The sequence below is a fragment of the Thalassophryne amazonica genome, chromosome 4, assembly GCF_902500255.1.
Source record: "Thalassophryne amazonica chromosome 4, fThaAma1.1, whole genome shotgun sequence".
Taxonomy (NCBI): Eukaryota; Metazoa; Chordata; class Actinopteri; order Batrachoidiformes; family Batrachoididae; genus Thalassophryne; species Thalassophryne amazonica.
This window is the reverse complement of record NC_047106.1, coordinates 37,932,434-38,472,990: the sequence shown is the minus strand read 5'-3', so window position 1 is coordinate 38,472,990 and position 540,557 is coordinate 37,932,434. Positions and strand designations below refer to the sequence as shown.

Here is a 540,557-nt window from a genome sequence, read left to right as displayed (position 1 = left end):
GACTTTAGTTTTGTGTCATGTCTGTGATCTGCTTTTTTTCTACAAAATTAAACAACTGAATGAACATCCTCTGAGGCCGGTGATTCCATAATTTTTGCCAGGGGTTGTAGAAGGGGAGCTCACACAACAAAAAAAATTACAAAATGTGAGACAAATAACACAGAACAACGTGAGAGACAGACAAAATACAATACAGGATGATATATGTATAGTAAGACAGGACAGACAAGACAAGACTGACAGGACAGGAATGTAGTATAAAGTCACATGTAAGAACACATCCAATAAACACACACTGATTTTTTTTCTTTTTTTTTTTACACACAGATTGTTTAACACATTTGTGGATCTGGTTACACACGCAGATCAAAATACACATTTGCAAATACTTTTGCAACAATAATGGCCTCATAACTACTTTTTGATTATTTTCTATTATTGTCCCCCTCCCTAAGAAGACCCAGATCACTGGTCTGAATGACAATCACCCGGTGGCACTAACTTCCATCACTGTGAAACCTCCCCCCCCCCGGGTTCAACCCTCACCATTTTGTTTATCGTGCCAGCAGGTCCAAAGAGAACGCCATCATTACAGCTCTACATGTGGCTCTGTCCCACCTGGAGAAGCAGTGGAGCTACATTAGGCTGCTCTCCATGGACATTAACTCAGCATTTAATACCATCCTTCCAAGCAGACTGGTGACTACGTTGTTGGACATGGGAGTGTCCCACTCCATCTGCCTGTGGATCCTGGACTTCCTCATGGTCCGCTTTCAGAGGGTGAGAGTCGGCCCTCACATCTCCTCGGCCATTAGCCTCAGCACTGGCTGTCCTCAGGGCTGTGTGCTGAGCCCATTGCTCATGCTCTATGCCTACGACTGCACCTACTCTCACTCCAGCAACAATATCATCAAGTTTGCTGATGATACCACCGTGGTGGGACTAGACATGAGCCGATAATCGGTTTCATGGTATATTGCTGTATGAAAAAGCTACTGTATCAAAACCACTACAATTTTCTGTTATACCGTCCCTATGGTATGAGCGGGTAATGAGAATTCTTGAGGCAGCTGCTGTCGATCTTCGCCCTGGCACGCACCTCTGTCTCTGTTTACAAACAGGCAGCTAACATTAGCTAGCTCTGCATCATGACTGAAGGAGGTGAAGCCTGCACTGAACTTTTCCCTCCGTCTAAAAGGACCAAGTCGGCTTTTTCACTTTATTTTCCGTGGAATAGCCCTTCAAACAAAAAAGGTGGCAACAAAGCACCGTAGCTATGGCCTGTGTCGGACGCGGAGCAATTCAAGATACCCGCAAAGGATTACATGGAAGGAGTAAAGTTAATCCCATCTTTGAAACCACTGACAAGTACAAGCGGTGGACTCGAGTCGTGCTTGCGGTCGACCAAATTTCTCCCACAAACATATCAAGAAGGACAAATACATCTATTCCAAGCACTGTGTTGCTGAAGCTGGGCCAAGTATTGAACATCTGGAGTTCCGGACCTTATTCCAGCCACGTGTCTCCTGAAGCAAGTAAGTCATGTTTCCCACGGGGCATATGCTACATGTCTAAAAGAGAGATGATTATTTTGGTATTTTCTCTAAAGTTATCATTGGTATAGTGCTCGTAGCGGTAGACATTGTGTCAGTTAGTGCGCCTGAATCACGCGCGCTTCATGTGCAAAAAGCCATAATGTTGTTAAAGCAGATTTTAATGCTATACATAATACCATGAAACCGCTGTATTTTTGCCCACGCTTAGGTGGGACTCATTTCTGGTGAGGATGAGACCGCCTATAGAGACAAGGTGCAGCAGCTGTCTGTATGGTGGAAGGAAAACAACCTGATCCTGAACACCTCAAAAACAAAGGCAATGGTTGTGGACTATAGGAGGAGGAATTGGAGGGGACTGTGTGGAAAGGGTCTCTGACTTCCTGTTTTTGAGCATGACCTGACTTGAAGCACCAACACCATGGCTACCACCAAGAAGGCACGGCAGAGACTGTACGAGGTCTGTCCAAAAAGTAAAGGACCTTTATATTTTTTTCAAAAACTATATGGATTTGAATCATGTGCGCTTGCATCAGCCAAGGTTGAACCTTTGTGCGCATGCGTGAGTTTTTTCACACCTGTCGGTTGTGTCATTCACCTGTGGGCAGGCTTTGAGTGAGCACTGGTCCAGCCCCCTGGTCGGATTTTCATTGTCAGGGAAATGGCTGCGCGACTGCCACTTTGCTCCATGAAAATTTTTTCAGAAACTGTGTGAGACAGCCAGGTGGAAACCATTCAGAAAATTCAGATGGCTTTCGGTGAAGATTCTGTCGGCGTCACACAGATTAAGAACCATTACAACCGGATTAAAGACGGCCCACACCGGCAGAGAGCGTGCCGCGCTCCGAGCGGCCATCGACAGGCTGAAATGACCAGTTAATTTCCAAAGTGAAGGCTGTGTTGAGCCGGCAGACCTCGTATTTCCTGAGGGTTCTCAGGAACAACCACCTTCCACAGAGACTGCTGTTGGCCATCACTGCTCCGTAAAGAGCATTTTGACCTACTGTCTGCATGTTCGGTTTTCCAGCTGCACAGTCGCAGACAGGAAAGCTCTCCAGAGGGTTGTCACCACAGCCCAGAAGATCACTGGCTGTTTACCTTCACTAGAGAAATTGTATACTTGACGCTGCCTCAGGAAGGCAAAAAACATAGTCAGAGACCCCTCCCACCCTGGACATCATCTGTTTGAACTGCTGCTATCAGGCACATGGTACAGGACATTGAAAACAAAAACAGACTGAAAAATAGCTTTGTTGCAAGAGCCATTTGTGCACTAAATACCACTGGACAATAATCTTTTTATGCAATTTCCGTACTGTGTAAGAATGAATTTGTGAGTGTTTTTAGTATTAGTATTATTTTAGTATCATTTTAGTGTTGATTTATTATATGAAAATTCAGTAAGGTATATCTTATATGTTATATTCCAATTCTAAGGTGGAACTATGCCAGTATACAAAGGTATATCTAAATATCTAAAAAGGAAGAGTAAAATAGGAGAGTAGAAAAGAGTAGAGTAGAGCCACTTAGGTGCCTGGTCTTGAGAACCAGGGATGGTAGGTTAAAAAGCTTTTTTTATCCCATGGGAACTCTCCCTACCCCCCATGCATATGTACATACATCTTGAGGTGAGATTGCACTTTTAATTTCGTTGTGCTTGCATGCACAATGACAAATAGACATTCTATTCTATTCTATTTTAGCAACAGTTAGAGAGATGAGCAATGGATTTTTGAATTTGGATGGGATGTGAACTTTGTAGATATCGCCAAGGAGATGGAGTGGTGATGTTGGGACTCTGCAGCTCAGGATGGTAGAGAGTGTATAGTGACCAAAACCCATAGCGACTGAACAGGTAGACAAAGAGTGCACTGTGAACAGATATGTGTTGGTCAGTCCCATTTTAAACATTCTGCTTTGAGTGATATGGGCTCTGTATATAAATTTATATTGTATAAGCTTCAGGTTGGTGTAAGTGGTCATGGAGAAGGTGTTTTTACAAATTTGTTCCCAGAGGGCAGTGTTGGGGGAATGGGCCAGTTCATTTTCCCATGCACTTGGTTGTTGGGAGTGTTATTGTTCTATTTAAGTTGGAGATACGTGTAAATAGTTTAGAGATTACTTTTTTGAGTTATTGATTTTCATAAGTTCTTTAATTAGCTGAGACTGTTGCAATGTGTTGTTGGTTACCTATTTTTTTCTTTGATTCTTGAGTTCAGTTGTTGATAGTCTCTCCCAACCCCATATTTCTGTAGAAGTTTGTTAAATGGCATGAATAAATTTGTGACATCAACCTACCAACAAGTGATGACATTAAGTGAAGCCCATAAATTAGCTGGTGGTGGCGAGGTACTGGTATCCTCTGGATACCTTCTTTTTTAGAGGACACAGGATTTCTTAATAGGTACAAATGTTGTACATTTTTAAGACCCCAGCTGACCCACATTAGCTGGTTGAAATGTGTAATATGTTCCCTTTAAGTAATGGAACTTGAACTCAGCCACATTGGGTGTGCAGCCAGTGCATTCTGAGTGCCGGTCCCAAGCCCGGATAAATGAGGAAGGTTGCGTCAGGAAGGGCATCCGGCGAAGGGCATCCGGCGAAGGGCATCCGGCGTAAAACAAGCCAACCAAACTAACTGAACTATGCAGACTCAGAATCGAATTCCCATACCGGATCGGTCGCGGCCCGGGTTAACAACATCTGCCACCGGTGCTATTGCCCAACAGGGTGCCGGTGGAAATTGGGCTACTGCTGGGCGAAGACGACGAAGAAGAGGAGGAAAACGTTGCCACGAACAGCGGAAGAAGAAGAAAACTAGAAGGGTGGAAATGAGAGTGGGGACTTTGAATGTTGGTAGTATGACTGGTAAAGGGAGAGAGCTGGCTGATATGATGGAGAGGAGAAAGGTAGACATATTGTGTGTGCAAGAGACCAAGTGGAAGGGAAGTAAGAGCAGGAGCATCAGCGGTGGGTACAAGTTGTTGTACCATGGTGAGGACAGGAAGAGAAATGGTGTTGGGGTCATTTTAAAGGAAGAGTATGTTAAAAGTGTGTTGGAGGTTAAGCGAGTGTCTGAGGGGTGATGATGAATATCATCAGTGCATATGCCCCACAGATAGGTTGTGAGATGAAGGAGAAAGAAGATTTCTGGAGTGTGTTAGATGAGGTGGTGGAGAGTGTGCCCAAGCATGAAAGAGTGGTGATAGGAGCAGACTTCAATGGGCATGTTGGTGAAGGGAACAGAGGTGATGAGGAAGTAATAGGTAGATATGGTATCAAGGATAAGAATGGGGAAGGACAGATGGTAGTTGATTTTGCAAAAGCAAAGGAAAAGGCATATTGTGAGCTGTACAAGAAGTTGAATAGTAAGGAAGGAGAAAAGGACTTGTACCGATTGGCCAGACAAAGGGACAGAGCTGGAAAGGATGTGCAGCAGGTTAGGGTGGTAAAAGATGCACATGGTAATGTGCTGACAAGTGAGGAGGGTGTGCTGAGAAGGTGGAGGGAATATTTTGCAGAGTTGATGAATAAAGAAAATGAGCGAGAGAAAAGGCTGGATGATGTGGTGAGAGTAAATCAGGAAGTACAAGAGATTAGCAAGGAAGAAGTGAGGGCTGCTATGAAGAGGATGAAGAGTGGAAAGGCAGTCGGTCCAGATGACATTCCAGTGGAGGCATGGAAATGTCTAGGAGAGATGGCAGTAGAGTTTCTAACCAGATTGTTTAATAAAATCGTGGAAAGTGAGAGCATGCCTGAGGAGTGGAGACGAAGTGTGCTGGTTGCTATTTTCAAGAACAAGGGTGATGTGCAGAGCTGCAGTAACTACAGAGGCATAAAGCTGATCAGCCACAGCATGAAGTTATGGGAAAGAGTAGTAGAAGCTAGGCTTAGAAAACAGTTGAAGATCTGTGAGCAGCAATATGGTTTCATGCCAAGAAAGAGCACTACAGATGCAATGTTTGCTCTGAGAATACTGTTGGAAAAGTACAGAGAAGGACAGAAAGAGTTACATTGTGTGTTTGTGGACTTAGAAAAAGCTTATGATAGGGTGCCAAGAGAAGAGTTGTGGTATTGTATGAGGAAGTCTGGAGTGGCAGAGAAGTATGTTAGTTGGAGGTGGGATTACACCAAGGATCAGCTCTGTGTCCTTTCTTGTTTGCAGTGGTGATGGACAGGTTGACGGATGAGCTCAGACAGGAGTCCCCATGGACTATGATGTTTGCAGATGACATTGTGATCTGTAGTGAGAGTAGAGAGCAAGTTGAGTCTAGTCTGGAGAAGTGGAGATATGCTTTGGAGAGAAGGGGAATGAAAGTCAGTAGAAGCAAGACTGAGTACATGTGTGTGAATGGGAGGGAGCCCAGTGGAATAGTGCAGTTACAAGGAGTAGAAGTGGTGAAAGTAGATGAGTTTAAATATTTGGGGTCAACTGTTCAAAGTAATGGAGAGTGTGGTAGAGAGGTGAAGAAGAGAGTGCAGGCAGGGTGGAGTGGGTGGAGAAAGGTGGCAGGAGTGATTTGTGACCGAAGAATATCAGCAAGGGTGAAGGGGAAAGTTTACAGTGAGACCAGCTATGTTGTATGGTTTAGAGACGGTGGCACTAACAAAAAGACAGGAGGCGGAGCTAGAGGTGGCAGAGCTGAAGATGAGATTCTCTTTGGGAGTGACAAGAATGGACAAGATTAGGAATGAACATATCAGAGGGACAGCTCAGGTGGGACGGTTTGGAGACAGAGTCAGAGAGGCAAGATTGAGATGGTTTGGACATGTGCAGAGGAGGGACCCAGGGTATATAGGGAGAAGGATGCTGAGGATGGAGCCACCAGGCAGGAGGAGAAGAGGGAGACCAAAGAGGAGGTTCATGGATGTGCTGAGAGAGGACATGCAGGTGGTTGGTGTGACAGAGGAAGATACAGAGAACAGGGTGAGATGGAAACGATTGATCTGCTGTGGCGACCCCTAACGGGAACAGCCGAAAGACAAAGAAAAAGAAGAAGAAGTAATGGAACTTGAAGCACAGACTGCTGCATATCGAATTGTAACTAATGAGAAAACTATAAATAAACCTACATGATACATAGTCATATAATTATTTCAGGGTTTCAAGTGGATGAGATGATTGACAAACTGAAATATTGCAAGAGGGTTTGTCAAAAAAAAATTATAATTCACATTCCCTGCATTGCTCTGACATTTTCCTTGGCTTGACCTAGTGGAAAAGAAATGGCAGAGCCTGGGATTAATCCTTATCTAAGTAAATTGGAAGTGTCAATCTGATGCGGATAGCCCATATTTGACTCTATGTGTATGATTGTGATTATTATCCTTGTGGCAAAGTGGAAAGAGGCTTTAATAATGGCCATGACTATTTGTCTATTTTTCTGTGTGTGGCAATATCTCCATAATGGAAAGACCAGTTTCATTGAAACTTGGTGGGTAAACTCGGTGGACCATCCTCTCACAGCACATCATGTCAAGATCATAGGTCTAAGGTCAAGGTCATATCAGAGGTCATTGTCTTAAAATACAATTATGACCATACTTTAGTAACTATGAGATACAGAAAGGGGGTTTTCTATGAAGATTTCTGCATGGCTGGGGCGAACAAATACTCGTATATCAGGCCTCTGGCTGCACTGTGGTCCTCTGCATACCTTGTTTGTTTTTTTTTAGATGTCTCTGTGTGGTAGTCCATGTTTCTAGCTCATTCTCATTCATTAATGAATATCTTTGAGATGTTACTGTTACCTGAAGGATTAGTTGTTTCTTGCAGTATTTTAGCACCACTAGTGTCAAAAGCAACATAATGTCCCGGAAAGCAAATATTGCTTCCATACTCTAGCTAAGATCAGATATGATTTGTCTGAGGGTTTGGGTTTTTTATCTGAGCAGTTATTCTTGAAGTGGAGTAAATCAGCACATTTATGGAATTTCATGATTTGTTATGAGTCCCTGCACTAAAAATAATCATGGCCTGAGGATGTCTGCACAGGGACTGAATGAAATCATAAAAAATGTGTTTTTCAAAAGTAGCTCCTCTTTTAACATCCCTGTCTCACACCAAGCACTTGTATTTTAGCAATGTCACTCACTGGTTTGTATGTCATGATGATACTGTAGTCTTTCAGCTGCCTGCCCCCATTTGTTTGGGGTTAGCACAGTAGATCCAGGATAGACCTGCATTTGGTACAAGTTTTATGCCACATTCCCTTCCTAATGGAAGTCCAGTGTTGCACAGTTACTGGTCTTCCTAAGAAGTCTCGCATCCAGGTACTGATCAGGAGCTACTTTGCTTAGCTTCTGAAATGTGACAGGATCAGGTTTACACAAAACAAAGTATCTAAAGATGATACCCATCATCTGGCCTCTTTGTAAAGCTTGTATTTGGTGTTGTGCTGAAGTGCCACGTTGAACTGTAAGCTTGATTGTGATTCTTTAATTGGAAGGTGCTTTGGATGAAAGCATTAGCTAAAAGACTTGAATTTAATGCTATCATCAGGCAGCAGACAGTGATTGTGACACAGACCAAGAAAGATCTGATCTAAAGCCGAGTGCAGAGTTTAATTTACTTGTAGTGTGTCCTGTGCAAATGTATTATCAAGAAATGTCTGTGTGTGAGTATGTGGCTCACATATCTCTCTGATTGTTTGTCAGAGGAACCTCAGCTTTCAGATATGGCTTGTGCATGACACAATGATGTTCATCCTTTATTATGAAAATTTCTGGGATTAATTTTCAAAATCTTTATTTTGATTAACATTGTAGCATTTGTACTTCCAAGATAGCGTGGCTCGCTGATGTTACTGGTAGCAAATCATTCATTCATCTCCACCTGAAAGATCCTAACCACACATTTGAGGACATGGAAATTAAAATCTTAGCCAGAGAAAAGAAATGGTTTGAGAGAGGAGTGAAGGAAGCTTTGTATGTGAAACAGCTGAAACCCAGCCTTATCCGGGGAGAGGGTCTGAGACACGCTTTGTCCCCTGTTTACAATGGGGTACTCATGTCAAAGCAGTTTCACTCTTTTGTTCATGGTAATGAGTCATTCACGTCGTCAAGAGAGGCATCAGGGGAGGCGTCAGTCCCATCGTTAGGAGGGACAGCCGCCCTGTCATTAGGAGGATGCTAACTAGAGTACAATAGGTGGTAATTAGAGCAATTGTTAGTCACTAGCCAAAAGCAGTCTGCCTCTCATTAGGAGTGGTCTTGTTAGGTTTAAAACTCCAGCTTTTGCTGGCTTCTATTTGTTCTTCTCTACAAGAGTCAAGACAGAAGTCAGATTACCAGAGCAAGAAATTTAGCTGAGGAAGCTTCTGCGATTAGAAGCGAAATGTCCTCACGTCAAGCAACCCAGTCCAGTCGAAGATTCAAGCTTCTCTACTACTGGTAGCAAAGTTAAACAACATCAGATAGTCCATGTTGCTCACACCATTTCACAATAAAATGCTTTATTCCAGCATCCCAACAAATACTATAACTGTGAAGGCATGCTGTCAGTGTTGCTTACAACTGAATTTAACTTGACAACACTAAGGAGATGTTAGCTAAAATCTGTTTTCCCACAAATTTCCCACTACTTGTGCAACATTTCAGTAAGTTCAGAAGCTGAACAAAATATTATATTTTCCCAGTTTGTACAATGTTTCATTAAGTACATAAGCTGAATAATATATTATCTATAGTTGTTTCAAATATTATAAATGTTCTGTTTAATTTTGTCTGACTCTCTTCCATAAACCTGTTTAATAGGGGACAGCAGTCTCGCTTGAACCTTGTGTGATATCGTCGGATTTGACTACTTATGGGGACCTCTGATCCATTGCACAATAATACACAGTATACGTTCACACAGAAAAATGGTGTACTGTTTTGTTTCTGGCTGCAATCACCGAAGCAGTTGCAAAAAGGGTTTTTTTTTCAGCTCCCAGTGGAGAAAAAAAGACGAGGCGAGTGGGAGACGTCATGTCAGTAAGTGCAACCAGAGTAGTTCTGTTCTTTTGCCTGCAAAACCGCCTCGACACGTTTGTGCTCCGGGTCATAAACCAACCACAACACATGTCCACTTTCCCACCACATTGTCACTTTTTCTTTGCATTTTCACTTTGTTTGCATCTAATTTGCCCAAAAACACATTGAAAATGCCATGGTTTGTATGCCAAAAGTAGAGAAATAGTCTCATATTTTACCCCTTTAGCACCCACCCTCAAACAAGACGACAGTGCCCAATAGGAATACTTTTATTTTTATATAATTGATAATAAATAGATTTTTAAAAACAATATAAAATACTATATTCACATAATAATAAATATAACATAAGTGCACCACCTTCTACATCCCACTTTCAAACACAGCCTCATACTACTTAAGCTCCCAATTTCCTATAGGAATACAAACTTCCTACGGGCACTGTCTAGGAAAATACAAATATTGGATCTGGACTCAGTATCGGGATCAAGGGCAAAACACTTAATTGCAGCATCCCTAACAACAGCATGTTTGATAGTTCAAGCTTGTTCCTGGAGGTATAGTCTATGTCATAGGTAGTCAAAACTTAAATTCACAGATATTTTGGTGCTTGATCTCACAATTAAGTACATATGAAAAATAAAAACTTTTTGTTTTTGATGGTGTCTGATCCACACGAGTGGAGGTTTTCCAAAAAATGTTGACGAACAGCACAGAAGAGAAAGATGAAGAAGAGAGAGCAAGATCCTGACCGGCAGAAGCTTCCTGCAGCAACCATGTGCAGTGTCTGTCAGAAACAGAAACAGTCAAGACTGGACCTGTTCAGTCGTCTTCACGCCCACCATTCCCCCTCCAGGAATCGATCAAGAGGCAATGTTCCTCATCACCACGAGATTGCTATAAGTACAGCTAAATTATATTTTCCAAAGGTTGTAGCAACAGTGTTCAAATATTATAGAGATGATAAAAAAGGTACAGTGGATATCAAGCTCACTTCCACAATATTTTTGTCTGCCATCTTGTGTGAGCAATTACCTTTATGTTTTTTGGTGAAAATTTATTCTTTGAAATGGAATCCAGTAACCTTTCTTTCAATAACAAAGGCATTTGATAACTCTGTTCATGTTCATTAAAATGGTCAACTGAACCGTTTTGCAGAGCATATTGAAATCTACTACATTCCACTGAAAAATGTGAGGATATTAAAGCATAAATGGAACAGTTATTGGTTTGATAGCTTCAAACCATCATAGCTGTTGTGTATTCAGTTTCTGAGCGATCCCAATATATGCAGCCAGTAACCACACAGGATGTAAAAGGAAAACAAAGGTGATTTATTTACCAGTGTAGAAGTCCAGTCCAACAAACAGAAGGAGTCTGATATGGAGGAGTTTTTTTTTTTTTTTTTCTTCACACACACACATACACATCCATACTTGTGCACATATAAACCTTACATTGCGCAATTTATCACAATCCACTCAAATATCACTATTCAGCAGTAACAAAAAGGAAAATGCATAATAATAATAATGTAGAGATGACTTCTGTATTTCCTATTTCATAGATATAATATTCAAATATGGTTCCCACAATTTAACAAAATCTTTTCGTTTACCCTTGACTATATATGTCAGTCTTTCAAGACCTATACATTCTGAAAGTTCCTTAATCCACTGTCTTGGGGAAGGGGCTTCAATATTCTTCCAATTCAGAGCAATAACTCTTCTAGCTTGTAAAAGTCCAAAATCCAATAGTTTCACTTGTTTTTTTTTCAATAGGCCATCAGGATATATTCCCAATATACATAATTTTGCACAAAGTGGAATGTTTATATTAAATATTTCCATTAAGCATTGAATTACATTTTTCCAAAAAAGTTGAATTGTCGCGCATTCCCAAAGACAGTGTACAAGAGTTCCTTTAAAGTTACCACATTTATTACAAGTGTCGGGAATATTATTAGAGATATGGTGAAGTATTTCAGGAGTTATATATGTCCTTGTTAGCCATTTGTATTGAAGTAGTTTAAGTCTTGTATTTATTGTTTGTTTCTGTGCTCTTAAACATGCTTCGTTCCATTCAGTTTCACTTATATTTTCATGCAAGTCATTCCTCCAAGCATTCAATTTATCTAGTGTTGAATCTTTAGAATGGACCATGAGCAGGTTGTAAAATTTTGATAATAGACCTTTCCCTTTCTGGTGTTTTATAGTAATTTCTTCAATTGTTGATAGACAGGGGATATTCGTACTTTCTCTATATTTTGATGATATAAAATTTCTTATTTGTAAATATTTAAAAAAGTGCTTTTTGGGGATTTGAAATTTTTCACACAATTCATTGAATGTAAGCAGTTTTCCATCTACATATAGGTCCTTGATTGTCTGAATGCCTTTGTCTTTCCATAATTTGAATCCTCCATCCATCCCACCTGGTATGAACTGGTTATTGTTCCATATAGGTGAGAAACGAGATATTGTTATAGGGTTTTTGACAAGTTTATGGGCATTGTACCATACAGTTATTGTGTTTTTTAGAAATGGATTTTTTGTTTGTTTTTTAAGTAGTTTTATATCAGATGAATATAGATAGTTGTTTATTGGTAAATTTGGGATTGATTGTTGCTCGATGGATACCCAAGCTGGAGGAGTGCCTGTACTGAAATAGTGCAATGCTGATGTTAATTGTGCTGCCATATAATACCACTGAAGGTTTGGAAATTGAAGGCCCCCTCTTTCATAAGGTAAATAAAGTAGCTTGAACCGAAGTCTTGCTTTCCTCTTGTTCCATATGAATTCACTGAATATTTTGTTCAATTTATCAAAAAATGATCGAGGTAGTGGCAAAGGAAGTGTTTGAAAATAATATAAAAATTTTGGTAAAATTGACATCTTTATTATATTAATGCGTCCTATCATAGAAATAGGTAAACTTGACCAGCGACCAAGTGTTTCTGTGACCTCATCTACCAAGGGATCGTAATTTATAGTGACAATTTTATCTATATCTGGGGTGATTTGGACTCCCAGATACTTGAACCCATCTGTAGTGATAGTGAATTTGGTTTTTATTGGAGGGGATTTCCTGTCCTCATCATTAAGAAACAGTAGTACTGATTTACTATTATTGATTTTATATCCGGAAAATTCGCCAAATTTCTCAAGCAGGTTCATCAGGTTAGGAATAGTGTTCTTTAAGTCTGTTAAAAAGAATATTATGTCATCCGCAAATAAGGATATCAAATGATTTCTACCACCAATGTTGACTCCCGAGAGTCCTACCTGGGCTCTCACCGCTATAGCCAGGGGTTCCATAGCTAGTATGAAAAGAATTGGTGACAGGGGGCACCCTTGTCTAGTGGAACGTTGTAAATGAAATGGTCTGGAAAGGTTATTGTTAGTTAAAACTTGGGCAGTGGGGTTTGTATATAACAATTTAATCCATTTGATGAAGTTTTCCCCCATTCCATATCTTGGGAGTAGTTTCAACAGATAGTGCCATTCTATCCTATCAAACGCTTGACGTGCATCTACTGACAATATTGCTGTATCACGAGCATTATGTTTCTCATATAATACATTTAACACACGTCTGATATTATGATAGCCTTGTCTCTGTTGAACGAATCCTTGTTGATCATCCAATATCAATTTGGGTACACACCTTTCTAGTCTTTTGGAGAGCACTTTGCACAATATTTTCAAATCGCATCCCATGAGACTTATTCCCCTATATGATGCACAATCTGTTTGTGGTTTGTTAGGTTTTAAAATGAGGATGATAGTTGCTAATCTTAGGGTGTCTGGGAGGGTCCCAATTTTGTATGATTCTTTAAACATGTCTAAGAGTGGCTGGGCTACTTTATCTTTGAACATCTTATAGAATTCTTCCGGTAGTCCATCTGGCCCCGGTGCTCTGCCGCTGTTCAAACTTCCTATTGCTTCTTTTATATCAGTAATTGTCAATGTCCTGTCCAATATTTCATTATCTTCCTCTGACAGTTTTGGAAATTGTAATTTATCCAGGAAGTTGTTTTGGATTTCTTCGTTCACGTTACATTCTGATTTATACAAATGTTCATAAAATGTCCTAAAGCTATCGTTTATTTCTAGAGGGTCATAAGTTAGATCATCCAAGTTTGTTTTTATACTAAGAATTGCTCTGTCTGATTGCATTTTTTTTTATCCTCCAGGCTAACAGTTTACTTGCTTTTTCTCCCTGGAGGAGTTAGTGTAGCACTCAAACAAACAACCAGGATCAGACAAAAAGGCAATCAATATGAAGACGTCACAAATAGCAAATAACCGGGAGGTGTCAAAGAATAATCTGGCAAAGCAATAGGGAACACTGTGGGGCTAAAATAGCTATGCAAACAAACAGACAAGTAGCAGGTGCTGTGGCTGGGAATGTAAAGCAGTTGTAGGGGAGACTGAGTGACAAAGACATGCCTACAGACACAGAAAATGACAAAGTGTCACAAACCCTAATGAACTCTGGGGGTAAGTAGAAAACAAACACCAAAATTAAATACCGAACTAAAAGGGGAACCACAGGGTAAAAAAAAAACACAAACCAAAGAACAAATGGCTAACAACTAATGAACTAAAAAAAAAAGGCTAAGGTGTGCAAACACAGAAAAACAACATGGCTAACAGATACAACACAGACAGGAGACAGACCACCATGACAACTAATGCAAGGGCAAAAGACACAGACAGGGGACAGATCATAACACATAGCACCCAGTCAGTGGCTGTTATATTGTGATTCTGAAGCATTCAGTATTTAAGTCACTCAACTGGATGACCGGCTGTCACCCTCCCCCCACAACCTTTTGTTTACATTGTGTAATTTCATTCAAATCCTTGAACAAGATGGCCCCCGAGGTACACCTTACTTGCTTTTCAAGCATTGACAATGCCCACTCTACATTTCTTTGTTTGTTTTTTATCTCTGTGGCTCTAACATTTCTTGTCAGTATGCGATGATGTTTTCAATAGATTATGCACATGAGACATTTGTTTATCCCCAAAGCTCCACCATCCTGGAACAGTGTACACACAGCTGCTTTAACTGACCCTTTTTTTCCCTCCACAATCCTTCAAACTGCCTGGCATTGTGGTGACTACTTTGAATAAACATTTTTTCAATAGAAACACTTAAACACTTCACACAAATAAAAGAACAAGGACACAGCAGGTGTGTCCTGGTTCTAATTAACTGGATGTTTGCAGTAAAAATGGATTTTGCCCATAATTCATGTGGAATAATTTGATTACACAATAATCCGATTGGTCCAAATGAGTAAATAACGAGCGTATGGCAATGCAGTTAGAGTGTATTCCAGGAAGTAGGAGGGTAGTATCCCGAGCGCATCACGTGCACACACAAAGCTTGTTATATCAGCTGTGTGTTGCTGCTGGCTTCTTTGAACAGGAATAAATAGACTTCAAAGCCTCAAACAAACACACACTTTGCAATTCAGCTACAAAGTGTTAAATGAAGACATCACATTTATTTTTAGTTTCAGCTATTGTATGTTTGTCTAAATGTTACACATCTCTGATTAACAGAAATTTACATTTTAAACTTGACATTCATATTCAGGGTAGTTTATACGTCAGTGTGCTGCTCCAGGAAACACTGTCATTAATTAACATTTAATAAACTTTTTCTTGGATTGGGTTTCAAGATCTTCACAGTTTACCTAAAAAGCTTTCATTGAAGGCTTTTCTTTGTTTTCTCTAAGGTTATGTTTCATCTGCAACATGACAGGGGTGGGGGAGGGCACTTCATACCCCAGTGATATTTTAAGGCACATAAAACATTTTACAAGTGACATTATAGCAATTATTTAACCACACAACTGGCAGCAACGGGCATTGTTCTGAATCATCTCCAGATCTTTTCATATGCTGAATTTGCCACAAAATGATGATGGAATAGGCCACACCCACCCCTGACAGTGCTTGTCTGTCAATTGTCTAATTACTTTTGGCCACTGGAATTAGTGGGTATTTTAAAAAATACAGTAATTCCTTAGTATTCTGAATATTTGTAGGGGTTTATCTGCCTGCCAAACCCCTTCCGGTTATATTTAGGGCAGTCACAATTATTACAATATTCGCCAATCACGATTATTTTTCATATTCGCGATTACCTTGAATTATTTATTTTATCCACAAAGCATAAAATGACATCATTGTGCTGCAGCCTCACTCACTCTGTTTTGCTCTTGTCTTAAGGCGGGACAATAACATGGAGGCTGAGGAGCGATCCGTCCTGCCGTTTGGATAAGATGGCCGATTAAAATAGTGGCTGTCTTCTTCAAAGCCGTCTAAAATGCGGAGTTTACCGAAGGAGCTGTCAGTGTGTGTGTGTGCGCGCGTGGAGTCAACAGGCTGCAGACTGCGAGGGAGGGGGTGGGGGAGGGAGATTCCTGAATGGAGGCACGACATGTTACAGTCTGAGAACCATCAGTGCACGCAGCGAGCGCGGAGCAGAGAGAGGATTTTAACCCGAGTGAACATGTTAAAAAACAAAACTAAAATGTGGAGCTGCCTTTACTTCTCTCTGAACTTTCTCTCCCGGTGTGATTCTGCCGTTACTAACCTGTTCACACCATGTGTGCATCGTATACTGAATTTATGAGATCATGAGATGAAATAAACGGTCAGATATCTTTAAAAACATATTTAAAAAATGAGAATATATAAATGAACTGAGCAAAAATTACGCATACATGAGTTAAAAAAAAAACCCTGACATGGAGAAGCTGTGGTAATGTTCAGACGCACAGATCACAAAAATCAGGTGAGAACTCTGAACTTTACCACTGTTATTTTCCAAAGGTATTTATTTGTTCTATCTTGAGCTTAATGTAGTGTTTAAGCACAAAACGTGACTGATGAGGAGAAACAATTTCAGAAATGCAACAGAAACAACCACAAATCAGAAAAAGTTGGGACTGTATGTAAAATGAAGATAAAAATAAAAACGTTGCACTGTTCCCAGTTTAGATGAAAATTCTGTCCTGTACGACCTTATTTAGGTGTGTACATTTAATCCAATGGTGGATTTTCTACAGATTAAAATGAAATACAGAATTTCTACAGGTTAAGATGAAATAAAATTTACCTTAACTGACGCTGTAGGATTCTGGGCATGTTCACGCATGTGTTACTGTTCCAATGTAAGCCACAAGAGAGCCGCCTTGTGATTGGTTTATCTTTCGGAGGAGCGTTGTGTGATTGGCTGGCCATGGCTTACATTGGGCTTACTCTGACTCACATAGTGAGCTGCAGCAGAGGCAGCACATGGTGCACATCCATTTGGGGCAAGTCTGGGGGGACATTACTCTCACTGGGGGGAAGCATACTCTTGAGTGCAAATCTGAGCATTTACCAGATTAAGCCTCCACATTATAGAAGGGCATGTTGTGGGAGTTTTGGAACCATTCCTTACTAGCACCCAAACAGAGTATTCACAAGGACCGCCCAAGGTACACTGCACTGTTCAGGTATCTATTTGCTCTTGACTGGCTAAGCATACCCGAATGAGCAGGGAGATACAAATATGATATGATACAATACATTTTATTGTCCAGAAGGGCAAATTTGTCTTGGACATCAAGTGCTCTGCAAACATTTCTGTCTCAAAAAAAAAAAAAAAAATCAATAAATACAACCACAAGCACTGCTTGCATGCCTATGGAAAATTCACCAGCACATTGCACGTTACCCATAATCTAATATACTTTAAAACAGGATAATAAACCACGCTCAAAAAAAGAGTCATTGGATGAGCTATGTGCAGGATTTCCATCTAATAAATATACAAGGTATGTTAGAAAAGTATCGGACCTTTTTATTTTTTTCAAAAACCTGATGGATTTGAATCACGTGTGCTTGCATGAGCCAACCTTGAACCTTCGTGCACATGCGTGAATTTTTTCACGCCTGTCGATTGCGTCATTTGCTTGTAAGCAACCTTTGTGTGAGGATGGGTGGAGTCTCTCATCATTTTTTCTTTGCAAGGAAATGGCGGAATGAATCAAATTTTGCCAGAAACTGGGCGACAGCCAGGTGGAAACCATTCGGATTATTCAGACGGCTTTCGGTGATGATCCTATGGGCATCACACAGATTAAGGAGCCATACAACCGGTTTAAAGACGTCCGCACAACGGTAGAGAGCGCGCCGCGCTCCGGTCGGCCATCAACATGCTGAAATGACCAGATCACTCCAAAGTGAACACTGTGGTGATGCAGGACCGTTGTGTGACTATCTGAGAAATTGCAGAAGAGGTGGACATCAGCACTTTGCCGGCACATTCCACTGTGACAGAAGATTTGGCCATGAAAAGAGTTGCAACGAAATTCATGCCGATGGCTTTGGCACGAAGCTGATGGCGCAGCCAAAGTGCCTTCGTGTTGAAGCCTCACAGGACATGTTGTGACATGCTCACCTCGTCCACAATTTCTCGGATAGTCACACGACTGAAAAGCCACCGAAAGCCGTCTGAATCTTCCGAATGGTGGAAGAGCAGCTCGCTCTCCATCGTTGTGCGGACGTCTTTAAACCAGTTGTACCACTCCTTAATCTGTGTGATACCCAGAGGATCATCAGCGAAAGCCGTCTGAATAATCCGAATGGTTTCCACCTGGCTGTCGCCCAGTTTCTGGCAAAATTTGATGCAGTCGCGCTGCTCCAGTCATTCTGCCATTTTCCTTGCAAAGAAAATCCGGCGAGAGACTCCACCCATCCTCACACAAAGGCTGCTTACCAGCAAATGACGCAATCGACAGGCATGAAAAAATTCACGCATGCGCACGAAGGTTCAAGGTTGGCTCATGCAAGCACACGTGATTCAAATCCATCAGGTTTTTGCAAAAAATAAAAAGGTCGGATACTTTTCTAACAGACCTCGTATGTAGCCCCGACTCAAAAAAAGCACCTGAATGCACACACACACACACACACACACACACTCATCTTCAACCGCTTAGTCCAATTAACTCATTGAGTGCCAGCCATTTTCAAAGTTCAGAACATCCCAGTGCCAGGATTTCTTCAGCATTTGAGTGTTTTTTCAAGACCCATAGAAAATTGAGTTCTATGTCCATGTCAACAACAAACATACCACAAGAAAAGAAAAAGAAGAAAAGAAATTGGCTCGATGACGCGTCTTTGGCGCGGGGCGTTACTATCAGACAAGAGGCGTTTTAGAGTCAATGGCATCGAGTGAGTTAAGGGTTGCGGGGGGCTGGAGCACCTGGAGGAAACCCACGCAAACATGGAGAAACATGCAAACTCCATGCTAACTGACTGTCTTCACGCTCTGTGATTGCCCAGTCACACACAGTGCCAGCCCCCCCCCTACACAGACACGTCTCTGCAGCTTATCTCACACACACACAGACAGGGTCACTCTCTGTGCATTCTACCTAAGTTTTCTTCAGCTCACCTCTTTTTCAGTTTGTATGATATTTAAAGTTACTTGGTGGACTTGTTTTGTACTGGCTCCACTCCGGTCAGGGTTTTTTTTTTAACAATGTGTTTGCTCTTCATTTTGTTGGTGATATGAAGTCAGTTGTAAAACTTTGCTCCAACTGAACGCAGTGCTTTTTAGAAGAATACAGTGAACAAGGCTGACATATTATTTCCCTGTTGCCATCACTGGATATTTGCATGAATCACCAAGTTCACACAGATCATTAAAAAATAAACAGTCTTACAGACCACTTACACACATACACACATATAGCTGAACACACAAAGTAAACTATATTAATATTTTTATTGAACTGCAGTTCATAAAAATAAATTGGTCAGTTGAACAACCTCTCGGTCTCCCTCTCACACAGTCACTCAGTCACACACACAGACACACATGCGCACACAGACAGTCTTGCGCACACATAGACATGCACACACAGACACAGGCACACCTTAATCAATATTGTTTAACTTTCTGTGGGAAAAAATGCCAAGAAGTTGGGTAATAAAAATAAATAAATAATTGAAAAAAAATCACACTTTGATCATAAAATTTAAAAAAAGGAAGTTGTGTTGAGTATGACAACTCTTGTTCATGCATACTTAGTAGTTCATACAGTAATTTCCTACGACATTGAATGTCAATTCTGGAGCTATTCTGTTATTCATTCATACACTTAAGAATATTCATGTTCTGAGTTTATTTAAAAAAAAAACTTGTTCTGTAAAATCATTCCTTTACTATTGTGTTCAAAAACATATTCATGTTCTGATTTTATTTAAAAAAAAAAACTTGTTCTGTAAAATCGTTCCTTTACTATTGTGTTCAAAAACATATTCATGTTCTGATTTTATTTAAAAAAAAAACTTGTTCTGTAAAATCATTTCTTTACTATTGTGTTCAAAAACATATTCATGTTCTGAGTTTATAAAAAACTTGTTCTGTAAATAGTTCCTTTACTATTGCGATCACAAACATTGACTCTCAAGTCTAAGGCTGTTCTGTAAATATTCATTCATAGACTTAAGAATATTCATGTTCTGAGTTCAGAAAAATTTGTTCTGTCAATATTTGTCTTACTTTTGTGATCAAAAACATTGATTTGAATCTCAATTTTGAGGATGTTCTGTAAATAATTTTCAAATAAACAATAAATGTCACAACTTCTGATCAATCCATATCAATTTCAGACTTAAAATAATGTACTGATTTAAGCCCCAGCCATTTCAGGTTAAACCATGCCCACATACGGTTTAGGCCACGCCCACTACGAGCACCGGTATGGATACAGGTAATTTTAATGGTTGAACAGATACAGATAGTGGTGTACTCGCTCATCCCTATTTCACTGCACAGGTGCCTCATTGCTGATGACATCAGCAAATAGAAAAGACGGCAGTCACTTCACATAGATGGCTACTTTCAAGAGGTCGAGCTGGATCAGTTGTGTACCTGGGTGGTTGCCTCCCAGGACTCAGGGCGGTTCTGTAGTGCAGTGGATGCAGTGATAAGGGCGACACCATTACCTACTACCACCCCTGACCTGGTGAAAAAGGCCAGGATGCCCATGTACTCTTGCCACCTCTTCAAAAAACAAACAAAAAAACCTTGTAATTGCACTGTAATTAGACTATTCAGTTTCTGACGAAGTAAATCAAGCTCGTCCGTGCTTGTAGCCACCAAATTATAATTATATATGGTTCAAGGCTTCTAGAAGGACCTGCTAGTGGTGACTGACGTCTTTAAGAAGGTGACAGAAAGCATGCACAGGGAGGCGGTGATGAGCCAGAATCTGCATCTGAAGTAACAGTATGATGGTGATGATCAGTGTCAAAAACCAGAAGGTCTACATACACCAACCACTGCGTGAACGTCAAATGCAAGACCTTCTTCCATATCGATGGGGAGTTCAGAGTCTTGTACTGTTGCCACAGCAACAGAGGTGTGCTAAAGCTTGATGGCCACACCCTCTGGCCAGCATTGGTAACTGTGGCCCCCTTGAGCAGTGTTTTCCAATCACCTTCCACCACAAACACCTGCACATTTTCTTTGTCAACCTGCTAGCTCCTGATTGGATGAGCACACTTGAATGAGCTAATTAGCTTTTAACAGAGGAGGGAGAGATGAAAAATGTCCAGGTCAGCAATCGCTGGTAACTGGAATTGAGAATCACTGCCTTGGAGATATCACAGTGTGTCAATGTGGGACGTGTGTTGTCGCTGGGTGACGGATGACCTCAGGTACAGCAGACTAGTTAATGCTGTCACCAAATCAGTGGTTCCTAAGAAACAGAAAACAAACTGAGGTTTTCACACTGTTATACACAGAAGTCAGGAACTGGACACAGTTAATCATCAGTGCTATTTCACCACAATCGTGGTCGTTTGTGTTATTGTTCAAGATACCAGCAATTAAATGTTTTGAAGAAATTAAAGACAAATTTGTTCCTATCATAATTTTTATTCTAGTTTTGTTGTTTGTTTGTTTGTTTGTTTGTTTGTTTTTTGGGGGGGGCATGAAAATGGATAAATGTAGTTGTTAAATTTTAGTTTGTTTCTAAGTCAAACTGAATTCAAATCAAATGTGATGTTGCTTCCTGACCTGATCTGCGCTTTCTTCTTCAGGAGCCCAGACAAGTGCAATGAAAAACACATTTTCATTGTTTCATTCAGTCCCTGTGCAGAAATCCTCAGGCTCTTGTGGAGTTGAGCATTATTGTCAGTGCAGGGACTCAAAACAAATTATGAAATTCCACAAAGGCAGTCGGCTGGAATGTGTTGATGTACTCCACTTAAAAAAAAATTGCTCGGACCAAAAGAAAAGAACTCAGACAAATCATATCTGATGTTTGCCAGAGTATGGCAGCAACCTTGGCTTTCTAGGACATGTTTCTTTCAAAACTAGTGCTAAAATGCTGGAGTAAACAAGTAATCCTCCAGGTAACAGTAACATCTCAAAGATATTATTCAGTGATGAATGAGAATGAGCAGGAAACATGGACTGCCACACAGAGACACATCTAAAAAAAACAAGGCATCCAGATGACTGTGATGCAGTTAGAGGTGTGATATATTTGTTCACCCCAGCAGTGCAGAAATCTATGTTTTTAAAAAACCAAAACCTTTTCGTACCTGGTATTTCCTGACATATGGTCATTATTCTATTTTAAAACATTGACCTCTGATTTGACCTTGACCTTATACTTATGACCTTGACATGGCCTGTGTTGTGAGAAGATGGTCCACTGAGCTTACCCACCAAGTTTGATTGAAACTGCTCTTTCCAGTTTGGAGATACAGCCACATACAGACAAATAAACAGAAAGTCATGGCCATTATAAAAACCTCTTTCCACTTTGCAGCAAGGATAATAATCACAATCATACACGTTGTTGTTGGTGTGTGTGTGTGTGTGTGTGTGTGTGTGTGTGTGTGTGTGTGTGTGTGTGTGTGTGTGTGTGTGTGAGCCGTCCTGGTCCTGTGTTCATGTCTGTGTCTGTGGTCAGTATCCTGTCCCATGTCAATGTCTGTCTTCCAGGTGTGTCCTCATTGTGGTTCATCCTCTGTCTTTGTCTCGGGTTTGTCTCTCCACTGTCTGTGCTTTGTCTCCCTTGTTCTGAGTTCTCTGTGTCATGTTTCCCCTGTGGCCTCCTGGTTTGCATTCTGTTCTCTGTTGAGTTCCACAATGATTTTGTGTTTGTGTTTCTTGATTTAGTTTTTGGTTAGTGTTCAGTTCATTTTGTAGTTCAGTTATTGATTGTCCCCTTTTATGTGTTCATCTTCATGTTTCCACTGTATCGCTTTACTCTATGCTTTCTGTTTGAGTTCTTGACTTAATTTTTTATTATGTTTTTGTACTTTGTTTGATTCCCTCTTTTCATGTGTTCATTCTTCTTGTGAGTTTTTCCTTATGTTACACTTTTTACACCTTTGAGTTCCATAGTTGTTTTTACTTTTGTGTACTTGGATTTCTACTTTGGTTTTGTCACCTCCTCTGTTCTGGCCACCTTTTTGTTGCCAGTTGATCTTTGACCTTGTCACACAGTTGTCATTCATTTGCTCATCAGTTGGTTTTGCTTTAATGTCACACCTCTGTCCCTGATTCTTCGCCAGTTGTCTCATGTTGTTTCCTGTGAGTATTCAGAGATTGTCTGTGCTGCTGTGTTATTCCAAGTGTTTTTTGATTTGTTTCCTTGTGACTCAGTTTGGACCAATGCCAATAGAGTATTGGTTGTTTTTTGAACAATAAATCACCTGGATTTTGCACTTACCACCTGCCTCTTGCTGCCCGCATTTTGGGTTTCCATCTGACATTATATAAATGTAACACACATACGTCAAACATGGACTATCCCAGACTAATCCCAGTCTCTGCCATCTCCTTTCCACTAGGTATGTCAGAGAAATGCAGGGAATGTGAATTTATTTATTTATTTATTTTTGACAAACCCTTTTGCAATATTTCAGTTTGTCATTCATCCCGTTCATTTAAATCCCTGAAATAACAATTATATGACTGTGTATCATATAGGTTTATTTATAGTTTCTTCATTGATTACAATTCGACATGCAGTGATCTTTGCTTCCTCTTCCATTACTTAAAGGGGACATATTACACCAGGGGTCACCAACCGTGTTCCTGGAGAGCACCTGCCCTGCATGTTTTCCATGTCTACCTACTCAAGTCAAACCTGATTTTTTTTAAAAGTGGTGTTTTCCAGCTCTTGATTGGCTGACCACACCTGATAGATATAATTGGAGAGTTAGAAAACATGCAGGGCAGGGGCCCTCCAGGCACAGGGTTGGTGACCCCTGTATTACACGTTTCAACCAGCTAATGTCAGCAGGGGTCTTATAAATGGACAACATTTGTACCCACCAAGAAATGCTGTCTCCCACTTTTAAAAAGTATCCAGATGATAACATTGCCTTGTCGCCATTATTTCTGTCGCTGATCTGATACATTTGTTGCTCCAGGAGAGCAGGATTCTCTGCAGAAAATCACATTTCAGCATCTATTCTACATCCTGAGATATAGTTAATGTATTTTCAATGATCACCTGGGGCAGTGTGGTGGCCAGAGCTGACATTTCCGGGTTCAAAACCACCCCAACCTATTCTCCATGTAATGTGGAGTTATCAGGAAGGGCATCTGGGGTAAAACGTGCTAAATCAAAATGCAGGTCCATATTATAGCTTGTTAAATTGCAATATATTTTCAAGTTAGATTTGTGTCACTTAACAATGGTAAATTTGACCTCCCACATATGGTAATATTTATGTGATGGGTGATCGGCTGCTCATTGGTTCAGGGACTACAATGCCAGCAAATTCTGACCGGACCACTGGCAGAATCCTTGTTCCACCCAAACTACAAGATATTTTATGATCCAAATATGCACGATCTTTCAGAATGTATTTCATGTAATGTTTTCAAATGAAATAAGATAAGATAAAATTAAGACTTTATTGATCTCACAGTGGAGAAATTCACGTTACGTCAGCTCTTAAAAAAACACACAAGATGGGTGCGAGTAGAGGAAAATGTGCATCAAACAGCGTGTGCAAGGATAAGCAATAATAATACTTGTAGCAATACAATAAAATAAGAAAATGAGGTAGAAATAGAATATGTATCTATATATATACACAAGTTGGGACAAGCCCAGCTCTCCACAATTTCTCTTATACTCACTCGACTGGTAAGCACTTAAAGCCGAGATAGGCATGTCCCAACTTTTCCTCTGGCACTCCGAAATGGAGGTGTTCCTTTGTCTTGCTTCATCAGCGAATCGGTTGTGACGCGCGAAGCCTCCGCGCGGCTTTCCATGACAAAATCTCTTGTTAAAAGTGAAATCTGTCGGAAAATGGCTGATGTCCAGCTCTTGTGATAACCAGAGAAATTGCACACGGCGGTCCCGGCTCCACACAGCCATCCGTTTAGAAATGATGTGGTGGTTTCTGCCTCTCGATGGCGGCTCGGAGCGCGGCGCACCGTGCGCCATTGTGGGTCGTCCTTAAAGCTGTAGTAACACTCCTTATTCTCTGTGAAGCCCGTAAAAGTTTCACCGAAAGCCAGATAAATTTTTCGAATGGTTTCCAGCTGCCTGTCTCTAACAGTTTCTGAAAAAATTCTGATGGAAAAAAAGCCCAAATCATTCCGCCATTTCCTCGCAATGAAACAACAACGAGAGGGGTGGAGCAGTGCTCACTCAAAGCCTGCCCACAGGCGAATGACGCAACTGACAGGCGTGGAAAAACTCACGCATGTGCACGAAGGTTCAAGCTTGGCTGACGTAAAAACATATGAATGAAATCCATATAGTTTTTGAAAAAAATAAAAAGGTATGATACTTTTCTAACAGACCTCGTATATATATATATACGAGGGCTGTCCATAAAGTATAGGTCCTTTTTTTTTCAAAAACTATATGGATTTCATTCATATGTTTTTACGTCAGACATGCTTGAACCCTCGTGCGCATGCGTGAGTTTTTCCACGCCTGTCGGTGACGTCATTCACCTGTGAGCACTCCTTGTGGGAGGAGTCGTCCAGCCCCTCGTCGGAATTCCTTTGTCTGAGAAGTTGCTGAGAGACTGGCGCTTTGTTTGATCTAAATTTTTTCTAAACCTGTGAGACACATCGAAGTGGACACGGTTCGAAAAATTAAGCTGCTTTTTGGTGAAAATTTTAACGGCTGATGAGAGATTTTGAGGTGATACTGTCGCTTTAAGGACTTCCCACGGAGCGAGACGTCGTGCAGCACTCCCAGGCGGCACAGGAAAAACACCTCCGTGTTGATAACCATTTGTAAAATCCAGGCGGCTTTTGATGGCTTTCAGTGGAGTGAGTATATGAGAAATTGTTTAACAGTTGGACATGTTCCAACTTGTCCTTAAGGCTTCCAACGGAGGTGTTTTTCCTGTGGCAGAGCGTTGCGGCGGCTGTGAGCCGACGCCGCAATCTGCCCGCACGTCTTTCATTAAAAAAAATCTCCTTTAACAGTGGAATATCCGGATAAAATGCTGAAACCGACTTCTTCTGAAACTTCTCTGTTCTCTCACGACGTCCTGGATCAATAGAGCCTGAAGTGTGGAGGTTTTCAGCTTGAAACAGGCTGACGACGGCGCCTGGGAGTGCTGCACGACGTCTCACTCCGTGGGAAGTCCTTAAAGCGACAGTATCACCTCAAAATCTCTCATCAGCCGTTAAAATTTTCATCGAAAACCAGCTTAATTTTTCGAACCGTGTCCACTTCGATGTGTCTCACAGGTTTAGAAAAAATTTTGATCAAACAAAGCGCCAGTCTCTCAGCAAGTTCTCAGACAAAGGAATTCCGACGAGGGCTGGACGACTCCTCCCACAAGGAGTGCTCACAGGTGAATGACGTCACCGACAGGCGTGGAAAAACTCACACATGCGCACGAGGGTTCAAGCATGTCTGACGTAAAAACATATGAATGAAATCCATATAGTTTTTGAAAAAAATAAAAAGGACCTATACTTTATGGACAGCCCTCGTATATATATATATATATATATATATATATATAGATAGATAGATAGATAGATAGATAGATAGATAGATAGATAGATAGATAGATAGATAGATAGATAGATAGATAGATAGATAGATAGATAGATAGATAGATAGATAGATAGATAGATAGATAGATAGATAGATAGATAGATAGATAGATATAGATATATATATATAAACATAATTGGAATTGAAAAAAAATAGGAGCATCTCATTTACAATATGTGAAGTGGAATTTAGATGTGATAAGGTGACATTAGTGCTGGGATTTGTAAAATTTGTAAAAAGAGTTGTTATTGTACATGATTTGTGGACATATTAATATTGCACGTGATTTGTGGACATATTATTGCATGTGGTTATTTCACAGTGTTATTGTACAGCCTGACAGCAGCAGGGAGGAACGACCTGCGGTATCATTCCTTCTTGCACTGAGGGTGCCTCAGTCTGTTACTGAAGGAGCTGCTCAGCCCCACTACAGTCCGGTGCAGAGGGTGAGAGGAGTTGTCCATGATGGATTTGAACTTGATTAACACCCTCCTCTCAGCCACCTCCTCCAGATAGTCCAGAGGACAGCCCAGGACAGAGCTGGACTTCCTGACCAGCTTATTCAGTCTCTTTCTCTCCCACTCTGTGCTGCCTGGGGCCCAACAGACGACAGCATAGAGGAGAGCTGAGGCTACAACAGAGGCATGTCAGTCCAGGATGGAATGAGCTGTGATGGCCAGTTATGCTTACGCACATACCAGATGCATCCATGGATCTGTGTTTATTCTGATGTAGCCTGACCTGTTACTTACATAAACAACATGACACCCCATAATTCAGCTCTGCCTCGTTTAGCTAATCAGAGTCATTATGTGTAAATGACAAGACCTTTCATCCCTCGTTCATACTGTCAGTACTTGTGTTATTTCTGTGAACACATCTGCTTATGAGATGTTGTACACAGGCTCCTGCACACAGCCAATTATTGTCACCGGGGCATATTTAGCATATACAAAGGTTATGAGAGGGTCAAGGAGAGAAGGTGGAGGGGTGAGAGGGATGCCTGATGAAGGATGAGATCCTTCTCTGGCTCATAAACAGCTGATCATGGCACATGCAACAACTGACACACTAACAGTGAACAAGGTCACTTGGCTGCATCATCAACATGTGACACAACAGAAACAGGGTAGAGTGAGAAAATGAGTGCTGTTGGTTCAGAAATTGATTTTAAAAAGACATGAATAAAGAACAGCTCACTATATTGGCCTCTGGCTCCTAGGCTTCTGTCAAGGCTTTTGACTCTTGCTTGGGTCAGTGCATGCATGGACTTGATGCTGGGTTGTAGCATCCAGTAGCTTAGGTATCATTGATGGTGAGGAACGATTTACTGACCTTGGATTTGGAGATGACACTGTGATCTTTGTGGAATCAATGGATGCCCTGATTGCAGCAGTTGAAAGGCGAAGTGTGCAGGTTTGCAGTGGACCTGAATTCATTCATGCATCACTGAAATTGAATTTAAAATTCAATTTCTCACTGCTGTTGAAACAACCATGTGCACGGAAAGGCTTCATTTAAGAAAAAAACTACATCTAGGTTACAATCATGACATTGCTTCAAAAGCATGTTATTCTACACATTTCATTCAAGATTTTGCAAATAAATAAATATCATTTGCAAGATATGGTTTCTGTTAAAATCCCCCCCAAACTTTTTGTCTGTTGCACTACCAGTCGCAGCTTCATGGAAGAGTACACCAGAGAAGGATTTGAATACAAAAAATCAATCAAATCCACACCCAAATCCCCCATGTGCCTTCTAGCAAACTGTGGCTGGAATTTAACATCTTAAGAACATCACTGTCCAAATTATGTACCCATAATACTGTACCTAACTATGCTGAGACATACAGGATGTCCTAAAAAAAAGTGCCACAAAAATAAAGCCTTAGAAAAGCTATTCATGTTTGTATACTGGTATCTGTAATATGTCATCTTTAAGCATATTCTCAGGGAATTTTATCTATGATGTTCATTTCAAATTTCTCCCTAGTTTGTAAGAGTTTTGGCGTACTCAATATGTGCATCGCTCCTCTGGTTCGGCCAGATCTCCCTTTGTTAATAACATTGTGAACAGTTCTATCAGTTTGAAATTTCTTTACAATTCTCCATATTGTCTTTCTGTCTCAAGCTTTTCTAACTGCAAAATGACTTCGATATTGTTGTTGGGTTTGCTCAATTGATTTGATCTCAAAGTCGAATTCCACCGGTTTTCCTTTTTGCTCGATTGTAAGCGGCGTCCTCACTGGATCAGTCTCAAACCACATCAGAAGAAATTCCTCACATATATCTTGATGTCTGAAAAAGAAAACAGAATTCAGATTAGCTCTTGCAGAATTAGAGTCAAATAATTTTGTGGCACTTTTTTGGTACACCCTGTATCATAGAACAGAAAAAGAAACATATGTATGACATGTAATGATCCTCAGTACCACTAGAGTGCCTTGATTAGAGACAGTGGCGACATGACAAATTTAAAAAAATCGGTGACGTGACTCATGGTGCCATCTTGGGTTCAAAATAGCGTTCACTGTTAATGTGTCTGCATGTAATAAATCCAGCTATTTTATTTAATTATTCACTGAAAATGCTGGTTGTTATTGCATTTGGAGGCACAAATAGACACAACAAGGGCTTCAAGATGTACAGATTTCCTTCAGATCCGAACAGAATAAAAATTTGGGAAAATAAAGTCAGCCGTGTGGGATGGAAGCCGATATCATCGTCAAAGCTTTGAGAGGTAAATTTATGTACAGTAAAACTCATTTAAACCGTCATTGTATAAACCAGATATTCGCAGTCACTGGACAAAAAAAGTCCCAAAGTTATTATATTGTTTTCCATGTAATAAACATCGAATATAACTGATTTTGTGCAGTGGATTTTTCGCGCACATCCAATAAAATGTCTTGTCCGATCGGAATGTATTTCCATTAAAAACCCTGAGCAGTCTGGACGTGCAGAGGTACAAATTTAAGTTCAGCGCTCTGACACTCACCGATTTGTGGAAAGTGGGACCGGAGTCATTTCTGTGATTAAAAGTCCGACCGTTTAGTTTTTCCAAACCGTGTTCAGAGTGGGACCTGAAGCCTGACATGCACCTGTTAAATCAGACACAAAAGGCTGTGATTTGACACTTTTCTGCTTTTAATCCTTCGTCTCCCATCATATTATAATAGTTTTTATAGCGCCCACACTGATAAATGGAACAGAAAGGTCAGCACATTTACAGCACGAAGTCAGTAAAAGAGGAAAATGTACAGCTTACCTTTGATTTAGAGGTGATGATTGTAGAAAGAAAATCTTGTTGAGGGTCAAATTAGTCCAGAATAAAGCATAATAATTTAAACTGTCATGCATGTCATTGCATGACATGAAGTTAAACAGCAGCAGCTGCATAAATCAGGCTTTAAATTAATTAAATAAATCATCATAAATTGTAAATTTATGTAAATTTGATAGCTTAACTGTTTTTATATTTATTTTTGATAGCAACTGTACCTGTGTTGCTGTATGTGGTTAAATGATTTTAAAAAAATGTTGAAAACATTAAAAGGTCCACTCAGTACTTCAGCGCAGTTGAACCCAAAATGCCGCCATGTTCTGAGTTGATGCCACTCTCCAATCAAGGCACTCTAAATACAGCTATACTTGTGGCACTTGGGAAAATATTTTATGAATGGATCCCATCTTTTTTCAGTTTTAGTAAAACTAAAATTAAACTTCAGTTTTGCATCTTTTGTGATTTATGGCTTTCTAACTGTTTTACTGTTTAAAACTGATTTTTGAGTTTTCTGTATTTCTGGCCAAGATTGTGCTGTTTCCACACAGGTGTGCGAGTTGCAGGTGTAGTGCAGCAGATAAGTGAAACAATCATGAAAATGGTGATTAAAAAGGCATAAAAGTTGGCAGAAATACTCCTTAGACACTCCTCTTTTGAAAAAACTGATTGACCACTTGACTTTTCAATCAGTGGTCAGGTAGGGGTCAATTGAAGAATTACACAGAGGTCAAAATTAAAAGATGCTCCAATCATATTGAAAAATATTCCACATTATTTCCCTGATCATAAAGATTCCAAAAAGGTATAGTTTGAACTATCTGTGATTGAATTCTATGGAGTTACAGGATAAAAACAGCAAGAATGGTGACAAAGGTCAGTGTCATTTTGTACAGGGGTCAAACGTTAAAGTTGCTCCAATTCTGGTAAAAAGTGATGCAAATTATTGGTTGAGCTAATAGGATTAATAAATGGAATAGTGTTGACAGTGTTGAATGCTTGGTCTCCAAAGTAAAGGTCAAATAAGGTCTACGTCTATTGGATTCTATGACATGTGACATATGTTACTCCGTAATGCAATAAGTAAGGATGATACATGGTCCAAACTATTCCTTCGGCCTCAGGGTGTATGGTTTTCTTCAGGGTGTATAAAGCCATATTCATTGGTGAACAACTTGATAACTGATAATATTTTGTTTTAATCTTTACGAAAAGAGATCTGTTGGATCACAAATATGCAGATAAAACAGCATGCACAGAATAACAACCACAGTCTTTAGTTTTTATTAAAGTTAGTTGATGTGTTTTATTTACATTATATAAGACAGAGTTGCCTTAAACATCAGCTGGAAAGGAACAATTCTTTTGGATACACATCTGATTCCAAAATGTGGGCCAAACATTTTTTAATGTTCAGGGAAGTCTGCACATTTAAAACATGATGTCAAAGCACAAAATGAAGTTACACCACAGATCTGCAGACAAACATGTGGTTTTGGCAACCTTTGAGGTCTGACAGCCTCCTGAGAAGTTTGCAGTGACACGAATAAATTGTAAAATGACAAAATTCATTTATTACTTTGAAACTGAGCTGCTGTACACAGATGACACAGAGGATTGTATTCTGTTCAAATGTCAATAGAAAGCTGCTATTGCTATCGCTGAAAAGTGCAGCCAGCGATGGAAATATCAGAGAGGATGTCAAAACATTAGATCAGGACAGAGAAGCTTCTGGAGGTTAATGTTTTTGAGAAAATCCTGCAAAACCAGTGGTGGGCAAAGCTAACCTAAACATTCGCTTCAATAACTCTGCTAACTGAAAAGTTAGCTGTGATCACACCAAACCAATAAACCACTGAAACAATTAGCTGAAGCTACTGCTAACCACTAACTTTCATTTTGTGAATTTAGTTTTGGCTTTTCTTTCTTTCTTTTTTTTTTCTTTCTTTTTTTTTTTTTTTTTTTTTGCTGTAAAACCTTGAAAAAGAGACAGTGCCAAACATCTTTGTCATGCCAAATAATATAAAGAGGTTAGGATAAGTGGACCCTAGGACCAGTGGACCATCCCCAAGTTAGCTAATCCGGGTGAGCAGTGGTAATGTTTTTAAAGACAGACGTAAAAACTTGAGTTATTTTTGGCTCAGTGATCACCTCCACCCAACCCGAATTAAAGGAGGAGAAGCAAAGCCTTTAAGAAAGGAGATCTTGAAATGATGACTATTTTGGACTACTTTAAGAAACCTTTTAGTTGTTCCACCATGAACGTTCTGAAGTCTGTTTGCCCCCCTTGCCTTCCCAGAATGCATCACACACAAAGATGGCAGCATCTGCGACTGAATCTGTGATGAATGTTGTCATCATGCAATGTGTCATTTTTGCTTATTTGATTAGTGTATAAGCTACAACAGGAACAAACATGTATAATTTTAGGATTTACAAAGGTTTTTGACCGCTAAACCTCATTCAGTAAAAACTGTGTTAGCTGACTTCAAGTTAGCAAAGTTAAATTTAGTGATAATCCACAAATGGTTCTCAAAGGTATCTGAGTATCTAAGTGGCAAAGAAAAAGGTTCGCTTTGCTAATAAGCTGTTAGCTGTTTAGCTGAACTGTGCCCACCACTGTGCACAACCCACATGTTAACCATAGTTATGATTCATTATACATAAATACTGTCACTGTCTTTCACTTGAAGAAAACGTTCATATATCAATCACTGATGAAAGCTATTAAAAATGCAGTATGTAAAAAAAACTAAATATGAAAAAGTATCAGCACAACATCAATTTTTTTCTTCTATCTACCAGAAAACATGTGAGCAGAAAGATTTCATTGCCTTTAAAGATGATATATACAGTATACGGACACACAAAAGGGTCATTGGGAATGACCCAAAAGGAAAAAAAAGCATATAAGAAAAATTAAATGTTCGAATTATACAAAAAATATATCATATATCATTACAATTCCTTTTTTCCCCCTGCGTGAATATGAACTGATGTAAATCGTACAGTGGGATTTTATTAAGTTATTTTGTTTGTACATTGGCAAATAATTCAACAGGTCATTATACAGTTTGACACACAGACTCATAAACGTGAGCACACGGGCTGCTGGGAGTTTTTCTGGCTTCATCGTCTGACTCTGCAGCGCCCACAGGACGCTCAGTGTCAAATCACTGGGTTTTTCTACCAGACAGACAAACGAATCAGGAGCCGAGCTTCTCACCGCATGGCGTTTGTTCATTCTGACACGACTTATACGGTACAGTTCAACACGCCTGTATGTGAGCAATTGACCTAAGCACTAAAAATAAAAATAAAAACTCATACGACTGACAGGAACACTGCGGAGAAGCAGCACCTCCACCACCTCCGTATCACAACAGCAAGACTGACCAAATGTCTAATATTGTGCCAGGAATTCACAGACTTGGAGACACAAGCGCTGGATGTAGGTTGTGTGGGCAGACCGTTGGTGTAATGTTCTTTATTTAGCCAAGATGTGGAATTCAGGCACTGCTGCATTTGAGTGTAAATAACACCGGTACTACATTTATGCTACAGTCGATTTATTAAGTGCACATTAATGCATTTATATGTTTAGAGAATTATCCTCACAATGGCAGGTTGGCTGTGTTCACATTACAGGCTAAAGTCACCTGAATCTGACTACTTTTTGTTTTGTTTTTAACTATATCAGCTTCCCTCCATGTCCCATCTCCAAAATTCAGATGCACATCAGATCTAGGATCATGTACACAAGTGGTCTAAATCAGGTACATAAAGATCAGATCAGACCGTCAACTACGAATGTGAATGTTACAGAGCAAGCGCTCATGTGTGGGCTTTGGAAAAAGCAAAGCCCATGCTCTGTGAAATAACTCTCAGTAAAAAATAAATAATTCACCATCTCATAAATACTTCACCTCACTTGCTATGACCCTGAGGAAATTTTCTTTTTTAAAACTGCTGAACAAGTGTATATTTGCCACAACAGCAGAGTTAATACTGTTTGCGGCTTTATACTGAATGCACACTGTTGTTGGACCACAATTTGTACTAATCAAGTAACAGAGTCCTGTATAATATGATTTTCAGTCGCTTTGCAGCAGGGTTGGGGTTAGGTGTTTGTTTCACAGGTTGCTATATGCTAATTAAAAAAGAAATCTTAATAAACTATTACTTATTCAAAATCTGTAAAAGATGGAAACAATGAGCCCCATTTTGAAAGTAGTAAAGAAACTGCTTCATTGTCCTGATACCTAAATGAAATTGCAGTCACCATTACTCCAATTAAAATCTTTTATTTACCATATTTTCCTGAGTGTAAGTCATGTTTTGTTTTTGTTTTTGTTGTTTCCTTGTTTTTTAACTACTTTGGGAGGCACTGGGACTTGTACTCAGGTGTGACTTATATACCAAAAAATCATGCGTGTGTTATTCACAATTATAGTAACTATTTATATAGGACCTTCACAGGAATCAAAGCAATAAACACAATAATAATAAAAGAACAAATGCCATTAATAAGAAGTATACCACAACAATGCACAAAAATCCCAAATTAATGAGCTGATAATACAGAAAAAAGGTGCAACTTATTCTTATAACTTATTTTTAACAATGTGACTTATATGTGGGTTTTTCCTCTACAGGAGATGTTTTTAACAGGTGGAACTTATACTGCAGAAAATATGGTACATGGTGGCCATAAATATTGTTTACTGAATGCATTTCATAATATATCAGCTTGTTTTCTTTGATTTTGTGCACATCTTTATTTGCCATGTTCTACATTCTTATGCATAATGATGTTTTCATGCATGTCTCTGGGCCATTAAAAAATTTGTGAAAAGGACATTTTATTTATTTATTTTTCTAAGTTATTTTTGTTAACCCTTTCAGCACCTTCTGCACCAGGAGCTACATGTGGGTAGTTCAAGTACTTCCCTGAAAATCCAGTAAATGGCCTTACTGGTCTCTCAGTACTTTGGTATCGGCATTAAATTAAATCCTTTCCAGTCCTTTGAGATGTGAGCTTTCTGTGAACTTTTATCAAGTGTGGTGAACCATCCTCACAGTTTCCAGTTTGTTAACAGACCACAGATTACTCTTCCAAAGCAGGATTACCAATGTTGCTTCAAAAAGGATGATTAAAGGGAAAATTCTCACGAGTAACATTTTATCCACAGCAATGTTGAAGTGTTTCGCACATGTCTTAGTTCAGTGCCACACATTTAAAACTGGAGAATATTGAATGTTTACTATTTTGGCATGCACAGATTTTCCATTGCTTATCTGGCTAGGCTCAGATCTGTACCAGTCGGATCCTGCTGGAACACCACTACATGCAGGAGTCCAAGAGGTATCCTAATAAACTGGCCAAACCACCTTAACTGATGCCTTTCAATTCAGTTCAACAATTCAATTTATTTATACAGTGCCAAATGACAACATAAGCCATTCCAAGGTGCTTCACAACAGTAAAGTCTAACCTTCCCCATTCCCTGAGTGAGCAACAGTATGAAGGTGTTTTTTGATTACAGGAATAAACCTCAAGCAGGCTGGACACACTGGGGTGACCATCTGCTTTGGCCATACTAACAGTAACACAGTAAAATAAATAAACCAATGCGCAAAAAACAGTTGTCACATGCAAAAACAGAAATGTTGCAGCTAAGTAATCGCAGACATATAGAGGCCAGTGGTCGCAATCATCTGTGGCTCAAAAACACCCAAAAGATGAACAACAGTGTCTCAGAAAAGAGAAAAGAGAATCATTGCTCAAAGCCATTTCGGTCACAGTTGAAACATTCTCCAGAATTCAACATTTGATGCTTCTGGAAGTCCTTTGCAAGCTCCCAATTTCCCCATAGATCTTAATGCCCCAGTTCTGGAGGGATCTTGAAGAATCAGACAGATGGCTGATGGATGGACAGAAGGATCTATGAAGGTCCCATCACTGTTGGCAGTGCCCCAGTCCTGGTCACCGGTAATCTGCCTCTTTATCAGCAACTTAACGTCGGACCGAGAACAAAGCAGAAATCAACAAGGATATCCAGTTTTTCACTAACACCAGGCAATCCTCTAAAATCCAAGAATGAGAGAAATTAGCTGGATTAATAGGCATGTAAAGCTGTCATCAGTGTGACAGTGAAAAGTAATTTCATGGTATCACAGTATCTGTAAAGAGAGAATAGCAATACAGAGCCTAATACAGATCTGTGCGGTACCCCATATGTTACTGGAGTGAATTTTGAAATAATGTTGTTATGCATGACATTGAGATCAATTAGATACTTGTAAATATGATGTCAACCATGAGAGAACCTAACCGGTACTACCATAATTGTATTCCAACACTATATGATGATCAGCCATATCAAACACTGCAGTGAGATCCATCCAGCACATGTAGCACTGTTTTGGCATCAGAGTCCAATACCAGGAGAAGATCATTCACCACTTTTAATAAGTGCTGAATAATCATAGGTCCTTAAACATTTTAGTAGGCAATGCCTAAAAGAGACAAATTGTATTTTTAGCATCATCTACAATTCACAACAGCATACCAAGCAAGGTATTGTCAAAATCAGTAAATGCTGGGTTTCTATTAGAGTTAATGCCAACTTCAGTTATAGAATTACTCAGTGTGAATAAGGTTTGCTGAGGTATTTCTGAGCCTAATATCCTGTAATTGCTTTTCAAAGAAGTCCAAGAAATTTTGGGCTGTAAATGGTGAACATCTTGCAGATGGATGCAAATGAGTAAGTTTGGCCACAGTGTAAAAGTATATACAAATTTTTTTTAAGAATAATAAGCCTTCTTTAGTGCCAGTAACACTTGTTTGTACCGCAGTATGAGCCATACCAGGCAAGATGAAACCTTAGAGCTGCATAGGTGTTCATTAAACCAAGGCCTTTGCAACTTAGGGCTATGATTTTACAATAAGTGGAATCCAGTAGATTAGTGAGTGCTAATTCAGGCTGTCTTTGAGTCTGTCCACTAAATGACAGTGTTCAGAAACAATCTCCAGAATCTCAGATAATCTAACAGGAAATACAGGTACCTTAGATGAACTAATGTGGCATTGAACCTCATTTGGCATGATGTTGATTCATCAAACTCAATGAACGAATGATCCGAAACTGCAGAGGTAAGAGAGGCTATTTCAGTATCTGAAATAACAATACCACAAGCCAGGACTAAATCCAAAGTATTACCACTGCAGTGAGTTGAACTGATGAAATCTGAATATTTCCAAAACATCCAAAAAAGCTTTGCTGAGGGGCTCCGAAAGCTTATTAACATGGATATCAAAGTCGTGGACAATTAAGATTGTATCAGCATGAGTCACCAAAGCAGAAATGAAATGATGAAATTCATCTAATAATTTGAAATAAGGGCCAGGAAGCTATGTACAATGACAAAATAGCACAACTGAAACCCGTCAGTCTGATCATAACTGGTCTGAGCAGAGTAAGAAAGCAGAGAATCAGACATTCAGATGAGATAAATGTAGCACCCAAACCCCTCCCATGTGCCAAAAACAGATTTATAGATTAAAGTATCAGCTCTGTCTTGCTTATTATCACATACAACATAAATGTATGCGCAGATGTACAGTACAAGCTTCATTTAAAGGCAGGTGTATATTTGGCTTCAGTCACGTTTCACAGGTTGGTAAGGTTAGACATTACTCGTGCGCCTTGAGGCAGTGTTGCTGTGATATGGCACTATGTAAATAAAATGAATAAATTCAATTGAACTGGATTCACAGGGAGGATATCAGTGCTCCTCAGTAATTCAAAGGGACACTGAGAGCTTGTTGCATGTTGTGAGCCATAAAATGTGGTAAACAACATTACTACTTTCTATCTAACAGGTATATCAAACATCAGGGAAAAAAACAGATTTGCATCACCGTAATTATTTTGGACTCTGTCTTCAACCTGGCACAAAGGAGCACACATTTTAATGCAAGTGTAATTTGTCACTTCCATCTGACACAGTCGGGTTTTCCCATTGATCAATCACTTCCTTTAAATCGCAAGTAGAATTGTACATTCTATAAAGTCTATATCCACTGTCAGACCCACTGGTGCCAATGGTTATCCCCAGACTACATAACACAAAGGGGATAAGAGTCTACACCTCCACAGAATGAGACACTGGTCCGACGCAGGTTACTTCCCCAGTCAAGACCAGTACCCATTTACAGCCGGATATGTTGGCCTCAAAATGAGGTGTGGTCAGGCAAAAGGCTGGTGCACTGATTTCATGTGAAAGTTGAAAGTGACTTGACAAAGACCACAATAGACCTGGTCGAAGGTTGAGTGCTGTGGGGTCTAAAGATGGAATACTCAGATGCACCTTACATAAGAGGATAAATGGTGTACATTGATCCATGTCTCTCCACTGCCCTCTACTGGTGGTTGGCTCTCACTGCGGTATTGTATCACTTCCTGTTCCGGAGCACAGCGGTGTTTTGCTGTATCTGTTAGCTGTTTAATCTGCATAGTTAGATTGATCTGATAACTAGATAACGATTTGTTTCACAGTGTAATCTTCACGTGCCTTAACTAAAGCACTCCCTCTGCTGAATTCACCTCTAAATTATTTACACATTATTCACTTTGTGTGTTTTTAGGAATGCGCTAGCTTAGCGCAGCTACTAGCTCTTAGCCGGTTTAGCATGGCGGCTTCTCCTGTCTCTCCCGCACTTCTCTGCTCTGGGTGTGAAATGTTTAGTTATTCCTCGGCCTCCTTTAGCAGTAATGGTACTTGTAATAAGTGTAGCTTATTCGTAGCTTTGGAGGCCAAGCTGGGCGAATTGGAGACTCGGCTCCGCATCTTGGAAAATCCTACAGCTAGCCAGACCCCTGTATTCGGTGCGGACCAAGGTAGCTTAGCCGCCGTTAACTGCCCCCCAGCGGATCCCGAGCAGCCGGGAAAGCAGGCCGACTGGGTGACTGTGAGGAGGAAGCGTAGCCCTAAACACAAGCCCCCTGTACACCACCAACCCGTTCACATCTCTAACCGTTTTTCCCCACTCGGCGACACACCCGCCAATGAACAAACTCTGGTTATTGGCGACTCTGTTTTGAGAAATGTGAAGTTAGCGACACAAGCAACCATAGTCAATTGTCTTCCAGGGCCAGAGCAGGCGACACTGAAGGAAATTTGAAACTGCTGGCTAAGGCTAAGCGTAAATTCGGTAAGATTGTAATTCATGTCGGCAGTAATGACACCCGGTTACGCCAATCAGAGGTCACTAAAATTAACATTGAATCGGTGTGTAACTTTGCAAAAACAATGTCGGACTCTGTAGTTTTCTCTGGGCCCCTCCCCAATCAGACCGGGAGTGACATGTTTAGCCGCATGTTCTCCTTGAATTGCTGGCTGTCTGAGTGGTGTCCAAAAAATGAGGTGGGCTTCATAGATAATTGGCAATGCTTCTGGGGAAAACCTGGTCTTGTTAGGAGACACGGCATCCATCCCACTTTGGATGGAGCAGCTCTCATTTCTAGAAATCTGCCCAATTTTATTAAACCCTCCAAACCGTGACTATCCAGGGTTGGGACCAGGAAGCAGAGTTGTAGTCTTACACACCTCTCTGCAGCTTCTCTCCCCCTGCCATCCCCCCAATACCCCATCCCCGTAGAGACGGTGCCTGCTCCCAGACCACCAACAACCAGTAAAAATCTATTTAAGCATAAAAATTCAAAAAGAAAAAATAATATAGCACCTTCAACTGCACCACAGACTAAAACAGTTAAATGTGGTCTATTAAACATTAGGTCTCTCTCCTCTAAGTCCCTGTTAGTAAATGATATAATAATTGATCAACATATTGATTTATTCTGCCTTACAGAAACCTGGTTACAGTAGGATGAATATGTTAGTTTAAATGAGTCAACACGCCCGAGTCACACTAACTGTCAGAATGCTCGTAGCACGGGCCGAGGGGAAGGATTAGCAGCAATCTTCCACTCCAGCTTATTAATTAATCAAAAACCCAGACAGAGCTTTAATTCATTTGAAAGGTTGACTCTTAGTCTTGTCCATCCAAATTGGAAGTCCGAAAAACCAGTTTTATTTGTTGTTATCTATCATCCACCTGGTCGTTACTGTGAGTTTCTCTGTGAATTTTCAGACCTTTTGTCTGACTTAGCGCTTAGCTCAGATAAGATAATTATAGTGGGCGATTTTAACATCCACATAGATGCTGAGAATGACAGCCTCAGCACTGCATTTAATCTATTATTAGACTCAATTGGCTTTGCTCAAAATGTAAATGAGTCCACCCACCACTTTAATCATACTTTAGATCTTGTTTTGACTTATGGTATGGAAATTGAAGACTTAACAGTATTCCCTGAAAACCCCCTTCTGTCTGATCATTTCTTAATAACATTTACATTTACTTTAATGGACTACCCAACAGTGAGGAATAAGTTTCATTAGAGTAGAAGTCTTTCGGAAAGTGCTGTAACTAGGTTTAAGGATATGATTCCTTCTTTGTTATGTTCTCCAATGCCATATACCAACACAGTGCAGAGTAGCTACCTAAACTCTGTGAGTGAGATAGATTATCTCGTCAATAGTTTTACATCCTCACTGAGCACAACCTTGGATGCTGTAGCTCCTCTGAAAAAGAGAGCCTTAAATCAGAAGTGCCTGACTCCGTGGTATAACTCACAAACTCGCAGGTTAAAGCAGATAACCCGTACGTTGGAGAGGAAATGGCGTCTCACTAATTTAGAAGATCTTCACTTAGCCTGGAAAAAGCGTCTGTTGCTCTATAAAAAAAAGCCCTCCGTAAAGCTAGGACATCTTACTACTCATCACTAATTGAAGAAAATAAGAACAACCCCAGGTTTCTTTTCAGCACTGTAGCCATGCTGACAAAGAGTCAGAGCTCTACTGAGCCAAGTATTCCTTTAACTTTAACTAGTAATGACTTCATGACTTTCTTTGTTAATAAAATTTTAACTATTAGAGAAAAAATTACTCATAACCATCCCAAAGACATATCGTTATCTTTGGCTGCTTTCAGTAATGCTGGTATTTGGTTAGACTCTTTCTCTCTGATTGTTCTGAGTTATTTTCATCAGTCACTTCCTCCAAACCATCAACATGTCTATTAGACCCCATTCCTACCAGGCTGCTCAAGGAAGCCCTACCATTAGTTAATGCTTTGATCTTAAATATGATCAGTCTATCTTTATTAGTTGGCTTTGTACCACAGGCTTTTAAGGTGGCAGTAATTAAACCATTACTTAAAAAGCCATCACTTGACCCAGCTATCTTAGCTAATTATAAGCCAATCTCCAACCTTCCTTTTCTCTCAAAAATTCTTGAAAGGGTAGTTGTAAAACAGCTAACTGATCATCTGCAGAGGAATGGTCTATTTGAAGAGTTTCAGTCAGGTATCAGAATTCATCATAATACAGAAACAGCATTAGTGAAGGTTACAAATGATCTTCTTATGGCCTTCTTATGGACTCATCTCTGTGCTTGTCCTGTTAGACCTCAGTGCTGGTTTTGATACTGTTGACCATAAAATTTTATTACAGAGATTAGAGCATGCCATAGGTATTAAAGGCACTGCGCTGCGGTGGTTTGAATCATATTTATCTAATAGATTACAATTTGTTCATGTAAATGGGGAGTCTTCTTCACAGACTAAGGTTAATTATGGAGTTCCACAAGGTTCTGTGCTAGGACCAATTTTATTCACTTTATACATGCTTCCCTTAGGCGGTATTATTAGAAAGCATTGCTTAAATTTTCATTGTTACGCAGATGATACCCAGCTTTATCTATCCATGAAGCCAGAGGACACACACCAATTAGTTAAACTGCAGGAATGTCTTATAGACATAAAGACATGGATGACCTCTAATTTCCTGCTTTTAAATTCAGATAAAACTGAAGTTATTGTACTTGGCCCCACAAATCTTAGAAACATGGTGTCTAACCAGATCCTTACTCTGGATGGCATTACCCTGACCTCTAGTAATACTATGAGAAATCTTGGAGTCATTTTTGATCAGGATATATCCTTCAATGCGCATATTAAGCAAATATGTAGGACTGCTTTTTTACATTTGCGCAGTATCTCTAAAATTAGAAAGGTCTTGTCTCAGAGTGATGCTGAAAAACTAATTCATGCATTTATTTCCTCTAGGCTGGACTATTGTAATTCATTATTATCAGGTTGTCCTAAAAGTTCCCTGAAAAGCCTTCAGTTAATTCAAAATGCTGCAGCTAGAGTACTGACAGGGACTAGAAGGAGAGAGCATATCTCACCCATATTGGCCTCTCTTCATTGGCTTCCTGTTAATTCTAGAATAGAATTTAAAATTCTTCTTCTTACTTATAAGGTTTTGAATAATCAGGTCCCATCTTATCTTAGGGACCTCTTAGTACCATATCACCCCAATAGAGCACTTCGCTCTCAGACTGCAGGCTTACTTGTAGTTCCTAGGGTTTTTAAGAGTAGAATGGGAGGCAGAGCCTTCAGCTTTCAGGCTCCTCTCCTGTGGAACCAGCTCCCAATTCAGATCAGGGAGACAGACACCCTCTCTACTTTTAAGATTAGGCTTAAAACTTTCCTTTTTGTTAAAGCTTATAGTTAGGGCTGGATCAGTTGACCCTGAACCATCCCTTAGTTATGCTGCTATAGACTTAGACTGCTGGGGGGTTCCCATGATGCACTGAGTGTTTCTTTCTCTTTTTGCTCTGTATGCACCACTCTGCATTTAATCATTAGTGATTGATCTCTGCTCTCTTCCACAGCATGTCTTTTTCCTGATTCTCTCCCCTCAGCCCCAACCAGTCCCAGCAAGACTGCCCTTCCCTGAGCCTGGTTCTGCTGGAGGTTTCTTCCTGTTAAAAGGGAGTTTTTCCTTCCCACTGTCGCCAAGTGCTTGCTCATAGGGGGTCGTTTTGACCGTTGGGGTTTTTCTGTGATTATTGTATGGCTTTTGCCTTGCAATGTTTAAGCGCCTTGGGGCAACTGTTGTTGTGATTTGGCGCTATATCAATAAAATTGATTTGATTTGATTGTATACACAATAAAACTAAAATGAAAACATAAATAAATGTTCATGAAATAAATACAAATGGACTGCATTTATATAGCGCTTTTCCATCTGCATGATACGCTCAAAGCACTTAACAAATAATGCCTCACATTCACCCCGATGTGAGGGTGCTGCCATACAAGGTACTCACTACACACTGGGAGCAACTAGCGGATTAAGGACCTTGCCAAAGTGATTTTCCGGTCAGGCTGGGATTTGAATGGAGGATCCTCTGGTCTCCACTCAACCACTCAACCACAATCCTCTTAACCACTGGACCATCACTTCGCCCCAAATATAAAACTTCACCTGACGTCTTCACCTCAGGGAGCTTTGGTGGGCACTTTCTTAACCTGAAAGAAAGCATCTCACTTCAGGCTTCTTTCTCAAGAGCAGATCCTCACACATCTAATCCTCTCTGACTCTCAAAGGAAAGACTCATGACACTGACAAATTTATTTCATGTTGTGTGGAAATCATACACATAGCTCTTCTGCTCAGTGTTAAGACTAATCCTGTCAGATTTCAGAAGCTAAGCAGTGGGGGGCCTGATTAATACTTGGATGGGAGACCTCTTCAGAACACCAGAGGGTGTGTGTGTGTGTGTGTGTGTGTGTGTGTGTGTGTGTGTGTGTGTGTGTGTGTGTGTGTGTGTGTGTGTGTGTGTGTGTGTGTGTGTGTGTGTGTGTGTGTGTGTGTGTGTGTGTTTCTGCAGGTAAAACTGGTGTTGTGTCAGGAATGACATCTGGTGTAAAGCTTGTGTCAAATGCAGATCTGGCTGTATCTGTTATGGCAACCCAGAACAAAATGGGAGCAGTTGAAAGGATGACAACAACAAAGAGAACACACTTATGACTAATTTAGAGGATAAATCAAACCTCCTTACTGTATTTTGCATTCAGATTATGCACCCTCTAAATACCAAAGTGGAATTGGGCATGACCCAAATCCACTTTATGGGCCTGTCACACCTTCACAATTTAACCAGCCTACGCCGACTTGTGAAAAACTTGGCAAATATGCTGGCTATGTCGACTAAGTTATGCAATTTTCACACCATGATGATTTAGCCAGCATATGGCAACAGCTCTGTTCCCACCAAGCAGTCCAGGTCAGTCTGGTCCAGGTTGAAACAGTTAAGGCTGGCTTGGCTTGCATTTCCCCTAACAGCAGAACCCTTTTTTCTGGTAGGCGGAGCATGTAGATGTTGACATGCACGTCATCGAGCATGCGTATACTGTCACATGGCCTCACCCCTCCATATGGAGGCCAAACAGAGTAATTTAACATTTATTAAATTTTACTTCATTTTATTTTTGTCTTGGTTGATTATGGGATTTCACATACAGACTGCTGAAGAGTCAACTGATGTCTGTGATAAATGCTGACGTGATTGAATGAAGACTTCTAAAATAAGTTAATTTTCTTGTGGCAGAAAGCGCTGGCGTTCTCTGGTTCAGGCTGAGAAATGCACCCGGAGCAGAAAAACCACAGAAGGACTTATTTAAAAACACTACTTTTCTTCACGACAAGGAACTAAAGTATTTTCAGACATCATTTTCCAAAATCAGGACAATTTAAGTTTTCATCAGGCTGTGATGATGAATCCAGCTGAAATGAACAGGTAAGATAAAGAATTTATATTTACTCAGTGTGTGAATGGTTTTAATATTTGTAACTTACACAAATGTGTGTCAACCATCACATAACTTACCTACAACCTGAGCCATATGCTGGCATGCATCGAAAATACCGAGGCACACCCAAAAATTTTTGACAAACTCGCCATACCACGCCAAATACCAGCGTGCTTCAACATGCTCGTAATATATACAAAACTTACCCATAACGTATTAGACATACGTCAGCATATTTGGCATAATTTTATATGTCGGCATACACTGGTGCTAAATCGTCAAGGTGTGGCAGGCCCATTAGATTGAAAAAATAAAGGCCTTTATGTTTTGGCACTTTCCCTTAAGTCAGTTTCTGTTGATGCTTATGAGACCTGAGATGATTTTGGAGTAGTGTATACATATATTGTGTGTGTATATTTTGTAAGCTCTATACTGCATAGAACGGCTGATAAAGAGGAGCACTGTAAAATATAGTTTGGATACAAAAATTGCAGTAGAATATGGGCATGTATATATGGAACTAAATTATTTTCAAAAATAAATTTAGGCTACAATAATTTTTCCTGTGTATTTGCACGCTTTATCCCAATCTTTGACAAAACGTAACCATGCTTCAAGCTCTTGCATGCTGCTGCTGTTAAAGACAATAATAAATCTGACTGCATGTGCTGGAATCATTAACGGCAATAATGAACTATGCTGAAAGGTTGTGCATCCTCTGTAATTCAAAAACTGGCAGCTTCAGACAGAATTTGGGATGACTTCATCTTTATATTTTCCCCTCTTTTGCTCTATGGAACTTTATTATTGTTTAACAAGCTGGTATAAGTTTTCGTCAGAGGACAGTAAGACATTTAATGGTTATTTTTGTGTCAAAATGTTCTCATCCCACCCATTTCATATCTGTGCACAATTTTAAAAAGGAGACTGATAGTTTCATTTATTTTGAATCTTAAAAGTGGAGAAACATGCATTGTGACTTTTCAGACATAATTTAGTTTTGTTAGTTTAGTTTTACTATAAGGTTAAATGCATATATGTATTATTACAGCTTAATGTTTCTAAGAACCTTCGTTGCAACACATATGAACAAACTGTACATCCAATAACACACAAGAAAAATTTGTAGCATTATAACAGCACTGTCAAACCATAGACTGCTAGAAGTTCTGCAGTGTGAAGACATTCTGATGCCGCACATTCAACTTACTGTGTGCTCATGTTTATGACTTAAACTATTGTTACAATCTGTTTTGTTTTTTACCATCTTTTAAACACATTAATAATAAAAAATATTTTGTTAGTAATCTAATCCACATGGTGATCATGATTATTATTTTTCTGAGGTGGCCGTGAGTGGCCACATCATTTCAGAATTAAGATGACCCTTGCAAATACAGAAAACACTGACAAAAAAACCCCTGCATCCATTCAAGAAACAGCTGAACCAAAAGGCGAGACGCTCAGATTTAGCAGTGGATTTGCACTCCTATCCTCAATTATGATTATGGGCTTTAGGTAATGACTGACGGAACAAAGTTGTGGATACAAGCAGTGGATATGAGATTCCTCTGTCGGGTATCTGGGCTTATACTCAGAGACAGGGTAAGGAGCTTGAATGCCTGGGAGGGATTCAGAAGAGAGCCACCAGCTGAGGTGGTTCGGGCATCTGGACATGCCTCCTGTTCATCTCTCTGGGGAGGTCCAACTGGGAGGAGACCCTGATGAAGACCTGAGACATGCTGGAGGAATTATATTAACCCATATGGCTTGGGAATGCCTCTGGATCCCGCATGAGGAGTTAGAGGACTTGGCTGAGGTCAGGGAAGGATGGGTTGAGCTGCTTGCTCTACTGCCACTCCAACCCAGACCCGGATAAGCAGCAAAAAATTAATCAATGAATGAATCTCATTTGTGATGGTCAAAGAATAATGGAGAATTACTGAGGTTTGACTTCCAATTGGTAAGTTCCACATGTTGCAAAAGTCTGTCAGATACTCGAAGGCTAGCCAGCAAAACAAAACTTTCACTTCCGACTTTACATGGATACTCTGGAAAGACAAAAAATGTCTATAGTCATGTAAATAAATAAGTACAAAACTGTTCCATGCCTGTTACTGAGAGCGACATCATAATGTTTGAATTCAGCAACATGTGTTCAGTGTTCCAGTAAAGACATAGACTGTAATTCAGATAGAAACATAGAGGCAGCTAGAAACCATCACGTCATCGTGTGTCACCGAGGAGGCGGTGCTGCCGTCACCACAGTGGGTCAAACAGTGAGTCAGCATATCTGACTCAGCTGGTTTGTATATTTGTTACTCTGGACATTCTGCTTGGTCAGTGCTGCTTCACATCATTTAGCAACTTTTCTATGATAAGACACAGAAGTATCATCATCAGGGAACATTCATCTGTGGTTACAGTCATGCTTAAGGTCAAGGTTTGCATTTCCCTGCGTGCCGCTAATTGACATGAAGGAGCTACACTTCTTGTCACATATTGACATTATGTCAAAAACATGGTTTTGCATAAAAATGTGACAAGTTTGGAGTGAGAATGTCGTACCATTGTACTAATTTATTTGTATTTATCTGACTCTATGGTGTCTGCCTTGGAAATGAGTTATACTGTACCTGGGCCTGTTATGGCTGGTTTAACCCTCTGGGGCCGACGCCGTTGTATATGACAGCTAAGACCAAGCTTTACTAAATTATAAATAACTTTTTAATGATATGAGATAGAAACTTACTTTTTTTGCGGAAAGGTTAACTCCGCGGACTTTTGAGCCAGCCATCGGCCATCTTTGTACTCCTCATAGATGCTGTGTGATGACGTGCACAATGTGAGTGTCCAATCGGAATTGGTTCACCGTCACATGGTTTTCCAAAATCCAATCGTAGGGCAGATTTACCTCACGTGAAAAGCCAAAGATCATTTTCAGGAGTGATATGTTACGAGTTGGCCCGTTTGAATAGCCCCCTGGGTGCTCCAATGAGTACACACTATTAGTACATACTCAGTGCGCCCTGCACCATTACGCACAGCGATCAGTGAAAGCAGATGGAGCAGATGGCGAGCCTCTGATGACAATCTCACGTGCTCAAACAAAGAGTGTGTAACTATCAGGATTGCTCCACTAGTTTGCATGTGAATGTTACTGGATAACTCTGTTGCTTTCTCTGTGTAAAGCACTGTTTACCATATCAAAATAACAAAACGCATAGACCATTTTGTATATATTGTTCAAAATGTGCATTTGTGTTTATTGTTTGAACCTTTTTGTTTTACGGTCTTTCACACAAGACCTCAAATTATGCTTATAAAGTGTCAAAACAGTTGCTTATTATAGTTTGCTGTGTATTTTGAATAAATGTGTGTGGAAAAATTATTTTTCGCTTTATTTTTTTCCTTGCCTATTTTTGATTGTAAACCTTTATTACACTTAAAAAACACAACAAAAACATATATATTCTGAAAGCACAGGTTGTCCTGAAAAAAAGAGACATAAAACTTGATTGTGGGATGCAGGGAGAGCTGTTAACAGCAATAATAAAACATTTATGCCAGGCGAGTGAACTGTCCAAAAAATGCCCTCGGACCCCAGAGAGTTAAACAATGGAAAACTAGTGGAAAAAAGAAACATCCTTCCACAATATTTGAAGTATGAGTATTTGAAATTTTGATGGGGTTTTTTGTTGTTTGTTTTTTAAGAAAGACAAACTGCACCAACATGACAAAAAGCACTGCTAATTATAAGGTTAGATTGTAATGCAAAAATGTGACACATGCACTCTGCAAAGCTACAAAAATGATGGCTGTCTAATTTTGGAATCTTTTATATTTTTCCGGGTTCAATTACCACCTCTTTGTTTATTTCTGAAGACGATGTATGCAAGACTGATGGACAGATTACCAAAGTTTTGCATGCACAGATGTACCGGTACTTTTTCAAAATTTTTAATTAAAGTATACTTTACTGATGAGTGATTGGTTTTCACTGGTTTATGTTGTTTGTGAGCACTTGTAGTCCCACTCAGGGATGGTGGACGGCTCAACTTGGTGGCAAACATGCAAAACACAGTCCTCCCGCTCTTCTATCTGTCTTTATGGTGTTATTTTATCCCGCCTTGGGGCGACTGTTTGTTGTGATTTGGCGCTATATAAATAAAATTGATTTGATTTGATTTGATCTGATTTTCAATTTGCAAGATATTTTTTTGATCAGAAATGATTGGTTATAACAGCATGGGTCTTACAAACCAATCTCATTTGGAAAAAATGTACTTAAATGAGATTATGTGAATCATGATTATTGTGCATGTCAACATAGTGCAAGCGTTATTAGTTGATCTAAACAAAAATAGATGAGTCAAATGTTTGAACTACTGTATATAAAACTGTGCTTGATTTATCTTGGATTTTATGACAGCCTCTAAATCTCATCAGAACCCCTGGTGGCTTGGTGGGATGAGGGGCCTGTCATGATGAGTAAGAAAATAAATGGAGCTCATGAACTCTGCCACAGGATTTCTATTTTGAATCACTGGTGCCTGTCTTCATGTGGAATCCTTGAACACAAAAATATCTTGAAACGAGTCGACACAATGGGCCTCATCCATGAAATGTACAGATGTGATCTGACCTTCTAGGATAAAAATGAGATTCTTTGTGGGATCTTATTTACTAAATGATTGCAAAGTCAAATTTACTGAAGAACCAGTGAGTTTACTAAGTAACTACAAACAGCAGATTCTGACCATGATCTGTCACACATTCTGAGATGTAAAAACTGTCCACCCCTCACCCCCTACCCTCCAAAAATAGTATCAGACAAGAATGGGCACTCAGAGAGCACAAGATACATGCCTTACGTGTTTGACACTGAGTTATGTAAATTCATTTGTTGTGATTCTGTGATACCATAACACATAGTTCTGTGTGGCCTTGACATTTGATCAATTTCATCCAAAACTGAACCCCTTTATGATTGAGGAGTACTGGACCCTGCTGCCGTGTTTCTGACTGAAATCAGAGCTTTTGGAAGGTGCGGGTTCGAATCCCGTGGGTGACATGTATTTTGTGTGATGTGTAACCACATCGCGCAGCAGCTGGGGAAAAGCTGCTGTGTTTCCGCATGCACTGATCCGTCGCAGCATGTATTTTTTGTTTGTTTTTTTTTTTTTCTTCACACCAGCTGCACGATGTGTAACCACATCATGGTTACACATCGTGCAGCTGGTGGCACTGTGTTCCCGTGTGCACGAACCATCACACCAGCATCATGCACGCCTGCCCGTCTGTGCGATGTTTCGTGGTGCGCACATACCAGCTGCTCTGACGGGTGTCGCCCCGGAGTTGTACATATTCGCACTATGTGTGAAGGGACCTTAATATTCTACTTCTGAACTCAGAGAAGACTTATGATTGTTAATGTTCATTTTAGATTGTCGGTGACTGTGTGTGATTGATCATAATGAAATGGGTAAAAATCTTGGTGTGATAATTGATTCATATATTATATGGATCAACTATCACTAATAATAATAATAAGAAGAATACTTATGTACATATACACACGCATACTACTTTCTGGCCACTTGTGAAAGCATACAAGATGCCTTCAGATGATTTAAAATATGGCTGCAAGAGCAGGCTTTGACATAAAACAGTTTTATTTATTTAGAGACAAGAGAAACAATATATATATTTTTTGTCCAACAGCGAAAAGGGCTTGACATACTGGTGGGTAAAACTACGAAGCTACAGAGTTAAATATGTGCCAATGTCATGGCATCCATGATTATTATTATTATTAGATGGCAGAAATTAGATTCCTCTATCAGAATCCTGGACAGGGTGAGAAGCTCGACTATCCGGGAGGTACTCAGAGTAGAGCCGCTGCTATTTTGCATCGAAAGAAGCCGGTTGATGTGGTTCGGGCATCTGGTGAGGATGTTCCCTGGTTGTCTCCCTCGGGAGGTCTTCCAGGCATGTTCAACCAGGAGGAGGCCCCGGGGAAGATCCAGGACACATTGGAGAGATTCTATTTCCCAGCTGGCTTGGGAACGCCTTGGGATCCCCCGTGAAGAGTTGCAGGACTTGGCCAAGGATAGGGAAGCGTGGGATTAGCTGCTTGCTCTGCTGCTACCGCGACCCAGACCTAAATAAGTGACTGAAAATGAACGAATGAGTTATTATTACTAAAATATATTCAATTAATGTGAGTTAAAATGATCAAATTCTCAGTTAATATGAAAACCTGGTGGTGTATTTGTCTATCCATATACCCATCCATCGATCATCTATTGTGCTCTCTGTCAGCAAAGACTATAATGTTGTTTGCTGTTGCGCATTCACGGAAATTCTACCATGTGGCTTTGAGCTTGTAATAATATAGTAAGCATGCTATACACTATTTGACCAGTAGAGGTCAGTTATTTTAATGAGCTGTTAAATGAGTCTAATGAGTCTTCAAACAGTGAAGCTTTTGGTAAAGCTGGGGGGGGGGGGTTGAAGTGTCGAAGACTGTGACTCATTGCATAATGTTTGTTAATATGAATTATTTCCATCAAATTCTGTCTTCTGACAGATGTAATAAGTGCACACTCCATCAGTATCAATTCAGTTCCATTTTCCAAATATGTGCCACTGCACCTAGCTAAGTGTATGCTTGTAGTGAACCCATTTAATATGTGCCAGAGTACTGCATTCTTAAAATGTCACAAAGTCAATGTGTTAAACGTTAGACCTGCTTTTAGGTGGTTCAAAATGCAACCACTTTCTTCTGACTGTAAGAAATCACCAACTTCTGCTTTTGACCGCACCTCATTTTGTCCATGTGTATAATTGGAATCACAGGAAAATGAGCACTGGTAGTGAAAATGACAACTGCATTGGGTGGAAACTAGCAATGACGCTTGCTTTGCACATGGTGGAAGACAGAGACCAAAAGTGTCTTATCCAAGGATACACACACACACACAGGTAGCCTGAAGCACACACACCTGGATTCAAACCCAAGTCTATATATTGATAGACCAACACCTTTACCACAGAGCCAACCTGCTCTGGACTAGTTTTGTAGTTCTATAATCATGCTGATGTTAAATTGTTGATGGTTAAATTTCTATTTATGTTGAAACGTGCATAATTGTTTGCTTTAATTCCTGTGTTTATTCAATGCTTTTGCCGTTTCACTCCGAAAGTATATTGAAATAATTTTCTTGAAAGATATATATATATATATATATATATATATATATATATATATATTATTGCTCTGTATCTAAATTATTATTTTGGTGCATCCTTATGATAATGAAAAGTTGTCAAGCATGTAACGAACAATTCTGAATAATAGAGATTTGCAAACAGGTAAGAAAAAGAAAATCAGTGATCCGTATCATAACATTTTATATATAGCAACTGTTATGTTTTTACAATTAAATTTAAAAGCAAGTCTATGAATGAGGCCCATTGTTTGTGTAATAAGATATATAAAGCACTCTTTTTGTTAACGTACTGAGCAAAACTAAAAAAGAAAAAGTACAAATATGCCAGTATAGTACAGTGATTCCTTCATTATGCTGTGAGGGCTCTTGAGAAATTTTGTTTTGGTGTTATGAAAGTACTATTTCTGACAGATTAGGCAATGTGTACAGTTTACTCTTTTACTTGTGTCAGTCAGTGTTCTCAAAATTCAATGAGTAAAAAAGCAGGATAGGGTCAAAGGTACATATCAGTTTGACCCAAAGTCAAGCAATGGTATAGTTCGGTCCAAATAGAAGAGAATGGCCAAGTGTCTTGCTTGATGATGGAAAATCACAGCAACAGGTTGCACAAACACTACATTTCAATATGTTCCCTATTTTGAGTTTGCAAAGTCAATACGGTGACAAAGGCTACCAACCTGTCTTAAAACCATCATATCCACCACCAGCTATGTCATCACATCTCTCCTGGTACTGAGAGCGCCTCACTAACCAGAGGACGTTGCAATGACAAAATCAGTTTGCGGCAAGCTAATTTGTGAGACAATAATGCGTCTTTTCTGACCATTTGGATTTGTGAAATATGTAGACAAATCATGCACATAACGATCACATCAGCGTTGTATTGGAAGTTTTACTCAGTATATTTCTTTTCTTCAGATATTCAATATGAAAATATTTTGTCTTGATTTACACAGTAAAAAGGCACTGATCTCCTAAACATATTGCCTGAAGTGATTGTTGTTGCCATCCATGGTTACAGTTTGCTGTGGTTTAGAAGCATGAAACTGCTCTAAGATTAGTTTAGTACTTGAGTATTTTCGGCAACTGTCCTTTGATGACCTTATTTGTTAAACCTATCTTCAATAGTTATGCCTCTCATCTGTTTCTCCCCAGCTCCCACCCACTGATCAAAAGTTGACGTAATGAGCAGCAGATGTTAAGAGGATGTTTAGTCAAGCATGACATGATTTAGGGACAGCTGAAGGGAGGACGGGGAGTCGTAATGTTCTTCAGTACCTGTACCAGAGGCCATTGATGCACAGCAATCATTTTCAAAAACTCCAGCCAAAAGTCATTTCAAATTTCTTTAGCACAGTAACGTTTTTTTTTTGTTGTTTTTTTGTTTTTTATGATAGATTTGTTTGTTCTGCACAATTGCTCATGAGTGCAAAATTGTCCATGTATGGATGTCTTGTTGAAGTGCTGTTCCCTCTCTACAAGAGTTAGGGTACCAGTCTGGAAGGGAGGCATCTTAGAGAGAAAACCCATGACTGCTGAGGAACACAGCTGGGTTTTAAGGTTTCATAGTCAGGTTTGTCCATCTCCCATGTTTTTTCTTTGTTTTTTTAGGTTACATTTTCGAGATTCTTCCATATAAGACTCTGCAGCATAGTTTTCATGTCCCACGTGACATTATCTTCCACTGCTCAAATGGCATCTTGTCCTTTTTCACTTTTTGATAAGAAAGCATTTTTGATGTTTCCAACGCACAGGTTTATATCCAAGCTTCCACATGCATGTGCATATCTATTGATCTGTGTGTAGGTTTCCTGCATATTCCACAGGTTCCAATCCAGCCTTAAGGAATAGCCACATGTCCTGTCCTTTCTACGTGACTTACAAACTTGTCTCTCTTAGAAACATGGTCCCAATGCTGTATGAGACTTTTCTCATAGAAGCTGGGGGCACAGAGCGGGAGCTGGTTAAAGAGGCGTGACTGTGAGAGGTTCCCGCCTCTAGGAAGTAACATGTTCCGGGAATCTCTTTGGGAAAATTCTCTGGGAGGTCCAGGCGAGAACGTGGGAAGAATGAAAACGTACAATCGTCTTTTAGCAACCTGGTAAGAACAGAAAAAGGACAAATACGTGAGAAAACACAAAAGTTAAAGTATGTGGCTGAGTATAAAGAAGCAGTGGTGGTTTTGGAAATAAAAGAAACTGACAAACAAGCTCATCTCAAGAAGAGGTGCCCAAGTTCTTTCCTTTGAGGATCCACTAATTAATTGAGATGGAGGACGATGGACCAAAAGTAAATGTTAAGGCCCCATCACACAGCACAAATGAGCACAAATTAAGCCAAATCAGGACCGAATGGGTAAAAAAGCCAAACTTCGAGGCGCAGCTGTGTATGAATGCCATTCAAATGCCCAAAATGTGTGCCGAAGCTGCCTCGAATGATTCGGCCACATTCGCAGGGTTCTCAGGATTTTTTCTCAGCGTAACGGGATGGAAAACTCACTTTAAGAAGCCGGGGGTTCAGGGACTGCTTAAGCTTCGACCCCACTGAAGGTTTTGCTTTATGGGCTTATAAAGGCCCTTTTTTTTTTTTTGGTGTTTTTTTTTTAAACTTCAAAATGTAGAGTAATTAATCTTGAAGTTAAAAAAACTTGTAAGGATTTTCTATAGTAAACTGCTGTGTATAAATTAGCTCCTGTGCAGTGACACACATTTCTACACTCTTCCATGTTTTGGTGTGATGCTTTGTTTCTTTTGTCTTTAAAGTAAAGGTGCACTGACATGAGCATGCCTGAGACTCACGCAATAGCACGAACTGTGTCGTGATGATCCCACCTGCTGTGTTCACAGCTGGCCGCCTTTCTTTGTTCTGCCGGATGCCACATGCTCTGTGCTGGATGCTGCGTATATAAAATAATTATTTTGTGGCGGATTAATCTTTTTTTTTTTTTTTTTTGCAAATTGGCCATTGAAAAAGGCTCTAATCCCTTCCTGAATCACAGAGGAGGTTGCAGTCAGAGCTGTTTGTGTGCACACGCGGGTGTAACAAGCTGCAGAAAGCATTTTGAGCCATCTAAAAAGGTCATTATTTGTCTTGTTTACATTGTCATGGCTTGATAAAACAGTTGCGTGTTCTTTCCTTCTTGTCTGCAGCTGTTAAAGTATGTTTATAACAGATTTAACTTCTTGTTATAATACTTCAGATGAGCTGCACTCTGATGCAATCCGCTGATGTCACCACTCACTCTGTTCACTTCACTTGACGAGCTGCACGTAGCGTTGGAGATTAGATCGCACCACATAGCACGACATTTGTGCATGAAAGATTTTTTGAACATTTCAAAATTCTCTGTGCGCAATAGCACGCACCGGTGCCCCTCTGGCATCCTGTCTGCACCAGTTAAAGACGAGTTTACTCTCCAGCACAACACAGGTCAAGATGTGTCGTGAAGCAAAGGCATGCTCGTGTCAGTCCACTTTTAGGCTGTAACAAAGATAAAAAAAACTATGGCTTTACTTAAAATTTTCCCTCAAAATGCAGGCAACAGTGTTTCAGAGAGATATAAACTGTTGCTTTGGCCCCGGTCTCCCCTACAATACTTGTGCCTGGAGCGCTGCTGCACGGCTGTGCTCAGACTGGAGCGCTGAGACTATGACATCGGGATAAGTTCTCCCCAACGGAACGGAGGCTGTCTCATTTTGGGGGAAACAGTTTTGGTTGGCTGTAGTTTGTCTGTTTTACAATGTTTGGAAAGAGGTGTCATTTGATTTAAAATGCAGATTCATTTTGAAGTTACTGATTGCAGAATGATCTGTCTTTCCATCTTTACTTGGCAGAGAGCTGCAGCAAATCCCACAACACACACAGACACATGAAGCGGAGAATATTATCATTATTATTATTTTCATGAGGGACACTAACTTTAGTTTAGGAACCGCAGAAGCGGGAGATATTAAGGTTCCAGTCCACAGCAGAGAGCCGTGTTGCTGGCTGCCCCACAAAAAAAGGCACATTAATAATGAACGAATAAAAACTGTCCGTGTAAAGTGGTGGATGATTCTCACAGAAAAAGTGTCCCATTTAGAGACTTTAATCAGCAGAAAAGACAGAAATGGCTTTGATACAGGTTGATGAATAAATTGTGGATGCGCTACCTCTACATCAGAACCAGGGGCTCCACAATCAACTTAGAGAAATGATTATTTTCCCATTTCACACCCTCAAAAACAATATAACGACCCAACTGCAGTGTAATTTTTTATTATAACAGCATAACAGACCGTTACGCTGTTATAATGCTGGTGAGAACCCTGATTTGGCATGCACCAGCTCCCAAAACCAGGTTGAATGCAGCCGGAACACAGTACGAATATCCAGAGTGCAGGTCAAATGCGGCCAGAACACAGCACGAATCCCCACAATGCTGGCAGAATGCAGCAGGAATATGCAGAATGCACCTCGAATGCCGTACGTGTGTGGTCTGATCTCCACTCAAAGTTTGTGTGGAAGGCAAGCAAGGGGGAGGGGCATGGCAGAGCGAGCGCTGTGGTCCACTATCTTTTGATGACCTGCCATGTCTCACTGCTGGATTTAGAATGACAGACAACCTATGAACCGATTACATGTAAACTAGGGTCCCCTGAGTATCCCATTAGTGTAGTGCATGTGATGGCATGTGATCAGATTATTATGGTCATGATCTCACAGACATGCACACCCACAGCTGTTATTACCGGTAATAGACACCAGTCCATGGTGCATCGCAGTAAATCCATGATCAGGGGATCCTGGCTAACATACATCAATCCATATATTGGATAAAATATAAAATCCAGAGGAGAGGTAACACAGGTTCTGACATTAAAGCATTACACAGTGGCCACATGCCCCCCCCCCCCCCCCCCCCCCCATTGTACGTGCACCTCTCTCTCTCTCTCTTACTCTCCAGGAAATCAATCCATGTGCAGCAAAGTGATCAGATGATACTGCCTCACACACAAGCAATAAAACAATCAGATGATTCTGTCTCACACACAAGCAGCAAAGTGATCAGGTGATGCTACCTCACACATGAGCAGCAAAGCAGTCAGATGATACTGTGTCACACATGAGCAGCAATGATACTGCCTCACGCACGAGCAGCAAACGGAGCAGATGATTCTGCCTCACACACGAGCATAAAAGCAATCAGATGATACTGCCTCACGCACGAGCAGCAAAGTGATCACGATACTGCCTCACGCACGAGCAGCAAAGTGATCATGATACTGCCTCACGCACGAGCTGTGTGTCCCGCTGTCCAGCTGGATGGCACACGTTGTGTCACTGGGCTATGCATTTGGAGTCATATCAAAGGTAATTATTTATATTTGTTATATTGTAATGGCTTGTTAAAACAGCTGCATTTCCATTCCATCTTATGTGTTAATTAATGTATCTGCAGTATCATGAGTATTATAGATGTAACACCTTGTTCAGAGTCGCTGCGCTGCAGTGCACAGCGCCACTGAGATGCATTGACTCGCAGTGACACACGGTGTTTTCTGTTTGATTGCGCAATGTACATGTCTAGTTCACAAGATGACTGTGTGCCAGAGACTTTCCATACACAATATTTCCTGGTGGTGCTGTCCAGGACATGCAGGCAGGATTTGACATGCTTGAACATAGTGAATGTCTCTGGAGCACGATCAGGCTATTCTAAATGTTGTTTTGATGCATGAATATTTAGAACGCAGTCAGAATGCAGTTTGATGCCACCTCGACTGCCGTTCAAAATTTTTCCACCTTGAATGCACCCCGAGCTGGCTGCACGACTGTGCCCAAATGTTTTTAGTGCACTCAGAATGCTGTTGGAGGTTTTCAGGCCCTGATCCAGACCGGTTTAGACTGATGCAGTTGCATCAGTCAGATTTTTGTTGTGCATTGTTCGTCATCGGTAAAAAATAAAATCTCGAATAATCCCAAATAGTGCTGAACGTGTCCCCGTGGTGAACACAGCTTTTGATTTGATCCCACAATGCACCGCACAGGTGGATCAAAACAAACATAGCGTCAGTCCAGTCGAGTCGATGATCATGGCATCCAGGAAAAAAGTTGTGCAAGGAAAATTGGGCGCTTATTTCAGCAAGAAACGGTGAGTGGTTTATAAATAGTTTTCAGACAATAGTGTGGTTTGAAAGGCATTCCATGATGACTGAAATTACATTTTTGGTGGTTTTCTGACTAAAATCGTTGGTCGATCGATGGCCAAAACTTGGAAAAAAAACCCACTCGTTCAGTCGTTGTCGATTGTTGATGCCAATGATATCAGACATGCCACATGTATTGATTGTAAAAGTATTTAATTTATCCATAAATCATCATGGAAATATGCCTGGTTTAAGTGTATTTATGCCACACACACTTTCAGATCGTAAAACATTTTATTTATTTACTAAATACATGTATCTGAACGAAGGCACCCATTCGGTCACGTGGCATATGACACTTTACGATAATCAAAGAAATTAAATCATTGTTGACACACAGAACTTTCTTCATATTTTAAATACACTGTAAATTGGTAGTTATATTTTTCTTCTGGAGCGAATAAATACTATTAGAAATTAATTCTATAAAATTCCAAAAACTACACTGTAAATTTGTAGATCTATTTGTTTTTTCCCCTTCTGGAGCGAATAAATATTAAAAATAAATTCTATAAAATTCTAAAAACTACACTGTAAATCTGCATATCTGCTTTTCTTCTGGAGCAAATAAATCAATTCTGCAAAATTCTAAAACCTTGATTATTTTTAAATTAAGGGACATTCCACAGCCATGTGATACATGAATAAAATAAAATACGAATAAAAGAATGAAGATTATTGAATAACAAGACGTGTATGATTTTTGTTTTATCATTGGGCAAAAATGCATCTGTCAGATTTTCACTCTGGATTCAGCCCTGGTTTTCAATTGTGCGTCAACTTTGCCAGAATGAAGGTTGAATTTTCAGTTAGATGGCATTCAGGCCTATTCGCCCTCTAGTATGACCAGGGTGTTACTGTTGTATCGATTAAGAATAAGGAATTCTATTTTCTATATGTATGAGGGGTGATTGAGAAGTTTTGAGCCTGACCAAGAAAAAGTAGGGTGTAATTCTCCATCTTTTGCAGTCTGAGAAACCAACATTTCTCGATAATGTGTGAAGTTTTGACTCACTGGGTGCAATGTGCAAGTGCTAAATTCACATGATTTCTATTATTTGAATGTTTTTCTACTATGTACAAGTGCTAAATGCAGAGGTTTTTTTTTTGTTTTGTAACATGCATTTAGCCTACAGTGAACAATAGACATTTATTTCTACAGCTTCATGTCCTGAACACTGTATTTTCTATTTTTCTACATAATTTTTAGAGCCTGCTCAGTAGGGTTTTTAATTTTGATTGGCTCGGGGCACGATATGACAACATAGTTCAATTTTGAGCACAGATTGAACAGTTTTGAGGTGAATGTTTGGTTTTGCAAAAGAGTCTGGGGTTTTTGTGAATGTAGCTTGAAAATTGGGTTTTGTGTTCAAAGTTTAGAGAAAAGGAGAGAAACTTTGGAGAAATGTGTCTTAGCAATTGAGAAAAACTGGAAATGACACCACTCACTGATTTGGAGTTATGGTGTTTACAAACAGAGATGGACTGACTCATTCATTCATTCATTTAACAAATCACTCGCTACATTTTAGAAGGTTAATTTGGAAACATCCCTGTGCAAGAACAGCTTAATCTTTGTTGTAACATTGTTGTTTAATTTGAGATGAGATAAATTACCCATCACAGCGAACATAATTAGTCATTAGACGTTGAGACGAACACTGGGTGTGAGATGAACACGGGCAACAGATGACATGCTTTATGTGAAGTCAAGGACACATATTTATAGAGAGGATGTGCAAATTGATGTGTAATTACTCACAGGTACGTTGTGGGGCTGACGTTGATACACCTTGGTTTGCTCCCAGATTCAAACTTGCTGGCCAGCGTCACATTGTTCCCAAACAGGCAGTAACGTGGCATTTTAACCCCGACCACGCCTGCCAGCACAGAGCCAGTGTGGATACCTATTCTTAGCTACAGGAAGAAGAGAGGAATGAGGTGGTGGGAGGAGAATGAAGAGAAAGGAGAGAAAGTAATGAGCACATTTCAGCTTCCCCAGTATGATGGCTTGCTGTTTTCCTCTGTTGTATCATTAAGGAAAAGTCACAGTTTGGTGTGTGTGTGTGTGTGTGTGTGTGTGTGTGTGTGTGTGTGTGTGTGTGTGTGTGTGTGTGTGTGTGTGTGTGTGTGTGTGTGTGTGTGTGTGTGTGTGTGTGTGTGTGTGTGTGTGTGGTTATGATGGGATGAAAGTACCATTGATCAAACTGTGTCTTACTGTATTAATGCTTGATTTAACTGAACTTAGAGACATATGTAACACTTTAAATCAGCTTGAGACTTTATATTTGCTTGGCAATCAGAAAACAGCTCAACAGTTCTTTCATCACGATTATATTAGTGATGATTAGATTATATTAGTCTCAGAGTGATGCTGAAAAACTAATTCATGCATTTATTTCCTCTAGGCTGGACTATTGTAATTCATTATTATCAGGTTGTCCTAAAAGTTCCCTGAAAAGCCTTCAGTTAATTCAAAATGCTGCAGCTAGAGTACTGACAGGGACTAGAAGGAGAGAGCATATCTCACCCATATTGGCCTCTCTTCATTGGCTTCCTGTTAATTTTAGAATAGAATTTAAAATTCTTCTTCTTACTTATAAGGTTTTGAATAATCAGGTCCCATCATATCTTAGGGACCTCATAGTACCATATCACCCCAATAGAGCGCTTCACTCTCAGACTGCAGGCTTACTTGTAGTTCCTAGGGTTTGTAAGAGTAGAATGGGAGGCAGAGCCTTCAGCTTTCAGGCTCCTCTCCTGTGGAACCAGCTCCCAATTCAGATCAGGGAGACAGGCACCCTCTCTACTTTTAAGATTAGGCTTAAAACTTTCCTTTTTGCTAAAGCTTATAGTTAGGGCTGGATCAGGTGACCCTGAACCATCCCTTAGTTATGCTGCTATAGACTTAGACTGCTGGGGGGTTCCCATGATGCACTGAGTGTTTCTTTCTCTTTTTGCTCTGTATGCACCACTCTGCATTTAATCATTAGTGATTGATCTCTGCTCCCCTCCATAGCATGTCTTTTTCCTGGTTCTCTCCCTCAGCCCCAACCAACAGCAGAAGACTGCCCCTCCCTGAGCTTGGTTCTGCTGGAGGTTTCTTCCTGTTAAAAGGGAGTTTTTCCTTCCCACTGTCGCCAAGTGCTTGCTCACAGGGGGTCGTTTCGACCGTTGGGGTTTTTCCGTAATTATTGTATGGCCTTGCCTTACAATATAAAGTGCCTTGGGGCAACTGTTTGTTGTGATTTGGCGCTATATAAATAAAATTGATTTGATTTGATTTGATATTAATTTGCTTAAAAATAGTCACATGCACAAAAAAGTGCTAAAATTCCACCATTTGGATGCAATTACTCTCAGGATATAATCTACACAATGAGTGTGCGCTCATGATTAGATTTCAACTACAATATGCACTGATACAAAATTTAAAATATACATGTGTCCAAATATACAGCACATCCATCCAAGTATTCACAGTACTGCACTTTGTTCACATTTTTTTATGTTACGGCCTTATTCTAAAGTGGATGAAATTCATTTTTTTTCTTCAAACGTCTACACACAATTCCTCATAATGACAATGTGAAAAAGTTTTTTTTTTTTTGAAAATGTATGAAAAATAAAAAAATAAAAACCCTAAGAAATCACCCTAAGTATTCACAGCCTTTGCCATGAAGTTCAATATTGAGCTCAGGTGCATCCTGTTTCCACTGATCATCCTTGAGATGTTTCTACAGCTTAATTGGAGTCCACTTGGGTAAATTCAGTTGATTGGACATGATTTGGAAAGACACACACCTGTCTACATATAAAGTCCCACAGTTGACAGTGCATATCAGAGCACAAACCAAGCATGAAGTCAAAGGAATTGTCTGTAGACATCTGAGACAGGATTGTCTCAAGGCACAAATCTGGGGAAAAGAACAGAAACATTTCTGCTGCTTTGAGGGTCCTAATCAGCAGAGTGGTCTCCATCATCCATAAATGGAAGGAGTTCAGATCCACCAGCACTCTTCCTAGAGCTGGTCGCCCGTCTAAACTGAGTGATTGGGGGAGAAGGGCCTTAGTCAGGGAGGTGACCAAGAACCCAATGGTCACTCTGTCAGAGCTCCAGGATTCCTCTGTGGAGAGAGGAGAACCTTCCAAAAGGACAGCCACCTCTGCAGCAATCCAACAATGCACCAATCAGGCCTGTATGGTAGAGTGGCCAGATGGAAGCTACTCCTTAGTAAAAGGCACATGACAGCCCGCCTGGAGTTTTAAAAAGGCACCTGAATTATTCTCAGACTATAAGAAACACAATTCTCTGGTCTTATGAGACAAAGATGGAACTGTTTGTCATGAATGCCAGGCGTCATGTTTGGAGGAAACCAGGCACCATCCCTACAGTGAAGCATGGTGGTGGCAGCATCATGCTGTGGGAATGTTTTTCAGTGGCAGGAACTGGGAGACTAGTCAGGATGGAGGCAAAGATGAATGTAGCAATGTACAGAGACATCCTGGATGAAAACCTGCTCCAGAGTGCTCTTGACCTCAGACTAGGCAAAACTGCCCAAAGACAGGTGCTTGTGGCATCATATTCAAGAAGACTTGAGGCTGCCAAAGTTGCATCGACAAAGTATTGAGCAAAGGGTGTGAATACTTATATGTGTGTGGATATTTATGTGAAATGGATTGCATTTATATATGATAAAATGATGAGAGTGTGTAAATATGACCACATCACCCCCATCCTTCGCACTCTGCACTGGCTCCCCATTCACCTCAGTATCGAATTCAAAATCCTACTTCACACCCATCACTGTCTGTATGGTGTAGCCCCCATCTACCTTACCAGACTCTTCAACCTACATATATCAGCTAAAACCTGGTCAGGCCAAATGCACCGCCTGCACCCACCCAGGACTCCGCTCAAGACCATGGGCGACAGGGCCTTCGAGGCTGCTGCTCCCCGTCTGTGGAATGCCCTCCCTGACATCTCTGTGTCTTTTGACTCATTCTGTCACTAGACCAGTGGTGGGCAACTTGTTCCAGAAAGGGCCAAGAGGGTGCAGGTTTTCGTTGCAGACACCGACTCCACCAGGTGATTTCACTGATTAATATCACTTTGAGCAGATGGAATCAGTTAATCAGTTCAAAGCTAAAATACACAAAATGAATAATTAAAGCAAACTTAACATATCATCCATTCAACTATTGTAAAAAGTGAATTTCAAATGAATAAGCAATGTGTACACATACATAATGCATAATAAATTAAATATTGACTTGAAGTGATTAACATTAATTGGTAAATTGTACATAGTTTGTATCAATGATAATCATATTATACTATAAACAATTATACTAACAATTAATTATACTAACAAATTATACTAATAGTCCCTGTATAGGTATTTGTAAATAGAAAGAACCAGGTTCAGCTCCACCACCGTGACCCAGAGCCGGATAAGTGGCAGAAAATGAATAAATGAATATTACTTGCTTGTGTTTTTTTATTTTGTTACACCAAGAAATTTCACTTCAGTTAACAAATACAGTAGTTTAAATCCTAGACTTAGATCCTCCATATAGTACATTTCTTTTTCCAAATAAAGAAAAGGTTCAGTTCTATTTATTTCATTTATATAGCGCCAAATCACAACAAATTTGCCTCAAGGCGCTTCACACAAGAAAGGTCTACCCTTATCAACCATCCTCCCCTATATAGTAAACTAATATACATATTCGATGTATCCATAAACAGTGGCTTACTACTTAATACTTCAAGGCATGGTTGGAGCCTGTTGTTAAATGAATAAACAGTTCTTTGATTGTAAAATAGTCTTATTTAAAGAATAGGTTAGAAATGGTTGGTATGGTAACCAGAGAAAGGACAACAGCCAAAAAATAATGCAGAGAAACTAATATTTAGGTGGTTGCCAAGGTAACCAAGGGACAGTGATGCCGGTAACACGTTACTTAGTAACGCGTTACTCTAATCTGACCACTTTTTTTAGTAACGAGTAATGTAACGCGTTAAGCTTTCAAAAACAGTAATCAGATTAAAGTTACTTCTCCAAGTCACTGTACGTTACTATTATTTTTGCATTGTGGGTTGATAGCAGCATTAAACTTGGTCCGTGGGCAGGAGGTCAGGGCTCGACTGTACTGCCCACTTTAAGCGAGCTGTGAGCTTTTCATCCATGGTTTTTTGCAGCAGGTACAACTTGTCCTCACCTTAAAGGCAACAACAGCACACCTGCACTGAGCTTTACAAAGACATTTTTATGCTTTTTTTCTCCTTTATTTAGAATTCTGAGCTGAGCCGCTCAGTATCTGCTGCTAAAAACAGCTGATCCTCCGTGATGCGTCAACAATTAACACTATTTTCCACTCAAATGCACCTAAACTCTCTTTCTGAGGAGCACATGATGTGAAAACGCAATAAAACTTTCTTACCTGTAAATCTGGTCATGTTTTCTGCATAAATAAATGTTATCCATTCTTTGTGCTCAAATGCCAAAGCAGGGGCGAATCCAGATGGAATGGGGGCGTGGGGCAGGGATGTGCTCCCACCCCCACAACACCCCTAGATGAAGCCTTTTTTTACTACAACTACTAATACTACTTATAATAATAATAATTTCAACAAGTAAAATGTTTAGAGAGAATTTAAATGTTAGAAAGAATTTAATAGTTACATTTATAAACAATGTAGGTTAGAAATTGCAAGTTTTACTGTTACAGTGATGTCAACAGTTAAATATAAGGTCAAGAAAGAGGTCTTTATTTTACTTTTTATAAAACAAGTATTTATTTTCATTGAAGTCAAGAAAGGGTGAGTATAAAGTGAGTTTTGGCAAAACAAGTATCATTGTCATGTTGAGGTGGCAGAGGGTTGTTGTGGGCAGCTGGGGAAAGTAACTAACAAGTAACTAGTAATCTAACTTAGTTACTTTTACAATTGAGTAATCAGTAAAGTAACTAAGTTACTTTTTCAAGGAGTAATCAGTAATCAGTAATTGGATTACTTTTTCAAAGTAACTGTGGCAACACTGCCAAGGGACACATTTCTAAAAATAATGCATAGAAATACCCTGCTTCCAAATACTCAGTATGTACTAACCTGTATGTAGGAAACTACTTCCCACCCATTGCTGTAGTATGTACTAGAACAAAGTGAGCGAGTAATAGGACTACAATTCAGATCCACTACACTACCACCATTCTACCTGTCCTTTGACCCGGATGTTTACAGATGATGCATGTGTTCATACCCACGTACACCGCAAAAAATGCCTACTTTGCAATAACAGACTTTTTGTAATTGATTCCTGGACTTCATTGATGTGTATTTATACAATACCACAGCCCCTTGGACATCAGTACTGTTTTCATGTACAATATGTCTGCTAGCTTCTTTGAATTTTCCAGGAATGTTGTTCTTTTTTAGGTTACCTGGCTCCGTCTGACTCACGGGACAGTGTAGTGTAGTCTGTTTGTACACTACACCCAACAGATTGTGACATACTGCTTTTTACCTCCTATATAGTAAACTAATATACATATTCAGCTGTATCCTGACCTGTAGGTGGTTACCAAGGCAACCAAAAGCCATTCCTAAGAAATACTGCAGAAAAATTAGCTTTTAGGTGATTGCCAAGTGCCTTTTGTTACTGCTCAGTAAAAACCCCAACAGATCAGGATAAATGATGGCTCATTTACAAGCTTTTGAGGAGAATACATAATCAAAAGATAGTATTAATTATTGTCACTGACCTTCTGGTTGGGGCTAATTGTCTGAGTTATTATACATGCAACATTACCAGTATCAGTACCACCATGCTAAGGAGGAGTTCTCTGCACAGTGCACAGTCCCGACCAATAGGACATTTAAAATATGATTTTATATATATGTATTTTCCCCCATAAACTGCGATCTTCATTAATGACGAAAATCATTTATCTGTGGTTTTGGCAAACAGAGTGCTGTCCTACGACATGCTGACTTTATTTGTCCACTCTTATTGAGACCAGTATCAAGTTGCACGGGCTTGTTCCCCCTGGTGGGAAGATCCACCATTCTTCATTAAATAATTAGCCTTATACTCGGTACTGAAACCACCTGACAGGTGCAATGGGACTGTAATTTTTCCCGGCTCTTTATGTACTTTACTGCCCCTTACAAAGAACCACATCGATACATTCCTCATTTTGAATTTATTGAAGGTCACGCTGAAAACCAGGCCTGGGTCCTCACAGGTGGCGGCCATTTTGTGAAGGACCCAGAGGATGCCTCGCACAGCACTTTTATACAATGTGGGTGTTACAGTGGGTGTGGTTTAGTCTCACACTTCTAATGTTACTGGCTCTCACCAACAGGGGGAGCTCTCCCTGTATCTGAAACTTGCACATGCCTGATAGAAGTGAAACGTAACTCAGATCTCAGACTTCCAATCAAATAACAAAGGCAAATACTTGATCACTAACATAAAATAAGGAATTAGCACAGATATTATCTAACAGCACTACCTGATCTGAGGGTCTGTGTCAACAGCAACAACAGAGGTTGAATTCATACAGAAACACTGCCAACATATTCAGGGCAGCAACACATTGCATAATCAAACGTAAATCTATAAATGGCTCAAGGGTGAGTGAAATCTATCCAGCTGTCAGACAATCACACTTCAGCTCGGACACCTATTGATTTCCTTTACTTGGAGACAAGCGGTTTTACACAAGCACGAAAGCCGGCAAAGCCCAGAATATTTCTAATGATCTTCCTGAGCATCTCATCACCTTGGTAACCAGCACCACTGTGTGCATGCCGGCACACTGCAAGGTAGCCATGGCAACAACAGGCGATGGGGGTAGTTAGGTATAGAGAGTGGAGACAGACAGAAAGACAATAGAGAGTGAGATAAAAATAGGCGGTTAATTAGGTGGAGGAGCTCAACGGCGCAGGAGGAGGATTAAAGAATGAGAGAAACGGCGGCGCTACAGGTGGATGAGCGTGACCTGGTTTTGGACTAAACTTTCACGTATCTACAGAATCACTGACATTCAAACACTAAAATGTGTCTCGCTTTCTGAACAATGATATGCTCTCCACATATGAGTCAGCGTCCACGACACAAACTGTAGTCCTCAATGGAACCTATCAGTTAGTGGTTCAGCATCACAGATGACCAATCATATTCCATCCTGCAGCCAAAGCTGACAGAAGGACACAGAGACAGTAACAGGGGAGGCTGTTACAGAGACACTCTTCTGTATTCTGTTTTAGAAGTAAGCTGCTAAGTGTTACTGGCAGTCAATAAACTAAGCAACTGACAGATGCATTATCACCTGCTTAGCTGAGGTTTAATTACTCTGAAGTAATTCATGATGATGTGGTTACTAATCAGTTACCTGTTGCGCCGTGGAGCATGCCTTCAATGCTACATGTGCTAAAAGTCCAAATATTGCTTCAGCAGTGCAGCAAAATTTGATTAATCAACATCCTTGATCACTTCCGAATCCAACGTTGTCAAATGCTGCTGTTGTAATTAGTGGTCTACATGTTTTGTTTTGTTTTTCTATCAGTACAAAAATGAATATTATTTCAGTTGGACACACATATTTATCCATTTAGTTTTTATTAAAGCTACACTGTGTAGAATTTAGTGGTGTTTATTAGCAAAAATGGAATATAGCATTAAGAACCATGTGTTCATTAGTGCATAATTACAATGTGTTTCCATCAGTTTAGAATGAGCCCCTCATTTCAACATGGACGTGGGCCCCCTCACGGAAATCACCATGCTGCACTGCCATGTTGGTACAGTAACATAATTACTCCATGTTTTGCATTTTACAATGTAGCAGGAAAAGTGAAGAAAGAAGAAAGAAATTACTGGTTGCTCCCCCATACTTCTGGTTGCTAGTACAGCCCGACCAATATATCAATTGGCCGATGATATTGGACATCATTTTTATATATACGAGGGCTGTCAATAAAGTAACGGTCCTTTTTATTTTTTTCAAAAACTATATGGATTTCATTCATATGTTTTTACGTCAGACATGCTTGAACCCTCGTGCGCATGCGTGAGTTTTTCCACGCCTGTCGGTGACGTCATTCGCCTGTGAGCACTCCTTGTGGGAGGAGTCGTCCAGCCCCTCGTCGGAATTCCTTTGTCTGAGAAGTTGCTGAGAGACTGGCGCGTTGTTTGATCAAAATTTTTCTAAACCTGTGAGACACATCGAAGTGGACACGGTTCGAAAAATTAAGCTGGTTTTCAGTGAAAATTTTAACGGCTGATGAGAGATTTTGAGGTGATTCTGTCGCTTTAAGGACTTCCCACGGAGCGAGACGTCGCTCAGCGCTCTCAGCCGCCGTCATCAGCCTGTTCAAGCTGAAAACCTCCACATTTCAGGCTCTATTGATCCAGGACGTCGTGAGAGAACAGAGAAGTTTCAGAAGAAGTCGGTTTCAGCATTTTATCCAGATATTCCACTGTTAAAGGAGATTTTTTTAATGAAAGACGTGCGGACGGGTCCGCGCGTCGGGACGCAGCCGCCGCGACGCTTTGCCACAGGAAAAACACCTCTGTTGAAAGCCTTAAGGACAAGTTGGAACATGTCCTGCCTGTTAAACAATTTCTCATATACTCACTCCACTGAAAGCCATCAAAAGCCGCCTGGATTTTACAAATGGTTATCAACACGGAGGTGTTTTTCCTGTGCCGCCGCACCGCGTCGGCTGCGTCCCGACGCGCGGATCCGTCCGCACGTCTTTCATTAAAAAAATCTCCTTTAACAGTGGAATATCCGGATAAAATGCTGAAACCGACTTCTTCTGAAACTTCTCTGTTCTCTCACGACGTCCTGGATCAATAGAGCCTGAAATGTGGAGGTTTTCAGCTTGAACAGGCTGACGACGGCGGCTGAGAGCGCTGCGTGACGTCTCGCACCGTGGGAAGTCCTTAAAGCGACAGTATCACCTCAAAATCTCTCATCAGCCGTTAAAATTTTCACTGAAAACCATCTTAATTTTTCGAACCATGTCCACTTCGATGTGTCTCACAGGTTTAGAAAAAATTTTGATCAAACAACGCGCCAGTCTCTCAGCAACTTCTCAGACAAAGGAATTCCGACGAGGGGCTGGACGACTCCTCCCACAAGGAGTGCTCACAGGTGAATGACGTCACCGACAGGCGTGGAAAAACTCACGCATGTGCACGAGGGTTCAAGCATGTCTGACGTAAAAACATATGAATGAAATCCATATAGTTTTTGAAAAAAATAAAAAGGACCCTTACTTTATTGACAGCCCTCGTATATTTTTAATTTAACCTTTATCTAACCAGGTTAGTCTCATTGAGCTCGAGATCTCTTTTACAAGGGATACCTGGCCAAGAGAGCAGCAGCATGGTTACATTAAAAATAATAAAAAGCAGAATAAAATTAACAACATTAAAACTTGGTCAATAAAACACTTGCACAAAGATGAGGCAGACTGCAATGATTTCACCAGAGCTTTAAACTCATTCAATGTAACCAGGGCTTGAAGTCGAAGCTCAGATTGTAATACTTCCAAGCATTAGGTGCTGAAAACCTAAAGGGGTTTTTGCCAGTTCAGTTCTTACTTTGGGGACAACAAAGTGTAAAGAATCCATACACCAGAGATTGTGACATCCATGTCTCCTTGTGAAAAGAGAAGACAAATTCAAAGGAGGCACTGGGCACATAAAGAAGTCTATTTACCTTTAGAATAAAGTGGAGAGTAAAAGAACCACAGATACTAATAAATCTCAGTGCCCCATGATAAACACTATCCAGCATAGAAAGACAATGTGCAGAAGCAGTTATGTATAACACATTGCAATAGTCAGTAACCGGTTATGAGCCTTTCATGCATATCTGTATTGGGGTTATTTTTGCCCATATGAAAACCTTGTTTTACTGCATAAACAATAAACTTTGGTTGTTCGAAAAGGTGTCATTAAAGGCACACGTGCATGTTTGCATGTATATATGTATGTATGTGCATGGATATGTGCATGGATATATATACACACGCACGTGTATGTGTGTATATATGTATGCCTGTGTGTGCATATGTAGATATGTACAAGTAAGATGTGTATTTTAATTTTATTATCTTATTTCTGTATGCTGTTTTATTTGTATATTAGATTATGCATAACATGCAATACCTGGCTGAATTTTCCATAGGCATGCAAGCATTGTACCGTTTGTTGTATTATTTATTGATTTCTTGAAACAGAAATGTCTGCAGAGCATTTGAAGTCCAAGACAAATTGCCTCTTGGGGACAATAAAGTGTGTCGTATTGTATCATTACATAGTTTGTCCAGAAGACAGTGATCTGACAGCATTATGTGAAATACTGTCAAGCATGGCTGGAACCCCATCACCCCTTGGTCACATTAGCTACAGGACCTAATGACTAAATAAGCCAGGTTAAAAAGAGTGTGTTGTATGTTTAGGTGTTCATTATGACAGTAGGTTTCCAAACACGTTACAGCACAAGTATATGTTTTAATTTATTATTTCTTAGTATTATCATTTACTATTCAGATGTGTGCAACAATCAGTCAATACGTTTACCAACATATTTACAATGCAAAAAAAGATGTGTTTCTGTTTCACTGCATTTTGTATGAAAAACATGTTTATTTTCTTAATTCATTTTATGATTCTATATATTTTGTTGTATTTGCATTTTGTTCCTATTTATAGTTCCTTATAATAAAGTTCATGTTTACATTTCTTTGTCATAAGGGTTTGATTACTTCCCAATATCAATATCGTATCACACCACCCAAAATCCATTTGGGTTGGGCTCTAGTTGTTAGTGTAGGCTAACTAGTTTGAGAAGCCTTATTTTTGTGAAATGGAGACTCATACACATTGCTAATTACATGAGAAGGCAAGAGAGCATGAATCTCTGTTGCCAAAGAAGCAAAGACATGAAGGGAAACAAAGTCATAACCAGTGATGCCGGTAACACATTACTTAGTAATGTGTTACTCTAATCAAACCACTTTTTTTTGTAACAAGTAATCTAACGCGTTAATCTTTCCAAATCAGTAATCAGATTAAAGTTACTTCTCCAAGTTACTGTGCGTTACTATTATTTTTGCATCGCGGGTCAATAGCAGCATTAAACGTGGTCCGTGGGCAGGAGGTCGGGGTTCGACTGAACTGCTCGCTTTTCATCCGCGGTTTTCTGCAGCAGCTACGACTTGTCCTCACCTCTTAAAGCACGGTGACAACAGCATACCTGCACTGAGCTTTACAAAGACATTTTTATGCTTTTTTTCTCCTTTATTAAGAATTCTGAGCTGAGCCACTCCGTATCTGCTCGTTAAAATCAGCTGATCCTCTGTAACGCGTCAACAACTAACACTATTTTCCACTCAAATACACCTAAACTCTCTTTCTGAGGACCACATGATGTGAAAATGCAATAAAAATTTCTTACCTGTAAATTTGGTCATGTTTTCTGCATAAATAAATGTTATCCATTCTTTGTGCTCAAACACCAAAGCAGGTGCGAATCCAGATGGAATGGGGACGTGGGGCAAGGATGTGCCCCCCCCCCCCCACAACACCGCTAGATTAAAGGTCCAGTTTTGAAGCCTTTTTTTACTACAACTACTAATACTACCTATAATAATAATAATTCTGACAAGTAAAATGTTTAGAGAGCATTTAAATGTTAGAAAAATGTTAGAAAGAATTTAATAGTTACATTTATAAACAATGTAGGTTAGAAGTTTTACTGTTACAGTGCTGTCAACAGTTAAATATGAGGTCAAGAAAGAGGTCTTTATTTTACTTTTTATAAAACAAGTATTTATTTTCATTGAAGTCAAGAAAGGGTGACTATAAAGTGAGTTTTGGCAAAACAGGTATCATTGTCATGTTGAGGTGGCAGAGGGTTGTTGTCGACAGCTGGGGAAAGTAACTAAAAAAGTAACTATTAATCTAACTTAGTTACTTTTACAATTGAGTAATCAGTAATCAGTAATTGGATTACTTTTTCAAAGTAACTGTGGCAACACTGGTCATAACAGCGTACAGTCTGCAGCCTCACCACTTGATCACACTGAATCATATGCACTGGAGCTTTTTTTTTTTAATTATTGATTTCTTCCAGGGGGGAAAAGAAAGGAGACAACTCAGACAGTACAGCATTGGGTTTTCCATCCATCCATTTTCTGAGCCCACTTATCCCAGTTAAGGGTCTGCATGGACTTTAAAACAATCAAATTCACTGACAAAATATCTTGACACAGTTTCATAAAATTAGACATTTTCTTATGTTAGCATTGCGCAAGAAATCTGATCTTGACCTCCGACACTGATCATTATATATATATATATAATTTTTTTTTTATTTAATTTTATTATTTTTACGTTATTTTCGCATATACGCACACGTAGTTCGGCGGGTTAAGTCACTGTTATAGTCACTCCGCTCTGGTCGTCACCACAGCAACGTGCAAATCAGTTGGCGCAGATCAGCTGTGTTTTGACAGGTGAATGACAGAAACGTGATAAAACATGGATTTCCAAGTGAATTTTAATATTTTTGACCAAAATAAAACGTTTGAGGAATGGAAAGAGGAGGAGAGCAGACGAGAAGAACAGCAAAAGCAACAGCGTAAAGATTTAACATCGGATGAACTGGACAAGATTAAAGATGGGAAAGAAGAAGAGAACGGTTCTATCCTTGCGGGCTCCGCATCAAAACAGCGAGCGTAGTTTCTGGACCTGTTGGCCGCAGCTCGACACAGCAGAGAGTGGGGCGGAGTGAGTGGCCCGCTGCGGCGTGAGCCATAGACTTGGTAAGTGCATCGGAGACAAAATATCTTGAGACTGGTATAAAATAGTCCCAAATATTCACACATTTTTATTAACTTCTGTTAACTTAAATAAATATTTGTGTGTTAGCTCACTGTGTGGGACCATGGTATAAGCAGATTAAACAACTCGAAGCCATGCATTATACGGTTTGAATGCACTTCGCTGAGTGTTTTAGACTCCGCGTCGTGCATTCAAACCGTACAACGCACGGCTTCTCGTTGTTTAATCTTTACATTTATGTACCGTATTTTCCGCACAATAAGGCGCAGCTAAAAGCCTTACGTTTTCACAAAAATCGGCCGTGCGCCCTATAATCCGGTGCGCCTTATGTGCGCACTGAATTCCAAAATCTGTAAAAACGACCGACGTTGTCTTTGACCGTCGGAATATCAGACCATTTCCCGCTGACACAGGGACGTAATACATAAAGTACGTATGCTGGCAGCGTAGAGTACGTACCCTGGCAGCGATAAACCAATTGGAGAACATTAAGTAATACGTAAAGTACGTACGCTGGTAGCGTAGAGTACGTACGCTGCCAGCGATAAACCAATCAGGGAAGAGTCCGTGAGTCCATGGTACGTACACTTACCTCCGCCACTCCTCCGGTAGTTACCGTATACTACAGGTATCCTGCAAAACAACATTTGTGTGTCTAAGGACCCCCGAAAATGGAGCCAGTGAAGAGACATGCTTACGAGGCACAATTCAAACTGCAGGCTATCAGTTACGCGGTTGTTCATGGGAATAGAGCAGCTGCGAGAGGAAACAAGAAAATGAACTGCGCCAAGTTAAAAAGACCAAATGGAGTTTCTGCGGAAACAAAGCGAGATGGCCACAGCTAGAAGACCAACTCGAGCAATGGGTCATTGAACAAAGAACAGCCGGGAGAAGTGTCACTACAGTCACCATTCAGCTGAAGGCAAAAACGACAGTGATGATGAGAGGGAAGATGAGTGGTAACCTGGCGTGTTTGATGGCGAAATTGCCCAGCTGTTCAATTCAGACACAGAAGATGAGGACTTGGATGGATTTGTGACAGAACCATAATAAAAAATAATGTGAGTACCATATTGTTGAATACCGGTAGTTCAAAGTTGTTAAAAAGTTCAAATAAACTCACCGTTTTGTTTCCGTGACCCTTTTTTTTTTGTAGACTATATGTTTTAGCGTGCGCCTTTTGTCAGGGTTAAGTACCCGCTAATTGATGCCGTGCCTTATAATCCGGTGCGCCTTTTGTAAGGGTTGAGTACCCGCCAATTGAGGGCGCGCCTTATAATCCAGTGCGCCTTATGGTGCAGAAAATACAGTATATACGAGGTCTGTCAATAAAGTATAGGTCCTTTTTATTTTTTTCAAAAACTATATGGATTTCATTCATATGTTTTTACGTCAGACATGCTTGAACCCTCGTGCGCATGCGTGAGTTTTTCCACGCCTGTCGGTGACGTCATTCGCCTGTGAGCACTCCTTGTGGGAGTAGTCATCCAGCCCCTCGTCGGAATTCCTTTGTCTGAGAAGTTGCTGAGACTGGCACTTTGTTTGATCAAAATTTTTTCTAAACCTGTGAGACACATCGAAGTGGACACGGTTCGAAAAATTAAGCTGGTTTTCAGTGAAAATTTTAACGGCTGATGAGAGATTTTGAGGTGACACTGTCGCTTTAAGGACTTCCCACGGTGCGAGACGTCATGCAGCGCTCCCAGGCGCCATCGTCAGCCTGTTTCAAGCTGAAAACCTCCACATTTCAGCCTCTATTGATCCAGGACATCGTGAGAGAACAGAGAAGTTTCAGAAGAAGTCGGTTTCAGCATTTTATTCGGATATTCCACTGTTAAAGGAGATTTTTTTTAATGAAAGACGTGCGGACGGATTGCAGCATCGGCTCGCAGCCGCCGCGACGCTCTGCCACAGGAAAAACACCTCTGTTGGAAGCCTTAAGGACAAGTTGGAACATGTCCAGCTGTTAAACAATTTCTCATATACTCACTCCACTGAAAGCCATCAAAAGCCACCTGGATTTTACAAATGGTTATCAACAAGGAGGTGTTTTTCCTGTGCCGCCACACTGCGTCGGCTGCGTCCCGATGCGCGGACCCGTCCGCACGTCTTTCATTAAAAAAATCTCCTTTTACAGTGGAATATCCGGATAAAATGCTGAAACCGACTTCTTCTGAAACTTCTCTGTTCTCTCACGACGTCCTGGATCAATAAAGCCTGAAATGTGGAGGTTTTAAGCTTGAAACAGGCTGATGACACCGCCTGAGAGCGCTGCGCGACGTCTCGCACCATGAAAAGTCCTTAAAGCGACAGAATCACCTCAAAATCTCTCATCAGCTGTTAAAATTTTCACTGAAGACCAGCTTAATTTTTCGAACCATGTCCACTTCGATGTGTCTCACAGGTTTAGAAAAAATTTTGATCAAACAAAGCGCCAGTCTCTCAGCAACTTCTCAGACAAAGGAATTCCGACGAGGGGCTGGACGACTCCTCCCACAAGGAGTGCTCACAGGCGAATGACGTCACCGACAGGCGTGGAAAAACTCACGCATGCGCACGAGGGTTCAAGCATGTCTGACGTAAAAACATATGAATGAAATCCATATAGTTTTAGAAAAAAATAAAAAGGACCTATACTTTACGGACAGCCCTCGTATATATATATATATATATATATATATATATATATATATATATATATATGTGAATTTAAGTTCTGGGACATGCAATATAGACTTGCTATTTGGGTGCAGTTAAATATGTATTTTGTTGTACCTGGGAGGAGTTGCAGTGCCAGTTGTATACATCTGCAGCTAGAGTTTAGGTTTAGTGGGTTCCGTTACCCAGCAGCCTCCTAAGTAGGAAGTGGGGTGTGCAGCATGTTCAGACGCTGCACTTTGGGGTGTGTTCTGGGGTATTGTTTGTTTCTGTTTAATGTCACACTACCAGTTTTATTGTTTGCTATGTCAGCCACGACTCTATGTTTTCTTTATGCTTTAAATGCAGAATGATTCTGCATCCAGGTCAGGTGTAAGTCCTATTGTTGTATGGCTGGGGGGCCTGGCTGCCTTTTTGTTTCTGTCTTTTGTTTTTCCTTCCAGGTGGCTTGCATTTGGGACTGAGTGGCTGTGTAGCTGAGTTTATCAGGACCTCACCCTGATCACCTGCGGCTCGTCAGGACTCACAGCTGTGGTGCATCTACATGGATTGGAACATGGTGGCATTTAAGACTGGAGTACACAGTGTGTATTTGCCAGAGACTCGACCTTGTGACCAGACGGGTGAGATCGTCGTCTCGAGAGCCATCTCATCATCAGTGGATGCAGAGAACGTCCAGGTTTGATGCATGGTCTGTGAAAGAGGAGGGGGTGAGGTCTCACGCTCGTCAGCACACTTCCTGAGGTACGTTAGATTTTGTGACTAACATTTATACAGTCAGTAAATGTGGTGTCCCTCACACCTTATTATATTGAGCTGTATGTTGGTCGTGTAATCAGCTTCCACTGCTGTGGAGTTTTGTGAACTGGATGTTCCATGCCTGCAGGGTGGGAAGCTGATTAGTAATTAAGCCAGGAAGTGTTTGCTGTTTGTGCACCTTTGAGCGTTCTCTCTGTGTGTTGAGTGTGGACTCACATAATGATTCCTTCTTTCACAGACTCGGTTTGTCGCGGCCACCTGGGGGGTGTCGGCGGGGTCCTTGGGTCCGAACCAGTTCTGGCAAACGCTGGTCGGTTCTCCGGGCTGCGTCCGACACATAACACCTATCACACTAACCTCTTGGAACTGTAGAGGCCTTGGAAGTGCCTTTAAGAGAGCTAAGGTATTCACTCATTTAAAGTCACTGTCATCAGACATAATCTTCTTACAGGAAACCCATATTAGACCGACAGAACAGCGGAAGTTGAAATATATCTGGGTTTCACAGGTTTACCAATCTACATTTTGCTCTAAGGCAAGAGGGGTTGCTATACTTATCTGTAAAACCATCCCATTTTTATTCAAATCCATGACCTGCGATCCAGGTGGGAGGTATCTGCTTGTCACTGATACAATAAATTCTCTCCCATTAGCCCTGTTAAAAATTTATGCTCCCAACTTTGATTGCCCAGACTTTTATTGCAGAGTCTTTAATCTGGTATCAGAGTACAATAACTGCAATTTTATTATTGGTGGTGATTTGAATTGCTACCTAGATCCCGAACTTCATAGGTCAAAACTGCCACCCCCCTAAAATCTGTTTCAACTCTGATTAATCTTATGGAAACACTTGACCTGGTTGATGTTTGGAGGCACTAGTACACCTAAGAAAAACAGTATTCCTCCTTCTCTGCTGTTCATTGTAGTTTCTCCAGATTAGATTATTTCCTAGTTAATTCTAACTTAATTTCAAACGTTATTAGTTCAGCCTATCACAGCATTTTAGTTTCGGATCATGCTCCACTCACTGTTAAGATTTATTTAGGTCAGCCTATGCAGATAAGATCTATGCAGATATGCTGGAGGTTTCTTCCTGTTAAAAGGGAGTTTTTCCTTCCCACTGTAGCCAAGTGCTTGCTCACAGGGGGTCGTTTTGACCGTTGGGGTTTTACATAATTATTGTATGGCCTTGCCTTACAATATAAAGCGCCTTGGGGCAACTGTTTGTTGTGATTTGGCGCTATATAAAAAATTGATTGATTGAAAGATAAGTCTTTCTGTGAATATATGAATGCAAAGATTTCCGATTTTTTACTTACCAGTGATAATAACACAGTTTCAGACTCAGTACTGTGGGAAACGTTTAAAGCTGTAATGAGGGGTAATGTAATTTCTTTTCAATCTTCAAGAAAGAGAGCAAGGTTAATGCATTTGTTTGCCATTGAGTCAGAGCTATCCACATTAGAAGACACATACCAGCAATCTAAATTGCCAGAAACCCTTGATTCAATTTTAAAAATAAAAATGGAATACAATAAAATACTCTGAGACCAGGTTATTAACCACATTCAGAAACTTAAACAGGGGCACTTTGAGTTAGGTGATAAGGCTGACAAGCTACTTTCAAGACAACTAAAAGGTGCACAGGCTGAAAGAGCTATCCATAAGATATCTTCTCCCACTGGAGAACTAATAACCAACCCAAAGCAAATTAATGAAAGATTTGCCAATCACTTTATCCAACTGTACGCCTCAGTATCCAATTCAACTGAGAGTGATATTGCAGGTTTCTTTAATACATTACAAATTCCTACTCTTGATGAGGCTGCCTGACTAGAAATGGATGCAGACTTTACTTTAGAAGAAATTAAGGCAGCTATTCGTTCGTTCCCTAGTGGTAAGGCGTGTGGTCCAGATGGCTTCGAAATCGAGTTCTATAAGGCCAATATAGAGATAGTTGCACCGCTTTTACTAAGGATGGTCAAGTGCTCTTTAGATAATGGTATTTTTCCCAAAACCATTTATGATGCACACATTTGTCTACTCTTAAAAAAGATAAGGACAGCTGTGTGGAGAAAAGATTATGTTGTTTTGCCCCTGTCTTAAAGTAACCCTAATGATGTACTTGTTATTATTACACTGATTGCACAACTTTGTTTTTGTAGCCACTAACGACTGGGAGTGAAGCATGCTGGGGTCATTCTGAACTGGGAGTGAAGAGCTGGGGTTATTATGTTTTTGCAAGAGGAAATACCTTTTTGATGCCTGTTGATTAAAGGAATTATGTGCGCCAGAGAGTTTGAGATGGCCACTCACCCTCCCTTCGCGCACACACTAGAAAAGAGGGGGCAGAGCCATGCTCCGATAGAGTCTGCTGCGGGGTCGTACGAACGCCCAGCCGGTTGACAAGCGCACTCTACCGAAAGGTGTTGGCTCTCCACCTTAAAGGCGTCACGGTAAGAGAGAAAGAGATATTTTATGCGCTGCAACCACTTGTGTTTGATGTAACTGCTTTTGTGGGGAATAAATATACGCCTGTTTGTTCTAGCAAAATGCAGTCTGTGTGATCATTTCTGTGTGCCGATCTGACCGAACCTTGTTTCAAAACAACAGCACTAATGTGACTTCATATCGTCCTCTGAGTTTGTTAAATAGTGATCAAAAGATTATTGCTAAAGTCTTGACTAATCGATTAAATAAACATTTAAACAAACGTATTCACCACACAGGTTCCCCTTCTCTAATACGTGATGTCTGCTAAATATTATGTATTCAACCAATCTACCAAACTCTGCCATCATTTCTCTAGATGCACAACAAGCTTTTGACCAAATAGAATGGAGGTATATGTTTGCAGCTCTAAAAGAATTTGGTTTCGGTGAAAAATTCATATATATTTTAAAAATGCTCTATGCCTGTCCTAAATGCTCTGTTCTTACTAACCATGAGCAGTCTCCTCCATTTTTGTTACATCGTGGTACCAGACAGGGATGCAGCCTTTCTCCTATGCTTTTTGCCTTAGCGCTTGAGCCTCTCGCTATCTCCGTGAGAATGAACCCTCAAATTACAGGACTACGGTGTGGTTCCTCTGACTCTGTCATAAGTTTGTACGCAGATGATGTCATCTTAACTCTGTCTGATGCTACAGCATCTGTCCTCCCCCTCATTAATCTAATCAAGAACTTTGGCCAGCTCTCCGGGTTTACAATCAATTGGGGTAAAAATTTACTCATGCCCCTCTTTGATGGTCTTGACTCAAGCTTCCTCCACAGTTTCCCCTCCAAAATCTCCAAAGAAAATTTAGTCTATCTAGGAATTAATATACCCAGAAATCCTAAATGTCTTTTTAGGCTTAACTACCTACATCAGATTGATAAACTAAAAACCAGGATAGAGAAATGGAAACTCCTCCCTCTTTCCCTTATAGGGCGAATCAACATAATTAAGATGGTTGTGCTTCCCAAATTCATCTACATTTTTCAAAATGTCCCAATCTTCCTTAGGTCTTCCTTTTTCAAAACAATTGCCTCGGTTATAATACCTTTTTACTAAACCACCTCGTATCTCCATATCACATTTACAAAAGCCCGCAGGTGAGGGTGGACTGGGCCTGCCTATTTTTTGTCATTATTACTGGGCATGTAATGTTAGGGCATGGATTTTTTGGAGTCATGTTCCAGCCAGAGCAAACCAGGTCACCTCTTCTTCTCCTATCTGGCCAACATTTGAATCTGATAACGCTTTATCTCTCACAGAAGCGTCACTGTCTGCTGTCTTGTTTTCTAACTTAAATATACCTCCAAAAAAGTTAAAGAGTGATTTCGCTCTCCGCAACTCTCTCAAGATCCTTAAACGAATCGGGGTGTGCTGGGCCTCGGGACATCAATCTACAGTAGTGTTCAGAATAATAGTAGTGCTATGTGACTAAAAAGATTAATCCAGGTTTTGAGTATATTTCTTATTGTTACATGGGAAACAAGGTACCAGTAGATTCAGTAGATTCTCACAAATCCAACAAGACCAAGCATTCATGATATGCACACTCTTAAGGCTATGAAATTGGGCTATTAGTAAAAAAAAAAGTAGAAAAGGGGGTGTTCACAGTAATAGTAGTGTGGCATTCAGTCAGTGAGTTCATCAATTTTGTGGAACAAACAGGTGTGAATCAGGTGTCCCCTATTTAAGGATGAAGCCAGCACCTGTTGAACATGCTTTTCTCTTTGAAAGCCTGAGGAAAATGGGACATTCAAGACATTGTTCAGAAGAACAGCGTAGTTTGATTAAAAAGTTGATTGGAGAGGGGGAAACTTATACGCAGGTGCAAAAACGTATAGGCTGTTCATCTACAATGATCTCCAATACTTTAAAATGGACAAAAAAAACCAGAGACGCATGGAAGAAAACGGATAACAACCATCAAAATGGAGAGAAGAAAAACAAGAATGGCAAAGGCTCACCCACTGATCAGCTCCAGGATGATCAAAGACAGTCTGGAGTTACCTGTAAGTGCTGTGACAGTTAGAAGATGCCTGTGTGAAGCTAATTTATTTGCAAGAATCCCCCGCAAAGTCCCTCTGTTAAATAAAAGACATGTGCAGAAGAGGTTACAATTTGCCAAAGAACACATCAACTGGCCTAAAGAGAAATGGAGGAAAAGTTTGTGGACTGATGAGAGTAAAACTGTTCTTTTTGGGTCCAAGGGCCGCAGACAGTTTGTGAGACGACCTCCAAACTCTGAATTCAAGCCACAGTTCACAGTGAAGACAATGAAGCATGGTGGTGCAAGCATCATGATATGGGCATGTTTCTCCTACTATGGTGTTGGGCCTATATATCGCATACCAGGTATCATGGATCAGTTTGGATATGTCAAAATACTTGAAGAGGTCATGTTGCCTTATGCTGAAGAGGACATGCCCTTGAAATGGGTGTTTCAACAAAACAATGACCCCAAGCACACTAGTAAACGAGCAAAATCTTGGTTCCAAACCAACAAAATTAATGCCTCGCAGATGTGAAGAAATCATGAAAAACTGTGGTTATACAACTAAATACTAGTTTAGTGATTCACAGAATTGCAAAAAAAGTAGTTTGAACATAACAGTTTTGAGTTTGTAGCATCAACAGCAGATGCTACTATTATTGTGAACACCCCCTTTTCTACTTTTTTTTTTACTAATAGCCCAACTTCATAGCCTTAAGAGTGTTCATATCATGAATGCTTGGTCTTGTTGGATTTGTGAGAATCTACTGAATCTACTGGTACCTTGTTTCCCATGTAACAATAAGGAATATACTCAAAACCTGGACTAATCTTTTTAGTCACATAGCACTACTATTATTCTGAACACTACTGTATAAAAAAAGAAAAAGTACAATCAGTTAACTAAATATCTGTACATAACTTATGTTGTATTGTGCAATGCCAAATATTATTTAAATTGGTGTTAGTCATATATATCCTTACTCCTTGTTCTGAAACAAGTCAATAATTTATGGACTTTACACTTGGACGTTCAATTTCATCTTGGACTTAATTCCTGTACTGTCATCCTTTTAAATATTTTGTAATGGAATGGCATGGACTCTGATTTTACTTCCCTGTTCTCGGTATGGTAGTGTGTACATTTGTTTGTTGGTTGTTTTTTGTTTTTTTTTTCTGTTTGTCTTTTGTTCTATTTGTACTTTAAAACAGTTATAAATAATAATAAAAAATAATAATAATAATAAAAAAATCAATTCTTCCCATGTACAGGCCAAATGTACCTGCCCTGTTCTTCAGTTGTTCAGGTTTCTCGCTAACATAGACACCAAGGCATTCACAAGAACTTTTAATTAAGTTGCGATTTAAAAATTTAAGCCCATGTATTCTGATCCAGACTTTGGTGCTATGATAATTGCAGTACCCACAAATGACGATTGTAGCTTGAAGGAAGAGGAGTGATGGCGGCACATAAATTTGTCTGTCACGTGGTAGATGTGGGATTTTCACTTTGGTCAAACGTGTCTTGTGAGTCAAATCTGCAGCAGTCTGTCAGTATTAGTTCATTTTTCTGTGACTAAAACATGTACCTGCTGCTAAGAATAAACATTTGACAATGAGGTCTAGAGCGCGTTTTTGTTTGAGAGTACACAGGCCATGCCGTGTACGGTTTAGTCTGCACTCTTGTTAAGAATGTTTGACGGATGTGCACCTTCATAAACAAATAGGAAGCATTTAATTGAGTTTTGTCAGACAGCCTAACAGTCTGACAAGAACACGAGCTGACCTTCAGAGAGAGCACGTGGCGACACCCCGCAGCCCGCCGACAAGACGCCGTGAAGCATAACTCATATTAGCAGTAATAAGATAAGCACCGCAATCGTGATGTCAACACACACTCATCTACTCGTACACCGACTTATACACTCACACAAGCCCACAGACACACACACACACACACATGGATGATGCTGCAAACATTAAACCCAAGCAGGAATATAATCGTATACAAAAAACATTTATTTGGTACACTGTAAAAAAGGGGTGAGTAAAAACAAGATAAAACCCTAAATCTGAGGGGAAAGGTAAGTGAAATTATCTGTCCGCACAGCAAGATAATTTCACTTGACAAGCTTCTTGAATTAAGAATGTTAAATCTAGAAATAACAACAACAGACTGGCGTCCTGTCCAGGGTGTACCCCACCTCACGCTCTATGACTGCTGGGATAGGCTCCAGCCCCCCACGACCCTTAATTGGAGTAAGCGGTTGAAGATGAGTGAGTGCAATCTAGAAATAAGTATGTTGTGAACACTTAAAATAAGAAATTAACTCTTAAAACAAGATAAATTATCAAACACTTCTAAATCGAAGGGGTTTTTTTTCTTGGTAAGAACCAAATAATTTGCAGTGTATCTCTGTAAATCTGTCCAGATAAGCCTCTGGATTCTCCCCTTTTCTGTCTCATTACCCATTTTTTTTTTTCTCTGCCCTGTTTCACAGCTCTTTCACAGCTTTTCATTCACCAAAAAAATCAAATCTAGGCTTGCATCTCAGATGTACCTCCTGGCAAATTGTAGCTGAACTTTCAGGTCTTCTTTTTAAGAAAATCCTCTTTTATATAACAGCTGAGTGGATACTTGTCATTTGATTGGTGCTTTGTATGTCACATGACATGGATTAATTCATCCCATTTGTGTTGCATTGCATTCAGAGTGCAGCTTGGTTCCATTTAGAGTGCAAATTTGGTTCCATACGTTTGGTACCATTGCACTCTCACGTGCATGCGCAGATGCACGGCCTCGTGCACACACGCGCATGTGATCACGCACACATAAGTGCACACGAGTATGCGTGCACGCGCACACATGCACATGCACGTATACTCGCGCACACTTGGACGCATACTCGTGCACGCGCGCGTCGCAAAAACACACGTGCTCACACACAAGTACATGCGTGCCCATGCATGCTCGTGCACGTATACTCACACGTGCGTGCACAAGTATGTGCGCGCCCACACATGCTCGTGCACGCGCACACACAAAACCAATCCACTGTGCTGCCTGGAGGTTGTTAGCAGGAAGAGAGAACAAAAGCTGGACTCATTTTTTACATGATTTTTTTATTTATTTGCTGCACTGAGGATGTATACAGTCTTATTTTTGTTGTTCACGCACACACAAGCACCGAACAGATTGCGTGTGTGTGCGCGCACGCGCGGGGGACATGACGCTCCTGAGACATAATTTGAGCTAACTGACACTGCTAATTCTTGTAAGATACAGACACACACACACACACACACAAAACAAATCCACTGTGCTGCCTGTTAGCAGGAAGAGAAAGAAAACCTGGACTCATTTCTGACGTGACTTTTTTTTGCTGCACTGAAGAGGTACAGCTGGACCGAGCCGGTTGCATGGGCGCGTGCACGCAAGGGACAGCGACATGATGATTTGATTGAATTAACTGACGCTGCTACACACACACACACACACACACACACACACACACACACACAAAATCCACTCCCCTGTAAGCCTCTGGATGCATGAAGAGCTGGTAACATGAAACGCTGATGTGATTTTTGGCTGAACTGAGGAACTACACAAAGTCTTTTTTTTTTTTTTTTTATGGAAGTCCGAAGTCAGTGCACAGCATCACTGGACTACACGTCACAGTGGAACACCAAACTGTAAGTCCCTTTTCTGTTGTTTATAAATTAATAAAATATCAAATGACAATGATCTATTTTAGCCGTTATATAAAACAAATAATGAATGTTTTTACATTCTTTCAATGGTACGAATATTTAATTCGGTGAAAGCTGGAACATACCATTCAATGAGGCAAAGCTGAGTTGAATGGTATGTTCCAGCTTTCACTTTTTCATGAAATATTCGTACCATTGAACTCATAAACATTCATTATTTATATACTATACCACTTCATCATGAAGCTGTATGACTGGAAATACAAAATGCAAAACATGTACTATGTTGTGTGTTGGGGGGGTTTGGCTGGACAAGGTTGGGTTGTTTTGTGTTTATTTTCCTTCCCAGGTGATTTGGGGCTGTTCTCTGAGGAAAATGTGCTGCGGAAGAGTCTCTCTCCTCTGTTACGATGATTGGCTGCACCTGTTGCATTCTCGTGCGGCTCTCTATCAGGACAATCCACGACACCTGTGATGTTCACGTGCAGATCTGAGGACTTCCAGCTGGTACCAATGTAGTGATGAAGAACTACATTTAAACCAGCAGTGAGTTGGATAAGATTGCCAGAGAATACGACCTTGTGACGACCATGTGGGGATGCTGAGGGCCGTTTCAGAGTCTGACATCGCGCCTGTGAAGGAGGACGAGGGTGAGAGGCAAACGTTGTCAGCACACGACAGAGGTGAATATTCTGAAAAGTTTATCCGTGAATGTAAATTGGCGTTTATACGCAGCTATAAGTAATTATTGGTGGAAATTGTTTGGCGTGCTCCTCACGGCAGTGGTGTGCGGATTAATGATCCTCCACTAGCTGTGAGCAGCAGCCTCTTTGAACTAAGTTTTGAAACCAGACCTAAATGTGTAGCTGATAAGTTTGCCTCTAAACAATATTTCGTAGTAATAAGTGTTGAATAATCTCATCTCTGTTCCTCCTTCGCAGAGTACAGTCTGGGAAAGTCACCTGGGGGGGGTGTTGGCAGAACTCCTGAGTCCTGAACGTTCAGACTCCAACTGTTGAGACACTGAGAGAGCGCGCCGCCTTTTCACCTCACCAGAACTATAATTATTTAGTATTTCATGTATAGCACAAAGGGAGAAAAATAAATGTGTTTTCTTTTTGGAACTGCTTCTGATTATTTCATGCTGCGTTCAGTCAGATACTGGACCGCTCCTCAATCCGCGTCTAATCCATAACATACTATGCACAATTTCTCCAATCACAGCCACAGAAGCCTATAACTTCTTCTGGGTTATCTGGGTGTCTTTAAAATCAGAATCAGAATGAAATTTATTGTCAGGTACACTGCAAATATGGATATCTAAGAAAGCAACAACAACACAAAAAGCTTGTTTAAAAGAAAATTTGACTTAATTTTTGTCTAAACCGAAAAATAATCTTGTCAAGCATTTTTTTTTTTTTTTTTACATAAGAACAAATATCTTAGTTTTGGAAAATGTATCTCACGTTTTCTAGCTAATATCAAGCTGTATTTAACCAGTAACAAGGAAAGGCAATGGATTTCAAATCATCCAATCCATCCTGTTGGGAACTATCACCATGCTCATTGCTTCCACTCGGGGTCCTATCTGACTTTGTGTCCTGAAACCCTAAGACAAAAATGAAAATCTTTTAGTTCTGTTTCTGGTCTGATTCTGTGCATGTAGTCTTTTTAGTCACATAGCACTACTATTATTCTGAACACTACTGTATGTGAAATTTTAATGTAATGTTAATAACTAGAGAGGATGTGACAGAGTGAAAATCATTTTTCTATTTTGTATTTGTTGCTGTTTCTTTCCACCAGTGCTGTACATGGTGTTGATGCAAGCTGACTGCTGTTGGCTCAGTGCATGATGACTGTAAATGAATGTTTAAATAGGGTATTTTCTGTGTTAAAGAAAATTGCAGAGTGAAAACAAAGAAGTGCATACCCCAAAAAGCTCACCAGGAATGTCGCTGAGTCACATTTTATGTATTTGTAGATTTATGTTAAATTAGCAGAGTTTTCAAACATGCAAAATTACAGATATCAGCCCTCAAATTGCTTTTCACCTTGATAAACTGGGTTCAAAACTTACCAATTTGTATATTCCAACATCCACAACTTTGCGCACTATGGTGGACACACACTGAACTGCATATTCATGAAGGCAACCATGTTATTTGGAGAAAATGCGCTATTTGGCTGTTAGTAAATCAGCATCCACATTTTTTGGCGAGAGCTACGGTATTTGCTCACATTTTCACTCATGTAAACCTTGAGTAATCAGGCACCAAATCTACTCCTGCAGTTTTGTTTGCTATTTCTAAAGATAAAGCATCATATAAAGGCTAAGGTGAAAATCACTGTAGAAGAAGCAGATATGGAGTCACTTTCATGCCAAAAAGAGAAATCAACCTTTACTCCATAGATGTTTCCCACGTTAAGGAGGCAGGGAATGGGGAGGCATGGTAATTCATTATGAGATGAGAACACGGTATGATTTATTTATGTCTGTCTTCAGTAACGTCTCTGTCAAGGTGACCTTAAGGCGGCTGGCCAGCTTGCTTCTGTCTTGAGGTGGGTGCTTATGTGCACCATCATCAGACAACACTTAATATTGTTGGCTTTTATTCTTGTGCTTTTTTGTAGTTTGTGAGAGAATAATATCTGAAAGAGAAACAAATCTGGGAGGACCTTTTGAGCATTAATGTGAATTTGTTTATCATAGATCTTGCTTTCCTCTTGTGTCTGTCGCTGCTCTGTGTTTCATGATACCAACTTAATGCAATTTCTGTCATTCTTGGACCGATAGCTGCTAAATAAGAAATGGGATGCTGTTCACTTTACTGCTGTGCACCTAACATTGTCCATTTGTCTGAAAACTGAAAGGACTCACTAAGCATTTTTGCTCTACTCTCTCACTTTGCTTCCTAACCGTCTCTCTGCTCTGCATCGTTCCCTGTTGTCTCTTTTTGTTGTTTCCCCTCTGTCTAGTGTCTAAATTGTCCTTTACATTTTCTAATCCAATTTCTTTCTTCTTCAAGCTTTTATTGTTGTTCCCTCTTTTTTGTTTTCTTTCGGCATATGCTCTTTTCTTTCTAGGGTGTGTACGAACATTTGAAAAGTAATGCCATGAGTTAAAAAAAGGTGAAACAAGCACTTTTCAAATTTATATTTCTACTTTTACATAAGTAATTGTTGATCCAGTTATTTACTGAAGTACATTTTCCATATTGTGCTGCCTTGTGCCTGCAACTCCACAACAGCTCCTCCCAATGAACTCAAATTGTATTTAAAAGGGAAATACATGTGTACACGCTTAGAGCAGGCATTGTCTCTGATGTTTTCTGCGGTTTTAAGACTCTCAGCACATCGGCAATGCAACACAGTGTGGCCATTATCACAAAAATCCCCGTCACAGTGGAAAATCACTTAGGGATGAAAGATTTGTGCTTGCACTGTGCGCACTGAGGACACAAACTCACAATCTCCGGTATTGGAGGCAGACGCTCTGACCAGTCAGACAAAACTCGAGATCCGGCCTGAGTGGCCAGAGTACCCTTTGGCTGTAGGGGGAGTGAGGCCTATTGATTGCCACATGCACAGCGACTCCTGCTGGCCTCCGTCACATATGCATAGCATCTAGTAGCAGAACAGTACAAGTAGAACTCATCACTGCTGTCAAGAACATGCAACCTAATCCACATACATCTTTTGTTTCCTTGAATTAATAAGTAGAAAATTATTAACAACAGCAATAAGAGAATTCTGACGTCTGCTAATCTGGATCATCACCAAAAGTGAAACTTGATCCAGAATCCGAATCCAGATCACCTCCAAAATTTAAAAGAGTCTTCCATGCCGTAACATCTATCTGTGGCGCAAATTGTGTGAGAATCCGTGACGTAGTTTTGACGTAATCCTTCAAAGCCTATATAAAGTGAAACTTGATCCAGAATCCGGATCCGGATCCAGATCACCTCCAAAATTTAATGGGGTATTCATGGCCTAATATGTATCTGTGGTGAAATTTTCGTGAAAATCTGTGCAGTAGTTGTGACATAATCCTGCGAACAGTAATCCTTCAAAGCCTATATACAGTGAAACTTGATCCAGAATCTGGATCTTGATCCGGATCACCTCCAAAATTGAATGGGTTCTTCCATGACATAATATGCATCTGTGGTGAAAATTTCATCAAAATCCGTGCAGTAGTTTTGACATAATCCTGCTAAAAAACAGACAGACAAATAAATAAATAAATGCCGATGATTTTATTACATCCTTCACGGACGTAATTATGTCAAGTTCGAAACAGAAGTGGAGCCTCATATATATATTACATATTTTTGAAGTTTCGATACTTTTATGTGGAAGATCCAACATAAACTAAAAAAAAATATTTCAACTGAAAAACAACCTTCCTACAACAGTGTCAATCACAGAAGCCTTTCGGGGGGTTGAGTGTGGGGAATACACTGTCAAAACTCATGTACACAACACGGTGAACATTCTCCTCACAGCTTGTGTTTATACAACATCAGATGTAAGATAGAGAGGACAACAAAGGACAAAGAGAGAGACGAGGGAAAATAGGACAAAATTTGTAAAATAAGAGGCTGGGGGGGGGGGGGGGGGGGAGTAGGCAAAGAGACGGAGGCAGACTGAGGTAAGACAAGATAAAGCAAAAGTTGTCGGAAAGCATAAACTGGGCCACATAACCATCTCATATATTTAAGGCATATATCGGGTGTCCCAAAAAAAATATGCATCATTTTATCAGCAAAGAAAATGGTCAAATCATATGTCTAGGAAATAAATTTATGGCTGGATGGAAAGCTGAAAGGTTGAAGTTTTTCATACCAATGTCAATATTGGCCCTGCATTTTGTTAGTCTAGCATAAAGTCGCTGCACCTGTTTGACACTCTTGGTCTGGTGCTAAACTCAATAATTTTTCTTCGCTGTAGTATGGTTAATCTTGGCATTTTCCTGAGTCTTGCTTGGCATCAACATAAACTTCAGGGTCTTTGCAAGTAAAAAAGAAACATAAGTGATTAAGTTTGTAGCATTTAAGGGTCAAACCGAGTGTTTTAAATGTTGTATATTTTTTTGGGACACCCTATATACTAGGTGATTACTCGCCCCGGGGTGGGTTTGATTCAGAGACTATGAATGAAAGCTTCATCTTCAACAACACAGCTATCACCTCCCACCTATCCCGGATTCCAGACAACTATTAGGGCCTGACTAAAGCTGCCTCAAGAAGTGACAGTTGCTATAACTACTACTACTACTACTACTACTACTACTATGCTACTATTACTTACAAAAATGAAGAGGTAAAAAGTTCAAAGGAAGAGAAAACGAAAATATGACACCGACCTTTTAGCACACTTGCTGATGATGATGATGAACAGCCTTTGTCACTTCCCATATGTCAAAGGATATGTGTACCATATTTGGCTCAATTCTGCAGCACAAGTGTCTCTCCCCTTAACTACTACTACTAGCACTACTACTAAAGTGCTCAATAGCCAGTGTCACTCCCTATATGTCAATGTATAAGTGTGCCAAGTTTGGCTCAATTCCGAGTTGCCATTTGGACACATACACACCCACACATGTACAGATGTCTGTTAGTATACTGATACAGTTGTCCTACTGTAGAGTTCCTGATTTACACATGCAGGTAGTTTAAAGAGATGTCTTTCCGATCTATGCTACATTTGGGTATGTCCAACTCCATAGCATTAATTACATGATACAAAATCTGAGCACAACCTTTGGGCTGGATTTAGTCAGCCATAAGCACAGTTCCCTGATGTTTGCTTCAATAACCGCTAATCCTCTCACTAAAACGTTAATTATGATGACGCGAAACATTTTTTTTTTTTTCTTTTTAAAGTTCAAGCTACTGATAATGGCGAATTAAGTTTAGCGATGAAGAGGTGTAAATCCATACTTAAATACATTCAGATATGAGGACGATGTGAGCAAGTGGCATTCCGTATAGATCCGTTAGCATAACACTCAGCCAGCATTCACTATTAAACATTAGTTTAATAGTTTGTGTTTAACAATGAGAAAATTGGCTACAGTATTCTGTCAGGTGACCTGGGTCTTCAGAGATTGCTGTCAGGTGTGAAAGCCATTTCAAAGGCACAGAAAGGAAGCAAAGCCGAGGCAGCAAATGCTAACGCTAATGAATGCAACACTTAGACCCACACAAAATTTCACTAGACGTCTTTACATCAACAGTGCAAGATCACTGGCCAACAAAAAGGAACAGCTGGAACTCAGCATACCTATGCAGAAAAAACATACAGGACTTCCGGGTTATGATTATTAAACACAGCTCAACCTAACGATGCTGGGAGAGGCTAACAGGCTAGCAATGCAGGACAGGCAGGTGCAATGCAGGACCTTCTGGGTAGCTCACTAATGTTGTATGCTAGCAATCACTAGCAAGCAAACTTTTTATGGCGTCTTTAACCTAAGTTTGCTTATAAGCTATCACCAGCATTAGTTGCTTGCTGAACTGCAAGCCCGGTGTGTCTTCACCACAATGGAGATACAACAGCTGAGAAGGCCAGTTGCCAAGTCTTCCCTGTACATGCTCATGAAATCTGAGGGGTAGGTAAAGTTCCTGCGGTGGCAACAAGCCTCAAGAGAGTCCAGACCTAGACGTGTGACTTGCACCGCTTTTAAAGGTAAGATAAAAACTGTGCACACTCACAAAGAGTGAGGGAGTTCTTTTTTCTGTTAAGGTTGCAGTGTGTGATTAAAACATTAGTTGTTATGCATCTTAATGATGTATAATCAGAGTATATGTTTTTGTTTCAAGCCCTCTGAAAACTGACAAACATTTTTTTGTATTTGTGTGCTACAAAATATGTAATGTTAGTGTGCAGTACTGCCAACAATGCAAAGACTGGAACATGTTTCTTTGTGTATTCTGAAGAAATATTTGTTAAATACAGTTTATTAGTGCTATTCATCACAGATTAAAAATACCAAGCAGTTGTACAGAAATAAAAATATTAATTTGCATCAGTGACACACCAAAAATTTTTTGAAGATGCAAGCGAACTGAATACAATTTAGCCATCAATTATTATTTATAATGATGAAGTTTAAAAAGTGATTTATGAGAGTAATGCAGGAGGAGGGCGGTGAGCCTTTGTGGAAATTACAAAGAACTGAAAAACAAATCAAGACAGGAAAAAAAAGGAATTCAAAATAAACATGGTACGGCACAATCCCATTACCATCATGCAGCAGCACCCCAGTGCACATCAGCTGCTGCCTGTGAGCTGCCGCAGAAATTAACCGTCAAAATTCTTATTTCAGTGTTTAGGAAATAAATAAAACATGTGGGAGTGAAAAACACACAGTTTTGCAGACAGTGCACGCAACATGCACAAATCAGGCAAACAACCTGGGTCATTCAAGTGTAGTCACACAGAGAGGCAGACAAAAAAAAATACAGGACAATGAGCGACAAACAGAACACAATGTATCCACCCATCTTCCACAACATATAGCCAAAGTCATAAGTTTACATACACCTTGGGTAAAATCGTTCACACGCAATTCAATTACTTGAAAAAGCTTCTGAATGATCATTCAGGATAATTAAGATGATAATTGGCAGAGCCCCTGGCTGTATTTAAAACTCCAACCTGAAGTGCCTTGCTCCATTTAAGGACAGGGTGAAAATGCAAGTTCGTTTGCTACCATCTCATTCCAGAGGTACAGAGGGATCCTCCTAGTACCAAACACATCTAGTAGACTCCTAGGTAGGTCTACATAGTTGCCTACCTCCAAGATTCGTAGACAAGAGGGCATATCAAACAAGCACAGGAGTTTGCCACTGTGATTATATCAACCATCCAACAATGTTCTTAGTTGAAGTCAGCAGTTCTACATGCTTGCAAGAGCTCAGTCCTGCCTATACAGGATGTGCAAACAATGACACAACAACAACAAAAAATTGAAAATGGGGAAATAAAATAAGCCTCCCCACTAGGACACATAAATGGAGATAAGATTAGGTCTTGCTTGTACTGGGGCTGTGCTTTACCACATCTATCATCTCATGGAAATGCCTTGGGGACTAAAGCCTGGTTGACATGGTAGGGTTTGAAAATTATTTGTAGGTTTCCAAAACCTGAGAGATCACACACGTGGAGATAAAAAAAAAAAATCATAGATCTCTACAGGTTCAGTACATCGTACAGTGTGTGGTGTGCAGCCACATGGTAAGGACAACACCACCACATACGAACAGATTTCACACACGAACATTCCCAGGTCAGACAGAAAATCTCACAAAATCTCTCGAGATTAAATGTGACTTCAGAGTAAACAGACGGCGATAGTTTGTGGACTGTTTAAAACAGAGGGAAAAAATGACACAAAAAGAAAAAGAAAAGGTGTTCTTTAAAGGAGTGGAGACAGCGCAACCAGCGGACTTTCTGGTAAGTCAGAACAGCTGTTTTGATTTTATTTTCCGCTCCGTGCGTTCATCACCTCGCTTTCTGATTGGCTACACATCACATTCAGTAGGCTGCATGCTCGTTTGTGGTCGGAGGACACAACACACACTGCGATATCGGGCCAAGACAATCCAACATGTTGAATATCCCTGATTTGCGATCGGTGCGCTCCCGACGTCCCTCCGAGCAGATCAGAGCGCTCTTAACACACCACACACGGCAGGAATATCTGATAAGATTATCTTTAGTTTCATCACAATTGTCGGGGCATCCTTAAGATTGTCGGAAGGGGAAGATTGGGTCTGATATGGGCCTAATTATCTTGCAGTGTGAACCAGGCTTAACTGGAGATCCTGCAAGCAGATCTCCTTGTGATCCTTATTTCTTATCTCTCTCCTGCAACCAGGTATAAGCGTATCTTAAGCACTGTTTTTAGGACTGTTTTTGATCATCCTTAACCCCTTAACGCCCGAATTTATATAGCTGTATATAAAAAAATGTTTTGTGTGTGTTTTTGCCTTTAAGTAGATGGTAAATGATGTTGAGATTATTAATTTCACTTCTGCACAAAAACTAGATAGTAATATTGGGTATTCTGGTAATGACTTTATGTTATAATGTTCTAATAATAATGATGGTATGTTGCAAATTTGCAACAACAGGCATACAGGTCAATTTGGTAAGTTGCATATTTGAGTCAGAGATTGTAGCATATATGCGACGATGGGCGTTAAGGGGTTAATTGAAGGTCATTAGAGTCAAGCAATCAAAGCAGATTGCTTGCTGTTGAAGGGCATTTTTCCTATTAAGCTTCATCAAAAATGATCATGTGTAGGGTGCTTGAAAGTTGTTTTTTGAGTCTGACATCTTGCTAAACCACTAATTCTATGGAGGGTCACCTATAGCTGAGCAATCAGGACTAAAGCATAGGGCATAAAGTTTAAGGCCCCGTTTCAACATACATGATTTCTGACCAAGACACCACTATGATGACCAGTTCTTTGTGGGTGCTGGGGATAGTTCTGGTGGTGTCTTGGTGAGTCTTGAGCAATCTTGGCAATCCATGATGGTCAAAGTTGCCACAATAGTTTTAAACAGTTAAAAGTGCCATGAACTGTTGTGGACTTTTAAAAATCCTCTTGATGTCATCCTGGAGTCTTGCTTTGTCTTGTTGCCATCTTGAAGGCAATCCTGGGCATTCTTGGATACTTGTGTCAAGGTGGGTTTGCATTTTAATGACAACTGTAGCAAGACTATGTAGAAATGCACCAGAACAGAGTCTTAGGAGAGTCTTGATGGTGTTACTAAATCATGGTAGTCCTTGGTTCAGTCATGACGAATCATCTTCTAACGTTCTAATGAGGTCATTATCATTGTCGTCTTGTGAGCCGACAGGATGTTGTCATGATTTACCACAACACCTTTGAAGGCGTCTATTCCTGAACAATCATGGTCAATCATGTATGTGAGAACATGACTTAAACCAGCAAAACATGAGATGACACTCTACAACACTTTGCCACCACACTGTCAATACTCCACAACACCAGAGTCATCTGTGTCTGCAGGTCTGCTTAGGCCACAAGCAGGCGTGACTGCAGAGAAAGCAACAATGTTTAATACTACAACTACAACAAAATCACATTAGCTGTTAACACCAATAAAAACTCACCTTGATAGGTTTTCCATCTGGTGTCAGCACCTCCTCAGAAAGTTCCATCATCTTCAGAGCCATGTGTGCAATTGGTTTGGCATGACTGTCAACTTTCTTGTGAAGTCCCCCAGCCACACAGTAGGCATCACCTATTGTCTCAATCTGTGCAAGAATTACAAAAGAAGGGAGAAAAATCTATACGAGGTCTGTCAATGAAGTAACGGTCCTTTTTATTTTTTTCAAAAACTATATGGATTTCATTCATATGTTTTTACGTCAGACATGCTTGAACCCTCGTGCGCATGCGTGAGTTTTTCCAAGCCTGTCGGTGACGTCATTCGCCTGTGAGCACTCCTTGTGGGAGGAGTCGTCCAGCCCCTCGTCGGAATTCCTTTGTCTGAGAAGTTGCTGAGAGACTGGCACGTTGTTTGATCAAAATTTTTTCTAAACCTGTGAGACACATCGAAGTGGACACGGTTCGAAAAATTAAGCTGGTTTTCAGTGAAAATTTTAACGGCTGATGAGAGATTTTGAGGTGATTCTGTCGCTTTAAGGACTTCCCACGTGCGAGACGTCGCGCTGCGCTCTCAGCCACCGTCATCAGCCTGTTCAAGCTGAAAACCTCCACATTTCAGGCTCTATTGATCCAGGACGTCGTGAGACAACAGAGAAGTTTCAGAAGAAGTCGGTTTCAGCATTTTATCCGGATATTCCACTGTTAAAGGAGATTTTTTTAATGAAAGACGTGCGGACGGGTCCGCGCGTCGGGACGCAGCCGACGCGGTGCGGCGTCACAGGAAAAACACCTCCGTGTTGATAACCATTTGTAAAATCCAGGCGGCTTTTGATGGCTTTCAGTGGAGTGAGTATATGAGAAATTGTTTAACAGGCAGGACATGTTCCAACTTGTCCTTAAGGCTTTCAACAGAGGTGTTTTTCCTGTGGCGGAGCGTTGCGGCGGCTGCGTCCCGACGCGCGGACCCGTCCGCACGTCTTTCATTAAGAAAAAAATCGTTTAACAGTGGAATATCCGGATAAAATGCTGAAACCGACTTCTTCTGAAACTTCTCTGTTCTCTCACGACGCCCTGGATCAATAGAGCCTGAAATGTGGAGGTTTTCAGCTTGAACAGGCTGACGACGGCGGCTGAGAGCACTGAGCGACGTCTCGCACCGTGGGAAGTCCTTAAAGCGACAGAATCACCTCAAAATCTCTCATCAGCCGTTAAAATTTTCACTGAAAACCAGCTTAATTTTTCGAACCGTGTCCACTTCGATGTGTCTCACAGGTTTAGAAAAAATTTTGATCAAACAACGTGCCAGTCTCTCAGCAACTTCTCAGACAAAGGAATTCCGACGAGGGGCTGGACGACTCCTCCCACAAGGAGTGCTCACAGGCGAATGACGTCACCGACAGGCGTGGAAAAACTCACGCATGCGCACGAGGGTTCAAGCATGTCTGACATAAAAACATATGAATGAAATCCATATAGTTTTTTGAAAAAAATAAAAAGGACCGTTACTTTATTGACAGCCCTCGTATAAGTGAAATTCATGAATGTAGAACAGATTTAGGTTCAAGGCTTTGTTTGTTGATTTATTTATTTATTTATGTACCATATGCACAAATGACTGTTTCTACATTATATTTTCCAACTGGCTGTCCTATGTGCCACCAATAAAATAAATGCAAACATTTTTTACACATAAATTAAATGACTCCTTTATTACAATGTAGGAACATTGATATCTGTGTGTTTGTCTGTTTCTCTCCCACTAAACTCAAATCATCCACATTCAGTTAAACCTTTATAAATCTCAGTACTCCAATTACAGAGACCAGATTTGCATTAAGTTGCTCGATCATTCGTGACACATTTCAAACTGCACTGTAATTCACAGCAATAGTGCGGTTTTTCCATGCACATCATGATGTAGAATCCACAATCAAAAAGATCTCATTATTGCAAAAATAGTTGTAAGGCAATTTTCAACTTAATACACATGATTAATGTAAATTAATAATGAGGCATCTTTTTTTCAAACAGATTCTGCACAAACTGAAGAATGCACTCGTATTAATAACATATTTTGAAGTGCAAATGATTTTTTGTTTGTGTGTTTGAACAGAAAGAAAAGAAACCAGACAGCTGGTCTGCTGGCTAAAAATAAATGAATCAACTGGCATCTGTACTGATATTACCATAACTGTTTTAGACCAAATTAGATGGACATTAGACCTGTTCAAAATGTCAAATGTTACATAATCTTTTGGGCCACATGTTGTTCTTGTTCCACGAATAAAATAAAAGATCTGTGCCAGATTTTTATTGTAATCGGACATGGTTTGTAATTTGTTTGTAATTGATGTGTTTTGCATGAAAATGCATTCTACTTTGCAATTTTAATTTGTATTTGTACACTGAATTCTTGTATGAAAGGTGCAGCTTGTATAAAGTCTATTTCAAGAACGTTATTATCACACTGTAAATATGTAACTATGTAACTGTGTTACTATGCAATTTGTTGGTCAGGTTTTACACACACACACACACACACACACACACACACACACACACACACACACACACACACATATATATATATATAATTTGAGCAATTTGGATAATTTCATGGTGGGATTTCTGGTTTTGGTCTGAACTACAATTTACAGTATGAATTTATTTACTTAATTACTTATTTACGTATATCCTCAATACTTCTAACAAAATATCTAGATGTAAAATAGTACATTTTGGTGTTATAAGTCAGGATATGGCTCAAGTCACAAGTCAGAAAGCTCACAAAAATTTGATCACGGAAGAAGGAACCAGGCTGAGTCAATACCCTTGAGGGTGAAGAAGTCCTACTCCTGATCTTGAGACAGGTGGAAGTTTGAATAAAATCAGTTCAAAAAGTGAACATTAATTTGAAACAAATTGAACAACAGGCACGATTTTAACTTTGTTTCAGATGACCTACAGCATCAGAATGTCAGAAAGAATTATGCAGAATTTTCCAGTGAGAAATGGACAATTAGGCTCTGGAAAAAAAGGTTAACGCTTCATAATGCAGGTTGAAGCATAAATGCCTAACCTATGGAAAGGCTACTTGACATTGGAATTTGTGAGAACACCATGAAAATGAGTTTTAAATATCAACTGAAAATTGAACAAACCTTAAAATACTGACACAGAAACTCCTTAAATCCTCAACTAACATCCACCATTGTGAACACTGGCTGTTCAATACTATGAGATGCTCACAGACAGTTATGGAAGAAGGACAAAAAAAGAGAAAACACTTGGTGTGTAAAAAAGTAGTCATTGGCTTTTACTGGGTCTCTGTTAGAGAACATTTCATGAAAACAGGTTTTTCCAGACCTTTCTGATCTCCACCACATGCATCATTTTATTCTAAATGTATCCAGAAAATGTGACACTGCACTGTAATTTACCAAGTCCACATATAGTATGTATGTTTTTATGACTTTTTGTGCTGTGGAACCATTGGCTATTATGGAACGTGCTACATGGAACAACCACTGATCAATATTGGTCAGTCAATTCTATTGGCATTAAGCTCGAGCTCTACCACAAAGACAGCAGTGCTGAACACGGTTCAATAGTGCAGACTTTCAATTTTGCAGTGCCATTTATTTTTTGATGGCATAGAAGCAAATCCAGCAACATTTTAATTGATTTCACCACAAAGGTTATGTTTTCATGGACCTTTATGTGTTTGAATGACTGATCTTCATGAAATTCAGTAGTGGAACCACACAAGGACTAAGAAAGAACCCACTGGCAACCTAAATATTCTTTCTTTTATGATGTCATGATAATTATAAAGGATGCATAAAGTAATATTCAACTCCTCAGTCTCCCCAAGCAGCCCTTTCTTTGACACAGTTATTCCAGCAGTACCAAAGGATCCTCCAAAGAGACACAGTATCAAAGACATCCAGTTGTCATCTTAGATCAGTAGTTAGCATTCAAATCACACATTCATACAGTAAGACATCAAGAGTCAAGCTTTCATTTCATTTGAAAGCTTGACTCTTAGTCTTGTCCATCCAAATTGGAAGTCTCAAAAACCAGTTTTATTTGTTATTATCTATCGTCCACCTAGTCGTTACTGTGAGTTTCTTTGTGATTTTTCAGACCTTTTGACTGACTTAGTGCTTAGCTCAGATAAGATAATTATAGTGGGTGATTTTAACATCCACACAGATGCTGAGAATGACAGCCTCAACACTGCATTTAATCTATTATTAGACTCATTTGGCTTCACTCAAAATGTAAATGAGCCCACCCACCACTTTAATCACAATTTAGATCTTGTTCTGACATATGGCATAGAAATTGAAGACATAACTGTATTCCCTCAGACAGTGGACTCATCTCTGTGCTCGTCCTGTTAGACCTCAGGCAGCTTTTGATACTGTTGACCATAAAATTTTATTACAGAGATTAGAGCATGCCATAGGTATTGAAGGCACTGCGCTGCAGTGGTTTGAATCATATTTATCTAATAGATTACAATTTGTTCATGTAAATGGGGAGTCTTCTTCACGGACTAAGGTTAATTATGGAGTTCCACAAGGTTCTGTGCTAGGACCGATTTTATTCACTTTATACATGCTTCCCTTAGGCAGTATTATTAGAAAGCATTGCTTAAATTTTCATTGTTACGCAGATGATACCCAGCTTTATCTATCCATGAACCCAGAGGACACACACCAATTAGCTAAACTGCAGGAATGTCTTTCAGACATAAAGACATGGATGACCTCTAATTTCCTGCTTTTAAATTCAGATAAAACTGAAGTTATTGTACTTGGCCCCACAAATCTTAGAAACATGGTGTCTAACCAGATCCTTACTCTGGATGGCATTACCGTGACCTCCAGTAATACTGTGAGAAATCTTGGAGTAATTTTTGATCAAGATATGTCCTTTAATGCGCATATTAAGCAAATATGTAGGACTGCTTTTTTGCATTTGCGCAATATCTCTAAAATTAGAAAGGTCTTGTCTCAGAGTGATGCTGAAAAGCTAATTCATGCATTTATTTCTTCTAGGCTGGACTATTGTATTCATTATTATCAGGTTGTCCTAAAAGTTCCCTGAAAAGCCTTCAGTTAATTCAAAATGCTGCAGCTAGAGTACTGACGGGGAGTAGAAGGAGAGAGCATATTTCACCCATATTGGCCTCTCTTCATTGGCTTCCTGTTAATTCTAGAATAGAATTTAAAATTCTTCTTCTTACTTATAAGGTTTTGAATAATCAGCTCCCATCTTATCTTAGGGACCTCATAGTACCATATCACCCCAATAGAGTGCTTCGCTCTCAGACTGCAGGCTTACTTGTAGTTCCTAGGGTTTGTAAGAGTAGAATGGGAGGCAGAGCCTTCAGCTTTCAGGCTCCTCTCCTGTGGAACCAGCTCCCAATTCAGATCAGGGAGACAGACACCCTCTCTACTTTTAAGATTAAGCTTAAAACTTTCCTTTTTGCTAAAGCTTATAGTTAGGGCTGAATCAGGTGACCCTGAACCATCCCTTAGTTATGTTGCTATAGACTTAGACTGCTGGGGGATTTCCCATGATGCACTGAGTGTTTCTTTTTATTCACCTCTTTTTGCTCTGTATGCACCACTCTGCATTTAATCATTAGTGATTGATCTCTGCTCTCTTCCACAGCATGTCTTTTTCCTGGTTCTCTCCCTCAGCCCCAACCAGTCCCAGCAGAAGACTGCCCCTCCCTGAGCCTGGTTCTGCTGGAGGTTTCTTCCTGTTAAAAGGGAGTTTTTCCTTCCTACTGTCGCCAAGTGCTTGCTCATAGGGGGTCGTTTTGACTGTTGGTGTTTTTCTGTAATTATTGTATGGCTTTTGCCTTACAATATAAAGCACCTTGGGGCGACTGTTTGTTGTGATTTGGCGCTATATAAATAAAATTGATTTGATTTGATTTGATAAGACCATACATGAAGTAACAGGATACTAAAGACATGGACCTTCATTCTCTTGCAATGATATCAGCATCACCAAGCAACCTCATGACTTCATATATGCTCTTCCCAAACATCTCAATCTCAAAGGCCAAGGACTCAGAGACAGAAATGTCACAGAGATGAGTCAACATCTCTCCAAATTTAACACTTTCACCACACACGTCTAATGGCCGAGTCCACAATGTCACTGAAAGTCTGAATCTTAGTTTTGGTCCTGGACAATTGCAAACCCAGACAGGTAAAACTGACATATGAAGAATTTTTGTTACTAAAGGCCCGATCCCATTGGGGAGAGGATTAATTGCGCATGAATTGAGTATACAAATTTCGGGCGTTCGTTGTCATCCGCAACAAAATTGGCAAAAAATGACAAATTTCTCAGTATGAATTATGGATATATTAATAATGTATAGCGAATATATGATGAACAATCATGGATGTATGACACATGTATTGAGGAAACGGATCGGGCGCATTGCGATTATCATGGCAGTATAACGGATGTATTGAGAATGCATTGTGCACGCGTTGCGGAAACAGCGGTTGTATTGCGCATGCGTGGCATCTGCATTGCGGTCATGAAAGAAGTGCACTCGGGCCTTTCCGCATCACTATTCACACCAACACCACAGCCTCTGGAGCATTTGCTGGACTTGGACAAGTTGATTGGTATGTTGTTGGATGGCAGCAATTATCACACTCCATCTTTGGGGATCCATAGCTACGTACATCTGTACGTCTCCACAGCTGGACTGGCAATGACTGGCAAGTATGTCGGTTTCTGCCACATTTACAACTATGATACAGTTAATGCATTAACTGCATCATAGTGCGCCTTAGAACTTTTCAGCCTACCCTTGTATATAGTACTTTGGGTTTATGTGAAGTGTTTGTTATACATTCGCAAATTGTCCGCAAAGCAGACGTAATACAAAGGCTTTATTTGTGGCCAATCTGTATGCATTCACTACAACTTATTTTAGTCCATGATGTGGACATGATAGGCACGCTATATATCCATTTTACACCCATGTCCCAGTCCGCTGCCAAGCCACAATACCCCGTCATTTGCGGATATCAGTGGATAACGGCGGATATACAGTGCATAGATTATGTATTGAGTATGTATTGCGTATGTAAGGCGGATGTCATCCCCAACCAAAATTTTGTGCAGCTTAAAAATCCTGGCAATGGAAAAACGTGCCTCTGCGGATAATTGCGGACGTGTGCGGGTGTCGGCTGACTCATACAAGCATGTTTCACGGATATTGCGGCTGTTTAGCGAATATAAACCAATTCTGTGCGCAATTCATACGCAAATATTCCTAAACGCCAGTGGGACTGGGCCTTTAAGGAGTACTGTTGTGACTTATATACTACAGGCAGGTAGATCGTTATTATGTGATGTAATAATTAACTGATACAAATTTAAAAGTGGCTTTAAAGTAATAGATACAAGTACATCAATTTATGGACCCTTGAATCTATTGTCACTAATGATGTGTTCCATTGTACATCAGAAGTCGATCTGTCTGAGTTGGTATTTCTGAGAGCTGGTCTAAATGCATGCCAGTGCACCTGCTCAGGAATACGTTTGTATGGGTAGGGACATCGGAGCCTTTCTGAGATGGGGATTGCCAGGGATTGCCACGTGTTTGCGACCCACAGCTGAACTTATAACAACATCAAGATCCACAACTCAAGTCTGGACCTGTCAGATACATTTACTGCATCTAAATAAACCCACCATCAAACACTACATTCAAGTAGAAATTAATCCATCCATCCATTTTCTATACTCACATACTCCAGTTTAGGGTCACAGCGGGGTTGGAGCCTATCCCAGCAGTCACAGGGCGTGAGGTGGGGTACACCCTGAACACAACGCCAGTCTCTCGCAGGGCAAGTAGAAATTAATGAAACATAATTCTGATTACTATTCACTGTACATATTGCTATGAAATCAGATCAAGAATTCAGTGGACATGGATCTTGTCCAAGTTTCTGACTTAGAATTCCATTGCACGGTAGAAGCTCATTTTTTTCATGTTCCGAGTGCAAAGGAATGTGGGATAAATGCACTATGAACCAGAACAAGATGCATAATGAAACAGATTGATTTTAACGTTATAAATCACTTGAGGAAAGCTTGTTTTACAGCTACTTAAGCATATTCAAACTCTCGGAAAAGTTCAACGCGAGGCTCTCGCAAGACTGGTCGTGGAAAAGTTTAACTTAACCCTTGCCTGCTACATAAAAACGAACTCAACATGTCTGATAGTGTTAGGCAGTATAGCAGATGTGGACTTCCTGTTCAGTTCACAATTTGTTAATACTGTCATAACTGTTCAGAACAGGAATGTTATACTATGGTGCAGCTGATTTCTTCTTCTGGGCTCCTTCTATGCTGTGCTTTCTGCTACAGTATGTGGTGCTGCCCCTAGTGGTGAACAAAATGTAAGCAGAGGCAGGGCCAATGTGCTGCAGCACAGTAGAAAAAACTTGCAGAAGATCACTGGGTTTTCATGAAATTTGTATTTGAAGGGAAGTAATGCCACTTTTGACTAATTTATCATGGAGAATGAAAGTCTACATCAATCAAAGAATTGTATTAGATTGTATCGTATTGCACCAAAATGTATTGTTCCTGAATCGTGTCATAAACCATGTATCTAAATATGTATTGTGTCATTTTCTGTGGGAAAGGCACACACCCCTACCCATTATCATTTGCCAACTCATGCGTTAAAAAAGGGTTTAACTGAACATACGACTCTTCAAAGAATGATACCACAGCACGTGCACACTGTGTTGGACATTCACGCATATGTCGATTTCAGCCTTGAAGTGCAACATTCATAAACGCTGTTGTACCAACTGAGCCGCAATGTTCCCTTTTCAAAGAATTACACCCCAAACCCAAATTCAGAATGAGGCGTGTGCATAAAACAAATCTTAAATGTCTCTTTTGTGAATGCGTTGCCACAACGTTAGTTGGAGGGAGATAGACGTGAAGACAACTGAAGCAGCTCTTATGAAAGAAATGCGAGATAGCAAAGAGCAGACAAAGAAAAGACTAACAAGCAAACTGCTCTCATTTAAGCTTACACATTTAGGTCATTTAGACAGAGTAACCATGACGATGGCAAGAATGGGTGTCTCTCTCCATCTCCTCGCCATGTCACTCCTCTCCGTGCTCTTTCTTTTGCATGCATGCTCTTCCACTCCTCAATCTTGCTGCCTTCCTCTCTGTCTTTTTCAATTTCTCCAGACATCTGAGACAACACATTTCTGACAGATACAGCAGGAAAGTACATTTTTTCAGGAAGGTGCAAGGATGTGTTGTTGTCACAGAAACTGAAGTAATGAGATGTAGAGGAAAAGCGATTCTATGGCGGCAGCGGAGAAACGTTGGACGGAGTGTAAGTGAAGAGGAGAGACAAAGCCGCTGAGACAGACAGATAGGAAGGAGGGCAGACTGCAGTGATGACTGTAACTAGGCCCGGTTTCAAAAGCCACACTGTCAGATGGGAAATATTGACACATCTTTGTTAAGCTCTCCCAGACCGGCTATTAATCAGTGACTTTTTCCACAACACAATCACACAGTATACACACAGAGATAGAGACATTGTACACACAGAGACACGACTTCAAACACACCATGAAACGGGGACTTAAAATTCATGGAAATCTGTCACTTACTGGAAAACAGTGAATCCTTTATAGGTGACTTCATCCAGAATGAGCAGGCATAAAGTCCAACTAAGCTTTCCCACTCTGTCTGTCTGTCTGTCTGTCTTTCTATCCATCCCCTGAAATCATGTTGCATTTCCCTCTGGTGTCCCACTAGTCTGTAGTTTTGATTGCTTAAAATCTTCAAACATCCTGCCACAGCAAGCAGTGAGTCACATCAATAATGTACAAATGATATTTAATAAGGTCTTTCAAAAAAAGGAGAATGTTTGCAAAAGAGCAAAGGTCCAAGTCTCGGTGCTTCCTGCCCTCTTGCTGTATGGTTCTGAGACTTGAATGGTAATCAGTGACCTAAGGTGATGACTAGATGTCTTTGGTAAAAAAAAGAAAAAAATAGTAAATGGCTGCATTTATATAGCGTTCCTCCATCTGATGCAGACGATGAAAGTCCAGAACAATGATGCCTTATATTCAACCACACACAGTGATGTCAGCATGCTGTCGTGCAAAGGTACTCAACTGCACCCCAGGAACTTCAGGATTAAGGGTTTTACCCAACTGCATCTTAGTGAACCTCTGGTCTGACAGAGAATTGAACAAAGGATCCTGTGGTCACAAGCTGACCTCGCTAAGATCAAAAGCGTCACCTCTTCACTGGTACTATCCTAGGATCCTTGGGTGATGTGGGTTCCTGAGGGGGACTCTTATGAAGCGCATCACTTGCATTATGATGGGACGCCGTCTATAGCATTTTCGACCAGGTGGTGCATTTTTCTAGATATAATGCAGCATGCAAGTGCCTCAATGTTGAGGACCATGGCAGCTTACACTCTAGGTCCAAGGTACATTGCAGCAGATGGACAGCAAAATACCTCTCAACAGAACTGACTAGACCTCTCACCAATCAGAGCACTGAAATACATGATGTTTGCTGAGTGATGCACAAGCCCATTTGAACTGCAAGTGTGTTAGCTCCCAGATTGGATAAGCTGTCAAGCTACTTCTAATATAATAAACATAACTTAATAAAGGCATGGTGTGAGCCAGCACTACAGGCTACCAAATCAAAACTGCAATTCCAAATCAGTTGTGCATTTACATATGTGCCCCTATCCCAACATATACGGAAAACAAGATGTCAACAGCAAGCGACACAAGTCTTCATCTGCAATGAATGCTCCACTCAAGGACTGGCTTATACAGTCAAGGTATACATTTTTCTAGACACAATCCATCATCCTCGGGGATGGAGGCCAATGATGATATGTGCCCCTTCATGATGCATTTAATTACATGTCGTAGACTCTGTACTCTGTAGTGGAAAAACCACTCTGATTGTTTAAAACGAAAAAATATTTCTAATTTTTTGTTGTTGTTGCTATCCATGGCTGAAATGCTATACACCTGCCTTTAACGCTTCTTTCTTACATGACGTTTACCGCAAAGATCTGGCCTTCTGAGCCTGACACAAACCACTCATCACTCATCTTCAACCGCTTATCCGGGAACGGGTCATGGGCGCAACAGCTCCATCAGGGGACCCCAGACTTCCCTTTCCCGGGTCACATTGACCACCTCTGACTGGGGGATCCTAAGGCGTTCCCAGGCCAGTGTGGAGATATAATCTCTCCACCTAGTCCTGGGTCTTCCTGTAGGTCTCCTCCCAGATGGACATGCCTGGAACACCTCCCTAGGGAGGCGCTCATGGGGCATCCTTACCAGATGCCCAAACCACCTCAGCTGGCTCCTTTCAACGAGAAGGAGGAGTAGCTCTACTCGGAGCTCCCCACGGATGACCAAGCTTCTCATCCCATCTCTAAGGGAGACACCAGCCACCCTCCTAAGGAAGCCCATTTTGGCCGCGTGTACCCGCAATCTCGTTCTTTCGGTCATGACTCAACCCTCATGACCATAGGTGAGAGTTGGATTGACCAGTAGACCAATAGCTTTGCCTTTTGGCTCAGCTTCCTTTTTGTCACAACAGTACGGTAGCTCAAATGCAATACCGCCCCTGCTGCGCCGATTCTCCAGCCAATCTCATGCCCCATTATCCCCTCACGTGAACAAGACCCCAAGGTACTTGAACTCCTTCACTTGGGGTGACAAGACCAACCCTACCATTCTGAAATCAGACAGTCTAGCCCACGGAGTGTTGCTCCATTAGCTTTTCCCACCCCTACCCCGTGTCACCTAGCAACTTTGACAGATTCATTTGACAAACTAGTGTAGCGGGCATAACCCGTAGTTTAGTCATCATTTTTCAATGAATATTTATACTTTACTTATAAATATTACTTATTTATAATTGTATATATATGAAGCCCAAAATTGTGCAAAAACTCATGGGATTGTTTGAGCTATGAAGGATACACTTGTTGCATCCTTCGCTTTTGTAGAAAGAAAGCTGCAATCGTCAGTCGCATTCCAAAGACCCTTCAAAATAAGACATGCTAAGCCATGCCACTATGGCGTATGCAGTTGACAAATGGAGCCTGAGAAGGCTGTAGCCCCTGAATTAAGATACAGCCCCATTTAGGCCTATAGAGAAGAAGAAGAAAAAGTTTTTTTTATTGAAAATACACCTTTAGTGTTGATTAATAATTGTGTCACCAGAATGTAGATTTCATTGTCAAACCTTCAAAACAAAGGAACATAAGTGAGGTTTAAACTGCCTTTGCTTATTTTCTGTGTGCCAACTGTTTGCCACCTTCTCCTTTGTGTAGAAGCCTAAATTAGCATTTCTAATTCTTGCACCACACTCGACTGTTACAGTTCAAAATAACCTGTTTTTACACTGATTACAGAATTCTTTGTTCAATGCTTTAGACATACGTGCATGTATTGTACAGCATATGCAGGATTATGAGTGTGTTTCAATACAAATACACTTTTAAATTCCTTGTACGGTATAACTCATGAATATGGCGTATGAAATGTTCCGAGTACTGACCTTATATACGTCCAGAATTCCACACTGGTAGTCGAAGCGAGTGTACAGCTCGTTCAGCATGGAGATGACCTGCATAGGTGTGCACTGGGCACACACAGCCGTAAAGCCAACGATGTCCGAGAACAGCATGGTGACGTCATCAAACTTACGAGCGGGCACATGCTGACCCTGCCACAGCTTCTGCGCCACATCGCCGGGAAATATGGAATAAAGGAGATCCACGGTTCTCCTCTTCTCCTCCTCCAGGGCTTGGTGCGTCCGCTCCAATGTGGCCTGGACAAAAAGGAAGAAAAGGGACAGAGAAGAATATTATGATGATTGTTTGTGTGTGCTTTGCATTGTTAAAGGTACTGGTTATTCTTCAGCAATAAAAACTGCAGATGCATCAGAATGCAACAGGTTTTAGTTAAAATTTTACTTTTGATTTGTAAATATGCATATGCTAATTAGACTCTAGAGACTGGCTTCTATGGCTAGCAATTCGAAAATAAAAACAATTAAACTTTAGTTTTCATAATTATAGTTTAGATACCTACACTCACAGAAATATTTTACCGTAACTTTTAAGATTTATGTGATTTTATTACATGACAAATTCCCATTTACTTTTTTTAGATAACTGCATAGTAATTATGTTACCTATGGCATTTATCTTGTATAGGTAACATAATTATTATGCAATTCAAACAATATACTTTATGTATTTTAAATAAATACTGTCATTATTATTGATTTAGAGTAATTATATTTTATAAATACTAAATACATAAAGCTGAGGATTATGCATTTCAAATAAATAGGATTTATTACAGTAATGAATATGCATCATGTAAGGTTTATTTGGTAGGTTTGTATTAAAATTATCTAAAAAAAAGTAAATGGGAATTTGTCATGTAATAAAATTACATAAATCTTAAAGGTTAGGGTTAAATATTTCTATGAGTGTACAACTGTGTCTACATGATATGTACATAATATATGACAATTTTGAATAATAGCTTCAGCGTGAGATATTTGACTCCAGTTCATTTTATGGCTTCTAATGATAGTACCAGTGTTCAGATCAGAAAGCTCATTGGGCATATCAGTTTTGGAATTATTGACATAAGGTCATTGACCATCATGTCATTGATGGTGTAATCCGGTGTAAAAAAAAAAAGTACAGTTGTTCAGTCTATTTCAGACATGTTAGAAGCCACACATCCACAACAAATTGGCTTTTCCAACATTAATGTTTAATTTAATTAATTTAATTAGCTTATAATGCGCCAAATCACAGCAAAAGCCGTCTCAAGGCGCCTTTCATAAAACAAGTCAACATAAAATTGAATAAATAATTAGAAATGAATAAAAAAAAAAATTCAAATACATAAATAAAAACAGAAGTAAAATAATAAAACAAATAAAAATAAAAACTATCCATAAGAAAGAGAATAAAAATAGGTTTTGAGTCTTGACTTAAAAATGTCCACGGACTCAGACTGCCTCACAGTCGCAGGAAGACTGTTCCACAGGGTGGGTGCACGATACGAAAAGGCTCTTTGACCTTCTGACTTCTTCTTCAACCTTCAATGTTGCATGAAATGGCAAGGGTGGCTCTAATTTATAAGTTGGATTTCAGTTTAAAATGTAAATTGGACTTTAAATTTTGCTCAGTTGAGTCGTTAGTATTAGATTCTTTAAGTTTGGCTAACAATTGCGGTGTTGGGGGGGGGGCTTGTGGCTGAGGCATTAACAGGTGTACCATGTGTAACAAAACGCAGTTTTCAGCATCCCTGTCACTACCCACGTTGCAGCGGAATTACGTGGTACATGCATGAGCTGAACTGCTGGGATAGGCTCCAGGTATAGAAAATGGATGCATGAGCTCATCCACCATCTTGGACAAGCCACATTTGAGGTGTTTGGTGTCATGCAAATGAAAAATGATAATTACTGCAAACTACTACAATCTTAAAATTGCTCCTACCCCCCTGTTCCAAAAAAATTAAAACTATCAGATCATGTTCCCAAGCCAATAAAGCCTCTTTGAACTGAACTGAATTTTATACAGATAAATTATTGCAAGTATGACGCAGGTTGAGTGGTGACAAACTGAAGTCGACTGTCGTTTGTCCTTGTGGTCTTGTTACACTAAGTAACACAAATAGCCCAGTTACAAACTTCCCCTAAGAACTTTATTATTTTGATAACATTTTAGTTTGTGGTGAAGAGGTCATTGCTGTGTTTCAGGCAACTACAAACACGTTGTTAAAACTCACACTCAGGAACGCAAATGGGGCAGGTACAGTTTACACACTACAGTTGTTTGTCCAAGTGGTGCTGCTGTACAACATCAAGCACAAATTTAGCAGCACTGCCCTATTTATAGCATTGCACTGCCTAATTTGCAGTAGTACAAATTGGGCAGTAACAGTCCCCGAGTTTGGATCCCAGACTGGGCAACCTTTGCATTTGACCTAATATTAGTTAGTTAATGGTAGCGTTACATAGCTAGCTAACATTACTTTGTTAGTAATCATCTGTAGACACTTTATGCAAAGTGTATAGAACAAGTTTTAGAGTTTTTGATAACTTTAAAAACCATTATCGGACTAATTATCTTGTGATAAATTTTTGTCCGATAATTTCTAGACCAATAACGTGGTCAATAAAGCTGAACAGCTACAAACATTTATAAAATTTAAAATCAGTGAGGCACCTACCTGTTAAATGTTTTGTAGCTGATGTGTAGTTCTACCCTCTGCAAAACAGAAAAGAGCTGCTTCTAGAAGAAACAGCTCTATCCTCTGCAGGCAAAGGAGAACTGGTCCCACAAAAAAAACCCATTTCTTTTAACCCCATATTAATACGAGGGCAATATCACCCAAGTCATCCAGAGGCATACATTTTTAACTTATGGTTCAACTTTTAACCAAACTACTTTCAGACAAGTTATTTAAATTAATGTCATGTCTGAAGTTTTATAAAGTGAAAATATCAGATAGATGTTTACTTTTAAAGTAATGCGCTAATTTTTAAGGTTTTAGTGTGGATATATGCTGTGCCCATTATTATATGCTGTGCCCATTAGTGCATTATGGGTAGGATAGGGTAATCTCTGTTGGGGAAAGTGTAATGCAAATGAACGGTCAATAGTCCAATAAATACAATTTATTGTGGCAAAAGTGCACAACAGGTCGAATACTGCTTTTAGACAGTCGATCACAAAATACAATAGGTGACGTGTGGGCAGGCCCAAGGGTAGGAGATGCCTATCCAGAGAAGAGCCGGGGCCCACAAGGTTCTGCCGCCAACGAAGACCTGCAGTATACTGAAGCCGCCAAGTCCCGAGTCCCCAGGTGGCCTCTGCTTCAGCTGTCAGATCCGGTACTGCTGGCAGGAACAAAAACAGGTTAATGGTAGGTGTGTGGACACCCAGTAAGCAGTCAGCAAACTCACAGTTCTTTCTGGAGTGACAAGTACTTCACTCTCAGGCAGCAGAAAAACCAGTTTGTGCAGTGCCTACTGAACATGAAGGAATTTAGGAGCGGAATTGCCGACTCCTCCAAATTTCCAACACACCAGCTCCAGGCTGTTAGTTACGGTAGGTAATGACTGCAAACAGGTTAGCATACAATATGTGCGTACGGCACAGAGAAAGGCTGAGAAGATTACCTGAGAGGTAAACTGATATCTCAGCAGAGATGTGGTGTCTCCTCCAGGCTTTTATGGTGCAGTGATGATGATTAATGACAGCTGTCAGTCCTGCCTCCTGGGATGTAACTGCGCCCTCTGGTGCCTGAAACCTGACTACAGGCAGGGCGCCCTCTGGCGTTGGCCAGCAGTACCTCCTCTTCGGGCGGCCCACATAACAGGACCCCCCCCCCCCCCCCCCCCCGACCAGGCTTGTCGGGGTGTCGCTGGTAGAACTCGGCCAGGAGGGCCGGATCCAGGATGAAGCTCCCCTTCACCCAGGAGCGTTCTTCAGGTCCGTAACCTTCCCAGTCCACCAGATACTGGAGACCCCGACCCCTCCGACGAACATCCAAGAGCCTGCGGACTGTCCACGCAGGCTCGCCGTCGATGATGCGGGCAGAAGGCGGCGCCGGTCCGGGGGTGCAGAGGTCCGAGGTGTGGTTTGCTTCAATTTGGCGACGTGAAAAACGGGATGAATCCGCAGTGAAGCTGAAACTCCCAGCTGGACTGATGACTTTAGTGATCTTGAAGGGTCCGATGTATCTGTCCATGAGTTTTGGTGATTCTGTGTTGAGAGGAATGTTCTTGGTTGAAAGCCAGACCTCCTGCCCGGGCTGGTAGTCTGGGACCGGGGCGCATCGGCGGTCTGCATGGCTCTTCGCCCTCGTCCGGGCTTTCAGCAGGGCAGAGCGGGCTGTTCACCACACCCGACAGCACCTCCAGAGGTGGGCCTGGACCGAGGGAACCCCGACCTCTCCCTCCACAGCCAGAAACAATGGGGGCTGGTACCCCAAACATGCTTCAAATGGGGAGAGGCCGGTTGCTGATGAAACTTGACTGTTATGAGCGTACTCGATCCAGGCAAGATGTTGACTCCAGGCCGTTGGGTGCGCAGAGGTCAAACACCGCAGGGCCTGTTCTAGCTCTTGGTTAGCCCGCTCTGCTTGTCCGTTGGTCTGTGGGTGGTACCCGGACGAAAGGCTCACGGTGGCCCCCAGTTCCCTACAGAAACTCCTCCAGACTTGCGAGGAGAACTGGGGACCACGATCCGAGACGATGTTCGCAGGGATACCATGCAGACGTATGACGTGGTGGACCAGGAGGTCAGCAGTCTCCTGGGCCGTCGGGAGCTTCGGGAGGGCCACGAAGTGGGCCGCCTTGGAGAACCGGTCCACTATCGTCAGGATGGTTGTCATTCCCTGGGACGCAGGGAGACCCGTGACGAAGTCCAGGCCGATGTGGGACCAGGGGCGATGAGGCACTGGCAGCGGCTGGAGGAGTCCCTTCTCTGGTTGGTGGACTGCCTTGCCCCTGGCACAGGTGGTACAGGCCCGGACATATTCCCGGATGTCGGCTTCCAAAGACCCCATCCAGAACCGCTGCCGGACAACTGCCACGGTCTTTCGCACCCCTGGATGGCAGGTGAGCTTAGAACCATGACAGAAGTCCAAAACTGCAGTCCTAGCGTCTAGTGGGACGTACAAACGGTTAGGTGGTCCACCGCCGGGGTCCGGGTGACGCGTCAGGGCCTCCCTGACGATGTTCTCCACGTCCCACGTCAGTGTGGCGACGATAGTGGACTCCGGGATGATGTTTTCTGGTGCATCCGACAGCTCCACCTTGACTTCTTCTTCATGCACCCGGGACAGTGCGTCTGACCGCTGGTTCTTAGTCCCGGGGCGATATGTGATCCTGAAGTCAAAATGTCCAAAAAAAGAGAGACCAACGGGCTTGCCTGGGGTTCAGACGCTTAGCGGTCCGGATATACTCCAGGTTCCGATGGTCAGTGAAAACCGTGAATGGAACCACAGCTCCCTCCAACAAGTGTCTCCACTCCTCCAGGGCCTCCTTCACTGCCAGGAGCTCCCGATTGCCGACGTCATAATTCCGCTCTGCTGGGGTCAACCTGCGGGAGAGATAGGCACAGGGGTGGAGAACCTTATCGGACTCCCCGCTCTGGGACAGCACAGCTCCTATCCCTGAGTCAGAGGCATCTACTTCCACAACAAACTGGCAGCTAGGATCAGGCTGCACCAGAACTGGCGCAGTAGAGAACCGGCGTTTCAACTCCCTAAACGCGGCTTCGCACCGATCCGACCAGGTGAAGGAAACTTTTGGGGAGGTCAGGGCTGTAAGGGGACCAACAACCTGACTATAGCCCTTGATAAACCTCTGATAGAAATTAGCGAAGCCGAGGAACTGTTGCAGCTTCCTACGGCTTGCCGGTTGGGGCCAATCTCTCACCGCCGCTACCTTGGCCGGATCAGGGGTGACGGAGTTGGAGGAGGAGATTATGAACCCCAGGAAGGACAAAGAAGTACGGTGGAACTCGCACTTCTCGCCCTTCACAAACAGCCGGTTCTCCAACAATCGCTGCAGGACCTGACGTACATGCTTAACATGGGTCTCAGGATCCCGGGAGAAGATGAGGATATCGTCTAGGTATACAAAGACGAACCGATGCAGGAAGTCCCGCAAGACGTCATTTACCAATGCTTGGAACGTCGCGGGGGCGTTAGTGAGGCCGAACGGCATGACCAGGTACTCAAAGTGACCTAACAGGGTATTAAATGCCGTCTTCCATTCGTCTCCCTTCCGGATCCGAACCAGGTGATATGCATTCCTAAGATCCAATTTCGTAAATATTTTGGCTCCATGCAGGGGCGTGAACACTGAATCTAACAGGGGCAATGGGTATCGGTTGCGAACCGTGATCTCGGCAGCCCTCTAAAATCAATGCATGGACGGAGTCCGCCGTCCTTCTTGCCCACAAAAAAGAAACCAGCACCTAACGGGGAGGACGAGTTCCGGATCAACCTGGCAGCTAAAGAGTCCCGGATGTAGGTCTCCATCGATTCTCGCTCGGGGCGTGAGAGGTTGTACAGTTTGCTGGACGGATACTCAGCACCTGGGATTAAATCAATGGCACAATCATACAGTCGATGCGGGGGAAGCGTGAGTGCCAGATCTTTGCTGAAAATGTCAGCAAGATCATGGTACTCAACTGGCACCGCCGTGAGATTGGGAGGGACTCGAACCTCCTCTTTAGCAGTCACACCGGGTGGGACCGAGGATCGTAAACACTCCCGGTGGCAGGTTTCGCTCCATTGAGCCACAACCCCAAACGGCCAATCGATCCGGGGATTGTGCTTACTAATCCATGGATAGCCCAAAATAACTCTGGACGTAGAAGCTGTTACAAAAACACAATCTCCTCTCTGTGATTCCCAGACACAAGCAGTGTTATGGGCTGTGTCTGGTGTGTGATTAGTGGAAGAAGGGTGCCATCTAGTGCCCATACCCTCACTGGTGAAGGAAGAGCCACTAGAGGGAGCCCTACTTCTTTAGCCCATCTGCTCTCTAGCAGATTCCCTTCTGACCCCGTGTCGATTAGTGCTTGGGCTTGAAGGGTTAAATCCCCACAGAGGATCATGACTGGGATTCGTGCGGATTTTCGTGCATTACCCTCGTGTGTGTTATGGCCCACCCTAAGCCCAGTCTCTAAGGGTGAGCATTGGTGTTTAACCGCTTGGGGCAGGGTTTCTGCAAATGCTCGTTAGAGCCGCAGAAAAAGCACTCTCTGCAGGCCAGCCTCCTCTGTCTGTTTTCTAATTTTATTTTGGCCCTGCTCGTGTCCATAGCTTCGTCAGCAGGGGGAGCTGTCGTCACATGGAGCACTCTGGATCTGGAGCGTGGGGAAGGCGGGCTGCTTCGGACCGGGAAGGGAGAGGGGCGGCGTGTGCCCGGCCACGTCCTTCGTCTCGCTCCCGTCGGCGTTCATCCAATCGGTTGTCTAAACGTATGACTAAATCAATAATAAATCAATAAGCCCGTCTAAATCCCGCGGCTAAATCTAAATCCCTCATCTCTACCCACCAGGTGCTCCTTCAGGACCGAAGACAGTCCATTTACAAAGGCGGAGCGAAGCGCTACCGTATTCCAGAGGGCCCTCGCGGCCGCGACACGGAAGTCGACTGCATACTCTGCAGCGCTCTGACGCCCCTGTCGAATGGACAGCAGCAGAGTGGAAGCAGATTCGCCTCGATTAGGGTGATCAAACACTTGTCTGAATTCCCGTACGAACCCAGTGTAAGTCGTTAGGAGCCGTGAATTCTGCTCCCAAAGCGCCGTAGCCCAGGCGCGTGCCTCACCTCGAAGCAAATTGACAACATAAGCCACCTTGCTGGAGTCTGACGCGTACATTACTGGACGCTGAGCGAAGACGAGCGAGCACTGCATTAAGAAGTCCGCGCACGTCTCAACACAGCCTCTGTACGGCTCCGGGGGACTTATGTATGCTTCAGGGGATGGGGGGGGGGGTCCGTTGAACGACCACTGGAGGGTCCCTGTTCTGCAACAGGTCGGCAGGAGGAGGAGCGGCAGCCGCACCCTGTGCACGCGCTTCCACCTGTGCGGTGAGAGCCTCCATCCTACGATTGAGTAGTGCATTCTGCTCGGTTACCAAATCCAACCAAGCAGTGAAGGCGGCCAAAAATTGCTGCAACTCACCCATTATTCCTCCTGCAGAAGCCTGTGCACCTTGCGTCTCCATTGACTGTTTAACGGGTGGGTTGTGCCCCTCGGGATCCATGACGTTGGCCGAGATATCCTGTTGGGGAAAGTGTAATGCACGGACCCACAACAGGGGGCACAAATGAACAGTCAATAGATAATCCAATAAATACAATTTATTGTGGCAAAAGTGCACAACAGGTCGAATACTGCTTTTAGACAGTCGATCACAAAATACAATAGGTGACGTGTGGGCAGGCCCGAGGGTAGGAGACGCCTATCCAGAGAAGAGCCGGGGCCCACAAGGTTCCATCGCCAACGAAGACCTGCAGTATACTGAAGCCGCCAAGTCCCGAGTCCCCAGGTGGCCTCTGCTTCAGCTGTCAGATCCGGTACTGCTGGCAGGAACAAAAACAGGTTAATGGTGGGTGTGTGGACACCCAGTAAGCAGTCAGCAAACTCACAGTTCTTTCTGGAGTGACAAGTACTTCACTCTCAGGCAGCAGAAAAACCAGTTCGTGCAGTGCCTACTGAACATGAAGGAATTTAGGAGCGGAATTGCCGACTCCTCCAAATTTCCAACACACCAGCTCCAGGCTGTTAGTTACGGTAGGTAATGACTGCAAACAGGTTAGCATACAATATGTGCGTACGGCACAGAGAAAGGCTGAGAAGATTACCTGAGAGGTAAACTGATATCTCGGCAGAGATGTGGTGTCTCCTCCAGGCTTTTATGGTGCAGTGATGATGATTAATGACAGCTGTCAGTCCTGCCTCCTGGGACGTAACTGCGCCCTCTGGTGCCTGAAACCCGACTACAGGCAGGGCGCCCTCTGGCATTGGCCAGCAGTACCTCCTCTTCGGGCGGCCCACACAACAATCTCAGTACGTTCACGACATGAGAAATGCATTTGAAACACTCTGATCAGGCTCTACGGACAACAGCATTAAACTCTAGTGCCTAAAACGCTCGTAAATATATTCTCTGGGTTTATAGACATTGTTATTGTGTCTGCGTTTATTAAATTCCACGCATCTTAAATGTAGCAGACACGGATTATCTGGAATTTTGTTTTGGCAGTTTTTCAAGGTCTCTACTGCCATCTACTGGCCAGTAGTGTTCATGGCAGTATTGGCCCTGAAGCTGAGCTGATATATTTTCAATCACTGTACTCGGCTACAGCTCAAAGTGTACCACAGAACCGCACGGTGTAAAAGTTCAGAGCGCATGATTTATGTTCTCACACACACTGTAGGTTCAAAAACTACACGTCGGACTCGTGTTTCCAGAAGCAAAATGTAAACAGAAGCTTTTTTTTCAAACTTAATTTACAAAAACTCTCCATGGGAGTACGGAACCCGGGAAAGGTCACTTAAAGTGATATTTTTTTCTGAATCCGGGAGAGGTCACTTAACGTGATATTTTTTTCTGACCATGATTATTTGTGTGCATGTTTTCCTTTAATTGAGCCCATGAATTAATTTGTATTATTTTGTATATATTATATTTGTATATATTATTTGTATTATTTGTATTTTGGTGCACTGTGCATTTAACTGGCACCCTTGGGTGCTAGCTCCACCCTTTTTAAGACGGCTACCTGGAGCTCAGTCTTCATTTGCCTGATGAAGGCCACAGTGCCGAAACGTTGGTGATACAGTCCTGAATAAATTTTTCTACAGAAAGTAAGACAGAGTGCGGGACCTTTTCATTTTCATGTTTAGCTGGGCTTGTCCTTTATCTCCTACGCACCTGTTTTGAGGAGTCTGATGTGAGTTTACTCTCTCAGCCCATGAATTAATAAAACATGCTCTCAAATTAATAAAATGTGTGCACATTTTCCTGGCCGTGATAATTCGTGTGCACGTTTTCCTTTAATTGAGCCCTCGAATTAATAAAACGTGCGCACGTTTTCCTTTTGTTCAAAATGAACTTCATAATATGACCTAAATTGTCATCCTCACGACAGGAAGACGCTTTGCCCTCAGCATCCTTTTAATGTACTTAAACTCCAGATGATGTCATGCTGGGCAGCTGGAGTTCTCTATATGTCCTTGTGCACCCAAACCATGATGATACACTCTGACCAGATCCATTTCTAATGGGGAAATGTATTACACTGTCTCCTAGTTTGTTGGCTAGTAGCCAACATTTATGTGTCATGACAATATTGAGTGCACGTTTTACAAATTGTGGCCACGTTTAAGTAGATCATGCCCTTGTTTTACTCAAACGATGCTTAAAACGTGCACACAATATCATAAAACGTGTGCACAATATAATAAAATGTGCACACAACATCATAAAACGTGAGCACAATATAACGTGCGCACAATGTAATAAAATGAGCGCACATTCTCTCCACATGCAAAACATTTTACGATGACACTTCCAGGGCTCTGTAAAAATGCATGTTTTTACAAATAAAAAATGGAATATTTTACAAAAGCACATTTATTTTGAAAGTTAAATCGACTCTAACTTACAAACTTAAGTTCAAACAACTTAATTCATTCAGGTTTTTACAAACTGTAAAACTTTTAAAGTTGGTTCAAACATTCTCTTTTTTTCAGTGCATATTGCGGCGTTATGGGATTACCTTTCACTACTATGCAGATGATACTCAGTTATATATGCCGATAACTGCTGGTAATCTCATTCACATAAAATCCTTAGAAGATTGACTGCATCAGTGAGAAGCTAGATGTCTAGAAATGTCCTACTTTTAAACTCTGATGAGACTGAAATGATGGTTCTTGGTCCAGTGAGACATCGGCATCAATTTGAGCAGTTAACGCTTAGCCTAGGCTCGTGTGTCATACATCACACTGACAAAGTAAGGAATTTTTGATCCTACATTGTCCTTTGACCTCGACATTAGAAATATTACGAGGACTGCTTCCTTCCACCTGCGAAATATAGCGAAGATTTGTCCCATCCTGTCTATGGCTGATGCTGAGACCCTGATCCATGCATTTATCTGTTCAAGATTGCACTACTGCAATGTTCCATTTTCTGGTTTACCGCAGTCCAGCATTAGGGCTCTCCAATTGGTTCAAAATGCTGCAGACAGACTTTTGACACAAAGCAGAAAGTTCGACCACATTACACCCATTTTGGCATCTCTTCACTGGCTTCCTGTCCGAGTGAGATCAGACTTTGAGGTTCTGTTACTAGTCTATAAAATTGTTCATGGACTGGCACCTCCCTACCTAGCTAACCTAACTAAACCTTACGTACCGACCCGGGCTTTGCGTTCTCAGGATGCAGGACTACTTTGTGTCCCTAGGGTGAATAAGAAGTCTGTGGGTCACAGAGCTTTCTCTTATCGTGCTCCTGTTCTGTGGAATGATCTCCCTGCGTCAATAAAACAGTCAGATTCTGTGAAGACTTTCAAGTCCAGACTTAAGACGCACTTATTTTCCCTTTCGTATGGCTAGCATACTGGTATAGTTTTGTTTTACGCTTTTTACTCTTTTAATTAATTTATTAGGAAACGGAGCGTGCCGTGGCCTTGTGCCGTGGCTAGTGTTTTCCTTGTTGTTTAATGCTGACAAATTATACTGGATTTCTTGTCTTTCTGATGCCTGATTCTGTTTTTTCTGTCTAAGGTGCAGCTCCATCCAGAGATGGGTGTGGTATTTGTGCTGGAGACCCCCCTGTCCTGTGCATCAAGAGCAATTCCTGTATATTCGTTTTGTGAATTGTTTCTTTGAATTGTTCTGTAATTTACAGTTGTGCTCAAAAGTTCACATACCCTGGCAGAATTTTTGCTTTTTTTGGCCATTTTTAAGAAAATATGAATGACAACACAAAACCTTTTTTTTTCACCCATGGTTAGTGGTTGGATGAAGCCATTTATTGTCAAACAACTGTTTCCTCTTTTTAAATCAAAATGACAACAGAAACTACCCAAATGACCCTGATCCAAAGTTTACATACCCCTGTTCTTAATACTGTGTGTTGCCCCCTTTAACATCACTGACAGCTTGGAGTCTTTTGTGGTAGTTTCTGGACGAGGCTCTCTGATGGTAAAGCTGCCACTGAATATGTTTCGGACTTTATTTACATCAATTAGAAAGAAATACAAACAATATGGCACTCTATGGTAAATCTGCATGGAGTAGACAGTTCTCAAAAACTGAGTGACTGTGCAAGAAGGAGAAGAGTGAGGTAAGCCACCAAAACACCCAGACAACCCAGAAGAAGTTATAGGCTTACGTGGCTGTGATTGGAGAAATTATCAATCAATCAATCAATCAACTTTTTTCTTATATAGCGCCAAATCACAACAAACAGTTGCCCCAAGGCGCTCCATATTGTAAGGCAAGGCCATACAATAATTATGAAAAACCCCAACGGTCAAAACGAACCCCTATGAGCAAGCACTTGGCAACAGTGGGAAGGAAAAACTCCCTTTTAACAGGAAGAAACCTCCAGCAGAACCAGGCTCAGGGAGGGGCAGTCTTCTGCTGAGACTGGTTGGGGCTGAGGGAAAAAACCAGGAAAAAGACATGCCGTGAAGGGGGGCAGAGATCGATCACTAATGATTAAATGCAGAGTGATGCATACGGAGCAAAAAGAGAAAGAAACAGTGCATCATGGGAACCCCCCCACAATCTACGTCTAAAGCAGCATAACCAAGGGATGGTCCAGGGTCACCCGATCCAGCCCTAACTATAAGCCTTAGCGAAAAGGAAAGTTTTAAGCCTAATCTTAAAAGTAGAGAGGGTTATCTGTCTCCCTGATCTGAATTGGGAGCTGGTTCCACAGGAGAGGAGCCTGAAAGCTGAAGGCTCTGCCTCCCATTCTACTCTTACAAACCCTAGGAACTACAAGTAAGCCCGCAGTCTGAGACGAAGCGCTCTAATGGGGTAATATGGTACTACGAGGTCCCTAAGATAAGATGGGACCTGATTATTCAAACCTTATAAGTAAGAAGAAGAATTTTAAATTCTATTCTAGAATTAACAGGAAGCCAATGAAGAGAGGCCAACACGGGTGAGATATGCTCACTCCTGCTAGTCCCCGTCAGTACTCTAGCTGCAGCATTCTGAACCAACTGAAGGCTTTTTAGGGAACTTTTAGGACAACCTGATAATAATGAATTACAATAGTCCAGCCTAGAGGAAATAAATGCATGAATTAGTTTTTCAGCATCACTCTGAGACAAGACCTTTCTGATTTTAGAGATATTGCGTAAATGCAAAAGGCAGTCCTACATATTTGTTTAATATGCGCTTTGAATGACATATCCTGATCAAAATGACTCCAAGATTTCTCACAGTATTACTAGAGATCAGGGAAATGCCATCCAGAGTAACGATCTGGTTAGACACCATGCTTCTAAGATTTGTGGGGCCAAGTACAATAACTTCAGTTTATCTGAGTGTAAAAGCAGGAAATTAGAGGTCATCCATGTCTTTATGTCTGTAAGACAATCCTGCAGTTTAGCTAATTGGTGTGTATCCTCTGGCTTCATGGATAGATAAAGCTGGGTATCATCTGCGTAACAATGAAAATTTAAGCAATACCGTCTAATAATACTGCCTAAGGGAAGCATGTATAAAGTGAATAAAATTGGTCCTAGCACAGAACCTTGTGGAACTCCATAATTAACTTTAGTCTGTGAAGAAGATTCCCCATTTACATGAACAAATTGTAATCTATTAGACAAATATGATTCAAACCACTGCAGCGCAGTGCCTTTAATACCTATGGCATGCTCTAATCTCTGTAATAAAATTTTATGGTCAACAGTATGTGTGTCGTCGGGTGTGTCGTCGAGTGGGGAGAAACGGTTAGAGATGTGAACGGGTTGGCGGTGTACACGGGGCTTCTGTTTAGGGCTACGCTTCCTCCTCACAGTCACCCAGTCAGCCTGCTTTCCCGGCTGCTCGGGATCTGCCAGGGGGGAACTAACGGCGGCTAAGCTACCTTGGTCCGCACCGACTACAGGGGCCTGGCTAGCTGTAGAATTTTCCACGGTGCGGAGCGAGTCTCCAATTCGCCCAGCCTGGCCTCCAAAGCTACGAATAAGCTACACTTATTACAAGTACCGTTACTGCTAAAGGAGGCCGAGGAATAACTAAACATTTCACACCCCAGAGCAGAAAAGTGCGGGAGAGACAGGAGAAGCCGCCATGCTAAACGGCGTAAGAGCTAGTAGCTGCGGCTAAGCTAGTGGATTCCTAAAACACGCAAAGTGAATAATGTGTAATAATTTAGAGGTGATTCAGCAGAAGGAGTGCTTTAGTTAAGGCACGTAAAGATTACACTGGAAGAAGATTCCCCATTTACATGAACAAACTGTAATCTATTAGACAAATATGATTCAAACCACCGCAGCGCAGTGCCTTTAATACCTATGACATGCTCTAATCTCTGTAATAAAATTTTATGGTCAACAGTATCAAAAGCAGCACTGAGGTCCAACAGAACAAGCACAGAGATAAGTCCACTGTCCGAAGCCATAAGAAGATCATTTGTAACCTTCACTAATGCTGTTTCTGTACTATGATGAATTCTAAAACCTGACTGAAACTCTTCAAATAGACCATTCCTCTGCAGGTGATCAGTTAGCTGTTTTACAACTACCCTCTCAAGAATCTTTGAGAGAAAAGGAAGGTTGGAAATTGGCCTATAATTAGCTAAGATAGCTGGGTCAAGTGATGGCTTTTTAAGTAATGGTTTAATTACTGCCACCTTAAAGGCCTGTGGTACATAACCAACTAACAAAGATAGATTGATCATATTTAAGATTGAAGCATTAAATAATGGTAAGACTTCCTTGAGCAGCCTGGCAGGAATGGGGTCCAATAAACATGCCGATGGTTTGGACGAAGCAACCAATGAAAATAACTCAGACAGAACAACCGGAGAGAAAGAGTCTAACCAAATACCGGCATCACTGAAAGCAGCCAAAGATAACGATACATCTTTGGGATGGTTATGAGTAATTTTTTCTCTAATAGTCAAAATTTTGTTAGCAAAGAAAGTCATGAAGTCATTACTAGTTAAAGTTAATGGAATACTCAGCTCAATAGAGCTCTGACTCTTTGTCAGCCTAGCTACAGTGCTGAAAAGAAACCTGAGGTTATTCTTATTTTCTTCAATTAGTGATGAGTAGAAAGATGTCCTAGCTTTACGGAGGGCTTTTTTATAGAGCAACAAACTCTTTTTCCAGGCTAAGTGAAGATCTTCTAAATTAGTGAGACGCCATTTCCTCTCCAACTTACGGGTTATCTGCTTTAAGCTACGAGTTTGTGAGTTATACCACGGAGTCAGACACTTCTGATTTAAAGCTCTCTTTTTCAGAGGAGCTACAGCATCCAAAGTTGTCTTCAAAGAGGATGTAAAACTACTGACGAGATACTCTAACTCCCTTACAGAGTTTAGGTAGCTACTCTGCTCTGTGTTGGTATATGACATTAGAGAACATAACGAAGGAATCATATCCTTAAACCTAGTTACAGCGCTTTCTGAAAGACTTCTAGTGTAATGAAACTTATTCCCCACTGCAGGGTAGTCCATCAGGGTAAATGTAAATGTTATTAAAAAATGATCAGACAGAAGGGAGTTTTCAGGGAATACTGTTAAGTCTTCTATTTCCATACCATAAGTCAGAACAAGATCTAAGATATGATTAAAGTGGTGGGTGGACTCATTTACTTTTTGAGCAAAGCCGATAGAGTCTAATAATAGATTAAATGCAGTGTTGAGGCTGTCATTCTCAGCATCTGTGTGGATATTAAAATCGCCCACTATAATTATCTTATCTGAGCTAAGCACTAAGTCAGACAAAAGGTCTGAAAATTCACAGAGAAACTCACAGTAACGACCAGGTGGACGATAGATAATAACAAATAAAACTGGTTTTTGGGACTTCCAATTTGGATGGACAAGACTAAGAGACAAGCTTTCAAATGAATTAAAGCTCTGTCTAGGTTTTTGATTAATTAATAAGCTGGAATGGAAGATTGCTGCTAAACCTCCGCCCCGGCCCGTGCTACGAGCATTCTGACAGTTAGTGTGACTCGGGGGTGTTGACTCATTTAAACTAACATATTCATCCTGCTGTAACCAGGTTTCTGTTAGGCAGAATAAATCAATACGTTGATCAATTATTATATCATTTACCAACAGGGACTTAGAAGAGAGAGACCTAATGTTTAATAGACCACATTTAACTGTTTTAGTCTGTGGTGCAATTGAAGGTGCTATATTATTTTTTTTTTTGGAATTTTTATGCTTAAATAGATTTTTGCTGGTTATTGGTAGTCTGGGAGCAGGCACCGTCTCTACGAGGATGGGGCAACGAGGGGATGGCAGGGGGAGAGAAGCTGCAGAGAGGTGTATAAGACCACAGCTCTGCCTCCTGGTCCCAACGCTGGACAGTCACAGTTTGGAGGATCCAAGAAAATTGGCCAGATTTCTAGAAATGAGAGCTGCTCCATCTAAAGTGGGATGGATGCCGTCTCTCCTAACAAGACCAGGTTTTCCCCAGAAGCTTTGCCAATTATCTATGAAGCCCACCTCATTTTTTGGACACCACTCAGACAGCCAGCAATTCAAGGAGAACATGCGGCTAAACATGTCACTCCCGGTCTGATTGGGGAGGGGCCCAGAGAAAACTACAGAGTCCGACATTGTTTTTGCAAAGTTACACACCGATTTAATGTTAATTTTAGTGACCTCCGATTGGCGTAACCGAGTGTCATTACTGCCGACGTGAATTACAATCTTACCAAATTTACGCTTAGCCTTAGCCAGCAATTTCAAATGTTGCACAGTGCAAGCTTGGGGAATCCTGTCTGATCTCATCCGTCAACCTGTCCATCACCACTGCAAACAAGAAAGGACTCAGAGCTGATCCTTGGTGTAATCCCACCTCCACTTTGAATGAGTCTGTCATTCCAACTGCGCATCTCACCGCTGTCACACTATTCTTGTACATGTCCTGCACTACCCTAACATACTTCTCTGCCACTCCAGACTTCCTCATACAATACCACAACTCTTCTCTTGGCACCCTATCATAAGCTTTTTCTAAGTCCACAAACACACAATGTAACTCTTTCTGTCCTTCTCTGTACTTTTCCAACAGTATTCTCAGAGCAAACATTGCATATGTAGTGCGCTTTCTCGGCATGAAACCATAATGCTGCTCACAGATCTTCACCTGTTTTCTAATCCTAGCTTATACTACCCTTTCCCATAACTTCATGCTGTGGCTGATCAGCTTTATGCCTCTGTAGTTACTGCAGCTCTGCACATCACCCTTGTTCTTGAAAATAGGAACCAGCACACTTCGTCTCCACTCCTCAGGCATCCTCTCACTTTCCAAGATTTTATTAAACAATCTGGTTAGAAACTCTACTGCCATCTCTCCTAGACATTTCCATGCCTCCACTGGAATGTCATCTGGACCGACTGCCTTTCCACTCTTCATCCTCTTCATAGCAGCCCTCACTTCTTCCTTGCTAATCTCTTGTACTTCCTGATTTACTCTCACCACATCATCCAGCCTTTTCTCTCGCTCATTTTCTTTATTCATCAACTCTTCAAAATATTCCCTCCACCTTCTCAGCACACACTCCTCACTTGTCAGCACATTACCATGTGCATCTTTTACCACCCTAACCTGCTGCACATCCTTTCCAGCTCTGTCCCTTTGTCTGGCCAATCGGTACAAGTCCTTTTCTCCTTCCTTACTATTCAACTTCTTGTACAGCTCGCAATATGCCTTTTCCTTTGCTTTTGCCACTTCTCTTTTCGCCTTACACCGCATCTCCTTGTACTCCTGTCTACTTTCTTCATCTCTCCGACTATCCCAAAACTTTTTCGCCAACCTCTTTCTCCTTATGCTTTCCTGGACCTCTTCATTCCACCACCAAGTCTCCTTGTCTTCCTTCCACTGTCCAGATGTCATACCCAGTACTGTCCTAGCTGTCTCCCTCACCACATATGCACTGATGATATTCATCATCACCCCTTCAATTTCCAACTTCACACTCATCACCCTGTCAGACACTCGCTTAGCCTCCAACACACTTTTAACATACTCTTCCTTTAAAATGACCCCAACACCATTTCTCTTCCTGTCCTCACCATGGTTCAACAACTTGTACCCACCCATGATGCTCCTGCTCTTACTTCCCTTCCACTTGGTCTCTTGCACACACAATATGTCTACCTTTCTCATCTCCATCATATCAGCCAGCTCTCTCCCTTTACCAGTCATACTACCAACATTCAAAGTCCCCACTCTCATTTCCACCCTTCTAGTTTTCTTCTTCTCCCGCTGTTCGTGGCAACGTTTTCCTCCTCTTCTTCATCGTCTTCGCCCAGCAGTAGCCCAATTTCCACCGGCACCCTGTTGGGCAATAGCACCGGTGGCTGACGCAACCCTCCTCATTTATCTGGGCTTGGGACCGGCACTCAGAATGTACTGGCTGCACACCCCATGTGGTTGAGTTACTGACGTTGCACTGTAAGCGGCACCAATTAGGAAAAAATGGTTTGTGGGTCATGCACTACTACTCATTTGACCAAAAATAGAAATAGAATGATCCGCACCACCACAGCGCTCCCATACACAAAAAGCTTTATTTAACAAAATGGTGCATCATTCGCTGCATCACTACTACTCATTTGAGCCATTTCAAAAATATTTTTCGTTCTCTTGCCTGGACAAAAGTGCAAGATGAAACTGCAGTGCCATCAGATGCTCATAGACACCTACATGGAGTTTGGTCAGCTTCGTAAAGAGTTATCAGGTTCGATGGTCAGGAATGGTTGGACACAAATGCAAGACAATGGTTCAAAAAGGTTTAGTGAGTTATCAAGCAGAAGTCGGTACACGTTGAGGTGGTCCAAACCAAGCAGCAGTACAAAAAACATCAGGCAGAGGCAGAGCTGGGTACACAGGCAGGCGATCAAAAACGACAAGGCCAGCAGGACTAGAAAACACATGAACAGAGCTGGAAAGAGGCACAAGGTGCATCAATCTGGCGAGAGACTAGTGGAACCTGTGAACCTTAAATACACCCAGGTGATGAGCTGTAAATTAGAAACAGGTGTGCGTGGAAAGCACCAAAATGAGGGTGTGGCCAGACAGAGTGAAACGCCCACCAACAAGCACCAAGGGGAAGACAAGAGAAATAGGGACAGAGAAAACCCAAGCAGAAAAGAGGCCAGCAAGAGAAACATGCAGAGAAAAACTAACCAAGCAAAATAACTAAACAAAAAATGAAGCAAAAATCCAAACTCTGACGTCAGGGAGATGTCCCTTCCAAAAATATGGTGAATTCTTACTTTAATTGGCCTTTTTCTGCCCTCCTGGTTTCACTGAGCTTGATGATGTCCAAGTTTGATTTCCAGAGTTCATGATTGACAAGAACTGTTTTTGGTTTGTTTGAGCGGTCTATAAGTGTTCTTATGCTCCAGCTACTAAATGTAATAGTTTGCACTTATCAGCTAATATTCATTGTAAGACTACTTTGGTGGACAAATTACAAAATCTGAGTTGTGTCACATGTTCTGCAGTGTAAACCTGAGTGGACAGTCTGTTGATCAGATAACTGAATGAACTGGAAACCACCCTACCTTGATCTTATCCATCCTCTTCTTGAGGCCATCCTGGGCCTTCGCCTGCTCTCCCACTAAGATAACGTCCCGCGTGGCATCGTGGATGGGAATATCTGACAAGTGTAGACCTCGGCCCATCAGTTCCTCCAGCTTATCAACACGAGGTGAGCCCAGAAACATCACAGAGCAAGACTCAGGGACATGTATCATCTGACCCTTCAGCTCCATGATCTGGAAAAGAGAGCAATAAAATGATGAAGATGTGAATGACAGTAAAAGTCCACTACTTCATTATACTCAAACAATGGATCAAAATAAATGTTTATTGAATATCCAATATAAGTGAATAATTGTAATAGCATATCACCTTATACCAGTCTGAAAAACTCATGTACATTTCTCACAAGTATCCCCGTCTGTGATTGGTGGATGGTCTCAGGGGCAGAAACAAAGCAGTGTGTTTTTTATGCTGTGTGTCCAGCCTAAATGACACACTGTTGCATCATTGACTTGGAAAATTGTCTCGTCTTTTCCAGCCCGACATTTGTCTTTTGGACATTTATGAGGCCATTATTGTAGGAAAAGTATTTGTAAATGTGTATTTTGATCTCTTCAAGGGACCAGCCATGCTTAAAACGACAGCGATGAGCGATGCCATTGGTGCTTGCGCCCTCTGGTGGAGGCACACAGACAAGTCTCCACACACACATACAAATCGCTGCACGCATTTACAGATCTAACGCGGCAGAACTGTAGCAAAAGTCACGTGTAAGAACACATCCCGTCGAGTGGCCCGATTTTCACAGACACACCGATACGCACAGATTTTTTTTTACGCATTTGTGGATGTGTTTACACACACAGATCAAAATACGCACGCACAGATTGCTATACACATTTGTGGATCTGTTTACACACACAGATCAAAATACACATTTGCAAATACTTTTGCTGCAATAATGGCCCCATAATTATATTGCAAAAATGTACTTCTACTGCAAATAAAAACATCTCAATATGTTGTGAAAGTGTAGGTACACGGACCCACAACAGGGGGCGTTAATGAACGGACAATGGATAAGCCAAAAGTAACAATTTAATGTTGTAAATTGTGCACAACGGAATACAGACAACAATCACTTTGGAACTACAGTCAATTACACGTTGGGTGACGTGTGGGCAGGCTTGAGGATAGGAGACGCCCGTCCAGAACTGAGCTGGATCCCACACGGCCCTCACCGCCAATGGATCTGAAGAACACCGGAGCCGCCAAGTCCTGGGTCCCCAGGTGGTCACCGTCTCCAGCTGTCAGACCTGGTACTGCTGGCAGAGAACAGAAACAGCACAGGTGAGTGTGAGTACGCACACTCAGTAATCCCACAGTCTGTGTTCTTTTGGAAGGGAGCACCTCCACCTCCAGTCACACACTCGTGCAGCTCCTGTCTAACCACTTATCTGGTTGGGGTGTGAAGCGAAGCCGTCGCTGATCACACCAAACGCCAATCCCACAGATAAGGCAACACCCCAGGAAAACGGCTGCAAAGAAGTTCAGATTATTACTCAATGTTTTAAGTCAGCAGAGAAAATTACCTCCAAGATGATTTCTCGGCGGGGAGGTGGAGTTGCAGTCCGGCTTTTAAGGTGGTGGTGATGTGGATGAGTGACAGCTGGTGCTGATGACAAGTGACAGCTGTCACTCCCGGTTGCTATGACGCCCTCTCGTGCTTGAAGCCCGCACTTCAAGCAGGGCGCCATCTGGTGGTGGTGGGCCAGCAATACCTCCTCTTCAGCGGCCCACACAACATCAATATATTACAATTACAATTTTGTTTATCGTGAATATAACACTGAAATGTGATAATATCATGTCATAACTCAATAAGGGCTCAATTTACGGATCTCCGACCAGTGAACAAAGTGCAGGCAGCTGGGTCTGAAATTTGCAGAATGTACACATTCAAACTGGAAAAATAAGAAGAGCGAGCCAACAGCTGCTGCAAACAATTTTGCTGTAGTTTTATGGTCTGCACTTAATCAATTCAATCAATCAATCAATTTTATTTAAATAGCACCAAATCACAACAAACAGTTGCCCCAAGGCGCTTTATATTGTAAGGCAAGGCCATACAATAATTACGTAAAAACCCCAACGGTCAAAACGACCCCCTGTGAGCAAGCACTTGGCGACAGTGGGAAGGAAAAACTCCCTTTTAACAGGAAGAAACCTCCAGCAGAACCAGGCTCAGGGAGGGGCAGTCTTCTGCTGGGACTGGTTGGGGCTGAGGGAGAGAACCAGGAAAAAGACATGCTGTGGAGGGGAGCAGAGATCAATCACTAATGATTAAATGCAGAGTGGTGCATACAGAGCAAAAGGAGAAAGAAACACTCAGTGCATCATGGGAACCCCCCAGCAGTCTACTTCTATAGCAGCATAACTAAGGGATGGTTCTGGGTCACCTGATCCAGCCCTAACTATAAGCTTTAGCAAAAAGGAAAGTTTTAAGCCTAATCTTAAAAGTAGAGAGGGTGTCTGTCTCCCTGATCTGAATTGGGAGCTGGTTCCACAGGAGAGGAGCCTGAAAGCTGAAGGCTCTGCCTCCCATTCTACTCTTACAAACCCTAGGAACTACAAGTAAGCCTGCAGTCTGAGAGCGAAGCGCTCTATTGGGGTGATATGGTACTATGAGGTCCCTAAGATAAGATGTGACCTGATTATTCAAAACCTTATAAGTAAGAAGAAGAATTTTAAATTCTATTCTAGAATTAACAGGAAGCCAATGAAGAGAGGCCAATATGGGTGAGATATGCTCTCTCCTTCTAGTCCCCGTTAGTACTCTAGCTGCAGCATTTTGAATTAACTGAAGGCTTTTCAGGGAACTTTTAGGACAACCTGATAATAATGAATTACAATAGTCCAGCCTCGAGGAAATAAATGCATGAATTAGTTTTTCAGCATCACTCTGAGACAAGACCTTTCTCATTTTAGAGATATTGCGTAAATGCAAAAAAGCAGTCCTACATATTTGTTTAATATGCGCTTTGAATGACATATCCTGATCAAAAATGACTCCAAGATTTCTCACAGTATTACTAGAGGTCAGGGTAATGCCATCCAGAGTAAGGATCTGGTTAGACACCATGTTTCTAAGATTTGTGGGGCCAAGTACAATAACTTCAGTTTTATCTGAGTTTAAAAGCAGGAAATTAGAGGTCATCCATGTCTTTATGTCTGTAAGACAATCCTGCAGTTTAGCTAATTGGTGTGTGTCCTCTGGCTTCATGGATAGATAAAGCTGGGTATCATCTGCGTAACAATGAAAATTTAAGTAATACCGTCTAATAATACTGCCTAAGGGAAGCATGTATATAGTGAATAAAATTGGTCCTACCACAGAACCTTGTGGAACTCCATAATTAACCTTAGTCTGTGAAGAAGATTCCCCATTTACATGAACAAATTGTAATCTATTAGATAAATATGATTCAAACCACCGCAGCGCAGTGCCTTTAATACCTATGGCATGCTCTAATCTCTGTAATAAAATTTTATGGTCAACAGTATCAAAACCAGCACTGAGGTCTAACAGGACAAGCACAGAGATGAGTCCATAAGAAGGCCATAAGAAGATCATTTGTAACCTTCACTAATGCTGTTTCTGTACTATGATGAATTCTGATACCTGACTGAAACTCTTCAAATAGACCATTCCTCTGCAGATGATCAGTTAGCTGTTTTACAACTACCCTTTCAAGAATTTTTGAGAGAAAAGGAAGGTTGGAGATTGGCCTATAATTAGCTAAGATAGCTGGGTCAAGTGATGGCCTTTTAAGTAATGGTTTAATTACTGCCACCTTAAAAGCCTGTGGTACATAGCCAACTAATAAAGATAGATTGATCATATTTAAGATCGAAGCATTAAATAATGGTAGGGCTTCCTTGAGCAGCCTGGTAGGAATGGGGTCTAATAGACATGTTGATGGTTTGGATGAAGTAACTAATGAAAATAACTCAGACAGAACAATCGGAGAGAAAGCGTCTAACCAAATACCGGCATCACTGAAAGCAGCCAAAGATAATGATACGTCTTTGGGATGGTTATGAGTCATTTTTTCTCTAATAGTTAAAATTTTATTAGCAAAGAATCAATCAATCAATGAATCAATTTTTTTATATAGCGCCAAATCACAACAAACAGTTGCCCCAAGGCGCTTTATATTGTAAGGCAAGGCCATACAATAATTATGTAAAACCCCAACGGTCAAAACGACCCCCTGTGAGCAAGCACTTGGCTACAGTGGGAAGGAAAAACTCCCTTTTAACAGGAAGAAACCTCCAGCAGAACCAGGCTCAGGGAGGGGCAGTCTTCTGCTGGGACTGGTTGGGGCTGAGGGAGAGAACCAGGAAAAAGACATGCTGTGGAGGGGAGCAGAGATCGATCACTAATGATTAAATGCAGAGTGGTGCATACAGAGCAAAAAGAGAAAGAAACAGTGCATCATGGGAACCCCCCAGCAGTCTACGTCTATAGCAGCATAACTAAGGGATGGTTCAGGGTCACCTGATCCAGCCCTAACTATAAGCTTTAGCAAAAAGGAAAGTTTTAAGCCTAATCTTAAAAGTAGAGAGGGTGTCTGTCTCCCTGATCTGAATTGGGAGCTGGTTCCACAGGAGAGGAGCCTGAAAGCTGAAGGCTCTGCCTCCCATTCTACTCTTACAAACCCTAGGAACTACAAGTAAGCCTGCAGTCTGAGAGCGAAGCGCTCTATTGGGGTGATATGGTACTACGAGGTCCCTAAGATAAGATGGGACCTGATTATTCAAAACCTTATAAGTAAGAAGAAGAATTTTAAATTCTATTCTAGAATTAACAGGAAGCCAATGAAGAGAGGCCAATATGGGTGAGATATGCTCTCTCCTTCTAGTCCCCGTTAGTACTCTAGCTGCAGCATTTTGAATTAACTGAAGGCTTTTCAGGGAACTTTTAGGACAACCTGATAATAATGAATTACAATAGTCCAGCCTAGAGGAAATAAATGCATGAATTAGTTTTTCAGCATCACTCTGAGACAAGACCTTTCTAATTTTAGAGATATTGCGTAAATGCAAAAAAGCAGTCCTACATATTTGTTTAATATGCGCTTTGAATGACATATCCTGATCAAAAATGACTCCAAGATTTCTCACAGTATTACTAGAGGTCAGGGTAATGCCATCCAGAGTAAGGATCTGGTTAGACACCATGTTTCTAAGATTTGTGGGGCCAAGTACAATAACTTCAGTTTTATCTGAGTTTAAAAGCAGGAAATTAGAGGTCATCCATGTCTTTATGTCTGTAAGACAATCCTGCAGTTTAGCTAATTGGTGTGTGTCCTCTGGCTTCATGGATAGATAAAGCTGGGTATCATCTGCGTAACAATGAAAATTTAAGCAATACCGTCTAATAATACTGCCTAAGGGAAGCATGTATAAAGTGAATAAAATTGGTCCTACCACAGAACCTTGTGGAACTCCATAATTAACCTTAGTCTGTGAAGAAGATTCCCCATTTACATGAACAAATTGTAATCTATTAGACAAATATGATTCAAACCACCGCAGCGCAGTGCCTTTAATACCTATGGCATGCTCTAATCTCTGTAATAAAATTTTATGGTCAACAGTATCAAAAGCAGCACTGAGGTCTAACAGAACAAGCACAGAGATGAGTCCACTGTCTGAGGCCATAAGAAGATCATTTGTAACCTTCACTAATGCTGTTTCTGTACTATGATGAATTCTAAAACCTGACTGAAACTCTTCAAATAGACCATTCCTCTGCAGATGATCAGTTAGCTGTTTTACAACTACCCTTTCAAGAATTTTTGAGAGAAAAGGAAGGTTGGAGATTGGTCTATAATTAGCTAAGATAGCTGGGTCAAGTGATGGCTTTTTAAGTAATGGTTTAATTACTGCCACCTTAAAAGCCTGTGGTACATAGCCAACTAACAAAGATAGATTGATCACATTTAAGATCGAAGCATTAAATAATGGTAGGGCTTCCTTGAGCAGCCTGGTAGGAATGGGGTCTAATAGACATGTTGATGGTTTGGATGAAGTAACTAATGAAAATAACTCAGACAGAACAATCTGAAAGAAAGAGTCTAACCAAATACCGGCATCACTGAAAGCAGCCAAAGATAACGATACGTCTTTGGGATGGTTATGAGTAATTTTTTCTCTAATAGTTAAACTTTTGTTAGCAAAGAAATTCATGAAGTCATTACTAGTTAAAGTTAATGGAATACTCAGCTCAATAGAGCTCTGACTCTTTGTCAGCCTGGCTACAGTGCTGAAAAGAAACCTGGGGTTGTTCTTATTTTCTTCAATTAGTGATGAGTAGAAAGATGTCCTAGCTTTATGGAGGGCTTTTTTATAGAGCAACAGACTCTTTTTCCAGGCTAAATGAAGATCTTCTAAATTAGTGAGACGCCATTTCCTCTCCAACTTACGGGTTATCTGCTTTAAGCTGCGAGTTTGTGAGTTATACCACGGAGTCAGGCACTTCTGATTTAAAGCTCTCTTTTTCAGAGGAGCTACAGCATCCAAAGTTGTCTTCAATGACGATGTAAAACTATTGACGAGATACTCTATCTCACTTACAGAGTTTAGGTAGCTACTCTGCACTGTGTTGGTATATGGCATTAAAGAACATAAAGAAGGAATCATATCCTTAAACCTAGTTACAGCGCTTTCTGAAAGACTTCTAGTGTAATGAAACTTATTCCCCACTGCTGGGTAGTCCATCAGAGTAAATGTAAATGTTATTAAGAAATGATCAGACAGAAGGGAGTTTTCAGGGAATACTGTTAAGTCTTCAATTTCCATACCATAAGTCAGAACAAGCTCTAAGATATGATTAAAGTGGTGGGTGGACTCATTTACATTTTGAGCAAAGCCAATAGAGTCTAATAATAGATTAAATGCAGTGTTGAGGCTGTCATTCTCAGCATCTGTGTGGATGTTAAAATCACCCACTATAATTATCTTATCTGAGCTAAGCACTAAGTCAGACAAAAGGTCTGAAAATTCACAGAGAAACTCACAGTAACGACCAGGTGGACGATAGATAATAACAAATAAAACTGGTTTTTGGGACTTCCAATTTGGATGGACAAGACTAAGAGTCAAGCTTTCAAATGAATTAAAGCTCTGTCTGGGTTTTTGATTAATTAATAAGCTGGAATAAAAGATTGCTGCTAATCCTCCGCCTCGGCCCGTGCTACGAGCATTCTGACAGTTAGTGTGACTCGGGGGTGTTGACTCATTTAAACTAACATATTCATCCTGCTGTAACCAGGTTTCTGTAAGGCAGAATAAATCAATATGTTGATCAATTATTATATCATTTACCAACAGGGACTTAGAAGAGAGAGACCTAATGTTTAATAGACCACATTTAACTGTTTTAGTCTGTGGTGCAGTTGAAGGTGCTATATTATTTTTTCTTTTTGAATTTTTATGCTTAAATAGATTTTTACTGGTTATTGGTGGTCTGGGAGCAGGCACCGTCTCTACGGGGATGGGGTAATGAGGGGATGGCAGGGGGAGAGAAGCTGCAGAGAGGTGTGTAAGACTACAACTCTGCTTCCTGGTCCCAACCCTGGATAGTCACGGTTTGGAGGATTTAAGAAAATTGGCCAGATTTCTAGAAATGAGAGCTGCTCCATCCAAAGTGGGATGGATGCCGTCTCACTTTGGACACCACTCAGACAGCCAGCAATTCAAGGAGAACATGCGGCTAAACATGTCACTCCCGGTCCGATTGGGGAGGGGCCCAGAGAAAACTACAGAGTCCGACATTGTTTTTGCAAAGTTACACACCGATTCAATGTTAATTTTAGTGACCTCCGATTGGCGTAACCGGGTGTCATTACTGCCGACGTGAATTACAATCTTACCAAATTTACGCTTAGCCTTAGCCAGCAGTTTCAAATTACCTTCAATGTCGCCTGCTCTGGCCCCCAGAAGACAACTGACTATGGTTGCTGGTGTCGCTAACTTCACATTTCTCAAAACAGAGTCGCAAATAACTTACAGGCAGTTAGCAAAATGCATAAAGCTACAAAGCATATTTTCCTGAATGTACTCCACAATATAAGTATTTTAATGTCAAAGTGAAGAGCGTCAGTGTAAAATGTATGGTTTGTAACATAGTTTTCAGAATATGTATTTGCTTTGATAGTTGTGCTGACATATCAGACAGATGTCAAAAAAAATTGTCCAAATATTTTAAGCACCTTCTTCATATATAAAGACACCCTCATTGACAAATGATTAGTGGGTGCTGGATGAAGATGGAAAATTAGGATCAGTATGGTTTTGGCACTTCGCAGATGATGCTGTGATCTATGTGGAAGCAGTGGAGATCCTGATTGCAGCAATTGAGAAGCTAAATGAGGAAGTAGAGCGTCTGGGTTTGCGAACTGAGATCCAAACTTTCAATGATTTCTTTGACTCTGCTGTCATAAGTGTAGCGCCAAATCACAACAAACATTTGCCCCAAGGCTCTTTATATTGTAAGGCAAAAGCCATACAATAATTACAGAAAAACCCCAACGGTCAAAGCGACCCCCTATGAGCAAGCACTTGGCGACAGTGGGAAGGAAAAGCATTGTCTTCTTATGAGCATTGTCTTCTTTATAATTTGCAGTTAGTTGTTTAATTGGTATCCCAGTGCAAAGTGTATAAATATAATTATATATTTATTGTTATTTGCATTAATTATTAAGATCCTACTGTCAGCTTGTACATGTTCAATAAAGCCCCTCAATCAATCAATCATAAGCAATATTTACATTTTAACTGCGTCTGCAGGAGGGTGTGCATGTGTGCATAGATGAGCTTTTGACAAAAGCAGACATTAGGTTTGAGTTAGCAGAAGTTAGCATGCACGCTGACGTCCAAGAAATGTCTTGTAAATCACTCCAGAGGTGTTACCAGGTTACAAAAACAGCATTCCGAGTTTTAGAAGTGTTTATTTCTCAGTAGCCTTTACATAATATATGGCAAAGAGGTTGTATTTACACACAAAACAAAACAGAGTTTGCAGCAAGCTAGACCAGCCTGTGACGTCACTATGTTAACATCCATGAAATGTCTTGTAAATCACTCCAGAGGAGTTATCAAGTTCCAAAGCCAGTGTTTTCAGTTTTAAAAGTGTTTATTTCTTGCTAGCTTTTACATAATATATGACAAAGAGGTTATATTTACACACAAATGAAACTGAGTTTGCAGCTAGCACATGACTGGCTGGCACCCCCACTCCTCAAAAAAAGGGAACACAATGAAATAGAATGTGACTTGTTAACCTCTTAAAATGCCTCTTAAAACAGGTCAAGCTTAGTTGTCTTTGAACTTCTCCAAGGTCTGTGTCCCAGGAATGTTCCTTGTGAATTTGAAGATTCTGGCAGTAATAGGACTGGACTTATGCTAAGCAAAGACAGATGGATGGACGGACACAAAGAGTTTGCAGTATCCAATGGCCATATTTGATGGCCTCGGGTAAAAATGTCTAATTTGTAGACATACACTTGTTACAGCAGTGACATTCATGTTTCTGGGTCCTCGGCCACTGAGACAGAGAGATACCTGGGAAAAATGTATGGAGTTATGAAGTCACTAGATAGAGGTATTTAGTGAAGTGATAAAAGAAAGAAGATCCAAGTCTTGGGGTCCTGGTGCTTCCGTCTTACTGTATGTTTGTGAGACTTGGTCGCTAACCAGCAGTGATGCTGGCAACGCGTTGCTTAGGGCCTTATCCCACTGGTGTTTAGGAGGATTTGCGTATGGATTGTGCACAAAATTGGCTCATATTCACTTAACATCCGCAAAATGCGTGAAACATGCTTGTATGAGCCGGCCGACACACGTCCACAGTTATCTGCAGAGGCATGTTTTTCCTTTACCAGGATTTTTGAGCTGCACAAAATTTTGGCTGTGGATGACATCCGCCTTACATACTCCATACATACACAATGAATACTCAATCTATGCGCTGTGTATTCGCCGTCATCTGCTGATATCCGCAACTGACAGGGATTTGCAGCTTGGCAGCGGACTGGGACAGTGTGTAAGACGGATATTTTGAGTGCCCATCATGTCCACATCACAGACTAAAATAAGTTGTAGCGACTGTATACAGACTGGCCACGAATAACGTGTTTTAATTACGTCTGCAAATCAGATGCACTGTGTTCACAGCTGGACACCATTCTTTGTTCTACCGGATGCCACGCGCTCTGCGCTGGATGCTGTGTTGTGTGGGCCGCCTGAAGAGGAGGTACTGCTGGCTCACCACCAGAGGGCGCCCTGCCTGTTGTCGAGTTTCAGGCACCAGAGGGCGTAGTCGCCTCACAGGAGCCCCAGGAGCTGACAGCTGTCAGAAATCAGCCATCATCATCATTCCCCATAAAAGCTTGGAAGAGACACCACTACTCTGCCGAGTTATCAGCTTACCACACAGGTAACCTACTCAGCCGCTTTGTGCCGTTCGCACAGTTATTGCTACTGATTTTTGCAGTCGTAACCTTTGGTATACTCGCAGCTTGGAGCTGGGTTTGTGGAAATTGGAAGGAATTGGCGTTTCCACTCCTCACTTTCCTTATCGCTAACTATGCTGTTTCTACTGCACGTTCTCAGTGTTCCTGTTTTCTGGGAGTGGTGGATTTTTTCCCTCAGGAAGGAACTGTGATTTTGCTGTTGCTGGGTGTACACACACCCACCGTAACCTGTTTTTCCTGCCAGCAGTACCAAATCTGACAGCTGGGAGCAGTGGCCACCTGGGGACTCGGGATTTGGCGGCTCCAGTGTGTTGCAGGTCTCCGTTGGCGGTGGAACCTTGTGGGTCCCGGCTCTTCTCTGGATCAGGCGTCTCCTATCCTCGGGCCTGCCCACACGTCATCTTTCTTGTGGAACTTTTGATTGACAGACTAAAGCAGTATTTGACCTGTAGTGCACATTTGCAATATTAAATTGTATTTATTGGCATCTCTATTGTCCGTTCATTTATGCCCCCTGTGTGGTCCGTGTCTTACACTTTCCCAACATGCTGCCTTTATAAAATAATTATTTTGTGGCACATTAATCATTTTATTCTGCAAATTGCCTGTTGAAAATGGCTCTAATCTCCTCCTGTGTTGTGTGGGCGGCTGAAGAGGAGGTACTGCTGGCCCACCACCACCAGATGGCGCCCTGCTTGGAGTGCGGGCTCCAAGCACGAGAGGGCGTCAGAGCCACTGGGAGTGACAGCTGTCACTTATCAGCACCAGCTGTCACTCATCACCATCACTACAAAGGCCGGACTGCAACTCCACCTCCTCGCCAAGAAATCAGCTACCAAACAAGGTAATTTTCTCTGCGGTGATTATTACTGTGACTTACAGTGGTCTGTGTGCAGCCGTGTTCCTGCGAGGTCTATTTAAGGCTGGATTGGCGGACAGTGAGAGGACGACGGACTTCGTCTCTCACTCCATCCAGGAAGGAGACCAACAGGAGCTGCACGGGTGATATTGTATCTGGAGGTGGAGGTTCTCCCTCCCGGAGGAACTACTCAGGGAACAATTACTGGGTGTGTCTTCACACACCCACGATTAACTGTCTGTTTCTGCCAGCAGTACCTGGTCTGACAGCTGGAGACGGTGGCCACCTGGGACCCAGGACTTGGCGGCTCCGGTGTTCTTCAGATCCGTTGGCAGTGGAAGCCGTGTGGGATCCGGCTCTTCTCTGGACAGACGTCTTCTATCCTCGACCCTGCCCACACGTCACCTTGTGTATGATTGACTGAACTCTTCAACTGCAATTGTCTGTATTCCGTTGTGCAATTCACAACATTAAATTGTTACTTTTTGGCTCATTCATTGTCCGTTCATTACCGCCCCCTGTTGTGGGTCCGTGTCACTACACCTTCCCAACAGGATTTCTCGGCCAGCGTCATGGATCCCGAGGGACGTCAACCATCGCTTGAACAGCCAATGGAAGAGCGAGGTGAACAGGCATCAGCAGGAGGCATGTTAGGTGAGCTGCAGCAAATCTTAACCGCTTTCACTGCTCGGTTGGACTTAGTCACTGAGCAGAATGTTATTCTCAATCGGAGGATGGAGGCTCTCACCGCCCGGGTGGAAGCGCAAGCTCAGGGCGCTGCTGCAGCACCTCCTCCTGCTGACCGGAGGCCTGAATCAGACATTCCGCTGGTCGTTCAACGACCCCCCCCCCCCCCCCACCATCCCCTGAAGCTTACATAAGCCCTCCAGAGCCATACGGAGGCTGTGTTGAGACGTGCGCAGACTTCTTAATGCAGTGCTCGCTCGTCTTACGTAATAAATCTGCTTCGAGGAGAGGCACGCGCCTGGGCTATGGCGCTCTGGGAGCAGAATTCACGGCTCCTAACAACGTATACTGGGTTTGTGAGGGAGTTCAAACAGGTTTTTGACCACCCCCATAGAGGCGAATCTGCTTCTAACTTGCTGCTGTCAATCAGACAGGGGCGTCGGAGTGCAGTGGAGTACGCAGTCGACTTCCGCATCGCGGCAGCGAGGTCCGGCTGGAACAACGTTGCGCTCCGCGTCGCCTTCGTAAATGGACTGTCTCCGGTCCTGAAGGAGCATTTACTGGCTAAGGACGAACCGCGGGATTTCGATGGGCTTGTTGATCTGGTTATACGATTAGATAACCGATTAGAGGAACACCATCGGGAGCAGGGCGGGGGGTGTGGCCGGGCACGAACCGTCCCTCTTCCTTCCGGGTCCGAAAGGGTACCGCCTTCCCCACGCTCCACAGCCCGTGACTCCCATGTGGCGACAGCTCCCCCTGCTGATGAAGCTGTGGACACGAGCAGGTCCAAAGTTAAATCAAATAACAGACAACGGAGGCTGGCCCACGGGGAGTGTTTTTTCTGTGGCTCGAGTGAGCACCTACAGAGGAACTGCCCCAAGTGGTTAAACGACAATGCCCGCCCTTAGAATCTGGGCTAAGGGTGGGCCATAACACGCACGCGGGGAAACCCCGCAAATCCGCACGCATCCCAGTTACGATCCTGAGTGGAGATCTGACCCTTCACGCCCCAGCACTGGTAGACACAGGGTCGGAAGGGAATCTGCTGGACAGCAGATGGGCAAGGGAAGTCGGGCTCCCTCTAGTGGCTCTACCTTCACCATTGAAGGTACGGGCACTAGATGGCACCCTTCTTCCATTAATCACACACCAGACACAGCCAGTGACATTGGTGGTGTCTGGTAATCACAGGGAGGAGATTGTGTTTTATGTAACACCTTCTACCTCCTGTGTGATTTTGGGTTATCCTTGGATGATAAAGCACAATCCCCGCCTGGTGTGACAGCTAGTGAGGAGGTTAAAGTCCCCCCCAATCTGACGGCGGTGCCATGTGAGTACCACGATCTTGCTGACGTTTTCAGCAAAGATTTGGCACTCACCCTTCCCCCGCACCATCCGTATGAGTACCCGTCCAGCAGGCTGTACAACCTCTCACGTCCGGAACGCGAATCAATGGAGACCTACATCCGGGACTCGTTAGCAGCCGGGCTGATCCAGAACTCCACCTCCCCGATGGGTGCTGGTTTCTTTTTTGTGGGCAAGAAAGACGGCGGACTCCGTCCATGCATTGATTACAGGGGGCTGAACGAGATCACGGTTCGCAACCGATACCCTCTGCCCCTGTTAGATTCGGTGTTCACGCCCCTGCATGGAGCCCAAATTTTCACAAAACTGGATCTTAGGAATGCGTACCACCTGGTTCGGATCCGGAAGGGAGACGAATGGAACACGGCATTTAACACCCCATTAGGTCATTTTGAGTACCTGGTCATGCCGTTCGGCCTCACTAACGCCCCCGCAACGTTCCAAGCTTTGGTAAATGATGTCTTGCGGGACTTCCTGTATCGGTTTGTCTTCGTATATCTAGACGATATACTCATCTTTTCCCCGGATCCTGAGACTCATGTTACGCATGTACGCCAGGTCCTGCAGCGGTTGTTGGAGAACCGGCTGTTTGTGAAGGGCGAGAAGTGCGAGTTCCACCGTACTTCTTTGTCCTTCCTGGGGTTTATTATCTCCTCTAACTCCGTCGCCCCTGAGCCTGCCAAGGTTGTGGCGGGGAGAGATTGGCCCCAACCAACAAACCGTAGGAAACTACAGCAGTTCCTCGGTTTTGCTAATTTTTACTGGAGGTTCATCAAAGGCTACAGTCAGGTAGTTAGCCCCCAGACAGCCCTGACCTCCACAAAAGTCCCCTTCACCTGGTCGGATCAGTGCGAAGCCGCATTTAGGGAGTTGAAACGCCGGTTTTCGACTGCGCCAGTTCTGGTGCAGCCCGATCAAAAACGCCAGTTTATAGTCAAAGTGGATGCCTCTGACTAAGGGATAGGAGCCGTGCTATCCCAGAGTGGGGAGTCTGACAAGGTTCTCCACCCATGTGCCTACTTTTCCCGCAGGTTGACCCCGGCTGAAAGGAACTATGACGTCGGCAATCGGGAACTTCTTGCAGTGAAGGAGGCTCTGGAGGAGTGGAGACACCTGTTGGAGGGAGCTTCGGTACCATTCACGGTTTTCACGGATCATCGGAACCTGGAGTACATCCGGACCGCCAAGCGTGTGAATCCTAGGCAAGCCCACTGGTCACTGTTCTTCGGGCGTTTTGACTTTCAGATCACAGACCACCCCGGGACGAAGAACCAACGGTCTGACGCCCTGTCCCGGGTGCACGAGGAGGAAGTCAGGACCGAGCTGTCAGACCCAACGGAAACCATCATCCCTGAGTCCACTGTTGTGGCCACCCTTACCTGGGATGTGGAGAAGACCGTCCAGGAGGCCCTGACACGGAACCTGGACCCGGGGACTGGACCCAAGAACAAGATGTACATCCCACCAGAAGCCAGGGCTGCAGTCCTTGACTTCTGTCATGGTTCTAAACTCTCCTGCCACCCAGGGGTGCAAAGAACCGTGGCAGTGGTCCGGCAGCGCTTCTGGTGGGCGTCTCTGGAAGCTGACGTCCGGGAGTACATCCAGGCCTGCACCACCTGCGCCAGGGGCAAAGCTGACCATCACAGGACCCAAGGCCTACTCCAGCCTCTGCCCGTGCCTCATCGCCCCTGGTCTCACATTGGCCTGGACTTTGTCACGGGCCTCCCGCTGTCCCAGGGCTTGACTACCATCCTCACGATAGTGGACCAGTTCTCCAAGGCGGCCCACTTCGTGGCCCTCCCGAAGCTCCCGATGGCCCAGGAGACTGCAGACCTCCTGCTTCACCACGTTGTGCGTCTGCATGGGATTCCATCGGACATTGTCTCAGACCGTGGTCCTCAGTTCTCCTCCCAGGTCTGGAGGAGTTTCTGCAGGGAACTGGGGGCCACCGTAAGTCTCTCGTCCGGGTACCACCCCCAGACGAATGGACAGGCAGAGCGGGCGAACCAGGAATTGGAGCAGGCCCTCCGCTGCGTGACCTCCGCGTACCCGACGGCCTGGAGTGACCATCTGGCCTGGATCGAGTACGCTCATAATAGCCAAGTTTCATCTGCCACCGGCCTCTCCCCATTTGAAGTATGTTTGGGGTACCAGCCCCCGTTGTTTACGCTTGTGGAGGGAGAGGTCGGGGTGCCCTCGGTCCAGGCCCATCTGAGGAAGTGCCGTCGGGTGTGGCGTACCGCCCACTCTGCCCTGCTCAGAGCCCAGACGAGGGCTAAGGCCCATGCAGACCGCCGGCGTTCCCCGGCCCCTGCATACCAGCCCGGACAGGAGGTTTGGCTATCCACAAAGGACATCCCCCTGCAGGTGGAATCCCAGAAACTCAAGGACAGGTACATAGCACCATTCACCATACTCAAAGTCCTCAGTCCAGCCGCAGTGAAGCTGAAGCTACCAGCTTCACTGCGGATACACCCCATTTTTCATGTGTCCAGACTCAAGCCCTGCCATACCTCTCCACTGTGTGCCCCTGGACCGGCGCCGCCTCCTGCCCGGATCATCGACAGGGAGCCCGCGTGGACAGTACGCCGGCTCCTGGACGACCGTCGAAAGGGTCGGGGTTTCCAGTATCTGGTGGACTGGGAGGGTTATGGACCCGAAGAGCGCTCCTGGGTGAAGAGGAGCTTCATCCTGGACCCGGCCCTCCTGGCTGACTTCTACACCCGTCACCCGGACAGCCTGGTCGGGCGCCAGGAGGCGCCCGTTGAGGGGGGGGTCCTGTTGTGTGGGCGGCTGAAGAGGAGGTACTGCTGGCCCACCACCACCAGATGGCGCCCTGCTTGGAGTGCGGGCTCCAAGCACGAGAGGGCGTCGGAGCCGCTGGGAGTGACAGCTGTCACTTATCAGCACCAGCTGTCACTCATCACCATCACTACAAAGGCCGGACTGCAACTCCACCTCCTCGCCGAGAAATCAGCTACAGAACAAGGTAATTTTCTCTGCGGTGATTATTATTGTGACTTACAGTGGTCTGTGTGCAGCCGTGTTCCTGCGAGGTCTAATTAAGGCTGGATTGGCGGACAGTGAGAGGACGACAGACTTCGTCTCTCACTCCATCCAGGAAGGAGACGAACAGGAGCTGCATGGGTGATATTGTATCTGGAGGTGGAGGTTCTCCCTCCCGGAGGAACTACTCAGGGAACGATTACTGGGTGTGTCTTCACACACCCACGATTAACTGTGTCTGTTTCTGCCAGCAGTACCTGGTCTGACAGCTGGAGACGGTGGCCACCTGGGACCCAGGACTTGGCGGCTCCGGTGTTCTTCAGATCCGTTGGCAGTGGAAGCCGTGTGGGATCTGGCTCTTCTCTGGACAGACGTCTTCTATCCTCGAGCCTGCCCACACATCACCTTGTGTATGATTGACTGAACTCCTCAACTGCAATTGTCTGTATTCCGTTGTGCAATTCACAACATTAAATTGTTACTTTTTGGCTCATTCATTGTCCGTTCATTACCGCCCCCTGTTGTGGGTCCGTGTCACTACACCTTCCCAACATCCTGAAGCACACACGCGCAAACGGCCCAGCTGCAGAAAGCATTTTGAGCCATCTGAAAAGGTAATTATTTGACTTGTTTACATTGTCAAGGCTTGATAAAACAGTTGCGTGTTTTTTCCTTCTTGTCTGCAGCTGTTACAGTATTTATTCCTATGTTTATAACAGATTTAACTTCTTGTTATAATCGTTCAGCTTTGCTCTGATGCGATCCGCTGACGTCACCACTCGCCCTGTTCACTGCTTCTTTACTCCAATCAACTTGTCCAAGTCCAGGAAATGCTCCAGAGGCTGTATGACCACAATGCAGATGCCATGCACGCGCAAACACGTTCGCGATGCATTCATAATACACCCGTAATACTGCCGTGATAATCGCAATGTGTCGGATCCGTTTCCTCACTACATGCATTATACAACCGTGATTTTTCATCATATATTTGCTATACATTATTAATATATCCATAATTTATACTGGGACATTTGTCATTTTTAGCCATTTTTGTTGCGGACGACAATGAACGCCTGTAATTTGTGTACTTAATTAATGCGCAATTAATCCTCTCCCCAGTGGGACAGGGCCCTTAGTAATGCGTTACTCTAATCGAACCACTTTTTTTTAGTACCGAGTAATCTAACGCGTTAATCTTTCCAAATCAGTAATCAGATTAAAATAACTTCTCCAAGTCACTGTGCGTTACTATTATTTTTGCATTGTGGGTCGATAGCAGCATTAAACTTGGTCCGTGGGCAGGGGGTCGGGGTTCGACTGCACTGCCCACTTTCAGCGAGCTGTGAGCTTTTCATCCGCGGTTTTCTGCAGCAGCTACGACTCGTCCTCACCTCTTAAAGCGCGGTGACAACAGCACACCTGCACTGAGCTTTACAAAGACATTTTTATGCTTTTTTGTCCTTTATTTAGAATTCTGAGCTGAGCTGCTCCATATCTGCTCACTAAAAACAGCTGATCCACGTGACGCGTCAACAACTAACACTATTTTCCACTCAAATGCACCTAAACTCTCTTTCTGAGGACCACATGATGTCAAAACGCAATAAAACTTTCTTACCTGTAAATCTGGTCGTTTTCTGCATAAATAAATGTTATCCATTCTTTGTGCTCAAATGCCAAAGCAGGGGTGAATCCAGAGGAAAGGGGGCGTGGGGCGGGGCGTGGGGCGGGGCAGGGATGCGACACCCCCACAACACCCCTAGATTAAAGGTCCAGTGAAGCCTTTTTTACTACAACTACTAATACTACTTATAATAATAATAATTTCGACAAGTAAAATGTTTAGAGATAATTTCAATGTTAGAAAAATGTTAGAAAGAATTTAATAGTTACATTTATAAACAATGTAGGTTAGAAATTGCAAGTTGTTTTTTTAAGTTTAATGTTCAAAAGTGTTTGTAAACCCTAAAATCATACATGTTTGTTCCTGCTGGAGCAGATACCCTAATCCAGTAAGTGAAGTAAAACCACTGAGTGAAGGCAAGAAGTATCACCTTGAGATTAAATTAATTACACAGTTAAAATTATTTTTCATATATGTTTTTATTTCTTAATCTTTCTTAGTCCTAATACTTTATGTACTATGACTAAACTGTATTCTGAATGCAAACTTTTTATGTATGTTTTGATCACCAGCTGCTCTTGGCATGATAAAAGTTTTTCAAACCTCCATGTTCATGCTTCAGCATAGATTTCAGCTCTTTAGGTCTGGATTTTTTGTATTTTTTTTTGGGGGGGGGGGGGGGTGTTTAGAGTAAAAAAAAAAAAAATCAAGCTAAAGTTAAATTCATATAACTTTGCCCTTAGCAGTTCATGATTAGCAGTTAACAGTAGCTTCAGCTAAATGTTTTAGCAGTTTATTGGTTTAGCATTATTGCAGTTAACTTTTCACTTTTCAGTCAGCAGAATAGCAGTTATGGATGCTAACTTTTTAGTTGCCTGTGCCCACCACTGATTAATACGAGGTCTGTCCATAAAGTATAGGTCCTTTTAATTTTTTTCAAAAACTATATGGATTTCATTCATATGTTTTAACGTCAGACATGCTTGAACCCTCGTGCGCATGCGTGAGTTTTTCCACACCTGTCGGTGACGTCATTCGCCTGTGAGCACTCCTTGTGGGAGGAGTCGTCCAGCCCCTCGTCGGAATTCCTTTGTCTGAGAAGTTGCTGAGAGAGTGGCGCTTTGTTTGATCAAAATTTTTTCTAAACCTGTGAGACACATCGAAGTGGACACGGTTCGAAAAATTAAGCTGGTTTTCAGTGAAAATTTTAACGGCTGATGAGAGATTTTGAGGTGATACTGTCGCTTTAAGGACTTCCCACGGTGCGAGATGTCGCGCAGCGCTCTCAGGCGCCATCATCAGCCTGTTTCAAGCTGAAAACCTCCACATTTCAGGCTCTATTGATCCAGAACGTCATGAGAGAACAGAGACGTTTCAGAAGAAGTCGGTTTCAGCATTTTATCCGGATATTCCACTGTTAAAGGAGATTTTTTTAATGAAAGACGTGCGGACGGGTCCGCGCATCGGGACGCAGCCGGCGCGGTGCGGCAGCACAGGAAAAACACCTCCGTGTTGATAACCATTTGTAAAATCCAGGCGGCTTTTAATGGCTTTCAGTGGAGTGAGTATATGAGAAATTGTTTAACAGCTGGACATGTTCCAACTTGTCCTTAAGGCTTCCAACAGAGGTGTTTTTCCTGTGGCGGAGCGTCGCGGCGGCTGCGAGCCGACGCTGCAATCCACCCGCACGTCTTTCATTAAAAAAATCTCCTTTAACAGTGGAATATCCGGATAAAATGCTGAAACCGACTTCTTCTGAAACTTCTCTGTTCTCTCACGACGTCCTGGATCAATAGAGCCTGAAATGTGGAGGTTTTCAGCTTGAAACAGGCTGATGATGGCGCCTGAGAGCGCTGCACGACGTCTCGCACCGTGGGAAGTCCTTAAAGCGACAGTATCACCTCAAAATCTCTCATCAGCCGTTAAAAGTTTCACTGAAAACCAGCTTAATTTTTCGAACCGTGTCCACTTCGATGTGTCTCACAGGTTTAGAAAAAATTTTGATCAAACAAAGCGCCAGTCTCTCAGCAACTTCTCAGACAAAGGAATTCCGACGAGGGGCTGGACGACTCCTCCCACAAGGAGTGCTCACAGGCGAATGACGTCACCGACAGGCGTGGAAAAACTCACGCATGCGCACAAGGGTTCAAGCATGTCTGACGTTAAAACATATGAATGAAATCCATATAGTTTTTGAAAAAAATTAAAAGGACCTATACTTTATGGACAGACCTCGTATATATTTTATGTACAGTATGTTTTTGGTCCGAAGACCTTCATCAGGGCATTGCACATAATGAAAGCCAGTTTGTCTTAACGTGTTATGATTTTATATTGTGTATTTTTCTTTTTCTGTATTGTGTCTATTATTCATTGCATTGCACATTTGGGGACTATGCTGTGTTTTGTTCTTGTGCCCAATTTGTTTATTGATGTGTGTTTTGTACAGGTGGACTCATGTACCTAGAGAACTACAAATATGGTGTACTTAGAGAACTATAACTCCCAACTAGACACTGGTGACCTCCTACAGGTGTAACCTTTTTAGATGATTATATTGATTGACTTCTAAGTTATACAGGGTGACTCCCCCACTCCTGACCCCACACCCCCAAAAAAACAAAACCCAAAACCCATAAAAATTATAATAAAGCCAATAAGGTCCAGCAAATTAAATTTGCTGGATTTAAAATTCAGTCTGTGTACAGTCATTCCCAAGTTCCAGTTATCGTGGTCACTTTGCATAAAAGTCATGTTCTTTCAAAATTATGCTCCAAATGGTATGATTTGTTGGCGAAATAGGCCTGCAGGCAAGACATATTGCATGTCTTAGTTAACCAAGGAAAACACATTTTTCCTGGAGGCCTATTTTGCCAACAAATCATACCATTTGGAGCATAACTTTGAAAAAAACGTGATTTTTTTATGCAAAGTGACCAAGTTTAATGGAACTTTGGTGAATGATCGTACACAGACTGAAGTGTAGGATTTATTATCATTTTATGGGTTCGGGGGGGGGGGGGGGTCACCCTGTAGACAAACTGGCTTTTCAGTCCTTGGCTTGAAAGCTTGGTTTTGAAAAGACATACAGTATTAAAGATCTGCTTGGAGTTAAGTGTGCAGAAACTTCTAATTTATTACTACTATTTTTCTGGCACCTTAGTGCTTGCGAGTGCTGTGTACAGCATTATAATATGTACATTATGCTTGCTAATTTTCAATGGAAATGTGAAACGTATGTTTATCAAATCATTCAAGAAACTCAAATTCAAGAAAAATCAACGCTAGAGGTTAAATATTAATTTCTAAGCTAAGCTGACACACGGCTTTGGTTTCACAATGATGGTTTTTATTCCTGAAAGATGTGGAAGACAAAGATTACAATGGGCACAGCTGGTGCATTATCAAAGGATAGGCTGAGAAAGAACAATGCTGACCTTTAGAACACATGTCGTAGCTGTTTCACCGCAATAACTATTCCGGCTCCCAACTTCAAATCAACTGTGAAATCTACTTTCTCCTTCTGCCTCTCTTAAATTCGCCTGCCTCTCCCGCTCAGTCTCTGTCTGTTCCTGCAATTTCTTCCCCCCGTCTACATTTTCACCTGTATTTCACAGTCTCTTTCACCCTCTCTGTGCTTTTCATCTTTTTTTGTTTCTTCCCCTCTCTCTCCACATAGTGTCAGATAGATTTTTCCAGCAGTGAGCGCACTGCAGGCCTGTTTTATTTATAGCACCAGTCTCCTCTGAGGTCTGCATAATACATAGTCTACATCTGCACACAACACATCCAACATGGAGACGCACACGCATGGTATCTGTATGTTGGACGGGGAGGGCGAGTCCAAGTTCAACATGCACACTGCTTGAAAAACATGGGTCAGCACTTTGACACCTACAGAGGAGCACATTTGGATTTGTTTTTACACCTGCACAGATGAGGTCAGGTGTTCATGCTGCCTTCCTCGTGTGATGCTCAAGCATGTACGTGGATGCACCTCAGTGCATTTAAAAAACACATATACACACACTTTTTTTTTCTTTTTTTCTTTTTTTTTTTTTTTTTGCATATAGTGTCAGCAGTTGGGAGTCAGTGGGAGAATGTGATGTGAGTTGCTGTATTCTCAGGTTGTGTCTGGCTGAGTGGGAGGGACTGTGCCTGAAATACTAACCATCTCCATGGAGACTGTAAAATCAGGAAAGCCAGATCTAAATCGAATAAAGTACTGCTGCTTGTACTGACATTTTTTGTTGTTGTTTTTTTGTTTGTTTTTTATTATTTTGTTGTTGTTCATGTGTGTGCACACACAACAAAATAAAATGATCCAGTACACTTTATGACAGGCTAAATTTCAGGCAAATGTGTAAAATTATTTTGAAAGAAGGAAATTAAGAAAAATTAAGCAGATACAAGCTTGAAAAAAATCAGCTGGTACACCTTGGTTAGAAACATTCCAAGTTAGTTTTCACCTACTGCACAAATTCCCTTTTTTTTAAAAACATCATGTTCATTAAGTCAATTAGAATGTCTATTTTATTTACATTTTAGGTCATTTAAAACATTTACAACAGGACAGACTAGAGTTTTTATTTGTAGTGGCCCACCACCTTAACATGACCATGACTTTTAATAGAAAAGAAGATTCCAGAGGATTCCGAACGTTGGTGGAAATACTTTTAAAAGCTTCTGAATACCTAACATCCACCATCATGGGGTTAATATTGGAACCTATGAATGCATTTAAGGGCTGACATGCAGAACCAATGCCTTCGTGTGTTTAAAAAGTACCCCCCCCCCCAAAAAAAAAAAATCTAAATCAATCAATTCAATCAATCAATTTTATTTATATAGCGCCAAATCACAACAAACAGTTGCCCCAAGGCGCTTTATATTGTAAGGCAAGGCCATACAGTAATTACGTAAAACCCCAACGTTTCAAAATGACCCCCTGTGAGCAAGCACTTGGCTACAGTGGGAAGGAAAAACTCCCTTTTAACAGGAAGAAACCTCCAGCAGAACCAGGCTCAGGGAGGGGCAGTCTTCTGCTGGGACTGGTTGGGGCTGAGGGAGAGAACCAGGAAAAAGACATGCTGTGGAGGGGAGCAGAGATCAATCACTAATGATTAAATGCAGAGTGGTGCATACAGAGCAAAAAGAGAAAGAAACACTCAGTGTTGTGTGGGCCGCTGAAGAGGAGGTACTGCTGGCCCACTACCACCAGAGGGCGCCCTGCTTGGAGTGCGGGCTCCAAGCACGAGAGGGCGCCAGACCCAGAGGAAGTGACAGCTGTCACTCATTACTCCAGCTGTCACTCATCTACACCACCATATAAGCCGGACTGCAACTCCACCTCCCCGCCGAGAAATCGACTACCAGTACTAAGGTAATTTCTCTGCTGAATTTAAACTGTGACTTACGTCTGATCTGTTTGCAGCCGTTGTCCTGTGGTGCCCTTTCAACTGGGTTGGCGGTCAGTGAGAGAAGCGACGTCTTCGCCTCTCACTCCATCCAGATAAGTGGTTACAGGAGCTGCTAGTGTGTTCCTAGGTTGGAGGTGGAGGTGCTTCCTCCCACCTGTGTTTGGACTGTTAATTACTGAGTGTGCGGACTCACACTCACACATCATCTTTCTGTTTTCTGCCAGCAGTACCAGGGTCGACAGCCGAAGACAGAGGCCACCTGGGGACTCGGGACTTGGCGGCTCCGGTGTTCTTCAGGCCGTTGGTGGTGGAGGCCGTGTGGGACGCGGCTTCTCTCTCGTCGGGCGTCTTCTATCTTCGAGCCTGCCCACACGTCACCTGGTGTTTATTGACTGTGAAAATTAAGACACGTTTCGTTGTGTAATATCACAACATTAAATTGTTACCTTTTGGCTTACTCATTGTCCGTTCATTTGCGCCCCCTGTTGTGGGTCCGTGTTACGACACCTTCCCAACACTCAGTGCATCATGGGAACCCCCCAGCAGTCTAAATCTATAGCAGCATAACTAAGGGATGGTTCAGGGTCACCTGATCCAGCCCTAACTATAAGCTTTAGCAAAAAGGAACGTTTTAAGCCTAATCTTAAAAGTAGAGAGGGTGTCTGTCTCCCTGATCCGAATTGGGAGCTGGTTCCACAGGAGAGGAGCCTGAAAGCTGAAGGCTCTGCCTCCCATTCTACTCTTACAAACCCTAGGAACTACAAGTAAGCCTGCAGTCTGAGAGCGAAGCGCTCTATTGGGGTGATATGGTACTATGAGGTCCCTAAGATAAGATGGGACCTGATTATTCAAAACCTTATAAGTAAGAAGAATAATTTTAAATTCTATTCTAGAATTAACAGGAAGCCAATGAAGAGAGGCCAATATGGGTGAGATATGCCCTCTCCTTCTAGTTCCCGTTAGTACTCTAGCTGCAGCATTTTGAATTAACTGAAGGCTTTTCAGGGAACTTTTAGGACAACCTGATAATAATGAATTACAATAGTCCAGCCTAGAGGAAATAAATGCATGAATTATTTTTTCAGCATCACTCTGAGACAAGACCTTTCTAATTTTAGAGATATTGCGTAAATGCAAAAAAGCAGTCCTACATATTTGTTTAATATGCGCTTTGAATGACATATCCTGATCAAAAATGACTCGAAGATTTCTCACAGTATTACTAGTGTTGTTGGCTGGGGTGTTTGGCTGGTTTGGTTTTTGTTTTCTGTTTCTCCCTCCAGGTGGTATGCATTCAGGACTGAGTGGCTGAGCATCAGGACCTCACCCTGAACACCTGAGGCTTGTTATCACATGCAGGTCATCAGGACTCACAGCTGTGGTGTATTTTGTCTTAATCAGAGATTGCTGCATTTAAACCTTGAATGCACAGTGTGTGATTGCCAGAGACTCGACCTTGTGAGCAGACGTGTGAGATTGACGTCAGGAGAACAATCTCACCATCACGGACGCAGAGACCGCTCCAGGTTTGACGCCACAGTCTGTGAAGGAGGATTGGGTGAGGTCTCACGCTCTTCAGCACACTTCCTGAGGTAATTTGGTTTTGGTGACTTTTATGAAGTAATGACAGTGGATTGGGTGTCCCTCACACCTTGTGTTGGTGAGCTGTCACGTTATGCTAATTGTCTAATCAGCTTCTGCTGCAGTGGAGATTTGAACTGTGTTGTTCCGTGCCTGCAGGGTAAGAAGCTGATGTATAGATTTAAGCCAGGAAGTGTTTGCTGATTGCGTGCACCTTTGAGTTGTGTCTCTCTGTGTGGAGTTGGACTCACCTCATGTTTTCTTTCTTCACAGACTCGGTTTGTCGCGGCCACCTGGGGGGTGTCGGCGGTGTCCCTGGGTCCGAACTGCTGTGGCTCCGGACCGTTTGCGCTGCTGAGAGCGCGCCGTGTTTTCACCTCACCAGACCGCGGATTGTTTAGTTGTTTAATATCACTCACTGTTATGTTTATTAAATTCTGTTATCTTTTGAACCGTGCTCTGCTTATTTCATGCTTGGTCCTTCAAACGCTGGGTCGGTGCTCTGACCGCGTCCGAAACATAACAACTAGAGGTCAGGGTAATGCCATCCAGAGTAAGGATCTGGTTAGACACCATGTTTCTAAGATTTGTGGGGCCAAGTACAATAACTTCAGTTTTATCTGAGTTTAAAAGCAGGAAATTAGAGGTCATCCATGTCTTTATGTCTGTAAGTGTTGTGGCTGGCGTGCCTGGCTGGCTTTTGTTTGTCTTCTGTTTCTGTCTTTTGGTTTTCCTTCCAGGTGGTGCGCATTTGGGACTGAGTGGCTGTGTGGCTGAGTTACCAGGACCTCACCCTGATCACCTGAGGCTGATCAGGTGGGGCTCGTCAGGACTCACAGCTGTGGTGCATCTACACGGATTGGAACATGGTGGCATTTAAGTCTGGAGTACACAGTGTGTATTTGCCAGAGACTCGACCTTGTGACCAGATGGGTGAGATCGTCGTCTTGAGAGCCATCTCATCATCAGTGGATGCAGAGAAAGTCCAGGTTTGATGCATGGTCTGTGAAAGAGAAGGGGGTGAGGTCTCACGCTCGTCAGCACACTTCCTGAGGTACGTTAGGTTTTGTGACTAACATTTGTACAGTCAGTAAATGTGGTGTCCCTCACACCTTATTATATTGAGCTGTATGTTAGTCGTTTAATCAGCTTCCACTGCAGTGGAGTTTGTGAACAGGGTGTTCCATGCCTGCAGGGTGGGAAGCTGATTAGTAATTAAGCCAGGAAGTGTTTGCTGTTTGTACACCTTTGAGCGGTCTCTCTGTGTGTGGAGTGTGGACTCACATAATGATTTCTTCTTTCACAGACTCGGTTTGTCGCGGCCACCTGGGGGGTGTCGGCGGGGTCCTTGGGTCCGAACTGGTTCTGGCTCTGGACCGTTAGTGCTGCTGGGAGCGCACCGCTTTTCTACCACGCCAGACCGCGCACTTATTTGTTATATCTTTTATCACATCACTGTTATGTATTAAATTCAGTTATCCTTTGTACGTGCTCTGCTTATTTTATACTGGGTCCTTCAAACGCTGGTCGGTTCTCCGGGCTGCGTCCGACACATAACAGTAAGACAATCCTGCAGTTTAGTTAACTGGTGTGTGTCCTCTGGCTTCATGGATAGATAAAGCTGGGTATCATCTGCGTAACAATGAAAATTTAAGCAATACCGTCTAATAATACTGCCTAAGGGAAGCATGTATAAAGTGAATAAAACTGGTCCTAGCACAGAACCTTGTGGAACTCCATAATTAACCTTAGTCTGTGAAGAAGATTCCCCATTTACATGAACAAATTGTAATCTATTAGATAAATATGATTCAAACCACCGCAGCGCAGTGCCTTTAATACCTATGGCATGCTCTAATCTCTGTAATAAAATTTTATGGTCAACAGTATCAAAAGCAGCACTGAGGTCTAACAGAACAAGCACAGAGATGAGTCCACTGTCTGAGGCCATAAGAAGATCATTTGTAACCTTCACTAATGCTGTTTCTGTACTATGATGAATTCTAAAACCTGACTGAAACTCTTCAAATAGACCATTCCTCTGCAGATGATCAGTTAGCTGTTTTACAACTACCCTTTCAAGAATTTTTGAGAGAAAAGGAAGGTTGGAGATTGGCCTATAATTAGCTAAGATAGCTGGGTCAAGTGATGGCTTTTTAAGTAATGGTTTAATTACTGCCACCTTAAAAGCCTGTGGTACATAGCCAACTAACAAAGATAGATTGATCATATTTAAGATCGAAGCATTAAATAATGGTAGGGCTTCCTTGAGCAGCCTGGTAGGAATGGGGTCTAATAGACATGTTGATGGTTTGGATGAAGTAACTGATGAAAATATCTCTGACAGAACAATCTGAGAGAAAGAGTCTAACCAAATACCGGCATCACTGAAAGCAGCCAAAGATAACGATACGTCTTTGGGATGGTTATGAGTAATTTTTTCTCTAATAGTTAAAATTTTGTTAGCAAAGAAAGTCATGAAGTCATTACTAGTTAAAGTTAATGGAATACTCAGCTCAATAGAGCTCTGACTCTTTGTCAGCCTGGCTACAGTGCTGAAAAGAAACCTGGGGTTGTTCTTATTTTCTTCAATTAGTGATGAGTAGTAAGATGTCCTAGCTTTACGGAGGGCTTTTTATAGGGCAACAGACTCTTTTTCCAGGCTAAATGAAGATCTTCTAAATTAGTGAGACGCCATTTCCTCTCCAACTTACGGGTTATCTGCTTTAAGCTGCGAGTTTGTGAGTTATACCACGGAGTCAGGCACTTCTGATTTAAAGCTCTCTTTTTCAGAGGAGCTACAGCATCCAAAGTTGTCTTCAATGAGGATGTAAAACTATTGACGAGATACTCTATCTCACTTACAGTGTTTAGGTAGCTACTCTGCACTGTGTTGGTATATGGCATTAGAGAACATAAAGAAGGAATCATATCCTTAAACCTAGTTACAGCGCTTTCTGAAAGACTTCTAGTGTAATGAAACTTATTCCCCACTGCTGGGTAGTCCATCAGAGTAAATGTAAATGTTATTAAGAAATGATCAGACAGAAGGGAGTTTTCAGGGAATACTGTTAAGTCTTCAATTTCCATACCATAAGTCAGAACAAGATCTAAGATATGATTAAAGTGGTGGGTGGACTCATTTACATTTTGAGCAAAGCCAATAGAGTCTAATAATAGATTAAATGCAGTGTTGAGGCTGTCATTTTCAGCATCTGTGTGGATGTTAAAATCGCCCACTATAAGTATCTTATCTGAGCTAAGCACTAAGTCAGACAAAAGGTCTGAAAATTCACAGAGAAACTCACAGTAACGACCAGGTGGACGATAGATAATAACAAATAAAACTGGTTTTTGGGACTTCCAATTTGGATGGACAAGACTAAGAGTCAAGCTTTCAAATGAATTAAAGCTCTGTCTGGGTTTTGATTAATTAATAAGCTGGAATGGAAGATTGCTGCTAATCCTCCGCCTCGGCCCGTGCTACGAGCATTCTGACAGTTAGTGTGACTCGGGGGTGTTGACTCATTTAAACTAACATATTCATCCTGCTGTAACCAGGTTTCTGTAAGGCAGAATAAATCAATATGTTGATCAATTATTATATCATTTACCAACAGGGACTTAGAAGAGAGAGACCTAATGTTTAATAGACCACATTTAACTGTTTTAGTCTGTGGTGCAGTTGAAGGTGCTATATTATTTTTCTTTTTGAATTTTTATGCTTAAATAGATTTTTACTGGTTATTGGTGGTCTGGGAGCAGGCACCGTCTCTACGGGGATGGGGTAATGAGGGGATGGCAGGGGGAGAGAAGCTGCAGAGAGGTGTGTAGGACTACAACTCTGCTTCCTGGTCCCAACCCTGGATAGTCACGGTTTGGAGGATTTAAGAAAATTGGCCAGATTTCTAGAAATGAGAGCTGCTCCATCCAAAGTGGGATGGATGCCGTCTCTCCTAACAAGACCAGGTTTTCCCCAGAAGCTTTGCCAATTATCTATGAAGCCCACCTCATTTTTTGGACACCACTCAGACAGCCAGCAATTCAAGGAGAACATGCGGCTAAACATGTCACTCCCGGTCCGATTGGGGAGGGGCCCAGAGAAAACTACAGAGTCCGACATTGTCTTTGCAAAGTTACACACCGATTCAATGTTAATTTTAGTGATCTCCGATTGGCGTAACCGGGTGTCATTACTGCCGACGTGAATTACAATCTTACCAAATTTACACTTAGCCTTAGCCAGCAGTTTCAAATTTCCTTCAATGTCACCTGCTCTGGCCCCGGGAAGACAATTGACTATGGTTGCTGGTGTCACTAACTTCACATTTCTCAAAACAGAGTCGCCAATAACCAGAGTTTGATCCTCGGTGGGTGTGTCGCCGAGTGGGGAAAAATGGTTACAAATGTGAACGGGTTGGCGGTGTACACGGGGCTTCTGTTTAGAACTACGCTTCCTCCTCACAGTCACCCAGTCGGCCTGCTTTCCCGGCTGCTCGGGATCTGCCAGAGGGGAACTAACGGCGGCTAAGCTACCTTGGTCCGCACTGACTACAGGGGTCTGGCTAGCTGTAGAATTTTCCACGGTGCAGAGCCGAGTCTCCAATTCGCCCAGCCTGGCCTCCAAAGCTACGAATAAGCTACACTTATTACAAGTACCATTACTGCTAAAGGAGGCCGAGGAATAACTAAACATTTCACACCCAATCAATCAATCAATTTTTTTATATAGCGCCAAATCACAACAAACAGTTGCCCCAAGGCGCTTTATATTGTAAGGCAAGGCCATACAATAATTATGTAAAACCCCAACGGTCAAAACAACCCCCTGTGAGCAAGCACTTGGCTACAGTGGGAAGGAAAAACTCCCTTTTAACAGGAAGAAACCTCCAGCAGAACCAGGCTCAGGGAGGGGCAGTCTTCTGCTGGGACTGGTTGGGGCTGAGGGAGAGAACCAGGAAAAAGACATGCTGTGGAGGGGAGCAGAGATCGATCACTAATAATTAAATGCAGAGTGGTGCATACAGAGCAAAAAGAGAAAGAAACAGTGCATCATGGGAACCCCCCAGCTGTCTACGTCTATAGCAGCATAACTAAGGGATGGTTCAGGGTCACCTGATCCAGCCCTAACTATAAGCTTTAGCAAAAAGGAAAGTTTTAAGTCTAATCTTAAAAGTAGAGAGGGTGTCTGTCTCCCTGATCTGAATTGGGAGCTGGTTCCACAGGAGAGGAGCCTGAAAGCTGAAGGCTCTGCCTCCCATTCTACTCTTACAAACCCTAGGAACTACAAGTAAGCCTGCAGTCTGAGAGCGAAGCGCTCTATTGGGGTGATATGGTACTACGAGGTCCCTAAGATAAGATGGGACCTGATTATTCAAAACCTTATAAGTAAGAAGAAGAATTTTAAATTCTATTCTAGAATTAACAGGAAGCCAATGAAGAGAGGCCAATATGGGTGAGATATGCTCTCTCCTTCTAGTCCCCGTCAGTACTCTAGCTGCAGCATTTTGAATTAACTGAAGGCTTTTTAGGGAACTTTTAGGACAACCTGATAATAATGAATTACAATAGTCCAGCCTAGAGGAAATAAATGCATGAATTAGTTTTTCAGCATCACTCTGAGACAAGACCTTTCTGATTTTAGAGATATTGCGTAAATGCAAAAAAGCAGTCCTACATATTTGTTTAATATGCGCTTTGAATGACATATCCTGATCAAAAATGACTCCAAGATTTCTCACAGTATTACTAGAGGTCAGGGTAATGCCATGCAGAGTAAGGATCTGGTTAGACACCATGTTTCTAAGATTTGTGGGGCCAAGTACAATAACTTCAGTTTTATCTGAGTTTAAAAGCAGGAAATTAGAGGTCATCCATGTCTTTATGTCTGTAAGACAATCCTGCAGTTTAGCTAATTGGTGTGTGTCCTCTGGCTTCATGGATAGATAAAGCTGGGTATCATCTGCGTAACAATGAAAATTTAAGCAATACCGTCTAATAATACTGCCTAAGGGAAGCATGTATAAAGTGAATAAAATTGGTCCTAGCACAGAACCTTGTGGAACTCCATAATTAACTTTAGTCTGTGAAGAAGATTCCCCATTTACGATGAACAAATTGTAATCTATTAGACAAATATGCTTCAAACCACCGGCAGCCGGCAGTGCCTTTAATACCTATGGCATGCTCTAGGATCTCTGTAATAAAATTTATGGTTAAGCAAGTATGGTGTGTCGTCGGGTGTGTCGTTCGCGTGGAGGAGAACGGTTAGAAGATGTGAACGGGTTGGCGGTTGTACACGGGGCTTCTGTTTAGGGCTACGCTTCCTCACTCACAGTCACCCAGTCAGCCTGCTTTCCGGCTGCTCGGGATTCTGCCAGGGGGGAACTAACGGTGGCTAAGCTACCTTGGTCCGCACCGACTACAGGGGCCTGGCTAGCTGTAGAATTTTCCACGGTGCGGAGCCGAGTCTCCAATTCGCCCAGCCTGGCCTCCAAAGCTACGAATAAGCTACACTTATTACAAGTACCGTTACTGCTAAAGGAGGCCGAGGAATAACTAAACATTTCACACCCAGAGCAGAAAAGTGCGGGAGAGACAGGAGAAGCCGCCATGCTAAACCGGCTAAGAGCTAGTAGCTGCGCTAAGCTAGTGGATTCCTAAAAACACGCAAAGTGAATAATGTGTAAATAATTTAGAGGTGATTCAGCAGAAGGAGTGCTTTAGTTAAGGCACGTAAAGATTACACTGGGAAACAAATCGTAATCTAGATAACTAGATCAATCTAACTGTGCAGATTAAACAGCTAACAGATACAGAAAAACACTGCTGTGCTCCGGAACAGGAAGTGATACAATACCGCAGTGAGAGCCAACCACCAGCAGAGGCAAGCAAGAGCGTCAGTATCGATCTATCTATCTAAAGAATTAAGACAAGGCTTCCAGAGCACAATTAGATCTACAGAAGTCAGGCTCCTAATTCGGAGGTTCAGCAGACTCTCAGGATCACAACTAAGGAACTGGTGAAGACAGAAATGTGAGAGTCCATCACCATAGCCAGGCTGACATTATTCAAAAATCGACATACAAACCAAGACCAAAACTGACAAAGGATCACCAGGACAAACACAAAGGCTGTCTTTTTATGTCAGTTCTGGATAGCCTTTGTGTTTGTCCTGGTGATGCTTTGTCAATTGCCTGGAGGCTATCCCAGCAGACCTATGGCGAGAGGCAGGGTACACCCTGGACACTAGTCTATTGCAGAGCCACATAGACAGACAAACACATTCACACCTATGGAGAGTTCATCTAACTTCCATGTATTTGGAGGCAGGAGGAAGCTGGAGCACCCAGAGGGAACCCACGTGAACATGCTGCTGAAGGTTTTGGGCTCGTAGTCAGACCTGTTCACTTTCTTCACCTCCATGAAGTTCCGGTCGTTAACTGGTAAGCTTTCAATCTGTCTGTTTTTTCCAGTGCTGTTTAGATATTTATGGAGTATGTTCACGTCCGACTTGGTTTTCTAATCGTGTTTATAGCTTTCTGGTTTGTAATGAATCTGATACGCGATCTGTACCAATTGTTATGTAATGGTCTGAAATGGGAAAATATCAGACCAAAAATCAGCCAATCAGAGCACACGTGGCGTCGTAGCCATATAATGATAAGACAATATTTTTACATTTACTTATTGCCCCCTGGTAGGAAATATGAGGGGATATAGTAATCAGAATGTCTGTCTGTCCGTCCGTCCATCCATCCGTTTTGGCTTGATAGCACAGTATCTCAAGACCCAGTTTACCAATTTCATTCATATTTAGCATAACAGTGTTGGATGATCCGCAACACCACTCAATCACAGTGACCTTGGGGTTAATTTCAAGGTCACAGTGAGATATTCAAGATATTGTCATTGCCTCCCTTGTTAGTATCAAGAACAAGGGAGTCAAGAACCAATTGACCATTTCATTCATATTTAGCATAATGCATCATTCACACCGGACGCCACGTGATGACACAAATTCGCGTCCCTCGCCACCATCGCCCGGTGTGTCACTCTGCTTTTGATGTGAAAATCTGCCCCAATGCATCATCAAATAGGAGGAGCATCCATTCCGCTCGCCGTCAAGTCAACAAGGCGGACCTTGATCACACGGAGCGAGTTGCTGTGCTCTATTTGTTGTAGAAAGCTGACAAATATCGCCAGCTGCGCCGTCCCTGGGTTCACAACATCCTCATGAGACATTCCCAATTCGGGGAGTTTCATCATTTGCTGCAGGAGCTGCATCTGGATGAAGGCCGCTTTCAGCGGTAATTCCGCCTCTCCAGGACCCAGTTTGAGGACCTCCTGTCCCGTTCGCGCGCGCACACGTGAACAATTTAAAAAAAAACTGGCTGCTGCTGAAGTTCCTCGCTCTCCTCTCAAACTCTGTCGCAATTGTATTAAATAAAGGACAAAAGGGACATATGTCCTGCTCACAGGCTGGCTGCCAGAGATACGACATGTCCACATCAAGTATAAACTCCAGACATCTCCACATCACTACATATCCAGTCCCTGATTGGTCATCGCAGCACGACAAGATGAAAAAGTTCAGATTTTTCAACTTGGGGAAGAGGGCAACATGACGCGATGCAACGCGATATCATGCCACAAAAGTGCCAATCGCTCAAAATCGCTTTATTCGCATCGCTTTATTCATATCCATCGCATCGCATTGTGTGGCTTGGACTTTTGTGGCACCACAACGCATCCTTCCATAGGGATTACATGGCAACCTCTCGCCACCATCGCTCGTGTGGCATCCGGTGTGAACGCGGCATAAAGGTGTACTTGGGTGATCCCCGACACTTTATTTTACTGATTTGTGAGAACCGGGGGGATCTGTCATCTCCTGATGACCCTTGTTACCTCCGCCAAGGAGGTTATGTTTTCGGTCGCGTCTGTTTGTTTGCTGGTTGGTTGGTTGGTTGGTTTGTTAGCAGGATTACTCAAGAAATCCTCGATGGATTTCAATGAAATTTTTACCAGGGGTGTATCTTGGCCTAAATTAGAAATCATTAAATTTTAGTAATGATCCGGAACACGATCCGGACCCAGTAATTTTTTTAAGGATTCTTTATCATTGCAGGATAACTTCATGAAGATGGGCCACAAAGGCTGAACAAAAATTAAGTTATGACACAATAATAATTTAGCATTGGTTTCTCCTCATTGAATAAACTTATTAGAAAATAAAAAAAAACGTGAGTAGTTCATGCAGTTTCTCTTTACAAATGCATTTGCTGAAGATCTAAGGGTTTAACCACTGAATCTGAAACGTGACGATAGATGCGTGAAACGATGTGGAATAAGTCTCTTTACCAAAGGGTATTCCAGGAGACGTCACTGACCTTATGGCCTTGGCAGAGGTTTGCGCTCTCCGAGTGCGTCTAGTTTAGATTGTGATTATGTGACCTCAACAAAAAGGGCAAACCCCTCATTCACAATGAGACACATGCCTTCAGTGAGAACTGATGTTCAAATTTTAAGAAGAACAGACTTGGTCTGTACAATTATGTAACCGTGGTGGGTTGTAATTGCACACGCTTGAGCACATCTGTCAGTGCAGAGAGCATCAAACAGCCTTTAGTCAGTCCCCTGCACTGCTACATCTCCAATGTGGGATGTCCTGTTTCACACCATCAGTTGATGTTCTGCTGTTTGCAGCAGAAAATTAATCAAACTGCCCCAATGGAACACCAGAAGGGCTCCAAGACAGCAATAATTCAATTTTACAGTTCATTTTTATTTATTTTTACAGTTCTGCTGCTTTGATTTTCTGTTTGTACTTTACACAGTGAAGCTTGACACAAGGTATAATGATTGAATTTTTTCAACATACGTGCTGAAATACTGATGCACACATAAACACATGCACACACGTGTAGACACAGTCTCACATGCACAAATCAAATGTTATATCAATTTAAGTCTAATCATTGCAATGTTGCACAAACAATAAAGGGCAGTCCTCATCACCTCTCTAATATTTAATGAGACCACAACTCATGATTTTTTCATTTCCGATTAAACTGTCAATTTCTTACTGAACCAATTGTTGTTTGGTCCATGAAATGTCAAAAAATGGTGAAAAATGTCAGTCAGTATTCCCCAAAATTAAATATATATCTTATTTTGTACACAACTCAAAGATATTCTGTTTAACTACAAAATATTCACATTAAGAAACTTAAGTGAATGGATCTGGGCTTTTTTTCAAGAAAGACTAAAAATGATTGATTTATAAATAGTTGATTAATTTAATATCTGAATAATAATCAATTATTTGATTAATCATTGCAGCTCTAGTTTGTAACCACAAAGACAAAAAGACTGATCAAAAATCACCCCAACACTTTTACCTCTTATCACAGTGATGAATCATACAATCACCAATAGTGCGAAGAGATCAAAGTCTGTGTTTGGCAGGAGTGATAACATCATCTTAGTTTCATCAGAATTCATCTCCACCACGTAATCTGAGAATATGATCAAGCAATGAATAAAGCAGTGGACCCAGGAATGAGCCCTGTGGTATCCTATACGTCACGTTATTTGACTAATAGGAGCCAACCTCCAAGTCCTGGTTTGCTGGAAAGGCCTACAACCCCAGACAGAAAGGATAGCATCATCCTTCTACACAGCCAGGTCCTCCTCATCAGTATCCACAGTAATTGTCCCATTATTCCAATCAGTGATCCAGACCTCCACCACATCATCAAAGCATTCACACTTATTTAAGTTAAATGGTGGCAAACAGCCAATGCCTGTGTGCCACGAATGTTAGGAAGAATTCCAGCTCTACCAAAGAACTCGTCACACTCCTAAAACAGAAAGAGTTGTCAATGCAAGCTTATTTCAGCCAGGAATGCAGACTGAGGAGACAACTAAAATGTGTTAAGCCACATTTTAAAGAGGAAATGGGTCCAGAAATAAAAACAAGCAAGTGTCCCTCAACAAGTTTACAGGGCCATCCAAGATGTTGAGGAGAATGGTTATCTGAATATCCACAGATAAGGAGCACCAGCCAGTCACCGGTATAGTCAACTGGCAGGCTCAGTGGTTGACCTTTCCTTTGGCAGTCTTGGCCTGATATCCAACCACAACCACTGGTCTCTTCCTCACAATCAGGTGCCTTCACTGACAATCAACCGACAGCTGGGATTTTGTCAGAATTCCTCATGATTTTGCAGCATGGCAAGTCCAAAAGCTATTAGAGATAATGGTAAATGAACTGGATTTATATGGTACTTTCCATCTGGTGCAGATGTTTGAAGTGCTTTACAAAGATACCTTAAATTCAAACATTAATACACACACTCACACACTGTCACGCTGTCACACAAGTTGCTCAACTACACATAGGGAGCAAATTGGGGATTTGGGACCTTGCTCAAGTGCACCATTCTAAGTTTCCTGTCAATGGGAGTTTGAACCAAGGCTATTTAAATGGAAATGTGAACCAAGGCTATTTTGTTTCACTAAAACATCAAATCTAGGCTTACATCTCAGATGTACCTTCTGGCAAATTGTAGGTGAACTTTCAGGCCCCGTTTAAGAAAACCCTCCTCTGCTCCACTTCATCATGAAGCTGTATAACTGGGGATATAAAATCCAAAACTTGCACTGTGCACAATTTCTCCAGTCACAGCCACAGAAGCCTATAACTTCTTCTGGGTTGTCTAGGTGTCTTGGTGGCTTTCCTCACTCTTCTCCTTCTTGCACAGTCACTTAGTTTTTCAGAACTGTCTACTCCACACAGATTTACCATAGAGTGCCATACTGTTTGTAAATAATTGATGTAAATAAAGTCCAAGACATATTCAGTGACTTGGAAATGTTCATGTATCCATCCTCTGACTTGTCTGAAGAAAACTGTCAATAAAACTGATTATTTACAGGTATTATACCAAAGGGGCCCATTACTTATGCAATCCATCATCTTGGCTTTTATATTTAAATTCATTTATATCAGGTTGTAGAGGTTTACTTTCAGATTGAGTTTAAGAAAGATAATTTTAGAATTTTTTATAATGAGAAGCCTGGTTTACTTTTTGTATTTGAAATGCCATAAACAAATTAAAATATATGAAATACCAAGGGGCTGAATACTTTTACAAGCCACTGTACTGGTAACTTTTAACTTTAACTAGTAATGACTTCATGACTTTCTTTGCTAATAAAATTTTAACTATTAGAGAAAAAATACTCATAACCATCCCAAAGACATATCGTTATCTTTGGCTGCTTTCAATGATGCCGGTATTTGGTTAGACTCTTTCTCTCCAATTGTTCTGAGTTATTTTCATTAGTTACTTCCTCCAAACCATCAACATGTCTATTAGACCCCATTCCTACCAGGCTGCTCAAGGAAGCCCTACCATTAATTTATGCTTCGATCTTAAATATGATCAATCTATCTTTATTAGTTGGCTATGTACCACAGGCTTTTAAGGTGGCAGTAATTAAACCATTACTTAAAAAGCCATCACTTGACCCAGCTATCTTACCTAATTATAGGCCAATCTCCAACCTTCCTTTTCTCTCAAAAATTCTTGAAAGGGTAGTTGTAAAACAGCTAACTGATCATCTGCAGAGGAATGGTCTATTTGAAGAGTTTCAGTCAGGTTTTAGAATTCATCATAGTACAGAAACAGCATTAGTGAAGGTTACAAATGATCTTCTTATGGCCTCAGACAGTGGACTCATCTCTGTGCTTGTTCTGTTAGACCTCAGTGCTGCTTTTGATACTGTTGACCATAAAATTTTATTACAGAGATTAGAGCATGCCATAGGTATTAAAGGCACTGCGCTGCGGTGGTTTGAATCATATTTATCTAATAGATTACAATTTGTTCATGTAAATGGGGAATCTTCTTCACAGACTAAGGTTAATTATGGAGTTCCACAAGGTTCTGTGCTAGGACCAATTTTATTCACTTTATACATGTTTCCCTTAGGCAATATTATTAGACAGCATTGCTTAAATTTTCATTGTTACGCAGATGATACCCATCTTTATCTATCCATGAAGCCAGAGGACACACACCAATTAGCTAAACTGCAGGATTGTCTTACAGACATAAAGACATGGATGACCTCTAATTTCCTGCTTTTAAACTCAGATAAAACTGAAGTTATTGTACTTGGCCCCACAAATCTTAGAAACATGGTGTCTAACCAGATCCTTACTCTGGATGGCATTACCCTGACCTCTAGTAATACTGTGAGAAATCTTGGAGTCATTTTTGATCAGGATATGTCATTCAATGCGCATATTAAACAAATATGTAGGGCTGGGTTTTTTGCATTTGCGCAATATCTCTAAAATTAGAAAGGTCTTGTCTCAGAGTGATGCTGAAAAACTAATTCATGCATTTATTTCCTCTAGGCTGGACTATTGTAATTCATTATTATCAGGTTGTCCTAAAAGTTCCCTGAAAAGCCTTCAGTTAATTCAAAATGCTGCAGCTAGAGTACTGACAGGGATTAGAAGGAGAGAGCATATCTCACCCATATTGGCCTCTCTTCATTGGCTTCCTGTTAATTCTAGAATAGAATTTAAAATTCTTCTTCTTACTTATAAGGTTTTAAATAATCAGGTCCCATCTTATCTTAGGGACCTCATAGTACCATATCACCCCAATAGAGCGCTTCGCTCTGACTGCAGGCTTACCTTTTGTTCCTAGGGTTTGTAAGAGTAGAATGGGAGGCAGAGCCTTCAGCTTTCAGGCTCCTCTCCTGTGGAACCAGCTCCCAATTCAGATCAGGGAGACAGACACCCTCTCTACTTTTAAGATTAGGCTTAAAACTTTCCTTTTTGCTAAAGCTTATAGTTAGGGCTGGATCAGGTGATCCTGAACCATCCCTTAGTTATGCTGCTATAGACTTAGACTGCTGGAGGGTTCCCATGATGCACTTAGTGTTTCCTTTCTCTTTTTGCTCTGTATGCACCACTCTGCATTTATTTAATCATTAGTGATTGATCTCTGCTCCCCTCCACAGCATGTCTTTTTCCTGGTTCTCTCCCTCAGCCCCAACCAGTCCCAGCAGAAGACTGCCCCTCCCTGAGCCTGGTTCTGCTGGAGGTTTCTTCCTGTTAAAAGGGAGTTTTTCCTTCCCACTGTCGCCAAGTGCTTGCTCACAGGGGGTCGTTTTGACCGTTGGGGTTTTTCCGTAATTATTGTATGGCCTTGCCTTACAATATAAAGCGCCTTGGGGCAACTGTTTGTTGTGATTTGGCGCTATATAAATAAAATTGATTTGATTTGGTAGGTAGAGCAGGCTAACAAGTTTAAGAACCCTTATTGTTGCGAAATAGAGGGCCATACCTATTTCTTATTACAGTAGAAGGCAAGAGAGCATGAATCACGGTCACCAAAGAACGAAAAACATGAAGGTAAATAAAATGATGACCAGTGACAGCATAATGCAAACTCAGCCTCACCACTGCATGGCACTCAAGTATACACACTGTAGTGGAGCAGATAAGTATGACTTTTGGCCAGAATTGATCACTTGGTGATACAAGCATCAGATTTGGTATGAATGTTCTTCATAAATCAGTGTTTGAGGAAAAAGTACTGGCCACTTGAAAATCCACTATGGTGGCCAGGTAAGGGTCAATGAAGAATTACACAGGGGTCAAAATTTTAAATTGCTCCAATCATATTGAAAACTACACCACATTATTTGTCTGATCATAAAGATTCCAAAAAAGTATAGTTTGGACTATCTATGACTGAATGTTATGGAGTTATGTGGTAAAAACAGCAAGAATGGTGTAGCATTGGGAAGAATATAATATGTGTTTTAGGATATTTGAAATTATCACTTGTGGATGATTTTTCCTCAAATACTAGGGGCACCACCTATGACTGAATGATATTATAACAAGGTTGTAATATCTATGATTTCAGTGTCAGTCAATAGGAAATATTAAAATCAGTCTCTAATCTTACAGTCGCAAGTTCTACATGTCAAGTCCAACCCCCTCTGTAAAACCATACAAAATCACAGACAACTTCACATGTTTAAGATATTTATTTAACTCAGGTAAGAGTTAAATAACAGGACATATCACAGGAAACACTCTGAGGATGATGAATTTCACTGAGCAATTATTGTATGACGTTCAAATAATTTGGTTTAGTTGCACGAGTTTAAGAATGAATTTAGTCCTAATCAGCAGGGAATTTACTTTAGTATTTATTAACTGGAGATATTGTTAATGAAGGTGAATAGAATTAAAATAAAGCCACTCTGTTTTTATCTGACACCGTAGCCCAGTCTTACTTTGGAGGCGCTGTGCAGATTGGTCTCCATAGGTCATGTGCTGGGAATCGTCTCATTTTCAGTCAATGATCCATCCGTCACACAGCTGCTTCAGGTACCTTGACAAAGAGACTCTGCCGGTCACCCCGCCCAGTTTTGTTGGTTACCAGGGATGCTTTCCGTTGTTAGGCTGTGACTTGCGGCGGCGGTTCAAATCGCTGTTGGCGTCTCAGCTGACCTGGATGTTTTTATCTCTGCAGCGCTTGTAGTCTGGGATTGTCAGATTAAAGGCTTGAGTGTCTTTATTTTTCTATTTGCCAAAACAAAAATTTGTTGTCTTTGGAAGCCGGATCACATCACAAAACACGATACGAAAATAGTTGACTTTGTAAGAAAAATGTTTGCGGGATGAATTTTGAGTTCATGAAGAAAAAAGGTTTTAATTTGAAAATTCGCAAAAGGAAGTTAAATGCGCCTGCGCATTTAACTTTACAAAAGTTGAGCAAAAGTTATCTGTAGAAAAAGGAAAAAGTCATTTCTTGTGCGCACAAACAAGAAATAAGTTTAAACAGCATGTGGTTGCAGACAAAGGGTCATAAAAAAAATTCAGATGGCTAGGCAGCGTCTCGAGACCCGAGAAGAGAGAGCCAGAGGAAGAGAGAAGAGGAAGAGAGCGATTCCCTGGCGGTGCCTGCTTTTAAAGGGTTAAAAGCTCCATCCCCAAGAATTCTGGGTACTATAGTTTTCTTCTTCATTCCTTTGTTTAGTTTTATAATAAATCAGCGTCTGTTATTCTTAAATTCCCACTTACAAACTAAGCAAGTCCTGTATTGCAAAACTCTAGTAAACAATGTCCTTAGAACTACCACCCAACACAATTATATATATGAAAAAGCACATTGGATAAACCTTCTACAATCTATGATCAGAGCACAAAATACCAGATATATCAATTTCATGTGTGAGGTTAAACAATCACGTTCGTTTCCTTTTCCTCTTTTTTTCTTCTGGTTACAACAGAAAAGTACACTTTTTAAAGGTGGTTAAACTTTATAATACTGTACAAGTTAGTTACATGCACTTTCCCAATTTGTCCAACAGGGGTCACTCTTGGTTCAAGGACTGGAAGGGACTGGGTTTTGGATTTCATCGTAAAATATTATATTTTTCAATTCTGCATTGATTTGAACCAGACAAACTGCAGTGTGATTCTCAAGTTGATGGCAGTTCATCTGTGGAATGATTTTACTTGAATCTTCTTGTAAAGACAGAGTTTAGGCTTTGGGAAAAGCAGGTCTTTCTGAGGTCTGTGTTTTTTAGATGAGAAAGGAGTTGGCAACATCTGGTTTCAGGCTGATAAGGGGATTCACAGCTCTGTGAGGAATGCACTTTAGAGAATCTTAAATCCTGTTAGTGGTGGGGGTTGATGACAGCTGGCCATCCTGTACTATGGTCAGGAAAGCCTCCTTTTACAACTTGCCATTTCCCAGATCTTAAGCTGTCTTTGAAGAAATTTTACAACTTTTGTTTAATGCAAACTTAGGAGGTTGAATGGTGGATGCAGGCTTCTTGCTACAATGGTGACAAAGGTCAGTTTCAGTTTATACAGGGGTCAAAAGTTAAAGTTGCTCCAATGTTTGTAAAATGTGCAAATTATTGGTTGAGTTAATAGGGTTTTAAAAAGGAATAGTTTGCACCATGTGTCATGCTTAGTTGTCACATTACAGGGTAACATATGTCACATGCCATAGAATCCAATGTACGTCAATATTGTTTGAGATATACTTTGCAAACCAAGCATTCAACACAGTCAAAACTTTTACATTTTTTAATCCTATTAGTTCAACCAATAATTTGCACCACTTTTTACCAAAATTGGAAGACCTTTAACTTTTGACTCCTGTAAAAACTGAAATTGAACTTTGTCACAATTCTTAAGGGCCCCTTCACACATAGTGTGAATTTGATCGAATTGCACATTAAGTTTGCATGAAGCAGGAATCGTATGCAAATGGTGTAATTTCGTAGCTGCTTCCAATGCCTCATACACCTGTTGCTACAACTATTTGCACACACCTATTATGTGGGCCGCCAGAAGAGGAGGTACTGCTGGCCCAACACCAGAGGGCGCCCTGCCTGAAAGCGGGCTTCAGGCACCAGAGGGCGCAGCCGCCTCCCTGGAACACCTACAGACAGCTGTCAGCCATCACATCAGCTGTCATTCATCACCCCTCATCAGCCCACCATAAAAGCCTGGCAGAGACGTCACATCCCTGCCGAGAAATCGTCTTACCCGACAGGTAAACCTCTCAGCTGTCTCTGTGCCGTACGCACATATTTGCTTCTGAACTCTTTGCAGTTAACCTTCTGAATACTTACAGCTTAGAGCTGGTTTTGTCGGAATTTGTTGGAGCTGGCGTTTTCCACTCCTAAATTTCCTGAGTATTACATTAGGCACTGCACGTATTCAGTTTTCCTGCTACCTGGGAGTGGTGGATTATTCCCTCAGGAAGGGACTGTGACTGTCTGTGCTGAACTGTTTGCTGGGTGTGCACACACCCACTTGATCTGTTTGTGCTTCCTGCCAGCAGTACCCGATCCGACAGCTGGAGGCGGTGGCCACCTGGGGACTCAGGACTTGGCAGCTCCGGTGTTTTGCAGGTCTCCGCTGGCAGTGGAAATCGTGTGGGGCCCGGCTCTTCTCTAGACAGGCGTTTCCTAACCTCGAGCCTGCCCGCACGTCACCAACTGTTTGACTGTTGTCTAAAATCGTATCTGTATACCGTTGTGCACATTTCACAACATTAAATTGTTATCTTTTGTATTTCGATTGTACGTTCATTTACACCCCCTGTTGTGGGTCCGTGTCACTACACTTTCACTACAACACCAGCGGCTGAAAGTGTGCGCTATGCGAGCCCATCAAACTCTCGCGGCAGGTGTCAGCCAAATTCCAGCTGACACACATGAACATCTAACACCGCTCGCATGGCACTTAGAAAATGTGTGGCCATTCAACTCTTGGCATGACAACAGTCTGCAGACAATCACTGTCGTACTCGTAGTGACATTTGTCTGAGTGCCCCATGAGTGTAGCTTTGGTGTGTGCGCTGAACTGACAGGAAGTGTGGCTATAACAAAAGCAGCTGTGGAGATCTGTCATTCTGGACATCCCAACTGGACAGTACTGTGTTTGGACGGACATGGGCTAACAATTGACCACTGTGACGTGCGTGTGTGTGTCTGTTTGCTGTCATCAAGTGGACAAAAATAAAAACATACATCACTGTAGGGACGGGCTGCAGCAAGCGTGTGCACACGGCGCACACATGGTCAGGCTGCCCACAGGTTGAAATGGACCATCAGACCATCAGATCAGCAAGCGATCTGACTGTCACGTCACCCACGTGAGCTCTGTTCCACATGACGCAGTGTCCTGCGGCACATCGTCCACAAGACACGCGTGTCGGCAAGATGTGCGTGGGCCGGCAGGACACGCACCAGCAGTTGTGGACATGAATGAGACGTTCTGCTTCTCATTCATGTGATTTCATGACTGTACGTCTGTGACCATGGGTCATCTACAGAGGAACAGACAGATCATATTTGTATTGCCTGCTTGATAAGAGGGATTTAATACAATGCAATGTTTTTATATGGTGCGTCGTTTTGTGTGTGTTTTTTAATATGTCCATGTGCTTCCTGTTATAAGACAGTGTTCAGCACCTTTTACAGGACAGTGATGGTAGCTCACTTGGTAAAGTTTATGACTGCAATCAGAGCTTTTGGAAGGCGCAGGTTCGAATACCGTGGGTGACGTATTTTTTTTTTCAGCTGCACGATGTGGTTACTGATGCTTGTATCTCCATGTGAAGGATTATTTGAGTTATCTTCTGTACTACTATAGCTTTAAAATACTTAGATAAAATACAAATATAGGTAACTAAAATGACTCAGATATGCAATTGAAATTCATTTAAAGACTCAAGTTTAGTTGGAAAATCTGGAGGATAAAAACAGGACGCTGCATGAAGCAGGAATCGTATACAAACTGTGTAATTTCGTAGCTGCTTCCAACATACACGTGTTGCAACAACTATTTGCGCACACCAGCAACTGAAAGACAGAGTGTGCGCTGTGCGAACTCATGGAACCCTCTCGCGGCAGGTGTCGGCCAAATTCCAGCTGGCACGCACGAGCATCTAACACCGCAAGATCATCTGATCTTTGTGATCAGATGATTTCAGACTGTACACAATCTGAAAACGAACCACACAGACCCCAGAAGGCTTGTGTGTTGTTTTTTTTTGCACATCTGTGTTTAATTCAATTCAATTCAATCAATGAATTTTTTTATATAGCGCCAAATCACAACAAACGGTTGCCCCAAGGCGCTTTATATTGTAAGGCAAGGCCATACAATAATCATGTAAAACCCCAACGGTCAAAACGACCCCCTGTGAGCAAGCACTTGGCTACAGTGGGAAGGAAAAACTCCCTTTTAACAGGAAGAAACCTCCAGCAGAACCAGGCTCAGGGAGGGGCAGTCTTCTGCTGGGACTGGTTGGGGCTGAGGGAGAGAACCAGGAAAAAGACATGCTGTGGAGGGGAGCAGAGATCGATCACTAATGATTAAATGCAGAGTGGTGCATACAGAGCAAAAAGAGAAAGAAACAGTGCATCATGGGAACCCCCCAGCAGTCTACGTCTACAGCAGCATAACTAAGGGATGGTTCAGGGTCACCTGATCCAGCCCTAACTATAAGATTTAGCAAAAAGGAAAGTTTTAAGCCTAATCTTAAAAGTAGAGAGGGTGTCTGTCTCCCTGATCTGAATTGGGAGCTGGTTCCACAGGAGAGGAGCCTGAAAGCTGAAGGCTCTGCCTCCCATTCTACTCTTACAAACCCTAGGAACTACAAGTAAGCCTGCAGTCTGAGAGCGAAGCGCTCTATTGGGGTGATATGGTACTACGAGGTCCCTAAGATAAGATGGGACCTGATTATTCAAAACCTTATAAGTAAGAAGAAGAATTTTAAATTCTATTCTAGAATTAACAGGAAGCCAATGAAGAGAGGCCAACATGGGTGAGATATGCTCTCTCCTTCTAGTCCCCGTCAGTACTCTAGCTGCAGCTGGCTTTTTAGGGAACTTTTAGGACAACCTGATAATAATGAATTACAATAGTCCAGCCTAGAGGAAATAAATGCATGAATTAGTTTTTCAGCATCACTCTGAGACAAGACCTTTCTGATTTTAGAGATATTGCGTAAATGCAAAAAAGCAGTCCTACATATTTGTTTAATATGCACTTTGAATGACATATCCTGATCAAAAATGACTCCAAGATTTCTCACAGTATTACTAGAGATCAGGGTAATGCCATCCAGAGTAAGGATCTGGTTAGACACCATGTTTCTAAGATTTGTGGGGCCAAGTACAATAACTTCAGTTTTATCTGAGTTTAAAAGCAGGAAATTAGAGGTCATCCATGTCTTTATGTCTGTAAGACAATCCTGCAGTTTAGCTAATTGGTGTGTGTCCTCTGGCTTCATGGATAGATAAAGCTGGGTATCATCTGCGTAACAATGAAAATTTAAGCAATACCGTCTAATAATACTGCCTAAGGGAAGCATGTATAAAGTGAATAAAATTGGTCCTAGCACAGAACCTTGTGGAACTCCATAATTAACTTTAGTCTGTGAAGAAGATTCCCCATTTACATGAACAAATTGTAATCTATTAGACAAATATGATTCAAACCACCGCAGCGCAGTGCCTTTAATACCTATGGCATGCTCTAATCTCTGTAATAAAATTTTATGGTCAACAGTATCAAAAGCAGCACTGAGGTCTAACAGAACAAGCACAGAGATGAGTCCACTGTCCGAGGCCATAAGAAGATCATTTGTAACCTTCACTAATGCTGTTTCTGTACTATGATGAATTCTAAAACCTGACTGAAACTCTTCAAATAGACCATTCCTCTGCAGATGATCAGTTAGCTGTTTTACAACTACCCTTTCAAAAATTTTTGAGAGAAAAGGAAGGTTGGAGATTGGCCTATAATTAGCTAAGATAGCTGGGTCAAGTGATGGCTTTTTAAGTAATGGTTTAATTACTGCCACCTTAAAAGCCTGTGGTACATAGCCAACTAACAAAGATAGATTGATCATATTTAAGATCGAAGCATTAAATAATGGTAGGGCTTCCTTGAGCAGCCTGGTAGGAATGGGGTCTAATAAACATATTGATGGTTTGGATGAAGTAACTAATGAAAATAACTCAGACAGAACAATCGGACAGAAAGAGTCTAACCAAATACCGGCATCACTGAAAGCAGCCAAAGATAACGATACGTCTTTGGGATGGTTATGAGTAATTTTTTCTCTAATAGTTAAAATTTTGTTAGCAAAGAAAGTCATGAAGTCATTACTAGTTAAAGTTAATGGAATACTCAGCTCAATAGAGCTCTGACTCTTTGTCAGCCTGGCTACAGTGCTGAAAAGAAACCTGGGGTTGTTCTTATTTTCTTCAATTAGTGATGAGTAGAAAGATGTCCTAGCCTTACGGAGGGCTTTTTTATAGAGCAACAGACTCTTTTTCCAGGCTAAGTGAAGATCTTCTAAATTAGTGAGACGCCATTTCCTCTCCAACTTACAGGTTATCTGCTTTAAGCTACGAGTTTGTGAGTTATACCACGGAGTCAGGCACTTCTGATTTAAAGCTCTCTTTTTTAGAGGAGCTACAGCATCCAAAGTTGTCTTCAATGAGGATGTAAAACTATTGACGAGATACTCTATCTCACTTACAGAGTTTAGGTAGCTACTCTGCACTGTGTTGGTATATGGCATTAGAGAACATAAAGAAGGAATCATATCCTTAAACCTAGTTACAGCGCTTTCTGAAAGACTTCTAGTGTAATGAAACTTATTCCCCACTGCTGGGTAGTCCATCAGAGTAAATGTAAATGTTATTAAGAAATGATCAGACAGAAGGGAGTTTTCAGGGAATACTGTTAAGTCTTCTATTTCCATACCATAAGTCAGAACAAGATCTAAGATATGATTAAAGTGGTGGGTGGACTCATTTACTTTTTGAGCAAAGCCAATAGAGTCTAATAATAGATTAAATGCAGTGTTGATGCTGTCATTCTCAGTATCTGTGTGGATGTTAAAATCGCCCACTATAATTATCTTATCTGAGCTAAGCACTAAGTCAGACAAAAGGTCTGAAAATTCACAGAGAAACTCACAGTAACGACCAGGTGGACGATAGATAATAACAAATAAAACTGGTTTTTGGGACTTCCAATTTGGATGGACAAGACTAAGAGTCAAGCTTTCAAATGAATTAAAGCTCTGTCTGGGTTTTTGATTAATTAATAAGCTGGAATGGAAGATTGCTGCTAATCCTCCGCCTCGGCCCGTGCTACGAGCATTCTGACAGTTAGTGTGACTCGGGGGTGTTGACTCATTTAAACTAACATATTCATCCTGCTGTAACCAGGTTTCTGTTAGGCAGAATAAATCAATATGTTGATCAATTATTATATCATTTACTAACGGGGACTTAGAAGAGAGAGACCTAATGTTTAATAGACCACATTTAACTGTTTTAGTCTGTGGTGCAGTTGAAGGTGCTATATTATTTTTTCTTTTTGAATTTTTATGCTTAAATAGATTTTTGCTGGTTATTGGTAGTCTGGGAGCAGGCACCGCTCTACGGGGATGGGGTAATGAGGGGATGGCAGGGGGAGAGAAGCTGCAGAGAGGTGTGTAAGACTACAACTCTGCTTCCTGGTCCCAAACCCTGGATAGTCATGGTTTGGAGGATTTAAGAAAATTGGCCAGATTTCTAGAAATGAGAGCTGCTCCATCCAAAGTGGGATGGATGCCGTCTCTCCTAACAAGACCAGGTTTTCCCCAGAAGCTTTGCCAATTATCTATGAAGCCCACCTCATTTTTTGGACACCACTCAGACAGCCAGCAATTCAAGGAGAACATGCGGCTAAACATGTCACTCCCGGTCTGATTGGGGAGGGGCCCAGAGAAAACTATACTATACTCAGAGAAAACAGTACTATACTCTCCTGTCTACATCAGCTTCATCACAGCACAGAAAGAGGAGGATGGAGAAAGGATGCAAGGATCGCGAAGAAGAACGAAGATAAAAAGATTCTGAAAGCCTGAAGGAGGAAAATAGTGTTGACAGAGAATGAATGCAAAGAGGGATAGAAGCACAGATTAATGAAGAAGACAATGGGAAAAAGCACCAGATGGAGGAGAAGTACAATTACAAAAAAAAGCATATAGTACAACCAGAGGGCATAAGTACAAAGTGTTTTAACAGGAGCAGATAAAGACACAGTAGCTTGTAAACAGTGGTCAGTATGTTTTGTTCTCATCCAGTATGTAACAATGATTCATCTTTGTAACAGACTGGTGCACGTTCACACTGAGCCTGCATTCAAGGACACTGATTTATCACCGAAAATAATTTTCAAGGTAGTTTTAAACACGTGACTGAGATGTTTTGGCACTGATCTGACAGGAAATTGGCTTGTATGTGCAGTCGTGAAGGACACGAAAGCCTTTTGTATTCTTTGAATTTTTGTTTTTAAAGATATGTTAAATGTAAGTGCTACAAAAACATACTGGCAATTTTCCTTGTCATGGGGGGGGACGACAATGTGCCACCGCTCAAATGAGATTGCTGGAAAGAAATGCTCGGTGATGCCTATATGTTTGCAGGAGAGCAAAGGTCCAAGTCTTTAGGGTGTTGGGGCCTCATGTACAAAGACTTGTGTGGACTTTCTGCTGAAAGCTGGCGTACGCCAAAACCCTGAATGTGGCGTAAGCACAAATATATTCAGATGTATGAAAGTGTGCACAGGCATGAATCCACGCATGTTCCGTTTGTACGTCCCACTGAACGTGGAACTGAACGTGGAACCAAACTCCTCCCTGGCCACGCCCTATTTAAATATGCAATTACATGTAAATAGGCCCTTGGAGCAGGGATTCCCCACAACGTCACATCAGACAACATGAACACAGGAAGGAAATTATGTGGCTGGAAATTATGTGGAGACACGCAGGGAGAGTTTATTCAGTACGCTGTTAAACGGATTAATCATGAAACTCGAAAAATGTTTGTGGAAGCTACGGAGCATGAGTGTGAGGCCGATACGCAGAACAGCACGCACACACTGACGTTAAAGAGGTGAGGCGCGCTTCCGCTGACACTGTGACAAGCACCCCCAACCCCCCCCAATCCCCCAATCGCGCATCATGCAGCCTATTAACAAAAAACAAACTCATCGTGATGGCGCCTTTATAGCAAATTGTGTGCAATCAACAGCTCCGATTACATTCGGGAAATCGACTCTCGCTGCAAACTGCGCTGTAATGTTGGAATGTACCTGATGACATTCGGATGATTGCACCGACAACCCCTGACTCCTTGCCGTATTGCGCTCTGGGCCGACCGCAGTTCTGTGCGCAACTGCAGTAACAGTGGCCTTGGTAATCGAAATCAGTTTATGAGCCAATTATCCTCATTTGGAAGTAAATCCTCGTGTTCCCCAAATACACGCTCACATTGGATTGCACCATTTGCAAGGTCCTCTAACAACGCCATTGTTAGTGCCATTTTACGTATCACTTTGCGCATGCTTTTAAATCCATCCATATAATTGCAAACACATTAGGTGTGTTAAATGTTCATCATTGTGTCTCTGATGTGCACATCACTCGGATGACTTCTTGTTTGCACACTATTAACGGTTCCCTGCATCACCTGTACATGTCGGAGATGGCACAATAGCTGTAGAAACATGCAATAGACCAGCCAGGATTTTTGTGTGACGCACCGCACATTTCCATGCTCACGTTACTTTTGATACATCTGGACATGGACATGGACACAGGCGTATGCCAGGTTTTTGTGCACATGCGCGCTTTGTACATGAGGCCCCTGGTGCTTCCCGTCTTACTGTATGGTTGAAAAACTTGGATGCTAACAATGACCTAAGGCGATGACTAGATGTCTTTAGTAAAAGGTCTCTTTGGTGGACACTTGTGTAACACTGGAATGACTGCACCAAACATACGGTTACGCAGGGAGACTCAGATGAGGTGTATCACCTGCACTGTGAAGAAATGTTGGTTATGACATTTTAGCCCATTTTGCTGAGCAAGAACTATCATGGTTCACAGCTGTTCACATTTCTGGTGTATGTTTTCTGCTCCCTTGTTTACTGCTTTTCTAGCATTATCTTCCACGTATTTCTATCTTTGTGTATTTACCACTCCACCTAGTGAATTCTCCTCCAAGTTGCTGGTCTCAATGTGTTTTAATTTTAATAAATTTGTTCATTGTGTACTTCATTGGCTTTAATTCCACTCCACAGGGCATCCACTTTATACGCATGCTTACTTGATTAAGTGACGCAATGTATAACCATCCTCAGCCCATCACCGGATTGCCTCAGTTCTATGCCTGCTCTAGTACCTTCATTTCCTGTGCTTGATCTCCAGTTGCTGACCCAGGCTGCCTACCTGTGGACACTGAGTTTAGCTTGCTGCTTATCAGACTTCCTATGAGGTATGACTGCTTCCTGTGCTTTGACCCTCTGCTTGTGTTCCTGGTTACCGTCTTCACTCATTCCCTCATCGACACATTTCCTCACGTGCTGACTTACTGGTGTATTCTGACCTCTGCCCTGTTTCAATGGTTTACACATCTGCTTGTTTCCCCCTGGAGATATTTGCTAAACAAACTTGTCTGCTGTGTTCTGAACTGAGTTACCACAACAGCTGAGACTGAAGGCGGTTCTCTGCACTGGGGTCTCTGATTGTGTGAACTCCATTTCAGTACAATCTGGCCATGTCTGAACAATCCTGTCTAGACTGCAGTCATCGTACAGGGCTGCAAATTGAATGAACAAGGACAACAAATTGCAGGACTCATGAAAGCAATTTAAGATCATTTCAGAAAGCACTCAATAAACAGTTGGAACTGAAGACTGGCTAGCAGAACCATCTTCCAGCAGTTTCATCTGAACCAGCAGCAGCATTGGCACGTGTTCCAGCAGTAGACACCAGAGATTCTTAAACTAGTGTTTGTCATGTCTGCCGTCCAGTGAAAGGTACGAGCCATTTCCTCATTATTTTTTTTCCTTACATACAATTACTTTTTTACAACAGCCAAGTTTGTATCCTATGGATGCCTCCTAGGTAGCTTTCATAATAATTCACATTGCAGGACAGGCCAGGGAGTAGGCTGTAGTGGGATGAGATCAGCATTTTCCCATCTATTGTTTTGCTGAAGCTTGTTCAACAACAACAAGGAAAATGTCTTCGTATGGAGATGGAGCACAAGAGGTGTTCCAGGATCTGCTTGCTTTACATCAAGGAAAAGGCATGGTCCTGGACTATTCCATTGGATTCAGGATCATGGCTGCCAACAGTGGCTGGAACATGGCGGCTCTTAGAGACACATCTGTGGACGGATTTTCGGATCAGCTAAAAGATCATCTATTGCCATTAGACCTATCAATTGACTTTAACGAAATGGTGGCACTAGCTACAAAGATTACCAATGACTATGTGAAAGGAAATCAGAACACCTCAGATCTACACCCACATGCTGGCACCAAACCACATTCTTCTCTCCAGTTTCATTAATGTCCACATGGTCTCTAGCCACTCCAGGAGGAACCCATACAGCTTGGACAGTCCCCATTGTTCCCTGAAGAATTATATGTCTGCCTTCACCCTATTGATGTTTCAAATCCCGCAAAACCTCAGAGAGGTCGCCGCGCTGCGAGATCTCAGTAATATTGAGAACTGCACTGAGACACTCTGATCGGGCTGCACTTTAACCGCTGCATGCGGACAACACCATTAACATCGCAACATACAAACAACTATTTTTATATTGTGCCTAAAACTCTCATGAATATATTCTCTGGGTTTATAGACGCTATTATTGCATTTGTTTTATGTAAACATGAGAGAATCACAGGCTGTCTCTCCGTTATTTTCAATGGGAGCTGCTGTGAGCTACGCTCGCTTCCTGATTATGTCGTTCTGGGGGAAGTGAAGTTTGCACTTTAACGTCTTGATTATTGTTCTTTACAACACTGTTTGAGGTGGGCTTCATAGACAATTGGCAAAGCTTCTGGGGAAAACCTGGTCTTGTTAGGAGAGACGGCATCCATCCCACTTTGGATGGAGCAGCTCTCATTTCTAGAAATCTGGCCAATTTTCTTAAATCCTCCAAACCGTGACTATCCAGGGTTGGGACCAGGAAGCAGAGTTGTAGTCTTACACACCTCTCTGCAGCTTCTCTCCGACCTGCCATCCCCTCATTACCCCATCCCCGTAGAGACGGTGCCTGCTCCCAGACCACCAATAACCAGTAAAAATCTATTTAAGCATAAAAATTCAAAAAGAAAAAATAATATAGCACCTTCAACTGCACCACAGACTAAAACAGTTAAATGTGGTCTATTAAACATTAGGTCACTCTCTTCTAAGTCCGTTAGTAAATGATATAATAATTGATCAACATATTGATTTATTCTGCTTTACAGAAACCTGGTTACAGCAGGATGAATATGTTAGTTTAAATGAGTCAACACCCCTGAGTCACACTAACTGCCAGAATGCTCGTAGCACGGGCCGAGGCGGAGCATTAGCAGCAATCTTCCATTCCAGCTTATTAATTAATCAAAAATCCAGACAGAGCTTTAATTCATTTGAAAGCTTGACTCTTAGTCAAGTCCCAAAAACCAGTTTTATTTGTTATTATCTATCGTCCACCTGGTCGTTACTGTGAGTTTCTCTGTGAATTTTCAGACCTTTTGTCTGACTTAGTGCTTAGCTCAGATAAGATCATTGTAGTGGGCGATTTTAACATCCACACAGATGCTGAGAATGACAGCCTCAACACTGCATTTAATCTATTATTAGACTCAATTGGCTTTGCTCAAAATGTAAATGAGTCCACCCACCACTTTAATCATATCTTAGATCTTGTTCTGACTTATGGTATGGAAATTGAAGACTTAACAGTATTCCCTGAAAACTCCCTTCTGTCTGATCATTTCTTAATAACATTTACATTTACTCTGATGGACCACACAGCAGTGGGGAATAAGTTTCATTACACTAGAAGTCTTTCAGAAAGCGCTGTAACTAGGTTTAAGGATATGATTCCTTCTTTATGTTCTCTAATGCCATATACCAACATAGTGCAGAGTAGCTACCTAAACTCTGTAAGTGAGATAGAGTATCTCGTCAATTGTTTTACATCCTCATTGAAGACAACTTTGCTGTAGCTCCTCTGAAAAAGAGAGCTTTAAATCAGAAGTGCCTGACTCCATGGTATAACTCACAAACTCGCAGCTTAAAGCAGATAACCCGTAAGTTGGAGAGGAAATGGCGTCTCACTAATTTAGAAGATCTTCACTTAGCCTGGAAAAAGAGTCTGTTGCTCTATAAAAAAAGCCCTCCGTAAAGCTAGGACATCTTACTACTCATCACTAATTGAAGAAAATAAGAACAACCCCAGGTTTCTTTTCAGCACTGTAGCCAGGCTGACAAAGAGTCAGAGCTCTATTGAGCCGAGTATTTCTTTAACTTTAACTAGTAATGACTTCATGACTTTATTTGCTAATAAAATTTTAACTATTAGAGAAAAAATTACTCATAACCATCCCAAAGACGTATCGTTATCTTTGGCTGCTTTCAGTGATGCCGGCATTTGGTTAGACTCTTTCTCTCCGATTGTTCTGTCTGAGTTATTTTCATTAGTTACTTCCTCCAAACCACCAACATGTCTATTAGACCCCATTCCTACCAGGCTGCTCAAGGAAGCCCTACCATTAATTAACGCTTCGATCTTAAATATGATCAATCTATCTTTATTAGTTGGCTATGTACCACAGGCTTTTAAGGTGGCAGTAATTAAACCATTACTTAAAAAGCCATCAATTGACTCAGCTATCTTAGCTAATTATAGGCCAATCTCCAACCTTCCTTTTCTCTCAAAAAGTGTTGAAAGGGTAGTTGTAAAACAGCTAACTGATCATCTGCAGAGGAATGGTCTATTTGAAGAGTTTCAGTCAGGTTTTAGAATTCATCATAGTACAGAAACAGCATTAGTGAAGGTTACAAATGATCTTCTTATGGCCTCAGACAGTGGACTCATCTCTGTGCTTGTTCTGTTAGACCTCAGTGCTGCTTTTGATACTGTTGACCATAAAATTTTATTACAGAGATTAGAGCATGCCATAGGTATTAAAGGCACTGCGCTGCGGTGGTTTGAATCATATTTATCTAATAGATTACAATTTGTTCATGTAAATGGGAAGTCTTCTTCACAGACTACGGTTAATTATGGAGTTCCACAAGGTTCTATGCTAGGACCAATTTTATTCACTTTATACATGTTTCCCTTAAGCAGTATTATTAGACAGCATTGCTTAAATTTTCATTGTTACGCAGATGATACCCAGCTTTATCTATCCATGAAGCCAAAGGACACACACCAATTAGCTAAACTGCAGGATTGTCTTACAGACATAAAGACATGGATGACCTCTAATTTCTTGCTTTTAAACTCAGATAAAACTGAAGTTATTGTACTTGGCCCCACAAATCTTAGAAACATGGTGTCTAACCAGATACTTACTCTGGATGGCATTACCCTGACCTCTAGTAATACTGTGAGAAATCTTGGAGTCATTTTTGATCAGGATATGTCATTCAATGCACATATTAAACAAATATGTAGGACTGCTTTTTTGCATTTGCGCAATATCTCTAAAATTAGAAAGGTCTTGTCTCAGAGTGATGCTGAAAAACTAATTCATGCATTTATTTCCTCTAGGCTGGACTATTGTAATTCATTATTATCAGGTTGTCCTAAACGTTCCCTGAAAAGCCTTCAGTTAATTCAAAATGCTGCAGCTAGAGTGCTAACAGGGACTAGAAGGAGAGAGCATATCTCACCCATACTGGCCTCTCTTCATTGGCTTCCTGTTAATTCTAGAATAGAATTTAAAATTCTTCTTCTTACTTATAAGGTTTTGAATAATCAGGTCCCATCTTATCTTAGGGACCTCATAGTACCATATCACCCCAATAGAGCGCTTCGCTCTCAGACTGCAGGCTTACTTGTAGTTCCTAGGGTTTGTAAGAGTAGAATGGGAGGCAGAGCCTTCACCTTTCAGGCTCCTCTCCTGTGGAACCAGCTCCCAATTCAAATCAGGGAGACAGACACCCTCTCTACTTTTAAGATTAGGCTTAAAACTTTCCTTTTTGCTAAAGCTTATAGTTAGGGCTGGATCAGGTGACCCTGAACCATCCCTTAGTTATGCTGCTATAGACTTAGACTGTTAGGGGGTTCCCATGATGCACTGAGTGTTTCTTTCTCTTTTTGCTCTGTATGCACCACTCTGCATTTAATCATTAGTGATTGATCTCTGCTCCCCTCCACAGCATGTCTTTTTCCTGGTTCTCTCCCTCAGCCCCAACCAGTCCCAACAGAAGACTGCCCCTCCCTGAGCCTGGTTCTGCTGGAGGTTTCTTCCTGTTAAAAGAGAGTTTTTCCTTCCCACTGTTGCCAAGTGCTTGCTCACAGGTGGTCGTTTTGACCATTGGGGTTTTTCCGTAATTATTGTATGGCCTTGCCTTACAATATAAGGCACCTTGGGGCAACTGTTTGTTGTGATTTGGCGCTATATAAATAAAATTGATTTGATTTTGATTTGAAATAAATAAATAAAAATTGATTTGATTTGTTTGTCCTCTTTGTTCCAGACTAATATATATAATTTGTCTGAAATTCGGTTTGCGTTTATTAAATTCCACACAGATTAAACGTAGCAGACACGGATTATTTCTTATAATTGTTTTAGCAGGTTTTCAGGGTATCATGCAGCAGTCTCTTATTAACGTGATGAAAAGCATAAAAAATTACATTTTTGTTGTATAATATTCATTTACAATTGTCATCATATGGATTCTCTATGTTGTTTGACTGCTGTGTCTCTCTGGCGCGCAAGGGATTTTGGGATACGTCAATAGGGCGAATATACTGTGGAGCATCAAGATATTTCATTGCAGAGTTTCTGCTAAAAGGCAAGACTCATCAATACACAGAGCCACTCTTCCACCAAGTCCTCTATCATCCAGTCTGTCACCCCAGCCACCATCATCATTTCTTCTGGTTCCACTGAATTGGGGGGAGGGGGGAGTCCTCTTGGACTCTCAAGTTGATGAAAATTTTATGAATCGCAACCTGGCACAGTAGCTCTCGAATTGATGGCCTGCTGCTGGCCTCAGTGTCCCAGAAGACAACACCTATTCAGCTACTAACTAACTATCTATCTATCTATCTATCTATCTATCTATCTATCTATCTATCTATCTATCTATCTATCTATCTATCTATCTATCTATCTATCTATCTATCTATCTATCTATCTATCTATCTATCTATCTATCTATCTATCTATCTATCTGTGCTTGTGAGTTAAGTAGCTAGTATTTAGCTAAGTACATAGCTAGCTATTTACTCACCATATTTTACAGGGTAAATGCCTATGCTTTTCCATAGACTGAGAAAATGCTAAAAGAGTTAAAACAATATGAAGTGACATTGTATTTTGAGATGTTTTCCTTTTAGTTTGTTTTTTCTCAAACATACTTAGGGATTCTAGTTATTATAATGCTTTATTATTGTGGTAAATTCAGATATTCACTGTACATGAAAAAAAGGTAGCTCCACATTACCTCTCACAATGTTAAAACTGTACAGATACAGGTTGATATTTACTTAGGCGATAGGATGTTCAAGGTGTATAAGACCAAAAGATGAAGGGAAGGAAGAAGAAATGCAGAAAGACCAGGAAAGAATATGATTAATTTGAAAAATGGGAAAGAGGTATAAGAGGCAACAATGAAGAAAGGGACACCGGGGACATGGAATGGATAGCTAATGGCTGTCTTTTGTAATCAGACATTGCAATGTCCACGGATTCTCATTAGTATGAAGAAGCACAGAGTGTCAATGAGTCATCCTGTCTCCTCCCTCCATCTCTCTCTGACATGCACACAAACGCAACGGTTAAAAAAAAATCATCTTTATATCACAGACTGTAATGTACAATTATCTGAAATTCCACATTCACAGCAAAACACTCAAAAACCCAACAAAGCATATTGCAATTTTTTTTCCTTACATCACAGTTTTTTCCTTACTTTACAGTTAAGCATTAAAATAAACATCTACACAAATAAATTTACAGTTACCTCAAAATTTTACGAAAATGTGTCACTCTGTATATTATATACCAATTAGCAATGCAGACCATTAAAAAACAAACAAACAAACAAACAAACAAACAAACAATGCCAATATTTTAACACATTTACTTGTTATTGTTTGACAGGACTATTTGTGCCTGACCTAAATCAAACAAAACCCCAAAAGCACTTCAGGCAGAACACAAGCACACTTTCATCCTCCAACAGAGGAAAATAAAATTGGTCCAGACAAAGCATAGTGCCGGCAATTATGAAAAACACTCTGACAGCAGAATTTGTGCCCATTGCCCCACATAAAACTGAATTAAAATAATTTAGATTTAAATTTGAATTGTATTAAAAAAGAAACAATCTAAATAACATCATTTGAAACTGAATATATTAGTTTGGAACTGATCTGCAGTAAAGTGGAAACTTAATTTGTTTACTCTGAATTTTATTCTGCTTGAAAATTAAACTCTCGATATACTTACATATTTCATCCTCACAATACAGTTTCACAATTTAGAATTCAATTTAAGTTTACTGACTCACACTTCCAGTCGGTGAGGAAGAGAATTCGAGCATAGATTCAAAGAACTTCTGTTCACGTCTGAGCAGTGTTGCCATAATACTGACACCAGAAGTCACTGTTGTCTCTGAATTTTCACAAAAAACAAACAAACAAACAGCTAGATGACACAATAATGTAATCACATCTAATTTGTATATGGCTGGAAACTGAATGCCCTGAATGCCATTCTGTTCTCTTGAAGGTTGGATTATATATATATATATATATATATATATATATATATATATATATATATATATATATATATATATATATATACCCACTCAACAAAAATATAAACGCAACACTTTTGGTTTTGCTCCCATTTTGTATGAGATTAACTCAAAGATCTAAAACTTTTTCCACATACACAATATCACCGTTTCCCTCAAATATTGTTCACAAGCCAGTGTAAATCTGTGATAGTGAGCACTTCTCCTTTGCTGAGATAATCCATCCCACCTCACAGGTGTGCAATATCAAGATGCTGATTAGACACCATGATTAGTGCACAGGTGTGCCTTAGACTGCCCACAATAAAAGGCCACTCTGAAAGGTGCAGTTTTGTTTTATTGGGGAGGGGGGGAGATACCAGTCAGTATCTGGTGTGACCACCATTTGCCTCATGCAGTACAACACATCTCCTTCACATAGACTTGGTCAGGTTGTCAGTTGTGGCCTGTGGAATGTTGGTCCACTCCTCTTCAATGGCTGTGCGAAGTTGCTGGATATTGGCAGGAACTGGTACACGCTGTCGTATACGCCGGTCCAGAGCATCCCAAACATGCTCAATGGGTGACATGTCCGGTGAGTATGCCGGCCATGCAAGAACTGGGACATTTTCAGCTTCCAAGAATTGTGTACAGATCCTTGCAACATGGGGCCGTGCATTATCCTGCTGCAACATGAGGTGATGTTCTTGGATGTATGGCACAACAATGGGCCTCAGGATCTCGTCACGGTATCTCTGTGCATTCAAAATGCCATCAATAAAATGCACCTGTGTTCTTCATCCATAACAGACGCCTGCCCATACCATAACCCCACCGCCACCATGGGCCACTCGATCCACAACAATTGACATCAGAAAACCGCGCACCCACACGACGCCACACACGCTGTCTGCCATCTGCCCTGAACAGTGTGAACCGGGATTCATCCGTGAAGAGAACACCTCTCCAACGTGCCAAACGCCAGCAAATGTGAGCATTTGCCCACTCAAGTCGGTTACGACGACGAACTGGAGTCAGGTCGAGACCCCGATGAGGACGACGAGCATGCAGATAAGCTTCCCTGAGATGGTTTCTGACAGTTTGTGCAGAAATTCTTTGGTTATGCAAACCGATTGTTTCAGCAGCTGTCCGAGTGGCTGGTCTCAGACGATCTTGGAGGTGAACATGCTGGATGTGGAGGTCCTGGGCTGGTGTGGTTACACGTGGTCTGCGGTTGTGAGGCTGGTGGGATGTACTGCCAAATTCTCTGAAACGCCTTTGGAGACGGCTTATGGTAGAGAAATGAACATTCAATACACGAGCAACAGCTCTGGTTGACATTCCTGCTGTCAGCATGCCAATTGCACGCTCCCTCAAATCTTGTGACATCTTTGGCATTGTGCTGTGTGATAAAACTGCACCTTTCAGAGTGGCCTTTTATTGTGGCCAGTCTAAGGCACACCTGTGCACTAATCATGGTGTCTAATCAGCATCTTGATATGGCACACCTGTGAGGTGGGATGGATTATCTCAGCAAAGGAGAAATGCTCACTATCACAGATTTAGACTGGTTTGTGAACAATATTTGAGGGAAATGGTGATATTGTGTATGTGGAAAAAGTTTTAGATCTTTGAGTTCATCTCATACAAAATGGAAGCAAAACCAAAAGTGTTGCGTTTATATTTTTGTTGAGTGTATATATATATATGTATATATATATATATATATATATATATATATAAGGTCTGTTAGAAAAGTATCCGACCTTTTTATTTTTTGCAAAAACCTGATGTATTTGAATCACGTGTGCTTGCATGAGCCAACCTTGAACCTTCGTGCGCATGCGTGAATTTTTTCACGCCTGTCGACTGCGTCATTTCCTGGTAAGCAGCCTTTGTGTGAGGATGGGTGGAGTCTCTCGTCGGATTTTCTTTGCAAGGAAAATGGCGGAACGACTGGAGCAGCGCGACTTTAATGCCGATGGCTTCGGCACGAAGCTGATGGCGCAGCAAAAGCAACTTCGTGTTGAAGTCTCACAGGACATGTTGTGACATGCCCTCCTCGTCCACCATTCAGATGATTCAGACGGCTTTCGGTGGCTTTTCAGTCATGTGACTATCCGAGAAATTGTGGACGAGGTGGGCATGTCACAACATGTCCTGTGAGACTTCAACACGAAGGCGCTTTTGCTCCGTCAGCAGCTTCGTGCCGAAGCCATCGGCATAAATTTCGCTGCAACTCTTTTCATGACCAAATCTTCTGTCACAGTGGAATGTGCCGAAAAAGTGCTGATGACCACCTCTTCCGCAATTTCTCGGACAGTCACACGACGGTCCCACATCACCACAGCGTTCACTTTGGAAATGATCTGGTCATTTCGGCATGTGGATGGCCGCCCGGAGCGCGGCTCGCTCTCCACCGCTGTGCGGCTGTCTTTAAACCAGTTGTACCGCTCCTTAATCTGTGTGATGCCCATAGGATCGTCACCGAAGGCCATCTGAATAATCCGAATGATTTCCACCTGGCTGTCACCCAGTTTCTGGCAAAATTTGATGCAGTTGCGCTGCTCCAGTCGTTCCGCCATTTCCTTGCAAAGAAAATCCGATGAGAGACTACACCCATCCTCACACAAAGGCTGCTTACCAGCAAATGACGCAATCGGCAGGCGTGAAAAAATTCACGCATGCGCACGAAGGTTCAAGGTTGGCTCATGCAAGCACACGTGATTCAAACCCATCAGGTTTTTGCAAAAAATAAAAAGGTCGGATACTTTTCTAACAGACCTCGTATATTGCAGGTTTTCCACCTACAAAGAATGGAGAGGTCTATAATTTTTATCGTAGGTATACTTCAACTGTGAGAGACAGAATCTAAAAAAAAATCTAGAAAATCACATTGCATGATGTTTAAATAATTTGCATTTTATTGCATGAAATAAGTATTTGAACACCTACCAACCAGCAAGAATTCTGGCTCTCACAGACCTGTTAATTTTTCTTTAAGAAGCCCTCTTATTCTGCACTCTTTACCTGTATTAATTGCACCTGTTTGAACTTGTTACCTGTATAAAAGACACCTGTGTGCAGGGGTGTGCTGGGAACATTTTTCAGCCCGGTAGTTTCATATCCAACCGGCCCACAAACCGCCAGCGCACAGGGATAATAAGAGTTCTGCTGTGGCATTTATGTGCTGACTGACTGTGAAAATTGGGTGGCTTATAATAGAAAGTAAAAGTTAGTTAAGCTGGGCATACACTGTACGATATTTTGAATCGTTGTACTTGGTTCCAGTTCAAACTGTGTGACAAAACCGCAGGGTTTAAAAGTTCAGACCGCACGATTCATGTTCTCACACTGTACAGCCCGACGCTCTGATGCGATCTGACTGTTCACAGGGCTGGACTGGGGAAATTTTTCAGGCCGGGCATTTTTAACCAAGACCAGGCCACCACCAGGTATCGAAGGGGAAGGAAAATTAAGCCTGCTGTGACAGTGTTTTGTTTTTTTTTTGGTCCCTTAACCGATTAATGTGCACCAGGAGACACATACATTTTAACACAATAAGAAGCATTATGAAAAGTTCTCCCGAAATACAGTTATCATAGGTTTATCAAAAGTATGATCTATTGACAGTAGGTCACATTACTTTTTAGACATAATAAGCCATCATTTCATTCAGCCTTGTTACTTAAATTTAGAAATAGAAATTATATAAAAACATTTGTTATAGAAATACTGTAGGCTATACTATAAATAATATATCATTACTTGTGTGATACAATTCATCATATAAAGCAAGAAATGACTGGATGATTGGACCAATGACTGGATACAAAGGTTGAACTTTTTGAAACTGCAATACACAAAAAGGCCACAAGATGGAGACAGTTGTCTATCTCACTACAAGCTACAAGTAACATCAAGGATTTCTTTTATTACCAATTTGTGTTTCTGTGTAGGCTCTCAGTTGTCCAGGTGGTTTCCATAGTAGAGAAGCTTGAATCTTCGACTGGACTGGGTTGCTTGACGTGAGGACGTTTCGCTTCAAATCACAGAAGCTTCCTCAGCTAAAATTCTTGCTCTGGTAGTCTGACTTCTGTCTTGACTCTTGTAGAGAAGAATAAACCAGAAGCCAACAAAAGCTGGAGTTTTTAACCTAACCAGACCCTTCCTACGGAGAGGCTGACTGCTATAGGCTAGTGACTAAACAATAGCTCTAATTAGCACCTATTGTGCACTCTCCTAATGATGGGATGGAAGCCTCCCCTGATGGCTCCCTTGACGACTCTCCTGATGACGTGAATGACTCATTACCATGAACAAAAGACTGAAACTGCTTTGACCTGAGTACCCCATTGTAAACAGAGGACAAAGCTTGTCTGAGACCCGCCCCCCCGGTTAAGGCTGGGTTTCAACTGTTTTACAAAGAATGCTTCCTTGACACCTCTCTCAAACTTCTGTCTTGACTCTACAAGAGTCAAGACAGAAGTCAGACTACCAGAGCAAGAATTTTAGCTGAGGAAGCTTCTGTGATTTGAAGCGAAATGTCCTCACGTCAAGCAACCCAGTCCAGTCGAAGATTCAAGCTTCTCTACTACCAATTTGTGTTGCTAATCAACTTAGAGAATGACTTTCAATTTAAAGTAAAATGTTAGGTATGTGAAATTATGCCAGGACTTGGGAAAATACATTTTAGACAGGGACGCCGTTATACCACGCCACCGCACCGCAGACTGTGCAAAACAGCATACTCGTATGACCGACGCACGACCGTCACACAAATAGAATAAAGAAACAACCTGGCGGCGACAGCATGGTAGCTAGCCATGCACACCATTTGCACAGGTTACATTGCTAGGCTAGGTTACGTGACTGGCAGAGTTAGTACGAACGAAAATAATATCCAACCTTAATTCATATCTGAGTGACCCAGTTAGACAGCACTTTACTTCGGACCAGAAGATCAGAATGTCTCTCTCACACACAGATGTCTGATTTATGAACAAGTTAGGTTGCTGTTCAGCAATTAATAGCTGAAGTTATCCTTCACTTACCGTCATGGCCGTAGTGGTCCCTGCCTCACTTTATAGTCACCCTTTCTTGACTTCAATGAAAATATATACTTGTTTTATAAAAAGTAAAATAAAGACCTCTTTCTTGACCTCATATTTAACTGTTGACAGCACTGTAACAGTAAAACTTGTAATTTCTAACCTACATTGTTAATAAATGTAACTATTAAATTCTAACATTTTTCTAACATTTAAATTTTCTCTAAACATTTTACTTGTTGAAATTATTATTATTTTAAGTAGTATTAGTAGTTGTAGTAAAAAAAAAGGCTTCAAAACTGGACCTTTAATCTAGGGTGTTGTGAGGGGGGGACATCCTTGCCCCACGCCCCCATTCCATCTGGAATCGCCCCTGCTTTGGCGTTTGAGCACAAAGAATGGATAACATTTATTTATGCACAAAACATGACCAGATTTACATGTCAGAAAGTTTTATTGCGTTTTCACATCATGCGCTCCCCAGAAAGAGAGTTTAGGTGCATTTGAGTGGAAAATAGTGTTAGTTGTTGACGCGTCGCGGAGGATCAGCTGTTTTAACGTGCAGATACGGAGCGGCTCAGCTCAGCTCTAAATAAAGGAGGAAAAAGCATAAAAATGTCTTTGTAAAGCTCAGTGCAGGTGTGCTGTTATCACCGCGCTTTAAAAGGTGACGACGAGTCGTAGCTGCTACAAGAAAAAAAAACGCGGATGAAGCTCGCTTTACTTCGTGTAAAAAAAAAAAAAAAAAAAATCTGCAGGCCAGTAGGCCAGCGGGCAAATGCCCGGTGTGCAATACCATCAGTCCAGCGGTGACTGTTCACATTGTATACGTTCAAAAATCACACATCAGGAAGCAAAGCGTAACAGAAGCTTTTTTTTTATTTATTTATTTATTTCGCACAGTGAGTGAAATCAGGTGGGGAGACTGAGCGCATATGCGCGCATGTGCGCACACACAGCAGACTGCAACATGATTCACAAGAGGACGGTAAAAAAAAAGAAAACACAAACATTCATAACAGGTGTTGCTACTTACACTGTTGTATAATAAACTATATTTCATACGGAGTCTTACAGCTGTGCTCATCTGTCGTAAATCCTGTTGTTGTCTGCTGTGTGTGTGTGCGCGCGCATATACGTTCAGTCTCCCCCCACATGATTCCACTCACTGTGCTCGCTGATAGGCATGAACTTTAATATATTAGGTTATTGCGAGGGAACGCAATAAAAAAAAAAAAAACACAAGACTTTACATGAGATCACTGTTTGCACTCTCCGGTGTTTGCACATGCACAGTGCATGAGGTAATCAGCGCGTAGACGCTTGTAGTGCTGCTTCAACAGCGCAGAACCCTCACGAGTTACGATGGCTGACCAAAATATCAAACAGGTTTGATTTTTATCCGACCATATGATTCCCCATCGGGAGGTGGTCGTGAGATGTTAAACGCAGCTCGTTACTCCATGTAGACTGCACAATGCAGGACGCACGATTAAGCTGAAACTCGGCGCAATCCAAAAAATTCTCACACAAGTGAAAAATCGGCTGAAAACGAGCCAAAAATCACACAGTGTAAGCCCAGCCTTAGTTAAAACAAGAATAGTATTGTTAACTCACCAGTACACCACCTAAGGCTGGTGTACAGTGTGAGAACATGAATCGTGCGCTCTGAACTTTTAAACCCTGCGGTTTTGTCGCATGGTTTGAGCTGGAGCCAAGTACAACGATTGAAAATATCGTACAGTGTCTGCCCATCTTAAGTCAGTGAAGTCTGTAAGTAGCTGGAAGAGGTGGTACTGTACTACAAATGTTGATACGGCTGACATCCTGGCATCAACAGGCACGTAGCCTGTTCTGCCCAGCCCTATTTACCATTTCCCTCTTCGCTCTGTCTTCTTGAAAAATATCTGTGAGCTTTGCACACTTGGCAGCATCTTCCTCCAAAGCTTTTCTTTTTCTTAATCTAGCTTTTTCAGCTCCACCTGGCTTTTTTATGTCCATCTTTTCACTCACGGGCCACTCCTCCTATACTTGCTAGTAGCGCAAATCCCATCTGAGTGCACAGGGTTTGATTGGACTGAACTAACTGTAATGGATGCATAGGGGTGTTAAATGCGTAATGGTATGTCCCTACCTTAGGCTCTGGAAAAGATAACAGCGTTGCAAAAGAAGCAGTCTTAAGTTATTTTCTTGTGAAGTTTCATGATTGTAAAACATTTATAACACTTAATGTCTTCTCTTTAAGATACAACAGCCCAAGTGTCTTGCTGTGTAGCCTAACAGTTAGTGGTGGTCATATATGTATGCATATATATTAACACCCCCTCACAACGGCCCCAGGTTGGACCAGCCCACCGGGAAAACTCCCGACTCTCCCAATTACCCAGGGTAGGCTGTACACACACTCAGTCAATCACACTCCAACCTGTCAACCATGGCCAAGACCAAAGAGCTGTCTAAGGACACCAGGGACAAAACTGTAGACCTGCACAAGGCTGGGATGAACTACAGGACAATAGGCAAGCAGCTTGGTGAGAAGACAACTATTGTGATTATTTATTAGAAAGTGGAAGAAACACAAGATGAGTGTCAGTCTCCCTCGGTCTGGGATTTCATGCAAGATCTCACTTCACGGGGTAAGGATGATTCTGAGAAAGCTCAGAACTACACAGCAGGACCTGATCAATGACCTGAAGAGAGCTGAGACCACAGTCACAAAGATTACATTAGTAACACACGATGTTGTCATGGTTTAAAATCCCACAGGGCAGCAAGTTCCCTCTGCTCCAGCCAGCACATGTCCAGGCCCAATTGAAGTTCAGCAGTGACCATCTGGATGATCCAGAGGAGGCATGGGAGAAGGTCATGTTGTCAGATGAGACCAAAATAGCTTTTTGGAATCAACTCCACTTGCCGTGTTTAGAGGATGAGAACAACCCCAAGAAAACCGTCCCAACCTTGAAGCATGGGGGTGGAAACATCATACTCTGGGGGTGCTCTTCTGCAAAGGGGACAGAACGACTGCACTGTGTTGGCTTGTCTGTGTTCAACCATAACCTAAGATGGCGGAGCGCTAGCAGCGTCATGACTGAGCGCTAGCGGCAATTAAGAGATTATTGCCCCGTTTGCGCTTAAACTGCCTTGTTTCTGCTTACAATCGACTTTAGAACGATTAAGAGGTTTTACATTGTCATCTGACAGTTAATAATCACATTATTAGTGTGAAGTTCGCTGATCCACAGCAGGATTGTTTTCCACCGGCGCGGCTCCATTTGAAGCCCGAGGCGCCAGTGCAGTTCCACCGGCGCGGCTCCACCTGAAGCCCGAGGCGCCAGCGCAGTTCCACCGGCGCGGCTTTACTGAGGCCCAAGGCGCCAGCGCGGAGTTATCTGACCATGGGTCCGAAGAACGCACTGATGGCGGAGGAGGGAGACGATATCAAGAAGTCCCTGGACTTTTTGTCTGAGGAAATCTCTGTTGTTAAAATGCAGCAGAAATCCATTATGGAGCTGGTGGAAGAAGTGAAGGCTCTCCAGATCCAGAATGCTGAGAAAGACCGGCGTCTGGTGCACCTGGAGAACCATGTTGCGGAGTTGGAACAGTACACAAGGATGAACGACGTTATTATTACAGGAATTCATATTAAACCTCGATCCTACGCACGGGCGGTGTCAGAAGACAGCGGAGGGGAGGCCAGCGAGCAGGAGGCCAGCTCAGTGGAACAACAGGTGGCTGACTTCCTGCAATCTAAAGGTATTCAAATGGACTGTAATAACATTGAAGCGTGCCACCCCCTGCCCAGGAGAGAGGATGGAGACAAGCAAGCAGTTATAATGAGGTTTGTCAACAGAAAACATAAAATGGCATTGTTAAAACAGGGACGGAAACTCAAAGGAACAAACGTATTCATCAATGAACATCTGACCAAAAGAAACGCAGACATCGCCAGGAAAGCTCGTCTCTTAAAAAAGCAGGGAAAAATTCAACAGACATGGACATCCAACTGCAAAACATTTATCAAATTGAATGGAACACCAGAACAAGCGAAGGTTATGGTAATCAGGAACATCAAGGAACTGGACAAATGCGACCAATAAGTTATGAGGACACAAACAAATCACAACACCATGACACAGACCAGAGGAACCTATTCATCTACTACATCATCTACATCTGGAGACAAGAAGGATATAACTCAAAGGATTGCTGATCATGGAAAAGTAGAACTGAGAACATTTAAATACACAGACCACAATGTACTGGACTTGGAGCACGATATAGACAATAATTTCTTCTCAAATATCAATGACAGTTGTTGCTATTATACAGATGAACAGTTTAATCGGATCATTAAAACGGATAACAAATTATCAATAATCCATTTCAACAGCAGAAGTCTATATGCAAACTTTAACAACATAAAAGAATATTTAAGTCGATTTAAAAAAATATTTAACATAATTGCTATATCAGAAACATGGATCAATGAAGAGAAAGGAATGGATTTTGAACTGGATGGATATGAATTTAACTGTGTAAACAGAAAGAATAAGAGTGGAGGAGGAGTGGCTGTGTATGTGGATAAGAACATGGATTATAAAATAGTAGACAATATGACAACTGTGATCGCTAACTTATTAGAATGTATAACTATTAAAATATGTGAAGAAAAAAGCAAAAATGTATTAGTCAGCTGTATATATAGAGCACCAGGATCTAGTAATGAAACATTCACTGACTGTATGGGAAAAACGTTCTCAAAAACTAATCAAAAAACTGTGTTCATTTGTGGTGACTTAAATATTGATCTGCTCAATCCAAATAAGCATAAAATAACAGATGAATTTATCAATATAATGTACAGTATGAGTTTATATCCAAAAATCACCAGGCCAAGCAGAATTACATCCCATAGTGCCACCTTAATTGATAATATATTCAGCAATGATATTGAGAATAACACTGTGAGTGGATTATTAATCAATGACATTAGTGATCATCTACCAGTTTTCATCGTTTATAATAGAAACCATCGGCGGAATCAGCCAGAGGAGAAAATAAAATACAGGCGAGTGCGGACAGAGGAAAACATGAACACACTAAAGAAGGATTTACAGGAGCAAAACTGGGAAAAGGTATACAGTGAAAGTGATGTTGATAGTGCATATGAAACTTTTTTACAAATATTTACATCATTATATGATAAAAAAAAATGTCCAATTAAACAAGACTACAGAAAACAAAAAATCCAAGATCGACCATGGATGACGAAAGGGTTACGAAATGCATGTAAAAAGAAAAATACACTGTATAGAGAATTCATAAAACTAAAGACTAAAGAGGCAGAAAATAGATATAAGAAATACAAAAATAGATTAACTAATATTATACGGGTATGTAGGAAGGAATATTATAGTAACATATTATATAATAACAAAAACAATATTAAAGGAATATGGGATATATTAAATAGCATTATCAAAAATGGTAATAAAAAACAGAGTTACCCTCAGTATTGCATTGATAATAATGTCAAGAAGGAAAATAAGGATGAGGTAGTCAACGGTTTTAATAATTTTTTTGTAAATATTGGACCAAGCTTGGCAGAAAAAATTCCTGATTCCCAACCTAAGGATTGGGATAATAATCTCATAGAAAGAAATCCCTGTTCATTGTTCCTCACAGCAGTGGATGGAAAAGAAATTATAGACATTGTGAATAATTGTAAATATAAAACATCTACCGATTTAAATGAAATTGATATGGTGGTGGTAAAACAGGTCATTGAATGGATTGCAGAACCATTAACATACATCTGTAACTTATCATTTCAAACCGGTAAATTTCCCAATCAAATGAAAATAGCTAAGGTTGTGCCGCTGTATAAGACTGGGGATAGACATCACTTCACAAATTATAGACCTGTTTCTTTGCTTCCACAATTTTCCAAATTATTAGAAAAGTTATTCAATAATAGATTAGACAAATTCATAAATAAATATAAATTACTTACTGATAGTCAATATGGATTCAGAGCACATAGTTCAACATCACTTGCATTAATAGAATCAGTTGAGGACATTATAAACGCCATAGACCACAAATTACATTCAGTTGGAATATTTATAGACCTAAAAAGGCTTTTGATACAATCAATTATAACATATTAATCAATAAACTTGAACAGTATGGGATTAGGGGGTTGGTGTTGCATTGGGCGAGAAGCTACTTAAGTAACAGAAAACAGTTTGTGAAGTTGGGGGAATATACATCATCATGCTTGGACAATGCTTGTGGCATCCCACAGGGGCCAGTATTGGGTCCAAAACTGTTTCTAATTTATATAAATGATATTGTCAATGTTTCCAAAATATTAAAATTAGTATTATTTGCAGATGACACAAGCATTTTTTGTTCAGGGGGGATTTGCAAGAGTTACTGAGGAGGATCAGTATAGAAATGGGAAAATTGAAAATATGGTTTGACAGAAACAAATTATCATTAAACTTAAGTAAAACAAAATACATGTTATTTGGCTATTGTAATACAGACATACAGGTTCAGTTACAAGTCGAGGGGGTAGATATTGAAAGGGTACATGAAAATAAGTTTCTGGGGGTGATAATAGATGATAAGATAAACTGGAAGACTCATATAAAACATATACAAAGTAAACTGTCAAGAAGCATTTCAGTTCTAAACAAAGCGAAACATATTCTGGACCACAACTCACTCTGCATTCTTTACTGCTCACTGGTATTTACAGTACTGTGCAGAGGTATGGGGTAATACTTATAAAGGTACAACACAATCACTATCAGTAATGCAGAAAAGAGCTATAAGAATCATTCATAATACTGGCTATAGAGATCATACAAATCCACTATTTTTACAATCCAAAATCTTAAAATTGACTTGGTTCATTTTCAAACAGTACAAATTGTGTATAAAGCAATAAACAATTTACTTCCAGCAAATATTAAAAATATGTTTTTTAACAGATCAGGGGATTACAGTCTGAGGGGGAAATATAATTTAAAGCATCAGTGGGCACGAACAACATTAAAAGGTTTCTGTATTTCTGTCTGTGGGGTGAGGATGTGGAACAGATTGGGAGTGGGGCTCAAGCAATGTCCAAGCATGAACCAGTTCAAACAGCGGTACAAAAATATGTTTTTTTCTAGGTATAGGGAGGAGGAAGGATAATGAGGGTTAGGGTGTTTTTGTTTTTTGCTTCGGCTTGTAAATATATAGTATTTTGTATGTAAGTAGGTATGTGTAGGTGTATATTTATGTTTGTGTATATATGTATGTATATATATATATATATATATATATATATATATATATATATATGTGTATATGTATGTATGTGTGTATATACGAGGGCTGTCAATAAAGTATAGGCCCTTCTTATTTTTTTCAAAAACTATATGGATTTCATTCATATGTTTTTACGTCAGACATGCTTGAACCCTCGTGCGCATGCGTGAGTTTTTCCACGCCTGTCGGTGACGTCATTCGCCTGTGAGCACTCCTTGTGGGAGGAGTCGTCCAGCCCCTCGTCGGAATTCCTTTGTCTGAGAAGTTGCTGAGAGACTGGCGCTTTGTTTGATCAAAATTTTTTCTAAACCTGTGAGACACATCGAAGTGGACACGGTTTGAAAAATTAAGCTGCTTTTCAATGAAAATTTTAACGTTTGATGAGAGATTTTGAGGTGATACTGTCGCTTTAAGGACTTCCCATGGTGCGAGACGTCGCGCAGCGCTCTCAGGCGCCGTCGTCAGCCTGTTTCAAGCTGAAAACCTCCACATTTCAGGCTCTATTGATCCAGGACGTCGTGAGAGAACAGAGAAGTTTCAGAAGAAGTCGATTTCAGCATTTTATCCGGATATTCCACTGTTAAAGGAGATTTTTTTAATGAAAGACGTGCGGACGGGTCCGCGCGTCGGGACGCAGCCGGCGCGGTGCGGCGGCACAGGAAAAACACCTCCGTGTTGATAACCATTTGTAAAATCCAGGCGGCTTTTGATGGCTTTCAGTGGAGTGAGTATATGAGAAATTGTTTAACAGCTGGACATGTTACAACTTGTCCTTAAGGCTTCCAATGGAGGTGTTTTTCCTGTGGCGGAGCGTCGTGGCGGCTGCGAGCCGACGCTGCAATCCGTCCGCACGTCTTTCATTTAAAAAAATCTCCTTTAACAGTGGAATATCCGGATAAAATGCTGAAACCGACTTCTTCTGAAACTTCTCTGTTCTCTCACGACGTCCTGGATCAATAGAGCCTGAAATGTGGAGGTTTTCAGCTTGAAACAGGCTGATGACGGCACCTGAGAGCGCTGCGCGACGTCTCGCACCGTGGGAAGTCCTTAAAGCGACAGTATCACCTCAAAATCTCTCATCAGCCGTTAAAATTTTCACTGAAAACCAGCTTAATTTTTCGAACTGTGTCCACTTCGATGTGTCTCACAGGTTTAGAAAAAATTTTGATCAAACAAAGCGCAAGTCTCTCAGCAACTTCTCAGACAAAGGAATTCCGACGAGGGGCTGGACGACTCCTCCCACAAGGAGTGCTCACAGGCGAATGACGTCACCGACAGGCGTGGAAAAACTCACGCATGCGCGCGAGGGTTCAAGCATGTCTGAAGTAAAAACATATGAATGAAATCCATATAGTGTTTGAAAAAAATAAAAAGGACCTATACTTTATTGACAGACCTCGTATATATATATATATACATATATATATATATTATATATATATTACTGGTTGTGGGGAAGAAGGGGTAGGGATAAATAAGCTGATGCTTCACCCTACCCCTTTTCGGACATGTTTGGTACACAGTAGGAACTTTTTTGTTGTTGTTTTCACTGATCTATCTTGTATTTGTTGTTGTATCAAATGTTCGAAATAAACAGTTTTCATTCATTCATTCATTCATTCCTTCATTTTCATTCATTCATTCAAGGGAGGATGGATGGGGTCATGTATTGTGAGATATTGGCAAACAACCTCCTTCCCTCAGTAAGAGCACTGAAGATGGGTCATGGCTGGCTCTTCCAGTATGACAATGACCCCAAACACACAGCCAGGGCAACTAAGGAGGGGCTCCATAAGAAGCATTTCAAGGTCCTGGAGTGGCCTGGCCAGTCTCCAGACCTGAATGCAATAGAAAATCTTTGGAAGGAGCTGAAACTACTAACCTGAAAGATCTGGAGTTGATCTGTAAGGAGGAATGGACCAGAATCCCTGCTGCAGTGTGTGAAAACTTGGTCAAGAACTACAGGAAATGTCTGACCTCTGTAGCAGACTCTGTAATAGCTCCCCATGGGGGGTGAGAGGGAGAATTTTTATTACATATTAGAGAGAGAGAGAGAGAGAGCACTGTTTTGTAATTTTTTTTTAATTTATTACATTCAACAAATTATTTACAAACTGAGTGGTTTGTGTGGAATAAAAGTCACCAGATTTGTCACAAGTCACTAGATAGGATTTTCACATGCTTGGAAAGGCTTTAAAAAATCATTCAATCTAGCAACAACTAAAGAGGCAGAACTCTGTCTGTAAAAATTATTTTACATCAGGACTCCAGAACAGGGTGCATTTGGAACAAGCACTCAGGGTGGGAGTCTCAGGTTTGTAATAAACTTGTAATATACATATAACGAGAAATTTAAGCAGTGGTTCACCCCTCTGAGTCTGGTCTGCTTGAGGTTTCTTCCTCAAAAACACCGGAGGGAGTTTTTCCTTACCACTGTTGTCTATGTGCTTTCCCAGGTGGCTTGGTAAGGTTAGACCTTACCTGTGGGAAGCACCTTGAACCAGCTTTGTTGTGATTTGATGTTGTATAAATCAATTCGATTAAACCTTCATGTATACATGCAAAAGCACAACTGCAGACTGTTAGATCTGGCTAATAGAGTACAGAAAATGTTCTAAAATGTAAGATTTCTGGTACGGTTAGTTTCAGACAATATCATAGTCTAGCTAATCCATAGCTAGCTAACGTCAGGGATATAAATATTGCTGCAGTCACAGCTTCTGCAGTTTGGAGTCGAGGCTTGTATCTTTCGAAGACAGTTACATGTTTGAGGATGGACTCGGTGATGAAGGTTGGGGTCAATATTGCACTTGTTGTGTACAGTAACTGACACTGCCCAATTTCACTCCATGTAATATGATCAAACCCTCATCATAAAAATGGATGAAAAACAACTTGAAACTCTGTTCAGGGCAAAGTGTACTTACATTTTGATATGAACAGTGAAGACTGTCTTCGCAGTAATATCGAGATTAGAGTGACTGTTGAGGACATCTCAGCCTCAGCTTCTCATGGATCAAAATCACTGTAAATGCATTCACTCATAACTGGCTCAGATGTCTAACAAATCAAATAGACTTTACTGGGTTGGTGAAGCTTTTTTCTCTTTCTTTTTGTCTGGTTTTCCTTAATTTGAGTCGTTTTACCCGAGGTTGTGAATTGGACCAGGAATTCTATCACATTTATGCTCTAGTAAATTGTAAAACGGGGACAGTTTTATCAAGTGGGCTAAAATGGTATCTCCTTTTCCACCTCTCTTTTATTTTCACTGTTTTGAGCAGTTATCAAAAGTAGAGCGAGGCAGACAAGGCAGTGGTTTTCAAAGCGCTCTCCCACGTACAAACAAACCATCAAAATATTGATTTATCTACAAACAGATCAAAGGTGGTACTAACATCAAAATTCTCTTTGTACTTGTGCTCTCACAGGTGCACACATTCACCTACAAACAAATCACTTTCAGTCCAGTGAACAATTCAATTTGATTACTTCTGGAAAAAGTACCAACTATGCAAACAGAAGATGCATTCAAAAGTAACAAAAATGTAGTCATCAACATGACAGGTCTGGTAAGGTCTCGGAGCATGTGTTGGTGCCATGTGTCGCTGCATCCACCGTGTTACGGAAGAGTTTTGGGTCCTGGAGAGTAGCCACCCAGGCAGAACTCTCGAAAGTATCTATCTATCATAGTGGAGCAGACAACGTCAGTTTTACAGCTAAATTGTGCATGTGGTGGTACAAGCATTAAATTTGGCATGATGCTTCCCAAGGCAGTATTTACCGAATCTGGTTGGTTGATTGATCACTTGAAAATCCAAGATGGCTGCCATTTTCCAAGCTGGATACCAAAATGGCCTACAAAAAATTACCTTTTGCATAGAAATGCTCCTATAATAATGACTCTGATTCATAGGATCAGTGAAATCCAAGACAGTGTCTAATTTCAATGGCCGCCAAATCGCTATAATTTGGCAAATAAATAGCACATAAAATATAATACAACTGCAGCAGCATGGTGGATTAGTGATTAGCACTGTTGTCTCACAGCAAGAAGGTTATGGGATCGATCCCCACCTGTGGCCTTTCTGTATGGAGTTTGCTCTGGCTTCCTGCCACATCCAAAGGCACATATGTTAGGTGAATTGGAAACTTTAAAGGTTGTCCAGGTCTCCCTTGTAAAAGAGATCTTGATCTCAATGGGACTAACCAGGTTAAATCTAAAAAACACAACAACATGGCCATTTTGGTGGCCATCTTGGGAAATGCTCTACATCTTGAATTTTTAAGTGGCCTGTCAACCAGATATGCTAAGCAATATCACGAGAAGCACTGTGCCTTGTATCACCAAATGCACAATTTTTCCATTGTCTGCTCTACTATCACAATCAAGTGACACATGGCGGTTCCAATGGCCTTTTCCAGTTGCTGGGGTAATCAAGACTCAGGCACCTGCATGCTGGATCATGCCCAGAGAAATGCACCACATGGGCAAAATGGAGTAGTCGACATTCCCTTAAAATGTTAACAGTAAGCCTCATCTAAGCAACTGTTTGTTTGACAGTCATTCCAGCAGTACCCAAGGATACTCTGAAGAGATCTAATGCTAAAGACATCCAGTCTTCACCTTAGGCCACTGGGTAGTGTCCAAGTCTAACAACCATACTGTAAGACACCAGGACCCTCAAGACATGGATCTACGTTCTCCTACAAAGATATCTGCATCACCAAACACCTCTGTCCAGGGACCTCAGTGAGCAGCACAGTAGATCAGTGGTGAACACTTTTGCCTCACAGCCTGAAGGTCTGGGTTCTATTCCTCTTGTGCCCATTTCTTTTCTTTGTGGAGTTTGCATGTGCTGCCCATGTCTGATGGTTTCCTCCAGACATTATGGTTTCTTCTCACCATCAAAAACATGCAATTTAGGGTGAATGAAACGCGAAGCTCTGGAGACAGAGCTTTCGACGGTGCCACTTGTGCACACTCTCTCATGGCTGTTTATCAAAATGCACACACAAAGCAGACAGAGAAAGATGTGACCTTTGCAGTGGGTTTTTAGAACTCTTTTGCACATTCCATGTCCCTGAGCAAAGAGACGGGAGAAGTCAAACAAGAAAATCTGCTACATGTTACTCAAAGACTCCCTGACTTGGCAGCACACGGGAGTTTGGCTTCTTTACTTTGGCCTGTCGCCTTCTCTCGCTGGCCTTTGTAGTGAAAATGTCAGCCTATCCTTCACTTTTTTCCCCTAGTTTGTTCTGTCAAGATTCACACGGCATAAAACAAAAAGAAAAAAAGCCGCTGACTGTGCTGCACAAACTCAAATCTTTCAAACGTCTAGTTGATGGTCTTTGAATCTCGGAAGCAGTGTTTAAGTACAAGTTCAACAGTGCCACTTGTGATCACTAGTGACACACGGAATAAAAAAGACATCTGCACTGACAGCAGGGAAAGCAAAGTGAGTATGCAGGAGGAGAGCCGAGGCAGAGAGCTGTTACATGTACTGCACAGAATCAGAAACTGTGGAATTTAACATAATCGTGTCCTTTATCCGACGATTACCACAAAAAGTATTTGTAAGTACGATGTTGACACTTTAAGCCCCCCATTCAAATTTAGCACCCAGTACTGTTTTAAGGCTTATCACAAACAAGATTTAATATTATGACATTCTTCTGAATCATCATATGTGTAGAGTGCTGCCCTCTGACCAGCTGCCACTTACGTTCTGGGCTGTTATTGGTCAGTTCACATTTGTGGTGTAACAAATCAAGCCTTTTGTGACAAGCTCAGATTTCAGACAAAAGCAAACGCCTGTGTCCTTCAAGAGATGATTGTGAAAAAAGTATTATAGTGAGAAATGGTTCAGGCAAAGTACTTTGCAAATATTTTACACGCCCTGCAATTTCACAGTGTCGGGTTTCATTGTTTTTTTCTCCTTTTATCAGTTGTCCAAGTGGAAAATCAAATTTCAAATAACTATGCATTCCTATTCTAAATCTGATAAGTGGTACTGTGGTGTCGTGGATGACTTGACTTGATGCGACTCATGGAAAAATACAAAAGTTTACCTTGAATTTCTTTTCTTTGTGGAGTTTGCATGTGCTCCCCATGTCTGATGGTTTCCTCCAGACATTCTGGTTTCTTCTCACCATCAAAAACATGCAGTTTAGGGTCTGCTCTTTTCTTTGCCCTTGACCAAGGCAGCATCTCTACATCTGAGGTTTGTCCCCAGGAACAGGACTGTGGCTGCAAAGTGCTCCGAGTCTAACTGTACTGGACAAATTTCATTGTATGAACAATAAAGTTATCCTTTAATCTCAAAGCCGAACACACAGAGACACGAACATCACTTCAGAGATAACTGAATGTCTCCACTCATTTGGCACATCTGATGGCCAAGTCCAGGATGTCATTGAAAACCTTTTTCTTCGTGTTGATCCATAACAATCTCAAACCAGGTTCCCCTGACTCCTCACTCAGCTTCTGATGCATGGTAATCAGACAGGTACTGAACTCGACTGGGCAAATAACTAATTTTGCTAATAATATACCAGAAGCAACTCTTAACATTTCAGATTGATGCATTTTTTTTCCCACGTCCCAATAAAGTAGATGTTGTCCACTGTGCACTCTGACAGGGTGATTTCCTCCAAACATGACGCCTGGCATTCACACCAAAGAGTTCAATCTTTGTCTCATCAGAGCAGAGAAATTTGTTTCTCATGGTCTGAGAGTCCTTCAGGTGCCTTTTGACAAACTCGGAAGCTCAGATCCACCAGGACTCTTCCTAGAGCTGACTGCCCACCTAAAGTGAGCGATTGGGGAAGAAGTGCCTTCGTCAGGGAGGTGACCAAGAACCTGATGGTCACTCTGTCAGAGCTGCAGCATTCCTCTGTAGAGAGAGGAGAACCTTCCAGAAGGACAACCATCTCTGCAGCAATCTACCAATCAGGTCTTTATGGTAGAGTGGCCAGACAGAAGCCACTCCTTAGTAAAAGGCACATGGAGCCCACCTGGAGCTCAAATTTGAGCTTCATGGCAAAGGTTGTGAATAACTATGTACATGTGATTTCTTTTTTTTTTTTTTTATAAATTTCCAACTTTTTTCATGTTGTCATTATGGGGTGTTGTGAGTAGAATTTTGAGGGGAAAAAATTATTAATTTTGGAATAAGGCTGTAACATAATAAAATGTGGAAAAGTGAAGCGTTGTAAATTCTTTCTGGGTGCACTGTAAGATTACAAACACAGGTGTCTGAGTGTTTCTCACAAATACTTGTTTTCAGAAATGAACCTTCATGGAATGATCCATAATCCAGTGACACAAATGGTGTGGAACAGAAAAAGCAGCTACAAAGTAAATTTTTTTCACAGAACATTGATGACAGCAAGAGAGAGAAAGAGAGAGAGAGAGAGAGAGAGAGAGGGAGGACTGATAAAAGAAAAGCATTTACTGAACAAATGCTATAAATCGTTTTTTAATTAATTAAAAGAAAATGAAAACCAAGCTGGCAATACATGAGTGAATACATTTTCGAATTTCAATTTATTTTTATTTATATAACACTAAATCACAACAACGCTGCTTCAAGGCACTTCACATGAGTAAGCTCTAATCTTACTCATTAAATCCAAAAGCTATGAGAGAATATATAAGAGATTGGCAATAATCATTTTGGGGGAAAAAAGTCAAGAACTACTCTGCTGATATTCAAAAAGCTTTTGTGAAGGCAACATTTTAAAATGTGTGCTTTGTGTCTGATTATGTGCATTTGTGGGTTATAAGGTTCGGTCAACAATGACTGCGATTTATGGTCTTTCTTCTGTCCAGAATGAAGCACTTAACCCACAGACTGATTTATCTGACTACAGCAAGAACTAAAATCCTCCAATTACAGCTCTGTGTACACAAAGCTGAAACACTATCCGAGCTCATAGGCCACAGTACAAACAACATTTACAACAAGAGCTTCTATTCACGTTGTGGCATTCATTCAAGTGGCAGCGTTATCACAGATCCAATTTCACTAGATGTGATAAAAGCTGACATTTTTAAAGTGATTGCTCCCATGGTTGTTACAGAATACAATAATCAATAAAATGGAATATAATCAACAACTGAAGTTGTATCCAACTTTTGCAGTATCTTGAGATATATGAGGGTCGACTGGATATTTCAAAGTCTAACTGTGATGCTCTGTGGTTTATTTTTCAGCATATTTCTCTTTGAGGTCCACATAGTTCTTTGAACTGTGCTGAAGCTCTTGGATTCTTTTTGCCATAGAAGGTTTAATCCTGATGGTCAAACAAATATTTTAGTAGTAGATGTGACACAATCATCATTCCATGTTTCTTCTCAGCAACGTTTGCTTTTTAATTCTTTGCACACAGACGTCAGATGGTGCCGATTCCGGCCACAGTCACACACAGTATCAAGCGCATCCACCTATTAAGGAACTGGGGCATTGTCCTCATGAAACAACACTATCATCAGTAGCTTTCATACAGTATAGCTGCCTCACAAGCTGATATAGTACTTTGCATATACACCGCAGACCATGAGCCCAAAGCTAATTTTGACCTAATCAGTACCACTTAACCCTCAAGTGACAAGCTGTTTTAGCGACTGATATGGTAGGATAATTATCACATCAAATAAAGAAGAACCGGTGATGAGCAAATATGCCAATACTTTAACAGAAATATCTATAAACCCAGTCATCCTTTGTAACAATCATGAGCTATTTTCATCCTCACTCTGGGCATCAAGAATCAGTCTCAATGCTTGTGCAGCTGTAAATCTTGCTATTCTAGGTCTCTTGGCCATGCTTCACTGCAAAACAGTAAAATATAATGATTAGAGTTGGCAAATTACAATATCATCTGAAGCTATAATGTCGAAAATCTCATAGTTCTTCCCGGGTGATCATACCCCGCACAGGTTTGGAGTATACTTGCCATATGGATCGGCCAATCCTTGCAAAATTCTGTGAACAAATGGGCGTGGACATTTTCAGGCTGTATGTCCCGGATAGAGATTTTGGCACATATCCCAAATTGTTCATTAGGGTCATATTTGTCTAGAATAGTTGAGTTATCCTCTCCTTAATGATGTGCATGTCTCAGCTAGGTCCTCTACTACTAGGTTATCTGTGAGATCAGCTTTTACACAAATGAAACACACAAATGTGAAAAATGTGCTGTGGTCTGATGAGTCCACATTTGTGTTTGGAAATCATGGACGTTGTGTCCTCTGGACAAAAGAGGAAAAATACCATCCAGATTGTTACCAGCGCAAAGTTCAAAAGCCAGCATCTGTGATGGTATGGGGGTGTGTTAGTGCCCATGGCATGGGCAACTTACACATCTGTGATGGCACCATCAGTGCTGAAAGGTACATCCAGGTTTTGGAGCAACACATGCTGCCATCCAAGCAGCGTCTTTTTCAGGGACGTCCCTGCTTATTTCAGCAAGACAATGCCAAGACACATTCTGCACGTGTTACAACAGCTCTGGATATTATGGACGATGCCAGTCACCCTCTGCACACCGTCATCAGCAACCAGAGGAGCCTCTTCAGCCACAGACTGCTCCTTCACAAGTGCAGAACCAACAGACTGAAAAACTCCTTTGTCCCTCAGGCCATCAGATTGTACAACTCCTCACTCGGGGGGGGGGGGGGGGGGGGGGGGTAACAGGAAGACAGGGGACAGGAAGGAGAGGAACAGTTTGTTTCAGCTTGGGACTCTGATAAGGAAGGTCGCATTCCTCCCCTCTCCTCTCCTCCTTTTTCTGTTCTCTATCTCTGCTCTGACCTTCAAAGTCCAAGCTTCACCAGACTGTGAATTCTTCAAATTAAGATTTGGATTAACCGTGGAATTGATCAGCTGGTCTCTCAACGCTATTGACACCATTTTTTTTTCCGACAAGGAAATCAGGGTTTGGGGACCCTGCGTGTCAAGATGGAACCTACCCAGCAGGCTATGCTCTTGACGCCTGAGAGAATGGAGTGTGACATGTGGCTCCACTCTCTGTGGAAGATGTTGAGGATTTATTTCTATTCACTTTTATGGTGGGAGGTTTGGTGCTGATTGGTTTGTGCGCTGCCCTGACCCACAAGAATATTAGCAAGACGGCTGCATCCAGAATCTCGTCCCCTCATCAGTCCGTCATGATTAATGAGTTGGGCAATGCTGTGCAATCTCAGACTGCATGAACTCTTTAACTCAAACTCAAAATGGATACCATCTCGGAACATATGGCTGCATTGCAAAGGAATGTGATGCTGAGGACTGGAGAATATTCTTCATAAATTTTGACTCTGGACGGTCAGATGTGCAGTAAATGGAATTCTGTGTCTCGCCGCCAAACATCAACATGGCAGCCTTATCAGCTCCTGAAGGCCAAATACCCTGCTCTTCCCCCAGAAGGATCTACGGCCTTGGTGAAGGAATTCGGCTCCCCCTTCTTATCCATCTACCCCCCAGCCTTCTGTTGCCTAGCAACATCAGACTTTACACACATGGACAGAAACTGACAGAAACTTAACTCATCTGCACACGACACATATCTCCCTCCCTCCATCCCTATTAACCCCCCCGTGTCTCTCCACTCCCCTCACCCTGGCTTCCTCCCTGCCACCTCGAAGGCAGCGTGGTTTTTACTGCTGCAGCCTTCACCTCCCCAAGCTGGGCGGCACGGGCCCCTCCTGCTGCAGCCTTCACCCACTTTACCTCAATTCGGATGATGGACTGCTTCAAGTTTAATACACATAAACAATGTCAAATGTATATGTGTTGTCTTTAATTCTGATGTGTGCCATTATTATGGTAAACAAGTAATAATTGTGGATAAATTGATGTATCTTGTGTGAGGTAACTGGAGAGTAAACATAATTTCATTGTTGTTGCACTCGTGTAATGACAATGACAATAAATCTCATCTCACTAAACCAGGATTGATCAGTATGTCTGGTATTTATGTTGTGTATTTATATTATATTATATTTATATAATATTTGTTATACATATTATATTTGTTATTATATTTATATTATATTTGTAAAATGTTTTTCTTTTTACTTTCACTTTTGATACCCTGTGTGCTTCTTACCCTGTATGCTGCTATACAATGCTGCTGGAACCTCAATTTCCCTGAGGGAGTCTTCCCAAGGGATCAGTAAAGTTTTAGCTAATCTAATCTAATCTAATCTATATGGAAAACAATACATATAATTATCAGAAAAGTTGAAATAAATGATGTTTCCTTAAGCCCCGGTCACACGATACTAACGAAGGACACGAAACTAAATTGAAACAAGAAATCTGGACTTACGCTGACTTTCGGAGACATCGTTTAACCATTGTCCAGCTTTGTTTCTGTAGCTGGCATGTAGTCAGAATTTTCAAACTGTTGAGAAATGTGAGCGAATCCTGACAACAACCTTGATTTGTCTGTATTCCGTTTTGCTTTCTGTCTTGATGGTTCCTCATTGTTGGCGTAGTTCCTGTACTGTCAGTGTTCCGTTTGATTGTCATCCAACTTCGTCCAACCTCCGAAGTCCGACGTCTTGCACGAACATTGATGATATCTAAACGGATCAATAACCAAAGATCCAACGAGCTGAACATGACTCGTCCATGTGTGGGACGAAAAGCAACGTTTTCATACAGAAACAATAGTGACAAGAACATTTGATCAACTACTTTAACTATTTATGCACGTGCGTGTGTGAGCACACGTTGTTGTAGTGAACACAAACCTGTTGTCACGACAGCGCAGCTGCAGGTGGCTCTGGGGAGCACAGACTCGCTGCAGAAATGATCACAGAGTCAGGATCGCCAGTCGCTTTGTTTTTCTTTTGTTAGTTTCGGTTTCGTTTCGGTCTTTTATGAGCTCTGCACGCTTTGCAGGCTTTTCATCCACTTTTTCTCCACGATATGTGGCTTTGTGACTTGTTTTCTTTCGCTCAGATAATGCCATGTGCCGTGTGACCAGGCCATTAATCTGTTATAATACCATTTTATTTGTACTACAAACCCATAGGGTGTTTTCACCGATGTCAGAATTTTGGCGCGTCAGCTGTTTTGGCCATATCCACAGCATCGGTGAGTAAATGATGCTCAGAGGAAGCATACATTCTACTGTCTCTGATGGCGAAGGTTTGTGAAAACATTGCAAAACTGTGTGAAACAGCTGTGAGATACAGAGATGGACTCAGCAGTGAAACAGGAGCTCACTATGAGATAAAAGATGAAGTTAATTGGTGATGAAGATCATGTCAGATCCATCATTTGCTGGTTGGAGAGTGAGACTTCACTGCCTGCTGTTATGTACATGGACACTTTGAATTATTTATTTTCACCTGGACCTCTCAGAGGATTTGAAAGAACTACAAAAGTTTGGATGTCTTTAGCCAGTTTGTTTGTGGGTCAGAGAAAAAGTGTCACAGATTGTGGAGGATGAATGCAAAAGTAACGTTTCAGCACATCCACAGTGCACTGATATTATCTTGCACTGATTAAAGTTAACCTGCTTAATATCTGTCACTGTTAAATCTCAAATGTGGGAGTTTGTGCTTTTACCGACGTTCAAGCTCTGTTTGCCTTAACAATCGTTAATTGACAGTCTGGAGCTAAAACAGTTTAAAAATGTTAGATTCATGCTTTGTCATCCACATTTTAATGTTCAATGGACAGATTTAAAAAAGAAATGGTCTCGGATCTAATAAGATAATTATTAAAGAAGCCATATTGTATAAAATCACCTTTTACATTCTCACAGTTTTTCCACAAACTTCGCCCTCATTCCTGATCACCTTCAGTAATCAGGTCGGCTCTCTGTCTGACGATTGTGGCAACCAATGACGCAATAATTATTGTTTCATTTTGTAGCACCTGGAGATAAACTCCAGCCACTATGGGCCACATCACCTGGAAAGGATTTACTTTTACTATATAATATATGTGCAGAGCAAGTGGCTCGGTGGATAGGAGTTGGACTACCAGGGTTTGATCCCAGGTGTATGATCCAGGCTACCTGTTTGTGTCCTTGGACAAGACACTTCATTTGCATTGTCTCAGTCCACCCAACTGAAAATGGGTACTGACATCAGATGGGGAAGTGACTTGCAATGGACTGGCACCATGTCCAGAGGGAGCAGCAGAGTCTCATCACATCTGGGGATAAGCACAGGCCTCTGGGCCTTCATAGAACTTATTTTTGTTTTCTTCACTATATAAGAAAATGGGATGAAAGAAATTTAACAACAACATCCAGTTACTAACAGAAGTCAGTTAATTTGAATATGGAGAGGTAAAAAGTTTGGATGATCTTATAGTCTGGGAACCAAAAGCCCAAGTTTTGGTTAACCTGGTTTTGCCAGATAAAGTTTTTTTCTCTTCTCTTTCCTGTAGTCCAGGGGTCCCTAAATAGGGATCAGGTGGGTGCCCGGTGATATCCCTGGGGCGACTCTTGAAAAAATGGATTTCATACATTTCGCTCCATATTATGCTCATTAAAGTCTTTAATATTAATGATATTCATACATTTTGTTGAAATTATTGCGGTTTCTGGGTTAATACAGACTACTGTAGCACCAGTTCTTTGATTAACCCCATCTGATCAAATAATTCTGAAGGCAAGGGACAACATGTGACACACCATATTTGTGGGATATGGAATGGCCTGTGGAGTGACCATTTCATTGAGATCACATTCAAGAGGTATGGTCACAGTGCTGGTGGAATAATTTGGATAACCTTGAAGCCAAATGTCCTGAAGGTCTGGGCACTGAGCTACCACATCTGTTACAAGATTGAGGCAGATCTGTAAGCAACGGAGAAAGAAGAAACTGATCCTGTGAGTCATCTGGTGTATTTCTGTTGGTCTTTGAGCACATTATATTTTCACCATTGTTTTTTTTCTGTCAGTTACTCCTCTTGCGTTGCACTGCTTTGTTTCTCACTCACTCACCCTCTTGACTCTCTTCTCTCTTCTTTGCTTCACCAGACCACAGCCCCTTCAAGATTTTTCACTAACACCTGCGTCTTGTTACACTGATTACATCACTTGTTATTTAAGCCCCTCGCTTCCTTCACTCCGGTGCTAGTTCATTGAAATCTAGTTATCCACGTTCCAGGCTTTGTTTCTTGATCTGTTGCCTCTCTGTATTTTTGACCTCCCTTTGCATTTTTGGATTTCGTCTTTGTCTAGCCCTTGTATTTTGTCACGCTGTGTTTTGATCTCTGCTCGCCTGGACCACACCTCAGCCTCTCAATTGTTTGCACCTCTGCCTCTCTGCCTGCTAAACTGTGTACTGAATCCCTGCTACGTCTTAAGATAAGGCCTTTTATTATTCCAACTTCTGTGTTCTGGAGTCCTGCATTTGTGTCCAGCCACATTGCACCAGCAGCCCGACAGATTATGAGTTCTCTTTATTTACTATTAGATGTCTGCAACATTCAATGGTACCTTTGGGGACATTAACCCCAAAGGCACCGACCTCGAGAATAGACATTAACCCCAAAGGTGAGAATTCGTACTTCCGCAACTGGCAGCTCAGTGACAACACACTCAGGCTGTATACTGTTCTATTTTATTTTATTTTATTTTTTAGCACTGTTGTTGTGCGTTACCTGTGCTGCTCCACAGCCTGTCTAGTGGATTTTTATTTTATTTTAGCACTGTTGTCGTGCGTTACCTGTGCTGCTCCACAGCCTGTCTAGTGTCAGATTCCCTGTTTGGGAATCCGCTAGCTTAGCGTAGCTACTAGCTCTTAGCCGTTTTAGCATGGCGGCTTCTCCTGTCTCTCCCGTACTTTTCTGCTCTGGGTGTGAAATGTTTAGTTATTCCTCGGCCTCTTTTAGCAGTAACGGTACTTGTAATAAGTGCAGCTTATTCGTAGCTTTGGAGGCCAGGCTGGGCGAATTGGAGGCTCGGCTCCGCACCGTGGAAAATTCTACAGCTAGCCAGGCCCCTGTAGTCGGTGCGGACCAAGGTAGCTTAGCCGCCGTTAGTTCCCCCCTGGCAGACCCCGTGCAGTCGGGAAGGCAGGCTGACTGGGTGACTGTGAGGAGGAAGCGTAGCCCTAAACAGAAGCCCCGTGTACACCGTCAACCCGTTCACATCTCTAACCGTTTTTCCCCACTCGACGATACACTCGCCGAGGATCAAACTCTGGTTATTGGCGACTCTGTTTTGAGAAATGTGAAGTTAGCGACACCAGCAACCATTATCAATTGTCTTCCGGGGGCCAGAGCAGGCGACATCGAAGGACATTTGAAATTGCTGGCTAAGGCTAAGCGTAAATTTGGTAAGATTGTAATTCACGTCGGCAGTAATGACACTCGGTTACGCCAATCGGAGGTCACTAAAATTAACATTGAATCGGTGTGTAACTTTGCAAAAACAATGTCGGACTCTGTTGTTTTCTCTGGGCCCCTCCCCAATCAGACCGGGAGTGACATGTTTAGCCGCATGTTCTCCTTGAATTGCTGGCTGTCTGAGTGGTGTCCAAAAAATGAGGTGGGCTTCATTGATAATTGGCAAAGCTTCTGGGGAAAACCTGGTCTTGTTAGGAGAGACGGCATCCATCCCACTTTAGAGGGAGCAGCTCTCATTTCTAGAAATCTGGCCAATTTTTTGGGATCCTCCAAACTGTGACTGTCTAGCGTTGGGACCAGGAGGCAGAGCTGTGGTCTTATACACCTCTCTGCAGCTTCTCTCCCCCTGCCATCCCCCTATTACCCCATCCCCGTAGAGACGGTGCCTGCTCCCAGACCACCAATAACTAGCAAAAATCTATTTAAGCATAAAAATTCAAAAAGAAAAAATAATATAGCACCTTCAATTGCACCACAGACTAAAACAGTTAAATGTGGTCTATTAAACATTAGGTCTCTTTCTTCTAAGTCCCTGTTGGTAAATGATATAATAATTGATCAACGTATTGATTTATTCTGCCTAACAGAAACTTGGTTACAGCAGGATGAATATGTTAGTTTAAATGAGTCAACACCCCCGAGTCACACTAACTGTCAGAATGCTCGTAGCACGGGCCGGGGCGGAGGATTAGCAGCAATCTTCCATTCCAGCTTATTAATTAATCAAAAACCTAGACAGAGCTTTAATTCATTTGAAAGCTTGTCTCTTAGTCTTGTCCATCCAAATTGGAAGTCCCAAAAACCAGTTTTATTTGTTATTATCTATCGTCCACCTGGTCGTTACTGTGAGTTTCTCTGTGAATTTTCAGACCTTTTGTCTGACTTAGTGCTTAGCTCAGATAAGATAATTATAGTGGGCGATTTTAACATCCACACAGATGCTGAGAATGACAGCCTCAACACTGCATTTAATCTATTATTAGACTCTATCGGCTTTGCTCAAAAAGTAAATGAGTCCACCCACCACTTTAATCATATTTTAGATCTTGTTCTGACTTATGGTATGGAAATAGAAGACTTAACAGTATTCCCTGAAAACTCCCTTTTGTCTGATCATTTTTTAATAACATTTACATTTACCCTGATGGACTACCCTGCAGTGGGGAATAAGTTTCATTACACTAGAAGTCTTTCAGAAAGCGCTGTAACTAGGTTTAAGGATATGATTCCTTCTTTATGTTCTCTAATGTCATATACCAACACAGAGCAGAGTAGCTACCTAAACTCTGTAAGTGAGATAGAGTATCTTGTCAATAGTTTTACATCCTCATTGAAGACAACTTTGGATGCTGTAGCTCCTCTGAAAAAGAGAGCTTTAAATCAGAAGTGTCTGACTCCGTGGTATAACTCACAAACTCGTAGCTTAAAGCTGATAACCCGTAAGTTGGAGGGGAAATGGCGTCTCACTAATTTAGAAGATCTTCACTTAGCCTGGAAAAAGAGTTTGTTGCTCTATAAGAAAGCCCTTCGTGAAGCTAGGACATCTTTCTACTCATCACTAATTGAAGAAAATAAGAACAACCCCAGGTTTCTTTTCAGCACTGTAGCCAGGCTGACAAAGAGTCAGAGCTCTATTGAGCTGAGTATTCCATTAACTTTAACTAGTAATGACTTCATGACTTTCTTTGCTAACAAAATTTTGACTATTAGAGAACAAATTACTCATAACCATCCCAAAGATGTATCGTTATCTTTGGCTGCTTTCAGTGATGCCGGTATTTGGTTAGATTCTTTCTCTCCGATTGTTCTGTCTGAGTTATTTTCATTAGTTACTTCATCCAAACCATCAACATGCTTATTAGACCCCATTCCTGCCAGGCTGCTCAAGGAAGTCCTACCATTATTTAATGCTTCAATCTTAAATATGATCAATCTATCTTTGTTAGTTGGTTATGTACCACAGGCCTTTAAGGTGGCAGTAATTAAACCATTACTTAAAAAGCCATCACTTGACCCAGCTATCTTAGCTAATTATAGGCCAATCTCCAACCTTCCTTTTCTCTCAAAGATTCTTGAGAGGGTAGTTGTAAAACAGCTAACTGATCACCTGCAGAGGAATGGTCTATTTGAAGAGTTTCAGTCAGGTTTTAGAATTCATCATAGTACAGAAACAGCATTAGTGAAGGTTACAAATGATCTTCTTATGGCTTCGGACAGTGGACTTATCTCTGTGCTTGTTCTGTTGGACCTCAGTGCTGCTTTTGATACTGTTGACCATAAAATTTTATTACAGAGATTAGAGCATGTCATAGGTATTAAAGGCATTGCGCTGCGGTGGTTTGAATCATATTTGTCTAATAGATTACAGTTTGTTCATGTAAATGGGGAATCTTCTTCACAGACTAAAGTTAATTATGGAGTTCCACAAGGTTCTGTGCTAGGACCAATTTTATTCACTTTATACATGCTTCCCTTGGGCAGTATTATTAGACGGTATTGCTTAAATTTTCATTGTTACGCAGATGATACCCAGCTTTATCTATCCATGAAGCCAGAGGATATGCACCAATTAGCTAAACTGCAGGATTGTCTTACAGACATAAAGACATGGATGACCTCTAATTTCCTGCTTTTAAACTCAGATAAAACTGAAGTTATTGTACTTGGCCCCACAAATCTTAGAAGCATGGTGTCTAACCAGATCGTTACTCTGGATGGCATTTCCCTGATCTCCAGTAATACTGTGAGAAATCTTGGAGTTATTTTTGATCAGGATATGTCATTCAAAGCGCATATTAAACAAATATGTAGGACTGCCTTTTTGCATTTACGCAATATCTCTAAAATCAGAAAGGTCTTGTCTCAGAGTGATGCTGAAAAACTAATTCATGCATTTATTTCCTCTAGGCTGGACTATTGTAATTCATTATTATCAGGTTGTCCTAAAAGTTCCCTAAAAAGCCTTCAGTTGGTTCAGAATGCTGCAGCTAGAGTACTGACGGGGACTAGCAGGAGAGAGCATATCTCACCCGTGTTGGCCTCCCTTCATTGGCTTCCTGTTAATGCTAGAATAGAATTTAAAATTCTTCTTCTTACTTATAAGGTTTTGAATAATCAGGTCCCATCTTATCTTAGGGACCTCGTAGTACCATATTACCCCATTAGAGCGCTTCGCTCTCAGACTGCGGGCTTACTTGTAGTTCCTAGGGTTTGTAAGAGTAGAATGGGAGGCAGAGCCTTCAGCTTTCAGGCTCCTCTCCTGTGGAACCAGCTCCCAATTCAGATCAGGGAGACAGATACCCTCTCTACTTTTAAGATTAGGCTTAAAACTTTCCTTTTCGCTAAGGCTTATAGTTAGGGCTGGATCGGGTGACCCTGGACCATCCCTTGGTTATGTTGCTTTAGACGTAGACTGTGTTTCATAATTATTGTATGGCCTTGCCTTGCAATGTGGAGCGCCTTGGGGCAACTGTTTGTTGTGATTTGGCGCTATACAAGAAAAAAGTTGATTGATTGATTGATTGAAATCAGCTGTTTTTTATTGTCTCTAACTTGCTTCTAACAGCCATCTGACAGCTATCATTGCCTCAAACATTGAAATTTATATCAAATCAAATCAAATCAACTTTATTTATAAAGCACTTTAAAAAAAAAACAGCTGCAGCTGAAACAAAGTGCTGTACACAAGGGGGCATAAAAGGCAACAAACCACAAAGTACAAATAAAAAACAAGCCAAAAAAAAATTAAAAAATAAAACAAGTAAAAACAGTTAAAACAACCAAAACAGATCAAGAATCTCATTCTGGGTTAAAAGCCAGTACATAAAAGTGGGTTTTAAGATTAGTTTTAAAACAGAAAATGAAGAGGCTTGCCTGATGTGGAGTGGTAAATCGTTCCACATCTTTGGAGCCACAACAGAAAAAGCTTGGTCCCCTCTGAGCATACGCTTGCACCTCAGCAACCTCCAGGAGGAGCTGATCAGCTGACCGGAGGTGGCAAGCAGGCGCGTAAAGATGAAGCAGCTCAGAGAGGTAGGGTGGGGTGAGGCCATTTAAAGATTTAAAAACAAATAAAAGAATCTTAAAATGAATTCTAAAATGCACAGGCAGCCAGTGGAGGGAGGCCAGGATAGATGTAATGTGCTCCCTCTTACGTGCACAGTTAGCAGACGGGCGGCAGCATTCTGAACTAGCTGGAGACGTGCAAGGGAGGACTGGCTGATTCCGTAATAAAGAGCATTACAGTAATCCAGCCGAGAGGTAATAAAAGCATGGATTGCTGTTTCAAAGTGCTGCTGTGCAAGAAAAGGCTTAACCTTAGCAAGCTGCCTTAAGTGAAAGAAACTCGATCTGACTACTGCACTGATTTGGTGGTCCAGTTTAAAATCATTGTCCATCTTAAAAACCCAAGTTTGTGACAATAGATTTCAAAAAGGCTGACAAAGGCCCCAGATCGACAGGTGATGAAGAACAGGAACTGCTAGGGCCAAAAACAATCACCTCCGTTTTCTTTTCATTAAAATTAAGACAATTCAGTGCCATCCAGGCTTTAACATCCTCAAGACAGGACAAAAGGGGCTGAAGAGAAGAGGCATCATTTTTCTTTAGGGGGACATATAGCTGGCTGTCATCAGCATAGCAATGGAAGCTGATGCCATGCTTTCTGAGAATGGACCCCAAGTGAAGCAAATACAGTGAGAAGAGTAGGGGTCCAAGAATTGAACCCTGTGGGACCTCGTATAAAAGTGAAGAGGACTCACAAACCCCAAGGCCAACGCACATAGTCCTACCAGTTAAGTAGGACCTGAACCAGTCCAGGACACTACCACCAATGCCCACAAGCTACTGCAAACGATTTATCAGTGTGTTGTGGTCAATTGTATCAAAAGCAGCAGTCAGGTCAAGCAGAACAAGAATGACATGGTTGCCGCTATCATTTGCCATTAAAATGTCATTAAAAACCTTTAAAAGGGCAGTTTCTGTGCTATGCAACATTTTAAAACCAGACTGAAAAACCTCTGAAATGTTATGGTCATCAAGGTAAGTTAAAAGTTGTGCATAGACAATTTTCTCCAGGATCTTGGAGGCAAATGTCAACTTGGAGATAGGCCTGAAGTTTGATAGTTCAGTGTTGTCGAGGCCAGGCTTCTTCAACAAAGGCTGAACGACTGCGTGTTTAAAAATAAACAGGGACAACACCGGAGGATAGGCTGCTGTTTATAAAGGTCAGAACAGACTGCCCTAAGGTGGGAAAAAGTTCATTAAAAAAGCGGGGGGGGGGGGGGGGGTAGAGGCAGAGGGGTCAAAGGTGGGTGGAGAATTGAGAGCTCTTGCAGAAGCAAACTTGTCAATAAAAAAATGTAGAAAACTGTTACATAAGTCAGTGGATGTTTCCAGACATACAGGCTGTGGTACATTCAGGACAGAGTCAATTGTTCTGAACAATACACGGGGGTTCTTGTAGTTTTCCGTTACAATGTGTGACAAATAAGCCCCGGTCACAACCCACCGTGCGTTTTTTTTTTCGCCGTACGTTTTCTGCGGATGCCACGGCCACTACGTTTTTGTGAAAACGTACGGAGGCAGTAGCAAGAGTAGGGAGGGAGTACGTTCAACGCACGTCTCTAGGAGTGTAATGATAAAGAGAGTTGACAATAAAGCAGTGTGTGTGTGTATGGGGTCGCTTTTCTTTTTTATGAGCGGGACTGGAGCGGCAGGTGTTTTTCGGCGTCGGCGATGCGTGAGCATGTCCAGCCTGCAGCGGTCAGTTGTACGAGTGTTTACCTGCCTCAAAAAGTTACAGCTAGTTAACAGACTGAAGCTGTGGAGTGTGCGTTGCTGACGTTTGGAGTCCAAGTTCAAGTGAGAAGCTGCGTTGTGCATGCAAGTCTGTCGGCCTCCATAGTATGTGGTGAGTGCCGTAATCCGTACTGCCTACGTATGGATTTGGTTAATTCAATAGTACCTGAATGAAAATGTGCTGCTTTGAATCCGTACTGAGGCAGTACTCACAACGTGCGTCATCTGTACTGCTGGTGAATCCGCAGCCTGACCGCAGCGAAAGTTCTGCATGCACTAAAACCTCTATGGCGTGTCTGCGTGTGTCTGTGTGCTCCTAAATTCGTACTGAGGCAGTACTTACGACGTACGGATCTCCAAATTTAGCCCACGTTTTTGCAAGTAGACTGCACGCACATGCAAGTACGGTGGGTTGTGACCACGGCTATACTCTCTTTTGGACTCTTTGACAGTGCTTTGATAGTAGCCCCAATGGTTCTTTAAAATTAGAAATGAAACCTGCAGCTTGTCCTTCCACCTGCGTTCAGCTCTGTGACATTCCAGTCTGGCAGCACAGGTTCTCTCATTAAGCCAGGGTTCAGATCTAGACTTAGACCGCCTGGGTTTTAGAGGAGCCACAAAGTCCATTATAGAAAGGCAGGAGGAGTTAAACCGACAACACAGCTCCTCCGTATAAGCCGCGGGTGAAACGGGGAGCACACAGGCAGCAGAGAAGGCAGCAGAAAAACGTTCGGCAGTGAGGGGGTCAATAGCCTGATGGAGTCTGACAGATGCGCAGCACTTCTCAGGTACACAAGAGAGTTCAACACTAAAAAAGACTGGTGCATGATCAGAAAAAACAAAGTCACCGATTTCTAAGTTTGACACAAGCAGACCATGGGGAAAAAAACAAGTCTAATGTATGTCCATGTTGGTGTGTGGGGCCAGACACCCACTGCTTCAAATTAAAAGAGTCCACTAAGTTTAAAAAATCCTCCACCATGGGCTTGTCAGGGCAGCAGACATGGATATTAAAATCGCCAACAAGAAGAAGACGATCATAGTCGGGCAACAGTCCTGCAAGGAAGTTTGAATAATCATTTATAAAGTCCTTGTTGTATTTTGGAGGCTGCCCAGATGACAGACCTTGAGCATATACCGGAGGGATATCACCAGGTACACTATGGATTCTGTTTAAACTAGCCCAAGGCTGTGAGAAACAGCATACTGGATAGTAGAGAAGGTTGAAACCAGGGTCCCTTGGGGGTCCTTATGTGTTACAAGGGTGCAGGCAAACGGGGCATCCTCACTAAGTTGAAAAGGAACATAGTTACTGGAACGCAAACCTAGGTAATCTAGAGAGATACCGCCTCAGACACTGCTCGACATTATAATTGCCCTGGTGGCCTTATGTGGCCCAGAAAGCATACTGGATGTATTTCATAAGTGTTTGCACCAAGCTATCTGAAGACATATCAATTTTTCATGCTTTGGGCAGGTTATTATCAAATGGATTCATATCTGGAGTTGCCCAAGGGATATCACCGGGCACCTTCTTGATTCTTGTTTACCTATCCCAAGGCTATAAGAAACAGCAGAGAAAAAACTTTATCCAGCAAAACCAGGTTCACCCCCACAGCTCCCGGTCTATTAGGAATGTGGGGCGGGGGGACGGGGACGCGCGCGGGGGGGGGGGGAATGGAAGAACAACAATAAAAGCCAGTTTTGCATATTTATGTGACATGATCTCTGGATGCAGCAAACACTACAAACATCCTGCACCAAAACAAATTGCCTACAATTCTCTGCAAATACAATCTTATATTACATTTATTTGAGCATGATGGTTTGACAGCTTTGCATGTATACAAGGTGACTATGTGTGTTTGACTCTACAGTGGCCTTATTTCCCCGCAGGGATCAAAGACATTTTCATCCTACTTTATCTGGTGCGTTCACAGACTTAGCCCCCAGCTAGATGGGATGAAGCACAACACAAGACGTAAGAGAAGAAACACAAAGAACAAATGTCATGCAAACAGAACTCTTCAAATCTTTCAACAGCTGTGAGAAATTTTCAACTAATGGCTGAGAGCTGCCTCAAAATCAGTGACAGCTATGGTTTTAAAGTGTCTGCACTCTCAGGAAAAAGCAGAACAGATCTGCAACTTTTGTAGTACAAAATATTAATGCAGAACACTATTTTATATGAGTATATTAAAGTAACATATGTATTTATTACAGTTTATTCATTACTATTTGTTTTTGCCGCGTGTGTGTGAATGTGAAGCATTATTTTAAAGCACTTTGAGAATCTGATTTAAAATGTAAAAATGCAATAGAAATGCAGTTTACCATTTATACCCAAATAACTGAATCTTAATAACCCCCAACTTCCCAATTACCCAAAATGTACTGTTAAACAACTGTACAAATATTGCACCCACTTGTGAAATACACCTTGCAGTGCAATCACCCCAGGGTAGTACCATCTCAACTCAGCAACCAATGATAGCAGCCCTGCACCACCTTTGGGGGTCCTTATGTGTTACAAGGGTGCAGGCACATGGGGCAGCCTCACTAAGTTGAAAAGGCACATAGTTACTGGAAAGCAAACCTAGGTAATCTAGAGAGATACCGCCTCAGACACTGCTCGACATTATAATTGGCCTGGTGGCCTTATGCGGCCCAGAAAGCATCCTGGCTTGTGGTCTGTCCAAGCTGTCAACAATACCTTCCCTGCAGTCACTGGAATGTTCCCCAGAGTCAGTCCAGAGACAGACTTTGACTATCTGATTTAGATGGAAGATTGCAATAAAAACGTAGCCCATTTACAATTCATGCCCACAAAACCTGTCTTAATAACTCCCAAGTGCCCAAATGTACTGTTAAACAATTGTACAAATATTGTGCCAATTTTACTTACATGTATTAACACCCGCAATACAGAATTGCAATCCCAGTGGTGAATGTGTGCATCCATGCATATGTTGCTTTATTATGTACATGATAACTTCAACAAAAATATCTCATTGTCATCAAATTTGAACTGGACATTGTAACTGAGTGTACAATACATCCAGAAAGTATTCACAGAACTTCACTTTATCCACATTTTGTATGGTACAGCCCTATTCCAAAATGGATGATGGATCATTTTTTTTCCTCAAAATTCTACACACAATACCCCATAATGTCAGGGTTGTTTTGTTTTTTTTGTTTGTTTTTGTTTTTGTTTTGTTTTTTTGTTTGTTTGTTTTTTTGTTTGTTTGTTTGTTTTAGATTTTTGCAAATTTATTAAAAATAAAAAAGCTAGGAAATCACATGTACATACCACAGCTTTTGCCATGAAGCTCAAAATTGAGCTCAGGTGCATCCTGCTTCCACTGATCATCCTTGAGATCCTTGAGATAAATTCAGATGATTGGACATGATTTGGAACACAGTGCATGTCAGAGCACAAACAAAGGATGAAGTCAAAGGAATTGTCTGCAGAGCTCTGAGACAGGATTGTCTCGAGGCACAAATCTGGGGAAGGGTACAGAAACATTTCTGCTGCTTGGAAGGTCCCAATCAGCACAGTGGCCTCCATCATCCATAGGACTCTCAGACCATGAGAAAAACAAAATTCTCTGGTCTGATGAGACAAAGATTGAACTCTTTAGTGTGAATGCCAAGTGTCATGTTTGGAAAAAAAAACAGGCACCATCCCTACAGTGAAGCATGGTGGTGGCAGCATCATGTTATGGGGATGTTTTTCAGTAGCAGGAACTGGGAGACTAGTCAGAAGTGAGGGAAAGATGAATGCACCAGTGTATTTAACCTTTATTTAACCAGGTTAGTCCCATAGATCTAGTTTGCAGGGGAGACCTGGATACAGTTTCCAATTCACCTAACCCGTATGTCTTTAAATGTGGGAGGAAAAGGAGCACCTGGAAGAAACCCACGCAAGCACAGGAAGAACATGCAAACTCCACACAGATAGGCCACAGGTAGGAATCGAACACATGACCTTCATGCTGTGAGGCAACAGTGCTAACCACTAAGCCACTGTACAGAGACATCCTGGAAGACAACCTGCTCCAGAGCACTCTTGACCTGAGAATGAGGCAACGGTTCATCTTTCAGCAGTACACTGACCGTAAGCACACAGCCAAGATATCAAAGGAGTGGCTTCATGACAACTCTGTGAATGTCCTTGAGTGGCCCAGCCAGAGCCCAGACCTGAATTTGATTGAACATCTCTGCAATTACATTACATTTGGCAGCAATTACAGCCTGCTAATGAGGTCAGTGCCATTATTGAGGTATTACCTAGATTTACAGAATTTGATAATATCTTCCTAGGCGTGTTGACAAAACTCATAACGTCTACAAAAAGCACAACCTGCTTATTTGATCCTATACCAACAAAATCGTTTAAGGACCTGTGGCCCACTCTTGGGCCGACTATGCTGGAAATTATTAATCTCTCATTAACTTCTGGATCTGTTCCTAAATGTTTCAAATCTACAGTGATTAGCCCATTACTTAAGAAATCTAATCTTGACCATAGTGTATTGAAAAATTATAGGTCGATATCACATCTATCATTTTGCTCTAAAATTCTGGAAAAAGTGGTTTCACGGCAGCTCATGGACTGTCTTACTGAGAATAATCTCTTTGAGCTACTGCAGTCTGCTTTTAGAAAATATCGTTCCACAGAGACGGCTCTCACTAAAGTGGTGAATGATCTTCTGCTTGCAATGGATTCGGACACCACTAAGGTTCTGGTGCTGTAAGATCTCAGTGCTGCATTTGATATCGTGGATCATCATATTCTACTCGATAGGCTGGAGAATCATTTTGGGATAACTGGGAGTGCCCTTGCATGGTTGATGTCATACTTGACCAGTCATTCTCACTGTGTTTTGTACAATAACACAACCTCTAACCTTAGTGACATGAAATTTGGGGTTCCACAGGTGTCCATCTTAGGCCCCCTGCTTTTCTCCCTTTATATATCACCTTAGTATTTCTTTTGTCTTTCTTGTTTCTTAATGCTGACAAATTACACTGTATTTGTTGTCCTTCTGATGCCTGATTCTGTTTTTTTCTTTTCTCTCTGTTTGAAGTGCGGCTCCATCCAGAGGTGGGTGTGGTATCTGTTCCGGAAACTCTCCTGTCCTGTGCACCAGCAACATTTCCTGTATATTCATCTTGTGAATTGTTTTGTAATTTGTGTTGGTAGCATGGCCCAAGCAGAGGGCCACCCCTTTGAGTCTGGTCTGCTTGAGGTTTCTTCTGTATCCATTTCTATTATTGACTGACTGATCTCCACAGGCTGTCAGTGACAACACCAAACACCCTGCTGTGAAATGAAACAGAGAGACTGATCATTTCACCTGCAGTTCAGCATGTGTGAGTTAGTGAGGCGTGTCCTCTAAGCTTAACTCACACTCATAAAATTAGATTTAGGGGAGAAAATTTGTGCTGAAAAGTCACATTTCCAAAGACGTAGCATAAAAGTGTAAAAAAAAAAGTCCTTTCCAGGGAGTTTTTTCTTACCACTGTTGCCTGTGTGCTTGCTCTGGGGTTTGGTAAGGTTAGACCTTACTTGTGTGAATCGCCTTGAGGCAACTTTGTTGTGATTTAAATTGAATACTTTTTATGCTTCTGGTGCCATGTGGGTTTGTCAGTTATGTTTTAATAAGTTATGATATTTTACCATTTTAGATTTCTTTTTTTATCCTTTGCACATAGCCTTCACTGACTCCCTAAAGAATGTCCTTTTCAGACCAATAAATCCAATTCATGCAATTCAATTTATTTCATTTATATAGTGCCAAATCACAACAAAGTTGCCTCAAGGCGCTTCATACAAGTAAGGTCTAGCCTTACCAACCCCTAGAGCAAACACACAGGCGACAGTGGTAAGGAAACTCCACATTTTCTCCCCTAAATCTAATTTTATTAGTGTGAGTTAAGCTTAGAGGACACGTCTCACTAACTCACACATGCTGAACTGCAGTTGAACTGATCAGTCTGTCTGTTTCATTTCACATCAGGGTGTTTTGTGTTGTCACTGACAGCCTGTGGAGATCAGTCAGTCAATAATAGAAATGGATACAGCATACCACTGAGAATGATTGTTTCTGGCAAACTGGAACCCAAGTCAAAGCTGACTCACAGTATTGTCCTATTCTCAATGTGTCAAGGAGTGATGCTTTCCAAGAGACATTATTTGATGACCCACCCTGCTAATAACCCCAACAATCAGAAATGGATTTTATATTTCAAATATAACCCAAAGCTAAAATACCCGTGTGATTATCCGAGAAATTGCGGAAGAGGTGGACATCAGCACTTTTTCGGCACATTCCAATGTGACAGAACATTTTGCCATGAAAAGTGTGGCAGCGAAATTCATCGGCACAAAGCTGATGGTGCAGCAACAGCGCCTCCATGATGAAGCCTCACAGGACATGTTGTAACATGCCCTGACATGTCCAGCTTGTCCACAATTTCTCGGATAGTCACACGACTGAAAAGCCTCCAAAAGCCATCTGAATCTTCCGAATGGTTGACGAGCTGGGCATGTCACAACATGTCCTGTGAGACTTCATCACGGAGGTGCTGTTGCTGCGCCATCAGCTTTGTGCCGATGAATTTCGCCACCACTCTTTTAATGGCAAAATCTTCTGTCACAGTGGAATGTGCCAAAAAAAGTGCTGATGTCCACCTCTTCCGCAATTTCACGGATAATCACACGACGGTCCCATATCATCACAGAGTTCACTTTGGAAATGATCCGGTCGTTTCAGCGTGTTGATGCCGATCGGAGCGCGGCGCGCTCTCCACCGTTGTGCGGCCATCTTTAAACCAGTTGTGCCGCTCCTTAATCTGTGTGATGCCCAGAGGATCGTCACCGAAAGCCGTCTGAATAATCCGAATGGTTTCCACCTGGCTGTCGCCCAGTTTCTGGCAAAATTTGATGCAGTCGCGCTGCTCCAGTCATTCTGCCATTTCCTTGCAAAGAAAAAACGACAAGAGACTACACCCATCGTCACACAAAGGCTGCTTACAAGCAAATGACGGAACCGACAGGCGTGAAAAAAATTCTGCATGCGCACGAAGGTTCAAGGTTGGCTCATGCAAGCACACGTGATTCAAATCAATCAGGTTTTTGAAAAAATAAAAAGGTCGGATACTTTTCTAACAGACCTCGTATGCTGAACACAGACCGATGGACGGATGGACAGATGGACGGACAGATGGACGGACAGGGGCAAAATCTTCGCAATACACGATGGCCATGTTTTGCCCACGGGTAAAAATAATTTCATTTCCGGATTTGGATGTATGGCAGCAATAATTGTTTGGGATACTGTAAAATGTCGGATTTGCGCAGTGGTGGCACAGTTCCGTTTGGAGAAGCTAACTTTTTGTTTGCAGATCAGCTTTTTAGCTAACTTTGAAAAGCATTAGCAAACCAGTTAGCTTCTATGAAATTTAGTTCCCTTAACTCAGTTAACATTTTTAAATCATGTTTACAAGGCAGAAAACCTTTGTAAACCCTAAAACCATACATATTTCCTCCTGTTGGAGTTTACATGCTAATCCAGTAAGTGAAATTGACACGTTGCGCAAAGGCAACAAGCGTCACCTTGAGGAAATTAAATTATTAAAATTATTTTACATTTGTATTTCTTAATATTTCTTATTTGTTTAATACTTTCTTGGCTGTGAATATAATGTATGTTGAATGGAAACTACTGTTTAATTTCATTTGTTCGTTGAATTGTTGATGTAGATCTTGATCACCATCTGATCTTGGTATGCTAAAGGTTTTTGGGAACGTCTATGTTTACGCTAAAATATATCACAGTTTCCATTCTTTAGGTCTATTTTTCAAGGTTTTAGAAAAAAAAAAAAAAAAAACAAGCCAAATCTAAATGCATAAAATAAAGTGATAGCTTTTATATTTTACAGTTATATGCCTCAGTTCCACATCGTGAATGTGTAAGTAGGTACAGCCCTTTAACCGTTTGCTACTATGGCAGTCTCGGTTCTGCTTGTTTATTTTTTCTGGTCCAGAATTTGACTCTAGTGTATTGAAAAAACTATCCAGTGGATTCACATTTTTAAATATCGGAACATCTTGAGTGCACAGTTTCATCCAAGATTTGTGGGGAAAACATCTTGGTTTGCTCTGCATATTGTTCTTTGTGTGGAATGTGTAGTATGAGCTCTTGATTCCAAGCACCTTATCCTTCCCAGATCAGTTGCTGTACAAGGAGCATCACAAAAACAACCTGTATGACCCACTTTCCTTCTTTTCAGACCAGTTAATTTGGGTGAGTCAAAAAACGTGAAGCTTGTGTTCTTGCCATTGCTCTTGTCTTTACCGGATAAATCGGAGTGCATTGTGGGAAAACTGCTGGGCATCTACAGAAGGGCAAAGCCACTGGATAGTTTTGATGTTGATTTTGGAGAGACTGTGCATTGTGTGCCAGGAAGCGAGCTCTGAAAAGCTGATAATGATTGCAAAAGCTAACAAGCTTGCTCCTTCATTTCAGTAACTAATAATTTAGTGACTGTAACATATTGTCAATATTACCTACTTTTTGTCATGGCAAGAGACAAACTTGCTGGCTCTTGTTTAGCCTCCATAGTGTTCTGTGAGCTTATTCCACAAAAATGGATGATGTAAAACAGGTTAAACAGCCCACCCTGGCTGCTGTGGTCTCTGTATTGAAATGCATTTGTCTATGTTGACCATTAGATGGCGTGTCACGTATTTTAAGAGACAGTCCATATGCTACATGGAACCAAGGTGTTTATGGATTAGCAGGTTATGGAAGCTCACTTTCAGGCAAGCTGTGCCCACCACTGGACTGGAGCCACAGCTTTGTAGTAGGACATGTGTATTTACCTTCTCCTTTGCACCAGCCTGTGCAGAGTCCGGCCTGGTCCGGATTGTAAATGGAGATGCAAGCCTCAACAGGATGCCTTGAAATGAAGGCTCCATCCTGGGTGAGATGATCTCAAAGCAGTCCTTAAATGAGAGACCCCGATGAGACTCAATGCGAGCCTGCTTCCTCAAGCCTTCTCCAAGCTGCAGAAGCTCCATGCGAGGCCCTAGGACAAGGTGGAATGGGAAGGCGCGACAAAATGTGGCCAGCCCAATGCACAGGTCACTGGGGTTTGTGGAGAGTGAAAGAGGAGCTCGAGTGGAGCTCACTGAAGAGGCATTGGAGAGAGAAGAAAGAGAAGAAGGAGATATCTCTTGGATTTGGAACGACAGGCAAACTGTGGGAGCAGATGTTGGGAAAGAAGACGGAGGTGAAGGTGAAGAGGACGGGGAAGTAGCTGGGGATGCAGTCGGAGTGGGAGTTGAGGAGTCATCGTCTGTGTGTTCGGTATCGTCACTGGGAAATAACGGAGTCAGAGGTGGCACCTCTTCCACCTCAACTTCTGAACGAAAAATCTGCCTGGCAACAGCTGTGATTAGTCCCGGCATGACCAATCCAACAACAGGAGCTGGGTTGAAGCAATGAAGAAGCAACACCGTCCCTCTTCCATCTCTTTCTCCCACCTCTCCCGCTTTGTCTAACTTCCGTTTCCCTGTCTCCTGTTCATGGGGATCCTTGCACTGAAAGGAAGGACTTTCAGAAGAGGCGCGACGTCCGGTAGAGGTGCGAATGTGCTCCAAAATGGCATCAAAGCCATTGAAGAAGTCCTGGAGATTGCTGCCCACAGCCCGGAGGACACGCACGTTTTCTTCAAAGCAGACGTTAAAGAACTCCTCTCCAAAGTGTTCCCGCAGCTCACAGAATGGTACTCCTGTGAGGAAGAGAGAGACAAAACACACATCACAAACTCAGTGACACAAAACTGAACTTTTTAAATGAGTCACTCTGCCTATGAGTGGACACGTTTACATCAAGGGCTCAAACCGGAATAGAGTCATTCCGAATGGTGAATCCACATGTATTATTTCATGACTGTAAAAAAGATCAGAGTGATACATGTTTATAATATGTACGTGTGTGTGTGTGCGTGCGTGCACGTGCTCTTTATTTCCACCCCTTTCTAAAACTGAAATCAAACTTGTGGATGGAAGTCAGGACTGCTAGTCTAGAGACATTACAAAGCAACTCTTTGTTCTGTTGTTTCTGATCATTGAATCCATCACATATTTTTCATTCTTTTAATACCTCCAACAATATTTATGGAGTCTGTTTGTCAAGTCTGGGAGCATATGCATAAGCCACTTGGCACCACATCTACCACGCAACGGAACGGCCTGAACCCCGAGTAGCAACCACCTACATTCTTGAAAATAGCCATCTATCCGCCTCAGCTAAGTGAAACATGGGTGTCCCCTTATATCTTTTCCAGTTGCTGGGGTCCTCAACAGTGAGATACCCGTGTGCTGGATCATGCACAAACACACCACGTGGCCAAAATGTTGGAGCTGATGTTGTCTCAAAATTCAACTGATGTTCCTCATTTGAGTCTCTCTAAGTCGCTGATCCACTGACAGCAGTAGCAGATAGCCGAGAATTCTCCGATGAGACTGAATGCCAAAGACATTTAATCCTCACCTTAGGTGACTGGTTAGGGTTCAAGTCTCACAACCATACAGTAAGACAGGAAGCACCAGGATCTTCTATCCCACACTGTCCTTTGACCTACACATTAGAGAACTCATGAGGACTGCTTTCTTCCACCTCTGTAATATTGCCTGGATTAGTCCTGGCATATCTATGGCTGATGCAGACACTCTGATCCATGCCTTTGTCTCTTCTAGATTGATTTACTGCAATGCCCTATTCTCTGCTTTACTGCAGCCCAGTATTAGGGGTCTCCAACTGGTTCAAAATGCTGCTGCTAGAACTTTGACTAGAAGCAAAAAGTTTGACAACACTGCCCCGATGTTGGCTTCCCTTCATTGGCTTCCTGTCTCTGCAAGGTCTTATTTTAAGGTTTTGTTACTAACTTACAAAATCCTTCACGGAGTACCGCCTCCCTCCCTGATCGACCTAATTAAACCTTACGTACCAGCCCATGTTCTGCATTCTCAGCATGCAGGATTACCAAGTGTCCCTAAGGTTACAAAGAAGTCAGGAGGCCGCCGAGCTTTCTCTCATCATGCGCCTATTCTGTGAGTCAATCTGCCTGCTGAGATAAAACTGCCTGACTCTCTGCAGTGATTCATGTCTAGCTTAAAGTCTCATGTTTTCCCTTTCATATGGCTGGCATACATAGGCATAGTATAAAACCAATTTTACTCGTCATTTAAATTGTGTCATTAACAATGGAGCAGGTCTTATCCTCATTATATCTGAATTCTGGGTCTGTTAGTGAAGGGCTAGCTGCTGGCAAACACATTTGTCACATCTTCTCTGTTGGTTTGCTGCTGGGATCTATTGCTTTCATTACTGGGTCATTCCATCTCAATTCACCCAGAGGCTCCCAGGTCATCCCTCAGTTCTGTTCTGTCAGTTTGATATGTTATTCCTATTACAAAGTTATGGTGAAATGCCAAAATATTAGCTCTGTATATTGCATATCATCTTGAGATATGTAAAAATATGAATTATGATAGTCAACTGTCCACACTGGCATCTGGGGTGACGAAAATTGGCATATTTTGACACTTTTTCAAAATTAGCATTTTTTTCAACAACTATAAATTTTGTTAAAACAACCTGTTATATCATTTAAATATGTAGATATGTTTCATTCTATCACAAACCATCATACAAAAAGTTCTATAGCCATAGCTGGTGTATTTCTTTGATTTTGAACTAATCAAAGATCAATCAATCAATCAATCAATTTTTTTATATAGCGCCAAATCACAACAAACAGTTGCCCCAAGGCGCTTTATATTGTAAGGCAAGGCCATACAATAATTATGTAAAACCCCAACGGTCAAAACGACCCCCTGTGAGCAAGCACTTGGCTACAGTGGGAAGGAAAAACTCCCTTTTAACAGGAAGAAACCTCCAGCAGAACCAGGCTCAGGGAGGGGCAGTCTTCTGCTGGAACTGGTTGGGGCTGAGGGAGAGAACCAGGAAAAAGACATGCTGTGGAGGGCAGCAGAGATCGATCACTAATGATTAAATGCAGAGTGGTGCATACAGAGCAAAAAGAGAAAGAAACAGTGCATCATGGGAAAAAAGATACGAATGACATGTACAATTTCGGGTTTTCTACCATTTTGAGGCCTTTGTGGAAAGCAGATCACACTAGATACACCAAAACTGCCACGATTTCCCAACTCTACACCAAAAGTTAGCCTGGCATGAGCAGTTTCAAAGCTGTGAGGCATATAAGGAGCTCATTATTAACATGCACAGTTGGTAGAAAACACTGTTTTCATGATATGTGAAAAATTCACAAAAATTTCCAAAGGCTGTAACTTCAAAAGTATTCAAGATACAGACCTAATATGTGGTATTTCACCCTAACTTTGGAATGTGATTAAGTATAAAATTGTGAGAATAAAGCTGAGGGGTGACCTTGGAATTTTTTTTCAAAACTGGGTGATTTCAGATGGAATGACCCTGCTGTTAGCTCTGGGCAACTGATTATGCTCTCTTCCTCTCTGTCTGAGGTGCTGTTGCTGAAACTGGACCTGGGATTCTGTCACCGCCTGCTGGACCACTGGACGCCCACTCATGCACTGAAGACAACTGGCCAAAGGCAGACCTGCAAGAATTAACATTGACTTAATATTGGGACTTTTTAGAATCAGATCTGTTCTGGACTTTGTTTTGCATACTGATTATGTTTTTGTCTGTATTTTGTGTATTTGTACTTTGTTCTATGCTCTCTGTTAGTGTTAGAATGGCCTAAGCATTGGTTTACCCCTCTTAGCCTGGTCTGCTTAAGATTTCTTCCTCAAAAAGACCAGAGGGACTTTTTCCTTATCACTGTCCCCTATGTGTTTGTTCAGAGGGGTTGGTAAGGCCTTACCAATGTGAAGGACCTTGGGAAGCCTGGGGTGACTGCGATTTGGCACGATATAAATAAATTGAATTGAACTGAAATGACCTAAAAGACTTGGACCTTTGATCTCCTGCAACCAGGTTTGCCAACCATCTGTATTCAGCAACCTCATAACTCCATACAGTGCAGCAGCTAAGAGAATATGTAGAGCAAAATTGTGCAAATGATGATACAAGCACCAAAGTTGGCACAAATACTCCTTAGACATTACTCTTTTGAAAAAACTGACTGGCCACTTGAATTTTCAATAGGCGGCAAGGTAGGGGTCAATTGAAGAATTACACAGGGGTCAAAATTAAAAATGCTCAAATCATTTTGAAAACTACACCACATTATTTGTCTGATTGTAAAGGTTCCAAAAAGGTATAGTTTGGACTATCTATGACCGAATGATCAGGAGTTATGGGGTAAAAACAGCAAAAATGGTGACAACGGTCAGTGTCAGTTTGTACAAGAGTCAAAAGTTAAAGTTGCTTCAATTTTCTTAAAAAATGATGCAAATTATTAGTTGAGTTATCAGGGTTTTAAAAAGGAATAGTTTGGACCATGTATCATGCTTTGTTATCATGTTACAGGGTAACTTATGACATGTCATAGAATCCAATGGACGTTGACCTTGTTTTACCTTTACTTTGGAGACCAAACATTCAACACATCAAAACTATTCCATTTATTAATCCTATTAGCTCAGCCAATAATTTGCATCACTTTTTACCAAAATTGAAGGAACTTTAACTTTTGACTCCTGTACAAACTGAAACTAACCTTTGTCACCATTTTTGCTGTTTTTACCCCATAACTCCTGATCATTCGGGCATAGATAGTCCAAACTATACCTTTTTGGAATCTTTATCATCAGACAAATAATGCTGTATAGTTTTCAAAATGATTTGAGCATTTTTAATCTTGACCCCTGTGTAATTCTTCAATTGACCCCTACCTGGCCGCCTATTGAAACTCAAGTGGCCAGTCGGTTTTTTCAAAAGAGTAATGTCTAAGGAGTATTTGTACCAACTTTGGTGCTTGTATCACCATTTGCGTCATTGTTTCAGTTATCTGCTGCACTAATAAGCCCATCCCTGGTGGCAGAGGTGTAAAACTCCAGCTTCTGAAAGTAAAAACCCTCCCATGTGTTGCTTCTACCTGTGCACCTAAAACAGGTGATCTCAATAATTAACTGAACTAATTACAATCAGCTGGTTTATAAGGAAGATGGAACAAATATGTGACTGGACTTTTACTTTCTGAAGACAGAGTTTTACACACCTCTGCCCGGTGGCTTTTGATGGCCAAGAACTCAGAGGCATGAATGTTATAGCTGAGTTATCTCTTCACACTCAAATTCAAGTTCATCCAAAACACACTTGTTTAGAAGGTGCATTTCAAATTTGGTGGTAATCAGACAAATTCTGTTCAAGTTATCACATTCACAAGACAGTGTGACATACACACGCATTCACAGATGGAGTGCAATTTGATATCACCCTTCTGGGGCTTATGGCTGGCAGGGGATAATACATGTAAAAACATTCCCCCACAAGGCAAATTGAAGAAAGATCCCATTAAATTTTTTGGCAGATCTACAGTATTCTGAGAGAGCATTTTTAAAATTATGAAACCACTATATTACAATACTGGAGGTTAGAGAGGCAGGCTTGTGTCAAGAGGATCGTCAGTTCGATTCCCCATCAGACAGGCAACTCACTAAAGTGCCACTGTGCAATGCCCTTTATCCCCAAGTTGCTGCCAGTGGGCAGTTGAACACCCTGCATGGCAGCTCACAAAGACAGGTGTGTTTTTGTGTTGTTGAGGCATCATTGTAAAACACTTTAACTGTCTGCATCAGATGGAAAAGTGCTACAGAAATGCAGTGCATTAACCAGTGTATCAACCAAAACAAAAACAAATGTGCTTAAAGGGTTGGAATATAGTTGAAGTACCAAATGCACCTTGGTGGAGGATGTGCTGAGCTAATTCATCCCCTCTGCCCAGTTTTGCAATTAATTTTCATGAACTAATACAGTTTAAGTAAACACCTAGAATATCAAAACAAATAAATTAATCCTTAATATATCAAAAACAAAGTGTATAATGTTTGGCTGTAGCTACAGATTATCTGATAATCCTGCATTGAAGATATAAATAGATAGTCAAACAATTCAGCAAGTAAAAACTGTGAAGCTTCTTGGACGTTGGCTTGATTGTACATTGTCATGTTCTGATCACATTAACAAAGTTATTGCCAAAACTGTTGCCATAACTCACAAATGCGCACCATTTCTCAACACAGTTGTTTTGTCAAGTTGTTTGCTCATTGGTTTTGTGTCATTTGGACTGCTATTTGGTTGTTTGGTCTGTTGCATCGAACAGTCTTCTAAAAAAAAAAAAACAAGTGGACCAAAACAAGCCTGCAAGATTGGTTCTTGGTTGTTCTCCAAGAATAAGTGTTGCAGAAATGCATGATTCTCTCTCCTGGTTGAGGGTTGAGGATAGACTATCTGCTAATGTACTTAGATATTTTCATAGAATTATTAACACTCAGACTCCTAAATTTCTTTATAATAGCATAACTTACTGCTCAAACATTCATGCATATAACAGTCGAGGGGCAAATAGCGGTTGGATTACGTTACTCTTACCTAAGTCTGACTTTGTGAAGAGGACAGTATTTATAGATCAGTTGCATACTGAAACACTCCTCCAGGGGAGATTTGTGACATTAAAAGTAAGACTGGTTTTAAATTAACATTACATAGGTCAAGTGTATTTGATTAAGTGAGATTTATACATTAAATTGTATGTAATTTGTATGATGTTTTCTTTATTTTTTTATTTGTAAATTTTATTTAATAAGATAGATTTTATGAGCTGATATTGTAATGTTTGACTTTATTGTTTGGGTGCCAGGAAGACAAGCTGATGTTTTGGCATCAGCTAATGGGGATCCTATTAATTAAACAGATTCACGTAAATGAGTTGCAAATACATATTTCGCAAACAATGTAACAGGAGTCACTTTCACTGCATGTTGTGAAGAACACTGTCCCAGTGGAGCTTTTCAGAAAGGGTTAAGGTGCATCTAACTATGAATATTTGTTATTTGGTTCTAGCTGTTACATGAAATCTAATGTTGCAGCTGCTGCATGATATATTTTAGTACAGAGCTGAATTCACCAAAATAAAAACTTAGCATATACCAGACACAGAAAGTCAGTGATCAAAGTAATGAAACATCAAAGACTTGCTAAAATAATAAATATTAATGAGATTTTCTTTTAAGTGTAACATATCTACTGGCTAAATAATGTTTTTAAAGAAGGATTAAACATTTATAGCAAAATTAAAAGATTTTCTGTATGTAATGTATGTATGTACAAACACACACACACACACATATATATATATGTGTGTGTGTGTGTGTGTGAGAGAGAGAGAGAGAGAGAGAGAGAGAGAAAGTAAAATGAGAAAAAATATAGAAAAAATGAGCAATTACATAACTGCAAACTGAGAACTTTGTATTCGTTGTGTCGATCTAAAACCACGAGTACAAAAAGTGAACTGATGAAATGCACAAACTCCAGTTCTGAATCAGTGATCACAAAAACCTATTAAAATTACTTGAGAAATTCACTCACACAAAGTCACATTTGCAACTTACGTTACGAATCATCCACATATGCTGAAACGCTCAACCCTCCCCACACATTATTTTAATAATTCCACTGCCTGAGGTGCACTGTACATCTCAGAAGTACTTTGAAATGGGGTGAGATCAAGAAAAATCAATTAGCATACATTATCAGTTGTTTTACAACATCAAGCTGTTTTAACACACACACACACACTGCTGTCTGTGTGCTGGTCCCCCTGAGTTTTTCTGTGAATATATTGTGAGAGATTGTCACACCTCTAAGTCACCCCAAATGTACAATGTGAAGGTTTTTTTTTTTTTTTTATTAACAAATTAATCAAAGAAATAAAAATGAATGCTAATTCACAGTTCCTCCTTCCAATTTGCAAAGTTATACTACAAAAACTGCACTTGCATGCAAAGTAATACCTGAAACTGAATGCACAATGCAACCAAACAGTAGTGACGTAAGGTGATGAATGTATGTCTTTGATACTGTGTCTCTCAGGAGAATCCTTGGATACTGATGGAATGACTTTGTATCAGATAAACAGTGATGTACTTGGATTGTGAGGGAACATAAACCACATCGCTATAGCCGTTTGGCACACTTCCTTGAACATGATTCAGCCTAAAGGTACCTCAGTGTTAAAGACAAAACTGCAAAAAACCAAGTCAATGCCCGTATCACCTGGCTGCAGCAGATATATGGATATACGAGGTCTGTTAGAAAAGTATCGGACCTTTTTGTTTTTTGCAATAACCATATGGATTTGAATCACGTGTGATTGCATCAGCCAAACTTGAACCTTCGTGCGCATGCGTGAGTTTTTTCACGCCTGTCGGTTGCGTCATTCGCCTGTGAGCACGCTTTGTGAGAGGAGTGGTCCAGCCCCCTCTGCGGATTTTCATTGTCAGGAAAATGGCCGAGCGACTGCCGCTTTGCTGCATCAAACTTTTTTCAGAAACTGTGAGAGTCAGCCAGGTGGAAACCATTCGGAAACTTCAGATGGCTTTCGGTGAAGATCTTATGGGCATCACACAGATTAAGGAGCATTACAACCGGATTAAAGACGGCCCACAGTGGCTGAGGGCGCGCTGCGCTTCGAGCGGCCATCGACAGGCTGAAACGACCAGATCATTTCCAAACTGAAGGCTGTGTTGATCCGGGACATTGTCTGACTACCAGAGAAATGGCAAGAGAGGTGGACATAGCACTTTTTCGGCACATTACACTGTTACAGGAGATTTTGTAATGAAAGACGTGCAGTGGAATTTGCGCGTCAGGACGGAGCCGCTAATGGCGCAGAACAAAAAGCACCTCCGTGCTGGAAGTCTCACGGGACATGCCCAGCTCTTCCACCATTCGAAAGATTCAGACGGTTTTGGGTGGCTTTTCAGTTGAGTGAGTATCCGAGAAATTGTCGAAGAGCTGAGCATATCACAACATGTCCTCTGAGACCAACACGGAGGTGCTTTCATTCCGCGCCATTAGCGGCTCCGTGGCAAATTCCTTCGCTCCTGTTTTCATGACAAAATCTCCTTTAACAGTGGAATGTGCCGGGAAAGTGCTATGTCCACCTTTTCTGCCATTTCTCTAGTAGTCAGACAACGTCCCGGATCAACACAGCCTTTCCATTTGGAAATGATCTGGTCGTTTCAGCCTGTCGATCGCCGCTCGGAGCGCGGCGCGCCTTCCGCCATTGTGCGCCGTCTTTAAACCAGCTGTAACACTCCTTAATCTGTGTGATGCCCATGAAATCATCCCTGAAAGCCATCTGAATTTTCCGAATGGTGTCCACCTGGCTGTCTCTCACAGTTTCTGGAAAGATTTGATGCAGCGCTGCTCCAGCCATTCAGACATTTTCCTCACAATGAAAATCCGACGAGGGGGGAGGACCAGTGCTCACTCAAAGCCTGCTCACAGGCGAATGACGCAACTGACAGGCGTGAAAAAACTCACTCATGCGCACGAAGTTTCAAGCTTGGCTGATGCAATCAAACATGATTCAAATCCATAAGGTTATTGCAAAAAATAAAAAGGTCCGATACTTTTCTAACACACCTCGTATATGGAAGGTGTGGCAATGAATAGCCCCAGTACATGCATCCAGACCTGACCTGACCTGAATCTCAGAGAGTACATATAATAACTCCAACAAAGCCCCGCAGTAGTATGTTTGTTATTGTTTAAGCAAGTTGAATTGGGGGTCGGGAGCAGTAGTGTTGTAGTGCCTTGATGCTCAGCCTTGGCCACCAGGCTTATTCTTTCCAGGCCTTTGCCTTGGCCTCGAATGCCTTGAGAGCTTAAAGCCTTGGTCATCTCAAGATAATCCAAGACATTTTCAAAGTACATGGTATTTTCCTGATTTTAAATACAATTTTTGCACATAACCTATACAATACAAAATATAAATTTTACTGAAAACAACTGCTGCTGTTGAATTTTCTTGCATAATATACAGTGCATTCAGAAAGTATTCACGGTGCTTCACTTTTTCCACATTTTACATTACAGCCTTATTTCAAAATGGATGAAATTAATTTTTTACCATCAAAATTCTAGACACAATACCCCATAATGACAATGTGAAGTGTTTTGAGATTTTTGCAAATATATTTAAAAAAAAAAATAAATCACATGTACATACAACCCCAAGTCCAGTGAAGTTGGGATGTTGTGTAAAATGTAAATAAAAACAGAATACAATGATTTGCAAATCCTCTTCAACCTATATTCAGTTGAATACACCACAAAGACAAGATATTTAATGTTCAAACTGATCAACTTTATTGTTTTTGTGCAAATATTTGCTCATTTTGAAATGGATGCCTGCAACATGTTTCAAAAAAGCTGGGACAGTGGTATGTTTACCACTGTGTTACATCACCTTTCCTTCTAACAACACTCAATAAGCGTTTGGGAACTGAAGACACTAATTGTTGAAGCTTTGTAGGTGGAATTCTTTCCCATTCTTGCTTGATGTACGACTTCAGTTGTTCAACAGTCCGGGCTCTCCATTGTCATATTTTGCGCTTCATAATGCACCACACATTTTCAATGGGTGACAGGTCTGGACTGCAGGCAGGCCAGTCTAGTACCCGCACTCTTTTACTATGAAGCCACGCTGTAACACATGCAGAATGTGGCTTGGCATTGTCTTGCTGAAATAAGCAGAAACGTCCCTGAAAAAGACGTTGCTTGTATGGCAGCATGTGTTGCTCCAAAACCTGGATGTACCTTTCAGCATTGATGGTGCCATCACAGATGTGTGAGTTGCCCATGCCATGGGCACTAACAGACCCCCATACCATCACAGATGCTGGCTTTTGAACTTTGCTCTGGTAACAATCTGGATGGTCTTGGACGAACTGTGTTAACTAACAATGGTTTTCTGAAGTGTTCCTGAGCCCACGCGGTAAAATCCTTTACACAATGATGTCGGTTTTTTAATGCAGTGCCGCCTGAGGGATCGAAGGTCACGGGCATTCAATGTTGGTTTTCAGCCTTGTCGCTTACGTATAGAAAGTTCTCCAGATTCTTTGAATCTTCTGATTATATTATGGAATGTAGATGATGGAATCCCTAAAGTCCTTGCAATTGAACACTGAGAAACATTGTTCTTAAACTGTTGGACTATTTTTTCACGCAGTTGTTCACAAAGTGGTGATCCTTGCCCCATCTGTGCTTGTGAATGGCTGAGCCTTTTGAGGATGCTCCTTTTATACCCAATCATGACACTCACCTGTTTCCAATTACTCTGAAAACCTGCGAAATTTCCAAACAGGTTTTTTTTTTTTTTTTTAGCATTCAACTTTCCCAGTCTTTTGCTGCCACTGTCCCAGCTTTTTGGAAACGTGTTGCAGGCATCCATTTCAAAATGAGCAAATATTTACACCAAAACAAAAATGTCTGCCAGTTTGAACATTAAATATCTTGTCTTTGTGGTGTATTCAGTTGAATATAGGTTGAACAGGATTTGCAAATCATTGTATTCTGTTTTTATTTACATTGCCCACAACGTCCCAACTTCATTGGAATTGGGGTTGTAAGTATTCACAACCTTTGCCATGAAGCTCAGAATTGAGCTCAGGTGCAACCTGTTTCCACTGATCATCCTTGAGATGTTTCTACAGCTTAATTGGAGTCCACCTGGGGTAAATTCAGTTTACATTTGGACAGACACCTGCCTACATATGAGGTCCCACAGTTGACAGTGCATGTCAGAACACAAGTCAAGCATGAAGTCAAAGGAATTGTCTGTAGACCACCAAGACACGATTGTCTCAAGGCACAAATCTATGGAAGGGTACAGAAGCATTTGTGCTGCTTTGAAGGTTCCAATGAGCACAGTAGCCTCCATCATCCATGAATGGAAGAAGTTTGGATCCACCAGGACTCATCCCAGAGCTGGCTGTCTGTCTGTCTAAACTGAACGATCAGGGGCGAAGGGCCTTAGTCAGGGAGGTCACTCTGTCAGAGCTACAGCATTTCTCTGTGGAGAAAATAGAACATTCCAGAAGGACAACTATCTCTGCAGCAATCCACCAATCAGGCCTGTATGGTAGAGTGACCAGATGAAAGTCACTCCTTAGTAAAAGGCACATGGCAGCCCACCTGGAGTTTGCCAAAAGGCACCTGAAGGACTCTCAGACCATGAGGAACAAACTTTTCTGGTCTGATGAGACAAAGATTGAACTCTTTGATGTAAATGCCAGGCATCATGTTTGGAGGAAACCAGGCACCATCCCTACAGTGAATAATGGTGGTGACAGCATCATGCTATGGGGATGTTTTTCGGTGGCAGGAACTGGGAGACTAGACAGGATTGAAGAAAAGATGAATACAGCAATGTACAGAGACATGTTGGGGAAAGTGTAGTGACACGGACCCACAACAGGGGGCGCAAATGAACGGTCAATAGATGAGCCAAAAGGTAACAATTTAATGTTGTGAATGTGCACAACGATTATACAGACAATCACAGAATCTGACAGCAGTCAATACACAAAGGTGACGTGTGGGCAGGCTCGAGGATAGAAGACATCTGTCCTGAGAAGAGCCGGAACCACACGATTTCCACCGCCACCGAACCTGGTGAATACTGGAGCCGCCAAGTCCCGAATTCCCAGGTGATCACCGTCCCCGACTGTCGGATCTGGTACTGCTGGCGAGGAGCACAAACAGTGAGATGTGGGTGTGTGCACACCCAGTAACAAAAACAGTCAGAAGGTCACCTCTGAAATAGGAACACGATAGCAGCTCCTGTTACCACTTATCTGGTTGGAGTGAGAGGCGAAGACGTCGACACTCTCACTGACCGCCAACCCAGCTGACAGGGCACCACAGGACAACGGCTGCAAACAGATCACACGTAAGTCAACGTTCAGACACAGCAGAGAACATTACCTTCACAGGTAGATGATATCTCGGCAGCGAGGTGGAGATGACGTCCGGCTTTTATGGAGTGGATTGATGAAGCGGAGATGGGTGACAGCTGTCATGAGTTGATGAGTGACAGCTGTCAACTCCGGCTCCAAGGACAAAGAGGTGCGGTGAAACTCACACTTCTCGCCCTTCACAAACAGCCGGTTCTCCAACAACCGCTGCAGGACCTGACGTACATGCTGGACATGAGTCTCAGGGTCCGGAAAAGATGAGTATGTCATCCAGATATACGAAGATGAATCGGTGCAGGAAGTCCCGCAAGACGTCGTTTACCAATGCTTGGAATGTCGTGGGGGCGTTAGTGAGGCCGAACGGCATGACCAGGTACTCAAAATGACCTAATGGGGTGTTAAATGCCGTCTTCCATTCGTCTCCCTTCCGGATCCGAACCAGGTGATACGCATTCCTAAGGTCCAGTTTGGTGAAACTTTGGGCTCCATGCAGGGGCGTGAACACTGAATCCAAACGGGGTAAAGGGTATCGATTACGAACCGTTATGTCGTTCAGCCCCCTGTAATCAATGCATGGACGGAGTCCGCCATCTTTCTTGCCAACAAAAAAGAAACCTGCACCCATTGGGGAGGTGGAATTCCGGATCAGCCCGGCAGCTAATGAGTCCTGGATGTAGGTCTCCATTGATTCGCGCTCAGGACGTGAGAGATTGTACAGCCTGCTGGACGGGAACTCAACGCCCGGGACCAAATCAATGGCACAATCGTACGGACGGTGCGGGGGAAGGGTGAACGCCAGATCCTTGCTGAAGACATCAGAAAGATCGTGGTACTCAACCGGCACCGCCGTCAGATTGGGAGGGACTTTAACCTCCTCATTAGCATTTACACCGGGAGGAACCGAGGATCCTAAACAATTCCGCTGGCAGGTTTCGCTCCACTGAGCCACAACCCCAGATGGCCAATCAATCCGGGGATTGTGTTTAATCATCCATGGGAAGCCTAAAATCACGCGGGAGGTAGAAGGAGTTACAAAAAACTCAATCTCCTCCCGGTGATTCCCAGACACTACCAGGGTTACAGGTAGTGTCTTGTGTGTGATAAAAGGGAGAAGAGTGCCATCTAGTGCTCGCACCTTCACTGGCGAAGAAAGCGCCACCAGAGGGAGCCCTACCTCCCTTGCCCATCTGCTATCCAGCAGATTCCCTTCTGACCCCGTGTCCACCAGTGCTGGGGCTTGAAGGGTTAAATCCCCGCTCACGATTGTAACTGGGAGTCATGTTGAAAGATGTGTATGACCATGTGAATGTTTTGACCCCCCTCAGCCCAGTCTCTAAGGGCGGGCGTTTGTGTTTTGACCGTTTGAGGCAGTCTCTCTGCTGATGCTCACTCGAGCCGCAGACAAAGCACTCCCCGCGGACCAGCCTCCTCTGTCTGAATGTGTCCCTGCTCGTGTCCCTAGCATCATCAGCAGGGGGAGCTGTAGCCACACGGAGCGCTGTGGTAGTGGAGCGTGGGGAAGACGGCTCCCTTTCGGACCCGGGAGGAAGAGGGACGGCTTGTGCCTGACCACGCCCTTCGCCTCGCTCCCGTCGGTGTTCTTCTAACCGATTCTCCAATCGTATAACCAAATCGATAAGCTCAGCCAAATCCCGCGGTTCCTCCTTAGCCACCAGGTGCTCCTTCAGGACCGACGACAGTCCGTTTATGAAGGCGGCGCGGAGCGCAGTCATATTCCAGCCGGATCTCGCAGCCGTGATGCGGAAGTCGACTGCATATTCGGCTGCGCTCCGGCGCCCCTGTCTCATTGACAGCAGCACGGTAGATGCGGTTTCGCCTCTGTTAGGGTGATCAAAAACAGTTCTGAGCTCCCTCACAAACCCAGTATAAGAGGCAAGGAGCCATGAACTTTGCTCCCAAAGCGCTGTAGCCCAAGCGCGTGCCTCACCCCGAAGCAAATTAATCACATAAGCCACCTTGCTGGCGTCAGACGCGTACATCACGGGACGCTGTGCAAAGACGAGCAAACACTGCATAAGAAAGTCCGCGCACGTCTCCACACAACCTCTGTACGGCTCTGGGGGCTTATGTATGCTTCAGGGGATGGTGGGGGGGGTCGTTGAATGACCAGTGGAATGTCTGTATTCGGCACCGGGTCAGCAGGAGGAGGAGCTGCAGCAGCGCCCTGAGCGCGTGCTTCCACCTGCACAGTGAGAGCCTCCATCCTGCGATTAAGGATGATGTTTTGCTCGGTCATCAGGTCCATCTGAGTGGTAAAGGCGGTGAGGATGTGCTGCAACTCACCAATCATGCCTCCAGCCGACGCCTGTGAACCCTGCTCTTCCATTGGCTGTCCAACAGATGGTTGACGCCCCTCGGGATCCATGACATTGGCCGAGATATCCTGTTGGGGAAAGTGTAGTGACACGGACCGGGGGCGCAAATGAACGGTCAATAGATGAGCCAAAAGGTAACAATTTAATGTTGTGAATGTGCACAACGATTATACAGACAATCACAGAATCTGATAGCAGTCAATACACAAAGGTGACATGTGGGCAGGCTCGAGGATAGAAGACATCTGTCCTGAGAAGAGCCGGAACCACACGATTTCCACCGCCACCAAACCTGGTGAATACTGGAGCCGCCAAGTCCCGAATTCCCAGGTGATCACCGTCCCCAACTGTCGGATCTGGTACTGCTGGCGAGGAGCACAAACAGTGAGATGTGGGTGTGTGCACACCCAGTAACAAAAACAGTCAGCAGGTGGAAAGTCACCTCCACCTCTGAAATAGGAACACGATAGTAGCTCCTGTTACCACTTATCTGGTTGGAGTGAGAGGCGAAGACGTCGGCACTCTCACTGACCGCCAACCCAGCTGACAGGGCACCACAGGACAACGGCTGCAAACAGATCACATGTAAGTCAACATTCAGACACAGCAGAGAACATTACCTTCACAGGTAGATGATATCTCGGCAGCAAGGTGGAGATGACGTCCGGCTTTTATGGAGTGGATTGATGAAGTGGAAATGGGTGACAGCTGTCATGAGTTGATGAGTGACAGCTGTCAACCCCGGCTGTGTCCGTGGCGGCAGCGCCCTCTCATGCCTGAAGCCCGCACTTCAGGCAGGGCGCCCTCTGGTGGTGGGCCAGCAGTACCTCCTCTTCTGGCGGCCCACACAACAGACATCCTGCTTGAAAACCTGATCCAGAGTGCTCCTGACCTCGGACTGGGGCAACGGTTCATCTTTCAGCAGGACAATGACCAGGGGCGGTCCTGAAGGCGGGCCGACCGGGCAGCTGCCCCAGGCGGCATCGCAGGGGGGGCGGCACGACCGTGCGGAAAAAAAATAATGGTCAAAACAAAAAAAACGGGGTGGGGGGATTGTCCTGATGGGGGGGTTCGTGGTTTCGTTACGTTACGGCAGAGCGGCGCCCCCACCTTCCCGTCCCATGGCGGCTTTCCTCTCACTCATTCCCGCAGCTTCACAGTGCTATAAACAGTAGCGAAGCAAAGACTGCAGCGAAACGAGACGAGTCAATGGATAAATGCTGGGCTTTGTCCCGCCCATCAGACGCTCAGCGTGTCTGGGGGTCTATGGGGCAGTGGGCTGGCCTCGGCTGGCCCGGACGCTCAGCTTCTGCATGATGATTGGATGATCTGTCTGAGGCTGAATCCCTTTTTGATTGACAGCGAAATGAATGAATCAGCGATCTTTTGGTGTAAACATCCGTGGGAGCATTTTTTAATTTTCATTCTGTTCTGAGTTGAACCGGAGACTTTCCTAATCCTCTTAGCGGCATTTTCTTTGTTAAAAACGACTAGCGACAAATCGAGCTTCTATTTCTGGTGGGTTTTTTTGTAGCTGCTTGTGTTTGGAGACTGACTTCTATCACTCTTTCTGACTTCTATCGCAGTTTCTGTCCCTACCGAGCAGCGGGTGCTTCTGAGCTCCTCCACCGTCACAAAGCACTCACAGGCGGACAAACTTCACACTAGCCTCGCGCCAGTCCCAGCTAGCGAGCTAGCTAGGTAGCAAGCTGCACATAATGGCAGACAATTTGAATGTTGTGGACCGGATTTTGGCAAAGCCATTTGATAGTCTTCCTTACGAAGAAGCCATGGCTGCTATCATGGCTTCAGCTCTCAATGGTTTGCAGGCCAAAGTTAAAGCAATAGCCCCCAGTGCAATGTTTGTGCATTGCTATGCACACAGACTGAATCTGGTTCTGTCTCAGGGGGCTAAATGCTTATCTGAGTGCAGAATATTTTTTGCATCACTCTCTGGGTTTGCCACATTTTTCTTAAAATCCACAAAGAGGATGTCTTTTCTTGAGTCTGCAGGCTGCTCAAGGTTGCCCAGAAATGCTCCTACTTGAAGGAATTTCACATCACGGATAGTGAGCACTGTGGCAAACAATTATGATGCCCTCCTGCAAACTTTTGAGATGATCATTGCAGATAAGTCCATGGATGATGACACATTAGACTGTGCCAATTTCTTTGTGTTTGTTATTGCAGTAGTCATTAAAACTGGAAATTTGTTCTTGAAAATAGCTGTTGTGAGTTAATTTGTGGGATTGTGGGTGTTCTGGACGAAGTTAGTGTTTTCATGGGTGGTGGGGCGGAGGTGGTGGCCACATTAGTGTGCGCGTGGGGGGTTTCGCCTGCAGGGGGTTTCGCCCGGGGAGTAAATCACTCTAGGACCGCCACTGACAATGACCCTAAGAACACAGCAAAGATATCAAAGGAGTGGCTTCAGGACAACTGTGTGAATGTCCTTGAGAGGCCCAGCCAGAGCCCAGACCTGAATCTGACTGAACATCTCTGGAGAGATCTGAAAATGGCTGTGCACCAATGCTCCCCATCCAGCCCGATGGATCTTGAGAGGTGCTGCAAAGGGAAATATGCAAAACTGCCCAAAGATAGGTGCACCAAATGTGTCGAATCTGGGAGGAAAAATTATTTACTCCATATTGGTATAAGATTGTAACATAACAAAATGTGGAAAAAGTGAAGCCCTGTGAATACTTTCTGGATGCACTGCATATGTTTTAGCCCTACAGTTTCACTGGCAGCCTGTGAATGAATGAATGAATGAATGAATGAATGAATATACGAGGTCTGTCAATAAAGTATAGGTCCTTTTTATTTTTTTCAAAAACTATATGGATTTCATTCATATGTTTTTACGTCAGACATGCTTGAACCCTTGTGCGCATGCGTGAGTTTTTCCACGCCTGTCGGTGACGTCATTCGCCTGTGAGCACTCCTTGTGGGAGGAGTCGTCCAGCCCCTCGTCGGAATTCCTTTGTCTGAGAAGTTGCTGAGAGACTGGCGCTTTGTTTGATCAAAATTTTTTCTAAACCTGTGAGACACATCGAAGTGGACACGGTTCGAAAAATTAAGCTGGTTTTCGGTGAAAATTTTAACGGCTGATGAGAGATTTTGAGGTGATACTGTCGCTTTAAGGACTTACCACGCAGTGGGACGTCGCGCAGCGCTCCGAGGTGACGTCATCATCCTGTTTCAAGCTGAAAACCTCCACATTTCAGGCTCTATTGATCCAGGACGTCGTGAGAGAACAGAGAAGTTTCAGAAGAAGTCGGTTTCAGCATTTTATCTGGATATTCCACTGTTAAAGGAGATTTTTTTTTTTTCTTCTGAAACTTCTCTGTTCTCTCACGATGTCCTGGATTAATAGAGCCTGAAATGTGGAGGTTTTCAGCTTGAAACAGGCTGTAGACGGCGCCTGAGAGCGCTGCGCGACGTCTCGCACCGTGGGAAGTCCTTAAAGCGACGGTATCACCTCAAAATCTCTCATCAGCCGTTAAAATTTTCACCGAAAACCAGCTTCATTTTTCGAACCGCGTCCACTTCGATGTGCCTCACAGGTTTAGAAAAAATTTTGATCAAACAAAGCGCCAGTCTCTCAGCAACTTCTCAGACAAAGGAATTCCGACGAGGGGCTGGACGACTCCTCCCACAAGGAGTGCTCACAGGCGAATGACGTCACCGACAGGCGTGGAAAAACTCACGCATGCGCACGAGGGTTCAAGCATGTCTGACGTAAAAACATATGAATGAAATCCATATAGTTTTTGAAAAAAATAAAAAGGACCTATACTTTATTGACAGCCCTCGTATATGTTTTTGACATATACAAGTCCATATTCTTTGTGTCTTTTTTGTATGAACCTCTATCTCTGAATAATAATTTTCTTCTTGTTCTTCATTTATGTCTTGGCCTTGGGGTCAGAGCCCTTGGCCTGGGCCTTGACTACACCACTGGTACAAAGTATAGATATCATAGAACTTAATATGAAACATTGTGAAAATTTTAACCCATTTTGCCCCACTGGCAACAATTGTCATTTTCTACTCACAATCTCAAGGGTACTAATGCAATTTTTTCCACTTATAAAAAAAATCTGGGCATAAACAGGTTAAAAACAAGTCCTGTATTTCACATAAAGCCAACATTTGGATGGCATTCCACTGATGTCTGTTCATGTCACTTTAAAATATTTTCCTAACAAACAGGCAAACAAATGCTGGCATCCACATAACCTCCGTGACAGATGTTAAAGGTTCAGTGCAGATTTTCTACGCAGGTTTGCTCCTGGAGCATTGCCGCAGTTAGAATAAAGTTGGAGGCAAAGAAAGAAAGAAGAAGACTTGGGGAAGACAGAGACAGACAGGCAGAGGGGGATTTGGAAATCAGCAAAGGTAGTGGAAGCCAAGCATGAAGGAAAGCTGAAAGAGAAGAGAAAAATAGATAGTATAGGGGACAGAAGGACAGAACACAGTGCACAGCAGAAAGACGACAGGAAAAGCACTAAGGACAGAGGCAGGAAGAAATCTTAAATGGTACAGAGGGAGGACAAAGCTGTACTGAGTGAGTCACCATGTGTGTTTTTTGAGATAGGCCACAGAGACAGTAGAAGCCCAGGAAGTGAGTCATTCTCTGCCTGTGCAGATTTTTGTGTATTTGTGTCTATATTCATGCTAGCCGTCACTCATGATAGTCTATGGCTGCTGTATGTTTTATTACCGTGTTCAAAGTGTTTCCAAGGTGCTAGTGGACCTCAAAATAAGTTGAACTTTCAGGAGAAATGTCAGGGGTGAAGACCCTGTGATTCCATTTCTTTACAGGAATGTGAAAGCCCTCCAGGACAAATTCTAACTTTTCTCTACTTCTGATCTCTCCATGATCTATGACGGCTCAACACATCATGACTATCATGTCTGACAGTGCTGCTGAAAGGGTTTGACTTTTCTCTGGGCCTATGCAGTACTTCTGCTGCTATACACATGCTGGAACTCAAAACTATTGATAATTTTGTGGATATGCATATATGCTAATCTTCTTCTTTAGGGACATCTGATTGGTAACGTTGATGTTGATGTCATGAAGAGCAGGTAGTTCAGCAGGACAGCAGTTGTGCTGCCCACGTGTAGATCTGGGTTCCATTCCTGGTTGTACTACCTGTCTAAGTCTTTGGACAAGAAACTTCACCTGCATTGTCCAAGTCTACAAGCTCCAAATGGGTACCGGCCTTGCCTCAGAAAGTTGCACATAACCCACAGGTGACCTCATATTGAGGGTCCCAGTAAATGAAAAAGGCCAAACAATGCCCACATTTCACTTGGCTGCAGCAGAAAGATAGTTACACTTTCAAGAGGTGTAGATAGACTGGTTGTCTGCCAGGGTTGTTACTATCCAGGACCCAAGACGTTTACATGGTGTGATGGATGCAGTATGTTCCTAGATCTATATCTGTACAATATATTTGTAAAAACTGACATCATGTTGATATACCTACCACTTTCACAGCACTGAGGCTGTTAGCAAGAACCCATGCTACGTGATACAGGTAGCTAACCCCATCTGTTCCCTTTCATAGGGCCATAGGGTACTTATGTATATTTGCTACAGTATCTACCATTTTTGTCCACAGAAGAATACGTATATGTTTGAATTTTGGCAGTCTTGTACTTAATCAAATTGGCCCATAAGCCCAAGTCATCAAAACGTTATCCTAAAGATATGATCGGGTGTGATGTCATACCCAGTTGTGACTCCATGTCTTCTGAGGAAAATGGAACAACAACATAAAAAACACTGATACAGCAGTAAAATGATCAACTGCCTGATGGAGAAAGTGATGCATTCTGCTGTGTGACCACATTTTCATGGTTTTGTTTCCAATACAAACATTTTGTCCAAATAGAAAGAAGTTGCCAAAGCATCTGTACAGAAATAGCAAAGGGATGGGCCTACATTGGCCTATCCCTTGTAAGCACTGACTGTATTTTAAAAGGCATCAAGAACATTAAAAACATCAATTGTTAAAGAAGCTACACTAACTCACACACACTCCCTTATAATTCCAACAAGCCCCTTACCTAATATAGTTGCCATGTACTGGAGGATTTGAAGGATGTCTTCTTCTGAACCAGAATTTTCTAGAAAGGGACAGTTGTCCTCTTTCTTCTCTCTTTGTGTGTCCTCACTGCCAACCTCCTGACACCTGTCCAAGACACACAAAAGCACACAAAGAAATAGGTGTAATTGTCAGTGATTGGTCATGATATTTGTGACTAGGAAGAGATAAAAAAGAAGGGGAAAGAGAGAGAGAGAGAGAGAGAATAGTAAGAACAGGAATTGTTATTTTGTGTCAAACGGGTGCAAGAAAGCCTATATTTATCAAACAGGTGCATGCCGTTGATATGCACATCAGTTTGTATCAGCTGTTGATAAACGCTGTGGTTTAAACCACTATGCTCGTGTATGTTCATGGTCATTTACATTCAGAAAGGCCTTTGAATAACCATATATGTTAACATCCATTTGCTGCTTGTGTACATTGAGGTTCTTGTGTGTGGTCACAGCAGTAAGATGACAAAAATAAATGCCACAAGTGGCAACACTAGGTGATGACCAAGAGCCCATCTGGTCATTTTGAACTCAACCATGGGTAAGGACCACTTGTGGTGTCATGTGTTTAGACATCACAGTGACTTATGAACATAACCTTAACAAGCTTTAAGAAGCTCACCACAAGAACCAGCATAAGGTGTGGGAGGTGATAGTCTAGTGGTTAAGCACTGAGCTTGAGACCAGGGGATTCTGGATTCAAACCCCAGCCTGACCAGAAAATCACAAAGGACCCTTGGGCAAGGTCTTTAATCCCAAAATTGCCTGTGGTGTGTAGTGAGTGCCTTGCATGGCAGCACCCTGATATTGGTATGCAACCTGGTCTCACGACAAGTCGTGATTCAGCAGCACGAAATATACATTAATCTATTGGTTCGTGATATTGCGATGAAAAGCGCCTCATTTTCATCACAAATTCATTCTAATTCATTCCATGATGGCTGCACAAAATTAAAAGTGAAGCGGGGGGGGGATTATGGTTAGGGTGGGGGAAAGGAGTAGGATTAGGTTATGGTTAAGGTTAGGGTTGGGGGTAGGAGTAGGTTTAGTAATAGTGACTTTAAAAAAAGTCACAAAAATTTGACTCATTTCGTCACGGGAGCACGAAAAAAAACATGAGACTGGGCTGTGATATGTGACTCTGAATGGGTAAATGCAAGGCATCATTGTAAAGCACTTTGAGCTTCTGATTCAGATGGAAAAGTGCTATATAAATGCAGTTCATCTATACCATTTAACAAAATAGGCAGACAATTATTCATCATTACAGTTCTCCCAGAATCATTTGCACTCTTTTAACATAACCACTGCCATCTTCATTAAGATGAAATGTTTCTGAATGAAATTTGAGAAGCAAAAATAATGTGAGCCCATTTTTAATATAAAAATGCAGGAGAAAAGCTACTTGCAGAGATCAAAGTGCTTGTTGCTGAGGTTCAAGCCAAAAGTTCCAGTTTAGCTTACACAGCTGTCTTTTGCAGGTTTGAACACCAATGTGGCTACACATCTATTTATAACTAGCCATAATTGCATGATTGTGTACTTATTAATTTGAGGAAATAAAGAACATATGTGGATGAGGCTGCATGTTGTGATGGCAGCAGCGCTTTTTATTTGCAGTTTCCCTGTTCAACCATGAGATGTTCTGCGTACACATGGTCAGAGCGGTATGTATATTTACACAGATTCCTAAGTATAAGAGAAAAGTCCTTGCTTTGCATAGAAATGTTCGTACACACAGTATATACATACAGTAAATCTGTGCTTACAAACAGTTAATAAATAAGGCTCCATAGATTTTAATCCCCCAGATGGTCTGTCCCCACATTTCAAAGGCAGATGAACAGTCAGTTGAAAAGTGAGATCCTTCCTAGTTGCTAGGAAAACACTGAAGTGCATGTTTGCTGGACATTGACCAGAGAACTGTGCCATATGTCCAAAATGTTGCAGCTGAGGTTACCTCACTACACAAGTGACGCTTCTCATCTGAGTCTGCTTATATTCTGTACTGCAGCTGAAAATGTTCTGTGTGTTAGAAAATGAGTGAATTTAATTAATCATGCACTCAAACTGAAAGACAGCATTCTGAAATCAAAAAGAGGGAATACGTATAACTCTCATTCTACTTAGCACTCCACACTGAAAAAGAGAATGTTTGAACCAACTTAAAAAAGTGTTACAATTTGTAAAAACCTGAATGAATTAAGTTGTTTGAACTTAAGTTTGAAAGTTAAATCAACTCTAACTTACAAACTTAAGTTCAAACAACTTAATTCATTCAGGTTTTTACAAATTGTAACACTTTTTTAAGTTGGTTCAAACATTCTCTTTTTTCAGTGCACTTGTTTTGGACTGTGAGAGGCCAGCCTAAGCTAGGTTAAGGTTATTATCTTTTATATATACTTTACAAAAGCGTTTTCAAATGTTTAATTGCATTGAACAGAGGCACTGAAAAGATGGCTCCATCTGTTCAGCGGATACATGAAGCCATTTCCACTGAAATCTTTAAGTATTAGCGGATACTATATATACATATACGAGGGCTGTCAATAAAGTAACGGTCCTTTTTATTTTTTTCAAAAACTATATGGATTTCATTCATATGTTTTTACGTCAGACATGCTTGAACCCTCGTGCGCATGCGTGAGTTTTTCCACGCCTGTCGGTGACGTCATTCGCCTGTGAGCACTCCTTGTGGGAGGAGTCGTCCAGCCCCTCGTCGGAATTCCTTTGTCTGAGAAGTTGCTGAGAGACTGGCGCGTTGTTTGATCAAAATTTTTTCTAAACCTGTGAGACACATCGAAGTGGACACGGTTCGAAAAATTAAGCTGGTTTTCAGTGAAAATTTTAACAGCTGATGAGAGATTTTGAGGTGATTCTGTCGCTTTAAGGACTTTTCACGGTGCGAGACGTCGTGCAGCGCTCTCAGGCAGCGTCATCAGCCTGTTCAAGCTGAAAACCTCCACATTTCAGGCTCTATTGATCCAGGACGTCGTGAGAGAACAGAGAAGTTTCAGAAGAAGTCGGTTTCAGCATTTTATCCGGATATTCCACTGTTAAAGGAGATTTTTTTAATGAAAGACGTGTGGACGGGTCCGCGCGTCGGGACGCAGCCGACGCGGTGCAGCGGCACAGGAAAAAACACCTCCGTGTTGATAACCATTTGTAAAATCCAGGCGGCTTTTGATGGCTTTCAGTGGAGTGAGTATATGAGAAATTGTTTAACAGGCAGGACATGTTCCAACTTGTCCTTAAGGCTTTCAACAGAGGTGTTTTTCCTGTGTCGGAGCGTCGCGGCGGCTGCGTCCCGACGCGCGGACCCGTCCGCACGTCTTTCATTAAAAAAATCTCCTTTAACAGTGGAATATCCGGATAAAATGCTGAAACCGACTTCTTCTGAAACTTCTCTGTTCTCTCATGACGTCCTGGATCAATAGAGCCTGAAATGTGGAGGTTTTCAGCTTGAACAGGCTGACGACGCCGCCTGAGAGCGCTGCGTGACGTCTCGCACCGTGAAAAGTCCTTAAAGCGACAGAATCACCTCAAAATCTCTCATCAGCCGTTAAAATTTTCACTGAAAACCAGCTTAATTTTTCGAACCGTGTCCACTTCGATGTGTCTCACAGGTTTAGAAAAAACTTTGATCAAACAAAGCGCCAGTCTCTCAGCAACCTCTCAGACAAAGGAATTCCGACGAGGGGCTGGACGACTCCTCCCACAAGGAGTGCTCACAGGCGAATGACGTCACCGACAGGCGTGGAAAAACTCACACATGCGCACGAGGGTTCAAGCATGTCTGACGTAAAAACATATGAATGAAATCCATATAGTTTTTGAAAAAAAATAAAAAGGACCGTAACTTTATTGACAGCCCTCGTATATACATATATATATATATATATATACATATATACATATATACATATATACATATATATATACATATATATATATATATATACATATATATACATATATACATATATATAAGTGTATATATATATATATATATATATATATATATACAGTGGCTTAGTGGTTAGCACTGTTGCCTCACAGCGAGAAGGTCAAGGGTTCAATTCCCACCTGTGGTCTTTCTGTGTGGAGTTTGCATGTTCTCCCCAAGTTTGCGTGGGTTCTCTTCGGGTGCTCTGGCTTCCTCCCACATCCAAAGACACGCAGGTTAGGTGGATTGGAAACTTTAAATTGTTCGTAGGTGTGTGTACGGGTGTGAATGTGTTTGTTTGTCTGTATGTGGCCCTGCAACAAACTGGTGTCCTGTCTAGTGTTAGCCCGACAACTGACCCGGCTATGAATTGGGTCGGATACTGGCCTCCATTTTGGAGTGAGATTTCCCACTCCTGAACAACCAACAGGAAAGCAGCACTGGAATTCCTTCTCCTAAACGACCAATAGGAGAGTAGCGCTCGCGCCACATCAATGTGAGGCTGATGCATGGGCTGACATCAGTGTCTCAGCCACCAGCCAATCACAGGCTAGGAGAGAGACGCCAGTATCTGGCCCAATTCAGGGCCAGTTGTCGGTCTTGTCCAATGTGTGTACCCCCCGCACTCCATGACTGCTGGGATAGGCTCCAGCCACCCGCAACCCTTAACTGGGCTAAGCAGTTGAAGATGAGTGTGACCTCTGGAGCTAAAGTGTTGAGCCCTGAATGAAGAGTGTAAAGGCAGTTGGCCCAGATGACATTCCAGAGGGAGTATGGAAATGTGTACAAGAGATGGCAGTGGAGGTTCTAACCAGATTGTTTAATAAAATCTTGGAAAGTGAGAGGATGCATGAGGAGTGTAGAATAAGTGTGCTGGTTACAATTTTTAAGAACAAGGGGAGTTGCAGTAACTACAGAGTTGTAATGGAGGTCTGCAGGTGGTGCTGTGCAGAAGAAGGTAAGTAAACTCACTCCCCAAGGCCAAAAGACGCTCTGGCAACAGATACTAAAGCCCATGGGTTTTACCCAGTGGTGGGCACAGATAACCAAAAAATTAACTTCGATAACAGATAATCAGATAACTGAAAAGTTATCTTTGATAAAGATAAAACAATAAACCACCCAAAAATGTATCGGAAGTTACAGATAACCGATAAATTCCAGTATTGTCTCTGGTACATTTGCAACTACTAACAAACTGAATTTGAGTTTTAACACCATGATCGCTTCTGAAAGCATCAAAAGTGACAAGAGACCCAAACAATGAGCCCACACTTCTAGCTTTGAACATCTTGCCTCCTGCTGGAAGTTCTTGTTTAATACACAGCTTCCAGGACAGCCACAAGCTCAGAGCAGCCAAACCCCAGCTCTCTACCAATCACAATGCTCTGATCAGGCAGAGGTCTTGGAAAATAAAGCCATACTGACTTATGGTTTTGATTTATAAATAACATTAATACCGATAGAATAACTCCATTAATGTCAATTCTGTCATTTGTACAAAGTTAAAATATAACATATATATCTTTTAATGTTGAATAATGCACTAATTCTGAGGTTTTGTAACAAACAGAGACAGATCACAAAGGATTCTAGGTAAAATGTGCCTCTGCTAAACACTGATTGGTTCAGTCATTCATTATGTAAACCAACACGTTAATGTGACGTGTGTCGTGGGTTAGTGTTTACAGATAAATGTGCTTTTGTAAAATATTCCATTTTTTTTTTATTTGTAAAAACAAGCATTTTTACGGAGCCCTGGAAGTGTCATCGCAAAATATTTTGCATGTGGAGAAAATATGCGCTCATTTTATTAGTGCCGTGCGCACATTTTATGATGTGCACACGTTTTATGATGTTGTAAAACGTGCACTCAATATTGTCTTGACACATAAATGTTGGCTTTACACTGTGCGAGTTTTGGCCCTTTTTCAGATGATTTTTCATTTGTGCAAGAATTTTTTTGGACCGAGTTTCAGGTTAATCGCACGCCCTGCATCGTGTAGTGTACATGGAGTACAAGCTGCGTTTAACATCTCACAACAACCTCCGGATCGCCGATCGTATGGTCGAATGAAAATCAAACCTGTTTGATATTATTCTGGTCAGCCGTTGTGAGGGTATCCTGCTGCTGAAGAGCTACAAGCATCCAACTGCTTGCACTGTGCATGTGCAAACACTGCAGAGCTGTCTTGTAATGTTTTTTGTTGTTGTTGTTGTTTTGTTTTTAAACTTTGATGTCTCCCATCGAGAGTTTTTGTAAATTAAGTTTGAAAAAAAAAAGCTTATATTTTGCTTCTGGAAACACGAGTCAACATGTGGTTTTTGAACATACAATGTGTGTGAGAACATAAATTGTGCACTCTGAACATTTACACCGTGCAGTTCTGTGGTACAGTTTGAACTGAAACCGAGTACAGTGATTAAAAATATACAGTGTCTGCCCAGCTTCAGGACAAATACTGCCATGAACTGCCATGAACACTACTGGCCAGTAGATGGCAATAAAGACCATGAAAACTTGCCAAAACAAAATTCCAGATAATCCCTGTCTGCTACATTTAAGATGCGTGGAATTTAACAAACGCAAATACAATAACAACATCTATAAACCCAGAGAATATATTCACGAGAGCTTAGGCACTAGAGTTTAATGCTGTTGTCCGTGGAGCCTGAACAGAGTGTCTCAAATGCATTTGTCCTGTTGTGAACGTACTGAGATTACCCTATCCTACCTATAATGCACTGCTGGGCACAGCATGTGCTCACTAAAACCTTAAAAATTAGCGCATTACTTTAAAACTAAAATATATATCTGATATTTTCACTTTATAAAACTTCAGATGTGACAGTAATTTTAAATAACTTGTCCGAAATTAGTTTGGTTAAAATTTGAACCAAGTTAAAAATGTATGCCTCTGGATGACTTGGGTGATATTGCCAGCATATCAGTATGGTATTAAAGGAAATAATTTTTTTTTTTTTTTTTTTTGTGACCAGTTCACCTTAGCCTGCAGAGGATTTTTCATAGAAGCAGCTCTCTTCTGTTTGCAGAGGGTAGAACTACGCATCTGTTAGGAATCTTAAACAGGTAGGTGCTCAACTGATTTTAAATTTCAAAAATGTTTGTTGCTGTTCAGCTTTGTTTACTACATTACAAAAATTTATCGTAAGATAATTAATCCGATAATGGTTTTTAAAGTTATCTAAAAAGATAATCCGATAATGAAAACATTATCTTTGATAATTATCTGTTATCGGAACTGTGCCCACCACTGGTTTTACCCTAGTGGTTAGAGCACTTGAAAAAGGACAGGAATCATTAAAAGAACAAGACAGATTGATTACAAAAACTTCCTCACCTGATCTCTTGTTGTCTGTAAAACTGCAGAGTTCGCTGAAGAGCCTCCTGAACAGTCTGCGTCTGCAAGAAGAAGAAGAAAAAGAAAGATATATGTTAGACATACATGTGACTCTTTCTTACTATACCATTGGGTATATTTATTAGTTTATACATGTGTTAACATACAGGTAAGGTCTGGAAATTTAAAAATAAAACACAATGCTAAAATACCCCTAGCCGCACAAGCAGGTAATCAGTGAAAGAGTGTGTTGAAAGAATGTGACCCTTTGACCCCTCAGAATAGGTCAAAGTTAGTCATCTTTGACCTTGTCTAAGGTCAGTGTCCCAAGAATGCTCCCTGTGAATTTGAAGACCGTGGCAGTAATAGGACTTGAGTTATGCTGAGCACAGACGGACGGACAGACGGATGCAAAGTCTTCGCAATACCCAATGGCCATATTTTGGCATCGGGTAACAACACAAGTATGTCAAGACAGGAAAACTTCCTGCAGCAACATCATTCTTACGAAATCCTTTCTGTAGGATTGTGTGGACTTGTGCCTGTGCTATTGGAGTTTTAGAACATAATCACTGAAAATAACAGTTTGTTTGTCTGATTTGCTATATTTATCTGGTGAAGAATTCTGTCTCACTGCGTGACAACCACACCTGCTCCTAATCCACCATCAATCCATCATCCACTAAGCACCCAACAGGGGGATATTACACAGGCAAAACAAAGTCCATTTTGTTGATTGATCTAAATGGTCACCGTAACTGAAAGTGTGTTTACTCATTATATGCCCTTTTAATTTGGTGATGATAGCATTTTATTGTTTTTGCATTACTGTGTTAAAGAAATGGAGGGGTGGACTCATTTATGTAAAGGTTTCACTCACTGCGTTATAAATTATGCATTTGAATTGATGTGTAGAGTGGTCCCTCGCTATAATGCGGTTCACCTTTCGTGGCCTCGCTGTTTTGCGGATTTTTTTAGTCCAATTTTGCATGCTTTTTTTTACTGTGCATTGTGTTCCGCGGCCTCATCAAGCAGCTGGTCGTGACACCGTGAAGGGAGAGCATGCGCATTGTGTTCTGCGTGTCTGTTTATAAGAATCTTCTCGCCCAGAAGAAAAAAGAGCGCCAACAACTACCCATAACTGTGTTCTACACTCGGAAAAAGACACCTGCAGCGAGGTGTGAGTCAGTGGAAAAAGACGTGACAGTGCAGCGGCGCCAGGACGAAGAGGCGCGATCAGAAGAACTGTGAAATACTGGTCAGTCACTATTAATAATTTCTTATGTGTCCAACCTTGTACGTTGATCGTTAAAATTAAATTCGTTAGTTCTAAAAGCCATCATAATTATTTATAGGAAAACGTTCTATTTTTATTTCTCAAACAAATGTTTGGGCCTGAAAACAGGTTGGTCTTATTTTTCTACTAAGGTTTGAACTTTGAGAGTGTTTACACATGAGAGAAAAGTGAGAAAATGTTCATGCCTGATTGAGAAAAGTGTATCAAGTGTGTAGTGAGGGGTTTTACAGCTTTAAAACATCTATAATAATTGTAAAAATAACACTGGCCACTTTGCGGATTTCGCATATCGCGGGCTATTTTTAGAACGTAACTCCCGCGATAAACGAGGGATCACTGTATAGACACAGCTTGATAGAAAATCTCTAAGTGGTGTCGCTGATGTACTGCATGATTACCTCTGACAAGGATGTGATTTCATTAATTTATTTATTTGAATATGTATTTGGAATCATAATGTTATGGATGGAATTTCAATAAAATTGGTGGAGAGACCGTCCTTGGGTATAGTTGTTTAGATACTGAGATATCTCTCAATGTGGCTTCAGGATCTGTTTTTAATTACTGTGTAATTGCTACCTTTGCTTTCCATGTTACATGTATTTTGGTAAAACAGTGCCCCGAGCAGCATTGCAGCACACTTATGGACATTGATGGACATATACAATCGAGCAATACTTTTTCTGACTGAATTTTTTTTCTGGTTTTCAATTTGCCAAAACATTAAGACGACTGTAAATACACGACGGGATGGTGATGTGTGGAGCGGGTGTAGTTTATGTTTCAGACAGCCTAAGCCTAAGAGGGCAGATCCAATGTGATTATCTGTGATACGGCTGCATACCAGTCAGTGTGCATGTGTGTGTGCATGCATGTATTTTTACAGTCACAATTATGACTTATGCTATTGTAAAGTAAAAACATGAGACAATGTGTGAGGCACACGGGGTACACCCTGGACACAGGACACCAGTCTGTCACAGGTCCACATATAGACGAGCAAACAAACACATTCACTCACACCTACGGACAATTTAATGTTTCCAATCCACCTAACTTGAAAGTCTTTGGAAGTGGGAGGAAGCCGGAGCCATCGGAGGGAATCCACGCAAACACGGATAAAACATGAAAACTCCACACAAAAAGGACCAAAATTCTCTTTTGAGTTTTTCAAATATTTTAAAACTATTCCCCAAGTGTACATCAAGCTTTCATTCCTTTGTCTCTCCACTGTAAAAAAATATATATTATCTGCCTCTCCAGGACTGAACCTGGGAGTCTGTGGTGGCCAAATCAGAAGATTAATGGTTCCTTCCCATTTATAGTTTTTGACAGTCTCATTCCTTATTTCTGTGCGTATCTTCTAAAATGGAACTTTCTCCCTTTTGGTCCATATATTCTTTTCCACCTCACCTGGCCTGAGGTTGACATTGACCCACATTTAAAGTAATGTGTTTCTATTTGGCTTTGTACTCCAGGGAGCACCAACAGACAATGTATCTCATTTGGGCAGAGTAATAGTATTTTCTGAGACTTGACAGTGCCAGGTCTCCCTGTTCCTTGTCAATTTTGAGCGTGCTAAATTTTACCCTGGGCCTTGCTCATAACCCGTGCAGTAAAGTGAGATTGTGGGATTCTGACTCGTAGCAATAAGGAGAGGTACCACAACCTTAGCAGCACACAACTTTTCACACTCTCAGTTCTTCAAATGAAGTCCATTATTAGTGTTAACCAGTTTGTTATAGCTTCTCACTACTTGTCTTGTAGTATTTGATATTGTATATGTTCTTCAGGTCGTGGGTGATGCAGTAGAGCAGGTATCTCAGTAGGATAAGGAGTAGGGCTATCAAAATGTAGACCTGGGTAAGATTCATGGTTACGCTACATGATTTCTTGGACAAGGCACTTTGTCTGCATCGTCTCAGTCCACCCAGCTGTAAATGGGTGCGGGCTTTCGCTGGTGAATTTCACCAAGTTGAGACTGTGGCCTGCTTCCGTAGACATGTCCATAAAAATCATAGAAGTGTATGCTTTCCAAACTTAATACCCATTACTATATTGGGTGATGTTGAAATTGACGATGGCCCAATGGTTTTCCAGCAATAGCAAAGATTTTGTGTCTGTTACCTACAACGTGCGTGAAATGTCTCAAACCTAAACCTACTTCTAAGCATCTTATATATGCTACTCTGGAACCACCCCTAAATCCAAACAGTTCAACTGTCAACCCCAGTGAGGTCCTTAGTCTGGGTCTCATTAAGATAAGATCACTATCCTCAAAATCACTGTTGATTAATGATCTAATTATTGATCATCACTTAGATATGATTGAGGTAGCCAATCTGCTCTGTGTAAGCCTGATCCCGTCAGATCTCAGAAGCTAAGCAGTGCGGGATCTGGTTAGTACTTGGATGGGAGACCTCTTTGGAACACCAGCGGCTGTGTGTGTTTCTCCAGGTAAAACTGGAGTTGCATCAGGAAGGGCATCTGGCGTAAAAGTTGTGCCAAATATCAATGCGGATCTGGTTGTATCTGCTGTGGCGGCCCCGAACCCAAAAACGAGAGCAGCTGAATGGACAACAACTTAGATATGATTGGGTTATGTGAAACCTGGCTTCCTCCCCTTAAATGAGGCCTGCCCACCAGCATATACATTTAGTCACATCCCTCGTGATGTGAAGCAAGGCGGGGGTGTTGCACTTATTTATAAATCTAGGTTTAGCTTATAAACTGTTGGGGGTCACAATATAACTTGTTTGAGCATCTGATTCTCTGCTCTGCTCAGGAAAATTATGCATTGCCAAGGTCAGAAGAATGAAAATCAGTCGTATTACTTTGTCACTGTATATAGGCCTCCTGGCCATATTCTGAATTCTTAGATGAATTTGGTCCGTTTGTCTCTAACTTGTCAACAAGTGCAGATAACATTCTGATTATTGATGATTTTAACATTCATATAAATAAGCCTTCTGATCCCCTCTGCAAATTATTTATGGAAATTGTGGATGCATTAGGATTTCAGCAATGCATTCAGGACTCGATGCACATGAGTGGAAATACCCTGGATTTGGTTCTCGCACGTGGTATTGCTGTCATGAATATTGACATCATGCCTCTTACATCAGTGGTCTCTGAAAACTTACTTATTAAGTTTACAGTTTTGCTGCCGTGTTTAGTAGAACAACAACCTTATATATTACTACGGCAATGCATCACCTCCTCAACTAAGACTGAACTAGAAGCTAGACTGCCTGATGTCATAGCTTCACATTTGACAAATACCCAATCAGTAGACAGACTTGTAGATAGTTTAAACTCAGTGCTCAAAACTACACTCGACATGATTGCACCACCTGTGTTAAAACCACGCTCCCCCAAAACACAGTCACCTTGGTTCCGTGATTACCTGTGTAACCTCAACCATAAGGCTAGAGGTCTAGAAAGGAAATGGTGTCATTTGAAATTAGAAGTATTCTACCTTGCGTGGCATGATGCTATCTTAGACTATAAGTATGCATTACTGGCTACAAAGCGGACCTATTACTCTGATTTGATCAACAAAAACAAGCATAACTCAAAGATCTTGTTCGACACGGTGGCAACACTTATTCATGGACAACCACCTGTAGTTCACGCTCCTTTTACAGCACAAGATTTCCTGGACTACTTTGAGAAGAAAATTGAAGACATTAGGTGAAACATATCCCAGCATGCTTTAGCCCAGCCACTACACCCTGCTATTGAGGTGGGCATCATTACTGAGGTATTACCTAGATTTACAGAATTTGATAGTATCTCACTAGGCCTGCTCATGAAACTTGTAACTTCTACAAAATGCGCAACCTGCTTATTTGACCCTATACCAACAAAACTGGTTAAGGACCTGTGGCCCACTCTTGGGCTGACTATGCTGGAAATCATGAATCTCTCATTAACTTCTGAATCTGTTCCTAAATGTTTCAAATCTGCAGTGATTAACCCATTACTTAAGAAATCTAATCTCGACCCTAGTGTATTGAAAAACTATAGGCCGATATCAAATCTATTATTTTGGTCTAAAATTCTGGAAAAAGTGGTTTCATGGCAGCTTGTGGACTATCTTACTGAGAATAATCTTTTTGAGCCACTGCAGTCTACTTTTAGAAAATATCATTCCACAGAGACGGCTCTCACTAAAGTGGTGAATGATCTTCTGCTTGCAGTGGATTCGGACACCACTACGGTTCTGGTGCTGTTAGATCTCAGTGCTGCGTTTGATACCATGGATCATCATATTCTACTCAATAGGCTGGAAAATCATTTTGGGATTACTAGGAGTGCCATTGCATGGCTGACGTCATACCTGACCAGTCGTTCTGTTGTGTGGGCCGCCCGAAGAGGAGGTACTGCTGGCTCAACGCCAGAGGGCACCCTGCCTGAAGGCGGGCTTCAGGCACCAGAGGGCGCAGTCACCGCCAGGAGCACCAGGAACTTTCACAGCTGTCACTCATCTACTCATCATGCCTCACCCATAAAAGCCTGGAGAAGACACCACACCTCTGCCGAGAAATCGTCTAAACTGTTCAGGTAGACACTCAGCCATATTATTCAGCAACGTTAAGTTGTGACGTCTTTCATATCTGTGCTGGTAGCTATTACACCTTCTGAGTTTGCAGCTTCTCCACTGACAGCCGAGTTGGAGGGAGTGGTAAGAGTTGGCGTTCTCCACTCTTCACTCTTACACTTGTGTAGTGGAGTCTGCATGGATAACCGGAGGAAGTAGTAAGATAAGGAGGTGGTGTTTTCTCCCTCCACCAGGAATAATCAGCTGACTGTTTTACTGGGTGTGTGCACACACACCCACTCTTGACTGTTTCTGTTTCCTGCCAGCAGTACCCAATCTGACAGCTGGAGATGGTAGCCACCTGGGGACTCAGGTCTTGGCGGCTCTGGAGTGTTCCAGATCCATTGGCAGTGGAAATCGTGTGGGTCCCGACTCCTCTCTGGACGGGCGTCTCCGATCCTCGAGCCTGCCCACACGACACCAACTTTACAATTGACCGTAGTACTGAATTGTATCTGTATCCGTTGTGCACATTTCACAACATTAAAAGTGTTACTTTGTATTTCCATTGACCATTCATTTACACCCCCTGTTGTGGGTCCGTGTCATCACACTTTTCACAACAGGATTTCTCGGCCAACATCATGGATCCCGAGGGGCGTCTACCATCAGCTGAACCATCAATGGAAACACAAGGTGCACAGGGGCCAGCAGGAGGCGTATTAGGTGAGCTACAGCACATCTTAACCGCCTTCACTGCTTGGTTGGATTTGGTAACCGAGCAGAACTTTATCCTCAATCGGAGGATGGAGGCTCTCACCGCTCAGGTGGAAGCGCACGCACAGGGCGCTGCTGCGGCACCTCCTCCTGCTGCCCGAGTGCCAGTTAAAGATATTCCAGTGGTTGTTCAACGAACCCCCCCCCCCCCCCCCCATCCCCTGAAGCATACATAAGCCCCCCGGAGCCATACGGGGGTTGTGTAGAGACGTGCGCAGACTTTTTAATGCAGTGTTCGCTCATCTTTTCACAGCGTCCTGTTATGTACGCGTCTGATGCTAGCAGGGTGGCTTATGTGATAAACCTGCTTCGAGGAGAGGTACGTGCCTGGGCTACGGCGCTCGGGGAGCAGAATTCACGGCTCCTAACAACATATACTGGGTTTGTGCTGGAATTCAAACAGGTGTTTGATCACCCCAATAGAGGCGAGACCGCTTCAAACGTGCTGCTGTCGATGAGACAGGGGCGTCGGAGTGCAGCCGACTATGCAGTCGACTTCCGCATCGCGGCTGCGAGGTCCGGCTGGAATAATGTTGCACTCCGCGCCGCCTTCGTAAATGGACTGTCTCCGGTCCTGAAGGAGCATCTACTGGCGAAGCATGAACCGCGGGATTTCGTTGGGCTTGTTGATCTGGTTATACGGTTAGACAACCGATTGGAGGAACATCGTCGGGAGCGAAGCGAGGAGCGTGGCTGGGCACGAGCTGTCCCTCTCTCTTCCGGGTCCGAAAGGGTGCCGCCGTCCCCCCGCTCCACTGCCAGAGAGCTCCGTGTGGCAACAGCTCCCCCTGCTGATGAAGCTATGGACACGAGCAGGGCTAAAGTAAAATCAGAAAACAGACAATGGAGGCTGGCCCGCGGGGAATGTTTTTTCTGTGGCTCGAGTGAGCACATACAGAAGAATTGCCCCAAGCGGTTAAACTACAACGCCTGCCCTTAGAGACTGGGCTAAGGGTGGGCCATAACAATCACAAGGGGAGATCCCAAAAATCCGCACGCACCCCAGTGACGATCCTGAGTGGGGATCTCACCCTTCATGCCCCAGCACTGGTGGACATGGGGTCGGAGGGGAATCTGCTGGATAGCAGATGGGCAAGGGAGGTAGGGCTCCCTCTAGTGGCCTTACCGTCACCTTTGTCGGTTCGGGCACTAGATGGCACCCTTCTCCCATTAATCACACAAAAGACACAGCCAGTGACATTGGTCGTGTCTGGGAATCACAGGGAAGAGATTGTGTTTTTTGTAACAAGGTCTACCTCCCGGGTGATTTTGGGTTATCCCTGGATGCTAAAGCACAATCCCCAGATTGATTGGCCGTCTGGGGTTGTAACGCAGTGGAGCGAAACATGCCACCGGGAATGTTTAGGATCCTCGGTTCCACCCGGTGTAAAAGCTAAGGAGGAGGTTCAAGTCCCCCCCAATCTTGCGGCGGTCCCAGCTGAGTACCATGATCTTGCTGACATCTTCAGCAAGGATCTGGTGCTCACGCTGCCCCCGCACCGTCCGTACGATTGTGCCATTGATTTGGTACCGGGCGCTGAGTACCCGTCCAGCAGGTTGTACAACCTCTCACGTCCGGAACGCGAATCAATGGAGACCTACATCCGGGACTCCCTAGCTGCCAGGTTGATCCGGAATTCCACATCCCCGATGGGGGCTGGTTTCTTTTTTGTGGACAAGAAGGACGGCGGACTCCGTCCATGCATTGATTACAGAGGGCTGAATGAGATCACGGTTCGCAACCGATACCCGTTACCTCTGCTGGATTCAGTGTTCACGCCCCTGCATGGAGCCCAAATCTACACTAAGTTGGATCTTAGAAATGCGTATCACCTGGTTCGGATCCGGAAGGGAGACGAGTGGAAGATGGCATTTAACACCCCCTTGGGTCATTTTGAGTACCTGGTCATGCCGCTCGGTCTCACCAATGCGCCCGCGACGTTCCAAGCTTTGGTTAATGACGTCTTGCGGGACTTCCTGCATCGGTTCGTCTTCGTTTATCTTGACGATATTCTCATCTTCTCCCCGGATCCTGAGACCCATGTTAAGCATGTACGTCAGGTCCTGCAGCGGTTGTTGGAGAACCTGCTGTTCGTGAAGGGCGAGAAGTGTGAATTCCACCGCACTTCTTTGTCCTTCCTGGGGTTCATTATCTCCTCCAACTCCGTCGCCCCTGATCCGGCCAAGGTTGCAGCGGTGAGAGATTGGCCCCAACCAACAAGCCGTAGGAAACTGCCTCGGTTTTGCAAATTTCTATCGGAGGTTCATTAAGGGCTACAGTCAGGTTGTTAGCCCCCTGACAGCCCTGACCTCCACTAAAGTCCCTTTCACCTGGTCGGATCGGTGCGAAGCTGCGTTGTAGGAGTTAAAACATGGGTTCTCGACTGCACCAGTTCTGGTGCAGCCTGACCCTGATCGCCAGTTTATTGTCGAAGTGGATGCCTCTGACTCAGGGATAGGAGCCGTGCTGTCCCAGAGTGGGGAGTCCGATAAGGTTCTCCATCCTTGTGCCTACTATTCCCGCAGGTTGACCCCGGCTGAAAGGAACTATGACGTCGGCAATCGGGAACTTCTGGCGGTGAAAGAGGCTCTTGAGGAATGGAGACACCTTCTGGAGGGAGCCACGGCTCCCTTCACGGTTTTCACGGACCATCGGAACCTGGAATACATCCGGACCGCTAAGCGTCTGAACCCCAGGCAAGCCCGTTGGTCACTGTTCTTTGGTCGGTTTGACTTCCAGATCATGTATCGCCCCGGGACCAAGAACCAATGGTCCGATGCACTGTCCCGGCTGCATGAAGAGGAGGTCAAGCCAGAGCTGTCAGATCCACCGGACACCATCATCCCCAAGTCCACTGTCATCGCTACCCTCACCTGGGACATGGAGAAGACCATCCGGGAGGCCCTGACTCGACACCCGGACCCCAGAGATGGACCTGAAAACCGACTGTATGTCCCACCAGAGGCCAGGGCTGCGGTCTTGGACTTCTGTCACGGTTCTAAGCTCTCCTGCCACCCAGGGGTGCGAAGAACCGTGGCAGTGGTCCGGCAGCGCTTCTGGTGGGCGTCAATGGAAACCGACGTCAGGGAGTACATCCAGGCCTGCACCACCTGTGCCAGGGGCAAGGCAGAACATAAGAAGGCCCAAGGACTCCTCCAGCCGCTGCCGGTGCCTCGTCGCCCCTGGTCCCACATAGGCCTGGACTTTGTCACGGGTCTCCCTGCGTCCCAGGGAATGACTACCATCCTGACGATAGTGGACCGGTTCTCCAAGGCGGCCCACTTCGTGGCCCTCCCGAAGCTCCCAACGGCCCAGGAGACTGCAGACCTCCTGGTCCACCATGTCGTGCATCTGCATGGTATCCCCACGAACATAGTCTCGGATCATGGTCCCCAGTTCTCCTCGCAAGTCTGGAGGAGTTTCTGTAGGGAACTGGGGGCCACCGTGAGCCTCTCGTCCGGGTACCACCCTCACACTAATGGACAGGCAGAGCGGGCGAACCAAGATCTAGAGCAGGCCCTGCGGTGTGTCACCACCGCACACCCGATGGCCTGGAGTCAACATCTGGCCTGGATCGAGTATGCCCACAACAGTCAGATTTCCTCAGTGACCGGCCTCTACCCCTTTGAGGCGTGTTTGGGGTACCAGGCCCCATTGTTCCCAGCCATAGAGGGAGAGGTTGAGGTCCCCTCGGTCAGGTCCACCTCAGAAGGTGCCGTCGGGTGTGGCGCACTGTCCGCTCTGCCCTTCTGAAAGCCCGGACGAGGGCTAAGGACCATGCAGACCGCTGGCGTTCCCCGGCCCCTGCATACCAGCCCGGGCAGGAGGTATGGCTGTCAACTAAGGACATCCTTCTGCAGGTGGAATCCCAAAAACTGAAGGACAGATACATCGGACCATTTACGATCACCAAAGTCCTCAGTCCAGCCGCAGTGAAGCTGAGGCTGCCAGCTTCACTGCGGATAAATCCAGTTTTTCACGTGTCCTGGATAAAACCATGTCAATCCTCCAACCTCTGCATTCCCGGACCGGCGCTGCCTCCTACCCGAATCATCGATGGAGAGCCTGCGTGGACTGTCCACAGGCTTCTGGACGTTCGTCGACGGGGCCGGGGATTCCAATATCTGGTGGACTGGGAGGGGTACGGACCCGAGTAACGCTCCTGGGTGAAGCGGAGCTTCATCCTGGACCCGGCCCTCCTGGCCGATTTCTACCAACAACATCCCAACAAGCCTGGTCGGGCGGCAGGAGGCGCCTGTTAAGGGGGGGGTCCTGTTGTGTGGGCCGCACGAAGAGGAGGTACTGCTGGCCCAACGCCAGAGGGCGCCCTGCCTGAAGGCGGGCTTCAGGCACCAGAGGGCGCAGTCACCGCCAGGAGCACCAGGAACTTTCACAGCTGTCACTCATCTACTCATCATGCCTCACCCATAAAAGCCTGGAGAAGACACCACACCTCTGCCGAGAAATCATCTAAACCATTCAGGTAGACACTCAGCCATATTATTCAGCAAAGTTAAGTTGTGACGTCTTTCACATCTGTGCTGGTAGCTATTACACCTTCTGAGTTTGCAGCTTCTCCACTGACAGCCGAGTTGGAGGGAGTGGTAAGAGTTGGCGTTCTCCACTCTTCGCTCTTACACTTGTGTAGTGGAGTCTGCACGGATAACCGGAGGAAGTAGTAAGATAAGGAGGTGGTGTTTTCTCCCTCCACCAGGAATAATCAGCTGACTGTTTTACTGGGTGTGTGCACACACACCCACTCTTGACTGTTTCTGTTTCCTGCCAGCAGTACCCGATCTGACAGCTGGAGACGGTGGCCACCTGGGGACTCAGGACTTGGCGGCTCTGGAGTGTTCCAGATCCGTTGGCGGTGGAAATCGTGTGGGTCCCGACTCCTCTCTGGACGGGCGTCTCCTGTCCTCGAGCCTGCCCACACGACACCAACTTTACAATTGACCGTAGTATTGAATTGTATCTGTATCCGTTGTGCACATTTCACAACATTAAAAGTGTTACTTCATATTTCCATTGACCATTCATTTACGCCCCCTGTTGTGGGTCCGTGTCATCACACTTTTCACAACACGTTCTCATTGTGTTTCTACAATAACACTACCTCTAACCATAGTGACATGAAATTTAGGGTTCCACAGGGGTCTGTCTTAGGCCCCCTGCTTTTCTCCCTTTATATAGCACCCCTTGGGCACATATTGTGGTGTTCTGGGATTACCTTTCACTGCTATGCTGATGATACTCAGTTATACATGCCGATAACTGCTGGTAATCTCATCCACATAAAACCCTTAGAAGATTGCCTTGCATCAGTGAGAAGCTGGATGTCTAGCAACTTCCTACTTCTAAACTCTGATAAGATTTTAATGATGGTTCTTGGTCCAGTGAGACATCAGCATCAATTTGACCAGTTAACGCTTACCCTAGGCTCGTGTGTCATACATCACACTGACAAAGTGAGGAACCTTGGGGTAATTTTTGATCCTACTTTGACCTCCACATTAGAAATATTATGAGAACTGCCTTCTTCCACCTGCGAAATATAGCAAAGATTTGTCAAATCCTGTCTATGGCTGATGCTGAGACCCCGATTCATGTATTTGTCTCTTCTAGATTGGACTACTGCAATACAGTGGTCCCTCGTTTATCGCGGGAGTTACGTTCTAAAACTAACCCGCGATAAGCAATATCCACAACGTAGTCAGCGCTATTTTTTGCAAATACTATAGATGTTTAAAGGCTGTAAAACCCCTCACTACACACTTTATACACTTTTCTCAAACAGGCATTAACATTTTCTCACTTTTCTCTCCTGTGCAAACATTCTCTTTTTTCTTCTGTGCGAGAAGATTATAAACAGACACATACAGAACTCTCCCTTCACTCACTGCTTCCGGGGGTACAGATGCGGGACCTGCAAAGAATCCAAGTCCTCTCTCGGTGGCCATGGAGCTCTGCGGTTGCGGTGAACATCCGCATCAAAACAGCGAGCGTAGTCTCTGGACCTGCTGCCAGATTTGGCGCAGTTCCGCACAGCAGACAGGAGGGCAGTGTGAGTGGCCTCCTGCTGCGTTTACTGAGCCCGAAGAAAGCACATCGGAGGCAGTGAGAGCAATCGCAGAGATCCCGACTGGTGCCACGACCGGCCCGCCTGATAAGGACGCAGAACACAATACGCTGTTAAAAAAAAGCATGCAAAATTGCGCTAAAAAAAATCCACGAAACTGCGAGGCCGCGAAAGGTGAACCGCGTTATAGTGAGGGACCACTGTATTCTATTTTCTGGTTTACCACAGCCCAACATTAGGGCTCTCCAATTGGTTCAAAATGCTGCTGCCAGACTTTTAGCACAAAGCAGAAAGTTTGACCATATTACACCCATTTTGGCATCCCTTCACTGTCTTCCTGTCCCAGTGAGATCAGACTTTAAGGTTCTGCTACTAGTCTATAAAACTGTTCATGGACTGGCACCTCCCTACTTAGCTGACCTAATTAAAACTTACGTAGCGGCCCGGTTTTTGCGTTCTCAGAGTGCAGGACTATCCCTAAGGTATCCCTAAGGTGAATAAGAAGTGTGCAGGTCATAGAGCTTTCTCTTATCGTGCCCCTGTTCTGTGGAATGATCTCCCTGCATCAATAAAACAGTCAGATTCTGTGGAGACTTTCAAGTCCAGGCTTAAGACGCACTTATTTTCCCTTTTGAATGGCTAGCATACTGGTATAGTTTTGTTTTATGCGTTTTACTCTTTTAATTCATTTTATTATAGGAAACAGAGCAGGCCGCAGCCTCAACTTTACCTAAGTCCTGGATCTTTTAGTGAAGCTTAGAGCTAGTGGCCAGCGATCCCCTTAGTATTCCCTGTTTTTCTTGTTGTTTAATGCTGACAAATTATACTGGATTTCTTGTCTTTCTGATGTCTGTTTCTGTTTTTTTTTCTCTCTGTTTAAGGTGCAGCTCTATCCAGAGATGGGAGTTGTATTTGTGCTGGAGGCCCTCCTGTCCTGTGCACCAACAGCATTTCCTGTATATTTGTTTTGTGAATTGTTTCTTTGAATTGTTCTGTAATTTATGTATGTAGCATGGCCCAAGCAGAGGGTCACCCCTTTGAGTCCGGTCTGCTTGAAGTTTCTTCCTCAGAGGGAGTTTTTCCTTACCACTGTTGTTCTGGGGGTTAGTAAGGTTAGACCTTACTTGTGTGAAGCGCCTTGAGGCAACTCTTTTGTGATTTGGCGCTATATAAATGAAAATAAATTGAAATTTAATTGAAAATCCTGTTTACGGGGAGTTGTAGACCCTCAATCCACGTCACCGTATGAAATCCAGAGATAAACACCGGCACAAATGGACCTCTGGGCCTGAATAGGTCTCTCTTATTATTATTAGTGGGACATCTGCCTTGGTGGTTGCCATCCAGGACCCAAGGTGGTTCTGTCATTTTGTGGATGCGGTGAAGTGCAGCACCAGACTTGACTTCTTATCAGAAATACTAAACCAACATCAGACCACATTAAGCCACAACTTCGCCAAGTTTGGGAAGAGTTGAGTCTGCGTTCTTCTTCTTCCAAGTCAGGCAGTCCTGAAGATAGGTGATAATATCATCTACAAAAAGTGCAGCAACACATTGCTCTTTTTCTCTTTTAATTCTCTCCAGCTCTTCATTTTGTCTCAGTGACTTAGGCTTTATAGTAAGTAAGTTCTTTGAGTTTCTCCCTTTTCATTTGGGGTCAACACAGAGCTGATATGGATCTGCATGTAGATCTGGTGCAAATTTTACACCGGATGCCTTTCTTAACTCAACTCCACAGTACATAAAGAATACATACAGGTGGTCTTGAACTGGGAAATTTATGCAAGCGCACAAACTGCTATCCACCATGGCGCATAACCAAAGCCGCTATGCATATTGTAAAATGGGAGGGGCTAAGGCAGCAGCCCTGTGGAGTGCCACTTTACAACTTAAAACTACAGCAGGCCACACACTACACAATGATGTGATAGAAATGCGCATTCATAACGTGCATTACGTGATGTTATAAAGATGCTCCACATTTGAGCCAAATAAGAGCAGCCTGTGTTTCTGTTATTGCAACCCTAAATAAGAGCAGCTGAAGAACTTTTAAAAAAAGGACTAAAGCAACAATCTTTGAAGAGACCCAATGTCCAAGGTGTTGACTGTGTCCATGAAGTGTTGGAGGCCGTCAAGAGTGAAAAGTAGAAAATCTCATTGTGTCCAGGCGACATACCTACATTTCATTTCCCCAGTCTAATTAATTTGTGGACATGATGTACAACATAAATCCTTTAATAATTCTGGCAGCACACAAGGCCAAAGTGGCTCAAGTGATGCACGGTTCTCTCTGAGCAAACTAATTGTATTCTGTGCGCAATAAATGTATTTGCTATTAGACACAAAGCGTTTATCACACAGGGTGTTATTTTCTATCTCAAGTCTATGTGCCCACTTGGCAGTTTGGCACAGTGCAGATGCTAACTGTTTGCAAAAGAATAAATCCAACATGGAAACTAACTGCATTTTTATGCACAGTAGAATTTTTTGCGCTCAGTAAAATGTGGGTTCTTTCACTGTCTCTCACCGCGGAGCTCTGCATCAACCACAGATGGCAAAAACTGCAGAGTTGCACAGGGAGCAAACTTCTTGGCCGCCCTTCACCGAGGCACACACTGTAATGTGCTTGCTGTGTTCTGCATTTCTTCTAAAGATGTGTTTTTCTGTTATGTTGATGTGGCAGTTTATTACACTGATACTGAATGGACGTGGCCAGCTTAAAGAATTGGGTCATAAAGCCCAGGTTCTTGGGAACTCCTCAGAAAAGGCCAAACAAACTCTGTCAAACACTTTTACTGCTTCAGCACTCATCAGAGCTGCACTTACATAGATGCTGTTTATTGGTCTGTTCGAGAACGTGTCAGGTTTGCCTATGGGCATCTTGTGTTTTCAGTCCTTTAATAACCCTGTCTAGTCTTCACCTGAGCCAGTATTGTCCATTTCTTCCACTTCTTCTCCCATGTCCTTTGGTTGATTTCTGCCAAACTTGATATGTGGGTGACAGCTGCCCCCAGAATGGTCCTTAAAAGCATTGTTTTGGCAAAGGTTAAGGTCATTGGAGTCAAAGGTCAAAAGTTTGGTTTTCATTTCCATGTCCTCCAAACTTGGTACACATACAGTATTTACGTAGGTTCTGGAATTCCCAAGCAAGGATAAATTTGCCAATGGACAATCGCTTGGTCCAAGGTCAAGTCTGCCTGTTTGTTTTTGTTTTTGTTTTTTTTGTTTTGTTTTGTTTTGGGGGGGGGGGGTCCATTTGCTGATTTCCACCAATCTTGGTATAGCAGTGAATGTTGACCCCAAAAATTGCCCTTAAAGAGTTGGCAAATAACATGGTCAAGAATTTGATTTCCAACCTTATTCTAACCCAAAGGTCGCACACAATTAAGTGGATCCCAGAATAGCTCTGGCAAGGTTAGCCATCTATTAAACATGTGGGTGAAGTTCAAGGTCACTGGGGTCAAATGTCAGATTCCCATATACCTAAATGTCTTCATTGTTGTGGGTACTATTACCAAGTTTATTAAATTGGGCCAAAAGTGCCCAGTTATTTTTGAAATAATAGATGTGAATAATATCTAATCTATACCCGATATAAAAACTGGATGATAAGTTTCTCAGGATTCGGATTCTGTGAATATTTTGACAACAATCAGACAAGCAATGTGCACTAATGCTAAAATGTTGTATTTTGCAACCCAACGTGTGCTTTATCTCAGCAGCAATTGCAGCAACGCAGCAAAATATATTCCCAGTGGGCAATGTTTTTACAGGCTGTGCAGAAACAAATGTATTTAGCTGCATGCCACCTCTCGAAAACACAAAAAACACAGGGACAAACCAACACACACACACTGTATACATATGTTCCATCATTAGTCTGCATTGTACAGATGATGCCGTGTTTAGTGCGTCTACGTTTACATTCACCATCACACATTAATCTCAGTCACACAAACCTGCAGATGGTTGGATTTGGTAAGCAGCTATGAGACCAATCATGGATCATCTGGTTCTTAGGATATGTTGTTAAAACACCCAGCACCTACACACAGGATTTGATGAAGGCAATCGAGAACACAGCATAAAAAAAAAAAAAACAAATTACAGTGATACTTGCACTAGTGTTGCTGCTGCAGCCAGTTTTGATTTTTTTTTACTTCATCTTGACATAATTTGATGATAGTACAAAAATTAGTAAAACGGATGATAGGCCAATTTTGGAAAGCAAGACTGCACTGAATTATTGGAAAATGGAGACCAGTCCCTTCTCGATGCTTGTTTCTTTCCTCTTGTTTGGTCGGAAGCTGCTTCACCTGTACGTGTGTGTGGCTGATTTTCTGTTATACCAACAAACACACCCCGGACTTGCTTCTAAAACGATCTTCTTTTCCTCTCTTGATTGCATTTTCCTCCTCAGAATTCCCATCAGCATGGACCGGTACGGTTGACGATCATGGAACAGCAGGGTGTGGTGATTCAGCACAGCCGGAAAGCTCCAACTACCACTAAAGAAAATAAGCACTCACGCCAGATGAGGCCCTCCGCGATTAGTCGCAGCATGAAACACAATGATGCAGACGGAGGCCGACACACAGAGCGAGTGGTTGTAATCTGCTTTGCATCTGGATGTTTGATGCTGCTTTTATGCACCTATCAGCATAACTGGGGCTGATAGACGCTGATAGAGTGTGAACTGGCATATCAGGAATTGGTGAGAGGTGACAGATCTGTACTACAGATGTGCACGTACATGGAGCACGGCGATGGAATGCTGATTTTAATCGGCACCGTTTGACTCTGTGAGCAGCAGTTCCAGTGGGTAAAATTGCTGCTCAAACTGAAACAGTTAAGAAATCATTCATTCATTTTCTATATCTGCTTATCCCGATTAAGGGTTGTGAGGGAGATGGAGCCTATCCCAGCGGTCAGTGGGTAAAAGGTGGGGTACACTCTGAAAAGGCCACCAGTCTATTGCAAGGCCATTATGAATTAACAAAATAATAAAAGCAGGCAGCGCTTTACTTCAAAACTGTAAAACTGGGAATGTAAGGAAGCTTGCATGACAAAAACACAGCTGTTCTTGTGTAAGAACAAGTACCTGCTACTATAAGCAACAGGTTAGTTGTCATTGTGTACCAAGGTTATTGAAATGGAGCAATATCTCCACCTGGTGGATATTTACCATTAAAGCAGGTACAATCGAATTTCACAAAAAGCTTATGAACCTTTTTCCCTCTGAGAGCACGAGCACAAATGGAATCTTGACATTAATACAGACTTGACTTTCTCAGACAGCATTTTGAAGCACCATGACTTTTATTTTACACCTAACAAAAAAGCAGCAGAGAGCACAAGTGTTGTTGCGTCTTTCTAAGTGGTACAGTTGTCATTTTCACACCCACTGTCCAAGTTGTGCTACACTCATCTGTGCACCCAGTGGGAGTATGAGAGGTATTCCTATACTGGACCAGTCCTGAAACTGGACGCCCACCTCTTCTCAGATGCATACAAGGCTAATACATCATCATGACGTCACAATAACACGCAATGTCAAATTTCATCTGCTTATGTTGTTGTTAAATTTACACTTCCCCTATTGGTTTTAAAACAAGATGTGGTCAAGTCACGGCGCTGGTGCATTGTTATTGTGTGGCAGCAGAAAACGACTGTGTCATAGACCACCAAAAACAGTTTTTCTCCTCTTTATACAGTGCAATAGCTAGAGACTAATCATTATTGAAACTGTCAAATCAGATTTTTTTTTTTGATTCCCTTATCTGTTGCTGATCCATTTTGATCCAGAAAAATGAAGGCTAACAGAGGGCGTTAAAGCGGTGGTTTTCCTGGTGGCTGGATGCAAAGTTTGACATCATGATGTTACATCGGGCATCATGATGGATGAGCCTGCAACATGGAACTGTCAGAAACACATACTAGCAGTAACAAGAGGAACTGATCATGTCTAATGCATATGATTTCAACGGATTGAAAAATTTGGAAAAGATTCTCAACTGGAACTAGTTCTTGATTCCCATTTCTGCCAGATACATCTTAGATGAATGGGTTTATCGTGTGCACACTCTGTTCATATCAACTCTAACTCGAAAACAAAAACTGGTTAAAGGAGAATGATGTCATTTCTATCCAATGTCTCCAACTTCTCCATCCGTTCATTAGCTGTAATCCTGCAGGTCCATTGGCCCTTTCAAACAAATCAGGTCTCAGGTCTGACAACATGTGCAGGTGCTATGCAGTGTCCGTCTTGGGTACTGAATGGCAACCACCCAGGTAGGCAACCAGTCCATCCCCGCCTGTGGTGAAACTTTAGCCCTCTCCAGCTGCTGGGGTCCTCAGCACTAAGGCACCTACATGCTGGATCATGATCAGAGAAATGTGCCACATGGCCAAAATGTCATCGCCGATCCCTCACAATGCCAGTGATACTCCTCATCTAAGTCTTCCTAACTAAACCCTCATTTAAATGCTTAGTTTAGAATGAGTCTCCTTCCCCAGTGATGTAAAATCTCATATATTTCTCCAAGCTTCTTGTATAATGGATTGTGCAAATTCTATTGCTACAATGAATGTTTCCAGAAAATAAAAAATAGGATATGATTAAATGAAGTCGAGGTCATAATTTGTTTGCTTGGCTCGCTTGTATCTTGTTAGTAACAAATTCCAGGTCAAGGGTCATGCCCATGAATTGAAGCAAGTAATGTTGCACTCAAACAATGTATTTCTTCTTCCAATTTGGCAGTGGAGAACAACTCGAGGTGTGGCTGGTAGCTGCAGCGCCGCTCCCTGAGTTCTGCTGCGTGCTGAAGGGCAGCTACTCGTGCACCAAGATGGCCTGCAGCTAAATATCACACCACAGCGTACCGTCACAACGACTACTCACAGACACTAAAGGAAAAAAGTCACACCTCTGCAGGTAATGACATTACCAGCATTCTGCCTCCAAACGTGACTGTGGAATATGATTTGGCTGTAGGTGCACGGTACCCATGGAAAGCACACGCATGTACAGTCTTGTGCATTTCATGTTTTTGGACACCCATCCCGGGCTTTATATCAGCATCATGGGTCACTAAACTAATGGCCACCTTGCATGTGTGTGCACAAGGTAGGAACACAGAAAGGCCGGCAGAAAATTAATGTTTGTGTGACGGCGTTGTTGCTTCTGGGTCACTGTGATCAGGGTGAAGACAGCCACAGAGAGCATGCTCTGTGAGCTCCGTGAGCTCCGTCACGCTCCGCTGCAGTCAATAACAGGCACTTCAGCTGCACGCAGCCACTGTGCGTGTGAGTGGAGACTCAGAGATAACAGCATGAAATGCCACTGAGTGATTGTGTGTTGCCAGTATACGAGGGCTGTCCATAAAGTATAGGTCCTTTTTATTTTTTTCAAAAACTATATGGATTTCATTCATATGTTTTTACGTCAGACATGCTTGAACCCTCGTGCGCATGCGTGAGTTTTTCCACGCCTGTCGGTGACGTCATTCACCTGTGAGCACTCCTTGTGGGAGGAGTCGTCCAGCCCCTCGTCGGAATTCCTTTGTCTGAGAAGTTGCTGAGAGACTGGCGCTTTGTTTGATCAAAATTTTTTCTAAACCTGTGAGACACATCGAAGTGGACACGGTTCGAAAAATTAAGCTGGTTTTCAGTGAAAATTTTAACGGCTGATGAGAGATTTTGAGGTGACACTGTCGCTTTAAGGACTTCCCACGGTGCGAGACGTCGCGCTGCGCTCTCAGGCGGCGTCATCAGCCTGTTTCAAGCTGAAAACCTCCACATTTCAGGCTCTATTGATCCAGGACGTTGTGAGAGAACAGAGAAGTTTCAGAAGAAGTCGGTTTCAGCATTTTATCCGGATATTCCACTGTTAAAGGAGATTTTTTTAATGAAAGACGTGCGGACGGGTCCGCGCGTCGGGACGCAGCCGGCGCAGAGCGGCGGCACAGGAAAAACACCTCCGTGTTGATAACCATTTGTAAAATCCAGGCGGCTTTTGATGGCTTTCAGTGGAGTGAGTATATGAGAAATTGTTTAACAACTGGACATGTTCCAACTTGTCCTTAAGGCTTCCAACAGAGGTGTTTTTCCTGTGGCGGAGCATCGCGGCGGCTGCGAGCCGACGCGCAGACCCGTCCGCACGTCTTTCATTAAAAAAATCTCCTTTAACAGTGGAATATCCGGATAAAATGCTGAAACCGACTTCTTCTGAAACTTCTCTGTTCTCTCACGACGTCCTGGATCAATAGAGCCTGAAATGTGGAGGTTTTCAGCTTGAAACAGGCTGATGACGGCGCCTGGGAGTGCTGTGCGACGTCTCGCACTGTGGGAAGTCCTTAAAGCGACAGTGTCACCTCAAAATCTCTCATCAGCCGTTAAAATTTTCACTGAAAACCAGCTTAATTTTTCGAACCATGTCCACTTCGATGTGTCTCACAGGTTTAGAAAAAATTTTGATCAAACAAAGCGCCAGTCTCTCAGCAACTTCTCAGACAAAGGAATTCCGACGAGGGGCTGGACGACTCCTCCCACAAGGAGTGCTCACAGGCGAATGACGTCACCGACAGGCGTGGAAAAACTCACGCATGCGCACGAGGGTTCAAGCATGTCTGACATAAAAACATATGAATGAAATCCATATAGTTTTTGAAAAAAATAAAAAGGACCTATACTTTATGGACAGACCTCGTGTATATATATATATATATATATATATATATATATAATATATATATATATATATATATATACACACACACACACACACACACACACACACACACACACACACACACACACACACGTTTTCCCACCTACAAAGAATGGAGAGGTCTGTCATTTTTATCGTAGGTTAAAAATATATATTCAGAAAATAAGATTTTTAAATAATTAATTCGCATTTTATTGCATGAAATAAGTCAAAGTCGGCTTTATTGTCAATTCTTCACATGTACTAGACATACAAGGAATCGAAATTTCATTTCTCACCTTCCCTCGGTGATGACAGGACAAGAAATTTCGACAATAAGGACAGTAAAGTGCACAAGTATTTACAGTGTTATTTACAGTGTAGTGTCTGAGGTAATAGTAAAAGTGGAAAGTGCAGTAGTGCAAACCATTCAGTATTTGTAGCAGCAGCAGATTTTTGTTAAGACACTGTGCAAGTGGTGTGGTAGTGATAAAGTGAAACAGTGCAGGACGTTGTCATGGGCAACAGATTTTTTACACACATATATATATATATATATATATATATATATATATATATATATATATATATATATTGAGTTTCTTGAAAGCCTGGATGGAGCTGGGGGGAGAGAGTTCAATAACCTCACAGCCCGGTGGATGAAGCTCTTTGTCTCTTTGTGAGTCTGGTGGTGCGGGATCGGAGTCTCCTGTACCTCTTCCTGGAGGGCAGAGTGCTGAACAGGTTGTGTGCGGGATGGCTTCCATCGCCCACAATTGTGGTCGCTTTGCAGGTGAGGTGGGTGGTTGCAGAGAGGGAAGTGAGGCACCAATAATCCTTCCAGCTGTATTCACTATGCGCTGCAGGGCTTTCCTGTTGTAGTCAGTGCAGCTTCCGTCCCACACAGTGATGCAGCTGGAAAGGATGCTCTCAATGGTGCCACGGTAGAAAGTGCTCATGATGGTTGGTGGAGCACTTGCCCCCTTGAGTTTGTGCAGGAAGTAGAGACACCGCTGGGCCTTCTTTGCCAGTGATGCAGTGTTGGTGGTCCAGGACAGGTCCTCACTGATGTGCACCCCCAGCAATTTGGTGCTGCTCACTCTCTCCACAGCAGCACCCTTGATGGTCAGTGGCAGGTGTTGGGTGGGACCTTTCTGGAAGTCAACAACAATCTTCTTGGTCTTGCTGACACTCAGCAGGAGGTTGTTTCTGCACCACGTGGTCAGAAGGTTGACCTCTTCCCTGTAGTGAGTCTCATTGCCCTTGGTCATGAGCCTCACCAGAACTGTGTCATCCGCAAACTTCACTATGTGGTTTGTGCTGTGGGTTGTTGTGCAGTCATGTGTCAGTAATGTGAAGAGCAGTGGGCTGAGCATGCAGCCTTGGGGAGCCCCTGTGTTCAATACAATGCTGCTCGAGGTGTTGTTGCCAACACGGACTGTGTTGTTGCCTACACAGAAATAAGTATTTGATACAATAGAAAAACAGTCCTTAATATTTGGTACAGAAACCTTTGTTTGGAATTACAGAGGTCAGACGTTTCCTGTAGTTCTTGACTAGGTTTGCACACACTGCAGCAGGGTTTTTGGTCCACTCCTCCATACAAATCTTCTCTAGATCTTTCAGGTTTCAAGTTTCAGCTAACTCCAAAGATTTTCTATTGACTTCAGTTCTGGAGACTGGCTGGGTCACTCCAGGACCTTGAAATGCTTCTTACGGAGCCCCTCCTTATGTGTATTTGGGGTCATTGTCATGCTGGAAGACCCAGCCACGACCCATCGTTAATGCTCTTACTGAGGGAAGGAGGTTGTTTGCCAAAATCTCACGATACATGACCCCATCCATCCTCCCTTCAATATGGTGCAGTCATCCTGTCCCCTTTGTAGAAAAGTACCCCCAAAAATAATGTTTCCACCCTCATGCTTCACAGTTGGGACCGTGTTCTTGGGGTTGTTCTCATCCTCCAAACACAGCGAGTGGAGCTGATACCAAAAAGCTCTATTTTGGTCTCATCTAACCACATGACCTGGACATGTGCTGGCTTGAGTAGGGGGACCTTGCTGCCCTGCAGGAGTTTAAACCGTGACTCTCAAGTCCCTGTTAGTAAATGATATAATAATTGATCAACATATTGATTTATTCTGCCTTACAGAAACCTGGTTACAGCAGGATGAATATGTTAGTTTAAATGAGTCAACACCCCCGAGTCACACTAACTGCCAGAATGCTCGTAGCACGGGCCGAGGCGGAGGATTAGCAGCAATCTTCCATTCCACCTTATTAATTAATCAAAAACCCAGACAGAGCTTTAATTCATTTGAAAGCTTGACTCTTAGTCTTGTCCATCCAAATTGGAAGTCCCAAAAACCAGTTTTATTTGTTATTATCTATCGTCCACCTGGTCGTTACTGTGAGTTTCTCTGTGAATTTTCAGACCTTTTGTCTGACTTAGTGCTTAGCTCAGATAAGATAATTATAGTGGGCGATTTTAACATCCACACAGATGCTGAGAATGACAGCCTCAACACTGCATTTAATCTATTATTAGACTCAATTGGCTTTGCTCAAAATGTAAATGAGTCCACCCACCACTTTAATCATATCTTAGATCTTGTTCTGACTTATGGTATGGAAATTGAAGACTTAACAGTATTCCCTGAAAACTCCCTTCTGTCTGATCATTTCTTAATAACATTTACATTTACTCTGATGGACTACCCAGCAGTGGGGAATAAGTTTCATTACACTAGATGTCTTTCAGAAAGCGCTGTAACTAGGTTTAAGGATATGATTCCTTCTTTATGTTCTCTAATGCCATATACCAACACAGTGCAGCGTAGCTACCTAAACTCTGTAAGTGAGATAGAGTATCTCGTCAATAGTTTTACATCCTCATTGAAGACAACTTTGGATGCTGTAGCTCCTCTGAAAAGAGAGCTTTAAATCAGAAGTGCCTGACTCCGTGGTATAACTCACAAACTCGCAGCTTAAAGCAGATAACCCGTAAGTTGGAGAGGAAATGGCGTCTCACTAATTTAGAAAATCTTCACTTAGCCTGGAAAAAGAGTCTGTTGCTCTATGAAAAAAAGCCCTCCGTAAAGCTAGGACATCTTACTACTCATCACTAATTGAAGAAAATAAGAACAACCCCAGGTTTCTTTTCAGCACTGTAGCCAGGCTGACAGAGTCAGAGCTCTATTGAGCCGAGTATTCCTTTAACTTTAACTAGTAATGACTTCATGACTTTCTTTGCTAATAAAATTTTAACTATTAGAGAAAAAAGTACTCATAACCATCCCAAAGACGTATCGTTATCTTTGGCTGCTTTCAGTGATGCCGGTATTTGGTTAGACTCTTTCTCTCAGATTGTTCTGTCTGAGTTATTTTCATTAGTTACTTCATCCAAACCATCAACATGTCTATTAGACCCCATTCCTACCAGGCTGCTCAAGGAAGCCCTACCATTATTTAATGCTTCGATCTTAAATATGATCAATCTATCTTTATTAGTTGGCTATGTACCACAGGCTTTTAAGGTGGCAGTAATTAAACCATTACTTAAAAAGCCATCACTTGACCCAGCTATCTTAGCTAATTATAGGCCAATCTCCAACCTTCCTTTTCTCTCAAAAATTCTTGAAAGGGTAGTTGTAAAACAGCTAACTGATCATCTGCAGAGGAATGGTCTATTTGAAGAGTTTCAGTCAGGTTTTAGAATTCATCATAGTACAGAAACAGCATTAGTGAAGGTTACAAATGATCTTCTTATGGCCTTGGACAGTGGACTCATCTCTGTGCTTGTTCTGTTAGACCTCAGTGCTGCTTTTGATACTGTTGACCATAAAATTTTATTACAGAGATTAGAGCATGCCATAGGTATTAAAGGCACTGCGCTGCAGTGGTTTGAATCATATTTATCTAATAGATTACAATTTGTTCATGTAAATGGGGAATCTTCTTCACAGACTAAGGTTAACTATGGAGTTCCACAAGGTTCTGTGCTAGGACCAATTTTATTCACTTTATACATGCTTCCCTTAGGCAGCATTATTAGACGGCATTGCTTAAATTTTCATTGTTACGCAGATGATACCCAGCTTTATCTATCCATGAAGCCAGAGGACACACACCAATTAGCTAAACTGCAGGATTGTCTTACAGACATAAAGACATGGATGACCTCTAATTTTCTGCTTTTAAACTCAGATAAAACTGAAGTTATTGTACTTGGCCCCACAAATCTTAGAAACATGGTGTCTAACCAGATCCTTACTCTGGATGGCATTACCCTGACCTCTAGTAATACTGTGAGAAATCTTGGAGTCATTTTTGATCAGGATATGTCATTCAAAGCGCATATTAAACAAATATGTAGGACTGCTTTTTTTGTATTTGCGCAATATCTCTAAAATTAGAAAGGTCTTGTCTCAGAGTGATGCTGAAAAACTAATTCATGCATTTATTTCCTCTAGGCTGGACTATTGTAATTCATTATTATCAGGTTGTCCTAAAAGTTCTCTGAAAAGCCTTCAGTTAATTCAAAATGCTGCAGCTAAAGTACTGACAGGGACTAGAAGGAGAGAGCATATCTCACCCATATTGTCCTCTCTTCATTGGCTTCCTGTTAATTCTAGAATAGAATTTAAAATTCTTCTTCTTACTTATAAGGTTTTGAATAATCAGGTCCCATCTTATCTTAGGGACCTCATAGTACCATATCACCCCAATAGAGCGCTTCGCTCTCAGACTGCAGGCTTACTTGTAGTTCCTAGGGTTTGTAAGAGTAGAATGGGAGGCAGAGCCTTCAGCTTTCAGGCTCCTCTCCTGTGGAACCAGCTCCCAATTCAGATCAGGGAGACAGACACCCTCTCTACTTTTAAGATTAGGCTTAAAACTTTCCTTTTTGCTAAAGCTTATAGTTAGGGCTGGATCAGGTGACCCTGAACCATCCCTTAGTTATGCTGCTATAGACTTAGACTGCTGGGGGGGTTCCCATGATGCACTGAGTGTTTCTTTCTCTTTTTGCTCTGTATGCACCACTCTGCATTTAATCATTAGTGATTGATCTCTGCTCCCCTCCACAGCATGTCTTTTTCCTGGTTCTCTCCCTCAGCCCCAACCAGTCCCAGCAGAAGACTGCCCCTCCCTGAGCCTGGTTCTGCTGGAGGTTTCTTCCTGTTAAAAGGGAGTTTTTCCTTCCCACTGTCGCCAAGTGCTTGCTCACAGGGGGTCGTTTTGACCGTTGGGGTTTTTACGTAATTATTGTATGGCCTTGCCTTACAATATGAAGCGCCTTGGGGCAACTGTTTGTTGTGATTTGGCGCTATATAAATAAAATTGATTGATTGATTGACTTGCATTGTGTGTTACTAATGTAATCATTGTGACCATGGTCCCAGCTCTCTTTAGGTCATTGACCAGGTCCTCCAGTGTAATTCTGGGCTTTCTCAGAATCATCCTTACCCTACGAGGTGAGATCTTGCATGGAGCCCCGGACTGAGGAAAATTGACTGTCATCTTGTGTTTCTTCCATTTTCTAATAATTACGCCAACAGTTGTCTTCTACCAAGCTGCTTGCCTGTTGTCCTGTAGCCCATCCCAGCATTGTGCAGGTGTACAGTTTTGTCCCTGGTGTCCTTAAACAGCTCTTTGGTCTTGGCTATGGTGGACAGGTTGGAGTGTGATTGATTGTGTGAACAGATGTCTTTTATACAGGTAACGAGTTCAAACAGGTACAATTAATACAGGTCACTGCAGAATAGGAGGGCTTCTTAAAGAAAAATTAACAGGTCTGTGAGAACCCAGAATTCCTGCTGGTTGGTGGGTGATTAAATACTTATTTCGTGCAATAAAATGCAAATTAATGATTTAAAAATCATACAATGTGATTTTCTGAATTTTTTTTAAATTCTGTCTCTTAAAGTTGAAGTGTACCTACAATAAAAATTACAGACCTCTCCATTCTTTGTAGTGTGGGAAAACTTGCAAATGCTTCAAATACTTATTTGCCTCACTAATTTTATATAGACAGACAGACAGACAGACAGACAGACAGATAGATAGATAGATAGATAGATAGATAGATAGATAGATAGATAGATAGATAGATAGATAGATAGATAGATAGATAGATAGATAGATAGATAGATAGATAGATAGACAGACAGACAGACAGAGACAGACAGACAGATAGATAGATAGATAGATAGATAGATAGATAGATAGATAGATAGATAGATAGATAGATAGATAGATAGATAGATAGATAGATAGATAGATAGACAGACAGACAGACAGACAGACAGAGACAGACAGACAGACAGACAGATAGATAGATAGATAGATAGACAGACAGACAGACAGACAGACAGAGACAGACAGACAGACAGACAGACAGATAGATAGATAGATAGATAGATAGATAGATAGATAGATAGATAGATAGATAGATAGATAGATAGATAGATAGATAGATAGATAGATAGATAGATAGATAGATAGATAGATAGATAGACAGATATATATGTAATTATTGTCGGAATTCCTGGAGGATACATTTTTTTTTCTTAAATGTTTTCTGTTTTATCATTTTTTAATTTGGGATTTTTGTACATTGTTGTAGTGTAGTTTTTATTACACTACAATGATGATACTCACACGTTTGGATCAGACATGGTTACTCAACTTTGAGACTCAGACTTGGACTCGAGTCACGCTTAAGTCGCACAAACAGGGACTTCAGACTTGACTTGCAATGACCTTAAAGACTTGAGACTTGACTTGGACTCGAGGTTCGAGACTCATCGGCGCATGGACTTCTTCGATTCAAAAATGGCAGCATGTATAAACCTTATTTGCAAGATCTCTGCTTACAAATTGAAATTTCTGTCCATTTATAACTGCTCTCTGTCAACTTCATCTGAAGCGCAGTATCTGAAGCGTGCATTATCCAAGTCCAGCTCTTATGAAGCGTTGCTTCATTTTGCTTCACTTCCAGCAGAGAGAAAGGTCATACAGCGGTGTGAGATCGGTTTCGTTTAAATATCCAAGCCGTAAAGTCGTTAAATGCTTCATTATGAATCTTCTGTTCTGAGCATCATATTCCTGGGCATGCGGAAACAGCTTTAACCCCCAGAGTCCCTTAGGGGGAAACACGAGACGTGACCAAAGACTTGAGACTTGGCTTGGACTTGTAGAAAAATGACTTGTCAGCAGCTCTGGTTTGGATTTTTTATTAACAAACAGGTACACTCAGAAAGTGCAATAACTGCGTTTACATGTCTGACACCAAATTATGCAAATAATTTTTTTGTGATTCAGTGAAATTGTAATGTGTGGTTCTGTGTGGCCCTGAAATTTGATTACCCCTGCCCAAAACTGAAGCACCTTATCCTTGACTAACACACAACCCTTCCAACATGATTAATATTGGCTTCAAACAGTTTCAGTTACAGTGAGGAAAATAAGTATTTGAACACCCTGCGATTTTGCAAGTTCTCCCACTTACAAATCATGGAGGGGTCTGAAATTTTCATCTTAGGTGCATGTCCACTGTGAGTGACATAATCTAAAACAAAAAATAAAAAATCCGGAAATCACAATGTATGATTTTTTTTTTAATAATTTATTTGTATGTTACTGCTGCAAATAAATATTTGAACACCTGTGAAAATCAATGTTAATATTTGGTACAGTAGCCTTTGTTTGCAGTTACAGAGGTCAAACATTTCCTGTAGTTTTTCACCAGGTTTGCACACACTGCAGCAGGGATTTTGGTCCATTCCTCCATACAGATCTTCTCTAGATCTCTCAGGTTTGGAGTTTCAGCTCCCTCCAAAGATTTTCTATTGAGTTCAGGTCTGGAGACTCCAGGACCTTGAAATGCTTCTTACGGAGCCTCTCCTTAGTTGCTCTGGCTGTGTGTTTGGGGTCATTGTCATGCTGGAAGACCCAGCCATGACCCATCTTCAATGCTCTTACTGAGGGAAGGAGGTTGTTTGCCAAAATCTCGCAATACATGACCTCATCCATCCTCCCTTCAATACGGTGCAGTCGTCCTGTCCCTTTTGCAGAAGAGCACCCCCAGAGTATGATGTATCCACCCCCATGCTTCACATTTGGGATGGTTTTTTGGGGGTTGTTCTCGTCCTCTAAACATGGTAAGTGGAGCTGATTCCAAAAAGCTCTATTCTGGTCTCATCTGACCACATGACCTTCTCCCATGCCTCCTCTGGATCATCCAGATGGTCACTGGTGAACTTCAAATGGGCCTGGACATGTGCTGGCTTGAGCAGGGGGACCTTGCTGCCCTGCAAGATTTTAAACCATGACAGCATCATGTGTTACTAATGTAATCTTTGTGACTGTGGTCTCAGCTCTCTTCAGGTCATTGACCAGGTCCTCCTGTGTGGTTCTGAGCTTTCTCAGAATCATCCTTACCCTACAAAGTGAGGTCTTGCATGGAATCCCAGACCGAGGGAGATTGACAGTCATCTTGTGTTTCTTCCACTTTCTAATAAATAATCATAACAGTTGCTGTCTTCTACCAAGCTGCTTGCCTGTTGTCCTGTAGTCCATCCCAGCCTTGCGCAGGTCTACAGTTTTGTTCCTGGTGTTCTTAGACAGCTCTTTGGTCTTGGCTATGGTGGACAGGTTGGAGTGTGATTGATTGAGTGTGTGAACAGGTGTCTTTTACACAGGTAACAAGTTCAAACAGGTGCAATTAATACAGGTAAAGAGTGCAGAATGAGAGGGCTTTTTAAAGAAAAATTAACAGGTCTGTGAGAGCCAGAATTCTTGCTGGTTGGTAGGTGTTCAAATACTTTGCAGCAGTAACATACAAATAAATTATTTAAAAAAATCATACATTGTGATTTCCGGATTTTTTTTTTTTTTTTTAGATTATGTCTCTCACAGTGGACATGCACCTAAGATGAAAATTTCAGACCCCTCTATGATTTCTAAGTGGGAGAACTTGCAAAATCGCAGGGTGTTCAAATACTTATTTTCCTCACTGTAAATAGTTACGAATTCTGACATTTCAAAGTCACTCAAGGTCAAAGTTCATGTGATCAAGAGAAAAGTAATATCTAAGTAATATCTAACGTATCTAAGACGAAGGAGCTGGTGGTGGACTTCAGAAGACAGAAGACCCTTCCAAACCCAGTTACCATCAATGGAACAGAAGTGGACATTGTGCACTACTGCAAGTGCCTAGGTGTCCACATAGACAACAAACTGGACGGGACTGTAAACACAGATGCTGTATATAAGAAAGGTCAGAGCCAACTGTACTTCCTCGGGAAGCTCAGATCTTTCGGTGTCTGTAGAAATACGTTGCAGATATTTTACCACTCCGTGGTCTCCAGCATCATCTTTTACACAGTGTTCTGGGGCAGCAGGCTGAAGGCATCTGACACAAACAGACTCAACAATCTCATCAGGAACAAACATTGTCAGGCAGCTGGCTCTGTCCTGAGGGTTGAGCTTAGAGTCTGTGGTGGAGGTGTCAGAGAGGAGGATGCTGAGGAAACTGCTCAGAATCTGATGTGTGACAGCACTTCCCACCCACTGCATGCCAAACTGATGTCCTATCAGAGCACCTTCAGCCATAGACTGACACCACTCAGATGCACCACAGAACGCCACAGGAGCTCTTTCCTACCTGTGGCAATCAGACTGTATAATTCCTCTATAAGATGAATACATGAATGACCAGAGTTATTCAGTTACTCAGACTTATGTGCAATATTGTTGAACATCTTGTGCAAATGTCTGAAACAAAAAAAAGAAAAACATTGTTTACTGTTTACTGTTACTGTTTCAGTACTCTGACAAAATAATTTCCTTGGGGATAAATAAAGTTGATCTTATTCTTATTTTTATATGGCCTTCATATTGTTTAATCATACCCATAGGAGCATTTTACCAACTTCTCAAAAGTGCCATTCTAAATTAGTTTGACTGGGTGACACGGTGGATTAGTGTTTCACACTGCTGCCTCACAGCAAGAAGGTTCTCGGATCGCTTCCTGCCTGGTCTTTTCTGGGTGGAGTTTGCATGTTCTCCCCGTGTCTGCGTCGGTTTTCTTCAAGCACTCTGGTTTCCTCCCACAATCAAAAAACATGCTTAAAAAAGTAATACGTTTGACCTTTCAAGGTAGTTCAAGGCCATGTGACAAATAGAAAGGTGAGTCCTGTTTGTGTGTATGGAGAATGGGCCCAAATTTTAACCTTGGTCTGGGAATTTAACTTTTAAGCAATTTTCTTCTACATCAAATTACTTTGTCCTTGGCTGACCAAGTTTGGTCTAAATTTGATTAAAACTCACTCATGGATGGACACATTAAGACTGAAATGCACGAGCGTACAACAGTGCAAAAAAGGCTCTAATAATACACCAGTGATGCCTGTTACGGCAATCCCATTTAAATCCATGCTTTCAAGCAGACACAGAGCAGAACACAATGAAACACAGGTCCACAATGCTACATATGACTGTCAGTAAACGTCCATCTTTATCCATCTCATTTGTTACAGAGATGAATTAAAGATCAGGGTCTGCATACACTGCAGTCAGGAACTGATACTGCCCATTTGCTGTCCTCTCCAACACTGAGAACCATCTGTATTTTGGGACTGAATTTCATTATCATGCCAGGCTGTACCTAGCCAGCAAAATGCGCTGCTACATCTATTCCTCACTGGAACTGGACCACAGCATCTTTGTATTTTTAATCTATAAAGCGATTTGAAGACACCTATTCCAGTAACCACAGGTAGTTCAAGGAAAAAGGAACATAAGCAGACTTGGAGAACATTTTCCTTCAAAACTCTGCACAAAAGTGGATCTACTGCAGCATTTGTCCATTCAGTAATTCATTTTATATACTTTCACTTCTACCTCCAAAATTATGACCTGAAGCATGGTGTGACTATTAAAGGAGAACTAAGTCACGTTTTGACCTTAATTTTATAGTTTGGGAGTAATTGTAATGGTTAAATGACTTGTTTTGGGGAGAATGGGGGCTCTCTCTCCCCCACCCGGGGTCACGTAACAAAAAATCAGTCTTGCAGCGTCAGAGACATCGACCCGGTGTTGTGTGAACAAGAGTCTCAGGTCTCACGAGAAACACATACTGCTTTAATGCCACGTTCACACCGGATGACACGCGATGCCACAAATTCACGTCCCTCGCCTGGTGATGGACACGCCACCATCGCCTGGTGTGTCACTCTACTTTCACTGCGAAAATTCGCCCCAATGCATCATCAAACAGGAGGAGCTTCCATTCTGCTCGCCGGCTCCGGCTGTCAGTCAAGTCGACATGGCGGACCTTGATCACACGGAGCGAGTTGCTGTGCTCTATTTGTTGTGGAAAGCTGACAGACGTCGCCAGCGGCACCGTCCCTGGGTTCACAACATCCTTATGAGATGTTCCCAATTCAGGGAGTTTCATTATTTTCTGCAGGAGCTGCATCTGGATGATGGCCACTTTCAGCGGTACTTCCGCCTCTCCAGGACCCAGTTTGAGGACCTCCTGTCCCGTTTGCGCACACACATGTGAACAATTAAAACTTTCTACTGCTATCGCGCTCCCCTCAAACTCTGTTATAATTGTGTTATAAACCAGTCACCATTTGTTTTATTATATATCTGTGTAGTTAATAAATAAAAAAATCTTCACGGACGATTCGTTCGTGCGCACACGTGGAAAAAAACTGGCTGCTGCCGCTGCTGCTGCTCGCTCTCCCCTCCAACTCTGTCACAACTGTGTTATAAACCAGTCACCATTTGTTTTATTATACATTTGTGTAGTTAATAAAATTACCTTCATGGACGATTTGTTCGCTCGCGCACGTGAAACAAAACTGGCTGTTGCTGCTGCTGCGGTGCTGCTGCTCACTCTCCCCTCCAGCTCTGTCATAATTGTGTTATAAACCAGTCACCATTTGTTTTATTACATCTGTGTAGTTGATAAATAAAATAATCTTCACAGACGATTCATTCACACGCACACATGAAAAAAAAAACTGGCTGCTGCCGCTGCTGCGGTGCTGCTGCTCGCTCTCCCCTCAAACTATGTCATAATTGTGAAATAAAGGACATAAAGGACATAAGTCCTGCTCATAGGCTGCCTGCCAGAGACAGGACATGTCCACACCAAGTATAAACTCCAGACATCTCCACGTCACTACATATCCAGTCCCTGATTGGTCATCATGACGCGACAAGATGAAAAAGTTCAGATTTTTCAACTTGGGCAACATTGTTGCGTCGTGTTGCCCTCCAACACGGTGCGACGATATTGCCCATATCGCACCACAAATGCGCCAATCACTCAAAATTGCTTCATTTGCATCGCTTCATTTGTGTCCATTGCGTTGAATTGCATGGCTGACAGGACTGAGCGGAGGCGAGGCACAGACAGAGGCTGGACACAACAGGACGTATGATTAAAGGATGGTTTAATTCAGGCCTAGGTTCGGTAACAGGAAGGCAGTCCACGGAGCAAAAGTACCAGGCAGGGACAAGACAGAGGACGTGGTCAAAAACAAGCAGGGTCAGTACACAAGCAAACAGAGTTGTCAGGGCTGAGGCAAAAAGCAGGGTCCGGTACACAGAGCTGAGTCAAAAACACGGCTTGGCAAAACAGGACTGAGACAAAGTGCTGGTAGGTGAGTAAACTCAACAAACGAGCAGGGAGGAAGTGAACTGAAGCAGTTTAAATAGGAACAGGTGGTAATAAGATAATGAGGTGCACGTGGTGGAGGACGGGCCTGGAAGGGGGCGTGGTCAGGTGTAAACTAAGCGGCAAAAGAGATGCAGAAAGGGGGTGACAAGTGAGCAAGGAAACGACAGACAAATGGGGCGTGGCCAACAGTGGTGAGAAAGTGCAGATGCAGAGAGTGCCGTGATCAGAAGAAGACAGTGATAACAATGAAGCTGGGTGTGAACACGTGAGAACTGAGAAGAGTGCAGACACAGAGCAGATGAGGACAGGATGAGACAGACAGGTGCAAGTGAGCAGTGAAGAGATTACCGACAAGACAACTAGAGATCATACAAAGAAAAACCTGAACAGGAATCTAAACTTGAACAGGGCTGAAAAGCATACGAGAACATGATAAACAGAATAATGGGAAATAACACACTATGACAAAACTAAGTGGAACAGACAGACAAAACTATAAGAGAAACAGAAACTAAGTGATAACAAAACTTGGCATAACAGTACTACATAACAGAAATGAGAGCAGCAAAAAATAGGCAAACAATAACTAAATGATAAACCATGAAAACACAGACTGATAGAACAAAACTAGAATGGAACTGGAACATGACTGAAGTATAAAAGTAATAAAGAAAGAAAGTGCCAAAGCACAAATAGAACAAAGAATAAACACATGATGAAAATGGCAATTAATAAAACAAGGCTGGGGCAGAAGGAGCAGAACCAAAGAAAGAGGGAAAATAAGGACTGAAGCCTGGAACTGGGCGGGGCGTGACAGTACCCCTCCCCCAAGCGGGTGCCCCAGGGCACCCGCCCAAAAACGACCCGACACTGGGTGAGTGCCCTGGGGTCCAGGACAGTGGGCACACAGAGGCAGGAGAGCCATAACAGGGCCCAAAAAACAGGACGCCCAAAGGATGGCCGACAGACCCCAGAAAAAAAGGCGGGGGAAAACTCAAACAAAAACCTGGCAGGTGGCCGTGGGACCCAAAATAGTGCATTGTCATGGTAGGAAATAGACCTACAGGTGGCTCAGGAGGGCGACCATGCTGCGTAACACAGGGCCTGGGCCCGCGACATACAACCGGGTTGAGATTAACTACTGGGTCAGGAGGGCGGACCTGGGATGTAACATCAAGCAAGGACACATCAGAAGTGTGATTATGGGACGAACTGACCCCTAGGGTGGCACCAGAGGAACAATCTGGGCCAGATTTGAGATGAAGTACCCAAAAACAACAAAGTGGAGAAACCAATCTCCTAAGGAGGAGCCCCACAGAATGGAGAAGCCACTGGGCAATAAGGAGAAGCACCATGCCGAACAGCCCATAAAAAGACAAATAAAGTGCATCAACATCCCAGCTACAGACCAGATCAAACCAACGTAAAACTCCAAAACACATGATATTCAGATATATGCATAACACCCTAAGAAAATAACTAAAAAGAGACCAAAAAGAACAGTCATATGCAGAATAAATGTATTTGAACAAAAACCATAAAAAGCAAAGAACCCACATTGATGAGCTGTAATGCAGACAGAAAACACAAACCAAGAGTAGACCAACAAAAGAACCAACCAGAATAACCTGTGCTTTCTCAGAGTGCCGAATGAATTGCAAAAACTGGTTAATCAAACTCTGTGGGTAATCGGGATTAATCGATGTAATCAGGGACCAGAGAGAGGACTTTAACAGATGTTGGGTGGAATTAATTTCCAGAAACCCACAACCAAACCCTGGAGAGATCCATAGGAACACAATTATTTTATCAAGTATCAAAGTCAGGACCTTCAATAATTGTGTGTCCTGGTCATTCATGGCCCACCCCAGGAGTGGGCGTGGGGCTTTGAACAGATTATTCAATGAGGCACATAAAGAAAGCACAAAATAAACCCGTAAAAAACAGAGTTCAAATGAAAAGTCATTAACCGTCCCTCGGTTTGTGTCCTCGGGCGTCATCTTCTGAGCCGGCAGTAAAGCTGGAGCAGGACAAGGAGGCTCAGGAGAGGAAGGTTCCGACAGCATGCGTACGATCGACGCACCGTCAGGTGTCGAGACTGACTGCGGCGCAGTGCACGCTGAGGTTAACTCACCAAGTGCCGCAAAAGCAACGTGCGCTGAGGCCGGTCCAGCGGCTGGTGCCGCAGGCGCGGAGATGGGTTCAGCCGCTGGCGCGGTGCGCGCGGAGACTGGTCTTTCGTGGCACAGGTGCACGTGACTTTTGAAGGGGTGGTAGGCTTGGAACACCCGTTGTTAGTTCAGGGAGATGCAGAGAAGTCGGGCATGAGGAAGTCCAAGACATGAGCGCGGTTGGGGCTTCCTGGTGCCAACGCGCTGATGACGTCAAAACGGTGGAGACCGGCTCCGCTTTGGCCCGTGGCGGGCGTGTGAAATGGTGATGCCCGTGAAGGGGCCAGAATGGGTGTTGAGCGTGGCTGTGATCTCGGTTTCTTCGGCTGAGATGGTGCGGCCGGCTTTTGTACTGATGCGCACCAGGCGGCATCTGAAATTGTTATGTACTGTGGTTCTGTTGAACAGGCGGCGGTGATGTCCAATTCAAACAAAAAATCAATGGGATCCTCAATGCACGGAGGAACCTGGCCCTGCTTAAAATGAGATTTTATGTTCATCAGTTCCGGAAAAGAGTTGACCACGTCTGGCTCGGCTTGTAAAAGCTGGTCAAGGGCCGACAGAACGTGACGTTGGTTCTGTGGACTCAGATTGTCCTCGTATTCAAAAAATAAGTCCTGTATCTTAAATAACACATTAACCGTGTCCTGGAGTGCAAACTGCTCTGTCTCTGAAGAATCATCATCGTCATCTTCATCACAGTCGCTCCACTCAGCGTCATCATCAGAGGGCATGACAATGGCTTGTGTGGTTACATGGCAACCTGTCGCCGCCATCGCTCGCATGGTGTCCGGTGTGAACGCGGCATAAGGCACTACAACAACACATACACCCTCCCCCCGTTAAGGCACTTGTGATCTAGCAGCTAAAAAAACAAGCCAACGACTTTATTTCGTACATGTTCATAATCATGACAAAGCAAAGCAGAAAAAACCCCATTGCCGGATAAAGTGAAAAAGAGAAAAACAGCATGACAAAACGAAGGGTCATACACTGGTCAACCTGGGGCAGGCTTTCTTGAAATAGCAGAACTGAAAGATAAAGAAGTGTGAAAAACAGATGCAGACCTGCAAATGCTGCTGGGGAAGCACTGGAACTGAACTCAGCATGAAAGCATGATGTCATATTTCCTCACTGATTGTGCATGTCATCGCAGAGAGAGAGAGATCATTCACACTGAGAGATGGAGAGTGCAGAGTGAGAGGATCAGATAGAGAGAGGGAGAGAGAGGTCACATGTGAGATAGGCGGAGAGATAGAGGGAGGGGTAGAGAGTGTGAGAAATAGATGCGGTGAGAGAGATAAAGAGAAGGAGAGCGAGAGATTGCACACACAAGAAGGACAGAGAGAGTGAGAAAGACAAAGACAGAGATCTGCCTGAGCTAAACTCTGTTCTCTGTGTATTTCTATGGACTGTCGCTTTCTTGACACGATTTCTCAGATTGCATACAAACAAATACACATAGACAGAAGGGGAGGGAGGGCCAGCAGTGAGGTTTTTTTAATGACAGTTTTAAGACCTATGTACTCCCAAGCTGTAGGGGGGAGCTCTGTAGAAAAGAATGCATCCAAAATTTAAAAACAAAAAAAGAAACAGCAAAAAACTGACCAAACTGACGTAGTTCTCCTTTAAAGATGTTAAAGCTACAGTATGTAGGATTTAGTGACATCTAATGGTGAGGGTGCAGATTGCATTATGCCCTTACCAGTCACAATTTTGCTTCCCTTTATGTTTATGCTTCTTCGGCAATGGAGAGTCATCTCCCTTTGCCTTCTCTTGTGATAAGCAACACGTACAAGCTTCCATTTCACAAAAATGAGAGGTCTCAAAGTTGTTAGCCTACACTAGCAACCAACAGACAGTGTATAAGGGAGCAAGTTCTGAGTCTTCTAGCTGCTGTGCAAACAGTAAATGACAGAGTAAATTTGTCCCATTTGAGCTACTGTATCAACACTATAGTGTAAAATGGCGGCCTCCATGAGGAAGCCCATCCCCCATGCAGATATGAAGGCCTCATTCTAAGCTGACGAAAGGACATTGATTCATTGTTGCAGGTAAATTATACATTAATGAACAGATGTTTATGAAAGTTTTATCACATTTCTGCTAATAAATGCTGCTAAATCCTACACACTGTAGCTTTAAAACTGATGGTGATGTTTAACACCTGACTTTGTGTAAACATCACATTACATCATAGATGCACAATGCTGTTAGTCACAACTAAGACTGAAGCCCTTGATATTGTATCTCAATCTTTTATACAGTTTTTCACCAAAGTTTACTTATATGAAATGAAATAGCAACGGGGGCACAGGATTTTCCCCATGTGCTCATCTGCAAGCGTGGATTTTGGGCTGAAGATTACACGCTGCAACAGAGCTGCCTTATCAGCCCGCTTGTTGTAACTGCAGCAGAATGACCTTGAAGCCGTCACAGTATTAAACTGAGTCGTGTTTGAAGGTGGCTTAGTGTTCAGCACCGTAACATTTTGTCGAGACAGCGATCGATGAAAGGAAAAATCTATCAACAAAAACACAGCTGGTTTAACGAGTGGCTCGATCCGACACGCATTTTGCAAAATCACAGTCCAGACGGGTGATCATCAGACAGAGTAGCGAGTCCAGACGAACGCCGCAGTGTCACCTTCAACGTCACGACCGTAAACATCAAAGCACTAAAACAAATGGACACAGTTCTCACTCAGATAGCTGCTTATCCATTCTGTTTTATGCTTCATGGAGCTCAACGGTAATGCTGACAAATGAGCTGACAAATGAGGAGAAACACACAATACAGTTGGGTCCATAAGTATTGGACAGTGATTATTTCTATACGCCACTGCAACAGAGGTGACATGAAACAATCACAATATCACTGTGATGTTGATCACATCAGTCAATCCCAAACTTAAGAATGACACGGCCCTACTTTGAAACCTGAAAATCCTTTACAATCCCTTTTGATTGACACATGAGACAAAGATGAAGTATGCATCCATATAAACATTGTTTTAAACTCTGGTAGACAAATGAAGAATAATTTAATTTAAATCCCACAGTTTTATTTTACTACATCTTTTTACATTTTAAATTTAAAGTTTACCACAACATTTATTTGTTTTAATTACTTCTGGCAGGTCACCTGTAGTTCCTTCATGGGGCACCAGGTGGGCACCACCCACACTTTTGGAATCACCAACTTTCAACTTTAATTCAATGGGTTTAACAAAAATATTGCATTAAAAGTTTTGGAATTATACACAGTCCCCCGATTTGCAGAGGCCATAAGTAATTGGATAAACTGACATAATTTGGAATATAAAGATTAAATCATCATTTTTACAGCCAGTTTTCTTTAGAAATTCGGGGATGGATACATGATCATTTCTAAGTCTCTGAATATGTCTTGAAATACAGACAGTATGGTACTGTGTGGTAAAACAGTCTGGAGTAGCCAGAAACTGTGCATCATGTACCTTTTCTCTGTTGGATTAGTTACACAGCTTCATGGTGGAGTGACGCAGAGAAGAATTTTCTTAAAAAGAAAACCGGAAATCTTAGCTACAGTTTATCAGAAGGCACATGGGAGACTCGAACCTATTCATTTTGTCCTTGCCTCTGTTTGACTTATAGCCAGGGGTGCACATAACTGGTACTCATGCTTGTGTGTGCTAAAAATCATTGATGCACAGCAAACAGCACACAAAAGGAAACATTTTAGGTAATGTGGGTAGGTAATGTGTATATATGTATGTATGTATATATGGGGTGGGCGTTTATAAGCTTTGCTTCTGCTCACCCCCTTTTTGGTCACACATGTCACTGTGTGACCAAAAATCATTGCTTTCATTGCTTGTCATTGCTTTCCTCCTACGAAGTACTTCCCTTGTGTTTTCTGGTGGTCATCATTTATTTTTAGCACACACAAGCACACCAGTTATGTGCATGCCTCCTTAGAGCCTCTGGTGTTGGAGGTACTATATATAAAAATACCAATAATTCCTGAATTGTTAAAGCGATGCTTTGTTAAACCAACTGGATTAAAGCATAAAGTCGACACACTTCTTGATTGTTTCATTTTCACTTCACTGTGCTCGGGCACAGACACAAATCATTATTTAAAAAAATGGGGTCACTCAAATTTATTTATCAAGTGCCAAATCACAACATAAGTCACCCCAAGGTGCCACACAAGTAAGTTTTGAACCTTACAACCCCCCTTGAGCAAGCACATTAGCAAGTTTTTAAGGAAGAAACCTCAAGCAGACCAGACTCAGTGGGGTGACCATCTGCTTTGGCCCTACTATACCAAGAAAAAAAGCACAATAAAGAATTCTTGAACATCCATCCATCTGTCTGTTTTCTAAACCTGCTCATTCCAGTTAAGCATCATGGCATGACAGGAGTCTATCCCAGCAGTCACTGGGCAAGAGGTGGCGTATGCAGATACAAAAAAGTTGGAGGTAAGCAACCACTAATAGCTCAAAAGACGTGAAGAGAAGAGCGCAGACTACACCTGGTGAGTCAGTGGCTATGTTTACATGCTGTTAATATTCAGGATAAGGTCAATATTCCGGTTTCTGAATCATTAGGAATAACCCGTTTACATGCTTAAGCAGACAGAGTTACTCCTGTATACATGGTCAGTGGTATCATTTGGAATATCCCCATCTAAACAGTGATGCATGTCATCCACTGGTGCTTGATTTGGTCTGGCGTAAATGTAAATGTCGCTATCTCTGTACTTTCTACCGTCAATAAAAGGCACTATATTCATGTCTTTCACGATACTAATGAAGTATAGTGGTCCCTCGTTTATCGCGGGAGTTACGTTCTAAAAATAACCCACAATAGGCGAAATCCGCGAAGTAGTCAGCGTTAGTTTTTACAATTATTATAGACTTTTTAAGGCTGTAAAACCCCTCACTACACACTTTATACACTTTTCCCAAACAGGCATTAACATTTTCTCACTTTTCTCTCCTGTGTAAACACTCTCTTTTTTCTTCTAGGCGAGATTATAAACAGACACAAGCAGAACACAATGCGCGTGCTCTCCCTTCGCTCACTGCCTCCGGGGGTACAGATGCGGGACCTGCAAAGAATCCAAGTCATGGCCACGGATCTCCGTGGCTGCGGTATAACGAGACCCTGCGGCACTGTGGGTTTTTCCGCAAGAAATCTATCCTTGCGGGCTGCCGGAGCACTCCGCATCAAAACAGCGAGCGTAGTCTCTGGACCTGTTGCCAGAGTTGGCGCAGCTCCGCACAGCAGAGAGGGGGGCGGTGTGAGTGGCCTGCTGTGGCGTTTACCGAGCCCGCAGACTCAGTAAGCACATCGGAGGCAGTGAGAGCAATCGCGGTGATGCCAACTGGTGATGCCGACCGATGCCGCGACCGGCCCGCCTGATAAGGACGCAGAACACAATGTGGGTTGCGCGCTGCATACGTAGTTGACATAAGTAGTTGCCGTACTCAAAAGACCAAGATTCCTTGCAGATAGGACATGCACAGAACACAAAATAATGTTCCTTTCTATGGGGATATCCTGATGGGCGTTTATATGACGTGATATTCGGGTTAGAAAAGGAGTAACCCAGGGGTCATATTCGGGTTTTTAAAAACCGGAATATGAGCATATTCGGGTTTTTGCGGGTGTTTACACGGCCGTGCGCAACCGGGTTATTGCTAATATTCCGGTTATGAAAGAGTTATGAAAGGGTTATTGGCTGCATGTCAACATAGTCAGTGTTTATACTGATGCCACTGATCAGTCATTTAGGATTACCTTCCCTAGTTATTGTTCATATGATGGTCACAAACCCAGAGGCAAACTCAGATCGCAACACCCATGAACATCCCGGCACTATCCAAATAATTCTGGACCTGACCACATATAATCTGCTTTCTATACTTTGTCAATTTTAAATAATCAGAATGATCAGAAATTAATTTTCAAATTCAACAAAACAAGCAACATATTCAAATAAACTATAAACAGATTAATGTTGTTGAAAGTTGGTTTGTCCAATTACTTATAAGCTCAGAAACTCGAAGGACTGTGCGTAAAAAAAATGTCCATAATTCTGAAATGTTTAAAGTGATATTTTGGTTAAAGCACTTGAAATAAAACTAAAAAAAAATCTAGACTACAAAGCTGACTGTTTTGCTACTGTGAGTGTTATTTAACACTCAGAGTTACCCTAGTTGGGTGCATCCTAACTCACCTCATTGAGAATCAAATAATTCCACTTTGTTGTAAGTTTTCACTTTACTCAAAGAAGAGTGGATTCAAACAGTGGACATCACAACCTTTCAGTCAATATCACACACTTCCTTCCTTTGTAGACTTAGACTTGTTTTGATTGTCATTCAGTGAAAAACATCACAGATGCTGTCACACAATGAAACATTGATGCACTGCACGAATAGATAAGAACAGAATAAAAGACCAGGTGGTGATGGATAGGGTGTAAAAAAAAAAGTGCTGACAACTGTATCTGTACATACACAACATAAAAACAACATAAATAAAGGACATGGAATATTGCACATATGAAGATGCAACAAGGATAAAGTTTCTACCAGATGCTACAGTGTAGTTTATATCCTACATTCTGTATTGCACAGTTTTATCTTCTATTTGGCTTTAACTGTCTTATGGTGGTTGGGTAAAAGCTGTCCCTGAATCTGCATGTTTTGCACCTCAGGCTACAGTCCCGTCTCCCTGAGGGCAAGAGTGAAAACAGGGATGTGAAATGTCTCTGATTTTTAGCTGCCTAGATCTGAGTTTGTAAAGGCAGGTTTATTGGATCATCCATCTGACATAATGATTTTACACACTTAAAGTTTTGTTTGCACATGTGGAGTTAGGTTACAACACTGCAATGTGGGAAACAATTTCTATGCAACTGGAATTTGAAGACAATAAGTCATTTGTGTTACTGTCCAATAACTTCACAAAATAAAGCATGAAAACTCTGATAAAAAGGGTAATTTTCAGAATTGAAGCCTACAGTGCATCCGGAAAGTATTTACAGTGCTTCACTTTTTCCACATTTTGTTATGTTCCAGCCTTCATCAAAATTCTGCACACAATATCCCATAATGACAATGCGAAAAAGTTTTTTTTTTTTTTTTTGTAGATGTTTGCAAATCTATTAAAAACAAGAACAAGCCAAGATTTCTGATGTCCGCCAATCCGGATCCAGATCCGGATCACCTCCAAAATTCAGTGGAGTCTTCTATGCCCTGATATCTATTTGTGGCACAAATTTGATGAGAATCCGTGAAGTAGTTTTGACATAATCCTTCAAAGCCAATATAAAGTGAAATCTTGATCCAGAATCCGGATCTGGATCACTTCCACAATTTAATGAAGTCTTCCATGTCCTAATATCTATCTGTAGTGAAAAGTTCATCAAAATCTGTGCAGTAGTTTTGACGTAATCCTGCTAACAGTCAGATAAATGAATAAATAAATAAGCCATGACGCAATGCTAAAATACCCTTGGCCATATAAACATTGTCTTTTTTATAATTTGCAGTTGTTTAATTGGTATCCCAGTACACATACATATATATATATATATATATATATATATATACATATATATATATATATATATATATATACATATATACATATATATATATATATACATAATATATATATATATATATATATATACATATATATATATATATATATATATATATATACATACATTTATATATACATATACATATATATATATATATATACATATATACATATACTCAACAAAAATATAAACGCAACACTTTTGGTTTTGCTCCCATTTTGTATGAGATGAACTCAAAGATCTAAAACTTTTTCCACATACACAATATCACCATTTCCCTCAAATATTGTTCACAAACCAGTCGAAATCTGTGATAGTGAGCACTTCTCCTTTGCTGAGATAATCCATCCCACCTCACAGGTGTGCCATACCAAGATGCTGATTAGACACCATGATTAGTGCACAGTTGTGCCTTAGACTGCCCCCAATAAAAGGCCACTCTGAAAGGTGCAGTTTTGTTTTATTGGGGGGGGGATACCAGTCAGTATCTGGTGTGACCACCATTTGCCTCGTGCAGTGCAACACATCTCCTTCGCATCATCCGTGAAGAGAACACCTCTCCAACGTGCCAAACGCCAGCGAATGTGAGCATTTGCCCACTCAAGTCGGTTACGACGACAAACTGGAGTCAGGTCGAGACCCCGATGAGGACGACGAGCATGCAGATGAGCTTCCTTGAGACGGTTTCTGACAGTTTGTGCAGAAATTCTTTGGTTATGCAAACCGATTGTTTCAGCAGCTGTCCGAGTGGCTGGTCTCAGACGATCTTGGAGGTGAACATGCTGGATGTGGAGGTCCTGGGCTGGTGTGGTTACACGTGGTATGCGGTTGTGAGGCTGGTTGGATGTACTGCCAAATTCTCTGAAACGACTTTGGAGACGGCTTATGGTAGAGACATGAACATTCAATACACGAGCAACAGCTCTGGTTGACATTCCTGCTGTCAGCATGCCAACTGCACGCTCCCTCAAATCTTGCGACATCTGTGGCATTGTGCTGTGTGATAAAACTGCACCTTTCAGAGTGGCCTTTTATTGTGGGCAGTCTAAGGCACACCTGTGCACTAATCATGGTGTCTAATCAGCATCTTGATATGGCACACCTGTGAGGTGGGATGGATTATCTCAGCAAAGGAGAAGTGCTCACTATCACAGATTTAGACTGGTTTGTGAACAATATTTGAGGGAAATGGTGATATTGTGTATGTGGAAAAAGTTTTAGATCTTTGAGTTCATCTCATACAAAATGGGAGCAAAACCAAAAGTGTTGCGTTTATATTTTTGTTGAGTGTACATATATACATCAATCAATCAACTTTTTTCTTATATAGCGCCAAATCACAACAAACAGTTGCCCCAAGGCGCTCCATATTGTAAGGCAAGGCCATACAATAATTATGAAAAACCCCAACGGTCAAAACGACCCCCTATGAGCAAGCACTTGGCAACAGTGGAAGGAAAAACTCCCTTTTAACAGGAAGAAACCTCCAGCAGAACCAGGCTCAGGGAGGGGCAGTCTTCTGCTGAGACTGGTTGGGGCTGAGGGAAAAAAACAGGAAAAAGACATGCCGTGAAGGGGGGCAGAGATCGATCACTAATGATTAAATGCAGAGTGATGCATACAGAGCAAAAAGAGAAAGAAACAGTGCATCATGGGAACCCCCCCACAATCTACGTCTAAAGCAGCATAACCAAGGGATGGTCCAGGGTCACCCGATCCAGCCCTAACTATAAGCCTTAGCGAAAAGGAAAGTTTTAAGCCTAATCTTAAAAGTAGAGAGGGTATCTGTCTCCCTGATCTGAATTGGGAGCTGGTTCCACAGGAGAGGAGCCTGAAAGCTGCAGGCTCTGCCTCCCATTCTACTCTTACAAACCCTAGGAACTACAAGTAAGCCCGCAGTCTGAGAACGAAGCGCTCTAATGGGGTAATATGGTACTACGAGGTCCCTAAGATAAAATGGGACCTGATTATTCAAAACCTTATAAGTAAGAAGAAGAATTTTAAATTCTATTCTAGAATTAACAGGAAGCCAATGAAGAGAGGCCAACACGGGTGAGATATGCTCTCTCCTGCTAGTCCCCGTCAATACTCTAGCTGCAGCATTCTGAACCAACTGAAGGCTTTTTAGGGAACTTTTAGGACAACCTGATAATAATGAATTACAATAGTCCAGCCTAGAGGAAATAAATGCATGAATTAGTTTTTCAGCATCACTCTGAGACAAGACCTTTCTGATTTTAGAGATATTGCGTAAATGCAAAAAGGCAGTCCTACATATTTGTTTGATATGCGCTTTGAATGACATATCCTGATCAAAAATGACTCCAAGATTTCTCACAGTATTACTAGAGATCAGGGAAATGCCATCCAGAGTAACGATCTGGTTAGACACCATGCTTCTAAGATTTGTGGGGCCAAGTACAATAACTTCAGTTTTATCTGAGTTTAAAAGCAAGAAATTAGAGGTCATCCATGTCTTTATGTCTGTAAGACAATCCTGCAGTTTAGCTAATTGGTGTGTATCCTCTGGCTTCATGGATAGATAAAGCTGGGTATCATCTGCGTAACAATGAAAATTTAAGCAATACCGTCTAATAATACTGCCTAAGGGAAGCATGTATAAAGTGAATAAAATTGGTCCTAGCACAGAACCTTGTGGAACTCCATAATTAACTTTAGTCTGTGAAGAAGATTCCCCATTTACATGAACAAACTGTAATCTATTAGACAAATATGATTCAAACCACCGCAGCGCAGTGCCTTTAATACCTATGACATGCTCTAATCTCTGTAATAAAATTTTATGGTCAACAGTATCAAAAGCAGCACTGAGGTCCAACAGAACAAGCACAGAGATAAGTCCACTGTCCGAAGCCATAAGAAGATCATTTGTAACCTTCACTAATGCTGTTTCTGTACTATGATGAATTCTAAAACCTGACTGAAACTCTTCAAATAGACCATTCCTCTGCAGGTGATCAGTTAACTGTTTTACAACTACCCTCTCAAGAATCTTTGAGAGAAAAGGAAGGTTGGAAATTGGCCTATAATTAGCTAAGATAGCTGGGTCAAGTGATGGCTTTTTAAGTAATGGTTTAATTACTGCCACCTTAAAGGCCTGTGGTACATAACCAACTAACAAAGATAGATTGATCATATTTAAGATTGAAGCATTAAATAATGGTAGGACTTCCTTGAGCAGCCTGGCAGGAATGGGGTCCAATAAACATGCCGATGGTTTGGACGAAGCAACCAATGAAAATAACTCAGACAGAACAACCGGAGAGAAAGAGTCTAACCAAATACCGGCATCACTGAAAGCAGCCAAAGATAACGATACATCTTTGGGATGGTTATGAGTAATTTTTTCTCTAATAGTCAAAATTTTGTTAGCAAAGAAAGTCATGAAGTCATTACTAGTTAAAGTTAATGGAATACTCAGCTCAATAGAGCTCTGACTCTTTGTCAGCCTAGCTACAGTGCTGAAAAGAAACCTGAGGTTATTCTTATTTTCTTCAATTAGTGATGAGTAGAAAGATGTCCTAGCTTTACGGAGGGCTTTTTTATAGAGCAACAAACTCTTTTTCCAGGCTAAGTGAAGATCTTCTAAATTAGTGAGACGCCATTTCCTCTCCAACTTACGGGTTATCTGCTTTAAGCTACGAGTTTGTGAGTTATACCACGGAGTCAGACACTTCTGATTTAAAGCTCTCTTTTTCAGAGGAGCTACAGCATCCAAAGTTGTCTTCAAAGAGGATGTAAAACTACTGACGAGATACTCTAACTCCCTTACAGAGTTTAGGTAGCTACTCTGCTCTGTGTTGGTATATGACATTAGAGAACATAACGAAGGAATCATATCCTTAAACCTAGTTACAGCGCTTTCTGAAAGACTTCTAGTGTAATGAAACTTATTCCCCACTGCAGGGTAGTCCATCAGGGTAAATGTAAATGTTATTAAAAAATGATCAGACAGAAGAGAGTTTTCAGGGAATACTGTTAAGTCTTCTATTTCCATACCATAAGTCAGAACAAGATCTAAGATATGATTAAAGTGGTGGGTGGACTCATTTACTTTTTGAGCAAAGCCGATAGAGTCTAATAATAGATTAAATGCAGTGTTGAGGCTGTCATTCTCAGCATCTGTGTGGATATTAAAATCGCCCACTATAATTACATATATATACATATATACATATATATACATATACATATATATACATATACATATATACATATATATACATATACATATATACATATATATACATATACATATATACATATATACATATACATATATACATATATACATATATACATATACATATATACATATATACATATATATATATATATATATATATATATATATATATATACATATATAATATATATATATACATATATACATATATATATATACATATATATATATATATATATATACATATATATATATATATACATATATATATATACACACATATATATATACACACATATACATATACATATATACTCAACAAAAATATAAACGCAACACTTTTGGTTTTGCTCCCATTTTGTATGAGATGAACTCAAAGATCTAAAACTTTTTCCACATACACAATATCACCATTTCCCTCAAATATTGTTCACAAACCAGTCTAAATCTGTGATAGTGAGCACTTCTCCTTTGCTGAGATAATCCATCCCACCTCACAGGTGTGCCATACCAAGATGCTGATTAGACACCATGATTAGTGCACAGGTGTGCCTTAGACTGCCCACAATAAAAGGCCACTCTGAAAGGTGCAGTTTTGTTTTATTGGGGGGGGATACCAGTCAGTATCTGGTGTGACCACCATTTGCCTCATGCAGTGCAACACATCTCCTTCGCATAGAGTTGAAGAGAACACCTCTCCAACGTGCCAAACGCCAACGAAGGTGAGCATTTGCCCACTCAAGTCGGTTACAACAACGAACTGGAGTCAGGGCGAGACCCCGATGAGGACGACGAGCATGCAGATGAGCTTCCCTGAGACGGTTTCTGACAGTTTGTGCAGAAATTCTTTGGTTATGCAAACCAATTGTTTCAGCAGCTGTCTGAGTGGCTGGTCTCAGACGATCTTGGAGGTGAACATGGTGGATGTGGAGGTCCTGGGCTGGTGTGGTTACACGTGGTCTGCGGTTATGAGGCTGGTTGGATGTACTGCCAAATTCTCTGAAACGCCTTTGGAGACGGCTTATGGTAGAGACATGAACATTCAATACACGAGCAACAGCTCTGGTTATCATTCCTGCTGTCAGCATGCCAATTGCATGCTCCCTCAAATCTTGCGACATCTGTGGCATTGTGCTGTGTGATAAAACTGCACATTTCAGAGTGGCCTTTTATTGTGGGCAGTCTAAGGCACACCTGTGCACTAATCATGGTGTCTAATCAGCATCTTGGTATGGCACACCTGTGAGGTGGGATGGATTATCTCAGCAAAGGAGAAGTGCTCACTATCACAGATTTAGACTGGTTTTTGAACAATATTTGAGGGAAATCGTGATATTGTGTATGTGGAAAAAGTTTTAGATCTTTGAGTTCATCTCAAACAAAATGGGAGCAAAACCAAAAGTGTTGCGTTTATATTTTTGTTGAGTATACATATATATATATATACGAGGTCTGTTAGAAAAGTATCCGACCTTTTTTTTTTTATACGAGGTCTGTTAGAAAAGTATCCGACCTTTTTTTTTTTTTCAAAAACTATATGGATTTGAATCATGTGCGCTTGCGTGAGTTTTTTCACGCCTGTCGGTTGCGTCATTCGCCTGTGGGCAGGCTTTGAGTGAGCACTTGTCCACCCCCTCATTGGATTTTTATTGTTTAGGAATGGCGGAGCGACTGCCGCTTTGTTCCATGAAACTTTTTTCAGAAACTCTACCAGACAGCCAGATGGAAACCATTTGGAAGATTCAGATGGCTTTCGGTGAAGATTCTATCGGTATCACACGGATTAAGGACCATTAAAAGGACCATTAAAAGCGCTCATGGCGCTGGACAAACAACACCTCCATGTTGGAAGTCTCACAGGACAAGTTGGAACATGCCCAGCTGTTAAACAATTTCTCGGATACTCACTCGACTGAAAAGCCACTGAAAGCCGTCTGAATCTTACGAATGGTTTCCAACACGGAGGTGTTTTTTTGTTGAGCGTTTTTTTTTGTTGTTGTTGTTGTTGTTGAGCGCGTCGGCTCTGCATGTCTTTCATTACAAAATCTCCTGTAACAGTGGAATGTGCCGCAAAAGTGCTATGTCCAGCTCTCTTGCCATTTCTGTGGTAGTCACATGATGTCCCGGATCAACACAGCGTTCAGTTTAGAAATGATCTGGTCGTTCCAGCCTGTCGATGGCCGCTCAGTGCGCCGCGCGCCCTCCGCCGCTGTGGGCCATCTTTAAAAAGGTTTTAACACTCCTTAATCCGTGTGACGCCGACAGAATCTTCACCGAAATCCATCTGAATCTTTCGAATGGTTTCCAACTGGCTGTCTCTAGCAGTTTCTGAAAAAAATTTCATGGAGCAAAGCGGCAGCCTCTCAGCCATTTCCCTGACAATAAAAATCTGACGAGGGGGGGTGGACCAGTGCTCACTCAAAGCCTACCCACAGGCGGATGACGCAACCGACAGGCGTGAAAAAACTCACGCATGCGCACGAAGGTTCAAGCTTGTCTGATGCAAGTGCACATGATTCAAATCCATATAGTTTTTGAAAAAAATAAAAAGGTCGGATAGTTTTCTCACAGACCTCGTATACATATATATATATAGAGAGAGAGAGAGAGAGAGAGAGAGAGAGAGAGAGAGAGAGAGAGAGAGAGAGAGAGAGTTTCAATACATATAGCACCAAATTCTGGGCCCCATTCAGATTATTCAGACGGCTTTCGGTGACGATGCTAAAGACGTCTGCACAACGGTGGAGAGCGCGCCACGCTCCGGGCGGCCATCAACATGCTGAAATGACCAGATCATTCCAAAGTGAATGCTGTGGTGATGCGGGACCGTCGTGTGACTATCCGAGAAACTGTGGAAGAGGTGGACATCAGCACTTTTTTGGCACATTCCACTGTGACAGAAGATTTGGCCATGAAAAGAGTTGCAGCGAAATTCATGCCGATGGCTTGGGCACGATGGCGGAACAAAAGTGCCACCTTGTTGAAGTCTCACAGGACATGTTGTGACATGCCCACTTCTTCCACAATTTCTCGGATAGTCACATGACTGAAAAGCCACCGAAAGCCGTCTGAATAATCCGAATGGTTTCCACTTGGCTGTCGCCCAGTTTCTGGCAAAATTTGATGCAGTCGCGCTGCTCCAGTCGTTCCGCCATTTCCTTGCAAAGAAAAAACGAGAGACTCCACCCATCCTCACACAAAGGCTGCTTATAAGCAAATGACGCAATCGACAGGCGTGAAAAAATTCACGCATGCGCACGAAGGTTCAAGGTTGGCTCATGCAAGCACATGTGATTCAAATCCATCAGGTTTATGAAAAAAATAAAAAGTTCGGATACTTTTCTAACAGACCTCGTAAGTTTTAAAGTTTTAGATTTTTTTTTTCTTTTTCTTCATCCTTTACAGGTGATTGTGTGCATGTGCATTTTAGTTACATTTTGGGGGGATTTAATGCTCTTACTTGTGCTGGGCTGATGTTGAATTGTGCACAGCTGTTATAGTGCGCCTCAAGTTCAAGGTGTTTATTTTATCTTACTTTTTTCCTTTTTGCCAATATTGCACTTATTGCCATTTTTGTTTAGCTCTTTGTCTTGTCAGGGGTGGATATTTTCGAGGCTTGTAATATGGATGAACATTTACATAATGTCACATTTGGAGTGGGGAGGGGCCAACCGGTTGCTGGTAGGGGTTGGTTGATGTCCCCTGGTGTTCCCAAATATACAGCTGATCAGACAGTTAACCCACCTTTGACCCCCACTGCTAGTTCCACGCCAGTTACCCAGCCGGACCCCAGTCCCACATGAGTTATATCTGTTGATTATTTTAGAGACATGATGACAAATTTGGCCAAACAAATTGGGGAAAATATCTCAGCCAGCCTTAACACTATGCACCAGTCTAGTACCATCCAGCCTCAGTCTCCCACTACAAGTCAGTCATCCAGTGATGCTGGTCCGTCACAGTTGAAAGTTGTTGTGCAGTGTAGGAATGAAGCCACAGGATGAATATAATAATGTGTTTGGAATATTGAAAATTATCACTTGTGGATAATTTTACCTTGAATAGGGGGCACCACCTATTGCTGCCTTAATGATCTATAACAAGGTTATAATATCACTGATTTTAGGGTCAGTCGATAGGAAATATTAAAATCAGTCTCAATTTCTAAGGGGTAAGCTCTGCAGGTCAGATCCGACACCCTCTGTAAAACCATACAAAAATCACAACTTCACACGTTTAAGATATTTATTTAACTCTGGCAGGAGTTAAATAACAGGACATATCACAGTGAGCAATTTAATGATGACGACATTCAATGAGCAATGATTATATGACGTTCAGATAATTTGGTTTCGTAGCGGGAGTTTTAGGAGTAAGATTCATCCTAATTTAACAGGTAATTTGCTTTGGTATTTATTAGCTTGAGAGAAGATTAATGATTTTGAATAGAGTTAAATAAAGCCACTCTGTTTATCTGACAACATAGCCTGGTCTTACTTTGCGCAGTGCAGCGGGTCTCTGTGAGGTCCGATGCTGGACGCCGTCTGGTTCAGTCGACGCTCCATCCACCACACAGCTACTTCAGGAACCTTGACAAAGAGGCTCTGCCAGTCTGACCCGCTCGGTTTCGTCAGTTGCAGGGATGATTTCTGTTATGGTGCTGTGACTTTGCAACGGCAGTTCAAGTCGCTGTTGAACATCTCAGTTGACCTGGATGTTTTTCTCTGCAGCGCTCTGGAGTCTGGCTCGTCAGAATAAAGGTTTGAGCTTCTTTATTCTCTATCAAAAATCAAAAATTCGTCTTTCGTCATCGTCCTTTGGAAGCTGGGTCAAATCAAAACTCAATACCAAAATAGCTGACTTTAGAAGAACAATGTTCGTGAAAGGAATTTTGAGTTGAAGAAAGGAAAAAAGGTTTAATTTGAAAGTTCGGAAAAAGGAAGTTAAATGCGCCAGCGCGTTTAACTTGACAAAAGTTGCAAAAGTTATCTGTCGAAAAAGTAATTGCGCAAAACAAAAAGGAGTTTAAGTAGCACGTGGCTTTTAACAAAGAGTCATAAATTTTCTTGATGGCCAGGGCGCGTCTTTAGACTCAAGAAGCACACAACAAGATGCAGGAAAGTGAAGAGAGGAAAAGAGCGAGAGAAAAGAGAGCGAATTCCCGGGTGCAAGCTCTTTTAAAGGTTTAACAAGCTCCACCCCCCAGAATTCTGGGTAAGGTAGTTTCTGGAGTTTCCTTCTTCTAGTTTTATATATATAAATCAGCGTGGCTCCAAAATTCCTGCTTCAAAACCTGAACAAGTCCTGTAGAATAAATCTTGTAACTGGTTTACCTGGAATTATATACCACACACACATATAAGTAAACTTTCTCCAATGAACAGAGTATAACACATCAAATATAATACTTTCATAAAAATTCAGTAAGGTATGCATGGTATGCATAACGTATCATGCATGAAGTGAAAAGAGTCACGTGATTTTCTTTTCTCCTTTTTTTGTTACAACAATACAATGAAATTTTCTTTTAAACGTGGTTACACTTTTAAGTCTGCAGGAGTCGGTCACCTGCCCTTCCCAAATTGTCCAACAGGGGTCACTCTTGTTCCATGGCTGGATTTTGTATTTATCTGGCAGAAATGTGAAAAGTGTAATGCTGATTTGATTTCAACCAAAAACTTTGCAATAATCAGTAGACTGATATTAATCCTTCAGTGAGTTGTTTTCTTTTGAGTAGTGTGAAAAACCTCTTTTTAGGACTTTTGGTGAAGAAAGTGTCTTTCTGTGGAGGTTTTTTTATGTGAGAGGGGAGTTGATTTGCATCTGGTTTGGGGTACTGATAACGGTTCACAGCTCCATGAGGAATGCACTTTGGGGAGTCTTAAATCCTGATAAGTGGTGGTGGTTTGACACAGATCCAAGCTGTGCCTGGCTTGGAGCGTCTCCTCTTTGACACCTGGAGATATACCAGCCCTTGCTGTATGGAGTTTATCTTTCTTTGAAGAAACTCAATGGCCTCTGCTTAATGCAAGCTTAAGATGTTGGTTGTTTGATCACAGCTTTCCGCTACAGCAGACAAATGTTAAAGCTCCACCTTACTTCAGGGGTGATCATGCTGATGTGTTCTCTGTTCATGAATGGGAGGACATGATGAGATGTTACCTGAATAGGGTGAAATGTGACACTCATGCTGAAATGGTTGACCTGATAGTGTCAAGACTTACAGGCAAAGCTAGGGATGTGGTGAAGGTGTCGCTCTGCAGCCGTCCTGAACTGAGTTCAGCTGACCTGCCCACAGCTGTGTTTGATATATTGAAATGCAACTTTAGTGAGTTGTCATACTCTAACTTGCCCATGAAAGATTTTTACAGCACTGTTCCCCGTGCTGGTGAGAGTATTATGGACTATTGGATGTGCCTTAACAACTCCATTGATGCTGCTGATGAGTGTCTCTGGAGGCGAGGTAAATCTGTGGAGGACCCCAGTGCTGAGGTGGTCTTGATGTTCATTAATCATTGTCCTGATCCCAGGCTTGCCATATCATTCCAACTGAAGGCGCCTGAGCAGTGGACTGCAGCTGAGGTTCAGCAGCATCTGGATGCTCACATGAGAAATATGAGAAAGTCAGCAGCCCAGTCCCAACACACAGTGGGTTTGTCAGCCTACAGTCAAAGCCCTGTAGCAGATTCTTTTCACCCTCTTGATCTTAGTGTTTCCCAGGCTGCTTTGGTAGCACACCAGCCAAAGTTTCTGCCTAACTACCGGCCTCTGCCCTGGCCTGCTGCCAGCCCCAGTCAGACAATGTAATAGTGAATCCCCATGAGCCTGTTTCTTTGTCCCCATCTCCTCCTGCCGTGTCTGACCCAGTTCATGCTGCCGTTGGCTCACCTTCTCACAACTCTGGTGTTCAACAGGTTGTGGCTATGTTTAATAAAGTTCTGTCTTTGTGCAATGCTTCCCTTGCAATGAATCAAAAGCCAGTCAGACATCAGCCAGTCAGTCGTTGTCCAGCCCACCGTCAAGCTGGTCAACCCCGTAACCCACAGGTTTCTGAGCCCTTTGCATGCAAGGTCTGTGGCTCCAGGGACCACTCTACCCATGCACACTGTAGGCTTTATAGATTGTGCCTCAACTGTTTCAGTCCTGGTCACATAAGACGTCAGTGCCCGCGGGTCTCTCTTTCCCCAGCAATGCCACCACCTTCTCCCGGCAATGCTGATTTACGAAAGAAAGAAGAAAGAAAGAAAGAAAGAAAGAAAGAAAGAAAGAAAGAAAGAAAGAAAGAAAGAAAGAAAGAAGAAAGAAAGAAAGAAAGAAAGAAAGAAAGAAGACAGACAGACAGATACTTTATTGATCCCAGAGGGCATCAAGGCATCCAGCAGCTTGCACATTAGACAAGACACACACATTACACCAGACACACAAATAAGATGAAATAAATAAAAGAAAATAGACCACTCAATAAAAACCACTAACTAAACTAAAAATAAAAATAAAATTTTGTCAGCATCCAGTCTCACAGAATATAACGGAGGAGTAAATATAGTGTAATAATGCAGTAATAAGGAGGTAGTGCAGATGTAAACAGTACACAATATAAACAGTGTAAGTTGTGCAAAGAAGTAAACAGTGTAAACATTGTTGGTAGTGCAAAAAAAGCAATAAAAGGTCTAATCAGATGTAGCACAGGATTATTTTTTGCTGTGTTGGGAAGAGTTAAACAGTCTGATGGCCTGAGGGACAAAAGACTTCCTAAATCTGTCCGTGTGGCAGTACTGGGACAGCAGTCTGCCACTGAATGAGCTCCTCTGCCTGATGATGGCGCTGTGCAGAGGGTGCTCAACATTGTCCATGATGGCCAGCAGTTTACTAAGGGTCCTTCTCTCTGCCACTGATGTTAATGTCTCCAGCTCTGTTCCCAGCACTAAACCAGCTTTCCTCACCAGCCTGTCCAGTCGCCCGACGTCCCTCCTCTTCATGCTGCTCCCCCAGCAGACCACCACAGAGAAGAGGACACTGGCTACCACAGACTGGTAGAACATTCACAGGAGTTTATGGCAGATCCTTAAGGACCCTAACCTCCTCAGGAAGTACAGTCTGCTCTGTCCCTTCCTGTAGAGGGTGTCAGTATTGGCTGACCAGTCCAATCTAAAGTCCACTACCATCTCCTTTGTTTTGGTAATGTTCAGCTGCAGGTGGTTTGATTTGCACCACTCCACAAAGTCATGTATCAGGTCCCTGTACTCTCTTTCCTGTCCCTCTCGCACACATCCCACAATAGGAGTGTCATCCGAAAACTTCTGCATGTGGCACGACTCTGAGTTGTAATTGAAGTCTGATGTGTACAGAGTGAACAGAACTGGAGAGAGCACGGTTTCTTGTGGTGCGCCAGTGCTGCTGATCACTGTGTCCGAGGTGCGGTTACTGAATCTAACGTATTGTGGTCTTCCAGTTAGATAATCAGTGATCCAGGTGACCAGATGAGTGTCCACCTCCATCTCCATGACCTTGTCTCTCAGTAGCAGGGGCTGGATGGTATTGAAGGCACTGGAGAAGTCAAAAAACATGACCCTCACAGCGCTGTTACCCCTGTCCAAATGAGAGTGGGCCCTGTGAAGGAGGTAGAGGATGGCGTCCTCCACTCCCACCTTCTCCCTGTATGCAAACTGCAGTGAGTCCTCAGCATGTCTAACCTGAGGTCTGAGGACGCTCAGCAGCAGTCGCTCCATGGTCTTCATCACGTGGGATGTCAAAGCAACCGGCCTGTAGTCATTCAGCTCCTTCGGGTGTGCCTTCTTAGGAACTGGAATGACACAGGATGTCTTCCACGTGACTGGGACCTTTCCGAGACGCAGGCTCAGGTTGAAAACATGCTGGAGGGGCTCCCTCAATTGGTTGGTGCAGGCCTTAAGCATTCTGGTACACACTTTATCCGATTCATTTCTAAAGACAAGCTGGACTGCGGGAAAGCAAAGGAGTTTGTCCACTGAATTCACCTCACTGATGATCGCCCCTTCAGGCTTCCCTATCATAAACTGAGAGAGGTGCTGTCTGAGATGGAGTTGAAGGGCATTATCAGTAAGTCAGTCAGTGAATATGCGTCTCCACTGGTCCTTGTCTGGAAGAAGTCAGGGGAATTGAGGATCTGCACTGACTTTCGCTGGCTTAATGCCAAGACCGTCAAGGACGCCCATCTGCTGCCTCACCAGGCCGACTGTCTTGCTGCCCTTGGTGGTAAAGCCTTTTTCAGCACCATGGACCTCACATTGGGGTTCTACAACATCCCTCTCCATGAGTCTGACAGGCAGTCCACAGCTTTTACGACACCCTTAGGCCTGTATGAGTACAACAGACTTCCGCAGGGCTTATGCAACAGTCCTGCATCATTCATGTGGATGATGATCAGTGTGTTCGGTGACTTGAACTTCTCCAGCCTCCTCTGTTATCTGGACAACCTACTCGTCTTTGCTCCATCCGAGGAGGAAGCCCTGAAACGGGTGGCGGTGGTCTTCTTGCGTCTCAGAGCCAACAACCTGAAGCTGGCGCAGAAGAAGTGCTACTTCTTACGCCGATCTGTGAAGTTTCTTGGCCATATGGTGGACAGTAATGGTGTCTCAGTCGATGAGGAGAAAGTGAAGGCCATCTCTGCTTTCAGGAGGGAGGACCTCATGAATGATGATGGCCACACCCCATCTCAGTGGAGGGTCAAGTCCTTCCTTGGGATGGTGCTGTATTATCAGCACTTCATTCCTGGCTGTTCTTCCATCGCAAAGCCACTCTACACCTTGACTGCAGGGCAGAAGAGGAGGGCTAAAGGCTCCTTTGGTCGGAGGAGGGCTGGCACATTCCGAGAACTGACTCCTCAAGATTGGACTCCCGCCTGTGAGAAAGCATTTGAAGATTTGAAAAGGGCACTCATCAACAGTATGGTGTTGGCACACCCAGACTTTGATAGGCCTTTCATTCTCTCCACTGATGCTTCCCTTGATGGTCTGGGTGCTGTTCTGTCACAGATGCTTGCTGGTGAGGAGAAGGCAAGACCTATCGCCTTTGCGAGTAAAACTCTCAGTCGCAGTCAAGCCAACTATCCTGCTCACAGACTGGAATTTTTGGCTCTGAAGTGGGTGGTTTGCGATCAGTTTAGCCACTGGCTCAAGGGTCACAGGTTCACTGTTTGGTCTGACAACAATCCCCTCACATACATCTTAAAAAAGCCAAAAGTTGACGCTTGTGAGCAGCAGTGGGTCTCCAAGCTGGCTCCATATTCCTTTGAGATCAAACACATTCCTGGCAGGCTGAATGTGGTGGCAGATGCCCTCAGCAGAGATCCATTTATGAAGCCTTTGAGGCAGTGGCTGCTGAGCGAACCTTACTCTGAGCTGCTAGACCAGGTGTGTGATGTCAGTGATGGGTGTGTGTAGGATGCCTTTCGCCTCACCTGCCAGCCACAGTCAGTGATGGGTCCCTCTCACTCTTCTGCTGTTGAAGGTTCAATGTCCGAAGAGGATGTCTCCTCACTCCTCTCCTCTTTAGACGAATGGGACTCTGCTCCCAGGCAACGTGCGGCCTCCATGGCTGACCACCTCACCACCCTGAGACCTCCTGGCCAAGACATGTTGCCCTCTTTGTCTCTTGCTGAGCTTCAGTCACACCAGCAGCAGGACCCAATCATCTCAAGAGTCACTCACTATGTTGACAGGAAACGGAGACCTTCCAGGCATGAACGCTGCAATGAGACTCCGCCAACTCTGAGATTTCTGAAACAATGGGATAAGTTAACACTGCTGAACGGCATCCTATATAGGGCCACAAAGGATCCCTTGATCAAACAGATGAGGTTCCAGTTTGGTGTGCCTGGTTCCCTGAAGGCAGATGCATTGTCAGGTGTTCACGACAATGCTGGTCATCAAGGCCAGCCCCGCACACTTTCTCTGGCCCACCAGCGTTTCTACTGGTATGACATTGAGAAAGATGTCCGCAATCATGTGAAACACTGCCACAGATGTGTTCTCAGCAAGACTCCAGAGCCTTCTGCAAGAGCTCCACTGGAGAACATTAAGACCTCTGCAACTCTTGAGCTCGTGTGCATTGACTTTTGGTCAGCTGAGGACAATCACAACAAGTCTGTGGATGTCCTTGTGATCACTGATCACTTCACAAAGTTGGCACATGCTTTTCCCTGCCAGGACCAAACTGCCAAGAGGGTGGACAAGAGACTGTGGGACAACTTCTTTTGCATTCATGGCTTCCCTCAGTGCCTCCATTCTGATCAGGGAGCCAACTTTGAGAGTGAATTGGTTTCTGAGCTCTTAAAGTTGTCAGGAGTTGAGAAGTCCCACGCCTCACCTTACCATCCTATGGGGAACGGCAGCACGGAGAGGTTTAACCACACCTTAGGTAACATGTTGAGATCACTTCCCCTTCGTTCCAAACAGAAGTGACCACAAATGATCCAGACCATGACCTTTGTATACAATTCCACAGTTCATGAGACCACCGGGTTCGCACCCTTCTACTGGGAGAGTCCTTAGGCTGCCAGTTGACCTTCTCTTCAAAAACGTACTCCGTGATGTGACTGTGTGTGACTATGATGCCTATGTGAAATCACTTTTGGAGGACCTGCACTGTGCCATGGCACTGGCTCAGAAAAACTGCACAGCTGAACAGAGACATCAGTGTGACCAGTACAACAAACGGGTCAAAGGTCAGCCTCTGTCTCTCGGTGACCAGGTGCTGCTGGCAAACAAGGGCATCAAGGGTAAACATAAGCTCTCTGACAAGTGGCTGCCTGTTGTACATACTGTGGTGGCCTCAAAACCTGCCTTGCATATCTATCGGATCAGGGATCCAGAGGGAAATGAACGGGTAGTTCAAAGGAACCTGCTGTTTCAGGTCAACTTCCTTCCACTGGGAGAAGCCTTGGATGACGGTTCTCCCATGTCTGTGCTCGCCCCCAGCATGACCAATGCCCCCCTAAATCTGATTCACATGAGACAGATGTGTCTGGTTTAGACACTGCAGCTGCATCGGCTGAGCCATCCCTTGCTGATACGCTTTCAGAAGTTGATGATGGCCGCACTGCTTCATGGGTCCGTGAGCAGTCCTCCATTAATGAGCCCCCTACTTCTAGCTGTCTGACTTCTCCCTCTGTAGCAGCCTCACCTGCTTTTGGTACCCCTGCCATTGCCCTGGACCCCCCAATGGCTTTTCCAGCTCTCCTGCCACAACCACCACCTGCTGGTCCACCTCAAGCACCCGATGCAGATGGCCAACGTACCACGTGGTTGGGCAGAGTCATTAGACCGGTGTGCCGCTTGATTGAGTCCATAGCACAACATGAGTCCATTCTAGGGGTCCAGCCGGGCCCGTCCTGTTCTTCATGTGTAAGATGTGTGAATCAGGGTGGCATGTTATGTAAAACTTCTCTTTGTTATTGTGGTTACATGTTGCTATATTGTGCCCTTTTCTTTCTTTACTCACCCACCTCATCAGCCTGTGTGTGTGGTGTATATGGCACCTCATCTTGTCTGTAAAGTACTGTGAGTTCTTGCTAGGCGCCAAGCAATGCTCATATTCTCTTATCCTTTCAGTAGGAAGCTCATATTGCTGGTTCATGTCATTCGGTTATTTTCTTGATGGCCAGGTTGCTTATGTGGATTGTTTTGTTACCCAGAATGTGTGTAATTCTAGGGGGGTGAGTGTAACAGGGTCAATTATACAGCAACAATGTGTGTATGCAAAAATATGTTGTACATTAGTTATTGGTATAATTACACAAAATCTGTGTAACTTTGATTTTATTTTTGTTCATTTATTTTAGATAATACCTGACAGGTTGGGCCTCCAGGTCAGTATGTGGAACTTCGATATGCACCTGTCCCCTTACGTTCACATTTTAATGTGACACCGCCCTCTATAAGTAGCGTTTTCGCGCCTTTCCTCTCCCCTTTTGTTACTGATGTGCAAGGGAGAGAGGTAAGTCGTCTTGCAATCGGGAGGGAATTTCTGTTTTAGCCTTGGTTAATTGCATTTTTTTAAGTTTATTGGCTAGTTTAGGTTTGTTATAAAGTACCTACGATATGCTGAATGAAACATATATCTGTGTCATGTAATTTGAGTAGGGGCATGTCGTGTAGAAGCCACTGACCGGAGGATTTTTATTTTTTTATTTCACTGTTTGTCAGAAATTAAATGGAGACGACCTCCAAAGATACCCACGTCTGAGACTCTCCTTCTTCAAACACAACGCAGAGTCAGTCACAACCGGTTACATACATTCATTCTAATTATATTCTTTTACAACATGAATTGTATGGACATTAATACATACAACACAAAAATGTATTTAATGCCAGGTTTTTGTGGGCCCCCCATGCTCTGTGCCCTGGGTACATAGTACCCTTTACACCCCCCCCCCCCCACCCCCCCCAGTTCGACGTCCCTGGACGGACGCAAAGTCTTCACAATACCCATTGGGCATATTTGATGGCCTTGAGTAATAAATAAATAAATGTCAATGATTTTATTATGTCCATGGCAGATGTAATCAAAAACTAAGACGAGACGGGTACATAAGTATTCACAGCCTTTGCCATGAAGCTCAAATTTGAGCTCAGGTGCATCCTGTTTCCACTGATCATCCTTGAGATGTTTCTACAGCTTAACTGGAGTCCACCTGGAGTAAAACCAGCTGATTGGACATGATTTGGAAAGACACACACCTGTCTACATACAGTGCCATTCAAATGTATTGGGCCCCTTGGTATTTCACACATTTTAATTTATTTATACCATTTCAAATACAAAAACTAAATCAGGCTTCTCAATACAAAAATTTCTAAACTTATTTTCCAAACAAGTGTAAATCTACTTGATTCCACTCTGTCCCACAAAGCGGTGGACCAAGGAAAGCGCACCGGCTGCAACAGCAGACTTGTTGTCATGGAGTCGGATACATTTTCACGCCCAGATTCAAAATGTTATGGCAGATCTTATCATGAGCTGACTGAGGATACGCCGTTAGTCTTCTGCCGTGTGCCGTTTCCGTTTGTTAACCTCCTTTTTCCTGATTGTTAATGCATCAATATATTTTACTGCTGGACATTGACATAACAGGGGTCACAACCCCGGGGAGACATAATCAAATCAAAAGCAGAGGTGAAAGCTGTAGTAAAGGCCTTCGTCACATGTCATCCGCTGTGCTCTGCTCAAATCGCTGCATGATTACATTAGAACCTGTAGTACTACTCAGACACACAAACAGAGAAACGGCTTCATTCGTCACAGTCCTCACATCATTACAGACAGGCCACAGGCATCTCTCACTGATTCTCCCTCACAACAACATATTTATTATATAATCTGCCAGATGATTCAGGGTAGCAGAGGTGAAGGATGAAAAGACAGTTTTTCAGAGGCTGCGCGTTAAACATTGTAAGACAGCAATGAGTTTAGATATAATCATCTGGGGTTTAAAGGAAATGCAATGCTAAGAAATGTTAAATTTTCTGGTTTTCAAAGCTGTGGGAGAATCTGAACTTTGGAGAGCAACATGATGTTAATATCCATAATAAATGGGCATTGCAGTAGGGGAGGCTGGGGTTGGTTGTTGCATAGGATGGTCATTTCTATCAAGCGGCAACCTCCTCAGGCCAATTCTTTGAAGGGATACATGAGGTTGGCTCTAAAGCGAGTCACTCTCCATCGCCTCCTTAGAATAGGGAGGGGTGTTATTTCAAAAAATGTTGAAATCTATAAATTTTTGTATGGAATATGGAAATATACATGAAATAAACCATAATAGTATAATTTTGGGGTCATTTGGTTCCAAAAACCCATATGGACGGAGCATTTGAAAATTTCAAGTAACGCGTGTGTCGTATATGTGCTGTTGACGTAGAAAACCACTCTGTTTCTTATAATTAGTTCATTGTTACTTACATACTTGTAGTTCCTAGGGTTTGTAAGAGTAGAATGGGAGGCAGAGCCTTCAGCTTTCAGGCTCCTCTCCTGTGGAACCAGCTCCCAATTCAGATCAGGGAGACAGACACCCTCTCTACTTTTAAGATTAGGCTTAAAACTTTCCTTTTCGCTAAGGCTTATAGTTAGGGCTGGATCGGGTGACCCTGGACCATCCCTTGGTTATGCTGCTTTAGACGTAGATTGTGGGGGGGGTTCCCATGATGCACTGTTTCTTTCTCTTTTTGCTCCGTATGCATCACTCTGCATTTAATCATTAGTGATCGATCTCTGCTCCCCTCCACAGCATGTCTTTTTCCTGTTTTTTTCCCTCAGCCCCAACCAGTCTCAGCAGAAGACTGCCCCTCCCTGAGCCTGGTTCTGCTGGAGGTTTCTTCCTGTTAAAAGGGAGTTTTTCCTTCCCACTGTGGCCAAGTGCTTGCTCATAGGGGGTCGTTTTGACCGTTGGGGTTTTTCATAATTATTGTATGGCCTTGCCTTACAATATGGAGCGCCTTGGGGCAACTGTTTGTTGTGATTTGGCGCTATATAAGAAAAAAGTTGATTGATTGATTGATTGTGGCCATGTCATTCTTTACATGTGATGATTAAACTCAACTGATGTTCCTGAAATAAAAACTACATAGATTAGGTTTGTTACAATTGATCGTAACATATGTACTGAAATTACGTTGTTTTTTTTGTTTTTTTGTCAATTACTCTTAAAAACACCAGATAGGCTTATTGTTACTATGGAAGTTGAATATAAACTTGGGGTCAAGCAACATTTGGAGCCAAATTTCAAGTCTTTAGGTGCAGCGGTTCTCAAGATATGACATTTTCGTCAATATTTTTGGTGATTTTTGAACCCGATATCTTCACTGGCTCCGCCCATATGGGTTTTTGGAACCAAATGACCCAAAATTTATCCTGCTATGGTTTATTCCGTGTATATTTCCATATTCAAGCAAACATTTATAGGTTTCCAAATTTTTTGAAATAACACCCCTCCCTACTTAGAAGAAGGATATGTTTACAGCCTGGTACAAAGAACAGTTTTGCTCTTAATAGCTACAAGGGTGAATTGTTGTATAACTGATCAATTTATTCCATAAAGTTGTAAATAATTAGGGATGTGGAAGGTTTGCATGACCGCTAGTGTGTCAGGTCTGGAGTCCTGCTAGCAGTGGCCGCTAGCTGGGGACTCAACTGTCTTTGTCCTTTCTGAGCAACTTATTACAAATATCTGTGACAATATGACTTGCTATATGGTGACTACAATTCCAGTTGTCCTAACGAAGCATCTAAAAAGACTATGCTCCAGTTTTTCCACTGAGTGAAATTTTAGTCTTATTTAATTTGCAAATTAGCACCGCTAGCACTAATTAGCAGGTATAGAAAAAATGGTGGTCATCACCACTGCTACTTTATAGTTACTGTTGCAATATGCCATATTTGTCATATTTTTTCATGTTTGACCAATCCACATAAAATATGCATTAAAAAACACACTCAAACCAAGATTTACTTGTTAGCTTTAACTTGTTTGGTAACTACAATGGAATGACAAGCAGCAGCTCCTTTCAATTTAAAGCAACAGCAACAGGAAAAGACTTGCAGACATGCTTTTTAGGATGCATCGCCTCCTTAGAAGATGAAGGACTGCAGAAGGAGTTCCATAGTACTTGTTCCATATAGAAGATACTCAAAGCACTTTACAATGATGCCTCATATTTACTTCACTAGCTAAGGCTGGCACCCATTTTTACAGCTGGGTGGACTGACAGGACAGAGACAGGTAGCATGAGAGGTCGGCTCCTTATCCACTGGGCTACCTGCTGTAACGTTGCCCTCTGTTCCACCAGTACCACAGAGTATTGTAGTCCATCCATCCACAAGATAACAGATTTTCACTCTTAGGAATAGTCCCCAGGTGAGTGTCCCAGAGTTCAACTTTTGGAAGAGATCAGTCAAAGGCATGGGTGGATGTGAAGGACCAAGACAGTGCAGGTTTTCTTTGGTCTACCGAAAAACTTAGCAGGTGATTTCACAGCTGATCAGGACTTTAAGTTAAGGGAAGGAGCTCATGGGTAAAACCATCTGCTGAGGCGATCGACTGCAAGGAAAACCTACACCGTCTTGGCCCTTCATGGTAAATTTTTGCCGAAACATGGTCAGAGGTTGTGGTCAAGGTCACCAAGAATATAGTATGAAAAATAGATTTTCAAGGGTATCTCCACAACCAATAGAGCAGAAGAGGTGATCCAAGCTTCTAAGGACCAGCTAATCATTTATTATTACCTGGTATAAGAGATGGCATAATGTCATCATGAAGTATAACATACACAAAACATGTGCACATACAGGATATGCATTGGCGCTCCAATGGCTTTTGTTGCTTGTATCATTGTTGTTTCTAAACTTTAATATTTGTTTAATTCACACATGTAACCCATATTAGTTTGTTTTAAAAAACGCACACTATGGCCCCTTTAATTTCAAAAGGTCAACGTGTATTTAACAAGAAAGAACTCTGGTTTAAATCATCAAAGAGCCTTATATGTAAATTAAACATGCATATAAATCTTGACGATGGTGACGTATGCTTGCATCATAAAGGTCAGCAACAAATTTTGATGCGAGCACTAAGTTGCCATGGTGATGGCTTTGATTGACTGAAGTGGAGGACCTACCGTGGGTGAGGTAAGCCTCCTCAAGCTCTCCCCCAACGAGTCCAGGTTCACCCGTCTCCTCCTGGTCATCCTCTTGTGGGGGACGAACGGTCCCTGCGGCTCCTCGCCCGCCGGGCACGGCGTCCTGTCGGCGGGGCTGCGGCCGTTCCACAGCGCCGCTCTGCGTGAGGACGGGATGGAGGAGAAGGGGCAGCCCCGCACCTCCTCAGCCGGCTCCAGCCCGCCGTCCCCTCCGTCTCCCCCAGGGCTCTCCAGCCCGCAATCGGAGCCCACGGAGCTGCTGAAAGAGCCGGTGGAGATCTTGCGCGACGACGAGGACATGGTGGCGAAGAGGGGGAGGATGAGTGTGGAGGTGATGAAGAAGAAGAAAAGGATGCTACAACCGGTCCTCCTCTCCACCGGGGTCTCATCAGACAGTGGGGGGTGTTATGGATGATTCTGCATGTGAGACAGACAGGTCTGTGGGAGAATCCTCTGCGCTCTGACGGCGCGCTCCAAAAACAGTCCGCCTTCACCCCGAATCCTCCCCGCTCCTCTCTCCGGGCGGGGGGCGGATTAAGTTCAAATGTTTAAAAAAAAAATACAGCTGTGGTGCAGCGGGAGTCCAACTATTTCAAAAACACGAGGCACTGCAAAAAAATAAAAAAATAAAAAAAAAAATTAAAGCAAAAGGCGCCAAAATGTTGCCATTCACGTTAAAATGTCCTTTCGCGCACGGGGCACCTCCTCCTGTCCTCCTCCTCCTCCTCCCCCACTTTTGCCGGTGAGAGAATTCCCCCCCTCCTCCCCCAAAGTGTCACGGCAGATGTCAGGTCCCGTCTCCTCCTCCTCCTGCTGCTCCTCCGGTGCGTCAGCGGTTCTACTGCGTGTCCGCCACCCAGCCAGCCGTCCTCTCATCCTCCGCTCGTCATCCTCCGCCGCGTCTCGCCGCCTGATCTCTGCGGGTCATCAAACAACAACAACCAAAGCAATGAATAAGAGAGACAGCGAAGGTGCAGCGGCGGCACGGGGGAGCGCACGGCAGCACGCGCCGCTGGTGTGTGTGCGCAAGAGACGCGCGTCTGTGGGGAAGTTCACGAGCTGCTCTTTAGTTGGACAATTAAACCACCAATCACAGAACAGCATCGACCACTTTGATAAGAAATCATTTGAGGCTTTTGTCAAGAAAATGCCTGTTTTTACTTTTTTCCAGTTTGGAGACCCCCACCGGGAAGGAGGGGGTGGGGGGGGGGGGCGTGATCCTGTTCTGAGTGTGCCAAAATTAGAAATGCACATTTCATATATTATGTATGAAGGGATGATATATCTTTGTGGCCTGGGCGGAGTTCAAACATCAGACACTCATACCTGAGACCAAGGGTCAACCAGGTCAACCAAAGGTGAATCTGCTGCAAGTCATCTCTTCAGTCTGGAGTTCATCTTGTTATGTATCAGTGTCAGGCAAAAAAATATATATCCTTTAATAGCACCAATGAAAGATGACACCAAATATCTTTTAATTTGGCAAAAAAAGAAAAAAAAAGAAAAAAAGGATTTGTGCACACCTGCAGTGCACTGCACTGGGGGTCTTTGTAAAACCATTCCAAAACGATGCTTAAAGCTGGACAGTGTCTGTGGAAACACTCAGAATGGTGGGACTTTTGAAATGTTGAACATTGAACATCACATATGTAAATGTGGGCTCAAATGTTAAAAGGCAATAAGAAGCAGTTTTGCACAATACGACCCCTTTAATAATTATATTATTTTATCAAGACTAGTTTCATTTCAAAATCTGCACCTTGGATGGATGGAAAAGATCAGGAGTCAAAGAATTTTATTGCAGTTTTAAGCATGTATCGGGTTTACATCCTGTTAAAGGATGATTAATTAACAATTAAAGCTTTCATGAGTTTCAGCACATCAAAAGTCCTCCACACACAAAAGCACATTTCAGATATTTCCCTGACAGTTGTTAATCCAAATTACTTCTGTGATCAAAATAATTAGCAGCTGTTTGATACACAAGTGCACGTGTGTGCGTCACTGTTTTGAAAGGCTGAAATAGAGTATGCTCAATAGAGTATTATTGTTATGCTGCGCGTCCGGAAAGTATTCACAGCGCTTCATTTTTTCCACATTTTGTTATTCCAAAATGGATGAAATTCATTCTTTTCCCTCAAAATTCCACACACAATACCTCATAACACAATATGAAAAAGTTTCTTTTTTTTTTTACAAATTTATTTAAGAAAAAAACTAAGAAATCACATGTACATAAGTATTCACAGCCGTTGCCATGAAGCTCAAAATTGAGCTCAGGTGCTTCCTGTTTCCACTGATCATCCTTGAGATGTTTCTACAGCTTAATTGGAGTCCACCTGGGGTAAATTCAGTTGATTGGACATGATTTGGAAAGACACACACCTGTCCACCTATAAGGTCCCACAGTTGACAGTGCATGTCAGAGCACAAACCAAGCATATAGTCAAAGGAATTGTGTTTAGACCTCTGAGACACGATTGTCTCAAGGCACAAATCTGGGGAAGGGTACAGAAACATTTCTACTGCTTTGAAGGTCCCAGTGACCACAGTGGCCTCCATCATTCATAAATGGAAAATGTTTGGATCCACCAGAACCCTTCCTAGAGCTGACTGTCCATCTAAACTAAGTGATCGGGGGAGAAGAGCCTCAGTCAGGGAGGTAACCAAGAACCCAATGGTTACTCTGTCAGAGCTCCAGCATTCTTCTGTGGAGAGAGGAGAACCTTCCAGAAGGACAATAATCTCTGCAGCAATCCATCGATCAGGTCTGCATGGTAGAGTGGCCAGACAGAAGTCACTCCTTAGTAAAAGACACATGCCAGCCTGCCTGGAGTTTGTCAAAAGGCACCCGAAGGACTCTCAGACCATGAGAAACAAAATTCTCTGGTCTGATAAGAAAAAGATTGAACTGAATGCCAGACATACTGTTTGGAGGAAACCAGGCACCATCCCTACAGTGAAGCATGGTGGTGGCAGCATCATGCTGTGAGGATGTTTTTCAGTGGCAGGAACTGGGAGACTAGCCAGGATTGAGGGAAAGATGAATGCAGCAAAGTACAGAGACACCCTGGATGAAAACCTGATCCAGAGCGCTCTTGACCTCTGACTGGGGTGACGGTTCATCTTTCAGCAGGACAATGACTTAAAGCACACAGCCAAGACATCAAAGGAGTGGCTTCAGGACAACTCTGTGAATGTCCTTGAGTGGTCCAGCCAGAGCCCAGAACTGAATCCAATTGAACATCTCTGGAGAGATTTGAAAATGGCTGTGCACCGACGCTCCCCATCCAACCTGATGGAGTTTAAGAGGTGCAGAAAAGGGGACTGAGCAAAACTGCCTAGAGATAGGTGCACCAAGATTGCGGCATCATATTCAAGAAGACTTGAGCCTGTAATTGCTGCCAAAGGTGCATCAACAAAGTATTGAGCAAAGGGTGTGAATACTTGTGTATAATTTCTTAGGTTTTTATTTTTAATAAAGTTGCAAAAAAAAATCTTTTTCATGTTGTCATTATGGGGTGTTGTGAGTAGAATTTTGTGGGAAAAAATATTTTACCCCATTTTGGTATAAGGCTGCAACATAATGTGCACTGTATATAATTGTTTTTTCTACACATTTCATTAAAATATTTATTTCTCTCACCAGTTACAGTATGTAGCTTCATGGTGAAGTGAAACAGTTGGGTTTTCTTAAAAAAAAAAAAAGAAGTTAAATCTCAAATACAGGTTGCCAGAAAGCACTTGGGAGACTCTTGCTGTGATTTGATTTTTTTTTTTTTCTTTTCTTTGTAGGAAAATCTTTGTCTTCTCCACTTCACCTTAGCACTGTTGTCCACAGACAACAGTTGCACAATGTAGTTTCTCCAGTCACAGCCAGAGAATTGTTTGTCTTGTGGCTTCCCTCAGGATTAGCAATGAACATATCAGAGGGGACAAAGTCGGAGAGGTGAGACTGAGATGGTTTGGACATGGACAGAGGAGGGACACAGTTTACATAGGGAGAAGGATGCTGAGGATGGAGCCACCAGGAAGGAGGAGAAGCAAGATCCCAAAGAGGTTTACGGATGTGCTGAAGGAGGACATGCAGGTTGTTTGTGTGACAGAGGAAGATACAGAGGACAAGGTGAGATGGAACAACTGATCTGCTGTGGCGACTCCTAACGGGAGCAGCTGAAAGAAGACAGATTTACCATACATTGTCTGTATTCATTGTTGATGTGAATTAAGTCCCATATTCAAGACATATTTCTTGGTCCAACTTTCATGGACAATTTTGCACCTTTTCAATGAAATTTAGACCAGGAATTTTATTTATGTATTTTGCAGAATAGTGCATGTTGCACTAAGCAGATTTTTTATAATGTGGGGCTAAAAGTTGGCTCTAATCAGGAATTGGAAATCATTTCACTTCCTTTTTCATTTATTTATTCATTCATTAAATCTTAAAATATAATTAAAACTGGCAATCTGTTTTGGACTTTGGCAAAGAAAAGTGCCTTTACATTAACCATTAACACAGTTGTTGTGGTGTAACCGATACTGAGACTCAGACTTCAGTGCAACAGTTCTGTAGCTTGAATGCGAGGTGCGTCGTGAACTTCAAATATAAAATGTATATATGATAATTATCGCACCCATACGGAGTCAGAAAATGTTTAAGGTAATGTACGCACACATAAACATACGTTAGTTCACTTCCAGCAGATCCCGAGCAGCCGGGAAAGCAGGCCGACTGGGTGACTGTGAGGAGGAAGCGTAGCCCTAAACAGAAGCCCCGTGTACACCGCCAACCCGTTCACATTTCTAACCGTTTTTCCCCACTCGGCGGCACACCCACCGAGGATCAAACTCTGGTTATTGGCGACTCTGTTTTGAGAAATGTGAAGTTAGCGACACCAGCAACCATAGTCAATTGTCTTCCGGGGGCCAGAGCAGGCAACATTGAAGGAAATTTGAAACTGCTGGCTAAGGCTAAGTGTAAATTTGGTAAGACTGTAATTCACGTCGGCAGTAATGACACCCGGTTACGCCAATCGGAGGTCACTAAAATTAACATTGAATCGGTGTGTAACTTTGCAAAAACAATGTCGGACTCTGTAGTTTTCTCTGGGCCCCTCCCCAATCGGACCGGAAGTGACATGTTTAGCCGCATGTTCTCCTTGAATTGCTGGCTGTCTGAGTGGTGTCCAAAAAATGAGGTGGGCTTCATAGATAATTGGCAAAGCTTCTGGGGAAAACCTGGTCTTGTTAGGAGAGACGGCATCCATCCCACTTTGGATGGAGCAGCTCTCATTTCTAGAAATCTGGCCAATTTTCTTAAATCCTCCAAACCGTGACTATCCAGGGTTGGGACCAGGAAGCAGAGTTGTAGTCTTACACACCTCTCTGCAGCTTCTCTCCCCCTGCCATCCCATCATTACCCCATCCCCGTAGAGACGGTGACTGCTCCCAGACCACCGATAACCAATAAAAATCTATTTAAGCATAAAAATTCAAAAAGAAAAAATAATATAGCACCTTCAACTGCACCACAGACTAAAACAGTTAAATGTGGTCTATTAAACATTAGGTCTCTCTAAGTCCCTGTTAGTAAATGATATAATAATTGATCAACATATTGATTTATTCTGCCTTACAGAAACCTGGTTACAGCAGGATGAATATGTTAGTTTAAATGAGTCAACACCCCCGAGTCACACTAACTGCCAGAATGCTCGTAGCACGGGCCAAGGCGGAGGATTAGCAGCAATCTTCCATTCCACCTTATTAATTAATCAAAAACCCAGACAGAGCTTTATTTCATTTGAAAGCTTGACTCTTAGTCTTGTCCATCCAAATTGGAAGTCCCAAAAAACAGTTTTATTTGTTATTATCTATCGTCCACCTGGTCCTTACTGTGAGTTTCTCTGTGAATTTTCAGACCTTTTGTCTGACTTAGTGCTTAGCTCAGATAAGATAATTATAGTGGGCGATTTTAACATCCACACAGATGCTGAGAATGACAGCCTCAACACTGCATTTAATCTATTATTAGACTCAATTGGCTTTGCTCAAAATGTAAATGAGTCCACCCACCACTTTAATCATATCTTAGATCTTGTTCTGACTTATGGTATGGAAATTGAAGACTTAACAGTATTCCCTGAAAACTCCCTTCTGTCTGATCATTTCTTAATAACATTTACATTTACTCTGATGGACTACCCAGCAGTGGGGAATAAGTTTCATTACACTAGAAGTCTTTCAGAAAGCGCTGTAACTAGGTTTAAGGATATGATTCCTTCTTTATGTTCTCTAATGCCATATACCAACACAATGCAGAGTAGCTACCTAAACTCTGTGAGATAGAGTATCTCGTCAATAGTTTTACATCCTCATTGAAGACAACTTTGGATGCTGTAGCTCCTCTGAAAAAGAGAGCTTTAAATCAGAAGTGCCTGACTCCGTGGTATAACCCACAAACTCGCAGCTTAAAGCAGATAACCCGTAAGTTGGAGAGGAAATGGCGTCTCACTAATTTAGAAGATCTTCACTTAGCCTGGAAAAAGAGTCTGTTGCTCTCTAAAAAAAAAAAGCCCTCCGTAAAGCTAGGACATCTTACTACTCATCACTAATTGAAGAAAATAAGAACAACCCCAGGTTTCTTTTCAGCACTGTAGCCAGGCTGACAAAGAGTCAGAGCTCTATTGAGCTGAGGATTCCTTTAACTTTAACTAGTAATGACTTCATGACTTTCTTTGCTAATAAAATTTTAACTATTAGAGAAAAAATTACTCATAACCATCCCAAAGACGTATCGTTATCTTTGGCTGCTTTCAGTGATGGCGGTATTTGGTTAGACTACCATTAATTAATGCTTCGATCTTAAATATGATCAATCTATCTTTGTTAGTTGGCTATGTACCACAGGCTTTTAAGGTGGCAGTAATTAAACCATTACTTAAAAAGCCATCACTTGACCCAGCTATCTTAGCCAATTATAGGCCAATCTCCAACCTTCCTTTTCTCTCAAAAATTCTTGAAAGGGTAGTTGTAAAACAGCTAACTGATCATCTGCAGAGGAATGGTCTATTTGAAGAGTTTCAGTCAGGTTTTAGAATTCATCATAGTACAGAAACAGCATTAGTGAAGGTTACAAATGATCTTCTTATGGCCTCAGACAGTGGACTTATCTCTGTGCTTGTTCTGTTAGACCTCAGTGCTGCTTTTGATACTGTTGACCATAAAATTTTATTACAGAGATTAGAGCATGCCATAGGTATTAAAGGCACTGCGCTGCGGTGGTTTGAATCATATTTATCTAATAGATTACAATTTGTTCATGTAAATGGGGAATCTTCTTCACAGACTAAGGTTAATTACGGAGTTCCACAAGGTTCTGTGCTAGGACCAATTTTATTCACTTTATACATGCTTCCCTTAGGCAGTATTATTAGACGGCATTGCTTAAATTTTCATTGTTACGCAGATGATACCCAGCTTTATCTATCCATGAAGCCAGAGGACACACACCAATTAGTTAAACTGCAGGATTGTCTTACAGACATAAAGACATGGATGACCTCTAATTTCCTGCTTTTAAACTCAGATAAAACTGAAGTTATTGTACTTGGCCCCCAAATCTTAAAAACATGGTGTCTAACCAGATCCTTACTCTGGATGGCATTACCCTGACCTCTAGTAATACTGTGAGAAATCTTGGAGTCATTTTTGATCAGGATATGTCATTCAATGCGCATATTAAACAAATATGTAGGACTGCTTTTTTGCATTTGCGCAATATCTCTAAAATTAGAAAGGTCTTGTCTCAGAGTGATGCTGAAAAACTAATTCATGCATTTATTTCCTCTAGGCTGGAGTATTGTAATTCATTATTATCAGGTTGCCCTAAAAGTTCCCTGAAAAGCCTTCAGTTAATTCAAAATGCTGCAGCTAGAGTACTAACGGGGACTAGAAGGAGAGAGCATATCTCACCCATATTGTCCTCTCTTCATTGGCTTCCTGTTAATTCTAGAATAGAATATACAATTCTTCTTCTTACTTATAAGGTTTTGAATAATCAGGTCCCATCTTATCTTAGGGACCTCATAGTACCATATCACCCCAATAGAGCGCTTCGCTCTCAGACTGCAGACTTACTTGTAGTTCCTAGGGTTTTTAAGAGTAGAATGGGAGGCAGAGCCTTCAGCTTTCAGGCTCCTCTCCTGTGGAACCAGCCCCTAATTCAGATCAGGGAGACAGACACCCTCTCTACTTTTAAGATTAGGCTTAAAACTTTCCTTTTTGCTAAAGCTTATAGTTAGGGCTGGATCAGGTGACCCTGAACCATCCCTTAGTTATGCTGCTATAGACTTAGACTGCTGGGGGGTTCCCATGATGCACTGAGTGTTTCTTTCTCTTTTTGCTCTGTATGCACCACTCTGCATTTAATCATTAGTGATCGATCTCTGCTCCCCTCCACAGCATGTCTTTTTCCTGGTTCTCTCCCTCAGCCCCAACCAGTCCCAGCAGAAGACTGCCCCTCCCTGAGCCTGGTTCTGCTGGAGGTTTTTTCCTGTTAAAAGGGAGTTTTTCCTTCCCACTGTTGCCAAGTGCTTGCTCACAGGGGGTCGTTTTGACCGTTGGGGTTTTTCTGTAATTATTGTATGGCCTTGCCTTACAATATAAAGCGCCTTGGGGCAACTGTTTGTTGTGATTTGGCGCTATATAAATAAAATTGATTTGATTTGATACACGTTGGCTCAAAATAAATGTTCATCACCCCGGTATGTGCACTCAGGTGGTGTTTGATCCCAAAATCCACCCCTTAGCTGCGCCTATGAGTGCTCTTTTTTCTTTCTTTTTTGGCAGTTTTACAATTGGAAATAATCAAGCAAAGCTTGATTGCTGTCTAAACATCCATTAGTGCAAATGAGCCCCATTTACGTCCAAACGTGGTCCCACAGATGAACAATGGATGTGGTCCCCGAGTTGCCTCCCATCAGAGAACAGGATGATGCTTCTGTCTGGCTCAAATCACCGCTATAACCTTGACCTCTTTTGGCAGAGCATGACTGCTAATTAACGGCCCCCAGAGACACACGGAGACAGTGAAATGCATGCACATGCATAGACATACACAGCAGCGCAATTTCCTGCAGGTGTGCACGACTAATTCCTTTGACTTTGCGGAGCAGCATGACCCCAATACATCGCTGGCTGCCGCCGAATCGCACTTTGCACACAGTGATGCCGCCACCATTTCTCTTCCTGCCTCCTTATCTGGTCGCTTGCTCTTAGCAATCAGCCTCCCATCCATCAGTAATAATGTGGGCATTTAATAAAGCCAACAGCACAATGGAATAAAAATGTTCCAGAGCAGATAAGACCACTCCAGCAGAGGGACCAACCGCCACAAGCTGGCAGGAGGCCATGTGCAGCCGGGGGGCAAGCGGGGCAACAGCTCAGTAAAACTGTGCCCTCACACAATACGAACGGGTGCACAAAGGTGATATTTTTTAATAGCTACAACATGGAGGACACCAAATTTTTACAGTTATTATGAAAGCGAGTCTCAGTATCATCACCGTGCTCTAACCTTCATGTAATTAATTTGCAGGTAATTTTGGCAATTAAACATCTTAAGTTTGATGTCAAGCAAGAAATAGTCAAGAGTAACCATTTACTATTCATTCACTCAACTGTCCTAAAACATATTGTGTGTGAGAATTTGGTAGTTAGTGTGTCAGTTTAACACATCCTTACTAAAATATAATTCTAAGCTAGGGGAGACTGGGGACAAGTGTAACATGTTGGTTCAGTGCCTATAACTTAGGTTTTCTATTTGAGGTCTTGAATATGGTCAAAAACACCCACATCTCTCCGCTACAAACCAGTTATTTCAGTCTGAATGATCATTGTACTGTACTGTCTGGAGTCGAAGTTGCACCTTCGTTTCTGCATGTAGAACTTCACAAGAATGTTTCTCTGGAGGAGAGTTTAAGGGTGGGCAAGAACTCGGTGTAAACCATGAGCTCACCACAGTGTGTGCTGTTATGTAACATAAAATGTTAAATTCCCAAAATAAGCAAGATGGACAACATATTGGATGTAAATTGATCTTAAGGACATCAGACAATGTCAGATGGACAGAGATGGAAAACTAAAATGTGAATTTTTACAGGAAGCCCTAAGCTTGCAGTGTGTGCCAAAAGGACTTCATTTGATGCAAATGAACAGTATCCATGGTCAGTGACAAGGATCTATGGTCTGAATTCACCCCTAGAACCAGATTCCTTTGATCATTACCTGATCAAAGCAAGACAGATAGCAAGGAAAACAAAAATCTCCTTGGTGAGCTTCAAAGATCAAGCGGGATCAAAGGTAACTGTTCAGGATCAAAGATTAGTAATCAAAGGCAAGCGAGCAGAACAAAAGATAAGCAATCAGGATCAAAGAGCAGCAACGAGTATATAGGAATATGAGAGAATTGAGCAAAATAACAAAAACAAGAAGGGCACAAGGGCCAGTCATTTTTTGTTATTGTCTTAACATTTTTTTTCCCACTGTTGTGAAAAATGATCAAACGTAGAATCAGGACTAAAGATCAAAGGCAAGACCTGCCCCTTGGTTCTGAGCAAAACACACAAACAGGATTAAAAATAGAGTCATCATATACTTGTAGATGGGGCAAGGGTGACTGCCAACACCTTTTCTGCAGATAATTTTTTTTTTTTTTGAAGTACTTGCTATCACAGGGACAGGAAATAAGGCTTTGCAGCTGGACAATCACCCCGTCATCCAAGTCCTCAACCCTGTGCAGAAAATTGGATTATAGCAAACATGCTTTATGAACAATAAAATGTAAAACATTTTCAGTGTGCACCCAGTTTGATTTAAAGTGATGCATTAAAAACACTGTCAACATTTTGTATCTCCAGTTCATGATGGGGTGAGACGCCAGTGCAAGTTGGCTGATTGCTGTAGAGAGCGACTGTATCACTCTGGACGTGACCATTAGAATAGTGTGTGTGAATATATAAAGCAATTAGGGATGGAACGATATATTCACAATTCTGAGATCACGATACAATTTTGTGATTTTTTTTTTTTTTTTTTTTTAAACAGACTGAGCTGCAAATTATGACTGAAAATATTCTTTCATAAAATGGGAAACAAATTATATTTTATCTTGACTAACAATAATATAAAATAATTTTGGAAACAAATCCTACAGTAAAAGAAAATAAAAATATGCCAACGAGAATGCTGACATAAGAAATAAAAATAAATATACAACCCCTGGCAATAATTATGGAATCACAGGCCTCGGAGGATGTTCATTCAGTTGTTTAATTTTGTAGAAAAAAAGCAGATCACAGACATGACACAAAACTAAAGTCATTTCAAATGGCAACTTTCTGGCTTTAAGAAACACTATAAGAAATCAGGAAAAATAATTGTGGCAGTCAGTAATGGTTACTTTTTTTAGACCAAGCAGAGGGAAAAAAATGTTACCACCCTGTAAATTTTCATCCCCAAAACTAACACCTGCATCAAATCAGATCTGCTCATTAGTCTGCATCTAAAAAGGAGTGATCACATCTTGGAGAGCTGTTGCACCAAGTGGACTGACATGAATCATGGCTCCAACATGAGAGATGTCAATTGAAACAAAGGAGAGGATTATCAAACTCTTAAAAGAGGGTAAATCATCACGCAATGTTGCAAAAGATGTTGGTTGTTCACAGTCAGCTGTGTCTAAAATCTGGACCAAACACAAACAACATGAGAAGGTTGTTAAAGGCAAAGATACTGGTAGACCAAGGAAGACATCAAAGCGTCAAGACAGAAAACTTAAAGCAATATGTCTCAAAAATCGAAAATGCACAACAAAACAAATGAGGAATGAATGGGAGGAAACTGGAGTCAACGTCTGTGACCGAACTATAAGAAACCACCTAAAGGAAATGGGATTAGAAAAGCTAAACAAAAGCCATCATTAACACCTAAACAGAAAAAAAAGGTTACAATGGGCTAAGGAAAAGCAATCGTGGACTGTGGATGACTGGATGAAAGTCATATTCAGTGATGAATCTCGAATCTGCATTGGGCAAGGTGATGATGCTGGAACTTTTGTTTGGTGCCGTTCCAGTGAGATTTATAAAGATGACTGCCTGAAGAGAACATGTAAATTTCCACAGTCATTGATGATATGGGGCTGCAAGTCAAGTAAAGGCACTGGGGAGATGGCTGTCATTACATCATCAATAAATGCACAAGTTTACGCTGATATTTTGTACACTTTTCTTATCCCATCAATTGAAAGGATGTTTGGGGATGATGAAATCATTTTTCAAGATGATAATGCATCTTGCCATAGAGCAAAAACTGTGAAAACATTCCTTGCAAAAAGACACATAGGGTCAATGTCATGGCCTGCAAATAGTCCGGATCTTAATCCAACTGAAAATCTTTGGTGGAAGTTGAAGAAAATGGTCCATGACAAGGCTCCAACCTGCAAAGCTGATCTGGCAACAGCAATCAGAGAAAGTTGGAGCCAGATTGATGAGTACTGTGTCACTCATTAAGTCCATGCCTCAGAGACTGCAAGCTGTTATAAAAGCCAGAGGTGGTGCAACAAAATACTAGTGATGTGTTGGAGCATTCTTTTGGTTTTCATGATTCCATAATTTTTTCCTCAGAATTGAGTGATTCCATATTTTTTTCCCCTCTGCTTGGTCTAAAAAAGTAACCGTTACTGACTGCCACAATTATTTTTCCTGATTTCTTATAGTGTTTCTTAAAGCCAGAAAGTTGCCATTTGAAATGACTAGTTTTGTGTCATGTCTGTGATCTGCTTTTTTCTACCAAATTAAACAACTGAATTAACATCTTCAGAGGCCGGTGATTCCATAATTTTTGCCAGGGGTTGTATGTATGTCCATCACAATTACTTCATTACCGAGGTCAAAATATGGCCATGGGGCATTGCAAAGACTTTGCGTCCCTCTTTCTTTCTGATCGTCTGTGCTCAGCATAACTCCAGTCCCATAACTGCCAAGGTCTTCAAATTCACAGGGAACATTCTTGGGACATAGACCTTGGACAAGATCAAAGATGGCTAACCTTGACATACTTTGAGAGGTCAAAAGGTTACATTCTTTCTACACACTTTCATTGATTACATGCTCATACGGCTAAAGGTACTTTAGCATTGCATTCTATATTTTTTAAAATTCTGATGGTTCAAACTCCATTATTTTATTCTTAAACATGACAAATAGCGAGTCAAAGACCAACAATATCCACTATGACCTTGAAATCATTTTAACATACTGATTTTTCTATAAAATATAGAAATATAAAAGCCATTTTTACTTTTCTCTGCCAAGTAGTTTATTTATTAGATTATTTCACAGGGACAGTGCACATTAATGAACATTTCTGTAAATGTGTCAGTATTAGCTCAAGAGCTAGTTTTCAACTGTTGTCCCTCGAAAGCATCGTGTGATAAAAATGTGCACTCTGGTTCAGCACAGGTGTTGTCAGGAGAAAATGCAGCGTTTATCATTTGACAAGTTTAGTTTTAGTCTTTGAATTTCATGCTAATAGTTGGTTTAAAACTAACTTCTGCTTGGTCTCTGGTGTGTATGGGTGGGTGACAGAGAGCAGGAGAGCACAGATTCATTTTCATATCAACTGATTTGAATCTTCACATATATAGATGTTGATTCGTGATGCATCGTTACATACTTAAAAGCACATGGACTGCAGTTATATAGCACTTTTCCATCTGCATCAGACGCTTAAAGCGCTTTGCACATCAATGCCTCACATTCACCCCAAAGTCAGGCTGCTGCCATGTAAGAGGCCCACTACACACTGGGAGCAACTAGGGGATTAAGGACCTTGCCCAAAGGCCCTTAGTGATTTTCTGGTCAGGCTGGGATTTGAACCGAAGATATTCTGGTTTCAAGCCCAACGCTTAACCACTAGACCATCACCTGCCGTAAAGCAATATTGCATAAAACCTTTACTCGTATGTTTTTTTTAACAGTCTTCATCTTCACATTGTGAAATGTGCATTTTCTGGGAGACAGCCTGGGAACACCTGGGGCTGTGTGTTTAAGTCCCAACAGGAAGCTCATCCCATGTAAAACTTGTGCCAAATCAACATCCAGATTTTTCTGCTGTGGAGACCTCGGGCAAAATGAGAACAAAGTGATAGAATGAGATTTCTGTCTCAACTGATTTGCAAAGTAAAGAAAGTATGAAATAATCTGTTCATGTAATGCAACAATAAAGTTATTTACTTTTATTTATGTACATTTTGTTTCTCATGACACAAATGAAAATATGTTGTGGACCAAACAAAAACTGTGGAGAATTTTTGGGTTCAAAAGTTTTCTGTGACACAGCGATAAAACGCGTCTTGTGCGCCTTTAAGCACAGCCTGTTCATTCTGCATGAGAGGTTCTTGTTGGCGTGTCCAGCTAGTCACCAGTCTTGGTACAGTCATATGGTTTCCACTGCTGTGCAAACTGCAGAACTTTTTTTCTCTGATCATCAAAGTTCTCCCTGATGAACTTTCTCCAACGCCGTGGCTCCAAGTCCATCATGCCACCGATCACTTCCTGTGGGAAACAGAATGAAATGTCTGGAACCAAAAAAAACATTGACACCCAAAGCTACACAAAGTATATCAGCTTTAAAGCTCAAACCTTGCCAAAATAATGAGGGAACTTCTGTTCATTTTCAATGACATGAGCAAATCCTCCCTGCAGTCCAAAGTCAACAGCAAAGTACGGCAAACCTTTAGGAACCTAAGAAACAAAACACACACATGATCTTTACTCCTGGAGGAAAAGACAGCCTGCACTAATCCACGCCATCCTGGGTAAACGTTGATAAGCTTATGATAGACAAGTGCTGCTTTTCTTGGGGTCACCATGTCTAACATGCATACCAAGTTTCAAAATCAACAGACTTGTTGGGGTAACAATGCATAATGCATATACAAAATTTAATGACATTTGGGCCAGTACACCTGAAGTAATGCTGAAATGCTGCATGACTGACTGATGTCTAGCCCACTAGCTGCGCCGTGGGAAAAGATTACAATTCAATATTACAGAATGTTGAAAACAATGTGGGAGAGATGAAGAATCCTTACAGCCTGGCGAATGTCCCTAGAAGAGAGGTCAACAACCTTCTTATTCATGGCCCATTCCTCATCACACTCCATGATAGCTTTCTGTAAGAGCAGGAAAGAGTTTGATCAGACTTGGGCAGATTTGTTCATTTGTATTTCTTAAACTCAAAATATTTGTAACCTGAGACTTGTGAAAATGAACAGATGCATCAAACCTTGAAGTACACAGGCGCCATATCACCCAGTTCTCGGGGCAGTGGGATGCACTCTAGCACCATGTGAGGACTTCTGCGTGGGTTCATGAATGTCTCCATGAAGACACAGTCCAGATCGTGGGCCTCGAACATACGCACCAAAGTGCGCCGGAATAGCTGAGGGCAGAAAAGTACCACCAAAATGAAGTCAAATCATTTTTCTTCCAAGTCCAAGTTTAAATGTAACCAGAATTAGGTTTTCAGCCTAGCAATCCCTGCTGTCAAAAGGATAGAACCATTCAATTTAACCAGAGTTAAGCAGATCTGATGGATTAACCTGCAATTCTGACCAGATATCCTCATCCAGGCCTGTAGCAGAGCAGTGATGCTGGAGAGGACATATGAGACAGTGACCCTCTGACATGGACACACCTGCAGGCAGGCTCAGATACACCTGGACAAAAGAGCACAGCCAGGCCCGTGAGGTAACCAGAAGACTTCACAATACCCAGAAGGATTAAACACTGCTTAGTATTGGTTGCGCTTGTTCGATCCTTAACCTTGTTCCCTATTGCCACTATGAGATGTTTCTGCAGCTCTTGGCCGGTGAAACAGTGTCGGCATTTCTCCATGGAGGCAGCCAGTTTTCGACTCTCTCCAATGGCTCTGTTCCTCATCCTCTCCTCCTCTCGCCCCTCACCTTCCCTCTGTGCCACACTCGAAACAAACATATCATCCAGCGTGTAGTTGTCACTGTCCGTCTTCCCCATCATCTGGAGACAAGATAGTGATGGAGATGACAGGGTGAGAATAAGAGACAGAGAAGAGGAGACAAACAAGACAAAAGATGGAGATGCAGGGCTGAGATGAGTGAAAATGGTTGTTTTGACACTAAAGCGACGTTTATATGAAGAAATCCGATAGTGATGGAAGGCAACCAGAACGGAATTATTCCGATCAGTGAATACACGGCACATCGTTTACATGACGATAATAAAAACACAAAGATACACATTTCTATGTGTATCTTTCTATGTGCTGAATATAACTGGATTGGCCATGTTGACATACGTCTAAAGACCCACCACTACGTCATTTTAACACTGGACATATGTACCATAGCAACCTGATTGTAATTACTGGTCAAACAACAGCAGGAGAGACACTGTGAACTCTGAAGGACAACAGCAAAAATCGCACCATCGCCTTCTGTAAACCCGTCCCTCTGCCTTGGAGCACACGTGTAGATCAGAGTTTGAAACAGTGCCAGACGGCTCTTGTTCATTATGGAAGAATTCTTTCATACCTACTCCAGAAGGTCTCCCGTCTATTTATGAGGCCCTATAATTGTTTGTATGTCAAATTAGCTGAAATGGAATATGGAATATAGTATTAGTGCATAATACCTGCAGCAACAACAAATGGATGCGTTTTCTTGAGCTTATAATGAGTCGTGCATGGGACTGGGCCATGTATGGTTAAAAAAAAATATGCCAACCTTTAAAAACATGTACAACAGGTTCAAAAGTAAGTTTTACTCACTGTGTATTTATAACCACTAGACCACTAAAACAACTTTTAACTGTGATCGTCATTCAATTTGATTTATTTACAACCCCATTTCCAATGAAGTTGGGACACTGTGTAAAATGTAAATAAAAACAGAATACAATGATCTGCAAATCCTATTCAAACTATATTCAATTGAATACACCACAAAGACAACATATTTAATGTTCAAGCTGATTGACGTTTTTGTGCAAATATTTGCTCATTTTAAAATGGATGCCTGCAACACATTTCAAAAAAGCTGGGACAGGGGCAACAAAAGTCTGGGAAAGTTGATGAATGCTCAAAGAACACCTAATTGGAAAAAGGTGAGTGTCATGATTGGGTATTAAAGGAGCATCCCCAAAAGGCTCAGCCGTTCACAAGCAAAGATGGGGCGAGGATCACGACTTTGTGAACAACTGTGTGGAAAAAAATAGTCCAGCAGTTTCAGAACAATGTTTCTCAATGTTCAACTGCAAGGAATTTAGGGATTCCATCATCTACAGTCCATAATATAATTAGAAGATCCAGACAATCTGAAAAACTTTCTACATGTAAGCAGCAAGGCCGAAAACCAACACTGAATGCCCGTGATCTTCGATCCCTCAGGCAGCACTGCATTAAAAACCAACATCATTGTGTAAAGGATCTTACCGCATGGGCTCAGGAACACTTCAGAAAACCAGTCAGTTAACACAGGTCGTCACTACATCTACAAGCACAAGTTAAAACTCTACCATGCAAAGCGAAAGCCATACATCAACAACATCCAGAAACACCACCGCCTTCTCTGTGCCTGAGATCATTTGAAATGGACAGACGCAAAGTGGAAAAGTGTGATGTGGTCTGATGAGTCCACATTTCAAATTGGTTTTGGACATCGTGTCCTCCAGACAAAAGAGGAAAAAGACCATCCAGCACAAAGCTCAAAAGCCAGCATCAGTGATGGTATGAGGGTGTGTTAGTACACATGGCATGTGCAACTTACACATCTGTGATGGCACCATCAATGCTGAAAGGTACATCCAGGTTTTGGAGCAACGTCTTTTTCGGGGATGTTCCTGCTTATTTCAGCAAAACAATGCCAAGCCATGTTCTGCATGTGTTACAACAGCATGGCTTCATAGAAAAAGAGTGTGGGTACTAGACTGGCCTGCCTGCAGCCCAGACATGTTGCCCATTGAAAATGTGTGGCCCATTATGAAGTGCAAAATACAACAAAAGAGACCCCGGACTGTTGAACAACTGAAATTGTACATCAAGCAAGAATGGGAAAGAATTCCACCTACAAAGCTTCAACAATAAGTGTCCTCAGTTCCCAAACTCTTATTAAGTGTTGTTAGAAAGAAAAGTGATGTAACACAGTGGTAAACATACCACTGTCTGGGCTTTTTTGAACAGTATTTATTTAACAAATATTTGCTCATTTTGATAAACAATAATAAAGAAACTGATAAACAATAATGTTTATCAGTTTGAACATTAAATATCTTGTCTTTGTGGTGTACTCAACTGAATATAGGTTGAAGAGGATTTGCAAATCATTGTATTCTGTTTTTAGTTACATTCTGAGATATACTTTATTGATCTCACAGTGGAGAAATTATGTTTACACTCCAGTTACCTCAGACACAACGTCCCAACTTCATTGTAAATGGGGTTGTATATAGCACCAAATCACAACATATGATGCCCCAATGCGCTCCACAGGGGTAAGGTCTGGCCTTATCAACATCCCTGAGCAAGCACTTAGGCAACAGTAGGCATTTGTTGAGGAAGAAACCTTAAGCAGACCAGACTCAGAGGGGTAACCCACTTCTTAGGCCATTCTAACAATAATGAAGATCAAATCAACAAAGTACAACAAAGAATTTTCAAACATGCAAAACCAAAAGAGACAAGAGAGTCCATTAGCAGGTGCAACAGTTATAGTAGGTGTAGTAGTGGTGCATGGCAGCCTCCATGAAAGGGCGAGCAGAACCCCTCATTGCAGCTGCCATGTTGATGCAGTTGCCCAAAAGAGACAAACTTACTCAAAATTACTTTAATTTTGCAATTCGCCCAGAAGACTGAAGAAAAAATAAGCAGGATCACTGGTTGCTCATCTATACACAGTCCACTGGTTGTTATTGCAGGCTTACTTGATGGAGAACCCTCCTTATCATGGAATGGAGGATCACATTCACAAGCAAAAGCAAGTGAACATGAATCCCCGTTGACTAAGAAGCAAAAATGTGAAGGGAAACAACATCATGACCAACAATGGCATAATGCAATCTGCAACTTCACCACTAGATGACACTAAATCCACACACTGTAGCTTTAAAGGATTGACTGCACCATCGTTGTCATTCTGTCATCAGTTCAGATCAGATACAGCCATTCCATTCTGACTGAGGTGTTTCGTTTCAGATTTTATGAGATTATTAGGTTCCACATTTGAAGTTTGTGCAGCTAATGATGATCAAAGTGGGATAAAACAGCATTTTTAATGAACTCCCAGCAACTATGGCAGGAGGTACTCTGTTTTGCCACATTATTATCTGTTCATCAAAATTATCTCAGCATCCAAGCCAGCACCGGTAACACCAAACACTTTTTAAGACATCTTAGTGATCTGGTGAAGCAGTCTTTTCCTTACCTTTGCAGCCATGCGGGAGTACAGAGAATTCTGATCCTGTGCTGAGCTCATCATCTCCCTCCTGACCATCTCCTGCAGACTCAACCTGTCATCACCCTCAAAGTACCGCACACGCTTCCCATCCACATGGGTCTCAATCTGAAGGCAGAGAATGAGAAAACAAGAGGCTGAAGAAAGAGACAAAAAAGCAACGACAGAAGTGGAAAAGAGAAAAAAATAAATAAACTGCTAATTTATAAGTGAATAATGAATTTTTTTTTTTTTTAAAGCTACTTTAAATCTGCTAACATCATAATCAAGGATCTGTACTGTGATAATGGTGTAAAAGCAGGTCACACAGACTCCAACTGTAGATGTGATGCTCTGCAGAAAAACTTCCATCTACAGCATTTATTCTGGAAATAAACTGATCTTTAAAAATTTTGCAATGTTCTGATCAGACAAATTTCTTCCTCAGCTCTGAGAAGTTTTATTACAGTTTGAATTAATGAAAATAGTCCAGTGAATTATCATCCCATTTTCCAAATGAGTTAAAGATTTTGTCTTCACCTTAAAGAAACTGAAAGTTTCAAAGAATTACACAGTAAATGACCACTGTTATTAAAAATCTGTCCTTTATTTACCAGTTTCTTCTTCCGTCGTCCACCATGAGGTTCCTGAGGCCCAGAGGAGGTATTAACTGGCCAGGCACGACCTGACTGGTCTGTTCTGAACAGCAGGACTTCCTGATCTTCACTTGAGTGACCAGGGACCTGACAAACCAACAAAAAAGCATTTTAATTATTATTATTATTATTATTTTTAGTTGAGATGATAAAAAAGTGAGACTAAACAAAAGTCCTTATTTTTATACAAGTTTAAAATATGTTTATTTCTGTTCATTAACAGTCCCTTTAATAATCATGTTTACTTTAAATAAATGCATTTTTTAAAGGACATTCCATATTCTGGCTACAGACAAATCAAACATAACAGACTGCGTCAAAGTGTCGACGGACCTGTTTTGAGTTTGCCTTTTCTTGTAGTTTCTTTCTGGTGGCGTGGTTCTCTTTAGCATTACGAGCCGCCTCCAACTGCAATTTCAGCTTCTCCGCCATAGCCTGAAACTCACAAATAGCAATACATTTCAACCAGAGCTACACAAAATTCAGAACTGAATTGTGAATGGCTCGCTTGATCACTCACTCACTCATCTTCAATCGTTTACTCCAAATAAGGGTCATGGGGGATGGAGCCTATCCCAGCAGTCACAGAGAATGAGGCGGGGTCTATCGTACAGCCACAAACACATCCAAACCCGCATGCACACCTATGGACAATTTAAAGTTTCCAGTCCACCTAAACCGCATGTCTTTGGATGCGGGAACAAGCCGGAGCAACCGGAGAGAACCCACACAAACACGGGGAGGACATGCAAACTCCACACAGAAAGGCCACAGGTGGGAATCAATCCCATGACCTTCTTGCTGTGAGGCAGCATTACTAACCACTAAGCCACCGTGCTGCTATTGTGAATGGCTCTTGAAGTACAATTCAAATCTGCATATCTCTGACTTAAAATAAATAAATAAAATCACAGTTCATAAGGGCAGTAAAGTGCAGAAGTCACTACATACGAGGTCTGTCCAAAAAGTATCGGACCTTTTTATTTTTTGCAAAAACCATATGGATTTGAATCACGTGTGATTGCATCAGCCAAGCTTGAACCTTCGTGCGCATGCGTGAGTTTTTTCACGCCTGTCTGTTGTGTCATTCGCCTGTAAGCAGGCTTTGTGTGAGCAGTGGTCCACCCCTCTCGTCGGATTTTTATTGCGAATAAATGTCTGAATGATTTGGAGCTTTGCTGCATCAAATTTTTCCAGAAACTGTGAGAGACCTCCAGGTGGACACCATTCGGAAAATTCAGATGGCTTTCAGTGACGATTTTATGGGGATTACACAGATTAAGGAGTGCTCTAGCCGGTTTAAAAACTGCCCACAGCGTCTGAGCGTGCGGCGCGCTTCGAGCGCCGATCGACAGACTCAAACCCCGCTGAAACAACCAGATCATTTCCAACGTAAAGGCTTTGTTGATCCGGGACGTCGTCTGACCTTCACAAAAAAGGCAGAAGGCGTGGACATCAGCACTTTTTCAGCACATTCTACTGTTACAGGAGTTTTTTTCATGGAAAGAGAAGCGGAGGATTGCGCCACCATGCTGCTCATGGCGCGGGACAAAACCACCTCCGTGTAGGTCTCACAGGACGGTTTTCAGGTGGCTTTCAGACGGCTTCCGGTTGCTTTTCAGTCGTGTGAGTATCCGAGAAATTGTGCATGAGCTGGACATGCCAGAACATGTCCTGTGAGGCTTCATCAAGGCGTTGCTTTGCGCCATGCGGCTCTGCCGCGACGCGCAGAATTCCTCCGCACGTCTGTCTCAATGTGCCGAAAAAGTGCTGATGTCCACGCCTTCCGCAATTCCTGTGCTAGTCAGACGACATACCGGATCAAGACAGTGTCCAGTTTAGAAATGAACGGCACATTCCACTGTTACAGGAGTTTTTGTCATGGAAAGAGGAGCGGAGGAATTCCGCGCGTCGCGGCGGAGCCACATGGCGCAAAGCAACGCCATGATGAAGCCTCACATATAATCGATGATCGACTCACCGTGTCTCCCATGATCTCTGCTTTCACCAGCTTGGCTCCCAGTTTGTTCATGTCATCATCTGTCATCAGCTGAACCTCTTCCTCCTCCTCCTCCTCACTTGATGATATTGCGGCAGCTGTGTCACCCTGCACACTATCTGGAGGAACAGTTACATCTTTCCCAGCATTGTCACCTTTCTGTTCTTTTGGAATGTTAGATTCCAGACTGAGACTGCTGGTCTTCTTCCAGGCTGGAACACGGGAATTCCCAACACCTGGCTTGTCATCACCAGCGCCTGGCTTTAGGAATCCTTTAGAATGACCTTCTGAAAAAGGAAGCGGCAGTGTACCTGCACAGGAGAGAAACACCTGTTAACATCTCCAGAGAATAACAATTAGGTCTTATTTTTGTTATCACCCAAAGTCCATAAATATACATACACCCACCTGGACCACTGTCATCTTCTGATGGTTTGATGAAGCAGGCTTTCAGTGACCCACGAGAAAGAGAACGCTGACTCATGTATTGCGCAGAGGAGGAACTGTCCCTGTGGTCCAGAGTCACCTGCTGCTGTTCTGCTGGTTTCCTATTCCAACCAGGACCTCTGGGCCCATCTTCATCTCTTCCTTTTTCTCCATCTCTGTTCTTCTTCTTGCCTTTCACACTGTCTCCATCCCTCTGTCTGTCTCTATTCCTGTCCTCTCTACACTCATCTTGGTTTCTGTGAAAACCACCCCTCTCTCTGTCTTTTTCTCGTTTGCAAGGCTCTCTGTCACTTGTTGAGTCCCTCTCTCTTTCATGTCCTCTCCAACGATCTCGCTCTGCCCAATCTCTGTCAGTTCTCCTCCATTTCTCCTTGGACTCATCTTCTCTTTTCCTCCACCGGACTCCAGCTGGGGCATCTTCTCTTCTAGTCTGAGCATTTGCAGCTTTCTCAGCATCAGCAAGCCTCTTCTGAAACTGTTCCATCGACTACAAGTTAGAAAGACAGAATACATGATCAATGTGCAGTAGGGCTGCCACAAATGACTATTTTGATAGTCGACTAGTCGATTATTTTTGCGATTAGTCAACTAGTCGGATAATACATAATTTCCTAAATTAAGACCTGCAGCATTTTCCGAAAAACGTCGGGATGAAAACATGAACATTTCCAAATCAGTGACCATTTCTTAGACTTCATTTACATCAATCATTCAGAAATACAAACAGTGTGGTACTTTATAGTAAATCTGTGTCAGGTAGGCAGTTCTCAAAAACTAAATGTCCATGCTGGAAGAAGACAAGTGAGGGAAGCCACCAAGAGACAACTCTAGAAGAACGTTTGACTTCTGTAAGTGGAGAAACTGGGAATAGTGCAACATTTTTATTTTTATCTTCATTTTACTTATAGTCCCAACTTTTTCTGATTTATGGTTGTTTCTGTTGCATTTCTGAAATTACAGAACTGCTATAAAAGAAAAGTGTGAACATTTTATTGTGTTTTAAAATTTTGTGGAGCAAATGCAAATACCAAACTTTTATAAAGAAGGAAAAAATACACAAACATGTGCAGGTAAACTTTGATATAAACTGAACAGATCAATGCAGGCTGATTTGACTCCCCATAATTTTTGTATAAATAAATCCGAATAAGAGGTAACTCACTTTGAAATTAATAAAACATATCGCTGCAGCTTATAATAACTTTGAAAAATAAAAATCAGCAGCTTGTATTTTTATTCTGACTCCAGTTCATTTTAGTGTGATGAAGTCATTTTTTTCTCCTCAGTCACGATTTGTGCTTGAACACTACATTAAGCTTAAGACTGAACAAATAAATACCTTTGGAAAATAACAGCTGTTAAAGTTCAGAGTTCTCACCTGCTTTTTGTGATCTGTGCCTCTGAACATCACTGCAGCTTCTCCACAGCAGGGTTTTTTTAACCCGTGAATGCGTAATTTTTCCTCAGTTCATTTATATCTTCTCATTTTTAAGGATTTAAGGATATTTGACCGTTTATTTAATCTCATGATCTCATAAATTCAGTATACGACACGCACATGGTGTGAACAGGTCGGTGCCATCAGAAAAACATTGGTAGAGAAAGAGCAGAGAAAAGTAAAGGCAGTTCCACGTGTTTTTTTTTGTTTGTTTTTTTTAACATGTTCATGCGGGTTAAAATCCTCTCTCTCTGCACTTGCTGTCTCATGTGCACTGATGGTTCTCAGCAGAATGCCTGTCTTGTGCCTCCGTTCTCAGTCTGCAGCGAGTTGACTCTGCGCGCGCGCACGCACGCACACACACACACACACACACACACAGCTCCTCAGCTAAAACTGCGCATTTTAAACGGCTTCGAACAAGACAGCCACTGTTTTAATCGGCCGTCTTATCCAAGTTTGAAAGTTCAAATGATGGCAGGACGGCTCACTGCCTAAAACTATGAATTGAAAGAAAAACAAATACTTAAATAAAATAAACAACTCATCGACAACTAAATTAGTTGTCGAAGGTTTCATTAGTCAACGTTGTCGTGACTAGTCGACTAGCTGTGGCAGCCCTAATGTGCAGTCCTCATTCCCAAAAATTTAGAAAATTCAATGAGTACTTCTTTGATAAGCTGGCAATAGGAATACCACATATTGGGACTGATGGGAAAGTAAGTGCAAATGTAAGACAGCATTTACATCAATTCAGCATTGTGCTGTGTTAGCTCATGTACACTGGCTTCTGTGTGTAATACGTGCATGTGAACATGTGCCGTTGCAGTGCCATCAGTTCTTACCCCATATCTTTCAGCCACCAAGTCATTTAAATTACGTTGCTCTCTTTCTGCCTGCTCCTTCATCCTCTGGTAGCTTTTCCTCAGCCAGGTTAGACCTCCATCATTCACTAACTGCCCTGGGGAAACGTAAGGGAAAAGCAGAGGCAGCGTGTTTGTTGAACTAAAGTCATACACTGAATCCTGAACAAAACAACCAGTCTTGTAATTTAAAGCACTGCACCAACACCTCCTATATTTTGGAATTTACAGAAACCCTATACTGCACATGGAGCATTTACAGGACGACGTGACACTCATGGTAATAAGCTATCAACACTGTGCTGAAACTGCCAGATCTGAAAACTTTTCTGCTACACAACACAAATTCCTCAGGAGGGTCCATTCAGATGTACAGTTACCTTTCTTTACTGCAGTATGTGACATTTCCTCTGGAGGCAGTCCACTTCCTCCATCTTTCCAGTAAGGGTTTAGCTCCAGCTTTTGCAGACTAGCCTGTGAGAACCACAATCATTTTTAAACACGCAGCATCACAAACCACAACATAACTGAGAAATGCAGAATAAAAAACAAACACAATTTAGACTTATGAAAATTCACACAAAGCTTCGCTATAAGCAGACACACTGTGATACCTCATTAATCACAAAGACTGTAAAATTGAGAGACTGATTTCCACACTGATTTCAAACATTGTAAACTGTGTGCACACAATAAAGGAATCAAATAAGTATTATAATTAATCAGCCAAGTCATCTATTCAGAAAAACCATGAAATACTGATTGCTTCAGTTTTTCAAATGTGAAAAATCCCATGTTCAGTATTTTTATTTATTGCATCATCTTGCGCCAGCTTCACCTGCTTTTATGTCCCATTTCTGTGTTTTTATGTAAGAATGGCATCAACCTAAGAAACTCCATTACACATCCATCTCATATTTTTTAATCCATTCACTATTTGTCTCTACTGTCCTTTCCTCTATGCAGCTTTGCAAGAAAGAGAATACAGGATTTTGGCCTGTTAGTTCAAAGCACCAGTCAAGTGAAGCTTTCTGGTGTCACGTGAATAGATGTGGCTACTGAAGCAATGGCAGGAACTGCAACAAATAAAGCCAAGCAGTTTGGTCACCCCAAAGGGAAAAAAAAACCCACATACCTGTTCAATGGCCCGAGCTCTGGCTCTCTCCTCCTCTTTCAGTCTTTCTTTCTCAGCCCGTCTCTCTCCTGTGGATGTAGTTTTCATCAAGAAGTCAAAGTTCATCCACTCATCTCTCTGTGGGGCAAAGACAGTGAAAAGTGATAGCCAAAGCAAGGAAAAATAAATAAATAAAAAATAAAATAAATGTGACCCTAGATGTACATGTACAACAACCACTAATCTTATACACATACAGTGGGGTAAAAAAGTATTTAGTCAGTCCCTGATTGTGCAAGTTCTCCTACTTAGAAAGATATGAGAGGTCTGTAATTTTCATCATTGGTACACTTCAACTATGAGAGAAAATGAGAAGAAAAAAAAATCCAGAAAATCACATTGTAGGATTTTTTTTTAAGAATTTATTTGTAAATTATGGTGGAAAATAAGTATTTGGTCACCCACAAACAAGCAAGATTTCTGGCTCTCACAGACCTGTAACTACTTCTTTAAGAAGCTCTTCTGTCCTCCACCTGTTACCTGTATTAATGGCACCTGTTGGAACTCGTAATCTGTATAAAAGACACCTGTCCACATCCTCAAACAGTCAGACACCAAACTCAGCCATGGACAAGACCAAAGAACTGTCAAAGGACACCAGGAAGAAAATTGTAGATGTGTACCAGGCTGGTAAGAGTGAATCTACAATACTCAAGCAGGTTGGTGTGAATAAATCTACTGTGGGAGCAATTGTAATAAAATGGAAGACATACAAGACCATTGCTAATCTCTCTCGATCTGGGGCTCCAAGCAAGATGTCATCCTGTGGGGTCAAAATGATCATGAGAACAGTAAACAAAAATCCCAGAACTACACAGAGGGACCTCATGAAGGACCTGCAGAGAGCTGGGACCAAAGTAACAAAGGCTACATACTACACAGAGGGACTCAAATCCTGCAGTGTCAGGCGTGTCCACCTGCTTAAGTCAGTACGTGTCCAGGCCCGTCTGAATTTTGCCAGAGAGCATATGGATGACCCAGAAGAGGACTGGGAGAATATCATGTGGTCAGATGAAACCAAAATAGAACTTTTTGGTAAAAACTCAACTCACCGTGTTTGGAGGAAGAAGAATGCTGAGTTGCATTCCAAGAACACCATACCTACCTTGAAGCATGGGGGTGGAAACATCATGCTTTGGGGCTGTTTTTCTGAAAAGTGGACAGGACGACTGATCCGTGTTAAGGGAAGAATGAACGTGGCCATGTATCATGAGATTTTAAGCCAAATCCTCCTTCCATCAGTGAGAGCATTGAAGATGCAATGTGGCTGGGTCTTCTAGCACGACAATGGTCCCAAACACACCGCTTGGGAAACAAAGGAACGCCTCCATAAAATGCATTTCAAGGTCCTGGAGTGGCCGAGCCAGTCTAAAGACCTGAACCACATAGAAAATTTGTTGAAGGAGTTGAAAGTTCATGTTGCCCAACGACAGCCCCAAAACATCACTGCTCTACAGGAGATCTGCATGGAGGAATGGGCGAAAATACCAGCTACAGTGTGTGCAAACCTAGTGAAGACTTACAGGAAAAGTTTGACCTCTGTCATTACCAACAAAGGTTATGTTACAAAGTACTGAGTTGAATTTTTATTATTGACCAAATACTTATTTTCCACCATAATTTACAAATAAATTATTTAAAAATCCTACAATGTGATTTTCCGGATTTTATTTGTCTCTCACAATTGAAGTGTACCTATGTTGAAAATTACAGACCTCTCTCATCTTTCTAAGTAGGAGAACTTGCACAATCAGGCACTGGCTAAATACTTTTTGGCCCACTGTAAAAGAACCAAAAATTTTAAAAATTCTAAAATACTGTCAAATTAATGAGGTACAACTGATACCACAAATTTGAAGTTTCAGAAATTGATCAATTTTGAAATATGTACCATTTCTTAAAAGGGGTATTTAAAATAAACCTCCAAAAGAGCAGCTTTCTACAATGAAAAAGTGGTTTGAGGGCTGACAATAATCACAAAAAAAAAAAACTTAAAACACATCAAATGAAAACAATTTAAATTATGTACAATACTGATCATTTTGTTTGAAGTAGATGCAAGGTCTCAACATGATGTAGATGTGCAAATACAGTAGCTGTTCACACTTGAAACGAGCACCTCAACCAATACGTAGCACCAGGGTTTCAGCAATCGCTTGACTAATCTGAGTGATTTGTGAAATCCCGTCAAACTAGCAACTGTTTTAATGATGCGTATGTGAGAGACTCATTAAAAGGCTGGTGAGTGATGAACTGTTGGAGGCAGTTCCTGTGGTCCACTGCTGTGTTCATAAGCTGCCTTCCCACTGAGAAGAGTAGTAATGCCACTACACAAACATCTGTGTTGTCTCTGCTTAAAACATACAGATATTTCTTTACAATAAAAAGTTGGTGAGGAAACACAAACTTTTTAATACCATCTATGCACCCAGACAGAAGGTATTACCTGGATATCCTGGACTCGACTGGGATTCCTCTCTGCACACTTAGACTCATTAGCAGTCTGAATGTGCGGCTCTGCCTCGACCCACTCCTCCTCTGAGTCCTGACAAAGAGGATAAGAGGCAGAGAGAGAGAGAGAGAGATAATGAGAGAAAAAAAAAAAGAGAATAAGGAATTTATTGCATCAACCAAAGCAATGGAAAGCTAATAAAATAGGGATCAGACTCAAAAGCCAACAGGGTTTTTGTGAAGATTTTTTTCAAACACCTTACTGGACCCAATGGCTTCAGTTTCTACCTCCGAGTTCTCACTGGAACAGTCTTCAGCTGCTTTCTCCTTCTTGGCCTTCTTTTTCTTGTTCTTCTCTTTTTTCTTTTTTGACTTCTTCTTGCTCTTGACAGAGACCTCCTGCATTGGGATCACATTTGACAAAATTCATGGAATATATATATATATATATATATATATATATATATTGCTCTGAAAGCACAATATCCCCCACTGGCAAATGCTGCTTTTTATTACAAGTGCTTGGTACATTCTGAAAACATTGCAAGGAGAGTTGTACCAATTTTTACAAAGTTTGTGCTTAATATGTGAGGGGTTGATTTCAGAATACAGGCGCCAACTCATGAAACTGCCAGTGTCTCGGTTTGTTAATAAGGGCCCATAACTCTGCCAAAATGGGTCAATATTGTACAATATTAAAATATTCATAAATCAGCCTATAACAAGGATTTGCACCAAGTTACATGAAATTCCATCTAAAAGTGTGAAGAGCTGATTTCATAATGCAAGCACCCAAGCATGAAACTGATGGAGTCTAGCTTTGGGCAGCTTCACACATACTACAAATGTGGTCGAATAGCACATTAAGTGCGCATGAGGCAGGAATTGTATGCAATACATGTATAATCGTAGCTGCTTCCAACGCCTCATATATGTGTTGCTACAACTATTTGTGCACACCAGCGGCTGAAAGACAGAGTGTGCGCTGTGCGAGCCCATCGAACCCTTTCACAGCAGGAGTCAGACAAATTCCAGTTGACACACAAGAATACGTAACACCGCTCACTTGGCACTTAGAAAATGTGTGGCCATTCACACTGTTAACACGACAACAGTCAGCAGATGATCACTTTCGAGCGGGATGTGAAATATGTCTAAGCGCCCACATGAATGTGGCTTTGCAAACAGACACAGTGGCACATTGATGTGTGCACTGAACTGACAGGGAGTGTGGCCGCCGACAGGAGCAGCTGTGAAGATCTGTGGATCTGGACATCCCAGCTGGAGAACACATACCACGTTTGGACGGACATGAACTAACAACTGTCCACTGTGACGCGCATGTATCTGCTTGCTGTCCTTACGTGGACATACATAAAAACATACATCGCATCCATGTCCTTCTTGATATCATGGCATTTTCCCTCAGCTTTTATAGGACAGTGATGGTAGCTCAGTGGTAATGTTTCTGGCTGGCAATCGGAGGTTTTGGAAATTGCAGGTTTGAATCCCGTGGGTGGCATGTATTTTTTTTTTTTTTTTCACAGCAGCTCCGCGATGTGGTTACACATGCTGCAGCTGTTCGCACTGGGTTCCCATGTGCACAAAATCATCTTGCAGGCACCAGCTAATGAAACTAGCAGTGTCTAGGTTTGCTAATCAAAGGCTATAACTCTGCCAAAATGTGTCAATCATGTACAATATTACAAAATTCATATTATCAACCTATAATTAGGACTTGTACCAAGTTACATGAAATTCCATCTAAAGGTGTGAGAGGACCCAAGCATGAAACCAATGGAGTCTAGCTTTGTTAATCAAGGGCCATAATGCTGGTAAAATGAGTCCAACATGAACGATATAATATGCATATTACCAACCTATAACAATAACTTGTACTAAGTTTCACAAAATTCCTCCTAAAAGTATAAGAACAGTTGATTTCAGAAAGCTTATACTCTTTCTGAGACAACTGACACACAGATCAAAATCGCCATGACATAATCCCCCTTTTGGCCAGCAGGGAATTAAAAGAAAAAAAAAACAAAGCTGACAGAAGACTGACAGAACTGGTAATATGTTAAGAATTTTCTAAACAGCTAATAGAAGAGATGTGGTTAATCTGGACAGAGACTTAAAGTTTTGTAAGTTGATTTGGAGCATTCTGATCCATACTACAGTCTCTGAATCAGAAAATGTAGACACAGCATCCAAAAATACAAATTTCATAAAACCTTGTAGTGATCCTTACATTTACTCTGACTGTTATTTCTTTGCAGACAGTATGAACTCATGATATTTCAAAGTTTGTGTGGTCAACTTCAATGTAATTTAATATACATCCATTCTTAAATTTCAGGACTGCACCACATTCCAAAACAGTTGGGACAATATATATATATAAAGATGTTATTTCAAACAGGTGATGTCAACCGGTGACTGTAATCAGGATCTGGTTACAAAAGCAGTCTGAAGAGCAAATATGGAGAGAGGAACTCCAGTTTGTCAACACATGAGTGTGAAAACAATTGAAATGTTTCAAAACATTGTTCCTCAAAAAAAAAAAAAGTTTGGAAGGGATTTGCATATTTCTCCCTCTACAGTGCATAATATCTTTGAATGATTCAAGAAATCTGATGGAATTTCAGTTCATACAGGGGAAAGTGCATGCCTAAACTGAACACCTGTGATCTCAGATCCCTCAGACAACACTGCATCAAGAACCATCATTCATCAATAGCTCATATAACCAAATGGGTAACAGATGACTTTGGGAAATCTTTGTCAAGCCACCTAAAACTACCACTTAAAACGACTGTGTAAAAGAGAAGCCTTACATTAAATCTGTCCAGGAGTAGTGCTGTAATCTCTGGACCAAGAGGCAGCTGGGTTAAGATGCGTTTACACATAACCAAGATGCGTTACGAATGTCATTTTGCTGTCATTCGTGACACATTCCTGACATTCTTAATGTGACTTAATGCATCTGAATAGGTTTCTTAACAGTGCGTGTTGGTGCGTGATATTCTTGATATTCATGGAGCATGTTTTTTGCCTGTCAAAAAATCTTCCACGAATGTCACACACCACCCTCATTTCGTCTCACGTCGTGGAGGTCGCAACTGAGCATATTGATCCATCTTGATGAGTATTGATCCTTAATAGAACGTGACAACGTTCGTAGTGGTTCCTGTGATGGTTCTTGGAGCCCAAACTGTCACGTGTTATTACGAAGTGACACGGAAACTGTCAAGTTTTGACACGACTTGTAACGCGGCGTCACATTTCACTCCGCGTCACGACAAATCAGTTTTCTGTCACGTGCGCACAATTAAACTCAGCTCCAAATGTCGTTCCACAGTTCCTGCTGAAGCTCATCAGGACGCTCCTGCAGGTTGTAACCGATGAGCGGGAGAACGAGTCTGAGCCAGAGGAGCTAGAGGAGACTCACGTGCAGCCAGACATCTCTGCACCTCTTCCAGTCCGGCGGAGGAAGAAGCGCACGCACAATTAAAAAAAATAATTAATCCGCCACAAAATGATTATTTTATATACGCAGCATCCAGCGCAGAGCACGTGGCAGCCGGTAGAACAAAGAACGGCGTCCAGCTGTGAACACAGCGGGTGGGATCATCACAACACAGATCGTGCTGTTGCGTGAATCAAAAACATGCTTGAGACAGGGCACCTTCAGACCGTCATGCAGTGGAAGTGTGTATTGTAGTCAGACTAATCAGCAACTAGTAATTCATGCAGAAAAGTGTAATGAGATTTTAGAGCAGCATATGCTGCCTTTAAGATGACAACCTTTCCAGGAACATCCATGCATTTTTGTAGGAAATTTAGCCCCCATTACTCTTTTTGAAGTGTGTTGCAAACCTGAAATGCAGGAATGGATGTATATTAACAAATCAAATTAATCAAATCAAATCAATTTTATTTATATAGCGCCAAATCACAACAAACAGTTGCCCCAAGGCGCTTTATATTGTAAGGCAAAGCCATACAATAATTACGGAAAAACCCCAACGGTCAAAACGACCCCCTGTGAGCAAGCACTTGGCAACAGGGTGAAGGAAAAATTCCATTTTAACAGGAAGAAACCTCCAGCAGAACCAGGCTCAGGGAGGGACAGTCTTCTGCTGGGACTGGTTGGGGCTGAGAGAGAGAACCAGGAAAAAGACATGCTGTGGAGGGGAGCAGAGATCAATCACTAATGATTAAATGCAGAGTGGTGCATACAGAGCAAAAAGAGAAGGAAACACTCAGTGCATCATGGGAACCCCCCAGCAGTCTAAGTCTATAGCAGCATAACTAAGGGATGGTTCAGGGTCACCTGATCCAGCCCTAACTATAAGCTTTAGCAAAAAGGAAAGTTTTAAGCCTAATCTTAAAAGTAGAGAGGGTGTCTGTCTCCCTGATCCAAATTGGGAGCTGGTTCCAGAGGAGAGGAGCCTGAAAGCTGAAGGCTCTGCCTCCCATTCTACTCTTACAAACCCTAGGAACTACAAGTAAGCCTGCAGTCTGAGAGCGAAGCGCTCTATTGGGGTGATATGGTACTATGAGGTCCCTAAGATAAGATGGGACCTGATTATTCAAAACCTTATAAGTAAGAAGAAGAATTATAAATTATATTCTAGAATTAACAGGAAGCCAATGAAGAGAGGCCAATATGGGTGAGATATGCTCTCCCCTTCTAGTCCCTGTCAGTACTCTAGCTGCAGCATTTTGAATTAACTGAAGGCTTTTCAGGGAACTTTTAGGACAACCTGATAATAATGAATTACAATAGTCCAGCCTAGAGGAAATAAATGCATGAATTAGTTTTTCAGCATCACTCTGAGACAAGACCTTTCTAATTTTAGAGATATTGCGCAAATGCAAAAAAGCAGTCCTACATATTTGTTTAATATGAGCACTGAATGACATATCCTGATCAAAAATGACTCCAAGATTTCTCACAGTATTACTAGAGGTCAGGGTAATGCCATCCAGAGTAAGGATCTGGTTAGACACCATGTTTCTAAGATTTGTGGGGCCAAGTACAATAACTTCGGTTTTATCTGAGTTTAAAAGCAGGAAATTAGAGGTCATCCATGTCTTTATGTCTGTAAGACAATCCTGCAGTTTAGCTAATTGGTGTGTGTCCTCTGGCTTCATGGATAGATAAAGCTGGGTATCATCTGCGTAACAATGAAAATTTAAGCAATGCTTTCTAATAATACTGCCTAAGGGAAGCATGTATAAAGTGAATAAAATTGGTCCTAGCACAGAACCTTGTGGAACTCCATAATTAACCTTAGTCTGGGAAGAAGATTCCCCATTTACATGAACAAATTGTAATCTATTAGATAAATATGATTCAAACCACCGCAGCGCAGTGCCTTTAATACCTATGGCATGCTCTAATCTCTGTAATAAAATTTTATGGTCAACAGTATCAAAAGCAGCACTGAGGTCTAACAGAACAAGCACAGAGATGAGTCCACTGTCTGAGGCCATAAGAAGATCATTTGTAACCTTCACTAATGCTGTTTCTGTACTATGATGAATTCTAAAACCTGACTGAACTCTTCAAATAGACCATTCCTCTTGAGATAATCAGTTAGCTGTTTTACAACTACCCTTTCAAGAATTTTTGAGAGAAAAGGAAGGTTGGAGATTGGCCTATAATTAGCTAAGATAGCTGGGTCAAGTGATGGCTTTTTAAGTAATGGTTTAATTACTGCCACCTTAAAAGCCTGTGGTACATAACCAACTAATAAAGACAGATTGATCATATTTAAGATCGAAGCATTAATTAATGGTAGGGATTCCTTGAGCAGCCTGGTAGGAATGGGGTCTAATAGACATGTTGATGGTTTGGAGGAAGTAACTAACGAAAATAACTCAGACAGAACAATCGGAGAGAAAGAGTCTAACCAAATACCGGCATCACTGAAAGCAGCCAAAGAGAACGACATGTCTTTGGGATGGTTATGAGTAATTTTTTCTCTAATAGTTAAAATTTTATTAGCAAAGAAAGTCATGAAGTCATTACTAGTTAAAGTTAAAGGAATACTCGGCTCAATAGAGCTCTGACTCTTTGTCAGCCTGGCTACAGTGCTGAAAAGAAACCTGGGGTTGTTCTTATTTTCTTCAATTAGTGATGAGTAGTAAGATATCCTAGGTTTACGGAGGGCTTTTTCATAGAGCAACAGACTCTTTTTCCAGGCTAAGTGAAGATCTTCTAAATTAGTAAGATGCCATTGTCTCTCCAACTTACGGGTTACCTGCTTTAAGCTGCGAGTTTGTGAGTTATACCACGGAGTCAGGCACTTCTGATTTAAGGCTCTCTTTTTCAGAGGAGCTACAGCATCCAAAGTTGTCCTCAATGAGGATATAAAACTATTGACGAGATAATCTATCTCACTCACAGAGTTTAGGTAGCTACTCTGCCCTGTGTTGGTATATGGCATTGGAGAACATAAAGAAGGAATCATATCCTTAAACCTAGTTACAGCGCTTTCTGAAAGACTTCTACTGTGATGAAACTTATTCCCCACTGCTGGGTAGTCCATCAGAGTAAATGTAAATGTTATTAAGAAATGATCAGACAGAAGGGGGTTTTCAGGGAATACTGTTAAGTCTTCAATTTCCATACCATAAGTCAGAACAAGATCTAAGGTATGATTAAAGTGGTGGGTGGACTCATTTACATTTTGAGCAAAGCCAATCGAGTCTAACAATAGATTAAATGCAGTGTTGAGGCCGTCATTCTCAGCATCTGTGTGGATGTTAAAATCGCCCACTATAATTATCTTATCTGAGCTAAGCACTAAGTCAGACAAAAGGTCCGAAAATTCACAGAGAAACTCACAGTAACGACCAGGTGGACGATAGATAACAACAAATAAAACTGGTTTTTGGGACTTCCAATTTGGATGGACAAGACTAAGAGACAAGCTAAGTTAATCTGACCACACAAAACATGAAATATCTTGGGTTCATACTGTCTGCAATGAATTTGGATTTTTCATACCTTTCCAACTTTTTCTGATTCGGGGATGCAGATCATTCCAAAACAACATTTACTTGAATAACATTACACCAAGCATGACAGATCACTGACATTTAAGAAAGTGAGTTTAAATCAAAATAGTGTACTGAGTATATTAAAAACAGGAACAAAGATTTTGACCAACCTCTTCTATCTGCTGTAGCCTTTGGTTGATCTCAGGAAGCATCCATGTGTCCTCTCCTCTTTGCCGCTTCAGCACTTTCATCCTTTCTTCCTTCTCATACTGCTTCTTTGCCTTGTGACAGGATGGGTGGAATAAAGAAAAGAATAAAAATAGAAGGGAAAATACTATTTTTAAAAAAGTCCCAGCTGGTCTGACATTAGAGGTAGGCAATACTGGGAATTTTGGTATTGATGCGATACCAAGTAAATACAGGACCAGTATCGGCGATATCAATACAAATACTTTTTCATATTTAAGCTTCATAGATCCAAAGGATCCAAAAGACCAAGGATAAAAGTTCGCCAAACATTGTACGTGACAACAAAATATTTTATCACAATCAACATTTTTGTTTAAAAAATATCACTCAACACAACTTAAAACAAAATCTGAGGTAGAGGTCTGACAAACCACAATACAAGGGTGCGCTGCTCTGTGTTGTGACACAGCGCAGCGCTGCTCTTACAGACAGAGAGTAGACTTTGATGAATCTGCGTGCGCAGCAGTCAGTGCTTGCAGGAAAGGGAAAAAAAGCTTGAGTATCGATCTTTTTACAGGATCGTTCAATATCAATACCAGCGTTGGTATCAATATAACCGATATTAGGATCGATCCGCCCACCTCTAACTGACATTAGCTCAGGTTCAACCAATGGAAATATTTACAGATCTACAATCAGGCAATAGACTCTGTGGCAACAAAATGATGGCTTGGCGACAAAAGATTAAAAACAGAAACAACACCCATTGTGAGACAAAAATAAAGTTTTTATGGAATAAAATAGAAAGATTAAGTAGCTGACGTGCAATGCAGCTGTAGTGTTTTAACAATTCGCATGTCTACGGACTTTTACAACATCGTACATGGCCGAATTTATCTGTAATTCCAAATGCCATTCATACGTAGCGCAGCAGACGAGGGAACACTGTTTTTAGCACAGTTAGCTTGTTTGGTCGGAGGGACAGAACATATTTTAACCTGGAGTGAGCCCACCACAAAGTCCACCTTACACCGATGATTATTTACAGCGCCGACAGCGTTTTCACCTTTTCCAAAGTCTCCCGACGGTCTTGTCTTTTCTTTTCTTTTCTTTCTTCGATGCTGTTAGCATTCTCAAAACTGACAAGATTCAGAGCCATGGCGCTGCTTCTTCTTCTTCTGTTACAAGTACTGTTGTTTCATTACCGCCACCAACTGGACATGAGTGAAAGGAAAAACAGAAAAGTTATTCACAACTCCATGGTAGATTTAAAAAAATAAATAAAAGCTTAATCAACATCCGGTGATTCAGGATTTTTAATGCACCTTAGTTTTTTATTAATCTCTTATTAAGTTTTTGTGTCTTATTTTATTCTGATTATCATTTCTTTTGTAATACTGAAAGCTTTGCGCAATCATAACTATGCACCTGTACTGTCTGTGCACATACAAATGGAAAATAAAATGTCAGTCTCATCTGCTATATTTAGTCCTATATGTTTGCATGAATGGGCTTCAACAACAATAACAAATCAAAGTTGATTTTCAATCAAGTTTCTTCATCGAACCGTTACATATACAGGAAGCACATAGAGTTTATTTTTTTAAGATAAGATAAACTTTATTAATCCCACATCAAGGAAAATCACTTTTGTGTAATGCATTTGCAGCCTTCCTCTCTTTGAGATGATACCAATTCATTGTATTATAAAACTTGATAGAATTGAACAGCCAACTAAAAATAATTGCATCTAGTTGTAGATCCAGGAGTTAAGTCACTTTACTTAAAGCTAGTGTGTAGGATATAGCACCATCTAAAGGTGAGGTTGTAGAGGGACGTGATGGTCAAGTGGTTAAAGCATGTATTCTCAAGGTCGGACACACAGAGCCATACATAAGAACTAGAGAGCGCAGTCGTAATGCTGCCTACGTAATGCGAATGTGCTGTCACGGACGGCGAGCTGCCATTTTCAAACACGACAAAATACTGACGAAGTGCCCAGATGTAAAATGTCAATACGACATGCAGCGTCACATACCCTGGCATGTAGTGGAAAACATGGTCATGGAAATCTGATGGTTCTCTGAGAACGTTGGCAAATTCTTGCAAGTGCTTACCTGTCTTAAATTCTGCTGCAGTTTTTGGTTGTTGTAACAACGTATTGACTGGCTCTTCCACTGTCATGTTGTCATTCTTTGATGGCTTTATAGCATTTTTCATTAAAATATTTTTTAGTGACCATTTGAATTGTAAAGGATTGGGATTGTTGTTCCAGCCTCCCTGTCTTTGCACTCTCCTGAAGAACATCTCAACATGATCCTGTGACATTTTGAATGTGAGTGAGAACATACTTGAATGGATGAGGACACATATGGCAAGAACAGAATTGATTGTCAACAGAAATCCAAGTAAGAGTATCCCTCCTTCCCATGGTTAGCAGTTGTCCTTGATTATCAGTCCTTGTATGTACAGTGAGGAAAATAAGTATTTGAACACCCTGCGCTTTTGCATGTTCTCCCACTTAGAAATCATGGAGGGGTCTGAAATTTTCATCTTAGGTGCATGTCCACTGTGAGAGATATAATCTTAACAAATAAATAAATAAAATAAAAAAAATCCGGAAATCACAATGTATTTTTTTAAATAATTTACTTGTATGTTACTGCTGCAAATAAGTATTTGAACACCTACCAACCAGCAAGAATTCTGGCTCACACAGACCTGTTAATTTTTCTTTAAGAAGCCCTCTTATTCTGCACTCTTTACCTGTATTAATTGCACCTGTTTGAACTTGTTACCTGTATAAAAGACACCTGTTCACACACAATCAATCACACTCCAGCCTGTCCACCATAGCAAAGACCAAAGAGCTGTCTAAGGACACCAGGGACAAAACTGTAGACCTGCACAAGGCTGGGATGGACGACAGGACAACAGGCAAGCAGCTTGGTAGAAGACACTGTTATGACACTGTTATTTATTAGAAAGTGGAAGAAACACAAGATGACTGTCAATCTCCCTCAGTCTGGGATTCCATGCAAGATCTCACAAAGATTACATTAGTAACACATGATACTGTCATGGTTTAAAATCCTGCAGGGCAGCAAGGTCCCCCCTGCTCAAGCCAGCACATGTCCAGGCCCGTTTGAAGTTCACCAGTCACTATCTGGATGATCCAGAGGAGGCATGGGAGAAGGTCATGTGGTCAGATGAGACCAGAATAGAGCTTTTTGGAATCAACTCCATTTACCATGTTTAGAGGATGAGAACAACCCCAAGAAAACCATCCCAACCGTGAAACGTGGGGGTGAAAACATCATACTCTACGGGTGCTCTTCTGCAAAGGGGACAGGACGACTGCACCGTATTGAAGGGAGGATGGATGGGGTCATGTATTGCAAGATTTTGGCAAACAACTTCCTTCCTTCAGTAAGAACATTGAAGATGGGTCATGGCTGGGTCTTCCAGCATGACAATGACCCAAAACACACAGCCAGGGCAACTAAGGAGGGGCTCCGTAAGAAGCATTTCAAGGTCCTGGAGTGGCCTGGCCAGTCTCCAGACCTGAACTCAATAGAAAATCTTTGGAGGGAGCTGAAACTCCAAACCTGAAAGATTTGGAGAAGATCTGTATGGAGGGGTGGACCAAAATCCCTGCTGCAGTGTGTGCAAACCTGGTGAAAAACTACAGGAAACGTTTGACCTCTGTAATCGCAAACAAAGGCTACTGTACCAAATATTAACATTGATTTTCACAGGTGTTCAAATACTTATTTGCAGCAGTAACATACAAATAAATTATTTAAAAAAAATCATACATTGTGATTTCCATTTTTTTTTTTTTTTTTAAGATTATGTCTCTCACAGTGGATGTGCACCTAAGATGAAAATTTCAGACCCCTCCATGATTTCTAAGTGGGACAACTTGCAAAATCGCAGGGTGTTCAAATACTTATTTTCCTCACTGTATGTGCTTGTCATGGAAAAAGCAACAAAACTAACAAAAAATATATATGGAAGGATATGTTGTCTCCCTTATTCCTTGGGGGAGGTGATGGTCTAGTGGTTAAACGCTGGGCTTCAGACCAGAGGATCCTTGGTTCAAAACCCAGCAAGACCGGAAAATCACTAAGGGCCCATGGGCAAGGTCCTTAATCCCCTAGTGAGTGTCTTGCATGTCAGCACCTTGACATTGGTGTTTGGGTGAATGTGAGGCATTATTGTAAAGTGCCTTGAGCTTTTGATGCAGATGGAAAAGCCCAATATAAATGCAATCCATTTACCATTTCTCCGGTTGTGGCATTACCGCCATGTGCAGCTTTCCAGCAGTTGTTTCTTGACAAAATCTATGAGCAACCTCGGTGTTACTGTATTGCATATAACGGTAAACGGCAGTGGTGGGTACAGATAACCAAAAAATTAACTTCGATAACAGATAATCAGATAACTGAAAAGTTATCTTTGATAAAGATAAAACAATAAACCACCCAAAATATATCTGAAGTTACAGATAACGTAAATTCCAGTATTGTCTCTGGTACACTTGCAACTACTAACAAGCTGATTTTGAGTTTTAACACCACATTCACTTCTGGTAGTATCAAAAGTGACAACAGACCCAAACAATGAGTCAGCACTTCTGTCTTTGAACATCTTGCCCCCTGCTGGAAGCTCGTTTATCACATGGCTTCCGGCACAAAGCTCAACTCTCTACTCAATCACAACACTGCCGTCAGGCGGAGGTCTTGGAAAATAAAGCAATGCTGAGTTATGGTGTAGTGTATAAATAAAATTAATACTGATAGAATAATTCAGTTAATGTCAATTCTGTCATTTATACAAAGTTAAAATATAACATATATCTTTTAATGTTGAATAATGCACTAATTCTGAAGTTTTAATTTGAACAAACACAGACAGATTGCAAAGGATTCTGGGTAAAATGTGCCTCCGCTAACACTGTTTGGTTGAGTCATTCATTATGTAAACCAACACATTAATGTGACGTGTGTCGTGTTAGTGTTTACAGATAAATGTGCTTTTGTAAAATATTCCTTTTTTTTTTTATAAAAATTGTTGTTGTAATTAGATAACCATCTGATGAGATATACTTTATTGATCTCACAGTGGAGAAATTATGTTTACACTCCAGTTACCTCAGACAGCAATTAATCCACAATTATTACTTGTTTACCGTAATAATGGCACACATCAGAATTAAAGACAGCACATACACATTTGACATTGTTTATGTGCACTAAATTTGAAGAAGTCCGTTATCCAAACTGAGGCAAGTGGGTGAAGGTCACGCAGCAACCCTGAGATGCACCATCGTCAGCTTGGGGGGAGGAATGGGGACCAGCAGCAGCTAAAACTGCACCGTCCACGCAGAAGGAGAAAGGAGTGATGTGAGCAGAAGCCAGAGTGGGGGGTGTTTGATGGGGGGAGGGAATGGAGCATACTGCAGTCCTATGAAAACAGTTTATTGTCTTTGTGAGCTGAGATAAGAAAGATCCAAATGATCACCAAGGCCAGAAGACATTCCTCTGGAGGAAAACAGTCGGGCAATTTTTTTCTTCAGGCTTGATAAGCCCGCCGTGTTGTGGTTTGAGCAGTGAAAAACACTTTTTACAGTTCCACTTGAACAACCAAATCCCAATTATGAATTAAGAATATTCCCAATTATGAATTAAGAATATTCACCAGCCTCCGAAATTTTCAACTGCAAGGCACGCATCTGCTCCAAGATGTCATCCAATTTGTGTCTGAGTTCAAGAGTCATCAGTCTGAGAATGCACTGCCTTGCCAACCTCGTTAATCATGACGGACAAGCGAGGGGCCATGATTCTTGATGCTGCCGTCTTGCCAATTTTACGGCAGATCAGGGCAGCACATAAGCCAGAAAGTATCAGCCCTGCTACCATAAGACCAAAAATGAATAAATCCTCGACATCCTCAACGGAGAAAGGCACCAAGCATGCAATACGCCAAGACCCCCAGGAGTCAAGAACATAGCCCGCAGGGTATGTTCCATGTGGGCAGGTAGGATCCCCCGGTCCTGACCTTCTTGTAGAAAAAATGTTGTCAGTAGCGTTCAGAGACCAGCTGATCAATTCCATGGTAAATCCAATAGTAGTCCAATAGATCCAGTATCCAATAGGAATTCAGTCTGGTGAAGTAGGGACTTGAAGGTTAAAGCAGAGAGCAGAGATAAGGTGGAGGAGATGCGACCGCACTCGTCGGAGTCCCAAGCTGAAATAGCTAATATAACCAGTGTCAAAAAGAAATAGAACACTGCCATGATCTACTGGTGCCAGACGTTCAGTACTTAGCTGGGTTTACACTGTGTGCGTTTTGGCTCTTTTTCAGCTGGTTTTTCATTCGTGCAAGAATTTTTGGATCGCACTGAGTTTCAGGTTAATCGCGCATCCTGCATCGTGTAGTATACATGGAGTAACAAGCTGCATTTAACATCTCACGACCACCTCCTGATCGGCGATCGTATGGTTAGATGAAAATCAAACCTATTTGATATTCTGGTCGGCCGTCGTGAGGGTATCCCGCTGCTGAAGAGCTACAACTGCCAACCTCTCAGACTGTGCCTGTGCAAATACCGCAGACCTGTCTTGTAATTTTTTTTATTTTTTTTATTTTGATGTCTCCCATCGAGAGTTTTTTTAAAAAATAAGAAATGTAAATTAAATTTGAAAAAAGCTTCTATTGACGTTTTTCTTCTGGAAACACGAGTCCAACGTGTGGTTTTTGAACGTACAATGTGTGTGAGAACATAAATCGTGCACTCTGAACTTTTACACCGTGCAGTTCTGTGGTACAGTTTGAGCTGGAACCGAGTACAGTGATTGAAAATATCAGCCCAGCTTCAGGGTGAATACTGCCATGAACACTACTGGCCAGCAGATGGCAGCAGAGACCGTAAAAACTTGCCAAAAAAAAATTCCAGATAATCCGTGTCTACTACATTTAAGATGCGTGGATTTTAATAAACGCAAACACAAAAACATCTATAAATCCAGAGAATATATTCACGAGAGTTTTAGGCACTAGAGTTTAATGCTGTTGTCCATGGAGCCTGATCAGAGTGTCTGAAATGGATTTCTCATGTCGTGAATGTACTGAGATTAGCCTGTCATACCCATAATGCACTGGGCACAGCATGTCCACACTAAAACCTTAAAAAGTAGCGCACTACTTTAAAACTAAAACATATATCTGATATTTTCACTTTATAAAACATGACAATTTAAATAACTCTGAAATTAGTTTGATTAAAATTTGAACCATAAGTTAAAAATGTATGCCTCTGGATGACTTGGGTCATATTGCCCATGTATCAGCATGGGGTTAAAAGAAATTAGGTTTTTTGTGACCAGTTCTCCTTTGACTGTAGAGGATAGAGCGGTTTCTTCTAGAAACAGCTCTCCTCTGTTTGCAGAGGGTAAAATTACACATCTGCTACAAAACATTTAACAGGTAGGTGCTCAACTGATTTTAAATTTTATAAATGTTTGTTGCTGTTCAGCTTTGTTTACCATGTTATCGGTCTAAAAATTATCAGACAAAACTTTATTGCAAGATAATTAGTCCAATAATGGTATTTAAAGTTATCTAAAAAGATAATCCAATAATGAAAACATTATTTTTGATAATTATTGGTTATCGGATTATCGGAACTGTGCCCACCACTGGTAAACGGACATTCAAATGTGCGCTAGACACCGAGTTGCCAGGTTTGAAAATGGCAACCACACCTTGTTGACGGTTCTAGCTCTTAATACACAGCTCTGTAGTCAGGCATTAACCCAGTGCCCTCAGGTGGCTTGTTTTCAGTCAGTGAAAACATTGCCAAACAGCACAAATACACATAAATTGGTCACTTTTCAAAGGGGTCAGACTTGTCAATAAAGTACAATAATGTACAATGGCTCATTCCAGGTCAACTTAGTGTCCATCCATTTTCTTCCGCTTATCCTTGGTCGGGTCGCGGGGGCAGCAGCTCAAGCAAAGCCGCCCAGACCTCCCAATTCCCAAGCCAGCTGAGAGTCCCTCCAGTATGATCTGGGTCTTCCCGGGGGCCTCCTCCCGATGGGACGTGACCGAACACCTCTCCAGCGAGGCATCCAGGGGGCATCCAGAAAAGATGCCAGAGCCACCTCAGCTGGCTCCTTTCGACGTGGAGGAGCAGCGGCTCAACTCCGAGGTCCTCCCGAGTGACAGAGCTCCTCACCCTATTTCTGAGGGAACGCCCAGCCACCCCGCGGAGGAAGCCCATCCCGGCCGTCCGCACTCGCGATCTCGTCCTTCCGGTCATGAGACAAATCCCATGACCATAGGTGAGGGCCGGAATGTAGATGGAGCGGCAAATTGAGAGCCTTTTCCCCCTGCTCAGCTCCCTCTTCACCACGACGGTCCAACACAGCGACCGCAAGACTGCAGATCCTGCACCGATCCATCTATCGATCCCACGCTCCATCTGTCCCTCGCTCGTGAACAAGACCCCGAGATACTTAAACTCCTCCACCTGAGGCAAGGACACCCCACCAACCTGAAGAGGGCAAGGCACCTTTTTCCGGTCGAGAACCATGGCCTCGGATTTGGAGGTGCTGATCTTCATGCCGGACGCTTCACATTCAGCTGCAAACCGCCCCAGTGCATGCTGAAGGTCCTGGTTTGACGAAGCCAACAGGACCACATCATCAGCAAACAGTAGAGATGAGATTCTGTGGTTCCCAAACCGAACCCCCTCTACACCCTGGCTGTGCCTAGAAATTCTGTCCATAAAGGTAATGAACAGAACCGGTGACAAAGGGCAGCCCTGGCGGAGGCCAATGTGCACTGGAAACAGGTTTGACTTACTACCGGCAATGTGAACCAAGCTCCTGCTGCAGTCATGCGGGGACCAGATAGCCCTTAGCAAAGGACCCCGTACTCCCGGAGCACCCCCCACAGTGCGCCTCGAGGGACACGGTCAAACGCCTTCTCCAGATCCACAAAGCACATGTGGACTGGTTGGGCGAACTCCCATGAACCCTCGAGCACCCGATGGAGGGTGTAGAGCTGGTCCAGTGTGCCGCGACCAGGACGAAAACCACACTGCTCCTCCTGAATCCGAGGTTCAACTATCGGTCGAGTTCTCCTCTCCAGCACCCTGGAATAGACCTTACCTGGGAGGCTGAGGAGTGTGATCCCCTGTAGTTGGAACACACCCTCCGGTCCCCCTTCTTAAACAGAGGGACCACCACCGCGGTCTGCCAATCCAGGGGTACTGTCCCCAACCGCCAAGCGATGTTGCAGAGACGTGTCAACCAGGACAGTCCCACAACATCCAAAGACTTAAGGTACTCAGGATGGATTTCGTCCACCCCAGGAGCCTTGCCAACAAGGAGCTTTCTGACCACCTCGGTGACTTCGGCCTGGGTGATGGACGAGTCCGCCTCCAAGTCCCCAGTCTCTGCTTCCTCTTCGGAAGACGTGACGATGGGATTGAGGAGATCCTCAAAGAATTCCTTCCACCGCCCAACAACATCCCCAGTCAGGGTCAACAGCTCCCCACCCACACTATAGACAGTGATGGCGGAGAGCTGCTTCCGCCTCCTGAGGCAGCGGACGGTTTGCCAAAATTTCTTCAAGGCCGACCAATAATCCTCCTCCATGGCCTCTCTGAACTCCTCCCAGACCCGAGTTTTTGCCTCTGTGACCGCACAGGCTGCAGCACGCTTGGCCTGCCGGTACCTGTCAGCTGCCTCCGGGGTCCCACCTACCAACAAAGACAAGTAGGACTCCTTCTTCAGCTTGACGGCATCCCTTACTTCCGTCGTCCACCATCGGGTTTGGGGATTGCCGCCGCAACAGGCACCAGAGACCTTGCAACCACAGCTGTAGGTGGCCGCATCGACAATGGAGGTGGAGAACATGGTCTACTCGGACTCCATGTCTCCAACCTTCCCCGGTATCTGGGAGCTCTCCCGGAGGTGGGAGTTGAAGACCTCGCTGACAGAGGGTTCCGCCAGTCATTCCCAGCAGACCCTCATGATACATTTGGGCCTGCCAGGTCTGACAGGCTTCCTCCCCTCCCAGAGGATCCAACTCACCACCAGGTGGTGATCGGTCGACAGCTCAGCTCTCTCTTTACCCGAGTGTCCGAGACACGTGGCCGAAGGTCAGATGATACGACTACAAAGTTGATCATTGACCTCCGGCTCAAGCTGTCCTGGTGCCACGTGCACTTATGGACACCCCTGTGCTTGAACATGGTGTTCATGATGGACAAACTGTGATTAGCACAGAAGTCCACCAACTGAACACCACTCTGTTTCAGATCGGGGAGGCTGTGCTTCCCAATCACGCCCCTCCAGGTCTCACTGTCGCCGCCCATGTGGGCACTGAAGTCCCCCAGGAGAACAATGGAGTCCCCAGTCGGAGCACTATCAAGTACCCCTCCCAGAGGCTCCAAGAAGGTTGGGTACTCTGCACTGCTGCTTGGCCCATAGGCCGAGACAACAGCGAGAGACCTGTCCCCAACCCGAAGGCGTAGGGACACAACCCTCTCATTCACCGGGGTGAACTCCAACACATGGCGACTGCGCTGGGGAGCAATAAGCAATGCTACCCCAGCTCGCCGCCTCTCCCCATGAGCAATGCCAGAAAAGTGGAGCATCCAGCCCCTCTCCAGGAGTTGGGTACCAGAGCCCAAGCTGTGCGTGAAGGTGAGCCCAACTATCTCTAGTCGGTACCTCTCAACCTCCCGCACAAGCTCAGGCTCCTTCCCCCCCAGCGAGGTGATGTTCCACATCCCAACAGCCAGAGGCTGTGAGCGCGGACCGGGCCGCCGGGCCACCCGCCCTCAACTGCCACCCAGTCCTCTCTACACCCGACACCCATGGCCCCCTCTGCAGGTGGTGAACCCACAGGAGGGCGGGCCCACATCGCTCTTTCGGGCTGAACCTGACCGGGCCCCGAGGGCTAAGGCCCGACCACCAGGCACTCGCGCACACGAGCCCCAACCCCAGTGCTGGGGCTCGCGCACTCCAGGGCGGAGCCCTGGCTCCGCCATACCGGGCGACGTCTCGGTCCTTGATTTTGTGTCGTCATGGGAGCTTTTGAACTGCACTTAGTCTGGCCCGTCATCTAGGACCTGTTTGCCATGGGAGACCCTACCAGGGGCACGAAGCCCCCGACAACGTAGCTCCTAAGATCATCTGGGAACGCAAACTCCCCCACCACAATAAGGTGGCAGTTCGTTGGAGGAGCAGCTTAGTGTATAAAACTCATTGTTCCAGGCAATGATGACTATCAGCTGGCAAGCTAGAAACAATACCAAACCAGCTGATTTCAATAGAACAGCATACAGCCTGAGCTCGTTTTCACTGAGCGGCCAGTTGCGGAAGTACGAATTCTCACCTTAGAATTTGCCACTTCGCTGGAAGTGACGTATACCTGACCTCACCAATAGTCGAAAAAACACAGATTATTGCTCTTTTCATCATCAGTTCTCTAGTTGCACTATAAAATGCAACAAGCAGGCGTAAACACAGATGCTGTGTAAGAAAGGTCAGAACCGGCTGTACTTCCTCAGGAGGCTCAGATCTTTCAATGTCTATAGAAATAGGTTGCAGATGTTTTATTACTCAGTGGTGTCCCCATCATCTTCTATGATGTAGTGTGTTGGGACAGCAGGATAAAGGCAGCTGACATGAACAAAGTCAACAAGCATATCAGGAGAGCTGTCTCTGTTCTGGGGGTGGAGCTGGAGCCTGTGGTGGAGGTATTGGAGAGGATGCTGAGAAAACTGCTCACCATCTGGGACAACACCTCCCATCCCCTGCATGCCACACTGATGCTCTGTCAGAGCACCTTCAGGACTGAAGGCACTGAGGTGCACCACAGAACACAACAGGAGGTCCTTCCTACCTGAGGCAATGAGACTGTATCACTCCACCCTGTTCTGCAGGATTATGCATAACGTTCAGTTTTCAGTTACTCAGAGCTATGTGCAATAGGGCTGCAACAAACGATTATTTGGATCATCGATTAATCTCATGGTGTTTCAACACGATTAATCGGATTAGCAGGGAATTTTTTTAAAAATGTACCAGGGAAACAATTTTTCTCTCCTTCCATCACTTTATTTAACAACAGAACATTATTTGAAAACTTAAAATACTTGTCCCTTGGTTGTTGAAATATAAAATAATAAAGAATAAAACAGTTTATAATAAAGAACAAAAATAATTATTTCAAATGGCACTGCTTTATCAAAGTGCTGAGTTGCCATAAAACAACACTGAAACATATACTCGTAAATGTTATAAAATATATGGTGAAAAAGGAGGTATTTTTTTGCTGCAAATGAGCAATTAGCAATACAACCTAAATCAAAAACTGTAGCCTGACTCATTATATGTACAACATTCTCCGTATAACTTGTAAACTATGTGGTCATTTCACAATGACACGTGACTCATGTCTCTTTCTCTAAAATTGTACTGTGGCATTATTAGTTATTATTACTATTAGTATTGTTGCTATTATTAATATATAAATAAAATACATTTAAAAATATTATACTTTGTAATATATTTGACGCTTTTACGACAACAAACGCTGAGCCATTAATTATTATACAGAAAACAAATGCACAAACATGCTGAAATGCCAGCAGCTTAATGCTAACTTTAACACTGAAAACGCCATAGACATGGTAACGCGTTAGCATTGGCGTTAGCATAAAATACATCTATCAACTGTTTCAGAAGACCATTAGCAGGTCAGTTTAACATAAAAAGGTAAATATTCCTCACAGACATATGTTCTTTAGGGTTTTAGTGGGGAAAAATTAAGATAAAGCGAAATAAAACAAATTAAATCAACAAAGCAGCAGCTCAAAACACTCCATTGGTTCAAGATTCAAAGCAAAGCTCAGTTGATTATATGGAAGAAACGAAACATTTGCAGTAAAACAAAGTTATTTAGCAACTAATCGATGACTAAATTAGTTGACAACTATTTTAATAATCGATTTTAATCGATTAACTCGATTAGTTGTTTCAGCTCTAATGTGCAATACCGTCAACATGTTGTGCAAATGTCTTTCAGTCATTTTTCATAAACATGTTATTTTATATATATATATATATATATATATATATATATATATATATATATATATATATATATAGATAGATGTATATATATATATACATACATATATTAAAAGAAATGTTTCCTGTTTAGGCACTCTGGCAAAATAATTTATTTCGGCATTAATCAAGTTCTTTATTTTTAAGCATTTGGCAACTGCATGGGCAACTGTATCAACATGGCGTCCTCCATGAGTGAGCATCTCCCATGTAGATGCACAGAGCTCATTTTAAGCTTATGAAATCACACCCATTGCACAAACAAACAGATGGTTATGAATGCTATATTCTATTTCTGCTAATAAACACCTCAAATCCTCTACATAGTAGCTTCAAAACAGTGAGATTCCGGTTTTCCTAATGCAAATATCGGCGCTCATCATTTACTAAAAAATGGAACCCATGTGTTCCACATTACTCATGAACCACAAATACAATTTTGTCTAGACTCCAGGTCTGGATCGGCTTTCCAAAACTGATTAAACATTTCTACTTTTTTTTATTTCCACTTAAGCACCACTGCAATGAATTCCCTTGAAACAAAACCACAGTTTGTTTCAGACAGTTGCATAAGCAATGGGATTTATTGCAGGCTATTTTTGTTGTGAAAGTGTTGGAACACGGACCCACAACAGGGGGCGCAATGAACGGACAATGGAGAAAGTAAATAACAAGTTTTACTGTCGTGAAAATGCACAACCAATACAACAATTGACAATTTGGGTTTACACCGAATTCCACTGGTGTCGTGTGGGCAGGCTCGAAGGTAGGAGACGTCCGTCCGAGTCGAGCCGGAACCACCCAGATTTCCCCTGCCACCGAACCCTGGAAATACTGGAACCGCCAAGTCCCGAATTCCCAGGTGGCCACTGCCTCCGCTCGTCGGATCCGGTACTGCTGGCAAGAGAACAAACACACAGGTGTGGATGCGGCTGCACCCAGTACACAGAGAGGGAAGAAGCTGACTCCACCTCACGTCAATACTGCAGAAAGGTGAGTACTTCTCCAAGCAATTTAGCTCACAATAATCAGCTGTCCTGCAAAGGTTTAACAAATCTTTTAGCCAGTTAATCAGAATATTAATGCAGAGAACGTTACCTCTAACGTAAGGCGATATCTCGGCACTGAGGTGGAGACGCCATCCTCCTGATATACCTCTGTGCTGAGTGGAACAGCTGAGTCTGGTGATGGGTGACAGCTGTCACCCAGGCTACTCCCATAAGGCGGCAGCGCCCTCTGGTGCCTGGAGCCCGCACTCCAGGCAGGGCGCCCTCTGGTGGTGGTGGGCCAGCAGTACCTCCTCTTCAGCGGCCCACACAACAGGACCCCCCCCTCAACGGGCGCCTCCTGGCGCACGACCGGGCTTGTCCGGATGGCGACGGTAGAAGTCGGCCAGGAGGGCCGGGTCCAGGATGAAGCCCTTCTTCACCCAGGAGCGCTCCTCGGGTCCATACCCCTCCCAGTCCACCAGATACTGAAAACCCCGGCCCATCCGACGGACATCAAGGAGCCGGCGGACAGTCCAAGCCGGTGCTCCGTCGATGATCCGGGCAGGAGGCGGCGCCGGACCCGGGGTGCAGAGGGGTGAGGTGTGAAGAGGCTTGATCCGGGAAACATGAAAAACTGGATGGATCCGCAGTGAGGCCGGAAGTTGGAGCCTCACTGCGGCGGGGTTGATGACCTTGAGGATCTTATAAGGTCCGATGTACCGTTCTTGTAGTTTTGGTGAGTCAACCTGTAGAGGAATGTCCTTGGTGGACAACCAGACCTCCTGCCCAGGACGATACTTGGGGGCCGGGGCTCGCCGCCGGTCTGCATGTCTCTTCGCCCTCGTCCGGGCCTGCAACAAGGCAGAGCGGGCGGCCCGCCACACCCGACGGCACTTCCGTAGGTGGGCCTGGACCAAGGGCACACCGACCTCTCCCTCAACCACCGGAAACAAGGGGGGCTGATACCCCAAGCACACCTCAAACGGGGAGAGGCCGGTGGCTGATGACACTTGGCTGTTGTGGGCGTACTCGATCCAGGCCAGGTGGGTACTCCAGGCCGTCTGCTCCAGTTCCTGATTCGCCCGCTCTGCCTGCCCGTTGGTCTGGGGGTGGTACCCAGACGAGAGGCTGACCGTGGCCCCCAGTTCCCGGCAGAAGCTCCTCCAGACATGTGAGGTGAACTGGGGACCGCGATCGGAGACGATGTCTGATGGTATGCCATGCAGACGGACGACGTGGTGGACCAGGAGGTCCGCTGTCTCCTGGGCTGTTGGGAGCTTCGGGAGGGCCACGAAGTGGGCCGCCTTGGAGAAACGGTCCACTATCGTGAAGACGACGGTGTTTCCCTGGGACGGCGGGAGACCCGTGACGAAGTCCAGACCGATGTGGGACCAGGGGCGATGAGGCACGGGCAGTGGCTGTAGCTGCCCTGAGGTCTTTCTGTGGTCGGCCTTGCCCCTGGCGCAGGTGGTACAGGCCTGGACGTAGTCCCGGACGTCGGCCTCCAGGGATGCCCACCAGAAGCGTTGCCGGACGACTGTCACGGTCCTTCGCACCCCTGGGTGACAGGCGAGCTTAGAACCGTGACAGAAGTCCAGGACTGCAGCCCTAGCCTCTGGTGGGACGTATAGTCTGTCCTTTGGTCCGTTTCCGGGGTCCGGGACACGGGTCAGGGCCTCCCGGACGGTCTTCTCCACGTCCCAGGTGAGGGCGGCCACGATAGCGGACTCCGGGATGATGGGATCCGGGGGATCCGACGGTTCAGTTTTGACTTCGTCTTCGTGCACCCGGGACAGTGCATCCGACCTCTGATTCTTGGTCCCGGGACGGTAGGTAATCCGGAAGTCAAAACGGCCAAAGAACAGTGACCAGCGGGCTTGCCTGGGGTTCAGCCGCTTGGCGGTCCTGATGTACTCCAGGTTCCGATGGTCAGTGAAAACCGTGAATGGCACGGCTGTTCCCTCCAACAGATGTCTCCACTCTTCGAGGGCCTCTTTCACAGCAAGGAGTTCCCGATTGCCGACGTCATAGTTCCATTCAGCGGGGATCAACCTGCGAGAAAAATAGGCACACGGGTGAAGGACCTTATCGGTCTTCCCGCTCTGGGAGAGCACCGCTCCTATCCCTGAGTCCGAGGCATCCACTTCAACCACTAACTGGCGGCTAGGATCGGGCTGCACCAGAACTGGTGCAGACGAGAAGCGCCGTTTCAACTCCTTGAACGCGGCTTCGCACCGATCCGACCAGGTGAAGGGAACTTTTGGTGAGGTCAGGGCTGTCAGGGGGCTAACTACCTGACTATAGCCCTTAATGAACCTCCTATAGAAATTAGCAAAACCGAGGAACTGTTGCAGCTTCCTACGGCTTGTGGGTTGGGGCCAATCTCTCACCGCCGCAACCTTGGCCGGATCAGGGGCGACGGAGTTAGAGGAGATGATAAACCCCAAGAAGGACAAAGAAGTGCGGTGGAATTCACACTTCTCGCCCTTCACAAACAGGCGGTTCTCCAACAACCGCTGCAGAACCTGACGGACATGCCGGACATGAGTCTCAGGATCCGGGGAAAAGATGAGAATATCGTCCAGATACACGAAGACGAACCGGTGCAGGAAGTCCCGCAGGACATCGTTTACCAACGCTTGGAAGGTCGCGGGAGCATTAGTGAGACCGAACGGCATGACCAGGTACTCAAAATGGCCCAACGGGGTGTTAAATGCCGTCTTCCATTCGTCTCCCTTCCGGATCCGAACCAAATGATACGCATTCCTAAGATCAAGTTTGGTGAAGATATTGGCTCCATGCAAGGGGGTGAACACCGAATCCAACAGGGGCAACGGGTATTGATTGCGAACCGTGATTTCGTTCAACCCCCTATAATCAATGCATGGACGAAGCCCGCCATCCTTTTTACCCACAAAAAAGAAACCAGCACCCATCGGAGAGGTGGAATTCCGGATCAACCCGGCAGCTAATGAGTCCCGGATGTAGGTCTCCATTGATTCACGCTCCGGCCGTGAGAGGTTGTACAGCCTACTGGACGGAAACTCACTGCCTGGAACCAAATCAATGGCACAATCATACGGGCGGTGGGGAGGAAGCGTGAGAGCCAGATCCTTGCTGAACACGTCAGCGAGGTCATGGTACTCCGCCGGCACCGCCTTCAGATTGGGCGGGACTCGGACCTCCTCCTTAGCTTGGGAGCCGGGAGGAACCGAGGAACCTAGACACTCCCGATGGCAGGTTTCGCTCCACTGAACCACTACCCCGGACGGCCAATCGATCCGGGGATTGTGCTTTAGCATCCATGGAAACCCCAAAACCACACGGGAGGTGGCCTGAGTCACAAAGAACTCGATCACCTCCCGGTGGTTACCTGACACCACCAGAGTTACTGGAGGTGTCTTATGTGTGATTGGTGGGAGTAGGGAGCCATCTAGCGCCCGAACCTGCACAGGCGAGGTAAGAGCCACCAGAGGGAGCCCTATCTCCCTGGCCCATCTACTGTCAAGCAGATTCCCCTCAGAGCCCGTGTCCACCAGTGCTGGGGCCTTCAGGGTTGAATCCTCAAACAGGATCGTGACTGGGAGTCGTGTAGCAATGTGGGTGTGTCCCACGTGAATATTTTGGCCCACCCCTGGCCCAGTCTCTAGGGGCGGGCGTTGGAGTTTAACCGCTCGGGGCAGTCGTTGGCGAGATGCTCACTCGAGCCACACACATAACAAGCTCCGTGGGCCCGCCTCCTTTGTGCTCCAGGTGCCCTAAATGTTGCCCTGCTCGTGTCCATAGCTTCGTCAGCAGGGGGAGCCATAGGCGCACGGAGCGCAGGAACAGAGGAGCGTGGGGAGGGCGGAGCTCGATCGGACCTGGAAGGGAGAGGGACGACGCGTGCCTGGCCACGCCCTTCTCCTCGTTCCCGACGGCGTTCTTCTAACCGGTTGTCGAGTCGTATAACTAGATCGATGAGCCCATCTAAATCCCGCGGTTCATCCTTAGCCACCAGGTGCTCTTTTAGGACCAGTGACAGTCCGTTTACAAAGGCAGCGCGGAGGGCAGTGCTATTCCAGCCGGATCTCGCCGCCGCGATGCAGAAGGCGACTGCATAGGCAGCTGCGCTCCGACGCCCCTGTCTTATTGACAGTAGTGCGGTTGAAGCGGACTCTCCTCTATTGGGATGATCGAACACCGTTCTGAGCTCCCGTACAAACCCATCGTACGTATGAAGGAGCCGTGAGTTCTGCTCCCAGAGCGCTGTAGCCCAAGCGCGTGCCTCCCCGCGAAGCAGATTTATCACATAAGCTACTTTGCTAGCATCAGTCGCGTACATCACGGGACGCTGTGCGAAGACGAGCGAACACTGCATCAGAAAGTCCGCACACGTCTCCACACAGCCTCCGTACGGCTCTGGAGGGCTTATGTATGCTTCTGGGGACGGAGGAAGGGACCGTTGAACGACCAGTGGAACGTCACTTTCGCGCGCAGGGTCCTCGGGAGGGAGAGCCGCAGCGGCGCCCGAAGGGCGCGCCTCCACTTGTGCGGCGAGAGCCTCCACCCTGCGGTTCAGGAGAACGTGCTGCTCGGTCATTAAATCGATCCGAGAGGTGAAAGCGGTGAGAATCCGCTGCAACTCACCGATTACCCCTCCCGAAGCCTCCGCCGCACCTTGGTCTTCCATTGGCCGTTCAACAGCCGGTTGACGCCCCTCGGGGTCCATGACGCTGGCCGAGATATCCTGTTGTGAAAGTGTTGGAACACAGACCCACAACAGGGGGCGCAATGAACGGACAATGGAGAAAGTAAATAAGTTTTACTGTCGTGAAAATGCACAACCAATACAACAATTGACAATTTGGGTTTACACCGAATTCCACTGGTGTCGTGTGGGCAGGCTCGAAGGTAGGAGACGTCCGTCCGAGTCGAGCCGGAACCACCCAGATTTCCCCTGCCACCGAACCCTGGAAATACTGGAACCGCCAAGTCCCGAATTCCCAGGTGGCCACTGCCTCCGCTCGTCGGATCCGGTACTGCTGGCAAGAGAACAAACACACAGGTGTGGATGCGGCTGCACCCAGTACACAGAGAGGGAAGAAGCTGACTCCACCTCACGTCAATACTGCAGAAAGGTGAGTACTTCTCCAAGCAATTTAGCTCACAATAATCAGCTGTCCTGCAAAGGTTTAACAAATCTTTTAGCCAGTTAATCAGAATATTAATGCAGAGAACGTTACCTCTAACGTAAGGCGATATCTCGGCACTGAGGTGGAGACGCCGTCCTCCTGATATACCTCTGTGCTGAGTGGAACAGCTGAGTCTGGTGATGGGTGACAGCTGTCACCCAGGCTACTCCCATAAGGCGGCAGCGCCCTCTGGTGCCTGGAGCCCGCACTCCAGGCAGGGCGCCCTCTGGTGGTGGTGGGCCAGCAGTACCTCCTCTTCAGCGGCCCACACAACAATTTTACTCTGTATTAATGCAAAAACTTTGCAAGAAATTAGTTCAAACAGTTTAACCGAAATAGAAATTTTCAAAATACTCTCAGCATTTACTCTGTTTGCTGTTAAATCTATGAAATTGTCATTTGCCACATTCACAAGGTCAGATTATTAAGACTCCCGCAATATAAAATATATTTCATGAAATCTTCACATTTATTTAAATTCATAACATCAAATAGTTTATTTGATTTACATGACTGATTCATTGCAGAATTTATATAAATTTACATAATACTACTACTGAAATTATTTCCCTGCATTATTTATTTTGTGAATCAGTCCTTCTGTAGTATGACACACCAGTTACCCTGGTCATAGTAGCTGCTCTGCAATTTAACTCCAGCCACCTGACCACACAGATGCTCCAGCTCCCCCTGCTGGAATACATGGTAATAGCGGTGTAAGACAGGTGCAGGGCCGCTGTCCAGCTTCAACTGGGCACAAGACCTGGATGTCTGAGATGCTGCCTTGGTGTCAGCAAATGGACAAATGTCAGGGTTTGAATCTAATCTGGAGCCGGGGTCCTGTTGGTCATCAAGACGAGCTGTGGAAGTAAAACTGGAGTCTGAGTCAGCTCTTCCCCCTTTCCTAGTTTTGCTCCTTCCATTTTTAAGATGCCAGGGAACCAAAAGATCCTGGCTGTTGAAGGTTGTACGATTCGTGTGCACACTAAGTTTAGAATCTGATGTGCTGTCCGTGCACTGAGGATGACCTTGTTGTTTATCTTCTGACAAATCCTGGCTGTTGAAGGCTGTATGATTCGTGTGCACGCCAAGTTTACCATCTGACGTGCTGTCCATGCTGTCTGTGCACTGAGCATGACTTTGTTGCTCGTCTTCTGACAGTCCTTTGGACTTGTCGGCTGATAGGTTATTGATGAGGCCACAGTTCCCAGGATGCTCTTTGTTGTAGTCTTTGAGGTACTTTGACTTCTGCTGGTTGTACTCTTGTTCAAAGGCCCAAACGTAGATGAGTGCTCGGCCACCAGGCTTCAGCAATCTGATCAGCTCCCTCACTGCAGCGAGTCGACGCTCCTACAACACAAACACAAAAACTCTTTCATTAGACCTTTAATCAACTTTCGCTCTCAGTCGGCTCGGCAAACGCCGCAAATGCACCCTCAGACAAGTCAAGATTAGGGATGTAATGAGGCATTGTGAATCACAATAATCATATCACAAAGCCTGGATTGAATTTTTTAAATTACACTCAACAAAAATATAACCCAACACTTTTGGTTTTGCTCCCATTTTGTATGAGATGAACTCAAAAGATCTAAAACTTTTTCCACATACACAATATCACCATTTCCCTCAAATATTGTTCACAAATCAGTCTAAATCTGTGATAGTGAGCACTTCTCCTTTGCTGAGATAATCCATCCCACCTCACAGGTGTGCCATATCAAGATGCTGATTAGACACCATGATTAGTGCACAGGTGTGCCTTAGACTGCCCACAATAAAAGGCCACTCTGAAAGGTGCAGTTTTATCACACAGCACAATGCCACAGATGTCACAAGATTTGAGGGAGCGTGCAATTGGCATGCTGACAGCAGGAATGTCAACCAGAGCTGTTGCTCGTGTACTGAATGTTCATTTCTCTACCATAAGCCGTCTCCAAAGGCGTTTCAGAGAATTTGGCAGTACATCCAACCAGTCTCACAACCGCAGACCACGTGTAACCACACCAGCCCAGGACCTCTACATCCAGCATGTTCACCTCCAAGATCATCTGAGACCAGCCACTCGGACAGCTGCTGAAACAATCGGTTTGCATAACCAAAGAATTTCTGCACAAACTGTCAAAAACCGTCTCAGGGAAGCTCATCTGCATGCTCGTCATCCTCATCGGGGTCTCGACCTGACTCCAGTTCGTCGTCGTAACCGACTTGAGTGGGCAAATGCTCACATTCGCTGGCGTTTGGCACGTTGGAGAGGTGTTCTCTTCATGGATGAATCCCGGTTCACACTGTCCAGGGCAGATGGCAGACAGCGTGGGTGGCGTCGTGTGGGTGAGTGGTTTTCTGATGTCAATGTTGTGGATCGAGTGGCCCATGGTGGCGGTGGGGTTATAGTATGGGCAGGCGTCTGTTATGGACGAAGAACACAGGTGCATTTTATTGATGGCATTTTGAATGCACAGAGATACCGTGACGAGATCCTGAGGCCCATTGTTGTGCCAAACATCCAAGAACATCACCTCATGTTGCAGCAGGATAATGCACGGCCCCATGTTGCAAGGATCTGTACACAATTCTTGGAAACTGAAAATGTCCCAGTTCTTGCATAACACAACACAATAAAACAAAACTGCACCTTTCAGAGTGGCCTTTTATTGTGGGCAGTCTAAGGCACACCTGTGCACTAATCATGGTGTCTAATCAGCATCTTGGTATGGCACACCTGTGAGGTGGGATGGATTATCTCAACAAAGGAGAAGTGCTCACTATCACAGATTTAGACTGGTTTGTGAACAATATTTGAGGGAAATGGTGATATTGTGTATGTGAAAAAAGTTTTAGATCTTTGAGTTCATCTCATACAAAATGGGAGCAAAACCAAAAGTGTTGCGTTTATATTTTTATTGAGTGTAGTATAGTGTTACCATGAAAAGTCAACATCTGAATAGAAGAAATAATGACCTCTTACAGAACACTATTTACAAAATATAATATAGGAAGCAGATAACATCAAGGATTACAATTTATACTTTAGAATGATTAATTTCTTTAAAGTTAAATAATTCACCACAGATTACTTACTACATAATTAGGAGGAACAGCAACAGAAAAACGAACATAAAATGTATTGAATCGTGATCGGTGTATAGTAATATGCAACGTATTGTCAAGCTAGTGTATCATTACACGACTTGTCAAGATTGTTCAAGGATTAAACTGTGCCAATTATTTAGCTAAGAATTTGACATGCTGTTACATTTTTTTTTTTTGATCGAGATTATGTGAACAGAGAGTACAGCCATCTTTCATTTCAAAATGAGCAAATATTTGCACAAAAACAAAAAGGTCTATCAGTTTGAACATTAAATGTTGTGTCTTTGTGGTGTATTCAGTTGAATATAGGTTGAAGAGGATCTGCAAATCATCGTATTCTGTTTTTATTTACATTTCACACAACGTCCTAACTTCACTGGAACTGGGGTTGCACACAGAGTATGTACCTCTGTGGAAAAGTGGTGTATGACAGCGATGGAGATGCAGGCATCACACGTGGAAGTTTGTAGCGGAACGCTGAGGGCATCAGACACAAATACCTGGTAACCTCTTTCTGCACAGATGTCAACCAGTGCACTGCTACGATCACAACCCACCTGCAGAAAGACAAGATACACATACAAACCCACTCAACCAAAACCAGCAGCAAAGGCAGAACACTACAAGAATGGTTTAAACAAAAGTAAAACTTCACAGGTGAAAAGTGTAGTGTTGTTTTCTTCTTCACAGTGTCAGTGAGAGCGCAGGAGAAATAAAACCTTCATGACTGCAACTAAATAATTTTTGTAATTGATAATCTATTGGGTTTTTTCAATTAATGTAAGGACAATTTTTTTGTCTTGATTATTTTCAGAAGAAGAGGCGGAGAACATGTCTGGAGGTGGCAGGACAGGTAGAACATGGGAAGTGTGGAAATGAGAGTTACGACTTTGAATGCTGGTAGTATGACTAGTGGAAATAGAGAGTTGGCTGAAATGACGGAGACAAGAAACGTAGATGCACAGTGTGTACAAGAGACCAAGTGGAAGGGAAGTAAGGCCACCAGCATCAAATGTGGGCTCAAAAAGTTGTATAATGGTGTATTACATCAAGGATGGGCTCTGAGCCTGTCCTTGTTTGCAATGTGATGGAAAACTTAACGGACAAGATCAGAGGGCAGTCTTCAAGGACTATGCTGTTTGCAGATGACATTGTGATCTGCAGTGCTGTGTAGAGAAGGGGAATGAAAATCAGTCAGAGTAAGACTCAGTACATGTGTGTGAATGTGAGGGAGCCCGGAGGAATAGTGAGTTCACAAGGAGTAGAGGTGGTCAAGGTGGATGAATTTAAATACTTGGAGTTCACTGTCCAAAGTGAACTCCAAGTAGCCTGGTTCTGCTGGAGGTTTCTTCCTGTTAAAAGGGAGTTTTTCCTTCCCACTGTAGCCAAGTGCTTGCTCACAGGGGGTCGTTTTGACCGTTGGGGTTTTACATAATTATTGTATGGCCTTGCCTTACAATATAAAGCGCCTTGGGGCAACTGTTTGTTGTGATTTGGCGCTACATAAAAAAAATTGAAAAAGAAAAAAAAAAAAAAAGAAGAAAAGTAGTGGGGAGTGTGGTAGAGAGGTCAAGAAGAGTGCAGACAGGGTGGAGTGGGTGTAGAAAGGTGGCAGGAGTGATTTTTGACAGAAGGATATCTGCAAGAGTGAAGGGGAAAGTTTACAGCACAGCAGTGAGACCAGCTATGTTGTATGGCTTAGAGACGGTGGCACTAACAAAATAGACGGGAGGCAGAGATGGAGGTGGCAGAGCTGAAAATGCCGCGATTTTCTTTGGGAGTGACAAGGAGGGACATGATTAGGAATGAACATTTCAGAGAAACAGCACAGGTAGAATGATTTAGAGATAAAATTAGAGAGGCGAGAATGGCACTGTACAGAGGTCCCCGGGGGCAACAGTGAGAAGGATTCTGAGGATGGAGCCACCAGGCAGGAGGACAAGCAAGATGCCAAAGAGAAGGTTTGAGGGAGGACATGGAGATGTTTGGTTTAACAGAGAAAGCTGTAGAGGACAGGGTGAGATCAATCAATCAATCAATCAATTTTTTTATATAGCGCCAAATCACAACAAACAGTTGCCCCAAGGCGCTTTATATTGTAAGGCAAGGCCATACAATAATTATGTAAAACCCCAACGGTCAAAACGACCCCCTGTGAGCAAGCACTTGGCTACAGTGGGAAGGAAAAACTCCCTTTTAACAGGAAGAAACCTCCAGCAGAACCAGGCTCAGGGAGGGGCAGTCTTCTGCTGGGACTGGTTGGGGCTGAGGGAGAGAACCAAGAAAAAGACATGCTGTGGAGGGGAGCAGAGATCAATCACTAATGATTAAATGCAGAGTGGTGCATACAGAGCAAAAAGAGAAAGAAACAGTGCATCATGGGAACCCCCCAGCAGTCTACGTCTATAGCAGCATAACTAAGGGATGGTTCAGGGTCACCTGATCCAGCCCTAACTATAAGCTTTAGCAAAAAGGAAAGTTTTAAGCCTAATCTTAAAAGTAGAGAGGGTGTCTGTCTCCCTGATCTGAATTGGGAGCTGGTTCCACAGGAGAGGAGCCTGAAAGCTGAAGGCTCTGCCTCCCATTCTACTCTTACAAACCCTAGGAACTACAAGTAAGCCTGCAGTCTGAGAGCAAAGCGCTCTATTGGGGTGATATGGTACTACGAGGTCCCTAAGATAAGACGGGACCTGATTATTCAAAACCTTATAAGTAAGAAGAAGAATTTTAAATTCTATTCTAGAATTAACAGGAAGCCAATGAAGAGAGGCCAATATGGGTGAGATATGCTCTCTCTAAAACAAAGCCAGTAAATACTAATGGTTAATAGAAGTCCGACATGATCATGGCAGGCTTTACATCTGGCAACGGAGAAGGCAGCTGTGGTGATGCTGAAGATCAGGAATGGTCTCCATGTTTCTGCATGGAAAGTTGATTGGGAATTGATTTGGGAGAAAAACAAAATTGAAGAAAAATCAAACCAATGAGCACAATTAATTACAATGCTGATAAAAATCTTATTCACTCACCCTTAACTATAAAGTTTAACTAACAGAACCACTTAGATTTTCTGTCCTTTCTTTTATATTTATTGTTCATCTTTACACCACTTATTTCACGATTTCTTTTTAATTATCTGTTTTTACATTTTTGGCAGGGACTGAATAATAATTAGTTTGGATACTCTCACTCTCTTCATTTGCAACATCATATTGTAAAGATGCTTTTGGTTTACACCTTACATGGATATTACATTTGAATGTACTCAGCTTGTAGACTGAACACATTTTCTGGACTTAATTAACTTGTTTGGCTGGTCCTGCTACTTGCATTTGGAAACAACTTGTTTAAAAAATATGTATAATACATTATCATCTACAGCCAGAAATGGCACTGTCTATACATGTAACAAGCTGTTTCTGTATAATGATCTGAATGAGGTACTGTCTGACCCACACTCCAGACCAGAAAGTGGTAGTAATGCACTACTAGTCTGGATGACAACCACAGTGACACTGAAATATCTGAATGAGTACAATGTGCTGCCTCGTATAGAATCTGTGAAATAAATCATGCTCTCAAACTGAAAGACCATGCTTTTGAATAAAGAGGGGGAAAACTATACACATTCTTAAATAAAAAAACAGGGAGTAAAATTTAACTCCTCTGCACTGGACTCCTTTTTTACTTTGTGGGACAGCCAGAACCATGAAGGACAGCTAGGAGGACAGCTAGGCTAATGTAAGGCTAACTATATAAAAATTGTTAAAGAACCAGTTTACTTGACTAAACTGACAAGACAAGAGTTTTCAACCTGTTAGCAAAGCATAGCGTCTTATTTCTCTGTGCTGAACTGTATCCGGTTTTAAAATCTTTGATGTAAACATCAAACTTCTCAATTTTCTGTATTGTTGCAGTTCAAGCCCCTCGTGCAGGAAAAATGACACACAGATGCAAGCTGGTGCATATCAGCAGGCAACACAGCCTCTGTCTCATTTGAATAGTCATAATCCTCTTCTCTGCATTGACCAGAAGTAACAAACATGCAGCAGCATGAACACACAAACAAACCTACCAACAAACACATGAAAATGCTAACTCCATAGCAAAAGTAATCAATAATAAAATAAGAATTGAAAAAAAAATTAACGACAGGAGGATATGCTGAAAGTGGTTGGAATGGCATTAAATGTTGGTATGCGGATAAGATAACAGAAGGAAAGCAGGAAATAAAACGTAAGGGAAAAGCAAGCAAAGCAGAGTGCAGAGAAGAATGAATTAAGCAGAAGAAAGAACAGAAGGAGGGGATTAAACGGCATTAATAATATTTTATCTCACGGAACAATATAACCAGGCTTTGTGACTCTTACGATCTCTTCCCAAAAGAGAAACAAGCGATAAGACACAAAGATGAGCACGCACACACCCCCACGCCCGCCCGCCACCCCACAGGCATTTTGACACACATACTTGTTACTCAGATGTAAATAAACAAAGGTCAAGCTTTTTCATTTCAGATTAAGCACAGAGTTAATCTGCAAACGGAGAGAGCGAGCCAGAGAGGGAGAGCAAGCAGAAGGGCTGAGAAATACATAAAACAGTCGAAAGATACAGGCAAGCAAAACTGGCAGCGGCAGAATACACCAATGCACATGAGGCAGATGAGATTATACGGTGGGAGAAAGCCAAGAGACAGAGAGAAGCAAATGTTTGGGCAAAAATGTACAAACAGAAGCAAAATTGTGGATTAGTCTATGATGTAATCCACAATTCTTACACGAACCTCCAAATCCTGAACATTAAAATCCCAGTGAGCATGAAACTGGGGATGAAATTATCTTCATTCTCAAATAACATGACAATTGTTTTAGAAATCAATCTACTGTTTAGTATATAGATTGTCACCAAAATAACAAAAATCCATTTACTTTTCCAAAAGGCAAAAGTGTAATTTGTTTAATCTTTCCAGCAGGGGCAGAGATTACATTTAATTAATTTTAAATTAAAACTTTTGCCTGTTAAGGCCCCCTGACACTTGCACGACTTTGATGCATGCACTGTGTCATGCAGGAGAGTAAACTCTTGGTTAACAGGTGTAGACTGAACGTAAGAGAGGCACCAGCACGTGCAACTGCACAAAGAGAATTTTGAAATGCTCAAAAAAATCTTTCATGCATAAATGTTGCGCAACAAATGTGAAGTGGTAGTGAACGTTGCACGATTTACTCGTCAACACCATGTGCAGTTCGTCAAGTCAAGTAAAGAAGAAGGGAACAGTGTGAGGGGTTGCGTCAGTGCACTGCATCAGAGCGCAACTCGTCTGAATGATTATAACGAGATGTTAAATCTATCACAAACATACTTTTACTGCACACAAGAAGGAAAGAACATGCAACTGTTTTACCAAGCCATGACAATATAAACATGACAAATAATTACCTTTTTAGATGGCTCCAAATGCGTTCTTCCCGTCATTCAGAGCGCACAAGAAAAGCTGCGGCCGGAGCGATTCTCTGTGATTCAGGAAGCGATTCGAGCCATTTTCAACAGCCCACTCGAAAAGAAAATGATTAATCCGCTACGAAATAATTATTTTACAGACACAGCATCCAGCTCACAGCGCGTGGCAACCAGTGAAACAAATCACAGTGTCCAGCTGGGAACACAGCAGGCGGGATCGTCACGATGATGTGAGTACAAGTGCGAGGATCAAAGTCGTGCGTCAGGGCACCTTTACATCACCAGTTATACAGTTTCATGGTGGAGTGGCACAAAGTATTTTCTTAAAAACAAGATGTCAAATTTCAGCTGTAGTTTGTCAGGAGTGCACATGGGTGTCTTGATTTGATCCATTTCCTTGTGTTAAAGTCCTTCTCTGTGCCATAATAAAGTTTTATTAACAGAGTGTGAGGCCTGTGCGGGTAAATATTAGACAGAGGTCCGTGCAAAAAACGTAGACATCTGATATCCCCGTACAGACCGAGCAAACGAGGTTAATAATTTGTTTATTATATGGCTGTTATATATATATATAAACACGCAAACTTACAGTATTGCCGGAATATGCTGCTGACAGTGTTAAGCTCGTTCGCTTTCTTCACCTCCATGAAGAACTTGCTAACAGATCATTAGCTGGTAAGCTTTCAATCTGTATGTTTTTTCCGATGCCGTTTAGATAATCGTGTTTTTAGCCTCCTGGTTTGTGACGAAAATACACGTTGTAGACCGACCGGCATGGAAACCGTTTCGATATGAGAAAATATATGACCGGTAATCAGCCAATCAGAGCGTACGTCGCATTGCAGCCATGTAATAATGATGATGTGTAATTGGTGATGGAACAGACAAAAGTTGCAATACGAGTATGTACAGTTTCTCCAATCACCTCCACAGAAGCCTTTAAAGGACATGTTGCATGTGTTTTAACAACATCAAAGTACTAATGATTGTAAATCTCCCTGTGCACATGCACTCATAATTACTGGTTTCTGATGTTTTTTATTCCTCTCTCGAAGCGAGAAAAAACATCTCACTCAGCAATTCTCGGCACTTCTCTGGCATGATGTCGATAAGAGCAAAACACGAACATCCCAGACAGAGACAGACAGAGCAAATGAATGAAGTTATGTCCAATAACGAAGCTTCTGAGCTTTTCTTTGAAAGTAGTGGCTCGGAAATGCAGAGGAGACGACATGCTTCACCCCGAAACTCTTAACTTTTTCAGAGTCTGTTGCATTTTGGAACTTAAGGTGTCGTGATGCTGCTGTTTGTACCACAGCTGCTGGTTTACAGCTGCGGACATGTCTGGACACGCAGATGTATGTCTCATATTGAAAAAACTCAGGAGACGCTATTTTTAGGAGCTAATTACTCTCTAATGTGCCACGATCCTGACAGAAGTTGAGTTGAAGGCAGAGCTGCAATCGGCCATTATGCGTGCGTGCGCGATCAGAACCTGAGAGCGAGTGGACCTGGACATTATTCTCTAGCCGAGTGGAACATGAAAAGATCACACCCAGAGATCAGAAGTAGACTGTTCTATGGCTGGCGATTGCAATTGCGATCGTGCACGCATGGCGCGTGTGTGGGGGCTTGTTTTTGTTTTAGACTAATTTGGAAATCTTTACACTGGGTGAGTGGAATTTTTTTTTTTTCACCTTTTGCTTTGTGATCTTTTCAATGGAGCTATTTACTTTGAGAGTCTGTGGATGTGGTGTGTCTGTGTGTGCCCAGCAGCTGTTTTAACCCCCAATTTAGACAGACTTCTGGCTGAATTTGAACAATATATAATCAGTATTAAGTTTGGAGACTCTCTCAAATGTCATAAAACTGTCAATCTCTATAAAGAACTTTTTAAAAGAGAATTAATGATGAATGATCCCTTAAAAAAAAAAAAAAAAAAAAAACAGCTGACATGCAGGTTAAAATGGCTGTTACGCTGTTAACCCGCATGTCAGCTGTTTATCACCAATTAATGAACATGGAATGTCTCCGTGATGACAGCTATATACATTTATTAGATTTTTCAGTTATATACAATACTTATTAGCGTTTTTAACAGGCTGCGTTTATGACTAACTGCCACAGGTGCACAAAAGCTTCTCACAGCTGCTGCTTTTACTATGACTGCAGCAAAATGAACAGTTATCACTTAAAAACGAGTTGTCAGAACACAGCATCACACTTGTGTAACCTTTGGAATTATTCTGTGCCTCAGCTCACTGAAGTGCACACTGGGACACTTCTAGTAACTACTCGAGTACTCACAAGTACTTTGTTTTCGGAAGTCTCCATAGCTGTTTGCTGCGAATGCTGTATACTTTGAAACAGGTCACAGAAGTGCACAAAGTAATCCTAGTGGATCATTGGATGGTCACTAACAGCCTAAATCTAAATTATGATTTCAGTGCGACATGTCCTTTAACTCCTTCAAAGTTGTCATGGGTCTCTTGGGGGCTTCCCTGACTTGTCTCCTTCTTACACAGTCACTAAGCTTTTGAGAACTGCCTACTCCAGACAGATGAACCATACATAACCATATTTCTTTAAGGTGGCCTAATTTTTGTTTATTTAGCGATTCCCACAAGATGTTACACTAGCACTTCATCCAGAATCGAAACAATGGCAACCTTCTCGGCCAATCCTCCCCAATCCTACCTCTTCCCCACAAAGCACAGTGATAGACATCTGTAGTCTCGTGTGGAGGGACGAATGTGTGGACTCTAGATGGACAACTTTCTTGGTCAGTGGCATTTTTAGGCTCTAAATATGATTAGTGTCATATTTCTTGAAAGTAGTGGTGGTCTGCCTTCTTGAAAAAAAATTCAATAGCTGTGTAGTGTGCAGTGAGACCTACTGTCTCTCTTTATAAATGGACAAGACCAGAGCACAGAGGGAGTGTTGCTTCATTCTCCGCACAGGATGCCATGAAACCACTGAACCTTTACATTCAATTTATTCATTTTTTTTATGTAGCGCCACATCACAACTGTTGGATGGAATGTTCTATGACGCATGTCCTCAGACTACTTAATGTTACACACCAGATTTGACCTGACTGCTTTACGTGCAGCTCTGACGCATGCCAAAAATGTCATTTGCATACAGTCTAAATTGATAAAACCAAGGCCTTTGTACTCGTATCTCTGTCTGGGACAGCGGCGCCATGAATTGTTCTGTTCTTTGCTCATCACGCTGACAAACACATTCATCACAAAGTTTTGATATAGCACATACCGCTTGAATATAACAATGCCATCACGGTCACCCACTTACAATGTCAAACACAACACTCTTCAACCAATCACATAGCTCCACTGATCCACACAACAGGGCAAGGCCCGCCCACCTGGGGGTGGGACGAGTGCAGCCTTAAAAAGCAGTCTAATCTTAATGTCGACACTCTTGTCCTCAATGTGCATGTGACTTTTGCTTCAAGAGCCCAGCGCTGTCTTAGCTGATTCTGTCCTTCAGTGTAGGCATCTTTTCAATACAACATCTGTTTTTGAAATCTGTGTCCTGTCACTGGCCTCTACTGGTGGTTGGCTCTCACTGCGGTATTGTATCACTTCCTGTTCCGGAGCACAGCGGTGTTTTGCTGTATCTGTTAGCTGTTTAATCTGCGCAGTTAGATTGATCTAGTTACCTAGATAACGATTTGTTTCACAGTGTAATCTTCACGTGCCTTAACTAAAGCACTCCGTCTGCTGAATCACCTCTAAATTATTTACACATTATTCACTTTGTGTGTTTTTAGGAATCCGCTAGCTTAGCGCAGCTACTAGCTCTTAGCCGGTTTAGCATGGCGGCTTCTCCTGTCTCTCCCGCACTTTTCTGCTCTGGGTGTGAAATGTTTAGTTATTCCTCGGCCTCCTTTAGCAGTAATGGTACTTGTAATAAGTGTAGCTTATTCGTAGCTTTGGAGGCCAGGCTGGGCGAATTGAAGACTCTGCTCCGCACCGTGGAAAATTCTACAGCTAGCCAGGCCCCTGTAGTCGGTGCGGACCAAGGTAGCTTAGCCGCCGTTAGTTTCCCTCTGGCAGATCCCGAGCAGCCGGGAAAGCAGGCCGACTGGGTGACTGTGAGGAGGAAGCGTAGTCCTAAACAGAAGCCCCGTGTACACCGCCAACCCGTTCACATTTCTAACTGTTTTTCCCCACTCGACGACACACCCGCCGAGGATCAAACTCTGGTTATTGGCGACTCTGTTTTGAGAAATGTGAAGTTAGCGACACCAGCAACCATAGTCAATTGTCTTCCGGGGGCCAGAGCAGGTGACATTGAAGGAAATTTGAAACTGCTGGCTAAGGTTAAGCGTAAATTTGGTAAGATTGTAATTCACGTCGGCAGTAATGACACCCGGTTACGCCAATCGGAGGTCACTAAAATTAACATTGAATCGGTGTGTAACTTTGCAAAAACAATGTCGGACTCTGTAGTTTTCTCTGGGCCCCTCCCCAATCGGACCGGGAGTGACATGTTTAGCCGCATGTTCTCCTTGAATTGCTGGCTGTCTGAGTGGTGTCCAAAAAATGAGGTGGGCTTCATAGATAATTGGCAAAGCTTCTGGGGAAAACCTGGTCTTGTTAGGAGAGACGGCATCCATCCCACTTTGGATGGAGCAGCTCTCATTTCTAGAAATCTGGCCAATTTTCTTAAATCCTCCAAACCGTGACTATCCAGGGTTGGGACCAGGAAGCAGAGTTGTAGTCTTACACACATGCATAAAGCAGATAACCCGTAAGTTGGAGAGGAAATGGCGTCTCACTAATTTAGAAGATCTTCACTTAGCCTGGAAAATAGCCTGGCTATGTACCACAGGCTTTTAAGGTGGCAGTAATTAAACCATTACTTAAAAAGCCATCACTTGACCCAGCTACCTTAGCTAATTATAGGCCAATCTCCAACCTTCCTTTTCTCTCAAAAATTCTTGAAAGGGTAGTTGTAAAACAGCTAACTGATCATCTGCAGAGGAATGGTCTATTTGAAGAGTTTCAGTCAGGTTTTAGAATTCATCATAGTACAGAAACAGCATTAGTGAAGGTTACAAATGATCTTCTTATGGCCTCGGACAGTGGACTCATCTCTGTGCTTGTTCTGTTAGACCTCAGTGCTGCTTTTGATACTGTTGACCATAAAATTTTATTACAGAGATTAGAGCATGCCATAGGTATTAAAGGCACTGCGCTGCAGTGGTTTGAATCATATTTATCTAATAGATTACAATTTGTTCATGTAAATGGGGAATCTTCTTCACAGACTAAGGTTAATTATGGAGTTCCACAAGGTTCTGTGCTAGGACCAATTTTATTCACTTTATACATGCTTCCCTTAGGCAGTATTATTAGACGGCATTGCTTAAATTTTCATTGTTACGCAGATGATACCCAGCTTTATCTATCCATGAAGCCAGAGGACACACACCAATTAGCTAAACTGCAGGATTGTCTTACAGACATAAAGACATGGATGACCTCTAATTTTCTGCTTTTAAACTCAGATAAAACTGAAGTTATTGTACTTGGCCCCACAAATCTTAGAAACATGGTGTCTAACCAGATCCTTACTCTGGATGGCATTACCCTGACCTCTAGTAATACTGTGAGAAATCTTGGAGTCATTTTTGATCAGGATATGTCATTCAAAGCGTATATTAAACAAATATGTAGGACTGCTTTTTTGCATTTATGCAATATCTCTAAAATTAGAAAGGTCTTGTCTCAGAGTGATGCTGAAAAACTAATTCATGCATTTATTTCCTCTAGGCTGGACTATTGTAATTCATTATTATCAGGTTGTCCTAAAAGTTCCCTGAAAAGCCTTCAGTTAATTCAAAATGCTGCAGCTAGAGTACTAACGGGGACTAGAAGGAGAGAGCATATCTCACCCATACTGGCCTCTCTTCATTGGCTTCCTGTTAATTGTAGAATAGAATTTAAAATTCTTCTTCTTACTTATAAGGTTTTGAATAATCAGGTCCCATCTTATCTTAGGGACCTCATAGTACCATATCACCCCAATAGAGCGCTTCGCTCTCAGACTGCAGGCTTACTTGTAGTTCCTAGGGTTTGTAAGAGTAGAATGGGAGGCAGAGCCTTCAGCTTTCAGGCTCCTCTCCTGTGGAACCAGCTCCCAATTCAGATCAGGGAGACAGACACCCTCTCTACTTTTAAGATTAGGCTTAAAACCTTCCTTTTTGCTAAAGCTTATAGTTAGGGCTGGATCAGGTGACCCTGAACCATCCCTTAGTTATGCTGCTATAGACTTAGACTGCTGGGGGGTTCCCATGATGCACTGAGTGTTTCTTTCTCTTTTTGCTCTGTATGCACCACGCTGCATTTAATCATTAGTGATTGATCTCTGCTCCCCTCCATAGCATGTCTTTTTCCTGGTTCTCTCCCTCAGCCCCAACCAGTCCCAGCAGAAGACTGCCCCTCCCTGAGCCTGGTTCTGCTGGAGGTTTCTTCCTGTTAAAAGGGAGTTTTTCCTTCCCACTGTCGCCAAGTGCTTGCTCACAGGGGGTCGTTTTGACCGTTGGGGTTTTTACGTAATTATTGTATGGCCTTGCCTTACAATGTGAAGCGCCTTGGGGCAACTGTTTGTTGTGGTTTGGCGCTATATAAATAAAATTGATTGATTGATTGATTGTCAGTCTTTGTGTCCCTGAGTTAGCTCACCACTGCTGCCTCAAGGTGCTTGACACGAGTAAGGTCCGACCTTACCAACCCCCCTGAGCAAGCCAACAAGCAGCAGTTATAAGGAAAACCAGCCGTGTTAATAATAAAGAAACCTCAAGCAGACCAGACTCAGAGGGGTGACCCACTGTTTAGGCCATTCTAACAGTTAATATATAAGATAACATATCAATCTAACATAAATATTTGTTAATGATTGATCTAAAAATGAAATCCCAGGCACATTCACTGACTTGAAACGCTCATGTATGTAGCCATCTCCTGACTTGTCAAAAGAAAACTATCGGTAAAAGTGCTAATTGTCCAACTACTTATGGGGTGTGAAAGTGGAGACACTATGTACACAAATGGCCGTAATTCTTAAATGGTTAATGCAGTATCTTTTCATCTTGAACCCCTTAAAAATGAAAGTCTACACTACAAGCACATCTTGCTTCTTCCATTTCAGCCCCATTGTGGTGGTGGTAGTGTACACAGGCAAAATGCCAAAAACTGGCCCATATGCATTGGGATCACCCAAGTACACCTTTATGCTAAATATGAATGAAATTAGCCAACTGGTTCTTGAGATATGGCGCTAACAAGGGTGGTGATGCCAATATCTTCAATATCTCCCTGTGACCTTGAAATTGACCCCAAGGTCACCATAATCAACTAGTGTCCAAGTACACCCTTATGCTAAATACAAATGAAATTGGTCACGTGGTTCTTGAGATATCGCACTAAAAAGTGAAAACAGATGGATGGACATGCTGATCACTACATCCCCATGTACTTCATACCGGGGGGGGGGGAATAAAAAAAAAAAACGCACTTTCACCAAATTGCCATCAAATAATTACAGACATTATATAATGACACTCACTGCAAAAATTGTCGGGTTGACAGCGAGGTATTTCCCATTTCCGCAGCCTACATCAACCAGCAAACTTCCCGGTGAGAGAGAGGAAAGGAAGCAGCAAACACGAGGCCAGGGGGTGTGGCGAGTGCTGCTGAAGTGGGAGGCAATGGCATCGTACACCCGATGCACATACTCCTCTTCCAGACGAGCTGCGTTGGCTTGGCGATAGGGAAGCGAGGGGGGAGCAGGGGTAGAGGCTCTCTGGCTGTCACAGGCAGAAGGAAAAGCTGGAAAGATGGAGAAAGAGGAATAAAAGGAGATCACGAAAAGGCCAGCAGCTTCATTCAGACTGAACAAAGCTGTTTAACTTTAAGAGTTGTCACTGATCATTCAGCACTGTTTGCCTTATTATTATAATCAAGATGATGTGGATTAACAACAAAATTTAATGAACCAAAGCTTTCACAAGAGGAATTCTGTCAGAAGGTGTATATGTGCCATCACACAAAAATATGAGACTTTTTTTCCTGTGGATCTCTCCCTGATAAAATAATTCGATATGTGTCTAGATACATGGGCTGTGACACGATTCAGGAATGATGTCTGCTATTATGGAACGATATGATTCCATGTGTTTCAATGCAATCTGATGCCAGTCTTTGTTTAATATATTTTTCCACAATAAATGAAATAAACTCAAAAGTGGTACTTTCTGGTTTTTACTACTGTAGCACATTGGTGCTGCCTCTGCTCACCGTTTGTTCACCACTGAGGACAGCCTGTTAGCTTAGCATAAATGCGGTGTGCTAAAATTAATCTACATTATCAGACATTTAAATGTGCATTACTCTGGCACAAAGGCCAAGTTACAGGTTTGATTCCCAATGAGACTATATTTGCTGAAAATGTGGTTAAGCTGTCACAATATGCTTTTGATTGCACATCATATGTTCTCTACCAAGGATGAAACAAGTACATTTTAACAGCAAATTTGTCAGCACTTGTCTCTTCCCTCAGATATGCTTCAAACTGTTGTTTAACTTCAATCTGTGAGAGCAGCAGAGAGGTTTATGTATCACACCAATTCCACACATGGGCTGTTGAGAAACGTAATCTCACCACAGCAGCAGGGTTCATGTCTGATTTTGCGGAAAGTGAAAGATGTTCGTGTGTCCCTCTTGCTCAAAGTGAGATTGGTGTTGGTCCCAATGACAGGTGTTGAATTAGCAAGGCATTGTGAGACACAGGATGGCACAATATCAAACTTCCGAGGCATAATCCTGCAAAAGACAAGAAACTATGTTATAGTCGTACTTTGTGACTACTCCGTATTAAATCACAGAAGGTTTATGTAAACACCATACTTTGTAGACTGACTCAAGGCCTGTACATTGATTAATACCCTTCTTCAGTAGTCTTTTATTTTCAACCTCACGTCTCATAGGACACATTGAGGTTTAGTGACTCGTATGTGGTTTCACCAATCAGCATGGACAAAGGAAAGCTATTTAAGTAACAGGATACAAATGCTCTAATGGCATTATGTGCATGCGCATGTGTGTATATCTATATATACAGGCTGGATTACATTCTTGTGTGTGTGTGTGTGTGTGTGTGTGTGTGTGTGTGTGTGTGTGTGTGTGTGTGTGTGTGTGTGTGTGTGTGTGTGTGTGTGTGTGTGTGTGTGTGTGTGTGTGTGTGTGTGTGTGTGTGTGTGCGCAGATGAAGGAGGAAAAAAGTATGTGCACAGGGAAGAGGGTGGAGTCCTCAGATAAAATGGCAACATCTTCATATGTGATAATTTGTTCTTTCTATACAGTCTTTGCTCAGGTTGATTTGTTAGTTTATAATTAGAATAAATATAATGTCAGACGACTGATAGTTAACAAGTGCACAGTCCGAACTAGCAGTGCATTACACATCCGCAGAGGTTTTGCCCACTATTCTGGTGGTATTTGCCACTTTTAAACCAGGTGCATTTTGCATTTCAAACTGGATTTCATTAACCTCAGGTTACTTTCAGGGAGGGTGTGTTTTTAGAAGTGAATATGTTCTTTCAAATTCTGTTAAACTAAACAGGCAGACTGTGTTAATTCTGCATTCCAACTAGCAAATATCTGGGCACATATCTTCAATGACCTCACCATCTAAGTGATCAATGTATTTAGAGAGGGGCTTTTGTGTTGAGCAAGCAAATCCAGTGTCTCTATTGCTCTCCAAAATACCATTGTTGGGACAGAAGGCCACATGACTGCATGGGATCTTTTGCCAAAAGGGGATGAAAGTGTTTAGAAAGTTGTGAGAAAAGAGCTCAGCAAATGTACTCTTTTCTGACTGCAAACAGAGAGATGAAGAGAAACTGTATCCTCTGTGAATCCACCTAATGTCCGCTTCAACATAATCTGTTCCATCATAATCCAGCTCACCCATGGGTCCAGAGGTATCGGCTCTCTCCCTTCATAACCAGGAGGCTCCGAGCTGGCAACACAACTGGAACAACACGACCATCAGGATGACGAAACTCCATCACTGTCTTTAAAGACACAAAGACATCAAGGATGTGTGAATTAAAATAAAAAATAAACCCACCAATATGTAGGAGCACTCCGACTTCATATCTATTACAAAGACCGATAGATCTGGATCCTCCAGCACTTGTAAGATTCTGTAAAACAATCAGTACATTTGTAATTGATGTTACAATAACATCACAAAGATGTTGCCAAAAAAAACCCTCCATATTTTCCAGAATGCATCCAACAGGGTCAGAGAGATAATCCACATCTTAGACCAATCAGCTTTTATATCTGCAACTAACAGAGCTAGAATCACAATGTGTGGCTCATCTCACCATTACTACTTTGATGAGTGTATATACCATACACTGAAATGACTATCACACTCTAAATAAAGCACACGATCATTCGGGCATGTAGGGTATGCTTCCCCCCTGTGATGCCTTTTATTTTGACTTTGTGCAGAGTGTGACAACCCCAAACAAATGCAAGCAGCCAAAAAAGAGAAAAGAAATTATGCAGACATAGCAAAAACCTAACACACATATAGACTGCTGAGACAAAAACAACTTCTGTCTGAGAAAGCAACAACTGACTTATGACTTCAAAAACAAATCACGCTGCAGGAGAATTTGACAAACATAGCCACACACACACACACACACGCACACACACACACACAATACATAAAGTACATAAATCATGTACATGGACAAAGTATCCATCACTTCATGAGTGGAGGTTTAATGGTAAGACTGAATATGCAAGCCATATTACTATTTAAAATTCAGTTTTGTACACATCCATAATAAAAAAAAAAACAAGTGAATCTGCAGTTAAGTCAACTTAAACTAAATGCCAGAGGGGTGCTTTGTCCTCCACAGCAAGCAGCACTTCGTGCTGATTATTTGTAAGTCAATACTTATTTGCACCTTTGTTCTTATTTTATTAGCCGTCTGCAAGGACTTACAGTGGCAGATAATGAATAAAGAATATGAGCTCAAACTGCAGACTTTCTTTTTAGTTTGAGGGTGTTTACATTCTAAATTGGTGAACAGAGAAGGAATTAAAGCAGCGTCTGGATTAACTTTTTATGCCCACAGACATGCAAACCACTAAAGATTACACCAAATTAAACAAAAACAAAAGAGCCCTGTGGTGAGCCAAAACCTTACTCCTACAAAACCTATGCTCTAGCAGAATATGATACCAAGCAGGCACACACATTTTGTCAATGTACACGTGACAGATGCCATGATGGGCAATCGGCAACAGGGTCCCTAAGGTTCAGACAGGCACGAACACATGGATGTTCATCTCAGTCAGTCCCACTGCAGAGTATAAGGGCATCATTTTGTCAATTCACAACAACCAGGACTTGACCTTGACCACCATTTCACCCACCTGTTGACATTTTCACTGCAGCACAGTATACAAGGTGCAACAGCAAGACCAATGCAAACAGATGGGATTTTCACTCAAGACAACAAAGCAAGCTGTTGGTATTTTTGGTGTAAATTGGATAAAAACTACAATAATTACTGTGTGACATTTCAGATCTACACTTAAAAGGAGCAACACACAATGTATTCTCCCTTACAAATCTCATCTTTATATGCATTTTGCAAATGATTACATAAAAAAATTACAATCACATTCCCAGTTCTAGTAGTTTCCCTGCACATCTAAAGCTGTTAGGGCTTCCTGTCCTCAAGGACACGTTCACAGAAAAGTGTCGATCACCAAGCCTTCTGGTTAACGAGCAACCCATTCCATTAAGTTTCGCTACTAGTCCAATCAATACATGTGCACATCAAAAGGCACTTTTGTTTAAAAATAACTAAATAAATAACCGGAAGAGAACTGTTGTATCATGCCTAGAAAGTAAGTCCTTCATAAGTGCTGGTGCTTATCCCTGGATTCCGTAGATAAAGGAAGGAGATGAGAGCCTACGACTTTCCCTGGAGAGGGCCCAGTTCGATGGAGGTTACTTCTCCAGCCAAAACCAGTAGCCATTTACAGCTGTGTGGACTGGGACAATGCAAATAAAGTGTCTTGTCAAAAGGACACAAACTGATAATGTGACCAGGAGTCGAACCCATGTGCATGTATTGACCGCCAAACTATCTATCCCAACAAAAATTTTCAGATAGATGTGGATTATTACCTAAATTTTAATAAAGCCTTCCCTGACAAAGGACCACATGCCCATAAAATTCCATTGAAATCTGTTAAATACTATTGTAGAAATCCCACCAATCAGTTGCTATCTATTTATGCTTGGATCACCACAGCGGATCCTGCATGGCTCTGCTCGATGTGGCACATTTTATGCCACATGCCTTTCCAGATGCAACGACAGTGAGCAATGAGCATTACCAGTGTTCCCCTTCAGTATAAGTGTCACAGTGTTGCACATAATCATCAACTGGCAGAGGTACTGCAATTATTCTAGTGAAAAGAACTTCCACAGTCTGAATAGTGGGTTCATGCTGTTGAGATAAATTCCTAAATTAGACACTAAACCCCATATTGCTCCAGGTGTACAGACTGGTATTGTGGAGCATCTTTGTAAAAACAGTTCTCACATGGAAAAGGTACAACAGGACTGAAGCCCATTCATCATTTTACCATTTAAGTTGGTCACATTATACACCTTTTCAGCAGCCAAATATAACTAACCAGGTGGCTTCGAGATATTAACATATGTTGCCAAAAATCACCTACAGACACTGAACCGATCCTCTAAAAATGTGATTTTAGGTCTCACAGAAACAACCTGTTTTTATGTTCTTTGCTTTAAATGGAAATGAGCTGTGGCTTGTCATACCCCCTCTACCTTTTGGGCAGGTGTCTTTGTCTCTCTTCCACAGATCATGTGGGAGTATCATAAGCCTCTTTCACACATGCATTGCAATGGTGTACTTGTCTAGACATAAACCAGAGGAGTTGCATGCGAAAAGACAAGACAAATATCCAAATTAGATGAACCAGACATTAACATAATAGCCATATAACACAAAATCCATATGTCTGATTGAACCTGTGTGTGAAGACTGTATTTTCCTGAGTACAAGTCACACCTATTAAAAAAAATACCTCTTGAAGAGGAAGAAGGGAGGGAGAGAGAGAGAGAGAGAACGAGAGAGAGAGAGAGAAGCTTATATAAGTCAGAGCACAGTATAAGTCGCACCATTATTCTATATTATCAGTCTTTTAATTTTGGATTTCTCTGCATTGTTGTAGTGTACTTTTTATTATTGGCATTTATTCTTTTATTATCAAAGTATATTGTGTTTAGTGCATTGCTTACCAGGAAAGCCTAATATAAATACCACTATTAATAATAATTGCATGCTTTTTGGTGTATAAGATGCACCAGAGTACAAGTTGACCTTCAAAACTAGTTAAAAAAAATAAATAACATGACTTATCCTACAGAAAATGTAGTACTACTGTGGCACAAAACAAAAATTTCAATTTACTGAACTTACAGAGCGCCAAATTATGACAGCAAATTAAACCAAAAGATCAAAGAGCAGAATTAAAAGATTAAAAGCATAATAAAAAAGTTTTTTAAAAAAAGTAAAAAGAATAAAAAGATTAGTAAAACTATGTTAATCATATAAAATAGAAAACAAATGCGTCTTCAAATTCTACAAATTTGTCTACAAATTCGTCCGACTGTCTCACTAATGCAGGGAGAGCATTCCACAGGACCAGGGCACGACAAGAGAAGGCTCTACTTCCCGCAGAATATAAGCATCTCTGGGTGAAGAACAAACGGCCCTTTACATGATGACAATCAGGTCATTTATATCAGTACTGGCCAATGCTGAAATGTGGCAGATGCACTGAAGGAATGTTAAGAGTGACTTCAATTCCTGCCTCCTGCACACTCTCTTGGAAGTCTCTTGATCACAGACACCATGTTTGGCAGGAGGCACCCACGGCCCTTCCACCAATCTACATACTCCTGCATGGCTATATGAAATTCACTCAGTATCAAGAGTTATTCCAAAGTGCAGGCATATTTGTGCAACGTAACCTGGAAAGCAGTCAATTTCTCCCCTAGTGTACAGCGCATGTTCTGGGATCTACAGGGCTAGTTTAGTGACTGTATCTTTCTTGGGCTGTCAAAGATGTTGGCCCAGCCAGCAAAGCTATCCCATTCTCTTCTTCACTATGGGAAGAGTCTCAGAGCACACATTTTCTTCTTCACATGATTTTTCTGTTACTGTTCACCATGATTCGCAAACACATCCATAAAAACATACTAAGAACTGATTCTTTAAATCGAAAGATCTTCGACTTCATGTCAACTGTTCAAAAACCCTTCAAGGATCTAGAAGACTCTACAGATGTTGCTCTTCTGCCACATTAAACCAGCCCAACTGAGCCAAGGCACTTGAAACCATCACCAATGTGCAGCTCCAAACATTTACTTTAATAGTCCATGGGCCTGGCAGGTTTTTAATACCACTTAAGGGTATTAAACAACACATACAATGCAGTCTCAGTATACCATGGCCTACACAAAAATATATGATGGCCATCCCAGGGTGATAGCTGTAGGCAGGTTGGGGGTCAATGAAGAATTACACAGGGGTGAACATATACAAATGATCTAATCATAGTGAAAGCTATACCACATTAACTGTCTGATCATAAAGATTCCAAAAAGGGATAGTTTGCACCATCTATGACTGAATGTTATGGAGTTATGGGTAAAACCATCAAAAATGGTGACAAAGACCATTTCAGTTTGTACAGGTGTCAAAACTTAAAGTTGCTCCAATTGTGGTAAAGAGTGATGCACATTACTGGTAGAGTTAATACAGTTTTAAAAATGAATAGTTTGCACCATCCGTCATGCTTAGTTATTGCGTTACAGGGGTAACGTCATAGAAACCAACGGAAGTTGACCTTGTTTGACCTTTATTTCGTAAACCAAGTATTTAACACGGTACAAAGGAGGTGATGGTCTAGTGGTTAAGGCGTTGGGCTTGAGACCAGAAGATCCTCGGTTCAAATTCCAGCCTGACTGGAAAATCACTAAGGACCCTTGGGCAAATTCCTTAATCCCCTATTGCTCCCGGTGTGTAGTGAGCGCCTTGTGAGGCATTATTTGGAAAGAGCTTTGGGCGTCTGATACAGATGGAAAAGCACTATATAAATGCAGTCCATTTACCATTTATAAACTATTCCATTCATTAGTCCTATTAGCTCAACTCAATTTCTCCCTCCCCTCTGATCAAGAGTCTGGGTGTCGTGCTCGATGGTACTTTGTAATTTCAAATCACTCACCATATTGATTACAAGCTCATCCTTCTAACCTTCAAGGTCCCCCATAAACTTGCTCCCCCTGTACTTCATTGAACTTCTTCACATAAACACATCCAGCCATACTCTCAGATCATCTTCCTCCCTCAGCCTCACCATTCCTCCTGCCCGCATGACCACTATGGGGTCCAGAGCTTTCAGCCACTCTGCCTGCCACCTTGGTTACACCCGTCCACCTGATATCCATAACAGTGACTCTCAGGCCATTTTCAAATCACGTCTCAAAACCCACATGTTCAAGAAAGCCTATTCACAGTGATTTCCATTCATTACACTGCATAACTTCTGTTCTGTGTTTAAATTGTTATATAATTTCTTCTTAACTGTTAAATGTCCTTTTAAGTTTTTACTTCTAATTTGTATATTATATGTTTTTAAATTTGCTTATTGCTGCGTTGTAATGGTGTCCTTGAGTTTTTTTTTTTTTAAATGCACCTATAAATAAAATGTATTATTACTGAACAAAACATTTTTTTTCTTTAACCAAAATTGGAGCAACTTTAACTTTTGCCCCTGTAAAAGTTAAAATTGACCTTTGTCACCATTTTTGCTGTTATTATCCCATAACATTCAGTCAAAGATAGTCTAAACTACTGTGTTTTCTGGAGTATATAAGTCACAGTGTTTGTTTTGTTTTGTTTTTTTTAGTAGTTTGAGAGGTCCTGCAACTTATACTCAGGTGCAATCTATATACTGAAAAATCATGCATTTGTTATTTGTAATAATATTTACAGTAACTATTTACTACAGTGAGGCAAATAAGCATTTGATCCACTGTCGATTTTGCAAGTTTTCCCACCTACAAAGAATGGAGAGGTCTTTAATTTTTACCATAGGTATTAGGCGTGTGGACATTAATCGATACGAATCGGTATCTAGATACAAACGTCTGCGATGCGAGTGTAATCTGTAGTACTAGTGTAATTTGGTCAGTACCCTCAAATGAGGGGTGGGTGTTTATAAGCTTTTGCTTCTACCTACACCCTTTCAGCCACACAAAACTGGGAAACTGTTTACGAGTTTTTGGTTTTTGTTTTACGCACTTTTTTTGTTAAGTATGTGTGTGTTGAATAAATTAATTCATTCAAATGACCCCAAAGAAAATAACCTTACAGAAAACATTTATAAAAATTGCAGACTGGCTCAGTAGTCGTGTCTTACAGGAAAACAAAAATATGGACATGGTCTCCTTTGACATAAGTAAGAGAACTCCAAAATGTCTCGTAGATCTGTACACTGCTTTTAGCAACCATTTCTAAATGCAGTCAGATTTGAGGTTTTGAGAAAGTTTAACATGAAAGCTCCATTTAAATGGTAGAGGCAGACACAACTGATTTTTTTTATGATCCCTTTAATTCAGGATCAATCAGCACTATTAGAGGACAAGGATAAAATTCTCCTATTTATTAACAGTTTACAGCTCTTCTCACAAGAGAGAACAGTCTCTGTAAAAGACTCATTAACTATATACTTAATTAACAACAAGGACACAGTGAGAGTGTGACAGTAATTAAATATTGTGTGGGGGCACAAATCTGCTCCCCATTGGGACTTACTTCGACTGTGGGGACAAAACGGCGTTCCCCATGAAGCAATCATTAATTCAGACTCAAGAAGTGGGCTTTGTTTATGCTTAAATTAAACTCGTAGGCATGCTGTTGTTTTGCAAAAGGTTAGAGTAAGTCTCCAAGAAATTAATTTAGGTTGATGTTATGCTCTGCAAAGTGTCAAAAACATGAACGTGTGTGAGAGTCAACATAAAAGTTGCACTGCTGAATTAAAAACATCTCAACCATTGAGAATGTCTTTATTAAGTGGAGCATGAATATGTCTAGACACCATTTGTGCAAATGTGCGTCATTACTCAGTTATGATCAGGCTTTAGCAAAAAAAAAAAAAAAAAAAGCTCCAAAATTCAGTTCCATCGCTGCTGGAAGTGGCAGCCAGGCTGTATGGTGCAGAATACAACATGTTATTTGTAACGAGGTGACATGAATATAACAGGATTTTTTTTCCTCAGCGTGATGGAATGCAAAAAAAAAAAAAAAAAACACACCTTAAAAAGCCGGGGGTTTGAGGGATGCTTAGGCTTCGCACCCCCCGCGAAGCTCTTGTATTATGGGCTTATACAAGGCCTTCTGTGCTTCTTTGTCAGTGTAAATATACCAAAACCTGAAGTCCAGACAGAAGAAAAGAACATCTCTGCGCTTCAAAATGTGATAAAGTGTCTCCAAAAAACTCCACTAATTTGAGCTGCAGAAGACCTTCATCTGGTTAAACATCCTGAGAGTTCAGCTCACCTGTCATCTCTGCAAACTCACACTTGCTGCTACGCTTCTAAATAAAACAAAGCCTGCTTAAACAGCAACTATTTTATTATTTGAAAAAGTTGTTTCCTTTTACATTTTAACATTAAATGAATGAATCAATAAACACACCCATGAAATCAAAGTTCAAAGACACTTGCACAGGTAGAAGCCCTGCCCTTATTGTGCATAATTTCAAAGGATTCATAATTACTAGAATAGTTTAATTCATATTCTAATAATTACTCTGTCCTGATTACAACATTAAAAGCAATCAGAGTGTAATTAAATGTTGAAATGATTAAATCAAAAAAAGATTTCATCATGAGGTTGATGTCACATTGAGTAATCCTAACAAACACACTGCAGTCATTGTTACATCATCTCTTGTTGTGTATATTTGTTGTTTATAACAAATATTTATATTCATTAAATGCAGATATGAATGAATGAATCAATCAGGCTTACAAATATACACATTACTTTTCATGCTATTTTATTTGTCTAAAAATAACTGCACAAGGTTCCTTATATTAATCAAGAAATCATCTCGTCTGAAACAACAACAGATAAGTTACGGTTTTAATTTACAGACAAACATCAAAGAGTTTAAAAGAATCTCTTTTTTTAAACTTAATACTACTTTACTTTAGGGTCAAAATGTACAGTAATCAGAAATTAATCTTAAAGTAAAGAAAAAAACATTTGTAAGGATTTTCTTGAGAAAACTGCTGTGTATAAATTAGCAGTTCTGATGCTGCTGACACATTTTGACACTCTTCTGTGTTGTGGCCTGATACCCCATTTCTTTTGGCATTAAAGTAAGCCTGTAACAAAGATTTAAAAAAAAAAAAACTATGGCTTTATGTCACAAAATTTGGCCCTCAAAATGTAGAAAATAGTGTTTCAGAGGGTTATAAATTTTCTAGGGGAGGATGCCCCCAAACCCCCCTACAATACTTGCGCCTGCAACGAGCACTGCAGGAGACCATTTCCCAAAGCTGCACAGCGAGCGCTGGGGGAATAGTTTGCCACTCTTCATCCTTTTCATAGCTGCCCTCACTTCATCCTTATTTAGCCCTTGCACTTCCTGATTTACTCTCTTCATGTCATCCAGCCTTTTATCGCTCTCATTTTATTCATTCATCAGCTCCTCAAAATATTCCCTACACCTACTCAACACACTCTAGCCGCTTGTCAGCACATTACCATCTGTATCTTTTACCACCATAACCTGCTGCACATCCTTTCCAGCTCTGTCCCTTCGTCTGGCCGATCAGTACAAGTCCTTTTCTCCTTTCTTACTATTCAACTTCTTGTACAGCTTGCTATATGCTATATGTCCACTATCTGATCCTTTGTTGAGCTCTCACTCTGTCCCCAGTCATACACACGCACAGCTTTTTGTTTTTTTCTGCATTCTCCTGCAAGCAAGTCCTTTAATTTTTACACGCAAAAACAGACGGTAGCTCCTGCAAGCAAGTGCTTTTAATTTTTACACACACATGGTGGCAGAAGACATTAAACGTAATACTCTTTACTCACGGTAAGGCAACATGACACTTCACTAAACTGACAAAACCAACTGAACTACAAAAAACTCAAACCAATAACAACAGTGTTAAACTAACATGAACCACAATAACATTTAAACCCCCAAACTCCCATGGTGCATTGCAACACAATGTCCACTGGTTACTGGTTGGCTATAATTGCTAATTTATCCAAAAATAGTCCTACCAACTTTCTGTTTTAGCAACGTTCATCATTGACCCAAAATGCATAAGCATACCAAACAGCAAATGTCAGCTGTCCCCGGTTTCTCCGTGATCACAGCCATACACACGCATGCACACACACGGCACTTGGCTATTATAATATAGATAAAATGCCCAACCCTTTTTCACAAAACTCCACATTTTAATCCTTGAAGAAAAAAAAAAAAAATGTGATTTGTGGATTTGAGCAAACTTATGTAAAATGTGCAAAGAGAGAAAAAAATAATTAAGCACATAAAAATTAAGCACATAGGGTCAAAAACTCAAAACACATAGGATACATTCTGCACTGAGATGTTCTGCATTGGGATGGTTCAATGGTTTGGGAGGTGATGGTCTAGTGGTTAAAGCATTGGGCTTGAGACCAGAGGATCCTCCGTTCAAATCCCAGCCTAACCGGAAAATCACTAAGAGCCCTTGGGCGAGGTCCTTAATCCCCTAGTTGCTCCCGGTGTGTACTGAGTACCTTGTATGGCAGCACCCTCACATCAAGATTAATGTGAGGCAGTATTTGTAAAGCGCTTTGACTGTCTGATGCAGATGGAAAAGCGCTATATAAATGCAGTCCATTTACCATTTAGATGCTCGAAATACAAATATTCGAACAACAACCACCACCACCAAAAAAGCTGCACTGCGGATTTAAGCAAAGTTTGAAAAGTACATTTTTTTTTTTTATCAAAATCCCTCAAGTTCCTTTACTCCATAATCACTATGCCAGTCACATTTGTGGATAAGTACTTCTCTGATTGGGTTGCACCACACTGCTAACAGAATGTTGCTTACAATTTGTGGCCACCAGCCTGAGGCTTTGGAATGAAAGAAACTGACAAACAATCTCATTTCAGGATACAAGCAACTTCAACCACAGCTACTCCTAATTTACATTATACACGTGATGATAAGATCACTCCCTGCAACAAGTAAGTAAGTAAGTAAGTAAGTAAACTTTATTTATATAGCGCTTTTCACAGACAGGGGTCACAAAGCGCTTTACAAGGTAAAACAATAAAAATATACAGTAAAAATACACACTCGGTACTAAAAGATTATTGGCCATGAAAAGCCTGTTTAAAAAGTAGAGTCTTTAGTTGCTTTTTGAACATCTCAACAGAGTTGAGATGTTCAGACAGACAGCATATTATATAAGCAACATAAACCAAATTTTAATCTGTTTATCTTTGTTCACCCTTTCACTTTGGACACTTAGATGAAAGCCTATTATTTTCTCTCTCTCTCACACACACACACACACACACACACACACACACACACACACACACACACACACACACACACACACACACACACACACACACACACACACACACACACACACACACACACAAAATGAATGGCTGGCTCCTTTGTCGTGAAAGACAATGGAGTTGCACCTGGTAGGTGGAGCTCCATCTCAGTTTTGCGTAGGGCAGCACTGGCTGTGGCTGTATAAGCCAATTCTGGTGAGACAGTTGCATACGGAGGCTGATGGCTACAACTGGAATTACTATACTTTCCCATGTGTTTATGTTGACATCACAAAACTTCATGTCACATTTGCAGACGGTGGATAGTAGTTAGCACTGTTGCCTCACAGCAAGAAGGTCATGAGTTTGATTCCCACAAGTGGCCTTTCTGTGTGGAGTTTGCATGTTGACCCCGTATTTGCGTGGGTTTCCTCCGGGTGCTCTGGGATCCTCAAAGATTTAAAGCCATGCAGGTTAGATGAATTGGAAACTTTACGCATAATTGTCCAGGTCTCCCTTGCAAAAGAGATCTCGACCTCAATGGGACTAAACTGGTTAAATAAAGGTTAAAAAAAACTTGACATCCCAGTGCTGACTCCAACATGCTGTGACCCCCTCAGCAACCTCCCTGTGGAGGACATCTTTGGGGATGTGACCAACTGGTGTGCAGTAGACATGGCCAGGAGGGCAAACATAATTGGTAGGCCAGACTGATTCAGAACGTCTTTGTTGGTTACATGGATGTTTCAAGAGATGTGCATAATTCTGCGCAGACACCGAAGGTGGAAGCTGTTAAGTCAATGGTCTTGGTGTGATTAAGTAGTCCAGCTCTTGCTGCCACAGAGCAGAATGCTCAGGACAGGAGCTCCGTATACAGAGATCTTGGTGGCTACAGGGAGCTTTATATTTTCCACACATTCGCTGATATTTTGGTCATGGTAGCAGCAGCAGCAACCTTCCCTACTTGTTCGTTTACCTTAAGGTCAAGGGACAGGCCTCGTAGTCTGACATCGGACCCCACAAGCGGCTATAAGAAGAAAATCATTAACTACCTCCAAAACCTGGAGAAAGAGGGACTCATAGACAGGCAGGCATACTACAGACTGTACTCTGGGGAGGCCACTCCATGCATCTATGGACTACCCAAAATCCACAAACAGGACGTGCCACTCAGGCCTATTGTATGTAGCAGGGATTCCATCACGTACAATTTGGCCAAGCACCTCAAGTGGATTTTGGCTCCTCTAGCGGATAACTCAGACCACCATGTGGAGAACACACAGATTTTGTGAATAAGATCAAGGACCTTCAGCTGGAGGCAGATGAAACTATGGTGTCATTTGATGTGACATCCCCACCGCTGAAGCTGTCTCAGCTGTGAGGCAGAGACTGCTGGAGGATGCGTCTCTACTTGAAAGAACCAAACTCACACCAGACCACATCTGCCAACTCTTGGAGATCTGTCTTAACACCACGTATTTCATGTTTAGGGGGAATTACTACAGGCAGATCCATGGTTGTGCAATGGGGTCTCCAGTATCCCCCATTGTGGCCAATCTGTACATGGAGCTAGAGGAGAAGAGAGCCTTGGCATCGTTCACGGGCATCTCTCCCAGTCACTGGTTTGGATATGTCGATGACACATGGGTTAAAATCAAGCAACAGGAAGTTGAGGACTTTACAGAGCACATCAACTCGGTGGACTCCAATATCAAGTTCACACATGAGGATGCCAGAAACAACCATTTAGCCTTCTTGGACTGTGATGTTACGATTGGAGAGAACAGGCAGCTCCAGACAGGGGTTTACAGAAAACCCACTCACACTGACCAATATCTGCTCTTTGGCTCAAACCATCCCCTTGAACACAAGCTCGGGGTGATCAGGACTCTTCAACACAGAGCCCTACAGGTGCCCACAACTACAGAGGGAAGGGCTAAAGAACAACAACTTGTCCAGAAAGCCCTCACAATATGTGAGTACCCACGATGGTCCCTGGATAAAGTGCAGTAGTCCTAGAGAACAGAGTCCAGACAGACAGGAGACAGAGACAAGAAGAAGAGGAGTGTCTCTCCCTTATTTAGCAGGAGTAGGGAAAAACTAGAGCATCTTCAGACAGCACAAAATCCCAGTTTACTTTAAACCTGTTAACACCTTGAGACAGAAATAAGTTCACCCTAAGGACAGGATTCCTAGTTACAAACAGAGCAATGTAGTGTATTCTATCAGATGTCAGGAAAACTGTAACGAACACTACATAGGTGAGACTAAGCAACCTTTACACAAAAGACTACACCAGCACCGCAGAGAGGGCGCCAGTGGACCTCAGTCTGCAGTTCATCTCCACCATAAAACACTAACCACACGTTTGAGGACAAGGAAGTTAAAATCTTAGCCAGAGAGAAGAAATGGTTTGAGAGAGGGGTGAAGGAGCATTGAATGTGAAACAGTTGAAACCCAGCCTTAACTGGGGGAGGGGGTCTGAGGACACGCTTTGTCCCCTGTTTACAATGGGGTACTCAGGTCAAAGTTTCAGTCTTTTGTTCATGGTAATGAGTCATTCACGTCATCAGGAGACTCTTCAGGAGAGCCATTAGTCCCATCATTAGGAGGGACAGCTACCCTGTCATTAGGAGGGTGCTAATTAGGCAATTGTTTAGTCACTAGCCAATAGCAGTCTGCCTCTCGGTAGGAGGGGTCTGGTTAGATTTAAAAATCCAGCTTTTGTGGCTTCTGTTTGTTCTTCTCTACAAGGGTCAAGACAGAAGTCAGACTACCAGAGCAAGAATTTTAGCTGAGGAAGCTTCTGCGATTTGAAGCGAAACATCCTCACATCAAGCAACCCAGTCCAGTCAAAGATTCAAGCTCTCTACATCAGATTGAGTCCTTACCTTTGCTCCCAGACTGAGAGAAAGGATGGGCTCGTCAAGGCCAGAGTGAGTGCACCATGAGGAGGAATTCCTAAACAACCAGAAAAAAACAAAAATAAATAAATGAATATAGCATAATTTCTTTAAAAAAACAAATCTTTGATTGTGTTGTTGCTGGTGACCACTATTTTCAGTGTTTTTTAAAGCAGGACAACAAAAATAAATCACAACACATCACCAAATTTTAATAATAAAAATGCTTATGAGCTTGAGATGATAATGAGCTAAGAATAGCCAAAGGACACTGAAGAGACGACACTGATGTACATGGGAAATGTTCTACTGCCACCTTTGGGTGGGATATCAGTAAAACTAACTTATGATTTGACTTTTTAAAGTTTTAAAAATAGTCAGCAAGTGCAACAACAACAAAATCATGATTTCATCCTCAAGCAGTAATAATTAATCATAATCAATTAATTACAGTCTTTTAAAAAAAAAAAAAGTCCAAATCCTTTGAACTTATTAAATACGAGTATTTTTATTACTAGTTTCTTTCCTCTTCTGACAGTAACATGAATATCTTTGGGATGTGGACAAATCAAGACACTGATTGACAACAACCCCACCCCCCGACTCTTCATCTTCTCAGGTTTCTGGACCAAACAATTAATCAAGCAAAAAATGGTCTAGTGGTTAAGCGTTGGGCTTCAGACCAGAGGATCATCGGTTCAAAACCCAACCAGACCGGAAAAATCACATGACTGTATAAAGGTTGAATGAATGAATTCATGCACAGACCCCAACTGCCAAGTGTGATAAGCACATATAAGCATTTACAGATAGTTTTTGTATGTGTGTGTGTGTATGTATGTATATATATATATATATATATATATATATATATATATATATATATATATATATATAGCCATCTTTTGAAATTTGTTTTATTGTGGCTTTGTGTGTGATAACTAAGAAGAGAGTATGACTGAACAAATGCACCCTGTCCTGACTCGTACTGGTTGATGGTCAGCTGGTCGGGCATGACGCTGATGTGTCCTTTCTTTAAACATCGCTCCAGAATGGGCAGACACTCCTCCGGAAGCCCTGGATGTGGCACAGAGGATCTCCTGTTAATTGCTCTCATTTTCTCCCTCATTAACAATAATGCATCATCACCTCCATTGTTACACTGGCAGGCAGTCATGTTTGTTCCCTGCAATAAAGACTGAAATCTTCTAATACCAGCCGTTATCCCTGTTTTGCAATAAGAGCATGAAAACAAGTGAGTTGTGGGATGGATTTGGCAACTCTTAGTGGTGGTATAAAAGATTGGACTCCTGTCCCAAAGTAATGTGATGCGAGTAGAGCATCATGTGTAGCAGGTAAAAAGCTTAACAAAGAAAAGCATTCAAATAAAAGTTGTCAAGTACAGGTTGTAGTGAAATACTTTTATTTTAAATCAAAAGAAATGAAGTCTTACCTGCTGGTAATGGCTTGTCTTTGTCCACATTGTTGTTGTCATATCGAAATTCAAAGCCATAATGTTTGACTCTTCTATGCTTCAATTCTTTCTGAGCTAAAACACATTAGATTGAATGATCAGCACAGCTGTCGCTTGCTTTAAAATTATACAGACATAAAATATGCATAATGTAAGACTTTATTTTGTGTTTAAAACAGGAGTGTTTAGATATAAACGGTCATTGATGCAACTTCTGAAGACACAGCTTCCTATCTGAATTTAAAAGATGATCCCTAAAAAAGTCAGAGTGCAAAAAATTTGCTTTAAAGAATGCATACAAAAAGCTGATCATCAAATCTTAACCAACAGATTCATCAATATTTAAAATAAACACAACTTGCAGTCCTGAAAGATGTAGCACTGCATTCAAAATAAAATAAATCATGTTTAACTACATAAACTACGCTTTGATGGAAGAATTAAGACTAAGACAAGCACAAGTACAGCATCTCAACCAGATCACAAAACGAAGAAACATGATGCAGCCTCTCACCTGTGACAACATCTTCAGTGGAGGACCAGTCAATGGCAGCCATCAGCACAGCCTCTTCTTCTGGAGACACAAAGTCCTCCAGTAAAGCCAAACCCTCTGGCAAAGGGACGCACATCTCTGTCTCACAGGCCACTGCACAGGCAAACGGTATAAACTGTAAGGCAGCCACTGAAACTTAACGGCCCCCGCTGTAAAATCTGGAAACTGTCTGTGACCCACCCAGACCTTTATTCACAATCTTGAGCAACGCAAGAAAGTATTTCAATCAAATCAATCATTTTAAGTAATGAAATATTTCTCAATCAATTTTTAATAATCAAATCTTTTAAGTCATTTTAAAGCTTTATTACAAAACATAAATTCAAAGACACTTTTAAAATGTATTTTAAATGAAATCTCATAACTCATCTGCAGTACGGCCCAAACTTGGGAGATCATTACTATGCGGTGTTTCAACCTGATCGCAGACAGTTATCACTGATGGATAAAGTACAAATATGAAACTGTTTCTTTAAGAAAATGATTTCTACACCGCAAATATCACAGATCAAAAGGGTGTTGCTTGTCATGTTGTCCAATTTTCTACAAACATGTAACCACTGTATGTGTGAAGGCACACACTAAAGCCTACTTTGTGTCTGTGTGTGTATGTTAAAGTATGCTGAAGTCAGTTACCTGATTTTACAAAACAGAGATAGAGTACCACACTGTTCTCTCCACACTGTAGCTTTTTACCGTTAAGGTGGGTGTGTGCCTTCTGAGCACTGTCCTCTGATCTGGAGAAGGGAAAATGTTAATTCATTCAGTTTTACAACAAATATTTCAATATTTACAATGTGCATAACAGGATGTACCCTCATCCTCACAACTAAAACACATTCTCTTAAGTTACAACACCTCCAAATGAAGAGATTACTCAGGGGAAATTAATTCAGCAGGGATGGTTGTCAAGGGGATAGTGTGCTTGGTTTCAGTGCAGAAGGTTCCTTGTTCAAATCCTACTCCTGCCAGTTGTGTCACGAAGGGCATCCAGTGTAAAACCTTTGCCAAATCAACATGCAGATCCACCACGGATATTTTGTGTCTTTGCATGACCTATAAAAGGTTGGGCACGATTTTTATATAGTTGATAGAGAATATTACAGGAAATGTTCAGTTACTTTTTACGTACAATATCCAAGTACAATAATGAGCAATTTTGTCTTTTTTGTTGTTGTTTACATGTAAAAATATCCGCTTCAAAGCCTCAAACAAAACTAACTAATCATTCCACTGATTACAAGCAACTTGCCAATGACAATCTCCGTAACACAGCGGTTCAGTGACATGTGGTGACAACATGGCTTCCACAGTGAAGAGGACGTGTCGTCTTTTGATGAAGAAAAAGTGTATTTTATGTGCATCTTCCTGTCCAAATGTGCAAAGCTGTACCATTTTCAGAGAAGATGTCCAGGTTTTTTAGATTATGTTTCAAAATGGAAGACTATGGAAGGTGTGCAAGCAGAAATTGCAACGTACTACGTTGCTCAACACCTGGCCATGCCGGCAGATTTCAGTAATGATAACAGTAATAATAATGGTAAACCTCCAATATCTGACAATGGTGAATTACACAAGACAAGCTGCTCACACTTTACTGGCTCAGAAAGAAAGAAGTACAAAGCGCATCAAAAGTGAAGTAGAAGCTGCAGCTTCTCTACGTAGGTATGCTTAACATTTCATTTCATGTAACCTGAAATGAATCAAAACGTTATGACTCACTGACTGTGGATCAGTGCCTTTGTCTGCTTTGTTGGCTGTTTTTGTACCATAGGCTTTCATTTGGGAAAATTATCGCACCAACCCCAGATGTAGGTCATGGTCTCAAAAATCCAAAGGGATATTGATTACATGGCTCTGGTCTACTGCTTTTCTGAGTTAGGTTATTAGTTCAGTCAAAACATAATTTTTATCTAACTCAAAACTGAGTTGCTAGTTGTAATGCAAAGTTGAGTTAAATTAATGTACTCTTTTGTGTGAACTCAAAAGCTTACCCATGAGAACAAGTCAGCACAACTATCAAGTCTGAAGCTGAGAATTTTAAAAACCTTTCACAGCTGGCAGCTTACATTTTTAAGTTGACTCCACCTTTTATTTTCTTACAGTGCGCTGTGAAGGCCTTTTTTTAAAAGCATTTTATTGCAAATAAAGTATGTTGTTTTGACTTCTCCCTTTTTCACTTAGGGCTGCCACAGGAGATTTGATATGCATCTGCATGTTCATTTGACAAGTTTTATACTGGATGCCCTTCCTGACAACTCCACTTTACAGTGAGAATGGGGAGGGGCAGTCATGAACCAGGAACCTTCCGCTCTGGAAGCAAGCGCAGTAAGTGCTTGGATGTTAGTGGTTACTGTAATCAATACTATGTTCCAAATGTTAAATATTGAAAAGGTGCGGTTTTATATTGACTTGTTCTTGTGCTCTTGGAGCATGTCTCTTTTATCTTGTTTAATTAGTTGACCATTTACAAGATGACTGACTGATTCACTTCAGCACAGCTTCTGCACATGCGTCACCACTACCTGTATGTCACAAAAGCATACGGCTTGTCAGGGAGCATGACCAAGGTCTCCAGCTCTCCCATTTCTTTCAGCACTCCAAACAGCTCTTCTCGGCTGACCCCATTCCCCAGGCCGCCATTAGCCACCATCAAACTCTGCAAAGGTCAACAGACAAGAGGAAAACTGGCTGATTTCAGAGAATTATTAGCCTCACTTTTTATAACTCTGCAGAACAGAACCACACCACACAATTATTTACACTTGGACAGTGATGCAATTTTTGTAATTATGCCTCTATCAAAATGAGTTTCATCTACACAATCTGGCTGGGATGGACTAACTCCATCACCCACTCATCTATGTCTTTGTTGTCCAAGCAAGAAGGGAAAACACATGCTCACCAGGGATAGCACATAAAAGTGTAAATACTTGTTTCCCACTGTGGTCCTCATGACTGAACAAAAAGATGTTGCCATCAAAGCAGAGGCTATTAAAAAATAAACTAAAAATGCATCATAGATAGCAAAGCCAACGGGCAATTCCATGAGACCATCACGTCCATGACACCTTTCAATGGTGCTGTTGTGATCTAGCCCTCCCAGAGAATTATGGCTTGTTCATTATTCCCGAGATGGCTAGATGACATGATCACAGCAGCACACTCACAGAATGGAGCAGAGACTCTGTGTCGCCTGCCATCAGAATGATTTTAGAGCAAAGTGAAGCTTTAAAATGATGTAATTATCAAGCATAAAATAAAAAATCCAAAACATAGGTTATGATCATTCAGAGCCAAAAGTGCACCAACACAAGATTTATTTGAGTCCTTTCAAATATGAGTAAAACAAATATGAAAAATATGAGATGAGTCCACGTGAGACAGTGGACTCATCTCTGTGCTTGTTCTGTTAGACCTCAGTGCTGCTTTTGATACTGTTGACCATAAAATTTTATTACAGAGATTAGAGCATGCCATAGGTATTAAAGGCACTGCGCTGCGGTGGTTTGAATCATATTTATCTAACAGATTACAATTTGTTCATGTAAATGGGAAATCTTCTTCACAGACTAAGGTTAATTATGGAGTTCCACAAGGTTCTGTGCTAGGACCAATTTTATTCACTTTATACATGCTTCCCTTAGGCAGTATTATTAGACGGCATTGCTTAAATTTTCATTGTTACGCAGATGATACCCAGCTTTATCTATCCATGAAGCCAGAGGACACACACCAATTAGCTAAACTGCAGGATTGTCTTACAGACAAAGACATGGATGACCTCTAATTTCCTGCTTTTAAACTCAGATAAAACTGAAGTTATTGTACTTGGCCCCACAAATCTTAGAAACATGGTGTCTAACCAGATCCTTACTCTGGATGGCATTACCCTGACCTCTAGTAATACTGTGAGAAATCTTGGAGTCATTTTTGATCAGGATATGTCATTCAATGCGCATATTAAACAATTATGTAGGACTGCTTTTTTGCATTTACGCAATATGTCTAAAATTAGAAAGGTCTTGTCTCAGAGTGATGCTGAAAAACTAATTCATGCATTTATTTCCTCTAGCCTGGACTATTGTAATTCATTATTATCAGGTTGTCCTAAAAGTTCCATGAAAAGCCTTCAGTTAATTCAAAATGCTGCAGCCAGAGTACTAACGGGGAATAGAAGGAGAGAGCATATCTCACCCATATTGGCCTCTCTTCATTGGCTTCCTGTTAATTCTAGAATAGAATTTAAATTTCTTCTTCTTACTTATAAGGTTTTGAATAATCAGGTCCCATCTTATCTTAGGGACCTCATAGTACCATATCACCCCAACAGAGCGCTTCGCTCTCAGACTGCAGGCTTATTTGTAGTTCCTAGGGTTTGTAAGAGTAGAATGGGAGGCAGAGCCTTCAGCTTTCAGGCTCCTCTCCTGTGGAACCAGCTCCCAATTCAGATCAGGGAGACAGACGCCCTCTCTACTTTTAAGATTAGGCTTAAACTTTCCTTTTTGCTAAAGCTTATAGTTAGGGCTGGATCAGGTGACCCTGAACCATCCTTAGTTAGCTGCTATAGACTTAGACTGCCGGGGGGTTCCCATGATGCACTGAGTGTTTCTTTCTCTTTTTGCTCTGTATGCACCACTCTGCATTTAATCATTAGTGATTGATCTCTGCTCCCCTCCACAGCATGTCTTTTTCCTGATTCTCTCCCTCAGCCCCAACCAGTCCCAGCAGAAGACTGCCCCTCCCTGAGCCTGGTTCTGCTGAAGGTTTCTTCCTGTTAAAAGGGAGTTTTTCCTTCCCACTGTCGCCAAGTGCTTGCTCACAGGGGGTCGTTTTGACCATTGGGGTTTTTACGTAATTATTGTATGGCCTTGCCTTACAATATAAAGCGCCTTGGGGCAACTGTTTGTTGTGATTTGGCACTATATAAATAAAATTGATTGATTGATTTGATTTGATCACGTTTAAAAAAAGGTGGGACAGTGGTATGTTTACCACTGTGTTACATCACCTTTCCTTCTAACAACACTCAATAAGTGTTAGAGAACTGAGGACACTAATTGTTGAAGCTTTGTAGCTGGAATCTTTCCATTCTTGCTTGATGTACGACTTCAACTGTTCAACAGTCCGGGGTCTCCGTTGTCGTATTTTGTGCTTCATAATGTGCCACACATTTTCAATGGGCGACAGGTCTGGACTGCAGGCAGGCCAGTCTAGTACCTGCACTCTTTTACTAAGAAGCCACACTGTTGTAACACGTGCAGAATGTGGCTTGGCATTGTCTTGTGGAAATAAGCAGGGACGTCCCTGAAAAAGACGTTGCTTGGATGGCAACATGTGTTGCTCCAAAACCTGGAAGTACCTTTCAGCACTGATGGTGCCATCACAGATGTGTAAGTTGCCCATGCCATGGGCATTAACACACCCCCATACCATCACAGATGCTGGGTTTTGAACTTTGCACTGGTAACAATCTGGATGGTCTTTTTCCTCTTTTGTCCAGAGGACATGACGTCCATGATTTCCAAAAACAATTTGAAATGTGGACTCATAAGACCACAGCACACTTTTCCACTTTGCATCTGTCCATTTCAAATGAGCTCGAGGCCAGAGAAGGCGGCGGTGTTTCTGGATGTTGTTGATGTATGGCTTTCGCTTTGCATGGTAGAGTTTTAACTTACACTTGTAGATGTAGCAACGAACTGTGTTAACTGACAATGGTTTTCTGAAGTGTTCCTGAGCCCACGCGGTAAGATCCTTTACACGATGATATTGGTTTTTAATGCAGTGCCGTCTGAGGGATTGAAGGTCACTGGCATTCAATGATGGTTTTGTTGTGTGGGCCGCCCGAAGAGGAGGTACTGCTGGCCAACACCAGAGGGAGCTCTGCCTGTAGAAGGGCTTCAGGCACCAGAGGGCGCAGTTCGCCGCCAGGGACCCTGACAGCTGTCACTCATCATCTCATCTAGCCATCCATAAAAGCCTGGAGAAGACACCACACCCCTGCCGAGAAATCATCTGAGGTTCTCAGGTAAAACTCTCAGCCGTTTTTGTGTCTTGTTCAGCTAAGCTTATTGTCGCAACGTACTTTGCTGCTAAGCTTGACAAGCTGTAATTCATATTCGAGTTTGCAGACGTTTCAGTACACTTGCAGCTGGTAGGAGGAGTTGGCGTTCCGCTCCTCAGCTGTTAAGTGTGATTTGGGATCTGCACGACTGTGGATATTGTGAGAGTGGGAGGGGTGTTTTTCTCCCTTTATCATCAGAACTCTGCTGACTGTTTGCTGGGTGTGTGCACACACCACCCTTGACTGTTTCTGCTTCCTGCCAGCAGTACCCGATCTGACAGCTGGAGACGGTGGCCACCTGGTGACTCGGGACTTGGCGGCTCCGGTGTGTTTTCAGATCCGTTGGAGGTGGAAATCGTGTGGGTCCCCGACTCCTATCTGGACAGGCGTCTCCTATCCTCGAGCCTACCCACACAACACCAACTGTATAAACTGACTGTAGTATTGAATTGTATCTGTATCCGTTGTGCACATTTCACAACATTAAAAGTGTTACTCTTTATTTCCATTGACCGTTCATTTACGCCCCCTGTTGTGGGTGCGTGTCATTACACTTTCACACAACAGGATTTCTCGGCCAACGGTCATGGATCCTGAGGGGCGTCAACCTCGAGGTGAAACCACCAATGGAAACGCAGGATGCCTCCTGCGTTCCATTGGTTTCCTGCGTTTCCAGGGACCAGCAGGAGGCGTACTAGGTGAGGCTGCAGCAAATCCTAACCGCCTTCACTGCTCGGGTTGGACTTGGTGACCGATCAGAACGTTATCCCTCAACGGAGGATGGAGGCTCTCACCGCTCAGGTGGAACCACACGCGCAGGGCGCTGCTGCGGCACCTCCTCCTGCTGCCCAAGTGCCAGATACAGATATTCCAGTGGCCGTTCAACAAACCCCCCCCGTCCCCTGAAGCATACATAAGTCCTCCTGAGCCATATGGAGGCTGTGTCGAGATGTGCGCTGACTTTTTAATGCAGTGTTCGCTCGTCTTTTCACAGCGCCTGGTCATGTACGCATCTGACGCTAGCAAGGTGGAGTATGTGGTGAATCTGCTTCGAGGAGAGGCACGCGCCTGGGCTACGGCGCTTTGGGAGCAGAACTCACGGCTCCTTACTACAGACACTGGGTTTGTGCGGGAGTTCAAACAAGTGTTTGATCACCCCAATAGAGGGGACGAACGCCTTTCGAACGTGCTGCTGTCGATGAGACAGGGGCGTCGGAGCACAGCTGAATATGCAGTCGACTTCCGCACTCGCGGCAGCGAGGTCCAGCTGGAATAACGTTGCGCTCCGCGCCACCTTCGTAAGCGGACTGTCTGCCGGTCCTGAAGGAGCATTTGCTGGCAAAGGATGAACCGCGGGATTTAGATGGCTATTGATCTTGTTATATGGCTAGACAACCGACTAGAAGAACATCGCCAGGAGCGAGGCGAGGGGCGTGGCCGGGCACGAGCCGTCCCTCTTCCTTCCGGGTCCGAACGGATGTCGTCGTCCCCCCGCTCCACTGCCAGAGCCCTCCATGAGGCGACAGCTCCTCCTGCTAACGAAGCTATGGACACGAGCAGGGCTAAAGTAAAATCAGAAGACAGACAACGGAGGCTGGCCCGTGGGGAGTGTTTTTTCTGCGGCTCGAGTGAGCACATACAGAGAAATTGCCCCAAACGGTCAAACTACAAAGGCCCGCCCTTAGAGACTGGGCTAAGGGTGGGCCATAACACTCACGAGGGGAAATCCCGCAAATCCGCACGAATCCCAGTTACGATCCTAAGTGGGGATTTAACCCTTCATGCCCCAGCACTGGTGGACACGGGGTCGGAGGGGAATCTGCTGGACAGCAGATGGGAGGTTGGGCTCCCTCTAGTGGCCTTACCGTCACCACTGTCGGTGCGGGCGCTAGATGGCACCCTACTTCCACTAATTACACATCAGACACAGCCAGTGACAATGGTTGTGTCTGGAAATCACAGGGAGGAGACTGTCTTTTATGTAACACCTTCTACCTCCCGAGTGATTCTGGGTTTTCCATGGGTGTTAAAACACAATCCCCGGATTGATTGGCCGTCTGGGGGTTGTGACGCAGTGGAGCGAAACCCTGCCACCAGGAGTGTTTAGGATGCTCGGTTCCACCCGGTGTGACAGCTAAGGAGGAGGTTTTAGTCCCCCCCGATCTGGCAGCAGTGCCAGCTGAGTACCATGATCTTGCTGACGTCTTCAGCAAAGATCTGGCGCTCACATTGCCCCCGCACCATCTGTACGATTGTGCCATTGATTTGATACCGGGCGCTGAGTACCCGTCCAGCAGGCTGTACAACCTCTCAAGTCCGGAACGCGAATCAATGGAGACCTACATCCGGGACTCGTTAGCTGCCGGGTTGATCCGGAACTCCACCTCCCCGATGGGTGCTGGTTTCGTTTTTGTGGGCAAGAAGGACGGCGGACTCCGTCCATGCATTGATTACAGAGGGCTGAACGAGATCACGGTTCGCAACCGATACCCGTTACCCCTATTGGATTCGGTGTTCACGTCCCTGCATGGAGCCCAAATTTTCACAAAGCTGGATCTCAGAAATGCGTATCACCTGGTTCGGATCCGGAAGGGAGACGAGTGGAAGACGGCGTTTAACACCCCGTTAGGTCATTTTGAGTACCTGGTCATGCCGTTCGGTCTCACCAATGCGCCCGCGACGTTCCAAGCCTTGGTTAATGATGTCTTGCGGGACTTCCTGCATCAGTTCGTCTTTGTGTATCTGGACGATATTCTCATCTTCTCCCCGGATCCTGAGACCCATGTCAAGCATGTATGTCAGGTCCTGCAGCGGTTGTTGGAGAACCGGCTGTTTGTGAAGGGCGAGAAGTGTGAGTTCCACCGCACTTCTTTGTCCTTCCTGGGGTTTATAATCTCCTCCAACTCCGTCGCCCCTGATCCGGCCAAGGTTGCGGCGGTGAGAGATTGGCCCCAACCAACAAGCTGTAGGAAGCTGCAACAGTTCCTCGGTTTTGCAAACTTCTATCAGAGGTTCATTAAGGGCTACAGTCAGGTTGTTGGCCCCCTGACAGCCCTGACCTCCATTAAAGTCCCCTTCACCTGGTTAGATCGGTGTGAAGCCGCGTTCAAGGAGTTGAAACATCGGTTCTCGACTGCACCAGTTCTGGTGCAGCCTAACCCTGATCGCCAATTTATTGTCGAAGTGGATGCCTCTGACTCAGGGATAGGAGCCGTGCTGTCCCAGAGTGGGGAGTCCGATAAGGTACTCCATCCTTGTGCCTACTATTCCCGCAGGTTGACCCCGGCTGAAAGGAACTATGACGTCGGCAATCGGGAACTTCTGGCGGTGAAAGAGGCTCTTGAGGAGTGGAGACACCTTCTGGAGGGAGCCACGGTTCCCTTCACGGTTTTCACGGACCATCGGAACCTGGAATACATCCGGACCGCCAAGCGTCTGACCTCCAGGCAAGCCCGTTGGTCACTGTTCTTTGGTCGGTTTGACTTCCAGATCACGTATCGCCCCGGGACTAAAAACCAACGGTCCGATGCACTGTCCTGGATGCATGAAGAGGAAGTCAGACCAGAGCTGTCGGATCTACCGGACACCATCATCCCCGAGTCCACTGTCGTCGCAACCCTCACCTGGGACGTGGAGAAGACCGTCCAGGAGGCCCTGACATGACACCCGGACCCCAGAGATGGACCTAAGAACCGGCTGTACGTCCCACCAGAGGCCAGGGCTGCGGTCTTGGACTTCTGTCACAGTTCGAAGCTCTCCTGTCACCCAGGGGTGCGTAGAACCGTGGCAGTGGTCCGACAGCACTTATGGTGGGCGTTGATGGAGACCAACGTCCGGGAGTACGTCCAGGCCTGCACCACCTGTGCCAGGGGCAAGGCTGATCATAAGAAGGCCCAAGGACTCCTCCAGCCGCTGCCGGTGCCTCGTCGCCCCTGGTCCCACATAGGCCTGGACTTCGTCACGGGTCTCCCTGCGTCCCAGGGTATGACGACCATCCTGACGATAGTGGACCGGTTCTCCGAGGCGGGGTCCTGTTGTGTGGGCCGCCCAAAGAGGAGGTACTGCTGGCCAACACCAGAGGGCGCTCTGCCTGTAGACGGGCTTCAGGCACCAGAGGGCGCAGTTCGCCGCCAGGGACCCTGACAGCTGTCACTCATCATCTCATCTAGTCATCTATAAAAGCCTGGAGAAGACACCACACCCCTGCCGAGAAATCATCTGAGGTTCTCAGGTAAAACTCTCAGCCGTCTTTGTGTCTTGTTCAGCTAAGCTTATTGTCGCAACGTACTTTGCTGCTAAGCTCAAAAAGCTGTAATTCATATTCTGAGTTTGCAGACGTTTCAGTACACTTGCAGCTGGTCAGGAGGAGTTGGCGTTTCCGCTCCTCAGCTGTTAAGTGTGATTTGGGATCTGCACGACTGTGGATATTGTGAGAGTGGGAGGTGGTGTTTTTCTCCCTTTATCATCAGAACTCTGCTGTTTTCTGGGTGTGTGCACACACCCACCCTTGACTGTTTCTGCTTCCTGCCAACAGTACCCGATCTGACAGCTGGAGACGGTGGCCACCTGGTGACTCGGGACTTGGCGGCTCCGGTGTGTTCCAGATCTGTTGGCGGTGGAAATCGTGTGGGGCCCGACTCCTATCTGGACAGGCGTCTCCTATCCTCGAGCCTGCCCACACGACACCAACTGTATAAATTGACTGTAGTATTGAATTGTATCTGTATCCGTTGTGCACATTTCACAACATTAAAAGTGTTACTCTTTATTTCCATTGACCGTTCATTTATGCCCCCTGTTGTGGGTCCGTGTCATTACACTTTCACACACAGCTTTGCCACTTTCATGTAGAAAGTTCTCCAGATTCTCTGAATCTTCTGATTATATTATGGACTGTAGATGATAGAATCCCTAAATTCCTTGCAATTGAATGTTGAGAAACATTGTTCTTAAACTGTTGGACTATTTTTTCACGCAGCTGTTCACAAAGTGGTGATCCTTGCCCCATCATTGCTTGTGAACGGCTGAGACTTTTGGGGATGCTCCTTTTATACCCAATCATGACACTCACAATTAGTGTCCTCAGTTCCCAAATGCTTATTGCATGTTGTTAGAAGAAAAGGTGATGTAACACATGGTAAACATACCACTGTCCAAGCTTTTTTGAAACGTGTTGGAGGCATCCATTTCAAAATGAGCAAATATTTGCACAAAACAATAAAGTTTATCAGTTTAAACATTAAATATCTTGTCTTTGTGGTGTATTCAATTGAATACTGGTTGAAGAGGATTTGCAACTCATTGCATTCTGTTTTTATTTACACTTTACACAACATCCCAACTTCATTGGAATTGGGGTTGTGATAGAAGCAACAATTGGCAACAATTGGCAAGATAATTGAACATTAGACCTTTTGATTTGTTGCAGGGGCACCATGGGTCACTTCTTGGGGTGTTAACTTGACAAAATTTCCCTTTTAGCACAAGGACACTGATATAAAGAGGCATGGGCCAGATTTTGAGCATCGACTAAATTCTGGGACCTTTTGACCTGTGGTGACCTAATTTGCATTTATGGATATCGACAGCCATCACCCTAACCTTAATACTGAGCAGTGAGGATACCAAAGCGAGGATGTTGACAGACAGGCGTCACGTCAGTGTTGTAGTCCATCCAGCTCATTTTCTGCCATGACCGCAAACCGGAAGCACACTTTCGTCACCGCAAACAGGAAGTACACAAGAAGCATAATGGGAGAAACCAAGGCACATGATGTTAGAACGCCGTTACCTGGTTACCGCTGTCGCTGCGGTCGTTCCGTCGGACACCAGTGAAAGGCTGGCGCAGGAATACACTAAGCGAGCTGCATTACAGCTTCCATCAACAAAGTAGTTCGGAAAAATTAATTAATATATTCCGTTTGCATACTAATTAAAGGAAACGCCATTAGCTAGTTACCACTTTCCCTGCATTTGTTTTGCGCTCGTCAGACCGGACACCAGCTGGCATAGGAATACACTGAGTGAGTCGCATTACTGCCCTAACTTCAATCAACAAAGTGAAATTATTAAAATAATATTGTCCAATTGAATCTTCTTTTTTTTTTTTTACAGTATTTCAATCAAACAACTTCAATATTTTTCCATGGACAAAAACGCTGCTCTGTCAAAGGTTTTGCCTTCATTATATTTGTTAATTACTGCATTGAGGTTTAATCTAATATTCTCTTTATTATTCCCCATCGAGCCTACATAAAAAACACGCACCGTAACTACTGCGTCGCAATGCATTATGTGATGCTGCAAAACTCATTACGCATATTTTGGCCACCAATTAACATTAAATGATTTTCCATAAGATAACACCAATGCAAGCAAACGAACTTTCATTCAACTCACACATGCTGAAGATAAACTTTGTAAAATCTGCAGATCAGACATTTGCAAAAAACAAAAAAGAGTTGGTTGGTGTTAGCTCGGTCGGTGTGGCTGAAAAGTCAAATCAGAGTCTAACATTTATTTTCTCTCACCTTACTCATCTCAGATATTGTACTGACGCCTTCATGTTTCATTAAAATATGACTGGCCTTTATTTGTTTTTTGAGAAGTTTCTTCTCCTTTTTATTCCTCCTGACGGCTTTCACACAGTTTACCTCACTTTGTTCCATGGTGCGTCTTTTTTTTATTCCGGATACAAAAAAGTTCTCCACCGACAGTTCCCACCGGAAGTATACGAAATATGCATTTTGTATACACATTTATGTGCTAAAACATTTTATAAACAGCAAAAAACTGCCGAATATGTTATGTTTATACTTAAATACTAAGAGTTCAACATGTAACCACTTTCACCTTAAAAATAATCTGACGCACTGCATTGTGGGAGAGATGAAATGTCATCTGACCAAACACATATTGAGATCGGTGAACACAGCCAGTGTCATAGACATTGACGCCGCATTGGTTAATGGGGCGCAAGAAATGCGGCCGCCATCTTGGACCGGTCATCATAGTGATTCCATCACAGGGCACAATGAAAGTTTGATTTTATATTCTTATTTTTTTTTCTTTCTATAATAAAGTTGCTTTGTTCTTTCTTATTTTCTCTGTTCTGTAAAGTGTCTTTTAGCACTGTGGAAAGCACTATATAAATATAATGCATTATTAGTAGTAGTCTTATAATAAGGTGCTGAGAGCTGCAGAGAGGTCTGTATACAGTCCTGTTTTAGGCCTTTTAGCTGGAAAACTTTCCTTTTGGTACATGTGTAAGTAAATATGGTTTGGGGCGTCATGTTCTTGTGTTAATTTGACACTTTATATTTACAATGCATTTTATTCTCTCTCTGTTTGTCCTTGAAACTCTCGCTCTCTGACCTAATATGAAGTATATTGATACGCTATGTTATTTATATAGATTACATTTTATGATATATACTTTTTTATATATGTATGAATTATATTGATACTCTATGATTTATATATGTATTTCTCTGATATATTGATTATTGATACTCCATATGTGATTTATATATTGTGGCGAACAGTGTGGAAGAACGAGACGCTTGGAGCTTTTCTGCACTCTGCCGCAAGGAGGTGCTGTTTTATTTTTCAACCCCAACAACATGGGAAATGGTGGCGAGCATCAAACGTAATACACTTTTTATTTATGGTGACAACAGAACACTTAACTAAGGTGCAGTTGAATCGCTCCACCAACCCGTCACTTTGCGGGTGGAGTGGAGTTGTCCTTGTTTTGCTCACCCTAACCTCCGGCAGACCTCGCTGAAAACCTGGGACTCAAAGTTCCGTCCCTGGTCGCTGTGGAGCTCATCAGGAACCCCAAAATGAGTGAACATTTCTTCCACCAGCTTTGCTGCCGTGGTAGTGGCACTCTGATTTGGGACCACATATGCCTCTGGCCACTTTGTGAAGTAGTCCATGGCCACCAGAATATAGCGGTTGCCAGAGTAAGTGACCGGAAAGGGCCCAAGAATATCCAATCCTACCCTCTCCATCGGGGCCCCCACCAAGTACTGTTGCAATGGGGCATGGTCGCACTGCTGGGCAGTGTAGGCATCACAGCAGCAGTACGTGCAACTCCACGTCTCGTCGACAACCAGGCCAATAAAACCTGCCCCGAAGGCGGTGGAGCCTTTGGTTTGTTAGAAACAGCAGAGATTCAGTTACGATACAGGACGCTGTCACACATTAAAAATACGTACTTTCATGCTGAAAGACTATGTCTTATGCTCTTTAACAAAGACATATGGTATGGCATATAGATAAATGTATAAATTAATTTTATAATTTAGTAAAGAAACAAGTCTGGATTGTTCATTTGAATTTATTTCTCTCTCTCTCTCTCTCTCTCTCGCACACACACACACACACACACACACACGGGACATCACTTTAATTTCCTCTGCTTTGCTCACCTGGTTTTGATGAATCAAAAAGACATGCACAGTGTAAAACGGTGTGCTGGATCAAGGTGAGACAAATATTAAAGCAAAAAGCCGCACAGCCTAAGTGCTCCTATGCAAAAAAAAAAAAACTTTTATTAGACACCCCTATTTATTTATTTATTTATTTATTTATTTATTTATTTTTGCATGGGAGCCCTTAGGCTGTGCAGATTTTTCCTTTAATATTTGTTACAAAGATGAATATTTTTTTTCAAGGCCAGGAAAAGAAAGTTCCAGGTCATTCCAGGGTCTTAAACTACCTTGTTAGGCTTTTGACTGGAGCTGGAGAGCTAAAAGCCTTGAAAAAGAACTGTGTTGCACAGCTTCTTTTGTGTACTGGCACTCTGTAACTCCAGTGGAGTTAATTTTGTGATGTCGTGTAGCCTTTGTGGAATACAGACACCACTCAGTTCCAAAGAATTGTGAAACAAAAGCACATAAGTGGATGGAAATTCGCACAAATGCACTCTTCCTTTTGTCGCATTAACGAAAATTCGCTTGAGTTGTGATACGAGTTGGATGGAAACACAGCTAATGAGAGAGAGTACCAGTTCCTGCTGTAATATGAATGAAGCTCGCTCATGGTACGGGGCATCCTAAACAGGAAGTGCCAATTTTCAAATCCACAGTAAAACAGGAAATGTTCAAATGCCAAACACTTCCTGGATTAACAGTCGAGATCCAATGGAATCTCGCAGGAACTCAGTGGCAAGCTCACACTCAAACAGGAAGTGCCAAATTCTCAGTCACAGTGAAACAGGAAATGTTGAACACTTCCTGGCATGGGTGGAGCTAGAGTGGAGGCTGGGGTTTCACTGGAATCCTCAGAAATCTGATTGGACACAGATGATTGACATGTCACGGCACCACACGTCTGGTTGAAAGAGCTGCATTTTGGGGGGGGGGGGCGCAAGATGGCGACTCCATAAGACGTCTGCACTCGAGCTCCACAGGAAAATTTCTAATTTTAAGCCAATTACAAGGTCTTTTTCCAGTGAATAAATACATTACGTACTCTTTTGCCATCATGCCTAAACCTGATGCCAAGAGGAAGGAGCATGAATCGTCCTCTATAACCCATATGGAGATTCACAAACTATGCTAGCTCCTCGGCTAACACGGAACCGCTCATGGAGGCATGAGATTTCGCGCTCACTCCGCTGCCGGACTCTCCGCTTCATTCTCTGGTCTCTAAGAAAGGCAAGCCCGTCGTCGACGGCGAGGACCCAAACGGTATTGTAGCCAAACTTTCTGCCCTCATAAACTCCCGAGCTGATTCACTGGAGAAAAAGGTCACTATGAAAATCGAGGGGCTCAAGAAAACTATTGACTTTGTGTCGGAGGACGTGAAAGATATGAAAACCAAGTTAAAGGAGGTTGACGCTAAATCCAAAATGGAGGAAAATCGTGTGAAGAGCTGTGAAACTCGCATCGCTGAGCTTGAACGTTACTCTCGTAGATGGAACCTGAGGTTGGCAGGAGTCCCTGAAAATGACGTGGAGAATATTAAAGCCAAGGTTATTGACATCTGTTAGAAATTGGTTGCTAATGAGAACATAAGAGTGGCTGAGGGCATTGATATAGTGCACCGGCTGGGGAAACAGGACCACACAAAGAGATCACAGCGAAACATCATTATCAGGTTTCTGTCTCGCTCCCTGAGAGATACGGTGTAGAGAGCTGCTGCATTCCTGAGAAACAACCTCCTGCGCTTTGCTGAAGAGCTCACCACCAAAGACCGAGAGAAACGTTGCATTCTTTGGCCAAAAGTACAAGAGGCTCGCGCCCAACAGAAAGTGGCTTATTTCGTCGCTGGACGTGCCTTTGTCAGCGGAGCTGAAATCTTTCCACCCTCTGTACCATGATCACCTCGGCTGACTTCAGGTCAGAGAAGACCCCCTGACCACCCTGTCTCCTTTGGAAATGGTTTCTTCATCTTCAGGGAGTCAACACTCTTCTCTCTTTGTTATAAATAGTGTTCTGAAATGCCATTTGGTATGAAGTTACTTTTTTGGCTTAGTTGGTTATTGCTTCAATTGGTGGAGCTCGAGTTCAATTCAGTCTTCATACAGTTAGGACCTTCTACTGTCTTTGTAATTATTCTCTGTTGAGAATTTGTTCCTTTTTGTATGTCTCTTTCGTTTCTTACATTCAATGCCAGGGGTCTAACAAACAACTTGAAGTGTGAAGCAGTTTTTCTGTTTATTAAGAAATTTAAATGTGATTTTTATTTTATACAGGAGTCACACAGCACTAAAGAAGATTTGTCCTTTTGGAAAAGTCAGTGGGGTAAGGAATTAGGGGCAGCACATGGTTCTGAGAAAACGGCTGGTGTCTTAGTACTTATAGATCGATTTGATGGAAAAGTCTTGAGCTCTTATTGTGACCCCAAAGGGCACTTAATTATTATGGTTTTGTCGATCTCTCACTGTATAGTGATTATAACTAATATTTATGGCTATAACTCTCATTCTGACAACCGAAAGCTTTTTGATCAATGGGATGAAAAAAATATCATTTTGGTTAGCTAAATATCCTGACGCTTACTTATATTTGGTGGTGACTTCAATGTTGTATATGACAATAACTTAGATCATTATCCGGGTAGTGTGAACATTTCTAACAGTTATTTATGCGATTTTACAGATAAATTTGATGTTGTGGATGTCTTTAGGCAGAAATTCCCTGCACTAAAATCCTTTACTTGGAGCACAAAAGAGCTATCTAAAATGTCTCATATTGATTATTGGTTGGTTTCTAATAAGATTAATCACAACAATTCAAGTGTGGTTATTCACACAGCACCTTTCCCGGATCACAAAATTGTGACCCTTGAGTGGAGGCTTCTGCCTAAAATTAACATCCCCAGAGCTATATGTTGGAAGATCAATAACAGCCTTTTGACACATGTCACTGTTACTGAAACTATTAGAAGTCTTATTTCCTCACGCTGGCATGATGCATGTAAAAACAATTCTTTTGGTCCATCCTGGGAATTACTGAAATACGACATTGGAAAGTTTATGAGATCTTAACCTAGCAAAGCTCAGAAGACAAGAAGAAGATGATCTCTGCTCTCAGATTCCATCTTTATCTATTATGAATTGTGAGAATACAGTAGTGTTCAGAATAATAGTCGTGCTGTGTGACTAAAAAGATTAATCCAGGTTCTGAGTATATTTCTTATTGTTACATGGGAAACAAGGTACCAGTAGATTCTCACAAATCCAACAAGACCAAGCATTCATGATATGCACACTCTTAAGGCTATGAAATTGAGCTATTAGTAAAAAAAATAGAAAAGGGGGTGTTCACAATAACAGTAGTGTGGCATTCAGTCAGTGAGTTCATCAGTTTTGTGGAACAAACAGGTGTGAATCAGGTGTCCCCTATTTAAAGATAAAGCCAGCACCTGTTGAACATGCTTTTCTCTTTGAAAGCCTGAGGAAAATGGGACGTTCAAGACATTGTTCAGAAGAACAGCGTAGTTTGATTAAAAAGTTGATTGGAGAGGGGAAAACGTATACGCAGGTGCAAAAAATTATAGGCTGTTCATCTACAATGATCTCCAATGCTTTAAAATTGACAAAAAAAAAACAGAGCCGCGTGGAAGAAAACAGAAAACAACCATCAAAATGAATAGAAGAATAACCAGAATGGCAAAGGCTCACCCATTGATCAGCTCCAGGATGATCAAAGACAGTCTGGAGTTACCTGTAAGTGCTGTGACAGTTAGAAGATGCCTGTGTGAAGCTAATTTATTTGCAAGAATCCCCCGCAAAGTCCCTCTGTTAAATAAAAGACATGTGCAGAAGAGGTTACAATTTGCCAAAGAACACATCAACTGGCCTAAAGAGAAATGGAGGAATATTTTGTGGACTGATGAGAGTAAAATTGTTCTTTCTGGGTCCAAGGGCCGCAGACAGTTTGTGAGACGACCCCCAAACTCTGAATTCAAGCCACAGTTCACAGTGAAGACAGTGAAGCATGGTGGTGCAAGCATCATGATATGGGCATGTTTCTCCTACTATGGTGTTGGGCCTATATATCGCATACCAAGTATCATGGATCAGTTTGGATATGTCAAAATACTTGAAGAGGTCATGTTGCCTTATGCTGAAGAGGACATGCCCTTGAAATGGGTGTTTCAACAAGACAATGACCCCAAGCACACTAGTAAGCAAGCAAAATCTTTGTTCCAAACAAACAAAATTAATGCCTTGCAGATGTGAAGAAATCATGAAAAACTGTGGTTATACAACTAAATACTAGTTTAGTGATTCACAGGATTGCTAAAGAAGCAGTTTGAACATAATAGTTTTGAGTTTGTAGCGTCAACAGCAGATGCTATTATTGTGAACGCCCCCTTTTCTATTTTTTTACTAATAGCTCAATTTCATAGCCTTAAGAGTGTGCATATCATGAATGCTTGGTCTTGTTGGATTTGTGAGAATCTACTCAATCTACTGGTACCTTGTTTCCCATGTAAGAATAAGAAATATACTCAAAACCTGGATTAATCTTTTTAGTCACATAGCACTACTATTATTCTGAACACTACTGTATGTCTGGGGATGAGGTACTCCACCTTGTGGATTGCCAAAACAAACTTGATGACATTTATAAAAGAAAAGCTCATGGTCAAAGCCAGGAGGGAGATGCTTTTGATGTACCGCCAGAGAAAAAATGCACTTTGAAATTAACATGTGCGCCGCTCTTGGAGTAATTAAGTTTTCCTGATCGTTGACTCAGTGGTTGGTAATGGACCCTGGTTAATGCTTTTTGGACTACCTGAGGACTTTTCAACTCGAAGTTTGTCCTGCAGTAAGGTGTCTGTATCATTTTAAAGTGGTTTAGCATATGGACATTTAGCATTTGCTGGCTAAGTAAATGCATTGGATGAGAGCTAGTTCAGCTAAGTCAACTGGCTACAGAGACTACCTGTTCATCATTCCAGCCTGGAGATGACAACTAGTCATTTGTGAAGTGCTAAAAGTGTGCCAATGGAAGATATCCTTTCCTGGAGATCACTCATTGGAGCTTAAGCCTGAACCAGCAGACGGGTGGCAGCATCACCATCTTAAGACATGGTTTGGTTTCTTCCTCTTCACCTGAACTTGGACAAGAGTCTATACCTGTTGAACTACTAAACCAGGTACCTCTTTATTTTGGTTTTGCTCCGAGAGTGAGGCGGCCGTTAAGTTCTGGGCTTCGCCGTTTCCAAGCATCACTCAGGCCTGCAACTATGAGCTTTTGGTAACTGAATAAGCTGGCTGGTGTGAGTGTGTGTGGTTGGTGAGTGGGCCACTCACATAGAGTATATAGTGCAAAATTTGGGATAAAATGTGTTTTGTGAGCTCTGTATTTTTTCTGTTATATGTTCAGTAAATAAGTTCAAGCTTAATTATGGTTTGGTCATTTTGAAGAAGTCTGAGTGTGTGTGGCTGTGATTTGATTTGACCACTGTGTGTTGAAGGGTGAATTAAGTGTAATACTGTGCTTAAAGGGCACATGAGACTAAAGAGACAGTAAGTTAAATAAAGTAGTTAACCTTCATTATAATACTAAATATAAGAGCTCGGGGAGCCCTTACCTAGTACCTTGGGTAAAGGTGGGCTACATTTAGAAAAATCAAAACTTATCAGTACCTTAGACTCAATCAAAATTAACAATGAAATTGTAACTGATTTCCAATCTGTAGCTTCTTTTTGTTCAGATTTTTACAACAATCTCTACTCGTCTAGCTATTATGATCAAAAAAGTAGTCAGTTTTTGAATTCTATTACCAACTGTAAAATTATCTCTGAAGCTGATAAGAATTTTTGTGATTCATATTTATCCCTTAAGGAAGTGCAAGAAGTTATAAGGTGTCTAAAAAATAATAAGTCCCCTGGCAGTGACGGATTATCAAGTGAATTTTATAAGACTTTTGAAAATGAACTCTCCCACTTTATTCTAAAAACTCTTTCTGAAAGCATTGCGTTAGGCAAATTGCCAACTACCCTTACACAAGGCATTATTACCCTTATCCCAAAGTCTAATAAGGATCATCTGTTTATTGAGAACTGGCGACCAATTTGTTTACTTAATAATGATTACAAAATCTTAGCTATAATTTTGGCAAATAGAATCAAAAACCTCTATCTACAATTATTGATGAATCACAGTCGGGATTTATGACCCACAGACACATAACGAACAATATACGGCTTGTTTTGGACATGCTTGACTATTCTGACCTCATAAATGAAGACAGCTTCATCATGTTCTTGGATTTCTATATGGCATTTGACACTTTGGAACATGGTTCATTTTCCAAGCCTTTGAGAAATTTGGTTTTGGTCATTTCTTGGTGAAATCAATTCAAACACTTTTTGCTAATGCAAACTGTTGTCTTAAACTTAAATATGGGACTTCTCAGAGATTCCAACTGGTCGGTGGAGTGTCCCAGGGGTGTCCAGTTTCTCCGTATCTTTTCTTGATTGCAGTGTAAATTATTGCAACTTACATCTCAGACAGTAACATTCGCGGCATGTCAATCGCTGATAGAGAAGTTAGTATTAATCAGGTGGCTCATGACACCACTCTGTTCTTGCGTGACTCTGACCAAATTCCTATCGCTATAAGTCTCATAAAGAATTTCTCTGAAGCCTCAGGCCTTAAACGTAATGTAAATAAATGTGAGCTCCTTCCTATTAAGCGCTGTTGTCATTCGTCGTTTTACTCTATTCATGTCAAGTCCCAAGTAACCTACCTTGGAGTTATTATCTCCAAAAACATAGAAGAAAGATGCAATCTGAACTTCAATCCTGTCAGTGATAAAACCAAAAAGAAACTGAATCATTGGCTTCAAAGAGACTTATCTTTAAGAGGTAGAATTCTGTTATCTAAATCAGAGGGTATTTCTAAATTGACCTATGCAGCTCTCTCTTTGAAAGTCAGTGCTTCAAAGTGTAAAATCATTGATAAATTGCTCTATAGATTTGTTTGGAAAAACAAGACCCACTTTATAAAAGACAGTGTGCTAATGAATTCATTACACTCTGGAGGTTTAAACTTTTTAGATTTCAACCTCCTTAAACTACACTTTTAAAATTAACTGGCTCAAAAAGTTCTTCTTAAATCCCAATTCCATGTGGAATTTCATTCCAAATTTTATTTTCTCAAAAACAGGTGGTCTCCCATTTCTTTTAAAATCACACTACAAAATTGACAAATTACCACTCATAAACTTGGCTAATTTTCATAAACAAATGCTTCTAGCCTGGTCACTGTTGTATAAACACTCATTCTCTCCCCACACTTTTCAAATTTGGAACAATAGTTATATACTGTATAAAAACAAATCTCTATTTTACCTTAACTGGTACAATAACAATATCACTTTTGTTTGGCAACTTTTCAGTAGTCAGGGGCTTCTGATGTCTTACTCTGAATTTTTATCATCTTACAAGATTCCAGTTACCCCAAATGAATATGCTGTTGTTATGGATGCAATCCCCCAAGCTGTGTTGATGCTGTTTAAGGGAGGGGTGCTATCTTCTGCGAGTCCCCCTGATTTGCCAATTTTTGTATCATCTCTGGGCAAAATATGTTTTTCTTCCAGCCCTTCCATGAGAAACAGAAAAATTAGATCTTTATTCCAGAAAAACATTGCTACTATTCCTTATGTTATTCATTTTTGGAAGCAGTTTGTGCCTGATATTAACTGGACTACTGTATGGACTTTATCTCATAAATACTTTATTACAAACAAAGTTCAAGATGTGTGCTTCAAACGTCTCCACAGATGCTACCCTGCAAAAAAGTCTCTTCACAAGGACATGGACTGCAGCTGCTCTTTTTGTTCTCAGGACAGTGAAATTGCCATCCATCTCTTTTGGACATGCCCTCTAGCTGCTGCATTTTAGAAAGATGTCATTCACTTTATACAGGCTAATATTATTGGTAGCTTCTGTCTAATGTACTCTGATGTGCTCTTTGCTTTCTATAATGTATGTAACTCTAAAAAGAAATAATTTTATCTCATAAATTTCTTAATTATATTTGCTAAATTTCATATTCATAAATGTAAATTTTCAGGAAAAAAAAAAACCCTGTTCAAACTGTACTTGCTTGAATTACAACATTACAAACTCTCAATTCAGTCATCATCAAACCCCAAAGCTGTGAAGACTCTTGATACTCTAAAATATTTTAAGTGCTGACAGGTTATCTTTTTTATATTTATTTATTTTATGTTTTTCTTTATTCGTTGACCCCTGGCATACCTTTGTACTTTGTGTAATTGTTTATCGTTAATCTTTAAAAAAGAAATGCACTGTGTTGCACAACTTCTCAATCAAAGAAAAAAATTTCAAATGTAAAGAAAGTGTGAAGTGAAAACGAACAATTTTGTTAAACACAGAAATAATGTTGACACCTCCATAAGGGACTTGAACTTTTTTTTCTTGTGTATCTCTTTGCCCTTGTGTTTTGTTCATTTGTTTGTTATTGTATTTGTTGAAATAAAGTTTTGGAAAAAAAAAAAATTCAGTCACGGGTACCTGGAGGCGGTACCCGCAAACTGGAGAGAAAAAAAAGAGCTGCATTTTCAGATCAGTGAGTCACACTGACTACTAGGTTCCTCCTGTCCAGTAGTTAGTGCTGTGTACCACAACAATTTCTAATCCACGTTAGAATAAAAAGAAAAATGTTTGTTTCAGATTTGAACTGAACACGTCGTTTGAACTATGGACTTCTAATCACACCAAAACTTATGTTGGTGAGTAAACGACTGTATTTTATGCCAGAAATGAGGTCCAGGTTGTTAAAAGCAGCATTTCTCCTTTAATCAGGTTGCCATGTCTGTCTGTTAGCTGTTTAAGAGTGCAAACATGTTTAAGCTAACAGAAAACAGCTGGTTCGTGTTGGCTTACTCCTGCAGCAGATAATTGAAACAATCCTTCAAATGGTGATACAAGCATCAAATTCAGCACAAATACAGCTGGAGCAAAATTAATGGAACAACTTTAACTTTTGACCTGTACAAACTGAAACTGACCTTTGTCACCATTCTTATTTATCATTCTTATCACTTATCATGTTTCCATCTCCTGACCTATCAAAGAAAACTGGCAATAAAACTGATTATTATTTACAGGTTTTATCAAGTTTTAGAGATTTGCTTTCAGTTTGAGTTTGAGAAAGATAATTTTAGAAATTTTTATTCTTTATTTTTTTGTTTTTCTTGTATTTAAAATGGCATAAACAAGTTAAAATGTGTGAATTTCCAAGTGTTCCAATACTTTTGGAGGGCACAGTATCCTAACCTTATGACGAGTGTAAAATGAGTGCAAATTGTGGTATTATTACTGTTTTGTTTAAGAATGTTTAATTTTCACTGTTGCTGCACTTTGTGTCAAATCATAGTCATATCGTATATCATATTGATATGAAAATTCAGTAAGGTATATCTTCTATTATACATTCCAAATCTAAGGTGGAACTCTACTAGTGTTTACTGAGGTACACCTAAATATCTTTAAAAAAAGAGAGAGAGAGAGAGAGAGAGAGAGTAGAGCCACTTATGTGCCTGGTCTTGAGAACCAGGGATGGTAGGTTGAAAAGCTTTTTTATCCCATGTGAACTCTCCCTACACACCCAAGCGGTTCAAGAACATGGACAGCCTGTATATAAGTGACATTTACATGACAAACCACAGTATATATACACTCAACAAAAATATAAACGCAACACTTTGGTTTTGCTCCCATTTTGTATGAGATGAACTCAAAGATCTAAAACTTTTTCCACAAACACAATATCTCCATTTCCCTCAAATATTGTTCACAAACCAGTCTAAATCTGTAATAGTGAGCACTTCTCCTTTGCTGAGATAATCCATCCCACCTCACAGGTGTGCCATATCAAGATGCTGATTAGACACCATGATTAGTGCACAGGTGTGCCTTAGACTGTCCACAATAAAAGGCCACTCTGAAAGGTGCAGTTTTATCACACAGCACAATGCCACAGATGTCGCAAGATTTGAGGGAGCGTGCAATTGGCATGCTGACAGCAGGAATGTCAACCAGAGCTGTTGCTCGTGTATTGAATGTTCATTTCTCTACCATAAGCCGTCTCCAAAGGCGTTTCAGAGAATTTGGCAGTACATCCAACCAGCCTCACAACCGCAGACCACGTGTAACCACACCAGCCCAGAACCTCCACATCCAGCATGTTCACCTCCAAGATCGTCTGAGACCAGCCACTCGGACAGCTGCTGAAACAATCGGTTTGCATAACCAAAGAATTTCTGCACAAACTGTCAGAAACCGTCTCAGGGAAGCTCATCTGCATGCTCGTCGTCCTCATCGGGGTCTCGACCTGACTCCAGTTCGTCGTCGTAACCGACTTGAGTGGGCAAATGCTCACATTCGCTGGCGTTTGGCACGTTGGAGAGGTGTTCTCTTCACGGATGAATCCCGGTTCACACTGTTCAGGGCAGATGGCAGACAGCGTGGGTGAGCGGTTTTCTGATGTCAATGTTGTGGATCGAGTGGCCCATGGTGGCGGTGGGGTTATGGTATGGGCAGGCGTCTGTTATGGACGAAGAACACAGGTGCATTTTATTGATTGCATTTTGAATGCACAGAGATACCGTGACGAGATCCTGAGGCCCATTGTTGTGCCATACATCCAAGAACATCACCTCATGTTGCAGCAGGGTAATGCACGGCCCCATGTTGCAAGGATCTGTACACAATTCTTGGAAACTGAAAATGTCCCAGTTCTTGCATGGCCGGCATACTCACTGGACATGTCACCCATTGAGCATGTTTGGGATGCTCTGGACTGGCGTATACGACAGCGTGTACCAGTTCCTGCCAATATCCACCAACTTCGCACAGCCATTGAAGAGGAGTGGACCAACATTCCACAGGCCACAATTGACAACCTGATCAACTCTATGCGAAGGAGATGTGTTGCACTGCATGAGGCAAATGGTGGTCACACCAGATACTGACTGGTATCCCCCCCAATAAAACAAAACTGCACCTTTCAGAGTGGCCTTTTATTGTGGACAGTCTAAGGCACACCTGTGCACTAATCATGGTGTCTAATCAGCATCTTGATATGGCACACCTGTGAGGTGGGATGGATTATCTCAGCAAAGGAGAAGTGCTCACTATCACAGATTTAGACTGGTTTGTGAACAATATTTGAGGGAAATGGTGATATTGTGTATGTGGAAAAAGTTTTAGATCTTTGAGTTCATCGCATACAAAATGGGAGCAAAACCAAAAGTGTTGCGTTTATATTTTTGTTGAGTGTGTATATATATATATATATATATATATATATATATATGTATGTGTGTGTGTGTGTGTGTATACAGTATATACACACACAAACAAAGAAAGCTGGTCTGTGTCACTAGCAATCCATTACCTCATGGGCTTAGTCTTTCACATGAGATTCCAGCAGAGACATATTTTTATGCTGTAACATGATACTATCATAGTAATTGCAGGATTACCTCTGATCTTCTCTCTTGGTATCTGTCCACTGTCTTGTGGATCCATTAAAAATATTCTAAGCCTGGAGTGCAAAACTGTGCTGCCTGCTTCACTAATCTCACAGCAAAAGAAGATAAAAATGATCCCTGAATTATTCTCTCTCACTCACTCACTCATCTTCAACTGTTCACGCCAATTAAGGGTCACGGGGGCTGGAGCCTATCCCAGCAGTCATGGGGCGTGAGGCAGAGTACACCCTGGACAGGATGCCAGTCTGTCGCAGGGCCCTGAATTATTCTCTAGAGAGAAATTAATAAGGCTTATGAAAAACAAAGTCCATAAAAAACATAAAATCAAGATGGGATCTTTTATTTTATCTCACTCTCTAAAGCCAGCCTTCTGTTGCTTCTCGCTTTTTTTGGAATATGGCTTCTTTTTCTGCCTGTTCTGTTACCATCACAGACTTCTGAGTTTCTAAGTTGCTGCTGTGGATTCTCTCCTTGACTTGTCCTTTCCAAAGTCTGTCTTCATAGCTGTTAGCTCTTTCTTCAAATTATCTTTATCTTCCAGGGCCTCTCAGACGTGATCAGTCTTGTTTGATGTTGAGCAGCTTGCTTTTATTCTGGACCCATGAGAAGGTGGACTGCTAAACCTATCCGCAACCCCTAAGAGGGGTTTTCTACCAATTGAAGAACCACCTGTAGACTTGGACACAGATTAACATCATGCCCAAAATAAGTTAATTTTTGATTAATTTAAAGTTAAGATTTCACAGAAATATGGACACTTAGTGGTCTTGAAGTCTTGATGGCCACAAGACCTAGCCTTTGGAAAAGAAAGACCCTGACAAACAAACTTATTTCAACCTGTGTTTTCGACTTTCCTTATGCTTTTCAAAGACACCTGCACCTAATTTTCAGCATGCATTTGATGATGATGAATTCTCTGTAGTTGGTGAACTCTGGTTATGTCTAAATTTGTTTTGTCTCAAAGGAACCAGTTACTCAGACCTGCCTCAGATTCCCCGCACGCCACATTCATGAAGCTTCTGTTTGAGAACGTTGGCATCCATGTGACCTTGTTTTTGTACATGCACGCGTGCGTCCATGTGGCGTCATCGGTCCTTCACCTGTCCTGAAATGTCTCAGTAATTACAGTGCCACACTGAGCTTGTCCACTAGGAGCCCACCACGCCCACTTTGGCATACAAAACAACAGCTGGTCTGACTCCGACCTCCCTGTCCTCCAGGACAACAACACTCTGCTCCATTTTGTCTTTCAAAACAGACTAATAAAACCTTTGATCAGGTTAGTTAAATCAATCAATCAATCAATTTTTTTATATAGCGCCAAATCACAACAAACAGTTGCCCCAAGGCGCTTTATATTGTAAGGCAAGGCCATACAATAATTATGTAAAACCCCAACGGTCAAAACGACCCCCTGTGAGCAAGCACTTGGCTACAGTGGGAAGGAAAAACTCCCTTTTAACAGGAAGAAACCTCCAGCAGAACCAGGCTCAGGGAGGGGCAGTCTTCTGCTGGACTGGTTGGGGCTGAGGGAGAGAACCAGGAAAAAGACATGCTGTGGAGGGGAGCAGAGATCGATCACTAATGATTAAATGCAGAGTGGTGCATACAGAGCAAAAAGAGAAAGAAACAGTGCATCATGGGAACCCCCCAGCAGTCTACGTCTATAGCAGCATAACTAAGGGATGGTTCAGGGTCACCTGATCCAGCCCTAACTATAAGCTTTAGCAAAAAGGAAAGTTTTAAGCCTAATCTTAAAAGTAGAGAGGGTGTCTGTCTCCCTGATCTGAATTGGGAGCTGGTTCCACAGGAGAGGAGCCTGAAAGCTGAAGGCTCTGCCTCCCATTCTACTCTTACAAACCCTAAGAACTACAAGTAAGCCTGCAGTCTGAGAGCGAAGCGCTCTATTGGGGTGATATGGTACTACGAGGTCCCTAAGATAAGATGGGACCTGATTATTCAAAACCTTATAAGTAAGAAGAAGAATTTTAAATTCTATTCTAGAATTAACAGGAAGCCAATGAAGAGAGGCCAACACGGGTGAGATATGCTCTCTCCTTCTAGTCCCCGTCAGTACTCTAGCTGCAGCATTTTGAATTAACTGAAGACTTTTTAGGGAACTTTTAGGACAACCTGATAATAATGAATTACAATAGCCCAGCCTAGAGGAAATAAATGCATGAATTAGTTTTTCAGCATCACTCTGAGACAAGACCTTTCTGATTTTAGAGATATTGCGTAAATGCAAAAAAGCAGTCCTACATATTTGTTTAATATGCGCTTTGAATGACATATCCTGATCACAAATGACTCCAAGATTTCTCACAGTATTACTAGAGGTCAGGGTAATGCCATCCAGAGTAAGGATCTGGTTAGACACCATGTTTCTAAGATTTGTGGGGCCAAGTACAATAACTTCAGTTTTATCTGAGTTTAAAAGCAGGAAATTAGAGGTCATCCATGTCTTTATGTCTGTAAGACAATCCTGCAGTTTAGCTAATTGGTGTGTGTCCTCTGGCTTCATGGATAGATAAAGCTGGGTATCATCTGCATAACAATGAAAATTTAAGCAATACCGTCTAATAATACTGCCTAAGGGAAGCATGTATAAAGTGAATAAAATTGGTCCTAGCACAGAACCTTGTGGAACTCCATAATTAACTTTAGTCTGTGAAGAAGATTCCCCATTTACATGAACAAATTGTAATCTATTAGACAAATATGATTCAAACCACCGCAGCGCAGTGCCTTTAATACCTATGGCATGCTCTAATCTCTGTAATAAAATTTTATGGTCAACAGTATCAAAAGCAGCACTGAGGTCTAACAGAACAAGCAGAGAGATGAGTCCACTATCCGAGGCCGTAAGAAGATCATTTGTAACCTTCACTAATGCTGTTTCTGTACTATGATGAATTCTAAAACCTGACTGAAACTCTTCAAATAGACCATTCCTCTGCAGATGATCAGTTAGCTGTTTTACAACTACCCTTTCAAGAATTTTTGAGAGAAAAGGAAGGTTGGAGATTGGTCTATAATTAGCTAAGATAGCTGGGTCAAGTGATGGCTTTTTAAGTAATGGTTTAATTACTGCCACCTTAAAAGCCTGTGGTACATAGCCAACTAACAAAGATAGATTGATCATATTTAAGATCGAAGCATTAAATAATGGTAGGGCTTCCTTGAGCAGCCTGGTAGGAATGGGGTCTAATAAACATGTTGATGGTTTGGATGAAGTAACTAATGAAAATAACTCAGACAGAACAATCGGAGAGAAAGAGTCTAACCAAATACCGGCATCACTGAAAGCAGCCAAAGATAACGATACGTCTTTGGGATGGTTATGAGTAATTTTTTCTCTAATAGTTAAAATTTTGTTAGCAAAGAAAGTCATGAAGTCATTACTAGTTAAAGTTAATGGAATACTCAGCTCAATAGAGCTCTGACTCTTTGTCAGCCTGGCTACAGTGCTGAAAAGAAACCTGGGGTTGTTCTTATTTTCTTCAATTAGTGATGAGTAGAAAGATGTCCTAGATGTGAATGTAAATGGGAGTAAAGAAGTGCCAAGTCTTCAGCATTCAAAATATAAGCATCTTACATTAATTGATTCTTTTGGCAACTAAAAGGGCTCATACCTTCATCAAGCTCCCAGTCCTCTGGTTACATCTCCATTCATATTTTCTTTTCCTTTTTCAATTTGACATCACTCCTTTTATTGCTAAGAGTCCTTCGATCTTGATAGCTCATCTTTGTTTCTGAAAGCAAGTCTTCTTTGATTACTGAACTTTGTTTCTAAATTTTGAACTTGATTGGTGAACTTTGATCATGATCACAGAGCTTTGACTCTGATTGCTGAACTTTGATCCAGATTATTCACCTGTGTGTCTGACAGTTGATCTTCCTGATCACATTTCTTTGATTGCAGATTCTGATCTTTGATCCTGTTTGCAGAACTTTGATACTAATCACCGAGCTTTGATCCTTATTACTCATCTTTGATCTTGACCACTTCTCTGTTTCTGGTTGCTGACTTGTGATCCTGATCATAATCTTTATTTGTGGTCACTCATGTTTGGTTGCTGGGCTTTAATTTTGAAATGCAATATTGATTACAGAACTTTGAACCTGAACACTAAGCTTTGAGCTTGACTTCTGTCCTTTGATACTGACTGCTCACTTTTGTTTCTGATTTCTGACTTGTGATTCTGGCCTTTGTTCTTGAGCGCTTATCTTTGATTGTTGAGCTTTGATCCTGTTTTTAATCTTTGCTCTTGATCACTTATGTTTGATCCTGATGGCTAAACATTGAATGTTAAACCTTGCCAAGGAAGTTGTGTTTTTGTATAATAATAATAATAATAATAATAATAATAATAATTTGGCTTCACCTGTTCAATAATAGCTGTTATTACCCACAATTCTAAACAGTACAAGTAGAAGATTAGCACGTCCACTGATGGATGATCTACACATGGTGCGTGACGGTATTCAAGCAGATGGAAATGTCATTTTAGCCTATGAGCAGGAGATTAGGAAGCTATTTTCCTTGTCAGTGTTCAAGGGCAGTGTCACCGTGTGTATTAGCCAAGCTTTAAAAAACTGTGTAATGGCGAGAAGTGTGGTGGAAGCACTTGTGTTTCATGAGGCATGCTGTCCTTCTTTGAAATGCAGAGCTGCTAGTCAGGAGCCAAAGCTCCACCTGCTGGCATCTTTGTCTTGTAATTAGCTGGAGACTGGACAACAGAGACGGACGGCTAAAGAAACCAGACCCTACTTTTTAAAATAGCGCCTCTAATCTCCATGGGTCTCTGTGCAGATATCTGCCTGTTCTTGGAGAAAGACAGAGTTATATAAAGCTGAGGTAATGAAGAATCAGGTAGAAGAAACATCCGTTAATTTTGGCAAGGGTTTATTTTTGACTCATCAGGGGTCACAGGGGGCGCTAGAGCCTATACCAACATGTATGGGATGGCGCAAGTACATGTCACGTCCAGCGAAGTGGCGAATACAAAGGGGAGAATTCGTACTTCCGCGAATGGCCGCCCAATGAAAACACGTTGGGGTTGTATTGCTTGTCTATTGATATCAGCTCTTTGCTACTAACATCCAGCTGATAGCTCTCATAGCTACGATTTATACACCAAGCTGACCTGAAATGGCCATTGTACATTAAATTTATTTTATTGATGAGTCTGACCCCTTTGAAAAGCGACTAAATTACTGAGTACTGAGTTCGGCTATGTTTTCATTGGCCAAACATGGCCACCAGAGGGTGCTGGGGGTAAAGTCTGCACTCTGTAGCAACCCATTAGCTAATAGGTACAATACACCAGGAATAATTTAATTCTAAATAAATAATTCTTGTTTTTATGCAGACTGATGGGGAAATGTTAAATTAATTTGAATGATGAAGCAGCAGTTGGGTGTCTAAGAAAACAAAAACAAGTCAAAGTTAAATGCATATAATAAAATCAGTGGTTAGCAGTTATTGACGCATTTTGTGACTATGACTTACTCTAACCTAAGGTCACAACCTTAAGTGCCTTCATCACACCCATCCAAGTTAAATCCCTCCCCCCATGAAGCTACATCTGCTCCTGTATACTGTACATTAGCTATTTCAAAGTCTGTCACCACAGTCATTATAGACTGTAACTATCGTGTTGCCCGTGGGGATCCAGGGGCTCTAGATTGGATAGTGTTTATAAAATAGGTATCTTACATTTTTCAAGGGTGGGTCCAGAATGTAATTATCAACATCCATTGTTCAGTGTTACGTAAAATCCATAATTTCTCCAAAAATATTAGCCATATCAACATTCATTCTGTTTTGGCAGCATTCATGCTTAGATTAGATTAGATTAGATTAGACATGAGCCGATAACCGGTTTCAGGGTATACCATGGTATGAAAAAGCCACGGTATCAAAACTACTAAAATTTTCCATTATACCATCCCTACGGTATGAGCGGGTTATAAGAATTCTTGACAGGCAGAGCAGAAACAGCTGCTGCCGCCCTTCCCCCTGGCACACACCTCTCTCTCTGTTTACAAACAGGCAGCTAACGTTAGCTAGCTCTGCATCATAGCTGAAGGAGGTGAAGGCTGCACTGAACTTTTCCCTCTGTCTAAAAGGACCAAGTCAGCTGTGTATGGGATTATTTTGGCTATCGATTTAATAGAAAAAGTTACCGGCTTTTTCGTTTTATTTTCCGCAGAATAGCCCTTCAAACCAAAAACGGTGGCAACAAAGCAACGTAGCTATGGCCTGTGTCAGACTTGGAGCGATTCAAGATACCCGCAAAGGATTACATGGAAGGAGTAAACTTTATCCCATCTTTGAAACCAGTGAGAAGTACAAGCGGTGGACTCGAGTCGTGTTTGTGGTCGACCAAATTTCTCCCACAAACATGTCAAGAAGGACAAATACTTATATTCAAAGCACTTTGTTGGTGAAGCTGGGCCAAGTATTTTTGCCCACGGTTATCATACCATCCAAATCTCATACCGGACCATGCCTAGATTAGACTAGATAGAACTTTATTCATCCCTTGGGAAGACTCCCTCAGGAAAATTGAGGTTCCAGCAGCATTGGATAGCAGCATACACATGCTTGACCCAAAATACATAAGCATACCAAACAGCAAATGTCAGCTCTCTCCAGTTTCTCCATGTTCAAAGGTACACACACACACATACACGTACAGAGACGCCACTTTGCATTTAATATATAGATGATTTATCGCCCCCTGCTGGAATGGTGTGTGAGTCCAGAATGTAATTATCAACGTCCATTGTTCACTGTTGTTAGCTAATATCTGTAGTTTCTCCAAAAATATTAGTCCTATCAACATTCTGTTTTCACAGCGTTCATCCTTCACTCAGAATACATAAACATACCAAATGGCAAATGACAGCTCTCCCCAGTTTGTCCGTGATCGAAGCCATACATATGCACGCATGCATACACAGACACAGAGGCCACTTGGTTTTAAATGTATAGACGATGCATAGAATAATAGCACTGCCAAGGGAAGAAGGAAAATTTACCTTTGAGGATGAAGAAAAGTGACATTTGAATGCCTTCAACAGGAGAAAAAGAAGTCTGTACATGCCCATAGGACAGCTGCAATGGTCAAATCAATCAATCAACTTTTTTTTTTATATAGCGCCAAATCACAACAAACAGTTGCCCCAAGGCGCTTTATATTGTAAGGCAAGGCCATACAATAATTATGAAAAACCCCAACGGTCAAAACGACCCCCTGTGAGCAAGCACTTGGCTACAGTGGGAAGGAAAAACTCCCTTTTAACAGGAAGAAACCTCCAGCAGAACCAGGCTCAGGGAGGGGCAGTCTTCTGCTGAGACTGGTTGGGGCTGAGGGAAAGAACCAGGAAAAAGACATGCTGTGGAAGGGGGCAGAGATCGATCACTAATGATTAAATGCGGAGTGATGCATACAGAGCAAAAAGAGAAAGAAACAGTGCATCATGGGAACCCCCCACAGTCTACGTCTAAAGCAGCATAACCAAGGGATAGTCCAGGGTCACCTGATCCAGCCCTAACTATAAGCCTTAGCGAAAAGGAAAGTTTTAAGCCTAATCTTAAAAGTAGAGAGGGTATCTGTCTCCCTGATCTGAATTGGGAGCTGGTTCCACAGGAGAGGAGCCTGAAAGCTGAAGGCTCTGCCTCCCATTCTACTCTTACAAACCCTAGGAACTACAAGTAAGCCTGCAGTCTGAGAGCGAAGCGCTCTAATGGGGTAATATGGTACTACGAGGTCCCTAAGATAAGATGGGACCTGATTATTCAAAACCTTATAAGTAAGAAGAAGAATTTTAAATTCTATTCTAGAATGAACAGGAAGCCAATGAAGAGAGGCCAACACGGGTGAGATATGCTCTCTCCTGCTAGTCCCCGTCAGTACTCTAGCTGCAGCATTTTGAATTAACTGAAGGCTTTTTAGGGAACTTTTAGGACAACCTGATAATAATGAATTACAATAGTCCAGCCTAGAGGAAATAAATGCATGAATTAGTTTTTCAGCATCACTCTGAGACAAGACCTTTCTGATTTTAGAGATATTGCGTAAATGCAAAAAGGCAGTCCTACATATTTGTTTAATATGCGCTTTGAATGACATATCCTGATCAAAAATGACTCCAAGATTTCTCACAGTATTACTAGAGGTCAGGGAAATGCCATCCAGAGTAAAGATCTGGTTAGAGACCATGCTTCTAAGATTTGTGGGGCCAAGTACAATAACTTCAGTTTTATCTGAGTTTAAAAGCAGGAAATTAGAGGTCATCCATGTCTTTATGTCTGTAAGACAATCCTGCAGTTTAGCTAATTGGTGTGTGTCCTCTGGTTTCATGGATAGATAAAGCTGGGTATCATCTGCGTAACAATGAAAATTTAAGCAATACCGTCTAATAATACTGCCTAAGGGAAGCATGTATAAAGTGAATAAAATTGGTCCTAGCACAGAACCTTGTGGAACTCCATAATTAACTTTAGTCCAGATGACCAGATCAGAGTCTGCAACTCTCCCTGGATTCCACTGTAGGTTGTTTGTTCAGCCAAGGTGGGTACCTATTTATATGTGGATGGACTGGGACAATCCAGATCAAGTGGCTTGTCCAAGCCCATAGACAGGTAGCCTGGAGCACACAACTCCTGTCTGTCTGATCCATTTTCAAATGTCACATGCTGATTTCCTGGCTTGGTGTGGTTTGTGAGCCTGTCATATTTTAAGGGTCATTTTCACACATTTTCATACACTTTGTCATCTTCATCCATGGTTGTCATGACAACCAGGTGTTACAGGTGAATGGTGACTGGGAACCGGAGGTGAAAAAAGGAACAGGTAGGAATCTTTCACTTGGTAATATATATAAACAGTTCTATTTCTTGGCATACTAATGCACAATCCAAACCAAAATGCATGGAATGGTGTTTCTGAGGCCTTGTTGATACCGAGTGTCACTGAAGTGGTTTAGAGGGTCACCCCAGCAGTGAGGCGCAGCTGTCACACAGGGCCTAGTATAAGTCCACCCTGCACAGACAAGTTAGCACACCTCTTCCTGCTTTATTCAGACACCCACTGCTGCATCTCCATGACAATGGGAATCCCTGGGTCAAATAGCTTTCAGGCGAATGCCAGCTGGATAAAATAGAAACTGTTTTGATCTGCAAAATCCCTTGGGAATGACCTTGGAATTCTGCAATGGAAAGGTTCAAGGCAACCACGTGCAGATACACGTTGTGCTGCTGTGAACCTTCTGTGTGCACAGTGTGTCATGTATATCAAGGAGGTTTAACACCAGTTCAGAGATAAAACTGTTCTAGGCAGCTGTCAAGTGTGAGATGAGCTACTGAAATCCATTTCTTAGTTATGGCTTAACACACAGAAGGAGGAATGTAAAGACAAAGAAAAGAATACCTTGCATAGTATGCATGAATGCATGCATGTACAGTATAACCAGGTGGGTATTAAACCTGATATGTTCAGATGCTGGGGATACTTTAAAGTTGATAACAGTTGAGTCTGAGACTCAGGGTACAATTCAACAAATAAAGGCAATGTACATGGACAATATGGGCTTTTCCAATAAGAGTGAAAAAAAAATCCCATTGCTTCCAAATGGTGCATGTGTGCACTTCTTTGCACACCAGCCTGTTTGCAGTCCAATCTGCCTGGTTGTTGAGTTCACCCGTCAAGACAAACCTTTAACCACAGGTGCTGGTTATTTATATCACACTCTTCTGTGACCTTTATTTGAGCCATTTTATTGGGTGTTGAAGAAGAATGGTGTGAAAGGCAACTGGATTGGGGGAAAAAAAGGACTGATACAGTATCACAGTACATTTTGCAGTGTACAGTAACACAGCATTGAGTGCAGGTAGTTCTGTTCAAAAACAGTGTTATATCTAAGTCTACTGTGGCATTAAGTCAGCTCTGCTGAAGTGTTGAGTTGCATGACAGTTAATTTACACTGACAGTTAGTGCATGAGTCTGAAGCCAATTGTGACTCAGTCGGTACCACTTAAGAGTACTAAACAATATTTTCAATCCAGCCTCAGTATACCATGGCAAACACAAAACGTATGGTGGACATTCCAGGGTGGCAGCTACAGGCAGGTAGGGGTCAATGAAGGATTACACCGGGGTAAACACATATAGATGCTCCAATCATATTCAAAAGTATACCAGATTATAGTTGATTGTAGTTGTGGTATTGAATAGGTACAACACTCAGAGGCACCTGCAGGTTCATCACAATGCAAAATACAACTCATTTGTGCACTTGTTGAAAATGAATTGAAAGCAAGCAATAAATGAAAGAAAAGTATAGATTCACAGAAACATACAAAACTTTCCCTTCGTGTTTCAGTGCTTCGCTTCATTTGTTTCTGTCACTTTAAGTGGAAAGAAGCTGCAACTTGCTCCACCCCCTTTGATTGTGAAAAGGTGGCATTTCTCCATGTCTCCCAATGATGATGTGGGTGTGTCACAAAGACTAAAGACAGAAAAACCAATCATAATCACACATCATCATCATTTCTATTATTATTTTAAATTTTGGTACTGATTAGGATCTACCTGTGGATTGTGAATTTTTATTTATTTATTTAATATTTATGCGGCATGTTGATCAGTTTCCCAAAAATTAATATTGATGAAAAAGGTCCATCACACAGACAGCTAGTGATTATTTATGAAGCATTGTTACTTTTCTGTGGACCTCTGCACAGTTTGGCCCACATAATGAGGCAAGTCATTGCATTTGGAAAAAATCTAATCCAAGCATTTCAATTTAAGCTTTATAAATAGCCCTGTGGGTCCCTCCTCCATGTGGCTGTGTGAAATGGTAAACTCTATTGGTTGCCGTGTCACCATAGTCTGTTTGGGTGAATCTGGGCGGTCCACTGAAGTGGACTACTTTAGGAGTCTCCCTCTGTTCATTGTAAGAAGTTGGAAAAGATCAGCCACAGCTTCTGTAGAAAGAGCCCGAGTCCACTGTGCAGACAAACTCAAGATAAAGAAGAGCTTTCACGTTTTCGTCCTTCTTCAGAGTTAGCACACTGCCAAAATAGGTAAGGTAGCATCTGCTGTCTGTGTGTATGTGATGACAGGAGGACTATTACACACATAACACTGTTCCAGCCACTCTGAAGGACAATTACATCCACAGATGGCCTGACCTTAATCTAACTTTAACCCTACCATAAGTCTCAACCTTAACCAGAAGGGCACTCAGAAAGCACTGGATCCAAACTTGTATTTAGAGCTGTGCTAATTACGACCAACTCATCTCATGACTGAAACTCTGAGGTTGCACCTCAACTCAGAATAGAAACAGAGATTTCTAATGTCCACCAAGGGTTGACAAAATAAAAAATAAAAATATGTGATTCACATCGTGACTTTACCTGGATCAGGATTCCACAACACAATGCAACAATTGCATACTCCTTAATACCTATAAAGTGAAATCCCGAGCCACAAGCCAGATCTGGCTCCGGATCACCTCCAAAATTCAGTTGAGACTTCCATGCCCTAATCTGTGGTGAAAATTTGGTGGGAATTTGTGAAGTAGATTTTTTTTTTTTTTGTTTTTTTTTTTACGTAATCCTTCAAAGCCTATATAAAGTGAAATCTTGATCCAGAATCCAAATCCAGATCCGAATCACCTCCAAAATTTAATGGAGGATTCTATGGCCTAATATCTATCTGTGGTGATTTTTGTCAAACTCCATGCAGTAGTTTTGACGTAATCCTGCTAACAGACAGACAAATAAATAAATGCCGATGATTTTATTACGTCCTTGGCGGACGTAATAAGTTTCATTAAAATCAGGAGACGGATTACCAAGTTACAGCCTGATCACCATGCTATTAACATTATTATTAACATATTATTCACTTATGATGAACTTTTAAGTTTTATTTAGATGTCTGCATGCATATAAGAAGAATGATCTTTTTCTCAAAGTCCTTTCTGCCACATTATTGGGCACGGGGCATCAACGCAACTCCATTTTGCACTTGTATGATTTATATTTTAACAATGCTTAATTTTGTAAAGTCTTTTTATGTTTGCTTTGTCTTCACATGTACTGTAATAAAACACTAAAACTTGTTATAAACAGTTTCAATAATTAAAAAAAAACATATTTATACATATGTACTTATAGATATCTTATTTCCTGGAATTAAATCTGGAGTCACACATGGATTGAAATACTGAGTTATCTCAATATAAACAACTTCAATACAATATCTTTAATTCTTTGAGTAGTGGACGAACCAATATGTCAAGGGTGGACATTCAAGAAGATATTATTAATGTATTAATTTGTTTGTTGGAGCAGGGGTGGTGACCAAGCGGTTAAGTGGGTTTCTTACCAGTTCACAAGGTTCCCAGTTTAAACTCCACTCCTGCTCATTCTCCATGTAATGTGAAGTTGTGTCAGCAAGGGCATCTGGGATAAAACTTGTGCCAAGTCAACATGCAGATCCATCTCGGATTTGCTGTGGCAACCCCGAGTGAAAACAAGGGATCAGCCAAAAGGGCTTACTTTATTAATGTCTAGTTGGATCCGCCCCTTGATGTTTTTTCCTGGTTTCATGCATCACCCCTCTGCTAAGTTTCAATATACAGCACTCCTGCTGACAGTCTCATAAACAGAACTCAACATACGCCCTCAGTTGTCATAGATCCGGCTGCTCCCATTTGTTCAGGATCACCACAGCGGATCCAGTACAGATCCGCATGGGGATTTGGCATAAGCATTACCATGCCCATCCTGACGCAACCATAGACTTCTACCCATAGAAACACATACACAGTCTCTGGTCTTCCAAAGAGGCCTCCCATTCAAGTACTAACAGGACCCACACTGGTTAGCTTTAGAGATCTGACAAGATCAGGTTTACAAAGAGCAGCCTGACTATGTCCATAAAACCTCAGGGCTGGAGATAAAAAAAAAGAACAATTAACATTAAATAATATATTTAAAGGCTCCCATATTATAGATTATTATAAATATTTTAAGTAAACCATTGAGTGTCTGAAAAAACAATATTAATGTTTATCTCTTGTTTTTGTCTCCATGAAATGAGTTGTTCCTGTGTTTTAAAGGTAAAGGAGCTGTTCTTCACTAGGCGGAGCAGGAGCAATGTGACGAATGAACAGTATTTATTGACAATGTGGGCGTGTCTCAGAGAGCAGCCAGAACACCTATGATGTTTGTAAAACGTCTAAAACGACCTGTGCACTGAATAAATATCCAGTAGCAGCTCCAGAGTATTTTTGTATTACAGCTGGGGCAACACAATTTGCATTAAGTGCTTCAAAAGTGCATTTCAGAGTGTATTTCAGTGCTTACTACATACATGATTATTCACAGAGAGAACTTATAAGAGCAATAGTTGTTTAAAAATGACAACAGCACTGCGCTGTTGTCATTTTCTGTTAAAATACTTACAGGTTACAGGAAATTTGCAGATTACTGACTCAGACTGGCAGACTCTATTAACCCCTGGAGTCCAAGGGCATTGTCTAGATTTTACCATAGCTTCAAGTAATTTCCCTTTTAAGGTACTTGCGTATCATATTTTGCCCATGTATTGCATATCAAAATGTTCAGAACAATCTCAGCTTTCTGAATATGAGACATATATTTTTCTAAAACACTGTGTTTCAGATATGATTTGGCTCTAAAGCTGAAAATATGAAATGTGTTTTTTGAGATTCTTCACCTCTTGAGTGAATATACATTATACATTTATTCATGTGGCTGAACTCTTTTGGTGCTAGCAATGGGTTCACCAAAGTCTTTAGGTCACAAAAGTAATGCAATATGTGAAAAAAGATTTATATATATATATATATATATATTGTATGCATTGTAAAACAGTGCCACCTACCGGAAAATTCATGGTAGCGATCTGGAGTGTTCCAAAACAGTAAAAGGAAGCGCCTTTGGCTTTTGGCTGCTCCCTTGTTTTTCACTCAGACTTACCACAGCAGATCCAAGGTGGATTTGCATGCTGATTTGGCACAAGCCTTACACCAGATGCCCCTCCTGACACAACTCCACGATACATGGAGAAATGGGCAGGGGTGTGATTTGAACCGGAACCGGGAACCTGCCACACTGAAACCAAGTACACTAACCACTTGACCACCACACCTACCAGTTCCAATGCAATATATTTGTAAAATAATGTGCCTCATTGAATGGAACATTTCATCTTTCACCTCATACTATACTCTGTCAATTGCATGAATGCAATAAAAACATTCATTATTTGTTTTATATAACACCTAAAATAGATCCTTGTCATTTGATATTTTATTAATTTATAAACAAGAGAAAAACGGACTTACATTTTGGTGTGGGTCACTGGTCCTTTGAGGTCAAGAGGTTCCAAACAGTCCAAAACAAACTTTAAATAGCAGTTCAATCCAATCCAAAATTGTTCTCAGACAACTTGCAAAAACAGTCAGATTGATTTTCTTTGTATGTAAGACTAAATAAAAATTATAAAGTGTTTCAAGGCCAACAGGCCCGTTCTTTCAGAGTTTATGAGTCATTACTGACATATTTCAGTGAGGTTCTCTAACAGATGCTGCAGCTAGAGTGCAGCCTTTTGCAGGGAAAGAGAGGAGACATACCCATATGGCGTTCTCCAGCCTCTGTGATTGGCTGTGAGTCAAAGATGATCGAGAGAAGAGATGCACTTTACAGCTGACAGTTTGCAGGTCTAGGAACAGGTCTAAAGAAGTCTCTGTGACATTCCATCACTGATCTATTAATGGAAACATGACAAAAACTACACTTAGATGTGACTATGCATCCATAGATCTGAGAGAGAAAATTCATTGTGTTCCCTCCAATTAGCAGGAAATGCATGCAAATGGTATAATGCAAAAAATTAACACATCTTACATCATGTGAGTGGTATGAACACACTCAGTTAATCCCACTCTAGCACATGAACAGCATCTCGTGGGTGATATGGGCAACAGGGGTGCTACAGGACCATATTAGTCAAAAACTGGTGGTGGAACTGAGGCTCAAAACAAAGGATTTTGAATGACAAATGTAAATTTTGCACTGATATTTGAGAGTGATTAACATACAGGCCCACCCCTTTTTAACAGCAGAAACAGTTTCTACAATCAATATGACCCCTTTCAATTATTGAAATGTAATTTTCTTGATTTTCTCTACTGTTAATGTCTCTTTTCTCTCTCCTAGGTTTGGACGTACGTGTGTCCACAAAAGACCCACACCACTGCATATATAACCTGTGAGCTCCCTTCTTTCTGCTCCTTCTCTCCTCGGCGGCCCCTGCTCCTTTCCAGGCCTACGTTTGAGACCCCACGATGGACCGCTCGGCTCAGGAGCTGTTCCTAAACTTCATGATCGTCTTAATCACTGTGCTGCTGATGTGGCTGTTGGTGAAAACATACCAGGACTGAAAATGAGGGCAGTAAGAAGAAAGAGAAGATGGATAAAGTGAGGGGGGGGTGTGCAGGGAGGGCGACACGGTTTTGTTTTGACACAGTGGTCACCTTGTAAAATCGTGATTTAGCAGTGTATCAGTGGAACACTGATCCCAGATCAGTGTGTGTGCTCCGACATAATTCATGGGTTAGGTTGTGACTTTCTGCTAAGATGCAAAGGGAAGACCAGAGCTCCAGATGAAGCTATGGATTAAAAAAAAGTCACGTCAGTTAACAGAGGGTTTAAAAATGTGATTTTTCACTGTGCAAAGCTTTAGTTGTAATGTTGTCCATAACATGATGTGACACCTCATTTCACACTTTGACGCATCATTTTGAACCATGGTGCTGAATTTCATTGTTGAAGATATAAAGTGATGAATGTCAAATGTACATGTTTATCAGTAGAAAATTATCTTCACTTCTTTCCATAAAGGTTTTTCATGTGATGGCCTCTGTTTCCTCATTTATAACACATACATAGCAGAAAATCTACATATTCAAACACTTGGAAGAGCCTCTTCTTTACAGAATAAACTTTTCATGAACTCATTTTACAGTAATAAATAACGAAAAGGATGAGCCGAGGTGGGAGGAAAATAACTTTCACCCGAAGTAGACTAGTAGATTATGTAAATCACAATACATTACTATTGAAAAGCAGTAAATCTACAAACACAGAATTTACATTAAAGTGACACTATGCAGGATTTAGGGGTGTTTATTATCAGAAACAGAATATGGCATTCAGAAACATCTGTTCATGACTGTATATAACCAGGAATGATAAATGAATGTGTTTTCATAAGCATAGAATGAGCTCTTCATTTCTATATGGGACCAGGTCCCCTCATGGAGGCTGCCATGTTGTTACAGTCGCCCAAAATGGACAGTTACACCATCGTTTGCATTCACATCTTTCAGGAAGACTGAAGAAAAAAGAAGAGGAATTCATGGTTGTTCCTCTAAGCAATGTCCACGGGTTACTAGTACACAAATGATGAATGTTTATGAGTTCTTCAATGGTAATTATATTTCATGAGCTGAAAGATGGAACATTCCATCTTTATTTATTTAAATATTTTTAATTAAATATTTTTTCCATTGCACAAATGAAAAAGCATTCATTATTACTTCCGCCAAGGATGTAATAAAATCATCAAAAAAAAAAAAAAAATTCTGTTACAAAAATATAAGGTAATAAAACAGTCATCCACTCATCAGGGCTACTCCATGAGAGGCACAACTTTTTTGATTGACACGGCAAGGATCCAATCACAGCAGCTGCTTCATACACACAAATGTAAAAGTCTGAGTTTTGAATTAAAATAAGTAATTAATTTGCCTCTGGTGCATCCATATTATCTTTTTGATGATCTGCCAAGGGTTACATGCTTATTTACGACAGGGTTTGGAAGATAAAGAAGACGAGCCAACAGTGGTGTGTGCAGAGTTGGAGAAGGTCTGCTCACTGTGCATCATGTTCTTTCAGCCCATGGGTCTCTGTAACTGCTGAAGCTGATAAGCTGGCAATGAAACTCTGTAAGCGCTCGGGGCATGGACGCCACTAACTCCCACTGACTCCTCCCAGTGTAGAACACCTGCACACAGCAATGGTTTTAATTCAACAAAAAGACAGTTAACACATGAAGGAAAATCAGGTCATGAATATACCTGCACCTAAAAGAAAAAATAAAACTGACAGTGATCACATATGGACAACTGCAAATGCAGCTGTATTTGTATTCCTACACACTAATGCATTCATTGTGCCATGACTGAACTCGAAGTTGCACTCAGAGAGACCACTCCTGACCATCTATAGTGTATATAGACTATGGCACATACTGTAGTACTTGACCACTTAGGAGGTGTCGACCCACTCGCTGCCACTTACACAGCACAAAATCTCTCCACAAACCAGGGCAATGAGCAACAAGGAGCTGAAGGACCTCATGACGAGTGAGGTCACATCACCAGTCATGGGCATGCTGTGGACAGGTAAAATCAACCAATCAGAGTGGCACCAGCCATTGCTATGACATAACAGGGCAAACTCAGAATGAGATGATTTTGGTGACGACACGAATTTGTAGACAGAAGTAAATGTGGCTGAAGTTACAGTACACATACACAGACATTATATATACATTGTCCTACATATTAAAATGTAAATAGGGTGTAGGGGGCTCTGGATAGAGGTAGTACCTTTGGCGTTCGGCATGCTGCACTCTACCTGGTAGGGTGGACTGGCGTCACTGGTCCTCAACCATCTCCTAATCTCTCACGTGTTGACTCCAAGTGTCACACCCCGGTACACCGCTTCAGCTGGCGGGTTAAACCACGTGAGGGGGTGGTGTTTACACTGCACCACTAATCTAGGCGGAAGAACTGCAACAAGTAGTCAACGGCTAGAGGGCGGAGGAGATCATTATATTTTCAGATCCAACGGCCAAGTGTGGGGGAGTAAACCTTCCAAATCAGGAGTGGAGCCCGAAGGCGGACCAGCATGCAGTGCTAGCTGACTCCGGCAACTCCTGCAGCCGACCTGGTGCCAAACGTACTGCTTTGCTTTCCTTTGGACCACATCAGCAAGGCCGAGAAGGGGGTCTTGGCGACTGGGCAGCCCAGGAGCTCCATATACTTTGCCCAGGCTTGCGCCCTGGAGAGGTCACTCCAGTGCCGCTGTTCCAGCGATAGAACCAACACGGGAGACGGCAGTTACGAGTTATAATTCTAGAGCGTATTGGCGTGAGCTCGGACACTACGGGTTGTCTCCGACGGTGGGAGGGATCATGGTAGTCCCACTGGTCAGCTATCGCCCGCCTCAAGCTGGGCAGCCCCCAGCCAATAAGGTGCTGACCCGTCACGGTCTGCCTGCTTCAATGGGTGCTTGGAGCTCAGGAGAAAAACCGAAGAGCAGACTCTAAACCCTGCACCAGGCAAAACACGAAGAAAGTCAAGAAAGCCGCCAGTGCTGAGACTGGCAACCTGGAATGTTAGGACCATGTGTCCTGGCCTCTCCGATGACCTACAACAAGTCGATGATGCAAGAAAGACAGCCATCATCAATCGCGAGCTCAAGAGGCTCGACATTGATATTGCGGCCTTGCAAGAGACCAGGCTTGCATCCAGCGGTAGCATCAGAGAACAGGACTACACATTCTTCTGGCGAGGCAAGAAACCTGAGGAGATCCACGCATACAAGGCATTGGACTGGCAGTGAAGAACAGCCTGCTGACCACAGTTGAACCGCCCTCCCAAGGTACGCCAAGAATCCTCTCCCTCCACCTCTCCAGCTCATCGGGCCCAGTGAACATCTTGAGTGTCTACGCTCCCACTCTCAACTCCAGTGCCAAGGTGAAGGACGAGTTTTACAAGGAGCTGGAGACCATCATCAGGGTGATCCCTGCCACAGAGTGCCTGTACCTACTCGGAGACTTCAACGCCCAGATTGGAGCCAACCATGACTCCTGGCCTCGCTGCATCGGTCACTTTGGTGTCGGCAAGCTGAACAAAAACGGGCAGAGACTACTTGAGTTGTGCTCCTTCCATGACCTGTGCATCACAAACACTTTCTTTCACTCGAAGCCCCAGTACAGAGTGTCCTGGCGCCACCCCAGATCCCGCCACTGGCACTAGCTGGATCTCGTCATCACCAGGAGAGACTCACTAAACTGTGTTCGCTACACCTGCAGCTACCACAGCCCTGACTGCAACACCGACCATACACTGGTCACAGCCAAAGTTCGCCTCCAACCCAAGCGGATCCACAACTCCAACCAGAAAGGGCGGCCTCGTATAAACACAGCCTTCACCTCTGTTCCTGACGCCTGCACGCGCGCGCTTCGCAAATTCACTCCAGGAGACCCTCAAAGACTGTCCAACCAACACGGCGGATGTGAGATGGGGACACATCCGTGAGGCCATCTACAACTCTGCCATGGACACCTTCGGCAGGTGGAGAAGAACCCAGATTGGTTTGAGGCAGGGATCACTGAACTAGAGCCAGCAATCTCAGCTAAACGCGACACACTGCTTGAGTACAAGAGAGACCCCTCTGAGAAGACACTTGCTGCACTTAGAAAGGCCAGAAGTAACACCCAGAGGATCGCCCGACGCTGCGCCAACGACTACTGGCTGAACCTAGGCCGCGGCATCCAACTCTCCGCCAACTGCGGCAACGCCCGTGGGATGTACAAGGGACTGAAGAAGGCGTTTGGTCCAAGCGCCGTCAAGATCGCACCACTGAAGTCTGCCTCAGGAGATATCATCATGGGCCGCGGCACACAGATGGAGAGATGGGCGGAGCACTACCAGCAACTGTACTCACAGAAGAACATCGACACCGATACAGCAGTCGAGCGCATCACGCCCCTGCCAGTCATAGATGAACTTGATGCCCCACCCTCTTTTGAGGAACTCAGCAAAGCCATCGACACCCTCGCCAGTGGCAAAGCTCCAGGTAGCGATGGCATTCCACCTGAAGTCATCAAGGCCGGCAACAAGACTGTTCTCCTCGATCACCTCCACGAACTTCTGCTCCAGTGCTGGGAGGAAGGGTCAGTCCCACAGGACATGCGTGACGCAAACATCACGACGCTGTACAAAAACAAAGGAGACCGCAGTGACTGTAATAACTACCGCGGTATCTCCCTGCTCAGCATCGTCGGCAAGGTCTTCGCACATGTGGTCCTGGATAGATTCCAGCCGCTCACGGAACGTGTTTACCCAGAGGCGCAATGCGACTTCAGAGCGGGAAGGTCAACTGTAGACATGATATTTTCACTACGACAGCTGCAGGAGAAGTGTCGTGAGCAGAGACAACCACTCTACCTCGCCTTCATTGATCTGACGAAGGCGTTTGACCTGGACAGCAAGAGTGGCCTCTTTGCGCTACTACAAAGGATTGGATGCCCCCCCAAGCTTCTGAGGATGATAGTCTCCTTCCACCAAGACATGAGAGGTACTGTCAAGTACGACAGCTCATCTTCAGAACCCTTTCCCATCCTCAGCGGCATGAAACAAGGATGTGTCCTTGCCCCGATGCTCTTCGGCACCTTCTTCTCTCTCCTGCTGCGAAACGCCTTCGACCAGAGTGAAGACGGTGTTTACATCCACACTCAAAGTGACAGGAGCCTCTTCAATCTGGCCCGCCTGCATGCCAAGACCAAAGTCCGCAAAGTCCTCCTCAGGGAGATGCTGTTAGCAGATGACGCTGCCCTGGCCACACATTCTGAGGAAGCCCTTCAGCGACTCATAGATCGCTTTGCTCACGCATGTGATGAGTTTGGACTAACTATAAGCCTCAAGAAAACCAACATCATGGGCCAAGACATCAGCAGCATCCCCCGCATATCAATTGGCGACCACACACTGGAAGTGGTGGAGGACTTCACCTACCTGGGCTCCACCATAACCAGCAACCTCTCACTGGACACTGAGCTGAACACTCGCATCGGCAAAGCAGCAACAGCAACGGCCCACCTGACAAAGAGGGTGTGAAACAACACCATGCTGACCACTAACACCAAGATGAGAGTGTATCAGGCCTGCGTTCTGGGTACGCTCCTCTACAGGAGTGAGTCATGGACCCTGTACTCGCGCCAAGAGGGCAGATTGAATGCCTTCCACCTGCGCAGTATCAGAAAGATTTTGGGCATCACCTGGCAGTACCGTGTCCCTAACAAGGACGTGCTTGCCAGAGCAAAAATCCCAAGCATGTTTGCCCTCCTTTCCCTGAGACGTCTACGTTGGCTCGGTCACGTCGTATGCATGCAGGATGGCTGAATTCCAAAAGACATTCTGTATGGCGAGCTAGCTACTGGCACCAGACCAACCAGCAGACCGTTTCTCAGGTTCAAGGATGTCTGTAAGAGAGACCTGAAACTCGGCAACATCCGCCCCGCCGACCTCGAATCCATAGCTGCTGACCGAGACGCCTGGAGGATCACAGTGAAGAGCAGCGTGCAGCTGTGCAAGAGTAGAAGAGAGGACAAGTGGGAGGAGAAAAGACAACGCAGATGACAGAATGCAGCATCAGTGGCAGTACCGGGAGAGGCTGGCGCGGGATACACCTGCAGAAATTGCAACAGGACCTGCTGCTCCCAAATCGGCCTGTTCAGCCACAGCAGGCGCTGCCACTAAACCACAGACTGACTTTACCAGGCGCAAAGACTCCATTGTCTTCCGAGACAGACAGACGCCAACAACAACAACAACAACATATTAAAAATATATAGAAGAAGAGGAACCCTTGTTGGCCACTAGACCTTGTCTTTGGAAATGAAAAATTGGCAAAGAAGCTGATTTCAAGCTACATGTAACTTCAACCACACTCACGTTGATAAGACAAAAGCAATATATATATATATATATATATATATATATATATATATACGAGGTCTGTCCATAAAGTATCGTACCTTTTTATTTTTTTTTAAACTATATGGATGTGATTCATATATTTTCACGTCAGACAAGCTTGAACCCTTGTGCGCATGCGTGAGTTTTTCCACGCCTGTCGGTGACGTCATTCGCCTGTGAGCACGCCTTGTGGAAGGAGTGGTCCCGCCCCGTCATCGGATTTTCATTGTCTGGAAATGGCAGAATGATTTGGGGTTTTTTTCCATCAGAATTTTTTCAGAAGCTGTTAGAGACTGGCACCTGGAAACTATTTGAAAAATTGATCTGGCTTTCGGTGAAAATTTTACGGGCTTCACAGAGAATAAGGTGTGTTAGTACAGCTTTATGGACCCCTTTAAGGACGCTCAGTGCGCCGCGCTCCGAGCTGCGATGACACGGCACAAGCCACCAGACCATTTCTGAGCTGATGGTTCTGTGGATACGAGACCATCATGTGCTCTTTCTCTGGTTATCACAAGAGCTGGACATCAGCCATTTTCTGGCAGATTTCACTTTTAACAAGAGATTTTATCATGGAAAGCCGCGCGAAGGCTTCGCGCGTCACGACCGATTCGCTTTGGAAGCGAGACAAAGGAACACCTCCGTTTCGGCGTCTCAGAGGACAAGTTTGGACATGTCTATCTCGGCTTTCAATGCTTACCAGTCCAGTAAGTATCAGTGAAATTGTGGAGAGCTGGCCATAAAGCTGTACTAACAGACCTTATTCTCTGTGAAGCCCGTAAAATTTTCACCGAAAGCCAGATAAATTTTTCGAATAGTTTCCAGGTGCCAGTCTCTAACAGCTTCTGAAAAAATTCTGATGGGAAAAAAAACCCCAAATCATTCCGCCATTTCCAGACAATGAAAATCCGACGACAGGGCGGGACCACTCCTTCCACAAGGCGTGCTCACAGGCGAATGACGTCACCGACAGGCGTGGGAAAACTCACGCATGCGCACAAGGGTTCAAGCTTGTCTGACGTGAAAACATATGAATCAAATCCATATAGTTTAAAAAAAAATAAAAAGGTACAATACTTTATGGACAGACCTCGTATATATATATATATATATATATATATATATATATATATATATATATATATATATACATATATATATATATATATATATATATATATATATATATATATATATATTCAAAAGTTTGACCAAACTCTTATCTACTACTGTATATGGAGGCTTACATGACAATAGTATTTATTGTTTTTGAGTAATTATGTTATCTATTCATTCATTCACTGCATTTTACAGGAGATATACCTAACCTTTGGATAAGAGCCGAGGGATCATAATAAGATTTACTAAAGAGAATTTATAAATAATATTTATGATTTTGCTTCAGTAACACACCTGTTACTGATGGCACTATCAGAAATGTCAGAAAAGTATTACACTATTTGTCCACAAGGATTCATGTCAAGAGATAAAAAAAACAAACAAAAAAACACACACACATGAAATAACCACCCACATGACAAGTTTAGCCTACAAAACAAAAAAAGTAATACTTTCTGTGTGTGATAATGTTGTCTTGCTCACCTGAACTTCATCACTGATCTCATCAGGAGAATAATCTCCTCCCAGAATGTAGATCCTGTCCTTTACAGCCACTGCCCCAGCATTAAACCCTGCATATTCCAATGACCCTTCCTCCTCCATTGTACAGGTCTCTGGACAAACACTGTACACCTGGATCATAAACAGGTTCAATCTCAAGTTGAATGGTTGGAATAGCTGTTCACTCATACATATTTATACATTGGTGAACGTCTGATGGCCCACCTTATACGTGGACAGGTCACAGAAGTACAGCATGCTACTAACTGACACTGACTTGACCAGAGTTGCGTGGAAAACCTGGCCAAGGCCAAGTGTTAAGCGGCACCACTGGTCCAGTTGGGCATCATAGCGGAGGAAACAGTCCAGCGATGGGTTGAAGTGGTCTGACATCTCCACCTCTGATCCCAACATGTAGATGATACTACCACAAACAGTGGCCTCAGGGTAGAAGATGGCAGTTGGCAGTTGACTGACAAAGCTCCAGCTCTGAGACAGAGGGTTGTAACACTCCACCTACAGAAAAGAACACGTTTGCCCTCCTGAGTGCATATACTTTTTACATAACAGAAACGCTATAATAGAAACTAGAAAATCCTTCTGCCAAAGTCCAATAGTTTCTTTTTCATTGATCCTGGTTTCTAGAGCAGGTAGCTGAGTGGGATACAAGTTGGGCTACCAATATGTAAACCTGGGTTTGATTCCCATTCATGCTACCTTATCTCTATCCTTGGACAAGATACTTCACTGACATCCTGTAATCAGGATAGCTGAAATCAGCAGCACAATCAATGCTCAAAGACAGGATCATGATGAATAGAGTAAGGATCAAAGAGCAACGATCAAACATAAAACCAACTTTGATCCACATCCGCACCAAAATTTATTCTCCTCTTCCATAAACTCAGGTCTACCACCAAATGTCACTGAAATCAGTTCAGGTCTCTCTCTCTTTTTTTTTATTTTTATTTTTTTAGATTTTTTGCTTTCAGACACTGTTTTGTGTGTCTCTGTTTGTGCTAGTGGTTGCCACAGGAGATCTGATATGGATCCACTTGCTGACTTGGCACAGGTTTTAAGCCACATAGCTTTCCTGATCCCAGATGTACATGGAGAACAGAGCACATGTAACCCCTGAACCAGGGACCAGTTTTGGAGGCATTGGCAGGAACTGACTGTGCCAGACTGCTACTCATAACCAAACCAACTGACACACAACTAGCATCAAACTCATAACCTTCAAGATGAATGTTACAATAATAGTTGTTACCTCCAGCAGACTAGATGCTCCCTCTTTGAACCCTCTGGTGCACCCCCCAATGGCGTACACTTGGCCCAGGCAGGTCACAGCAGCATGCATGGTGCGAGGCTTCAACATAGCCTTTACAGATGTGACGTCTCTGGTTACAGGACAGAAGCACCACACCTCGTTTGTGGCATCGTGGAACTCCACACCCACGTGGAGGCGTATTGTCCGACTACAGTTTCCCCTACAACCACCTGTCACAAATATCTGTATGCAGGGAGACAGTAAAGATGTTGAACCTCTACAAACTAAAACTGAGAATGTTAAAATTTCAAATGTTTCAATGAAAAGTATGCTGAGGCAGCTGGGCTTTCTTCAAATGGTGAGTGGGACTAGTACCCAATCAACAGATAGTAGTCTTCATGTCAGAAACTATTTCACTGAGCACAGCTGAAGTAACTGGAATGAAGACATACAGTTCGACAGGGGCAAAGTTGGGGACTATGATATGTCTTGTGGGAGGAGATTAATTCCTTTGGATGGTTTCCATATTTCCAATGAAGAGTTTCAAAGCATTCTTCAGCTTTGAGTGAAAATGTATCCAAATTCTATTGAGGAAGAACAAATAAGAGCATTAAAGGATGCCAAAGAGGAATTTAGTATTACAGCAATTTTTATATTTTAAATGTAAAAAAAATAGTCCCATTTTGCCTACTGGTACATTGACATCTCACAATTTTAAATGAAAGTGGGCCAAATTATTAAAGCAGCATGACTGAGTTTATGATGCGATCTAGTGATGAAGCTTCAATCTTCAATTAAACCAATTGTACCTCTCCCCTCCCTTTCCAAGCAAAATCAGAGACTGACACACTGAACAATAGAGTGCTGACTGGCATCATGAAGGGAGATGAGGCAACTGAACTTCCACTCTTGTACTGTTACACTGATTAGAATTTTTTCAGACTATGAAAAAAAGCAACTTAGCCAGTCTTGCTACCACTGTGTAGCTTTCACAGAGGTTCACAGATGTCTGCAAAGTTGACTAACCAATCCTAGTCTAATGTCTGTTATAAAGAATACAGCTGTCATAGTTTTTGCCACTTCCTCTGGTGCTTTTATTCTGAAGCTTTTGCTCTTACTGTCTAGCTGTGGTTTTACTTCCTGTTCACTGACACCCAGGCTTCTGGTTCATGTACACACTAAATTCACTGTTCCTTGAGTTACTTACTATGTGGCCATCCACAGCACTGCATTGCAGTGCCAGAACATTTATCTCCCATGATAGTCTTTCCAGGTTTTCCTCCCTGTCTGACTTCCTGTTGTGAACCATTTCATTCTCCTTGTGTTTCCTGAGTTTAGCCTGCTGTCACTGGACATTATATACTATCCTACTGACTGTGTTTTGACTCTGCTACATTTTCTATATTGTTTTGATGCTGTTTCCCACACATGCATTTTTACTACGCGGACTGCTTTCATTGTGTACCCTGACCTTCCAACTGTTTCCCTGGTTTCTCATTAGCCAACAACTTGTGTGTCTTTGGACTGCTCTCCTCTTTCCAACTGACAATAATCTGTTCTACAGCTGTAAATGTAGACTGTTCATTTTGCCCACCTGTGTTTTTTTCTGCTCTAGGGTGCAAGCCCATATTGTTACCTGCACAAACCTTGTAGGCTGCGCTGTACAGGGAAAGGCACTAAGGTGCACACATGAAGGTGCAGCTTTCGTAAACAGAAGAATTTTCCTATGTTATGATATGAAACGTTGCTGCTAGACGGCATCAAAAACTCTGTGATGCTGCTTCAAGAATAATACAGGTAATATTAAAGAGGAAGGACATTTTGTCAATTCCAAAATGAAGCGGAAGGAATTCAGGTGTCAGGAGCAGCTCGAACAGACAGTGATTCAATGTCACAAGAGTAGTGAGCAAGGAAATTAGATGCATTAAAGCCAATACATCCTAGATCAGACATGCAAGGATCTTTCAACTGTGTTAAATTAAAAACTAGATGATACATCAGTATGTGCAGTAACATGCTAGGTATAGCCCTATCAAGCACCCCCATCCCTCCAAAAAAGGCAACCATGAGTGTTATCATGAGATGATCGCGGCACCTTCACATTAAATTCCTAAATACTATCGGACTAAAAGCTTGTCCCATGTGCCATATGTAATTTGACTCAGGTTTTTCTCTATTCTGTTTCAAAATCTACCTTCTCTGCAAAGCTAGTAAAGCAGCAACCCGGTGGGTCTGGCACTGTAAGTGTGGGCCCACTGTGCTCCAATCCCAGTTCTTTCCACTGTTCTGTTTCAAGACTGTAGCAGAAGGTGTGGTGGACACGCTCCGTTTTGTAGATGAAGATGTAGCTGTGTGTGGTGGATGGCCTGGCGTCAGTGAACAGGCCGCTGTACTTGCTCTGCTTGCTTTGGACCTTCGACAACAGGGTGAGACAAGATTCGTCTTGACAGAGGAGAGGGTCTGAATCCCACAAAGTCTGAGAGCAAAGACACCACATGAAAAGGATAAGGAAAACACAAGTGCATAAAATATTTTGTGGCACAATGTGTGCACAGGTGAGCAGACCGTTAGTGCAGCTGCTGGTACATGGTGGAGTCTGGTTAGAGATAATAATCCTGGTAACAACTTCTGTCTTCTAGGGAGGTCATGGTGTATCCATCTCAGAAGTGCCATCACCACTGCCTCCTCACTGGGCACATTTATAGCATCTGTCCTGAGGCACGTTTCCAACACCTTCACCTGTAATAATAATAATAATAATAATAATAATTTTTATATAGCACTTCCAAGTAGAAAAATTCAAAGGGCTCTAAGTAATAACACATCTAAAACACAACACTTAAAAACATACAAAATTGAACACCATCAATTCAAAACACCAAATCCAATCATATCATACAAATGAGTAATTGTTGTTACAATGAGGTAAAGCCATAAACTAACTGTAAGCAGCAAAAAGTTTTTAACATTAGCCTCAAATGAGACTATAGAAATTGGCTTTCTAATATCAACCAGCAAACTGTTTCACAAAGTAAAAGCTCAATAAGAAAAAGCCCACTGACGACTTCTTAACCCTAAGTACATAAAGTAAACCTCCAGCCTGAGACTGCAGGGCATGAGAAGGCACATTAGGCTCAATAAAGTTTGTAAGATAAATGAGTTCACAACCATTTAGAGTCTTATAAGTCAACAACAAAACCTCAAAATTTGGTCTTATATTTACAGGAAGCTAACACAGGTGCAATGGCATCCCTTGAGTTTGAAGATTGAAATTTGTTCACTGTTGAGAAGTTTATCGGTTTATAAACACTGTTACACTCAATCCCAATAAGTGATTGACCCTACTGACCCTTTGGTTAGTGCACAACCTGCTCTATCAAATGAACAATAATTACCCAAAGGAGACTCAAAAAACACACTATAATCAACACAATCCTTATCGATTCATTTGTTCCCCAACTCCTCCCAGGTCCTATGTCCAATTTACACCAAATATGATATGTGATTTAAGCCAGAGTTTCTGTTACAGGGTTTGTTACGGCAAAACTGAAGGTCATTTGGGTCATAGGTCATAAAAACTACTCCCACCCTAACCCCCATAAAATGTCCACCAATCTTTACACACATATACGTATATAAATGGGTCCTGGAATTGCTTAGGTGAGATGAAATTTGCTAAAGGTCAATCACTGGGGTCAAGCTCATAGGTCAAAATAAGTTTTTCACTACAATTTAAAGTAAATTTGACACACATGAGGAGATGAGTTCCAGAATTGACCATGAAGGTCAAATTTGCCAAAAGTCAGTCACTGCGTCCAATGTCAAGTCTGCCTGTTTGTTGATTTACTTCTCCCAGATCTTTGATATGTCAGTAAAAGCTGACACTAAAATTGCAGAAATAATTTGTCATAGCCCTTACTGTCTTTATACCCACGTGTGCTGTTATCTAGTTTATGAAAAAAATAGACAAATTTAAAAAGACAAAGCATAAACTAATTAAAGGGACTAAGATAACAAATGAAACTTTTTTCAGAACATGCAAAACTCCTTTGCCAAATTGGCACCTGCATACTCAGAAACTCCTTGGTCAAAGACAAGCTGTAGAAGTTCTGGGCCACAAACTCATTGGCGTTTTGAAGGAGGTAGGTTGAGCCATAGTCCTCAGCAAGAGACAGGAGAGACAGACAGTTAGAGAGATCCATGGCTCCTGCTAGGAACTCCCCGCATGCTCTGGATAGGGCCGACACCTGAGGACAGAACAACAGCCACAGGAAAACCTATAGAGTGAAAACACATAAAAATTTCTTCAGATTAAAAAAACAAAACCCCAGTGTAGTAACTTGTTGCTTACTTAGCAGCACTGAGTGATTTAAGTAAAAAAAAAAACAAAAAAAAAAAACAGATCATCAACAGCATGCATTGTCTTGCTGCATTTCACATCACGGGGCCGGTGTCGCAGACCGAACAGTCCCCCCCCCCCCCCCCCCGAAAAATCGGTCTGCCTTGTTTCACTGCACATGCGTCATTTCGGACCACAACAACACGTCTGAGATGGGGTCTCTTCACTCAAAGCAATCAAATGGATTAATGGGATCGGATGATAAAGGTAAAAACCTCTTAAACTGCTTAAATCATTCTAAAGTCAGTTTTAAACAGAAACAAGGCGAAATTCCGTGACACTTTGACATGACAGATGTGCAGTGCATGCATCAGCTCGCAGCTCATTTAGCCGCAGTGTTCTGATCGTTTCATCCATCTCGTAAGATGAAATGTTCATTTGGCTGCTCCCAGTTTTGTTCGGGGTCACCACAGCAGATACAGCCAGATCCGCATTGGTAATTGGCACAAGTTTTACGCCGGATGCCCTTCCTGGCGCAACTCCAGTTGTACCTGGAGAAACACACACAGCCGCTGGTGTTCCAAAGAGGTCTCCCATCCACGTACTAACCAGATCCTACTTTGCTTAGCTTCTGAGATCTGACGGGATCAGGCTGACACAGAGCAGACCGGCTGCGTCTTTTATGATGAAATAATGCTGAATTTATGTGGAAATGATTGTTGGACAAAACCTTCAGATATATGTCGCTAAGATAGATGATGACTGGAGTTCGGTTTTAAGCAGAAACAAGGTGTTAATCCATGAACCATGGCTAATGATTCATGCGCAGTGAAGCAAGGTGGACCGATTTTTAGGGGGGACCGTTTGGTCTGCAACATTGGTGCAGCTAAAACAGCAGCACACCCATGATGAGTTTTAAAAACATCCATCCATCCATCCATTTTCTTCCGTTTTATCCGAGGTCTGGTCGCGGGGGCAGCAGCTCAAGCAAAGCCGCCAGACCTCCCGATCCACACACACCTCCCACAGCTCCTCCGGGGGAACCCCGAGGCGTTCCCAGGCTAGCCGAGAGAAGTAGTCCCTCCAGCGTATCCTGGGTCTTCCCCGAGGCTTCCTCCCAATGGGACATGCCCGGATTTTGTTTTCTTTCAAATAAATGCAGTCTATTTCTGACAGATGTCACATGTGATAAAACATTCTTATCTGTCAATCACGTAGCACTTTCCACATAATTATACGGGTTTTTCTTTGCATCAAGTTTTTTTTTCTTCTCACACAGCCCCCCCAAGAGTAAAGGTCCACTTTTAAAGACAATCAGACATTTGTGCACATGATAATAATGATACATATATTTTTTTAACAAGTAAAATGTTCAAGCCTTGTGACAGACTGCCAGCCTGTCCAGTCTGTAACCTGCTTAGTGATCACTGGGATAGCCTCCAACCCCAGGTTACCCTTAACTAATGGGCAGCCAGCTTTGGGAAGAGTCCTGGTGGATCCAAACTTCTTCCATTTGATAATGGAGGCCACTGTGCTCATTACGACCTTCAAAGCAGCAGAAGTATTTCTGTACCCTCCCACAGATTTGTACCTCGAGACAATCCTGTATTGGAGGTCTACAGACAATTCCTTTGACTATATGCTTGGTTTGTGTTCTGACATGCACTGTCAACTGTGGGACTGTATATGTAGACAGGTGTGTGCCTTTCCAAATTATGTTCAATCAACTGAATTTACCCCAGGTGGACTCCAATTAAGCTGTAGAAACATCTCAAGGATGATCAGTGGAAACAGGATGCACCTGAGCTCAATTTTGAGCTTTATGGCAAAGGCTGTGAATACTTATGTAACCGTGATCTCTTAGGGCTTTTTTTTAATTAATTAGCAAATCTAAAAAAACAAACAAACAAACAAAAACAACAACAACAAAAAACAAACTTTTTTTCACACTGTCATTATGGGGTATTGTGTATAGAATTTTGAGGGGGGAAATTTTATTTTGTCCATTTTGGAATAAGGCTGTAAAAACAAAATTTGGAAAAAGTGAAACGCTGTGAATACTTCCCAGATGCACCCTATGTATTGAATATTGGCGCTCCAATGATACTCATTTGACTTTGACAATGTCATGCAGGGAAAATTGTACATGTTCAGTTTTTTTTTTTTTTTAACTGAGTCCAATTTTGCTGTACGCACACATACAGACAATAAAGCAACCTTGTAACCTTAATCTCCTTTACAGTTAAAAGGAATGTGTTTTAGACTGACAACGCGGCATTTCTTTTTTTGTTTTTGAGAGTTTACATTTTCCTTTTTTTTTTTTTTTTTTGCATTCCAAAAGCTGCCATTTCAGTTTTGCTGTTTAAAAGTCACACATTCACCATGTGCGATTACCTAAGCGGACAAAAACCACTGCCCCGTGTGAGGATCGAACTCACGACCTTCAGGTTATTATGTGTTCGTCATAGAGGTCATATATAGAGTAGTAAAATATTTTAAGTGCTGACAGGTTATTTTTTTTATATTTATTTATGTTTTTCTTTATTCATTGACCCCTGGCATACCTTTATATTTTGTGTGTTTATCGTTAATCTTTAAAAAAAAATGCACTGTTGCACAACTTCTCAATCATAAAAAAAGTTACAAATGTAAAGAAAGTGTGAACTGAAAACGAACTATTTTGTTGAACACAGAAAAAAACGTTGACACCTCCATAAGGAACTTGAACTTTTATTTTTCTTGTATAGCTCTTTGCCCTTGTGTTTTGTTCGTTTGTTATTGCATTTGTTGAAATAAAGTTTTGTAAAAAAAAATATATATATATGGGTTTGCATCCACTGCTTGTAAATCTTACTTTGTAACACTTGATGGTGCTGTTGTGCCGGGAAGGAAAATTAAAGGCATGAATAACCGAACTGACTAGCACCTTGCAGGATGCATGAACACAGATATTTGTTATTAAACACACTGGAACTATTCCTTATGATACGTATTGAGTATTGGAGTCCAACAATGCTTATTGCATTGTATTATATCACATTTTGAAAAACTGTGTAGAGCTTTAACACCAACTGACCATTTAATTTGAAAGAGGGTACCTTGCTTAGATTCCCTTTTGGTTTCAGAACTACCTTAGTTCTTTGTGGCAGAGGTTCAACAAGATGCTGGAAACATTCCTCAAGAAATTTTGTTCCATAATGACGTCATAAAATGGCTACATCATGAGTAATCCAAAACCATAGCCACTGATCACAGCTGCGTCAGATGAGCAGAACAGTCTTTATCATTTTCAGTCAGGTTTCCACCGCTTTCATTCAACAGAAAAAAAGAGATGCAGGAGAATGTTCACTGCTGCTTCTGATACTGTAGATCACACTATCTTGATGGATAGGCTTGACCAGTGGGTGGATCCCTGTAGGTTGGCCTTGCATTGCTTTTCATGCTACCTTTCTGATAGAAGTTTAGGTGCTTCTGTGGGCAGTTTTGCATCTTCTTCTGAAACTCTGTTTTGCGGTGTGCCCCAAGGATCTGTACTTGGTCCTATTTAATTCTCCCTAAGTATGCTTCCTCTTGGTCAATTAATTGTGCACTTTAAAGTTATTTCTTATCACTGTCATGTCTATGACAGCAAAATTGACACTTGTAAGTAAATGCTTAACCCCTAACCCCATGTTACCCTTAACTAAACTAAGACGGTATAGAAAATGACTGAATAAATGAATGAATAAAATGTTTAATATCAATATTAATCTGTGTTGTAGTTGAAATACAATTCTGCACAAAGTTCAAATGATAAGTCATATAAAACATATGCATTCATAATTTAACTTTCTGCATAATTAAAGTGGGATGTGAAATAACATCATTTGAAGCAATATCTAAGATAGGGCATAACTACTCACCCTTTATTTCTAAAGCACGTTTAAAATCACAGCAGTCAACCAAAGTGCTGTACATAATTAAAAATTGGGCACCAAGTTAGCCCAAACATAAATAGATAAATTAAAAATAATAAAATTGCAACAGGTAATAAAATAAACAAAAGACAAAGTAAAATAAAAAGCAAAAAGTAGTAGGAAATAGTTTAATTTGAACTTGGTCTGTTGAAGTTTCTAGCATTAAAATCAGGTCAGTTAGGGTTACAGAAGCCATAAATATGAAAATCATTGAGGGTTTTGGGGTTAGTAATCTTACAATCAGACATGTAGGGTGTGAAATCACTTGAGGATAGGGAAAAGGCAAAGAAAAGATAAAAATGTGCAAAAAAAAAATAGTAGTAGAACACGCATTGAGCAGTATAACTAAAGTATGAAAAGGCTAGGTAACAGACCAACACCACACACTACAGGTTATGCATGCATTTAAATACAATTGATATAATAATAATAATAATAATCCATTTTATTTATAGGCACTTTTCTCAGGATGATACAGTGCATTCAGAAAGTATTCACAGTGTTTCACTTTTTCCACATTTTTTATGTCGCAGCCTTATTCCAAAATAGAGTAAATTCATTTTTTCTTTTAACATTCTACTCACAGCACCCCATAATGACACCATGATTTTTTTTTAAACAATAAACTAAGAAATCACATGCACATAAGTATTCATACCCTTTGCTCAATACTTTGTTGATGCACCTTTGGCAGCAATTACAGCTTCAAGTCTTCTTAAATATGATGCCACAAGCTTGGTGCACCTATCTTTGGGCAGTCTGACCATTCCTCTTTGTAGCACCTCTCATGCTTCATCAGGTTGGATGGGAAGCGTCCGTGCACAGCCATTTTCAGATCTCCCCAGAGATGTTCAATCAGATTCAGGTCTGGGCTCTGGCTGGGCTACTCAAGGACATTCACAGACCTGTCCTGAAGCCACTCCTTTGATAGCTTAGCTGTGTGCTTAGGGTCAGTGTCCTGCTGAAAGATGAACCGTCGCCCCAGTCTGAAATCAAGAGCGCTCTGGAGCAGGTTTTCATCCAGGATCTCACTGTAGATTGCTGCTTTCCCTCAATCCTGACTAGTCTCCCAGTTCCTGCTGCTAAAAAACATTCCCACAGCATGATGCTGCCACCACCATGCTTCACTGTAGGGATGGTGCCTGGATTCCTCCAAACATGTTGCCTGGTATTCATGCCAAAAAGTTCCATCTTTGTCTCATCAGACCAGACAATTTTGTTTCTCAGGATCTGAGAGTCCTTAATACACGCACTGTCAACTGTGGGACTTTATAGGTGTGTGTTTTTCCAAATCATGTTCAATCAACTGAATTTACTCCAGGTGGACTCCAATTAAGCTGTAGAAACATCTCAAGGATGATCAGTGGAAACAGGAGGCACCTGAGCTCAATTTTGAGCTTCATGACAAAGGCTGTGAATACTTATGTAACCGTGATTTCTTAGGGCTTTTTTTTAATTAATTTGCAAAAATCTAAAAAAAAAAAAAACAACAACAAAACAAAAAACAAACTTTTTTTCACACTGTCATTATGGGGTATTGTGTGTAGAATTTTGAGGGGGAAAAAAATTATTTCATCCATTTGGAATAAGGCTGTAACATAACAAAATTTGGAAAAGTGAAGCGCTGTGGATACTTCCCAGGTGCACTGTATGTATTGAATATTGGTGCTCCAGTGATACGCATTTGACTTTGATAATGTCATGCAGGGAAAATTGTACATGATCAGTTTTTGAGGTTTTTTTTTTTTAACTGAGTCCAATTTTGTTGTACACACATACAGACAATAAAGAAATCTTGTAACCTTAATCTCCTTTACAGTTAAAAGTAATGTGTTTTAGACTGACAACATGGTATTTCGTTTTTGTTTTTGAGGGTTTACTTTTCTTTTTTTGCCTTCCAGAAGTTGCCATTTCGGTTTTGCTGTTTAAAAGTCACACATTCAACATATGCGATTACCTAAGCGGACAAAAACCACTGCCCCGTGTGAGGATCAAACTCACGAATTTCAGATTATGAGACTGATGCGCTGCCTGAGGCTGTTGAACATAGTATTGGTTTGTATCCACTGCTTGTAAATCTTACTTTGTAACACTTGATGGTGCTGTTGTGCCGGGAAGGAAAATTAAAGGCATGAATAACCGAACTGACCAGCACCTTGCAGGATGCATGAACACAGATATTAGTTATTAAACACACTGGAACTATTCATTATGATATGTACTGAGTATTGGAAGTCCAACAATACTTATTGCATTGTATTATATCACATTTTGAAAAACTGTGTAGACCTTTAACACAAATTGACCATTTATTTTGAAAGAGGGTACCTTGCTTAGATTCCCTTTTGTTTTCAGAACTACCTTAGTTCTTTGGGGCAGAAATTCTACAAGATGTTGGAAACATTCCTCAAGAGATTTTGTTCCATAATGATGTCTTGACATGGCTACATTATCACTCATCCAAAATCATAGCCACTGATCACAGCTGCATCAGATGAGTATAACAACCTTTATCATTTTCAGTCTGGTTTCCACCACTTTCATTCAACAGAAAAAAGGAGATGCAGGAGAATGTTCAGTGTTGATGATGTTGGATCTCACTGCTGCTGCTGCTGATACTGTAGATCACAGTATCTTGATGGATAGGCTTGACCAGTGGGTGGATCCCTGTAGGTTGGTCTTGCACTGCTTTTCATGCTACCTTTCTGGTAAGAGTTTGGTGTTTCTGTGGGCAGTTTTGCATCCTCTTCTGAAACTCTGTTTTGCGGTGTGCCCCAAGGATCTGTACTTGGCCCTATTTAATTCTCCCTAAGCATGCTTCCTCTTGGTCAGTTGATTATACACATAAAAGGTATTTCTTATCACTGTTATGCTGATGACAGCCAAATTGACACTTGTAAGTAAATGCCTTGATGCAACAACAGATTGGATGGCTGCAAATTCCTTACAGCTAAATGGTGAAAAAGAGAAATTTGAAATACTGCACCACTGAGTGTAGAATTGTGGATGGTCTAGGATCCTTTTGTTCATCAGTTCATTCATCAAAAAGCCTAGATGTTACAGTGGACCAGGCTTTGTTACTGGTTCAACATGTGAAGTTTTTAATTAATTTGTTCATTTAGTTGAAAAATTATTGCAAAACCTAAGGCCATTGTCTCACAAGGGGCAATTGAAGATGATGATCCATGCTTTCATTTCAATTTGACTTGATTATTGCAATTCCCTCTTTACCTGCTTGAACCAAACACACTTGGATCACTTGCAAGTTGTCCAAAATGCTACTGTGAAGCTCTTGACCAGGTCCTCTAAGATATTACATGTGAAATCAACTTTAATTGCTCTTCATTGGCTCCCCATAAAATTCAGAATATAGTTTACAATCCTGGTGATCACCTCCCGAATTTACATGGTCAGAGTCCTAACTCCTGCTTACATTAGGAACTTGTTGCAGACTTGTGTTATGAACAGGTGTCTCGGGCCTTCTGACCTGGGTCTGCTGGTTGCTCTAAGATCCAAGTATAAGACCAAAGGTCATTGTGCTTTTGAAGTTGTATCACTTTGTAACTCTCTCCAGTGGGTTTTAAGATCTGTGGACACTTAAAAATCAGCTGAAGACCTACTTGTTGGTGCTTGGCTTTGTGTAATTTATTTTATCTACTCTTTATTCTGTTTTATGATCTATGGCCTATTTTTGATTTTAACTATTCTTAAAGTTTTCTGTGAAGCATTTTGTGCCATCTTGAAAAATGCTGTAATACTTACTTACTTATTTACTTTCTTAGTTACAGCAAAGCTTTAGTCACTGTCAGTACTGAAAATCTAGTGAAGAGAAGGTTTGGATGTTTTTCTACCTGCAAATAAGAGGAAAGTTGAAACAGCATGTCCACATTGCTGGCAGTGATGACTGCCTCTCCAGAGTATGCAAAGTCCAGAAAGAAATCCACAGCCACTGGACTCTGGTTGCCAAGGGTTACCGACCCATCATCTCTTTCTCGCATATCCACCTCAAACATCGCCCTGAACACAAACCAGTAAATGAGAACATTAGAGATATTGCGTGTCACTGAAATAAATGCATACAAACAGATCAGTTAGATGGTTGGGCAGCTACACACTAACCTGAAAAAATCACTGCATGCTGCAAGGACACAGCGATGACAAGGAAAACTGTGATCCTGGACATTTATCATGAAGTCAAAAAGTATTCCTTGTTTACGAAATGATCTGAGCACACAGAGAAGCTCCATTCCGTGTGACTCAGACACTCGCAGCACGGTGCTGCGCTCGGCGGCCACGTTGCACTGTGGAACACTGCTGGGTTTACAACTGGAAGGGGTGCTGTCCCTGTGGCTCTGGGCATTGTTGAGAGGTGATGACAACTCCACATCCATCTTCCTAAATTTTGATGAGATTAAGACAAAAAATTAATTAAAGTGACTATGTGTTTTATAAGGGCATAGTTTGTTTCACGGATTCTGAGGCAACATTGGTACCATTGCTTATCTCCAGACACAGCAGTATGAAGCTGCTCCCCCTGGATGAGACATTGTCCATCACAGGTTACTTTCGGCCTATCCCAACAGTTAGAGGGTGAGAGGCGGGGTACATGCCAGTCTGTCGCAGGACCACATATACACAGACACACCTGTCAATTTAAAGTCACCATTTCACCTGACAGTTTATTTCAGCGCTGATCAGTTGGTTTCTGCAATAAGTACATGTACCTAATATTATGGCGAGTGAGCAGCCTGTCATTCATCTATAAATAGTCTTAAATGGTCATTTCCAATGTGCTTTACGTTTAAAAAGTGTGACAAGCTCAGGAAACTCCTCTGGAAATTATTGAAGGTAGTTTGGAGACAGGATGTGGTTCCACTGTCATGGAACAAAGCGGAAGGTATTTACATTCCGAAAGAATAAAACACTAGCACTCTACGCCAGTTCAGGTCAATATCCCTACGGAATGTAGAAGGAAAGACAGTGTTTGGGATATTGGTGGAAAGACTTTCATCATTTGTTTTGGAGAATGGACTGATTAACACATCAAAGCTGGAACACTTGGTTTTCCAGGATGCTTGGAGCATACCAGTATGATATGACACACCATTCAGACAGCCAAGAAGTCAAATAAGGACCTGAGTGTGGTATGGCTGGACCTACCCATATGGGTCACTACCTCATGTTCTGCTCACGTGTGCAATCGAATTCTTATGGATCCCTGATAAAGTCACAAATTACATCATGCAGTACTATGACAACTTCTATATGCACTTGACCACTGCTAAGTACACTACCAGTTGGCAGAGGTTAGAAGTCTACTATTAAAGCGAGGAAAAGTGATAGACTTCCATTTCAACCTCACTGGTGAAGACATTCCAACCATCCAGGAACAACCTGTTAAGAGCATAAGTCGGTGGCATACAGAGGAACTGAAAGATACAAGGAGGGTGCAAGAGACAGCTAAACTGATCAATGAGGGTCTTGAATCCATTGACAACTGTGGTTTGCCTAGCAAGTTAAAGGTCTGGTGTTTTCAGTATGGGCTCATGCCTGGGATAATGTGGCCACTGATGGTGTACGAAGTGCTACTAGCCATGTAGAAGCAATAGAGCGCAAGATCAACAGTTATATAAAGAAGTGGCTGGGAGTTCCAATTAGCTTCACAAACATTGCCATCCACAGCAACCAAACAAAGTTGACTCTTCCTGTAAGATCAGGAGTGGAGGAATTCAAGGTAGCCAAAGTAAGAACCCTAATGGCTCTAAGAGTCTCAAAGGGCACTGTGGTCAGAAACATTCAGCCAGAAGTTAGATCTGGTAGGAAGTGGACAGCTAGTGTTGCTGTAGAAGAAGCTGAGGCAAGACTCAAATACAAGGAATTGGTTGGCGCAATCCAGACAGGCCAACAAGGGTTAGGGTTAATACCCCATAAGTGGTGGTCATCCTCCTCAGAGAAAGAAAGACAGGAGATGGTAACACAGGAAGCAAGAGAGGCAGAAGAAGAAAAAAGGGTTGCAGTAACAGCGGGACAAGGTGATCATTTAGTGTTCTGTGGCAAATGGAGTCTCTCCTCATTTCATTCCTGTGGCGTTCTACATATGACCTACTACCAACACTAGGAAACTTGAGCTGGTGGTATGACCAGCCAGACTGTTGTAAAGCTTGTGGGCATAAGAGAACCCTGCAGCATATCCTCAGCGCATGTCCATCTGCACTCTCCAGTGGAAAGTACACATGGAGGCACAACATGGTGCTGAAAGTGGCAGTGGAGGCTGTGAAAATGAGGGTTGTACGCATTAATGCAGCAGATGTCCCATTCCAGGCTGAGCACTTCGTACCCTTCATCGGGGAAGGCTCTGCACCGTGGCAACAAAACACCAGCAACCATGCATCCTCTCCTCTGCAAGTGACTGGCAAGTCAGTGTGGACATGGAGGGTGAAGGGAGCTTCCCAGAAGAGACTAAGGTGACTCTGCTCCGTCCAGACATTACAATATGGTCGGAACTCGCCAAGAAAGTGGTGATTGGAGAATTAATGGATCTTTCGAAGGACAACAATGATGCCGCCTATGACAGGAAGCTGTCCAAGTATGCAGAGCTGAAAGAAACATGTAAGGACAGAGGGTGGAAGGCTTTGTGTTACCCATCTGAGGTCAGCTGCTGGGTTTTGTTGCAACATGCTTCCAGAAATGGCTGCTATGATGAAAATGGAAGGAACCAAAGTCTATCATCAAAGCTGCAGTAGAAGCAGCAGAAACAGGATCTTTGTGGATCTGGAACAAGTACATCCAGATCAAACAGGTTGAGGCATAGACATTCTGAAACTCACCAGTGGCAGGTGGTGTTCCATGCACTGCTGGCCCCCCACCCCGAGGGAATATTGATCATAATGAGCCGAAATTCCTGGTGACGGCTGCTGATCAACTGATGAGGCACACAATTCCATATATATATTATACAAATAATGGATGGTAAGGAGTCCAACATAGAGAAATACTGGATGAAGAAAAGTTATATTTGACAAGGCGTAGCCAAGGTGCAGTTATATTGGACTTGCCATCCATCAATTGTTATGTTCTCCACACCCCTCCCAAATTAAGCAAACAACAAAGAGTCAAGTAAATTAGATCAATATATTTTGTTGTGAACAGCATATGATTGATTCAGATGAATGCTTCTAAAACATAGGTAGTGTGCTTGTCTACCCTCTTAGTGTTTCTGGCATCTTTGGAGTTCAGTATTTCCATCAGTTCCTCCTCTGTGAACTCAGCAAACCTCACTGGCAGATGATTTTCTGCTGTTGTTGACATGTTTGTTGCCATTTTTCAACCAGCGTCTGTCAGCTAGTTAATGACCTTTGTATGCCACGCTAGCTGTTGGCAGTAAGCTCTAACGCTATTGGTCAGTGGGAAGCGATCCAATATAACTTTTGGTCCTAGCCTTTTTGGATCCTTTTGGATCCAACATAACTTTCTGGCACCAAGCATGCCAAAATACAGGTAAATGATGGACAGAAAGGCTAATCTGTGACTGGCTATTGCAATCTGAGTATATATATATATATATATATATATATATATATATATATATATACATAGGACTGTCCATAAAGTATAGGTCCTTTTTATTTTTTTCAAAAACTATATGGATTTCATTCATATGTTTTTATGTCAAACATGCTTGAACCCTTGTGCGCATGCGTGAGTTTTTCCACGCCTGTCGGTGACGTCATTCGCCTGTGAGCACTCCTTGTGGGAGGAGTCGTCCAGCCCCTCGTCGGAATTCCTTTGTCTGAGAAGTTGCTGAGAGACTGGCACTTTGTTTGATCAAAATTTTTTCTAAACCTGTGAGACACATCAAAGTGGACACGGTTCGAAAAATTAAGCTGGTTTTCGGTGAAAATTTTAACGGCTGATGAGAGATTTTGAGGTGATACTGTCGCTTTAAGGACTTCCCACGGAGCGAGACGTCGTGCAGCACTCCCAGGCGCCGTCGCCAGCCTGTTTCAAGCTGAAAGCCTCCACATTTCAGGCTCTATTGATCCAGGACGTCGTGAGAGAACAGAGAAGTTTCAGAAGAAGTCGGTTTCAGCATTTTATCCGGATATTCCACTGTTAAAGGAGATTTTTAAATAAAAGACGTGCGGACGGGTCCGCGCGTCGGGATGCAGCCGGCGCGGTGCGGCGGCACAGGAAAAACACCTCCGTGTTGATAACCATTTGTAAAATCCAGGCGGCTTTTGATGGCTTTCAGTGGAGTGAGTATATGAGAAATTGTTTAACAGCTGGACATGTTCCAACTTGTCCTTAAGGCTTCCAACGGAGGTGTTTTTCCTGTGGCGGAGCGTCGCGGTGGCTGCGAGCCGACGCTGCAATCCGCACGCGCACGAGGGTTCAAGCATGTCTGACGTAAAAACATATGAATGAAATCCATATAGTTTTTGAAAAAAATAAAAAGGACCTATACTTTATGGACAGCCCTCGTATATATATCAACACAGTGGAAAGATGCACTGGTGTCGCCCATCTACAAGAAAGGAAGCAGACTACAGGCTATCAACTACAGACCAGTTTCACTGGCCTCCGTCATCTGCAAGACTCTTGAGCGCCTAATAGTGGTACAGCTGACTTATCACATTAAGGAAAATGGACTTCAGTGTGTACACCAGCATGGCTTTACCAAGGGGAGAAACACAGTCACCAACCTACTAGAGGTGCTAGACATTTGGACTGAGGCCCTGAGACACAACATCCCAGTGGATATCATATTTTTGGACAACGCCAAGGCATTTGATACCGTGGCACCCCAACGGCTGCTGAGACAGATATACAGCTTTGGAATCACAGGGAAGGCACTTACATAGCTTGAGCAATTCCTGGTTGGGCGACGACAGAAGGTCCCTGCGAACGGAACACACTCGACCTGTGGCGTTCCACAGGGCTCTGTGCTCGGCGCGGGATTGTTCCTGTTCTATGTGAGTGACATCCCAGACCTTCTAGGTTGTGTAATTAAGATGTTCGCAGATGATACGAAGATCTTCACAGCAATAGTCAATTCCAACAGATCTACAGGAAACCTGCAAAAAGATCTTAGGAAACTAGAGCAGTGGTCTCAGAAAATGCAAATGCGTTTCCATCCAGAAAAGTGCCACTTTCTACACCTAGGTGCCCAGAATACTGAGACACCATATACCTTGAAGAATGACCAAGGTACAGACATCGCTCTCACACAGGTGGAAGCTGAGAAGGACCTCTGTGTCACTATCGACTCCAAGTTGACCTTCTCAGATCATATGGAGGAGATCACAGTCAAAGCCAACCGGATCCTAGGATGTCTGGCACGCACCTTCAGGTACCCTGACATGAAGGTCTTCCTCCAGCTCCATGGTACACCCCATCCTTGACTATGCTTCATGTATCTGGTCACCACACTATAAGAAGGACATGGATAAGATCAAGTGCATACAACGACGGACAACGAAGCTGGTACGAGAGATTCGGCACCTGAGTTATGAGGATCACTTGAAGCACCTCAATCTACCATCGCTACTGTATAGATGCCAAAGAGCAGACCTTCTGCAATGCTTCAAGGTCATCAGAGGCATTGACGACATGACTACCATCACAGACTGCTCGGTGTGTGGTGTCAAGGTGCTTTTCGAAGCCAGCCTGGCAACAACAACATGAGGTCTCCCCTACAAGTTACAGGTACAACCAGCAACAGGTCCACAAAAGCACTTCTTTGCCACCCGAGTCATCCCCATCTGGAACAAGCTGTCTTGCCACACAGTAACAGCTGAAAGCATATATATATATATATATATATATATATATATATATATATATATATATATATATATATATATATATATATATATATATATATATATATATATATATACGAGGTCTATTAGAAAAGTATCCGACCTTATTATTTTTTTCAAAAACCATATGGATTTGAATCACGTGTGATTGCGTCAGACAAGCTTGAACCCTCGTGCGCATGCGTGAGTTTTTCCACGCCTGTCGGTTGTGTCATTCGCCTGTGAGCAGGCTTTGAGTGAGGAGTGGTCCAGCCCCCTCAGCGGATTTTCATTTTCAGGAAATGGCGGAATGATTTGGGCTTTTTTTCCATCAGAATTTTTTCAGAACTGTTAGAGACTGGCAGCTGGAAAGCATTCGAAAAATTTATCTGGCTTTCGATGAAAATGTTACGGGCTTGGTAGAGAATGAGTGTTACTGTCACTTTAAGGACGGCCCCCAGCGGGTGTGGGGCGCACCGCGCTCCGAAGCCGCCATCGACAGGCTGAATGACCATTTCATTTCTAAACGGATGGCTGTCTGGATCCGTGACCATCGTGTGCCATTTCTCTGGTTATCACAAGAGCTGGACATCAACCATTTTCCGGCAGATTTCACTTTTAACAAGAGATTTTGTCATGGAAAGCCGAGCGGAGGCTTCACGCGTCACGATGGATTCGCTACTGGAGCGAGACAAAACCACCTCCGTTTGGTCTCACAGGACGGCCTTGAGATGGCGTTCAGACAGCTGTCGGTGGTTTTTCCATCGAGTGATTATCCAAGAAATTGTGGATGTGCCTGGACATGCCTGTGAGGCTTCATCACGGCGTTGCTGTGCACCATGCGGCACCGCCGCGACGCGCGTAGCCTCCGCTCCTCTTTCCATGACAAAAACTCCTGTAACAGTGGAATGTGCCATTCATTTCCAAACTGGACGCTGTGTTTTATCCGGGATGTTGTCTGACTAGCACAGGAATTGTGAAAAGACGTGGACATCAGCACTTTTTCGGCACATTGAGACAGACAAGCGGAGGAATTCCGAGCATCGCGGCGGTGCCGCATGGCGCAAAGCAACGCCGCAAAGCGACAGTAACACTTTATTCTCTACAAGCCCGTAACATTTTCACCGAAAGCCAAATAAATTTTTCGAATGGTTTCCAGCTGCCAGTCTCTAACAGTTTCTGAAAAAATTCTGATGGAAAAAAAGCCCAAATCATTCCGCCATTTCCTGGCAATGAAAATCCGTCGAGGGGGCTGGACCACTCCTCACTCAAAGCCTGCTCACAGGTGAATGACGCAACCGACAGGCGTGGAAAAACTCACGCATGCGCACGAGGGTTCAAGCTTGTCTGACACAATCACACGTGATTCAAATCCATATGGTTTTTGAAAAAAATAATAAGGTCGGATACTGTTCTAATAGACCTCGTATATATATATATATATATATATATATATATATATATATATATATATATATATATATATATATATATACGTTCTTCACTCAGATTGCAATAGCCAATCACAGATTAGCCTTTCTGTCCATCATTTACCTGTATTTTGGCATACTTGGCGCCAGAAACTTATGTTGGATCCAGAGGGATCCAAAAAGGCTACGACCAAAAGTTATATTGTATCGGTTCCCACTGACCAATAGAGCTTACTGCCAACAGCTAGGCAATCAGAGCGCTGTATACAATTATTCATGAGATGATATCACTAATGACGTAGCGGAGGTCAGGAACTTGCTGACAGACGCTGGCTGAAAAACTGGCAACAAACATGTCAACAACAGCAGAAAATCGTCTGCCAGCGAGGTTTGCTGAGTTCACAGAGGAGGAACTGGTGGAAATATTGAATTCCAAGGATGCCAAAAACACTAAGAAGGTAGACAAGGACGCTACTGACGTTTTAGAAGCATTCATATGCTGTTGTTCACAACAAAATAAATTGATCTAATTTACTTGACTCTTTGTTGTTTGCTTAATTTGGGAGGGGGGTGGAGAACATAACAACTGGCATGTCCAATATAACTGCGCCTCGTCCAATATAACTTTTCTTCATCCAATATTTCTCTATTTCTCTATGTTGGACTCACCATCCATTATTTGTATTATATATATATATATATATATATATATATATATATATATATATATATATATATATATATATATATGTACACATTATTAATATAAAAATTTACACACAGTTAATAGCAAGAGGAGGAGATTTACTATATTTTGCAGAGTTGAAATTTTGGGCCGATCTGGGACCTGATTATATAACAGAACAATTCGTTGAAAGTATGAATTGTGCGATTCGGTACGGCAAAAAGATGTGTAATTTTCACGATAATAACGTACGAGACGTGTGACATTCCGTTTAAAATCCTTATATTTATCACATTTAAACACTGCTGTTGCATTACTTACGGTTTCAGCACCACGGACAGCTTTGATGTCACTTCCGGGTTTGTGAACGCTCACGCGCGAGGACAGTACCGCTGTCGGCCATGTTGTCACTCCTTTCATATCGGCTTGTTCAAGATTTTGAACCTCGAAATTCCCAAAAGTATTGTTTTAAGAAAGAATGTAATTTCCCACTCACTGCTTGTGGCGCCACATTATTGGTACACAGAAACATGTTTTCTGACAGGTTACGTTTATTTTAGCTCAATTGTTAATAAAAAAGTTAAGAAACAAATATCCCAATGCCACCTAGGTTGAGTCTGAATCTCATTTCTCTGACATGAGATTACACCATTATCTTTTAGGTTTATTTTAATTTTGGTCAAACTAAAACAAAACTAGTTAGGAGGTAGGAAGCACAATATTTGTGCATCAGCTTGATAGATAAGAGGAACAGTGAATGTTCAGGCTTATATGTGGTTTATAACGTTCAAACTAAATAAATATGATTAAATAGCGGTTAAATATAGGTTATGGCTCATATCTACTTCGTCATGGAAACGGAATTATTAGACATTTATTTTTTAAGGTTATGCTTTTGTCCCGAGAGTCTCTAAATTCCTTGATAGGAACTGCTGCCAGTGTGCATTTTGGCTCTCGACTTTTTGTAGAGTACATAAACACATTTATTTCAGACCAAAGCTGACTTGGTCAAAGAAGCTTCAGCACTAGCTATTTTTTCCAAGATAAAACCGAGATTTAACCTATGTATACAGATTTGATGTGTGGAACTGAAAACACACCCCTCAGCATACGAAGGGAGTGGTAAAATGGTTCTTCCGCAACCCAGGTTTTACTTCATAAAATTCAACGCATGAACACAAAGTAATTTAATAATACACGTATGATGCCAGAATTGAATACACATTTCTGTTGCGGTCCATAATATATCATGGAAGGCATACGGTAAACAATAAAAGCAAATCATAAAATATGTACGCAATGAACAATTTCATGTAAGTTAAAAACAATAATAATGAATGTAACGAATGAATAAAACACAAAAATAGGTATATAAAACATAAAATGTATTCATACATTTGGATTCAATAGAAACTACATGTTATAAAAAGGTTCCTCCTCTAAAAGCTGAACAAATAAACATCCTTTTTCATGATACTTAAAACAAGTCGATCACCAGTATGAGAAAAATATGCTGAGTGAAACTGCCATAAGTATGAAACAACTCCTTTCCATTCTATTCAAAAGTCTTATATATCAAGATTATTATTATATGTAGCTACAGTGTAGTAACATTCTGAAATATTATTTTTAGTTATCATGCCTCTGGATGAGTTCTCTAATTTAGGCACAATGCAGATAATTTCCAGGGAGATTAACTCTATGGAATTAATTAATTTAAATAAAAATGCCCCATGTGAGGATCAAACTCAAAACCTTCAGTTTATGAGACTGACATGCATGACCAAAACTGTACTAATGAAGCTGAAAAAAGTCCTGTTAACATATGCCTATGACATGATGTTAATCCATGAGATGGTGCTTCTCTGCTCTGAAGTGAAGATGAAAGACTTTCATCCAGGCAAGCTCAAGTCTCTGAAATATCAAGAGGAAATTCATTCATCCATCCACTTTCTAAATGCTTTTGTTCCAGTTCAGGGTCACAGGGTGAGTGAAGAGGTTGAAGAGGAAAATATATGATGAATTATATTTCTGATATCAGGTTATGGAAGGGAGGATGCATTTGTGCTTCATCTGCCACACCATGGAACCACCTTGAGTCTTGGATGGCAGCTTTCCAGGCAGACAACGCTTCCATCCCCATCTCTTGAAAGTGACCATCAATCTGCCACAGCCAGGTGAAACATGAATGAATGAAAATGAATGAAAACTGTTTATTTCGAACATTTGATACAACAATTACAAGATAGATCAGTAAAGACAACAACAAAAAAGTTCCTACTGTGTACCCAACATGTCCGAAAAGGGGTAGGGTGAAGCATCAGCTTATTTATCCCTACCCCTTCTTCCCCACAACCAGTAATACCCTTTGCCACATATACACATAGATTCCTACACACCTAAACCGATATCAATATATATATATATATATACATATACATACATATACACATCAACATACATACACATATATACACATATACATATATACACATATATATACACAAACATAAATATACACCTACACATACCTACTTACATACAAAATACTATATATTTACAAGCCGAAGCAAAAACAAAAACACCCTAACCCTCATTACCCTTCCTCCTCCCTATACCCAGAAAAAAACATATTTTTGTACCGCTGTTTGAACTGGTTCATGCTTGGACATTGCTTGAGCCCCACTCCCAATCTGTTCCACATCCTCACCCCACAGACAGAAATACAGAAACCTTTTAATGTTGTTCGTGCCCACTGATGCTTTAAATTAAATTTCCCCCTCAGACTGTAATCCCCTGATCTGTTAAAAAACATATTTTTAATATTTGCTGGAAGTAAATTGTTTATTGCTTTATACACAATTTGTACTGTTTGAAAATGAACCAAGTCTGTGAATTTTAAGAATTTGGATTGTAAAAATAGTGGATTTGTATGATCTCTATAGCCAGTATTATGAATAATTCTTATAGCTCTTTTCTGCATTACTGATAGTGATTGTGTTGTACCTTTATAAGTATTACCCCATACCTCTGCACAGTACTGTAAATATGGTAAAAACCAGTGAGCAGTAAAGAATGCGGAGTGAGTTGTGGTCCAGAATATGTTTCGCTTTGTTTAGAACTGAAATGCTTCTTGACAGTTTACTTTGTATATGTTTTATATGAGTCTTCCAGTTTATCTTATCATCTATTATCACCCCCAGAAACTTATTTTCATGTACCCTTTCAATATCTACCCCCTCGACTTGTAACTGAACCTGTATGTCTGTATTACAATAGCCAAATAACATGTATTTTGTTTTACTTAAGTTTAATGATAATTTGTTTCTGTCAAACCATATTTTCAATTTTCCCATTTCTATACTGATCCTCCTCAGTAACTCCTGCAAATCCCCCCCTGAACAAAAAATGCTTGTGTCATCTGCAAATAATACTAATTTTAATATTTTGGAAACATTGACAATATCATTTATATAAATTAGAAACAGTTTTGAACCCAATACTGACCCCTGTGGGACGCCACAAGCATTGTCCAAGCATGATGATGTATATTCCCCCAACTTCACAAACTGTTTTCTGTTACTTAAGTAGCTTCTCACCCAGTGCAACACCAACCCCCTAATCCCATACTGTTCAGGTTTATTGATTAATATGTCATGATTAATTGTATCAAAAGCCTTTTTAAGGTCTATAAATATTCCAACTGAATGTAATTTGTGGTCTATGGCGTTTGTAATCTCCTCAACTGATTCTATTAATGCAAGTGATGTTGAACTATGTGCTCTGAATCCATATTGACTATCAGTAAGTAATTTATGTTTATTTATGAATTTGTCTAATCTATTATTGAATAACTTTTCTAATAATTTGGAAAATTGTGGAAGCAAAGAAACAGGTCTATAATTTGTGAAGTGGTGTCTATCCCCAGTCTTATACAGCGGCACAACCTTAGCTATTTTCATTTGATTGGGAAATTTACCGGTTTGAAATGATAAGTTACAGATGTATGTTAATGGTTCTACAATCCATTCAATGACCTGTTTTACCACCACCATATCAATTTCATTTAAATCGGTAGATGTTTTATATTTACAATTATTCACAATGTCTATAATTTCATTTCCATCCACTGCTGTGAGGAACATTGAACAGGGATTTCTTTCTATGAGATTATTATCCCAATCCTCAGGTTGGGAATCGGGAATTTTTTCTGCCAAGCTTGGTCCAATATTTACAAAAAAATTATTAAAACCGTTGACTACCTCATCCTTATTTTCCTTCTTGACATTATTATCAATGAAATACTGAGGGTAACTCTGTTTTTTATTACCATTTTTGATAATGCTATTTAATATATCCCATATTCCTTTAATATTGTTTTTGTTATTATATAATATGTTACTATAATATTCCTTCCTACATACCCGTATAATATTAGTTAATCTATTTTTGTATTTCTTATATCTATTTTCTGCCTCTTTAGTCTTTAGTTTTATGAATTCTCTATACAGTGTATTTTTCTTATTACATGCATTTCGTAACCCTTTCGTCATCCATGGTCGAGCTTGGATTTTTTGTTTTCTGTAGTCTTGTTTAATTGGACAATTTTTATCATATAATGATGTAAATATTTGTAAAAAAGTTTCATATGCACTATCAACATCACTTTCACTGTATACCTTTTCCCAGTTTTGCTCCTGTAAATCCTTCTTTAGTGTGTTCATGTTTTCCTCTGTCCGCACTCGCCTGTATTTTATTTTCTCCTCTGGCTGATTCCGACGATGGTTTCTATTATAAACGATGAAAACTGGTAGATGATCACTAATGTCATTGATTAATAATCCACTCACAGTGTTATTCTCAATATCATTGCTGAATATATTATCAATTAAGGTAGCACTATGGGATGTAATTCTGCTTGGCCTGGTGATTTTTGGATATAAACTCATACTGTACATTATACTGATAAATTCATCTGTTATTTTATGCTTATTTGGATTGAGCAGATCAATATTTAAGTCACCACAAATGAACACAGTTTTTTGATTAGTTTTTGAGAACATTTTTCCCATACAGTCAGTGAATGTTTCAATACTAGATCCTGGTGCTCTATATATACAGCTGACTAATACATTTTTGCTTTTTTCTTCACATATTTCAATAGTTATACATTCTAATAAGTTATCAATCACAGTTGTCATATTGTCTACTATTTTATAATCCATGTTCTTATCCACATACACAGCCACTCCTCCTCCACTCTTATTTTTTCTGTTTACACAATTAAATTCATATCCATCCAGTTCAAAATCCATTCCTTTATCTTCATTGATCCATGTTTCTGATATAGCAATTATGTTAAATATTTTTTTAAACTGACTTAAATATTCTTTAATGTTGTTAAAGTTTGCATATAGACTTCTGCTGTTGAAATGGATTTTTGATAATTTGTTATCCGTTTTAATGATCTGATTAAACTGTTAATCTGTATAATAGCAACAACTGTCATTGATATTTGAGAAGAAATTATTGTCCGGGTCTATATCGTGCTCCAAGTCCAGTACATTGTGGTCTGTGTATTTAAATGTTCTCAGTTCTACTTTTCCATGATCAGCAATCCTTTGAGTTATATCCTTCTTGTCTCCAGATGTAGATGAATAGGTAGTAGATGAATAGGTTCCTCTGGTCTGTGTCATGGTGTTGTGATGTGTTTGTGTCCTCATACCTTATTGGTCGTATTTGTCCAGATCCTCGCTTTAAGAAACACTATTGTTCATATTTGTCCAGCTCCTCGATGTTCCTTATTGCCATGACTTTTGCTTGTTCTGGTGATCCGTTCAGTTTGATGAATATTTTACAGTTTGAAGTCCATGTGTGCTGGATTTTTCCCTGTTTCTTCAAGAAGCGTGCTTTCCTGGCGATGTCGGCATTCCGTTTGGTGAGATGTTCATTGATGAATACGTTTGTCCCTTTCAGTTTTCTTCCTTGTTTTAACAGTGCTGTTCTGTGTTTTCTGTTGATGAATCTCATGATGACGGTTCGTTTGTCACCGTCATTTCTCCGGGGCAGAGGGTGGCACGCTTCAATGTTATTTAAATCCATTTCTATACCTTTAGATAGGAGGAAATCAGCAACCTGTTTTTCCACAGAGCTGACCTCCTGTTCACTGGGCTCCCCTCCGCTCTCATCTGTTACCGCCCGTGCGTAGGACCGTGGTTTGATATGAAGACCTGTGATGATGACGTCGTTAATTCTGGTGTACTGCTCCAATTCAGCCACTCTATTTTCCAGCTGCACCAGATGCCGGTCTTTCTCGGCGTTCTGGAGCCGTAATGCCTTCACCTCCTCCACCAGATCCATGATTGATTTCTGTTGCTGCTTCACAACAGAAATCTCCTCTGATAGAAAGTCCAGAGATTTTTTAATATCGTCACCTTCCTCCGCTGTCAGAACCTTCTTAGGCCCCATGGTCGGCTTATGAGCAGCTTGTCGATCGCCGATGTTAACAGCCTGCGTTGTTTGGCACCGGGATGGATCTGCACTGCGCTGGTGCCGCGCGGCCTCGGTGTTTCCGCGCTGATGGATCCGCGGTGGCTGCACGAGGCCTCGGGGAAGCGGCACTCGTGACGCGCGGCTCTAATGACGCAGCGCGCGGCCTCAGTGAATTCACCACGTTGGGCGGGCCTCGGACGTTGTTGCTGTCCAGTCGCGGGGCTAAGTTGCCGGTTGAGGTGGTATTCCCACTGTCCGGGTTGGCAAACACCGGCGTGGCAGATGGCAACTACAAACACCACCTCTGAAAACTCAGGTACAAACTTTTTGCAGCTCGCTCTGACGACACGCAGCTCTGACTGACTGTGACTGACCCATTGCCATGGGTGTCTCCTTGGCCTTCTCCAGCTACTATGGTTCTCAACACTATACAAAGTCAACAAGGCACTGTCAGGCTTCCTCAGTAAGTTCATGCAATTGTGGACATTAAGGCGAACTCTAGGGTCATCACACAAGAGACCATCAGGTGATGCCTGTCCACTGCACTCTTCTTCATAGGCCTGAACCTCCTCTGCCAAATCATTACAAAAACTCGTCATGGACAGAGGTTTAGGAGTGGGGTGACCATCAGCCACCTCTTCTATATGGATGGAATCAACCTGTATGCCCAGAGTAAAGGTGACATCGATTCACTGATCCATCTCCTCAGGATATTCAGCAATGACATCTGCACTGGACAAGTGTGGATGAATGGTCACAAAGAGGGGGAAGGTGGTTAAGACCAAGAGAGTTAAGGTTCCTAAAGATATACAGGAGAGTTAAAAGTTCCTTGGTATCCCACAGACCAACTGGAGTCATGAAAAGCCAGAAGGCCACTCATAGTCAAGTACCTCCAAAGAATAAGGCAAGTCTAAGAATCCAGCTCAATGGCAGAAATATGATCCAAATAATCAACATGTACAGCAGTCATCATGAGATACCCTGCTGGAATAATAAGATGGCTGCTAGAAGAGATAGATAGAAGAGATAGATGCTATAAATGTCAAAACTCCCAATGCATAGAGGGTTCCACCTGAAGTCCAGCATCCTAACGATGTACTCGTATGAGCACTGAAAAGAGGAATTGTCCTTGTCTTTGCTACCACATCTGTGTTTGCCTTCAAGTCAGCATCACCTAATAAGTTAAATTAGCAACAATAGAGACCAACATTATGTTCAAATAAGGGCTGAAATGTACAACAGAATAGGAAAATAAAACCTGAATTAAAGAATGGAGAGAATGTGTGACTGGGGATAATATACAAATAGTGACTGGTTTGGAGGGCAGCATAATGGAATGTCACCCGAAGGGATCATTGTTGGGCCTTGGGCAACAATGATCCCATGGAGTGACATTCCATTATGCTGCCCTCCAAACCAGTCACCATTTGTTTTATTATACATCTGTGTAGTTAATAAATTTATCTCTAAATTTATCAAAATTAAAAAATATCAATTATTGTACCTGGATATCCCATACCGTAGTGAGTTTGTGGTACTGTGTTTCAGCCTCTGGCCAGACTTGGAGTGCACGGATGCGTAGAACTGTCCCAGTTCATGGTCGAGTGTGGCAGTGGGAAGTTTCTCGAACTCGTTGTGTGAAATACCATGCAAATCTTTCCTGTCGTTGCTAAAAACTCCTTGAACAGTGCAGAACTTTTCTTGATACTTTTCACGGTACTCTCACTGTCTTTCTTGGACAGAAGAGCGTTTATCCCATCAGTATCCACGGACCCAAACCTTCTGCTCTCCGCCATGATGTTGTCTGCAACGCATCACCCCTGCGCATGCGCGAAACATTGTTGCCCCGTTATGACAAAATCAGTCCGTAATCACTCATAATGTTGCCCGAAACAGTGCAGAATCAGTCAATAATGTGGCTATTGTTAACTTTGGATGATTTATTGTGAAAAGTATTGCAATTATTACATGCGAATCAGTTAATCAGAACAAAGGATTTCAGTCAGATGTATAATAATACCAAATGTTTTTGTGTGTACTGCAAATTAGTGATGGCAAACTCCAAACAGGGCTAGTGAAAAGACTGGAAGTATCACAATGACATTTCTTTGAGGTACAGTTAGGACAGATAAATCATCACTCACACACACTCATCTTCAACCGTGGGGGGCTGGAGCCTATCCCAGTAGTCATAGAGCGCGAGCCGGGGTACACCCAGAACAGGACACGAGTCTGTCACAGGGCCACAAACAGACAAACAAACACATTCACACCCACTCACACACCTACGGACAATGTAAAGATTCCAATCCACCTAACCCGCATGTCTTTGTATGTGGGAGGAAACCAGAGCACCTGGAGGAAAACCACACAAACACTGGGAGAACACGCAAACTCCATACAGAAAGGCCACAGGTGGGAATTGAACCCATGACCTTCTCGCTGTGAGGCAACAGTGCTAACCACTAATGCACCATGCTGCCTAAATCATCACTCAGAATTGAAAATTTACAGTTGTATGCAAATGTTTGAGCATCCCTGATATTTTTCATGATTTTCCTTTATAAATCATTGGTTGTCTGGATCAGAAATTTCAGTTAAGTATATCATATAGCAGACACACACACTGATATTTGAGAAGTGAAATGATGTTTATAGGATTTACAGAAAGTGTGCAATAATTCTTTAAACAAATTAGGCAGGTGCATAAATTTTGGCACCCCAACAGAAAAAAAAATCCATCAATATTTAGTAGATCCTCCTTTTGCAGAAATAACAGCCTCTAAACACTTCCTATAGCTTCCAATGAGAGTCTGGATTCTGGTTGAAGGTATTTTGGACCATTCTTCTTTACAAAACATCTCAGGTTTGTTAGTTTCTGAGCATGGACAGCCCACTTAAAATCACACCACAGATTTCCAATAATATTCAGGTCTGGGGACTGAGATGGCCATTCAGAACATTGTACCTGTTCCTCTGCATGAATGCCTTAGTAGATTTGTCTTGTTTAAAGAACCAGCCCAGGCACGACTTCAACTTTGTCACTGATTCATGAACATTGTTCTCCAGAATCTGCTGATATTGACTGGAATCCATGTGACCCTCAACTTTAAAAGGATTCCCAGTATCTGCACTGGCCACACAGCCCCACAGCATGATGGAACCACCTCCAAATTTTACTGTAGGTAGCAAGTGTTTTTCTTGGAATGTTGTGTTCTTTAACTGCCTGTTATGTCCAAATAACTCAATTTTAGTTTCATGAGTCCACAGCACCTTATTCCAAAATGAAGCTGGTTTGTCCAAATATACTTTAGCATACCTCAAGCGACTGTTTGTGGCATGTACGCAGAAAAGGCTTCCTGTGCATTACAGCATCATACAGTATCTCTTTGTGCAAAGTGCGCTGCATAGCTGAACGATGCACGGAGACACTATCTGCAGCAAGATCATGTTGTAGGTCTTTGGAGCAGGTCTGTGGATTGATTAGTAACAACTAGTACTGTGCCTGTGGTCTTTCATTTCCTCACTATGTTCCTCACAGTGGAAACTGACAGCTGAAATCTCTGAGATAGGTATCCTTTCCCTAAACCATGATGTTGAGCGATCTTTGTTTTCAGGTCATTTGAGAGTTGTTTAGAGTCTCCCATGTTGCCACTCATTAGAAGAGATGCAAAGAGGGGAAACATTTGCATATGGCCACCTTAAATAACCTTTCTCATGATTGGATTCACCTGTGTAAGGAGGCCAAGCATCAATGAGCTTACCAAACCAATTTTGAGTTCCAATAATTAATGCAAATCAATAAAATGACAAGATTGCCCAAGTTTATGCACCTGCCAAATTTTGTTTAAATAATTATTGCACACTTTCTGTAAATACTAGAAACTTCATTTCACTTCTCAAATATCAATGTATTCGGCTGCTATATGATATATTTAACTGAAATTTCTGATCCAGACAACCAATGATTTATAAAGGAAAAGCATGAAAATTATCAGGGGTGCCCAAACTTTTGCATAGAATTATAAAGCAAAACACACAACACAAAACAACAACAAGGTAAACAGAAATTTTCTATTAATATTAATTGAAGTTCCAGGAACACACTCACAAATGATGGATCGTGCTCAAATAAAATAAAAGTTTATAGGACAAACTGCAGGTTAAGCATGGTGGGGTAAGAAGAAAACTGTAGGGACGTCCACAACACCATGCGGGGCAAGTTGGGCATAGTGAATTTTCATCTCCTTTATGGTTAAATGCTTCTGTGGCATATGGCTTTTCCATTTTCTTTTTGAGTGTTTAAATTTTTTCACCTTCCAGAACATGTTATTTTGGTGTTGTTATTCAAAGGTCACACATATTACTCAGAGACTGTATGATATTATATAATGCCTCAATAGATCCTTGTCATTTCATTGGTGGTTTGTATGTCACATCACATTGATCAATCATCCATTTGCCACCGTGTTCCATTTACTGTGGAATTTTGGTACCATTTAACATGAAAATTTGGTTCCATACATTGTGTGCATGTGCTGTTGCATGCCATCGTGCGCTCACACTAGCGGCGACGCTGCTTACCTCAAAAACAAACATGGTGGGGTTTGTTTTGGTGACAGACAACAATTTGAATGATCTTATTGACGGCACTAATTCTTCTAACACACACACACACACACACAGACAAAAACAAATCCACCATGCTTTAAGCTGTCTGGAGGCATTTGTAGTATTCGCTGGAACGTGTCAAGCTGAAATAGAAATGCTGTTGGATGAAGAGCTCGACAAATTTCTGTCACGATGGTGGCCAAGTGGTTAATGCGCTTGGTTTCAGTGCAGACTGTTCCGGGTTCAAATCCCACCCCTGCCACATTTCTCCATGTAATGTGGAGTTGCATCAGGAAGGGCATCCAGCGTAAAACCTGTGCCAATTCAACATGCAGATCCACCTTGGATTTGCTGTGGCGACCCAGAGTGCAAACAAGGGAGCAGCCGAAGGGACTTACCTTACTGAGGAAAGCAGATGGAAGACTGTAAACGAAGAAGTCAATGCATGGCATCAGCTATGGACTACATTGTCAGGATTGTTTTTGAACTATGACTGTTTTTACAAGCTGACTGAGAACAATTTCGGATTGGATTTCTGTTTAAAGTTCGTTTTGAACTGTTTGGAAACACACCAAAATGTAAGTTGCTTTTCTCTTGTTTATAAAATAATAAAATATCAAATGACAAGGATCTGTTTTAGGTGTTATATAAAACAAATAATGAATGTTTTTTTCATTCATGCAATGGAAAGCATATTTTCATGAGGTGAAAGAACATTCCATTCAATGAGGCACAGCCGAGTAATATTCTTACTTATTCTTATTGCAATAATAAACATTCATTATTTGTATGTTATTCCTTGGAGAAAAAAAGAACATCTGCCCCGTGTGAGGATCGAACTTACTGCGCTAACGAGGCTGTCTGCACTGTGGTCCTATACGCACTTCCGACCACTATTCATAAATGTTACTTCCCAACACTAGATGGTATAGTTGTGCTGAGAAGGAAAAATAAAGGAACGAATAACTGAACTGACCAGCACCTTGCAGCGATGCGTGAATGTCAGCAATTACGTATTTAACACACTGGAAAATATTCATTATGCAAACTATTGCAACTAACTAGCCATCTACAATTGCGTCATATTTTATTTCACAAAAACGATAAATATATTGGACATGTAGAAACAATAAGTAGAATAAATAAATGTAATAATCTCGTGAAAATGGTTTTTAAAAAGCACCATAAACAAAAATAAAACATCAGTGGCTGTGCATGCTTGCCTCCCCTCTGGTTGCATCTCTGCATCCCTCCCTCCCTCCGGGCAGTGCATCCCCCTCCCCCACACCGTGGCCGTCTTTTCTGGGTGAAAGCCGTTTTCCCAGCGGCGCTAGCAGCAGTTGAACCACCAGCAGTCACCGCAGCGAGCACAGTCATCCATACGGGACAAGCCACCGGAGCACCTTCTCGCACCGGGAAACCTCTGTATTATCGTCAAGCCGAGTAGCATCGGTGAGTCTCCACTGCTGTTACGGAGGGCAGGACCGTCCATGTGTCGACTTGCGCGTATCTTTCTCTCTCTCACGCTCTCTTTTTTCTTTTCCTCTGTTTCCTTTCAATTGTCCTCTGTGATTGCTTACAGTGGGGAGCTAGCTCGCTAAGCTAAACGAGTTAGCTCGAATAGCGGATTCCAAAAACTGATTATTTGTTGTCTTTATGAGATGATGTTCCGTGTTTTTTGTCGGGGAGCCAGTACATTTCGCTGGACTAGCGTTCTGAAGTGGTGTAGACGTCTTTCGTTGTTTTTATGTGTTGTTGTCCGGCTTAGCTCGCTCGCTAATTAGCCATTTGCGCCGCGCGTGCCGTGGGATGATGCGGGGATGCTACAGCGGGTTAGCGGCTGTCTTTTTTTTTTTTTCGGCTAGCGGGCAAGCTAAGATAACTTTAGGATAATGTGAGCCGCACGGATTCCTGCACAGGCGATTGTGGAATGCCCGGATAGCTTAGCTGGTGATAATTGGCAAGATGGCATCTCTGAGTTGTTAGGTAGAAATTTTCAAAATGGTGTCTTTTTTTTTTTTTTTTTTTTGGAGTAGGATCGTTTTTGTGTGACCGTGGCTGTTTTGCTTTCCTGTCTGTGGAATGCAGTACACACGCCACGCCGATGGATAGAACTACGTGTTTAGTAAATACATTTGTATCCCCCACACGCTTTACGATCTCGTAACTGAAATGCCATTTGGAAAAGAGTCGTCGTTTTTAAGTTCTATATATAGCCTATATATGACGTATGCCTTAGTAAAAAAAAACAAACAAAACGTTTATTTTGTCAATTTCAGTATTTGTACTCAAATGATCACAACGTACATCAAATCAGCATCGTGTTGTCTTCTTGATTTGTGCTCCAGTTTTCTGCGTAATGTCACTGGTGATTGTGCACCATGAATGATTGGGGTGCAGGATTAGATTGGGGGAGAGTCACATTGCAGTTACTGTCAGTGTGGGAAATTTTGTGATTGCAACGATTAATGTATGGTCTTGCAATTTGATTCTTTTTCCTAGTAGTAAAAGCATTACAAACTGCATTTTAACACTTATTTGGCAATTTAACGTATAAAAGAGGTGCAAACCAGTAAACAATTAATGTAGAATAAAAATCTGGTTAAGAAAATAGTTCTTAGCTGTAGTCTTACTATCATTTGGATCGACAAATCTGCTGATAATTCGGTGGTCAAACTGATTTAAAAAAAAAAAAAAAAAATTTCATTTGATTTGAACTGTCACTAAAGTCTAATAATTATCTTATTTGATCAACACTATTTACATTTTCCTATCTGATCAGTTAAACCCTGGATGGTAAATTTGATGAACCAGAGTTTCCTCAGCAGTTATAAATGTTTAATCTGTGTCTTTGTGTAATTAGTGCAGTCTGAAATGTGGACATATTTTGGCTTTTACAAGCATTGACATGTTACCAGCATGTGCTGCTTGTAGGTGTTACTCTTAGTCCAGGAGACAGTCATCAATTTTGACCTGATTGGTACCACTGAAGGTGACCAAACGACACTTAGAATCCAGGCTCAGTGTACCATGGCCTACACAAAAATGTATGATAACCATCACGGGGAGGTAAAGGGTAGTAGCTGTAGCCAGCTAGGGGTCATTGAAGAATCACACACACATCTTCAACTGCTTAGTCCAACTGAGGGATGAGGGGTGAAGAATTACACAGAGGTCAAAATGTAAAAATCCTCCAGTCATGTTGAAAATTATATCACATTATTTGTCTGATCATAACAACAATTCCAAAAAGGTATAGTTTGGACTATTTGTGACAGAATGTTGTGGAGTTACAGGTAAAAACAGCAAAAATGGTGACAAAGGTCAGTTTTAGTTTGTATAGGGGTGAAAAGTTAAAGTTGCTCCAATTTCTGTAAAAAATTATGCAAATTATTGAAAATGATGCAAATTATTGGTTTAAATAAAAGGATTAATAAATGGAATAGTTTTGACTGTTGAATGTTTGGTCTCCAAAGTAAAGGTCAAACAAGGTCAATGTCCATTTGAATTCAATGAAAGGTGGTATATGTTACCCTGAAACGTGATAACTAAGCATGACAGATGCTGCAAACTATTCCTTATTAGAATCCTATCAACCCAAACAGTAATTTACATCATTTTTTTACTTTAACTTTTGACCACTGTACAAACTGAAATTGACCTTTGTCACCATTTTTGCTGTTTTAACTCCAGAACTTTCCATCATAGATGGTCCAAACTATACCTTTTTGGAACTGTTATGATCAGACAAATGATGTGATCAAGTTTTCAACATGATTGGAGCATTTTTAGATTCTAACTTTTGTGTAACTTTTTGTTTTTTCATTGACCTCTACCTGGTTACAGCTACCACCCTGGGATGGCTATCATACATTTTTGTGTAGGCCATGGTACACTGAGGTTGGATTCAAGGTGTCGTTTTGTCACCTTCAGTGGTACCGAACACCTGCTTGGCCCATGGACTATCTAATCTGACCGCTGTTTTCAGTATCGAGGAATTTTACATGTTAATCTTTCCAAATCAGTAATCAGATTAAATTTACTTCTCCAAGTCACTGTGCATTGCTATTATTTTTGTATTGTGGGTCTATCGCAGCATTAAAACTCTCGTGGGCAGGGGGAGGTCAGGGTTCAACTGCACTGTCCACTTGTTCCATCTTTCACCGCATGAAATATTCTTTCCATTGCATGAATGAAAAGAACATTCATTATTTGTTTTATGTAACACCTAACAGTCCTGACGATGTAGTCTGTACCTGATGCCTTGTATTAACTTCTTTGTGTACAGACTGCAGTCTGCTTTCCTCAGTCCAGTGAAAAATTGCACCAGAAATTTGTAGAGCTCTTAATCCGACAGCGCTTGTACTTCATGTAGAGACGTCGCAGCGAATACTGCAAATGCCTCCAGATGGCTTACGGCGTACTCAATTTAGGCACTTTTCTATTAAAAAGCTCCAGCACTACTCGGCTCTGCTGTACTCAGCTCTACTCGGTTTGGTTCCAAGCGCGTCCTTTTCTACTGCAAATAGTACCTCTTCAACGTGGGCGAAGTCAGCAGAGCAAACTGCGGTGATGTCGTTTTATATGCGACACAAACATAAACAGTGGTGGACTCTGTGTTTACTGCTGTGAGTTTTTAAGAAGTTTTTAAAAACACGCTTGAGAAGTACAGAAGACTTTGGGAATTCATACAACAATATGAAGATGAAGACGAGAAGATACAAGCTGCTAAAGAGACAAAGCATGACGGTAAGCTATTCGTTAGCTTCCTAAGTAGCTCGTAAATAAGTAATAACTGCAGGCTGTCACTATTAACTATTAAAATTGTGGCTGTCAAAATAAAGCGTTAATTTAGATTAATTACAATACCTATCACGCCTTCAGTCACACTTTGCTCCATTTTTTTTTTTTGACGTCAATGACTTGATCTGTGAATAAAGATGCGTTTCTGAGAGCAATAAACCTGTTAATGTCAATATTTTTTTTTTACCAAAGTAACTTACTTTGATAACTTATTGTTAAATCTCAAATGTGGGAGTTTGTGCATTTACCGACGTTCACGCACAAAATGTTGATTCGGTTTTAATGACTGTTAATTAACGTCGTCACTGAACTCGAACAGTCTTAAAACACATTGTTTTTCATCCAGATTTTAATGTTCAGTGGACAAATTTAAAATATGAAATCTAATAAGATAATTGTTAAAGGAGTCATATTGTGCAGAAAGAATCAGCCTCCAAACTCCCACAATTCTGTTTTTATAGACATTCTTTATAATATAGCCTTTTACACATACAGTGAAATTTGCCTGCATTTAACCCATCCAAATTACACTTAGACAGTTCTCCCAATTTAAGATCAATTTACAGCTTGTTTAATACCTCCTTGATATGTAATGAAAATAACCCTGATCCTTTACCTGATTATTAAATGCCCCAAGCACACAGATCTGAGTATTTTAATATACCTGCAATTAAATGATTCATTTATATTAACTAATCACAAACCCTGTAATCAATTACATTATTTTTTTTAATAACCTGACAGCACTAATTAAAATATGTATGCTGTGTGTGTTTCAGATGGTTTTCTCAGAGTCACCGCTGCAAAGGTTCATGCCATGGAATGGGACATCTTTGTCATCATCATCATCATCATGTTATGTTTCACTATGAATTTTGAATAAATTTGTACTTTTTGCTAAAATCCCCATGTTTGTGTAACATCAGTTTGATTTGTAAAAGTTAGGAAGGCTTACTGATTTAAAGGTTAACAGTTTGAAAAGCTGTTTATGCATAATCCAGTAGTAAAATAAGTTTTACATTTAATGGGGTCATAAATGTAAATGTAACAGACAGTAAAACTGGTTGTTCAAAATTTCTTGATGTAATGGTGCCTTCACTGAAGTGACTAAACCTTTTTATTTATGTTCTCAGTTTAGACATGCTTATTGCAGCATCTGTGTAAAGATTCAGCCAGGTGTAGTGTGTAGTGTCTTGGAGCGGCAAAACCCAAATTAAAAATTCTTAGAAATGAACCATCACTGCACCAAAACATCAATGACAAAATGTTTTTTTACTGTTAACTCAGCATGAAATGACAAATTCTGATACAGTCACATGAGTCAAATTGTTTACTGCGACAAAAAAGAGCTAATACAAAAAAAAAAGAAAAGCAGCACAAACTATACAAAAGTTTCATGTGTCTGTAGTCTGGGTTGGGGGCGCAGGTCACATGCCCCAGTCACGCATCGCGTGCACAAGGTCACCCAGCATGCCAAGATATGCCTGATTAAATTCAGCTTCCACCACCGTTGCTTCCTCAAGGATCAGTCAGATGTGTCGATCACACTGGGCCCAGTTCAGCTTCAGCCTCAACATCACTCAAGATGTTGAGATTCACTTGCTGGAACAGGCTCCCTTTTCTCTTGCCTGAACAATAATGAAGGTAGAAATGGGAAAGCAAATTTAAAAAAAAAAAAAAACACACACAACAACAAAACCTTCAGTCTCTGTATGATCATTCCCCAGAGTTTTAGTTATCTTGGTCACTTTGCATAAAAATTATTTTCTTTCAAAATTATCCTCCAACAAATCAGACCATTTGGAGCATCATTTTGAAAGAACATGACTTTTTTGCAAAGCATCCAAGATAACTGAAACTTTGGGAAGGTTCTGGGTTTTTGTTTTTTGTGAGCGGGGGGGTCACCCTGTATGTATCGTATTTGGGAAAGTTAAGGTGATGTGAGGCACGTTATTCTTACCAGTGATGACACGTTGCTGTGTGGTGCTGGACGTTGATACAGATGTTGAGCTGCTGGTCGAACCCTCTTCGCTTATGGAACTGGATTATTCAACAAAAACACAAAATGGCAACATGTCAAAAAAAAAAAAACACATCACAGTAATGGCACTAAATGAGTCAAAACCTCCACATTTCAGGCTCTATTGATCCAGGACGTCGTGAGAGAACAGAGAAGTTTCAGAAGAAGTCGGTTTCAGCATTTTATCCGGATATTCCACTGTTAAAGGAGATTTTTTTAATGAAAGACGTGCGGACGGATTGCAGCGTCGGCTCGCAGCCGCTGCGACGCTCCGCCACAGGAAAACACCTCTGTTGGAAGCCTTAAGGACAAGTTGGAACATGTCCAGCTGTTAAACAATTTCTCATATACTCACTCCACTGAAAGCCATCAAAAGTCGCCTGGATTTTACAAATGTTTATCAACACAGAGGTGTTTTTCCTGTGCCGCCGCACGGACCCGTCCGCACGTCTTTCATTAAAAAAATCTCCTTTAACTGGAATATCCGGATAAAATGCTGAAACCGACTTCTTCTGAAACTTCTCTGTTCTCTCACGACATCCTGGATCAATAGAGCCTGAAATGTGGAGGTTTTCAGCTTGAAACAGGCTGACGACGGCGCCTGAGAGCGCTGCACGACGTCTCGCACCGTGGGAAGTCCTTAAAGCGACAGTATCACCTCAAACTCTCTCATCAGCCGTTAAAATTTTCACTGAAAACCAGCTTAATTTTTCGAACCGTGTCCACTTCGATGTGTCTCACAGGTTTAGAAAAACTTTTGATCAAACAAAGCGCCAGTCTCTCAGCAACTTCTCAGACAAAGGAATTCCGACGAGGGGCTGGGCGACTCCTCCCACAAGGAGTGCTCACAGGCGAATGACGTCACCGACGGGCATGGAAAAACTCACGCATGCGCACGAGGGTTCAAGCATGTCTGACGTAAAAACATATGAATGAAATCCATATATTATATAAACTCAAATAAATGATCCTGGTAATGCAAGTGTGTGATATGCACCTTCTCACTCGCTGCACTGCACACATCAATCATGTTCTCAGCTGAAGAAGGGGGGGAAAAAAGCAGGTGGCTTTCTCGCAACTTGTCTTGTTTTCAGTTGCCAAAAGAGGTACTTTTTGAAAACTGGTTCCAGAATGGATAAATCTGAAAACGCTGGGTTTGTGTCTCCGTGTGGACAAGCAATACGGAACATTTCTGAAATGATGATGTTATAGCCCTGCTTCTGTAACTTCAGTTACTCATAATTAATGACTTGTTGCTGTCACTATAATTTAACATACTTTTTGTCTTGGTGTATCATTAATGGAATTTTACATTGCGAGCGGAAAGCTGAAGAGGCTGCTGTCATGCTAATAAAGTAATTGCACAAAGACTTTCAGCTTTTAAAATGTTCTTTTTCTTCTTGTAGGCGGGACAAAGTAGTGGCTTCACTCAGGCTGAGAAATGTACCCAGAGCACCATATTATAACACAGAAGGACTTCTTTAAAAATGCTCTTTATTCACAAGCGGTTTCCACGATAAGGAATTAAAGTGGATATGATACTTAAAGATAACATAGTCTTATTACATGTAACAAAGGTTATATAATTCGGTCAACCTAAGCGTTTTGGGAAAATGGACGCGGTTCTCCCGTTATATATAACATTTGAACATCCCGCCACTGAAAAATGTGCACGCCCCGTGACCAGATTCCCGCTGAGCACCAAGCCTAAAATACGTCACTACGTGTAGACCATATCGGCTTGCGTGCTTCGCCGCCGTTGTTTGCACTTTTTTTAGCGGCAGAAACTTTGATTAAACACAACTCTCAGGGACTTGTTTGTCGATATGCCTGACCAGTGTGTTGCAGCATATTGCACAAACACAATGGCGAAAGGTTTTAGCTTTTTCAATTCCAGGCAGATTGATAGAAAGCCGCGGTGTTGTGAAATGCACGAAATGTCAGGCTGCCGCTCGCACACACGCATTTGCTCCCGACAGCAGACACTTTCCTCTACCGTCTCCATGTTCTCACCGCTCACAGGAACACATAAAATGTCAACCCCAAATAATATGTTCACAATAATCTTGAAATGGTCAAGGAACTTGTAAAAATATCAGTGCAGTAAACACGGCGGCGGCATGTTCACTGTTGTTTTCGGCGATCTTTCTCAAAACTTTCGCCGTTTATTTCCTATTCTTTCGTGAAAATAACATAACTAAACAAGGATGAATGCAATGCCAGGCACTCAAACGGCAAAAACCCGAAGGTAATGACGGTGGTCCGCAAGTAACCGCTACACTATCACGGCTCCGGAACAATAACTAAGGCAGTAAACGGACGCTAGAATCGAAAATGCTATACAGTGGTCCCTTGCTATAATGCGGTTCACCTTTCGCGGCCTCGCAGTTTCACAGATTTGTTTTTTTTTTTAGTGCAATTTTGCATGCTTTTTTTTTTTTTATGGCGCATTGTGTTCTGCATCCTTATCAGGCGGGCTGGTCGCGGCACCGGTCGGCATCACCGCGATTGCTCTCACTGCCTCCGATGTGCTTACTGAGTCTGTGGGCTCGGTAAACGCAGCAGCGGGCCACTCACACTGCCCTCCTGTCTGCTGTGCGGAGCTGCGCCAAATCTGACGTATAAACTGTGTAGTGAGGGGTTTTACAGCCTTAAAACATCTATAATAATTGCAAAACAATAGCGCTGACTACTTCGCGGATTTCGCTTACGCGGGTTATTTTAGAACGTAACTCCCGCGATAAATGAAGGACCACTGTAATTAGAGTGTTATAAACAGCAGCAACAAAAAGCAAAGCCTCCCTTACCATTCCATATTCTGCAGCCTTTCAAAATCCATCGGAATTGGCACGTCTCTTGCCTCTGCTTCGGCTCCGCCATAAACACCGTCGGCATTATTTTCGCTGCCAGAATGCTCCTGGTTTGAATATTCATCCAAAAGATACGGCTCCAGTCTGTAGGGTCTGATCACTGCTGCGACATCCTGAGGATCCGAGTCAGAAATAATCCACACTTGAAGAGGAGTCAGGTCTATCTGTTCCTGTTGTCAATCAAACAGACAAAGACGTGACTCTACACATTGTGACGTCACGGCATCACGTGACCGCTGATGGAACACTGCCAGCGCGCTTTCCAAGAAACACACATTTGAGAAACTACAAACTTTATTTCTCAGTGATAATAATTAAAACCACTTTCAACTTACTATACTGTATGTATATTTTGATATTTATATCAGTTTTACCTCATTTTTAGGTGTCATATCCACTTTAAAGTATTTCCAAATGGCATCTTCCAAAACAAGTGTGTCTTCTGTGGATAAATATTTTCCGCGGGCTGTGATGAGTCTGGTTGAAAGGATGAAACAGGTCATAAACGTTCTAGCTTCTGCTGAGGCATTGATTAGCTCCTTACAGCACTTATGAGCATGCTCCCATCTTCTCTCTTTTTTTTTTTTTTTTTTTTTTTTGTGGAAACATTACACTGCCATATGCATGCCTGGGATATGTACTACAGCATCTTCAGTGGATTTGTGTAGATGGAGATATTTCTGGAAACAAACATATATCGCTATGGGCAAAAAAAAATTGCAATGTCAGTTTTTCCCAATATCATTCAACCCTAATGTCCAGTACTCTTTCCAGACTTTCCGGACTCTCTTGTTATAATTCTCGGTGATTTTAACAAAGGGAATCTCAGTCAGGAATTACCAAAATACAAACAGTTTGTTAAATGCCCGACCAGAGAAGGGAGCACGTTAGATCATTGTTACACGACAGTGAGTGGTGCGTACCGCGCGGTGGCCCGTGCAGCTTTGGGACTGTCAGATCACGTGATGGTCCACTTGATCCCCGCATACAGACAGAGACTAAAACTCTCTAAACCTGTTGTGAGGACATCTAAAGTGTGGAGCAATGAAGCTGTGGAGGAGCTACGCGTGTGCTTGGGCACTACGGATTGGGATATGTTTGAGGCTTCAACAGACAGTCTAGATGACTACACGGACACTGTGACGTCATATATTCATTTTTGTGAAGACAGCATCGTCCCACAGCGCACCAGGGTTAGATATAACAATGTCAAGCCCTGGTTCACACCTAAACTCCCGCAGCTCCGTCAGCAGAAAGAGGTGGCTTTCAGAGAAGGAGACAGAGACAGCTATAGAGGTGCAAAGTACAGATTTAGCAAGGAGGTGGCAAAGGCTAAATCCATGTACAGTTCACGTCTGCAGCAAAGGTTCTCTGCCAACGACTCAGCCTCTGTGTGGAGGGGGCTGAAAGAGATCACCAACTACAAGCCCAATGCACCTCCTTCTATTGATGACCTGAAGCTGGCCAACGACCTGAACGACTTCTATTCACGCTTTGAAGACAAGGACTCACACCTCCCCACCCCCCACACAACTGGATATTCAAACACCATGGACCTCCCCCCGTTGCCCTCTCCGTCCAAGAGGAGGACGTGAAAAGACACTTCAAAAGGGTGAATCCACGTAATGCCCCGGGCCCAGATTGTGTCTCTCCTGCCACCCTGAGACACTGTGCTGATGAGCTGGCCCCAGTCTTCACGGGGATCTTCAGCACCTCCCTGGAGTCATGCCATGTTCCAGTCTGCTTCAAGTCCTCCATTATAGTTCCAGTCCCCAAGAAACCATGCATCACTGGACTTAATGACTACAGGCCTGTGGCTCTCACGTCTGTAGTCATGAAGACCTTCGAACGCCTGGTTTTATGCCACCTGAAGTCCATCACCGACCCCCTCCTGGACCCCCTGCAGTTTGCCTTCAGAGCCAACAGGTCTGTAGACGACGCCATAAACCTGGCCCTGCACTCCATCCTGCAGCACCTGGACTCCCCAGGAACCTACGCTAGGATCCTGTTTGTGGACTTCAGCTCTGCATTCAACACCATCATCCTTCCGGCTTTGCTCCAGGACAAGCCTTCTCTGCTCCACGTGCCCGACTCCACCTGCAGGTGGATCACAGACTTCCTGACGGACCGGAGTCAGCATGTGAGGCTGGGAAAGAATGTCTCGAACACTCTGGCTCTCAGCACAGGATCTCCACAGGGCTGTGTCCTTTCCCCTCTGCTCTTCTCCCTGTACACTAACTGCTGCACCTCCAGCCATGATTCCGTAAAGCTCATCAAGTATGCGGATGACACCACCCTCATCGGACTCATTTCGGATGGGGATGAGACTGCCTACAGGAGGGAGGTGGACCGGCTGGTGACCTGTTGTAGCAGCAACAACTTGGAGCTCAACGCCCAGAAAACAGTAGAGATGATCGTGGACTTCAGGAAAGCCACAGCCCCATCACCACTGTGGACTGTAACCGCTTCCTTGGCACCACCATCACCCAGGACCTCAGCTCCCTCATCAAGAAGGCCCAGCAGAGGATGTACTTCCTGCGGCAGCTGAAGAAGGCCAAGCTGCCTGTCCTGCTGATGGTGCAGTTCTACACAGCCATCATCGAGTCCATCCTCTGCTCCTCCATCACAGTGTGGTACGCCGGGGCCACAGCCAGGGACAGACACAGACTGCAGCGCATTGTGGCCTCTGTTGAAAAGGTGATCGGCTGTAGCCTTCCATCTCTCCACGACCTGCACGTCTCCAGGACTCTGGGCCGAGCAGGTCGGATCACAGCTGACCCTTCTCACCCTGCACACAGTCTATTCAAACCACTCCCCTCGGGCAGGAGGCTACGGTCCATCCGGACCAGAACCTCCCGCCATAAGAACAGTTTCTTCCCCTCTGCCGTTAGACTCATGAACTCCTCATAACTCAGTCACCTTAACCTTAACTCTGTCACTTTATCATTTTATCACGGGTCACTTTAGAAAATGTACTTTGGTTGTAATTGCACTCCTCCCACTGCACTGTTTTTTTTCTGTTCCTCTTTCTTTCTGTTTTTCTGTTGCACACAGACTTTCATATTTCATATGTCATTTTTTATCTTATATTTTCTTATTTTGGCACATATTGTATATTTTATCTTAGCATTTTATATTGTTCTCTGTTTAATGTTGCACCATTATATCGAAGCAAATTCCTAGTCTGTGAATCCTGTTCATTGGCAATGGCAATAAACTACTACTGATTCTGACTCTATACGTACCACGGTGTTAACTGGGACTCTTGTCTTGTTGCTTGTGCTTAATACTGCTGCTTATATACATTTTATATATTTTATATACATGTTAATGTGTCACCCAGCTTTTTAATACTGATGTTACTCAGCTTAATATGTATTGTATTAGTATGTTCTTTTGCATATTTTCACCATTTTATTTGCCTTTACCCTGTCCCAAATTGACATCACAGCCTATCTGTTGACTAGCTTTAAAAGTATGTTTATGATAGATTTAACATCTCATTTATACTAAATCGGATGAGCTGCGCTGTGTGCGCTGACGCACTCACTCAGTGTTTTTTTTAATTGTTTGTGCAATGTTCATATGCGTGGGTCATTATTTGAATAATCACTGAAATTTCTGACAAATCCATGCGTCGCTCATTATTCATCGCTTTATTATTCAGTGGGACCAAAGCTTAAGAATGGAACAAAATAACACCTGAAACACTTTATTGCTTCGTATCCTTAATGGTAAAGTGTCTTAAGTGTTGTGAGTAGAAATTAGGAGTGGGAGGAAAAAATCAATTCACATAAGTATCACAATTTTTTATGATTTTTAAATAGATTTTTTAAAAACAAAAATATTGATATTTTTCTAAATTTGAATGTTTTATTTTAGACTACGTTTATCAGCCAGGTTTGTAAAAGTTACCGCTTTTCTCCAGCAGAGAGTGAAATGCTTTTCTTCGACTCTACCAGCAGTCACTGATAGCAGCATTTTCCAATTTACCCAGCAGTTCTGAAAAAGCGAAACGTCACAAAATCGATTCCGGACTTTATTTGCAAAGACCTGCAGCGTTATAGTGTTGTGGAAAATACAGGTTTCAGGAACATGCTACACATGCTGGAGCAGAGGTACGTGATACCTTCCAGAAAGTATTTCTCTGAAACAGCAGTGCCTCATATTTACAATTCAGTTTAATAAAGTTGAAGGCTCACATTTGAGTTTTCAGGTGCTCAGGTTCAGGTGCTGTGTTTCTTTTTTTTTTTTTTTCTTTTTTTTTTTTACAGCACTGACTGAGCAGACTGGCTAAATAAGCTGCTAAAGTAACTATTTTTGTTTGTGTATTATACATTTTATTTACTACAGTTGACGTCTAGGGTCAAAATCGCATAATTCTTGGGTCTTCTGTGTATTTGGTGCTCTGATGGATGGATGAAGTCACGTTTCCATGGGCAGCACAAAGAGCTGCATTAAGCAGAATGATTTTCCCGGTTTCAAGACATAAAAGTGTGCTTGGGGAGCTGAATTTGATGGGCATTTCCTGATGTATGAATGCAAATGTGGATATAATCTGACTCGTTCTGGGATTATGACATCATACTTTCTCACTACAGACCTCACCTGACTACTTTCACTTTTGATACTGTGTACTTCTTACCCTGTATGCTGCTGGAACCTCAATTTCCCTGAGTGAGTCTTCCCCAGGGAGCAGTAAAGTTCTGTCTAATCTAATCTACATTTGTGTGCTGACAACATCCTCACTGTGCCAGTGTTCATTGTGATTCCAGCACCGAGGACAGCAAGCAGCCTTCTTTCTTTATGGCACTTTCTCACCGAGAGAGTGTGCCAGGTACTTCACGTTAAGATTTTAAAAAAGCACTCAGCAACTCTCTTTTTCTTCAGTCTGACCTTGGCTAAATGAACAGCCATGCTGCATGTTGCTGCGATGGGATGTGTCCTTTTGCGCGCTCCTGCATGATCCACACCCAGCATCAGATGTTTGGCCAATCAGAAGACCAGTCTGAGGCATCAGACAGCCACAGGATATAAATGCATGAGTATTGTAAAAGTAAAAAAGCAAGTAGAGGACAAACAGTAAAAAAAAAAAAAAGTGCAACCACCGTCAAAGCTGTGATGTCTGTGCAAAGGTTTGAGCATACACAAAGGTTTCTGGCGGACATCGGCTGACAAGGAACACAGTTATTGAATGGGTAAAGGAGTTTTGCAGGACAAAAATCTGCACAAATAGACCATGTGTCAGCATGATCCCATGTTGCCCCCCCAACCCCGACCCTATAAATTTGGTATCATTGGAAATTTTAGGATTACAAAACATAACTGGTAACAGTAAATATACTGGGATTTACTATGACATATAACATTGGATTACTACTGTCATTAACCACATTAAAACTGTTGTGAGTAGCAGAAGAGGCCACATAAAGTAGGTCAACAGTATGTCATTACAACCTTCGACATGGGGGTTTGTATGAAGACATACCTTGTGATCTGAACAAGAAAGCTGTGCACATAATTCAAAATGTAATTGATTCTATATAAAGACAGCTTATATGTGTTATACAGTGCACCCGGAAAGTATCCACAGTGCTTCACTTTTTCCAAATTTTATGTTACATCCTTATTCCAGAATGGAGTAAATTCATTTTTTCCCTTGAAATTCTGCTCTAAACACCAGATAATGACATGAAAAGCTTCTGAAACAGCTACTGATAGCTGTTAAAAGTGCTAACGCCGTTAACACACCATTAAATAAAATGTGACATTCGCTCAGCACGAATATTGCAGCAGGCACATCTTAGATGATCCTTTAGTATGTTATATTCAAGTGTTTGTAAGAAACTATTCCCATGACAAGAGCTAACTGTTGCATCCAGCAGACACTGAGTTATGGACGTTATGACTTGGCGGAGTTGCAGGGCTAAGCCACTCACTAACATCGACCTAGCCCCCAATTATACCTAAGTATGTGGCTTAAACTAAGAACTTTGAGGAATAAAAATCACCCTGCGTATACTTGTTGTAGAGCAGGAAACTATCAATACAGACTAAGACTGTTTTTTGTGCCAGACTGTAAACATGTCTACTTCCGCTCTAAAGATGGGCATTTTAACATGGAGTTGAATTTGAACTTGCGCACTTCTGGAGCCAGCCTCAAGAGGTCACACTCAAGGAACTGCAACTTTTTTTTTCTTTCCAGTAGGGTTCCATCTGAGACCATCGAAGCTTACCGCTTGTTGAAAACCCATCTGCCATTGTTGGGCAAAGTGGGAAATGTTGGTACGGCGTGTGGGCTGAGCTAAGTCTCATGTTTATGAATGGACATCACAGTACAGCCATAAAACTGTCAGACTAGAAAATGCGAAGTTAATATTAAGAGTCGGTGGCTCTCTAACAGGCTGCTGCCTTTCCATTACTTCATTCCCATGTGGTTTGAACCACTTAATGAGTTGATCATCACACATCAGTGAATGAAGCGCTTACAGTGCGTGTGCCTCTTGCCCAGCCCACACATTTTTGATGGGTGCTAGCAGATGTTAATATTCTAATTTGGAGTAATGTGAATAAAGACAACGTAACTGACAAAAGTTGATCTGTGTTTTTGCCCAGTCCTGATAAAGTAACACACTGAACACTCCTCCTCTGTTTTGGTTTAACAGAAAGATGGATGATTTTTTTTTTTTTTTTTTTTTTACAGCATTTCATGTCATTACAGAATAACGTCACAGAATGTGATGGTGCCCTTGAACATTTACATTGTTTTTAGAAGCAACATTAGCATTGACAAAGCAGACAATCAGAAAATGTTATTTTGTAATTGTTTCCCAGCAGTTACATTTGAAAGCACAAATAAACATGGCTGTAACTCCATATAGAAAGCATATTGCATGAATGCAGTTGCAGCATTTCGTCTGCTGTGGGCCAAACTGCTCTGAGTGCATGGTGCATGCTGTGCTCAGCCTCATGGCCAAACAGACACTTAAGCACTTAGGGTACACCACAGCCATGTTTCATGAAAAGAAGAAAACTGGAACAGATAAATCAGATCCAGCATCATTCAAAGAGTTATTTTCCTGCTTAAAGTGCAATGCACCAATGCATTCCATGCAAATCGTCATTTTTATGTAATCAATGGTAATTGCTAAAGTTAGTTTTCTTGCTGCTTTAACTAGGGATGGGTATTGGGAACCAGTTCCTTTCGGGTATTTTTAAGAAATGATTCAATCCACCAACATCAATAACCTTGCTTAATGATTCCCTTAACGGCCCTTCAGAGTGACCGTTGTTTTGGGGGGTGTTTGTCAGGAAAATGATCATTTCTCTACATTGATTACAGACCCTGCAACGGTCTGTAATCAACTGTTTCTGCACCGTGGCATTGCTTTGAACCTTGAATCAATCGCAGCAGTGATTCGCAGATCGAAGCAGTGCTTTGATCTGCTGGCTCGTTGGTTCATTGTTTTATTTCGCTTTATCGTAATTTTTCCCCGCTAAAACCCTAAAGAGCATATGTCTGTGAGTAATATTTACCTTTTTATGTTAAACCGACCTGTCAGTGTCTTCTGAAACAGTTAATAGATGTATTCTATAACTTAAAAATGGGACCAATGCTAAAGTGTTATCATGTCTATGGCGTTTTCAGTGTTAAAGTTAGCATTAAGCTGTTTGCATCTCAGCACGTTTGTGTGCATTTGTTTTCTGTATAATAATTAATGGCTCAGCGTTCATTATCGTAAAAGAGTCAAATTGTAATTTTTTTAAATTATTTTTATTCATATATTAATAATACAACCCCTAGCAAAAATTATGGAATCACCGGCCTCGGAGGATGTTCATTCAGTTGTTTAATTTTGTAGAAAAAAAGCAGATCACAGACATGACACAAAACTAAAGTCATTTCAAATGGCAACTTTCTGGCTTTAAGAAACACTATAAGAAATCAGGAAAAAAATTGTGGCAGTCAATAACGGTTACTTTTTTAGACCAAACAGAGGAAAAAAAATATGGAATCACTAAATTATGGAATCATGAAAAACAAAAGAATGCTCCAACACATCACTAGTATTTTGTTGCACCACCTCTGGCTTTTATAACAGCTTTCAGTCTCTGAGGCATGGACTTAATGAGTGACAAACAGTACTCTTCATCAATCTGGCTCCAACTTTCTCTGATTGCTGTTGCCAGATCAGCTTTGCAGGTTGGAGCCTTGTCATGGACCATTTTCTTCAACTTCCACCAAAGATTTTCAATTGGATTAAGATCCGGACTATTTGCAGGCCATGACATTGACCCTATGTGTCTTTTTGAAAGGAATGTTTTCACAGTTTTTGCTCTATGGCAAGATGCATTATCATCCTGAAAAATGACTTTATCATCCCCAAACATCCTTTCAATTGATGGGATAAGAAAAGTGTCCAAAATATCAAAGTAAACTTGTGCATTTATTGATGATGTAATGACAGCCATCTCCCCAGTGCCTTTACCTGACGTGCAGCCCCATATCATCAATGACTGTGGAAATTTACATGTTCTCTTCAGGCAGTCATCTTTATAAATCTCATTGGAACGGCACCAAACAAAAGTTCCAGCATCATCACCTTGCCCAATGCAGCTTCGAGATTCATCACTGAATATGACTTTCATCCAGTCATCCACAGTCCACGATTGCTTTTCCTTAGCCCATTGTAACCTTGTTTTTTTCTGTTTAGGTGTTAATGATGGCTTTCGTTTAGCTTTTCTATATGTAAATCCCATTTCCTTTAGGCGGTTTCTTACAGTTTGGTCACAGACGTTGACTCCAGTTTCCTCCCATTCGTTCCTCATTTGTTTTGTTGTGCATTTTTGATTTTTTTAGACATATTGCTTTAAGTTTTCTGTCTTGACGCTTTGATGTCTTCCTTGGTTTACTAGTATGTTTGCCTTTAACAACCTTCCCATGTTGTTTGTATTTGGTCCAGAGTTTAGACACAGCTGACTGTGAACAACCAACATCTTTTGCAACATTGTATGATGATTTACCCTCTTTTAAGACTTTGATAATCCTCTCCTTTGTTTCAATTGACATCTCTTGTGTTGGAGCCATGATTCATGTCAGTCCACTTGGTGCAACAGCTCTCCAAGGTGTGATCCTTCCTTTTTAGATTCAGATTAACGAGCAGATCTGATTTGATGCAGGTGTTAGTTTTGGGGATGAAAATTTACAGGGTGATTCCATAATTTTTTCCTCAGAATTGAGTGATTCCATATTTATTTATTTTTTTTTCCCTCTGCTTGGTCTAAAAAAGTAACCGTTACTGACTGCCACAATCTTTTTTTCTTGATTTCTTATAGTGTTTCTTAAAGCCAGAAAGTAGCCATTTGAAATGACTTGAGTTTTGTGTCATGTCTGTGATCTGCTTTTTGTCTACAAAATTAAACAACTGAATGAACATCCTCCGAGGCCGGTGATTCCATAATTACTGCCAGGGGTTGTAGCAGCAATAATAATAGTAATAATAACTCATAATAACTAGTAATGCTACAATACAATTTTAGGGAAAGAGACAAAAAGAACCTGATGAAACAAAACCAACTAACAATGAAAATAAATACATATAGAAATAAATAACTTTTCTGTGAACACCTAGTGACTCTTACACCTCCACTTCATCCCTGTTTTATTTAATTTGTTTCGGTCAAACCATATTTTCAATTTATTAAATTCTTCACTAATTTCCTCCACAACTATCTGCCAAGCTAAAAAACTGCTGCATCCTAGTAAGAGCAGAATACTACTGGAATGAATTTGAATAAGGAAAGTTGGGTTTTTTTTTTCCTCAACAAAATGAATGCTGCACTCACTGCAGTTTGTCTGGTATAGCCCCAGATTGCATTTCAGAGCTTCTAGAATTCAAACATTTTCGTGCGGGTGGTGTTGGGGGGTAATTTTGGGTTTCAGCCTTTTTTTTTTTTTCTCACCACTTTCATCCCTGAATATGTCAATCGTGAGTCACTTTTGTGTGGATTAAAGTCACTAACTGGGACTCCTGTCTTGTGAGAAAGAAATGAGAATTGTCCTCCATTCTGTTCACACAGCTCCAAACGCTGCGTGGCTCTCTGCTGAGTCAAGTTAGAATGATAGAGTCCAGCCGGAATTAATAACTTCAAAGCAAAACAAATGACACCTCTTTCCAAACGTTGTAATACAAACAAACTGCAATTGATCAAAACGTTTTTTCCTAACAAAACGAGGTGTCCTGCGCTGACGTGCAGCAGCCGACTGAGCTCAGCTCAGAGGTTTGGACTGACATTCATGCCAAAATGTCTGAAAGGAAATGCTTTTGACAAAAACTACAGATTTTATTTATTTTTTATTTATGTCCAGAGATCAAGAATCAAGTGACCAATTTAAAATGTTGTTGACGTAAAAAACCTGTAAAGCCTACTTTTAGTACAAAGAAAATTCACAAGTGGAATCGATAATAGCATCGATATCGATTAAAATCTTATCAGTACCCATCCCTATGCTTTACTGTACATATAAAATAAAATAAAAAAACATTTTAAGTTGAGTGTTTTAGTAACAACTGTATTCCCTCTATTAGTCTCAGTGTAGCTCTTATTTTACATTATTAATTGCACATTTTGAGTGCATCATTTTGAATGAAAGCCTGTGTCAGAGGAATACGAAGAATACCGCATTCAACTGAAATGTATTTGTTTAAATTATTTCCATAGTATTTTACTTTATTTATATGATATTCATAAGTAGATGAAGCACTGGTTTATTTTCAACAGCCTTTATTTCAGTTGTACAGCATCTGTCATATATTCATATGTATAATATTCACATTAGGCTGGGCGATATGGCAATAAATATAATCACAATTCGCACCTTACTGGTTCGTATCTATATTATCACACAATATAATTTGATAATGCTGTCAGTTTAAAGAGTATAATAACTGACACCTTAACCTTACAATACTTTATTAACAGCAAAATAGAATAAAGATGTAAACATTTACTAATACAAAAAGTATCTGCCTTAACAAAGCAATGCAAGTTACCCTGCCTTGTAAATTAAAATAATTTAGTACAGGTTGTGACTGCAATCGCAATTTTTTTTTCGTGGCAACAATAAACAGCTAACGACTATCTTAAAAAAAAAAAAAAATCAGCCATCTTTCTTTCTGTCTGTGTAGCATCTGTCCACAATCTGCTGTAACAGATAGGTGTTGATTTTTTTTTTATGTTTGTTTGTTTTTCCTGATGTGGTAGATTTTGTGTGACAAATTAGCAAATCAGACAAAAACAAATATAAGCTTCTTCCGTCAGGGTGACAAGTTTTGCTACATATGATTGGCTGCCTGAAAAGGTGCTGCAGTGAGAAGACTTTGTGGAAAAGTTCAGATTTTCAACTTAAAGCACCAGAAGCTACCACACAAAGTATTCAATAGGCTGTTAGATCTATCCATATGTCTCAGAATATCAGTACCATGTGTATTAAATTAATTTTCAGTTGGCCGGATTGTACAGTATTGTTTCATTGTAGGGTTGGATACCCGTGTGGTGTGTGACTGATTAGGTGATTTTTAGAAAGCAGAAGTAGCAGGTACAGAGAAAATGAGTGATACTGTCCCAAAGTGTATAGCAGTGTCCTAGATCTGAAATAGCATATGATACTCGCTATTGTAGGGCAGGTTCTTGTGTAAAAGAGCAAGTACTCCTCATGCAATACTTGAACAATCAAGGCATGTGCTTGTGCATGTACTTTTTGGTAAGGATGCGACCGATCCAATCAGGTATCTGGATCGGCTTCCGATACCAGCGTAATTCATGTATTGGAAAATACCGATCCAACCCGCGATGTTTTTTCCGACACCGGAGAAGAGTCACTGTGAAACCTCTGAACTGCTGCTGCTGCTTTCTGATTTGTTTGCTGCTGGCGGGGGGGGGGGGGGGTCTGGAGCTGAGCTGTTTGAGAGAGCTCTCTTCCGCAGTGTTCGAAGCTCAAGGTAGCAGCAAATTTTCTGCCTGGCTCTCGGGTTCAAATTGTCTGTTCATCCCGCATGGATTTTCTGAAAAATGAACTGAATTGTTGCTGAAAATGTGCTGAAAAGGTAGCCCCTTCAAGTCCTGAGGCTGTGAAACCCTTTGAAATGCCAGCTCAGATCGCAGCTGAGGAGGACAGCTGAACAGAGATTCTGTTCACTGAAAGGGAAAAAATATCCATTAAAATCCTTCAATATTAATTCAGTTTGTCGCGTGAGCGTTGCTGGTGATACATTTAGAAATTTACGGCTTATTTTACAGTTGAAAGGTTTCTAAAAAGTTCAGAGTAAGTATGTGTGTGTGTGCATGCGTGCGCTCTTTCATCATCATCATCAATTTCATCAATTTTATTTATATAGCGCCAAATCACAAGAAACAGTTGCCCCAAGGCGCTTTATATTGTAAGGCAAGGCCATACAATAATTATGTAAAAACCCCAACGGTCAAAACGACCCCCTGTGAGCAAGCACTTGGCGACAGTGGGAAGGAAAAACTCCCTTTTAACAGGAAGAAACCTCCAGCAGAACCAGGCTCAGGGATGGGCAGTCTTCTGCTGGGACTGGTTGGGGCTGAGGGAGAGAACCAAGAAAAAGACATGCTGTGGAGGGGAGCAGAGATCAATCACTAATGATTAAATGCAGTGGTGCATACAGAGCAAAAAGAGAAAGAAACACTCAGTGCATCATGGGAACCCCCCAGCAGTCTAAGTCTATAGCAGCATAACTAAGGGATGGTTCAGGGTCACCTGATCTAGCCCTAACTATAAGCTTTAGCAAAAAGGAAAGTTTTAAGCCTAATCTTAAAAGTAGAGAGGGTGTCTGTCTCCCTGATCCGAATTGGGAGCTGGTTCCACAGGAGAGGACCCTGAAAGCTGAAGGCTCTGCCTCCCATTCTACTCTTACAAACCCTAGGAACTACAAGTAAGCCTGCAGTCAAAGAGCGAAGCGCTCTATTGGGGTGATATGGTACTATGAGGTCCCTAAGATAAGATGGGACCTGATTATTCAAAACCTTATAAGTAAGAAGAAGAATTTTAAATTCTATTCTAGAATTAACAGGAAGCCAATGAAGAGAGGCCAATATGGGTGAGATATGCTCTCTCCTTCTAGTCCCCGTTAGAACTCTAGCTGCAGCATTTTGAATTAACTGAAGGCTTTTCAGGGAACTTTTAGGACAACCTGATAATAATGAATTACAATAGTCCAGCCTAGAGGAAATAAATGCATTAATTAGTTTTTCAGCATCACTCTGAGACAAGACCTTTCTAATTTTAGAGATATTGTGTAAATGCAAAAAAGCAGTCCTACATATTTGTTTAATATGCACTTTGAATGACATATCCTGATCAAAAATGACTCCAAGATTTCTCACAGTATTACTAGAGGTCAGGGTAATGCCATCCAGAGTAAGGATCTGGTTAGACACCATGTTTCTAAGATTTGTGGGGCAAGTACAATAACTTCAGTTTTATCTGAGTTTAAAAGCAGGAAATTAGAGGTCATCCATGTCTTTATGTCTGTAAGACAATCCTGCAGTTTAGCTAATTGGTGTGTGTCCTCTGGCTTCATGGATAGATAATGCTGGGTATCATCTGCGTAACAATGAAAATTTAAGCAATGCCGTCTAATAATACTGCCTAAGGGAAGCGTGTATAAAGTGAATAAAATTGGTCCTAGCACAGAACCTTGTGGAACTCCATAATTAACCTTAGTCTGTGAAGAAGATTCCCCATTTATATGAACAAATTGTAATCTATTAGATAAATATGATTCAAACCACCGCAGCGCAGTGCCTTTAATACCTATGGCATGCTCTAATCTCTGTAATAAAATTTTATGGTCAACAGTATCAAAAGCAGCACTGAGGTCTAACAGAACAAGCACAGAGATGAGTCCACTGTCTGAGGCCATAAGAAGATCATTTGTAACCTTCACTAATGCTGTTTCTGCACTATGATGAATTCTAAAACCTGACTGAAACTCTTCAAATAGACCATTCCTCTGCAGATGATCAGTTAGCTGTTTTACAACTACCCTTTCAACAATTTTTGAGAGAAAAGGAAGGTTGGAGATTGGCCTATAATTAGCTAAGATAGCTGGGTCAAGTGATGGATTTTTAAGTAGCTCTTTCAAGCTATAAAAGTCCATAAAAAAATAAAAGTACTTAATTCTTCCACCAAAACATCAAATCTAGGCTTTCATCCTAGATACATCTTCTGGCAAATTGTAGCTCAACTTTCAGGTCTTCCTCATAAGAAAGTCCTCATATAAAATCAACAATAATGATAATAATAATATTAAAGCAAACAGAGCTCTGGTACTGGATCGGAAAAGTTTCGGTATCAACAATGAAAAAATGTGGATCGGTGAATCCCTACTTTTGGGAAATAAACCCTTTAAACGGTAAAATAAACAGTTCATTTCTGAATGTAACAGCAGCTATGGACACAGGAGGAGCTCTGGATTAGTTAATGAAGGATGTTGATATTTTGTTTTTTGTTTTTTTTGTTTTTTTGTTTGTTTTCCCCCCACTCAGACAGAGCCGCTGCTTTCAGGTATGCTCTGCAGCTCCTATGAGCTACTGTTGCATAGCACTGTGGCCTCACGGAACGCTAAAGTCATTGACCGGCAACCTCTTTTTTTTATTTTTATTTTATGTAGGCGTGAAGGCGGAACTTTGCCACCATTGAGTTGCTACATGCAGCGCTGCAACAAAATAAAACTAGCAAATGTCATAGTGTCCGGTATAAATGGCCGATACCGATATCTTTAAAAATGACAAATACAACCCCTGGCAAAAAATTATGGAATCACCGGCCTCGGAGGATGTTAATTCAGTTGTTTAATTTTGTAGAAAAAAAGCAGATCACAGTCATGACACAAAACTAAAGTCATTTCAAATGGCAACTTTCTGGCTTTAAGAAACACTATAAGAAATCAAGAAAAAAAATTGTGGCAGTCAGTAACGGTTACTTTTTTAGACCAAGCAGAGGGAAAAAAAATATGGACTCACTCAATTCTGAGGAATAAATTATGGAATCACCCTGTAAATTTTCATCCCCAAAACTAACACCTGCATCAAATCAGATCTGCTCGTTAGTCTGCATCTAAAAAGGAATGATCACACCTTGGAGAGCTGTTGCACCAAGTGGACTGACATGAATCATGGCTCCAACACGAGAGATGTCAATTGAAACAAAGGAGAGGATTATCAAAGTCTTAAGAGGGTAAATCATCACGCAATGTTGCAAAAGATGTTGGTTGTTCACAGTCAGTTGTGTCTAAACTCTGGACCAAATACAAACAACATGGGAAGGTTGTTAAAGGCAAACATACTGGTAGACCAAGGAAGACATCAAAGCGTCAAGACAGAAAACTTAAAGCAGTATGTCTCAAAAATCGAAAATGCACAACAAAACAAATGAACGAATGGGAGGAAACTGGAGTCAACGTCTGTGACCGAACTGTAAGAAACCGCCTAAAGGAAATAGGATTTACATACAGAAAAGATAAACAAAAGAAATCATTAACACCTAAACAGAAAAAACAAGGTTACAATGGGCTAAGGAAAAGCAATCGTGGCCTGTGGATGACTGGATGAAAGTCATATTCAGTGATGAATCTCGAATTTGCATTGGGCAAGGTGATGATGCTGGAACTTTTGTTTGGTGCCGTTCCAATGAGATTTATAAAGATGACTGCCTGAAGAGAACATGTAAATTTCCACAGTCATTGATGATATGGGGCTGCATGTCAGGTAAAGGCACTGGGGAGATGGCTGTCATTACATCATCAATAAATGCACAAGTTTACGTTGATATTTTGGACACTTTTCTTATCCTATCAATTGAAAGAATGTTTGGGGATGATGAAATCATTTTTCAAGATGATAATGCATCTTGCCATAGAGCAAAAACTGTGAAAACATTCCTTGCAAAAAGACACATAGGGTCAATGTCATGGCCTGCAAATAGTCCGGATCTTAATCCAATTGAAAATCTTTGGAAGTTGAAGAAAATGGTCCATGACAAGGCTCCAACCTGCAAAGCTGATCTGGCAACAGCAATCAGTGAACGTTGGAGCCAGATTGATGAAGAGTACTGTTTGTCACTCATTAAGTCTATGCCTCAGAGACTGCAAGCTGTTATAAAAGCCAGAGGTGGTGCAACAAAATACTAGTGATGTGTTGGAGCGTTCTTTTGTTTTTCATGATTCCATAATTTTTTCCTCAGAATTGAGTGAGTCCATATTTTTTTTCCCTCTGCTTGGTCTAAAAAAGTAACCGTTACTGACTGCCACAATTTTTTTTTCCTGATTTCTTAATGTTTCCTAAGCCAGAAAGTTGCCATTTGAAATGACTTTAGTTTTGTGTCATGTCTGTGATCTGCTTTTTTTCTACAAAATTAAACAACTGAATGAACATCCTCCGAGGCCGGTGATTCCATAATTTTTGCCAGGGGTTGTATCTGTGCCAATAATCTGGTAGACCCCTACTGAATACATTGGGTCTGTGTGTAAAAGTGACTCCAGTCACTAAATGGTTTGTGTGATATGTTTATTAAATCCCTTGAAATCAAACTAAGAGTAAAGCAAATCCTGACTGTTTAATTTTAACTCCTTTGTGTTGATATATGGAACTCTGCTCTCTTCCACAGCATGTCTTTTTCCTGATTCTCTCCCCTCAGCCCCAACCAGTCCCAGCAGAAGACTGCCCCTCCCTTAGCCTGGTTCTGCTGGAGGTTTCTTCCTGTTAAAAGGGAGTTTTTCCTTCCCACTGTAGCCAAATGCTTGCTCACAGGGGGTCGTTTTGACTGTTGGGGTTTTTCTGTAATTATTGTATGGCTTTTGCCTTACAATATAAAGCGCCTTGGGGCAACTGTTTGTTGTGATTTGGCACTATATAAATAAAATTGATTTGATTTGATATGGAAGCAAATTTCCAAGCACTGTGCCACTGCCTAAATACTTCCAGACCTGACTGTAACATTACAACACCATATATTTACCATATTGCAGTTGCAAATTACAATATTTCCCACAGTAATCGCAGCCGCGTTGGTATTCTGTTTTATGACTGTTTTCAATCAGTCAAAATTAATATTCCATTTTTGTTTAGTTTTTTTTGGGGGGGGGGGGGGGTTACAAAATGGGTGAAAACCAAAGAATCCGTGTGATTTTTATGAATATGATGAGCACCATTTACTGAGTGAAATCGAAGCAGGCAAACTTGTTGCACGAGCTACCATCGACATTAACGGTTGTCCAATTGTCCAGGACAAGAGTAAAATGTGATCGGACAAGCAATATGCTCTAAATTGTTGTCCAGTCGGACAAGTGGCATTTTTGTTTTTGTTTGTTTTAAAAGGTTCAAATTCTTCGTTTTCATCGTTGGGAACCAAAACACCTGACCTCCGCCCTTTTTTCTTATTTACATCACATCTTGTCTCGCACCTCGCAAGAAAGTGTCTTTGGTTTTTGCCGCATTCAACACAATTATCCCTCAGAAAGTGATTGGGAAGCTGACCGCACTGGGACTGAATATTTCCCTCTGTAACTGGATCCTGGACTTTCTGACCGGGAGACCCCAGTCGGTCCGGGGAAAAAACACCTCCAGCACCACCACACTGAGCACTGGGGCTCCCCAAGGCTGTGTGCTCAGTCCACTGCTGTTCACTCTACTGACCCACAACTGTGCAGCACTGCACAGCTCGAACCACATCATAAAGTTCGTTGACGACACGACTGTGGTGGGCCTCATCAGTAAGAACAACGAGTCAGCATACAGAGAGGAAGTACAACGGTTAGTAGACTGGTGTAGAACCAACAACCTGTCTCTGAATGTAGATAAGACCAAAGAGATGGTTATTGACTTCAGGAAGACCAAGCGTGATCACCCCCCACTCCACATCGACGGCTCTGCTGTGGAGATCGTCAAGAGCACCAAGTTTCTTGGAGTTCACCTGACAGAGGATCTCACCTGGTCCCTCAACATCGGCACCATAACCAAAAAAGCCCATCAGCGCCTCTACGTCCTGCGGAGCCTGAAGAAGGCACATCTACCATCCCCCATCCTCACTACATTCTACAGAGGAACCATTGAGAGCATCCTGAGCAGCTGTATTACTGCCTGGTTTGGGAACTGCACCGCATCGGATCACAAGTCCCTGCAGCGGATTGTGAGAACGGCTGAGAAGATCATTGGTGTGTCTCTCTCCACCATCACGGACATTTACAACACATGCTGCATCCGCAAGGCAATCAGCATTGTGGATGACCACACACACCCCTCACACGCTCTTTTCACCCTCCTACCATCTGGAAAAAGGTACCGCAGCATCCGGGCCCACACATCCAGACTGTGTAACAGCTTCTTCCCACAAGCCATCAGACTCCTGAACTCTTCCCATAAGCCATCAGACTCCTGAACAGCCAGAGTCTGGTCTGATAATTGCACACATCTCATTGACTGATCGAACACACACACAGACACACATACACCTCACCTACAAAGACAATAACAAAACTGAAAAGCTGCTGCTAAAAATAAGTCTGTTTAAAATCATACTCCCTGCACCACCTCCTCCCCACTAATGTGGTCCTGTGTATTTATTGTATCTTGTATATTATTAGCACCTTGGTCCTGGAGGAACGTTGTTTCGTCTCACTATGTACTGTACATGGTTGAAATGACAATAAAAACCACTTTATTTGACTTGAAAACATGATATCACAGGGTTCTCCCCAGACAATGGAACAACGGTGCCGCACCATCAGTGTTATGACAGCGCCATCCCACTCTGCTCTGCTCTCAGGTAGTTTTCCCCGCCGGTAGGTTGCACCTCAGAGAGCACAGTGGGGGAAAAAAAACTCAGTCTTCAGATAAAAAGAGCTCCTTCTGCTTGCATAGCTCCAGAAATTCATTTATAGGCTTTATTTTACAGTTGAAAGCCTTCATGTTTCCAAAGTTTGCTCAAATAGAGTGAAGAGTCTCTTGTTCCCTCACACACACGCACAGAGAGAGAGAGAGAGAGAGAGAGAGAGAGAGAGGAGGAAAAAGTGTGAACATCAGACACTACACACTGTAAAAAGCAGCGAAGCAATTTTAATAAATGATCATCTTCACCACATAGCCTCAGTGAAACAGTAAAGTGTGAAAAACTGATTCAGAAAGTTTTTCATCCATGATTTCATCATTAAAAGAGCAAATTTACTCCTTCTTCCACAATTTTTTTTTTTCATTTTCTTTTTATTATTGTTGTTTATGCACTAATGACACCCGATCAAATTACTTGTATGTGAGAACTTACTTGGCAATAAATTTGATTCTGATTTGACAATCAAATCAGTCCAGATTTAGCTCATTTTCAAACAAGACAATTAGGGGTTATATTGTTTTGTTTTGTTTTTTAATAAGTATGCAATTCCACTCAAAAATGTTGGGAAAAAAAAAAAAGCTAAACTGTCAACATGACAGAAAAATTCTGCCTGCACTCTTACTGGACTAAAGGTACAGTGTGTAATTTTTAAAGAAGAGAGCAAATGCTATGTTCATCAAATATTCATGTGTTTTTAAACTTTTCAATGTTATTTATTTTCTTAACATAGACAGAAAAATACAAAAAAGAACTTTAATATTTTTTTGTTTTTGGTCTATTATTCTTGCTTTCAATACATCTAAAACTAGGGGTGTCGGAATTAAAATTGATTCACGGCCGAATCGTGATTCTTATTTATTACGATTCTGAATCGATCCAAAATGTTAAAACATTTTCTTGCTTACTCGCTACGTGTACTGTTTGTCAGGCATCGGCTTCCGTACTACAGCGTCCCGGGGGGGTCCGGCATGCTTCAAACACTTGTGAGCTGCAGAATTCAGTGGCTGTAGCTTAGCATGGTGGACGAAGAGCTAATTCAGCCAGCACTGTCTTTGCTGAAGGCAAATGTTTGGGCGCATTTTGGATTTTATTATTTGCTGCGTAAGAAGGAGCGTGACATGACTTATGCAGTGTGCAAAATCTGCAAAATGAAAGTCATGTACTTCGAAAACACTTCAAATCCGCAAGCCCACATGCTACGTCATCACCCGGAGCTAAAAGAGGGGAGCCGACTACTGACCAGCGCTTCGCTAAACTGCCAGCCAACTCCGAACGAGCAAAGCAGATAAGTAAATTTACATCTAGAATCACTTGATTAACTTTGTAAAGCTGCATTTTCTTAAACATAAACATTTTTAAAGTGATATAACTATTTCTCAGAGCTCTATGAATCGAAAATCGAAACGTCACTCCAAGAATCGGAATCGAATTGAATCGTGAGTTGTTGAACGATTCACATCCCTATCTAAAACCATTGAAATTTGAATTTCACCACCCACACAGGAGAGAAGCAATTTATGAAAAAGTGTAATTTCAGTACTTCCACAGTAGCCTGCCCCTGGACACCCCTAGGTGACATGCGCCATTGGGGCATGTATCGCGTGCCTTTGGCACTCTTCCTGCCTGCAGCGCACGCTTGCCTGGACAACCAGCTTTCCCTATAGGACAAGTAAACTGCCAGGGTTACTTGTCCTCAATGCCTGACGACTTGTAATTAGTCTGAAATTGAAACGACTCAGCTTTGATGAAGCGGCTGGACAGACACTTGTGATTTGAGACATCCATTCTATTAGCTTCCTTCGCTGTGTGCTGTTCACTGCGGAATTTGGAATTTATTTTCTCCATTGTAAACAAAGGGAAGAACACTACAATTAATATAATGAATAAGACATTGGTTCATAATGAAAGTATAATGGAGACGGTAAAAAAAAACAAACTTTGTGGTCGACATAGGCGGTAAACCTGAGCACATTTCGGTGGCCTGTGTCAAGCCAGTCCACCTGGATTTGGACAGACCCACGGGGCTTGCCCGTTCTCCTCCACTGTGTGCTTAAACGCCGCAGTGCCTCTCATGCTCCAATGCAGAGTCCTTAATGCGGCTGGATTATATTCACTGCCCCGTTTATGGTGAATTTTGGGGGCAGCGTGTAACGAAGGTAATTCAACATGTAATAATTGTGGACATAATTCACCGATTGTCATTTGCCGTTAGTGTGTGTGTTTGTGTTCGGAGTTTAATGATTAGCTCATTGTTAAACTCGCAACACACACACGTGTGAAGCTTTTATTATTTCATATAAAATTATTTAAACATTATTTGGTTGTTTTATTGTAGTATGATATATTGGGTTATCGTGGTGTCATTTATATATATTTAAAAAAAAATTGGTAAGTATCACTGTATATGACTTTTCGGGCTGAAACGGCTTATTAAGAAGGCGGGCTCTGTGGTTGGACTGGGTCTGGACTCTGTGGAGAAGGTGGTGGAGCACAATAGGCTCTCCAAGATCAGGACAATCCTGTCCAATCAGAACCACCCACTGAATTCGATCTTCTCTCACCAGAGAAGCACCGTGAGCAACAGATTGCTATCAGTGAGGTGCTCCACTAAGTGACTGAAGAACTCGTTTGTCCCTCGCTCTATTAGGCTGTATAATGCAGCCACTTCAGCCAGAAGCAGGAGATGTGAGCCGGAAATGCCGGAAATGTCCCATGTAGGTCCTTAAACTCCTCCTTTTTTTTTTCTTTTTTTTTTTGTGCTGTATTATTTATTGTTACTTTTATATATATTTGTAACATGTGCGTTTTATCTGTGTGAATGGGAGCAACAGACCGCCACATAATTTCCTTCTGGATTAATTGCCTGTCTGTCTTTCAGGCAAAGATGCACTTTGAAAAAAAAAAATCACTTTTTAGGGTTATATCTTGTTCAGATATAACTGAGAACACTGATTTTTCTAAGTAAGAATTGTGTGTCAAGAATCTACCAGATTGCACCAAAATGCGCCATTTAAAAAATAAAAAAATTCTGGAGGATATGCCCCCTGGACCCCTAACGAGCACTTTGTTCCTTCAGCACTCATGTTGTACCACTTCGCCGCACAATCCGTCCAACGTCAAAAAAAGTTTGTCAAAAAAACATTTTCTCACCAGCACCCATGTATGTATTTTCTTCAAATTGTAGAGCCCTAGTTTTAATTAATTATTGTATCCGACTGTCCATACCAGGGGTACGCTTGTTTGGAAAGCCACCAAAACTTATGTGACAATTCTGAAGGAGTGATGGGCATTTGTGGCTTTGATTGGCGAAGCTGTGCATAGTGCAACTTTTATGTGGCGTCAACAGTTAAAGTTTTTCGGAGTCTGAAGTCTTGCAACTACTATGTGCCTTGCGCTTTGTAGAACAAAACCAACCACAAATCTTGATATCAGGGCACTTTATTATTTCTTTAATGAAAAGTGACGTTAGCATATCATTGACAATAAACACTACTTAGTCTATGTGTATTGTGTTTTATCTGACCAAATTGAAATGTTCCTTGTTGAGAACTGGGGAAAGCTGTACTGTGCTGGTGTGATAACACCCACTGGTTTTGATTTGTTCCTTAAATAGTGGGTGCGTGGTGAGGTATTGTGTGGGAGGAGAGAATCAGAGTGGGGGTTGTGTTGTATTGTACGTTCTGCTAGAGTGGTAATTCTTTGTGTATATGTTTTGAGGTTTATTCTGCTTTTACCTCATCCTCCTTGTTCGTCATTATTTTCTACTCTCCCAGGCTTACTAGTCTTTTATTATGGAGTTGATACTGGTTTTGAAACATATTTTATAGTAACCTACCAAAACAAAATAGGAAGGTAGAAACTTCAAAGAGCCCATCTAAAATCTGTTCACCCACTACATGCATTTGTGTCTGTATGTTGTGCGTGCATGCACACAGTAGAGAGAAGGATTCTCATACAGTCTGGTGTTTACACTAGATCTAAAATCATGAACATTCACTCCATGTAGTAGCTGAATGTTTTTTGAGTTAAAAAAAATGCAAAGCATGCAAAAAAAATAAACATGATGCTTGTTGCATGCTTATTGGAAAATTTATAATGCAGTAAATTTGGATGCTCTGATGCGACTTGCCTATGCACATGATGTAGTCAAACCTAGAAGCTAGCAGTATACCTGTGTTGCCGATCGAACGGTCCCCCCTAACAATCGGTCCGCCCTGCTTCTCTGCTCATGCGTCATTTCTGAGCGTCAGTGATGATTCACCGATTATCACCTCGTTTCTGCTTAAAACTTCACTCCATTCATTATCTGTCTCAGTGACAGACATCTGAAGCTTTTGTACAACAATCATTTCCACATAAATTCAGCATTATTACATAATAAAAGATGGAAGAAGCGACCAGAGCGCCCCAGCAGCACATCTGAGTCTGACGTGCTGCTGTGCCTACCTCATTTCGGAGCATCAATAGCGACTCACCAATTATGGCCTCGTTTGTCCTTAAAATGGCCTTGTTTCTGTTTAAAACTGACTTTAGAATGATTTAAGAGGTTTTACTTTGTCATCTGATGGTCACTAATCACATTATTCCCTTTGATCGCTTTGGGTGTGGAGTGAGGCTCACAGAGTCAGTCTCAGACGTGCTGCTGTGGTCCGAAATGACGCATGCACGGTGAAAGCAGGGCAGACCAATTTTTAGAGGGGACTGTTTGGTTGGCGACATCAGCATGCTGGATGGCAAACAAAGCAGCAACTGTGTTTGCTTGTCTTTTAAACTGCATTATCAGCTCTCACACGGTGGATGATGGGACAGTCCACATTGTAAGAACAGGATCAAACAGTTTTAGACTTGGAAAGAAAAAAACCTGTCATGAAAACAACAATTTTAGACTGTTTTAAGCCTGTCGGAGCTCCAGTTTTATTAAAGCCAAACCAGTGGCGTTGTCTGATCAGTGGCGGGACAGTCAACATGTGAGAACATGAGTCAAACCATTTTAGACTCGAACAGGAAAAAAGTTATGAATCAAACTAAAACAGTTTGATTCATAACATCACTGTTCATAACATGACTGTTTTAAACCTGTCACAGCTCAGTGTGGTTGTTTGTTTGGGCTGCAGTAGCTCACTTGGTAGAGCAACCAATGTTGTGACCCAAGGGTCGGCGGTTCAGATCCGTCTCCCAACTAGTCAAAAATCTGCATATTGCCGTTGTGTCCTTGGGCAAGACACTTAACTCACCTTGCCTGTGTATAAATGAGGTGGTGGTCGGAGGGGCCGTAGGCAAAAATAAAGTAAAATAAAGCCTTTTAAGAGAAAGGCAGTCCACGCTGATCAACTAAAATAGCTTACTGTGCATTTAAAGCGAAGCACTGTGTTTGTCTATTTAAAAAAACAACAAAAAAAAAACACGTGATTTGGTCCGCTGGCTGCACTCTGCTCGGCCTGGTACCCCCAGTCGAAGTTTGCTATTTGCCCAGCGGCTGTCTCTCTCCCCCCAGTGTGAGGGGCCCAGCACTGCCCTCAACACCAGGCGAGTCACAGTTCCGTCCCTGGGCACACTGACAAACAGTCTCTGAAAGAAGATTCCCTTAGCCGAAGTCCACTCTTTCTTCTGTGTTTTGCTTAGACTCGCACTGAGTGTTTTTCTTTTTTGGGCAACACACAATCAATGCTTCACAAACATGGTAACTTAAGTAAAAAAAAAAAAAAAAAAAAAGTGACTGCGAGGCTTGCATGTTCAACCTCCAGCTGAAATGCATCTGGAGTTTCTCTGCAATTCAGAGAATTGCAGAGAAAGAGGGATAAAAAAAAGATTCATGCAGGGACCAGTCCATCAACCTTTGAGGGGAAAAAAAATTTAAAAGGTTACATTTTACAAGTTGGGGGAAAAACAAAACAAAGCCATATCCTATCACCATTTCAGCAAAATGTCAAGACTTTGGCTCGACCATGGTCGGGCGAATAGACTATTTGTGCCTTATTCAGCCGACGATTGGGCAAATACATAAAAACATTTTTAGACACTGCTTTGTGTCCTTGGCCACCGGGAGAATAGACTCGGCCCTCTGCATGCACTTTAAGTCAAGTTTTCATTGACAGGGTGCAGAGCAGATTTATCAGTGTGGCTTTTGTGGAAAAGCTGCACTCTAGAGCCCAGTTTTTCACAGGCTGTGCTCATGTTCACATGTAGCCTGTCTGACTGAGAATGACACCGACCACCTGCGCTTACAGTCCGGTGTCAGGGGAGTGCTGAGCTGAGCTCCTGACACGGGGAAACATCCAAAACTTGAAAAAATAAATAATTACCCAGGATGCATGTTCTCTCCGTGTTTGCATGGGTTCCCTCCATGTGCGCTGGTTTCCTCCCACATAACTAATCTGTTGCTAGGTCTGGGTGTCTATTCAATCTGATATCGATTGGGGTTGGTGTTATTAAAGCTGTTTTTGAGCTATTGCCTGATTGTCTTGTTATGCAACATATTAATACTACTTAACAAAATTTGGCTCTCAAAATGCAGGCAATAGTGTTTCAGTGAATTATAAATTTCAAAATTATCCGGGGGACAATGGCCCCGGTCTCCCCTACAAATCTTGCACATGCAGCACTCGCTGTGCAGCACACTGTAGGAGAACGTTTCTCCTGCAGCAGGAGAACACGGCTATGGGAAAAGCTCTCACACAGTCCACCCCAGAGAACCTTCGTGCACTGTCCCACAGAAATGTCCCCATTCCTTTGGTGGGCTACCACCTCAGCTTCAGCTTGAGCTAGGACAAACCCTGGTTTACAGTGGTCCCTCGCTATGGCGCGGTTCACCTTTCGCGGCCTCGCTGTTTCGCTGATTTTTTTTTTTTTTTTTTTTTTTTTTTTTTTTTTTTAGTCCAATTTTGCATGCTTTTTTTTACAGTGCATTGTGTTCCGCGGCCTCATCAAGCAGCCGGTCGCAACACCACGAAGGGAGAGCACACGCATTGTGTTCTGTGTGTCTGTTTATAAGAATCTTCTCGCCCAGAAGAAAAAAGAGCGCCAACAACTACCCATAACTGTGTTCTACACTCGGAAAAAGACACCTGCAGCGAGGTGTGTCAGTGGAAAAGACGTGACAGCGCAGCGGCGCCAGGACGAAGAGGTGCGATTAGAGGAACTGTGAAATACTGGTCATTCACTATTAATAATTTCTTATGTGTCCAACCTTGTAGGTTGATTGTTAAAATTAAATTTGTTAGTTCTAAAAGCCATCATAATTATTTATAGGAAAACGTTCTATTTTTATTTCTCAAACAAATGTTTGGGCCTGAAAACAGGTTGGTCTTATTTTTCTACTAAGGTTTGAACTTTGAGAGTGTTTACACACGAGAGAAAAGTGAGAAAATGTTAATGCCTGATTGAGAAAAGTGTATAAAGTGTGTAGTGAGGGGTTTTACAGCTTTAAAACATCTATAATAATTGTAAAAAATAACACTGGCTACTTCGTAGATTTTGTATATCGCGGGCTATTTTTAGAACGTAACTCCCGCGATAAACGAGGGACCACTGTATATTATGGCTGTTTGTTTCTGGCAGTGCATGAATGAACATTTTTATGGAAGTTTGAATGTGAAACCTTTAATTATGATCTAACCTAAAACATCAGATATTCAGTAACTGCTTTAATGTACTCAGGAAGGACACATCAGTTAAATCTCAGGGAGGAATCATAACATCAGCACACTTTGCTTAATATTGGCTGAATTATTCTGAATTATTATTTAACACATATATTTGAAAGCTTTATTGAAGAACTGGGAAAACATCTGAAATTCTAAAAACATGCTGATCAAGAGCTAAAATTAGTCCATCTTCTTAAGATTCAAGCACAACAACTTTGACTCTGAAAGTTAAGACATGATATGTTTTGGAAATTATTGTTATTAAATGGTTCTCATTCGTTTTATCCCCCGCTGGTCGAAGGCCCAAAGGGGGATTATGTTATGGCGATTTACGTTTGTCCATCTGAAAAAGGCTATAAATGTGCTGAAATGAACTCCTCTCACATTTTTGGTATGAATATCATGAAGGTACAAATCTTTGTTGGAGGTTCATAATATGCATATGTTCATATCTTCATATCATTCCAGTTGTGCTCATTTTTACCAGAGTCATGACCCTTGATTAACAAAGCTAGACTGTCAGTTTCATGTTTGGGTGCCTGCATTCTGAAATCAGCTCCTCTCACATTTTTTTGTAGGAATTCCATGTAACTTGGTACAAATCCTTATTATAGGTTCATAAGACACATATTGTACAAGACTGACACATTTGCATAGATGCGGCTGTTGATTAGCAAACCTAGACACGGCCAGTTTCATGAGTTCATGCATTCTGAAATGAAATGAACTCCTTGAAATGTTATCAGAATATAGCAAGCACTTGTACCAAAGCAGCATTTGCCAGTGGGGGATATTGTGCTGTCAGAGCACTCTTGTTTTTCACTGTGGTTTTCCTCATCTCTTCTCTGTATGAAGTTGCAGGAAATGGCTTTCATTGGTATTTGAAAAAGGCAAAGTGCTTGCCCTGAACAACCATGCCATATTCGGTCACTTAAATCCCCTTTCTTCCCCATTCTGATGCTCTGTTTGAACTTCAGCAGGTCATCTTCACCATGTCTAGATGCCTAAATACATTGAGTTACTGCTGTGTTTGGCTGATTAGCTGTTTGTGTTAAAAAGCAATTGAACATGTGTACCTAATAAAGTGGCATGTGTACAGGCATGACAGTTTTCTCTGTATTTCTGAGTTTTTTCACCTTCATATGGATCATTTTTGAGATCACTGTGTCCATTGAGAAAAAAAAAATTGCGAGGGGGGTGGTCTGCTGGGAATTGCTCACTGACTTTGCTGCTGTTTTTCACTGTGTTGCTCGATCTCCCGAGTCACTGTATAAATAGTTTTCTGGTGCCCTCTCATCCATTTTATTCCATAAAAATTCTTTTACATGCAAACAAGAACCAGACTAACATTTAGGAGAATTTCTCTTTAAGGTGGCGGTGTGAGGAAAAGCCTTGTGATGGACAGAGAGTTAAGTAAAAGGACTGAAATCTTAGGGGTTTTTTTTTTCCCCAAGTAAATTTTTTTAAAGTTTTATTTTTATATATATATATATATATATATATATATATAACTTGAAAGAGTGACAGTAGGTAGCATTAGCTTCCCCTGCAACAGCGTCTTGCATTTTGTGTTTTACAGTTTTGTGGTTTGATGATACTGCTATTTTAGGATTAAATAAAATTGTTGATTAAATACATTTAAGGAAGGGAATTGGTGTCACAGATATCTTTATCAGGTACCTGAACCTTTGGTGTAGCACTGAAGCAGCGTGACCCGTGTCATGTGGGTCATGTGTACTTGCCAGATAACCACGATGCAAAAATTACAGCATTAGTACTGTGTAGGAGCATGTTTTCTGAAAACCTCAGGCCCAGGAAATACTTGTTTTGGCCCAGTGATGTACAAAGATCGCAGAGTGCAGTGATTTGTTTGCTGATCAGTTGTCTTATAGGTTGTGTGAGATCCTCTTATTTGTGGTAATCAGTTGTTTTTTCCTCTTTCACGCTTTCTCTTATTCTTTTTTTGTTCCCTGATCCAATTATAGTTTGGCATTTTGATGTCGGCATTTCTGTTTGGGGTTGCAAAATGTCTCTGTGACTAATTAAAAATGTCACTTGGTGCGGTTTGGCATCACAACAGCACAGTGTTTACACAAGACTTTAACAGGAGACTATATCACTGTGATCTGTTAGCTGGCTATGAAGCACAAGCACAGAATGGTTCAGGTCAGAATTAATTTGCAGAGCTGTTACCAATTGCTTATACATTTAGCAGATATAAATTTACATTTTGACATGATGTAGAAATTTGACTGGTTACAGCTGAAGTGCTCCAGAGCTTGTGATAGTGATGGTACGGCACTGATAACAAGATACAGACAGTACACTGACTGACCGGGATCACTCATCACTTAACCATCCTCAGGTTCTTAGCTGCAGTGGAACTGGAAATGAGATGAACGTGAAATCACATTCAGAGCTTGCTTGCTAAATGTTTCCACCAAAACACACACGCACACAAACAAACACACACACGCACTTTGTGTGCGGTATACTCCTCAGGTGTCCGGTCTGTGTTTGTGCAGCACTTTTGTGATTGTGGCTTGTGTGTGTTGGATCATGAATGCTCATAGCTTCATGGCTTGATGCAAGATTTGGCCTGTTCTTTTGCAGAGCTCTCTGTCACCCCCACTCACTGGCTGTTTTTGTGCTTCTTAAAAGCTTCATTTTAATCATCAGCATATCGGTCAAAGCTGCAAGAATGTGCACGCATACGCACCATAGATGGTATGTCACCTTTTTACATAAAATAGTCATTCATCTTTTTTTTACTAAATTGATCAAAGCAGATGTTTGTTTTCTGCACTTGTAGTACATGGATTTCTGGGTGCAAATAGACACTGTAATTACTTCAGCCACATAAACACACCACCAAATTCACTGCCTCTCCTGCAGCTGCTGTCACTAACATTTGCTGCTGCACTGCTGCTTGCTTTATTTTTTGTTGTTGTTGTTTTGCCCCTCACCCCTGTTTTGTTTGGGTTTTTTTGTTTGTTTTTTCATTGTAATCATGACCTCTCACTGTTTTAATTTCAGATTTGCATATCCACTTCCACTCCTTCCTCATTTGCATACAGCAAGAATGGCGAGCGGGCATCCCACAGACAAATTCAGTTTCATGTATCAACCAGACACGCACAAGAGGTACGGGTCACGCACACACACACACACACACACACACACACACACACACACACACACACACACACACACACACACACACACACACACACACACACACACACACATATATTCACTCTCACTTACTTTCACATGCCCACAGTCCCATTAACCAGGTAAGGTAATCAACAATGTGAAACCAGTGGAGAACGGTCCCTTTTGGCAGATGTAAAATTGTGGTTTTACGTTAGCAGCCATGTTCAGCCCTGTTATGGAAAACAGGCTGGTCAGTAAGCCTTGCCCTTCCCATTTTGCGCTTTTGTGGCAATTAGACAGACATGCAAGCTTTGATGTGCTGTATTTCATGTCACACAGGAATCCAGACTATAATTTGTAATGGATCCATGTGTTCTTGTGCTTTTCTGTCAGTACGTACGCCTTCTATCGCACCAGTGATTTATGCTCAACTTGAGTTGACTTTTGGGGGGGGATCATGTGCTCTAAGAATTTCAGATTGTGTGTGATGACTGTGTGTATGCTTTGGTAATGATACTGTTTAGCGATTTTTCATGGTCTTAACCTAGTGTATCTCTCCACCCCATTTCCCCCCTTTTCTCTTTCTTATGTGCCCCATCCTCCTTTACTGTCCTCCTTTTGTCTTCCCACCATCTCTGTTTCTCACAGTAAGAACAGGTTATCATCAACTATGAATCCAGTCTACAGCCCTGTTCAGCCTGGCACCCCTTATGGAAACCCTAAGAACATGGCCTTTACAGGTAAGATAACTATTCACGTCCGACATTTTAGCAGCTGTAAGTGGCAAACACAATTCCAGTTTGAGGTCAATAAAGCTCTACTCTGAACGTGTTTTTCCTGGAAGGGTTGTCTATTAAATTATTGTGCATTATTATACAATTGGTATTGAGTACACACACTATTTCCTTACGCACCAAGAGACTTTTATTCACTGTATTTATTTTTGACTTTTGCTCTTTCAGTGTTGAAGGATAGAGGAAAATTAAATCAGAATATATGGAGAAACCTTTTAAACTGTGCTTGTGGCATTGTGGAGTTTTACTGAAGTCAGTATTTGCCACAACTGATCTAACCGTGTAAAAAACACAAAAACAGGCTTTTGTTGTTGGAATTCTGTGCTGTGCTGGATTGTCCATAACAAATACCTTGTTCAAGCACAAGGGTGTTATAAGTACACTTGGTACCAGAGCACCCTAGGTCAGTGGGTTTTGTAATATTGTCATCAGATTTGCTAGCTTTTGTCTTTGTCACTCATGTACGTACACTAAGGTAAGCAAAAATACTCTTCAGTGGCAAGTCACCAGTGGACGATATTCATCCTGAGATGCTGAAGTCTCTAGATGTTGTTGGACTGTCATAGCTGACACACCTACAATGTTGCATGGAAGTCGGGTCAGTACCTCCGGTTTGGGAAACTGTGGTGGTGGTCCCCATCTTTAAAAATGGGGACTGTAGACTGTGTTCTAATTGTAGAGGAATCACACTTCTCAGTCTCCCTGGGAAAGACTATGCCAGGGTTCCAGTCGGAGACTAGACTGTTAGTTGGACCAGATTCAGGAGAAGCAATACGGGTTCCATCCTGGTTGTGTAATGGTGAACCAGAACCTCGCAAGGATGTTGGAAAGGGTCTTTGGAGTATGACCAACCAGCCTGTATGTGTTCTGTGGCCTTTGAAAAGGCGTATAACCGCGTCCCTCAAGGTATCCTGTGGTGGGCACTAGGGATGGGTATCGAGAACCGGTTCTTTTCGAGAATCATTAAGAAATTATTCAATCCACCGACATCAATAGCCTTTTTGCTTCCATTATCGCTCCTTCAGAGCAGTCGTTTTTGAGGTTGTTTTATCGGGAAAATGATCATTTCTTTACATTGATTGCAGACCCTGCAGCGGGTCTGCAATCAACTGCTTCTGCAGCGCAACTCTGCTTGAAGCTTGAACCAACGAAGCAGTGTTCTGATCTGCTGCTTCACTGGTTCTCTGCTTCGCTGCTTTTCAGAACAGAAGCAGCAAGTCTGCTTCTTAACCCCTCTCAAAGCCATTTAAAGATGTCAATCATGAGTCACTTTTGTGCTGATTAAAGTCACTAACTGGGACTCTTGTCTTGTTGCGGGCAAAAAATGAGAATCATCCTCCCTTCCGTTCACACAGCTCCAAACGCTGCACCGCTTTCAGAGTCCGGTCAGAATTAATAAATTCAAAGCGAATCACTGTTTTAAATCAAATGATACTTCTTTCCAAACGTTGTAATACAAACAATAAACTACAATCAACAAAAACATTTGTTTCCTCCAAAAATGAGATGTCCTGCGTTCTTTATGAATGACATTGACGCTGACATGCAGCACAGCCGCTGAGTTCAGCTTAGAGGCTATGCATGGAGTAACATTTGTGCCATTAATGCCTGAAAGGAAATGCTTTTGACAAAAATTACAGATTTTATTTCTATTTATGTCCAGAGGTCAAGGATCCACCATGTAGAGTTTATTTATGTCCAGAGGTCAAGGATCCAGTGACCAATTTCGTATTTATTTAGTTTAAAGTAGACCTGCATTGAAATAAATGCAGTCAGATTTTTGGACCAAAAATGACTTATATTTACATATAAGAGCCTTCTGAATGTAGTAAAGTAAATCTGCAAGCCTAGATCTGTCATTCAACGGAGAAATCTTTGTTTAAAAATGACAAATTTACAGCTAAAATTTGGCCCTCCGCAAAACTGTCAGCACATCCGGACATTGCCGAGATGCAAGAGAGAAGACCCTATCCCAGCATGCATTGCACGTACCAACTGTAATTTGTGGATTTACGTCAGTTTGCATCTCTTACAAAAGCACCTTTTTATTGTCTTATACGGAAGGATCGACTTTTTTAAAACTTCATATTGTCTTGCGGTACGTTTGGTGAGTATACATTTCTTTTATTTTTGGGGACTTTTTCATACGCCCATTAGATTGAGTGGTGTCACATTGAAAATCTACTGTCTTTAGCCTCCGGTGTTACCGTTGCGGGGTACGGATGCAGGACCCGCAAAGAATCTAAGTCATTAAAAAGATACAAACCTCTCTCAGTGGACACGGAGGTCTGCGGCTGCGGTTACCGAGACCGTGTGGCATTTTTCCGCAAGAAGTCTGTCCTTGCGGGCAGCCAGAGCGCTCGCATCAAAATAGTGAGTGTAGTCCCTGGACTTGTTGCCAAGTTGGCCGCAGCTCTGCACAGCAGACACGGGGGCGGTGTGAGTGGCCCGCTGCAGCGTTTACCGAGCCCGCAGACTCGGTAATTGCATCGGAGGCAGTGAGAGCAAGGCGTCGGGGAAGAACGTCGCCCGCTGTCGACGTCGCTGCTGATCTGAGCATGCAGAGCTGTATCTCGCATTCATTGCAGCTTACTTTTGGATGTTGAAACCAGGATGTGTATAATAGTAACATTACTAACAAATAAAATTTCAATGCGGGATTGGAGTGGTCTTCTCCCTCGCGTCGCGGCAATGTCCCCGATGTACGAACAGTTTTCGCGGAGGGCCAGATTTTAGCTGCAAATTTGTCATTTTTAAACGAAGATTTCTCCACTGAATTACAAATTTGGGCTTGCAGATTTACTTTACTGCATTCATAAGGGTCTTATAAATACATATCAGCTATTTCTTTCTGAGATCTGACCACATTTATTTCAATGCAGGTCTCCTTTAAGACTCAATAAATGTTGACATAGAAAACCTGTAAAGCCTACTTTTAGTACACAGAAAATTCACAAGAGGTATTGATAATGAAATTGATAAGGAATCGGTTCGATAAGCGGAATTGATAATGGTCTCAATATCGATGAAATCTTATCAGTACTCATCCCTAGTGAGCACTGTGGGAGTATAGGGTATTGGAACTGCTGCATCGTGCAGTCCAGTCTCTTTATGACCAAACTATAGTTGGTGGGACCAGGGCTTTAATATCTCAGGGTCTTGTTCACAAGTGGGTATAAGTTGGAGCATGAGATTGATAGACTGATTGGGGCAATGTCTGATGTTTTATGAATGCTGTACTGGACCATTGTGGTGAAAAGGGGGCTGAACCAGAAGGTGAGGCTCTCAATTTATCAGTCGATTTGCACTCCTTTCCTCACGTGTGGTCATGAACATTGGATAATGACCGAAAGCATAAGGTCATGGATAAAAATGGCAGAAATGAGATTCCTCAGTCAGGTATCTGTGCTCACACTCCTTGACAAGGTGAGATGCTTGACTATCTGGAAGACCCAGGACAATGGGAGGATTATATTTCTGAGCTGGCATGGGAACACCATAGAAGTTAGAAGACTTGGCCTAAAATGGGGAAGTGTGGGTTGAGTTGCTTGGTCAGCTGCCAACGCGACCCGGCCCTGTATAGGCGGCAGAAAATGAATGAATGAATGGTCTAGCCTAGGGCTGACACAATTAGTCGAGTTACTCCGATAATTCGATTACAAAAAATGTTTGAGGCAAATTCTGTGCCTTGAAGCTCCGTTTAACGTTGTAGTACATATGCCAGGTCTGTGTGTGGCATTATAACACCCCTCCCCCCAAAAGAAGACAAAAGACTAGCGCATGTGCATAAGCCGTGTAAACGTTAATCAATTTAGCACCAAAAGCTACAGCTTTCCAGTGCGACACACAGAGTAAAATAAAGCCTTTTAAGAGAAAGACATCCATGCTGATCATCTGAAATAGATATACTGCTCTTTTAAAACGAAGCAGTGTGTGTTTGTCTATTTTTAAAAAAACACACGGTCCGCTCTACGTGGGGAGTTACTATTGACCCGGCAGCCGGATATTTACAGTTTGCTGTCCACCCGGCGGCCGGCTGCTGTCTCTCTCTGCCCGTTGTGAGGGGCTTAGCACTCCCCTCACACCGAGCGAGTTACAGCTCCGTCCCCGGCCACACTGACAAACAGTCTCTAAAAGAACCTCTCAGCAGAAGTCCACTCTTTCTTCTGTGTTTCACTTTTTAATTTTTGCTTTTTTGGGCAACACACAGAGCTTCACAAACATGGTCACTTAAAAAACAAACAAAAAAACAGTGACTGCGAGGCTTGCATGTTCAACCTCCAGCTGAAATGCATCTGCTGAATCGCAGAGAAAGAGGAATAAAAAAAAATAAATAAATTTCACGCAGGGACCCAGTCCACTAACCTTTAAAAAAAAAAAAACTAAACTCAGAAATGGTTAAATTTTATCATTTTTGGGGGGGGGGACAAAACAGAAAGCTACATCCCATCGCCATTACAACAAAATGTCAATGCTTTGATGCAGCAACATTGTGCCATTGCTTAGGGAGAGCCCTGGACTATTGATGTTTAAAAACACAAAAGTAATTTTTATCCGATTACTCAAATAATTGATAGAATACTCAATTACTAAAATAATCGATAGCTGCAGCCCTAGTCTAGCCCCACATCCAGAAGGTAGCCACGTATCTGCTGCTGTTACATGGGTGTCCCCTTGGCCTATTTCAGTTGCTGGTGTCCTTTTTAAGGCGCCTGTGCACTGAACCATACACAGAGAAACATGCCACATGGCTACATTGTCATACTTGAAGTTCCTCACCATGCAAGGAGTACGCCTAATCTGTATGTCCCTATATAACCGTTCTTTTGACACAAAATTATTGCAGTGGTACTCAAGGATTCTCCAGAGATGCCCAATATCAGACATCCACAAAGATCACAGCATTGTCTGTAAAGTAGGTCAGCAAATCTATCTTCACTGACAAAGGCTCCCAAATTGCTGGACTTCACAACCCTATCCAACACCCATTCTATTCAAATTTTGAATAGTGGCACAGCATAGTGGCTTAGTGGTTAGTGGTGCCTCACAAGCAAGAAGGTCGTGGGTTTGCTTCCCGCCCTTTTTGTGGGAGTTTGCATGTTCTCCTTGTGTCTGGGTGGGTTCCCTCCGAGTATTTGTTTCCTCCCACAATCAAAAATACATGCTTATTTATTTAGGGTCTGCTCTTTTCTCTGCCCTTGACCAAGGCAGTGTCTCCACATCTGAAGTTGGTCCCCAGGCGCTGGACTATGGCTGCCCACTGCTCCTAGCGGTTGGATTGTGTCTAACTGCAATTAGAATGGGTTAAATGCAGAGGATAAATTTTATTGTATATATGTATGTACAATGACAATATTGGCACTTTACGTATTAGCCAGAATTCATCCCTGGTTCATCCCTGGTTCTTGATATTGTCATGAAAAAAAAAAAAAAGTAAATAAAAATAAAAAGTATCTTTAATCCAATAGGGGAGGCATATATATATATATATATATATATATGAAGGGCTTTCACAATTAAGGATGGGGCCGAACTGATCCAGTATCTATATCAACGTCCGCTACCAGTGTAATTCACATTTCGGAAATGTCTGGTAACAACCTGTACCCAATACAGGGGAGGAGCTATGTCTGTCAGACCTCTCAAGTGCTGTTTGGTCTCTGCTCTATTTGCTGCTGGGGAGGGGTTCTGAAGTTGAGGAGCAGTGTTCTTGCCATGGTGGGCAGCAAATTTTCAGGAAGTTCTCGGGTTCAAATTGGACGTGCCGCCCAGCACGGATTTTCCGAAAAATTAACTGAAGGGTTTCTGAAAATGTACCAATTCAATCGTAGAGAAGCTTGAATCTTCGACTGGACTGGGTTGCTTGACGTGAGGACATTTCGCTTCAAATCACAGAAGCTTCCTCAGCTAAAATTCTTGCTCAGGTAGTCTGACTTCTGTCTTGACTCTTGTCGAGAAGAATAAACCAGAAGCCAACAAAAGCTGGAGTTTTTTAACCTAACCAGACCCCACATATCGAGAGGCTGACTGCTATAGGCTAGTGACTAAACAATAGCTCTAATTAGCACCTATTGTGCTCTAGTTAGCACTCTCCTAATGACAGGACGGAAGCCTCTCCTGATGACGTGAATGACTCATTACCATGAACAAAAGACTGAAACTGCTTTGACCTGAGTACCACATTGTAAA

At 42.0% G+C, this 540,557-nt stretch overlaps 6 protein-coding genes and 2 long non-coding RNA genes across 12 annotated transcripts in view; 3 read left to right on the top strand and 5 right to left on the bottom strand.

Annotated features, from left to right (window-relative positions):
• The first annotated feature begins 820 nt into the window (after window positions 1–820).
• Window positions 821–1,832, top strand: LOC117509671. Its single transcript, XR_004560468.1, has 2 exons — window positions 821–936; window positions 1,765–1,832. It is a non-coding gene; the product is annotated as an uncharacterized LOC117509671 (long non-coding RNA).
• Window positions 1,833–53,405: 51,573 nt separating this feature from the next.
• Window positions 53,406–323,272, bottom strand: gucy1a2 (guanylate cyclase 1, soluble, alpha 2). Its single transcript, XM_034169417.1, has 9 exons — window positions 322,669–323,272; window positions 256,937–256,998; window positions 249,598–249,722; window positions 228,065–228,975; window positions 127,128–127,340; window positions 107,330–107,602; window positions 94,690–94,833; window positions 59,812–59,966; window positions 53,406–53,959 (listed from the first exon to the last, which is right to left on the bottom strand). The coding sequence occupies exons 1-9, from the start codon at window positions 322,987–322,989 to the stop codon at window positions 53,740–53,742; spliced, it is 2,424 nt and encodes an 807-aa protein (XP_034025308.1). The 5' UTR covers window positions 322,990–323,272; the 3' UTR covers window positions 53,406–53,739.
• On the bottom strand, window positions 75,877–77,060 carry LOC117509670. Its single transcript, XR_004560467.1, has 2 exons — window positions 76,681–77,060; window positions 75,877–75,956 (listed from the first exon to the last, which is right to left on the bottom strand). It is a non-coding gene; the product is annotated as an uncharacterized LOC117509670 (long non-coding RNA).
• A 13,454-nt stretch (window positions 323,273–336,726) lies between the features above and the next one.
• cwf19l2 (CWF19 like cell cycle control factor 2) lies at window positions 336,727–359,655 on the bottom strand. Of its 2 annotated transcripts, XM_034169415.1 has the most exons (18): window positions 359,518–359,655; window positions 358,433–358,543; window positions 351,537–351,647; window positions 351,244–351,342; window positions 348,759–348,875; window positions 348,004–348,097; window positions 347,606–347,721; window positions 345,284–345,809; window positions 344,858–345,186; window positions 343,210–343,311; window positions 342,835–342,963; window positions 342,212–342,349; window positions 338,580–338,792; window positions 338,357–338,473; window positions 338,041–338,196; window positions 337,847–337,927; window positions 337,395–337,496; window positions 336,727–337,307 (listed from the first exon to the last, which is right to left on the bottom strand). In XM_034169415.1, exons 1-18 carry the CDS (start codon window positions 359,608–359,610, stop codon window positions 337,167–337,169), a joined length of 2,775 nt encoding a protein of 924 aa, XP_034025306.1. In that variant the 5' UTR covers window positions 359,611–359,655; the 3' UTR covers window positions 336,727–337,166. The 2 variants fall into 2 exon arrangements, with proteins under 2 accessions (XP_034025306.1, XP_034025307.1); XM_034169416.1 differs by lacking the exons at window positions 336,727–337,307; window positions 337,395–337,496; window positions 337,847–337,927 and having other exon boundaries at window positions 338,370–338,473.
• An 18,562-nt stretch (window positions 359,656–378,217) lies between these two features.
• Window positions 378,218–424,837, bottom strand: alkbh8 (alkB homolog 8, tRNA methyltransferase). The gene is given in 14 exon segments (XM_034169414.1): window positions 378,218–378,799; window positions 378,911–379,121; window positions 381,272–381,421; window positions 393,924–394,186; window positions 395,019–395,179; window positions 396,326–396,432; window positions 409,981–410,036; window positions 410,039–410,050; window positions 410,965–411,069; window positions 411,446–411,541; window positions 411,981–412,112; window positions 412,656–412,756; window positions 414,545–414,678; window positions 424,617–424,837. Coding segments are annotated over 14 exon segments (2,103 nt in total). The 5' UTR covers window positions 424,755–424,837; the 3' UTR covers window positions 378,218–378,362.
• Window positions 424,838–448,920: 24,083 nt separating this feature from the next.
• On the top strand, window positions 448,921–453,814 carry LOC117509666 (sarcolipin). The gene is made up of 2 exons (XM_034169413.1): window positions 448,921–449,179; window positions 453,353–453,814. Exon 2 carries the CDS (start codon window positions 453,481–453,483, stop codon window positions 453,574–453,576), a length of 96 nt encoding a protein of 31 aa, XP_034025304.1. The 5' UTR covers window positions 448,921–449,179; window positions 453,353–453,480; the 3' UTR covers window positions 453,577–453,814.
• Window positions 453,815–454,772: 958 nt separating this feature from the next.
• Window positions 454,773–483,483, bottom strand: kbtbd3 (kelch repeat and BTB (POZ) domain containing 3). Of its 2 annotated transcripts, none has more exons than XM_034169411.1 (11): window positions 483,388–483,483; window positions 478,053–478,073; window positions 475,271–475,546; window positions 475,003–475,168; window positions 466,921–467,103; window positions 465,422–465,595; window positions 465,051–465,332; window positions 462,857–463,099; window positions 461,812–462,102; window positions 461,569–461,718; window positions 454,773–455,201 (listed from the first exon to the last, which is right to left on the bottom strand). In XM_034169411.1, the coding sequence occupies exons 3-11, from the start codon at window positions 475,540–475,542 to the stop codon at window positions 455,079–455,081; spliced, it is 1,884 nt and encodes a 627-aa protein (XP_034025302.1). In that variant the 5' UTR covers window positions 475,543–475,546; window positions 478,053–478,073; window positions 483,388–483,483; the 3' UTR covers window positions 454,773–455,078. The 2 variants fall into 2 exon arrangements, with proteins under 2 accessions (XP_034025302.1, XP_034025303.1); XM_034169412.1 differs by having other exon boundaries at window positions 466,921–467,016.
• Window positions 483,484–495,423: 11,940 nt separating this feature from the next.
• The window catches only part of fam168a (family with sequence similarity 168 member A), a 60,106-nt gene continuing 14,972 nt past the window's right edge, over window positions 495,424–540,557 (top strand). The window contains exons 1-3 of one of the 3 annotated variants that reach the window (XM_034169407.1): window positions 495,425–495,621; window positions 533,455–533,562; window positions 534,223–534,314. In XM_034169407.1, coding sequence (XP_034025298.1) covers window positions 533,501–533,562; window positions 534,223–534,314 — 154 coding nt within the window. In that variant the 5' untranslated portion in view covers window positions 495,425–495,621; window positions 533,455–533,500. Of the gene's footprint in view, window positions 495,622–533,454; window positions 533,563–534,222; window positions 534,315–540,557 lie in introns of all 3 variants that reach the window. The other 2 variants (XM_034169408.1, XM_034169409.1) reach the window with 2 other exon arrangements.

Bases quoted from the DNA above. Each gene is read 5' to 3' on its own strand.
- gucy1a2 (XM_034169417.1), bottom strand. From the start codon at position 322,989: ATGTCCTCGTCGTCGCGCAAGATCTCCACCGGCTCTTTCAGCAGCTCC. The intron at 256,999-322,668 runs GTAGGTCCTCCA...TTCTTCTTGCAG, and splicing joins GGAGGCTTACCTCACCCACG to ACGCAGACTGTTCAGGAGGC. The intron at 127,341-228,064 runs GTAAATACACAT...TCTCTTTTCCAG, and splicing joins AGGCTGGTGCAAAGGAGAAG to ATCATGGAGCTGAAGGGTCA.
- cwf19l2 (XM_034169415.1), bottom strand. From the start codon at position 359,610: ATGGCTCTGAATCTTGTCAGTTTTGAGAATGCTAACAGCATCGAAGAA. The intron at 348,098-348,758 runs GTATGTGGGTTT...TGGTTCTCACAG, and splicing joins GAGCTCGGGCCATTGAACAG to GCTAGTCTGCAAAAGCTGGA. The intron at 338,793-342,211 runs GTAAGGAAAAGA...TCTTGTCTCCAG, and splicing joins ACTCCCGCATGGCTGCAAAG to ATGATGGGGAAGACGGACAG.
- kbtbd3 (XM_034169411.1), bottom strand. From the start codon at position 475,542: ATGGATGTGGAGTTGTCATCACCTCTCAACAATGCCCAGAGCCACAGG. The intron at 462,103-462,856 runs GTAACAACTATT...TCTTTTCTGTAG, and splicing joins GAGCATCTAGTCTGCTGGAG to GTGGAGTGTTACAACCCTCT. The intron at 455,202-461,568 runs GTGAGCAAGACA...TGCTGTGTGCAG, and splicing joins AGATCAGTGATGAAGTTCAG to GTGTTCTACACTGGGAGGAG.
- LOC117509666 (XM_034169413.1), top strand. From the start codon at position 453,481: ATGGACCGCTCGGCTCAGGAGCTGTTCCTAAACTTCATGATCGTCTTA.